The 557,415-nt window shown below is 37.3% G+C and overlaps 5 protein-coding genes, 2 long non-coding RNA genes and 1 other non-coding gene across 15 annotated transcripts; 6 read left to right on the forward strand and 2 right to left on the reverse strand.

The window, feature by feature from the left end:
- Positions 1-26,194: 26,194 nt before the first annotated feature.
- Positions 26,195-358,203, reverse strand: RNLS (renalase, FAD dependent amine oxidase). Of its 2 annotated transcripts, none has more exons than XM_033215708.1 (7): positions 356,722-358,203; positions 355,866-355,971; positions 355,235-355,377; positions 344,999-345,157; positions 110,744-110,917; positions 67,320-67,495; positions 26,195-26,379 (listed from the first exon to the last, which is right to left on the reverse strand). In XM_033215708.1, the coding sequence occupies exons 1-7, from the start codon at positions 356,837-356,839 to the stop codon at positions 26,308-26,310; spliced, it is 948 nt and encodes a 315-aa protein (XP_033071599.1). In that variant the 5' UTR covers positions 356,840-358,203; the 3' UTR covers positions 26,195-26,307. The 2 variants fall into 2 exon arrangements, with proteins under 2 accessions (XP_033071599.1, XP_033071596.1); XM_033215705.1 differs by lacking the exon at positions 26,195-26,379 and adding an exon at positions 36,227-36,775.
- Positions 79,910-102,058, reverse strand: LOC117086144. The gene is made up of 3 exons (XR_004438217.1): positions 102,047-102,058; positions 101,963-101,966; positions 79,910-80,417 (listed from the first exon to the last, which is right to left on the reverse strand). It is a non-coding gene; the product is annotated as an uncharacterized LOC117086144 (long non-coding RNA).
- LIPJ (lipase family member J) lies at positions 358,203-380,526 on the forward strand. Of its 4 annotated transcripts, none has more exons than XM_033215666.1 (11): positions 358,203-360,533; positions 360,951-361,077; positions 364,474-364,585; positions 365,286-365,406; positions 367,737-367,935; positions 368,462-368,571; positions 370,089-370,225; positions 370,591-370,737; positions 376,132-376,203; positions 379,189-379,260; positions 380,227-380,526. In XM_033215666.1, exons 2-11 carry the CDS (start codon positions 361,019-361,021, stop codon positions 380,458-380,460), a joined length of 1,263 nt encoding a protein of 420 aa, XP_033071557.1. In that variant the 5' UTR covers positions 358,203-360,533; positions 360,951-361,018; the 3' UTR covers positions 380,461-380,526. The 4 variants fall into 4 exon arrangements, with proteins under 4 accessions (XP_033071557.1, XP_033071567.1, XP_033071578.1 ...); XM_033215676.1 differs by having other exon boundaries at positions 360,971-361,077; XM_033215687.1 differs by lacking the exon at positions 376,132-376,203 and having other exon boundaries at positions 380,227-380,496.
- A 49,502-nt stretch (positions 380,527-430,028) lies between these two features.
- On the forward strand, positions 430,029-438,307 carry LOC117085814. Its single transcript, XR_004438083.1, has 3 exons — positions 430,029-430,079; positions 437,088-437,091; positions 438,191-438,307. It is a non-coding gene; the product is annotated as an uncharacterized LOC117085814 (long non-coding RNA).
- Positions 438,308-444,055: 5,748 nt separating this feature from the next.
- LIPF (lipase F, gastric type) lies at positions 444,056-458,408 on the forward strand. Of its 3 annotated transcripts, none has more exons than XM_033215727.1 (10): positions 444,056-444,106; positions 446,876-446,991; positions 447,158-447,275; positions 448,146-448,344; positions 449,427-449,536; positions 451,383-451,519; positions 453,126-453,272; positions 454,741-454,812; positions 455,196-455,267; positions 457,428-458,408. In XM_033215727.1, the coding sequence occupies exons 2-10, from the start codon at positions 446,887-446,889 to the stop codon at positions 457,662-457,664; spliced, it is 1,197 nt and encodes a 398-aa protein (XP_033071618.1). In that variant the 5' UTR covers positions 444,056-444,106; positions 446,876-446,886; the 3' UTR covers positions 457,665-458,408. The 3 variants fall into 3 exon arrangements, with proteins under 3 accessions (XP_033071618.1, XP_033071636.1, XP_033071627.1); XM_033215745.1 differs by having other exon boundaries at positions 448,245-448,344; XM_033215736.1 differs by lacking the exon at positions 444,056-444,106 and having other exon boundaries at positions 446,650-446,991.
- A 39,805-nt stretch (positions 458,409-498,213) lies between these two features.
- LIPK (lipase family member K) lies at positions 498,214-529,334 on the forward strand. Its single transcript, XM_033215750.1, has 9 exons — positions 498,214-498,326; positions 500,474-500,591; positions 504,322-504,520; positions 505,513-505,622; positions 506,856-506,992; positions 513,894-514,040; positions 516,236-516,307; positions 519,539-519,610; positions 528,712-529,334. The coding sequence occupies exons 1-9, from the start codon at positions 498,222-498,224 to the stop codon at positions 528,949-528,951; spliced, it is 1,200 nt and encodes a 399-aa protein (XP_033071641.1). The 5' UTR covers positions 498,214-498,221; the 3' UTR covers positions 528,952-529,334.
- Positions 508,201-508,307, forward strand: LOC117086633. The gene has a single exon (XR_004438493.1). It is a non-coding gene; the product is annotated as a U6 spliceosomal RNA (small nuclear RNA).
- Positions 529,335-535,876: 6,542 nt separating the features above from the next.
- LIPN (lipase family member N) lies at positions 535,877-553,908 on the forward strand. 2 transcript variants are annotated; one of them, XM_033215761.1, is made up of 10 exons: positions 535,877-536,009; positions 537,289-537,404; positions 538,046-538,163; positions 540,237-540,435; positions 542,095-542,204; positions 544,389-544,525; positions 546,427-546,573; positions 550,074-550,145; positions 550,695-550,766; positions 553,034-553,908. In XM_033215761.1, the coding sequence occupies exons 2-10, from the start codon at positions 537,297-537,299 to the stop codon at positions 553,265-553,267; spliced, it is 1,197 nt and encodes a 398-aa protein (XP_033071652.1). In that variant the 5' UTR covers positions 535,877-536,009; positions 537,289-537,296; the 3' UTR covers positions 553,268-553,908. The 2 variants fall into 2 exon arrangements, with proteins under 2 accessions (XP_033071652.1, XP_033071660.1); XM_033215769.1 differs by lacking the exon at positions 550,074-550,145.
- Positions 553,909-557,415: the final 3,507 nt, after the last annotated feature.

A 557,415-nucleotide genomic window follows, 5' to 3' on the forward strand; every position in this document is an offset into this window, starting at 1 on the left:
CCTTCTGTCTGGAATGATATCCCTCCTTGCCTGTTTAGTGACCCTCTCCTCATTCCTCAAGACTAGTTTGCCAATCCTGGGCCTGATCCCCTCTGATCCATTTCCTGCTTTCTCCTCGTCTGCTCTGTATTGCAAGCAAATGACCCTTGGAGGCTGTGTTTTGTAGGCTTCTGGATGGGTTAAGCCAATGGGAGGCAATGGCAGAAGATACTAGGGCTGAAAAAGAAAGAAACGGGTATTTCTCTTTTCCTTGGGTAGTATCTTAAGCCTCAGCTGTTTCTTCCATTTTTAACTATTTTGGAAAAGCCACATTCTAACTTCTGCCAGGTAACCCTGAACCCTTAGCCTCATCAATGCCAAATTCTGTTTCTCTGGCCTAGGGGTGGTAGAACTGCATCACCTGCCATTGCTAATCTATGGGATGCCTAATCTGTGGAATGTCTTGTTTGGCTTCTTAGCAATTCCATAACCTGTAATTCTGATTACTATTGTTGTGTAACAAATTACCCCGAAACTCAGTGGCTTAAAACAACCACTCCATGGGTCATGAATCTGGACAGGGTATAGCCAAGATGGTTTATCTCTTGGCCTCAATATCTGGGACCTCAGGTGTGAAGACTCAAAGACTGTGATGACTCCACACCTGGGGGCTGGAATCATCTGAATTTTATTTGCTCACATGTCTGGTGCCTGGGCTGGGATGACTCAAAGACTAAGACTGCTTGCTAGAGCACCTCCACACAGCTTGACATGTGGCTCGATTCCTCACAGTGTGACAGCCTCAGAGTGGTCAGTCTGCTTTCAAGGTGGTTCAGGGCCCCAAATGTATGTATTCCACTCAGCAAATAAGCTGAAGCTCTCTTTTCTGTTCTAGCTTCTGAAGTCATTCAGCATCAATTCCCACTATTCTGTAAGTTGCAGTAGTCCCAAGTCCACTCAGATTCAAATGGATGGTGGAAACACAAATCATGCCTGTGAATGGAAGGAGTGTCAAAATTTCTGGGGTCATGTTTTAAAACCACCATCCCTGGGTTACCAATTCATGGCATGAAACTGCCCATTTTACTAACCTGGAGTGTTTTCTGTTTTTCCAGTTGAACCCTGAACATTCAGTTCAGCTGTTATTTGTGCTATTAAAGTTCCTTAAATTCCCCAATTAGAGCTGGACTTGGTTGCCCCCACCTTTGTGCTCCCGTGACTCATCATAGCATTTGGATAAACTGTGTTCCAATTACTTTGTTTCTCTCCCTCAATAGACTATGGGCTTCTGTAGGGACTGAGCCTTATTTATCTCAGTTTCCTCAATTCTTAGCACATGTCTAGAACACGGCAGACAATAATATACATTGAGCAAATGAATGTATATTTCACTCTAATTCTATTGATCATCAAGAATCATTTTGCACTTAACACTCTGAGAAAATTCTTTGGAAGTTTCCATGTGGCTTTATAAAGGTTTTGACCCCTGATATGAAGCAAAAGCCATGAGCTCAAATGCCAACAGGGCTTGGCAGGTAAATGAATGAAATGAATGAAGCAGTCAGGTATAGAGAAAAGGGTGTGAGGTGGACTGCGGGGAGTGTTTACCCTGTCTACCAAGGCCACCCTGTACACAGCCCTCAACAATTCAGACTGTCAGTGAGTGAGAACGTGGCTCAGTATTCCAAGAACTTCTGATATTTTTTAGAAGTCAGAGTCTTTATTTTTATTTCCTGATTTGTAAGTGTTGCAAATTAACTAAAAAATTTTTTAAAAACTGTGTGAACCAACAGTCTGCAAGCCAAGCCAAATATAACCAAAGGCCGGATTCAGCCCTCATTCATGTCCTCTGATTTAGAATTGCCTGGCAGTGATCCACAGATAACTTCATCAACTCAAACTTCAATAGTTTGAGATGTCATCCTAGAAATATAATTTGTGAAAGAGGCATGTAAATTTGTTAACTGGCTAGACTCTTTATCATAACAAAATACACAACAATCAAATGAAATAATATGGCAAACTGCACTTGAAACTGTTAAATGTGTTTCATTCCACCCACCTTGATTGTTTTAAAAGCTACAAACCTAAAATTCATAATAATTTTATCTTTTGTGGTCAAAATATTTTCTCCACATTTTGGCACTGAATAAAATGCTTGCATATTCAGAGGGAATACAGAGATTATGATGAAGAAATGAGATCACTCTTCCATGACTACTCAGCCCCTCGTAAAGATGACAGGCAGAATGATGCCTCTAACTTAAAAATTCTTAAATGTAAATTCCAGCATATAAAAGAAGAGCACTGCACTAGAAGTCCAGATAACTGCCTTCTAATTCTTGGGTTTGCCAGCATCCTGCACACAACGCCTGGCACCAGGAAGGTGCTCAGTAAGATTTGCATGAATGTGTACATAATATGTATACATGAAAGAATGAGAAGCATGTGACTTTGAATAATTTACCCAAATGACTTATTTCTTTGTCTGTAGAATGAGGAATTTGAAAGAGTTCTTTTACCATTGATGAATGCACTCAGCATATGCTAAGCATCCTAATAAACAGGCTCTCATTTGATTTCTATGACCCCCCCCCAGCTCTAAATTTCTATAAAAAAGGGCTTCCAAAGAGCATGGAATGGATTGGGTGGCTGTTATAAGAAGTTGGTTGACATCTCTTCTCTTTAGTCTTGAACCGGACAACGGTAAAAACAGACAAAAGTCTGCAATTCACCAAAAGTCACACACGGCTTAAACCACCACGTGCATACACACACGTATCCATGGAAACACACAAAGCTGGAATGACACCTTTTAGTATTTGATACCTTCTTATGACTTAACTGTATGCATTAGAGATGTTCATGGAACTGAAACCTCTGAGACCCCTTTGAAGATTCCTTTGCCCCAGATTTCACCTATGCTTTGTTGAATCTCAGGCCCAGGTCTGGGAGAAATCTAAATGGGTCAGCTAATTTCCCTGGCCTACAAAGCCTCTTTCAATGGTGCACCACACCACGTTGTATTTATCCCACATTTGGAGCATGTCAGAGACAACAGACCAGAAACCCTCATGAGGCTCTGCTGATAATCCTTCTCCTTCCAAGTATCCATTCCTACATGGTCTGGAAAGAGATAAAGTTGCTAGTCCACAGATAAAAATCAGCAGGTACACTAGCAAACTGCTGGTAGGTTACCTAGCCTGTTCTAGACGTTTTTCTTTCCTTCTTTACTCCACCCTGGGACCCTTTTCCATCTCTCTTGTCTCTTCTCTCTCTATCTCGTCATATCCAATTTATGTTCCATCACCCACAACCTGGTGCACAGTAGGTACTGCATGTATTCGATAAACTATTTAGATTGACCTCACTTGTTCTGACAAAAAACGCTGGTGGTTCTCTAAGCTGCCAATCAGAAAGTCAGATTTTATAACAAGTTGTGGAAAAGGGAAAGCCTTTATTTTCATTTTTAGGTGTCCAATCTCTTACCCCCATCCAACTCCCACACAGACAAGTACACTTGTGCAGTTTTCATGAACTCAGTTCACAGCCAGACCTCACGAGGTGGGTGGGCAGAGGCTGTGGCCAGAGGGGCTGGGGGCTTCAATTTTCTTCCTCATCTTTACCTGCCCAAGTCTATAACTTTCTTAAGGACTCTGCAGTACTATCCTCTGCTGTAGCAAACATTCTCTGTCTGACTCCTGGAGATCCTGTTAAGTTTCTCTCATGGGTCCTAATCACCCTGTCCTTGGTCCTGTGAACATCATCAGCCAGCACTGTCACTTCCCTTACTGGACTGGAGGTACCTTGAGCAGGGCTGAATCTTATTCACCATTCTATACACAGCTGCTATCACACTACCAGGCACATAGTAGGTGCCCAATTAATTGACTACCTTAGTGAACATATGGCTATTTAATACATGTGTTGTAGAGATAACTTTGTAAGTCTGCACTCTATAGGACATAGAGGCCTGGGCTCTGGATAAACACTACTGAGTTGCACAAGTTGGTGATATTAAAGTTTTCAATTAAGGCAATAGTCATGGGAGCAGAAGGGAATGGGCTCCGACACCAGAACTCAGGCTCTTGGGCCTTGAACACTCACTCAAAGCCCTTAGGCTGAAGTGAATTTTTCTGGAGCTTTGCTAAGATAAAAGCAGTGTTTAAGGGAACATTTGGGCAACGTCTCAGGGCAGGCAACTTGAGCAATTTCAAAAACACTGTCTGCTTTGTAGAGCGGGTTGTGGATGTGATTTACCCACTGCATTTCAGAGCCTCGGTCACTGTCCAGGCGAGAGTCTCAGGGGTCTGTCTCTGGGGTAGGAGTTAAGCTCTCACAATGCTCACAAAGTTGCTTCATAAGTCTTTGGTTTTAACATGACAGTGACCATCTGTCCTACCCAATCCCTGAGGGAAACATTAGAAGCAGCAGCACATTGACATTCAGGCTGGAAGATGCAGTGTGCCAAAGATTAAATGGAAAGACTTTTCCTTGGTTATTCTTATTGTGTCCAGGGGTGGAAACTGGGGACGGGGGTGCCAGATGGACCCAGAGGCTGCTGGGGTGGGTGTGGGATTATTTGTTTCTATAGAAACATTTCTATAGGATGTCTGTAGGGCCTTTGGAAGTTGGCACTGGTCTTGCCCTGAGAACCATGTGGTGCCCTTTCACAATGTTCCCAATGCCTTTTTATTTACCAAAGGAGTTTTCTAGTAGCTGCCCTGTCTCTGGCCTGGAATTTACTGAAGTTCTGTGAAAATGGAGTCTTTCGAATTCTGAGCCAGGTTTCTGCCTTTCCAGGAAGACAGGGCCTTAGTATCCACACAGTGTGAAGAAGCAGCAGCTTGGCCCCAGAGCCCTTGGCACTTTCCTGCCCCCCTCCCTCCCCTCCTCCTGGCCTGGGTTTGTCCCCCTGGGGCGTGGACCTCAGCCAGTTGTCAACTAATCCTTGCTAAGGTGTTAGGTGGCAAAGGCTCAAGGGTTATTAATCTTTGTAGGAGCTTTCCACATTAAACAAAGTTTTGTTATTAAATCAAAGGGCATTAAAAATTCACCACCATAGCATAAAACAATTTCTTTGCGTCCCCTATAAACCCTTACCTTTAAAAGTGAGTATAGTTATGATCATAATATATATGTAATATGTGGAACTTTTTCATAAAGGAGAACACTTTGCACGTCTTCACATTTTTTAATGTCCTACTCTTATTCTCATAGTAGTTTGAAGGCAGCTTTAGAAGCATCTGTCCATTTCATGATTTCTCCCCCGCATATCCAGCTGCCCTCCCTCTCTTCCTGCCTCCTGGCAATGAAGCGAGCCCCCAGGGCCATGGTGTAACTGTGACCCTGCCTCTACCTATGACTAACTCCTGCCAAACTGAATAAACAGGAGTAGCACTAGATGCAAGATGAGTCAGAGTCTTTCTCCCCAAAGTGTGAAATTAAGGCCAAGAAAAGGACTTGTGTTGGTTTCTTTTTGGGTAGCTGAACCTGCAATATGTCAGCTTAAGAGTGGGGAATTGGGTTTTCTCCAACAACGCTGTGGACCTAAGAAGAGAAGCTGAGAGAGGAGAATGAAGAAGATGTGCACAGAAGGGCAGAGGTGACGGAACTTCCCTGAGGCCCAGGTGTATTCCTGCTCTTGGTTTCTCTGAGACACACCTGTATTTTTTGCTTAAGCCAGCTTTGTTTCATTTTTATCACTTGCAAGCAAGAGTCCAAACTAATTATAAGAATAATAATAGTAACGACACGGGACATTTGTGATGTATCAGATACTTTACGCACCCAGTATTTAATCCCTTCAATCACCTAACGAGCTAACATAGAGATCCAGTAACTTTCTCAAGATAATAACCCTTAATGAATTGTGTACTGGGATTTGAACCCTGATCTTGTCTGATGTTACAGTCTATGGTCTTAACTATTCCCTATGTGGACTCTCAGTGTAAGTGTGTCATCACAGAAGTGGGATCAATAGAAGGAAGAAACATCATGCCTTCCAAGAATAAATATAAAACACTCCGATTTCAGATGCCAGAAAGAAGACATTTTGAGGCACAAGCCTCTTCCTGCTTAACCCCCTCAAGTGACCCCATATAGACGCTACGGTTTTTCTTGTGTCTTGGCTCATGGCTGTCCTTCCTGGCCTTTGGTACCTTGGATGGGCCTACCCTCTCCAACAGCAAGGAAGACCTGTGTTGAGTCAGTTCTCTGCATATAAACATGTCTGGATGATCCAGCCGTGGTTTATTCATGATACATTTGTTAGAATTCTCCGCTTGCCATCAACTGTGCTCCTGGGACCACCTTTCATTGGTTCTAGTTGGTATATTAAGCATTTCAAACTAGTGGCAGTCACTCATGCATTTATTCACTATCATTAACATATTAGTTGACCACAGTCTATGGGCCTGTCTTAATCCCAGGGATACAGGAGAAATCAAACAGCATGTCTGCCTCCTTAGAGATCACAGAGGCATTTGAAGACATTCCCTAATAATGCCACACATTAACATCAGAGTAGAGGCACACACAGGCTGCCTTGGGAGCAGGGGAGGAGGAGTAGGGGTAGGAGGGGTGGTGTGGGGTGTGTAAACTAACTCTGTGGAAAAGACTTAATGAACAAATGGACTTTGGAGGCTGTGAGCATTTGTACTAACCCAATCAACCTAAATAAAGCAAATGCACAAGTTTTCGTCTGCTGTGATATTATGATAAATCATTTATCAGGAACAAAGGTTGAATTGCAGGGCTATGTCTCTCCATGTCTCTCTTCAAGGGCACCATGATTTTGGGAATTGATAGAATTGGTTACAAACCTTCATGTGTACTAAGAATTCCTAGCCAATCATCCAGGGATTTGCTTCAGCAGAGAGTGTTTGAGTGGAAGGACTGGTCTCACAGTTTCCCCCTAGGGCAGCACCTCTCTACAGAGATGCCAGCCCAGCGGAGGGAAAGCAGCCATGTGAGGATCCTCACTTGCCTCTGGACATCTTCAAAGGTGGCAAACAGGAATCAAGACTTATGCAGAACTCTTCTTCCTCTAGGATGGGTACACTGGAGCGCAGTTGTAGCTGGAGCAGAAAGGCGGCTCAAGGAGGAGAATTAGTTTCAGGAAATTCAGACAAAACCAGGCCGTGGGGAATATTTTAAAATTCCAGGCAAATGATTGGATAGGAATACAATAAGCGTTCCCAGTGTAAAGACTTTCCCTTCTCGACATTGATCTTGTGGCAAGTCAGAAAGCTGTTTGCAAGGAAATGGTCACTCTTTCCCTTTACATAATATTCATAAATGTGCAGCCAAATTCAATGTGTCATAGATGAAATTACCAACCCGCGTACCACCCGCCTGTCTCATGTGAGCTGAGTTTACGGATCCAGTGTTCTCCAGCGAGCATCACAAATCCACATAATGTTCCCGAGTGCTAAATTTGGAGCTCTGATGTAGCTGACAGATGTTTAAAATCACATTTAGTCGGACAACTCCCTGAGGAGGACACAGCTGCAGATGTGAAAGAGAGCAAGTTATTCCAGTTAAGGTCTGCGGGAACTCTGCCGGCAAACCTTCTGTCTCCATCCGCCTTCTTCAGACAGGAGGATATGGGCGAAGGAACTTTTTCATGCGGGGTCCAACCACCTTCGGCCAAACCATCCCCCTCAAACCCGGGTTTGAGTTGTTGCCAAGATAAACATGGAGGTTGTGTCTTGGGCAGAGTGTAGGGTGCTACGCTTAGCCTTAATTGAGTATGAAAGAGGCTGCTTGCTTTTTAAAAACAGGCACAAAGCCACATTTTGGAGCCTGCTTTGCCCCTCTGTGGCATCTTAGTCCCGAAAATGAATGTGATTCTGCAATTTTGCTCTTCAGGATCAGTTATTCAAATGTCAATCATTCTGGGTGGGTTGAAGGGCCATTCACCCTCCCTCACTCCTCTGACATCTCGAATAGTTCCTCCTTCGTTTTTTAAAAACAACACAATTAAAATTATCCTAAAATCTTTGCAAATCACATATTTTAGGCTTGTTTCAAGACTAAGACTAAAATGGATTTGTTTAAAAAAATGGTCTGTGTATCTGATGTGGGAGACTAGTGACCTTTGGTATGTTATGCCAAAAAAAAAAAAAAATGTTTGATGTCTAAAATTTCCCTACTGAGCTTGTATTGTTTCTGGTCTTTTTCTGTGATTTTTCCATCCTCCATCATTCCCCGCGTTCAAAATCAGTTCTTTATTTACTCAACAGAGGTTTTGATAAAGTTATGAGCTCATCCTGATGGCAGCCTTGAATCAATGCAAATCACTTTACGATGTCAAAATTGAGGAGATGTGAGTGTAAGATAAATGATTGTAAAACAATTTTAGGACAGAACCCAAGAGAGACTCTTACCGTGTCAGGAGAATGGTAGGAAGGGATTAATTGGAGAACTCTGCCAGATTCATATCAGGACAATAGAGTGTGCACACAGGCTTTACTCCCAGTTTGAAGTTCTTATAAAGGCATCCTTAGAGACCACAAAATACCCTCAGAGGAGGTTGATGGGCAGCTGGCTAGGGCGATACAGTGGGTTTGGCTCACAACGTTTTAGGCACTGAGATGAGCAGATAGTAATGTTAAGTGAATGACAAACTGGGAACAAACCAAACTCAGGCAGTGCCGATGAATCCCTCCCTGGAGCCTAGTTTCTAAATGTTCAGGCTGAGAGACCGATAGCTAGGAAAGGAGATTCAGTAATGGGGTAAATAGGGGAAGCAGAAATAGACTCTAGGGCCAGTGAGAAAATCTCAGGTGGATTCCTGTGCTAAAAGTAAAACATCACACTTCCTAACTCCTTGGACTTCAGGACTCAGTCTATGATATTATCTTCGAACCATGGACTTTCACAGTCTGGAGTGGAACATTATACACCAATCCATGACTACAGATGACTCTGGGAGGGTGGAATTGGAAGAAGAAAGGGGAAGCACATTAACATTAAAAGCAAATCTGTACTGTGTGGTTTGTTGTAACGCTTTTTCCTTTACTTAAAAAAAAAACCATTGAAATTAATTGAATGACATATACATAAACACACACCCTTTCCCCCACAAGAAATTTTACTGGATAAAGTTCAGGAAACTTGATAATTGACTAGCAAGTCCTTTGACCTCTGTGGGTGCCAGTTTCCTCGTCTCTGAGAAATCACAGTATTTCTGGGAGAATAAAATGCAATAGATAAGGATAGAGTTTTGAGAAGCTGAAAGGGGGGTTAGAGTGCAAAATGTTACTGCAATTATACAGGACATAAAGGGTACTTTATAAATATTGTGACTGACTGTGACATTGGCGCAAATTCCTGTAAGAGATTCTTTTAGGCATATGTTTCTCAAGGACTTTGGACACTAAAGATAAATGTTCGGAACTTTGCATTCTGGGTCCTATTAAATAAAATCTAATTTGACTTGTGGAAAGAGTCTGTGATTTTTCCATCCTCCATCATTCCCCACGTTCAAAATCAGTTCTTTATTTACTCAACAGAGGTTTGGAGTCCGTTTTGAACCCTAACTCCACAACTCCCTTGCTCTGATACATGTGGACAGATTAGTTAATTTATCTTAGCTTTAGTTTTCCATGATTATAAAAAGAGTATTTTTTTTTTTTTTTTGAGACGGAGTCTCGCTCTGTCGTCCTGGCTGGAGTGCAGTGGCCGGATCTCAGCTCACTGCGAGCTCCGCCTCCTGGGTTTACGCCATTCTCTCGCCTCAGCCTCCCGAGTAGCTGGGACTACAGGCGCCCGCCATCTCGCCCGGCTAATTTTTTGTATTTTTTTAGTAGAGACGGGGTTTCACCGTGTTAGCCAGGATGGTCTCGATCTCCTGACCTCGTGATCCGCCCGTCTCGGCCTCCCAAAGTGCTGGGATTACAGGCTTGAGCCACCGCGCCCGGCCAAAAGAGTATTAATATCACCTTCCTCTAGGACTGTTGTGGGAAATATGTGAAACAATGCATATAAACTGTCTAATCATGGCTGCTCCCATCACTGGGAGATCTCCATGCAAAGTGCAATCATTATTTGATGATTACAAACATTCGTTCTTCTCTTTTACCAACAGAGAAACTGAGGTAATGAGAAAACTAATAAGTTGTAGCTGCAGGATGAGATAAGGCAGTAGTTGGGAATAAATCCCAGGCCTAAGAGCTGCCATCAGGTCATAGTAGGAACTGTTTGATTATTTTCTGCAGAGGAACTCTTACCTTAGGAGTTTTGGGAACTGCATCCACTCTTGTGACGTCTGGGTATTGGAAAAGAGAGGGTCATTCCTTCACCAGAGACCTAGGGTGCTCTGCTGCTGTGATTGTGAAAATGTGGGGCAGCCAAGTGCAGTCTTTAATGCTCTGTTACTGGCGAGCTCAAATTCCTCCAGCTAAAGAGCATTCTGCATGCCCCGGATTTCCCTCACATTCACTTTGTGTGGAGACCTTAATCGTTCTCTAATTCTAAATACTGTGGGAACAGTAGCAAATGCTATCACACACTGGTTACTTTCTACTTATCATTAAAGTGTGATCTAGAACATACCAGATTATTTAAATGATCAGCAACAAAGACACTGGTTTAGAGAAGCACACAGGAGTTGGCTAAGACCAGTTGGTTGGGAATCACGTCTGCTGGTCTCAACTTATGTCCATTTAGCAAAGTGAAGTCTTAAAGACAAAAGAGGGAGGAGTTTCCAAAGATTCTCACTCCTGTCTGAGTGAGGAAGACAATCCCAATCTCCAACTTGGTGGAAACTGTCACATCAGTCTCCACAGGACATTGATTTTAATTGGAGCCAGAGAAATGGGTAGTTCAAACAAAAAGAAATGGGTTATCATCACCCTGCCAGGTAACCTTCAGTGCTAACACATATTTTCTCAGTTTAAATGGACATTAAGTATGTGTGCTTATGGGCGCAAAGGCTATGCATGAAAGTTCTACTTGGAAATGATTTAAATGTCTATCTCTGGGAATCAGGTGAATGAATTTTGGCGAATCTGCACACATTCTCCACACCTGTAAATTGAGTGAGGCAGATCACTGCACTCTCATGCATAGTTACCAACTGGCTGCATTCTAAAGTGAAAAGTCAGGTACTGAGTTGTGTGCAGAACATACAAATTTTTTCCAAGTATATGGGAGGAATCAAAATATGGGCACAAAGCTTAAATAGGATTCAACAGAAATTAAAGATAGCCCTTTTTTTTTTTTTTTTGAGACCAAGTGTCACCCTGTCACCAGGCTGAAGTGCAGTAGCGCAATCTTGGCTCACTGCAACCTCCACCTCCTGGGTTCAAGCAATTCTCCTGCCTCAGCCTCCTGAGTAGGTAGGACTACAGGCAAGCGCCACCACGCCCAGCTGATTTTTGCATTTTTAGTAGAGACGGGGTTTCACCACATTGGCCAGGATGGTCTCGATTTCTTGACCTTGTGATCCACCCGCCTCAGCCTCCCAAAGTGCTGGGATAACAGGCATGAGCCACAGCACCCGGCCAAAGACGGACTTGAAGGGAAAAAAGAGACTGGTTTGGGTCTAGAGAATGTTTATGAAATTCTAACAGTACCCTACTCCTGGGCTCCCAAGAGAATACAGTCTCCGCCTGTAACCAATCCCCCTCATAATTTCCTGACCAAGAAATTGCCTCAAAGAACAGGAAACATGAAGATAAGCAAATTTGAACTGGTTTCTCTTGAGTCCTGCAGCTACTTCCCTGTGGCAGTATTCTGATTTTCTTTTAACCTAAGCTATGCAGATGGGCAGCTGTTATTTATGGCAAACTTAGTACTATTCTTCATCAAATGTTTATCAGATACTAGACAATGGTGTCAAGGGCTTTATCTACGTGAGTTTACACAAGTGTGTAATCCTTACAGCAATTGTACAAAGGTAGCTGTAATTTACCCACATTACAGATGATAAAACTAAGGCTCTGAGTGGCTAACTGAACTGACCACATCAAAGAACAAATAAAGGGCAGAATTTGAATGCGAACTCATCTGACTTTGAAACCCTGCTCTTAAACACTACCTAGTGCTAGTCTGACATCACGAACAGCATCTGTATTAGGCCTTCATGGTTGGAAGGGTTCTTGGGCTGAATTAGCCAAACAATAATGTTTTCTTCAACCTTGAATTTGTATTCTCCTCATCCTCCCTAATTTCAGTGCTTTACCAACTTATTGATACCACTGGCAAAGAGAGTTGACTTTTTAAAAAATAAGAATTTCTTTAAGGAAAGCAAACCACACAAACATTTGTGTTCGCTATTTAATGAAAGGTTATGTTTGCTTAGTAGAAACTAAAAAAGAACTCTTGAAATGACTTTTAAAAATCTAACTAGAAAATGAACATGTGCTGACATGTTCTTTATTGCTTTCAGCAAAAGCCAAATACTATATGTGCCCAAACCTTCCAGAGTTGCTGTTAGCAAAACCCAACACACCCAAAGTAGAATTAGGGGATGGAGATATTAACAGACTTGAGAAGAAGAGGGGGAGTTTGCTTAGATATTCCTGAAGGAATAGCTGCTCTACCAATTTCTGATAATGGCTGGAAACAGGAAAGGAAGTAATAATTAAAATGGTCAGTGTGGAAGAAGATTGGTTTCATTCCTCTTTCTCTATTCCATAGAGATCTGGAAGATAAGCTTTAATATCAAACTTTAACACCAAGTTTTAACATCTGCTGAGTTTGAATGCCCCCTCTGCCCTCTACCACCTGGGTGACCTCAACTCATTTATAAAAAGAAGATAATATTAGACACCCTCTACCCACCACCACACTAATCAGGAGAGGCTTAGTTATGCCGCAGTAACAAACACCAGTTATCAGTGATTTCAAACAACAAAGATTTATTTTTCATTCATGCTGTGTCCAACATGGGTCAGCAGGGGGTCACTGAGGCTTCACTACCTTATAATGATGCCTGCCAAATACAAGGCTTTAGGACTCACTATTGCAAGGGGAAAGAGTGCCTCTTATTAGATGATTATACATGGAAGTGACACATGTCACTTCTGCTTAAATTTCATCCATCAAAGCAAGTCATGTGGCCACCCCTAGCTTCAAGAAGAGAACCAGAAATCTTGGTAAGCACTGGTTATGTCCACTTCTACCACACCCTCCCTTTGGGATTATTGTAGGGATTACATGTTAATTATTATCGTCACGATTTACTTCAATACTCCTAGAACCCACATATTAATTAAAAAGAATGACCAACATGGTGACCATGACTTTCAGCAGCTCAGAGTTTAATATAGGGAACAAAATCAAACCAAGAACCAAACTACAATGTAATAAGTGCCCAAAGCCCAAAGAATTGTGTGTTGAGAGAGCAGAAGAGAATCAATGTAATCTTTTAGATGGAGGAGTGGGAAATGAGGTCTTCACATGGGAAGCTTCACTGGGAAGGCGACACTTCTGAGTTTTGACAAATGAGTAGGAGTTCATATGGTGAAGAATAAGGAGAAAGGCAAACTGGCTGGAGAAAATCTACACAGAGGAGGAGGCAGGAGAGGGTATAGTGAGTACCTTTTGGGAAATGTAAAGGGCAGGATTCATGCTGGGGAACTGTGGGTAGTGATGGTGGCTAGGTAGGCAGAGTTTAGACTAGTGAACACCTTGTATATCTATGCCATAGACAGATTTTTTTTTTAAATGTAGGATTACCAGTGTTGCACCTAACAGTGTGTCTTTAACAATGAGAGCAGAATGTGCAGTGGAAAGTCCTTTAAACTCACCTTATAATCTGTTCATTAATTCTGCTGAAGGAACAATGTTCATCAGCTTTGTGAACTTTGGCATCTCAAGGTCTCATGGCCTTTATTTATAAATAAAAAGGTTTAAATAAGAAAAATTTGAGGTTCTTTCACACATTCAAATTCAAGGAACAGGACTCAGATTGGCACCCTCTGTGGTGCTTCAGCCCCAGGAAGATGGCTATGCCAGTTTGACTCATAATTTTACCCCTCACCTAGGTTCCTGAGACACTATTTTTGATTGGCTATTAGTTTTCAGGGGTAGTTTATCTTTCTGGCACAGATAATTCATGATAATGACTAAAGAAATATAATACCTATGATAAGTGTGTAAATTTAGGAACTACCAAGCTTATTCTTTAGATTTCAAAATTTGTAACCCAGAGAAAAATATACTGTACTTCACATCACAGAATCACACATTTTCAGGTCTCCCGTGTCGTAGAATTGCTGATTTGACTGAAAACACATTTCTGTTCTTGCACTATTCAGAGGTGCCAGAAGGGGATTCTGGTCAAGCCTGTGACTCACAGGACATCTAGCCTCGTATTTGGTACTTGATCAAGACATTATGATTGTTATACTTTATTCTGGCCTTTATAGAGTCTGCTTGTGTTGATGTCTGATTTACCTGGGCTATTTGAGGCACTATGTTGGAGTGGTTAAGAGTGTAGATTTCAGAGACAAACTGTTTCCTCTCTTAGGGCCTCAGTTTTCTCATCTGAAAAATGGAAATGATACTAGGTTTTTTCATAGGTGAGAAAACAGCTTAGGGCAACACATTGTGAGTAGTAAGTGTAATAATAATAGTAATAATAATGATAATAATAAAGATGTTGAAAGAGAGATAAACCCAACAGAGATTCATGGAAAACTGAAGAGAATTTGAGGCGAGGGAAAGTGAAATTCATGAGGAGAATGTGAGCAGGTGGGATGTGACTCTGACTCAGAGAAATTATATGGTGGCTGGAAAGGGGGTATGTGGGATCTCTGGGTGTCTAGAACAATTTTGTTACCTAAAAAAAAAAATCTTAAAGTCCTAAGCCAATGAAATTTCATATATTTGGATTTGAAGAATAAATTTTATTCTTCCCAACCAAACCCAAAATTTTATTCTTCCCAAGCCCAACCCAAAATTGTTTTACTTTGGGGTCCTCAAAACCTGAACCTGCCTTAATTGCACTGATTGGAAAATAGGGGGGTATTGTTAAGACCATAGGTTCTGGAGTTGGAATGACCTGAGTTCAAGTCTCAGCTCAGCTATTTGCTAACTAGGTTAGTTTAGGCAGATGATTTAAACTTTCTGAACCTAGGCACTCTCATCTGTCCAAAGAGAATAATGGTAATGTCTTCTTCATCTTCTTCTTTTTTAATTTAAATAGGTTTTGGGGAAACAGATGGTATTTGGGTATATGAATGAGTTCTATAGTGGTGATTTCTGAGATTCTGGAGCACTCATACCCAAGCAGTATACACTGTACCCAACGTGTAGCCTTTTATCCCTCACCCACCTCCCACCCTTTCTCCTGAGTCCCCAGAGTCCATTGTATCATTCTTATGTCTTTGCATCCTCATAGCTTAGTTCCCACTTATGAGTGAGAACATATGATGTTTGGTTTTCCATTCCTTAGTTACTTCACTTAGAATAATGGTCCCCAATTCCATCCAGGTTGCATTGAATATCATTATTTCATTCCTTTTTATGGCTGGGTAGTATTCCACAGTATGTATATATATATATATATATATATATATATATATATACCACAATTGATTTATCCACTCATTGATTGATGGGCGTTTGGTCTGGTTCCGTATTTTTGCAGTTGTGAATTGTGCTGCTATAAACATACATGTGAAAGTATCTTTTTCATATAATGACTTATTTTCCTCTGGGTAGATACCAGTAAGTGGGACGGCTAGATCAAATGGTAGTTCTATTTTTAGTTCTTTATGGAATCTCTATACTGTTTTCCATAGTGGTTATACTAGTTTACATGTTCACCAGCAGTGTAAAAGTGTTCTCTTTTCACCACATCCCCACCAACATCTATTTGTTTTTTTAATTTTTTGATTATGGCCATTCTTGTAGGAGTTAGGTGGTATTGCATTGTGGTTTTAATGTGCATTTCCCTGATCATTAGTGATGTTGTGCATTTTTTCAGTTGTGCATTTCTTCATATGTTTGTTGCCCATTTGTATACCTTCTTTCCAGAATTGTCTATTCATGTCGTTAGCCCACTTTTTGATGGGATTTTTTGTTTTATTCTTGCTGATTTGTTTGAGTTCCTTGTAGATTCTGGATATTAGTCCTTGGCTGGATGTACAGATTGTGAAAATTTTCTCCCATTCTGTGGTTGTTTGTTTACTCTGCTGATTGTTTCTTTTGCTGTGTACAAACTTATTAGTTTAATTAAGTTCCATCTATTTATCTTTGTTTTTGTTACAATTGCTTTTGGGTTCTTGGTCATGAAGTCTTTGCCTAAGCCTATGTCTGGAAGGGTTTTTCCAGTGTTATCTTCTGGAATTTTTGTGGCTTCAGGTCTTCTGTTTAAGTCTTTGATCCTTCTTGAGTAGATTTTTGTATAAGGTGAGAGATGAGGATCCAGTTTTATTCTTCTACATGTGGCTTGCCAATTATCCCAGCACCATTTGTTGAATAGGGTGTTCTTTCCCCACTTTATGTTTTTGTTTGCTTTGTTGAAGATCAGTCGCTTGTAAGTATTTGGGTTTATATTTCTGGGTTCTCTCTTTTGTTCCATTGGTCTATGTGCCAATTTTTATACCAGTACCATGCTGTTTTGGTGACTATGGCCTTATAGTATAGTTTGAAGTCAGGTAATGTGATGCCTCCAAATTTGTTCTTTTTGCTTAGTCTTGCTTTGGCTATGGGGGCTTTTTTCGTTGTTGTTGTTCCATATGAATTTTAGGATTCTTTTTCTAGTTCTGTGAAGAATGGTGGTATTTTAATGGGAATTGCATTGAATTTGTAGATTGCTTTTGGCAGTATGGTCATTTTCACAATATTCATTCTATCCATCCATGAGCATGGGATGTGTTTCTATTTGTTTGTGTCATCTATGATTTCTTTCAGGAGGGTTTTGTAGTTTTCTTTGTAGAGGTTTTTCATGTCCTTGGTTAGGTATATTCCTAGGTATTTTATTTTATTTTATTTTGCAGCTGTTGTGAAAGGGGTTGAGTTTTTTATTTGATTCACAACTTGGTCACTGTTGGTGTATAGCAGGACTACTGATTTGTGTACATTCATTTTGTATACTCTAACTTTGCTGAATGTGTTTATCAGTTCTAGGAGCTTTTTGGAGAAGTCTTCTTTATAGTGTTGTTCTAAATATAAAATGAGATCAGTCAGAAGTGCACAATTAATATTCCTTGTTATAACTGATTTGTCTTTCCCTTTTGAGTAACAGGAGGATCTGAGTTTACTCATGGGTGTCCCAAATGGAGAATTAGTCATTCATGCCTTTAGGAAAAGTTTCATGCTTTACTTTTCTCTGAATTCCTTTCCTTCATCTCCCCAGCAACCGGCATGAGGCAGCTCACACTACAGAAATTCACCTAGAAAATGTCATAAGGATTGTAGAAGTGACTGTCATTTCTTGGGCTTTTTAGTCTAGGGCACTTTATTGGCAGAAGATGGGCTGGTAAAATTTGATACACATGGGTAAATTCTGAGTGCTTTTTTTACCAGGCTGGTTAGTCATGTGATGCTAAGCCAGGAGGTCCTTAGGATGGGCAGGCCAATCACTTCTCAGGAAGCCTCACCCACTCTAATAACAATGATCCACTTCTCCACAGGCTCCCCTGAGAAGGTGAATGCTGGATTTACAGCAGATTTGTGCGACAAGCCCTATGGAGAAAGAAACATAGGGCAGTGGAAAAACGCTCTCAAGCCTTATGTTCTTTAGAGCTTTGGAAATCAAATGGTAATGTCTGGGTCACTGAGGAGGCTGCTTCTAAAATAACTCCCCTGACTCCTGGCCAAAACAGAGGGCTTTTCCGTCTTTACAACTAACACAGCGTGTTGGATGCCCAGCAGTCTCAGTATACTCTGCCTTGGCCAATTTTCATTTCTAATCCCATTGCTTTGTAAAGTGTAGAATTATTCTCTTTTGACCAAGCCAACAGTCTAGAAGCTGTGGGTGGGACTTGGTCTCACAAACAGAAATATTCTATCGTGGTTTGCATTGTTTTTTATCATGTCACAGTTCAGACTCCTACTTCCAAGGCAATCTTGTTTCTTTTAAACACACACACACACACACACACCACACACACACCACATGCCAAACAACTTCTACTTAAAAAAAAAATTCATCATGCACGGCTGCCAGCATGTACATCACTCAGATTCCCCCTTTAAGAGAACCTGCTGTGAGAAAGGTAGCTGGCTGGTGTCAGCTGCTATCAGGGCACAAGAGCTGGGCCATTTCTTCCTCTAACAGGCAATCTTTGCTCTGGGGATCTCCAGTGGCCGGGCTGAGGTCATCTCAAATTTGCATTGTTGTCTTTGGGTCGTCTTAGCCAGTCCTCCTTCCCTCTTTCTTTGTCTCCCAATGCAGGTGTCAGACCTGCGTCACTGTCTGAAAGCTGTCCCTGCCTACTCCTGTTCCCTATACCCTTTATCTTTCATAGGCATTTTCCTTTCTAATTTGGTCTTTGTGTCTGTTTTTCAGAGGACCCAAATTAATACCCCATGAATTATAGTTTCTAGTTTTAATGAATTACAAATCTCCCAGGGTGAAGACTCTAACATCTTGTCAGATGTGTGAGGACACATTGCTGCAAGCCCAAGAAGCAACATATAAGAGATGCTATAAAGCAAAAGGAGGCTGGGCACAGTGGCTCACACCTGCTATCGCAGCACTTTGGGAGGCTGAGTCAGGAGGATTGCTTGATCCCAGAGTTTGAGACCAGCCTGGGTAACATAGCAAGACCCCCTCTTCACCAAAGGTGGAAAAATTAGCTGAGCATGGTGGCACAAATCTATAGTCCCTGCTACCTGGGAGGCTGAGGCAAGAGGATAGCTTGAGTCTGGGATTTCAAGGCAGTGAGCTACAATCACACCACTGTGCTCCAGCTCAGGCAACAGAGCAAGACCCTGTCTCTAGAAACAGACAAAACAAATAACTAGCCTCTGTCAAGGAGTGGTTGGACTCCTGGATGAAAATACCACCAATATATACTTTAACCAGGAAGAACATAAAACCCACAAATTGAGCACATCTGAACAATAAAGTCAGACCTTCCCATTTTGAGTTAGGGTGCATTTTTCAAAAGATGGCCAATGGCACAAAGGCTCAGAAAGGAGGAAGAAGTGAGGAATAGAGAATTTCGATGTGGAAGTTGAGAAATCATGTGATTCAGTGTCTTCTTAAAAGTCTCAGAGGCCACAGAAGGGAAGAAAGCCTGCCATGGCTGTGCTGTTCCCAGAGAAATTTTGATTTTAAATATCTTGGTAAGAAAATTCAATTCAACAGTCTTATAGGAGAGAAACATTGGTTTAAGATTTTTTCATAAACAGAAAGGTTCTGTGAATTTTGGCAGTGCTCAAAGAAGATATTCGAGACAACATTTGGTTTTATTAAAGACTTTTGAACTTCCTATGGATTCTTCTATTAAAGAATCACTAATTTGATCTCTTTTCAGACCTGCCATAGTTCTGAGTTGGGGTTATTTCAATATGTAGGCTCACCTCTGAAGGCTTCTCAATGGTGGCACTATTGGCATTTTGGGTGAACTGTCTTGTGTTAGGCAGGATAGTCCCGCCTAGACCTTTCAAGACCATTTAGCATCCCTGGCCTGTGTCCATTAAATGTCATTTGTGTTCCCCACTTCCCAGTCACTGAAAAAACGTGAAAGCTCTCCGTATATTTCCAGATGCCCTCCCCACCTTCAAAGATGTGCTGCCATGCCTGGTTGGGGAAAAACAAACAAACAGACCGTTCCCAATGATTAGACATGGCCAAACCATGCAATAGGACCGTGTGGGAGGTGGCTGTGGGGGGTTGACTCCATGGTCCCTGCATGCTGTATATCTCTCTCACTAGAATGACAGTTTCAAAAATGAATCAGGATGGCTTAAGTCAAAGAAGAACTTATTGATTCCTACAGGTAGAAAGTCCAGGGCCAAATTCAGAGCTCAAATGATGCCATCAGGTCTCAGTTTATTTCCATCTCTTGGCTCTCCCATCCTCTGTGTTAACTTTATTCTTGACCTTCCTATGGGGACCCTGGCAGCTCTAGGCTTGCCCCACAGAGTGGCATGGCTACCAGCAGCTTTGGCTCAGATCTTTTGCTTCAAGTCCAGTGGGAAACTCTTGCAATGTTCTGAGTCCCAGTCTGACAGAATGAATTTATTTCAAGTTTATTTTACCTCTGAACCAGTTGGTGTGGCCAAGACAATATGAAGCACTGACTGACTCAGGCTTACGGGTTCTGGCCACTCCAGCACATGGTGCCTTGCCCCATCCCAGGCCACATGGACTGAGGGTAGTGAAAGGAAGCCTACTCAAATAAAATCTCTGGAAAGAAAGGCTGTTAACCCCTGATGTTAGGGGACAATCAACAAATGTTCATCAGAGTCAGTAAATTGCTGCAATCTATAATAAAGGTCAGTGAAACTCAGAGGCATACCTTCTTTGGGGAGAAAGCAATATAATGCAAAATTCAGGTGCATCAAATCTTTCAGACTTCTTTGGCTAGTTTTAAACATATTTGACAACCATGAGATTGAATAAGATATTTTCCTACACAGGGACCTGGTTTGGCATTCACAAGGAGTGGTTATGAATTGATACTTCTCTGAATCAAGGAGTATTTACAATGAGATTCCTGAGAATAGGTTGTCTATATGTAAATAGGGCTAGTATACTAAGCTGAGGTCCTATGCATGAAACTATTTTATTAGTCCTCCCTTCCTAATTTCATGTTTTTTCACTACTTGCTTGATGCTTTGGCAGAAAAACCAAAGTGACAGCGATATTAGGCAGGTCTGAGCTGTCATTCTTACCCATCATCAAACTAGGGCCTGGCCTAACTGACTCCTACTGAAACAGGAGGATCCGGGTTTATAAGGTCTTGATCCATTATTTGGGTGACTTCCCCACAAGAGGCCAAAGACAGAAGTCATGGATCTCTGAGGGGCATCTAAAAAAGGGTTACAGAATTCGGCAACAGGGGCCTGAGAAGTCTCCTTTATCCACGGCTTACACTGCTTTGAGGGGGCCTTAGAGGAATGCAATGTGGTCCTTCTTTAACTTGTAGCGCTGCTCTTCCCTTGGACTTGATTTATGTACACAACAATAGAATATTTTATTGAATATAACTTCCATGACTATAGCACAGTTTGTTATTTTATTTTATCTTTATTATTATTTTTTGAGACAGAGTCTCACTCTGTTGCCCAGGCTGGAGTGCAGTGGTGAGATCTTGTCCCATTATAACCTCCGCCTCCTAGGTTCAAGTGATTCTCCTGTCTCAGCCTCCCGAGTAACTGGAACTCCAGGCATGCGCCACCATGCCCAGCTTATAGTGCAGTTTGAAATCCACTTGTCTCACCAAACTCATCATATTCCTGACAAAGCCCTGAGAAGAAGAGTCATTTCTTTAAGCCAGCTGGGAACATGAGTCTTCTAAACTTTGAGGCCCTCTTAGGTTTGGGGAGAGAGATTATCTCTTTGACAAGATAAGAGAGGAGTAAATGAAACAATGACACTTATTTCTACCTATAATCTCTGTTGATTGTCCTTTGTACTCCATGGTGAGTCTTATAGCTAAGAGATGCAAATTAGACCTGTTTGCACTCCTAGTGTGGTCAAGTGCGGTCAAGATCTCCTTCTCCTTGAGTGTCAGGTTGTGTCTCCTTGCTGCTCTCCACATCTTTTATTCTGAGGATTTAGCTGACTTGCCTCAGTCTCCAGGCCAGGCACTCTAAAGGCAATTTAGGGGACAAGTCTTGCTTGTTAGATACTGAGTCCCTTCGCCTCAGTTGCTGTCTTGTGCCTCAGGGATTCCTAAACTGGAAGTGGTGGCCCAGAGTTTCCTTCAGGCGCTGTGACACTGATCTGAGAAAGAAAGCTAAGCTTCCACCTGCCCACTGCCTCCCTCTGTGAGTAACTTGAGTCTGGTTCCACTCAGGATCCTCTGAGAACTCAGCTCAACACTTGCCCAATAGTAAACACTCCATAATGTGTGCCTGTTGAATCTATAATCAAAATCTCCAGTAGGAGAAGGCTCTTATATTTCTGGTTCATTTTTTTGCTAGTTGGTGGGAGAATATATTTTTCAAAATACTAATAGTTCACCACTGGACAAGAGATACATACAACCCCAATTTCCAAGTAAATGGAAAATACCTTTTCTGGGTATGTTCATTTGGAAAGGGTTTCTTCACTTGAAGAAAGAATTAACAAACCCCTGTTTGGGAGGATAAAACAAGAAATTCCTTTGGGATGTCTCAAGTTTCTAGAGAACCAGGCTCTAGCAGGCTGAGGTGGCTTCCACGCTGTTCATGAACTGCTCTTGGCGGGCTGGTGGCCTGTTTGATATTCTGAGGTCTAGCAAAGATTTAGCTCTAGGGGGTCATTGAGAGGTCATGGTCTTGATCATTTCCTCTGTTATTTATCTTTGGCTTGTGGTACTGGAGCCTGCCTTTGATACAGGGCATTTCTACCACAGCTGCACAGAAACAAGCATTTCAGTGATTTGGTTTGAGGTGAAGGAGGCTTGGCTTCTAATGCCGTGAAAATGTCACTGGGTACATCTGAGACTATCTAGCTCTGTCCTTCACTGATGAGCAAATTCATTTCTGGGGATTTACCAGTGGCACTTCCCAGACTTGGGTCAGGAAAGGAATCCTCCTGGTGAGGACAGCAGTTTTCAGTTTGAGTAATTCCTTTTTCAGTTCCTTCTGAGACATTCTTCTTGCTCTGAGCTGGAGATAAAAGCAGCATGTCTCAGGCCTCTAGGGTGGATCTCTACTTTTCAACACTGTTTATGACTCACCTGTGACTGCCCTCAATGCAGCCAAGGGGACCATTTATGCTGAATTAGCCTTTGGATTTTTCTTCTTAGTGACAGCAAAACTTCCGTGCCAGCAAACAAGTAAACCACAGGAACATCCCTTGTCTGCTCAGATCAGCAGGCTCTTGGGTTCTCAGAGAGCCTAGGAGGACTTTTCAGCTTGTCTTATGTGGGTTTGTTCACCCGTTCTGTTTCATTTTGATTTAAAACAATTGGTATCTTTCATCTGGGTTGCAAAGTATGGGTTGCATATGGTTTTGACCTGATATGAAGGGCCCAAATCAAATATCCAGCACTTGGCCTGGAAAATTGGTTGTATAAGCCCTGCTCTTGTCTTCCCCCAAAAAGCAGCCTAGCAAATGCAAGCAGTGGGTCCCAGGAGTTCCTTTCTGTATGCTGCTCTAACTCTGCCACAAAGGCCAGGACAGATAGTGTGCAGTGCTCTGTCACGTCTACCAAAGAAAATGATGCAACATGTGCTGGAGACTTTACCATCTGTGCGAGAGTGCAGCCTTAGGCTCAATCCAAAAGAAAAAGGAAGTGGCATTATAGCAGGGACATTCCCAGTGAGTCAAATTCCCAGAACAGCCTGTCCCTCCTCAAGGTGGTCAGTGTGCCCCAGCATCTCACCTCCAGATTTTGACTAAAACAGAACTGTTGCGTGCAGGGGTTAGAAAGGACTAGAACAGTGATCTATTTTATGTATCATCTTTTCTAGCAATGGTTTTCCATCTGAAACCCAGTTTACATTGTGGCCAGGGCACAGAAACAGAAGCTTTATGAAACAAGTTACTATTTCCATGTGTCAGCATTCTAATTTCCCTTTCCTTTTCCTGTTCTTTTCTCTGTTATTTTAATTTTTTTGAAAAGCTTCTTGACCCACTAAATTACTATAACAAACCACTTATGATTCAAAGCCCATATTGTGAAAAACAACATTGCATTAGTGTATATACGCAGCACCTTGGGAACATTTATAGAATATGGATTCTTGGATCCCTCTCCAGGGATTCTAATTCCGTCATTCCTGGGCCCAAGAATCTACGTTTTATGTTAACCTGACCTGAATGTGACCATTATGAGGGCAGGAAATGGTTTTGATCCCTAACATATCCCAAGTGCTTTAAACAAGGAACACAGTACAGCATAGGCTCTTGGTCGTTGGTGGTTAAATAAATAAATGAATGAAAAAGTACTGATCTTCAACTGACTCCATCCTTCAACCCCAACCATGCCTCCCTTTGCATCTATACTGTTGTCCTTGTTTTTTAAAGATAGATACTCAAATAGTCTGTAGACCTTTGAATTGCAACATTGCTTTGAATCTCCAAGTTGGAAGCAGCCTTGAAAGTCTCTAATCTAGGGATTCTCAGGTATAGAAACTTTGTCTCATTGCTTCAGAATCCCTTGGGGAAGTTGAAGGTAAATACATATCCCTAGACCCCAACCCTGGAGTTTCAATCCAGGTAGATAGGGTTCATGGCCCAGGAATCTGCATTCTATCCTCCCTCAGGTGATGCTGTGGCCCAGCCAGGGTTGAGATGCACTGTTCTTGTGACCTCTCCCCGCTGTGGATCACTGTGGATGGTGGTCACCTAGCCTCTGCTGGAAACGTTTTGGACTGGCAGAAAGAAACTCCCAGAGGTCTGCTCCACATTGGAAAGCTCTGCTTATTGAAAATTTCTTTCTGATATTAGCTTCAATCATTTTCCTACTGCTACCAGTCTTGGTTCTGCCCTCTGGAGCACCTCAACACAAGGCCAATTGGCTGCCTGACTGCTCATTGTACAAATACAGAAAAAATATAAAGAAACAAATGAAAAATTTTCAAAATCCCACCATCTTGAAGACCTTGAGTATTTCTTTTGGTCTTAATATATGTACACACATAAATGCATGTTATACTCACTTGATGTTTTTTAGAAATGAAAAGCATCCTGTATTCTTGACTTAGCATTACATATTGTGGGTTTGTTCTTAACATTATGTCACAAAAAATATCCCATATAGAAAAATTTGCTTTAAACCCACATTTTAAAATGACTGCATTAAATTCCACTGTTTTGATCTATCAGAATTTATTCAATCATTTCCTATTAGTGTTGATTTAGGTTATTTCCAGTTTTCCACTGTCATAACTAATGCTTAAATAAACATATTGCAAATAAACCATTGTCTGCATCCTTGATTATTTCTGTAAGCCAGATTCCTAGATGTAAGTTATTTAGTTAGAAAACATGCTTAAAAAAACACTTGATACATATTGCCAACTTACTATGCAAACAAGATGTGAAAATTTTTACTTCTACCAATCATTTTAATCCCTGATTAGAATTTAGTCATTCAAAAAAAACAAGATGCCAATTTGATAGGTTAAAAATTACATTTCATTATAGTTTTGAATTTGTATACTTTTTGTTTACTCATAAGACAGAACATGATTTTAAATATAAATGCACATACATAAACATACATATGTACACATTTTGATTACTCATGAGGCAAAACATGTTCATATATATTTGTGTGTGTGTATTTTTTCCCATTTGTTTTGGCGTTTCCATTAAACAGGATATTAAAAGAAAAAGAAATAGATTGAGTCTATTTTTCTGCTAGAGAGAGGGGCCTCATGCTTCTTGTTGATTTGCAAATGCCCTTCTCCTCTTTGTAAGTATAAGAAATATCAATTTCTTTATTTATTGTGGTAATACACATAACATAAAAGTGATGATTTTAACCATATTTAAATGTGTAGTTCTGTGGCATTAAGTACATTCACACTGTTGAGCACCCATCACCATCATCCATCTCCAGAACTTTTTACTTTCCCAAACTAAAACTCTGACCCACTAGACATTCACTCTCCATTGCCCCCTTCTCCCAGCCCTTGGCAACCACCATTCTATTTTCTGTCTCTATGAAGCTGACTGCTCTAGATTCCTCATATAAGTGGAATTATGTAATATTGTTTTTTTGTGATAGGCTTATTTCACTTTGCATAATGACTTTATGTTTTATCCATATTGCAGCACATCAGAATTTCCTTCCCTTTTAAGGCTAAATAATAGTCCATTGTATGTTTATACCACATTTTATTTATCTACTCATCTATCCATGGACACTGGCATTGCTTCTACCTTTTGGCTGTTGTGAATAAAGCTGCTATGAACATTGGTGTACAAATGTCAGTTCAAGTCCCTACTTTCACTTCTTTTGGATAGATACACATCCAGATGTGGAATTGCGGATCATATGACAATTCTATATTTCATTTTTAAAGAAATTGCTATATCATTTTCCATAGTAGCTACATCATTTTACATTCCCACCAGCACTGCACAAGGGAATCCAATATCTCCACATCCTTGCCAACATTTATCTTCTGTTTTGCTTTTTGTTTTGCTTTTAAATAATAGCTATCCTAAAAGCTGTGAAGTGGTATCCTGTGGTTCCTTTAAAAAAAAAAAAATCAAATAAAACCTGACTGTGTGCTCTAATTTCCAGGAAGTCATATGGGAAATCCAGTGGCCGTCATCCAGGGGCTCTTCCCACATCCTAGAATCATATTAGGACTTGGTACCTGAAAATCAAAGAAATAGCCTTCAACCCCAGTGCCACCCACCACAACGGCCTCTGACACCTTGTCTACACTAATAGTGGTTCTTTGCTTTCACGGAACATATATAGACTTGGAATGGGGAGGGTTCTGGCTCTATAGGTGGTCTTGCTAACTTTTTGAGGAACTGCCACCGAGCAGGACCCCCCAATTTTACATCTTTATCCCACCTTGTCCCACTTATTTTAGTTATAAAAAATTCTACCAGCTGGCTTTAAAATACTCTGCATAATTGTTGTCTTCTGTTAATTTTCAAGTTATTATTTAAAACATATAGATTATAAAAAATTAGCATATTCCTTTAAACGCAGGTCTTGGTTTTAATACATTTTAACATTTTGCCTTGTAAAAACTCTTGCACAGGGGTAAAAAGAGAAATGTGCAAACATATTTATTGCAATGTTGCAGTAGTAAAAATTTGGAGCAACCTAATGTCTATCAATGGGGAAATGGACAAATAAACTGATATATTCATAAAATGGAAGAGTGTACAGTAGTAAAAATCAATGGAATATATCTATGTATATTGACATGGAAAAATACTAAAAATACAACACTGGGGAATAAAGTTCTAAATACATACAATATGCTATAAAATTAAAAACACACTGAACATTACCATAATTTATGGATACATACATATGATGTCAAAGTAGGAAAATATGGCGGTGTTACTACAATTAAAAAGGCATGTAAGCTGGACACAACGGCTCACATCTGTAATCCTAGCACTTTGGGAGGTTGAGGCAAGAAGATCACTTGACAGGAGGAGTTTGAGTCTTACTTGGGCAACATAGTAGTAACTCATCAGTACAAAAAAAAAAAATTAGCCAGATGTAGGGGTGTGTGCCTGTAGTCCCAGCTTTTTGGGAGGCTGAGGCAGGAGGATCCCTTGAGCCCAGGAAGTTGAGGCTGCTGTGAGCCATGATCAGGTCACTATATTCCAGCTTAGGTGGCAGAGCAAGACACTGTCTCTAAAAACAACAAAAAACCCCAAAAACATATGAATAATAAAAAACAAAAAATAAAATAGATGGACTTTAGCTCTATCTGTATCATTTTTAACTCTTAAAAAATTGAGCCAAAATTTTAACTTCTGTTGTTTTCTCTACCTTAAGGACACACTTTTATTATAAATTGTTGTATATGTATTTTTCTTAACTGGTCTGTAATCTTTTAGTTTTGTTTTCTAAGAGCTTTAAAATATAATCAAGTAGACTTATTTGTTTCTTCATGATTTGTTAATTTATAGAACTTCTTTTGCAACCTAGAAATAGGTTAAATATTTATCTATATTTTCTTCTATATGGTTTTTGGGGAGGCATGTATTATACATTTGTTTATATTTATCCCTTAATTCATCTGGAAATTATAATAACGTATGGTAGAATCAAGTTTGATTTTTTGCTAAAACTAAATACCTTGCCAATTTTCCTCAAATTATTTGTTAAATAATTATTGCTTTTGTATTGATTGGTTTTGTATTGATTCAGTCATCACATTAAGGGGCTATCTTATAGGTATTATTTCCATTGATTTGTATCAATTCCTGAATCAACAGTAAACTGCTTATTTATCTAATTTTATCATATGTCGTAACAGCAGATAAAAGTGCCATTTTGCAGGAAGGTACTTACTACCTTCTTGCTCAAATTTGTTAGTTATTTTTACCTGTTAATTTGTTTCCAGATGGACTTAAAATTATTTTTTCAGGTTAACGAAATCCCACTGTGATTTTGTGCAACCTATAAATTAATCAGGGGATAATGGAAAAAATTCATAGTATTTGCTATTTCCCTCTAGGGACATGGTATATCCTCTCTTATTCAAATGTTTCAAAGTATCATTCCATAAAATTTTGTAAATATTTCCTTGCATAAATTCTGGATCCTAAAGATAGTCCTTTGTTGATTATAAATCATGCTACTATAAAGACACATGTACATGTACATTTATTGCAGCACTATTCACAATAGCAAAGATTTGGAACCAACCCAAATGTTCATCAATGATAGACTGGATTAAGAAAATGTGGCAAATATACACTATGGAATACTATGCAGCCATAAAAAAGGATAAGTTCATGTCCTTTGCAGGGACATGGATGAAGCTGGAAACCATCATTCTCAGAAACTATCACAAGGACAGAAAACTAAACACCTCATGTTCTCACTCATAGGGAGGAACTGAACAATGAAAGAACACTTGGACACAGGGCAGGGAGCATCACATACTGGGGGCCTGCCAGGGGGTCGGTGGTTAGGGGAGGGAAAGCATTGGGAGAAATGCCTAATGTGGATGATGAGTTGATGGGTGCAGCAAACCAACATGGCACATGTATACCTATGTAACAAATCTCTACGTTGTGCACATGTACCCTAGAACTTAAAGTATAATAAAAGAAAAAAAATAAAAGATAGTCCTATGTATTCTGTATTTTGTTAACAACATTATATATAAGATATATTTGCTTTGATTATTTTGGCATATAGAAGAGTTATTAACCTTTGAATGTTTGTAATTCAGCCACTCTATTTCTCATCAATCTAAAAGTTGGTGCACTTGAGTCTTCTAGGAGTATAATCATATTCACACAATTTGTAACCACTTTGTCTTCTGTTTCCCAACATTCACACCTCTTAAATATTCTCCATGCCTTAATGCATACCCTAGACATTTTAGAATATTGATGTAAGAATCTTTGACTTCTCCCTAATTTAAAATAGATGGTGCTAGTGATTTATTCTTAATTGTAATGTTTGTTATAGTTTTAAAATAGAAGTCCTTATTCCTTTAAGGTAGTATCCCCTGTTTCTGAATTTATCATAATGTTTTAGCAGCAATGTATATTAAAGTTTGTCAAATTTAACTTTTAACAAATTTCAGCAGATTTGTCAACAAATTTCAGCATCTATTGAAATGATTATAAAGTTTTTATTGTTTCAAGTATTAACATTTCTTAGTATGAATAGTTAAAATGGTTTATTTAGCGAGTGGGTTTCCTGATTTTAGGCACATAATTAATGGATTTCCTGCTTCTAGGCAAATTCTTGTAGTTCTTTCCTGTAATATAGAGCTAATTGCTTAGAGTGCTGTTCAGCCATGATGGTGAACATCTCAGTTTCTCAATTAGGTGACACTTGCTAATTTTTTTTTCTCCACAATGGTCTCTGTATCACTAACATTCAGTTTTCTGACAGTCTTTTGGTTCACAGAAAATAGTTTATTTTCCAAAGGACAAACAAACATGGCTTATTGTAATGGTTAAAATATACGGTGCAAGTTTGAGGTTGGCAACTGTCTTGCACAAGTGGGTGCAACTAACTCTAGGCCTAACTCTTGCCACCTTTAGAGCAATTCAATTTAAAAAGTATCGAAAAAATAAGAATGTCAGTCAATAATCCTGCCTGCATGTCATTGGTAGGTGATAAAATCACAATAACCGACTACACTGCTACAGTAGCTATATTGATTGTTTGCACAAGGACAGTACCATTCCCCACCTCTCTCCCATGCTAGCACACACATGTGCATACACAACACACCAACTACACAGAGATGGCCCATTTTAAGTACTGTATTTCTAATGGTAGAGCAACTCTCCCGCCTTCCCCCCACCTCTTCCAAAATATAATGGGATGTAATATAAAGTGAGGACTTTCTGAAATCACCTAATGACTTTGAATAGAAACCACATAAAGTAAATATAAATACTGTTGTAATTATTGCCTCTGTTAAGGACGAGGTTAGTACATTTTTGCTCTATGGGATAATTCTGTGTCAGCAAGATTTTCCTTTGGCACTTACTAGTGTTAGAATAAAAAAAGTTAATTAGTTAAATTCATTCATTCATTCTTTGGATCAACAAATATTTACTGAGTAACTCCTATGTGCCAGGTCCTGCTTTTTTGGCTATTGCAGTTTTGGCAGCAAGTAGATATTGAACAAGTAAGTACACATGGGATAAGTATCACAAGAGTGGGGAGACTAGATCAGCTGGGGGAGAACACAGTGCCATGAAAAGTCTGTGAAAGAGCACAGTCACAAACCATAGACAGCATTTATTCATTCAAGAGTAAGACTTTTTGAAGAGGACAACCTTACAGTAGCACTTAAGTACAGTCACCAGTGAGCTCTACAAATACTGAAGTGGCTTCCTAGCTAGATCTAAAGCTACCTATGGATGCAATGATGGCTATCAAAGGGGATTATTTTCCTAAGTCATATTTTACTATTATAATAGTAATAATAATGGCCAGCATTTATGGAGTGTTTTCTCTACACAGGACACAATGGTTACACTTTGCATGTACATACTATAACCCTCAGAATAATCCTATAGTAGGTAAAATTGTATCCACATTGCATAGACGAGGGCCCTGCAGCTTAGAGACAAAGAAATTGGACCAAGATCATACATCTAGTAAGTGGCAGATTCAGGATGTCACCGACCCCACCAGGAACTGAACTCTTTAACATGAAGGCCAGGGACAGGAAATGAATCTGCATACTTAGCCAAACACTTAGGAGCGTGAAGTAACTCACCCCTAGTTTTTGCAGTGTTTCGGAGATTCACTAATCTTCAGCAGAATCCAATTCAAGCGTGCAATTCTTTGCATTCAGCACAAATGGTTGCTAAGAGAAAAGACAACGTTCTTGCAGAGAATGCTTCTATTTTATACTATCAATACTCCTGATAATGACCTTTCCTAGTGTCTTTCCAGGGCTACATTAGAGCAAACCACCTTTTCCCCAAGTAAGTTGTCTACTTACTCACTGTAGCTGGAAAAGAGAAAGTGGCCCAGAACTGGTCACCAGGAGACACTGCTATTCTGTCTCATGGTTTTGAAGCAACCTAGAGCTTTTAAGCTTCTGGGTTTAACCATGTTTTACTATCAATCTACTAACGCTCATGCTTTGCTATCAATCCACTAACTCTCCTTATCATCAATTCTCCTGTGTCCTATGTGAATATAGAGGAAATTGGCCTTCACAGAGGCCTCAGAGGCACCAGGTTAAACTCTTCCTCTCCTCTCTCGTCCTCCCCTCTTTATGATCAACATCATCGTTACTATTTATTAAGTACTTACTGTGTGTCCAGCATTCTCTTAAGGTTTTATGTAAACGTAAGCCTCACAACAATCTTATGAGGTAGTTATCATTAATTCATTTTGCCGATGATAAAGGAAGCTAAGTGAGATTGTTTAACTGCACAAGGTCACACAATGAGGGGCAAACTTCAGATTAAAGCACAGATCTAACTGCAGATGATGTGTTCTTAACTGGAAAGTTACAGGCTTGCCTTAAGGGATTTACAACGTGGCATAGGATCAAGGAACAATGGACCAGATGTGTGGATCAAAGATAAGACCATATTTACATAAAGTGATAGGTTTAAGATTTAGAGGTTCTCCTTGGACCCCTGAGTGTCTACAGACAGATGTGTGGGGGGAGGGGTTGAACCTAAAACAGGGGTCAGTAAACATTTTCTTAAAGGACTACATAGTAACTATTTTAGATTTTGCAGGCCATATGGTCTCTGTCAAAAACACTTATCTCTATTGTTGTAGTGCAAAACAGTCACAGGTAATACACAAATGAATGGGTGAGGCTGTGTTCCAATAAAACTTTATTTACAAAAACAAGCAGCTGGTGAGCAGGCATTAAATAGCATGCAAATCCTATGTGCTCATATGCATAGTTGTCTTTGTTGTTATTTTTAGGAGAACCGTAGCTTTCTATAGCTTCTTAAACAGATTCAATATCCAAGATGGTTAAGAACTGGTCTAAATGGTTTCCAAACCTCTCTAAGCTTAGATATTTCACAGGGTTCCATAATTCATCTAGCCTTTTACAACCCCTTAGAGATTCGTTCTCCTTAGCAGGCTCTTTTGTGGGATTCTGACTGTTGAGTGGACAACAATTACTGTCTATTGAGAAGGAAACATGAATCATATTATCATTCAACCTTCCTTGGTTTACCTGGTCAGATGATACTGGCTAAAACACAAATATATTCCAGACTGAAATACAGCAGTTTGGTCCTGCATCAGATCATCTGATGTTTGCTGAGGCTTTTTTCTCCTGCCAGGGACCTCTTTCTCTGTTCTGCTGAGCTTTCTGCACAGTAAGAACTTACTTGTGCTGACCACACTAATATGCAGTTTGGATTCTGAAGTCAGCCAGGTTGACCCAGGTATGGTGTGGAGGGGAGGGATATTGCTGGATGTATTTGACTGAGGCTTCTCTGTATTTGTTCAGGGATCTTTTCTCCCCAAAGGAAACATTTCTCTTAGGATTCCCTAGCTTCACGAATTAGAGCATTTTAATTCACTGCCTGTGACCTTGTCAACATGTGTCAACATGTACCTCTACTCTGCCTCCCACTCCAGGGGTCTTGTCTTCTCCTAAGTAGAATCTCTGGGTGGGGATTGCTGATTATATTCCATTGTGCCCACTAGAGAGCCTGGTACCAGGCTTTGCACCCATGTGACAAGAAAAGTAAAGAATTGGTGTAAAGAAACCATACAAGTCATATTTTAGTTTATTAGCACTGAGATCCCTGAAAGCTATGGCCAGTTTTAAATTCTTGCATCATTTTCAAAAATCAACATAAGGGTTGTCCAATCAACTTGAATAACAAACAGGATCATCCCTCTGGGATGGCTTTCAGCTTTAAATTTTAAGAACAGTCACAACAAAACCCTGATATATTAAAACCTGGAAGCACAAATACTATGAATGATAAGGTGATTGCATTCATATTCCAGGTTTTTCTGAGAATGTAGGCATAGGAGAAGAGGCAGGAAAAAGAAATAGAAGGGGAGGAAGAAATGGCAGAAACTGGAAGAAAAGAAGAGAGCAAAACAAGGGGAACAAAGAAACAAAGAGGAATCAGATGGAAAGCGAGTCTGTACTGTAACCAGCTACTGCTGGGTTGAAATTCAGTGTCATTAGCATGCAGCTATTTCTCACAGCAAGTACCCCCCAAAGAAGGAAATAAACCAGCAAATGAAAGTAACAGGAGTATAAATCACTTAGCCAGTACTTATGGAGACTTTATCCCATATTAGACTCCTGTATATATCACATCAGGATTAGTGTTAACTCTCTGAAATGAAACATCAATAAGAAGACCACATGGGGCGGACTGTACCCCCAACTAATATTTCAGTTCAGTTTTAATTATCATGTTCATCTGGCAGCAGCATGGTGCCTGTAAATAGAAACGGGTCATGAGGGGCTTGGGCTCTTGTCCTGGAATATCATTACATGACCTTGGTTGGCCAAGTTCTGTGCCTTGGTTTCCTCATATGTAAAATGTAAATAAGAATTCTCTGCTCTGCTTATTTCACAGAGGTGTTAGAAGGATGAAAAGTGAAAATACACAAACACACACACACACAGAGACACACTTGGATGAGTATAAAATGCCAGAAAAATGTAAAATTGACCCTGTTCTCTTCAGTTAACAAGGTAGTGGGTAGGCGGGGGGTGGGGACCATGGCATTTTGCACAGAAGGCTTGGTGACTCAATGAAGTGTCTTCCTCCCCCCACCCTCCCCCAGTAATATCTGGTCTGGGATTATTGCTGCTTTCTCAATGTTTTTAGACATACTTTTCTCCTTCAGAAATGCCAAAGGTGAAAAATACTATTTCACTGCTATAATTTGTCACCCTTGCTGCCTGAGCAAGACGTGCATAGACAGTTTAGTAATTAAGCTTTTCAACACTGCATCATAAAGTTTTATTCTGGCAAAGGCTATATTTATCAGCTAACAAGTATTAAATCACCCCACTGCTCACGCCGTTTCTCACTTGAATACGCTCCTTTCAAAACAGAACCGCTTTCCTTGGCTGGCTTGATTAATAAAAGTTCTTGTTTGGAAATACTGTGATGATGTGTGGCCCCGTGGGGCTAGCATACATACACCTTGGTCACTGTTCTACCTGGTGCTGACTCCGATCTCCCAGGGGAGTTTGATATCGTAGCCCTGTGTCTCTCAGAGGATCCTGGCTAGCTGAATTTTATGGCCCTCTGGGATGGCTTTCAGGAGGAGATATTTCTACCATTTCATTTCTAATGGGGAAGAAGTGAAAGAAAATCTAAATGTAAAATAAGTTTTCAAAATAATGAAAATAGCAAAGTAACAATGATCTACATATTAAGTAGGGTTTTTCCTCATATTGCCATAGTCTTATAAAAACATGAAGAATTAGAAAGAATAGATATTAAAAGTCATTAGTAATGGCTTAGAGGAGTACCCTCTTCAAGCAACCCATCCCAGCTTTACAAATCCTTTCCCCCCTCTCCTTTGGAGGACATAAATTCATAAAATAAATATAGCATTGTTTTTAAAGGCTCAGGGTGCTTTCAGTCAAATGGCTCTAGAATTATATTTGTTAAAAACAAAATAGTTAATTTGAATGAACTTTCTACCATATTTTAAGGGTAAATATGGTAGAATATGGAAAAGGAAAATGTGGTACATACATATCATGGAATATTATGCACCCATAAAAAAGAATGAGATCATGTCCTTGGCAGGAACATGGGTGGAGCTGGAGGCCATTATCTTTAGCAAACTAATGTGGGAACATAAAACCAAATACCACATGTTCTCACTTACAAGAGGGAGCTAAAGTGGGGCCTACCTGAGAGTACAGGGTGGGAGGGAGGAGAGGATCAGGAAAAATAACAAATGGGTATTAGGCTTAACTCCCGGGTGACAAAATAATCTGTACAACAAATCCCTGTGACACAAGTTTACCTGTATAACAAACCTATATATGTATCCTTACATTTAAAATTTTGAAAATATAAATAAAGACAAACGTTAGTCAAATATGGGCCAAAATAACAAAAAGTCACTCTTTTTCATCATTTCTTAGAGACTACAAATTTCCTTCTTCCTCTCCCTGCTTTCAAAATAAGTGACATTAATCACATGTGGGCATTTAAGTTTTTCACCAATTTATTGCTAAGAGGAAACATACAATAATATGCTATATGGTCATAAAACCCACTTTGCAGCCATAGAAGCAAATTCTGCCTGTGCCTGTGTATGTATATGTATGACAGTGGACATGTAAGTGTGAAACTTTAAACACTATAAGAGTAAGAAGTCTTTTGTTGAACTTTTGTTAGTTTGAGAGGCTGCAATAATTTTTCCCCTTTCAAAACGCTGGAATAGAACTCATTATTTTGCTTTCCAAATTAGCAACAGGTAGCTGGTTTGGAAGGCTGGAGATTGATTTCTCTCCAGCTAGCAAGTTGTGGGGTCAGGTCACTGAAGCATGTGGGTGATATGCTGAACCACCAACTTGGCAAATATTGAACTATTTTAAGTGCATCTATTTTATGGTTCAGTAAATTTTTTGTTGTGTTAAATTCATTAAACTTGACACAGTCTAAATGCCACAGCACATACTGCAGAGCCCATAAAGTAACAGCACCAGCCATAAAAGATAGCAAAAGGTAAGGATCGATATATTTTCTCTCTCAGTTTCTATTTAATTTTTATCTTTCATATTAGGACTGGGATTTGTTTTAAAGTTAAAAAGTACTGTGTGGCTGGGAAAATCAACTGGAATCTTACTATTTTCTGAAAATCTGAAGGAAGGTCTCTTTGTCAGTCAAGTTGCCCTCCATGCTAAGATGATGACATATATGACTTACAATTCAGGATCACTTAATAACTTGGGGGATAAATGAGAAATAAGAATTATACTCTGTTACCCACATTTTGGAAAAATCTTGTTTCGTATAATTTGCAAAAATACTGATTCAAGGACACATCTGAAGACTTAAGATGGGGCCTTGATCATGTGATTATTCTTTATTCAGAATTGAAATTTTCATAAGGATAATCAAGTTTTTGGCACATAAACTGTTATCGTGATTTAATGTAATTTTTTTTGAGAGAGTCGTTTGTTTTTTTTTAAGTACTACTTTTCCTCCAACAAGGAGTAGCTATAGCAATTCAGAAAAGTAGGGAAGGTGCAAGGTGCGAGGAATTTCCATTCTAGCATGGGTTGTAACTATCAAAATTACAAAATTGATTTTATACTCCACATGAAAAATGACAATAAGTGAAGAACAATTTTCCAGTAATTTTTCTTAACAAAATAGAAAACAAAATAATCAATAACAGAAAATTGTGAAAATAAAAACCCAGTGTACATGTAGAGAATAAGGATATAAGCACTAAATATAATTCTTTAAAGCTTCCAGAACACATAGGGCAGAAGTGATGCAGCCATCAAAGTTGGACTGAGTAAATCCATCTCCTCCACATGCAAGGAAAGGTTTGTGATGCAGAGTCATTTGGCCAGGACAGTTGGCAGCAGCATTTGTAACCTGGAAAAGTAAAAAGAAGACTGCAATTGACATTCTGCGCTCTATTGTGCTGTCATGGCAACACCCACCTGGAAAAGGCTAGTCTACCTGGAGAAATCAAGATTTCTCACAAGAAGCACCAGAAAAAACAAACAAACAAACAAAAAATGCACACACAAGAAATAAAAAACAAACCAAGACTCACTAAACTCCCCCGAACCCCAGTTCAAGTGTTTATATCTATATTCATAAATGTTTAAATTTCCAGTTATTAGATAAGATAATCAGAAGTGGGTTGAACTTCAAAATTAGTAGGGCCTATGGTCTGAATGTTTATCTCCCTCAAATTCATATGTTGAAGTCCTAACCCGAGGTGATGGTATTAGAAGGTGGGGCATTTGGGGAGGTGATTAGGTCATGGGCAAAGTCCTCATGAATGGAATTAGTGCTCCTTATCAAACAGGCCCAAGGAAGCTTGTTGGTCCTTTCCACCATGTGAGGACACAGCCAGAGGTGCCATCTATGAGAAAGGGGGCTCTCACCAGACACTGGATCTGCCAGTGCCTTGATCTTGCACTTCCCAGACCTCAGAACTGTAAGAAAGCCATTTCTGTTTATTAGCCACCCAGTCTATGGTATTTTGCTACAGTGGCCCAAATTGACCAAGACATCCTTCTTCAGTTTCTCTCCACCGCTCCTCACCCCATGGTTCTTTCTTCCTCACATATTTCCTGGGTGCTGTTCTGGCCCAGGCCCCATGCTGAGCACTGGAGCAGGAGAATTTTAAAATTTCACAACCTTGTCCTTAATCTGTAGATCTAATTATCTTCTCACTTCATCTGGCAGGTATTTCTTCTATCCTGGGGGCTATTAATTTCATCACTACCATTATTAATATAAAACCCCCCGCAATATCCCAATATCAAACCCCCCTATTTGTCTGATCGGTTTTAATCACAATGTCCTTAAGGAACTTTCAGTCCTGAGAGGAAGACTGACCCCAAAGCAGTCTTTTTTAACAGCTTTTTATTTTCATATCTTGAATGTATGAAAAAAGGCACAGAGATTGTTTTCTGGAGAAAATATTCTCAAAATTTGGATGGATGATGGCTAATAAGCATTTGCAGTAAGGAGAATGAATGGGAGGTGAATGTAGTTATGCTGGACACTGAGATGACTTGCCCACTGAAGCACCAAAAACCCTCTAAAAAACCAGAATATGAAAACTTGTTGTAATGGCCATCTCGCTCGGGACTGCTTCACTATACAACTTCAGGGCGCTCCATTCACATGGATGACAAGATGACAGTTCTGGTCTCTCCTATACATTGTTTTCATGGACAGTAATAGAGTAAGGCCCATGAGGATTTACTTATTTGAAAATCAGGAAAAAAATCAAGAAATATAATAAATGCTATTTAAATTATGGTGCTGAGATCTTTGTTCTAGATAGGTTGAGTCAGTATATTCCCTTACAGTTTTTTTTTTTCTTCTAGAGATAGAGTCTTGCTCTGTTGTCTAGGCTGAAGTGCTGTGGCATGATCATAGCTCACTGTACTCTTGAGCTCCTGGGCCAAGAGATTCTCCTGCCTTAGCTTCCTGGTAGCTAGGACTGTAAATGCACACCACCATGCCTGGCTAATTAAAAAAAATTTTTTTAGAGATGGGGGTCTCACTATGTTGTCCAGGCTGGTCTTCAACTCCTGGTCTCAAGCTATTCTCCTGTCTTGGCTCCCCAAAGTGTTGAGATTACAGGCATAAGCCACCATGCCTGGCTTACAGAGCCTACAGTTTTCTTAAAGCAGAAAAACTTTGCCATAGATATTTTTTATGTATATGTTATATTTGCTTTTTAAATAGGGATGGTACTATTATTTCCCTGTTGAACCTCTAAAGACATGGGCCTCTGTAGACCTGTGTCACTCAGATATAAACATGAAATATTAAGAGCATCCTCTCACTTTTCTGGAGGTCTCTTACAGCAACATCATCTATCATAAACATAACTGATAATCTTGAAATCAGCAGACGAGATCTTTGAGTGGCTAAAATAGGCAGTACATAGTGCAGTCACTGAAGTGCAGACTTGCTTATTCAATTAGAGCTTTTAACCTGCTTTAGATAGAATTTTATCAAGTTGGATTATTTAATTTGTCAGTAAAACACTATAGGAGGAAGAAAATGGCTAGGATCCTAGATATTAGTGATTTCAGAATGTGATAACCCATAGTCTAATAGCAAGGGATATGTATTAGTTCATTCTCACACTGCTATTAAGAACTTCCCTGAGACTGGGTAATTTATAAAGAGAAGAGGTTTAATTGACTCACAGTTACAAATGGCTGAGGAGGCCTCGAGAAACTTATAATCATGGCATAAGAAGAAGCAGGCACGTCTTACATGGCGGCAGGCAAGAGAGAGAGCGTGTGAAGAAGGAACTGTCAAACACTTATAAAATTGCCAGATCTCATGAAAACTCACTCACTATCATGAGAACAGAATGGGGGAAACTGCCGACACGATGCAATCACCTCCCACCAGGTCCCTCCCTCAACACATGGGGATTATGGGGATTACAGTTCAAGATGAGACTCAGATGGGGCCACAGAGTGAAACCATGTTGGGATGCTATATAAAAACTCAAAACCCAGACAAGACTGGAAAGAATCCTGGCAGTCTGGGTCAATTTAATGGAGGGGCAAATAACTTTCTGGCTCCTAATAGGAGCTGAGGGCATCAGTTATTAGCTGTCTTACAATCATTAATGTTCACCATGATGGCCCCAGCTTTCAAGAAGCAATTCTAATATGCATAAAGTATTCATTGCTAGCATTTCTTGAATGTCCACTGCCTATCAAATGTTGTATATGCATACCTCATTTAATTCACATAGCAACCCTATGAGGTGGTTACTACTGTTCTTATTTTATACGTAAGAAAGTTGAGGCTCAGAAAGATTACTACTTGCCCAAAGACGGAAAGTCAGTAGATAAAGAAACAGGGATTCGAACAGAGCAGGCTGACTCCAGAACTTACATTTCCAGCACTTTCAGAAATATTTCCATAAAGACTCGATTAAGTAAAACAAAACAACAATTTTTGATTTTTGTTTTGACTTAGATTTAATTTTTGACTTAGCTTTAGGCATCTGGAAAATTCACATCAATAGAGTAACGCATTCATACATATTCATATCTATACATATATGTGTGTGTCTATGTATAATTTGCACATACATAAATCTCCATTTGTGGTAAAATTTTGATACATTCCTGTTGACATCCCTGTATAGATAAACTGTGGCACTATTAAACATTGCACAAGTATTAACCAGGAAGGAGTTTAAGGAAAAGGGTTTTGCCCGGTCATGAGCCGGTAATTTATTGGTGCTGTGTAATTTAATTTGATGAGTGGTAAAACGCAGATGCCAGATCACATGACTGGAAAACTGGGCCACTGATTAGCCAGTCGGCAGTTTGGATGAAATCAATCTCACTGTATTTAGGTGGAATCACCCATTTTGCAATTACCCAACGGGGAAAATATGAAAACATGGAGCGTGTATTGGCAAGCTCCTTCACCCATGTAAAGTAAGAGCCCTGCAGTGGAGGAGCACGTAATTGTCAAAGCCACAATCTCACAATAATGCAGCCTTTGGCTATGCTTTCAGCCACAGTGAGGAACCACAGCTCAATGACTATGTTTAAGAGAGATGTCAGGGCTGAAACAACCCCTTGCAAATCCAGATTGCTTTGGCTCACATGTGTGCCAGGGATGGTCAGAAAGAACTCTTGCCTGCTGCAGAGTAGCAAATGCAATGTTTCTATAAACTTAGGCGATAATTGGACTGGTTATACAAATAAAGCTGAAGAAGTGGTTTTATTTCTAAGCAATTAAAACCCATGTCAATGTGTTTTGTTATATAAAATGCAAACGCCTAAGCCCCATATGGAGAGCTCTTCATAACCAGGATCTTACTTTCATTCAAATCTCACCTCGTGCCACTTCTCTCACCTTTGTCACCCTTGTCCTTGTCCCTTCTCTCGCCTTTGTCCTATCTATACTCAAACTCAGGCTCTTATTCTTGTACTTTTGTGGCTTGGGACAAACCATTTTGCTGGGTGGTGTTGCATCCTCCTCCTCTTTGCTGACAAGTAAATTGCTCATCCTTCAAGACTCAGTATAAACATCACCTGCTCTGAGGCATTCTTGCTCAGCCAGGCAGGGTCAGTGCCTTTTCAGCATGTTATTTCTATCTATTATATTACTTGCTATTTTGCACTGTAATGATGTCCATGCCTGTCTCCTCCCCTCCTAGACTGCAAGCTTCTAAGAATAGGGACTCTGACTCACTGATCTTTGTATCCAAGGCTGAGAACAGTGCCCGGACCATATGAAAGTGTGCAATAAATGTTTATTGAGTTAAAAGATATTGTACACAGTTGATCAAATGAAGGTCTTGACAGAAAACCTACACAAAAAGTGTTATTCAGAGGCTCCCCATATAGCTGAGGAGAAGCTCAAATGGAGGAACTATTGTATTTAGAAGACTCTTAATAATGATGAATGAAGGGGTGTCCTCTGGCCTCAGACCGTGCACTGCTTTAATGACTGTCTCCTGTCATGTATTAAGTTGAACCACATAAACTTGCTGATTCTGTAGGTCAAAAATGGTAAAATATTGTCAATTTGTATACGGTTCAGCCTAACAGTTTCTTTGTATCATGATTACTAATTGTAAAAGTTCACACAAAAAAGTGCTTTTGGTGTGAAAATGAAATTAAAGATGAAAAGAAAGAGGTAGGCAGACAAGCAGGCTAAGTATTTTTTATCAAAATGACAGTTGATTATTAGCAAAATAATTCAAATAATGTCCATTCTTCCTTTCATATCTATGCTAAAGCTACAGTGCGTCCTTGGACTAGGAAACATTTACCCATAGAGAACAGTCATTTGTTTGGCCTATAGAGTGGCTTTATTTTAGGCTGACCTATTCAGCCATCCAGCCCATAATTTGGTTACTTAAACAAATCTTTCTGAAATATGGCAAAAGGTGACACTCAAGAGGGTAGGCAAGAATTAAGGTTTTATAAATTCTAATTCTAGATGTGCAACTAATGTGATCAGGGAGCTTGGACAATGAATAATCAAGTTTTTGCTGCTACGTTTCCTAACTTATACCATGAATGCAAATTATACCACATTTCGTTGAATTTAAGGCACCATAAAACACAACAATATTTTATGTACCAATGAGAAAGAAAAATGGTGTCAACATGACACAAAAGTTTATTTTATACTTAATAGAAAAGTTCTTTCGGATTTATCTACGTGTATCTTTTGCAAACATAAAAAGGAAATAAAAGAGAAATACATTGGTTAAGCCCTTCTAAAGGTTCACATTTAGAGATGGACTTCTCTGAACTACTCTTTAACTCAGACATGCTGATGTCTGATATCCATGCACTTCCCTATGCAGTCTGTCCTCTGTGCTGTCTAAAACACTGGCAATGTGGCATTTCTTACAAGGATGTTCCACTGAATTATTTTTTCTAGGGTTTTCTTCTGAGCTGCTGACATTGTTCTGCAAGTATGGATTACGCTTTTTTCTCTTCGTTGGGAAAGAAAGGTTTTCAGACAGCAATGAGACCTCATATTCTTTCCTCAAATTGTTCTTAAATAATTTGTTAGTTTAAATATCAAGAAGTTACAGCTGCCCACTCCAAGAGCACCAGAAATAACCAAGTTCACACATGTGAAAACTACATCTTGACTGTCTCCTGGTGTATACTGATGGGGTGGTATCTTATAGTTGAAGAAATATGGCAAGTATTAAGTAGGGTGATGGGAGAGGGATGGTAAATACTCCACAGTTTCTCAATGCACAACAAGTCAAAAGATAATGAATGGTAGGATCCTTTAAGCAGTGCTTTTTCAGTTAAGTAGCATTGTTGGTGTCAGGACTTCTAATGTCTTTAGCATTGCTGGTTTAAACACTCTATTTTCTCAGCTCACCCAAATGAGCAGCCTTAGGTGAAACTGACAGAGATATACTGGTTATCTAAGAATCCATTTGTTCATTTTCAAAGGTAAATGTACCAATTCCAGAACCAAGTCTGGTTGTCTTCCCAGATCATTCATCTTGCTGGGCAAATTTCCCCAACTGTATCATAGATTATGGGGGTGACACAGGTGCAGCAACTCCTGACAGACATCACTAATCAATCGTGGCAGTCTTTCCAGGAAGCCCAGCAGGGCCTCAGCATCCTTCTCCCTTCGGTGCCTCAGGCAGCCACCACCAGTCAATTGGAGCTGGCACTTGAGAGGAATTCTATATACCAACCCTGGATTAGAAGATTACAGAAGAAACACATAATTAGAAATAAGGGAACTAAATATTCTTTACTGTTTCTTTCTCTCCTTTCCCATTAAGTTACAATAGCTTGATGCATTGCCTTTCTCCAAACCAGAGACACTTCAATGCCAAGAAACAGATCACATCAGGAGCCATTTCCTCTAGATGCTGCTGCAAATCCAATTACAGTTCCTTCTAATAACCTTCTAAGACCCCTGTCCAGGACACTACCCTTCTCTGGGTCACACAGGTGCTTCGGCTGCTGTGTGAAAATAAACTACAGGCATTTTAGCTACAACCATAGTTCTACAAAATTGTACGCTAAAAATATCAGGGCTTGTGGAAAAAACAGAGTTGGGGGCAGATGACTCAAAGCCCATGGAACTTTGAGCCAAGCACTAACAAAACCAATAAACATCATAGTAAAGTGGCTAGTACAGTTAACATTCTCCCAGCCTCTGCGTCTAGCTACAGTGGTAGACTCTTTGCAGCCTAGATCCTGGGGCTTGTGTTTCTCCTTTGAGATATGGGTCTTGGAGGACAGTTGCTTCTAAAGTAGACCATTTTGAGCTAAATTGAAAGTATGATCTAGGATCATATTTCATCTGCCTTTTTCATCAGTCTGTCACGTTAATATAGGGGAAATATCTTTGTGGTTTCACCATCTGGACTTCCACTTTTGCTGAAGAGCTTAACGTGGTAGAAAACCAGCAGTTCTTTGAGCCATTGGAACAGCCACTATTTGCACTAAAGGCAAGCACGTTTGTAGATTTTAAGTTTTTATTCCTGAGACCTTCATATTTAGCAAGGCTTTATGTTTGCCCATAAGAAAAGTTACTCCAATTACTTCAAAATATAAATGAGTTTGAAACCAATATGAGTCTCCTGATATTGATCTCTCTTATTTCTCAACTGCATACAAGGTAATTCACATTAAAAAAAAAAAAAAAAAACACACACACACACACACAAAAACCCTAGTTGCAAAGACTGTAGATAATGTTACCACTTTCTTATGTTACATTACCTTCCTGCAGGTCACTTTAATAAGCTTTGGGTATGCATAAGCCTTGACAGCAGATGGAGATATCTAAGCCATCACTTGTATTTTGATACTCACACTGCATCTTTTAAAAACAATTTTCGGCCGAGCGCAGTGGCTCAGACCTGTAATCCCAGCACTTTGGGAGGCTGAGACAGGTGGATCATGAGGTCAGGAGATTGAGACCATTCTGGCCAACATGGTGAAACCCCGTCTCTACTAAAAAAAAGAAAAAAAAAAATACAAAAATTAGCAGGGCATGGTGGCACGTTCCTGTAATCCCAGCTACTTGGGAGGTTGAGGCAGGAGAATGGCTTGAACGAGAGAGTCGGAGGTTGCAGTGAGCTGAGATTGTGCCATTGCACTCCAGCCTGGCAACAGAGTGAGACTCCGTCTCAAAACAAAAAACAAAAAACAAAAAAATTTTTTTTCATCCACTCCAATGTCTGACAGTGACTTTTTACTTAAATTGTTCCTGAATTCAGAGAAATTTTATTGTTTACTGGTTGCACACTAACTTGACTGGGGGAAACCCTGAGTAATAATCTTCTTGCCTTGGCATTTCCCCTGCTTATTGCGTGTGAGAGGTATTGACCACACTGGCAATAATAAATATCTATGAAGGCTAAAATGGTATGGAGCTGATTCATATATTTTCTCACTTCCTTGCATTTCTCTATTCTGCTGCCAGTGTAAGCCTAAGCCCATGCCATGGTACATAAACAGCAGAAATTGAATATTTGGTTAACTTGTTCCTTTATAGCCCCTATCTATGCAAAGCACAAAGGTAGTTTTTCCCAAAAGGCAATCTGTGGCAAGATGAAAAAAAAGTAAGAATTCTGAGTGTTTTCATGGAGCTAAGCGCATTATATATATATATATATATATATATATATATATATATATATAATATTTATACATCTGTTATGAGGTTGTAACTTTATTTTTTGGATTATTCTTTTGTTTAAATTCTTGTAGCTGTGTTTTCGCCTTTTAAATTTTTAGTTGAAGAATTAAAAGATAACAATATTATCTTAGCTCCCAAAACATTTAGAGGGGTTTTACTGGTCCATGAAAATAAAGAAAAAAATGCTTGGAACCACTGCTCTGGGGTAAGGCTTGACACGGCTTAAAGCAGAGTCTCCGTCAGTCTGAAGAATGTTTTCCATGAAAGGGAGGGATGGTGGCTAGGGAGGAGCTAACGTGAGCTTTGAAAAACCATCAGTAATTTCCATTATCACTGGATAACTTGAGTTTGCGTTTGGTAAGTTGATGAGTAATTTTTAAAAATGGAATGAAATCTTGTATAAAATGTATTTCCCAGAAATCTGCATAATCTCTTTTTTATACAAATATTACTCTAGATAGAACTAGAATCTATAGGAACACATGGTTCATTTGCTCGCCCATGGTTAAATATTTAGGTAGTAATCATCTAAGAGTTGGAGGAAGATAGGGATTGGGGGAAAATGACTTAATCAAATGTGGAATAAATTCAAATTACATGTGGCCTAGAGAGTGAATGTGGTTCATATTGATTCTCTGTATGTATCTCCCTAATCTTATCATATTCCCAAGGCATTGATTATAGCATTGATCACATGCCTGTTTACACACACAGGGAGAAGTGTCAATAAATGAAGGAGAGACCAGAACTTATTCTGATGTCAATGGAAATGGCTGTTTACCTATCTGCATATAGGAAACTAGTCCAGGTACTCTGAAAGATATAACTTCAGTGCTGCTGCTACAGTGGAACAATACTATTAGCCACTGAGTAAAGTTCCATAATATAAGAAAGGAAGGGCTGGGACATGAAAGTTGAAAACAGGTTTTTTTTTTTTTTTTTAATTTATACACAAAATATTTTCTATTGGTCAAATTTAAAATGTAATGTTTCTACTTCTATTAGGGGTGTATTTATCCTTAATGTTCTCCTATTTTTAAAAAATCCTTTTGGGGTTTGACGAAAATCCAACAAAATGTTGTTAATTCCTCTACACACAACTAACCAAAATGCAATTTGGTAAGAGATGTTTGATGTTTAAAAGCCTTTTGAGTCCTTAAAATAGCAAGCTACAGGGGCTGTGTCTTACTTATCTTTGTATTTCTGGTATCTATTACTCCACTGTATATGACTGGCATTGAACAATATTTGCTCAAAGAATAAATCAACACAGGCCAACAAAAAAGCTAATTCAAAGTTTTGAAATTTTTATATTCTCAGTGTTCAAATGGTCTCTAAAGGTGGTGGAATTTTTTTCTCTATGAAAATAATTTTCTTTAGTTTCTGAGTCTCTAAATTTTGCTTTCCCACCCCCACCCTCCAAATAACCATGTTATTAACCACCTATTTTGTCACACTTAACCCCTCACCACTCTATCCCAGTTCCTGAGCAACTGAATTGCCCAGCACAACACCTATTCTGATTTAATTTTAAAAATTCTTTCTTAAAACAGTTGATTCTCTATGTTCAGATTTTTGTAGCAAAGTAGAAATCATACACATATGAAATACATGTGTTATATTATTAAGAGAAGTGAGGATTAAGATTATTTCTTAACCATACACTGCATCTTACTAAAGATAAGTGATACTCCAAACTGGGATAATAATGATAAATTGGGGAGCTTATTATATCGTTTAATCTATTTTTAGATATCTTTCTTTGATAATTGAACCTCTTTTGGCCACAGATTTTTGAGGCTCTCAGTTCTAATCATCTTATGCTACGGTACTTAATATTGATAAAGAGCTTTATCAACACATGGGTGCTTTCCTGCAGAGATGGTACATTTTTAATTGGTTCTTATGTGTTGTGTTCATCATTTCATCTTTCCTCTGTTCTACTCATCTCTCCAGTGTTCTATTATATTTAATGGTGATTTCATAAACTCGTTTCTTTGTTGTGCTTTAGAGAAAGGCTTACTTGTATTGTTGACTCCTGATTACAGAGCTCTGTATCTGGTACCACAGAGAGCTGCTATAAAATTACTATTGGTTGGAATACCCTAGGTGTGAAGAAAGCAATGTGGTTTGGTCAATTCTCAGTGGAGCTTTTCATTTTATTGGCATTTGTCTATTCTATTTTAATAAACCATTGGGTAGATGCAGTCAGAATGTGCCACAAATCAATTACATGATCCATGTAGTAGCTTTAGTGGGCTCAAACTGCAAAGGACATCCTTTGCTGAAATTGTATATTCAATTGTTGAGGTCTAGATTGACTGTTTAGATCTCTTCTATCTTTTAAAACCCTGAAAATACTGGAGCAAACTCTTTTGACGAGGACTTGTTCGGAACAAGCACACAATAAAGAATGAAATACGGTTTTCTCTAGTACTACTGAAGTAATAATGGACAGAACAATAGTCATATTACATTCTCCTTTAGAGTTTTTAATTTAATAGAAAATTGTTCTGCCCTTCAGCAAGTTTTAGTGTATTCATTCATTGATTCTTCAAATATTTGTTTTGTTCCCAGTAGTTGCTGAGCACTATGAAAAGTGTGAGGGTACAAAAACCAGTTCCTTTCTGTAAACTGATTTAACAGATTTGGAATTCTTTTGCTTTCATCTAAATATAAATGCTCTGCCACAATTTCTCAAAGGATCCAACTGCTTGGGATTCTAGGATGCAAAGGACTGAAAATGCTTTCCATGGTGAGTCCAGAGATAAACTGAAAATCACTTTTCCTCCTGAACTGGGCCTTACTACTACCTCTTCCCCCTCTGTAGGTTGACAGCTGGTTAATTTCCCACAGACTCAATTTTTCTGCATTTCTTCTCCCATTCCCTATTTATTCTTCTTGATGACCCAGAAGCATGACATTGACATTTCTTTCTGGTTCTCATTCATGTTGAATGGACCCAGTGACTTTATATCTGGGCCATAAGATTATGGCAAAAAAGAAATCAGCATTTTGATCTTCAGGTCTAGAAACGAACTTCCTTCTACTTTTAATACTGTGAAAATTAAATTAAAAGTATTAAAAAATTTAATACTGTGTTCCTCAGAAAGACAATAATGTAGAATAAAAAACACAGGTGGTTTTAAAAGTCAGCTTAATTGAATCTATCTATAGTAAAATTTATTTTTTGTGTGTATTGTTCTATATATTTTGACAACATATACAGTTGTGTAACAGCCACTACAAATAACAGAGAACATTTCCACCACCCCCTAAATTTCCCTTATGCCGCACTGCAGTTAATCCCTTCCTCTCAATCACAGCCCCTGCTAACACTAATCTGTTTTTTGTCTCTACAGTTTTACCTTTTCCAGAAAGTCATACACACAGACTTTGAGTCTGACTTCTTTCACTGAGATGATGCTTCTGAGATTCATTTACGTTACTATAAATATTTCTAGTTTGCTCCTTTTTATTACTGAGTAGTTTTTCATTTATGGATGTATAATATTTACTCACTTAGCAGGTGATGAATATTTAGGTTATTTCCACTATTTGGCAATGATTAATAAAGCTGCTCATATTATTTGGATACAGGTTTTCATGAGGATACATGCCTTCATTGTTCTTGGGTAAATCTCTAAGGGTGGTGTTGCTGGGTCGCATGGTAAGTGCGTGTTTAACTTTGTAAGAAACTGCCACAGTATTCCTCAAAGTGGCTGTGCCATTTTGCATTCCTACCAGTGATATGTGAGAGTTCCAGTTGTTTCACATCCTTGCCAGTATTTGTCATCTTCAGAGTTTCTGATCCAAGCCGTGACTGGTTTCTTTCATGTAGCATGTTTTCTTGTAGGTGTGTCATGGTATTTCATTGTGGTTGTAATTTGCACTTCCTTAATGACCACTGATGGTCATTATCTTTCTGTGTGCTCAACTGCCATTCACATCTCTTCTTTTTGTGTGTTTTGTGAAATACACATAAAATTTGCAATTAGTGACCGGTAAACATTAATCTGCTTTCTGTCTCTATGGATTTGCCTATACTGCATTTTTCATATGAATGGAATCATTCAAGAGGTTATCTTTATGACTGGCTTCTATCATATAACATGTTTTCAAGGTTCATCCATGTTACAGCATGTAGCAGTACTTCATCCCTTTTTATGGCTGAATGATATTCCCCTGTATGGATACAATATATAGTTTATCCATTCATTAGTTGATAGACATTCAGGTTGTTTCCACTTTTGGCTAAAGTGTGCTGTTATGAACATTTGTGTATGCAGTTTTGTTTGAACACATGCTTTCATTTCTTTTAATTATACATCTAGGAGTGGAATTGCTGGGTCATATTGTAATTCTATGCTTAACTTATTGAGGAATCACCAAGCTTTTTTCCACAGTGGCTGCACCATTTTACATGCCCACCAGCAAAGTACAAGTGTTCCATTTCTTCACATCTTCTCTAACACTTGTTATTCTGTATCTTACAGCCATCCTAATGGAAGTGAAATAGTATCTCATTGTGATTTTGATTTGCATTTCCCAAATGAATAATGATTTCACACACCGTTTCATGTGCTTATTGTCCATTTGTATTTCTTCTTTGGCAAAATGTCTATTCAAGTCCTTTGCTCATTTTTTAATTGGGTTGGGTTTTTCTTTTCTTTTCTTCTTTTTTTCTTTTTTTTGCTGTTGTAAGAGTTCTTTATACATTCTAGATAGTAGATTCTTATCAGATATGTGACTCATAAATATTTTCTCCCATTCTTTGGGTTATCTTTTCACTGTTTTGATAATACTTTGATGAACAAAAGTATTGAAGTCCAAATTATCTTTTCTTTTGTTGCTTATATTTCTGGTGTCATATCTAAGAAACCATTGCCAAATCAGAGGTTATGAAGATTTACCAATACGTTTTATTCCAGAAGTTTTATTATTTTACCTTGCACATTTAGGTTTTTGATCCAGTTTGAGTGAATTTTTGTGTGCAGTGTGATGTAAGGGTCCAGCTCACTCTTTTGTATGTGGATATCCAGTTGTCCCTGCACTATATATTGAACTAGATTATTCTTTCTCCATTGAATGTTCTTGAGAATATTGTCATAAATCAATTGACTATAGCTATGGGTTTATTTCTGAACTTTCAATTACATTCCATTGATCTATGCCTGTCCTCATGTCAGTGCCACAGTGTCTTGATTACTGTAGTTTTGCAGTAAGATTTGAAATGAGAACGTATGAGTCCTCCAACTTTGTTCTTTTTTTTTAAGATTGTTTTGGCTATCAGGGGGTCCTTGTGGTTCCATATAAATTTTGGCTTTTTCATTTCTGCAAAGGCCATTGCAATTGTGATAGAGACTGAAACGAGTCTGTAGATCACTCTAGTTGATACTGCCATCTTAAAAATATTACATCTTTCAATATATGATGTGTTTTCATTTATTCAGGTCTTTTTAAATGTCTTTCAGCAATGTTTTGTAGTTTTCAGTGTAGAATTCTTATAACTCCACAGTAAATTCACATCTCTTCTTTAGTGAAGTACTCTTTTAGGTCTTTTGCCCATTTTTAGATGATTGTGCTGTTTGTTTTTTAAATTATTGATTTGTGAGAGTTCTTTGCATATTCTGAATACTAGCCTTTTACTGATAAACGCTTTTACAGATAGTCCTTCGCAACATTTTCTCCAAGTCTGTGGCTGTCTTTTCATTTTCCTAATAGTGTCTTTCAAAGACACTGTTTTTGATTTTAATTAAGCTCAATTAATCAGTTTCTTTCTATATGGTTTGTGCTTTTTTGTGTTCTATCTAAGAAATGTTGCCGGGCACAGTGGCTCATGTCTGTAATCCCAGCACTTTGGGAGGCCGAGATGGGCAGATCATTTGAGGTCAGGAGTTTAAGACCAGCCTGGCCAAACCCGTCTCTACTAAAAATACAAAAGAATTAGCCGGGCACTGTGGTGTGTGCCTGTAGTCCCAGCTACTCAGGAGGCTGAGGCAGGAGAATTGCTTGACCCTGTGAAGGGGAGGTTGCAGTGAGCCAAGATTGCACCACTGCACTCCAGCCTGGGCAATACAGCAAGACTCCATCTCAAAAAAAAAAAAAAAAAAGAAATGTTTACCAAATCCAAGGTCATAAAGATTTTCTCCTATGTTTTCATCTAGCAGTTTTAGAATTTAAGGTGTTATGTTTAGGTTTATGATCCATTTTTAGTTAATTTTTGTATATGCTCTGAAACATCAACTTTTGAACATAAAGTTGTGTTTTCCAAATTCTATTTTGTTGTTCACTAGTTCTTTAAGAAAAATGTTCAATAGGAACATTGATTTCCTCATTTAAAGCAAAGATAATGTTGGTTTTTTTTTTTTTTGAGATGGAGTCTTGCTCTGCCACCCAGGCTGGAGTGCAGTGGCCGGATCTCAGCTCACTGCAAGCTCCGCCTCCCGGGTTTACGCCATTCTCCTGCCTCAGCCTCCCGAGTAGCTGGGACTACAGGCGCCCGCCTCGTCGCCCGGCTAGTTTTTTGTATTTTTAAGTAGAGACAGGGTTTCACCGTATTAGCCAGGATGGTCTCGATCTCCTGACCTCGTGATCCGCCCGTCTCGGCCTCCCAAAGTGCTGGGATTACAGGCTTGAGCCACCGCGCCCGGCCGCAAAGATATGTTTACTTCCTGATCTGTCAGAACAGTTGTGAGGATCAAATGAAAACAAGTATACAAGTGTTTTCTAAAATCAGAGTATAAATGTTAACTATGATTATCTCTAGCTGACAGCAGCCAAAAAAGAATGGTATAAGAAGGTATCATAATTGGGAGAAAGCCAGAACTTAAAAAATTACTGCAGTTAAGTGAGGTGTTTAAAAGCACTAGCTTTTAAATAGGCCTGCATTTGAATGCCAGCTTTGCCACTTCCTAGCAGCTGAAATACACATAAGATACCTGAGCCCTCTAATCCTCACTTTTCTCACCTATGTGATGGGGAAGGGATACAAACTCCACAAGGTGGCTGGAGTATAAAGTGAGTCACATACAGAGCCCATTGAGCTACAGTGAGTAAGGAATTAATAAGTTGCATTCTTGAAAAAGAGAGAAAGAGAGAGAGAGACTGTCTAATAAAATGCTGATGTGAATTATCATGGTATACATTAGTGCTACAACACACGATGGCAAAGATCAAGTTCAATTTCCACCAAACTGAGCTACTGGTCATTCCTCAAGTGTCCTTTGCCTCTTTTGCTTCTGAAAAAGTGCATGTGTTCTTGGGACATTGCTCCAGCATCACTGACTTTACCTGTCTCCCTCATCTTGAAGGATTTAGCTCAAGTGACATCTTCTTTTAGGAAGCTACCTCTTACCACTTCCTCCCCAAGTCTGCTCTGTGCTCACATAGTATGTTGTACATAGTTTTTGTATAGCAAACCGTACTATATCAGGATTATGTGCTTATTGGTTACCCTTGCTGATTGATTATATGGGAAACTCTTTACAGGAAGGGAGGTGTCTTTGAGTCTTTAGAACCCAGTTCAATGTTTGACACATAGTAGAAGCTCAACAAATGTGTGTTTAATGAACAGATGAGTATATGGTATTAATTTATAATGTGGATATGACTACTAAACTTTTTTTCTTTGTTAGTTTTATAGCATAATACTGATGTTTACTTAAATAGAGCAAGTAGATTTACTCTTTATGGGAAAGTGTTGAAATAGGGCCTATTTCTTGTAGAGCATCTATGCCTCTGTAATAACATCCAACATCCAATGTTAAGCATTAATGCTGGGTGCAAGTGAATATATTTAGTATTTGCCCAGTACCAATGACACAGACTCCTTTTTAAAGTTTTTAATAAAGTATTTGCTGGTCAAAATAATTAGTTATTCTGAATAAGTGTGATACTGACTACATGGCAGAGTAAGTCCCAAGAGTATATGAGAAAAAAATGACTTCATTAAATTCTTACATGTTAAAACACTTAATAGTTTATGTAATATGGAATTTTGTAAAAAGGGGAAATATCTGCCTATATAAACTTCAATTAAACTGTGACTGTACATCCTAATTCAATGATCAGAATTTCTCAGCTGATGATCTCACACATATGTACTACCTCATAATAAACCACTGAAACAAGTGGTTAGTTATGTGCTGATGACAAGGAGGTAGGCAATTACTCAACGCAATGCTTATGACTGACACCTGTTAGGTTTTCTGATGTTGATAAACTGGGTCATACTATAGTCCACCTATCCCAAAGGGCGCATTTTGGTTATGCAAAGGTCACTATAACTTATGATACATAGGCAAGATACTCTTGTGACCATAATTTCTTGTTGGGAAATGTTGACTCATGGCCCAGCTGTGTTAAATTATCAAACACTGGAAAATGTGCAAGTTTTAGTTTAGGAATGATTGGCAGGAAGCTGGAAAATCTTTAAGCTTAAAAAATAGCAACAACAATAAACCACTGGCAAGAGTTCCTTGTGTCCGCAGGGATCTACCACTTCCATCACACCTTGTACTGATGTTATTCAACATTCCCTTATGGTAATGACTAAGTGTCATAGTCCCTGGCATTGAATTGGACCTAGTGAAAAATTCCTATCCAGACTATTTACTTATATAAAACAGAGAGAAGAGAAAAGAGATAAACTTTGAAAAGATAAAAGAGTGAAAAAGAAAAGAGAAAAAGTGGGACATGTGGGCATGAATAGAGGTAATCAAGAAAAGAGAGCAACGTTGGCCGGGCGCGGTGGCTCAAGCCTGTAATCCCAGCACTTTGGGAGGCCGAGACGGGTGGATCACAAGGTCAGGAGATCGAGACCATCCTGGCTAATACGGTGAAACCCCGTCTCTACTAAAAAATACAAAAAAAAAAAATAGCCGGGTGAGGTGGCGGGCGCCTGTAGTCCTAGCTACTCGGGAGGCTGAGGCAGGAGAATGGCGTAAACCCGGGAGGCGGAGCTTGCAGTGAGCTGAGATCTGGCCACTGCACTCCAGCCTGGGCAACAGAGCGAGACTCCGTCTCAAAAAAAAAAAAAAAAAAAAAAGAAAAGAGAGCAACGAACACAGAGCTAAGCTACCGACAAAGAAATGACCATCAAAGCACTGTCATCCCATCTCCTCCTCCTCTTACTGCTACTACTGGTAATATTAATTGATAACTTGCTTTGTACTAATGTCTGTAGTAAATGTTTTCTACTGTGTTCTCTCATTTCACCTTAACCACAAGTCTAAGGGGTCTGTTCAGTTGTTACCATTTACAGATGAGAACCTTGAGACATAGAGTTACAGTCCAGCCTGCCCAAAGGTTTGAAATGAGTCTGTGTTATACCAAAGTCCAAGATCATAATTACCTCACATTATTAAAAATCCAGGAATTATAAAGCACAAATATGGGAGAAAAGTCATAGGAATTGTGGCAGATTAACGAAAAGAGCTTGATTTTATTATAGAAAAGAACTACGAAACAAAACACCTAACGTACTTTAACTGATAAACACAATTGATTGTTGTCTTTCAAAGTACTTATCTTAGAAGGCGATGTATTTATATCCATGATGATGAACTGGCCAATGTCTTTGAAGGTTGTCAGATTTAAAATTACTTTTAAAATCAGTTTACTGGCTACATTAAAACAGATAAACAAATATAAGCCAGCTGTATGTTTTTTAGTTACCTCTAAATTTTTTTAATTGTTAAGACTGTATTTAAATGAGTTAAGTACAAATGATTGTGGTTTTTAAAACAATAAATTGAACCTCAGGTTTCAAAGACCTGATACAACTGATGATATATTGAAGAATATGTGTCAGACTATGAAAGAGATGCCCAGTTTTATTGAAATAAGCATGCAGTTTGTCGAGGTGGCTGACTACTTTGAAGAGGACAACAATCTTTTGGATTTACAAGTTTGTTGTATTTATGATATCAGCCACTACCTTCCAGTTCCAGCTCATCTAAAGGGAGAAAATGAGGGTAACAGAAAATGCAGGGGGAAGGCAAGATGGCTGACTAGATGCAGCCAGGTGGAATGGCTCCTACCAAGGGACCAAGGCAACTGGCATGCTCCTAATAGATCTTCAGAAGGAAGGCACCCAAAGTGGACCGAGGGAAGACACAGAAGCTGGACTAAAGAAGGAGAAAGCTGGGAACACTGCATGGGGCTACTGAACACCCGGACTCATTACAGGCTCACAATGGCTCCAGGGGAGTCGGTGAGTTGAACAGGCGAGGAGCAACCTGCTCTCACCATAGGCCTGTGGAACTCTGGCAGGAGAAGACTCCTCAATCACCATGGAAATCAAGTTGGCAGGGAGAGCTGCTTAGAGAAGAGGTGGGGGCAGCAAGCCAGTTGATGTGGAGCCCAGATGGTTTGGTGTGGGAGGATCAGTAGTGAAGTACAGCCAGGGATGGCCATGCCACTAGGCTTGACTTGCTCCTAGGAGACTCTAGCCCTAGACGAACTGTTGGACTTGATCTCCGAAAGATTATCTTGCCCATTAGATGGGGCTAGGTTGACCTGAGAACCAGCTCAGGCCATGCCTGCTTGCAGGGCAGCCCCAGGTATCCTGGGGCCCTACACCATAGCTTCTGTACTGGTGGACTGTGCCTGATGAGTGCAGAGCTCCAGTAGGGCAGCCTCTACAATCATGCACCAGCCTGCCTACTCCTTCCCCATACTACAGCTTCCCCAAGGCCCATGGCAACTGTCTACATTGCTTTGCTGGTGCATGTCTGCATGGGGTGGGTTTTGCTTCTCTTCTGCGAGAATGCACTCTGCCCACCCTCCCCCGACCAACCACCATTGCAGACAGCCTTGGTGGGCACAAAACCAGACAGCCTCACCTCCATTAGTGCCCCACCCTTGTATTAACACTGCACAGAGAACAGCAGATCCTCTTCTTCCCTGAGTGATCGCTCCCACTTCCAGTGCAAAGAGAAGGCACCCAGACCTGTGCCAGTCAGCACCCTGCCCCTGAGCCAACATCACCTCCAGTGTGACTGTGCACACAGTCACCAACCGTGTTGCCTCCACCAATGTGGTGAACACCCACAGGGAGGCATGTACTCTGGCATCTGCTAATACTCTGCTGCAGCAGCCATATCTTGGTCCCACCATCACCGTGGGCTGTTAACCTTGAGGAGCCAGAGAACAAAGTTGGGGCCCACTACGAGTCCTGCAGAGTTACGGCACGCAGTCCAGGAGGTGGGAGCTAAGTGTTGGCCCCCTACAGTCTTTCAGAAATGAAGCCAGTTGGTTGAATCAACCTTATGCCACAATCAAACTCTCAAGGTCATCACATAGGATAAAAGAGGCAAAAAATCCAAACGTCAGCAACCTCAAAGACTGAAGGTACATAAGCTCACAAAGATGAGAAGGAATCAATGCAAGAACTCTGAAAACTCAAAAAGCCAGAGTGCCTTCTTTCCTCCAAATGACCACATTACCTCTCTAGCAAGAGTTCTGAACTGGGCTGAGACGGCCAAAATGACAGAAATAGAATTCAGAATATGGACAGGAATGAAGAACACTAAGCTACAGGAGTATGTTGAAACCCAATCCAAGGAAGCTAAAAATAATGATAAAACAAGGCAAGATCTGACAGACAAAATAACTGGTATAGAAAAGAACATAAACGACCTGAAAGAGCTGAAAAACACATTACAAGAATTTCATAATGCAATCACTAGTATTAGCAGCAGAATAGACCAAGTGGAGGAAAGAATCTCAGAGCTTGAAGACTGGCTTTCTGAAATAAGATGGTCAGACAAGAATAGAGAAAAAAGAATGAAAAAGAGTGAACTAAACCTCTAAGAAATATGGGAATATGTAAAGAGACCAAATCTATGAATCACTGGTGTTCCTGAAAGAGATGAAAAGAATAGAACCAACTTGGAAAACATACTTCAGGACATTGTCCATGAGAGTCTCTCCATCCTAGCTAGAGAAACCAACATTCAAATTCAGGAAATGCAGAGAACCCTAGTAAGATACTTCACAAGAAGATTATCCCCAAGATACATAATTGTGAGATTCTCCAAGGTCAAAATGAAAAAAAAAATAATGTTAAAGGTGGCAAGAGAGAAAGGTCAGGTAATCTACAAAGGGAAATCTATTAGACTAACAGCAGACCTCTTAGCAGAAACTCTACAAGCCAGAAAAGATTGGTGGCCAGTATTCAATATTCTTAAAGGAAAGAAATTCCAACTCAGAATTTCATATCTGGCAAAACTAAGCTTCATAAGCTTAAAGAAGAAGAAGAAGAAATAAGAATCTTTACAGACAAGCAAATACTGAGGGAACTCGTTACCACCAGACCCGTCTTACAAAAGAGCTCCTGTGGGAAGCACTAAATATGGAAAGGAAGGATGGTTACCAGCCATTACAAAAACACACTGAAGTACATAGACCAGTGACACCATAAAGAAACCACATAAACAAGTCTGCAAAATAACAAGCTAACATCATGATAACAGGATCAAGTATACACATACCAGTACAAAACTTGAATACAAATGGGTTAAATGTCCCAACTAAAAGAGAAAGAGTGGCAAGATGGATAAAAAACCAAGACCCATTATGCTGTCTTCAAGAGACCCATCTCACATGCAATAATGCATATAGGCTCAAAACAAAGGGATCTACCAAGGAAATGGAAAAGAGAAGAAAGCAGGGGTTGCAATCCTAGTTTCAGACAAAACAGACTTTAAACCAACAAAGACAAAAAAAGAAAGGTATTACATAATAGTAAAGGGTTCAATTCAACAAGAATATCTAACTATCCTAAATATATATGCACCCATTACAGGGCACCCAAATGCATAAAGCAAGTTCTCAGATACTTTCTTTCTATTTTTTTTTTTGAGACGGAGTCTCGCTCTGTCGCCCAGGCTGGAGTGCAGTGGCCAGCTCTCAGCTCACTGCAAGCTCCGCCCTCCGGGTTTACGCCATTCTCCTGCCTCAGCCTCCCGAGTAGCTGGGACTACAGGCGCCCGCCACCTCGCCCGGCTAGTTTTTTTTTTTTGTATTTTTTAGTAGAGACGGGGTTTCACCGTATTAGCCAGGATGGTCTCGATCTCCTGACCTCGTGATCCGCCCGTCTCGGCCTCCCAAAGTGCTGGGATTACAGGCTTGAGCCACCGCGCCCGGCCAATACTTTCAAATAGACTTAGCCTCTGACACAATAATAGTGGGAGACTTTAACACTCCACTGACAACATTAGGCAGATGATAGAAACAGAAAATTAACAAAGATATTCAGAACTTAAACTCAGCACTGGATCAAATGGAGCTGACAGATATCTACAGAACTGTCCACTGAAAAACAACAGACTATACATTCTTCTCATTGTCACATGGCACACACTCTAAAATTGATCACATAATAGGAAGTGAAAAATTCCTCAGCAAATGCAAAAGAACTGAAATCATAACAATCTCTCAGACCACAGCACAGTCAAATTAGAAATCAAGACTAAGACATTCACTCAAAACCATATAGTTATGTGAAAATTGAATAATCTGCTCCTGAATAACATTTGGGTAAATAATGAAAATAAAGACAGAAATCAGAAAGTTATTTGAAATTAATGAGAAAAAAGATACAACATATCCAAATCTCTGGAACATAGCTAAGGCAGTGTTAGGAGGGAAATTTATAGCACCAAATGCTCACATCAAAAAGTTAGAAAGATGTCAAACTAACAATTACATCACAACTAAAATAACTACAGAACCAAGAGCAAATACATCCCAAAGCTAGCAGAGACAAGAAATAACCCAAATCAGTGCTGAACTGAAAGAGATTGAGATACAAAAAAATCATTCAAAAGATCGATGAATCCAGGAGCTGTTTTCTGGAAAAAAATTAATAAAATACATAGACTGCTAGCTAGACTAATAAAGAAGAAAAGAGAGAAGATCCAAATAAACACAATAAGAAAAAACAAGCAGTATATTACCACTGACCCTACAGAAATAGAAACAACCATCAGAGAATATTATGAACACCTTTGTGAACATAAACTAGAAAATATAGAATAAATGAATATATTCCTGGATACATACACCCTCCCAAGACTGAACCATGAAGAAACTGATTTCCTGAACAGACCAATAACAAGCTCTGAAGTTGAGTCAGTAATAAATAGCCTATCAACCAAAAAAATCCCAGGACCAGACAGATTCACTGTTGAATTCTAGCAGATGTACAAAGAACCAGTACCATTCCTGCTGAAACTATTCCAAAAATTTGAGGAGAAGGGACCCCTCTGTAACTCATTCTATGAGGTCAACATCATCCTGATACCAAAACCTAGCACAGATATAACAAAAAAAGAAAACTTCAGGCCAATATCCTTGAACACTGAGGCCAAAGTCTTCAAAAAAACACTGGCAAACAAATCCAGCAGCACATCAAAATCTTATCCACCATGATCAAGTAGGCTTTATCCCTGGGATCCAAGGTTAGTTCAACATATGCAGATCAAAAATATGATTCATCATGTAAACAGAACTAAATACAAAAACTACATGATTACCTCAATAGATACAGAAAAGGTTTTTGATAAAATTCAATACCCCTTCATGTGAAAAACTCTCAATAAACTAGGTATTGAAGGAACATACCTCAAAATAACAAGAGCCATCTATGACAAATCCACAGCCAACATCATACTGAACAGGCAAAAGCTAGGAGCATTCCCCTTGAAAATCAGCAAAAGACAAGGATGCTCTCTCTCACCACTCCTATTAAACACAATTTTGGAAGTCCTGGCCCACCCGGGCAAGCAGGCAAGAGAAAGAAATAAGGGGCATCCAGATAGGAAGAGGAAGTTGAACTACCCTGTTTGTAGATGGCATGATCCTATATCTAGAAAACCTCACAGTCTCAGCCCAAATGCTTCTTAAGCTAATAAACAACTTCAGCAAAGTCTCAGGATACAAAATCAACATGCGAAAATCACTAAATCACTAACACTCCTATATACCAACAATAGTCAAGCCGAGGGCCAAATCAGGAATGCAATCCCATTCACAAGTGCCATAAAAAGAATGAAATACCGGCTCACGCCTGTAATCTCAGCACTTTGGGAGGCCGAGACGGGCGGATCACAAGGTCAGAAGATCGAGACCATCCTGGCTAACACTGTGAAACCCCGTCTCTACTAAAGATACAAAAAATTAGCCGGGTGCGGTGGCGGGCGCCTGTAGTCCCAGCTACACGGGAGGCTGAGGCAGGAGAATGGCGTGAACCTGGGGGGCGGAGCTTGCAGTGAGCTGAGATCAGGCCACTGCACTCCAACCTGGGTGACAGAGCTAGACTCCGTCTCAAAAAAATAAATTAAAAAAAAAAAAATAAAGAATGAAATACCTAGGAACACAGCTAACCAGGGAGGTGGAAGATCTCTTCAAGGAGAACTACAAAACGCTGCTCCAAGAAGACAGAGATGACGCAAACAAATGGAAAAGCATTTCATGCTCATGGATAGGAAGAATCAATATTGTTAAAATGGCCATACTACCCAGAGCAATTTATAGATTCAATGCTATTGCAATTTTTTTTTTTTTTTTTGAGACGGAGTCTCGCTCTGTCGCCCAGGCTGGAGTGCAGTGGCCGGATCTCAGCTCACTGCAAGCTCCGCCTCCGGGGTTTACACCATTCTCCTGCCTCAGCCTCCCGAGTAGCTGGGACTACAGGCGCCCGCCACCACGCCTGGCTAGTTTTGTGTATTTTTTTTAGTAGAGACAGGGTTTCACTGTGTTAGCCAGGATGGTCTCGATCTCCTGACCTCGTGATCCGCCCGTCTCGGCCTCCCAAAGTGCTGGGATTACAGGCTTGAGCCACCGCGCCCGGCCAATGCTATTGCTATTAAACCACCATTAACATTCTTCAAAAAACTAGAAAAAACTATTTTAAAATTTATATGCAACCAAAAAAGAGCCTGAATAGCCATGGCAATACCAAGCAAAAAGAACAAAGCTGGAGGCACTAAAACAGCATGATACTGGCACAAAAACAGACACATAGGCCGGGCGCAGTGGCTCAAACCTGTAATCCCAGCACTTTGGGAGGCCGAGACGGGCGGATCACAAGGTCAGGAGATCGAGACCATCCTGGCTAACACTGTGAAACCCCGTCTCTACTAAAAAAATACAAAAAACTAGCCGGGCGAGGTGGCGGGCGCCTGTAGTCCCAGCTACTCGGGAGGCTGAGGCAGGAGAATGGCGTAAACCCGGGAGGCGGAGCTTGCAGTGAGCTGAGATCCGGCCACTCCACTCCAGCCTGGGCGACAGAGCGAGACTCCGTCTCAAAAAAAAAAAAAAAAAAACAGACACATAGACCAATGGAACAGAATAGAGAACTTAGAAATAAGGCCACACACCCACAACTATCTGATCTTTGACAGCCCTGATAAAAACAATGGGGAAAGGATTCCCTATTCAATAAACGATGCTGGGAGAACTGGCTAGCCATCTGCAGAAGACTGAAACTGGACCCCTTCATTATACCATACACAAAAATTAACTCAAAATGAATTAAAGACTTAAGTGAAAAACCCAACACTATAAAAACCCTGGAAGACAACCTAGGCAATACCATTCTGGACACAGGAAGAGGCAAAGATTTCATGACCAAGATGCTAAAAGCAATTGCAACAAAAGCAAAAATTGACAAATGAGATCTATTTAAAGAGCTTCTGCATAGCAAAGGAAACTATCAACAGAGTGAACAGACAGCCTATAGAATAAGAGAAAAATTTTGCAAACTATGCATCTGACAAAGGTCTAATATCCAGCATCTGTAAGAAACTTAAGAAATTTACAGGAAAAAAACAACCGCATTAACAAATGGGCAAAGGACATGTGCAGACACTTCAAAAGCAGACATACACATGGCCAAGATTCACATGGAAAAAAGTTGAACATCGCTGATCATTAGAGAAATGTAAATCAAAACCACAATGAAATCTCATACCAGTCAGAGTGGCTGTTATTAAAAAATAACAGATGCTGGTGAGGTTGAGGAGAAAAAGGAGTGCTTACACATTGTTGGTGGGATTGTAAATTAGTTCAACCATTGTTGACAGTGTGGCGATTCCTTAAAGACCTAAAATCACAAATGTCATTCAACCCAGTAATCCTATTACTAGATGCATACCCAAAGGAATATAAGTTGTTCTATTATAAGGATACATGTACACATATGTTCATTGCAGTGCTATACACAATAGCAAATACATCAAGTTAATCTAAATTCCCATCAATAATAGACTGGATAAAGAAAAGGTGATACATATACACCATGGAACACTATGCAGCTATAAAAAAGAATGGGATCATGTCCTTTGCAGGAAAACATGGATGGAGCTGGGGGCCATTATCCTTAGCAAACTAATGTGGGAACAGAAAACCACATACCGCATGTTCTCACTTATAAGTAGGAGCTAAATGATGAGAACACATGGACGCATAGAGAGGAGCAACACACCCTAGGGCCTATCAGAGGGTGGAGGGTATAGGGTGGGAGAAGGGAGAGGATTAGGAGAAATAATGGATACTAGGCTTAATACCTGGGTGATAAAATAATCTGTACAACAAACCCCTATGATACAAATTTACCCATACAACAAACCTGCACGTGTACCCCTGAGCTTAAAAGTTAAAAAATAAGAGAAAGAAAAAGAAAATGCATCAGAAAAAGCAAGAAAAAATTAAAATATCAATTACCGCCTGACCTTTCAATGCTGAAATTAGACACTATTACTCACCAGAAATTAATCTCATGAGGGAATAATGTAAGCGTACAGGTGGTCTCAAGCTCTTCCGTGTGCACACCCACTTCCCCCACCAAACAAAATCTGTAAGAAAAATTCTGGCCTTCAGCCATTGCCCATTTCCCCTTTTCTCTCTTACTCCTTTTAACACCTAGCAGTACTATGGGTAACTAAGGTAATCAGCTGGAAAAGGCCTGAAGGAACCAAATGGAAACTTTTATTGAAAAGGGCAAAGACGTCCTTGTTTAAGAGGTGGGAGGGGAATAAAAAGATAGAGTCAAAAGTGAAGAATGTGAATGGAAGGTTGAAGAAAGGAAAGAAAAAATGACAAGCCTACATGGCTGATTGTCAGCAAAAGTTTCTGTAGGTTATTAAGGGAGCAAAGAGAGGATTCAAAGGAGTTTTCATAAGAGGGTCATACAAGGAATGAGGAGAGCTTTCCAAAAGGGTTGTGAATGATAAATTTTGGAAATTCTTTAAAGTTCTATAAGAGATACCAGTAAAGATTGGAGTTATTTTAAATACTGTTTGTGGCCAGGTGCGGTGGCTCATGCTTATAATCCCAGCACTTTTGGGAGACCAAGGCAGGCAGATTGCTTGCGTCCTGGAGTTTGAGACCAGCCTGGGCAACATAGCAAGACCCCGTGACTACAAACATTAAAAAAAATTAACCGGGAACAGTAGTGTGCACCTGTAATCCCAGCTACTCAGAAGGCTGAGGTGAGAGGATCACTTGAACTAAGAAGTTTGAGGCAGGCTGCTGTAGTCAGCTCTGATCATGCACTGCACTCCAACCTGAGTGAGAGTTAGATCCTACCTCTGAAAAAAACAAAACAAAACAAAACAAAACAAAAGAAAGAGAAAAGGTTCAAGCTCAGGGCAAAATATTAAATGAAGATATATAACTATAGAAGATAACTGATTTCTAATTGCACTGTACAAGCTTACAAGGTAGTCCACATCCACATCCATTTATTTTTCCAAAGATATTGAATTTCAATCTATTCATTCATTTCCTCCCCCTAAGTTCCTCTCCTGATTTCCTTGGTATCTGAATGTACATTTGGAGACTAAAAAACAAAGTAATCATGACAGTGTTAAATAAAGAAAGGAAAAGGGCCACTAACATTTTCTGGAATTGAAGAAAGATGGGGAAAATTTGAGCTAAACCTGAATGCAAAGCAGAAATTTACTATAGTTTGAGAAGGACATCATGATAGACACTGAAACGAAGGAAAACACAGCATAAAATAATGGTCAGAGTATTAGGGTTATCAAACTGATTAAATGTCCCCTGTCAAGGTACATGGAAAGACATTTTCAGTAATTCTGCTTCTAGTGAAAGAGTTAATCTATCATCCTTGTTACAGAAACCTTAATTCAATGCATAACCGACTAAGAATCAAGTCATATTAACTGGCAAAACATTTAAATTATGGAAGGCAAATAGCTGCAAAAGGGAGGAACTGAGAACCACAAAAAATCTGCCATTGCTTTTCTGTTTGTTTGAACCACCTACTCAAGTGCTTTATTCAAATTAAAAATGGGATGCACAGAAACAGTTCCTAAGTCTTTCAAAAAACGCCTTCTTTCTTCACCTGCCTCTTTCCTAAGAGCAGCACCCACAAGAATGCACCATTATCTTACCCAAGACAAACTTCAATTTCGAGTCTTAGGAGAAGGCCGTCAGCAAATATTAGTCTCTAGGGTTTCCTGAGCAGAGTACTAGGCATATTGTAGGCATTCATTAAATGCTTATTGAATAAGTGAGTTACCAAATGAATACATGAAAAAACATTTTTTACCCCACTGCTGCAATTGTGGATATGGATATGCGACATTAGGAACAGCACTAGGCTTGGGAGAGCAACACCAAGGAAATCAGAAACTGTCCCCACACAAAATACTCCTCTTATCTCTTGCAGATAGCAGCTGTTCCCTTAGGGTGGCTTGAGTCTTATAGGGCTGATGCTCTCTCCAGAGGTTTTATGAGGAAGAGGGAAACAATGCCTCATTAAGGGGTCCATCAGGGGATTTGGGAGAAAGGAGGGTGTGGCAGGCAGAAGTAATGCCCCTATCACAGACATCCATGTCTTAATCCCTGGAACCTACAAATATGTTATGTCAATGGAAAGGAAGATTTTAGGTTGCAGATGGATTAAAATTATGAGTCAGCTGAACCTGAGATGGCGTAAGTATTCTGGATCACACAGGTGGGCCCAATGTCATCACAAGAGCGAGGCAGAGGAAAAGGTCAGAGGGGAAGAAGGATTTGACCTGGCTTTGAAGATCGGAGGGGTCTGAGGCTGAGGAATGTGGGCAGCTTCTAGAAGATGACAAAGGCAAGAAAATGGATTTTCTCCTAGGGCCTCTAGAAAGGAATGCAGCCCTGGCCACACCTGGATTTTATTCCAGTGCGACCCATTTTCGACTCTTACCTCCAGGAATGTAAGATAATAAATGTGTGTTGTTTCCCACTACCAAGTTTTTGAGAATTTGTTACAACAACAATAGGAAATATAAGGTGGGTGAAGAGGATGGAAGGATTTGAGAGGCAGGTAGACTGGTTTCGTCATTATTACCTGGGGGGATTTAAGGAAGTTATTTCATCTCTGTGAGGCTTCGTGTGCTCATCACTATAGTTTTTCTAAAACTAACAAACTCATAAGACTGCTTTTAAAAAATACATATTTAAAATAATCTATTTAGGGTTTATCTTTACCACTAGATACATTTTTAATTTGAATTTTTTCTATTTTTAAATTGACTTCACTTGTTTTTTTTTCAGAACAGTTTTAGATTCATAGCAAAACTGAGAGGAAGGTATAGAGATTTCTAACATGTCCCCTACCCTCCCACATTTCTACCATAAATGAATGTTACGTTCTGTAAAATGATCCTCAAGGTACTATGAGAAGTATATGAATAGTGGAACATGCAAACTTCTAAGTCTGCATGATAACTTACTCCTTTTCAGGTTTTGCAGCCAATGTAGACTTCATGACTTCAGAGTTGTAAATATAGTGAGATAATTTCAACATCCAAATTGTAACAAAATTATTGCTAGGGTTTGGAGGTACATTGTGTTCAAAGATTTTTATTAAATCTTTGTTTAATAAAAACAAAGTTTGTGATATTGCACAACTTTGATTAGGCCATTTTGTGATTAGGACAAATCTATTTTTATTAACACATCAAATATTAAGAAATAAGTAGATTTTTAAACCCACTTTTTCAGTTTATTAATAAATTACAAGAAAGGCATGAGAGGAAACCTCATAAACGAATGTTTCTTTTAAAGGAGTATTTATAAATCACAAAGCGACTTGATGTGTAATATATCTAGCTTCAAAATATATCAACAAGATTATTTCCCTGTTTTCTTATTCAAGCCAACTTAAAATTGAGTTCAATATCACTTAAAGAGAATAGCTATTTAGATTTTTCAATGCTTTTAAAAGGAAAAAGTAAAGTCTTCTAAAGTGACCATGATGTGCTTAAGTAAATATTTTCCCCAAAGGTTCACTGTATAATTTAACTTGAGAAGATAAGAGTAAAACATAGACCTGCTGCAATATTTTAGGAAGTAATTTACTATTTCCTCTGATTTTGGAAAGCCCTTTAAAATATACAAAACCAACTGCAATTTCCCACAACACCACTTTTTCTAAAGGCTTCACAGCTTGGCTAACCAATAGGGATGATAAATCAGTTCGTCAACAAGCTCAGAAATCCCAGGAAAAAAATGGAAAACTCACTGCTTTTTCTCCTGTATCTGCCCTTTGCTTCATTGTCCCCTAAATGACTTTACTGCTGAGTTTACGGATCAAAAGGCTTTTTCTACGAATACTCACTTCCATTGAAATATGCAGAAATTTTCAGAAAAAGTCAACATTTACTTAGTATAAGGAGCTTTAAGTTTGAACTAGTAGAGTGATCAGCAGGTTTAATCTAACCCTGAAAAACAGCTCAACTAGCTGTCCCATGCAGGTACTTATCTCTCTCCCACAAAGAGCTCAGCTGGCAGCAGTCAAAACCAAAGTGGAAACTTAATAAAAATGAAAATTGTGGTAGCAAAATACACTTACAAGGTTAATTTGACATATTGCAAAATTTTGGGAAGTTATAGTGGTTTCTAAGTATTCACAGTACTGATCTAGAAGAAGTCCAAAGAAACAGCTGCATTTGGAGATATAAGCTGCCTTGTCTGAAGAGAAGACCTCAGAATATCAAGGTTTGTAAGTCTTGAGATAGAATTTGAAGATAACATTGGTGAAAATTGTATGCACTTCTTGTTGAGAAACAGCAGGACAATAAAACCCGCAGAAGTTATATTTATGTGTTGGGCAACCACATATTTGCTCTAAAGATCACATAGTTAATTTCTTTTACTAGAGAATGCAAAGGATAAAGAAGTAACATCAGTTCTGTTAGCCTATTAAGAAAATTGTTGTGCTTAGACCACTGGATTATTTGATTACCTGTGAATGTCTCCATTTTTGGCATTTGGTAGCAATTGGCTGAGGCAAACCTGGCAAAATGTTTTCCAGCTGCTGGAAGATTAACTCCTGCACATCCTCAATGCTGTGTTCCAAGTATGTAACTCCAAATGGGACAGTGGTGTGAATCACGAGGGAAGGCCCAATTTCTGATGACTCTGTGGCATAAGAGGATCATAAAGATGCATCTTAAAGTGGGTAGGAGGCAAGCATCTCTCAGGATTGCAATTCAAACTAAAGAATTGATCACAATAATCAAGCAATAAATGGAGGAAAAACTTATTCTAATCTTTAAAGCATAAATTAGGCATTTCTGAAATTCAAAATCAAACTTCTCTGAAAAGGAAGACAGATTAAAGAGAAGTTTTAGTGAACAGATTGTCAGATATTGCTAAAGAACTGGAAGAAAGGGTAGAAGTTCATTTAATATGAACTGCCTTGGATATAATTATATTTAGGTTTGTCTTCTCTTATTCACAAAATTTCTAGCTCTTCAGGGCAGGGTCCATTTTTTAATACAGAATCTATAATCTTCATAAATTCTGAGAACAAAGTAGATATTCAATAAATACTTGTCTCATTCAATTAATGCTTAATGGGTTGAAATATATTTTGTTGAAATTACACAAATGTCAGAACAAAAAGAAACCAAGCTCCTCTCTAAAAACAGACTTGTCCTCATAATATTCTTCTCTATGTTTTAATTGCCATTTCTTTATGTTTTAATCAGCATTAAAAATAAAAGTCTGTCTCATTCAAAACATGAAGCAACTTTCCATTTTTGTTTGTCATTGATTTTTTTGCTGTCTGTTCGTAATCACAAATAATGAATATCTGCTTTGTATCATTCACTCCTTAGTAGAATATAGAGCAATCAAATAAAGTCTGAGTTGAAAGAAACATAAGTAACTGAGACATTAGAAAGCACCGTCTTGGAAGAATATTAACAAGAATTTGTCTGCTATTATTTGTTTGAATCATGCATAAGAGAAAGCTGAGAGGAAAACAATGATAGATGTAAAACATACGAATATAATATGAAAGTTGGAACCTCCCCCTCCTGAGAGAAGAGAATATTAAGGTGTGTAAGGCACTGATAGGAGATGTCAAACCTGATTCTGGAAATTCTTTAACTTGGGATTGTAAAAGGTAATACAATGATCTAGTTGAGTTACAGCAGTACAATTGACACAGGAAAGAAAGAGTTGACATAAGCCACTTACTCACTATGTGCCCGCTTAATCTCTTTACATTTCAGTTACATTTCAGGTTGTTTTTTTTTTTTTTAAATGAGAATAAGTTAGTAGCCACCACATAGGTCTATGATGTGCATTAAATAACATAGTATACATGAAATACTCAGCAGAGTTTCTGACACAGAGTAGGTGCTTAATAAATGTAAGCTATGGGAATGGAAGCAATAAGCCAGATACATGGGTAAAGCTTCCTGAGCGTTGCCTAAATTATAGGTGTGAGTCATGTTTTATGAAAGTACTTCATTTTTCCATTGCACTCAGCACAAGGAACCCTGGCTTATGAATTTTATGGCAAAACACAAGAGAAGAGAGTCCCAACATGCTGCAGACTTTTTAAAGTGCAGTGAATGCTTCCAAAGAGTTTCACGTACATGAGGTGAGGGACCTGAATTCAGAATTTGTGCAGTAAATACAACGGTAAGCTGGACTGTACAGTATTTTCACCTCACAGTAGCTGAAACAACTTGCAAGAGGAAACAGGGGCCATCTCTTTGAATGTTCAATGTGTAACCTGTCAGTAAAGACTTTACAGGTTCTGTATAGAGGGAAGGACCCAGGAGTGGGAAATCTCAATTTCTTTCACAGAATACTACCACAGTGAGAAATCTGTTGCATATTGCCTTAGGAAGTGTTATTTATGTTATCAGTTAATAAACTAAGGGAGGCTTGTTCACAGTGACAGGTTATCAGTGCCACCCCTCTTCCATACTGTCAGGCCTCTGAGCCCAAGCTAAGCCATCATATCCCCCAGTGACCTGCACATATACATCCAGATGGACTGAAGTAACTAAAGATCCACAAAAGTGAAAATAGCCTTAACTGATGACATTCCACCATTGTGATTTATTTCTGCCCCAACCTAACTGATCAATGTACTTTGTAATCTCCCCCACCCTTAAGAAGTTTCTTTGTAATTCTTCCCACCCTTGAGAATGTACTTTGTGAGATCCAAACCCTGCCTGCAAAAGATTGCTCCTAACTCCACTGCCTATCCCAAAACCTGTAAGAACTAATGATAATCTACCACCCTTTGCTGACTCCTTTTTCGGACTCAGCCCACCTGCAACCAGGTGAAATAAACAGCCTTGTTGCTCACACAAAGCCTGTTTGGGGGTCTCTTCACATGGACGCGTGAGACACATACAGTACCACATCTTCCCAGCAACAGAGAAAACTACTAGGTCAGCATTCTGAAGCAGGGAAGTTGAGGCTCTGAGTTGACTTATCCATGGCAGGCTTCACAGGAAAATGAATGCTAGCTGCATGCTGAGAATTGGGAGGTTGCACTGACCCAGCTATTTATTCTAGGGGGAACTCATAAAATCACTAAGACCAGTGATGGTGTGATGCCAGGTTTCTTCCATTTACATTAACCATCCACTCCACGGAGAGCAATAAAAAATGAAATTTAAGACCTAAAGTGAAATAGTTCTTGCATAACAATGAGAGAACAACCTGGCTACTTATTTTTATTGGAATCGTATATTTATTTTGAAAATTTAGATGAAAATTTGAATAGCTATGACTGAAAACAGTAAGTTTTTGGGAAAAGCTCCCCCAACCCTAAATTAGAGCATATTTTCAGAAGCTAAAGTCTAAAAATACAAAGAGCCAAGCAGAATTTAAACGTGACCAAAGTTTGAAAATAGAGCAGTATAAAAAGCCACAAATATGTTAATAGGATTTAGAGCATAAATTCACATAATCATTATTCCTTGGTCATGGAGAAGTTAATGATGCTACTTTTCTTTTTCTTTTCTTTATTCAGTTTAACAAGAATATTACCTAGTTTTTGGCATTTTAAATGTAAAGCTCATAGTAAGTTGACAATTATTTCTCTACTTTGGGAAATCAATGGCTATAGAGTCAGAAGATAAGTATTTGAACCTCTGCAACCTTCAGTAGCCCTGTAATCGTGGACAACTTAATCTCTCAGGCTTCACTTTTTTCCATCAATTAAAAGGGAGCAACACTACTGACCTTACAAGCCTGCTATGAGGATTAAATGAATTACCCACATAAAAGCCTTCCTTCAAACATAAAGTGCTACACAAACAGAAGGCATTCCTCGGTAATATTCTTGTTTTCACCTCTCCACTGTTGAAAGAGCAGCTTTGGAAAGGGATAACAGAATTGACTTCTCTCAAAGCATTAAGATTGATCATTATATCAACACCCCAGGGACAATGGAAGACTATTCCTGGGTATAGGCAGAGCAGGATTTGATTTTTTGTGTGTTTTGTAAAATATACATAACATAAAATTTACTGTTTTAACCTATTTTATGTATACAGTTCAGTAGCATTGAGTACGTTCACTTTGTTCTATAACAGCCACTATCAAGCTGCTGGTTTTCAAGATGCCTGTCTAGTGACATCAGATGACAGATCTTTTCAGAAAGATCAACATTACCTGTGAATGGACAAGTTCCAAATGAAAAACTGACAGAAGAGATCCAGGACCTGTCGGAATGCCCAGGGGAAAAAGCTGAGATACAGGGAAAAAAAAGCAGCAAGGGTCTGGCAGAGATTGACCCCTGAGGAACTCAGAACCCTTTGGTAAGGGGTAGTGGGAGTGCTTCTCTGCTCCCTTCACCCCTGCAACAATTCACTGACTGTCAAACTGTTGGGGAGCCCCTCTGCCCTCTGGATCAAGGGCAATGCTGTCAGTGGTGACTTGGGGAAATTTTCCAGGGGCAGAGAACCAAGTGGCCAGCTCATGTTAAGCATGCCTATACTCCCCTCAGACCTGAACTGACATGGCCGAACTGAGTCATGCTGGTTGTGCACCTGCGGTGGGACATTGCCCTGCCCAGGGAATCTCCACCCTTGAGTCACCACACCACGAGATTCCCCACAAACATACCCCACAACCCACTCTGTCTCTGGCAAACACAGGGGGCTGGTGGGTCCCTGTGGAGCTGTGGGAGCCCTGGAGAGCTCACCCTTGGTGGGCTGCCTTGAAGAGAACGGGGAGCATAGCCCACTAAAGTCTCCCTTGGGACAAAGGAAATGAAGTAAGTGGCACCAATTTGTGAAGGGGGTAGAACTGATGGATCAGGAAGGGTTGTGGAGAGGGAATCATCCACCCCTTGCCAGCTTTAGCACTGTTGAGGATGCAGTAGTAGTTCTCTTGGCTGGGGGCTGGTTTATGTGCACCTGGAGAAAGCACTTATCACACTTTTTGTAGTGACTCCACACTTGCTGAAAGTGAGCCTGTGCTGCTTGGGCTTGCACAAAGGGCAGGGCCCAACTCCTTGACCCTACACAAAACAGCAGCATCCTGGCAATGGAGGACAGACAAGCCACAGAGTTGTCTGCTCTGGACTGGAGGAAGAGGCTCTGCCCCAAGCCCATCTTGGTGGTAGCTGCCAAAATGGTATATCAGTAGCCCATAGCCACATTGCAACTGGGAACCAAAGGAAAAAGTCTTTATGAACTGAAGTTTGTGAGCCCTGTGACATGGTGTGATAGGGGAAGCAGCTGGCATTCCTGGAGCTGGTGCACTTCCCCCACTGCTCCTTCCCCAAAGATCTCAGCATGCTCCAACAAAATCTCCTCGCCTCTGTATCAGGGCAGGTGCTTCCCACTCACCATCAATCTACCTGTGGGTGGGCCAGCTCTTACTCGTAAGTGCCACCTACTGGACTAGAGCTTGAACTCCACCAACAAATAAAACACCTGCTGCCAGACGGGCTGAGTGCTAGTGCATGTGATGAGACTTCCACACCCTCAGCCAAACAGTAGATAGAGTGTTGGCTCATATGTCGAATACATTGCTACAACAAGCAGCATCTGAGAAAGCCACCACACAAAAGCTATCCACAATGAAGGACCCATACAGCACCTTGGTCCTCTGAAAGCACCTGGAAAGGAGGCCAAATGATCATACGCAACATACAACGTACCCACAAGATTAAAAAGAATTACAAAATGTAAAAGTCCTATCCAAATGACAGCAAATAAAAAAATAAACAGTGACAGCTGGCTCATATGAGAAGGAATCAGTGCAAGAACTCTAGCAGTAAAAAATCTCAGAGTGGATTGACACCTCCAAAGTATTTCATTTGCTCTGTAGCAATAGGTCCTAACAAAAATGAAAAGTCTGAAATGGCAGATAAATAATTCAAAATATAGATTTTAAGGAAACTCAATGAGATCCAAGAGAAAGTTGAAATCCAATACAAAGAAACTAGAAAAACAATTCAGGATATAAAGGATGAGATAGCTGTGTCAAAAACAAAAACAAAAACAAAAACAACAACAAAAAACAAACAAAAAAACCCAAACAATTAGAACTTCTGGAATGAAAAAAATTCACTGAAAAAATTTCAAAATACAGTTGGAAGCTTTAACAATAACCTAGACCAAGCAGAAGAAAGAATTTCAGAGCTTGAATATTGGTCTTTCAAATTAATCCAATCAGACAAAAATAAAAAAGAATTCAGAAAAATGAATAAAGCCTTTGAGAAATATGGGATTATGTAAAGTGAGCAAACCTACAACTGGTTGGTATTCCTGAGAGAGAAGAAGAAAAAGAAAGCAACCTGGAAAATATATTTGAGGGAGTAATTCAGAAAAATCTCACTAACCTTGCTAGAATCGTCAACATCCAGATATAAGAAATTTAAAAAACTCCCACAAGATACTACACAAGATGATAACCACAAAGACCTATAATTATCAGACTATCCAAGATCAACACGAAAAAAAAAAAATCTCAAAGGAAGGCAGCTGAAAAAATGGGATGATCCATAAAGGAAATGCTATTAGACTAACAGCAGACTTCTCTGTAGAAGCCTTACAAGCAAGAAGAGATTGGGGGTATATTTCTATATTTTTTTCTTAAGGAAAAAAAAAAGTAAAGAATTTTATACCCTGCCAAACTATGCTTCATAAATGAAGGACAAATAAAGTTTTCCCAGATGAGAAAATGTTAAGGGAACTCTTCATCACCAGACCAGTCCTACAAGAAAAGCTCAAAGAAGTTCTAAACACGAAAACAAAAGAACGATGCTTGCTATCACAAAAGCACACATAATGCCAAAGTACACAGATCTTATAAAGCAATTACACAACTGAGACTACAAAGTAACTAGCTAACACTATGGCAGGAACAAAACCTCACATATCAATATTAACCTTGAACATAACAGCATAAAAGCCCCACCTGAGAAACACAGATCGGCAAACTAGAATAAAAAAAACAAGACCCAACCATCTACTGTTTTCAAAAGACCAATGTCACACATTATTACAGCCACAGTCTCAAAATAACAGAATGGAGAAAATCTGTCACACAAATGGAAAACAAAAAAGAGTAAAGGTTGCTATTCTTGTGTGAGATAAAAGAGACTTTAAAACAACCATATCAAAAAAAAAAAAGACAAAGAAGAGTATTATATAATGATAAAGGGTTCAACTCAATCAGAAAATTCTACTATTTTAAATATATGTTCACTCAACATTGGAGCACCAAGATTCAGAAAACAAATACTACTAGACCTAAGTGAAGAGATAGACAGACTTACAATAATAGTGGGGGGTTTCAACACCATGCTGATAGCACTAGAGAGAACACTGAGGCAGAAAATAACAAAGAAAATCTGGACTTAAATTGGACTCTTAACCAAATGAACCCAGTAAATGCCATAGAACACTACACCCAACAACCACAGAATGTACGTTTTTCTCATTTGTGCACAGAACAGTCTCTAAAATTGATTATATGATTGACCATATAGAAAATCTCAATAAATTTAAAAACATCAAAATCATATCAAGCATCTTCTCAGACCACAGTGGAATAAAATCAGGAATCATACCAAGAGGAACTATCAAAAACCACATAAGTACATGGAAACCAAACAAACAAATTGCTGCTGAATGACTTTTGGGTAAACAAAATAATTAAAGCACAAATCAAAATATGTTTTGAAACAAGTGAAAATAGAAACAAAATACCAAAATCCCTGGGATACAGCAGAAGCAGGGCTAAAAGGAAAGTTTATTCTGCTGAATGTTCACATCAAAAAGATAGAAAGATCTCAGATTAACAACCCAATGTCACATCTAAAGGAAGTAGAAAAACGAGAACAAACCAAACCCAAAGCTAGAAGAACAAAAGAATTAACAAAGATCGGAGCAGAATGAAATAAAATTGTGACCAACAAAATATACAAAAGACCAATGAAATGAAAAGTTGGTTCTCTGAAAGGATAAACAACTCTGATAGACCAGTAGCTACATTAACCAAGAAAAAGAATATTCAAATAAGCATAATCAAAAAAATGACAAGGGTGACATTACAACTGATACTGCATAAATACAAAAGATTCTCAGAGGCTATTATGAATATCTCTATGCACACCACCTAGAAAACCTACAGGAGATGGATAAATTCCTGGAAACACACAACTTCACAAGATTGAATCAGGATGAAAGTAAAATGCTGAACAGACCAATAATGAGTTAGAAAATTGAATTAGTAATAAAAAATCTAGAAACCAAAAAAAATTCAGGACTAGACAGACTCATGGCCAATTCTACCAGACCTACAAAGAAGCTGGTACCAATCTCAATGAAACGATTCCAAAACACTGAGCAGGAGTTCTTCCCCAACTCATTCCAAAACACAGTTGAGGAGTTCTTCCCCACCCAAATCTCATCGAAAATTGCAATCCCCACGTGTTGGAGGTGGGGGGTGATTAGATCATGGGGACAGTTTTCCCCATGCTATTCTCATGACAGTGAGTTCTCACAAGATCTGATGGTTTTTTAAGTGTTTGACGTTTCCTCCTTCACAGGTGCTCTCATGTGCTGCCATGTAAGAAGTGCCTGCTTCCCCTTCTGCCATGATTGTAAGTTTCCTGGGGCATTCCTAGTCATGCAGAACTGTTAGTCAATTAAACTTCTTTACTTTATAAATTATCTCTGGCAGTTCTTTATAGCAGTGTAAAAATGGACTAATACACTCCCTGGGAATGGGAGGAAGACAAGGATGTCTACTTTCATTTCTCGTATTCAACATACTACTGGAAGTCCTAGTCAGAGCAATTAGGTGTGAAGAAGAAATAAAAGTAACACAAACAGGAAAAGAAGAAGTAGAATTATCTCTGCTAGCTGATGACATGATCCTATACCTAGAAAGCCTAATGACTGCTCCAAAGGACTCCTAGACCTGATAAATGACTTCAGTAAAGTTTCAGGATACAAAACTAATGCACAAAAAAATCAGTTGCATTCCTATACACCAGCAACACTCAAGCTGAGAACCAAATCAAACACTCAATCCCACTTACATTTGCCACAAAAAAATATAATATCTAAAAATACATTTAACTAATAAGGTAAAATATTTATACAAGGAGAATAACAAAATACTGATGAAAGAATGCATAGATGATACAAACAAATGGGAAAACATCCCATGCTCATACAGAGGAAGAATCAATATTGTTAAAATGATTATACTGCCCAAAGCAATCTACAGATTCAGTGAAGTTCCTACCAAATTACCTACATCATTTTTTCACAGAATTAGAAAAAACAATTCTAATTAGCCAAAGCAATCCTAAGCAAAGAGAACAAGGCTGGAGGCATCACATTACCCAAACTCAAAGTATACTACAAGGCTACAGTATTCAAAACAGCATGGTATTGGTATAAAATAGACAAAGATCCATGGAACAGAATACAGAACCCAGAATAAATCCATATACCTACAACTGACTGATCCTGACAAAGTCAATAAAAACAAACAATGGAGAAAGGATGCCCTATTCAGTAAATTATGTGGGGGAAAACTGGCTAGGCATATGCAGTAGAATGAAACTGGAACACCACCTTTCACCATAGACAAAAATTAAGTCAAGATAGATTAAATACTTAAATGTAAGACCTGCAACTATAAAAATACTAGAAGAAAACCCAGGAAAAACTCCTTTGGACATTGGCATATTCAAAGAATTTATGACTAAGACCTCAAAAGCAAATGCAACAAAACCAAAAATAGACAAATGGGATTTAATTAAACTAATTAACAGAGTAAATAGACAATTTACAGAATGGGAGACAATATCTACAAACTGTGCATCTGACAAAGGTCTAATATCCAGAATCTATAAGGAGCTTAAACAAGTCAACAAGAAAAACAAAACATCCCCATTAAAAAGTGGGGCAAGGTCATGAACAGCTACTTCTCAAAAGAAGACATACAAGCAAGCAACAAACATATGGATAAATGTTCAACGTCACTAATTATCAGAGAAATGCAAATTAAAATCACAATGAGATGCAATCTCACACCAGTCAGCACGGCTATTACTAAAAAGTCAAAAAACAACAGATGCTGGCAAGGCTGCAGAGAAAAGGAACGCTTATACACTGTTGGTGGGAATGTAAATTAGTTTAACCCCTATGGAAAACAGTATGGAGATTTCACAAAGAACTAAAAATATAACTACTATTCTACTCACCAATTCCACTACTGGGTATCTACCCAAAGGAAAAAAAAATCATTTTATCAAGAAGACACCTGCACACGTATGTTCACTGCAGCACTATTCATAATAGCAAAGTCAGGGAATCAACCTAAGTGTCCATCAATTGTGAACTGGATAAAGAAAATGTGGTATATATACACCACAGAATACCATGCAGCCATAAAAAAAAGAAATCATGTCCTTTGCAAAAAAATAACTAAAACAGAAGATCAAATACCCCATGTTTTCACTTATAAGTAAGAGCTAATCAATGGGTACACATGGATATAAAGATGGAAACAATAAGCACTGGGAACTTCAGAAAGAGTAAGGACGTGAGTGGGGAGAGAGTTGAAAAACTCCCTATTGGGTACTATGTCCAATATTTGGGTAATGGGTTTACTAGAAGCCCAAACTCCAGCATTACACAATATACCCATGTAACAAATCTGCACATGTGCCACCTGAATTTATTTTTTAAAAGCCAACAATAACCACTATCCATCTCCTAAACTTTTTCATCTTCCTAAGCTGAAACTCCATATCGCTTAAACAATAAGTACCTATTCTCTCTTCCCCCAGCCCCTAGCAACCACCATTCTATTTCTGTCTGTATTAATTTGACTACTCTAGGCACCTCATATAACTGGAGTCATACAATATTTGTCCTTTTGTAACTGGTTTATTTCACTTAGCATAATGTCCTCAAAGTTCATATATTTTGTAGTAGGTCAGAGTTTCCTTCCTTCTTAAGGCTGAATGATATATTCCACCATATGCATACATCACAATTTGCTTATCCATTCAACTTTCAATGGACACTTGAGTTGCTTCTACCTTTTAGTGATTGTAAATGATGCTGTTATGAACATTGCTGTACAAATTCAGTTCAAGTCCCTGCTTTCACTTCTTTTGGGTAGATACTCAGAAGTGGAATTGCTGGATCATATGGGAATCCTATCTTTAATTTTTTTGATGACTCAACCATATCATTTTCCATAGGCTGCACTATTTTGCATTCCCACCAGCAATGCACAAGAGTTCTAATTTCTCCACATCCTTACCAACACTTATTTGCTATTTTGTTCTGTTTTTGTTTTTAATAATAGCCATCATAATGAGTGTGAAATAGCCACAGCAGTTTTTAGTCTACAATTTTGAGTGAAGGTCAGGACACCGAATGTTGATAAAAACAGCAGCAACCTCAGCAGTATCAGCAGCGTTATAATCATCAACTGCTAATAGAGCACTAAGATTTAGAAGGCTCAAGCATTAAATACTTACAATCAAAAGCTAGAGAAGTTGCCGAGTCTCCAAACAGAAATTAACATTTGTTTTGAAGAAAGCACTGTAGCTGCTTCAGATTCATGGTCATATCAGTTGTAACCATTAATAGGTTAAATTTACTTATTTAAAGAAAAAGATTGTCACACTGGGTCACATCCAACTACATGCTACTTATCATAACATGCATTTTTAAAATAAATTCTATCTCAATTGCATTGGTCTCTCTATGATTGATATGGTTTGATTTGAACCATAGATGGGTTTGGCAAATCCCATCTGGAATTGTAATCCCTATAATCCTCACGTGTCTAGGGAGAGAACTGGTGTGAGGTGATTGGATCATAGGCGTGGTTTCCCTTCATGCTGTTCTTGTAATAGTGAGTGACTTCTCATGAGATCTGATGATTTTACAAGAGGCTCTCCCTACTTCGCTCCTCACCCTTCTCTCTGTCCTTCCGCCATGTGAGAAGGCCCAAACTTGCTTCCTCTTCGCCTTCCGCCATGATTGTAAATTTCTTGAGGCCTCCCCAGTCATGCAAAACTGTAAGTCAATTAAACCTCTTTTCTTTATAAATTATCCAGTCTCAGGTATGTCTTTATAGCAGTGCGAAACCAGACTAATATAGTAAATTGGTACCTCAGAGAGTGGGGTACTGATACAAAGATACCTGAAAATGTGGAAGAGAATTTGGAATTGGGTAACAGGCAGAGGTTGGAACAGTTTACAGGGCTCAGAAGAAGACAGGAAGATGTGGGAAAGTTTGGAACTTCCTGGAGACTTGTTGAATGGTTTTGACCAAAATTCTGATAGTGATACAGACAATGAAGTCCAGGCTGAGGTGGTCTCAGATGGAAATGAGTAACTCATTGGGAACTGGAGCAAAGGTCACTCTTGCCATGCTTTAGCAAGAGACTAGTGGCATTTTGCCCCTGCCCTAGAGATCTGTGGAAGTTTGAACTTGAGAGAGATGACTTAGGGAATCTGGTGGAAGAAATTCCTAAGCACCAAAGCATTCAAGATGTAGTCTGGGTGCTCTTAAAAGCATTCAGTTTTATGCATTCACAAAGAGATGATTTGAAATTGGAATTTATGTTTAAAAGGGATACAGAGCATAAAAGTGGAAAATTTGCAGCCTGATGATGTAATAGAAAACAAAAACCAATTTTCTGGGGAGAAATTCAAGCTGGCTGGAGCTGTGAGAAGAGGGCCACCATTTTCTAGACCCCAGAATGGTAGAACCAATGACAACTTGCATGATGCAGCTGGAAAAGGTGCAGACACTCAATGCCAGCTTGTGAAAGCAGCTGGGAGGAGGGCTGTATCCTGTAAAACCACAAGGGTGGAGCTTCCCAAGACTGTGTGAGTCTACCTCTTGCATCAGTGTGACCTGGATGTGAGAGTCACACTGGACATGGAGTCAAAGGAGATCATTTCGGAGCTTTAAGATTGAATAGCTGCCCTGCTGGGTTTTGGACTTGCATGGGGCCTGTAGCCCCTTTATTTTGGCCAATTTCTCCCATTTGGAATGGGAGCATTTATTCAATGCCTATACTCCCATTGTATCTAAGAAGTAACTAACCTGCTTTTGATTTTACAGGCTCATAGGTGGAAATGACTTGCCTTTTCTCAGATGAAACTTTGGACTTGGACTTTTGGGTTTATGTTGGAATGAGTTAGGACTTTGGCAGACTGTTGGAAAGGCATGATTGTGTTTTGAAATGTGAGGACATGAGATGTGGGAGGGGCCGGGGGTGGAATGATATAATTTGGCTGTGTTTCCACCCAAATCTCATCTTGAATTGTAATCCCTGTAATACCCATGTGTCTAGGAGAGACTGATGTGAGGTGATTGGATCATGCTAGTGGATTCCCCTACACTGATTTTGTGAAACTGAGTGAGTTCTCATGAGATCTGACGGCTTTATAAGGGGATCGTCCCCTTTCACTCCTCACTCTTCTCTCTCATGCTGCCATGTGAGAAAGGTCCAAGTTTGCTTCCCATTTGCCTTCTGCCATGATTATAAGTTTCCTGAGGCCTCCCCAGCCATGTGGAACTGTGAGTCAATTAAACCTCTGTTCTTTATAAATTTTCCAGTCTGAGGGAAGTTCCTTACAGCAGTGTGAAAATGGACTAAGGCAATGCTACTTTAAGATTTATTCATTGGCCTCAAATATAGTCATTTCTTATAAGTGTTTTATGTGTACTTGAATAGAATTTTCTAGGTATTGAATTGACATTTTATTTATTTATTTATTTATTTATTTTTATATTTTAGTAGAGATGGGCTTTCACCATGTTGCCCAGGCTGGTCTCGAACTCTTGAGCTCAGGAAATCCGCCCGCCTTGGCCTCCCAAAGTGCTAGGATTACAAGTGTGAGCCACAGCGCCCAGCCAATTTATTTATTTATGTATTTATTTAATTTAATTTGAGACAGAGTCTTGCTCTGTCACCTAGGCTGGAGTGCAGTGGCACGATCTCGGTTCACTGCAACCTCTGTCTCCCAGGTTCAAGTGATTCTTGTGCTTCGCTTCCTGAGTAACTGAGACTACAGGCGTGAGCCACCATACCCAGCTAATTTTTGTACTTTTAATAGAGACAGGGTTTCATCACGTTAGCCAGGCTGGTCTCAAACTCATGGCCTCAGGTGATCTGCCCAGTTCAGCCTCCCAAAGTGCTGGAATTATAGGCAAGAGCCACCATGCCTGGCCTGAATTAACATTTTACAAAAGTTAATTAGAACAATCTCATTGATTATATAGTACTCATGAATTAAATTATGATTTTTTGGTCCACTTCAGTTACTGAGAGAAGTATCTCTCCTGATGATGGTAAATTTGCCAATTTCTGCTTTCAGTCTTGACAATTTTTGCTTTATATCTAAGTTAGTTAATAGTTTCCTGATATTTGAATATTTTAACAATATGCTATGAGCCTCTTTACATCTAGATGTGCTTTTTACTTTAAGGGATATTTTTCTTTCTATTTGTCCCACTTATTCAGCATGCATGTTTGCATGTTTCTTTTTTAAATTTAAAAAATGCCTTCTTTATGATTAAACCATGTTTACACTTTATTCCATTTTCCTCTTCTACTGTCTTGGAAATTATACAGTTTGGTTATATTTTTAGGGAATACTCATGTATTTAAGCATCCATATTTAATTAAAAGTGAAAGTGAATAAATACCTTTATTCTCCTTCTAAATAATATTAGAGCCTTAGATTACTAACTCTAAGTTTATATGCTTTTATTGTTAAGGATTATTTTATTTCTTTGGTTCTATCTTACACAGTTAATGTTTGTTTTTATTCATGAAAAGCGTCTTTCTTGGATCTCAGATTTTCCCTCTAGGCTCATTTTCCTCTTCCAAAAGTATTCTGTGAAGTTCTTAAAATGAACTTCTAATGGAGATAGAACTCTCTCAGATTTTGCTTTCCTTAAAATGTCTTTATTTTATCTGCATTTGTGAAATATAATTTTTCTTGGTATATAATAATAAATTGAAAATATTTTTCTCAGGACTTTAAAGATATGATACCAATGTAGGTTAGCTTCTTTTGAGGCTGTTAGGAAGTCAACTCTTTTCTTTTTTCCTTTTTTTGCTCTCTCACCCAGGTTGAAGTACAGTGGTGCAATTGTAGTTCACTACAGTCTTGAACTCTCAGACTCAAGCAATCCTCCTGCCTCAGCTTCCCAAGTAGCTAAGACCACCATGCCCAGCTAGTTTTTAATTTTTTTATAGAGACAGGGTCTCACTGTGTTGCCCAGGCTGGTCTTGAACTCCTGGCCCCAAGCAATCCTCCTGCCTTAGCCTCCCAAAGTGCTGGGATGTGTGAGCCACCATGTCCAGCCTGAGAGGTCTTTCTTAATTTGATGGTAGGTCCTTTGCAGTTAATTTTTCTTTTATATCTGGCTGCTTTTATGGTTTTCTCTTTGTCTTTGGGTTGCTCAGTTTTATTCAGTTACTTTAAGATTTGAGTTTCTTTTTGTTTACCTTTGTTGACTTTATTGGGATTTCTGAATCTGAAGACTTAATTTTGTCATTACTTTTGGAAATTGTTCAGCTGCTAGTTCTCCCAATATTTCCTTATTCCCATTCTCTCTAACCTCTTTTCATGAAATTCTAATTAGGGACATACTAGATATTCTCATTCTATCTTCATATGTCTTGATCTATTTTCAATATTTTCTGTCTCTATCTCTCCATGCTAAATTCTGTGTAATTTTTTGTGATTTATCTTTTAGCTCACCATTCTCCTTACATCTGTGGTTTTTTTGATGTTTAATTTGTCCTTTGAATTTCAAATTTATTTTTCATTTGTAAATATTCTATTTGGCTCTTTTTCAAATCTGCATGATCAATTTTGATAGTCTCTTTCTCACTAGTCATACTATCAGTACTCTTATTTATTCCAACATATTCAATATAGTTATTCTGTAGTGTGTGTCTGGTTATTCCAAAATCTTCAGGCTTTATAAGAATGGCTCTGGCTTTTTTTGTTGTTGTTCTTGTTGGATGACTATTGCTCATAATTGCATGGTTTTCTGTCTGTTTTGAGATGTCTACATATCTATAAATCTATATTGATAAATATATATACATACATGCTCACACACAATTTTATATTCTCTCTATATATGTATTTATCTCTATATATTTATTTATAATATATATATATTTCTATTGTGAGCTCATGCTCCTAGGAACTTTATCTGAAAGATTCTTTGTGCCTGCGTTTAAATAATGCTCCTTTAGAAATGTGCTTTGGTTTCTGCCAGAGGCCTTAGGGCAATATTGCCCATGACCACTTTAACTAGATTTATACAATATACTGGCAGAATGAATTCTGGCACCAAATCTGCCTAAGGGTGGGTTTGTGGCTTGGCATCTCAGGAAGACATTTTGTTTCTTTTTGGTTTTTTTTCCCACTCCACCTAAAGACAGGCAAGCACCCCCCATTGCCTTCCTCTGCCAGACAGGATACATCAAATAGAGAAGTTCTTTAAAGCCACAAAAATATATAGTACATGTGAATACATTTTTTAATCTTAAAAGCAAGAACGTAATTTTTCTTAAAAATAAAATTTACCCCAATTGACTCAAGCAAAAAGAAAATCAGTATAAAGCAAATAAATATATAAATACATAAATCAATAAAAGAAATTGAAAATGCAGTCAAGACATTAATTTTTTAAAAAACACTTCAGGACCTGGTTGCTTTACTTGTGATTTCTTTCAAATTGTTAAGCTAGTATAATGTCAATTGCAGACACACACATCACCATTTAAGAACATAAACACATACTAAACTGCAGACCATTCTTCCATATGATTATAAAGAGAAAATTCATGAGTGAAATGTTCAGAAAAATATTAATTTTAAAAATTCATCAGTAACCATATAGATTTTCTAGTAATTAATCTCTTATAATATGTCATATTATAGGTACAATTAGGTAAAACAGGATGATTTCAATGTATATTTAAAAGGCACCTATGAACACTTAATTCATGAGAAAAATAGAGAAAATATGAAATAAAAGTAACTTCCTCAGAATGAGATAGAATACCTCTCTTAAAATGATGGTTTATAGCATACCTTATAATTAAATAATATTGACTTTAAATAAAATCAGAAACTAAAATTCTTTTTTTTTTTTTTTTTTTTTTGAGACGGAGTCTCGCTCTGTCGCCCAGGCTGGAGTGCAGTGGCCGGATCTCAGCTCACTGCAAGCTCCGCCTCCCGGGTTTACGCCATTCTCTCGCCTCAGCCTCCCGAGTAGCTGGGACTACAGGCGCCCGCCACCTCGCCCGGCTAGTTTTTTGTATTTTTTTAGTAGAGACGGGGTTTCACCGTGTTAGCCAGGATGGTCTCGATCTCCTGACCTCGTGATCCGCCCGTCTCGGCCTCCCAAAGTGCTGGGATTACAGGCTTGAGCCACCGCGCCCGGCCAGAAACTAAAATTCTTAGTAACACCAATAGTATTTAACATTGCTCTGCTTGGTACAATAAGACAAAAAATGGAAAAAAGATGTATAATTATTAGAAAAAAGGAAAACATGGTTGAAAACAGTAATGAATCAAATAAACTTGATCAAGTTGAAAAATTTTTCACAAAATTGATTTCTTTATGTATCAGTGATAACTAGTAAGAAAAATAATTTTTAATTAATTATGTAACATCCTTTACAATTTGACAAAATGACGCTAAAGGTAAACTATAATAATAATAACATTTAAAATTTTTCGTAAAGAAATTCAATGAGTAGAGACTTGCTTTGTCATATATTTAAATACATTATAAAGCTACAGTAATTAAAATAGGCTGGTACTATTTAATAATAATGATGAACCAAAATAGTTATCTCTGAAAAAAAATCCTAAACCATGTTAAGTATTATAACAGAAACTTAACGAAGCACTGGGGAACAAATGCATTTTTAATATTGGCTACAAAATTGGATATAAGGAAAAAATTAACTTAGATATTGTTTTTCTACTTCTGAGCCAAATTTCTCACCCATTTCTAATTTTCTACTTCTGTAGCCATATGAAGAATGTATATTCTTAGGTACACAGCATCTCTGCTCCTAGGTTTGCTCTCACAACTTTGTATTAAAAGTTCAAACTCCCTGGGACACCCTTATTCACATGCAAATACACCAGAGACTTTTTCCATCTGAAAAATTATATTTTTGGCAGTGTGTATCAAGGGTCAGAAGTTGGGTTCACAAAGGCCAGCTCTAAATTATATGTCTGACAAGAAAATAGAGGACTAAAGAAACGTAAGGAGTGGAAGACTTTACTGTTAGAGATCAAGACCAAAAATAAATGGGTGAAATATTTCTTCAATTATTGATTCAATCAAAAGAGCATCCTGGTGTCTGGCATTTGTTGCCATGAGATACAGTATTAAGGTCCTTCAAGAGTTTACATCTTACCGGGGGAAAAGAAACACATGCAAAATAACAACAGAATCATTATCCACTAAATGGTATAGTATTGATGTGTGTGCAAATGAATGTGCTAAGTAAAGGGGAGGACTTAGTTCAGAAAACAGATTCACATAAAGAGAGAAGTTGGACAAGGAGCTGAGGGCCACACTGTTTGAGGGGTGGTGGTCTGCTCTCCTTTCTCATGGCGGTGGAGGTTGATGATACATTTGCCTTTCTCCACTCCATTTGGGACTGGCTCAACTGCCCTCTAGCCATGAGAGTTATTACAATTTAGCTCTTTTATATGGCTCCCAGGTCCAGCAGCACCTGTAATGAAGACCAAGCCAATCACATCAGTAAGTCCAACAAAAAAAATCTAACTTTCCCTGGATGATAAGAGATAGCCAGGGAGAGAGAGAGGAGAAAGACGGAGAGGGGAAAGGGAGGTTGAGAGAGAAGTAAACAGGCTCCTGATGTCTCTCTCTCTTATTTCTTGCCTTGCTAGCACAGCCAAGCCAAAAGAGCACAAAGTGCTCTGCCTTTTGGCATTCTACCTCCTTGGCTGCGTGTCTACTGCTGGTCCCAGGTCAAGAACTAGGCCTCACTATTCAGAGGGACCACCTGCAGATTTGACTTGCTTTTTAAAAATCTCAGATCTAGTTCTTATATATAGGTTACAGCAGCCAAAATTCAGCTATGATAACACTCCTCACCAAATATGTCCTGGGCAATTTTGTTACCTCCGACTTTATCTATGGCAGGGACTTTTATACTATTTATATTAATTCAACACAACTTTACAGTTTTAATTGAAGAGTAAAGTTCTGGAAGTAAATACTTCTGAAATGATGGCATGGGCCATGCAGAGAAAAGATGGTTTTACTCACAGTCCTCCCATTTACATATTTCACTTTTATCCTGTCATCGTTGAGAAAAAGTGCTTGTTTTACTTTCTTCTATATTATGTCCCTAGAGGTAGGGGGCTATATTAATTGATAATAGCAGTTGTTTTTATATCTAGTTAAAACCGTTGAAGAGGTTTGAATTAACAGCCTCATTTGGGAGAATTAAGGATTACAAGATCTAAAAAAGTGATAGGAGAAGGTAATTGGCCTGGAAAATATTCAGAAAGATAAATGAATGTGGAAATTGTATTCTTGTCAGCAGACACCAAAATGGCCTGACAAACCCTTACTTCCCTTTTTATAGGTTAATTATCTATTTTAAAAGGGGGAAATGATAGAGGTGAAATGACACCCTTTTAAATGCTGGGAAATATAATTCAAGTATAAAAGTTTGTGGTTTTTTTCTCCTCTTCCTGCTGAAGGTTATACCTACCTCTTCCTAGGAAACTACGATGTACCATTTAAGATTTATAGAAAATTCTGGAGTAATATTTTTACCCCTAAGAAACAAGATATGATTAATTTAGCAAAAGCAATTCAGGTCTCTTTCTTCATCCTGACTGTACACTTTTGAGGAGTATCAGTTGAGCTTCAGATCTTGAGTCTGAAATTCTGTCTCCCTACTCCCTGCCTGTAGGACTTTAGGCTGCTTGTTGTTTTGTAATTTCTTAAGTCAGTGCCTCCCACAGGAACCATGACATATTAATAGTTATTAGGCAAAACAACAACATAATTCTTTGGACGAATATATTTTTGAAATGCCTGGCTTAAAATTAAGTGGAACTTCTCAGTCCCTGATATGGTTATGTACAGTGTAATTCTTTAAAGGAAAGATATTATGAAATTATTTTTGGCATTTTAAAACTACTTTTATCTAAATTACAAAACTTTAGAAAAACATTATTCAAACATGATGAAAGTGTATAAAGTGAAAAATGAAAGTACTGCTTTGGTATCAGAACTGGCAGCCCCACTCTCCAGGGTAACTGCTGTCAATGGTTTCTTAATACCCTTCCTGAAATTTTCTACACATGAGGCTGCATATTTACTTCCCGTTTAATAATGGAAACACAATCTTACCATAGCTATCATTTATATATTGCTTTTGTTCATGTAACATATCTTGGATAGATTTCTAGCAGTTCATGAGACTCTACCTAATTTAATAACATGAATTGCCATGGTTTACTAGTCTTTCAGAGCTGGGAATTTCATTTTTTTTCCAGTTTGTTGCTGTTAGAAACAATGCTGCAACAAACACATTTATTCTGTTGTGGTCTGAAGGTTTGTGCCTCCCCAAAATTCATATTTGAAATCTAATCTCCAATGTGTTGTTATTTAGAGGTGGGGCTGATAGGAGGTGATTTGGTCATGAGGGCTACAACTTCTTGAATGGCACTAGTGACCTTATAAAAGAGGCTTGAGGGAACTTGTTTCCCCCTTCCACTGTGAGAATGCATCAAGAAGTCACCACCTTTGAAGGAAAGCGTGAACCCTCACCAGATGTCAAATCTACCGGTATCTTGATCTTGAACTTCCCAGTCTCCAGAGCCATGAGCAATAAACTTATACTGCTTATAAACTACCTTGTCTAAGGTATTTTGTTATAGGAGCACAAACTAATTAAGACAATTTACATATCTTTGTTGAACTTATGTGAGACTCTCTCCAGGATAAATTCCTAGTAATAGAATTGCTGAGTCAAAGGGTAAGCATATTTGAAATTATTTCTGATATAGCTAAATGGCCCTTCAAAATTACAGTCCCCTTAATAGTAAATGAGAGCTCTTATTTCTCCACATTCTTAACACTGGGTAATGTTTGCTAATCTGTTAGTTTAAAATGTATCTTATTTTAGTTTTAGTTTTCAGTTAGTTATGTATAAGTGTGGCATTTTTGCATACAAATCCAATTTGTAAACTCTTTCCCAAAGATCTGACTTTTTCTTGCCCCACTAGAGACAACAATGCCAACCTCAGGATTACTGTGCAGATTCAATCCATGTAAAGTGAGAAGTTCAGGGTTTGGCACACAATAAGTGCTCATCAAATGCTATTTGAAAAACCAGCCTATCAAATCTGACTCACTTCATTTCAAAGGATTAGAGTTACTGAGGTTTTGTTGTACCTCACTTCATCAAGGGGAAATGCAGATTCCAGAAAACAATGTAGATGGGAAGAAAGTGCTCTCCACACTCACAGTATTTATCATGTTGTATTTTCATTGTCTATTTATTTGTCTCCCCTCTAGATTGAGGGGTGCCTGAATTTATGGATCTTATCTTATTTTACATTTCTTTTTTTTTTTCCTTGAAATCATGATTTTATTGAGTTGAAGGCATTTCAGCCACAAGTGATTAGTATCATCTGAATCTACCCACAGCTCAATCAAGTCTAAGGCTGAAAACATTCAATCTCTTAAAAAAAAATCAGCAAGCAATTTTTCCTCTGTAGTTCAAGTTCATTGAGTTCATATCTCTTGTCCCAGAAGGAAAAAACTGCAATCTTATAAGCCACAAACTAAACATATTTAGTTAATTAACAAATTAATTAATGTGAGATACCAACTCAGTCAAAATTTCAATAACTTATATTAAAATAAGCAAAGTATTCCCAATCATCTTCAAATTCTTCCTAAAATTTATTTTAAAAAGTAAAACTATCAAAATATCTATTTCTTTATACTTTCATCACATTTAGCAGTGAATTTGATTTATAAACTTAAAGCAATAAGCTTCCATAATAAAGAATATACTGTATACTGGTAAATTGACTTTTTGATTTGAGTTTTCTTTTCTTGTACTTTTTTTTTTTTTTTAGACAGTGTCTTGCTCTATTACCCAGGCTGCAGTGCAGTGGCTCAATTTTGGTTCACTATAACCTCCACCTCTTGGGCTCAAGCGATCCTCCCACCTCAGCCTCTTAAGTAGCTGGGACTGCCAGGTGTGTGCCACCATGCCTGGCTAATTTTTTAATTTTTTTATAGAGATGGGGGTCTTTCTTTGTTGCCCAGGCTGGTCTCAAACTTCTAAACTCAAGGGATTCGCCCACCTTAGCCTCTCAAAGTTTTGGGATTACAGGTGTGAACCACCACACTCAGCCCCTTTTACATTTCAGATGGCCCATGTGAGTTGTTTCTAAATATGGGTCAAATATTTCATATTCCTCACTTAATGGTGGTTAAGAGCTGCCTCATTAGATATATTAGTTCATTAGACAAAGACACATCATTTATTAAAAATAAGCAGGTGGAATGTGGTGCTAATGCAGATTGAATTTGTTCAAAATAACTACATCGTGGGCTTGGAAGTATAAGAGAGGTTGCTCCGTGATCCTTTACTGCCAAATAAAGCCTCACTATGGGTTGATTTTTAGCAATAAATATAAAGAGACTTGAAAATGTTAGTTTTGTATAAAGCTAGGATGATTGTTATTCAGTGTTTTATTCTTTTACTATTTTAGAAATACAATTTTACATTTCTAATAGTAACTACCTTGGGGTTTGGCAATTGGTAAGCAATGAATAATTAATTGTTGAATACTTGGATGAATAAATGAATGAATGAGGTATCAGTTCTGTTCTCAGGACCTAAGAAGTAGGGATAGATAAAGCAAGATTTTCTCCACCTATCAAATGAAAATGGCAGGGTCAGCAGTACTGGACAAAGTTATGGCACATTTAGAATCTGACAGCATTGAATGCACACAGCAGAGGAATTACAGGTCTGGTTCCATATGCAACCCTAAGAAACTTTTCTATCATTGAGGTGGAAATACTAGCTTTTAAAAAACCAACACATCTATTAGTTTCTTTTCTTCTTTAGGTCTTTGACTTGTTTATTCTAGGCCTGTGGGTACTAACAGATCTGTGGATGTATGCATTTGCCATTTTAAATAAAGGCTAGGAAGGGAAGTTTTAAAACTAATACACAGGTATGTTTGTAATCGTTGTTATTCCCGGCTACATATGTTTGGATTTCTTATGTTTAAACAAGACACACAGACATCCTCTAAACAACTCCACATAAGATAACCACTCTGATAGGCATTTAGTTAAATATAAACAAGTGTGTAAAACCCCACACGATGAATTGAAAATAAAATGAGAACTCCCCTAAAGTTTCTACTTCCAGTTTCCAAAGATGTTTCTCCATAGCTGCAGCATAGGTAAATGTATACAAGTTCAGGAAATAATCTTCCAGTAAACAATGAAAAATTGTTCACATAAGAGTGTGTTCTGTCTTCTTCAGTCAGCTGAGAAAGTAAATGATAGCCTTCACCAGCAATATAAACTACCTGAACAATAAACAAAATGCTATCTATTTTAGCAATACTTTCAAGTGCTGGATAGAGGCTATGGGACTTAGTAGGAAGGCAAGAGTTGGGGCTGGGCTGGGCAACGAGGGATAATTTCCTACTGATTATAGTGGCATACCAAAGCCCTGAGAGTGGAGTAGATGTAACATCAAGGTGTTGTGTTAAATCATCACAGTAGATAAGACTTTATAATAGACTAAGTGATCAGTGGAAATGGCTGACATACAGGGGTGAGGGATGACAGGCAAGGGTGGGCCTGGGAGATGGGGCAGAGAGTACTCCCTATTTTAGGAAGAAAAAAACACATTGCCCACACAAATTCCTTTTAATCTTTATTTTCCTACTGGATTGGCTTTGGGTCTCATGAAGGGGTTCAAAACAGTTCACATATGGTAAAGGTCTTCTGTCTGGTGATCTACGTAATAGATGTAAGAAATCCAGGACCCTGTTGAGAGATGCCATGATGTAGTCTAGCTAACTAACTACTGACCTCCAGGCTAGTCAGGAGGACCAGATGAGAGAACGTCTGTGTGGTGGATGTCAGCTGCTCAGCCTCCACTACCTCTTTTGTGGAACATTACCCAAATTTTGTTTTAGGGGAATCACCCTTCCTCTACTTTCAGCCCTGATGAAAGTAGCCTAGGTTACACTGCTCAGTTTATTCATCCCTTCTGGTCACAGTGACTGGCTGGATAATGGGTACATAACTAAAGCCAGGCCACTCAGGTCAATAAGATTCAATTCCAAAATTATTGTACTTTGAGGAAAATGGTCTTGCTCTCTCTCTCTTTGTTTTTTTAAAATAATCATACTTGGCACTGAAATCCTTGGTACTACTTTGTGTCATCATGAATGAATCCAATGTAGTAGAAAGTAGAGTCAAGAAATTGAACAGAAGCTAAGTTTGTATGATGTTGATCGAATCTATCTAGAGTTGCCTACAGCTTTACTCCTGGATTTTTCAGGAACAATAAGTCTCCCCACTCCTTTTTTTTGCTTAAGCCATTTGAGATGAGTTTTATGTCCTTTGCAACTTAAACTATCCTAATGTGTGAAGCCTTTAGTACTGTGTCTGGCATATTTATGCTCATTCTTACAAATATCAGTTTTATTTTCTCTTTCTTTTCCCTCTCCTTCTCCTCCTCCCATCTCCCCCAAATCTTATTTTATATCTCTAGTGTAAAACAGAAGATTAGATTTGACTATTCCCTTTAGAAAGCATGACCAAATAATTACAGGAAACACTTCTTCTGGGCCTCAGTTGCTTCAAATGTGAAGTAAAGGGGTTGCAGAAGCCCATCTTATTCTTTCAGCCATAATTTTCTAGCAGTCTATAAATCATTTGGCAGTGATGATTTGAGAAGAAAAGTTCATCCTTCCCAATCGCTCCTTGATGTTTAGTCTCTTCAGAGAAGAGACTAAAACTAAGGAACTGCAGGGCCTAAATGATGGAAACACTTCCCTTCAACTGAGCTTTCTCAATCCTTGAGCCACTGTGAATTTTAGGCCTTAACTTCCATCCTACTTTTGAGTTTAAATACAATGGACTATTTTGTAGTTGGGTAAGAAAAATAACTACATTATTTAAGAAAGCTTTGGTCTAGTTTAGCTCTGCTACTATCTGACAGTTCCTGACATAGCATATGTATGCAATTCACATGCTGAAATGGACAAGTGATTCACAAGCATCACAGATCCATGGAAAGCCATGTGTGACTAACAGTAGGTAAATTGGTATATACAGAATTTGGATGATTTATAATCCTTTTAAAAATATCTTAAGATAAATCCAAGTTTATCCCTAAAATAACATTACTCTTGCTCACACATAGTTTGATATATGTGGTCTTGAGCATGAGAGAACACTGAGCTTCTTGGGATTCCTAATAACTTGAGTTATCTTCATGAATCACGCCATGAGTTTGAACATCACTCATCATGTGAGTGACAGTAGGAAAGCTAGATTTTTCTTTTCTTTCTTATTTTTTTGAGATGGAGTCTTGCTCTGTCGCCCAGGCTGGAGTGCAGTGGCGCGATCTTGGCTTACTGCAATTTCCACCTCCTGAGTTCATGCCATTCTCCTGCCTCAGCCTCCCAAGTAGCTGGGACTACAGGCGCCTGCCACCACACCAGGATAATTTTTTGTATTTTCAGTGGAGATGGGGTTTCACCATGTTAGCCAGGATGGTCTCGATCTCCTGACCTCGTGATCCGCCTGCCTCGGCCTTCCAAAGTGCTGGGATTACAGGCCAGAGCCACCACGCCCAGCCGGAAAGCTAGATTTCTAAGGTTCTTCCATTTCCAGGATTTTGGATGGTAGAGCTGGTGGTGGCTGTGGAATGTGAAGATTTGTGGTACAGACATGGACTGAGGATTTCATTAACCCAAATCTGGGAAATAAGCGAGGGGAGCAAGTGAAGTTTGAACTACCACATTTAGTGTTATAATCTCTTCTCGAGCAAATACATTTTAAAAGCCACAGCTATTTTCTTTATAGGCTGGGCGCGGTGGCTCAAGCCTGTAATCCCAACACTTTGGGAGGCTGAGGCAGGCGGATCACGAGGTCAGGAGATCAAGACCATCTTGGCTAACAAGATGGGCTAAACCTCGTCTCTACTAAAAATACAAAAAATTAGCCGGGCGTGGTGGCGGGCGCCTGTAGTCCCAGCTACTCGGAGGCTGAGGCGGGAGAATGGCATGAACCCGGGAGGTGGAGCTTGCAGTGAGCCGAGATCGCGCCACTGCACTCCAGCCTGGGCGACACAGCCAGACTCCATCTCAAAAAAAAAAAAAAAAAAAAAAAAAAAAAGATTACAGGTATGGTGTTTTAAATATTGAGCAATGTTGTTCTAGTTTTTAATTTCATTTCTTTTTATTTTTCAAACTCCTGATACAAATTGTCCTAAATTCAGCCTATAAATGCTTCTCTTTGGTTGATATATAGAAATAAGTTGTGATAAAGGATGAACATATTTTCTTACTTATAATTTGAGACACAATTAGCACACACACAAGTGGATATGTATGTATGTACTGACACAGCAAGAGGGAGGCAGAAGCTGATGTTGGGCTGCGAGGCAGACCCGTGAGGCACACCCATGGTTTCCCTGACACCCAGATATACATTGTGTAAATGACAGCTTAAGGCAGCTCAAGACTCATATGCATTTCTATATTACATAGGGTTTTAGATAACATTCTCTCCCCACACCCTGTTCTTAGGACTTGAGACTTCTTTGATTATTTCAGTCACATCTAACTACTGCATTGGAAATTATCATTATCTTGCAATAATTCAGACGTTTACAGAGGAAGCAATACCTTGAAGGTTTCCAGCGTGGAAAATCAAGGAGGTGAGATTTCTAGGTTCCCAAGCATAGGATAAAAATCCTTGTAGCTCTACAGAATCCCTGCTGCAGGGTGCCTTAGGAAGTTCTGAACCAGAGAAGTTTTCCACTTGGCCAAGAACTCATGTAAGAGTTCATTCCTCTCCATCATTTTTTAGGCTCCTGACTTTACTTGCAAGTGCAGGAAATACATTTGGTTTTGTGAGACAGATCTCCTCTCCTGCGAAATGCTTTCATAAGGAGGATAAACCTCAGGAGATTGATTTCAAATTAGAGGATCATTTCCTTTCTCTTTGATGGAGTATATATAGCCTCAAAGTTTACAAGTGTCTCTTTAAAAGAAGGTACATTTTTACATTTCTGTAAGTGTAACTCAAGGATTTCTAAAGACCCAAGTAGGATTACTGGTCAGATAAAAGACAATGTCTTATGATACTACCTCTTCAATCCAATAAACATTCCACTGCATAGACTTTAAAATATATATACTCCAGAAATTTGTAGAAATAAAAGAAAAAAGGAAAACATTAAACATGGTGATATTTTATTTATAAGGAATTCTAACTATTTATTATTATGCAGGAACATATTTTAATATTCCCTGTAGAATGTAAGTACAAGGAGAGGCCAGGTGCGGTGGCTCTCACCTGTAATCCCAGCACTTTGGGAGGCTGAGGCGGGCAGATCACAAGGTCAGGAGTTCGAGACCAGCCTGGCCAACATGGTAAAACCCCATCTCTACTAAAAATACAAAATTAGCCAGGTGTGGTGGCACGTGCCTGTAATCCCAGCTACTCAAGAGGCTGAGGCAGGAGAATCACTTGAACCCGGGAGGGAGAGGTTGCAGTGAGTCAAGATCGTGTCCCTGCACTCCAGCCGGGGTAACAGAGCGAGATTGTGTCTCAAAAAAAAAAAAAAAAAAAAAAGAATGTAAGTACAAGGAGAACAAGATTCAGCTGGGCGCTGTGGCTCACGCCTGTAATCCCAGCACTTTGGGTGGCCTAGGTGGGCGGATCACCTGAGGTCAGGAGTTTGAGACCAGCCTGACCAACATGGTGAAACCCCATCTCTATTAAAAATACAAAATTAGCCAGGCGTGGTGGTGCATGCCTGTAATTCCAGCTACTCGGGAGGCTGAGGCAGGAGAATCACTTGAACCTGCGAAGCAGAGGTTGCAGTGAGCTGAGATCATGCCATTGCACCCCTGGGCAACAAGAGCAAAACTCCATCAAAAAAAAAAAAAAAAAAAAAAGAATAAGCATAAGAACATTGGCTGTATCATTCACCAGAATACCTAGAACAATGCCCAATGCCTAGCCCATGGGGTGCAATAAATAGACACTGAATGTACAAACAATGAATTATTTATGTAGACATAAGTAATTTCAGAGGCAAAGAGAACATACATATATTCCTTTTCTTGTGAAAATCATTTCACTATGGCCCATTTTTTTATTTTGATCTTTTACTTGTTTTTTTTTTTTTTTTTTTTTGAGACGGAGTCTCGCGCTGTCACCCAGGCTGGAGTGCTGTGGCCGGATCTCAGCTCACTGCAAGCTCCGCCTCCCGGTTCACGCCATTCTCCTGCCTCAGCCTCCCGAGTAGCTGGGACTACAGGCGCCGCCACCTCGCCCGGCTAGTTTTTTGTAGTTTTTAGTAGAGACAGGGTTTCACCGTGTTAGTCAGGATGGTCTCGATCTCCTGACCTCGTGATCCGCCCGTCTCGGCCTCCCAAAGTGCTAGGATTACAGGCTTGAGCCACCGCGCCCGGCCTCTGATCTTTTACTTGTAAAAAGAAATGTGCCATATAATTATTTAAAAGTAACCAAAACATAGAGTACATAGAAAAAATCATGACTCATAACATGAAATTATTAAAAATTAGCATTTTGCTCTACCATACCTTAAAGGTCTTTGTAGAAAAGAGCCTGACGGAAGCATGAGAGGAAGACATCAAGGTTTACTACCAAGTGAGATGCTAGCTTAAATGTACTAATTGGTAAATCAAAATTTAAGAAAAGCTTTTTACAATTGGTAAAAGATATAAGCTATTGCGTACTAATCTGTGAGGTTTATAGTATTTTCATATAACCAATTTTCTTTAATATTAGGAAATATATTTAAATGATTTTTTACATTCTCTCAAAAAGATAGTTTCTACTCACCACATATTCTAGGTGCTCCCTGAGTACTCCCAGTCTACTTGGCAGGAAAGTTGCAGCCATGTAACTATTAGGTTGGTGCAAAAGTAATTGCGGTTTTACCATTACTTTTAATACTTTTTTGGTCAATGGATTAGGAGGGAAAGTAAAGTGTATCAACCTTAGGCCAAAGCTGTTAAAAGCTCTTGTGCTTCCTCCATTTCTTTCGTATTTCCAGGCTGACTTTTGGGGCTCATCTTCCAAATGGCAGAGCTAACAGATGAAGTAGAGCTCCTGAACCCGCATCTGACTTTGTGTAAGCCACAGCGTGTCAGCCACAATCACCTTTGTAGCATTAAGATTTGGGACACGCCTATTCATTACCCTGGTTAATACATATTCCCTATTTCAAGTATAGAACTTTTAAAATGACCTACCTTGGGAATAAATGAACCCAAGAAAAGCATCTCGTATTTCAGTCTCAGATTCTCAAATTGTTATCTTTTGTTTTCTGCTCTCTTGTTTTGATCGGATCTCATTAATTCACTATTTACTTAACAAACATTTCATTGAGAATTTACTGTGTATTAAGCTATATGCCAGGTGCTAGAGATACAAAGATGAGCAGATATCCAATTTCTTCATTCATGGACCTTACAACTTGAAGGTAAAACAGGCATTAAATAAATAATCACATAAATCAATGTATAGTTACTGAAAATTAAAATATAAGTATAAAATAAATCATAAAAATAAAATAGGAAAACCATTTTAATTAAATTAGGACTTCAGGAATGCTCTCTGTGGAAGGGACATTTAAACTGAGACAGTCTAGATAGAGAACAGAATAGACAAAGGTCTCAAGGTGGAAAAAAGTATGGGAGGAAAGAGAGGTGTGACTGGAGAGCTAAGCAGTGAGGAGATAGTGAGATCTGGGGTTGGCAAGCTATGGGCTTCAGTCTGGCCTGCCACTTGTGTTTGTAAATAAAGTTTTATTAGAACATAGCTATGCCCATTCTTTTATATGTCTATTGCTTCGGTTACATCAGTAGATTTGAGTAGCTGCAACAGACTGTATGGCTTTCAAAGTCTAAATTATCTGGCCTTTATAAAACATTTGCTGACCTCTATACTAGATCATTCAGGACCTTGCCAGCCATGTTAAGGATTTCAGATTTAATCCCAGGTGCAAAGGGAAGGCATTAAAGGGCTTTGAAAAGGAAAGTGAGTGACATGAACAGATGTGTGCTCTAAGAAAACCATTCTGGTTATTTGAAGAATGAATTGGAAAGGGGCAAGGATGGAGAAGCCAGTTAAAATAAGACAGTGTCTTGATAGTGACAGTGACGATGAAGAGAAGTGAATTCAAAGTCTATTTTTGAAAAAAAAAATCAATATGATTTGGTTTCAGATTACATATTGTGGTGCAAGAGTGGAAAGTATCAAGGATGATTTCTGATTTTTGCCCAAAAAAGCTAGGAGATTGGTGGCTCCATTTTCAAAAACAGGAAAGATGGGGGAGGAAAAAGTTCAGAATAATGAAAGTAGGCAATCAAGAGCCAGTGATGAACATAAGTTTGATCTTAACATATACATATATATATATTCCAAAAACAGCAACAAAAAAGGGGTAAAATAACTCTCAAAAATATATTCTGAATTCTACTTTCTGTCCAGGGCTGGGATAATTTTCCTCTATTTTCCTTGTATTCATTCCTTTAAAAATTCCATAGATTCTGTCCATTCAAAGAAAATGCCACATTTAGTGAGACTGCATATATTTCAGGATCTGTTTGGGAGATGTTTTTTCTTTGGTGGAGACCTCCCAAGCTTCATGAAAACATCTATTTATACTGGGACACAAGGAGATTTTCAGTCTGTTGCAGCTTTTATTTGCACTGCCAAAAGGAAAAACGAAAGGATTTCAATAGTCCTTTAGTTGAAACGTCCCTGGAGCAGAGGATTTGTCCTAACTCACATTTGGTTTTCCAGGCTCTCACTGGAGTTCTCCTTCCACAATGCCTAAAAAAGCCCTGGTTTTCTATGATGACAGTCCACTAAAATGCTCCACTTTCCCAATACTCACCAGCAATATGCAGCCATCCCTTATTATACATTGTTATTTTGGCCTACTCAGCATTATGCCCTCTATGAAATTTTGTGTTAAGTGGTTATGATTGGACTATTTTCCTGAATTGGGCAAGGTTTTCCCCTTAAGCCAGCATACTGGTTTGCCTCTAAGGATATCACTTTATCACTGCAGTTGCATAATTGGGTTCAGCTTTAGATTTGCAGCTGTTCAAATGAGCGAAATACATCTCAGGGCTGGGGGATTTCACCTAAAGCTTTGCTGTCATCCATTTGGTTTAGTAAAGAGAAGTTTTGGCCTTGACATTACAAAATGCTGAATTTGAAAAATTGAGACTAATCAGATGGTGAAGCTTTCATTTATGATAGTGTCAAAATATTCCTGGCTCCTTTTGTGGAGGAAATCTACTGGTTTACTGCGGACATTCTTATCTTCTTTCCTAATAAGATGAATGGAGTTACTCTTCCTGTTATATTTTGACAGGAAAAACAAAGATTGGATCTGGGTATTTTGGCAAAAGCTCTTAAATCAGAGGGACTATACTCTTTACAATATTGTTAGCCACTCCTGAGAAACTACTATTATGAATACAGTAAACAAATAGGCATTTTATTTTTAATAAAAAAGAGTGAATTAGGTTCAACTGACCTCAAGGTTCTAAAGTGCCTTTCCTGACTCTGTTCAATAATGTAAGGATATATAACAACAGCGAGAATTCACTTGGTATATTTATAATAGAAATCTATTTTAGTAAGGAAAACTATATTTTAAATTCAAGGATGCTTCATTTTTTACAAACATGAATTTGGAATATTTTATACTAAAGAATTCCCCTAGTACCACAGATCAGCTATAAATATTAATGGAATTTCAAGAGATTCTTTTCTGATTCCAGTGCTTAATATTCATTCATATTATGCAGGGAATTCAATGTCCTGTACAGTACACGTGGATTCTTCTCATTATATAAATGAGCACATATATGGAATCTGTAGGGGCAATGATAATTAAAAATAGCAGGGCCCACATATGATCTTAGAGGGCATATAAAAGCCTTCTCAGCTCACTTAATAACAAGAAAGTTACTGGTAATAAACCAAAGGACTCTTTAGGCTCAATTTACTCAATAATGTCATATCTGGGCAAAAAGATGGATTGGTGATTCTGAACAGAGTTAAAAATGCTAACTGATACAAAGTATTTATGAAACGCAATGAAGTGATTTCCTGTGGTGAGATTCTGCAGTCAGACTTCGAAATCTGCTCTTGAATTAGTCTCAGCTCTTTGATTTGCTAACGACTTACTTCACAGTGCTTAGTCTTCTCAGACTATTTGTAGTGTAAATTTTTTTGGAAAAATTCTTATTCAAAAAATGACTTGATATCCCATAAAAAGAAGAACTGCATCTAACTTTATGTTCTCTGAGTTTAATAACTCATTCAGGTAGTAAGATATTGTTTAGCCTTCCTAATGTGTAAGTTTAAGTATTATTTTTAACAAAGGGTAATTTTGGCCGGGCGCGGTGGCTCAAGCCTGTAATCCCAGCACTTCGGGAGGCCGAGACGGGCGGATCACGAGGTCAGGAGATCCAGACCATCCTGGCTAACACGGTGAAACCCCGTCTCTACTAAAAAAAATACAAAAAACGAGCCGGGCGCAGTGGCAGGCGCCTGTAGTCCCAGCTACTTGGGAGGCTGAGGCAGGAGAATGGCGTGAACCCGGAGGCGGAGCTTGCAGTGAGCCGAGATCCGGTCACTGCACTCCAGCCTGGGAGACAGAGCAAGACTCCGTCTCAAAAAAAAAAAAAAAACAAACAAACAAACAAAAAACAAAGGGTAATTTTTAACTAAACCTGCACTATTAGTGTGTCATTCTCTCTTCTGTCTCTCAAAATAAAGATTTATAGAACTAATAGACTAAAACCATAAAATAATTTGTATGTGACAACAATTATTAAGTTGCCATTTACTATGCACCTATGTGCCAGGCATGATATTAGAAGTTTTGGATATACTATTTCATTCAATCTTTATAACATTTCTGGGAGCCATTATATTTACAGTACAGGTAAGTAAGTGAAGCTCAGAGAGATTAAGAAGGTTAATCATTATCATAGAGCTATTACATTGAATCACATGAAAATGCTGATATTGGACCATTTTTAATCGATAAAGACAGCAATATCATAAGCTTCAACCTAATTCTAAGTGCTGAGTTACAGTATGAAAATAGGTCTGTGTGATTCAGAAGTCCATTGCAGTATATTAGATAATACTGGTTATCTTTCACTACCTATAATAATAACCAAATCATGAATTATGCAATAAAGAATCACTCATCAAGTTGGGTTAATATGAACTCATCATTTATAGCAAGATTCTTATGCAAGATATTTCATTTTAGTATCATTCTGATATAAAAAGAGAGATAATTGCTAAACTATGGCAGAGAAATGGCACATTTGCAGAGCTTATCATATATTTTCTAAGTTAAATACCTCAGCTGGAGCACAGTTGTTCTTTAACAAACTATTAAAAAGAAATATCCTTCACAAAGAGAACAGTGGGATTCTTTGAAGTGTGACTTTGGAAATCAAGGTTTGTGTTACAGGGCATCATTCAAAGCAGATGTATTTTCCTTAGAGACCACAGTAAAATTGTTGCTAAGAATACTTTTTTCTCCTTTTCAGGTTTTACTGACAATACTATATAGTCAAGTATTCGCAATGTTCTAGGCATGGTACAGAACATCCAGAAAGAGGCTTCTAATCATTCTAATTGCGAAGAACTCGCATATGCTTTTCAATGGCTTTCAGATTCAGCAATTAAATGAAGAGCTTATTCATTTTATGTGATTTAAAAGGTAGTGGTAACAGACACCTAGATTGTTTTAGAGATAAACGATTTGCTGACTAGCCATTACTTTTCCTTGCTTGCTAAGTGGGTGACCAGTGCTGAAGTATTAATTCTCAATGTTATTTCAGGAGCAGGGAAGGGCATTTCAGAGTTGCAAAAAGGACTACTGGCTCAGCAAATATTTATCAAGTACTAAATACTCCTATTATGTCGTGATGTTAGTGTCTCTTACTTTCAATCTTGATCAAGATAAGAAGTATCAACGGATGTGTCACATGTATGATGGATTGTGGCATGTATTCCCACTAAAGGAGAAAGCTTCTAATTTTGGAGAAAGCAGCACGCTCTGCAGTCAGAGCATATTACTTCTTCAGCCCATGAGACATTTAGACTGATCTGAAGAGGAATTCTTGACAGTGAGGAAAGTGGTGAAATCTTTTCTGAGGGAGCTCTAGGCAAAGGAATGATCCCATCTCTTTGGGATAATGTTGTCATGGTCCCAGATAAAAATGGACCACAATGAAGACTTGTCAAATTCTTATCCAGCTCAAGCCTTTACTGTTTCCCAGGACCTGAGACTCACAAGCAGTCTGTGATTTACACAGTCTTACGATACTGTTCTCAACTTGCAAAGGTTTTGAGATGCCTCCAGAATGATGAAAACCAGGCACTTGTCTGGGAAGCAGAGCAGCTCACATTATTTTGAGCCCTGGGCTTACGACCCAGAGTGTTGACAGCTTCACTTCAGACCACAGTAAGGACTTAACTTCAAGATCCTTCAAAACAGCTCAGTCCCACAGACACAGCCTTTTTCCAATTTCCCTCTCTGAACAGATTGACATGGTTGCAGGTATTATGGAAACAGTAAGTTGAGTTTTCTATATTTGAGATTCAGAGGATGAGGAGTTCTGTTTTAATTCAAAATAAGGTTCTCAAACAGATGTGAATATTGCCATTTAGGCAGCAGACTAAATTTCTGCAAAGGAACCAACCTAAAGAAACCATGACGTTCCTATCTAATTTCATCTTAGATATTCCAAAAACTGTCTGGACTATCTTAATTTAAACACCAACCCCCCAATAAAAAGCAACCATGGATATAAAGCAACTGCTCATACCAGAACCATATTGAGGTTGTAGAGTTGTGGGAGGGCCACAAAGTAAACTAAACAGCAAACAAGTTTAAAATCTACATATTAATCCCTCTGGTCAAGCTGGAACCTCTACCACCTGGTTTTCTTCTTTTCCTTTCTTTGTTCCTTCCCCTCCCCCATTGCCTTAGGATATCTGAAATTTTCTCCTCAATTAGGCAGAGTAATTTAGCTCTCTCGCCTCTCATTTTCAAACTAGTATCTAATCTTTATAAATGCTCCCCAGAAGAAAGAACAATCCTACTAAAAGGACTGTAATTATAATAGCAAAAGTAAGTTGCTATGATATTTAATATAGCAGTTTTTTTCACTAGAGAATAGTTTGCTACACACGTATTTCTTGACCTTTGTTAGCGGGGAGGTCTGAAAGACTGTGCCACTTCCCACCTGTGACCCTTGCTGGTTTTCCCTCTTCTTTACATTGGCCATCCCTATCTCCTTACAGAGCCAACACACAGTGGGGTTTCCTCTTGCTGTTTCCTTTCTCAGTTGGCAGCAGAGACGGTGGCCTCCGTTCCTGTTTTCTGATGCTCTCATCTCATCTATGACCTATAAATTTCATATCCACACATTTATTCATCATGAACAGTCATCTGATTCTCATTCCTGCTTTCTCCCTGACAAATGATGGATAGAAACTATACTCAGTCCCCAACACATCTGCCTGGTTCTTAGGTTCTGAACCAATTCTTGGCCAACCTGAAGGTCTTTTATAAATCTCAGCCTGACAGCCACACATTTAGGCCTAGCCACAAGGGAAAATATCATTTTCAGAGAGCAAGGCAGGCAGAACATGAGGTGTAATGTGGACACAAATGGGACTTAGGGTATTTAATGTTTAAGACTCACATTGTAGTATGGATGCTGCATAGATCTGTAATTTGGACTTGTTTATAGCTATAGAAATGCCAGGCAGCTGTAGACTTACCCTTTTGCTGTTTCTTGGACATTTCATGACTTATATGCATCTATTGAACTTTTTTGGCATCCCCAGGAGAAAGTTAAATCATATTCCCTATTACAGTTTCTGATTTATTCATGGATTTAAATGTTCCACAGCCCTCATTTTTCATTTCCTCACCTTAAAGAAAAGAGATTATTGGGTTAATGTTGACAGAAGACCATAACTTTTCCTTTAAAAGCTCATAATATTGTCACAAGGCAACACAGCCCTTCCTGGTTTTGATCATGAATGTGAGTTAGCATTCTATATATCATATAGATCAGTGCATCTCTTTATATTCATGAGAACTCTTACATGGCTGCATATTACTAGTGCAACAGAGCATCATGTATCTTATTTCATTCAGAATTTCTCATTTGAGCAGACTTCATGAAACTGTTTTGTGAGTGAAGGGACTATGGAATCCTCAGTTCTTAGCACAATGCCTGGCACACAGAAGGAATTCAATACATAATTGTATATATTTGTACAATTGAATGAGGATGAAAGACACAAATATTTGGGAGTTCAATTTTGCTGAAAGACACTTCCATAGCAGTATATTCCGTAAGATATATTTAAAGTTTATTTTTGATTTCAGGTGTATTTAGCTGATTTTCTACTTTTATTCCATCTCTGGCATTGATTTTCATACTGAGTTAAGTTGCTTTGCAAGTGAGAGGGCAAATGTTATCTTAGATGTAAATCTTTCCCATTGAGGATAACTTGACAGGGAAACTAGGGGCTGACAGGGGTCTGTTGTTTGTTTTTACTCTGTGTGCAAATGTTTTCCTTACAAAATGGGCTGAGTTATTTCATTCTCTAATGAAAGTCCCCTCCTCTTTATTTTAAATAACAGAGATGGAGTTGGGATCTCGCTAGGTATTCCAGGCTGGTTGTGAACTCCTGGCCTCAGGCAATCCTCCTGCCTTGGCCTCCCAAAGTGGTGAGATTATAGGCATGAGCAACCATACCTGGTCCCCATATTTGGTTTTAAAAGTGAGAAATATGTGAAATCAGACTATTCTATTTTATAATTTGTGCCTATTAATTTAAATAACAAACAATAGATATTTTTATGTATATATGTATGTGTATATACACATATTGTATATAAGTACTTGTATACATTCTATATATATATTTTTTTCTTCCTGAGAGACCACCCCAAGATCTGATATTACCATCATATGATATTTTGTGACATCACTATAATAATGAGATGAATATTTGCTATTAGTATATGACAGCTGTTAATTAAATTGCCTTAACAGATTTATAGGGAAAACATCAGTTATATAATTGAATTACAAATAACTATGTCTGTTATATAAACAACAAAATATCATGATTACTAGTCACTGCTTATTAAGATGAGGATTATTACTTTATCTGAGAGCTCTGATATTTTAAAACAAAAGCCCAAACTGGAAACCTGACAGTTTTTCATGATTATGGTTCTTCTTTTCTTTTCCTTCTTTCTTTTTCCCCTCTTCTCGGTCTTCTTTTTTTGTTCTACTTATAAAGTTTTACCGGTCTGGATTGCATTTTCTGAAAGTTCAAATAGTTCCATGTTCATTCAATTCTTAAGCGGACTATTTTGTGTTATAAAGTTCATGGCTATTTGTTTAACTGGAATAATCATGAACTCTTTTAAGTGTCACAACGTGAATGGATTTAAAGTCACAGCACCATCCCAATTATTTATAACGTCTCATATTATGTCCTTGTTTTTATAAAGAGTTGACGTAATAAATAGTCATATGGAATAACATTCCTGCATATTTTGTAAAACAGCCATTAAAGGTATTATATATTAGTGTTTGTTACTCAGAGATTCTAACAATAAAATTCTTGCAAGGATAAACTCTATGAATAAACTCTAAGTTTGTTCATTTGCTTTTCTTCTTTTAAGATGAGTTGGATTATTTTCTTTGATAAGATATTGAAAACTATGTCATTATGTCCATTGGCCATCACATCTCTAGAATTCAGATTGCCTTAATCGCCTCAGATTGCTGCCTATTGGCTATTTTATTGATCATTAACACTCCTCCAGATGGTGACAAAGAAAGAATGCTAAATTTCTGATCAATCATTTTCAGGGTTGCTTACTCATTTTATTTATTTAAGCTGCCCTAACTCCTATCTGTACTGGTAACAGAGGCTGCATTCACCTAAGTTAGACTTTTATATTTATGCCCTTTGCTTCAGAGACTATAATATCCAAATTGAAGACTGGAATTGTTAATTATAATAATAGGTACCATAAATACTGACTTACTTTCTAAATGCCATGCAAAGCTCTTCATATGTTCAAATCATTTAATTCTCAGTAACCCTTTGGTATGGTATGGTATTATTTTACTCATCTTATTAAGGAGGCAACAGATAGTTTAATTTACCCAAAGTTACACAGCTAGTCAGTGGTGCCAAGTTGAGTCTGGACTCCCGGACAGTCTAACTTCAAATTTAAGATCCTGGGATGGAGCTCAGAGATCTTCTTCAGAAGTAAATGTATCTCACTTGTGGCACTATTCCTTATGCCCTCTACATGACAGACATTGCTAATTGTTGGCAGATCTTTTTCTACTGAGTCTGTACCCAGCCTGGGAATCATTCTTAGTTGTTATCCCAGGTGGCAATTACTTATTGAATGATTCTCAGTTGTGTTGAAACCTATTTATCATTCACACAGGTCTAATCTGTCCCTTTTACAGAACGATTTATGCCAAATGTTTTAGTAGAAACTGGCTAAATGTTCACCAAATCCACTTTTTCTTCCTACATATATAGGTAGACTACATTTCCAGCTTTCCTTCCAAATAAGTGTGGTCACATAACCGTGTCCTAACCAACAGAATGTGAGCACACCTGAGGTGCACCATTTCTAGGTTTACCCCTAAAAACTCCTCTGGCTCTCCTCCATCCTCTTTCCATCCACAGATTGATGTCTATGAGTACACTGACTCTGTTGGTTACCTGATGAAGTTTGCAGAGTCAAAAAATGGATGGAGCCTGTGTTCCTAAATAAAGCTTTGAAGAAAGCTGTCTACCAATAACAAACACCTGTTTGGGCTTTATATGAGCAAGAAATAAACCTCAGTCATGTTCAGGCCATTAAAGGTTTTAGGTATGTTTACTACAAAAACTAGCATTACAAATACAAGGCCTACACAAAAGTACAAAAGTAGCATTTTTCAGAACCAGAATCTGAATCTAGGTCTTGTAAGTCCTAATTCTTGCCACTACGCCAAGCTTACTAATTTTAAAAACTACCCAAGGTAATATGATAAACACCTTATTTTAACATAAATTTTCTGAAATTTTAATTCCATGAAGATTTGAGTTCATTGGCAACAAGGGTTCTCTCATTTCTAAAAAAATCTCAAGTATTTCCCAATTGATGCCTTCAGGACCAGACCTCCCACTCCAGTTATCTGGCCTATAATTCCTGCCCAGGTGTGAAGCATGAAAGGTGACATCAAGTCAGTGTTTCTCAAATGTATACTTGGGAACCATTTCTATGGAATGTTAGTAGGTTTGGTGCTGAAATACAATAACCCATGGTCAAGCAAATTTAGGAAAGTCTAGATTAAAAGAAGTAAAAAGGTGTCTTTTCTGTAGGAATATCCTTTAATAAGATAACATGTCCTGAGATTCTCCAAAACAAACGTCTGTAGTATTTTGCAAATTTGTTTGATGACAGAGCCCTTTTTCAAAGAGCAACTCAAGGAAATAGTGTTCCACTGAACACATTTTGGGAAACACAAACAAGGATATTGGGGCATATTCATAACTATTGTTACTTAAAGTTGGGTCTAGTACATCTTGGAATCTACTCCCTCTGCCTAAGGAAACTTTGGTTCTGGCTGTGGCTTTCTACATGTACTACCTATTCCTGACTTCTAACAAATGATTATGCCTTGATCTTTAGGCTTCTTCTATATCCTCTAGCTCTTTTCAAGACTTAACAACTGACTGTATTTTGTGGTCTCAATCATGCCAGACTTTATCTTGTTGCTTCTCTACCCTGACGGAACACAAATGTTTGACTGGTTGTGTATGTACGTTGTAGTATTAATTCTTGATTCAATCAAACACCCCACATAAAGCAAGGGTGTGGGGTAATGTTACTGGCGTAAAGAAACATCTCCTGGCTGGGTACAGTGGCTCACGCCTGTAATCCCAGCCCTTTGGGAGGCCAAAGCAGTTGGATCACTTGAGGTCAGGGGTTCGAGACTAGCCTGGCCAACTTGGTGAAACCCTGTCTCTACCAAAAGTACAAAAAAAATTAGCTGGGCATGGTGATAGGCACCTGTACTCCCAGCTACTTGGGAGCTTGAGGAAGGAGACTCACTTAAGCCCAGGAGGCAGAGATTGCTGTGAGCAGAGATCTTGCCACTGCACTCCAGCCTGGGCAACACAGCGAGACTCTGTCAAAAACAAAAACAAAAACAAAAAACAAACAAAAACAACAACTCTTACTGTCCTAATTAAATATCAATATTAATAAAATACAGTGAAGTTACATTATATGGGCATTTGTAGTATGTGAATTCAGCTAGACCCATTTCCTGGCCCCCAGATAGTGAGAAAAAAATAGTTTAAATGCAAAGCAGTTAGATTTTATGTTATGAAATGCCATTACTGGCATTCTGTATCAATTTAAAACTTGCATAATTGAAGATTAATTTCCCATACAGCTGTCAAAGAAAAGCAGGCATTTCTTTGCTTGCTGAAGTGGCACCACCATGGGCTGTAGCAAAAACATGGTTTCCAATTCAGGTAGCCCACTCCTTTTAATATTGTATGATTGTTGATATAAAAAAAATTTAAATTTTATTATTTCAAATGCTTCCAATCACATGAGAGAATTTATTAATCTTTTATGTTGTACTCTTTCAAATTTGCATAATTTTATAAATTACTGCACTGTACTGTGGGTGCTTTTACCCACCACCCCACTCCATTTTTATAGCAGATTTATAGTCTGTTAGGAGATATGACTCTGTTATTTCTTTCCTTCCTGTGTGCCTTTCATAGTTGAAAATATCACTGGGTCCTACAAATCCAAACCAACTTTAATCTGGCTTCACCAAAGAAACAGAAATCTATTGAATGTTGGGAAAATAGTTGTACTGAATTTACTGAAAGATGTTACATCATTCTCTAAAATGTCATATAGTTTTAAGAAACTTTGAAGGTAATTTTGAATATACATGACTCTTTTTATGTGACAACTTTAGAACTTTACCTCCCATATAAGACGTGACTCTACTTGAAGATAATGGACATTATTGATTGCTAATCCAGCATTTAGTACTTCCTTTCTTCCTCCTAACAAAACTCTATTTTATTCAGACAGCACTCCTCATAACTAAAGGAAAGATGATCCTAGTACCAGTTTCAGGACTAGATCTGGACTTGTGTAGGCTTACCACTTTGCTCCCACCCTCTTTGCCAGTGCCTGGTTTTGGAGCACTCAAGTAATCCAATTTTGGTCTGTGACACATGAGGAGAAGTCGATCAAAAGGCTTCTGTAAAGATTTCCTTGATTATTATTACTATATATTATTATTATTTTTTGAGATGGAGTCTCACACTGTCGCCCAGGCTGGAGTGCAGTGGCACGATCTTCACTGAGTGCAACCTCCGCCTCCTGGGTTCAAGCGATTCTCCTGCCTCAGCCTCCCATGTAGCTGGGATTACAGGTGCCTGTCACAACGCCCAGCTAGTTTTTTGTAATTTTAGTAGAGATAGGGTTTCATTACGTTGACCTGGCTGGTCTTGAACTCCTGACCTTGTGATCCACCCGCCTTGGCCTCCCAAGATTTCCTTGATTCTTAGAAAGGAACAGAGCCAGTGATAGTTCATTTCATTCGTAAGCATGTTGTTAGGTTCAGTGTGAATGCAATAGCTATTGTCATCTTGCTGCCAGTCCTCTGAGGATGTCAACATTGAGAGTGGAAGAGAGCAAAGAAAGACAAAACCTAGGTCTTTTAAGATATTGCTCAGTTTCTGAATCAATGAACCCTGAAGTCTCTCCAATCTTCTCCTTAGAGAATGTATTATTAGTCAGCTCAGGCTACTATAACAAAATACCATAGACTGGGTGACTTAAACAACAGAAATTTCTCACAGTTCTGGAGGCTGGGAAGTCCAAGATCAAGGTGCCGGTAGATTTGGCTCTTAGTTGGGGCTGTCTTCCTGGCTTGCAGATAGCTGCCTTCTTACTATGTCCTCACGTGGTATGTGCAAGCCAGGATAGAGAGAGAGAGCTTTCCCTCTTTTGCTCTTCTTATAAGGCCATCAACCCTACATGGTTAGGGTCCTGCCTTTAGGACCTCATTTAATCTTAATTACCGCCCAAAACCCCATCTCTAAATACAACCATATTGGGCTTAGGGCTTCAACCTGTGTCTATGGAGGAGACACAATTCAGTCCATAGTAGACAATGTAACAAATGTCTTTATGCTGTTAAACAAGTTTAAATTTTTTTTCTGTTATATACAACTGAATACACCCTGACAGATATCATATCTTATGATGAAATACACAAAGGATAATGTCTAATTCATGCCATATAACATGAAAAGATCAAGGGTTAGTCTTCTTTTCTCAGAATAAAGCAGTTGTAGAGTTAAAAATGGTTAGTCCACTGCAGTTCTAAGGCATTTCATGAACTGCTGATTGTACATATATGTGGTATCATGTTAACATAAACAGTCTAGCCCTAAGGGAGTTTTAAGTTATAAAAGAAACACTTTTCTAAGATCATGAGCTCTGATATAAAAACCATACTCCAGCCCAGTTCTATCATTATGAAGGTCTGGTGAGCCGAGAGATGTTAGTTGGTGATTTTATCAAGCCAGACTTCTAACTAATGGCTTGGTGAAGCCATCACTGTCCCATAAAATACCATAACAGATTGACAGGACGATTCAAGAGTTTTAGTCATTTTACATCCTACGGTTATTCCACAAAAAGCAGCATCTCAGGGATCACTGCAATCCTACAAATGAGAATACACTTTCAACTTTTTGCCTAAAAGGAATCAGTTATGTTTTTCTTACAATTCAAATCTAATTTTTATAACTATCTTCAACAAAAAGGGTGGAGTGTAGATTTATCACATTCTAGTAAAGCTCTCATGAAACATTTTACTCGTTACATTGTTTCTAAAGTAAATTTATCATTTTCCCCCAGATGAAATGTAAATAAACAATAAAATTATATTGAAGTGAAGGATTTTCATAACATAGTAAAATTCTCCTTTAATTTCCAGTTGAGGGAGTGGAAGAGCAGCACTTATCAAATTAGAAAAAAAAAAAAATACCCAAACCAAACAAACAAAAACAAACTTCACCAAGAAACAAATGAGAGATACATTTGCATATAGATGCATCCATATTAAAGAAATAGAACTTGGGTCATTTTGAAATCTTAAACCTTCTGACACTATTTTCATGAACTCAGTAATATAAACCATGTGGTGAATGAAATTCTGAAAAACTTTGCCGGTTTCACTGTGTATTTTATTACTGGCCAAATGTGACATTAAATTTTATCCCCTGTGGCTTGGAGTTAAATGCTTGCTCTGTTCAGAATGGCAACACTCAATTAAACAGCATTTTTCATGATCTACACCCACCATTGTTACTGTATTTAAGGGAAATAATGGGGGTACTGACCTATATTGCGCTTCTTATTATCAATGGAGACGAAGCGTATGCAGGGATTACTGGTGATGTACTGCCCAGCCCAAGGGACATCAATCTTTGTGCCAGCTTCATAAAAGAGGCCCAGAGCATATCGAGAGGAGTAGCACACAGCCTCCAGTTGCTGCCTTTGGCATTCACTAATTACTGTGGAAGAAAAAATAAAAGGCATCAAACTTAAAAATATCATCTTTCCTTTTAGTACATCAAATATAAAATTCCTTTAAATCAGTTACAACAGCTTCTACCAACTCCATCTCACTTACAATGAATTTTGAAAGGTAATGTAAAATAGCATCAGCTCTAATTTCTTTTTGGAATAATTCTTAACTTTGGCACATTGTTTTTATGAAGTTGCAGGTTCACAATCTTTGGAATGGCACTCAAGGTTCTCAAAATCTGGCTCCAAATTGCTTTTCTATTCTGGTATCCTAGTCCTTGGACTGTCTGGCCACATTATAGATTCCATATACTGACCCCTTACTACAAGTCAGGGTATTTGCTATATACTTGACATAAGCATTTCACTCTATCATAATAATTTTAAAAGGCAGAGTATTATTTCCAAGTTACAGATGAGGAGGCTGATGCTCTATCTCTTATGACCTCTTAAATTGTTCCATGGATACAAGGGGGGAATAACACACACTGGGGCCTGTTGGGGATGGGGGCATTGTGGAGGAAGAGCATCAGGATGAAGAGCTAATGCATGCTGGGCTTAATACCTAGGTGATGGGATGATCTGTGCAGCAAACCACCATGGCACATGATTATCTATGTAACAAACCTGAGTATCCTGCCCATGTATACCTGAACTTAAAAGTTGAAGAACACAAAAACTGCTACACACACACACACACACACACACACAAATTGCTCCATGTCATAGAGTGATTTGAAGTTGAAATGTAGGAGGTAACTAATACGAACAGCTTGGAAAAGGAATTGAGTAGGTTTAGGTTTAAATCCTGACTCTCCACTTACCAGATATGTGACACTGGTTAAACTACTTAATTGCTCTGATTACAGTTCTCTTGCCTATACTTGCAATAATAGTATAGAATGCATTAGTCTGTTGTGAGGATTATATGAAATAATGTGTGGCACAGTGCTTGGCATATAATAAGTGTTCATTAAATAGTGACTTTTGCTACTATAGATAGAAAAAATACTTGGGAAAATGGGACAAGAAAACATACTTAGGAAAATGGGATAATGTTCCATCCTGAGGTGGGGAAAGAAGACATATTTTCCACTTTTTACTTTCTATCTCCAATATCCCTACCTTTAAGGTCTCAGGGAGCTGCTTGTTTATGTATGTACAACATTAATAGTTTAGGTTTCAGAGAAGGTCATAGTTCTGTTCTGCCTTAGAAGGCTCATTCAGACATGGAACACATGGGAAATTCTCATTTAATTGGGGTAAAATATCCTAATCTACAACAGTAGGGATAAGCAAACCTTTAGTTAAATATTACAGAAGTGGCTTTAGGAGGCAGAGAGAGGCAGGAAAGGGATTCAATAAATTATTATAGCACAGTAATAATCCTATACATTATTTCAACTACAAAACATTTTTACAACCATGACCTAATTTAGTCTTCACAAAAGCCATCCTCATTTCACATCCCCAGGAAGGTGAGATTCAGATTGGTTAACTAACCTGCCTTAGGTTACACAGCTTCCAAGTTGTGTGGTCAAGATGAAGCCAGAGCTCCCACATTGGAGTTACACACATATTCTTATAACCCTATACTTTCCTCTGCCCCTCTGCAAGTCTGAGTTTCAGAATAAACTTTGGCATTGCTTTCTCCTTGACATTAATGGCTATTTTGTATTCATAAGTAAAAGCCATATTTCCCTTTAACTATAATTTTCTGCCTTATTAAAAGCTGTAACTACTTGATGAACGAATGATCTGACATTGGCCTCATTATACTCAATGAATTTGGAACTTCATTTTTTAATTTAATCTGCTTTTAAAGTTGTGGCTTGATGTTATACTTACTGTTTTCTAAGAGGGAGGAGGTGAAACATATTAATGCTATCCGCTGAGCACATAATCACTGTTTCCCATTTTTTTAATTAAAAAAAAAAAAAACACACCAACCAAACAAAACTGTGTAGTTAGCTACTTAGTAACTGAAAGGGCCTAAAACTTTTATTTTTTTAACCAACACTGAAGGGTCAATATGTTGACAACCAAATCAGTCCTCTCCCCATCCCCCTACTTTTTGCTAGCTTTTAGACAAACTGCCAAGTGGTAAATCCCACTGGGTAGCCCTTTGAAAAGGTAATTGATATCTATATAGAAAGAGCAATTAACCTTACACACCCTTGTCTATTCCAGGGGCTCTACAATTCATTAAGAGAACAGGGAGGTGAGACTTCTGACTGAAACAATCACAATTTCTGGACATTCACTGACAAAAACTTTGTCTTCAGCGTCTTAAAAGTTTTTTGTTGTTGGAATGCGGGCAGCATCTTAAAAAAAGGTCTTACTTTGTTTTAAAAAGTTTCTAGTGCAAAATGCTAAAGCAACTAGCCCTAGGTCCCACATATTTTGGCAAGCAAAACAATAGATTCTTTCTTATCATGTTTTCAAATAGGACAAATGACCACAAATCAAAGCTTATATAAAAAGGCCCAATTCCAATGTAATAAATCTTTACCTGGCTGTCATCCTCATTTAATTCTCAACCAATAGGATTATATAACCCACAAACACACATACACACACATATATGTAAGATATGTTACATAATATATATCTTACACATACATAAATAATATAAAATATATTTTATGACTATGAGTAAAATGGCTAAAAATTGTAGTGAACAGAGTAGTTCACATGCATACTTTCATTAATGAGGAAAATTGTGCTTATTTCATTCTCTTTGTGCCTGTGTCTTTGTGTGCATGAGTGGGTTTGTGGGAGGTGAGGAGCAGAGGGAGAAAAAGAGAGAGAAGAGGAGAGTGAGAGAGAGGAACAGAAGACCTGGCTGTACTCCTGAATAACACTGAGCAAATATTAGCAAATACTTCATTTTCTTTGTTTCCTCATGTAATTTTATTCTGTTAGTTTTCAAACCTATAAAAGAAGGTTAATAATACATATTCTGCCTATTTTCTACATTTTTTGGTGACAATCAAATCAATCTATGCATCCATTCATCCATTCATCCATCCATTTATCCATCCATCCATCCATCCATCCATCCATCCATCCATTTATCCATCCATCCATCCGTCCATCCATCCATCCATCCATCCATCCTTCCATTACTTTATGCCATGCACTCTTCTAGACATTAGGGCTGTAAAGCAGAAAGAGAAAGTCCTTGCTCTCATGTAGCCTACATACTAGTGGCAGAAAGGCCATTATAAATCAATAATCAAGTAAATGGTATGTCAGTTGGTGATAACAGCTATAAGGGAAAATAAAGCAGGTAAAGGGATAAGTAACAGGTTTGAGTGAGGTTATTTTATATAGACTGTCAGGGATATGTGTTACCTCTGATGTTTTTATTTGGACTGACATGGGAAGGTACTCGTTATGAGCCAGGGACAGACATGGAATTCCTTCTGTCTTAAAATTCTCATTCTGGCTACTGGTGAAGATACAGGGGTGCAAGAGTGGAACTGGGGCAAGCAGCTTTTGCAGAAGTCTTTGATTAGAGAGAACAGTAGAGGAAGCCAGAAGTGGCTACAGTTTGGATGAAATATATAGGGGGTGTGTGTGTGTGTGTGTGTGTATTTGTGCATATGTGTATATACTCTTAAATAAAAATTGTGAGAGGCTATTGATTTGGGCTAAGATCTTGCACTAGGTCCCAACAGACCAACCTAAACTGGAGTCACTCATGCTAATGTTCCTGATCACCAAACCAAAACCTAAGCTGTTTACTTGCAAGATCTGACCTGAGAGATTAGGGGAGAAGGTCAGTTTTCAAAAAAAAAAAAGAAAAAAAAGGAAATCCAGAACAACCAATCCAAAGGGCCCAGTCAACCTGAGCTGAGCGGGCATAATAACCAAGTCCCCACTGCTTTAATCCATACAAGGAGAGTAACCTTTAGTAACTTGATGTTAACCAATTTACCTTTTGCACTAGATGTTTCCTTGTTCCCGCTCAAGTTGCCTTACAAAAACCAACTCATGGCCAGTGGAGTTCTCTATTAAACCAATTCACTGGCCATGACTTCATGGCCAGTGGAGCTCTTGTCTGTTTTATAGACTGGATGCTGCCTGGTTTATGAATTGCTAATAAAAGTCAATTAACTCATTAACACTTCATTTGTTGAAATGTTGTCATTTCACATACACGCACACAATATATGTGTACATAAATATATAATATGTATAATGTAAATTTTAATAGAGGTTTAACATATGCAGAGAAAATTATGCCTTGATGAATTTTCATGAAGTGAGCACACCCATATAACCGGCAGCCAGATCAAGAAACAGAGCATTACCAGAACCCCAGAAGCTACCTTCTGCTCCTTTTCCAGGCACTCTTTTCCTGTTGCAGGTCATCAGTAATCCTAAATTCCAACATCATAGATTACTTTAGCTGTTTTTTAACTTTACATAAACAGAATGATATGGTATATATTTTTTGTGTCTGGTTTCTTTCACTCAGTATTATGTTTGTTATATAAATGTTGTTAGATGTAGTTGTAGTTAATTAATTGTAGGACAGTATTGCTTATACATATATACTACACGTTACTTATCCATTCCACTGTTGATGAATATTGGGATTGTTCGTAGATTTTGGTTATCACATATTTAATGTGAAGAACATATGTATGTGATTCTCTAGCACTGGAATTCTGGAATGAAGGAGCTCACATAATTCAGTTTTAGTAAATACTGCCAAATGGTTTTCTAAAGTGATTGTACCAGTTTGTACTTCCACCAGGTGTGTATGAAAGCTGAGTTGTTCCACATTGTTCCCAGAATTGGCTACTATCTGTCTTTTTAATCTGGGATGTAGAGATACTATTACATTGTGGTTTTAATTTGTATTCCATGGTGACTAATACTTGAAAACTCTTCCATGTTTGTCATTCTTATATCCTTTTGTCACTGCTTGTTCAAATCTTTGCCCATTTTTCTTTTGGGCTGTCTTTTTCTTATTGCAATACAGGAGTTCTTTATATATTGTGGATATGAATCTTAAATATGAATTTATTTAAAACTTCCTTCCTGAGTGGCCTGCCTTTTAAACCTCTTAAAAGTATGATTTGATGAACAGAGTTTTAATTTTAATATAGCCCAACTTATTTTGTTTTCATTTATAATTAACGCTTCTGTGTCCTGCTTAAGATGTTTTTGCCAATAGCCTACTTCAAGATCACAAAGATGTTTTCTTAGGTTTTTTTTTTCCTGAAAGCTTTATTAGTTTACATTTCATGAGATTTTGGACATATTTTAGAGTCATAGGCAGCCAGGATTCCTATTGGCTTTGAAAAGTGTTGTGAGAGAAAGAGACCAAATATATTGAATGCTACTTCCCCTCATTCACCCTAATTAAATAAACAATAGCTTTATTATCCTATTATTTTAGAAATGACAATATAAAAATAAGACACTAGATTGTAAGCAACTTGAGGCAAAGACTGTGCTTCATGAGCTTTGTATGTCGGGGTCCTATGACAGTGACTAGTGAACAATGGCATTCAATAAATAGCAATGAATATATCCTTATTTCAGAAAATTTCGCAAGTAGGCAAGGATATAAAGAGGAAAAGGTAAAAATATCACCATATTTTCATTATTCAGATAAACAAGTAACATTTTGATGTTTTTCCTTTAGTATTATGATAGTTTTTCTCTAAACATGGTTGTGATCACATTGGACATATAATTTTGCGTACTGAATTTCTGCTTACCGTAAGACCAAAAGCCCCAATTGTAAATATTTTAATGCCTCTATAATATTTGATGAAATGTATGTTACATAATTTGTTTAATCATTTCATTAATGGTGAACATTCGTTTCCTTTTTTCTATTATAATTAACACTATTATGCACATCTTTGTGCAGATTTTTATCTATGTTTCTAATTATTTCCTTAAGATAGAAATTGAAAGTGGAATTACTGTTAAATGGTTTTTCAGAAACACTATACCAATTTATAATTTCTACTAATGGTATACAAAAGACCCATTTCACTGTATTCCTTGCTTATATTAAGTAATTTTTGTTATTTGCTAGGAAAAATAGATCTTGCTTTGGTTCTAATATAGTAAGACTAAACATTCTTCATATGACTAAAAGCCCGTATATATTTTCTCTTTTGCAAGCAATCTGTTCATGTCATTTTTCTAACTGGTCTATTAGATTCTTCATGTTATTAAATTGATTTATATTAATGGGTGATACTGGCATTCTAAATTTATTGTATGTTATACAATTTTTCCTGTTTACTTTTTAGTATTGTATATATTATAATATTTACAAGGATAATCAGTTTCTTTCCTCCCTCCCCGTGACTCTTCTTTCTTTGAACAGACACAGGAAGTCTATTTATGCTGGTTATTCTTGCTCTCCTATGTCCACTCCTTGCCCTTCTCTGCTTTCATCTGTGCCCAGGGAGACTGGCCCCTTTATGGGCTGAATTCCTAGAGTTCTGGTTTCTGGAAGGTTTTGGTCAATTGGTGATATAGGCCAGGGGATTCTCAGGTAGGAGACAGAGGCTGGAATATTGACTCCTCCTGTTCCGTCCTGCTTTGCCAGGTATTGGCAATGGTGAGCTCCTTGAGAGCTGAAGTTCCTTTCAGGTGGCTCTTCTCCCCTAGTTCCAACTCTCATGGGGCACTGGTAACCTTTTCTTCCCTTACCCATTTAGGCCTAGGACTAGTAATGGCTTCCTGCTGTTACTAGTTCCTAGGTGCCACAACATCCCTGGCTGGCTGCCTTAACCCTGCCCACTGTTTTGTGAATACCCCTTCCTTAAATTCTTTTTTTGGAGACAGAATCCCACTCTGTTGCCCAGGATGGAGTGCAGAGGTACAATCTTTGCTCACTGCAACCTCCGCCTCCTGGGTTCAAGCTATTCTCCTGCTTCATCCTCCTGAGTAACTGGGTAAGAGGTACATGCAACCACACCTGGCTAATTTTGTGGGTGTTTGTGTATTTTTAGCAGATACGGGATTTCACCATGTTGGCCAGGCTGATTTTGAACTCCTAACCTCAAATCATCCACCCGCCTCGGCCTCCCAAAGTGTTGGGATTACAGGCATAAGCCACCATGCCCAGCCTCTTAAATTCTTTACATAAAACTGTTTCACATATACCGTCTATTTCTTGCTGGGACCTGGACCGAAACAATATTTAACTGTATTTTCATCTAGCTTCTTCTAGGAAGCCAAGTAGAAACATTATACTCTTAGGCAGTAGTAGAGATCAACCTCTTAAAACCAAATCCATGGGCCCAGGAGTATGGTAAGAATATTTTGCAACTTATAAACGTCTGTTTTTTCATAAGTAAATAAGGTACTGCTTTCAGATGCACTTCTCTTCACATCATACTGACTTTGGGGGCATGATTATGAAGATTTTAATGTTAATAGTAAAATAAACACTTTTTGTTTTTAGCATATCATGGTATTTATTACCAATGTTATAGTTATTGGTAAATGCTGCTCACATTGATACTTGGTGCTCAAAGCCTTTAAGCTCCAGCCAGTTTTGTTGTTTACAGCAAATTACAGAAGATTGCTAATTTCCTGATTTACCACCATATGTAAAGCATTTTAGCTCAGGGACAGCTGAAGTTAGGAAGCCAATTCGTATTATAACTAAGTTCTGATCAAGGAAAACAGCTCTTGATTTAGTTATTACCTTTATTTTTTATGGTGAATTCCAAGAATGTCAAGAAATGTTGTGCATGAATTCAACTACTTATATTAGACCATCTAGCTCTGTGGGCTTTGTGGGTACACAAGGGCAATAGTATCTTAGCCAGAATAACTGGTTCCTCTTTAGCCAAAGTGGCTGTAGAAATAGTGCTGAAAGTCCCATTTTCCATAAACAGTTCTCCTAGCAGGTCAGGATAGTTTGAAATTTTACTACTAATGAGTCATTCCTTTCCTATAAAAGCACAGAATCAGTCTTGTTTCACTTCACCTGGAATAAATTGAATGTTAACTTGGACTCTATAGGTATAGAAGTCATTAAGGCTGGAAGCACAGTTTTAGAAATAGTCTTGGCAAGCAATAAATCTAGAGTTTATTGGCGACAGACTTCAGCAGTTATATCTATGTGGGATTTCCCTGAGGAAATATTTCTTTCATCCTGAGAAGCATCTCTGGAGTCAGAAAAATTTGGGTTTGAATTCTGTTTCTGACATTTATCTGTGTGACATTGGTCAAGCTACTTAATCCCTCTAAGCATCTGTTTTCCTACAAAATAAGAGTAATAATATTGCCTGCCTTAAAGATTGCTAGAAAAATTAAACAAGATAATAGTAAGTGTTTAACACAATACCTAGCACATAATAAGTGTATTGCAAAAATCCAACATGACTGTACTTGATTTTAAAAGCCTTCAGAGGTGTCTATGTGTATATCACACTTTAGAAACGTTTTTAAAAAGCCTTTAGAGGTGGCATCCTAATATTCAAGCACATCAGGATGATACTAAATCAAAGACACATCTTTGTCTAGTAAAGTGCACAGCTACATTTCACTTTTCAGAGTAGAGAATAAAAACAAAACAAAACAAAACTTTACGGAGTATTAAGAATGTCAAAAGTATTTTGGGCAATAATTTTTGAAAAATTAATGTACATCATGGAATTCTTTGGTTATCTTTCTACTTTAGAAGGCTGAATGTTCAAAGATATGTCTTTGGAAATGAATGAAAACCAAATTTTGGATCATTACTCTAGCATTATATTTCTTAATCTTAATCCTATCCCACAATTGTATAAAAATAAAGGGCACAGAAGTGGCTTTCCTTGTATTGTCTTCTGCTCACTTGAGATTATTTTTTGGTAAACATTTAGGATTAAGCTGTTTTTATACTCATGTGTTTATGGAGAATGCTAATCATAACCTGAGTACAAATCATGACTTGAATACACTGTCTAACAGGTAAATTCTGCCTAGTTGCTATGCATAGCTGGCTTTTTTTGGAAGTCATCAGAAGGAAAGCATTGGTGTCATAGGACAATAAAGTTCATATCTAGCAAGAGAAAGTTATCTTAATATTTCCCAAATTGTGTGGGACCCTAACAATCAATGCATTAAGTGGCATTTAAAAGGAAAGAAAAGAACATAAAGACACCTGAAGTTTCTAAAATATAATAATACTTAATAGATCATGACTTTTGTTCCTGTAGGATAAAAATAAACAAGACATTTTTTTTTTTAGAAGCAAGTTCTTCAGCTTCCGTGATGAAACAGGTGATCCTGCCATACTGGGGGCAGATGTCATGCCAAAAGGCCTTTGCAGTAGTGTAAAGGCTCAAACTGTTAGTGTGTTACCAGTATTTGTGATTAATCAGGTTCTCTCCCCTCTCCCCCTGGCAATCAGGGAGCATTTTCTAATCCCTGCTGATTCCCCATCTCTTTAATCATAAAGAACAATCTGTCAAGGAAAAAAGGGTTTTCTCTCTGGTCCCTGCTTTACTGCCTTTTGCCACTCTGTCCCAGCAGCCATTGTAAAAGAGTATTTAGCTATGTAGATGTGACTGTAGCTGGTTTTTCATAAAATCTTACGACTTTCTCCCAATCACATGAAGTCTGCTGCTTTACCAACTACCCACTCTTCTCTTTATCCAGAGGTCCTGTGAAACCGAAATGACATTCAATCGTTTCTATAGCAACATGTTCTAAGGATGGGATTAGAAAAAAATAAACATTTTTAAATTCAGGAACTGTTTTCTGAAAGCATGAAAGATTAGTTAACTCAAGCAACATTTATTGTAGGCCTACTATGCATCCAGCACTATGCTAATCACTATAAAAAAATCTCTCAACCACTTAGCAGAGTCTAGAATTAATTTTGGACTGACATGTAAAATAATTTCACTCTAGTTATTATCAGTTTTATACTTGGGAAAATTCTCTTTGGATTTCAAAATCTAAATGTATTTGGCTTTCTTGTTTTCTTTACAGAACACATACAGTAAGTCTGCAAACCACAATAATATGGTTGGAAAATGCTTTCCTTATTTCCATGCATTCTAAACTTTTTAGACTATTGTGCCATCATTCTTTTTGTTGGGAAAAATGCTGAGTTTCAGATGGGTAAGAACATGAAAATAAAACATTGTGTGTGCTATTATACAAAATGTCACAGAATATCATACATATTTTACAGCCACTCTTCCCAGCCTATCCATCTAATTACTTTATGGCCATGCCATTCATGAGCAATATAGTCATTCTAAAATCCATAACAATAAAAACTTTATTACATGTCACCTCATATTTTTATACAGATATATATTTTTACATTTATGGCTAGAGATACTTTATACCAAGGCAATGACTTGGAGAATTAATATTCTAATTAAAAAGTTTTATAGTTTTAGAAATCAGAAAGCACTATTTGCAAAGACGTGAAATTTGTGGTATTGAAGCAAAACATCAGAATCTGGTGGTATAAGCTCTAAGACACTCAAAAATAATCTTGTACTTTGCAGGTCCACTAGCTTCTTTTCTGTTTACATAATAACAACTCTTCACAAAGCTTAGCTAAAGCCAAAACAAATAAACTAAACTTGGGAATAAAAACTGTAAGAGGCAACAGCCTTCATCTTGTGGAAGTCTATAGCATTTTATTTATTTTAAAATATACTTTCATAACTAACAAGAATCTCAATTTGATGAAAAGCACAATTATTTTTTATCTTCATATCAGCCTACCATTTCTTTGTAATGTTTTAAAAGTTTATTTTAATAATGTACTGGTGTTCACACATTAGTAAAATATTCATTTTTCTTGGTTATCTTTGTTTCCATATTATCTTTCTTTTGTTTCCATATATGAAAATGGATGATTGAAATAGGTTTCAATCATTTTCCCCTATTTCCCACCTGAGATTTACAACACTGCAAATGCTGAACCTGAAAAATTTGATGATAGAGGTTATCTTTAACAGAACATTTGCATTTCTGACCCTCAGCAAAAGACTGTGTGTATGTATAAATAATTGTATAATAATATAATGTGATATACAAATTTTATATCACTGAGCTTCAGTTTGCCCTATCTGTTAAGTAGAAGTATGCCCTACCTTAAAGGGTTGTTATGAAGACTAGAAAATTAGAAATTTTATATATTAATATCCAGCTGACACAAAATGGGGGCAAATAATAATAATAATTATTGTTATTGTTGCAGGAAAAGAGCTCAATAAAATGGCCTTAACTGGTATAAGAAGGTATATTGTTAAAAGGAGATTCAGCTGTGATAGCAAAAGAGAAAGAAAATGAAAAAGTTGTCCTGGCTCATCTCTGGAAAGACATGAAATTTCATAGCCTAAAGGTGTTTGCTTCTGACCTATAACTTCAGTTATAGACCAAGTTATTCCAAAAGTACTCCTTATTAACCAGGTATCTGTTTTTACCAGATGTCTGTTATTAATTAGAGTTAGTATATAATTTTATGCAATTAACCAAAGCACCTCTTATGCCTAGAACATAGTAGGTAGTTTACTTCTTTCTTATGACATATTCAAGACTCATGATTTTCCCATTTTTAGAGTCAAAAACATAAATTCCTCCTTTTGCTTTCCTGCCCTAACACACCCACCTCACACACCTGTTTACTCTTTGTTTGCAGGGAAATGCGTACATCTGCTAGGGCGTAATCTCCATGATGAGATGACATATGGGACGTCATTCCATTATTTAAAGAACAGATTCCAAAGATCAAACTTTTCTCCCCACATTTGTGAGTGATACATGGGTCTTCTCAGGGACATTAAAATGGAGCTAGTCTCATTGATTTCATGGACATTTAGAATACAATTGTTGAGTTACCTGCTGAAATCTTTTCATACATATCTGGTTTCACCCTACGTTAGGAATATCCCATGCAGACTGTTTTTCCAAGTTTCTGTGCAACTAACCTTGGCACTTACCCCCAGCTCAGGCAGCAAGCAAAGTATTCCGGCTTGATGTCCATCTGATGGTTTACTCTTGCTGCCTCCTACTCCCCACTATAACCACAAATCACCTCCTCCACACTTGCTCAAGTTCTTACCCAAAGTTTTCACAGTTAACAGCTCACTACTCAGCCAGTTTCCTTCTTAAAGTATATATATCCTTTTAAAATTTCCAGTCTTGTTACTCTCGCTCTTCCCTTCAATTTCTTGTCCTGTTGACACAAGATCTCTTCTTAACTCACCAAATTATCTTCTCTTCCCTTCCTCTTTTATTCCATTTATGAACAAGACGCCAATTTCTACCACAACAACAGAATAAAACAACCCCTAGCTTCAAAGAGAACAAAAAACTCCCAAAATAAATTAAAAATGGCTTTAATACTTAGAGTTGCAGGGACAAGAAAAGCCACATTCTTTTAAAATGAAATTAGTTGTCATAAAGGACTATGAACTAGTAAGAGTTCCCTGAAGTCCCCTTCAGAATCTCACAAAAGACTCCATCTTCTTCATCATCTGGCTTTTTGTTAATAACCAGTGTCCAATATAAATAGAAACATTGCTTTGTTTCAATTGTATTGCTCTTTCATTTGTACAAATGGTAGTATTTCTATTGTATCAATGATAAACCTTTTCAGGCAAGCCTGAGATGGCAGATTAAAACATTATTTCTATGGGAATATCCATTCCTAATTTGAAACAATCAGATTACCAACAGAGAGTTCATAAACTGAGAGCTGCCTGCAGTGAGAACTGATTTACACTCTGGTTTCTAATTTAGAAACAATTTCACTGTGCTAGTTTCTCCTTTTGCACAAAGATTTAGGACGGTGCAGTAGGGTAAGGAAAAGTGGCTTCCCTTCACTCTCCTAGGTTCTTTGGCTGGGCTACGGATGAAATTGGCATAAAACAGATTAAAAGGAGAAAACCATATTTAATAACATGCATGCATGGGAATCCCACAAAATAAGGGATTGGAAGAAGGATCAGATGATTGAAGTTTATACAGCATCCTGAGGTACAGAAAGAAATAGGGACTTGGCACTTTCAGGGGATGGTGGCAACACAAGCTATGGGAGGATAAGGGGAGAAAATGTATGGTGAATAAAAGTTGTCTTATGCAGACATAAGGTCTCTCATGTAATACAAGTTATCTGGGAGCAGCCCTCAGAAAAATAGGTGTTAATCTGTTGGGTCATGGTGTCCACCTCCAGTCTCTTCTGTGATTGAAGTTAATCTTCCTTGATTGATAAGATTCCCAGGGAGGGAATTCATGACAGTTCAGTTCCTTTTGGCGGCTGTCTTTAGAAAGACTAAAGAGAGCTCAGAGGAAGCCACTGCAGGCATCCACTGTTCCTCAAGTGTCCTCAGTTCAAAGTAATAAACATACCAACATGTCATATTTTGGGTGGCATTTCCTGAACCCCTTCAGTGAAAAAAGCAGAAAATAAGAATAGGCACCTCATAGAAAAATTTGCCTCCATTTCAAATAATGCATATTGGGAAATTGAATTGAGTGATGAAGCAAATACAATATTTATTTCTTATATGCAATATAGATGAGTCAATGTCGCTTTGAGAAATTTAACATTTTAATTTGCTAACTTGGTGTTTGTATTTCATTAGCAATTGCAAATGAATAATCTATTATTCTCTTGCAAGTGTCAAGAAGATAATGTTGTGGGGAAAGCAGCTCCAACTATTACTTGGGCATGACTGGAAAAAGCTTGCACTCTTCATGGTCTTTTTCTAGCCACTGAATCCCTGGCTTTATTTCTATGGTGGCAGGTATACCAAAATCAGAGTGGGATTACACTCACATAACAGTATACATAGCAACCTGCTGTGTGAAATATATGCAAATCTTCCCCTACATACCGTGTAGTTAACTCTACAATTAACAATATATAAATATTGTGGGTAAAATAAATCAATATAAAATCATACATTCATGTTCACAATATTTAAAAAATATCAAAATGGATTTGGCTAAGAACATAAAACATTTTATTTTTGGAAAAGAAACTCTTTTAATAGTCTTGTTAAAAATACTACCATATAAACTATGCACTTAAGATACAAAAAGAACAGAGTAACACTTAACTTCATAAGAAATATCAAACCATTTATTATAAATTATTCATTAAACTTGGTGAACTATTTTATATGGGAAAATTCTCTTTGAAATAATATTTGCATGGCTTCCTAAAATCAGACAAGGTTAGCTACACTTGAGTTTCTTCCTTTCTTGCATATAATTCAGAAATATTCTTTGAAAAGCTCAAATATAAGATAAGGTGTATTCTCCACATCTCTCTGTGTGTTGCATGCATGCACACAAATTATCTCCACATACACACACACACACACACACGCACACATCCTTATTGTTATTTTCGTCTCATCTTATAAATGTATTTATTTGACTCCCAGTAGAAGACAACTGTACGCTACAGGGAAAAAATGCAATTAAATTTATGTTCAGAAGAACATAAACAATGGGAATATGTTCTGAGAAATTCATCATTAGGTGATTTTGCATTATGTGAATATCATAGAGTGTACTTACACAAATGTAGATAGTATAACCTACTACATACCTAGGCTACATGGTATAGTGGATTGCTCCTAGGATACAAATCTGTACAGATGTTACTGTACTGAATACTACAGGTGACTGTAACACATGTTACATATTTGTGTATCTATACATAGAAAAGGTACAATAAAAATACAGTGCAGAAGATAAAAAATGGTACATGTGTATGGACACTTACCATAGATGGAGATTGCAGGACTGGAAGTTGCTGTGGGTGAGTCAGTGAGTGAACGGTGAATGAATGTGAAGGCCTATGACATTACTGTATCCTTCTGTAGACTTTATAAACACTGTACACACAGGCTACTCTAAATTTATTTTAAAAATTTTTCTTCAATAATAAATTAATCTTAGCTTCCTTAACATTTGTACTTTGTAAACATTAATTTTTTAAAACTTTCTCTTTTGTAATAACACTTAGCTTAAAGCACACATTGTATAGCTGTACAAAAATATTTTCTTTATATCCTTATTCTATAAATTTGTATTTTTAATTTTTTTTTTTACTTTTTAAGCTTTATTATTAAAAACTAAGATATAAACACACAGATTAGCTTAGGTATACATAGGGTCAGGGTCATCAATATCACTATCTTCCACCTCCACATATTGTCTCACTAGAAGGTCTTCAGGGAGCATTAACACACATGAAGCTGTTATCTCCTATAACAATGTCTTCTTTAGGAATACCTACTGAAGAAACTGCCTGAGGCCATTTTACAGCTAACTTAAAAAAAAATAAGTCTAAGAAGTACACTTTAAAATAATGATAAAAAATATGGTAGTCAGAAAACAATACCTCAAAAGGAAGTCCTCAGAAGCAAAAGGTTCTCCCTGATCTTTTGCCATCCTGTTTCTGGCCACTCATTCTCTCTTAAGGCTGGCCATTGAAACTAGAGTCCCTTCTTCCCAAGGCACGTCATAGAAACCAGAACCCTTTTCCCCAAAGTCAGCTTAAAAATATTACTTTAACTTAAAACAAAACTTTAAAATATTACTTTAACTCCCACCTCACCCCTGCCTTTCTGTATAAAAACTGGCCACAAAAAATTATCTCACCTACCTGGTTTGACTGTAGGTCATAAGACCCCCCATTCCAGAAAAGCTCCTGCCCCCTAACCAGAAGTAAGGAATGCTGCACAGAAAGGTCAGGAAGAATCTAAACAGACAGGCCTTACTGGGTTTTCCCACTCAGTCTATTAGCGTTAGATCATACTCTTGTTGTCCGATCATATTTGCACATGCTATACATACTTTGTTGAACCTAAGTATAAAAATGGACTGTTTCCTTCATCTTTGTGTTTTTATTCTAAAGGCTCCCAAATCATGTAAAATTATAATCAAATTAATTTGAATTTGCCTTTTATTAATCTGCTTTTTTTGTCAGTTGATTTCCATCGAACCTTCAGAGGGCGAAGGAGAAGTTTTCCCTTGGCCCCTACAATAGTATAGATAAATACATAAACCAGTAACATAGTCATTTATTACCACTATAAAGTATTATGTGCTGTATTACTGGTATGCGCTATACTTTTATATGACTGGCAAAGCAATAGGTTTATTTACAGCAGCATCATCACAAATATATGAGTAATGCATTTTGCTATGGCATTATGATGGCTACAATATCACTAGGTCATAGGAATTTTTCAGCTCCATTATAATCTTACAGGACCACCGGTGTCATTAACTGGAATGTTGTTATGTGGCACTTGACCATATATGCTTTAATGTTGAAGAGTGAGTTAAATTAGTAACAGGGAATTCTTTGCTTTGGTTAATTTAAATGTGAAAATGGATTGCTATTTAAGCAGAGTGTATAAAATAAACATTTTTTTCATATTCTAATAAAATGGCCAGTTTAAATAATATTTTGAACAAAAAAATTTCCCCCAGACCAAGGTGTTTTTTAGTTAATAGGGAAAAATAGTGCTAAAATTTCACCTGATTTTTTTTTCTTATCTTTCTTTTCTGTCACTCCTCTGGCTCTTTTTCCCAATGAATGAATGAACCTGGGAATAATTATCCATCTGATATGTGATAAGTGGTTTCTAGCTATTTAATATGCCTTTTCCTGATAACTAATTTGCCAGATAGATTTTCCAAAAATGGTTGCAACAATAGCTCCCATCCCTGATTCTCTTCTTAAATATGACTTTGACAACCTTTCTATCAAGGGGTAGGGTCTATATCCCCTTCCCTTGAATCTAAGAGGGTCTGTGGTTAAGGCAGAACTGACACTCAGTGACTTTTGAGCTAAGTCATAAAAGGTGATATGACTTAGGCCTGGTTCTGACTCAATCTTGGAACCCAGCCATCATGTTGTGAAGAATCTCAGGACATTTACAGAGGCTTCATAGGTTTCTGGCAGACAGCTCCAGCCCACATCAGCATCAACCAACAGACTTGTGAGTGAAGATGCCTCCTGAAGGTATCAGCCCCCAGCTGTCCAGTCACCTCCCAGCTTTTGAGTCTTTCCAGCTGAGACCCCAGACACCAAGACACAGAGACAAACATCTGCATTGTAATCTGTCCAAATATCAGACCCACAGAGTTCTGGACATAATATAATGATTGTTTTATGTCACCAAAATTTGGAGTGGCTTGTCACATTGCAATAAAAAATTGCAGAGATGAAGGGGGCATGCCCAATATGGTGGAATAGTAACAGCTCCAGCCTCCAGCTCCCAGCATGAGCGACACAGAAGATGGTAGATTTCTGCATTTTCAACTGAGGTACCGGGTTCATCTCACTGGGGCATGTTGGACAGTTGGCGCTGGTCCATGGGTGCAGTCCAACCAGCGAGAGCTGAAGCAGGGTGAGGCATCGCCTCACCTGGGAAGAGCAAGGGAGAAGGGAATTCCTTTTCCTAGCCAAAGGAAATTGAGACACACAACACCTGGAAAATCAGGTAACTCCCACCCTAATACTGCACTTTACCAAGGGTCTTAGCAAACGCCACACCAGGAGATTATATCCCACACCTGGCCCAGAGGGTCCCACACCCACGGAGCCTCCCTCATTGCTAGCACAGCAGTCTGAGATCTAACTGCAAGGCAGCAGCCAGGCTGGGGGAGGGGCGCTCACCATTGCTGAGGCTGAAGTAGGTAAACAAAGCCACTGGGAAGCTCGAATTGGGTGGAGCCCACCACAGCTCAAGGAGGCTGGCCTGCCTCTGTAGACTCCTCCTCTGGGGACAGGGCATAGCTAAACAAAAAGCAGCAGAAACCTCAGCAGAGGTAAATGCCCCTAGTCTGACAGCTTTGAAGAGAGCAGTGGATCTCCCAGCACGAAGGTTGAGATCTGAGAATGGACAGACTGTCTGCTCAAGTGGGTCCCTGACCCCTAGGTAGCCTAACTGGGAGACATCCCCCACTAGGGGCAGACTGACACCTCACACCTCACACGGCGAGGTACACCCCTGAGACGAAGCTTCCAGGGCAAGAATCAGACAGCAACACTCGCTGTTCAGCAATATTCTATCTTCTGCAGCCTCCACTGCTGATACCCAGGCAAACAGGGTCTGGAGTGGACCTCAAACAAACTCCAAGAGAACTACAGCTGAGGGTTCTGACTGTTAGAAGGAAAACTAACAAACAGAAAGGACACCCACACCAAAACCCCATCAGTACATCACCAACATCAAAGATCAAAGGCAGATAAAACCACAAAGATGGGGAAAAAGTAGTGCAGAAGAGCTGGAAACAAAAAATTAGAGCGCATCTTCCCCTCCAAATGAACGCAGCTCATTGCCAGCAACGGAACAATGTTGGACGGAGAATGACTTTGATGAGTCGAGAGAAGAAGGCTCAGTCGATCAAACTTCTCAGAGCTAAAAGAGGAACTATGTAACCAGTGCAAAAAAATTAAAAACCTTGAAAAAAGAACGGAGGAATGGATAACTAGAATAATCAATCCAGAGAAGACTTAAAAGAACTGATAGAGATGAAAACCATAACATGAGAACTACGTGACAAATGCACAAGCTTCAGTAACAGACTCGATCAACTGGAAGAAAGACTATCAGTGACTGAAGATCAAATGAATGAAATGAAGTGAGAAGAGAAGTGTAGAGAAAGAAGAGTAAAAAGAAATGAACAAAGCCTCTAAGAAATGTGGGATTATGTGAAAAGACCAAATCTACGTCTGATTGGTGTACCTGAAAGTGATGGGGAAAATGGAACCAAGTTGGGAAACACTCTGCAGGATATAATGCAGGAGAACTTCCCCAATCTAGTAAGGCAGGCCAACATTCAAATTCAGGAAATACAGAGAACGCCACAAAGATACTCCTCAAGAAGAGCAACTCCAAGACACATAATTGTCAGATTCACCAAAGTTGAAATGAAGGAAAAAATGTTAAGGGCAGCCAGAGAGAAAGGTCGGGTTACCCACAAAGGGAAGCCCATGAGACTAACAGCAGATCTCTTGGCAGAAACTCTCCAAGCCAACAGATTGGGGGCCAATGTTCAACATTCTTAAAGAAAAGAATTTTCAACCCAGAATTTCATATCCAGCCAAACTAAGTTTCGTAAGTGAAGGAGAAATAAAATCCTTTACAGACAAGCAAATGCTGAGAGATTTTGTCACCACCAGGCCTGCCCTACAAGAGATCCTGAAGGAAGCACTAAACATGGAAAGGAACAACCGGTACCAGCCGTTGCAAAAACATGCCAAAATGTAAAGACCATCGATGCTAGGAAGAAACTGCATCAACTAGGGAGCAAAATAAACAGCTAATATCATAATGACAGGATCAAGTTCACACATAACAATATTAATGTTAAAAATAAATGGACTAAATGGTCCAATTAAAAGACACAGACTGGCAAACTGGATAAAGAGTCAAGACCCATCAGTTTGCTGTATTCAGGAGACTCATCTCACATGCAGAGACACACATAGGCTCAAAATAAAGGGATGGAGGAAGATCTACCAAGCAAATGGAAAACAAAACAAAACAAAAAAAAGCAGGGCTTGCAATCCTAGTCTCTGATAAACCATCAAAGATCAAAAGAGACAAAGAAGGCCATTACACAATGGTAAAGGGATCAATTCATCAGGAAGAGCTAACTATATTAAATATATATGCACCCAATACAGGAGGATCCAGATTCATAAAGCAAGTCCTTAGAGACTTACAAAGAGACTTAGACTCCCATACTGTAATAATGGAAGACTTTAACACTGCACTGTCCACATTAGACAGATCAGTGAGACAGACAGTTAACAAGGATATCCAGGAATTGAACTCAACTCTGCACCAAGCTGACATAATAGACATCTACAGAACTCTCCACCCCAAATCAACAGAATATACATTCTTCTCAGCACCACATCGCACTTATTCCAAAATTGACCACATAGTTGGAAGTAAAGCACTCCTCAGCAAATGTACAAGAACAGAAATTATAACAAACTGTCTCTCAGACCACAGTGCAATCAAACTAGAACTCAGGACTAAGAAACTCAATCAAAACCGCTCAACTACATGGAAACTGAACAACCTGCTCCTGAATGACTACTGGGTACATAATGAAATGAAAGCAGAAATAAAGATGTTCTTTGAAACCAATGAGAACAAAGAAACAACATACCAGAATCTCTGGGACACATTTAAAGCAGTGTGTAGAGGGAAATTTATAGCACTAAATGCCCACAAGAGAAAGCAGGAAAGATCTAAAATTGATACTCTAACATCACAATTAAAAGAACTAGAGAAACAAGAGCAAACACATTCAAAAGCTAGCAGAAGGCAAGAAATAAGATCAGAGCAGAACTGAAGGAGATAGAGACACAAAAAACCCTCCAAAAAATCAATGAATCCAGGAGCTGGTTTTTTGAAAAGATCAACAAAATTGATAGACCGCTAGCAAGACTAATAAAGAAGAAAAGAGAGAAGAATCAAATAGACACAATAAAAAACGATAAAGGGGCTATCACCACCGACCCCACAGAAATACAAACTACCATCAGAGAATACTATAAACACATCTATGCAAATAAACTAGAAAACCTAGAAGAAATGGATAACTTCCTGGACACTTACACTCTCCCAAGACTAAACCAGGAAGAAGTTGAATCCCTGATTAGAACAATAGGAGGCTCTGAAATTGAGGCAATAATTAATAGCCTACCAACCAAAAAAAGTCCAGGACCAGATGGATTCACAGCCAAATTCTACCAGAGGTACAAGGAGGAATTGGTACCACTCCTTCTGAAACTATTCCCATCAATAGAAAAAGAGGGAATCATCCCTAATTCATTTTACGAGGCCAATATAATCCTGATACCAAAGCCTGACAGAGATATAACAAAAAAAGAGAATTTTAGATCAATATCCCTGATGAACATCAATGCAAAATTCCTCAATAAAATACTAGCAAACTGAATCCAGCAGCACACCAAAAAACTTATCCATCATGATCAAGTGGGCTTCATCCCTGGGATGCAAGGCTGGTTCAACATTCGCAAATCAATAAACGTAATCCAGCATATAAACAGAACCAAAGACAAAAACCACATGATTATCTCAATAGATGCAGAAAAGGCCTTTGACAAAATTCAACAGCCCTTCATGCTAAAAACTCTCAATAAATTAGGTATTGATGGAATGTATCTCAAAATAATAAGAGCTATTTGTGACAAACCCACAGCCAATATCATACTGAATGGGCAAAAACTGGAAGCATTCCCTTTGAAAACTGGCACAAGAAAGGGATGCCCTCTCTGACACTCCTATTCAACATAGTGTTTGAAGTTCTGGCTAGGGCAATCAGGCAAGAGAAAGAAATAAAGAGTACTCAGTTAGGAAAAGAAGAAGTCAAATCGTCCCTGTTTGCAGATGACATATTGTATATTTAGAAAACCCCATCATCTCAGCCCAAAATCTCCTTCAGCTGATAAGCAACTTCAGCAAAGTCTCAGGATACAAAATCAATGTGCAAAAATCACAAGCATTCTTATATACCAGTAATAGACAAACAGAGAGCCAAATCATGAGTGAACTCCCATTTACAACAGCTTCAAAGAGAATAAAATACCTAGGAATCTAACTTACAAGGGATGTAAAGGACCTCTTCAAGGAGAACTACAAACCACTGCTCAGTGAAATCAAAGAGGACACAAACAAATGGAAGAACATACCATGCTCATGGATAGGAAGAAGCAATATCGTGAAAATGGCCATACTGCCCAAAGTAATTTATAGATTCAATGCCATCCCCATTAAGCTACCAATGCCTTTCTTCACAGAATTGGAAAAAACTGCTTTAAAGTTCATATGGAAACAAAAAAGACCCCGCATTGCCAAGACAATCCCAACCCAAAAGAAAAAAGCTGGAGGCATCACGCTACCTGACTTCAAACTATACTACAAGGCTACAGTAACCAAAACAGCATGGTACTGGTACCAAAACAGAGATATAGACCAATGGAACAGAACAGAGTCCTCAGAAATAATACTACCCATCTACAACCATCTGATCTTTGACAAACCTGAGAGAAACAAGAAATGGGGAAAGGATTCCCTATTTAATAAATGGTGCTGGGAAAATTGGCTAGCCATAAGTAGAAAGCTGAAACTGGATCCTTTCCTTACTCCTTATACGAAAATTAATTCAAGATGGATTAGAGACTTAAATGTTAGACCTAAAACCATATAAACCCTAGAAGAAAACCTAGGTAGTACCATTCAGGACATAGGCATGGGCAATGACTTCATGTCTAAAACACCAAAAGCAATGGCAATAAAAGCCAAAATTGACAAATGAGATCTAATTAAACTAAAGAGCTTCTGCACAGCAAAAGAAACTACCATCAGAGTGAACAGGCAACCTACAGAATGGGAGAAAATTTTTGCAATCTACTCATCTGACAAAGGCCTAATGTCCAGAACCTATAAAGAACTCAATCAAATTTACAAGAAAAAAACAACCCCATCGAAAAGTGGGCAAAGGATATGAACAGACAGTTCTCAAAAGAAGACATTCACACAGCCAACAGACACGTGAAAAAATGTTCATCATCACTCACCATTAGAGAAATGCAAATCGAAACCACAATGAGATACCATCTCACACTAGTTAGAATGGCAATCATTAAAAAATCAGGAAACAACAGGTGCTGGAGAGGATGTGGGGAAATAGGAACACTTTTGCACTGTTGGTGGGACTGTAAACTAGTTCACCCACTGTGGAAAACAATGTGGCGATTCCTCAAGGATCTAGAACTAGAAATACTATTTGACCCAGCCATCCCATTACTGGGTATATACTCAAAGGATTATAAGTCATGCTGCTATAAAGACACATGCACACGTATGTTTATTGAGGCACTTATTCACAATAGCACAGACTTGGAATCAACCCAAATGTCCATCAGTGACAGACTGGATTAAGAAAATGTGGCACATATACACCATGGAATATTATGCAGCCATAAAAAAGGATGAGTTCGTGTCCTTTGTAGGGACATGGATGCAGCTGGAAACCATCATTCTCAGCAAACTATCGCAAGAACAGAAAACCAATACTGCATGTTCTCACTCTTAGGCTGGAATTGAACAATGAGATCACTTGGACACAGGAAAGGGATCATCACACACCGGGTCCTATTGTGGGGAAGCAGGTGGGGAGTGATAGCATTAGGAGATATACCTAATGTAAATGACAAGTTAATGAGTGCAGCACACCAACATGGCACATGTATACATATGTAACAAACCTGCACGTTGCGCACATGTACCCTAGAACTTAAAGTATAATTAAAAAAAAATTGCAACAGTGAAGGAGGTTATCTTTTCATGATTATTGATCATTTGTATTTCTTCTGTGTACTGTCTATTCATAAATTTTGCCTGTTTGACTCTTGAGTTATTTGTCTTGGTCATATTTTCTGCATATTAATCCTACTTTTGTATTCAACCAGTTGCTTGCTAGGTGATAGAGAAGTTTGAGTTTTATGTATCCGTTCATTCTTTTCAATTTTTAGTTTTGGGGTTTTGTGTCTTTTTTTTTTTTTTTTGAGACAAAGTCTCACTCTGGAGCCCAGGCTGGTGTGCAGGGGTGCCATCTCTGCTCACTGCAAGCTCCGCCTCCTGGGTGTGTGCCATTCTCCTGCCTCAGCCTCCCGAATAGCTGGGACCACAGGTGTCTGCCACCATGCCAGGCTAATTTTTTTTTTTTTTTTTTGTATTTTTAGTAGAGATGGGGTTTCACCGTGTTAGCTGGGATGGTCTCGATCTCCTGATCTCGTGATCTACCAGCCTTGGCCTCCCAAAGTGCTGGGATTACAGGCGTGAGCCACTGCGCCCGGCCGGTTTTGTGTCTTTTTTAGAAAAAGGCTTTCCCATTTGAAGATTATAAAAATATCCTGTACTTTTTTCCAGCACTTCTATACCTTTTCTTATTCATCATAAAATCAATCTCTTACTCTATCTTGAATTTATTATTTTACATGTTATGAGACAGTGAAAATCTAACCCTTTTTAGATGGATAGTCAGTTGTCTCTGTACCATTTATTTAAGTCATGCATTCTTTTTCCATTGATTTGAAATGCCTCCTTTATGAATTAAATTCTTAAATAAATATATGTCTATTTCTAGACTGTCTATTCTGAACCATTAAACTGTTTGATCATTACTACAAAAGTGCCATTTTAATTTATATAGCTTTTTGATATGTTCTGATATCAGGTAGAACACATAGTATGGTCTAATTTTTCTTTCCCCAGAAATACCTTCGCAGATTTTAGGAATTTCATCTTTCAGACAAATTTCAGAATAAACTCCCCAAGTGCTTTGCTTAATGTGTAGCAAACTGACATGTTTATTATGTCTTCTTGTATATTAACATGGTATATTTCCCCATATATCCAGGCCATTTTGTAGATCCTTTAGTAAAGTTTTAGACATATTCTTCATCTACACATGTACAATTATTTTAGGTTTATTCCAGGTAGTCTGTTGTTTTTGTTATTCTTGTGGATAGTTTTAAAAATATATAATTTTTCAAATTGGCCATTGCTGAAGTATAGTAAAACTATTGAATTGTGTATATATTTGTATGTGTATTTATATATATACACATCAAAAATATTTTTTGTTTTTTATATTCAGCTTTTAAAAAATTCTTTTATTAGTCATAATAGGCTTTCAGCTGATTCTCCTTGAATTTTCCCTCTAATTGTAGATGACCGTCTCTTTGAATTATAGATTATAGCAGGTTTCTGTGATTAAACAAATATTAAGATATATCAAATAGAGCCAGTTTTAAAGTGCAAATTATATATCACTTAAAAGTTTCTAAATTTTAGAAAAATTTTTATCCATGTTTTCTGAAATCTACTTTATAGTTAGTTACCTACAATAGGGGCTGGTAAACTACCATCCATGGGCCAAATCTGACCCCCGTCTGGTTTTTTTATATCCCCCCCAGCTGATACAAAGTGATTTAAAAATACCAATATAACAATATTTTTGATACATACAAATTAAATGAAGTTCAAATTTCAGTATCCATAAATAAAGTTTTCTTGGAACCAACCATGCTCACTCATATATATCTATTATCCATTATCACTTTCCTACTACAATGGCAGAGTAGAGTAGTTGTGACATAGACTGTATATGTTGCTTTTATTGCTTTGCAGTGCTGCTGGGTACACTACAGATCATACTGACATAGTTGTCATTTGATTGTATTTTACATGCCATGTTGTACTGTGACATCTTATTATTTTTTAAATTGCCTTTTCATACCTATCATCTCAAAACAGTAAAAGAAGAGAAAAGTGGACTTCAAATGACAGGCATAGTGGAGTGTAGATGACTGTTATCAAATTAGATGGCAAAGCATTGTGTTTATTGTGCATGACACTTTGGCTATGCTAAAAAAAATACAATATATATATATAGGCATTTCTAGATTAAACACTCATCACATTATTTTCAACTCACCAGTAACCAATAGTCATAGAAATAAAAAAATTAAATTGAATATATCATCACAGTAGAATTTTTTCACAAAAATAAAAAGTGGAAATAACACTGCATCAAAAATAATTTTCTGAGTGGCTCATTTGTTTCTCAGGCAAGGAAAGCTAGTTACTGAGGATGAATCAATTAAATTGTGTTTGATTATGGCAGTTGAATAAAGAACAAACTTGATTAAGACTATTAGCTTTTTGATGAGAATAGTTGCTTGAATAGTTGAGAATACTGGAAACAATATCAATTGTTGACTAAAAGACAAAGCAAATAATTTTGAGTGGTTTTCCTTGCATATTGATGAGTTGACAGATATAGCTGATACTACTCCGTTATTATTTATCTGAGGAGTCAATTCTGAGTCTACAGTGATAAAAGAATTAGCTTCAATGAATAGTCTGCATTGTAAAACTATAGGTGACAACATTTCCAAAAAAACTGAGAGAACACAAATTCTGCACAACCTGAAGGGGAATCTTCTAAGATGTGTTCCAATAGATGGTGGTAAAAATATTTATTTTTAAGCAGAAAAAGGACTTAATTGTACAAATTCATATAGCTTTTCAAAATGCAAGGCATCTTAAACCTATAGTGACTCATTATATTATTCATTGGCAGGTGCTTTGTGGAAAATATTTAAATCTATCATGTGTAATAGAAACAGCAGTGTCAATGATGATATTCATTTACTTTTGTGGACTTAACCATCATTAGTCCTGTAAATTTTTGTTAGAATAGAATCTGAATATTCTACTTCTCCAATACATGGCAGAAACAATTGCTAAGCAGTAGTAACATTTCATTATGATTTGTTTGAGCTCAGGGCCAAGATTGAAATTTTTATGAATGAGATGCGCCACTATCACCTACTATAATTGGACACTGAATAGTTTTGGAAATGAGCTTTCCTATAGACTGTTAATGTTTCTTTAAAAATGCAACCTAAAATTATTAGGCAAAACAGCACTTACAAGTGAAATTTATACTGTGGTAAAGTCATTTCAGTGTCAAATAATGTTGTTTCAATCACACGTAATGTCAAACTGCTTTCTACATTTCCTGTGCTGTCAAAAGTTAAAACAAGAAGCAAGACCTCCATTTCCACATAAACGTGAAGCAGATATATTTTTTGAGTTCAAACTACAATTCCAGTAGTGGATTTTTTTGGACTTTGATGCAAATGCAAATGAAATTTCCTTATTTCAAAATCCATTTAACTGTGCAATTGAGGAGCTTCCACCTACCCTTCAATTGGAAGTAATTAATATAATGACATGCTAAAAGGCAAATATCAAGAGAAGAATCTAACAGAATTATTAAGTGCATTTTAAATGATTGTGCTAAATTAAAATCATATGTTCATCAACAGATATTAGTATTTGACAGTATCTATTTGTGTGAAAAGATATTTTCAAAGACAAAATATGTAAAACCTCATTATGAATCAACATTAACAGATGGGCATGGGCAATTGATTCTGATGATAGAAAATACTAAGTTTGAACCCCAATTAAGTGAAATGTTATCACTCTCCCACAATAAAAAAATTCAATTTTTCTCATCAGTAGACCTATATTATAGAAAATTATACTGAACTATTATTATCAAATTTTCCATTTTTGTCAATAAAGATTTATAGAAATTTGTTTTCTATCTTGTCATGTAATCGCCCACATAATATCCTTGATTTTGACTCTCAGCCTGAAAAGTCTAACATGTTTACTTTTTGGGTCTTAACAGAAAATGTTGCCAATCCCTGACGTAGACTATTCTCTTATGCCCTTTATTATCAAAGGTGTCTACTAAAGATAATTCTCAAAATAATTTTATAAGTTCATGTTTGTTGAGTGCTTACTATGTGCAAAGCTGTTTAAATTCAGACACTTTCTTAAGGTCAAACACTGGTAAATGAATTAACCATTATTTAGATGGTTAACAATGATATAGATAGTACTGTAGTTATAATTCTCATTTTACACACGAAAAAACTTAGGCTCAGCGAGGTTAAGTAATTACTCAAAGCCACACAACTGAGGCTTTGCAGCCAGGAATATGAGATTAAATCATGGTTAATTTCCTTACCACTATATGACCTTGGGAAAGGCTGTGAACTTCAATTTCTCTACACTATAAATTGAAAATTACAGGACTACCTATATCATAGGGTTGATTTAAACATTAGATTAATTACTATATAGAAAGCACTTAGAACAACTATAGCTCTAGTGTGGAGTAGTCAGAAATGGCCTGGGGGTTCATTTTCAGTAAAGAGATTAATAAAATAGTTTATTATGTACTAGGAGTTGATGGAGAACAGTTCCCAATTCAGTTGTCAATTTGAACTTTTCACTTATGAAATCTATGCTACTGAGTTGACGTTTGTTAAGGAAAAGAACCTAATGTCTGAAAACAGGCAAAAAATAAATGTTACCTTTAAATATGACCATTGAAGATGTACTAAGTAGTTGAGAAAGCCAGTTGGGGTCATACTCACTTGGGCTTATGCCTAACTTTGCCTCCTTGTTAGCTGTGTGACCTTGGTCAAATCACTTAACCTTTCTGAGCTGAAGTACCCTCCTCTATAAAATGTGGATGTTAAGCAGCCTATTACACAGGATGGTGTGAGGATTTTAAAAGACCATGTATCAAAAGTACCTAAGATGAAGCCTGATTTAAGAATGAACTCAGCAAATGCTAGCTCATTTCCTTAGATTAGCCTTTCTACACTGACCCAAGGCTTGCAAGCAAAGCAAGGCAAAACTAAATAAAAACAAAATGAAGTTAAAAAGTCCAAACAAATAAAAACCCCTTGTTAATTGGGTGTTGGTGGATAAAAAGACTCTGAAAGTACATCCAGTCAAATTTGAATTTCAGGTAAACTATGAAATTTTTTGTAGTATAAGTATATCCCAAGTATTGCATGGGATATACTTACACTCACTAAATTCTTCACTGTTTATTCAAAATTCCAATTTAAGTGGATGTCAGGTATTTCTATTTATTAAACCTGGCAGCTGAGACATGGTAGAATTTAGTAAGCCTAGACATGACAGACTCCTGAATAGCCAAGGCACAGAATTTAAAAGAGTCAAACATGTTTCCAACTTGCTAACTGCAAAAGCATCAAGGAAAAGGTTGACCCCACTCTCTCTGTCTCTGCCAAGTAAAGAGCCCAGATGGGAAACCCCATGTGAGTGATTTAGCCTCCTGTGCACACTCTATGGGAGCCTGGTGCAGAGGTTGCTGGGAAAAACCGTGGCAGCCTGCCCTAGGTTTTCCTTTGGGTGGGGCCCTGTGGTTATGGTGTGGTGACTCTTTGTCACTGTGCCCCTGCCACGCCCTGCTTAGTCCACCTGGTGGTTGGGGGTGGGGGCAGAAGAGAGGTAACAGGCAGAAAAAAGGGCTTATCAATGTAACGTATTTCTTAGGTGGTTTGTGCATTGCTGTTTGGGCTTGCAAAACTTTAATTATTACTTTGATGCAGACTGGCTGCAGATTGTCACTGCCAGGCCTGATTTAATAGCCTGCTTGCACAAAGTCTGACAGAGATTGCTTTTGTTGCACTTTCTAACAGCTCGTGATGGTGGCTTTCTTACGTTAAGGAGGAAACTCTGTGGTTAAACTGTAGCCTAGGTATTTTTAGAGCCGTTACCATGTTAACCGAAATTTCGTACATTTCACCTGCAGGATATGCAGTCGTGCTTAGGGCCTTCCTTAAACTCTAACAAAAAACATAATTTAACAGTTGTGAATATTGTGTTTAGGACCAACTCCATGTTATCAGAAAAGCTACTGACCAAATACTGTACTGCTAAGAATTCTTATTTTTGGATGGGTGATACTGTGCCATCAGGGAGTGTTTTTTTTTTCCTTGATATAAAAACGAGTTGAAGGAACATAACCAAAAGGCTAAAATTGGTTAGTTCTAAAGGTCAGAGCCTGAAGGCAGTGACCCATTTGTTAATCATTAAGCTTTTCCAAGCTGTCTCTGACAGAATTCTGGCTTTCTGCCACTTCTCTGGTCATTTTAAACTGCAAATTCTTGTACTGTTTCAGTTCTTAAGTAGGTTTCAAAGGTTATGAGAAAGGCATAACTTGTTAGCTATTTTTCCTTATCAAACGTCTTTAGGGTTTTGGAAGGCAGAGCTGTTCTGTGTTAAGAGAATCTTCACAGCATACCCAGCCATATAGCATTTAAAGATGGACTCTTGGGTCCTCAGAAAAGGGAGGGTTTCTAGCTATCATTCCCATGTTAATTAGTTTCCATAGATAAGCAGGATGTGAGGGCTGAGGACACCCACTTAGCCATTAGGTATTAGTTCCCAAATCACTGCTATTTCAGGGTAGTTTTCTCCAATAATCCCAGCACTGAAAGTTCAAAAACCGGGAGCAAAATAACCACAATGTATTTATCATCTTCTGTCATCAGTTATAAAAGTGGAAGTACTTTAAAATATTTTGAATGCATTTTTGTATAGCCCAGTGAAGTTCGAATGCTATGACGTTTCATTGCCAAATTCAATGCCAGTTTATGCTGTAGTCCATCTGAATAAAAAGTGATCTGTACACCCAAAACACATAAGCAGAACTAAATTTTATGTAGCCAAGGGACATTAAGCTGCTAAAACATTTGCTTCAATATTGAACATGGAATAGTTGTTCTCTATTTCTCAAGGGAAAAAAATATACAGTCAAACCTTGCTTATCCACAACCCAAACTTCCGGAAGGCTTAAGTATTTGGAACTGCTCCAAACCCAGAAGAGGCGAGGAGTGAGAGGAATACAGTGGGGGTGGGAGAAGTGGGGAACAGAGAGAGACAGAGAATGAACTAGCAGAAAGCAAGCAAGTCAGCTTTTAGAAGTAGACCTGAAGCCCTAGCAACACTGAAAAGAGACCTGGAGCTTACATCTGATTGGCTTTCCAGCCAGAAGGAATGGAGAGCTCTGATTGGCTGGTGATGATGTCTCCAAATAACCAGCCTTTTTCAGGAAAGCAAATTTATGTGGCAGAAAGGACAAGAGACAGAAGAAGCAGGCAAGAAGAAAAGAGAGGAGAACAGAAGAAAAAAAAAAAAAACAACCGGCAGATTATTTGTTACGGAGGTGGAGACTGAGACAAAAATGAGAATAACGAGCCTATTTACATAGCTGCTTACAGTTTTCGAAGTGCTTTTACATGTAATCATTGATATTGTCTTTACAAAGACCTGCAGGGCTCTCAGAAGTTAAATGGCAAGCCCCAGGTCACCCAGCTAGTAAGAAAAATAGTGCATGTCTTCTGGCTACAAATCTAACACTTTTGATATGGAGCAGGTGTTGTGGGGATAATGATTTAGAGTTGTCCTATAGGATGGAGGGCAGCAAATGCTCTGACAGCAGAAAAGAAAATCAGAAGGCACGTCAGCCTGTAGTTTAGTGGGCAATGCAGACGGGAGTGAAGGGCTCCCTGTTCTTCAGGACCACACACCTTGAAGACATAGACATAGGAAACATCTCTGTGGGTGTTTGGAAGGGGAGATGGTTGTGGTACAAATGAAAGCTACGTCTAGAGAGCTCAGGGGCAATCCTGAATATATTTCCCTGGGATGTGTCACAGTCGTCTTGCATTTAACATGTAGAAGTTGGATACTGAATTATTCCTTCCATCTATCCTTGAAAGCTGTTCCTTCCTCACGCTTAGTTGACAACGTAACCATTCACCCAGTTGCTCAAGCTAAAAACCTGTAAGTTACCTTTGTCTTAATTTTCTCTCCATGTTTAATTTATCAGCAAGTCCTGTAGATTCTACTTCTAAAACACACTTTGAATAAGGCTACTCTGTTCATCTCCATAATCGCCATTGTTTTCTCCTTCTGAGCCACTGCAATAACTTCCTATTTGGTTTCAATACTTTCTGGCACCCTGTCTTCCCCAGCTCTTGCCTCCCTCCCTTCAAATCCATTCTCTGGACTATGCCATCCTGCTTAAAACTTGCCTGAGAATAATTCAAAATCCTTCCTATGATCTGGCCCCAGTTTAATTTGTCTCACCTGCCTGGGACTCACTATTCTAGCTATGGAGGCCTCCTTTTTGCTATCAGAACACATCACAGTTTTTCCAGCTGAAGAGCCTTAAATATTTTGCTGGTCCCTGTCTCCTTGTCATCACATGGCTAGCTCTTTCTCCTATCTCATGCTATCTACACAGACAGTCCTACTCTCACAAGCTGTGTGAGTTCCCTTCATTCTCATAGAACCTTTTTATTAACTTTCTGTGATCTCTCAAACTGAAATTACTTATGTTTTTATTTGATTCCTTGTTTATCATCATCTTTTTATATGACTTCCCCCTACTAGTAATCAAACTCCATTAAGACAAGTATCAGGTCAATTTCCCTCATCACTGTGTCCCCAGAGCTCACAACATGGTACACAGGAGATAGTAACTATGTGTCGAATGAATACATGAATAAATATCAGGGAATTAACATACCCTACATGTTATATAGTACCATGCATCAGTGGAGCCATGGATATGAGACACTGTGTTTCCTGTTTATAACCTGTTATTTGTTAATTCCAGTCAGAGTTGAGAGCTCTGATAGTAGCTGCCATCATTTGGGGAGTTCTGTGGAATCCTACCACCATGAGTTCTGGAAAATGGAATCTGTGTTGGGACTCGAGGGATGGTATAAATTAACTCCCAAGGTTTATTAGTAGTAAACAATTAAAATCCACCCTGAAATTGGAGCTTTACTAAAGATAGCTATTTTGTAGCACGTAGGAAATGACAATATTAGTTTACCTCCTAGGATTCAAAAAGCATTCATTCTTTTTTGGAGTCAGAAAAGGAGAGGTCTGTCTCCTAACAGAACTGTGCTTTTTTTTTTTTTTTTTTTTTTTTGAGACGGAGTCTTGCTCTGCCACCCAGGCTGGAGTGCAGTGGCCGGATCTCAGCTCACTGCAAGCTCCGCCTCCTGGGTTTACGCCATTCTCCTGCCTCAGCCTCCCGAGTAGCTGGGACTACAGGCGCCCGCCTCGTCGCCCGGCTAGTTTTTTGTATTTTTAAGTAGAGACAGGGTTTCACCGTATTAGCCAGGATGGTCTCGATCTCCTGACCTCGTGATCCGCCCGTCTCGGCCTCCCAAAGTGCTGGGATTACAGGCTTGAGCCACCGCGCCCGGCCTTTTTTTTTTTTTTTTGACAGTCTGTGGAGCTCATATATTGGCCATAATAAAGTCTGCTATCTATTTTTGATTTGTCAAAGTTGTGCTTGAGAGTGATTAACGTACCCGTAGCAAAATGAATCATTCTATAGAGATTTAAAAGTCATGATGGAATCAATATCTTGGTTAAAGGTATTACTGCTTTAACTACATTCATTTGTTTCAATATTTCGGTTCTGGGGATCTCTTAACTGAGCTGTTAAGGATCCTTTTGAAAGTGAGGTTTACCATGGTGCCCTCTGGTGGAATGAAATTTGCACCATTTTTAAAGCTAAAGCCCTATCTAGTGAGAATGCATCACTCTGTGATACAGAAATAAAAGGAACAACATTAAATACAAATGTTCGAAAATATAAGCAGGGTACTCTTGCTATTGGGGGACTACAAGATATACATGCCTCAGAATATTTGCTTACAGATTCAGGGATAGGGCATGCAGGTGTTATAAAGGAAGAGCAATGACATAATACATACAATTCCAAATCCATTAGAAAATGAGAGTCAGAAGCCACAGCATTTCATATCAACTGGCAACACTGACACTGACTAATTAGGTATTCTATTGAGAAAGTCAGAAGAAGGTGATGACAATTACAGCATTTGCAACAATATTCATAAATAGCTAGGAACACAAGGGGGAAATACAATTTGGTTGTGGTCTATCAAGAACCAGTAGATATTCATTTGATAGGACTTTTGTAATTAGGCACACCATCAAAGCTGATAAAACCATCAAAATGGTAAGTGTCCCAGTGTTGGTTCCTTGAAACTGTATTGTGACCAGACTTAGTGACTCCTTGATAGAGCAGCTTTCACATATCTTCACAAGGAAGTAAAGTGAAAGTCTCTGGGATGCAATCTGGGTCACACACCACAGGGATCCTGCTCAGAGAATTTAGAACATTGGACCAGCTCACTAAGGAAAGATGTCAAGGCCCTTCTTTGAGGACCCAAGGAAGTTTTTAATATTTGTTCATCTGAATGCACTAAATAAAACTCTCATTCCAAATAAGATAAAAGAGGGGAAAAAAAGTGTTTGAGCATACAATCCACCAAAGTGTCTGCAAATTATTTAGTGATTATTTCAGTACTCAAACTTCCTGGAATGTGGGGCAGAGGAGTAGTGAGCAGGGAATATAGCACATATGCATTTAGTCGGCTTGTTGGTTTCTTTACTGGGGACCTTTCTTTGAAACTTGGTGCACCTCAGATTTTAGAAAACCCAAGGCCAAAAAACAACTAACAGCTGGCTCTTCTAAAGCAGTGACTCTCAGAGGAATGGTACTGCTTTCTAGGGGACATTCTGGAAGTTTATGAGGGCCATTTTTCTTGGGAAGGGTGTCTTAAAGTATAAATTATTATGGGGGTGTTACTGACATTCAGTGGGTAGTAGTCAGAGAGGTAAGGGGAAGTTCCATATCATGTTAGATTTTATGTGTTGAATGAATAAATGAATAAATATCAGGGAATTAACATACCCTACATGTTATATAGTACCATGCATCAATGGAGCCATGGATATGAGACACTGTGTTTCCTGTAGATTTTTTTAATCATGTAGATTAAAAAAAACTGTATGTAATGATTTAAGCCTAGGACCAAATTCAATCTTTTTTTTTTTTTTTTTTTGAGACGGGAGTCTCGCCCTGTCGCCCAGGCTGGAGTGCAGTGGCCCGGATCTTGGCTCACTGCAAGCTCCGCCTCCCGGGTTCACGCCATTCTCCTGCCTCAGCCTCCCGAGTGGCTGGGACTACAGGCGCCCGCCACCTCACTCGGCTAGTTTTTTGTATTTTTTAGTAGAGACGGGGTTTCACAGTGTTAGCCAGGATGGTCTCGATCTCCTGACCTCGTGATCCGCCCGTCTCGGCCTCCCAAAGTGCTGGGATTACAGACTTGAGCCACCGCGCCCGGCCCAAATTCAATCTTACATTAAAAAATTAAATACTTCTTTTCATGGTTTTAATAGACAATTTCCCATAAATGCAAATCCAATGTAAACTAACTGAAGACTATACTTTGTTTCATTTGCACCTTACTGAGAATTGTTAATCATGTTTGAAAGTTGTAATATCAATATCCATTGCACATATGATATTTGAATCCTCTGAAAATATAACTGCAATCATTTGTAATATCCCAATTCAAAGTGATATACAAACAGGTGTGTCTAATTATGTCTTCCAGCATAGTTGTACCCAAGCATTTTCAATTATTATTATGATATTCCTTTCTTCTTCTTTAAATTACAATTAGGCAATCATATTAATAATTTTAAAATAATGTGTATTGGCCAGGCATAGTAGCTCACATCTGTAATCCCAGCACTTTGGGAGTTCCGAGGCTGGTGGATGACAAGGTCGAGAGACGGAGACCATCCTGGCCAACATGGTGAAACCGTCTCTACTAAAAATACAAAAATTAGTCAGGCGTGGTGGTGGCACCTGTAGTTCCCAGCTACTTGGGAGGCTGAGGCAGGAGAATTGCTTGAACCCAGGAGGTAGTAATTGCAGTGAGCCAACATCACGCCACTGACTCCAGCCTGGCGACAGAGCGAGACTCTGTCTAAAAAAAAAAAAAAAAAAATGTATTAGTAGGTTGTGTTATCCATGAATTTCATTTAAGAATAGTAAGAGATGTTATTAAAAATATTTGTTATTAAAAGAGGACATGGGATGATAATGAAAATGGCAGAATAAGGGACTCTGAAAACCCTCTCCTCCATAAAAGCAATAAAAATATTGGCAAAAATTGTCAGTGTAAACTTTTTCAGAACTCTGGAAATTAATCAAAGACTAGCAAAAATCAGGTAAGCTTTTATTTTTAAAAATGGCTGAATGTCAGTAAAAACTGAGTTTTTTCTTTTACTCTGCTCTTTTCTCATTCTCCCTCCCCTGCCCCCAGCTCTGCAATAACTTGGGAAACCAACAGCTTGCAATCATGATAAACACTAGCAGTTGGCAGCCCCTGGAGGGGATAGAACAGGGTTAGAGCTCTCTCCAAACTCCATTTCCAGAGAACTATCATTATATGACCTATCTGATGGTTCCCTGAAATATTCCACTCATAATATTGTCTCTATGTGACTTGACTTAGAGCTCACCCAGTGTGAATATTTTTCTTAACAGAAATGATATTCAATTATTTGTAGAAAAGACTCAGTGGCAATTGTTTCACATCACTGTTGCCTGAGGCAGTACATAAGAGTTGAAGCAAATAATCAGCTTACCAAAAGCTCAAAAGGAGAAGCTGTGGAAAGATATGTCCACAGGATGATTTGAAAAGCACAGACATAATAGTGGGAATCTAGAAGTCCAAGTTCATGTGTAGGGATGTGAGGGTACTCAGTGCTATCTGCATGCTCAGGAAAGACCTGAGAAAGATCTAAATTCTCATCCCTGCCTAACCTTGTGGCTCTATGCAGGCAGGAAGTGAAAGTGAAGGCAGAGTTTCATACTGCCTGCTGGAGCATTCAAGGTGTGCTCCAAATGCACACAGAGCCCTTAGGCAAAGACTGGAGTACTTATGAGCTCCAGGAATTTCAGAAAATCTTTGTCCAATCATTAACTGAACACTAAGTTAGCTATCAAAGACTCCAATGGCCACCTATGACAAATAAATCAGACATTAAATAATTAGTTCAAACAAAGAAAACAAGCACCAACTACAAACAGCAACTTTCACAAACCCTGGGGCAGTAGGAGATTCTGATTTCAAGAGTTGCAACATTTTTTAAAATGTTGTTTTGACAAAAAATTAGGAGACATTCAAAGAAACAAAAAGTATAGCACACATGCAGTACAAAAGCAGTCAATATAAACTGTCTCTGAGGAAGCCCAGACATTGTATTTACTAGACAAAGATTTAAATAAGCCATTTTAGTTGCATTCAAAGAACTAAAGAAAACCACGTCCGAAGAACTAAAGACAAGTATGAGAATGATTTTGCATCAAATAGAGATCAATAAAGAGATAGAAATATAAAATAGAGCAAAACAGAAATTCTAGAATTGAGAAGTAAAATAACAGAAGAAAAAATTTTACTAGAAGGGCTCGATAGAAGATTTAAGCAGGCAGAATAAAGAATCAGCAAACTTGAAGATGAGTCAACCGATGTTATCAAGTCTGAGGAAGAGAAGGAAAAAAGAATGAGGAAAAATGAACAAAGCCTCAGACACTTGGGGAACACCATCAAATATATGCACAGTGGGAGTCATAGGAGAGGAGAGAAAGGAGTGGAAAGAATATATATAAAAATAATGGCAAAAACTTTCCAGTTTGATAAAAAATCATTAATCTATACATCCAACAAACTCAACACACCCTATGTAGAATAAAATCAGAGAGAGTCATACCTATATGCATCATAGTCAAACCACTGAAATACAAAGACAAAGAGAATCCTGAGGCAGCAAGAAAGAAGTGACTCATTATGTTCCAGAGATTCTCGATAGGATTAGCAGCTGATTTCTCATCAGAAACTATGGTGGTCAGAATGCAGTGGCATGACATTCAAAAAGCTGAGAGAAAAAAACATCTACCAAGAATTCTACATTCAGCAAAACTACGCTTCAGAAATAAAGGAGAAATCAAGACACTTTCAAATAAGCAAAAAAAAAACTGCGGCAATTTATTGGCAGCAAATCTGCTCTTCAAAAACTACTCAAGGAAGTCCTTCAGGCTAAAATGAGACTGTAATTTGAATCCAGATGAAGAAATAAAGAAAACTGGTAAAGATAACTATGTAAATATAAAAGAAAGCACAAATTTCCTTTTGTTTGTAGCTCTTTATTGGATTTGAAAGACAATTTTAGAAAGTAATAATTATAAATCTGTGTTAATGTGTATACAGTGTACATAGATGTAATTTGTATGACCAAGGCAGCACAACAAAACAGAGAGAGACTGGAGCTATATAGGAGCAAAGGTTTGGTGTACTATTGAAATTAAGTTCATATTAATCCAAACTAGATTGTTGTAAATTAAGATATTAACTGCAAGCCCAAGGTTGACTACTAATAAAATAACTTTAAAAATATATTAATAGTATAATAAATGACAAGAAAATTAAAACGATACCCTAGAAGAATTCTACTTAATACCAAAGAAGGCAGTAATGGAGAAATAGAGGAACAAAAATGACTTAAAACATATAGAAAACAGATAGCAAAATGGCAGACATAAATCCTATCTTATCAGAAATTACATGAAATGTAAATTAATTAAAGATTGATTTAAGGCTTAGTTTGACATAATGGATTAAGAAAAAAACCTGATCTAACTCTATACTCTCTATAAGAGATGCACTTTAGATTCAAGACAAAAATAGGTTGAAGGTAAAAGGTTGGGAAAAGATATACCACACAAACAAAAACTAAAATAGAACTAGAGTGGTTACACTAATACCAGAAAAAAATAGACTTTAAGAAAAAAACCCTTACTAGAGAAAAGATTATTTTATAATAATAAAAGGGTTAATCCACTAAGAAAATATAACAATAATACACAAATGTGCATCAAACAACAGGGTCCCAAAATACATGATGCAAAAACTTACAGAAGTGAATGGAAAAATAACAGTTGAAGACATCACTTTCCCACTTTCAATAATGGATAGAAGAGTCAGACAGAAGAGCAATAAAGAAATAGAGGACTTGAACAATACTATAAACCAATTAGGCCTGACATGCATATACAAAATACTTCACCCAATAACAGCAGAATAACACATTCTTCTCAAGTACACATGGGACATTCTCCAGGATAGAACCTGTGTTAGGCCATAAAACAAGTTTTAGTAAATTTAAAAGAATTAAAATGATAAAATGTATGTTCCCTGGTAGCAATGAAATGATATTAGAAACCAATAATAGACAGAAACATAGACAGAAATTTGGAAAATTTACAAATATATGGGAATTAAACAACACACACCTAAATAAGACAAAGATATAACAAAGGAAGTTAGAAAATACTTTGAGATAAATGAAAATGAAAACACAATATACCAAGCCTTACTGGATGTAGGTAAGCAGTGTTTACAGTAAAATTTATAAGTGTAAATGCCTACATTAAAAGAAAGAAAGATCTTAAATCAATAACCTGACATCCCAACTTACAAAACTAGACAAATAAGAGCAAAATAAGCCCAAAGAAAGCAGAAGAAAAAAATAATATTAGAATACAGATAAACAAAACAGAGACAGAAAACAGAGAGATCAATGATTCATAGACACAATCACTATAAAATCTCTACTGCTTTTATTTTGCAGAAATTAACAAGCTTATTTTAAAATTCACATGAAAATTCACAGGGTTAAAATATCACATACAATCTTGAAAAAGAAAAAAAAAACAGTGAAGGACTCACACTTCCCAATTTCAAAACTTACTACACAGCTACAGAAATCGAGACAGTGTGGTACTGGTCATAAGTCAGACATCTAGATCAATGAAATAAAATTGAGAGTCCAGAAATAATCCCATCTATCTATAGCAAATTGATTTTGACTGGGGACCAAGGCCATTCAGTGGGGGAAAGAATGGTCTTTTTAACAAATGGTTCTGGGGCAACTAGATATCTACATATAAAAGAATGAAGCCATGTTTTCATATATGTTTTTAAGATTATTTGGGCATGGCAAGGCCAACAGATCAGAAGATGACTGCCATTGCAAAGATAGTTTGTTATACTCATAGATCCCAAAAGAAGAGGCACACCACACCATGGAAGGCCACACATGGAAGATCCAGGATCAACAAGAGGCAGAGGAAAAGAGAAAATTGTGAACAAGAGCCTTAACTGTGATTTTTGTGAAAGGAACAAGTGAGTCAGGGTAAGCACATGTAGGATTGGCTACTTTGAATAATTTTAGTGGACTTTGGAGCATAGGGGAAGTCCCTTGTTGTATGGTACCTGGCTCTAGGCAATTAAGGTAGGTGGATAGTGGCCCAAAGTGTAAGAGCTGGTTAAAGAGGTGGTTGAGGTTAAAATCTCTGGATTGGGTGATTAGCATTTGAAAGAAATCCTCATGGGCTGGTGGTTTACTATATCTAAGAATTGACTAACTCTAAAAGGGTCAGTTCCTCCAGCATCATCAGGGCCCAAGACACTAAAACATCAGAATACAGAAAATAAAAGACATGGTTAATACAAGGTGGATCTCTACATGGTATACAAACATCAACCCAGAATAGAGCAAAGATATGAATGTAAGAGGAAAAGCTATAAGACTCTTAGAAGATAACAGTCATAAATTTTCAGGACCTTGGCTTAGGCAATGGTTTGTTAGATATCAACAGAACAAACAACCAAATGGGGCAAAAAGATAAATTGAACTTCATCAAAATTAAAAACTTTGTGCTTCAGAGACTAGGATCAAGAAGTTAAAAAATTGACACATTGAATAGTAAAATACTTGCATATCATATATCCGATAGGGAACTTCTAGCTAAAATACACAAAGAATGCTTATAATTCAATAATAAAAATATAAATAACCCAATTAAACAGTGGACAAAAAATGTGAATAGACGTTTTTCCCAAAGATGATAAACAAATGGCCAAAAAGCACATGAAAAGATGCTTAACATCATTAGTCATTAGGGAAATGGAAATCAAAACCACAATGGCATATCATTTCATACCTCCTAGGATGGCTAAAATCAAAGAGACAATAACAAGTATTGGCAGGAATATAGTGTCATTGGAACCCTCATACATTGCCACTGGGAATGTAAATAGTACAACTCCTTTGGAAAACAATTCCTCAAAAAATTATACATAGAGTTACCATATAACTTAGCAATTTCACTCCTAGGTGTATACCAAAGACAACTAAAAATAAACGTTCAGACAGAAACTTGTACATGAATGTTCATAAAATTTTTATAGCAATAGTATTTATAATAGCCAAAAAGTTGAAGCAACCCAAATGTGCATTAATTGATTAATGGATAAACAATTGTGGTATATCCATAAAATGGAATATTATGCAGTCAGAAAAAGGAATGAAGTACTCATTCATGGTATAACATGGATGATCCTTGAAAATATTATTTTAAGTGGAAAAAGAAAGCGGACACACAAGTCCACTAACTGTATTATACAAAACATCCCAAATAGGCAAATGCATAGAAACAGGAAGTAGATCAATGGTTGCCAGAGGTGGGAATGGGGAGTAACTACCAATGGGCATGCAGTTTCTTTCTGAGGTGATGCAAATATTCTAGAATTATACAGAGGTGCTTGTTACACATCTCTGTGAATACATGAGTGATTTTTATGGTATGTGAATTATATCTCAATTTTAAAAAAAGGACATTGGGTTGGTACTAGCTCCTTGTGGTTGCTATAAAAAATTACCACAAACTTGGTGGTTTAAAACAACAGAAATCTATTTTCTTAGAGTTCTGGAGTCTATAAGTCAGCAGTTTCATTGGGTAAAAACCAAGTTGTTGGTAGGGTTCACTCTCCCAGAAGGATCTAAGGGAGAAGCTATTCCTTGACTCTTCCAGCTTCTGGTGGCTGTCAGCATTCCTTGCCTTGTGGCTATTTCACTGGAATCTCTTACTCTGGGGTCACATTGCCTCCTCAGTGTTTCTGTCAAATCTTTCCTTGCCACTCTCTTATAGGGACACTTGTGATTGGATACAGGGTCCAGCTGGATGATCTAGGTTAATCTCTCCATCTAAAGATCTTTAATTTAATCGCATATGTAAAGACTTTTTCTTCCTTATAAGGTAACATCTACAAGTTCCAGAGAATAGAATTTAATATATTTGAGTGGCCCATTATTCACCTGACTATGGGGTTTGATAGGATTGAAAATTACCAATCTACAAGATAGGGTCTCTTTAGCATGACATACAGGAATCCCAATTTTCCTTTGACCTCACTTTGTAGCTTCATTTATTTTCTCCTTGGATTCTCTGGTCTAGTCACACTGAATTTAATGCAATCTTTTGTCATACATCCATGCCCTTGTACATACTGTTCACTCCACTGAATATACTCTTTCCTCTGTCATACTTTCAATCTTTCAGGACCTTATTAATTACCTCTCTGTGAGTACTAGGAAGTGTTATCTCTATCCTCTTTACTGTGTGTTGCTTCCATTTTGAAACATACATGACATTTTATGAATCTGTTTACATTCCTGGCTAATCTACTAGACTATATTTGTCAAATGCAGGGATAATATCATATTAACTTCCCTATGTGTTAAGAATGGGGCTTGACATATAAAATACATGTATCTTGAATGAATGACTTAACAGTTTATTATCAATGTGCCATTTTAAGTACCCAAGCATCAGGAGCAGGCATTTATTAAATTCCACTTATTTAGGACTTCTGTTGCTTATGGAAAGGTCCTTGTTTCTCAATTTTGAGAGTATTTCAATGCCCCTATGTGACCTAGATTTGTTTAGAAGAATATCTTAACTTTTTAAAAATACAGATATGTAACTCACATTCCTTAATGTACTATTCAATATAATTTATTGAATATTATTCCTAGATATTATAATTTTTAAATAATATTCAGTTCTTCTGTCCTTTAATGAACATTTTAATTTTCCTTCAGAAAACAATAATCCAAATTGTATTGGATGTTGAATTTCAGGATTTCTCCCAATTTCCGCCCCCTCCCACCCCTATTACTATAACCCTATGGTTGCCATTGATTTGTAAGGTAAATTTCACCTTTAGGAAAGACACACTTCAGAGAAATGCACTTCTGATTATTCTGAGAAAAATCAATTGAAAAATCAATGTGACAAAAAATACAAATCAACATGCTTTCCATCAACCAGAAGTTATAAATTCTTTCTAAATACAGTAAACATATTCTTAGTAAATTAACCATAATAAATATTGAGACAGGTCTTTATAACATACATGTTGAAATTCGGTCCTAGAAAATATTGGACTAGTTGTACAGAACTCGGTTACTCTTAGTGTTCACAGCCTGAGAATGTCAAAATACTAAACACCACAATAGGGTGTTCTAATTGTTTATTGAAAACGAGTTCTTTAGCAAATTAAAAGTTAGTCAGAGACTTTCTTATTCTGATGGTTCAAGATTTTACATTGCCCAAGTATTAGAATGATCATGAGCAATTCTCTTGCAATTCTACTATAGGTTAAAAGCTATATGGCTAAGGCCTTGGAAATACCATATAAAATGATGTCATATTTGTTGTTGATTTGCTTATTTTTAAAAGATAATGTAGGGCAAAATTCTGGGCAGATACAGTATAGACGTAGTTACATTCTATAAAAATAGAACAACAAGGATAGCAAAATCAAAGGCCCACAGACAACAGCTAAAGCAAAATGAGGTGACAAAATGTCTGTGCATAAATTCTCATACATGGCTGCTGAATTGGGAGGGTGTTTTGCCTAATCCAACTATAGGTAGTGAACAGTATCTGTGACTCATTAAGATCTGATGGTGCTAGATCAATCTGGGCCAGACAAATTCTCAAAACCGATTAACCAAAGCCCCCTAACTAGACAGGATCCTATTCCACACTATGGAGAAACTCCTGGGAAGAGAATCCAAGTTGAACAGGATTGGACCAATACGATAGAGAAAAGACAGTGTCCAACTGAAAATGGGGTAGGAGCAGGGAAAGCAGATTTCAGAAAGAATGAGGATTTTTTTTTTTTGATCATGCCTTTCAAAAGAGGGAGCTCTAGAGTTCTGAATCAAAAAAATTTATTCTTGTCTGCACCTCCCTTCTCACAGTACAGAAACACTTATTCACCGAAACCAACTGAGCAGCAGAATAAAACTGTCCATACAAAGGAATTATAAGACAAAATAGAAAGGGCAGAACAACTCCCTACAGATGATGAAAGTATACCACAGAGACACACATGGGAGTTCCAGAAAAAGAAAATCAGAGCAATGGAACAGAACAAATACTAAACTTGTTTTTTAAAAGAAATATGATTGACATTACACATTGAAAGAGTGAATCATGTCTCTGGAAAAAAGGGAAAAACCAGTAACAGCCATTGCTGAGACATATTCTAGCAAAACTAGGAGTCTTTAATAGTTTTACAGCTAAAAGTTTCTTTTAAATAATACTAATAAATTGTTGGGGTTTCCAAGCAAAAAGACCAAGTCATTTATAATGAAAAGAAATTCAGATTATTATCAAACTTTTTGACAGCAACATTTTATGCAGAAGATAATGTAGTGTGAGCCAGAGACTTTATATCTAGCCCAAATGATATTTAAGTAAAAAAGATGACAGACATTCTATTTTATAGAATTTTATAGAAAAATCTATTTTATAGAATGTTCCTGAGTTCCTGCACCTTTACTGAGTAATCTCTAAAAGTACAAGCTATAGACAAGCAGTTACAAATGAGATATTGACGAAAGTACCAATAAGTGGGCAATTAGTTAACAAGCAGAATGTTCTTTAGAAATATTCTAGCGAATAAAGTACAATGTATTTTTTGTAATTCCTAATGAATTAATAGACCTCAGCAATATTATAATAAGTTTATCTCCTGATAGAAGAATACAATACTATAAAGTAGTCTCTCATACCCCCCAATGAATCTGATCAAGCCTCTAGACATAACTGTCAATTTATAGGAAATACAAGACTCAGATGAATGTTAAGTGACATCATGCATTTCAGCAAAATGCAGACCACAGAAACCATACAGGGCAAAAATAATCCCTGGTTTCTTCAACAAAAAATTACAAGGGGAAAAATGAGAAAAAAACCCATAGATTAAAAGAGATTTAAGAGACATATAAGTTAATTACTTATATTGCAATTATATTTCTATTATAAAACCTTATTTTGATCTTGATCAAACATACAGACTTATACATACATGTGCACATATGAAGATCAAAGAAATATGAACATTGGCTGGCTATTTGATGATATTAATTATGTGATAGGGTACATGTTAAATAGAAATTATTGTTAATATTTGTGCCTGTAATAACTTTTGTTATGGTTTAAAACAAGTACCTTTATCTTGGAGAAACATACATTGAAATATTTACAGATTAAATAATATGATGCCTGAAATTTCCATCAAATAATTTTGGTCACATTGGGATTCTAGATAAAACAAGGTTGACTGTATGTTGATAATTGCTAAATCTAGATTCAATATTCTGTAATCTCTATATTTGCACACACTTGAAGATTTATACAATAAGTTTTAAAATAAAAGACAATTTAGTGGGAAGGACCTATTTTAATTAATTAAAGGATTCTTGTAGCTTTTTTTCCCTTGGCTGACTAAAATACATACATTTGTCTAGTTTAATATATGATGGGCTGTGCCTGGAGGCTTCACTTGTAATCCAGGTGCTCTGCAAGGCTGATGCAGGAGGATCACTTGAGCTCAGGAGTTTGAGACCATCCTGGGCAATATAGGGAGACCCTGTCTCTGCAAAAAAAAAAAAAAAAAAAAATTAGTTGTGTGTGGTGGTGCATGCCGGTAAGACCTAGTTATTTGGAAGGCTGAAGTGGTAGAACCACTTAAGCCAAGGAGCTCAAGGTTACGTGAGCTATGATCACACCACTGAACTCCAGCCTCAGCAACAGAGCAAGGCCTTGCCTACATAAAACAAAAAAGGACAAAAAAAAAAAAAGGAAGTCTAGGTCTATAATCCGTACACTTATTGATAAGATTGTGGAATTTACAACAAAAGTAGTTTTCTATTAAATTCCTTTAAACTTATAATTTTAATATGATTCTCATCAGCAATCCCAGCTTGTTAACTTTGTTAGTATACATGAGGTATGGTTGAAAGGCTTCAATGTATTGTAGAAAGTGCATGCAACTGAAAATCAGTTGACCTTGGTTTCAATCCTGCCTCTGTTCCCAAGAATCTTTGTGACCTGGGACAAATTGTTTAATCATTCTAAGCCTGTTTCATCATCTGGATAATGAAAGAGTTCCCTAACCTTCTCTACAATTCAGACATTACCACCTCTAAGGTGTTTTGTTTTCCCCCAGACTTTTTATTCTGCTGAAAAAGTACTATGGCATTTTCCTAAAGTCAAATAGGTAGAAGTTTAAAATGAGGTCTAAACTCCTAAGTCATAGGCCAAGTGACAACAGAATAGTAATTTACCCAGGAAATATAATTTTAAGTTAGAAGATGAGGAAAACATGGCTTAAGTTTGATGGGAAAGTTCTAAATATAAGAATGGATCCTAAACTTATGAGGAAGTAGCAAAATAATGCTACTGTGGAAAAATGAAACCTGATAACACAAGATGAATGAAGAACTGCAGCAAAGAGAAACCAGGAGGTTACCCAGACACTTGACTCAGGACTTCCCAAATTCTACCTTGTTTATTCTTAGGTATTAAGCGAAATACAGTGTACTTGAGAATGGCAGGCATGAACCTGTCGAAAGGGTCACAAAATAGGCAAAGCTAAGGCAACTAAGATCACTTGGCCCAGGGAATGCTGAAGTGGAGGGAAACTACAATAACAATCCTTCAAATTGGCAAATAGATATTATCCAGATGAAGATAAGGAGCTGTTTTAGTCAGCTGGGTAGTATCTGGGCTTACATTACAGAAGAGAGAATTATAGTTAGACTTAGGAAAAACTTCCTGGCACCTGGCAATTGGAAATGTTCCTTCTCTGGGCATCTTTAAGCACAGGGCAGAATACTACCTTGAGATGATTTTAGTGTAGACTTCTTGAAGTTGTGAGGATAACCAAATGTTGCATATCTAGTGATTTACATTCAAATCTCATAGATGTGGGTAAAACTAATTGGTTTGGTGCAGACACAATTCTGGCAGATACAATTCGGGCAGATGTAGATCAGGCTTCATTTCCTTCTCTGATTATTTCAGTTTCCTATTTCCATGAACTATCATAATTGTCAACATCATTTCTTAGGTCTATTAGTAATTGTTTTATAAATTTGGGAGCTCCAGTGTTAGGTGCATATATGTTTACGATTGTGATATTTTCCTGTTGGACAAGGCCTTTTACCATTATATAATGTCCCTCTTTGTCTCTTTGAACTGCTGTTGCTTTAAAGTTTACTTTGTCTGATATAAGAATAGCTACCCCTGTTTGCTTTTGGTGTCCCTTTGCATTAAACGCCTTTTTCCAACCCTTTAAGTTTTTGTGAGTCCTTATGTGTTAGGTGAGTCTCCTGAAGGCAGCAGATGGTTGTTTGGTGAGCTCTTGTCCCTTCTGCAGTTCCATATCTTTTAAGTGGAGCATTTAGGCCATTTACATTCAATGTTAGTGTTGAAATGTGAGGTACCATTGCATTCATCATCCTCTTTATTGTCTGTGTACTTTGGTTTTTTTTTGTTTTTTGTTCTTGCTTTTTAACTTGTATTTTTGATTTATAGGTCCTGTGTGATTTATGCCTTAAAAAGGTTCTGTTTTGATGTATTTCCAGGATTTGTTTCAAGATTTAGAGCTCCTTTTAGCAGTTCTTGTAGTGGTGGCTTGTTAATGGCAAATTCTCTCAGCATTTGTTTGTCTGAAAAAGACCGCATCTTTCCTTCATATATGATGCTTAGTTTCACTGGATACAAAATTCTTGGCTGATAATTGTTTTGTTTGAGGAAGCTGAAGATAGGGCCTCAGTCCCTTCTAGTTTGTAGAGTTTTTGCTGAGAAATCTGCTGTTAATCTGATAGATTTTCCTATAAAGGTTACTTGGTGCTTCTGTCTCACAGTTCTTAATATTCTTTCTGTTGTCTTAACTTTGGATAACCTAATGACAATGTGCCTAGGTGAAGATCTTTTTGCGATTAATTTCCTGGGTGTTCTTTGTGCTTCTTGTATTTGGATGTCTAGGTCTCTAGCAAGGCTGGGGAAGTTTTCCTCGATTATCCCCCAAATATGTTTTCTAAGCTTTAAGAATTCTCTTCTTCCTCAGGAACACTGATTATTCTTAGGTTTGGTTGTTTAACATAAACCCAGACTTCTTGGAGGCTTTGTTCCTATTTTCTTGTTCTTTTTTCTTTGTCTTTCTTGGATTGGGTTATTTCAAAGACCTTGTCTTTGAGTTCTGAATTTCTTTCTTCTACTTGTTCAATGCTATTGCTGAGACTTTCCATAGCATTTCGCGTTTCCAAAAATGTGATCAAAGTTTCCTTTTGTGGTGATCAGGGAACACTTCTACACTGCTGGAGGGAATGTAAACTAGTATAGCTGCTATGGAAAACAGTGTTGAGACTCCTTAAAGAACTAAGAGTAGAACTACCATTTGATCCAGCAATCCCACTACTGGGTATCTATCCAGAGGAAAAGAAGTCATTATTCGAAAAAGACACTTGCACACGCAGGTTTACAGTAGCACAATTCACAATTGCAAAATTGTGAAACCAACCCACATCCCCATCAATCAACAAGTGGATAAAGAAACTGGTATATGATGAAATACTACACAGCCATAAAAAGGAATGAATTAACAGCATCTGCAGTGACCTGGATGAGATTGGAGACTATTATTCTAAGTGAAGTAACTCAGGAGTGGAAAATCAAACATTGTGTGTTCTCACTGATATGTGAGAGCTAACCTATAAGGACACAAAGGCATAAGAATGATACAATGGACTTTGGGGACTTGGGGGGAAGAATGGGAGGGCTGTGAAGGATAAAAGACTACAAATATGGTGCAGTGTTCATTCTCGGGTGATGGGTGCACCAAAATATCCACAAATCACCACTAAATAACTTACTCATGTAACCAAATACCTCCTGAACCCCAATAACTTATGGAAAAAAATTATCAACATCAAAAACTTCTTAAACTCTGTGTGCATGTGGAACATGCCAGCCCACTACCAATGAAAAGAACATAATATCTATCCTTTTGAGTATCTAGTCCCTCTCCTTATGAAAAAAAATGCAACATTTATTGTTTCTGTTGCTAATTTGGTTTGGTTTGTGATTCGTTTTTCTATGGCTATGGTCTACTAGATTCCTTTATGATAAGAGGGTGAGAAAAAGGTGGTTATGCTATACATGGATGATGTGAGAGGAGAAAATTAATAATAGTACAAAGAAAGAGAAGGGAGTGAGAATTAAGGTAACTGTAATTATCATGAGAAAAAAAGGGAGGGAAAATAGCAGAAATGAAAAAAGGACGACTCTAACTCCTTCGGTAGGTCGAGAAATATTTACTAGTACCAGGAGTAAAAGGGCAAATAAAACGGTCATAGTTCTACCCCTTGTGGTACCCACTGCTGCCCTACTACAGCTGCTGGCCTAACCTAGGGAATCACAACTGTCAGAGCTAAAAACAATAGCTAGTCCCTTCTTTGAAAGTTATTATTAGGGCACTCTGATTTCATTATTAGTATTTGCTTTGTAGCACATGGAAATCTCGGTGTGGAAAACATAAACGACATAGGTGACCTGACTTGCAGATTGGGTTAATCTATAGCATAAAATGCTTCCATCTAAGGAAATAATTATGAATATAAACTTTGAGTCTGCTATCCTCTCTACTTTTGTGTTGAATTTTTAATGTACTTGCCTGTACCCCCACCTCCCACCCTAATTCCCAGTAGTGTGATGATGAAAGATGAAAGAAAAAGCAACTTCTTAAAGAGATAGGGCACATATTATATACATGCAATTATTAAATGTGTTTAAACTGCATATAGTTCTGCACCTCAGCTAAGGATGTCTGGAAATTGTCCAAAATATATTTTAAAAACAGAATCATGGTGGCTTTATGTAGAGAATAATTGTTCAATTGAATGTGAAAGCTTTTATTTTTCTATTTCCTTTTTATTTTCTTCCCTTTTTTTTTTTTTTGTTTCCTCTACAAGCATTATGCAGTGAGATGAAACTTCTCCCTTTCCACATTTTAGACACCGAATAACACTGTTGCTATGGTCTGAATGTTGGTGTTCCTCCAAAATTCATATGTTAGAACCTAATACCAAATATGATAGTAGTAAGAGGTGAGGCATTTTGAGAAGAGCCCTAATGAATGGGTTTAGTGCCCTAATGAAAAGAAGTCAAAAGGAGCTGCCTTGCCCTGACTGCCATGTGAGGACACAGCAAGAGAGAACCATCCTGCCTCAGCCTCCTGAAGCACTGGGGTTACAGGCGTAAGCCACTGCACCCGGCTAATAAATTTTTTTTTTTCATAAATTACTTAGTCTAAGATATCTTGTTACAGAAACCCAAATTAACTATTATCAATTTGGTGCTTTATACAATGCAATTTATTTATTTGGAAAGTTTTTGGCATACTGTTTATTTTTTATAACCTTCCTTGTTTCAAAAACAATTTTTGTAAATTATATTTCTCTATGAAAAGTCTGATTTGTTTTAATTGGGATTATGTTTTTTTTTTTGAGACGGAGTCTCGCTCTGTCGCCCGGCCTGGAGTGCAGTGGCCGGATCTCAGCTCACTGCAAGCTCCGCCTCCCGGGTTTACGCCATTCTCCTGCCTCAGCCTCCCGAGTAGCTGGGACTACAGGCGCCAGCCACCTCGCCCGGCTAGCTTTTTTGTATTTTTTAGTAGAGACGGGGTTTCACCGTGTTAGCCAGGATGGTCTCGAACTCCTGACCTCGTGATTCTCCCGTCTCGGCCTCCCAAAGTGCTGGGATTACAGGCTTGAGCCACCGCGCCCGGCCGGGATTATGTTTTCTTAAATGATGTGTTGAGAACAAAACCTTAGTGGAAACCCATTTCTGAAAATGCAATTTAGATAAATGGTAAAATATGATTACTATTAGCAAATTATATTTCTCTCTGAAAAGTCTGATTTGTTTTAATTGGGAAAACATTTTTAAAAATGATATGTTAAGAACAAAACCTTAGTGGAGACCCATTTCTGAAAATGTAATTTAAATACCTAGCAAAGTATGATTCACTTTACAAAAAATGTTACTTTATCCCAAATTTTGTTAAGGAAATTATCTACTGTTTAAATTTTTTTTCACACAGATGATGTGGATAAGAACAGATGAAACTCTATACACAATATCCTTTAGTCATTAGTTGAATGTGCACCAAAGTCACCATTTTCAATCAGAGGAATCACAAATTACTTCTCAGTTTCAGGTATTTTATATGAATATTTTCACAGTAATGTAATTAGAAAGTTAATTTCATTAGCCTTCTTTACCATTTGGGATACAAAATTGAGAGAAGAATATGTGCACGAGCACACATCTAAAAGTGTTAAACATGCATTTCTCCACCTTGTGCCATAAGAACAAAGCACATGCGCTAATATTAGATGACTCATAATTCCTTTCTAACTTCTGCAAGAGCTATCACATATATGGATAATTAATTTCAGTTTCAACTGATTTAAATAGAACTCAGAAAGATTCTGTGAGTCATGAGAGTCTCTAACTTAGTGATTTTATATCTTATCTCCACTTTCCTGCAAGAAACAGTTCTAGATTGCAGTCCATTTCCCCCATATTTGAAAATGTATGTTACTTATAATTTTCAAAGGATTATATAAAATAGTGGAGCCAAATAACTCACTTACTGTGCACATAAAAGGCCAGTCATTAATCTTCTAAACATACCTGGTGGTGAGTAAGAAACTTCTGTCCATTTGTTGTTGGAAAAGTTAATGGCAGAGCTGAAATTCATTTCTGATGACTGGCAACTTTTGTTTTAAAATCTTTTTATTTATTTTTCATTTTTTTAAGAGAAATTGCCTTTAAGTTTGTCAGCCTAGTAGCTCTGGGTTCCATATAATAAAGAAGAGGCTTTATTTGTTTTAATATTCATTGTCAATATCAAAGGTCAGGAAACTTTTTCTGTAAAGTGTCAGACAGCAAATATTTTAGGCATTGTGGGACATACAGTATCCATTGCAACTACTCAACTCTGACATTAGATCATGAAAGCAGTCACAGATAATGTGTAAATGAATGTGTGGATGTGTTCAGCAAAACTTTACTTACAAAAGCAAGCAACTGGCTCGATTTGACCCACTCAGTTGTAGTTGACAACTTTTGATCTATATTATGACAATATTCATAAAACAGTAGAGAATATAGGAAACGTTCTATGCCAAGTTTAACAAAGAATAAAAGTTCAAAGATCTTTTAAATACGTTTTTAAAAATATTAATAGTTTTATTATTCAAATGGATTCAATCAGAGAATTTGAAATTTCGACCATAATTTACTATCAGAGTTAATTATTTTTACCATATAATTGTTTTCCTTACTATATCTCACCTTATTCTCATTTTCATTGTAACTTCAGAAAATAAAACTTGATTTTGGACCATACCAGTATAAAAGCCCCAAAGAGTTAATTTTATAAATTATCAGTGTACTCTCTTGACATTTTGTTACTAAGTTCAAACAAGAAAGGTGCTATAACAACTGTGGTGAAATAATAATTTCAGTTCCAGGGAATCACAAAATGAACTTGTCCCCATAAAAATATGATGAGGTCTAAGAAATAAATTCAGTGGTCAATGCTAAAATATAACAGTTTGAGACTTTAACAATACAACATCACTAGCTCTTTCTTGTGTATTGAGGTACTTCAAGGGAATCTTTAGAAGAGAGTTAAAAGCCATGGAAATGCACATAGACACACATGATTTCAACATCATTCTCCTCTTGGTGCTGTTACATGGGTAGGCTCAGATTTGCTCCACAAAGGAGGCTAAATTCTCATGATTTCACAAGTCTATTTCCTATAACGCCCTTTGCAATTTTTCATCTCAGCCAGTGAGCTCTACAGGAGTTGGTCACTGCACAGTCAATTAGCCAACCCCATGGCAATCCTCGTGTCCTCATTTCACTGTGTGCTCCAAATAATTTACATGTGAGCATTTGATTACTGCTCCATGTTCTAGAACTTAAATATGCTCCTATATATCTATTTGCTTTTGAAAAAGTAGAAGCTGTTTCCTCAGCAGACCACAGAAAAAAAACACATATGTTGTACACGTTTGTTATTAGGTGGACTCTAACTGTTTCTTTCTCTCTCTTTTTTTTTTTTAATTATACTTTAAGTTCTAGGGTACATGTGCACAACGTGCAGGTTTGCTACATATGTATACATGTGCCATGTTGGTGTGCAGCACCCATTAACTCGTTATTTACATTAGGTATATCTCCTAATGCTATGCCTCCTCCCGCCCCCCACCCCACGACAGGCCCCAGTGTGTGATGTTCCCCTTCCTGTGTACAAGTGCTCTCATTGTTCAATTCCCACCTATAAGTGAGAACATGTGGTGGTTGGTTTTTTGTCCTTGTGATAGTTTACTGAGAATGACAGTTTCCAGCTTCATCCATGACACTACAAAGGATACAAACTCACCATTTTTTATGGCTGCATAGTATTCCATGGTGTATATGTGCCACATTTTCTTAATCCAGTCTATCACTAATGGACATTTGGGTCGATTACAAGTCTTCCCTATTGTGAATAGTGCTGCAATAAACATACGTGTGCATGTGTGCATGATTTATAATCCTTTGGGTATATACCGAGTAATGGGATGGCTGGGTCAAATGGTATTTCTAGTTCTAGATCCTTGAGGAATCGCCACACTGTCTTCCACAATGGTTGAGCTAGTTTACAGTCCCACCAACAGTGTAAAAGTGTTCCTATTTCTCCACATCCTCTCCAGCACCTATTGTTCCCTGACTTTTTAATGATCGCCATTCTAACTGGTGTGAGACGGTATCTCATTGTAGTTTTAATTTGCATTTCTCTGATGGCCAGTGATGATGAGCATTTTTTCATGTGTCTGTTGGCTGTATAAATGCTTCGTTTGAGAAGTGTCTGTTCATGTCCTTTGCCCACTTTTTGATGGGGTTGTTTTTTTCTTGTAAATTTAGTTGAGTTCTTTGTAGATTCTAGAGATTAGCCCTTTGTCAGATGAGTAGATTGCAAAATTTTTCTCCCATTCTGTAGGTTGCCTGTTCACTCTGATGGTAGTTTCTTTTGCTGTGCAGAAGCTCTTTAGTTTAATTAGATCCCATTTGTCAATTTTGGCTTTTGTTGTCATTGCTTTTGTTGTTTTAGACATGAAGTCCTTGCCCATGCCTATGTCCTAAATGATATTGCCTAGGTTTTCTTCTAGCGTTTTTATAGTTTTAGGTCTAACATTTAAGTCTTTGATCCATCTTGAATTAATTTTTGTATAAGGTGTAAGGAAGGGATCCAGTTTCAGCTTTCTACATATAGCTAGCCAGTTTTCCCAGCACCATTTATTAAATAGGGAATCCTTTCCCCATTTCTTGTTTTTGTCAGGTTTGTCAAAGATCAGATGGTTGTAGATGGGTGGTATTATTTCTGAGGGCTCTGTTCTGTTCCATTCTATATCTTTGTTTTGGTACCAGTACCATGCTGTTTTGGTTACTGAAGCCTTGTAGTATAGTTTGAAGTCAGGTAGCATGATGCCTCCAGCTTTGTTCTTTTGACTTAGGATTGACTTGGCAACGCAGGGTCTTTTTTGGTTCCATATGAATTTTAAAGTAGTTTTTCCAATTCTGTGAAGAAAGTTATTCGTAGCTTGATGGGGATGGCATTGAATCTATAAATTATCTTGGACAGTATGGCCATTTTCACGATATTGATTCTTCCTATCCATGAGCATGGAATGTTCTTCCATTTGTTTGTGTCCTCTTTTATTTCGTTGAGCAGTGGTTTGTAGTTCTCCTTGAAGAGGTCCTTCACATCCCTTGTAAGCTGGATTCATAGGTATTTTATTCTCTTTGAAGCAATTGTGAATGGGAGTTCACTCATGATTTGGCTCTCTGTTGGTCTGCTATTGGTATATAAGAATGCTTGTGATTTTTGCACATTGATTTTGTATCCTGAGACTTTGTTGAAGTTGCTTATTAGCTTAAGGGGATTTTGGGCTGAGATGATGGGGTTTTCCAAATATACAATCATGTCATCTGCAAACAGGGACAATTTGACTTCCTCTTTTCCTAATTGAATACCCTTTATTTCTTTCTCCTGCCTGATTGCCCTGACCAGAACTTCCAACACTGTGTTCAATAGGAGTGGTGAGAGGGGACACCCCTGTCTTGTGCCAGTTTTCAAAGGGAATGCTTCCAGTTTTTGCCCATTCAGTATGATATTGGCTGTGGGTTTGTCATAAATAGCTCTTATTATTTTGAGATATGTCCCATCAATACCTAATTTATTGAGAGTTTTTGGCATTAAGGGCTGTTGAATTTTGTCAAAGGCCTTTTCTGCATCTATTGAGATAATCATGTGGCTTTTGTCTTTGGTTCTGTTTATATGATGGAATACATTGATTGATTTTGTATGTTGAACTAGCCTTGCATCCCAGGGATGAAGCCCACTTGATCATGGTGGATAACCTTTTTGATGGGCTGCTGGATTTGGTTTGCCAGTATTTTATTGAAGATTTTTGCATCGATGTTCATCAGGGATATTGGTCTAAAATTCTCTTTTTTTGTTGTGCCTCTGCCAGGCTTTGGTATCAGGATGATGCTGTCCTCATAAAATGAGTTAGGGAGGATTCCCTCTTCTTCTATTGATTGGAATAGTTTCAGAAGGAATGGTACCAGCGCCTTCTTGTACCTCAGGTAGAATTCAGCTGTGAATCTGTCTGGTCCTGGACTTTTTTTTGTTGATAGGCTATTAATTATTGCCTCAGTTTCAAAGCCTATTATTGGTCTATTCAGGGATTCAACTTATTCCTGGTTTGGTCTTGGGAGAGTGTATGTGTCCAGGAATTTATCCATTTCTTCTAGATTTTCTAGTTTATTTGCATAGAGGTGTTTATAGTATTCTCTGATGGTAGTTTGTATTTCTGTGGGATCGGTGGTGATATCCCCTTTATCATTTTTTATTGTATCTATTTGATTCTTCTCTCTTTTCTTCTTTATTAGACTTGCTAGCAGTCTATCAATTTTGTTGATCTTTTCAAAAAACCAGCTCCTGGATTCAATAACTAAGATCAAAGCAGAACTGAAGGAGACAGAGACACAAAAAACCCTTCAGAACTCTGTTTCATACTGACTTCATTATTGATTTTGCAAATTTTCCCCTTTACTCTTGGTTCATTCACTCTCACATTCAGACTGACTTAAGCCCCATCTTCTGTTTTTTTTCCACTTTTCCAATTCTGTTTTGTATGCCAAAACACTAACACTCGTACTTATGTAATTAGACCAACAAACATGTATTGAACATACTAGGTTTCAGGCTCTAGGAAAAGAACTGGGAGCAAACATACAGTCCCTCATGCAGAACATACCTAAATGGGAAGACAGATAAGCAGAACTAATGGTTGAAATGTAACGTATGCATTAGATAATACTGAAGCACTTCAGAGTGAGATCTAACTCTGTCTGTTTTGGAAAGAAGTAAGAAGGGTATAACAGTAAGCTGAATCCTGAAGAAAATACAGAAGTTTTCCAGGCAGAAAAGGATGTTCCAAGGAGAACATGAGTCACATGCAATGGCATGGAGGTGTGTGAGTGCACAGAGCAGTCTGGGAACTAGGATCATTCAACATGGCCATAGTAAAGGGTGAAAGAAGCTTTTGTGGTTAAGAGGGCAGAGATAAGCCTGGGTCACATCATGTCTAGGAGTCTGAGCTGTTTATCTGACAGGTCACTGGATGAATTTTAAGAAGGATGGTGATATGATCAGATTTGCATTTTGGAAAGCCCCTAGGTGGCGAGTAGAATGAAGCCATGAGAGATTGAAGGCAGGGGGGTCAGGTGAGATAAGAAAGCCATTGCAATAATTTAGACAGGAGGGCCTCAAGTTATGGCAGTAGTAGTGCAGATAGAGAAAAGGTGAACCAAAATGGAACTCTTAGGTGGATCCTATTATTTTACTATGTGCCAGGCACTAGGCTTTAACTTCATAAAATCCTTAACAACAACAGTGTAAGCAGGGGTGTTGAATGAAGATACAAGCACCTAGTTTTATGGATGAAGAAACTAACTGACTTGGGTTAAGTAATTTGCTCAGGTTCACAAGATGACAAAGATGAGATCTACACTAATATCTTGGTGGTTGCAAACTCAGTTGATAAGTGTCTAGAACTCATTATATCATTAAGATGAAATCCAGGGAAGGTTGGAGTTTTAATAAAGTTAGAACAATCAATAATATCAAGTACTGCAACAAAAGTTAAAAAAAATACCTGAGCAATGTTCAAAGAATTAGACAGTCACATATGGCATCATAGGAGGGTAATTTCCAAGCAGCCAGGAGGCTAGAGGTCAGATGGCATAGGGAAGAGAAATGAATGAGAGGTGAGATGATGTGTAAACCTTAGGACACTTAGCAATAATAAAAATAAATTGATCCTAAATATTCTGTAGCTTTCCAATTGCTTTCTATAGATTATGTCTCAAAATAGTGAACTACTCAAAGTAGAGTAGTTACTCCTGCCTAGAATAATATCTGGTAAATAGCCAATGCTCCCTAAATATTTGTTGAGTGAATAAACTTTCATCCTTAGCACTGACTCAGAAGAGAAACTAGAAATATTTAAAGCATATGTTTTGGACACAGATCTGTTGATGATGTCCAGCCCCAAAGGAAAAGTATCCATTCACTACTGTGTTTAAGGAATCTCTTATGTTCCCTTAAAAGTGGGAGAGAATGTCAGTAAGAGGAAAATCTGAAGTCAGATAAACTGTCTGAAGTCATATAATTGCATCAAGGTGGAGGGTTGAGACAAAGGTTTCCTGGTTCCCACTCAAAAGCTTCCAGATACCTTGCTCCCATATCCTTCTGGTCCAGTAGTAAATGTCTTTTTCTTTCCTTGATCTTTTCTTATGCTCTGCTTTTCACTAATCTTGATCTTATGTCCCAGCTCTGTTAATAGCTTTTGCTGGCCTGTAGCTTCTTTCATTTATCCCATGTGCAAATTGGAACTTAATTCCCAACATTACCTGACATGCATCCATTCACTCATTCTACAAATAGTAAGTGCCTTTGTGCTAACAACATTGCTTCTGGCACTGTGAAAATAGCAAAGGGCAGCATGTTTCCCTCTCTCATAAAGCTGAGTCTACTTTTAAGGATCTCTCACCTACTTGGTATTATACCTACTGGATTTTACATCAACTGTGTCTTACATCATCCCTGCTTTGTGTTTGTGGTAGCTGACCAAATGCTCACTGTTCTATTTGTAGCTAGGCCCAAACTATTAAGCATCACCGAGGTGAAATGATGGGGGTTGTATTTTCCACTTAATTTTAAGGGCCTCTTCCTTCCTCTTTCAGATATCTCTTTTCTATGCTTCAGTGGTTTTTTGGTTGACAGATAGGATTTGTTTTCATTGTCTCCAATCCTTCTGCTCAGAAATGTTTCAATTATGAGTGGATCTGCCCTATTTTATTCCCTATTCCTCTTGAGGGCAGTGAAGAAGTTTCCCTATGTCAATACTTCCTACTCATAATTTGAGTATAATAGGTAAGCTACTGAGAACCTGGACCTTATTTTGTTCCCCTAATTTTATATTTTGTACCAAAAATAAACAGCCTTCACAATCACATCTGTACCAAAATTAAATACATGGGAAACACTTTCTATCTGAAGATATTAATATAAATATCATATCATTTTCTTATTTATGTTGGTTCTATGTACACATACTCTCCATTTTAAAGAAATTTTAGGAAGTTTTTGCTTGTTTATTTTTTGACACCTCTTCACCATGAAGCAAATATTCTGAATCTATGTGGTCTTCTGTTAACTTGTCTTTAGAGATTGTATCATTACCATTGCAGGAGTATAATAAAAACAGGCTTTCTGTGAGCATAAGAAAAAAGGTGGTAAAAAGTCCTAGAGTTGATGAAACATAAGAGATTAGGAAATTTGAATGGCTTAATTTTAGGGAGAGGAAACTAGCTTGGAAGGATGAGGCTGTTATTTAAAGACTGGTTTTAGGGTATAGTTTCCATTTCTTTACAACTGCTTATGTGATGGGATCCCTACGTGTGTGTATACATACCTCTTATTGGATTCTTGAAGAAGATTAAAAACTACCATTTGAGACTATTGATTTTAGAGTTCAACTTTGACTATGATGCCCTCTTATGTGAAATCTGAAAATATATGTATGGATTTTGTTCACTATGTGCATGGAAAAATTGCAAAAGCAGAAAGGCCGTTTTGAAGTTAACAATCAAATGTAGCCACTGGCAACCTTTTGGAGCTTTTTGACTCTTATTTGAATAATATATAAGATGCGAGTTAGACGTATTGTTAGTATTGAGAAAATTCTCTTGCTCCAGAAATGGTCCATTCAATCAACTTGCCCATTAGGGATTCATTTAGTTAAACAAAATTGTCTTTTACATTGATCATAATTTGTTCACCAGATTGATTCTGTGCCTCTCACATCTACTGCAATGAATAAACAGAAGTTTGGTCTTGGTCAGGGAGGAATTCAGGGAGGAATGCCTTTTGAGAAGGGCATTCAGGAAGTCAACCTGTGGGTATCTAGAGCTTTGAGAAAGATGGGTAGAGAGAAGACTGAAAAGGTGCCCCAGAACTCTGGGTTTTGATGCTGCCTTCAACCAAAATACTGCTTATATGGAAAGAAAGCACACAGACACTGTATGTATGAGCTCTTAGCAGACAATGCTCCTGGCATGTAGGATGGTCCTGCTTTGAACAGGGTGTTGGAAAGGTAAAAGATTCACTGAGGGCAAACATTCCTGAGCATATGGGCAAAGGAACCTGAGAAAGGGTTTTGTGGAATGGTAAAATATTTATTTCTCATTGCCTATAAACAACGTCAGCTCCTAACCTCTCCTCAAATGAACAATTGATGCTGGGAATAACAGGAGCTCATTAAAAAGTTTAGGAAAGGTATATGACATTTGAAAGAACTGGCATTCAAGAGTCCATTGAGGTTATGTTTACTTCAAAAGACAGATTATTAATTTTGACTGAACTGGCTAGACTGATGGTTTCTTATCCAAAACAAAACGTCAACCATCCCATTTATTAGACTGGTGCTTTTTTTAATGATTTTTTCCCCCCTCAACAAACTGGTCAATATAGTGAATATAATGACAGTGGTTTGTGTATCTATAGAAAAACTCAAAAAATAAAAGTTAACTTCATTATCATTTATTGGTTATGTGATTGGGGAAATTACTTGGTCTGCTTAAGCCTAAGTTTTGCCATTTGTAAAATGGTGCTAATAATAGTCCCATCTCATTGGGTTGCTGTTAGGATGAAATGAGATATGCATGTATGCTTTTTAGAATAGTATTTGGCACACAGTAAGTACTCAATCAGTGTTATCCATCACACTGTAAAGTCTCTCTGTTCTTGTTCCCAGACAAGAGTGCTCACACAGACAGCACTCTAGTGCCATGCACAGATGGGTTAACTTGAAAGTCAAGATCAAGTGGCGGAGAAGAAGATATTATTAAGGTTTTCTAGCAGTCTCGTTTCCCCCTCCCTGTGACTGATGTGACTTCTGAACTCTTCTGTGGGTCTGACCTGTGGGCTCCCCCTTCCTTGCCCTCCTTCCACTTTCAGTGTTCTGATGGCAGTTAGCATGACAAAGTCTGTTTCTGACCGTCATGACCCCTACTTCCATTCTTGTTTCTGTCCTAATGAGTTAGGGCACATTAAAAAAACTCCTACTCTCCTTTGCTTGGAGAATACTATACAATGAATTCTAGGTAGGTGAAGGTTTCAGAATTATTCAGTTGCTACCTGATAACCTGACCCTATTTTTTCTTTTTGTTCTATGAAAAAAAATCTGAATTATACACACATATATATATAAATTAAATTATTTATTTATTTATTTTAGATGGAGTTTCACTCTTGTTGCCCAGGCTGGGGTGCAATGACACGATCTCAGCTCACTGAAAGCTCTGCCTCCCAGGTTCAAGCGATTCTCCTGCCTCAACCTCCTGAGTAGCTGGGGTTACAGGCATGTGCCAACATGCCCGGCTAATTTTGTATTTTTCGTAGAGATGGGATTTCTCCATGTTGGTCAGGCTAGTCTCAATTCCTGAACTCAGGTGATCCGCCCACCTCAGCCTCTCAAAATGCTGGGATTATAGGTGTGAGCCACTGCACCCAGCCCTGAATTATATTAATTGGCAAAGTCTATTAGATTTCTTTTGAGGACTTTCATTTTTTTATTTTTATATGTGTTTCTTTCTTCAAATGTTTTACAACAAGCATATGCCATTTTTGTACTTGAAAAACCTCATATATGCAAATATAATCATATTACTCCTCTGCTTAAAATTCAATTTGTCCTATGTGTCCTAGCTCCCATCCTATTGAAAACTGGATTAAAAAGGATGGGGCAATTTTACAAATATCCTATTGTCTTTTTATGGCAATGCAGTTGCTGAATGACTGACTGAATTCTTGGGAACCCAGGAAATAGAGTATTGGGGCCCCAAGATGATCTCTTCCCACTTAACATCTGGAGCTTAATTAAGGGCAAAGATCAAATCTTTAAAAAGTTTATGTTTATTGTTTATAAACCGGATTCTTGTCCTATGTCTCTCTGAGAATTTCCGCAAGGAAAGTTTCTGAATTCTTTCACAGATTTCCCTGTGGGAATTCTCAGAGAGTTATATAGGATGAGAATCTGGCCTTCCTAGACTTTATGTTTGGAAAGGGGAGTGGGAGCCCAACTAAGTTATTTTTATTTTCTGCAGTATTCTTCTGGGAGAAGTTGTAATTTTTGAATCAAGATATTTTATGTTTTGAAATTTCCAAACCTTTCGAACAGCAACGTCTAAACACTATCGTATTGTTTAGTAACCTCAAACCTGGATTTGTACATGTGGTTTGAGAAGATATTTCACAAATCTTTTAAATTTGGTGTTTCTCTTTATATGCTTCCTACAGTTAGAAAATCTTGGTATAAAATACCATATTTATGTTGAAATTTGGATTTAAAAGCCTTAGATTAATAAAGTGGTTCTTTTAAAAACACATTTATAGGGAATTTTTATCAGTAAAACTTTACATAAAACAGCTGTAAACAGTCTACTACGTTAATTTGACAGGCAAATTAAAAAATGGTATAACAGTGTGAAAGATAATATAGTATGTTTCCCAAAAAGGCCAAAGTGCCAACAGAGCTGAATAAAATGGTATTCTTGTTCCTTGAGGTCACTCAAAGGCCAGCTCCTGAAATGTGAGCCATAGCCATTTAAATGTCTGTGTTATTATGACAATGCCAAGGACTTTAGCCATAACTTCCATATCTAGCCTTAAGGATGGGAACAAAGAAAGTGCATTAAAAATGTTCTTCAAGCTTAGGACATCAGCAAGTTATTTTCTTTGGAATCTTTACCATTTTGGCTTTTTGTTGTCCATGTGTCACAATTTTGTGCACTATGGAAGTCTTCTTTTTAAGATGCAGATACAAATACTGTTTTAAGTGATCATGTTGACATTCCCACCTCACTTTATGTTGCATAATTACTCACTTTCCCTTTTGGAGTTAGTAATCTGAAACTGATTTCTATTGACTTTTAAAATACACAAAAATATTCACATAAAATGAAGCCAAGTTTTAGTAAGAATGTCCAGAATGGAAAGTCCAGAATGGAAAAAGTGAGCTTTTTTTCTTTTTTTAATTCCTAGGTGGAGATATAGGAGTAAGTAGCCATATTTTTGCCTCATTGAAGCTGAAGATTCAATGGAATTTTTTTACTGCATGCCTATATGTGCTAAATGCTTTCCCATGTCATCTTGTTTGTTTCTTGCAAGGATAACTAATTTGGAGCTAAAGTTGAGGAAATAAAAGCTCAGAGGTAAAATGACTTTTCCTCAGTCACTCAAATGTATGTGGCCCATTTGAAACTTGGATCTAACCTTGACTCCTAACACTGAGCTCTGCTCACTATAACATAACATAGAACTTGAAGATAGTGTATTAGTTAGTTTAGAAAAGATGCATTGTTAATCCACCACATTGTGCTATACCTGTGAATACTTTCTTCATTATGATGTTATTGGAAACAGCAGTGTTTCCTCAACTTTAGCCATCCAAAATGGCTGTTTGCTTCATCAAAGACTTGCAAAACCTGATGTTAAAAATCTCCTGAAGAAATAGCTAAAAAGGCTCTCATTTGAGATAAGAATCAAACATACGATTTCTTTCTTCTGTCTCTATTAGCAGAGTTCTCATGGAACTGCACAAGTGGTTCAAGCAGTAAGGATGTTAAGTTGGTTAAACCTCTCCATCTACTAAAACTTAACCACATCTCAGCGTATGTATGTATACAATGGAGTATAAACTACAAGTGGTATTTAAGTTCCTGGAATAAAGAAGTCTTTACAAATAGTATGGAGAGCCTAGGAGTTTTCTATTACAGCAGACAATCCGTGGCTTCCAGGGAAAGAGTCCTTTCTGTAAAGGACTGTATATACTACAGATACCCCTAAAAATCAATTTTCTAAATGATTTTGCTCTGAGAGTCTGGCCTACTTTCTCCTGTTCTTCTCTCTTGCTGAGCCCTGAAGGGTGAGCCCCAATTTGAGCAGCATTGCTTAACCACTCCATTGGCCAACCTTGAAGTTAGGGAGGCCTAGATTCCTTAGGACTCCCTTTAATTTGACAGTACCTCAGATTGTTTGCTAAAGTCTATTGCAGTGTTCACATGGTGCAAAGTGGGGCATTAGCAGCTCCCTCCTATCCACAGACATACCATCTAAGTGTAAATGGTGCCCTTGCTGTGCAAATGGTATTTAAAGGAAGTCTCCTAGCTCTTCCTTCCAAGAAAGCTGATGCTTCTAAAACCTCTAAACCCAGAATTAACTCTAGTCAATAGGAATCAAGAAACACAATGTAAGAATTCTGTCTTAGAGATCATTCATATGGCCACTGCCAGAAGACACATGCAACTAGTCTATCAGGGGCCACTCTCCTAGGATCTGAGTACTCCTTTGTCCATCAAGAACTCCCTCTGATCTCTCCATGGAGAACAAGAGGTGAGTAGAGGAAAACAAGACTGATCCAATGTTTTCTTTTTTTCCAAGTCATGATCTTTATTTTTCAGGTTTAATTCCTGTTTCTTCTTATTCTTTTGCATTTTTAAAGATGTAACAATCACAAGGGAAAAAACCTATTAAAATATTCAGCTGCCTTTTGAAAAAAATTTTGATTTCTTCATTTACAAATTTTGAAGAGTGCTTTCTTCCTTATGATTCCTTTCTGCTGAATGAAGGCACTTAATAAAAAGAACACTGTTTGGCGGCGGTGGCTCACACCTGTAATCCCAGCACTTTGGGAGGCCGAGGGGGCGGATTACCTGAGGTCAGGAGTTTGAGATCAGCTTGGCCAGCATGCTGAAACCCTGTCTCTACTAAAAAAATACAAAAAATTAGACAGGCATGGTGGCACATGGCTGTAATCCCAGCTACTCGGGAGGCTGAGGCAGGAGAATCACCTGAACCCGGGAGGCGGAGGTTGTGGTGAGCTCAGGTCGTGCCACTGCACTACAGTCTGGGCAACAAGAGCGAAACTCCGTCTCAAAATAAATAAATAAATAAAATAAAATAAAAAGAATACTAGATTTAGAGTCAGAAGGCCCAATCTTGGCTCTACCTAGATATGTGGTTCATGTCTATTAAGATCCTGGATGAGGGCCTAGTACAGAATAGGCACTCAATTTATAGAGTCAATATTTTTATTGTTAATATAATGTAAAGACCAGATCTTTCTTTTTGGCCACCAGAGTGCCATATAAATTGTTAAAACTTCTAGTCTATTAAATATAAAGCTGGCTGATGCGAATTGATTTTCAATACACCTATCTTAGTTTTCTAGGTCTGCTGTACAGATTATCAAAAATTTGATGGCTTAAAACAATATAAATTTATTCTCTTACAGTTTTGGAAGCCAGAAGTCCAAACTCAAGGTGTTGTAGGGTCATACTCCTTACAGAGGCTCTAGTGGCAAATCTGTTCTATAGCTCTTCTAGTTTCAGATGGTTGCTGGCTTTCTTGACTTGCAGCTACATCACTCAAGTCCCTGCCTCTTTTATCACATTGCCTTCTCCTCTGTGTGTCTCTTAGGAGGACATTTATTATTATATAGAGCCCACCTGGATAATCCAGAATGATCCTCATCTCAGGAGTTGTAACTTACTTACATCTGCTAAGATAATTTTTCCAAATAAGATAACATTTACAGATTCCAAAGGTTAGAATGTGAACATATGTGAGAGGAAGCATCCTTCAATTTATTACAATAGCAGTTTGAGTTTAGGCTCTAGTGCTATGTTTGAATTATAAGGGTGTGACTGGCTTTGGTTATGTTTTAGAAAGTTACTTGTGCCTGAGCACATCACCTGAATACCTGGCTACTCTTAATCAGATCAAGTCTATACCTATAGACCTAAAATAGAGAGGGCCCAAAGGGCCCTTCTTGGGAAGTCTCAGGCAAGCCCTTGCATGTGGTCCAAACTGTTTCTGAGGCATATGCTGAGACCACTGAGGAACATCCCACCCCTGTTACATGGGATAAGAAAAGTATCAGTTCCTTGGGAGATGAGAGGCTGCAGGAACAAGTCCATCATTCTCTGCCAGCAAAGTAACAGCTTAGAGAGGTAACCAAACTCTTAACTCCCACTTTTCGCCAAGGGTCCTCCCTTTTCTTCCTTACTGGGTTTCAGGTGAACAGGAAGCATTATTAATATTGTTGGTGATATTTTACCCATAGTCTATGATTCTGTGTGCCCTGTCCTTTCTGTGTAAAGCCCTACTTATAGAATAAAAAGAAGTTTCTCTTTATTCACCACTGAAAGAAAAATATATAGCCTTTAATCAGACTAGCAAACACTAACAATTAAAGATCCAACATATTGCTGTTTACCCAAGCTTTAAAAGCAAATCATCTGTGACACAGCCTTGTCCCTCATGCAGTCACTCTGTAGGCAGTTCCAATATCTTCAAAAAGCTTCTCATATGTGTTCATTTCACAGCCATCTCCCTGGTGTGTGCTGTCTACGTGTCTGGACTTGTGAAATGGTCTTCTAATTAGATCACCTGCCTCTAATCACTCTCCTTTCTAATCCATATTGTATCTTATTATTGAATTAATCTTCCAAAAATACTCCTCCTTTGCCCCATTACATGTATGATCAGGGAAAAACCTCCAATGGCTGCCTTATTGGCTACAGAAGGAAATGCCAATTTTATATGATGGCACTTAAGGTTCCATATAGCCTAGATATAACCTGTTGCTCCAGCCAATCTGATCCACTGTCCCAATTACGTTTCCTCTGACCTTTGCTGCTGGTCATTCTTCCACCTAGAACACACTTTACCTTTCACTCCTCCTCCTCTCTCAAGAAGCTCCCCGCAAAAGCCCCACACATCGCTGTCCTCTTTACTGCTTATTATACAAGGTCACGCCATATTGTGATTCATCTTTGATGTACATGTCTTGTCTTACCTTGACTTGGTTTCTCAAGGGCAAGGTTGTGTTCGTTTTTTAAGAATATCTTTCAACACTCAATGTTTCTACTGTCCTTCTTCATAAGTAGCTAACTCTTGAAAAGGATAAAGCTTCTGGAGGGAGAAGCTCTATCTTTATTTCATTAACTTCTGCTCTGTTTAAAACAGTTACTTAAACATTAAATGATAGCTCCAAATACTAAAGGTAGCCATCCTATAGGAAGAATGAGAATGCACTATTCCCTTATGTCTTATCTTGTTTTCTGCTAACACTGCCTTACTCAGTGCACTCATGCTTTAAAAACCATTTTATATAGAAGGATGGGGGATATGAATTAGAAGCCTGAAAGAAAAAAGGAGCTTCCCGGAATTATATATAACACTTTGTATTTCAAAACCAATCTATGCCTTATAGCAAATCACTAAAAATGTTTCAGTATTCCCTTGAAGGAATTAGAAATGGAATTTTGTGATGACCTGGATTTATTTCCTTTAATGAAACATGGTTGAAGTATGCGGCTTCCTTACACTTTCTTCCAGGTAACTGGAAATTGTGAGGTTTAACTAATTGAGTTTCATTAGGGTCTTCTGTTTACTAATTGTGGCTAAACCTCAGAACCTTTGGTTCAAAAGCATTGCTATTTCATGATTTGGCCCTCCTCAAGTGACAAGCTTGATAGAAATCCCATAAAAGATAAGATTACGAAAAAGAACAATGGTAGAAATTATTTTCTTTCTGTGTTGTTGTCATTGTGTAGTTATTGCCATTTTTCCAATTAGATGGCTTTTTTTTTTTTTGGAGATAAGTTGTCATTCTGTCATCCATGGTGGAATGCAGAGGCATGAGGCATGATTGTTGTTTATTGCAGCCTCAAACTTCTGGACTCAAGCAATCCTCCCGCCTCAGCCTCCTGAGTAGCTAGGACTACCACCACATCCATCTGGTTTTTAACTTCTTTAAAGAATGGTCTTCTATGTTGCTCAGGTTGTCTCGAACTCAGTGATCCACCCAACTCACCCTCCCAAAGCATTGGGATTACAGGTGTGAGCCACGGTACCTGGCCTAGTTGGCTTTTATAAAGAAAACGCTTTTCAAAATGTAAGAAACAATAGTTATCAATCTAAAAATCACTCACTACTAGTTCTGTTTTAAGGTAAGGCACTCTATTCTCTTCATGCTTCCAAACCATCCTACCTGAAATTTAATTTCTGTTTTCTCTAATGGTACTGTTAATGACCCTGAGTTGTAAAGATGGCATGATTAGACTTGCTTTGTGTTTGCATATAGGCTGCACATATGCTGACATACAACCTGTCAGCATTTTCCTTATCTCTTGTATCATTAGAACAGGCTCTATTTATTTGGACCCAGAAGTTTTATTAATAGACACTGTGGTATAACCAGTGCTTTTAACACTTCTTCAGAAACTAATTTCATTGAAGTGGACAAAGACTAACTTTGTTAAGATTAATTACTCAGTATTCACCACATCTAAAGGAATATTGACCAAGAGATTTGCTTTACTGAACAAGGAGTGTGGTGCTGAGTTCATGGGTTTAAGAGTCATCTGAAATTAGCACAATTTATACTTGCAATAGATTTGTCAGATGCAATCTCAGATTTCAAACTGAGGCTTTTATGTAAATGCTTACAAAGCCTACTTATTGGATTTATAAAAAGCTGACTATATTGGCAATCTTGCTATTTATCTGTTAAACCATGTTTGTTGGTTGGTCTGCTTTCAATCAATAGGGCTATGCACTGGTACTCCAAATTTTTCTCAATTCCTTGTGTCCTTGCACTGTGTTAATTCTTATGGCAGTGCTATCTACAGCAGGTGTGGACCCTTCCCCTGGAAATACTCTCAGCAATCCATTATAGCATGGCGTGAGGTCAAGAGCACACCTTCGTGCAGTGTGGAAGAGTTCTTGAGTCAGGCATCTGGGCTTTGAATCTGGCTTGGTTACTCACTATGTGACCTAGGGACAAGTGTCCCTCTGATGTCTTGTCTCACCACCTCATTTCCACCTCCCTGCCCTCCCTTACCCTGTTATATTTCCCTTCATAGCTTTGATTATTACCTGGCATGATGTGTGTTTGTCTGCTTTGTTAACTCTCTGACTTCCTCCATTGGAACTGAAGGTCCATGAATGCAGAAGCTTTGCTTGTTCAACCAACATGTATAATAGTGCCTGGCACGTATCAGGTGCATCTATATAAGTTGACAGAGAGATGAATAAATGAGTGAATAGAAAATGGAGATAGTGGCTGAATGTGCAAAATGTCAGTTCTTTTTGATGCTCTGGAAGACTGATTGGATGAAGCAAGGAAAAACTGGAAGTTCAACATTGGATAAAGGAAATAATCCAGCAATGGTAAGAAAAGGTGTTTAATAACTAGAAGAGAGGAATAGGTGGCTTGAATATAGTTTCATTGAAATGCATGGACTGTGCATCTGTCAGAGGCAAACCATAAGAAAAGCAGCATGCCAAACTGAGCTGAAGTAGAGGTTACCTAAAGGAGATGGCTGTATGCCTAGCTGATGACTTGAGGCAGCCCACACCAATCCTAAAGTGTTCGATCACATCCAAAAACAAATGGGACTTGATTCTCCTCTGTGGATATACAATCACAGGCAAATGTCAATAGGGTAATGAGTAAAGGAAGCTGCTAATCTAGCCTCCATGTAATGCTGACATATTACTCAGATGTTAGAAAATTTACGATGACTAGACATAAAAATTTTTAATGCATGAATGCAGAGTAAGGAAAATGCATAGGACCAGAGCTGTTGATCACTGGGGCAGAGGAAGTGAAGTGTCCACTGTAAAAGACAACCTTGGTCCTTGGCACAAGATCTGTTGAGCTGCTCTGAGATTTGGAGCAATGGTTGGTCATGCTTTTTTCTTCATCTGCATTTTAAAAAGACTCATTCACTTGAATATAAAATACGTAACAAGAACTTACAAGACCTTCCAGCATCCTGCTCATTTTTTATACTGCTTTGGATTTGGTAGCTCCATGTATTAAGATAATCAGGATGCTCAAATATATTGCCACACACTGTAAAATTAGGTGATATCAATGTCACAGCCATTGGCAGCATGTTCCTGAAAGTTTGAAGGGGAGGAAGGGAACTGTGCATATAATATTTCACCCACATCTATTCTTTCCCTATGCTTCATCAGAACAGATGGCAGAGATGCATTAGTTGTCTCATGTTTTGTTTTGAAATGTTTCAGTGTAAAATAATTCTTTAGTAGAGTTTTTATTAGTATGTAAAACTAGACTTAGAGTAAAGTTAAATGCCTTTTCTCCACTATCCCTGCTCCAAAGCATAAATCAAATAAAAATTAAAAGATGCATCAAACCAAATACAAATAAAGCAAAAAATCAAAAGGAGCTAATAAAGCTGAAACTCTACTAGCACCTTGTATCTTTGTCTTAATGTGTTTCTGTACATTGCTCTCAAGGAATTTAAAGTCAGTTAACTATTTTTCTTAAAAAGTGATAGCTAAAAATACAAAACCGTATATGTTAAGTGACAGCAAATTGGTTTAGACATCAACTGCTTTAGAAGGTTAGAAGAAGGTGAAATGACTTACACTTAGGGTGTAATGTGAGGTGATGTGAGGTGTGAGCTAAAGATTCAGGTAAGTAGAAAAAGACATTCCAAAAAGAATGGTAACAGTAGGGCATAGATACAGGAAAACACAAAGTGTGTTTGGAGTAGGGGGTCAATGAACTGTGGCAGGAATGATAAAATTAGAGAGGGAGAAAAACACAGAATGGAATGCATGAGTGTCCCTGAAAATTTTAAAGTTCCAGAATTATCCCAAAACTAACTTGGAAGTTTACTGTGTTGCTGGACCGAGGGCTACAATAGTATACTTTCAATATGACTTCATTCATTCATTTATTTTGTTATATGGCAGTTTAGCAGTATGTGTATTAGGTGCTGTAGACACAATGAAATTAGGATATGGCTCTTGGTACTCAAGAAGGTCACAGTCTAATGTGGAACACAGAGAAGTACACATGAATTAAAACCCATACTGAAGGTCATAGCATGTTAAACTTGGGGCACCATTGGCAGTTTACCAACATCCTGTTCCGATGAAATAGGCTCATGTGAATAATAGGAAACACAGAATGGAGGCCAAGGAGGGAGTCATCATCATTTATATCTTCAATATTGTAACAGGACATTTGTACTGACAACTTACGAGGGCTGTAAGTTGTATATAGACAACATTCCCCCCAGTCTCCCTTTTTTTACTATTGGAAAAAAGAAAAGGAGGAGATATAGGGGAAAAAAATCCAAAAGAGGAAGTTAGGCCCCTTTAATAAGCAAATGTTTTTAGAAGAGAAAAGAGATGAAGAAATTTTGCTATTTCTAATTGCTAGCATTTAATCATAGCTATCACTCATGGATCACGTACTACTTGCCTGGCACTGTTCTAGATGCTCTGCATATATTAACTCAGTTACCACAACAACCCCATGAAATAGGTCCTATTATTATCCCCTTCCATACGTACCTCCTTAGAGATGGCCAAGGCACCAAAGACAGCAAGGAGGAGGAGCCAGGGTTCAAGTTCAGCCCTGTTCTTAACCAGCACATAACACAGCTTTCTCCTAAGTGTGAAGATCCTAGGGGTAACAGTGGTACATGGGGAGAGGAAGCCCTCAGAAAGATATCAGATAAAGATCAGTTAAACCTAAGAAAAGCTAAAATGAGTGGAGCAAATTGATGGGAAGAGCCTACATTATTTTACTTTGTAACGGTGGTTAGAATTAAACATAAATAGGAAATGGTTTCCTTTTAGGTAACTAATAAAAAGAGTATCTAATATTGATTAAGCATCTATATGTGTCTGGTACTCCCCACAGGTACCATTATTATCACCATTTTGCAAAAGGAAAATTGGAGATTCATGGTTAAATAGAAAGAGGTTGTTTAATCTTTATCACAATTCACACAGTTAGCAAAGACTAGTGCATCTAATCTTTACTACCATGCTATATTCATTATCCCTACAATTACCTTTTGGTTATCAGCTCTGTGGATTCTACTGATCTGTTAGAATGCCAAAAGTCCTACTGTGCTGGAGTGGAATCAGCATATGGAATTGAGGGGTAAGGCTATATTTCTTTGACAGGGTGGCTGGCTCTTTACGGCATTTCAGAACAAGAAGAATTATTTGAGATTTTGGATAATCCATGTCTCTGCCTCCACCCTAAGTGTGGGCAATTGTTGATCTCTTTCCAATATCTAATATTTATGTATTAACTGTTCTTTCTCTTAAAGTAAGATATTTTACCTATCTGACACATTTCAAGTTATAAACTCCAGACACAGACATGAAAATCATCTCTTTTCAAGTTCAAAGAACAGAAAACCATAATCAACTGTAGTACAGGAATTGGACATTGCATTATTCCTGTTAAATTCTGGTGGCCAAATAAAAACCTATTTACTACTTGATACAAATAAAGGAAAATGTATCAACAATTCCATAGAACAGAGAGAAATCAGTCATATTCTTAAAGTCACTAAAGGGAAAAGATACAAATGATGTTCATTGGATGTCTTCCATATGCCATGCATTTTACATGTTTTATAGTAACTCATGTTGTTCTCAGAATGATCCATGGATTATGACCTCATTTCATATAGGAAGCAACTGAACTACAGCATGGTTAAGTAAGTTCCTCCCAGTCAAAAAGCTGAGTGGCAGAGACAGCTCAGATACGCTTAACGTTTTCTTTGTACTATGCCGCCTTTACTAGGAGACAGTAGAGTGGAAATCAACTCTCTGTTTCTATCAGAATTGTTATGAAGACTGGACATACCCTGAACAATAAAAAATGACTAGAGGTTTAAAGGCAGAAATAATGCAAAGCAAAAGGGCAAAGACTGTTGTTAACATTGGACAAAAGATCTATATGTTAGCACTTAAAAGAATTTTATTTCTGATCATAATTTCCCAAATCTCTTGCTCCATTTCCATTTCTCATGATGATGTGCAAGTATAACACTGAATTTATTTTCCAAGGAAAAGAGCTAGGACTATTACTAATAAGAAAACACAGTTTTGCATTTCTATAGTTTTATAAAGTGTCCCCCACCTCCTTCCAAATGTTAAATGCTTGACTATAATGTGAAAGGCTCACGTTTATTCATTTACCTTTCTCAAATTTGTCTTTTGCAAGAAATGTGCTGGTCTAAATTTGATTCTGTTAACGACACTCTATTTAGGCTTTAAATGGCTTAACTGTGTCTAAGTGCACAACCAAAGACTAATCTGACTGAGACTGATAAGACTGTCCATGTGGTTTTGACCCTTGGAGAGGATAGTGGGAGGATATTATTCTTTCTACTTTGTGCTGTTCTCAAAGGACAGTCACATATGTGTAAACAAATGTGAAAGAGAAATAAAGGGGACAGCCAGATTGCCAGAGATCCATTACTTTACCCCTGGGGTATGTGGCTATTATAGAACTGGGGCAAATGCCAAGAGCACTGAATTCAAAGGGACACTCCCTGAAGTGAGTCATCTATTTAGACAACATCAGAGGAATATCAGATCAGATCCTACTGTGTGAAGAGGTTACACCATGGGCATTTGGTAGTCACTTTGGGAATTACATTAATTTACAGCAGCCTGAGTACACAGTGCCAATGTGTCATTAAAGTTGAAGGCAGAATCTATTTCTATTCAAGATGGAAAGGGCAGTTGGTTGTGCATCTTTCAGCCACACTTGCAAACATGGATGGTAGCCATGATGGGTTTGAAAGATAAAGGCTTACTAAGTAATATTCTGGTGTCTTCAAAGAGTTAATGCTTTCATTAATCTCATCTAGTAAGAACTGACTTAAAGAAGCTTAAAAAAAATCAGAGACCAATTCACCATTCTGCAAAGAGAGGCAAAGTGAAACAGGAGAAAAACAACCAGGCTCTGAAGTCAGGGAACCCGGGTTGGAGCCAGGGCCACCACTTTTCTAGCAGTGTAATCTTGAACAAGTAATTAAACCTATCTGAGCCTTAGTTTACTCAAATGTAAGATGGACATACTAACAATATCCTCTTTACAAAGCTGCTGTGTAATTAAGATGATATATAGACAATCCATCTATAACTTGAACTCTGCAATACCAAGTTTAGTCATTACTGCTATGTTTAAAAATAAAAACATACAAACAAAAAGAATTCTTTTGAATGTAATTCAAATTTTAGTTTCCTGAACAGCATAAATTTGGAGTTCACGTTCATCATCTGTCTTCCAGCGTTCAAAAAGACAAAGGTGGCTAGAGTTATTTCCTGACCCCAAATCCAATGATCAATTTGTTCTTTTATGGATCATATTTTTGGTGTTATATCCAAGAAATCTTCATCTAATCCCAAGCCATAAAGATTTACTTCCTATGTTTTCTTTTTAGAAGTTTTATAATTTTAGGTTTTATATTTAGGCCTGTGCTTCACTTTGAGTTCATTTTTATACGTTGGGAGATAAAGATCAGAGTTCAACTTTTTATTTTTTATTCTATAATATTTTTTCTTGCATATAGCTTTCCAATTGTTCCAGCACAATATGTTGAAAAGACTATCATTTCTCCACTGAACTGCTTTCACATTTTTGTCAAAAATCAATTGTCTATATACAAGTGAAACGATTTCTATTCGGTTCCACTGATCCTGTCTATCTGTATGCCAATACCATATAGCTTTATGATATTCTTGAAATCAGGCCATGTTAGCTCTCCAACTGTGTTCTGTTTTCAAGTTGTTTTCCCTGTTCTAAGTCCTTTGCATTTACACATGAATTTTAGAATCAGTATTCAATTTCCACAAAAAACCTGTAGGGAATTTGATTGGGACTGCATTAAATGTATAAATCAATATGGGGAGAATATTGATTCTTCCAAGTCACGAAAAAGGTATTTTCTTTTATTTACCCATTTACTTAGGTCTTCTTTATGTCTTTCAGTAATGTTTTATAGTTTTCCATGTATAGATCTTACATATGTTTTGTCAGATATATTCCTATGTTTCATTTTTAATGTTATTATAAATGTATTCTTTTAAATATTTTTATTTCTAATTGTCATTACTAATATATACAAATAGTTAACTTTTGTGTATTGCTCTAGTAGATAGCAGCCTTGCTCAACTCACTTATTGTACTAGCTGCTTTTATGGATTTCATTGAATTTTCTATGTAGATACTCATGTCATCTGTAAATACAGACAGCTTTACACCTTCCTTTACAATCTGGATACTTTATATTTCTTTTTCTCCCTATTGTACTGTCTAACCTCCCTAGTATAATGTTGAACAAAAGTAGTGACAGCAGCCATCCTTATCTTATACCCAATAGTAGTAGGAAAGCATTTGGTTTTTTTACTATGAGGTATGGTATTGGCTTTTCACAGATGCCCATTGATTGAGAAAGTTCCCTTCTATTCCTGCTTTGCTATTCCTGGTTTGCTAACAGTTTTTATCAGAAATAGATATTGGATTTTGTTAAATGCTTTTCCTGCATCTATTGGGATAATCATAGATTTTTCTAGTTTTTTAATATGGTGAGTTAAATTAAATTTTGAATGTTAGACAAACCTTGCATTTATGAGATAAACCCCATTTGTCATGGTCTTTTGATACATTGTTGAATGAAACTTGCTACAGGTTTTTCAGAACCTGTAGTTCTGTTTTCTTATAATGTCTTTATTTTTGATAGTCGTTTTTGATATTTGAGTAATGCTGGCTTCATCAATTAGGTTGGGAAGTATTGCCTCTAGTACTTCAATTTTCTGGAAGAATTGTGTAGGATTGGTATTATGTCTTAAATATGTGGTAGAATTTTTCCAATTAAGTTATATGGTGCTGGAGTTTTCTTTGGGAGAAGGTTTTAACTACAAATTCAATTTCTTTAGTATGTCTAGGGCTGTTTAGGTTATCTATTTATTTTTGAGTGAGCTTTGGTAATTTGTGTTTTTCAAGAAATGTGTCCATTTCATCTAACTGTCACATTTATAGGCATAAGCTGTTCACAATATTTCTTTATTGTGAACTCTGCAGATATACCAATATCTCTGTAGACTCGGTTATGATGTCCTCTCTCTCATTACTGATATTAGCAATTTGTGTCTCTTATTTTCATGATCAGTCTGGCTAGAGAATTACTAATTTTACTTAATCTTGTTAAAGAACCAAATTTTGGTTTCATTGCTTTGTCTGTTGTTTTTCTGTTTCCTGTTTCATTAATTTCCACTTTAATCTGTATCATTTCATTTCTTCCTCTAACTTTGGGCTTTCTTTGCTCTTTAATTTATATCTTCCTGAGGTTTAGAAAGCAAGGTTACTGATTTGAGACCTTTATTCTTTACCAAGATAGGTATTTAGCACATAAATTTCCTCCCATATATTGTTTTAGCACTATCCCAGAAATTCTGATATGTTGTATTTTCATATTAATTCAGTTCAAAATACTTCATAATTTCCCCTGTTGACTTTCCCCTTGGGCTATTTGGAAGTATGTTATGTAGTTTTTCAATGTTTGAGAATTTCTCAGAAATGTGTCATTGATTTTAAATTTAATTCTACTGTATTTAGAGAACATACTTTGTATTACTTGAAAATTTTAAAGTTTACCGACAATGTCTTTATGGCCCAGGATATTGTCTATAATGGTAAATTTTTCATGTACCTTTGAAAGGAATGCGTATTCTGTCCTTGTTGAGTGAAATGTTCTATAGGTCAGTTGGGTCAACTTGATAGTGTTATATCATTGATAATTTTATGTCTTCTTGTTCTATAAATTATTGACAAAGGGGCATTGATAACTAGCAATTATTGTGGATTTTGTCTACTACTTCTTATGGCTTTATCAGTTGTTTTTCCTCATTATCATGTATTTTGAAACTTGGTGATTGATATACATGTATGTAGGACTGTTTCGTTCTTTTGAATTAGCCCACTTATCATTATGAAATGACCTCCTTTAACCCTGTTAATATTCTTTGTTCTAAAATCTACTTTGTCTAATGTTTATATAGCCACTTCAGCTTTCTTTTGATTAGTGTTAGCATGGCATGTATTATTCATCCTTTTTACTTTTAATCTATCTGTATCTTTATATTTAAAGTGTGTTTATTTTTGGCAGCATATAGTTATGTCCTGATTTTTAAAATCTAATCTAACAATCCTTGTTTTTTTATTGGGGCATTTAGACCACTTACATTTATTGTCATTGTTGGTATAACTAGGTTTAGGTCTATCACTATCACTTACTATTTGTTTTCTATTTTCACCATATGTTCCTTGTTCCATTTTTTCTCTTTTTTTTCTGTCTTCTTCTGGATTAACCAAGTATTTTTTATGACTCCTATTTTATTTCCTTTGTTGATTTATGAGCTATAGCTCTTGGTTTTGCTATTTTAGTGATTGTAAAGCAGTTTTTAAAGTCAAAGTTTTCCAACAAAATGCCAAGGAAGATATAAATCTGACTCTCTGTAAGACTCTATGGTTAGGTATTTTGTCTTCAATTTTTGGAGGGGCACTCAATGAATGGGCTGAAACTTCAAGATGAAATGAATGTTGGCAATTAATAATGTCTTAAATGGGGCCCAGATTCCAGAATACATCTTACTGTTTTAAAGCCAAATTCAGTCATAGCTACCGCAGAGCTGAAGTGAGATTTTTTCAACTAGCTGACAATTCCTATTTTTAAATCATGTATAGCTCTTAGTGATGCCATGCTGAATTTCTTAATAAGTATTAAACATTAGAAAGTGTGTTTACGCAGGAAAAGATTAATAGCTGTCACTTAAAATAACTGGCTAAAAAGTCAATGTTAACCTAGAGGCCACAGGAAGAAAATTATTTTGGTAAAATAAAGAGAAACTCCAGATTGTTTTACTTCTGTGATTTTCTGCTGGACATACAGGTCTGAAGATTTGAGGTAGGAGGACAGAACAGAGAAATTCCAAGAATTCTGTGACGTCAGTGAATGCTAAGACCCAAATAGCTATAAGGTGGAAGGTCCTTTTCTGAAAGATGAAAAATTCCAGTAGTCCAGAGTTGTTCTTCTGAGCATTGCTTGGGAAGCAAGGCAGTGTGGTATAACCATGAGGGTTCAGAGAGAGATGGCTAGAGTATGAGTTTTGGTTTCATCATTTGATCACTTCCAAGCAGTGCTACCCAGAGTAAGTCACTTAACCTTTCAGAAGATATTCCCTTATGTCACTATCAAATTATCATAGTTTAGATATCATCTAAGTATCATAATATTTTTTTACAATATTTTGATTGGAGTTAAGAGAGGCAATTTTACTAAAAATTATCTATAATTAGGCAGTTTCAGATGTAAATGATTGTTCCTATTATTTACTTCCTTTGCTTTTCATTAGTACAACAACAGAAGTTAGGTAGTAGGAATGTAACGAATGTCATGTAATATTAATAATCATAACTAATGAAGGGAGTGAGTACTTAGATCAAACCTCTCTTTTCAGCAGAGGCAATGGCATTATTTCAGCCACACCCCTCATCACTGATATCTAATGCTTTCTGCCTTTATACTGTTCCACTGAGAGTAAAAGGACTTAGGTTAACAGTGCTGAAATCAAAATAATGTAATGCAATGTGCTTATAATTATTTCATCCCAGGCTTGCTATTTTATCTCTGGTTAATAGTGACAGTCTTTTGGAAGTCAGCAGTGCAACATGGTTGCTTAAGAGAAGCTTGGTGTTATTTGAAGTGTCTAGAGGCAGCCTGGTCTACCAGACTCACCAGCTGACTAGATTCTTTAGTAAGTTTCTGACTTGTCAATGTTTTCTCTTTGTTAGAGCTGGCTCTTTCTCTTTTATTTCCAAGCACGTTGCACAGCTACCTTAAAACAAAGATGTATAACTTTTGGAGCATTGAGGCCATATTGGAAATCTTTTGCAAACCTAAGGGCTAATTCTTTGATGTATGCTTGCATGAAACATCAATACACTATTCGATGTAGTTATATCAAAAACAAGCCAAGTTTTGCCACTTGCAATCTCCCAATAGTTTAAGGGTGCGTGTATATGTATTAACAAGATAATTTGGAAAAGAATAACAATAGGACCAAGGCCTAGTATAAACATACATAAACTGGTTGAGAATTAGGAAACTTGAGCTCTACTTTGGGTTCTACACTGTGAGGTCTTGCAGTGTGGAAGCAAAGGTTTTTCTGGTACCCAGAGTTATTATTATGTGGTGTTAATTATTTGCTGCATGTGTAAAAATATTTGCTACATGACACTATTAAATGTGAGTTCCTGAGCTAGTTGCTTAACACTGCTGAATCTGTTTCCTTATCAATAAACTGGGATAACAGTCATTGTATTATATCTTACAGGTAATATTGCGTGGATCAAATGAGCCATTGTATACTATTATATATAATCTTAAAAGCCTGTATAAAAATCAGAATACATATTATTTGTGCACACAGGCTCTAGCATCAGAGGACTTGGTCAGAATAGCTAGAGTTTCGGAGGCCGAGGTGGGCGGATCACAAGGTCAGGAGATCGAGACCACGGTGAAACCCCGTCTCCACTAAAAATACAAAAAATTAGCTGGGTGCGCTGGTGGGCGCCTGTAGTCCCAGCTACTCAGGAGGCTGAGGCAGGAGAATGGCGTGAACCCAGGAGGCGGAGCTTGCAGTGAGCCGAGATTGCACCACTGCACTCCAGCCTGGGTGACAGAGCGAGACTCCGTCTCAAAAAAAAAAAAAAAAAAAAAAAAAAAAATAGCTAGAGTTTCAGATTCTTGGGTACATTCTTTAAGCTAACTAAAGTTATTTAATCTGTGAAACAGGAATAAAGATTGCATTAAAATAGTTGATTAAATCAAGGAATCTCTGCCTCTTCCCATACAAAATTCCTTGAGTGATAGAAAAAGTATTAAAAAAATATTAAACCACACAACAGTAGAAAACAGGAATTTGTGCCAACAAATGGCTAGAGATGTTGAATCATTACTCAAAGTCAGAAATCAGATGAAGACTAAGACTGGAGGAAACTATGCCCCCAAATACAAGCAGAAGAGCACCTTGTGAAGGACAGAGCAGTTAAAATTTTGCTCTGTACTTAGTGTAAACCAATAGAAGTAGCAGAAGCATGTCTGTGTGACTAGTCGGTGAACTAAATTCTGATCAGCTGTCTTGTTACTTCCCTACTCTGCCTCTCCCATTTGCTGAAACACAGAGAAAGGGCCCTGGTACTTGGCAGACAGGCACCACTCAGTATAACTGGAGACCTTTAGGAAATGCAAGGCACCTCCAAACGTAGAGGGAAAGTTTCCGGCACACTGCAATGAGCACACTTATTTCCTTTTCCTTTTATTTTAGAGCACCAACAATTAAAATCTATATCTTCTCCATACCACTGCCCCCTCAAAAAGACTTTCAAACACTAAGAGACAGAAATCAAATTATCAAATATTTGGGGGTAAACCAAAAACAACCTTAAAAATGAAAAAAGACCAAAAAATAATTAAAATTATAAGTAAACAGAACTAGTAGAATACTTCAATATTTTAAATAAAAACATCATTCTAAGACTCTTGAGGGTCGCAGAGGCATAAAATAAGAAAAGCTTTAAGAAAATGAAACATGAATGCATCTGGAATTAGAAGCTTCCAGACAACACAAAAAGTATCTCAGTAGATGGCTGGAGAGCAACAGCGACACAGCTGCAGGGCAAAAGGAAAATAATATTCAGGCACAAAGTGGAGATAATGATAGTGACTCTTCATAGTTCTGCTGAGAGGATTAAAGAAGAGAAACCATGTATGATTGCCTAGTCCAGTGGCTACCATGTGGAAAGCTTACAATAAAAAGCAATTTTATTATTATTGTTGTTATCCATATTGTTGTTACAGTCATACTCTGTACTCCATTCCTGGTTACTAATATTGTAACACTTATAATAATTATTATATTATCAGTAAAATGAAAAGGTATCAATGGGTGATCTCTGCAAAGTCCCAGATTTAACACTATGAATTGATGACATTAGGAGGGAGATAGAGGTGGGAAGGAGCCAGGGAAGTGGGATGACAGGATGCTGGGGCAAAATGATGACACTCATGAGTGTTGGTAAGGGCCTGTAGGAAGCCAGATGTGAGGACAAGAAGGAAAGGGACATGGGAAAGGAAAGAGGAATCCTTCGCCTTATATTCAGAGAGGGTCAGCAATTGGGTTGGTGTTATGGGATCGTTCTGAGTTCTGATAAGGTAACTTACCTTCACTAAGTAAAAGCGTGATGAGACCCAGGGGCTGGATGGAGGCCCTGCATGTGTAGGATGCCACACAGAGGGTCAGCAGTAGACTCATCCCACAGCCTCTTATTCCCTGTCCTCCAAAAATCCATATTGCTACTTTCAATCAGAGATAACCTTGGGCCAGGGCAGTTCTGAATTGAAACCAAATCTAGCCTTCTGTTCCACAGCAAATCCACAGATTTATGCCAGTTGTATATTTTATATCTGTCAAGATTGACAAAGCCACTAACAATGATATTTCTTAATCAATCCAAGCTTTTGCCATTTAATATGTATATTGGCAGCAATGAAATCTTCAGTTTACTAGTGAGAAATGTTGCCAGGATACAGACCATTATAAGCATCCACAAAGTCCCAAATACTGACAAACCTCTAAGTGCCTTTTAACAGATTTGTTTCTATAAAACTATTCTTTGGGCATCAAGTTGGTCTTTGTCCCTCAGAATTCTATCATTTAGCCCCATAATTAGATAAAAGTCTTTTTTTTTTTTTTAAGGGAATGCAGGAAAGCTTGGGACCCATTTTTATATTTTCATAAAGAAGTCAGCCAACTAAACATTATACTTTATTACCATTACGTGCCCAATAATAAAATCAGTTTGCAGATACAATCTGCATTTCCATATATTATTGATACAAACTTGAGCTTTGTAATTTCAAGACCAAAATATGTTGGTAGGAATTTGCATATTATTGAAATGGCATAATTTATTGATGAAACACACAAATAATAGAGGTGATGCTTACAGCAGTTTGGAGGCTAATGTATAATTTACAAAACTAAACAACTTCATGAACAAGAGTGAAAATTGCACATTAGGCCCTGCCTGGAAAATACTAGCTATAAAACCAAGACATTTTAGCATTATTTTTTGTAACAAGGATCTCTTGATGTGAAAGTGATAGACTGTTGGTCTTCAATCTGTGAGTGGTATAAAGAAGTATCAATCTGCTTGAAGAGAGAAGGCGGGAAGTCATCTTCCTGCCTGCCTGCCTCTCCAGTCCAACCTTTCATTAACGTTTGCTTGCAGAAAAGATATCAATAAAAGATTGCATTTAATGCCCCACATAGATGGGGCCGAATTTTAAATCTACAATGTTGCTCAAAACAGACAAATTTATAGCACAATTTATTTTAGAACCAAGATATTTATCTTATAATAAGAATTATTACAATCATTGTATCCAAGGTTTATGTCTTAGGGGGAAATCCAATTCAAAGTTTACCCAGTGGACCATTTCTACAAAGCATTTACAGATTCCAGGATAATGAACTGTGCTGGACACAGTTGGAAGCCTTCCCAATTCTTATTTCCACACCCTGTTTTCAAATAAAACATTGATTCCATTCATTAACCCCCATGTAACTCATGAGTCATACAAGGTTGACTTTGTCCTCATTTTCAGGGAATAGAGGGAGAATGTTATTTAGTCTAAGTCAATCATGGTACTCTCCTGCCTAGTTCTTGTGAATGCCCCTGAGGTCCAATCCTACCCAATGAGATGTGAGGGAAAATCTGCCGGGGGCTTCTGGGAAAGGTTTCTCCACTCCTAAGAAAAAAGCTCAGGAGGCCGGGCGCAGTGGCTCAAGCCAGTAATCTCAGTACTTTGGGAGGCCGAGCTGGGCAAATCACCTGAGGTTGGGAGTTCGAGACCAGCCTGACCAACATGGAGAAACTCCGTCTCTATTAAAAATACAAAATTAGCCGGGCATGGTGGCCCATGCCTGTAATCCCAGCTATTTGGGAGGCTGAGGCAGGAGAATCACTTGAACCTGGGAGGCGGAGGTTGTGGTGAACTGATTGCACCATTGCACTCCAGCCTGGGCAACAAGAGCGAAACTCCTTCTCAAAACAAACAACAAAAAAAGGAAATAAAAAGAAAAGAAAGAAGCTCAGGAAAAGATGGACTCATTCCTTCCTCAGACTTTGTCATATCTGGATGTGATACCTGAAAATGCTGCATCCACCTTGGAGCCATGAGTCAATCCAGGCAGAGGGTGAAATTGACACTCTGAAGATGGCAGAAGGAGAAAATAGAGAGAACCTGGAGCACAGTGACTTTATTGAGCTGCTGATTCAATCAGTCTTAAAGATTGCCCCCACTCCGGACTTTTTGTTATATAAATGAGTAAGTTCCCTTCTTATTTATGTATATTTTAATAAAAATTTATGCTACTTATAACTGGAGACATTAAAACTTACTTACAGATCATTTGCCATTTTTTGACTGCCCAACATTTGTTCCCCCATCCTAATGCCAGTTTTTAAGAATTTGTTTATTGCTGTTGTATAGGAGGTAATCTTGGTAATGGAGTATGCTTCCAAGTAAAGAAGCAGAAAAGGTCAGATCCTTTCTTTCCCTCTCTCTCGAGAACCACAGAATGGGTGGGTGATCTGAGTTTGGCTGAATGTTTCATCCCTTGCCTTTAAACAGCTGGCATGAGAATAAAAGAATACAGGTGATAATATTTATTTCAACGGTGTAGGCTGACCAGAAGTCTACCGGAAACTTTGGTTGCTCCTCTTGGCTCATTGGAGGTTCCTTGGTCTCTGTGCATTCCCAAGCCCAATCTTCTAGTCTTAATTCTTCAGGCTGCACTTCATATATATATATATCTCCATATTCTCATAATAAATTCCCTTTTGCTTAGGTTAACCAGAATCGATTTCTGTATTTTGCCAAGAACAACAACAAGAAACTGACTGATATCAAGGGGGGAAGGGGCACACCTTAGTTTCAGCACCAACAGCCAAAAGTGAACTTGTACTAATACACACAGGTCAATGCAATATATTCTCATGTGCAGCCCAATAGTTTTGCTCCCTATTACATTTCGTTTTGTTTATTTCCCCTTTCTCATGTATCAAAACCCATTTTAACCTTAAAAGCACAACACTAAACTCAAGACTCTTTTCAGTCATAAAAGATTAGACAGTTATTGTTACTGTGACTGCCTTAAATAAATCTCAGAGGACTGCTAGTGTATATTCAGTAAGAACATGTAATCTAAAACTCCAGATGTCACTGGTGTAATTTAATTTAACCTTCTAATTATTGCTAGTATTATAAGCCCCAACAATTCCAGGTAAGTATATGAGATAGTAGGAAATATAACAAATGTCTTCCTGTTTTCCTCAGAGCAATTTTAGGCTCTGAATCCAATAAAGGGACATCCTGCCACTATGCCTTTCTTATTAACTGGTGAAAACATTTTTGTGAGTTAGGATGGTTTTGAGGACCTATTCAAGCAGCACAAACTTTAAAAAGGAATATATAAGTATGATTAGGGTCAACTTTTGACCAAAGAATAAAATTCATGGTTGTGTATAGTATTGGCATCTCTTGAGACATTTGAAGAATCATGACATGCTGGAGTTGGAAGATCCCTTACAGGTGACCTACTCAGATCCTCAATTTACAAATAAGGAGACCAAGGTGCAGAGTAGTGCTCAATGATTTGCCCAAAGTGACAGATGAATCTCAGACACAGGTTTCCCAGCTCTGAATCCAGACTAACACTTCACATCCAGGTCTTGCTTTATTGTTTCAATTAAATTCACTGTAAGTTCAACTGTCTGGACTGTCCTTTCCCCATTTCTTGAAGTCCTATCTACCCAGATCCAGGGCAGACATCATTTCCTGTCTGAAATCTTCTCCAATTCCTCCTGTAAGAAGTAATCAAGGCTGTTCTCAAGGCTCTCTATGCCACATTGATTCCTTCATCAACTGCTTGTTCTATCACTGTGTGCATATCTGTCACTCCCACTAGATTATAAATTTTTTGAGGGCAAGGGATGTATCTTCATCTTCGATCTCATTTTCTTTATAGGTCCTAACAGGATTTATGTGATAAATGTTTGTTGAGTCTCTCTGAAGTGTACTCAACAAACATTTGAACTCTCATAAATGTTTGTGGGGAATTAATGGTTGAAGATGTCAGTCCTCTTGACATTTTAACAAGCACCTCCATGGATACACAGTGCTTTAGCCTAAAGTAGTCTTTAATGGTCAGGATTTCATGTCTGGTGTTAGACTGGTAGAAGAGATCATCTGCGATTGATACTCCTCCAATCAGAGCACTAAGGCAGTCACTGACTTCAACTACGTGCAGTCTTCCCAGACATACATATAAAATGGTAGTCACAAATGTGTAATTCAAGATACCTTCAGATGCAAAGAAAGAAAAGTGCTACTCACGTTGACTTAAATAATAATGATATAAATTATCTCATACAATGGGAAGCCCCCATGGAGGAAAGACTTCAAGTTTAGCTGATTCGCTGGCCATATCATGTCTCCCTATGCCAAATTATTTTTATTTTTATCCCTTACCTCTATAATTCTTGGTGTTAGCTTTTTCCTCAATCAGGTTTGCCTGCTGGTGATGAGATATCTGCTGGTAGCAAGGAGGACTACACACTTCCTTAGCCAATGTGAAGCAAGAGAAAGGAAACCCCATTCCCAACTAGGCAATAAAAATCTTTTCCATTTAGACTGAATCTAGGGCATATGACCAACACTAGACCAATTACAGTCACTACAGGACAGTATGACCCTGCCTGGCTGAGAAATTCAGAACTATCTCTGGCACTAGTTAATGTCCCCTTAGTCTGCTGAGATGCTTGAGGGAGGGGTGGATAAACAAACAAATTCAAGTTCTGTTCAGGAGAAAGGAAGAATGGAAGGGACTCATCAGTGTACATGATCTAAGGGTGACAATTCTTCAAATTATAAATGAGCACAAAAAAACCTTTTATGGAATTATGAGTTGAGTCAAGAGAAATAAATCACTGTTTCCTTTTTTAAAAACTCATGTGTTACAAATAATAGATATTTCAGTGTTATCTTTTCATTGGATTGAGTGACCTATATCCTAGTTACTTATAAACTGACAGATCAGGGGAAAATTCTTCTTTTCTATGACTGTTAACATACTTTTGGGAACCCATGGCAATTTATAAATTCCTACATTGAACAATCATTTTATCAGAAAATTCATTTGACTGTGCCTTCCTGTTCTCCTGAGTTCCTATCTATGTAGCACTTATTTAGAACAAGCCCTTCCTTCCCACCTACGTATACACAAGTTGATGGTGATTCACTGAAATCATGCTTTGCTGATCATGGTGATTAAAGAATGACAGGAGTGCATTACTGTGCTGAGAAGTAGGCATTTTTCTCAGGATAAAACAAATTGATACTAAAAGGCACATTACTTATGAATCTTAAAAGTCTCCTAGCATGTATATCTTCAGTGTTCGGTGCTGTCCTCGATATAGAATAGGTAAATGCTAGGTCTGGGATATCTGGTGCTTCATGATTGGGGATATTTAGAATTAATTCTATTTCCACAGTGAAGCCTGGGTGCGTTTTTTTAGTCATAGAATGCTTAGCATGCACAGCACTGAGGGCTGCCTTTCTATGGTGTGTGAAGTAATTCAAGGGGTACATTTCCTGGGGAAGAAATTGTTCTGTAAGTATCGGAAATACAATCAAACAAACATCTAAGATGGGCCTGAGATGCAATGGCTGCTCTCAAATGTTACTGTGTTTATTCCAGGATTAATAAACATAGAAAGGAAGTAGAAAACCTTGACAGGTCTTAATGGGGTTCCTGAGGAGGACAGCTCCTAGCTAGGATGCCTTCCTTTACCCATGCAGGCAACTTGAAAATTCTATGTGCAAGGAAGAAAATAGTTCCTTTGAGGCAGAGGCAGCAGGGTTACTATTCCCTATGGTTATGCCCTCCCAAAAGCTTCTTTGCAACAGGAATGACAGGCTCACATAACATGACAGGAGGCTGGGAACCTTTCTTTGGAATTTGGAAAGGTTTAGAAGCCCTTCGGCAGAGACAGGGATCGTCATAGATCTTCAATCATATGATATATAAACTGAAAAGGAGTTACAGTTCTCTTATATGTAGGATAATATGTTTCAATGTAGGATTTTGTTGTTACTTAGCATTCCCAGAAGGTAGAGAGAAAGCAAATAGTTTATTGCTGTAGAACACTGTTCTCTTAAGTATATTGTTTATTTATTATACCAAAACTTCACTCACTTAGAAAGGGTATCTCTATATGGAATACCAAAATAAATTTCCCTTATATTCACATGATTGGTCATTCAGCTGATTAAAACTTGGTTAATGTTCAGGATATGGTTTAAAATGAAAAAAAAAATGGATTTCTAATCCCTCCATTAATTCAACACCTCCACTTTTGTTTCTTGTTAATAGAGAAAAAGCAGAACTCATTACCTATTCTCTCCTTATGCCAGAGGCCCTGATGGTTTTCATCTTCACTTGCTTCCTAATTTTTTTTTCTGTTGTTATTTTACAGGTCTCTGCTGACCACACTTTTCTTACCACTCTCACCCCTGAATTTTGTGTCCTGTCTCCTTGGCTCTCCTCCTTTCCTCTCAACAGTTCCTTCTTACTTGCCCCTGAGGATTCTTTTCTTCTGCCTGCACCACGTTCCCTAGGATTTTTCCCTCTGCCTTTGACTTCTCCTCCTTGCCACACTCCTCCTGATTGATCATCGTGCCCACACGCCTGCTGTCAGCAGTCACTTTCATGATAGTTCGTATCAGTTCTTCCAGCTCCAACACTTGGCTGAACCACAGATCCTAACATGAGGCCCTCCACCAGACATCTCTATTTCATGTCCCCTGGGTATGTCAAATTTAATACAGCCAGATCTGAACTTGGTATTTCCCCTTAAATTTGGCCTTCCCTGATCCAGAGATTGAAAGTATTTTCACAATTGCTCAGTGACTTTAGACACCTCAGTCTCATCTTCCCTCTCAACTTCCATATCCAACGCCTGAAGATTTGATTTGTTAAACATCTTCTATTTCTTCCCCTCCTTTGTATTTCACTGTCTTTATTTGGGTTTTTACCACTCGCTATACACATTTTGCAACAATTATATAACTTCTGCCCCTTCTAATTTGGGATTTTCCATAAAAATGCAATCCATTCTTTACATTTTTCTATACTGTGGCCAGAGTGAGTTTTCTAAAACTGCGTATTCTATATGACACCACCCTCTTGAAAATCCTTTTGTAATTATTCAGAGTTTTCGAAGTTAAATTTAAACTAATAAGCACAAAATGTCCTCTGGATCTATTTACTGAATACTAATCTCATCTCTCTACTGCCTTCCTTTCTGATCACCAAAGACTTCTTACTTCTTCTGGGCACAATTAAATACCTGTTATTTCCAAACATACTTCCATTTATTCATGTATCCAGATCTCTGTGGATGGAATAAAACTCTTTTCCATGTGTTGAACAGGCAAAACCCAGCTCAAGTGTCACCTCCTCTAGGAAGCTGTTTTGGATTCCTCATTCTGATTTATTTATATTCTTCTCCTCTGAGTTATCTTGGTTGTACTTTCTACTTCCCTTAGATTAACTAATAATAATTTTTATTAACTCATGAACTCATGAAGGGCAAGGACTGTCACTTATCTTTTTGTCAACAGCTCTTAGTATTCAATAAATATTTGTCTAACAAATGAATCCAGGTGCTCTGAGGAATACAAAAGATGTCTCTGACTTCTCTGCCCTAAAGAATCTTAAATTTTTAATACTGGAGTTAAGACATTAGAGGACAATTAAAACTTAGAAGGCCCTATAATTAAAAATAGAAAACCAGCCTCAGCTTTTAGTATAGCAAAATATTATAAAAATAAAATGTATTCTTCCTTTTATTAATTTTTTAAAGTATCTTTTGGTCTTTCTCACATTAAACTAAAGAATGTTGGAGCTTTCTGCTTCTGGGAGGGTAGGACACAAGCATCAAGAACAAAATGTCCAATTCTTGGTTTTGAGTTCCAAAATACATCCTTGAAATTCATGACAGAGTCAACAGTTTTTAAAGTCAAAGAGCTTTTGATTTGTAAGAACTGGGCCTTTTGAGAGGGGGAAAAAAAATCTGTAACTTGTAGTAAAGTCTGGAAGCCTTAACAGGTGGGAGTTATATAAGAATCTTGGAGTAGGGTAAGCTATAGAACATGATACAGGACATAGAGAGGAAATCAACACCCTCTAGGAACAAGGGGTGGGGATCGGAGAGAGAATGGCAAAAGATGGAAGAAAGGCTAGACATGAGCATGGCTTCTAGGCTGAGTTCTTTAGAACTAGATGACATAACATATTAGAGAAGTTGGAGAGATAGATAATAGAAGAGAATCACAAGGTAGAGCCAGGGAAGCCTGTGCTTATTAGAAAATCCTCATTCTGATGTGCCATTTGTGAGGCAGTGTCAGGGTAGATGAATCTCAGATCAGGCTCACAGGATTCTTCACAGTCCAGCAGGGTGTGGAGAGAGCAGCTGAGAGGTTTTCTGTGTCCTTTATGGAAGGCCCATAAGTACTGAGAAGGCCATAAAACCAGAAGTCATAGGAGGACTATGAATACCAGGAGATACCAACACACAGTGGCACAGACCACATAAAACAGTCATTGTAGTCAGTGAGGAAAATGGGGGCCTGCAGGCCATTCCCCTTGTTGGAATGCAGATCATCATCCAAAAGAAAGAGAAGAAAAGGATGAAAGGGAGTCTTGAATCAATAACATGAAAAACTTAACTGACCCTGGAAATGACTTGTTTACAGTGAATTAACAGGATTAACATTATTAGCAGAAATGGAAGTTTATGTGCAAACATACATTTAGTTAAAAAGAATTAAAGAATATCATATATTTGTACATGAATTGTGAGTATAAGCAGAAGAGGTTAGGACAGGGAGAGTTTCAGAGAAGGGTTTGTGAAGGAAGCAGAATTAGAGAGGGCTGTTAAAAAGACAGGAATAACTTGGCTCAAGAGGAGGAAAGAATGTGATCGGAAAAAAGTTGTCCAAAGACCTAAACCTGGGACTAGCAGGAATCAGTAGGACTAATAGGAATACAGAGGCTAGGATATGAGAAGTGAGATGCAAGTGTCAGATTATGAAGGTCCTTGGGTGCAAAGATGAAGGGCATAGCCCTTCAGGACTTAAGCAGTGTAAGTGGAATTTGAGAAAGGATTCATTCATTAGAGTTCTGCCTAGCAGGAAGAAAGATTATCTACCTCCCAAATGGCAACTTTCCCTCTGCCTTTGAAAGAGACCAAATGAAATCTACAGGCAGGCAGCCCGGGCGGCGCCTTGAGCCTAGTTAGAAGTTGACCCTACAGGCAGACAGCCCGGGCGGCGCCTTGAGCCTAGTTAAAAGTTGACGCCGGACCTAACCGATAATGTTATCTATAGATTTCAGATGTTGTATAGACAAGCAATGTGAAAGTCCCTGTCTTGTTCTTTTTCTGTTCTAATTACTAGTGCTTGCCATATATCTCTCAACTTCCTGAGCCCAGTATAAACATATCCCACCATATGTCTCCCCTCCATATATCCCTCAACTTCCTGGGCTCATCCCACCATATGTCTCCCTACCATATATCTTTCAATTCAAAGACTACCATATATCTCAACTTTAGAAGGACACCACCTGGAAAATCCCCGATAAGAACACAGCCGTTTGTGAGAGCGCGGGAACCAATAAAAAACTGCTAAATGTATAAACTTAAAATGTTAACCAATTGTAATGCTGTAACCTAGAGAATTCCCTCGTTCCTCTGCAACTTTACAAGTCCTGTTTACATTAGGCTATAAAAGGCAAGCGCACGCATTGTTCAGGGCCCTCCTGTATGTTGTGGAACGGAGGGACCAAGTTCGAACTTGCATTAAAGATCCTTGCCGCTTGGCTTTGACTCTGGACTCTGGTGGTCTTTTTCGGGGAACAAATGGTCTGGGCAGAACATCTGGGGGCTCGTCCGGGATCCCCCAAGCCCACCAGACCCCTGGTCAACGGATCTACTAGGATCGATCTGCTAATAGGTGAGCCGGCTCGTCTGTGTTTGCCCATCTTCGTCTTTGTCTGTCTGTGTCCGTTCTGAACCTGCGGCTCTTTAAGTCCGCCTGAGGCTGTTAGCCTGTCTGAATTCGCGGCTCTTTAAGTCCGCCTGAGGCTGTTAGCCTGTCTGAATTCACGGCTCTCTAAGTCCGCCTGAATCTGTGACTCGCGAGGTCTGAAGCTGGCATACGTCCTGGCGGACGCGCTATAGGACAGCCAGCGGAGACCGGTGGGAGACGTCCCCCGGCTCTCATCTGGTTCTTGTTTGCACTTATTTTGACCCAGATTTCTGGTGCGCGCTTGCGACTGACGTATTCTTGTCTGAACTTATTCTGACCCAGATTTCTGGCGCGCAGCGGCGACTGACGTAAACTTGTTGTTGATATTCCAGCAACTCACTTTTCCCTTGCAGGACCTGTTCCAGCAATTCACTTTTCCCTTGCAGGACCTGTTGCAGACGCCACTCCGGGCGCTATTGTTCAAGATGGGTAATACCCAGAGCACTCCCCTATCTCTCCTTACAAGTAATTTCAAGGATGTTAGGGCAAGGGGCCATGATCTTGGTATGGACATCAGGAAGGGAAAGCTAATTACTCTGTGCCGCTCCGAGTGGCCCGCCCTTAACGTAGGGTGGCCACCCGAAGGGACGTTCTGTCTCCCTGTCATCACTAGGGTAAAGTCCAAGGTTTTCCAGCCTGAGCGTGCTAATCACCCGGATCATATCCCATATATCCTCATATGGCAGGATATAGCTGGGAACCCGCCCCCTTGGCTGTCCCCTTTCCAATTAGCCTCTGAACCCTGTAAGGCACTGGTTGCTCAACCGCTAAAATCCAAGCAACCGACTGCCCCCCCCCCATCCTGTTCTACCAGATAGTGAGGACCTTCTGTCCACAGAACCCCCTCCATACCCCTCCGGTCCCCGGGTCCCAGCCCCCCGGGAGGAACCGCAGGAGGGAGCAGGTGAACGGGAAGCGGTCAGCGTGCCTGTACTCGCTGAAAGTGAAAGCAACTCCGAAGGGCCGGCGGGGCGAACGCGAGGGCGTACTTTGCGGGTTCCCCCTCCCCAGCCGCCTGACTCCACAGTGGCGTTACCCCTTCGGGAAATGGGGCCCCCAGACGACACGGGAAGTCCTAGGCTCCAGTACTGGCCATTCTCCACCAGTGATCTATATAATTGGAAGACCCAGAGTACTCGGTTTTCAGACAACCCCAAATATTTAATGGCTTTACTGGATAGTATTATGTTTACCCACCAGCCCACTTGGGATGATTGTCAGCAGCTCCTCCGAATCTTGTTCACGACGGAGGAGCGAGAGAGAATACAGGTAGAAGCTAGAAAGCTGGTCCCGGGGGACGACGGTCAACCGACTGCCAACCCCGACCTTATAAATGCGACTTTTCCTCTGTCCAGACCGGCGTGGGACTACAACACGGCAGAAGGTAGGGGACGGCTACACCTTTATCGCCAGACTCTAATGGCAGGTCTCTGGGCGGCTGCTCGCAAGCCCACCAATTTGGCTAAAGTATACTCTGTTCTGCAGGGAAAGACAGAAAGCCCGGCTAGCTACCTAGAAAGATTAATGGAGGCCTTTAGGCAATACACTCCTATGGACCCAGAGGCTCCCGGAAGCCAAGCAGCCGTCGTAATGTCTTTTGTAAATCAGGCAACCCCAGATATTAGAAAGAAACTCCAGAAATTAGAGGACTTAGAGGGAAAACAGCTTCAGGACCTCCTTCAGATAGCCCAGCGGGTTTACAATAATAGAGATACTCCAGAGGAAAAAATGACCAAGGTCCTGGCAGCGGTTGTACAAAAAGAGCATCTACAGCCAGAGAACACCCAACCTAAGCGGTCCCCCAGATATAACAACCTGAGCAAAGACCAATGTGCCTACTGTAAACAAGCTGGCCACTGGGCAAGAGACTGTCCCAAAAAGAAACAGCAAGGACGGAGACCCCCTAGGTCTACACCCATACTAGTCACTCAAAATGAGGACTAGGGAAGACGGGGTTCGGTCCCCCTCCCCGAACCCAGGGAAACCTTGCAAGTGGAGGGGTCCCCAGTTCAGTTCTTGGTCGATACGGGAGCACAACACTCAGTCCTAGTTAAAACTGAGGGAAAATTATCCTCCAAGTCCTCGTGGGTACAAGGGGCCACAGGAATTAAAAAGTACCCCTGGACGACACAAAGAACAGTAAATCTTGGAGCCAAGAATGTAACCCACCCCTTCCTGGTTATCCCTGAGAGCCCCTGTCCTCTACTAGGGAGAGACCTGCTAACTAAAATGGGAGCACAGATCCATTTCCTCCCTGAGGGGCCCATCGTGACCGATTCCCAAAATCAGCCGTGCCCGTCCTGACCATAACCTTAGAAGATGAATACCGGCTCCACCAGGAGCAGGCGGCCCCTGACCAGGACATAGCAACCTGGCTTCAACAATTTCCAGGAGCCTGGGCAGAAACGGGAGGTTTAGGACTAGCAAAGCACCGTCCTGCCTTGTTTGTGGAACTCAAGCCTGGGGCAGACCCCGTTCGGGTGCGTCAATACCAAATGCCCTTAGAGGCCAAAGAAGGAATCACGCCCCACATCCGTAGGCTCCTCGACCAAGGGGTCCTTCGGCCCTGTCACTCACCCTGGAACACTCCCTTGTTGCCGGTACGGAAACCTAATAGCGGGGAGTATAGACCTGTACAGGACTTAAGAGAAGTCAATAAGAGAGTTATGGACATACATCCAACTGTGCCCAACCCATATACCCTCCTGAGTACTCTAAACCCCAAACACCAATGGTACACTGTTTTAGATTTGAAGGATGCCTTCTTCAGTTTGCCTTTAGCCCCTCAGAGCCAAAAGCTTTTCGCCTTCGAGTGGACTGACCCTGAAAGGGGCATAAGTGGCCAACTGACATGGACCAGACTGCCGCAGGGATTCAAAAACTCTCCTACCCTGTTCGATGAGGCTCTCCATGAAGACCTGGGTGAGTACCGACGCAAACACCCTGAAATAACCTTATTACAGTATGTTGACGACCTCCTGATCGCTGCCGAGACCCGAGAAGCTTGCCTCCAAGGGACCAAAAGTCTCTTACAAGCTCTAGGGAGTCTAGGCTATCGGCCTCGGCAAAGAAAGCTCAAATCTGTAAACCAGAAGTAACATATCTGGGGTACCTGCTAAAAGGAGGGCAGCGCTGGTTAACAGACGCCCGGAAACAGACTGTTCTGCAGATCCCCAGGCCACAATCCACCCGACAAGTAAGGGAATTCCTGGGGTCGGCAGGATTTTGTAGACTATGGATACCTGGGTTTGCAGAGCTGGCTAAGCCCTTATATCAGGCAACGCGGGGACAGCAGCCATTTAATTGGACAAGAAGCCGAGTCGGCTTTCCAACAGATTAAAACCGCCCTACTCTCTGCGCCTGCACTGGGACTGCCTGACGTCACTAAGCCCCTCCACTTATACGTGGACGAGAGTAAGGGCGTCGCCAAGGCGGTGTTAACTCAGAACTTAGGCCCCTGGCGGAGGCCAGTCGCCTACCTGTCAAAGAAGTTAGACCCAGTGGCTGCCGGGTGGCCCCCTTGCCTCCGAGTGATCGCAGCCACGGCCCTGATGGTACAAGATGCTGATAAACTTGTCTTGGGACAAGAATTACGGGTCGTTACCCCACATGCCATCGAAGGTGTACTCAAACAGCCGCCTAACCGATGGATAAGCAACGCCCGGCTCACCCACTACCAGGGACTACTATTAAATCCCCTCAGAATAATTTTCCTGCCCCCAATGACCTTAAACCCTGCCTCGCTGCTGCCCAACCCGGACCTGGACGCGCCGCTCCATAATTGCACCGAGATATTAGCCCAGGTGCACGGAGTTCGAGAGGACCTACAGGACCGCCCACTTCCTGACACCGACCTCGTTTGGTTCACCGATGGGAGTAGCTTCATACACCAAGGCCAGAGGTATGCTGGAGCAGCGGTGACTTCAGAGACTGAGGTAATCTGGGCGGAACCCCTGCCCCCGGGGACATCGGCCCAGAGGGCCGAACTGATAGCGCTCACCCAAGCTCTTACCTTAGGGGCAGGGAGAAAACTGACGGTATACACAGATAGCCGGTACGCTTTCGCTACGGCACACATACATGGGGCCATTTACAGGGAGCGAGGGTTGCTAACGGCTGAGGGAAAAGAAATAAAAAATAAGCAAGAGATCCTAGCCCTGCTAACAGCCCTATGGAAACCAGAAAAATTGGCTATTGTACATTGCCCAGGGCACCAGAAGCCAACCACTCCAACTGCTCAAGGCAACTTTCTGGCAGATCAAACTGCAAGGAGTGTGGCAAAGGCTCCCAGTCAACTCCTTGCACTCCAGCTCCCTGATCCGGGCCCCCGAGACCTGCCGTATTACCCTGATTATTCAGAACAAGATCTCCAGTGGATCGACAAACTTCCCCTGAAACAGATCCAGAATGGGTGGTGGACTGATACTAAAGACCATATTACCTACCAGAAAAATTAGGACAGCAAGTGTTAGAACACATCCACCGATCCACCCATCTGGGTGCCCGGCGGATGATGGACCTGATTAGACGCTCCAAGCTCAAGATCAGACGCATAGCGGAAACGGCCAGCAGCATCGTGATGAGTTGCAAAGTCTGCCAGCTTAGCAACGCCTATCCCTAATCCCAGGCTGCTGCGGGAACAAGGCTCAGGGGAACCAGGCCCGGTATCTACTGGGAAGTAGATTTCACTGAGGTAAAGTCAGGAAAATACGGATATCGGTACTTACTTGTCTTTGTAGATACCTTTTCAGGGTGGACTGAAGCATTTCCAACCAAAAGAGAAACCGCTCAGGTTGTAGCGAAAAAAATTCTGGAAGATATCCTCCCCAGGTATGGCTTTCCCATCCAGATAGGGTCAGATAATGGACCGGCCTTCGTTGCTAAGGTGAGTCAGGATTTGGCTTCCATTCTTGGGGCTAATTGGAAATTACATTGCGCTTACAGGCCCCAGAGTTCAGGACAGGTAGAAAGGATGAATCGGACCTTAAAGGAGACCTTAACTAAATTAACTATGGAGACTGGCGCTAATTGGGTGGTCCTTCTCCCCTACGCTCTGTTCCGGGCCCGTAATACCCCTACAGACTGGGCCTTACCCCTTATGAAATCATGTATGGCAGACCCCCACCCCTAGTTCCCAGCCTAAAAGATGATCTGCTCAAATCTGAAACTGAAAATGTATCTGAACTCTTGTTTTCCCTACAAGCCTTGCAGAAAATTCATCAGGAAATCTGGCCTAAGCTGCAGGAATTATATGAAACCGGACCCCCACCGACACCCCACCCGTACCAGCCGGGAGACTGGGTCCTAGTCAAGCGACACCGGCAAGAAACCTTAGAACCCCGGTGGAAGGGACCGCTTCAAGTACTCCTAACCACACCCACTGCCCTAAAGGTAGAAGGCATCGCGTTGTGGATCCACTACACCCACGTCAAGCCGGTGGACCCAGCCTCCGACCTTCTCGGACCCGTCACAATAGCGACTGAAGCACCGACCACGTGGACTGTGGACAAAGCTAAGAACAACCCCTTAAAACTCACCCTGCGCCGGCAGCATAGCTCACTACAAACATGCAGCTAGGTAGTCTAACCCTAATGTTAGTCGCCCTAATGGCCGTGGGGGCTAACACAAAACCAGTTTCTAATCCCTTTGTTTGGAGATTCTGGCTTTATGAAAACCAAACCCACCCAGGGCAACCTCATAAGCTCGGGAAATTATTGGCCAGTGCTGATTGTCCCTCCTCAGGGTGCAGTGCCCCAATTTTGCTGAATTTTACTGGTTTTCAGATAGCCAAACCAGTGGCACCAATGATATGCTTTGAGTTTGATCAGACTAAACACAATTGTAAACACTATTGGTGGCACCAAAACGCAGGCTGCCCCTACAATTACTGTAAGATGCACTCAGTCAGAGGGTGGAACAAGCAATCCGGGTGGAATTTTTACCAGCAGGGTAGAGGCGGTATCTATACTTGGATAGTTAAGGACCCTTGGGACCCCCGCTGGACCACGCCTCAACATGGGGCTGTATACTATTCCTCTTCCTCCACATGGCCTAGTAGTCACCTCTATCTGTGGCGTGGCCTAGTTCAAATACTGCCCCTAGTCCATGGGGATATCCAGCGACAGGAAGACAGACTAACACAAGAATTACGCCCTTTCTCCTGGCTGGAAGTATTACAAGAAGGATTAGAGCTTGCCAACCTTACGGGACTTCACAGCTTGTCTGGCTGCTTTCTGTGTGCCACCCTAGGGCATCCACCACTAACCGCTGTCCCTCTGCCCTGGGAATCCTCCACCCAAACTAGAGACTTTCAGAATCTCACGGACGCCCCCATTCTTAATGTGCCACTGTACCAAAACCCTAGTCAGGAAAAGTTTCCCTACTGTTTTTCAGGCACTAACTCCAGCCTCTGTAGCATCACTGTGACGCCCCCTAGTGCCTCCCTAAGAGCCCCGCCGGGCATATTCTTTTGGTGCAATGGAACATTATCTAAGAATCTACCTAGTCCCTCTGTTGCCAGCCTACTGTGTCTTCCTGTCACACTAGTTCCCCGACTAACTCTACTAACTGCCGGCGAGTTCCTGGGGTACACCGGTAACTGGACTAGTACTGCCATTCACCCAATCCCTAAACTGAGACCTACACGAGCAATATTTCTCCCCCTCATTGTAGGAATCTCCCTCACATCATCCCTCATTGCGGCCGGACTGGCAGGGGGAGCCCTAGGTCACACCCTCATAGAAAGCAACAAATTGTACCAACAATTTGCCGTGGCTATGGAGGAATCAGCTGAGTCCCTTGCCTCCCTTCAACGACAGCTCACATCCCTAGCTCAGGTGACCTTACAGAACCGGAGGGCCCTAGACCTACTCACTGCTGAAAAAGGTGGTACATGTATGTTCCTGAAAGAGGACTGTTGCTTCTACGTAAATGAATCAGGGCTTGTAGAGAACAGGGTCCAACAGCTACGCAAGTTAAGCACAGAAATGAGAAAACAGCAGTTTGCCTCAGCTGCAAATCAATGGTGGAATTCTTATATGTTTTCTCTGTTGGCCCCCTTCATGGACCTCTACTAAGTCTACTATTTCTGTTTACCGTAGGACCTTGTGTTGTTAACAGAATTTTGCGGTTTGTCAGAGAGAGGTTTGACACCATACAGCTCATGGTCCTCAGAGCCCAATACCAACCTGTAGATGCTGAAACAGAATCAGACTTATAAGACCCAAGATTGGCTCTAGAGGTACTTGAGAAAGGGAGGAATGAAAGAGACCAAATGAAATCTACAGGCAGGCAGCCCGGGCGGCGCCTTGAGCCTAGTTAGAAGTTGACCCTACAGGCAGACAGCCCGGGCGGCGCCTTGAGCCTAGTTAAAAGTTGACGCCGGACCTAACCGATAATGTTATCTATAGATTTCAGATGTTGTATAGACAAGCAATGTGAAAGTCCCTGCCTTGTTCTTTTTCTGTTCTAATTACTAGTGCTTGCCATATATCTCTCAACTTCCTGAGCCCAGTATAAACATATCCCACCATATGTCTCCCCTCCATATATCCCTCAACTTCCTGGGCTCATCCCACCATATGTCTCCCTACCATATATCTTTCAATTCAAAGACTACCATATATCTCAACTTTAGAAGGACACCACCTGGAAAATCCCCGATAAGAACACAGCCGTTTGTGAGAGCGCGGGAACCAATAAAAAACTGCTAAATGTATAAACTTAAAATGTTAACCAATTGTAATGCTGTAACCTAGAGAATTCCCTCGTTCCTCTGCAACTTTACAAGTCCTGTTTACATTAGGCTATAAAAGGCAAGCGCACGCATTGTTCAGGGCCCTCCTGTATGTTGTGGAACGGAGGGACCAAGTTCGAACTTGCATTAAAGATCCTTGCCGCTTGGCTTTGACTCTGGACTCTGGTGGTCTTTTTCGGGGAACAAACGGTCTGGGCATAACACCTTCTGGTATGCACAGTCCTCCCATATCATGGAGACTGAGATACAGTTGGAGTTGGGGATAGAAGTGACTGGAGAAGACAGTGTGGTTTGGCTGCACAATTCCCTATGAGAGAAGCACTCACTGCATGGGGCTGTGTAGCGTATGTCTAGAGCCCAGCTTTTGGAAGGGACTGGAACATGAGGAACTGATCCATGAGATGGAAATGTCAGAGAGAGAAGGGAGTCCCACTGAGCAATGCAACCAAAGAAAGACTTTGGGGAGAATTCAGATGTCTCATGGGATCTTGAATTGTCTTCTGGGTAATATGCAATGTAAATTTTCTCATATATCTCCCACAATATCTTCAATAACATCTATAATTCTTTAAAGTAGATGTAAGAAGTGCAGAGTGTAGTTTCAGGGTTGGTGCTTCTGTAAAAGCTGTAGATAGCACTAAATCAAGAGGGTCTATTCTCTGCCCCACCCATCAACCCTCAATATACAGATATAAAACAAGTAACTTGACCCTACCGACTATATGACTTAAAAGTTAAATATCACAGGAATGATCTCCACCCACTACCTTTATTTTTCCTTTCTTCTCTGATACTTTTCTCTGATGCTAGGTTGACACCATGGCAACTGGTATAGTAGAAAGAACTTGGGCTTTAGAGTCAGGCTTGTGTTCAGGTCCCAGGTGAGCCACTTCCCAGGGGCATAACCCACTGCAAGTTGCCTAAACAGAAGGAGTCTCTGTTTTTTCATATGGAGAACAGGTATAACACATATTTTACAGTATCCTTGTAAGGATTAAATGAGATTATTATATGTGTGGAGGTTAAGCAATATGGTAGAAAGGGCCCTAACTTTAGAGGTAGGTCTGAATCTTGGCTCTCACAACTATTATGTTATGTGACACTGGTGAAGTAGAGAACTCTTTTGGGACTCAGATTCTTTATCTGTAAAATGTGGGTAAGAGCTGACTAATTATAGTCCAGTACAAAGATCTTATCAAGTGGTCATGATCTTGTTAAGGTTCCAAAGTGGAAACTATGGTGATGTAAAGTGCCTAGTACACTTTGAAGGCACATTGAAGGTACACATAAGGGATCCATTACTATAATCACACACTGCATGCTCTGGAATTTCTGGCTTGACAGAGCAATAAAATGGTCTGTTGAATGTACAGTTTGAGATAATATTTTAGAGAGAATTCCCTGAAAGGAAGAGGTTCCATCCTTCAGGATGTAGTGTACACTTTATGTGTGTCCCCAGTAGGAATAAAACATGGGAACCAAGGTATAAAAGTGTAAATGATCCCACTTATTATCACTCCTAAGTGACCCACAGCTGTTCCTACAACTCTGGGCTCTGTGACTTAGAAATTCTGGTTTCTAAAGGGGAAATGCTTCATCTAGATAACATAATAAGAGGCCCATTAAATCTCAAGCTATGGCTACCACCCCATCAGTTCATGTTGCTTGAGACAAGACCCAGCAGGTGAGAAGTGTCAACATCATGGCAAATATAACCAACATGGATCATCATAAACAGGTTAGGCTGCTGCTACAGAATGGAGGCAGGGAATATGTTTGCCAGTCAAGTAATTTGGTGTCTCTTGGTACTCTCTTGCTCAATTTTGATGATAAAAATACAAGTTCAGTGCTATGGTCTGAAAAGAATGTAGTGATCACAGGGCTCAACATGTCCAGATTATCCCATATGTAAGCCATCTAAACAGGCAGAGGTGCTAGTTGATGGTGAGGGGAATTCTGAATGGTTGGATAGTGGAGGAGAAGGATAATGAGTATTAGTTAAGGCCTTGAGACCAGCTGCAGTGGCGGGAGCTGTAGCTCATCTCACTAATCCACCTGAAGGCCTAGAACTTATTTATAAGAAGCAAATGGATATGAATGGTTGCAAGGAGTACACTGTAGTGGATACCATGGAATACTGCCTAAATTTCTACCTCCAAAACTAAAGTACTTACACCCCCAGCTGCAGGAAGTTTTGGAAACCAACAGCTCTTAGTGAAGTCCCTCTAAGGGTCATACTTTCAGCTCAAGAAAATCACCTTACCCAAAGTCATGCTCCTTCCCAGAGGTAGCCAACATCCAATGACTGGTTGACAGAAGGGTCTAAAGGCGTGTCCCTTTGCTTCCCATTTAGGGAAATTTAAGGAGTTATTGCAGCTGCAAAGGTCTCACTGGGATCATTAGAGGCTTTGTTGCGATTGAACAACAGTTCAAGCTCTCTTGAGCCCAATTCAGTTTCTTTTATTCTCCCATAGGTACCCAGCTAAGAGTATCCCCTCTAGTATCTTCCTGCATGCAAATCTTGTCCAGAGCCTGCTTTCTGGGAAATCTAACCTGTGACAAACACGCTATTTCTGAGTGTCTGCACATCAATCATGTGGAGAAATTTGCTCCTTATTTATGTGTTCTCTGCTGGTATTACTCCTTCTACTCTCATAACAAAGCTAACTGTGAACTAGCATTGTAGAACCACTGATGACATCCTTTCTTTCTAAGTTCTTCCTCTAAATGTCCTGGTTTGATCTGAGTTTCCTTATTTAGTGCTTTCAAAATATTCTCAAGTATTACCACTCCACTCTTTGCATCACCTGTTTTTTAACAGCAGACACTCTTTGTATTCTCACTATTTACTATGACACAGTAACTTGTTAAATATTTGTGGAATTAAAAACAAACAAGAACATATTGATCTAGAATATGAATAGTGATCCGGTTGGCAATATCAATGTCATGGAGTTATTGGATTAGAAACTATGGGAGTGGATGAGATTCCTGATGGATTATGGGTAGAATTAGAAGAGCAGATAGCTTATCACAGAACCCTGAGAAATACCAACACTTATGAGATGAAAAGAGAAGAAAGGGTCCATGAAAGAATGGTTGGTGAGAGAAGAGAGAATCCTGGAAGCCTAGGGTAGAAAGAAATTCAAGAAAGATGTATTCAACAGAGTCAAATAACAAATTGACTATCAAATAAAACAAATGACTATCAGATTTGATAATCAGGAGGCCTTGTTGACATTTTCCAGTCATATTTTGGTGGCATGGTGGGAGGAAATATATAGGATCAATTTTGTATGTAGATCCACCTTTTCCCTTAGGTAGTTGCTGCATCCATGTATGGAGAAGTCAGAGGAAGCATGGACTTCAGCTTCCTGTTTAAGCCATGTTCTCACATCCCATTTTAGCAGGGGCTTTGTTCTTTAGGAGTCCACTGGGTTCCACTAATAATGCTGTGATATCCACAAGGCTCTTTGTATCTGTTTTCAGTGGTTAGAATTTAGAAAGGGCAGGTAAATGATTATGACCTTCAAACCTCCATCAAGGTCAACTCCTTACTGAAACTGATAAAGCCTAACCAACAATTACTCAGAGCTCAAATAAACCAGAGGTAGTTAAGTCACTCAGGGGAAACATATTAAAGTCAATTACAACTCAATCTGGGTAGATTTATCAGATATCTTTCCCCTGTGACCAAAGAGGCAAGAAGTAGAACTTGTTCCAAAGTGTGGGGATAAACGTAGGGGTGTATGGAGGTCTGGTAGATAAACACGGAAGCAAGGAGAATAGATGATTCCTGCTTATTCCCCTAAGAGTTAGTTAAGCAACTCGGGACATATTTCCTGAATTGGAACTATCTGATCTATATAAATGCTCATTTTTATTCAATTCAACAGATATTTATTGAATACTATTATCAGTCAGGCAGATAACAGATATCCTGAGAACAGAGAAACAAGACTAAAAGAATAAAAACAAGCATAAAAATAAACAACATAGGTTCTGTCCTCAAAAAGTTCACAGACTAGTAGCTAGAGAAGCACACAAAACTGCCATAGAATTTCAAAGGCACTATGAGAGTAGTATGTACAAAGTACTATGGAGCCACAGAGAAGTGGGCAATTCAGCCAGCCTTAGGAAGAAGGTATAACCAGGATGGCTACAGGTGTGGATGTATCTCTTGCAGGCTCATTGGCATGATGGACAATCAAAGTAAAGGAAAAAAAAAATCAACTGCCTTCTAGAAAATTTATAGAAATAAACATTCCAAACCTACTAGGGCAACTAGTTCAGATATTGAAAAATCCACGCAAGCAAGGAATTCTTCCTGTAATTACCTCTAACTACATGGCCTTATAATTAATTTTTTTTTTTTTTTGAGACAGAGTCTTACTCTGTTGCCCAGGCTGGAGTACAGTGGTGCAATCTTGGCTCACTTGCAAGCCCCGCCTTCCAGATTCAAGCCATTCTCCTGCCTCAGCCTCCCAAGTAGCTGAGACTACTGGCGCCTGCCACTAGGCCGGCTAATTTTTTGTATTTTTAGTAGAGACAGGGTTTCACCGTGTTAGCCAGGATGGTCTTGATCTCTTGACCTCGTGATCCGCCGTCCTCGGCCTCCCAAAGTGCTAGAATTACAAGCGTGAGCCACCGCACCTGGCCTATAATTAATTTTAAACCCTCCTTTTTCTCTTTTTCCTCAGGAGAAAAAACTGGGAACAGATAGTCAACACAGTATTTACATTTCTGTTAGAAAAAAACTCCCAATGACTCGGTTATTTCCCAGAAAACAAAACAAAACAAAAATCGCTTTATCCCAATGCACACCCACTCATCATTTGATCTTTTTGTTTTAAAATGAATACTAATCTACCTCCATTAAAAGCCTCCCAAGAGGCCTTAGCTCCAGTGAGCATTGAACAGTTTTAACTGATGGGATCAAGGGTCAGAGGGAGCTGTATGAGATGGCAGTGAGAACATTCTTTGACAAAACCAGTCCTAAGCAGAATTCTTAAGATTTGGAAAGAAAATAATTTTGTCTTACTGCCAGCAGACTCTCCTGTTTTCTGTTTCAACTAAGCAAATTAGGAACGGTTATTTCCATGGAATGTCTCCCCATGCTGGGCACTAAAACTCAAGGTACTCCAAAGTATCTAAGAAGGTTGAATAAACACCCAAAGCTTTAGCAAAACTAAAATTCTTATGGGTTTCCTGAGTATACTTTCAGTTTACTTTTAGTACTATTACATAGTTCCTTAATTATATATATGATATATTTTATTTCTATCATATATTTCCTTGATGATATATATATAATATTTATTTATTTATTATTACAATGTACTACAGGGTACATTGTATAGAAGGTAAAAATATGAGTATGAGAAAATGTTAGAAATTGTAGGGACCATGGTGATTATTGACAGATAAGGCAAAACCAAAGTTACATAACTGCCAAAGGTCAAGTAGCAATTTAAGAGCAGAGCTGAGAATAGAATTCAGGTGAGGAAATCAGGTCCTGTGCCTGTGACATCACAGGCAGGGCCGCCCACTACACAACTCAAAGGGTAGCATTTATATAGAATGGGCAACATACCCTGAATGTACAGCAAGGGCCAGGCCTGGAATTGACCTTCGTGGGGGCTCTCATGAGTCCCATAGTGCAGCAGCTTCAGTCACCAGAAACCTTTCAATTGTCTCATTATTCTTAAATTTGAGGTACCTGACCAATTTTAAAAAAAATTCCAAATGAGCAGTGTACTGTCAGTTTTGGTCCCATCATAGGGTTGGTTTCCTCCAGAAATGGAGGCTTTGTGGTATACTAGTGTACCTCACCATCAGAATTCTTAAGATTTAAAATGTTTTCTTCACTGCCTTCTTGCACAATATCAGTGGCTTTCAGCAAAATCCTATTGAGTCATACGTGTAGGATTTATACAGCATAAACCTTCCAAATGGTTGGTGAAGCAAAATAGAAAATAAAGGCAGCCTCCCTCCTCCACCCACATTTTTAAAAAATCCACAAGTTTTAGGAAAAAATCCAGCGCTAGCTAAGATTCTTGAAGCCCTTGTGAAACCTCAAGAGTTTTTCTTCCTCATTGTGACCCATGAATTTTCATTTGGTGGTGTGGCAGTGGCTTGAGGGATTTTTAACTTGAAGCAGTTCACCCATTTACTCTGTTGTTTGGGTAACATAGTTGATACTAAACAACAAAATTGCTGTACCTCCCTAAAACATGAACATATAATGGTTGTTTTTGTAAACAGTTTGGGGTTATATGTGGCTAAAGGAAGTAATAAAGTATAATAAGATCACAGTAAATGCTAGTTCATTATCTGAAGCACTGGTCCACCTCAGTGAGAAAAATATCGGGGAGGGGGGGAGTGGCAACAATGAAGATAAAGATGATGCAAATCATTAAAGAAAACCATTTGCCACCTCAACTGCATAAACCCAACACAGCCTGCTGTAGTCCTACATTCATGGTAAACCTAACAGATTTTCTGCTGGAAAATGCAATGACATTCAAACCAATGCAATGCACTGTCTCTGGTGTGAGGTACCTTACAAGGAAAAGGATTTAGGGGTTATGAGGTTTCTGTTGTTGATATTTTATAATTTTTAGCAAAGCATTTGAGGTTTAACTCAGACCCAGGAGGTGCATTTTATTATAACGTTTAATACTTCCAAAAGACTTTGTGAAATTCCTCTCCTCTGACGTCTCCCTATCCCTATCAGTCTTCAGCATCTAGGTGTCTCCATCAATAAAGCCTCCTGAACTCTCAAACAGAACATTCGGTAGCAGCTGTCAATGTCTTGAAGCTAGATTTGACGTCACAGACAGCAAGCAGCACGGATGAGACATGCCACCCGTTGGTGCCAAGCGTGTCCTACCTTGGAAACATGAGCAATCAATGTGCTGACCTTTCTTCCTGGAGAGTTTGAGGCCAGGCAGACTCCTTGAAAACAATGCCCCATTTAATATACACCCTTCAGCCTGGATGGTAACCTTTTGGATATTTCTACTGATTCCTCACCCAAATTACTTTCCCCTTCAATGAATGAACCTGTCCTTCCAGGACATCCATCATGGGTTGGATGCCACCCCATCTCCCATCTGGGCTAGCTTTGCCTTCTAGCAGGACATGTTAGCCAAGTGGATTTCAAATTGTTCTCACTGGTCATTCCCCACAATCTTCCAACTAGGTAGTGCCACATCCATTCTGCAGTTGTGAAGCAAAACGTGTGGCAGAAGCATAGCAAAACCTACCACTGCCAAGATTCCACTCTGTTGGACAGATTCCAAATGGAGTTTCCTTTCTGTGAAGGAAGTACCCTCGTGCACAGTTCCTTCCTCTACTGAAATGTCTTCCCCCTCCTCTTTGCTTCCTCTGCATCCCTCTATCTCTAAACGCTTCCTACATTCACACCCACCCAATCTCTCTGAAGAATTCATCCTGCCTCTCTCTAGCTACACCAGCCTGCAGTTCTTTCTGCATTCTCTGCTGAATTCTTACTGGCATTTGTGGTAACTGTGCCGGTAACTGTCTTATACTGGACGTACTACTAGGTGTGGTTAATTTTCTTTTCCTATATAGAGGTATTGAGTTCAGCATGCTATAAACTCTGAAAAATGGGGCCTTGTCTACATCTCCCTACAGGGTCTAGAAGAATACTGCACACAAAGGTTCAAAAGAAGAATAGCATTTGTGTATGGATTATGGCAGGAAAAAAAAAAAAAAAAAAACCATTAACAGTCCTCAACCTGGATTTGAAAAGAGCAAGTATGTTCCTCAATTCTAGTTTTGCCTTGGTTTATATTTTAGATGTGAACCTCTGGCTAGAAATCTAAGGGCATATTTTCACAGAAAATACTAGAAAATGGCATATAAAAATGAATGGCAGAAAACTTTTTCAAGTGGAAAAGGAAGAAAGGAAAGAAAGAAAGAAGGGCAGACTACCTGGTGGTATAGGCCCTTACAGCTAGAACTCTCACTCAGTGCTTCCAACACTTTTTCATAAACCACAAACCAGAAATTTACTGTTCAATAATAGAAACATATGGTGTGGAGCTTTCTAGATTTTTCTTTTCTTTTCTTTTTTGATGATAAAGAGGTAGCAAGGAGAGAGGATCTAGATGGGGAGGTAGGTAGGACAGGAAGGGCAAGTGAGTGTTTTCAAAAAACTTTTGGTAGATAAGGACTTTCTCTCACTCATTTTTAAATTTTGCTATTAAAATATGTACTTTATAGCTTCTCAATTTTACAAGAGGCATGTTTTTTGATGGAAACATGTTCTGGTGTGCACGGTGATTAGGTCCATTAGTGGATAAATTCAGCCTTCACTCAAGAGACCATGCCACAAGACCAAACCCACTACTTTTATTGGAAATACTGGGGCTGAGAAAGAGAGGCAATTCATTAATGCTAAGCCAATATGAAGCAGTTTGCTCTTATTGTCTGTTTCATATTGGACCATTGCAGAAAGGTTGAGTGTACCTCTGCTACTAAAACAGTCCACGTACCCAGGGAGCTTGCTAATCAATTTTAGAGTCAACAGAGCCCCAGGACACTGTTAAGAAATTCAAGGTTTTCAGGGATAGTTGAAAAAGAAAACAAATGATTGAGCATGTTCCCCTCTCTGTTTCCCTTCCACTGCTTGGAAGAGGACAAACAGTGTTCGCTGGCGACAGACAATGTGATGCTCCATTGACTTCTTTCCAGCACAGTTCAAGCTATCAGGTCAGTCTTCTGTTCACTGAAAGACATTTGTGTTCCTGCATATCTGTACTCACAATTAAGGGGCACTGGATCACTCTAGACCTTTAACAGTACTAAACAGGCTATTATGCAAAATTGAAATTTAGGTGACCCCTGCAATTCACAGCTGAGAAATACATGGCTACTGAATAACTACCTCATATCCCAGACACTTTCTGGTGTCTTTTAGCCTGGCACTGGAAAAAGAAGGCAAAACGGGAAAAAGCTAATACTGATGAAGCATTTTTTTTTTTTGAGTTCAGCATGGTGTTAAGCAGTTTATTAGTTTATTTAATCCTCATGAGATCCTTCAGACAGGTGAGTTTTTATGCTCCTTTTACAGAAGAAGAAACTAAGGCTCAGGTAAGTAAGAAAACCTTGATACCATGAGAGAATGTGCTGTGGCCACACAAGATGTTAGTAAAACATCCCTCCATAAAATCTGTTTATTAGACAGGAGAGAAATCTGACCATTACATCTTTCTTATTTTCTAACTTCTATTTTCATGCTTGTTAAATGAAGAATAATGACATCCCCAAGTGGTTGTTGTGAAATATAAAGAGAATAGCTCTTGTTATCTTTACATTTGTAGTTCCTTTTGCCTGACTTTTTGCATAGCTGTCTCCTACTCATCCTTTAGTTCTCAGATTAAATGTCATTGCCTCCAAGAGGCCTTACCAGATTAACCACCTGAGGTCTCATCAACCTCATCACCTCACAACTCACTATCACATTTCCTGTTTATCACCTTAATAGCACCCATCGCAATCTGTGGTTGCCTCATCACTATCCCTCCTCCCCATGAGAATAAAGCCCCTGTGAAGGAAAAGAGCATTCCTATCTTGCTCATGTTCTATGCCTACCACAGTGCCTGGCATAGAGTTGCTACCCCCAAATACTAGTTGAGTGAATGCATGAATGACTGAAAGATAATGCACCTATAATTTAGAACTACTAAATAAATGAAAGTTCCCTTCTATTTCCCACTTTCCCTCTGACTGTTTTTGGGTTCACTTCCATTTGACCTCTTTTCATCTCAGTCACCAGTGATCCTGTATCATGTTACACTGAACTTCAGTTGATGCAGGAGAGGAAAGCTGACTTTGCTCCTGCTCTGTAGCAAAATGACTTGGGCTGTTTTTCTCTCGTCTCAGGGAAGAGGCCTGTCTATACTGGGCCTGAGTACAGGACATGTAAGTGGGTAGAGATCAAAGATCTGGTGACACCCTATGTCTGTGGAAAGGTAGAGACATTTAACAATGGGAGGGAAGAAGTGGCTTCTATGGTGCAAAGAACCTTGCCCTGACCTCCTTCATCCTTTTCAGGGAGCTTCTGAAAATGTTTCCCCACAGTGCTAATCTGCCCTTAGCTTTTGGGGTCATGCAATGGCTAAAAGCCCTCATTGGATACTGAACTTCTAAACTCAAGTTATGTCCTCAAGGCTCAGTATCTATCCAGGGCTCAAGCAGAAATTAAAGGTTGCCAAGGGCTAAGAGAGTGGGAAGAGGCTTTGGGTGTTTTTGGTTGGGCTCTGCTCTCCTTGCATGAAATTGCTAACCATTCAAAGTCAAGTTGAGGTAAAAATGGATGGTCTGAACACCCCTTTAAAGTCCACCAAATTTAAAGCAAGCAGGCTTTCTCCATGAAAGTCAGCTTCTCTTTTATTTAGGTAACCTTTCAGTAATCATAAATCAAAGCCCAGGCTGAACATTTCTATCCTTTGGGAAATTTCTCTGGCTTCCTTGGGCATATAGGAGAGTTCTACCCTTTCCCACAACACCATCTTTTGTCTCTATCAGGGTTTATCTATCTTGTGGAATAGTCACATTCTTATGTGCCGTGCAACCACATCCAGCTGTTGGTCCCTGGAAGCAATGCATCTCATACATTTTTGGACCCTTCAATCAAGATTGTTGTATCTTGCTAAATGCTAGGAATATACCAAGTACACAATATATAATGTAGGAGGTATGTTTGAATAATAAAATTTTGGAGATAAAAGGGTCCCCAACTCATAGTTTGATATTTTATAAAGCCCAAAGAAAGATAAAGTTATTGCCCAAGGTAGCCACAAAGTAACAGATAGGATCTACTCAAATAAATATTATTTATTACTTAAAATTACACCATCATGAAAAAGACTTCCCAAGTTTTAAAATGTAAAGCAATTTGAAATGCTTTCTATCTAATTATAATGCTTAGACTTTATTTAAAATCCTTCACAGTTTCAAAGGACCATATGCTTTATGCTTCTAAGAATTTGTCAAATAGTTGTTGCCCTATAAATTAAGTATTGGTTTTTCTATTACTCTTGAAAATACTTGCTTGATGAATACTAATTTGGGTTAATTATTTGCCACTTTATGTTTGTGTGTTTTGGTAAACCACTGACAAGACACTAGGTATATAGATTATGTTAGATATATATATATATATATATTTAATTTTAAACTTTTAATTTTTGTGGGTACATAGTGGGTATATATATTTTTGAGGTACATGACATATTTTGATACAGGTATGCAATGTGTAATAATCGCATCAGGGTAAATGGGGTATCTATCACCTTAAGCACTTATCCTTTGTGTTACAAACAATTCAATTATACTCTTTACATTAGATAACATTTGATTTGAGACATCTTCTAGTTCTAAAATTATCTGCCTCTATAAACTCTTCTATGTTGATTTCATCTTTAATGAACATTTATTGGATGTTTAATGTATCCCAAGCATTATGTGCAGGATTCTCTACCAGGTACCAGGAAAATAATATACTGTCTTATAAATAAGATAGACAATCCAGTTCTCAAGTTACTCACTGTCTAATGGAGGAGTCAGGCATTTAAAAAATGATTTTAATGAATGCAAAATACTACAATAGAGGCATGTATTTAATATTGTGGAAGCAGAGAAAAGGGAATAATAACCTGCCTGTGGGGAATTAGAGAATGCTGCCTTCTAAATAACCTTTTAAATAAAGTGGAGATGGAAGTTAAGGATCAAAAACTTATCAAGAATTCACTCAAAGTAAATGAAAATATTTGTCCTGCTAAGGAAATAAAAAAATAGACAAGAGGAAAGTCTATAAAAATCAAGTCAGTATCTCAAGGTGATTAAACAATTCTTTATATTCTTAATCTCCAGGTTGTGTGGTCTTGAATTATAGGGACTTTATTTAAAAGTACATGATGGACTTAATGATAGTAAATGATTAATTTAAAGTAAATACTCACCACTTGCATCTTCCTTTCCAGATAGATGGGAAATCATACTGCCTATATCTAGATTTTTCCTGTTTAATGTCACTAAACAAAGCATTAACCTTTTCTTAAGTAGACTGTGTTATGTGTTGAATCTATGTATTGAAGTCCTAAGCCCCAGTACCTCACAATATGACCTTATTTGGAAATAGGGTCATTGCAACTGTCATTAGTTAAGGTGAGGTCATAATAGAGTAGGATGGGCCATTAACTCAAAATAACTGGAGTGGACATTTTGACCCAGATATGCACATAAGGAGAATGCTATGTGAAGATAAATGCAGAAGTTACAGTTACTCTTCTACAAGCCAAGGAATGCCAACGATTGCCAGAAAACCACCATTAGCTAGGGGAAAGGCATAGAGTAGATTTTTCCTCCAAATCCTCAGAAGGAACTAACCCTACCAATACTCTGAAGACTTCTAGCCTCCAGAGCTGTGAGACAATACATTTCTATTGCTTAAGCCACCCAGTCTGTGGTACTTTGTTACAGCATCCCTGGCAAACACATACAAACTATAAATTCTTCTTGGAAACATGATGAAGGATCATGGAAATTTTAAACTAGATTCTACACAATACTGGAATATCAACTTCACTGAGAAAAATAATATCTAAAGGAGTTAATTGAGAGATTAGTACTCATTTTTAAGTTATGTAGTAACTCAGGGCATTTAAATATATAATATACAATTTTTTTTTCAATGTTAACTTCAGGTGAGTCTAGTATTTGGCTAAAAAATAAAATACAGTTTTATATCTCTTCATCCTAGGTTCTTAAGCTACCTGTATGTGTGTTTGTGTGTGTGTGTGTGTGTGTGTGTGTGTGTGATTCTTTGGAAACTTAAATCTATGATGACTTTGAGGCCTCAAAATAATTGCCTTTTAGCAAGTGAATTTCTCTTTAACTTTTCTTCCTAAGGTACACTATTGACCATCATCTTAAACAAACAAACCTTGAGTATGCAGAACAATAAAAAGAGTGCCAAGCTAGATGTCTGGAAACCAGGAGTCTAGCCTCATTTTGGTTCTAATAAACTGTGTGGCCTTGGACAAGTGCTTAATTTTCCAAGTAGCTATTAGCTCAAGAAAAACGTGGGCCAGAGCAGCTTGTGATATTGCCTATGGTCCCCTATTTGCAAAAATAGCTAATATCCATGCATTAAAATGAAAAAGAGCTCAGCAGAAAGCTTGTAGAAACAGCACAGCAAATTGATATCATCAGCAAGGGAAAGAAGTGATGACGAGAAAAATATCCCTCTATTTTCTTCTATTTAACAAAAGAATCTCTGCTTACCATCTTCCCCTTCTCAGTGTACAAGGGCAACTTTAAAATGCGAGTTAACAAAAGCAAATGATTCAGAGCTAGCATTTTCTTGTCCCTAAAGTTACAGCAGCATCAAATGATTTTATAGCCCATTGGGGCCAGAAAAATCACTTGGAAGCAGAGTGTACCTACGTGAGCGGGTTGTACTACATAAAGTGACAAATGATCTTAGACAATTACAGAAACCTTTATATCTCAATCAGTACCCTGGAGACAGCTGATAATGTTTGTACATACTGCTAAAACTGTCAGCAAGAAGATGTGAGGAAAACCCAAACCAGAACTTTTTACAAATTATGAGGTTCTGAAAAGGAGCAGAAACCTCTGTGGTAATGGCTTACATTAACAATACAGCTGCCTCTTAAAGCTCCCCAAGTCATAAAACACTAACAGCAAAGAACTGAAAAAAAATATGTGCACACTACAAGGAAAATAAACATCAGTGAAAATGGACTTCACAAGGACTACGGTGGCTGCCAAACTAAATGCTGAAGACTGGCAATCCCCGATACAAAATCAGAGTCAACCCTGACATGCTCATAGGGAAGGACCTCAGTAGGCCTGTTTATCTCATCCATACAGCAGGGTGCCTAAAGGTGGTTCAAACTGGAGTGGCTGGGTTCAAACCACTAGCCGTGCCTTGGGCAAGTGGCTAGTTTCTTTATCTGTAGAATACGAATAATGGCAGTGCTCATGATATAGGCCGTTATGAAGGTTAGATGAGATAGTATAGGTAAAGCATTTCGAAGAGTGCCTCCTAATTGAATATTCAAAAAAGTTATTACTATAACTCCTATTATTGCTACTAGTAGGCAATAAGCCCTTGTCAAATAAAATAAGACCATTTTTCCAAATATTTAATTAAAACCAGAATGTATTCTAGAATGCCAGGAAGTTAATTCAAGAGTAGTTATTTAGGCACAAATCCCTAAGTTTAAATTTTGTTGATTTATTCATTTTGTCATTGATTTACACAACCAATAATTCTTGAGTATAGTGCTAAGGTAGTGTCCTAGCACTAGGGTTCCAACAATGAATAAGACACATAGTCTCTGAACCCAAAGAGCTCACCCTAGTTGTGGAGAATAGACAGAAAATTCCAAGGATCCACATTTGAACTATGTGGCTCAAGCTATGTGCAGTGCCAATAAAAAGAGTGAGGAGAGAGGCAAGAGGATCACTTGATCCATAATAGGTAGGTGCAGGCAGATGGTCAGGCATTACTCCCTAGAGATGATAGCTGGACTCAAATGTGGGGTAATCCCGTTTTAGTTAGAATACAGATGGCCAATCGAATTGAGGGTAACAGCCAGAATACCTTGAATCCCTTAGTATTGTTGACAAAGAGCCTAAAGTATGTTCTTAAAGTTAATGCCTGTCTTTATTTTTTGCTATTATTAGTAGTTGCTTAGAAAATTTTTATATGTCATAATTTTATATTATTTGCTTGTCAAAGGAAATATGACTCTTAATGATTGCAGCAGTTATAAATAATAATTTATTTCAATCAATCACACTTGTGGAAGGTATTTTGGGATACATGGAGTCCTAGAGCTTCAGGTCAACCACTACTGGCCAGTAATGAGGTTCTCTAGATTGAAACCCTGGGGCAGAGCTACTCTGCCACACCATTGTGTAACTGAGGTTTAGTTATGCCACAGTTAGGCATGAGGTAAAGGTGATGAGTTTTGTATCCATTGTTAAAAGGAGAACACAAAGAGGGAGAAAAGGACATTCACTATGAGCAGATGGGACACCAGGGAGAGATATTAGGTGACATCGTGGGAAGTCTGATAGTCCTGCCCAATATACCCATTAGAAGGACAAGCTAAACTGGAGAAAGGCAACAGTTCCTTTCTAAATATGGGAAGACAGTTATCATTGAAAAAAAGTCCCACACCAATAAGCAAAAATAAAAAATTCTGTCATGAGGGCCAGGGATAGTATAATTGCTCATGTCTGTAATCCCAGCATTTTGGGAAGCTGAGGTGAGAAAACAGTTTGAGCTCAGGAGTTTGAGACCAGCCTGGGCAGCATAGCAAGGCTCTGTCTCACAAAATGAAAATTCTGTCATGAAATTGATCAATGTTTATGTTAACACAGACTTATGACAGACATTTTAGAAATAGCCTTGGAAATTTTTCAGTGAAAGCCCACAAATTGTGAATGGCCTTGTATTGTTCAATTCAGCTTTCCTTCCTTTGCAACCCACCTCCACCTTTAAAAACGAGCATCAGGCTCAGTTTCTTCAAAGAATGGAACTGTGTCCCACCCTAGTTCTGCACAGGAAAAAAGCACAGAACATTTTTCTCCCTTCTTATTGAGTTGTGACCCCAAAAGTGCATTTTTTTAATTCAAAGAGTCCTCCAAACATTTGGCAATTTAAACATTTGGTTTAAAAATATATGAACAAACTAGGTTGCATTTGTTAGAAATCAAGACCACTTGGGAAAAAATAGAGATGCAAAGAATGTCTGAGCATAGTGGATGTTTTATTCTTTTTAAAACCACATTTCACTTGCTCAATGAAAAAAAACTCTTCTTTTATTTTTAAAACCCTTTTCAAGCTGAAATTGTCTATGACCAAGCCATAGCCTACAGCACAATTTTACAGCTGAGGAACAAACCTCTTAAAACTCAGATTTATAATGGAAATGCTGTCCGAGAGTTAATTATAGTGGACTCCAGTAGGGTATAATTTTTTTCATCAGTTTGGAGTTTGGAAAGCTCACTAGCCTGACACAACCATATTTATCTCAAACCTCAGACTCCATTATTTCATTTTCTTGGGCTGTAAGGCAAAGGCCAGTGAGTAGGTCCCTCTTACCTTGGCTTTATAGCCTCAGTTTGCCTGAAGGTTTCAGAAAAGGGAAAGGTTTTTTTTTTTCCAAAGAATGCTAGGCTCTACATTGGTGTTGTGTGGAAAATTAAAAAAAAAGAAAAGAAAAGAAAAAAAGAGTCCAAGATCAATAACAGGAGTTTTAAATTAGGATAGCCTAAGGGCAGGAAAGAACTCCTGCCTGCTCTTAGGGGAGAAAGCACAAACACACTCAAGAAAAACAAAACCAAAAAATTTATAAAATCTTAACGACTATCTTTAGACTTTTAGGACTTTGACAGGGTAGGGTTTAGTCTTCCTAGGAGGTCTGTTTTCCAAAAGCATACCTGGTGCCTCATCAATGACTACAGAATTTAGCTTGTGACCTAAGAGACTAATTGAGACAATTTACCAACCTTTTGCTCTAAGCCAGTGCCTCTCAAATACTGGAATCACCTGGGGGAATTAAAAAAAAAAATGCCGGAGTCCCAACACTAGTGATTCAGATTTAATGAGCTTGGGTGCAGCCTGGGTGTCAGGAGACTTAAAAGCTCCCTAGTGATTCTAACGAGCAGCCAGGACTCAAAACCAATGCTCTTGGCCTTTCTTTAAAGTGGGGACCACAGACCAGCAGTATCAACAACATGTGGAGGTTTATTAGAAAGGTGGCATCTCAGGCTCCATCTGCTGAGTCAGAATCTGTATTTTAACAAGATCTTCAGGAAATCTGCATGCATATTACAGCAGTTTGGGAAGCATTGCCTTTTGCTACAGCCATTCCAAACAATTTATTGGCAGTCTTGCAAGAATTCCAAAATACCCACTGAAAATATGATCTGCTTAACATTCCATGAAATAAAAATAGATAGGGAGTGTTCTTTGATCCGATTAGGAGTTGAAAAGAACAACAGGATAAGACTGATGGAAAGAGCTTGGTGTATTTCAGGTAAAGGCAGAAAGCTTTAACCTCCTTAGAAAGCAAAAAGTAGAACTAGATTGCTTTTGCTCAGCACACACAAATCAGCAAGAAAAAAAATGCTCTGGGGTAGGCCCAATGAAAAATGATTTTACCAAACATCTAATGACTAGTATAACATGATCATTGATGAACTGTAACTCATTTCAGCCACTGTTGCTCCACAATTCCCCAATCATCCCACTTCCTGGCTCTGTATCTCCCCTGGACCAAGAACACAAAATTTGACTTTCAGTTATCTGGTAACCTAATGAGAAGGTATGTCAACTATGTTGACAACTAGTCTATATGATTTATAATAAAACTGACCCTGGATTGGTAAGTGGCATCTAGACTAAAACAACTACAAATAACTGATAGGAACCACAGTTCTGACTTCCTGAGTGTAGTGCTCTTGTAACTGGATGTGTCCTTTACAGGGACTTTGAAAGCTATGCTTATAGATTTGCTGTAAGAGCTACTGGCTTCTTTGAAGGAAATAAAGCTTTTAAACCAGGAAAACTCCTGCACTTACCTAGTATGCATCTCACCTCTTTGCACATGAGATGCTATGGGCTGCTGCAAGGACTCCCATAGGAAAGGAATAACCATCACTGCCTTTTTAGGAAGCCATGTGTTCCCATACTATGTCCCTTTAGATTAGAACGGTGTAAAATGGGCTTACGAATCTGAATGTCGAGTTGAACCAAGAACTCTTGATGCAGAATGTGCAATGCAGTTTTGTTTTGTTTTGTTTTGTTTTTAACATAGTGCAAACTGGGAACAAACAAACTGCCTTTGAGTTGTTAAAGTATGATCCATTCATAAAATGGCATATACACAGTTCTAAAAGCTCATGTCTTTGAAGAATATTTAATGTCAGTGGAAAATAAATGTTCATGATACATTAACTAAAAAATGTGAGAGTGTATATATGGCACATATATACAGTATTTGTTTTATAAAACACACAAGGAGTTTCAAGAAAAAAGTGCAGATAAAGAAAATAAGGCAGCATGTCAGACACCTCATGTACTGTCATCTTTCCTCTCCCTTCTTTTCCTTGCAAAAACTCATTTTCCTCACTCAAATAATGTGATTCATGTCATACCGGTCATCACAAAGTTCAGTGCCCTGGCCACAGTGCTTAGCGTGGGATCCAGGCTGATTAACAGAGGTATCTTATCCCCTTTTCCACAGTGACTGGTTGAGGCATGTGGCTCAGATAGAGCCAATCAGAGTCAATCCTGGGGATCTTGACTGTACAAATAGTGGGACACAGAAATGGAGGCTCTTGAAATATCTCTGGATAGAGAGATGAGAAAAACCTTGCTGCCAGTGCCCAGGTTTCTATGATTAGGGAAGCAGCAGCATTTTATGGGGTACTCAGGTATAGACAGTCAGGTGGCAGAAGAGTTATATAGTTGCACAGCTAAAGAAATATTGAATTAAAGAAAGGGGTTTATTGCAGGACTTCTTTGATATACATATTCACACTAGAATAAGGAGAGGATGCAGTATACAGTGTTTGTCAAATTTACTTAAACACCAAAACCTTTCTTTTTTCTTTTCCATTTCTTTTTTCTTTTTTGAGAAAACTCATTAGCATCTCTGCTTATACTATTGTTCTTAGAAGACAGAAAAGATATGCTGCCCCAAGGAAATAATGGATCCATCTATGGGTCATTATTTGTGTGTGTGTGTGTGTGTGCGCGCTTTGCTCCACTTTCAAAATTTCCTACAGCTAAAGTTATGTTTAATACACACACACATATATATCCAAATTATATGTATATAGTATCTTATACATATACCTATGTATATCTCATGTATATTTATATATAGTCTGTTTCCATAAGTGAAACAACCCAAGTGGCCTTTACTTCATAAGTGAATTAGTAGTATTTCTAACATATATTAATAGTTTTTTATTGCCCCAAGTTTAAAATCAAGAGTCCCTTTCCTTTCACCAATGGAAACACACAGATTTTACTTTTAATTTCAGTTCTCTGTCACATGTGTTTTTTTAAACTTTTATTTTAAGTTCAGGGATACATGTGCAGGTTTGCTATAGAGGTAAATAGTGTGTCACAGTGGTTTGATGTATAGATTATTTGTCACCCAGGGCATAAACATAGTACCCGATAGGTAGACACATGCACACATATGTTCATCGCAGCACTATTCACAATAGCAAAGACATGGAATCAACCTAAATGCCCATCAATGGTAGACTGGATAAAGGAAACGTGGTACATGTTTTCTCTGTTTTATATGTCTTGCATGAGGGCAGCCAAGTTAATCCAATAATCACCATTTAGTGTATTTAGAAGAAGAGAAGTTACCTGTTACCTGTTCTATAAATTAATAAATATTTCTGCATTTTTGTTTCCTATGCACATGTACATATACATATATATGGTTTACAAAAATGGTAACATACTATACTAATGTTTTGTAATTTTAAATTTTAAACTTAATGATGTATGATAAGCATCTTTCCATGCCAGCGTACAGAGTCCCACCACTCTTCATTAACCCTGCCTGGCATAAACGGTGTGGATGGAATCGTATATATCTTAGTCCTGTAATCTCATTTAACTTCTAGGTACCTCAATGTTTGTCTAAGTAAAGATAACCTACCTACAAGGAAGATTTTCAAGTAAAATATTTAAGTAAAGCACTTAGCACAAGGCTGGAACAGAATGTGCTCAGTACATGGAGCTATATCAATCTATCTATTCCATAATATTACTATTAGGGGATTATTCTATTAATATTGTCGTTAATGGATAACGGAATTATTTCCAATTTTGACTTCAATAAATAAGACTACAACACACTAATTGCAGCCTTGGGTGAGGATTTCTATAAACTCCAAAAAAGTGGAACTGCTAGGTCAATGTTATGCCCATTTTAAGTTTTGCTAACATGGCCAAATTTCTTTTCAGAAAGGCCTTTCCAGTGGGCACTCTCACCAGCAGAGGGCACTGCTTGCTGGCTACCTTTTGGGGAAGGCAAAGTAGGGGGAGGGATTTTACCAGTCTCCGGAAGAATGTATACAGTACTGTGAGGCAGAAAAGAGAGGGCCATTCTGTGGAGAGGTGTCACGAGTTCCCAAAGCCACTTTCAGGCTTGATGATTCATGAGAAGAAATTACAGGCTTCAGAAAAGCTGTTAAATTCACAGGGTATAGTTTACTATAGTGAAAGGATGCAGATTAAAATTAGCAAAGGAAAGGGAGAAGGTACATGTTTGGAAGTCCAGAAGAAACCAGGTGCAAGGTTCTTGTGGTCCCCTCCCCATGGAATCTCATGGGGATGTGCCTAATTCTCCCAGCAACAGTGTATGACAGCACATGTTTGATGCTGCCAACCAGAAAGGCTCACATGAGCCTTGGTGTCCAGAGTTGTTATTGGAGATCAGCAATACAGGCCCCTTAACTGACCTCAGCTACTAAGACTCCAGCCTCCCCCTACCTAAAAGAAAAAAAAAAAGCCTTCACCGTAAATCACATTGTCAGGATAAACTTATCTGTACAGCATGGTCCAAGGCCTCAGGCATACAAAGAGACTCTTATCTGGAAGAATATTTCAAGAGCTCAGAGGTTAATTCCCAGGAGCTGACCAAGGGCTAGTCCTGAAGTCAGGCATTTCTTTGAAATGTGCAGGGTTTGAATAACCCAGGCCTGCTGAGTTAACCCCTTCCTTCCTGCCCAGGGCTGGGAAGGGGATGGCATAAGTAAAGCAGTGAGAAGGAGGTGTATAAAGCACAATTAGGGACAAGAGTGGGATCTGGTATTTTAAAGAGAAGAAGAGAAGGAAATTAATGGGAAAAGTAGGTTGAGTCAAATCGTGAAGAGTCTTAAATACAGATAAGCACAGGTTTGAGGAAGATTAATCTGGTAGTGGTTTTAAAGATGAGCTGAAGTCAAAAGAGTGTAGAGCCTGGGGAAACCTGTTAACAAGCCAGGAGACAGGAGGTGCTAAAGCAGCAAGATAGGCGTGAAAATGGAAGGGATCTGCGCAAACAGGACTTCAAGAGTTGCTGAAAATAGGTGGACAAAGGTGAGGGGAAGGAAAAAGTAAGAATTTTCTAGGATTATAAGCTTGCGTGGTTATAGGTAAAAGCCTCTATTGACAGGAATAAAGCTGTTAGTACAGCCACATTCATATATTCATATATTCACATTCATATATTCAACAACTATTTATTAGAGGCTTATTAAGTATCAAACTATTTGTCTTCATAGTGTGTTCCATGAACTACATGCACCCCATCACCTGGGGGAGCTTGTGGACAAAGCATTTCACTCTTCCCAAGAGCTACTGAATTCAAGTCTCCAGCATAGGGTTTGGAAATCTAAATTTTTAACAAGCACTCAGATACTCTTATCACCCACAAAGTCTGAGATTCTCTGTTAATTATGGGTCCCAGAAAATCATCAATGTTGGGAATTTAACTCGTCATGCATAGCTTAACAGTGAGGATATGTGCTAAGAAATATAAGGCAAATTTGTTGTTTTGCAAACATCATAGAGTGTACTAACACAAACCTTGATGAACAGTCTACTACACACCTAGGCTAGGTGATATAGCTTATTGCTACTAGGCTACAAACCTGTACAGCATGTTACAGTACTGAATACTGTAGGCAACTGTAGCAAAATGGTATTTGTGTATCTAAACACAATCTAAATATAGAAAAGGTACAGTAAAAATAACTTATAGGACTACTGACATATATGTGACCTGGTGTTGATTGAAACATCATTATGTGGCACATGACTGTATATCTCAAATGGTGAAAATAAGAGGAAGAAAAATAGCATAAAGAAAGATCCTGTTTTTCCTACCAGTAACTCAAGATGAGAGTTTGTCTTGCATGATATGTGTTTCAAATGTAGGCACTTGAGTGAAGCTGAAACTACCATTTTATTTTTCCGGGTAGCAAATAAAAAAAAAAAAAGCCAAACACACACACACACACACACACATACAAATATGGCACACAGGCCTTGATATTATAAAATGATGGTTAAATTTTGTTTTGTTTTGTTTTTTTTCTTTTTTTTATTATACTTTAAGTTCTAGGGTACATGTGCATAACGTGCAGGTTTGTTACATATGTATACTTGTGCCATGTTGGTGTGCTGCACCCATCAACTCGTCAGCATCCATCAATTCATCATTTATATCATGTATAACTCCCAATGCAATCCCTCCCCCCTCCCCATGATAGGCCCCAGTGTGTGATGTTCCCCTTCCCGAGTCCAAGTGATCTCATTGTTGAGTTCCCACCTATCAGTGAGAACATGCGGTGTTTGGTTTTCTCTTCTTGTGATAGTTTGCTAAGAATGATGGTTTCCAGCTGCATCCATGTCCCTATAAAGGACGCAAACTCATCCTTTTTGATGGCTGCATAGTATTCCATGGTGTATATGTGCCACATTTTCTTAATCCAGTCTGTCACAGATGGACATTTGGGTTGATTCCAAGTCTTTGCTATTGTGAATAGTGCTGCAATAAACATACGTGTGCATGTGTCTTTGTAGTAGAATAATTTATAATCCTTTGGGTATATACCCAGTAGTGGGATGGCTGGGTTAATTGTGAAGACTTGAGTCATGTTCAAGTGTACAGTCCAGGTATGCAATCTATGATTATGAAAAGCACAGCCCTCCTTTACCAAGCATGACAAGGTCTTCGCCTAGTACAACCTATGACTGCTACAAAAAATATATACATTGCCTTTCTTTTAGAAAGAGGCACATTAAGAAGATGTCTTTAAATATAGAAAGTAGAAAATCTTATTTGAATTTGGGCAATCCTTTAGACCTCAGAATGTTTATGAAGGAGATTTTTTTTAAATGAAGTTTCAGAGGACACAAACATTGAAATTGACAGCTCAGAGCTCAGTGTAAAAGACTAATTAAATAAAAAACCATGTATATATTTTTTGAGGGGCGGAGCAAGATGGCCGAATAGGAACAGCTCCAGTCTCCAACTCCCAGCGCAAGTAACACAGAAGACCGGTGATTTCTGCATTTTCAACTGAGGTACTGGGGTCATCTCTCTAGGGAGTGCTGGACAATCGGTGCTGGTCAGCTGCTGCAGCCTGACCAGCGTGAGCTGAAGCAGGGCGAGGCATCGCCTCACCTGGAAGCGCAAGGGGAAAGGAAATCCGTTTTCCTAGCCAGGGGAACTGAGACACATAACACCTGGAAAATCGCGTAACTCCCACCCCAATACTGCGCTTTAAGGAAACAGGCACACCAGGAGAATATATCCCACACCTGGCCGGGAGGGTCCCACGCCCACGGAGCCTCCCTCACTGCTAACACAGCCGTCTGCGGCGATCTATACGCAAGGCAGCAGCGAGGCTGGGGGAGGGGCGCCCGCCATTGCTGAGGCTTAAGTAGGTAAACAAACCCGCTGGGAAGCTCGAACTGGGTGGAGCTCACAGCAGCTCAAGGAAACCTGCCTGTCTCTGTAGACTCCACCTCTGGGGACAGCCCACAGCTGAGGTCCAATAGGGAAAGCAGCGGGGGCGGTGCAGAGGCGAACGACTCTGTCTGACAGCTTTGGGGAGAGCCGTGGATCTCCCAACGCGGAGGTTGAGATCCGAGAACGGACAGACTGCCTGCTCAGGTGGGTCCCTGACCCCTGAGTAGCCTAACTGGGAGACATCCCCCACTAGGGGCAGTCTGACACCCCACACCTCACAGGGTGGAGTCATCCCTGAGAGGAAACTTCCAAAGGAAGAATCAGACAGGTACACTCGCTGCTCAGCAATATTCTATCTTTGGCAACCTCTGCTGCTGATACCCAGGCAAACAGGGTCTGGAGTGGACCTCAAGCAATCTCCAACAGACCAACAGACAGTCCTTCTGACTGTCAGACGGAAAACTATCAAACAGGAAGGACACCTATACCAAAACCCCATCAGTACGTCACCATCATCAAAGACCAGAGACAGATAAAACCACAAAGATGGGGAAAAAGCAGGGCAGAAAAGCTGGAAATTCAAAAAATAAGAGCGCATCTCCCCCTGCAAAGGAGCGCAGCCCATCGCCAGCAACGGATCAAAGCTGGTCAGAGAATGACTTTGACGAGATGAGAGAAGAAGGCTTCAGTCCATCAAACTTCTCAGAGCTAAAGGAGGAATTACGTACCCAGCGCAAAGAAACTAAAAATCTTGAAAAAAAAGTGGAAGAATTGACAGCTAGACTAATTAATGCAGAGAAGATCATAAACGAAATGACAGAGATGAAAACCATGACACGAGAAATACGTGACAAATGCACAAGCTTCAGTAACCGACTCGATCAACTGGAAGAAAGAGTATCAGCGATTGAGGATCAAATGAATGAAATGAAGCGAGAAGAGAAAACCAAAAGAAAAAAGAAGAAAAAGAAATGAACAAAGCCTGCAAGAAGTATGGGATTATGTAAAAAGACCAAATCTACGTCTGATTGGGGTGCCTGAAAGTGAGGGGGAAAATGGGACCAAGTTGGAAAACACTCTTCAGGATATCATCCAGGAGAACTTCCCCAACCTAGTAGGGCAGGCCAACATTCAAATTCAGGAAATACAGAGAACGCCACAAAGATACTCCTCCAGAAGAGCAACTCCAAGACACATAATTGCCAGATTCACCAAAGTTGAAATGAAGGAAAAAATCTTAAGGGCAGCCAGAGAGAAAGGTCGGGTTACCCACAAAGGGAAGCCCATCAGACTAACAGCAGATCTCTCGGCAGAAACTCTACAAGCCCGAAGAGAGTGGGGGCCAATATTCAACGTTCTTAAAGAAAAGAATTTTCAACCCAGAATTTCATATCCAGCCAAACTAAGTTTCATAAGTGAAGGAGAAATAAAATCCTTTACAGATAAGCAAATGCTTAGAGATTTTGTCACCACCAGGCCTGCCTTACAAGAGACCCTGAAGGAAGCCCTAAACATGGAAAGGAACAACCGGTACCAGCCATTGCAAAAACATGCCAAAATGTAAAGACCATTGAGGCTAGGAAGAAACTGCATCAACTAATGAGCAAAATAACCAGTTAATATCATAATGACAGGATCAAGTTCACACATAACAATATTAACCTTAAATGTAAATGGACTAAATGCTCCAATTAAAAGACACAGACTGGCAAACTGGATCAAGAGTCAAGACCCATCAGTCTGCTGTATTCAGGAGACCCATCTCACATGCAGAGACATACATAGGCTCAAAATAAAGGGATGGAGAAAGATCTACCAAGCAAATGGAGAACAAAAAAAAGCAGGGGTTGCAATCCTAGTCTCTGATAAAACAGACTTTAAACCATCAAAGATCAAAAGAGACAAAGAAGGCCATTACATAATGGTAAAGGGATCAATTCAACAGGAAGAGCTAACTCTCCTAAATATATATGCACCCAATACAGGAGCACCCAGATTCATAAAGCAAGTCCTTAGAGACCTACAAAGAGACTTAGACTCCCATACAATAATAATGGGAGATTTCAACACTCCACTGTCAACATTAGACAGATCAACCAGACAGAAAGTTAACAAGGATATCCAGGAATTGAACTCATCTCTGCACCAAGCGGACCTAATAGACATCTATAGAACTCTCCACCCCAAATCAACAGAATATACATTCTTCTCAGCACCACATCGCACTTATTCCAAAATTGACCACATAATTGGAAGTAAAGCACTCCTCAGCAAATGTACAAGAACTGAAATTATAACAAACTGTCTCTCAGACCACAGTGCAATCAAACTAGAACTCAGGACTAAGAAACTCAATCAAAACCGCTCAACTACATGGAAACTGAATAACCTGCTCCTGAATGACTACTGGGTACATAACGAAATGAAAGCAGAAATAAAGATGTTCTTTGAAACCAATGAGAACAAAGATACAACATACCAGAATCTCTGGGACACATTTAAAGCAGTGTGTAGAGGGAAATTTATAGCACTAAATGCCCACAAGAGAAAGCAGGAAAGATCTAAAATTGACACTTTAACATCACAATTAAAAGAACTAGAGAGGCAAGAGCAAACACATTCAAAAGCTAGCAGAAGGCAAGAAATAACTAAGATCAGAGCAGAACTGAAGGAGATAGAGTCACAAAAAACCCTCCAAAAAATCAATGAATCCAGGAGTTGGTTTTTTGAAAAGATCAACAAAATTGACAGACCGCTAGCAAGACTAATAAAGAAGAAAAGAGAGAGGAATCAAATAGACGCAATAAAAAATGATAAAGGGGATATCACCACCACCCCACAGAAATACAAACAACTATCAGAGAATACTATAAATGCCTCTACGCAAATCGACTAGAAAATCTAGAAGAAATGGATAATTTCCTGGACACTTACACTCTCCCAAGACTGAACCAGGAAGAAGTTGAATCCCTGAATAGACCAATAACAGGCTCTGAAATTGAGGCAACAATTAATAGCCTACCCACGAAAAAAAGTCCAGGACCAGATGGATTCACAGCTGAATTCTACCAGAGGTACAAGGAGGAGCTGGTACCATTCCTTCTGAAACTATTCCAATCAATAGAAAAAGAGGGAATCCTCCCTAACTCATTTTATGAGGCCAACATCATCCTGATACCAAAGCCTGGCAGAGACACAACAAAAAAAGAGAATTTTAGACCAATATCCCTGATGAACATCGATGCAAAAATTCTCAATAAAATACTGGCAAACCGGATTCAGCAGCACATCAAAAAGCTTATCCACCATGATCAAGTGGGCTTCATCCCTGGGATGCAAGGCTGGTTCAACATTCGCAAATCAATAAACGTAATCCAGCATATAAACAGAACCAAAGACAAGAACCACATGATTATCTCAATAGATGCAGAAAAGGCTTTTGACAAAATTCAACAGCCCTTTATGCTAAAAACGCTCAATAAATTCGGTATTGATGGAACGTACCTCAAAATAATAAGAGCTATTTACGACAAACCCACAGCTAATATCATACTGAATGGGCAAAAACTGGAAAAATTCCCTTTGAAAACTGGCACAAGACAGGGATGCCCTCTCTCACCACTCCTATTCAACATAGTGTTGGAAGTTCTGGCTAGGGCAATCAGGCAAGAGAAAGAAATCAAGGGTATCCAGTTAGGAAAAGAAGAAGTCAAATTGTCCCTGTTTGCAGATGACATGATTGTATATTTAGAAAACCCCATCGTCTCAGCCCAAAATCTCCTTAAGCTGATAAGCAACTTCAGCAAAGTCTCAGGATACAAAATTAATGTGCAAAAATCCCAAGCATTCTTATACACCAGTAACAGACAAGCAGAGAGCCAAATCAGGAATCAACTTCCATTCACAATTGCTTCAAAGAGAATAAAATACCGAGGAATCCAGCTTACAAGGGATGTAAAGGACCTCTTCAAGGAGAACTACAAACCACTGCTCAGTGAAATCAAGGAGGACACAAACAAATGGAAGAACATACCATGCTCATGGATAGGAAGAATCAATATCGTGAAAATGGCCATACTGCCCAAGGTTATTTATAGATTCAATGCCATCCCCATCAAGCTACCAATGAGTTTCTTCACAGAATTGGAAAAAACTGCTTTAAAGTTCATATGGAACCAAAAAAGAGCCCGCATTGCCAAGACAATCCTAGGTCAAAAGGACAAAGCTGGAGGCGTCACGCTACCTGACTTCAAACTATACTACAAGGCTACAGTAACCAAAACAGCATGGTACTGGTACCACAACAGAGAAATAGACCAGTGGAACAGAACAGAGTCCTCAGAAATAATACCACACATCTACAGCCATCTGATCTTTGACAAACCTGACAAAAACAAGAAATGGGGAAAGGATTCCCTATTTAATAAATGGTGCTGGGAAAATTGGCTAGCCACAAGTAGAAAGCTGAAACTGGATCCTTTCCTTACCCCTTATACGAAAATTAATTCAAGATGGATTAGAGACTTAAATGTTAGACCTAATACCATAAAAACCCTAGAAGAAAATCTAGGTAGTACCATTCAGGACATAGGCATGGGCAAGGACTTCATGTCTAAAACACCAAAAGCAATGGCAGCAAAAGCCAAAATTGACAAATGGGATCTCATTAAACTAAAGAGCTTTTGCACAGCAAAAGAAACTACCATCAGAGTGAACAGGCAACCTACAGAATGGGAGAAAATTTTTGCAACCTACTCATCTGACAAAGGGCTAATATCCAGAATCTACAAAGAACTCAAACAAATATACAAGAAAAAAACAAACAACCCCATCAAAAAGTGGGGAAAGGATATGAACAGACATTTCTCAAAAGAAGACATCCATACAGCCAACAGACACATGAAAAAATGCTCGTCATCACTCGCCATCAGAGAAATGCAAATCAAAACCACAATGAGATACCATCTCACACCAGTTAGAATGGCAATCATTAAGAAGTCAGGAAACAATAGATGTTGGAGAGGATGTGGAGAAATAGGAACACTTTTACACTGTTGGTGGGATTGTAAACTAGTTCAACCATTATGGAAAACAGTATGGCGATTCCTCAAGGATCTAGAACTAGATGTACCATATGACCCAGCCATCCCACTACTGGGTATATACCCAAAGGATTATAAATTACTCTACTACAAAGACACATGCACACGTATGTTTATTGCGGCACTATTCACAATAGCAAAGACTTGGAATCAACCCAAATGTCCATCTGTGACAGACTGGATTAAGAAAATGTGGCACATATACACCATGGAATACTATGCAGCCATCAAAAAGGATGAGTTTGCGTCCTTTGTAGGGACATGGATGCAGCTGGAAACCATCATTCTTAGCAAACTATCACAAGAAGAGAAAACCAAACACCGCATGTTCTCACTCATAGGTGGGAACTGAACAATGAGATCACTTGGACTCGGGAAGGGGAACATCACACACTGGGGCCTATCATGGGGAGGGGGGAGGAGGGAGGGATTGCTTTGGGGAGTTATACATGATATAAACGTTATGCACATGTACCCTAGAACTTAAAGTATAATAAAAAATAAAAATAAAAAAAAAAAAAAAACCATGTATATATTTTTTATCTCCTATCTTCTTCACCAAGCTTCTCTCTTTCCTCCTTTTTTTCCTTTCGTAAATGAGTCTTTTCTGCTCTTGGTTGTCAGGGCAGAAGACAACATGTTCCAGAATATGCAGCTTTCCTTGTTTAATATAATGTTGATGGTTTCTTTCATTAAATTTTAGCATCCTTGTGAAAATCTGGCAAATACTATGATACACGCTATCTCCATTAAATGTATTAAAATAACATTCAATCAGGAAATTAGTTAAGTATTCTGTAAATAAATTATATTTGAGATGCTGCATATAAAATATGGTAATTCTGGGAGCAAATCAAATTATAATAATATTTTAATGTTCTCTTAGATGAAGTTGAATTGAGAAAACAAAAAACAAAAAACATAACCTTTAGAGCCAGACAGATCTCAGTTTGATTTATGGCTCCAGATTCACAGAAGTTATTTAGGCTTTCTGAATCCATTATTAAATTCTCATCCATTATCATTGTTTCTGAATGGGGCATTATTGGCATTTAAGGCAGGAGAATTCTTTGTTGCGTGAGGTATTTCTCAGCATTGCATGGCAGTTCCCACACCTATGTCCCTCCTTCTTCTAGCAATTAAATACTAGTAGCATTCCCACCTCCAGTATTCCCACAACCAAATGCCTGGACAAATTTGCAAATGCCCCCTAGGAAGGTGGTGACTCTCCTAGTTCAGAGCAAGTGTATTAAATGGATTATAATAATACCTCTTCAAGTTGGAAGGTTTAAATGAGAACATTTTCCTGGCACTTTTGAGTAAACAAAAAGGTAGTTAAGAAAATGTGTTGAGGTCAGTGAGACCTGGGCTCTGTTCCAGCCCTGTCAATAGTGTCTCTGTGTAGCAAATTGCTTAATCTAAACCTGAGCATCTCATCTATAAAATTACAATAGGCGTAATACCTGACTCAGAGGATTACTTGAGGATTCAATGAAGTAACATATGCCAAGCTCTAAGCACTGATCCTGGTGCAGTCATCACTCAGTCAAGTTGGCCATAGTTGCTGCCTCATTATTAAGGCCAGACTCCTGAGACTAGGGGAAAAGCAGGTAGCAAAGAAATAGGATGCATTGTTTGAGAAGTTTTACAAAATAGGAAATAAAAAGTAGATGGAGAAAGTAGTCAGCTCCCCCCTGCACCAAGACAGTGGACTGCTGTGTATGTTTGAAGGCAGAGGGAAAGTAGACACTGGCGAAACTTAGGCTGAGATCCAAGAAGATAGAAAAGGTGACAATGTGAGATGTAATGAAGAAGTCAGGAGGCTCGGGCACACAGGGCAACAGGGTATTCCTGGCATTCACTGTGGCTTTTCCAAGCATGAAGCTGTTTTTACACATTCAGAGAGTTAGCCCAATTTCATTGGGATTTTCACCTGCTCCACACTTTATTAGTGCCTCACACTAAAAGTGATGGTCAGCAACCACCCGAGCTGCTTTAATGTTATCGAACTCAAGAGAAAGTCATCTGGAACTGAATGTTCTGCTTAAAAATAAGAAAGCCCCATCTACTTTGAAATGAAGCAATCTTCTCCCTAAAAATTCTTCCTGGGGCTAGATCTTAGCCTCAGAGCCCTGAAATCTAATAGCAATTTAAGGAACACTTTTTCATTTTCTTTGAGTACATTTTCAATAATCTTTTTAACCCTCAGTTGTCCTTTCTTTTCTTCTAACTTCTATTAGTAGCATTAAAAAACCTTTTCTTTTCGGATTCATTCCAAAGTCCTTTCAGTCTCTAATCTCACCTTCCTATGCCAAGAGGTATTTTGCAACACAATTCTTTTCCTTCATAAAAACTGCAGTGGTTCTCTCTACATTCTCTGTGAGGATCCAGAGATCATATGAAAAACATGGTCTCTGGCTTTTGCAGGGTGGGACTTTGTGTCTTCTTGAGCATTTGGTCAGCTTTTTAAAATTTTTCGTTGAGAAGATAAAAAAATCCATGAAATTAGAAAAATAGTAACATTGATTACAATAGTAACATTACAGGCTGTTTCAAAAATTAAAAAATTAAGGGGAAAAGTCAGGTTTTAAAATTGATAGTACTATTCTAAAGCTGGATAGGAAGCAACTGAAAAGTTAAAACTAGCAGAAAAATACTCTTTTAATAAAGGATCCTCTACAGAACATTACTCTTTGGAGATGTTCTATAAATCCAGGGGTTTATGATTCAGGACTTACCCTACCTTCACTTGGAGGTTCACAATGCAGATCCTGGGAGTCCAGAAGACAATAACTTAGGTGATTTATTTTGTATCAGTCCCTTCCAAACTTATCTAAGGAAGGCAAGTGCTTTTTATGGAATGCCTATGAAAATCTCACAGAACAAATTAATATGGTGAAGAAATAGGATTTAGGTTTTGTTTTTGTTTTGGTGGTTGTTACTGTTTTTCATTTTCCTAAACTTCTAATGCATTGATGACTAAGATTTTTGTTAAATAAAAAAATCATATATTTGGATGTCATGACAATAGCAAATTGCTACAGAAGTTTCTAATCACTTTTCAATATCTAACCTATTGTAGACTAGTTACACAGTTTGCTGATGGGCACTGGTCCATGGACCACACCAAAGAGCTGTTCTTTTATCCATGCTGTACACCCTTTAATCTTGATGTATATTGCTAGGATGGGGACAATAGAGTAAATAAAAAGCTTTTTTCTCTAAAAAGTAGAATAATAGGTACATGACATATTGAAAAGCAACATTCCTTTATCTTATTCATCAAAGCCACTTTATACACAAACAATCTTGTAATATTTCAAAGCAGAAGTCAGGACAAAATATAAACTACCTCACTAAGTTGATATTTTAAAAGAACACATCATCAACAGGAAGTCCCTTTCCCAAAATATATGTATTTAGCAATAATAAAACAATGGTCAAATTCTTTTCATTATCTCTTTTTAAAAAACCTGCATGAAAGGGTTGAGAGGCAGTTCAGAAGGGTCTGTTTTCCACTCTTCATTTACCAGGGTGCAGATGTTCATAAAACATGTAAACCCAAGGTATGGTTAAACAGCAAAGTCAGTGTTGCTCTTATGCAGCAAGGCCTGCTGAATTCAAATTTAATTAAATTTATTTAAACAGAAGATAAACCTGTAAATGCTTTATGCTGTGCAGTTTTGCCACAAAAGGTAAGAAAGCGATATTAGTGTGGCCTTTTTTTTCAAGTAGTTGATCTGCTATATTATAAATGAAACTCAAATTCTTGGATTAACCCAAAACAAGAGCAATTCAAGAAAATTATATTTTTGTATCAATATCATTAAATAATAGATACTATAATTAGAACAAGAAATGGAAAATGGTACAGTGTGAACTAAACTAACAACAACCATTCAAAGACTGTTCCATGTGTACATCTGCCCTATGGAGAAAGTGCAAAGTAATGATATTCAGGACTTGCTCACAGAAAAACTGACTAAGGAACAACAAAGCAGGTGCCTTGATGGTATGAAGAAGATGATGAGGATGATGGTGAAGTTAGGGATGAAGGTGACAATGGGATGCCAGTGATGATGGTGATGACAGGGATGACAGGGAAGGAGAGAAAGATGGTGAAGACAGAGATAATGATGACAGGGATGACAGTGATTGTGGGGATGACAACGGAGATGAGGATGATGGTGACAACAGCAACACTGATGTAAACACTGACAATTGTGATGATAGTAAAGACAGGGATGATGGTGAAACAAGGATGGCAGCGATGACAAGGATGATAGTGATGACAGGGATGACAGAAATTTGAAGACCATGGAAGATAATAATGACGGTATCTAACAGATAACACTGATCATCTTCTGTGTGCTTGACACTAGGCTAAAGGCTTCACATGCATCATCCCCCTTAATTTCCATGACCTTCCTATGAGGTGGGTGCTATCATGATCTTTGCTTCACATCTGAGAGGCTTCAGAATGGTAGAGGGTAAGTTTTTTGCAAAGTTCAAAAAGCTATCCAGAACAGGAGCTGATACGGCCCAAGTTCTGCCTGACTCTAGAGGACACACTGTTCATTAGGAAGCTATGCCACCATCTATGATGCAATATTAGCTGGAGGTTCACATTATGTGTCTGTTGAATGCATTCATGCATGGAATCTTATGAGGCCATATGGTCCAGTGCCTATTTCAGATAGATTAACATTTACCCTGGATAGATTTTTATCTGGTAACTTCTTAAAAGTAAAGAATTATTAAAACTTAAGATTAGCTGTCTCAGATCCTGTTGTGGATTGAGGTCAATTAACAACAAGGACTTTAAAATCCATTCCAAAATGGCTCTCATGTTATCTTTCAAATGTTTAAAAAACATTTACTTTCTCCTACCTAAATGCATTCCTTGTCCCAGTTTATTGGTGCCACAGTTATCCTAATCTCCCAAATTTCTTAGGCTTGAAAACACAAGCCCATCTGACTCCCCGCTTTCTCTTATTCCTTCTATCCAGTCAGTATCTGATATTTGGTAATATATCTTCAACATTTCTGTCAGATTCATCATTTCATTTTTAGGCCCACTCCTAGCTTGCCAGTATTGTATCACTTTAGGGCCAACTGCTAATTTTAACCAGATGGCTGAGTTTCATTATGACACAGGATCCCTCACTGCCTATCATCTCAAGTTCAAATACCTCACTCTGTTATTAAAGATCCCTTTATATGTGGCCCTAACTTATCCCACATATGCCTCTAGTCATCAAAGCATGCCTGGGCAGGTTGGTATACTTGAAGTCTCTCCACTGTCCCCCCAGATAAAAAATAAACCCACAAGACACAGGGCTTATCCATCCTCAACTGGCCTTTCCAGCTTCTGTTCACTCGAAATATGCTCTGCTCATTCCCATACAACTTATAATATACGCTGTACCATTTTCTGACACACAAACCCATCACTTTAAGGATACTGAAGCTACTTGTTCAAAATGGTTTAAAATGACTTTTCCCTTTTCCTGACTTCACATAGCCTTAACTAATGCACCTTGTCCCCTCCCTCCCCCGCTCTCTTTCTCCCTCCCTCCCTCCTTCCCTTCCTTCCTTCCTTCCTTCTTCCTTCCTTCCTTCCTCCTCCCTCCCTCCCTCCCTCCCTCTCTCCTCTGTTTCTTTCTCTCTTTCTTTCTTTCTTTCTGTCTGTCTCTCAAGTCACGCTGAGGAGCCCAAGTACTGGGATTTGAATCCTAGTTCTGTCATTAACTAGCTACTATTTCTTCATCTGTAAGGTGAGGATGATAGTAGCTACTTCATACGGTTGTTGTGAAAACTAAATGAACATATAGCGATCAACAATCATTAGCTAAAACTATTATTAGAACATTAAATGTGTTTGAGTCTTGTTTCTTCTTTGTATATCCTAGCATGGCATACGAAACCATATTAAGCATATAAAAGGTATTCAACAACCTCTTGTTGCCTTTAATTATATCAGAGCAAAAAGTCAATGGCTTTGCTTTGAGGCCAATATTCCCTTACTTGGTTCTTAATGATCATGAAGCATCATTACATAGAATTCCTATACTTTTGGTAAGACAAATAAACCTTGGCAGCTAGAGTGGTGCAAAGTATTTTCATGTTTCCACCTGAAGCAGTAAGTAGGACACATTTTAATAGCACTGTTTTCATCTGAGGAAAATTATATTCAGTTTTCTGTTCTGAAAAATGGAGCTAATTTGAGTATTCACCACATAATATGATTATGAAGTTAAATAAGACAACCCATGTAAATGGTAAGCATCAGTCCTCTAAATATTAGTGTCAGTTTTAGAAATATCAGTATCATCATCATCATCATCATTGGATTTGTCTAAGCAAAGATGACCTTGAACTAGAAATAACAGCTGTTGATTCTTAGCCTAGTTTTAAAAATTATGCTGCCATCTCTTAGCCTTTCCCATTTTCAGAAAAGTAACCCAAATTCCTTTTATTTGCCCTTTTGAAGGACCTATTTTCCTTTCATGACTTTTTCATATCAGCCATTCTCCTCTGGACTTTCTTTCTTTTCTTCTTTTTTTCTTTTTGTTCCTACTTTCTAAAAGGTATAGTAGAAAAAAAATCCAGATGCAACATATGAATACAAATTTACCAAAAGATCATAATAAAACAATTCTTCTTTAAAACTTGTATATCCCACTCTTTTTTTTTTTTTTTTTTTTGAGGCGGAGTCTCGCTCTGTCGCCGGGACTGGAGTGCAGTGGCCAGATCTCAGCTCACTGCAAGCTCCGCCTCCCGGGTTTACGCCATTCTCCTGCCTCAGCCTCCCGAGTAGCTGGGACTACAGGCGCCCGCCATCTCGCCCGGCTAGTTTTTGTATTTTTAGTAGAGACGGGGTTTCACCGTGTTAGCCAGGATGGTCTCGATCTCCTGACCTCGTGATCCGCCCGTCTCGGCCTCCCAAAGTGCTGGGATTACAGGCTTGAGCCACCGCGCCCGGCCTATCCCACTCTTTTTAAATAAACTCTGGCATTGTATTAGTTCTCTGCACAAGCCTATATTCATCAAGTGTTTGCCTATTAGTTTGAGTTCTTTCTATGAAACTTACTCAGTCTTGGTCTATCACATTCTTATATTACTGAGTTTTGGCATTGTACTTGGCTTGACAGAACTTCATCTAATTTGCATAGGCCTGTTTTCCTATTTAATAATATATTTTATATTTTACTTCTACCTTTGAGACAACCTTAGAAATGTCACCTCATACAGGACCTTTAACTTTAGTAAGTATATTCCATGTCCCTTTACCTACGTAATCAATTAATCTTAGACATAGCTTTAGGCTGAATTTGAGACATTCTTTAAAGTTGAAAACCTCTGATAATTATCCCTTGGGGAAATCTTTAGTCAAATTCACTGTTTCCTGAGATTCTGATGAGATCATAGTCAAGTTTCTCCTTCCTTAAGATTTATGGGAAACTACAGTCAAATTCATACTTTTCTTTCTTTTTTCTTTTCTTTTTTTTTTTTTTTTTTTTTTTGAGATGGAGTTTCGCTCTTGTTGCCCAGGCTGGAGTGCAATGGTGTGACCTGGGCTCACTGCAATCTCTGCCTCCCGGGATCAAGTGATTCCCCCACCTCAGCCTCCCAAGTAGCTGGGATAACAGGCATGCGTCACCACGCCTGGCTAATTTTGTATTTTTTAGTAGAGATGGGGTTTCTCCATGTTGATCAAGCTGGTTTCAAACTCCCAAACTCAGGTGATCTGCTGGCCTCAGCCTCCCAAAGTGCTGGCATTACAGGCATGAGCCACTGTGTCCAGCCAAATTCTTATGGAACTGCAATTTGTACTGTTCATTCCTGTGTCTTCGTGCGTGCGTATGTTTATGTGATATCACAAATGGAATTTATATTTGTCTCGTATAATGTTATTTTACAAAGATGTGACTAGTGACAACCAAATATTTTATGTTTTTTAGTCGACTGAAATTAATGAATTCAGTTCCATGATTTGTTCTATTTCTCTTTACGATTTTGTCAGTTTTTGCTTCATGTATTTTGGGGCTCTATTGCCAGGTGTGTATATATTTATAATTTTTGTATATTCCTGGTCTATTGACCCTTTATCATAAAATAACCCTCTTTCTCTATAGTATATTTCTTATCTTAAAGTCTATTTTGTCTGGTAACAGTATAGCCACTACAGCTTTCTTATAGTTACTGTTTGCATAATACATCTTTTTCTATCTACTTACTTTTAACTAGTGTCTTTGAATCTAAATTGTATTTCTGTAGACAGCAGTTTAGTTAGATGTTGCTTTTTAAAATCCAGTTTGTCAGCCTCTGTCTTCTGACTGAGATGTTTAGGCCATTCACATTTAATTATCATGGCTGGACTTACATTTTCCATTTTGCTATTTGTTTTCTAAGACTCTTGTGTTTTTTGTTTTTCTATCCCTCCTTTACTGCTTTTTTTTTTGCGTTAAGTATATTTTTAGTGTACCATTTAAATTCCTATATTGATTTCCTAAATTTATTTGGAATTATTTTCTTTTTTTTTTTTTTATTTGAGACGGAGTCTCGCTCTGTCACCGGGGCTGGAGTGCAGTGGCCGGATCTCAGCTCACTGCAAGCTCCGCCTCCCGGGTTCACGCCATTCTCCTGCCTCAGCCTCCCAAGTAGCTGGGACTACAGGTGCCGCCACCTCGCCCGGCTAGTTTTTTGTATTTTTTTAGTAGAGACGGGGTTTCACCGTGTTAGCCAGGATGGTGGAATTATTTTCTTAATGGATGCTTTAGCAATTACAATATGCACCCTGACTTATCACAATCAACTGCAGACTAATAATAAATAATTGCAGTGAAACATAGAAAATCTGCTCATTTATAGCTCCATCCTCTCCCCATTTCTTGCAGTATTACTGTTGTATAAATTACATATATGTATGTAAACTTAATGATAATATACTCAGTAATAATTATAATGATTGCTTTATGGAATCCTATGTATTTTAGAGAAGTTACTATATGAGGAAAAATACAGAGCCTTTTATATTAACCTACATATCTACCATTTCCATTGCTTTTCTTTTTTTTTTTTTTCTGTGAATTTGAGTTATCCTCTGGTGTCACTTACTTTTAGCCTAAAAGACTTCCTTTGGTATTCTTATAATCCATTAGCAATGGATTCCTCTGTCTTTTTAAAAATTTGATCATGTCTTTATTTTACCCCCACTTTTTTAAGGCTAGTTTTAATGAATATAGAATTCTTGGTTGATTTTTTTTCTTCCAGCATCTTTCAAATGAGAAGTCAGTCATTAATTGCACAAATTCCTCTCTATGTCATGAGCTATTCTATCTCTTGCTGCTTTCAAGATTTTCTTGTTTTCTTTGGCTGTCAACAGTTTGACTATTGTGTGTCCAGATGTGGATGGTTTTGTGTTTATACTGCTTAGGGTTAATTTGGTTTCTCATATCTGTAATGTTGGCTTTCAAATTTGGCAACTCTTTGGCCATTACTTCATTATACTTTTTTTTTTCTCAACTGCTTTCTCTCCTTATAAGACTCCTATTATGTCTACGTTGGTACACTCAGTGTTGTCCCACTGCTCTGCAAGGCTCTAGAGGCTCATTTTCCTTTGGTCTTTTTCTCTGTGTTCTTCAGAATGAATAATTTCTATTGATTTGTCTCAAGTTCACTGATTCTCTATCCTACCATCTCAGATCTGCTACTGAGAGACTCTAGTGACTTTTCCATTTCAGATCCTGTATTTTCAGCTCCAGAATTTCCATTTAATTCTTTTTTCTTTTCATAATTTATATCCCCTTATTGAGATTTATTACTTGTTGAGTCATGTTGTAATAATTTCCTATAATTCTTTAAATCTGAATTTTAGTTCTTTGAACATGCTTATAATGGCTGCTTTGAAGTCCTTGTGTACAAAATCTAACATTTGGGGATCCTCAGAGGCAATTTCTATGATAATTTTTTCCTTGGTCACTCTAGTTTATTTGCATGTCTCTGAATTTTTGTTAAAAATTGAACATTTTAGGTAATATACTGTAGCAACTCTGGAGTATGACCTTTCCCCTGAAGGTAGTTGTTGTTTTTTATTGTTGCCATTTCTTTTTTTGTTTAGTAACCTGCCAGGGCTAAATCTGTGAAATCTGTCTCCCTGTGGGGTGTAGCCACTGATATCCCTGATCGGTTTTCCTTCCATTCCCTCCTTCCCTCCCTCCCTCCTTCCTTCCTCCGTTTCTCCTTCTTTTCTTTCCTCCCTCCCTTTCTTCCTTTTTGTAGAGACAAGGTCTTGCTATGTCTTTTTAAAATTCTTATTGTAGTTTTCAAACCTGGATTCCTACAGGTTACCCTTCTGACTGTATAGTTAAATGGGCAGCCAATGATTGAACTAAGGTCGTGCTCCTACATCTTGAGCCAGTAAAGCATTCATCCTCTGGAAGCTTTCATATATTCAAAATTTAGCAGTTTTTCAAGGATAAAGTTTATCAGATTATCATATGCCTCTGTTTGATTCCATAGCAGTTAAATGGTTATTTTTGTCAGTTTTTTTCCAGCTTTACAATCCCTTTTTTGGGAAAAGCATCTTCAAGCCCATCCCTTGGCCAGTAGCCTCTAAGCTCAGGGTCTTGACTTTGTACCTTTACATTCCAGGCCTTAGCACACAGTAGACTCTCAGTAAATGCTGGCACAATTTCTCTATTTCCTTTTCCTAAGCTGGATAAATTTCCTAAAAACAGCTTGGCAATTTTTCTTGTTAACTGTGATTTTTCAATTGATGGCTACTAATTTTGTAATAACATTTATAAATTTCACAATTGTCATATGATGTATGTCATAGACCTTGCTTACCTGAATAATTTTAGTCTTTCTTGATACTCTTAATTATGTCTTCTATTAGAAGTTGTGTTTTTTATATTTCTGTTTCTCAAAGACCAAACACCATTTTTTTCCTTGACAATTTCTGGTTTCCATTTCTTTGCTTGCTACATTTTGTTCGCACTTCTTTACAGAGAATCAATACCCTCGTACCACATATTTTGTTTTAAAAAAACAACTTTCATATTTTGTACTGTGGAAGTAATTTTACTAAAAATTACATTACACAAGAACCTACAAATTGGTAGTAGTAACTGAGACTCTTTTGCAGATTACCTAATTTTGAAAATTATTAAGTGAACATAATAAAGATAATTAGGGATATTGTATCACAGTATGTATTCTCTTTATTTATTGTGCCCAAGACAACATAGTGTTAGTTATGTCTCACCGAAGATGCTCTTGTGAATAACATAATTTATTATACCACACAATTCTGAAAAGTCGTATCTTGGTAACGTAATACTTCAGCTATAACTCATACCAAGTCTTTGACAAGATGAAATCTGAAAACAAATTTTTGTAAAAATTATTAATCTTAAGGATGAAGGATGCATAACACAAAAATTCATGAAGGTTTCAATAATAGCTTATTTTAATCTCAATAGCTACCAAACCAACTTTATTAGATAATTTAACCAATTTCATAATTCTAAATCTTTTATAATGACAAATTATTCAAAAATATAGGCTTCCTTCATGTCCTGAGTATTCACTGATAAAACACATTAACAGATTTAGAAGGCAGAATCTGATATTTAAATGTACATATTTGTACTTTCCCATTATTATCAATCGTCACCCATCTATGATAATGAGGAACACAGAATGGGGACAGGAAGGATAAGTGAAATCCTTAAACACCGAATTCAATATCTTTTTCCATAAAAGTTTTTAATAATGAGAGGAAAAAGAACTTATGAGTTCAGTCTCATTTCTTCTCCCCACTCCTAGCTACTACAGAAGATGATAATGAGAAGAGTAAGTGCCACAAGACAGAGAAATGGAAGAAGAGAAAAAACAAAGTGCCTGGATAATATATAGAGCAGTTAATGGTTCCATGAATAATTTATTTATCAACACCACTTTTCTAAACTTTCCATCAATCACTTTTTCATTAGTAGCTGAAGGTAGAGGTAAATAGCACACCCTTAAATTTACTATGTCTTCTTTAAAGTTGGACTGCCAGACTGAGAGAAAAAAAAATACAAGACATATAAAGCATGGCAAAACTTTAAAATAGTCAGTTGAGGCATTTACTCCATGTATTTAGGTCTTGAATTTTGCTTAGCAATTTTTTTTTTTGATAGTTTGTTTGTTTCAGTGTATATATCTCATATATTTTGTCAGAATTTTTTTTTTTTTTTTTTTTTTTGAGACGGAGTCTCGCTCTGTCGCCCAGGCTGGAGTGCAATGGCCGGATCTCAGCTCACTGCAAGCTCCGCCTCCCGGGTTTACACCATTCTCCTGCCTCAGCCTCCCAAGTAGCTGGGACTACAGGCGCCCGCCACCTCGCCTGGCTAGTTTTTTTTGTATTTTTTAGTAGAGACGGGGTTTCACCATATTAGCCAGGATGGTCTCGATCTCCTGACCTCGTGATCCGCCCGTCTCGGCCTCCCAAAGTGCTGGGATTACAGGCTTGAGCCACCGCGCCCGGCCTTTTGTCAGAATTATCCTTAAGCATCTCATATTATTTGATGCTTTTTCATAAGTCAGAAGGCTCAATATTGTTAAGATGTTAATTATATCCAAATTTATCTATACTGTAAACACACCCCCAATCAAAATCCCAGCAGGTTTCTTTGTAGAAATTGAAATGCTGATTCTAAAACACATAAGGGATGGAAAAGAACCTAGAATTGAAAAAGCAACTTCAAGAAGAAAGAAGAAAGTTGGAGGAATATGTGGTTTCAAAATTTATTATAAATCTATACTAGTCAAGACAGTGTGGCATTGATGTTAAGACAGACAATCAGGTCAATGGGACATAATAGAGAGTACAGAAATAGACCTAGACCTATACATATATGGGCAATTGATTTTTGACAAAGGCAATTCAGTGGAGAAAGAAGAGTCTGTTCAAAAAGTTGTTCTGGAACAACCGGATATCTATATAAAAATATGAACTCTGAGCCATACCTGACACTATATATAATAATTAATTCAAAATAGATCATATACTTAATATACAACTTAAAATTTATAAAACTTCTTGAAGAAAAGTTTGAAAAAATCTTTGTAACATCAAATCTATGATAATAAAAGAACTACTCCAATATTGCCATCCCAGGTCATTCTTCTCTTTATTTGTGATAGGCAGTTTAGATATTAGGCTGGATGAACTTTACATACAATGAAAAACAAAAAACCAAATATGAGCCATTTGCAGTTAACATTATAAATTACTGCTTTAATCACAATATTCTTTTTCTGGTATGAGCTCAGTTTGCAGGTTAGTAATAACTGTGTGAGAATAACTTGCATCTAAAAAGTAGAGACATAAAAAAGAGACATATTAATTTGTAAATAAGTATGCACTGACTGAACGGAAATCTTGACATTGAAAATTTCTTTCAAAAGAAAAAAGTACTAAAAATCAATAAAACTGTACCACATGAAATGTGGTGTAAAGTAACCAAGTCCTTAACCAATAAAATATTAATTCTGATCAAAGAACAAATCCTTAAAATGAATTTCTTCAAAATTAAAAATTTTTACTTTTTAAAAGAAATTGTTAAGGAGAGGAAAAGATAGCCACAGACTGAGAGAAAATAGTTGCAAAGCATATATCTAATGAAGAACTTGAATCTAGACTATGTCAAAAACAACCAATGGGGAAAGGACTCCTTATTCAATAAATGATGCTGGTATAACTGGCTAGCCATATGCAGAAAATTGAAACTGGGCCTCTTTCTTATATCATATACAAAAATTAACTCAAGATGGATTAAAGACTTAAATGTAAAACCCAAAACAATAAAAACATGGAAGACAACATAAGCAATACTATCCTAGAGATAGGAACAAGCAAAGATTTCATGACAAAGATGCCAAAAGCAATTGCAGCAAAAGTAAAATTTGACAAATGGGATCTAATTAAACTTAAGAGCTTCTGCACAACAAAAGAAACTATCAACAGAGTAAACAGCCTACAGAATGGGAGAAAATATTTGTAAACCATGCATCCAACAAAGGCCTAATATCAAGCATCTATAAGGAACTAAAACAAATTTACAAGAAAAAAAAACCATTAAAAAGTGGGAAAAGGACATAAATAGATACTTTTCAAAAGAAGACACAGTGCAGCTAACAAGTATATAAAAAATGCTCAACATCACTGATCATTAGAGAAATGCAAATCAAAACCACAATGAGATACTGTCTCACACCAGTCAGAATGGCTACTATTAAAAAGTTAAAAAATAACAGATGCTGGCGAGGTTGCAGAGAAAAGGGAACACTTATACATTGTTGGTGAGAGTGTAAATTAGTTCAACTATTGTAGAAGACAGTGTGGTGATTCCTCAAAGACCTAAAAACAGAAATACCATTCAACCCAGCAATCCCATTACTGGGTATATACCTAGCAGAATATAAATCATTCTACCATAAAGACACATGGACACAAATGTTTATGGCAGCACTATTCACAATAGTAAAACATGGAATCGACCTAAATGCCCATCAATGACAAATTGGATAAAGAAAATGTGGTATACATACACAATGGAATACAATGTAGCCATAAAAAAGAATTAGATCATGTCTTTTGCAAAAACATGGATGAAGCCGGAGGCCACTATCCTTAGCAAACTAACACAGGAACAGAAAACCAAATACCACATGTTCTCATTTATAAGTGGGAGCTAAATGATGAGAATTCCTGGAGACAAAGTGGGAACAACAGACACTGGGGCCTAATTGAAGGTAGAAGGTGGGAGGAGTGAGACAAGCAGAAAATATAACTATTGGGTACTAGGCTTAGTGCCTGGGTACCAAAATAATCTGTACAATAAACCCCCATGACACATGTACCCCTGAACCTAAAAGTTTAAAAAATTCACCTTTGGAAAAGGAGAAAAAAGAGAGCTCTAAACACTCAAAAATAAGAAGCAACTGGTTAAAAAAAATGCATAAAAGATTTGAATAGACAGTTTACCAAAGAAGATACATAGATGGTAAATAAGCACATGAAATAATGTTCTACATTATTTGTCATTAGAGAAATGTAAATTAAAACCATAATGAGATACCACTACACACTTGTTAGAATGGGTAAAATGCAAAAGATTTATGAGACTACGTGTTGGCAGAAAGGTGGAGAAACTGAAACTCTCATATACTGCTGGTAAGATAATGTAAATTAGTGAAACCACTTGGAAAATAATTTGACAATTTCTTAAAAAGTTAAGCATATATTTAACATATGGTCCAGCCATTTCGGTCCAAGGTATTTACCTAAGAGAAAAGAAAATACATGTTCATATGGACTTGCCCACAAATGATCATAGCAGTTTATCACAGTACCAAACAGGAAACAATCCAAATTTTCACAAACAGATAAATGAATAAACACAGTTGTATAACCATACAAGGGATATTAAACAGCAATAAAAAGGAACGAACTATTGATGCATGCAATAATGCAGATGATTCCTCAAATTATTGTGAGTAAAGAACTAAGACAAAAAAAGGGCACATAATCTGTAATTACGTTTATATAAAATTCTAGAAAACGCAAACCTATCTATAGAGAGAGAAGGCAGATCTGTGGTTACCTGAGGATGCAAGAGCTGGAGATGGAAGAAGGTATGAATTACAAAGAATCATGGGGAAATTTGGGGGAGTAGTGATGGATATATTCACAATTTTAAGTGGTTTCATGAGTGTATACATAATATAAAACATTAAATTATACACTTCCAATATGTGCCAGTTATTGTATATCAAATATACCTCAATGAATCTGTTAAAAATGATCAGAGGCTGGGTGTGGTGGCTCACACCTGTAATCCCAGCACTTTGGGAGGCCAAGGCGGGCAGATCACCTGAGGTTGGGAGTTCGAGACCAGCCTGTACAACATGAAGAAACCCCATCTCTACTAAAAATACAAAATTAGCCGGGCATGGTGGCACATGCCTGTAATCCCAGCTACTCGGGAGTCTGAGGCAGGAGAATCGCTTGAACCTGGGAGGCAGAAGTTGCGGTGAGCTGAGATTGTGCCACTGCATTCCAGCCTAGGCAACAAGAGCGGAACTCCTTCTCAAAAAACAAACAAACAAACAAAATATCAGAAATTACCTTAAAAACTTCAGAGGTAAATGTAAAGAACAATATATAAATTAGAGAAAATACACATAATACTAAAAATATGAGCAAGCAAAATGAAAAATTAAATGTGAAAAAAAGGTTGAAGGCTAATAGAGCAAAAGTGCCAGAAGCTAAATTTTCCGTGATTATGGTTGCAGCAGTGAGTGTGCTACATTATTATGTAAAAGCAGAAAGTGAAGTAATTTGGCTTCAATTAAAATGTTTGAAGGAGGAATTTGGGTCATAGTTGTGAATGGCAAAGCTGCCAACATTTAAAATGAAGTGTATGCATCTGAATATTTAAAAGATCTTAAAAAAATTCTTTGTAGTCAGTTCAGACTGTGTGGCCTCTTTTAAACTGCAATATGCTTTTCAGGACAGACAAGCGATTAAAGAGAGGATCATTATCTGTAATAAGACACACTGTACAAAGTGGTCTTATGTTGAAATTCAAGCATTCTGAGTCGTGGTCCCCATTCCATTATGGTTCTGAAGTCATCTTGAGAGCAAATGATGTGTCTTTTCTATACCTTCAATTTAAAAAAGAAAAAAGAGAGGCCTGTGTTCTATATGTGGGGAAGTCAATTAAGGTTTCCAATATTTTTGGTCCCTGGAGATAGTCACTGCCAAAGTAAAGTTATTAATTAAATGGCATCTTGGCTTTATCATCACTGTTCTCATAAAGTAAATAGTAAGTGTCCTCTCACTCCCATTGCTTCTGAGAGGACTGCTTTTGTCTGCTCAGAAAATGAAAGAGAAAATCAATCCTCTAGTACACTGGCTGATTACCTATGTATTTCAATGGCACTTTATCACCATGGTACCCAGGTACTCAGACCCTAGCAATAAATTGGGAACAAGAACATTAAAACCACAGCTCTGTGTGATGAGGTTGGTATGAATACTAGCGCTAGAGCCCTTTGAAGTTGTTCCCTTTGTGTAAACAAAGAAAATGCCAAAATGGATGTGGAGCCTATGGTTCCCAAGGTGATTCAAACTAAAACTTAATAGCAAGGACCTCATCAATTTGAGTTTCCCATTTTCTCACAAGAACAGATACCTCCTGCAGAGAGGGCCACATTAATGCATCAGTCCTGTGACAGAGGTGCACGTCAGCTAATTTTACCGAATAGCCATGTCTGTTGGATCTGTAAGACTCAGTTCATCATCTGAGATTTGCAGAGTGTTTCAACCATCAATTTGTATTCCAGAGCTTTTTCTACATCAGAGCAAGGCATTCAGGCTATAATTTTTTGTGAGGCAAGATGGAAAATTCAAAAGTCTGGCCTTGACTGAACCCCTAACTCTTTCATGAATTACTGATTTTCTATGTTGAGCAACGAGAAATGAAATATTGCTAGAAGGCTATCCATTGTATGGCTAGAGGGACCAGCTGTATTGGCAAATTGACTAGAATAACAGGAAAAGGCTCTTAAAGCTCTTTTAAAAATAAACATTTTATATGAATTTTTGGCTAGGCCTTATAGGGAAAAACTTTGCTGCAAAACGTTAATTTCAATTTGTTCACTTAATAGTAATCCAAATGACATGATTTAAGCTGTAGAGCAAACTGTAGCAAAACATTACCTTTTAGAAGTTGAATTAGTGAAATTAATTTGCAGTGCCTCAAGGTAATTTTCTAATACGTGATTTGTAAGTTTATAAAATATCAAATAGTCTGAGGTTTCCTTAAAAGAGGCAAATGTAGTGTGCACTTACTTTAATTGTAGCTAAATTCTCTATTGCATAATTTTAAACTGAAAGATTTTCATTAATCTTACCTCCAAACTTTTTAAGCTCTAAACATAAAAGAATGTGCATATACAAAGTGAACATCGGCCAGAATTCTGATAATAAACTACTAAACAAAATCAGATAATACAGAAAGTCTTTTTTGATACAGTCAAGAATCCTGTTTATTGTTAGCAAATGTAAAACATACATTTTGCAAGAGTAATGTCTTCTAGCTTTCCTAAAAATAACTTTATGAACTGCAAGCTACAGTAACAATCTATTTTTAAAATATACTTATTTTTTAAAATGTTCATTCATTCATTTTCATGTGCAGACAGTTCCAAACATCAATTTCTTCTCACCTAAAACAGGGATTTTCAAAATTTAAAACTTTTTTTTCTTATAACATTTCCTGAAGTGACTCCAGCTACATGGGTAAGCCACAACATACAAATCACTTGAGTTGTGACATATTGAAACCTCAAGCAGGAGGGAAAAACAACCAAAACTCTGGGGCACTTCAAAATCCTATCAAAAATATTTTCTTTGTTATGTGACAAATACAGATTAACATAGACTATCAATTTATATAAAATGAAGTAATAATAAAATGTTACAAGTCTATGTTTATCTTCATAGTATTCTTGTAAGTTGTGTGATAAGAGCCACATCATGTTAGTTTTTGTATCTCCAAAAAAGCACACAGTGCCCTACAGATTGAGGGGCTTAGAAAATGACTCTTGGTCAGGGCAAACCTGTGGATGACAAGTCTCATTATCTCCCTTTTTTGAGGGAACTGAGGCAGAGGGGAACAACCAATCTGCTTCAGAAAACACTGCTAGCGCTAGTGGTTCATATTTAGCACCTCACACTCTAGGTTTCTTTCCAGGATTTCCAGTCCCAGTCTTCTCTGACTGATTGCAAAACATACTGAAGAGAGGAAAAGGTACTGGATTTTGAAGACCCAGTAAGATGCACACATTATTTTGGGATAAGAGTAGTCTACCTGCACCTGCTTCTCATCTGTGCCTGTTAGGAGAGTGGGCCTGGTTCATTGCCCTTAGTGGACAGGCTTATGGTATAGGTGCATACAAGGCAGCTTCTGAATGCCTGGCTTTTCAGGAAGTTATAACACTATAAAAACTAGGCCTAAAAATATCTAGGGCTGATGGCAGGGATATATGTTTCTGAGTGCCACAAAAACTCCTTCAGAATGCAGAAGTGAGGCAGAAGTTTCCATTGTCTCTTGAATATGTAAAAGCTTCAAACGAAAGAACAAAGTATTCCCAGAGAAAACCTATTTAGTACTCTGGCCTATATTTCAAAACTGTATTAAATGTACAACTAATTTCTTATTAGTCTACTATATTAAGATTTCCTCATCATAAACAAACAATGCTGAGAAGACTCTATCCATATACCCAAGTATCTGTGGAATATGTGGAAGAAGTGATTACTTGTTATAATTATCACTGATAAAAGATCTTGAAGAGTTAGTAATGATATGAAGTGGAGGTAATAAAGGACCATTAAGATGAAGGGTAAAGACTCCAACCCAATTCTCACCCAAAGTGAGAGTATTAGTTCTCATAATATGTTAAAGGGTATTAGGGTGAAAAAGAGTTTTTTTAAAAGGTGTAAAATAAAATCAGTAGCCTAAAATAAAAGGTTAGAAAGGTAAAAAGAAAAATCAAAGCTAGATTTGAGAAAAGATACAATAAACAAAGTTAATAATCTGCTTTATAGCAGAGTTGTTCATATAGTAATACATGTTATATATTTTGAGAGAAAAATAGACTGTGTGAGAACCTCCCAAACTGATTTTCCCAGCAACCTGACCCCTGCTGCCATTGCTTCCCTACTCTTTAGAGCACTTCCTAGGATACACTCTGGGAAAAGATGTTACACTGTGTTTTAGAAAGCAATTTTGGGGGTAGCATTTAGTCCCCTTAAGAAACATCAGAAAAAGTCCAATAAGTGGTATTGGAGGCTGCTCTGGAAAAATGGCATGCGAGCTGCTAACGTTTTTATAGAAATAAAATGTAAATTATCCACCTGCTTTTTAATTTTTTTCTTTTTTTCTTTTTCTTTCTTTTCTTTTCTTTTTTTTTTTTTTTTGAAACAGAGTCTTGCTCTGCCACCCAGGCTGAAGTGCAGTGGCGTGATCTAGGCTCACTGCAACCTCCGCCTCCCAGGCTCAAGTGATTCTCCTGCCTCAGCCTCCCAAGTAGCTGGGATTAAAGGTGTGTGCCATCGTGCCTGGCTAATTTTTGTATTTTTTGTAGAGACAGGGATTCTTCATTTTGGCCAGGCTGGTCTCGAACTCCTGACCTCAAGTAATTCACCCACCTTTGCCCTCTACAGTGCTAGGATTACAGGTGTGAGCCACTGCGCCTGACCCTTTTAAACTTCTTAATATGCTTTTTTCTCCCCAGTTTTGTGTGCATGCAGCTACCCAATTCTTTTTCAATCTCATCATCCCCAAATATTTACTAAAGGACAGTTTATGAAAGGTTCGTGAAAGTGGGGAAGCAGAATGACCACACCTAGAGACATGATATGTTTTCTTCTCTCCCAATGTTTACACTAGTCTACTTTCTACCCAGGATAAAGTTCTGAACATGAAATTTTTAATATTTGAAAATGAAGAGATTTATGAAATTATTTAAGTATATCTATAACTCAAAACATTTGTGGATGTTACCTACACCAACTGACATTTTATACTAGTCATCTTTTTCGGTTATTTGAGAAATTAAATCAGTATAATGGACTCCTATTTCTTATTATCCTACCAGTACATGTTATTTCTGCTCTGGTATGTGTTCTATTTGTAAACCAGCTTTAAATGAACCATTATGAAAATCTGGTGCATATTTAGAATAGATAATAAATGAATATTTAATAGGAGTTACATGTATTATAATTTTTTTCCATCAATGATGGAAAATTTTTCTGATACTCTAGCAAAGTAGATAATAATTGTAGTAAATGGATATTTAATAGAGGCTTAAGCAGATTATAATCTTGTTTTTCCCCCATCTCATACAGGTCATCTTCTGACGACAGAAATCATATATAAGAACAGAGGGAAGCATGTAAGTTGAGCATCAGCTATTGGTTAATGAATAGCTACAATAGGACATCAATTATTGTGATTTAAAAAAAACACTCAGCAAATTGCCCTCTCCTAGATAATTTTCTAATTTGAAAGTTTCTCATATTTTTCCTGAGCATTTACTTTTAAAAAGATGAGTGATCTATTTGTTCTTGTCATTTTATAAACCAGCTCAAGATTGCTGTATTACATTGTTGCAGGGATAGATCTATGAATTTAGGGGCTTTTTTAAATTGTAGGATAATACAGTTTCCCTTCCATTTATCTCTCTTCTTCTGCCTCTCTTTCCTTTTTCACTGTAAGGTGAACAGCTTAAGAGGCACAAATCTCAACTACTGTAATTGTTTCTTTATATATGATGGGGGATGTAAAGTCATTCAGAGCTGCATCTGTCAGTGGTGCTTTCTACCACTGCTGACGACTGGGTTATAAAAACATTCCTGAACAATTCTGAACATTGGTAGACCATAAACAAAATGGAGAACACTGGAAGACATTCAAATGATGATGTCTTAAATCCTGGCTCTAAAATTAAAGTAAAAGAAAACTGATTATCCTCTGTCATGATATATATGCCAAGAGCCATGCATGATACCCACAGTAGACACACACACACAAATAAGGTAATAAAAATAAGAAACATATGGATTCTGTTAAAACACATGCATTGACAATGACAGATTTTGAAAAGAACAAGGAAAGCAAGAGTTTAAGATATTCAGATTTTGAACAGCACTGTAATTAGCTTCAGAGGAGAGAAAGTTCCACAATAGGCAGTTACATGGGAAAATGTTACATACTGTTTGTAAAATGGTGAAAATATGAAAAAGCTTAGTGGCTTTCACTTCCTTAATAATCAGCATATAAATGGAATATTTGTTCACCTACCCCTTCAATAAGACATTTTCTTCAGTCATGTCATGAGCAAGTCTCTCTTCTGGGCCAATGGGGAACAAAAGAGTAAGAAAAGAGCCTAAATGTGAGTGAATAAAATTAATAAAAGATTCTGTAATGTAATGGAACCATATTTAATATTTTCATTTCATTAAAGTATTTATTTGAACCTCTACTTACTTTTAGAAAATATTCATTGCATTGTTTCTAAGGTGACTCAAGATTATTCAGAAATTACGTATTAAGTCTTTCTGAATATGATTGGTACATATTCAAAAACCAGCCTGGCGGAGGAACTATTTTCAAGGAGTAATATTACCAGTGTGGTGGAGATATATCAGAAGAGCATTAGAGTTGGGCCTAGAGACCTTGGCCAAGTTGTGGTACCAATGTTCACCAATTGTGTGATTTGGAGGCAACTCTGATAGGTGCCTACCAAATTTAGTGGTGAACCCTTTTTCTAGACTGGACTTCAGTTTTGGTTCTTTTAAATTAAACAGTTAAGCAGAAATTTCAGGACACCAAGAAAGCAGCCACAGGTTACTCTGAGGTCCTTATATTCTTTACTCAGGAGAATTATTAACAACATTCAACTACTGCCACTTCCTTCCTATGTCTGAAAAAGTCTTGGCATCCTTCCCCAAATTTTTACAGGTTTGACACTTAGATTTGCCTCTAATTCAGCAACTACTTTGAAGAGGAAAGATGTCCTATATATTTTTTATAACCTCTCCTACAACAGATGTAATTCCTAGTGATGACAGCAAATCCTATTTCCATTACCTAATTTTAGATATGTTAAAACATCCCACTCTTTTTTTAAGAAGCAATGTTAAATAATAAACTGGTACAACTTCTGGACAAAGATTTTTGTACAGGGACTTTCCAAGCATTGCATGTTTTACTTGTTGCAAAAATATGAAAGTTATCTTTCTGAGAAAGGTACACACAGATGTTGATATGACTTGAGAAAAATAGTCAATAGAGTCAATTTGTTATCTCCATCTTTAGCTGCAAGAGGGAAGGGGGATCATTAGGTAAAACAAGTATGACAAGGAGGCTTTGGGTCTATAACTCTTATGGCAGATGGTTACATTATGTTAGACAAGTAGATTAAACTTTGCAAGCTTCAGATATTATCTTTGTAAAAAAGTGTATATAATATATCTGCTCTCATTACCTCACAAGGATTATGTCAAAGTAAATAATCTCCATTTAAGTGAGTTGAACATACTGAAAAGAAATCAAAAAGGGCTACCAGTGGGGGATGAGAGGGGAGGAAAATTTGCGGAGAAGGAGAGAATATAGAAATGGAAATGAGAAAGAGCAGTGTATTGAGAGGAGGGCGGCATAGGAATGAGTAAAGAAGAGTGGGGCAGGAATGGGATGAGAAATGGAAGGGATATGGAAACTTGGTTTTGGTTTAGCTAGGGCAAAGCCCAAGTGACAAGGAATCCGTGGTTAAAGGCAGTAAGACTGGAAATGAGAGAATTTAGGAATATGCATCTCAGCATTTTTTCTTTTGTTTCAGGATTTTGGTGAGTGTCAGGTGTCGGCTTCAAGTGGGAATTTTGAAAGAAAAAAAGACAGAACATATTTGAAAAACTGGGGCAGGATAGAGGAAGACAGCTTTAAAAAGTCGTGGTTGGGGATGCAGAAGACAAAAAGGGAAATAAGACAAACATTTTTAACTTGTCTGTTTTGCCTTCCATATGGGTTGCAGAAGGCAAAGGGGACAGAAGGAAGAGGGGAGAGAACATTTTTGTAGCTTCTGGAAGGGGAGAAGTACCCCAGAAACACACTTGTGAGGGAAAACAATTTGAAATTACCTATCTATGAAAGGTAGCGAGCAATTACCCAACAGACAGAGTGGCTATAGACAAGACTCTATGAACCCAAGTCAGCAATTAAAACCCCAGGAATTAAGGAACTGATAAGATCTTCAAGTTGTAAAACTGGATTCCCTTGGGGGATTATATTATGAGAAAAGAACCAAAAATTTCCAAGATAACTATTTAGAATTTCATTAACCTGGCAAATGCTAAGCCCAGTGCCTACTTGAGGAATGGCATAGCAAAAGGAAGAAGCAGTGGCCTGATGCTTTACTTCTTCAGACACTGAAATGCAGAAAAACTAGCCTGGTTAGCTTCTGGACTGCAGGATACGAACTTGAACCAGAATTGGAGAAAGGGAGGCAGGATGCTCTTAAGAATTTGATGAAACTATAAGCTCTCTCTCAAGAGAAATGCACAAAAATCTGCACACAATTTCTAAGACTTCAGAATCTATCTGTGGCCATGTTCCCCATCCCTTCCCCACATGCAACAGACAACACACAGCATTCCTTCTAAAGAACACTGATTTCATAGAGGAGAAAAGTTAAAGCTAGGATAGGCAAATACATGCTATACGGCTCAAGAAATGATATTAATAGATAGAGTTTAAGAGCATCTTCCTATGATATGCAGTCAGAGAAAGTTTCAAGTTTGACAACTATAATCTACTTAGTCTTTCTTATGAGGAATACTATGTGGAACTTTTGTGACAAAATAAACATAGCTATGGAGATGGTCAAAGAGTAGGACATTATAAAAGGGAGGAAAGGATAGGCACACTAAAGTTTGAGAATCTCTAATGGAATATATTGTTACCCCGGGAAATATATTAAAATGAAAATGAAAGAAAAGAGAAAAATGAACACATTATGTAATGAGTCCCAGTAAGAACGAACCTGATTGCTAGTAGCATCAGAGGTGGGGTCAGATATGGAGTCTGAGGTAAATGAAAATGAATAAATTAATTTTTAAAAATGAGTTCAAAGTTGTTTTGGAAGACAAATGGAAATTGTTGAAAATATTACAGAAACACAACTTAAAAGTAATACAGATAAAGAACACAAATCAGTTTCCTGGAAGCAGAGGGGTAGGCAGAAACAGTGCAGAATTTGCTTATTCTAATTTTTATAATTCTAAGTTTAACATTTAAGACAAAAGAAGATGGCAACCACTGGAAAGCAGGCTTCAAATTACAGTAGCCCTCACTGAAAGATTTATAATGCCTTGATTTTGGTTAGTAGGTTGATCCAAATACATAAATACATAAATATAAATAAATAAGAGCTTGATGAAGGTGGTTTTCAAAAGCTAAATGGGGAGAGATACAAAAAGGGAGGATAAGTAAAGCAAATAACAGATTTGGAACCATGATTTAAAACAACAACAAAAATGGGAAAGTCTTTTAACAAGAGAGTTGTCAAAGGCCTAAACTTAAGATAAAGAAATGGATGGATTGGAGGATGTGGTCATTACAAAGAAAAGATTTTTGTTTAAAACCAGGAACAAGCAGGAGAAAAACTAGGACAAAGCAGAAATATCTTACATAACAAACTGATGGCTTAAGCCAATAAAAGTTCTGGGAGAAAAGAAGCACCTGTCCAAAGGGAAGGTGTGAGGAGGAAGACACACAACAACACCTGGTCTCTGAATATACCATAAAAACATGTTTGCGCCAACTAGCTATAATTTTGGGGGGGAAAAAAACTTTGAGTAAAGTAGATTTATAAAAAAAAGTGTTCAAGAGGTTATTGAAGAGAAAAAAAAGAAGTCCTAGTCAAGAGAAAGTCCTAGTCAAGGGCATAAAACTTATCTGGATATGATACAGGCAAGAATCAATGGATGCTAAAAACCAGTAGGTGAAAGTTTGTTGAGAAACAGGATGTTTTCATAGTTTCAAACTATCTCCCAACAAATTACTTATTAATTACAAAGGGAAAAATAGTATCCTAAGAATGAAGAAATCTGACAAACCACCTAGACCAAGTGATCATCACCAGTTAACATCACCAAGTTAACATCACCAGTGATGGTATATATCAACATTATGTGTCTCCTTAACATAAAGTACTGAGAAGGACACAATTTAACATCTGGTTCAAAAATGTAAAGCCTGAATCTAACTGTGAGGAAACATCAGACAAGCCCAAATCAAGGGCCACTTTGGATTAAAACTGTCTGGTATTCTTCAACTTTTCAAAGACACAAGGGTCATGAAAGAAAAAGAAAGACCAAGGAATAGCTCCAGATTAAAGAAAATCAAAGAAACAACTAAACATAACATGTGCTCCTGAAGCAGAAAAAATATTTTTTTCTGTTGTTATAAAGGGCATTACTGAGACAATTGGCAAAATTTGAATAAGGTCTGTATACTAGGTAATAATATTGTATTTATGTTAATTTCCTGATTTTGATAATTGTCCTATGCACGGTTATTTATGAAAATGTCCTTGTTTTAAGAAGATACACAATGGAGTATATATAAAGATATGAGGTGTCACTTCTACAAATTACTCTTGAACAGTTCAAAAAGAAAGAATAATGTGTGTATATATGTAGAGAGATTGATAAAACAAATGTGGTAAAGTGTTGACATTTGGGGAATCTGGGAGAAAGATGTATAGGACTTCTTTGTAAATCTTTTTCTAAGTCTAAAATTATTCCAAAATTATAAACTAAAAATTATATAGAAAGAACAAACTAAAACAACTCAAGGACTTTGATTAGATCTTGGTTCAGGGAACAAAACTGCTATGAAAGACATTTTGAGAGAAGTGGGAAAATCTGATTATAGATAAAATACGAAATGCAATTATGGAATTATTATAATTTTTCTCAACTTTGACAATGGTAGTGTGCTTATTCAGGGGAATGTCCTTAGTCTTAGAAGATGAGTGCTAAAGTGATTAAAAGTAAAAGTGTTATGCACGTGGAGGAGTCCATCGTTGCTCACAAATTATGGCAGTAGCAGCTAGACACTTCCCCACTCTCTACTGCTCTGCCCAACACAGTATTCTCTACCTTCCTTACTTAGGTAGGCATGGCATTTCTCTGCTAGTGATTGTCTTGATCTCTCAGGGTGCAAAGCTTCCCATTTGTTTAACACTGTTTGAAGGTTTTAAAGCAGAATTTCTCAGTTCCAGTGAGTTTCAAAATTTAGTGAAAATGGCTTCTGAGCTTTTCTTTATAGTTCTTCCTCCCTCGGCTCCCTCCAAACAACCTGCCCCAGAATCAGGCCTGTGTTCGTAACAGCTAATATGTTAGAAGTTCTTACAAAAAATATTTGTTATTGTGAGTACTTTATCAGATCTGGTTTTCTTTTTTCCTTTTTTTTTTTTTTTTTTTTTTTTGCAGGGATGGGGTGAGGCACGGGATACATTCTTCCCCTCTCCTCTCCCTCATCTTGGGATGTTTCTCAGCCATTCTTTTAATAGACTTCTTTGGACCATCCCCACAGTAACCAGATAGAAGTGAACCCCAGAGGTGAACACTGCCCGAGCTATTTCTCAAGAAGCTTTTCAGTGCTTCTCCCTAGCCTACCACCCGGGCAATCAACTTCTGCCAGCCCTGACCCAGCACATCTGTCTTCATATGCTTGTGCCCCAGCAGTGGGCCCCACTTATCATCCGGCTGAAATTCCAAGAAGCACATATAAGAAATAGGCAGACAAGCAAGAAGCGTATACTGCAGTCTAAAGACAAGTGTCAAACAGATAAAAGAGGGTAAGCAATACTTTTTGCATATACTTATAAACTATGCAGGTATTTAAAAATTCTTCTACTGGCAGGTGACGCTTGGAGAAAGAATTCTAAGAATGTATGATCACAGGTAGCCTTTATAGTCAACCTGTAAAGATTTAATGAGAACAAAGCTCTGCCTCTAGTTAGTATACAATTTTAACAGTGTTTACTAAGCAGCCATTTATGTCAACGCACCAAACAGAAGTTCTGAATAACGAGACGTAAAATTTGAGGGCTTATTCTCAAATAATTTAGTTATAAGTTAGTTCCTGGTGTAGTCTGAATAGGAGGTCAGTGATTCATTATTTCACTGACAAATCATCTCCTACACTAATTCCACAGGAGGTATTCAGGAGAGCCATATGACTCATTTAGAACACCGAGATTAAGACAAAAGATCTAATTTGTTCCAGCTAAATGAACTCATCTGCATTTGAAGGATCTGTGTTTTCCAAACTAGAAGTAAACTTTCCTCTTCAATGATTTTGGACTAAATTGGAGTCAGTTCTGGACTCCTGTTTAGGAACACGGGATGGGGTTGTGAATGTTTCTCTAATCGCCTGGATTTTTTAGTTGCATTTCAACTCTTATATCCTTGTTTTATTTTACTCAAGACAAAAACAATTTTTTAAAATTGCAGATACAAACTAAGGCAAGCAAATCATGCTATTTAACATTGACAAATCTCTGAAAATAGAAATATATTAGGTTGATGCAGAAGTAATTGTACTTTTTGCCATTTTAATGGCAAAACTAATAACCTAATAACTTTCAATCATTAGTGTTTAATCCAAAGACTCATTTTAAATAATCATCCTCTCCAAAAAGTTTGGCTTGGTTGTTTTATTTCTCCTCTGATCTTACTCCTTTAAGAGATTATTCGCAAGTAATGTAGTAGTAGGAGATATGCAATAGTTGTGTGACTTGGTCAAGCAATTGCATAAATTGGATTTGCTTTCCCTTATCCTAAATAAACAGACATCTAGGTAATGAGATTATTGTTTTAATTTAGGGGGGATATATGATGTGTGTATATCTATCTATATATGTATATATATGGGTGTGTATATATCTCTATATGTGTGTGTATATATGTACACTAAACACCGTACCTAATTCATAAGGCTTAATGTAAGCCAGCTATTATTATTTTGATACTACTGAACTAGAAGCTTCCTCTTGCTTATTATTAGAAAAGGTTAATATCAACAATACTAATTTAACTCCATACCAAAAGGAAACTGATTTGATTACCTGGGAATATATACATGATCAATAATTATGAATTAGCTGTAAAAGTCATTACTTTTTTTTTTTTTTTTTTTTTTTGAGACGGAGTCTCGCTCTGTAGCCCAGGCTGGAGTGCAGTGGCCGGATCTCAGCTCACTGCAAGCTCCGCCTCCGGGTTTACGCCATTCTCCTGCCTCAGCCTCCCAAGTAGCTGGGACTACAGGCGCCCGCCAACTCGCCCGGCTAGTTTTTTGTATTTTTTAGTAGAGACGGGGTTTCGCCGTGTTAGCTAGGTTGGTCTCGATCTCCTGACCTCGCGATCCACCCGTCTCGGCCTCCCAAAGTGCTGGGATTACAGGCTTGAGCCACCGCGCCCGGCCAAAGTCATTACTTTTAATCATTTAGTCATTATCTGTGTCCCCATCATCAAAATGGTGATACTACCTATATCTCATAATTTAGTCGTGAGGAAAATATTTCACATTAGACATTCAATTAACTGTTAGTTCTCTCCCCAAACACTATGCCTTCCACAGCAATGCAAAGAGTAGTATACAATCTTATTCACAAAATCGATTTTACTTGAACAATGAGGCGGCCAAATGGTAACACCTGAATTCTCAATAGTCTGGATTCTTAAACCCTCTCTCAGTATTCCTGAACAGATTGGAAAAATTAAGATAATGACTGCCCATTGCAACCCCTGAGCTCCCCTAAGGTCTACCGATACATTTAAGTGAGCTGATCTTCTGAACTGCAATGTGTTAGTTCTTAAAATATCTTCGTCATTTGCACATTTTGTATTCAAAGCATGTGGATTCCTTTTTAATCCATAACCTAAAACCCTGGTACTCATCAGACATCATCTATAAAATGAACAATTTTCAGCACTTGCCAAGACTAGCTTGAAACATTTGATTCTTTAGAAAAGCAAACAATTATATTTCTCTATATTTCCAAAGCTCTCTCTTACTGTGCTCATCTAGACAAGAAATTTGCTCCATATGATCTTCACCCCCTGTTGAGTCCTGGTATAATAATATGGAAACAGCCCAATTCTGTTTACTCCTATTATAACACTTATTGCATATCTGTCTCCTCTATTAGTTTACAAGTTTCTGGAGGAAATGGAGCATAATATAGGAACATCACATTCATCTTTGTATCCATTGTTCTGCCTTACTTGTAAGGGTGTCCTTGCTACAAATCCATACAAGATATATCAAATTAGGGTCCATCTGTCACTGAAATCAGAAACACCCAGGGGTACTTGTTTAAAATGCAGATTTCTTTATTCTATCCAAATATTCTAAACTATAATGGCTGTCCTATAGTTTGAATATGGTTTGTCTCTACCAAAACTCATGTTGAAATTTGATCCCCAATGTGGCAGTGTAAGGAGGAAGCATTTCGGTCATTTGGGCAGATCCCTTGTGAATAGATAAATGTCCTTTAGCAGAGGTGGGGTAGGGTTGAATGTCCTTTAGCAGAGGTGGGGTAGGGTTCTCCGGGGTGGGGAGGGGGAAGGGAGGAGGGGGAACAGATTACTTCCTGAAGAGCAGAGAGTAGGTTGTTAAAAAGAGCATGGCTTCCTAGGTTTCTCTCTCTTGCTTTCTCTCTCATGCATCCTCACTCTCTACGTGATCCTTTTGCACAGGGCTGCTCCTCTTTCACTTTCCACCTTGAGTGGAAGTAGCATGAGGCCCTCACCAGATGTAGCTGTCCAGTCTTGGGCTTTTCAGCCAACAGAATCATAAGCCAAATAAACCTCTTTTCTTTATAAATTACCTAGCCTCAGGTATTTTGTTATAGCAATACAAAGCAGACTAAAACAGGCTGGTATTGGGCACCGGGACAGTTTAGCATGCTCTACAGGTGATTCCTATAAAGTTTTGGAATCCTATCACAAAAGAAGGGCTACACATTAGGAACCTGAGGTTCTTCCTGATGACCCAGAAAACCTGATAGTTCTCAGAAGAACAACAAGTCTGTTTTTTCCCAATGATCAAAAACACATATTCTCTGATCACAATAAATCTTTAAAAACAAAAAATGAAAATATAGGGAGAAAGAAGTTGGTTTTTTTTTCTTTTTCTTTTATCTTTTGCATATAGGCAAACTTTAAACAAATACATAAAAGTAGATGAAATACCACAGTGATTTCCCAGGTACAGGCCCAGCATCCACCTTCATCAATCAATTTGTAGCCAATCTTTTTTAATCCATCACTACCCATGTCCCAATCCCAAACAAGCTTTCTTTTAAAATCATTGTCCTGGTCAGGTGTGGTGGCTCATGCCTGTAATTCCAGCACTTTGGAAGGCCAACGCGGGAGGATTACTTGAGGTCAGGAGTTTGAGACCAGCCTGGCCAACACAGTGAAACCCCGCATCTACCAAAAATACAAAAACTAGCTGGGTATGGTGGTGCATGCCTGTAATCCCAGCTACTTGGGAGGCTGAGGCAGGAGAATCACTTGAACATGGGAGGCAGAGGTTGCAGTGAGCTGAGATTGCAGCACTGCATTCCAGTTTGCATGACAAAGTGAAACTGTGTCTCAAAAATAAAAAATAGAAATAAAAATAAAAATAAATCATTGTCCTCCAAACACTTAAACAAAAGCTAAGACACTGAAAAACAGAGAGATGTAAGACAAACTACTCAAAAATTTTTTAATATTGAATATAATTATACAAATAGATTCATAACCTGGAACCATCATTAGAACTACAAAGTTGCAATTCAATGGATGTGCAGTTCTACTCTAGAGCAAGTACAAGATGGTTGTTAGGACTCCAGTGAGATAATATATTTGTAACAGCATCTAGCACAGGTGCTATCATACATAGAACAAATGTTGTGAGCTTGAGGTCTGTGAATAAGACAATGTGGTGGTTTTCAAGATATGTTCACACCTTTTTGACACTTCTCTTTTCAACAGGTAGAGATTATTCCCTCCCCTTCCCTTGACTATGGTATGGGCTGGATGTGGTGACTCACTTCAAGTTTAATAAAATATAGCAGACAGGACTGGATGTCACTGGTAATATTAGGTTATAAAATGACTATGGTTTTTGTCTTGGATATGGAGATAGGTGGATGAATATGCTTTCTCTCTCATCATACTCTACAGGAAGATAGCTACCATGTCAGAAAGCAGCCCTGGGGAGAGGGAAGCCAACTGCCATGTCTTGAGGATACTAAGGTAGCCTATGGAGAAGTCTAAACAGCAAGAAACAAAAGTCTGCCAGTAACCACGTGAGTGAGCTAGGAAGTAGATTTTCCAGCCCCAACTAAACCTTATGAAAGCTGGCCCATAGCTTCATTTCAAACTCATGAGAGATCCAGAATCAAGCCAGCTAAGCTACTTACATTACTTATAACAGCAAAACTTTGGGAACAAGCTAAATGTCCATCCCTAGGAGACTGGGTAAATTGCCTACAGTGCATGCACAATGGGTTATATGTACCTGTGAGAAAAAAGAAGGAAGATCTTTATGAGTTGATACTAGGGTGATTCCCAGGATATAATTTTGTTTTATTGTTTTTATTTTAAAAAAAGGTGCCAAAGAATGTGTAATGAATAATATGCCTCTTTTGTATAATAAATAGGGGTAAATATTTCTATTTTAATTTACTTTTATCAAAAAGAAGCACTAGAAAATAAACCTGAAACTAGTAAATACAAATAGAAAGAAAACTTTTCCATTTTTATGTAGTTTTAACTTTGACTATGGAAATAATTTACATATTCAAAAATTAAATTAAAATAGTTGGAAAAAGCAAACCCTAAAAGGGAATAAAAAAGAAACAATTGAAATACACTCTATATCAAGTTGATAACACAAACAAAAAATGATAATTAAAGGAACTCTTGCATACAGCACTCAGACTGTACACACTCTACTAAATTCAAAGGACAATATTTGTAAGAAAATCTAATTTTCTCCGTAGTTTTGTTATTGTTGGTTGAAGTATTACTGCTGTAATTCTGAATCTATTTTGTATGTATTGGAGCAAATTAGAGAGAGAGAGAGAGAGAGAGAGTAGATATTTTTATTTTTTTAAGTATCAGGGTTCTCAACGTAGATAAATGTGGATGCCAACAGGATCTGGGAGGAGGTGATGAAGAAACTTGTGGTGCTGCATTTGAACTGGAGTATGTCAGCATGATCTCATTACTTCTTAAAAAATTAAATCTACGGTCTGTCTTAGTAGCAATGACATTCCAAATAGCAACAAGAACCTCGAAAACCCAGATATTGGCTTCTAAATAACATTCCCTATTAAAAGAAACCAACCAAAAGAAATGGTTGATTCCAGATCTAGGGCAGAAAAAGAACAATGTAAGATTTGAATACCTTTTGCCAGAAAGCCAGGAAGTGCTTAACAATAGCTATGGCATCATCTCAAAAGGACACAGGAGAGGTTCTCAATTAAAAAAAAAAAAATGAATGTGGAAGCTTCAAAAAGAATAGCAATGGTAATAAATCATAACACTGGGAGCTAAAGAGAAGGAAAGGAGGAGAGGTAGAGGAAGAGAGAGAAAGAGAAGTAGCGGAGACACTGTGTGTTTGTATGAGACAAAGAAAAACTGTGGCATGTGTGTTGGAGAAAGCGAGGAAGGGAAGGAGAGAGAGAGAGAGAAGAGGAGGGAAGAAAGTGTGGGAGACAGAAAAGGGAGGATTCAAGGCAGAGAGAGGAGAGGGTGGGAGAGAAGAAGGAATAATAACAAAAAAAAGTTTTTTAAAGAATAATGACAATTAATTCAGGCAAGGATTATCACTGGATGTTAAAACCTGGTTGTTAAGGAACAGAAGTTTATATCGCCTTCCCCCTAAAGATTATTTATTAATATCAGAGAATAAACCCCACAGATAACTTATTAATTACAAAGGAGAAAAAATGAACGTTTACAATGGAGAGATCTAGCAGTCACTATGTCAACCAAATGATCAAACTTGTCGCTAATAGTAAAACCAGATGCCACCATGTGTCCTTGATGTAATGCAATAAGGAATGCACATGTTATCTATGTGAAAAATGTTAAACCCAGTGGTTCTCAAAGTGTAGTCCTGAGACAGCAGCATGGGTGTTACCTGTGAACTTGTTAGAAATTCAAATGACTGGGTTCCAACACAGACCCCAGAAACTCTGGGGGTGGGGCCAAGACATCTATGTTTAACAATCCCTCTAGATGGTTCTGAAATACCCTCAAGTTTGAGAACCACTGCTTTAACCTGAATTTAAAAAGGAAACAGTGAGACAAATCCACACTTTCATATATATTCTACTGACCTGAACTCTTAAAAAAAGTCAAGGTCACAAATAACAAAAAAAGCAGAGCCAGGAAGAAATGGTGGAAGGAAACTTTAGATTAAACTAAAAAGACATAACAACCTAATATAATGAGTAGATTTTAATTGGATCCTGAATTAAAAAGAAAACTAAAACTAAGAATTTTTAAGGCAACTGAGAAAATTGAAATACAGACTTTATGTTAGATGACACTGTGCATTTATCATTACCTATCTTAGATGTAATAATGTATTTTGATTATAAAACAGAATATCCTTATTTTTAGGTAATGCATGCTGAAGTACTAAGGAATAAAATATAACATCTATAACTTAGCAACTTTCTTTCAAACGACTCAGGAAAAATAAAACAAATGAGCAAAAATTAAAAAAATAAGAATTTAAAAATAAATAAAATCTATACATTTATATCTATATATAAGAAGAGAAAATAAGTCAGAAACGATGGTAACAATTGATACATTAAGGCAAAAGATGTGTTTTTGCAACTGTTTTTCAACTTTCCTGTCTTTGAAACATTTTCATAATAAAACGGTGGACAAAATTTCATGCAACGCATGTCTAGAAACTGGAAAAGGGTGAATATTCTAAAACACCAAAAAGTCAGAAAACAAAGTAAGTCTGTAAGTTTATGTTTTCAAAGTGAAAGACTAAAGCATTCTGAAGCAACTAAAATGCTCAACCACTGAAGTGGCAGAATGGAGGTAACAGGGTTGGTCACTTACTGAGCTCTGACAGAATTTCCAGCTCATAGCTTATAGCCACCCACATGTGAACTATATTAAAAAGTGCTGCACTTCCAGTTTTCTCTTCACTACAGAGGAAATGCAGAGTCAATAACATCGTCAACCATAAGCTTTTAAGGTTCAGCATCCTAATAAAACTGATGAATCTTGACTTGCAGCCTCAGCAGTTAAATTACTGCTATGAAAATCACTGCCAATGGCCAAGTTGCATGAAAGAATAATTATACATGTTTATTGCATCAGTCAAGCCCAAGAGCTATGAGAGATGAAATATAAAATGTAATAAATGCGAATATGTCATTTGAGGGCACACCTGTCCCAAAGACACACACACGCGTGCACACACACACACACACACACACAATGAATATAATAATTTTCTTTGAATATTTTTCCTGGTAATTAAAAAAAAGCTATTGAAAAATAGAAAACAGTGAATCCTAAATGATACTCCAAAAAGAAGGAATCCAATCAGCTGTAAACAAATCAGTAAGAATGTGTTATGATAGGGTAATGCTAATAAAGTATTAAACCTTTCCTTTTGCAATCATTTGTTCTTGAGCAACTGTACTAACCATAGCAAGACACTCTCCCCATATTCAAAGTGCATGATTTATGGTTCACTTTCTTCCACAGCTTTTATGAGAAGGCATTTTTTAGATGTCCCATGTGAGTTGCTAACATCTGCACTGATGAAAGAATTGTAAAGAGCAAAATTCACAAAGGACTACCACTATCAGGTTTTTAAAAAGAGATACAATACATTATAATTTGATGTACTGATAGTTTTTGAAGTACTTTCCAATGTAAACTTCAAAAGATGATAATGAATATTTAATTTCAATCACAGCACACATTGAGAGTTCAAAATTACTGGCCACTAGGAAACTAAATCTACTGATAAAAGAATGCAACCACTTATTACAGCTACAAGCATGATTTTGAGCTATGATTATATGTAAATCTAATGTCTACACAATTGATAACAGTGGGATTAACTGGATATTTCTGCAACCTTAAAATAGGGTAAACAGTCAATAGTGAGAGGAGTTAATCAGTTAATAGTCAGCAGTTGCAGCTGCAAAATGAATCACGATTCTTTGAATGTCTGAATTTTAATCTTGAGTGGTCTCTGTATTTTAAGTAAGCACTACGTTGAAAGCTTTTATTAGTAAGTCTCTTATCCTGTCTTCAGTTGCCAACTGTGTATGTGCTGGACTTGGGAAAAATAATGAATTCTGATTGATGAACAGCTTGAAATGAGGGTTCGTGAGTGAGGTAAAAGGTCAGAGATTCTGAGGAACCATAGCTTCGTGGTTATGATTGTTTTCTATGCAAATAGACAGATCTGTGTTTGAATAACTCCACCACTTACAAACTGTGTAACCTAAGGAAAATTATATGATTTTTCCATGGCTTTATTTCCTCATCTGTAAGACGGAGACATTAATAGTTTTCTACCATGTGGATATGTTGTGATGACCCAATGAGATAATGTACGTTAAAGTCTTTGCTACAGTGTCTGGCACATAGTGAGTACTCAGTACATGTGGCTAGGATTATTGCTGCATGTTGTTATTTGGCATCAGTGTTTGTTATAATTCTAATGACTTTTATTAGTGTTTTCCTATCAGTAGCTTGTGAGTTGTTAGTAATGATGGTGGTAGTGGCTGTAGCAGCCCAGAATGAGAATATTTGACATTATTGGTGCCAATGTTTCTTTAAATTCTGGCATAGTTTAGTGAAGAGTTAAAAGACTACAGCTTTGTCTTTTGGTGGAGGCCCATTTCCCATAATTCCCCTCTACTGCTTTCCCAATATTCTATTCCAGTTAGGAATAATGTCCCTTTGAGACACTGTTTATACAGAGGAAAACTACGCAAAAATTTAAGGAAAAAAAAGAAACATTAGCACCAATAATGTCAAATATTCTCATTGTTAGCTTAATCCTTAAATATAACTGCCAGTTTCCTGATTTACTATCACCCTCCAGCCATTCTCAAAGGCACTGCACATTTTCCCCTGGGTACTGGAATACAATCATTTCAGAATGACTACTTTTTCTTTGGCAAGACATTCACTTTGGCAGGGGTGGGGGGTGGTGGTGGGGGACCTGGTTCGTAAACCCCTTCTAAGATTGCCTGTGTAGGTCTCCCCCTTCATTCCTGAATGGAATTCCTCTGTGGCTCTTACTTGGCTCTCAGTAAAGTGATGTTGAACAAAATGTAGAACTTTCAAGTTTAATGTTATGACGCTAATGAACGCCTAGATGGACTCATCCCTTTTTAAAAAATTGTATGATTAGGATTTTGTGATAGGCTGGTCTTTGACATTGGCAAACAAAGACAGGCAACTGTTGCACATTATCCTAAATGAGGGACAGAACTGCACTTGTCTGTGAACTCCATCTGAAAATGGACCGCATGTATCTTGTTCCCCAATGCATTCACAATACGTACATAGTGGCAGATCTGGGTAGGTTTAGAAAAAGCATTTGTTGAATGATAGAATTAGTGGAAGAAAGGAAATAAGAGAGAAAGGAAAAAAAAAGGGAGAGAAGAGGAGAGAGGAGGGGAGGGTGAGGGGAAGGGACAGGACGGGAGGGGAGAAGGGCAGTTCTAATAATCTCAGTTCTGAAGTCATATTAAAATATATAAAGCATTTGATTGCCTTTTTAAAAATGCCACAAAATGGTTAAGTTGAATTTTAAGAACATTAGCTTAAAAAATGAAAGATTAGGAGACAACTCAAAAATAAGTGCAAAAGGTTATTTTATAGGACAGGTGTCCTCTACCAAGCACATAATAAAAAGGTGGATTGGGGGAGGGGGAGAAGGAAGGCTTAAATGGTAACACCTATAAAGAAAGATTAAGGAAAGATTTCCTCACAGCTATGATTATTAAATACCAAAATAAGATACCAATTGGTCATATAACCTTTTTTCCTCAAATATCTTTGAAAGCAATAAGAGTGATACCCATCTGCCTGGAACAATATAGGACTGTTTCTGCCAAGATGACTTATCAAGCCCCATTCCAACTCTGATAAATTTTTCATAGTCTCCTTTGTAGCTATGTCCAAATGACCATTGTAAGTAATCCCCTAGGATATTAACATTTGAAGTACATATGCCTACTGAGGCTTTTAATATAAATGAACATTTAGAAAATAATTTAGGATTAGAAGTCTCAACCATTTCACGTTTCATGAAAGTGTGTCAAATTTATGTTAGGCTTTTAGATGAAGGACCATATTTTCCCCAGTAGAATAGCATGGTGTATATATAAATTGAATGCACACTTGGGATAATATGAAACAGTACTGTGTAACAGAAGAGAGGACTCCACATTTTAAAATATTTAAAGAAAAAAATTGAGGCAGATAACCATCCTGATATAAACTGGCAAGAAAATAGACAAAAACTGAAACATATAATTTTTTTAAATTATTCAAACTAACAAGAAATTTTTTAATAGTGTCCATTAAAAACTCCACTGACTCATATCACAAGCAGCTTCAGAACAAAGCTTTTGCTAAACTTCTCATATCTCTAAAATGCTTCACTCAGTAGTAATCAATTTATGTAAGTATCTCTATTATAAAGAGGATGTATTAGTATCACCAGAGATAAAAATAAGTAACAGATAAGTAATAGTTAATATTTTATTAAAGGTTTACACTTTGGGAGGCCGAGGCGGGCAGATCATGAGGTCAGGAGTTTGAGACCAGCCTGGCCAACATGGTGAAATCCCATCTCAACTAAAAATATAAAAAATTAGCTGGGCATGGTGGCACACGCCTGTAATCCCAGCTACTCAGGAGGCTGAAGCAGCAGAATCGCTTGAACCCAGGAGGCGGAGGTTACAGTGAGCCAAGATCACCCCACTGCAGCCTGGGCAACAGAGCAAGATTCCGTCTCGAGAAAAAAAAAAGGTTCACATAATAAAGCTTTATGCTCTTTATTTTATAATATAAACACTAATATATTAATTAGCACCTTACCTACTTTAAAAAAAATCATCCACATAAGAAGACAATATGAGGCCCAGACATTTATTATGCCCATTTGACAAATGAAAAAAAATCTGAAGTTTTGAATTGAAACAATGGGAGACATACGAACATGGATTAAGAGGAGGAAGAAATCTATTCTAAAATTTGAATTCAATGGGGCATTATCTCCTTCCCTCACTATCAGGCCAACCATTGTTAGGTTCCAAGCCTTCTACAGCTGCACTGAGAAACTCAGTCCTTCATTTCTCAGGAGAATCACCCCTCTATGATGTACAGGCCAGAGGCAATTACAGCAGCTCTCTCACTCCCTGGGTAAACAAAATGTGAGATGTCAAAGAGAGGAGCCCAGGATAATGGTATGACTTTTGGCCTGAGCAACTGTAGTCAGACAGACTTGCCATTTTCTGAAACAGTGAAGACTGTTGAAAGAATGTTTGTAAAGGAAAGAACCAGAAGTTTATCTTGTATAAGTTCAGTATGGTGCACTTAATTGACAAGCAGGTGGAATTCCTGAGCAGACTCAAGTTCAGGGGAGATACTCAAGCTGAAGATGTATGTTTGGGACTTAATGTCCTGAAACTAGATGAGGAAGGTATAGATGGGGAAGGGTAGAGAAAATTGGATTGAGTCCTGGGTTATACCAACATTTATAGGCCCACAGAAGATGAGTGGGAATGAGGAAACAAAGAGAAGTTAGGAAGGATGCAAGAGGGAGTGCTGTCCCAGAAACCAAGTGAAGACAGTATTTAAAGAAGGAGAGAGTGATAGTGATCTACACTCAAATGCTCCAGGTAGGGCAAGTACAATGATGACTGATGGTTAATAGTTGGATTTAACAACCTGGAAGTCACTCATGTTCTTAAAGTGATAGTCATGCTGTAGATACAATTTTGTTTTCCATTTTTTTATTGGCCATTAATAACTCTTTGAAATCCCATTTTTGATGCCTTCATAACATCCCATAATAAAAATGCACAATAATTTATTTAAACAAACTGCTATTGTGGATGTTTAAGTTGTTTACAATTTTTTACTTTTATAAATAACAATGTAAAATCATCCTTGAATGTAAATCAGTAATACTATATTTAAATGAATTCAAATGAGTCAGCATGCATTAAAATGCAAGGGAAATCTTGCTAGTAAATAACATACACGTACACTAAATATTGCAACAAAGAAGTTGGGAAAATTCTGATATGCAGATATCCCTCAATAGTGTCAACTATTTGTATTACTTTCTTTTTAAAAGGAAGATGTGATTTAGAGAAAAAAATGGGAAGCAGTCTGTTTGCACACTTTTATGTCAGAAATAAATCCTCTTTGGACACAATTCTTTCTAAAGTAAGTTATCTGTGTGTAGTTCTATATGGTAGGTTTCTAATATAGAAAAGTAGGATCTTCTTCGTAGGTGTATATAAAATATAATTTGTAATAAAAAGCGCTTTGCAGTTCATAAAATATTTCTTACTCATTACTTCACAGATACTCACGAAACAACATAGGTAACACAGGCTCCCTATTAAGCCAGTTACCCAAACTTGTCATTTTTTTATGTCTGCCTATCCTTCACCATCAAAAAGTAATGGTGGATCAAAAAGTAATTTTTAAAAGCTTTATTTAACATCACCTATTGCTCCTAAATATCTGTAAGACAGAGTACACATTTCATAATGTAGTGTCTAAGTTTCCTTTATACTCTGGCCTGTAGTTTTCATCTACATTCTCTTCCATTACTCTCCACAATGCATCTTACACTCCAACTACTCTGCACTGCTCACAGGTGCCCAGTGAGCACTTCATTCTCCCACCTTTGTGCCTTTTGCTTAGGCTGACTCCTCTGTCTGGAATGCAACACTCCTCTCATTACCGGCAGCACGAAGTTACACCTACGTCTCAACTATGCCTTTCTCCTTTATTAGTTGTATGGTGTTGGATAAATTATTAAGCTTCTCAGAACCTCTCCTTTTCTCAAGTGCAAATGGTAATAATAATACCTACCTTGCAGGCTGACAGTGAGAATTACATAAAGAAAGAAATCAAAAGTATCTGGCCCAATAAGTATTATGTTTTTAAACTCTACCTCTGAATGGACAGTAAATGCACATGATTCAAAATTCAAAAATGTAGAAAAAAATATACCTCCTCTGCACTCCTTCCTCCAGAAGAAGTTTTCCTACCAGAGGCTATATTTTTTTCCCAATGTTTTGCACATCCTTTCAGAGATATTAAATACAAATGGTGGTATACATACTATATAGTCTTTGACATCTTTCTTATTTCACTTCATAATATATCTTGCAGAGCCTTCCCTATCTGGACACAAACATCTGTCTCATTCTTTTTTTTAAACAGCTGTCATGTTCCAAAATATGGATGCACTATCACTAAGTAAACCATGTCCCTGTGGTCAGACTTTAAGATTATTAGCCATCTTTTTCCCCAACATTTTATTATAAAAGTTTTCAAATGTACACAAAAGTTGAAATAATTTTATATTAAACACTCAGATACAAACCAGATAGTTTCTATAAATTATATTTTAGTATTACTTGCTTTATCATGTATCTAATCATCCCTTCATCACTCTATCAATCCATTGTAATTTTTTATTAATTTCTGAATAAGTGGCAGATATCACTATACCTCCCCTGAAATACTGAATGAATATTATTAACTATTAGATGTTAAACTTTTGTCATTATAATTAGCACTGTAATGAAAACTTGTATAAACACCATTTCATACATGTATGAATATTTCCTAGAAATTAAATCGCTGGGATTGTGCATTTATAATTTTGGGAGATATTGCCAAATTTTGCTCTGTTGAGATTGTAACAGTTAACACTCCCACCAACAATGTAGATGAGTGTCTGTTTTTCTTTGCCTTTATAATATACTATCATGAAATGTTTAAATACGTGGCAATATCAAAGATGTAAAGGGATTGTGTAGTAGTGCTGTTCTGCATTTATTTTAGTGAAGTTCAACATTTTTTTTTCATGTTTAATAACTACTTGCATTTTCTTTCGGGTACAACGTTCTATCCATAATACCTCCTATTTATTTGTCTTATGATGGTAAGAACATTTAACATGAGAGCTACTATCTTATATTAGTCTCTTTTCACACTGCAATAAACACTGCCCGAGACTGGGTAATTTATTAAAAAAAAAAAATAAAGGTTTAATTGACTCAGAGTTTCACATGGCTGGGGAGGCCTCAGGAAACTTACAATCATGGCAGAAGGAGAAGCAAGTATGTCTTACATGGCAGCAGGTGAGAGAGAGAGAGAGAGAAGGGCAAAGAGCCCCTTATAAAACCTTCATATCTCATGAGAACTCACTCACTATCACAAGAACAGCATGGGGGAAACCACACCCATGATCCAATCACCTCCCACCAGGTCCCTCCCTCAACACATGGCGATTATGGGGATTACAATTTGAAATGAGATTTGGGTAGGGACACACAGCCAAACCATATCACCTCTTTAAAAATGTTTAAATGTACAATACAATATTGTTAACTAATTGTTAACTATAGGCACAATGCTGTACAGCTATCTCTAGAACTTACTAATCTTGCATAATGGAAATTTTATACACACTGAAGAGTAACCACTATTTCTTCCTCTCCCCAACCCTTGGAAATCACAATTCTACTCTCTGTTTTCTTGTTTGACTCTTTTAGATACCTCATGTAAGTGGAATCATGTAGTATATGTCCTTTTATGGCATGCCTATTTCACTTAGTATAATGTCCTTCAGGTTCATCCATGTTGCAGCACATGGTAAGATTGCCTTCTTTTTTAACACCAAATAGTATTAAGTTGCCTGTACAGACCACATTTTCTTCCATATCTTGGCTATTGTGAAAAACGCTGCAATAAACATGGAAATGCTGATATCTCTCTAAGAGCCTGATTTCAGGGTGTTTGGGATATATACTCAGAAGTGGGATTGCTAGATCTTATGACAATTCCATTTTTAATTTTTGGAGGAAACTCCATATTGTTTTCCATAGTGGCTGTCCATTCTACATTCTCACCAACGAGGGTTCTAGTTTCTGTATATGTTCACCAACACTTGCTTTTTTAAATAATGGCTACATTTTTTTCTTTCAACTCTAGTCTATTGTCCATTTTTCTACTATATTACTGGCCTTATCACACTGATTCACAGAACTCTCTATATTAAGGAAACTAACTCTTCTCTGAGTTCCTAATATTTTTTCCGGGTTTGTCATTTCTATCTTGATTTTAATATGACTTATTTTTCCAACCATAAATTTATTTTTATATGAATTTATTTGTAAGTGGTACCAAATGCTGATTCAGTATTTCTCCATTACTTACTGTTTCTGTCTCAACCTTAGAATCTGCTTCACTTAAACTCTACTGAATTACTTGCAGGGTCCAATTATGCCATGTTTTTCCCATCTATGGGCTCTTGTGTATGTTGCTTCTTCTTTGTGCAACATTCTCTCAATACTTTTCTCCTGACTAATCGCTACTGGTCATTCAAGACTTGGCTAAAAGGCTGCTTTTACAGCAAAGGTTTTCCTTAACTCCTCAAGGCTGGTTTCAATGGCCTTGCCCTATTCTTTCATAGCATCTTGCGTGCACTCTGATCAGAACATTACCCTTCTGTAATTAGCTACTTCCTTGCTTTCTCCCTTAGATCATTAAGGGAAAAAAACTATATTTCATTCATTAATCATTGTATTTTCAGCCTCTAGCCCACTGGCTAGCATACAAAGCAGGTGCTCAATAAATGTTTAAGAAAAAAGTAAGGAAATAAGAAAAAGGAAAGGATGGAGAGAGAGTGGGAGTGAAACATAGAGGGTGATATGGGCTGAATTGTATCTCCCTAAAGTTCATGTGTTGAAGCCTGAACCCCTAGTATCTCAGAATGTGACTGTATTTGGAGACAGAGCCTTTAGAAAGGTGATTAGGATAAAATGAAGCCTTTAGGGTGGGCCCTAATCCAATTTGACTGGTGTCCTTAAGAGAACAGGACATTTGGACACTAAGAAATACACCAAGGAAGCACACACACAAAATAAAGACCTTGAAAGGACACAGTGAGAAGGCAGCCATCTGCAAGTCACAGAGAGAAGCCTCAGACAAAACTAACCTGTCGTCACCTTGATCCTGAACTTCTAGGTCCAGAACCATGAGAAAATAAATTTCTATTGTTTAAGCTACCCAGTCTGTGCCATTTTGTTATGGCAGCCCTAGCAAACTAATACAAAGGGTTAGAAGATATAGAAGGAAAAATGGTTGGATAAGGAAATACCTAAACCTGGACATTAGAGAAATATAGAAACATTCATGAGTTCTGGCAAGAATGTCACAACTGAGGAAAAAATAAAAATTCTTTATTTTCCATTCAGGACAAAGAGATAAAGCTGATTTTAAATTAAAACTTTTGTTCTTTAGATTATAATGTGAATATGTAATTAAACTTTATTTTGATTAGGCAAGGCTCTTTCAGTTATAGTTCTTATGGATTTAAGTCATAAACTACAATGGAATTACACAGTATGAGAACTTAGTCTGATTATAATCAGCCACTCAAGCTTAAGAAGGCCCATGCATTCATGGCTACATTTCATTGTTGAGACTGTAAAGAACTCCCTAAAATTTCTAGTCCATCTATAAAGTTGGTATTTTTCTGATTTAGTATTTTCCTCTTTACTACTGGGTTAGTTTGTTTCAAAAAGATGCTCTTCTTAGAAAATGAAATTTGACACAAAGGCATTTGTGGATGGCATTGTAAAAAAAGAAAAATTAATTATTGGACACGGAATCCTTGAGAGTGCTTTTGTGGTCATATGTTTCATCTCTGTTGACAGCTGTATTTTTGTACAGCATTTAAAACCATCTACCGACTTTGACAAACTGTTCATTTCCCATCAGATATACCAACTTTGACAAACTGTTCATTTTCCTTCAGATTTTGGGAAATTCAATATGTCTATGACAATACACCAACCATTAAGTGAAATCAAGTCATATCTAGTTTTCATTTCAAAATATGATAGAACTGTGTGGAATTGTATTCTATCCATATTATGATAGCTATGATCTAGAGGTGACATGGTTAATTTCCCTGGCAGACTATAAAATCAGCCAGCTAGGAATGGTGAAAGCTGTTAATCAGAAAGATAACCTTTGAAAGCCTTACTCCTTTCATAATGGTTGCTAGTTAAATATGAACATCTGGGAAACCATTATGAATTCATTGTACATAAATCTACTGCCCTATATACAGAACTCCTTTTTATTACAAACATACTTTACATAATAAGGAAAGAATAAATGTATCAACTTTTCATTTTTTACCACGTACTTATTTGATGCACCATTTATTAACAAAATCAACATTGTCCTTGGATGTCCATAACACTGGCTATAAAATAGGGATAATAATATTTTGTTGAGAACATATCTAAAAGGTTTAATGTTTTAGCAATGCTTTGAAGTTTTAAATGGTTTGAATGTGCTAATTTTTACAATATTGTCTCAAAGGTCTACCTTGGTATTTATTTTATGTGGTATATAATATGAACTGAGAAAAATTGTCCTTTGTGTTTTACATATATACATAAAGGTTGATAAATTTTAAAAAGTGACTTCCATGAGCCGTTTATTCATCTAATTTTTTACTGCCAATTTTAAGATAATCTTTCAACATGGGCACCTATGCTATTCAGTTAAGAAATTTCTTTGAAACTTCTTATAGACAGAAATGCCTGAAGGCCTAAATTACTTATAAAAAGTGAAAAGCTAAACAGACTTATATAATCTGTAACTGAATAAATATTTTTCCACCTAACCAAACCTGACTGCCAACACAGGAGGTTCGGAGAGAAAATTCTCATACCATTTGAAAAGGAACACTGAATTTTACACAATGGGAAAAAATAAATAGATTATAGCTTGGCTAATGGTATTAAAACATTAAGATTCTTTTGTTATAAATCTTAATTTTCTGAAGTAAGTAACTAGGACAGGCCCTAATCCCAAATGAAATTTAATTGAAAGTTGTTTTTGAAAACATGGTAAGAGAGATTTCTCTTTTTAGTGTTGCCAAATAGAGCTGACTCTGGATGCCTCTTCACTGTCACTTCAGCCAAGTTAGACCATAATGAAAACTAGCCTTTTTGTCTTTAATCCAACAGCTTAAATAAAATTTAAGCCCTAGATTTTTTATTAAAATACATGAAAAACGGGCTTTCAGAAAACTTGGCATTAAGGATACACTATTTACCCATAACAGTAAGTAGCATGCATACGTATAATGTAACCCACAGGCAAAATATAGTATGCATCTGTTCATTTATACTTGTGGATAAGGGATTTTTATTCCCTACATTAAGCCTTTCTACATTAACATTGGAGGAAAAAGATTATGTCAATACATCAATATGAAAAAAAGGATAGCTAAAGCAGAAGGCTAAAATACACTGTAAATTAAGTTAGAAAATCTTATTAGAGATCCCTACAATATGTCATTTACATTTGTGACATTTAACAAAATTGCAATTGAATAAATATCAATACAATTGGTTTGCTGTTCGTCTCTCGCATTATACTATAAACTGCAAAAGCTTCATCTTGAGTATCTAGCAAGATAGGCACATGGTCAAATATACATAGATGGAAAGTTAAAGTCCAGGGTAAACCTGGGATGCTTAAGCACTTGTTTTGGAAAAAAAATCACCGTTTACCTAGAGAGAGGAGAAAAGGAACAGTAAGAAGTAACATGGATTGTCCACCTACTATGGGTATTACAGGTCAGCTCCTATGGTATAGATGTATCACTGCTGTTAATACAATAGGTCTAGAGAGAAAGTATCACAGCCTCCATTAGACAGTTGGGAAACTGATAAGAAAGAGATTAAGTGACCCTCCTCATTAGTAAAGTCCAGGACTAGATCCAAGTACTCTTTTCAATTGACCCTTGTATCTTGCTAAAGAAAGAAAAGATAGTCCTTTGGCTTCTAGTTTCATAAAGAAGAAAACTAGTACTTTCTCCATCTTTCACATTAGTGATTCAAAAGCTTGGCTGCTCATTAGAATCATTTGAGAAGTGTTTAAAAAGTACCTGAGTCCTACAGCCAGAGATCCTGATTCAGAGATCTGGGATCCTCCCAGGCATTTCTGTATTTAAAAATCTCCACAGGTGAACCTAATATGCATTCAGACTTGAACTGATATTCTTTTACAAGCCTATCAAATGTTCTATCCTTATCCTTCCCTGAATTATAAGCATCTTCCTGATTGAAAGATTAGAAATGTCTGCACACTTCTAAATTCCAGGCATTGTATAAAAGAGTTTCATATATATATTGCCTCCCACCTGTAATCTCATTTATTAGACAGTAGACTAATGCTTACATAGGCATAATTATCATTTCCTTAATCTTATAAAAACAACATATATATTTATATAATTTCTAAAACATATATTGTGTCTCTCTTAAAAATGTCAAATATTGTTGTTCATTTCAAGATGTCTTTAACAACCAGAAAAAAAAAAAAAGAAATAGAAAAAAGCCTTCCGCTAAGCCCAAGAAACTTAAGGATTCTATTTGTGCTGCCTCCTGACCCTACCTATTAAAATGCAGTATCTCTAATGTCCTACAAAGCCCTTCACAAATACTTATGGATCTCCAAGGGTTATCTCATGTGTGCTCTTGAATAAGCACTGCCAGCTACATATATATATGAGATACCTGACATTTTGTTCTCTTTTCCTGCACTAGGTATCCCCCACATCCATGATGTCTGAAACTCAATCTCTGAGGTCTGCAATGGTGTCTAAATGTATTTAGCAGCTGCCTCCAGCTGACATATCACTAATTTACCACTGGAACTTGCTGGATACTGCTGCCTTTGCCAAACATTGTGCCCATGTCTTATGGATACCACAATCTCCTGTTGCATTCTGGTCAGTGAACCAGAGTCCCCGAAGACCTAAAGTTGCTTTGGGTTCTCTGAAATTCATAATATGTAGAAGTTACTCTGTTGCATGAAAAGTGGATGACTGTCTGGAAGTGCCTCATTCCCTGTTTCAGGGATGTACTTTTTCACACAAATACTGAAGCGGTACTGCTCCAAAGGCTTCCAAGACTTGGGTGAGAAGCTCTTTGTTTTTCTCTACAGTTCTTTCCTGTCTATCTCCCTATAAGAGTCACAGGGTGTTTTAAGGGGTAATGGCCGGTAGATGAATCAAGTGATGGGCACAATGATAATTCTCAAAAGTATCACTTGCAACAGTTATTAAAGTTTTGTTACTAGTTCAACTTTGTCTACCTTTGTCCTTCCTGGGAAGGAGTTCTCTCCCCAGAAACGCTATCTAGCCTCTCTTGTGAATTGTCTTCTAGCAGGTCAGTTTCACCAGTCTCATAGACATACCCAAACGTATGTGCATTTGGGTGATGGGGCTGGCTTAGGCTCAAGCTAGGGACACTGAGATATCCACATAAATGTGAAACTGTTTCTTGGCATATTAAGAAAAGAAATTGATGATTGAGGTGGTAAGAGGCAGGTAATCCCATACTTTGCCTCTTACTTGCCATCTTCTATATCTCACACATATGGCACAGATGAGCCCTATCTCTGAATAAATATTTTACTCAACATATGCACAAAAACCTACTCTCGGAGGAAAAGTTCTAAATCCAGAATAGAATCATGTCCCCAGAATACTGGCCTATTAAAACAAACTTGGAAGAGCTGTAGGAAGGGGTAAATTATCAGATGCCAAGATCCTATGTAAATACTAGTTTATATTACCTTAACAGTCATCCTGAAGATTTCACTTTTTTTCCCCTTCTATGACTCTGTTCTTTGCTCTGCCTCCCTCTCTCTCCAACCATCAAAGTCTTGGTTGGGCTTCTCATTCTTCCTCATGGGATATCATTTCCTGTCCACGAGTGTTGTCTGCTCTAGGTCTTTATGAAAAACGTGCTTAAGATAATAAGATGACCATCCAGTCATCTTATTCCTGAGTCAGTTTCTTCTGGTTCGAATTCTAATGCTGGGTAATCTATTTACCTTGTCCCAACTTTCAAAGATACTGCCTTTTGGGAGTTTCTAAAAATCTCAAGTTTCCATGAAGGTAGAAGCTTCTACCATGATAAAATGCACGGTGATGGTGATTTCATCAAGTCCTGTAATGTCTACACCTGCATCACTCTAATTCTTTAACCCACTACACCTGAGCTATGTTTGTTTCCCTGATAAAGATTATGCTTTGACAGAATTGATTGGATGATTGGAGCAATGGCAAAAGGAAGGCTCTAGAATATTTGTGTTTAGTATTCTGACTCTGTTTTGTTCACAGGTTCATGTGGTCTGAAATATTGGGACTTCCTCCTGCAGATGATGGGGAACTACTGGAGGTTTTAGATCAGGGTTATATAATACAATTCAGTCTGTCCCTAGTGGGCAATATGAATTAATGAAGGAGGACACTAAGGCAGGTGATAATTAGAATATAACAGAATAATAGGGCAACAGAATTTTTAAAAATAAGGTTTAAGGTGAAGAATGTGTGTGTCAGCTATGGAAATGCAACTATCATAACTGGCAACAATTTCAAAGGAATAAAATGTACTAGGTTTGGGACAAAACACATTTCAGATAACGGTATTTAAGTTAGTTGATGACACAGAACTAGGACTTGGAGACAGAAAGTATAAACATAAGTACAAAGAAACAGAGTTAAAATTGTGGTACAGGATCGTATCACCACAGAAAACAACAGAGAGAATAGAACATCAAGGACTAAGTCAACCTGGGAATAGCCACAGTTAGCAGAATGCGGGGAAGAAAAGTGAGGTTCAGATTTTAGCCAATAAGTGAACACTAGAAGGCTGATTTCCATCATACAGCTTGTTAAACGGTGTTACCCAAGAAACAATAACTCTTGCTTCACCTTCACCCTGGAGCAAATGCTCAAACCAGCTTTGGCAGGCTCAGTTCACTGGCTGGTACTATACCAGAACTCCACTCTAATACTATTTTTGAAGACTCATCTTCTAATGAGGTGTTTTCCATAGTTCATTACTATAGTTCCCTGAAATGGGGCCAATGCACTCTTGCTTTGGGCTGAAATAAGGTTGTAGTGTGATTCCAAAGTATTTGTCAATATATTAATAGTTTGCACGGTAGTAGTACAGACAGTGTCTGAAACAAACAGGTTTAACAAGCAGATGTTGAAGAAATAAATAACTGGTTGGATGTGCAAAAATTTAATCCTATGCAAACTGGGTAGAGAAATTTGAATATTGAATAAAAATCATTAATGTCAATAATATTGTAGAAGTTGGCAAATAGATGCAATCAAAAAGATTCAGTAGTGTAAATTTTCCTAAGCAAAACCTTTCTGAACCAATAAAGATTTAGCAGGCCTGGTGTTGAATGTCCATGATATGAAAACTTGAGCTCCTATGAAAACTGCAGGTTAAATACAAGCCAATGACGTTATGCTATAATTTTAAAACCAAGATTTATACAAAAATATTTTCAATAAGAAATACACGGCAATTATCTCCTTAGGCTCACCACTGGTCAACCCTCTATAAGGGTACTTATTAGGTTCAATGTTAGGCCCACAAACTAAAAACTTCTCTAAAGGATTTGGAAGGAGTCCTGAGGAAACTAATCAAAGAGATTAAAGGAACAAAAACATGATAAGAAAATTGGCCCCAAAGAGAAACACAAAAGAAACACCATTTATTTAACCTAAGAAGAAGAAGCTTCTTAGGTTAACCTAAGAAGAAGAAGAAAAGCAAATAACGATCTTCAAATACTTTGCCAATGTGGCCAGCAGCTGTTCTGTATCACCGTAAGCAAGACAAAAGAAAATGAACTTCCAGAGCACAGGCAGCAAAGTGCAAATGCACCACTGGTTTTTCCCCAAAGAACTTCCTAGCTGCAGGAGCTGGGACGTACTGTTTGATAGAAACTCAAGAGACAGTGGCATTTCCCTCTCTCTCTCCGGACCTTCCTTAGCATGAGTGTGCAGCTAAATATCTAAACAGCTGTCCAGGGAAGAGGGAGCAATTCTATAAACAAACCAAAAAAACCCTTTTCTATCTTTACAGTTGTCAAAATCATCACATACAGTTAAGCAACAAGAGATGTGAAAAGAAACTTTCAGAAGAGTAATTTTTCTCAAGATTCCTTAAAGGGAGAATTCTGAACCTTCATTATAAATTTTTAAAATAAAATAATGCTATTGATTAGCTATAAGTCTGCTTTCCATGCATCCCACTGTGCCATTCAGAAAATAACTGGATTGTATATTTATAGGCAAGTGTAAAAGGACACTCTACTTTCTATTATTCCAAAAAGCTGAGCATTTATAGACTTTTTGAAAATATGTTATACACTTTCTGAAAGGAATTATTCAAGTGTCACCTTAAGCCTATAAAGTAATACAACTAGATGGCATTTATTATTATTCCATTTCACTTCCTTTCTCTTTTAGGAGCAAGTGATCGCTTTACATCAGGTTCCAAGCTCAGAAACATTTGGCTACAGTCCTTTCTAATCTTTGAGTCAGAAATTACAAAGAACAAAATAAAAGATGATTCTCTCCCATCTCTTTCATGTATTCCAAATTCTCATTGAAATCCAGGAAAGAGTTATTACAGTGTTTCGGTCGGAGATTCAGTTTTAAAAAGAAGCCAAAGAAAGTCCTTTGAAGATACTGTATAGAAATGCAGAATCTAGCTGGGATTCTCAAGGGAAGCGTGGTTTCAGAATCACTTGCATAGGAGCAGAATCACTATTCAATTTATAAATTCACTCCTTCCTCCCTTACCATTGAGCCAGGACAATACATAAGGAAAATGAGTGGCAGGTCCGTATCTCTGATGACCTACATCTTCCTGGTACATGGATTTTCCACAAGGATCACTGTCACTCAGCTATAACACTGAACAATATTAAATCTGGTTAAACATCAGCTTCCTGGAATGTACTGTTGACTGTGCTAAACTTGCAATAATTTCTGTTTGGCTTTGGCCCTTGTTTCTGTTACAGCTTTTTGAACTCTTCTCATAATTTTTGACCACACGTCATTCCTTAAAACTGATTATATTTAAAAAAATTCTTTAGGTTTCCTGGCTCTATCCTTTTTCCCTGGATATAGGCACTGACCCCTGATGGCTTCCTGGGCCCTATTTGTCTATCCTGTTCTGTAACAGCAATAGAACCACTGGCCCCTTCCAACCTCAGTTGGTCAGCTTCATGTATATGTTGTGACGTTAAAAAGGTTTTCATTTATTTGGAGCCCAATTCAGCAACAGACAACTTATTTACCTCAGCATCTAGCATAATATAGTAAGCATAGTATGGCATAGTATATAGTAAGTTCTTAACATTTGTTGAGTATACGTATGAATGAATGAAAGAAATCCTGACCTGTGCCACAGTCAAGCTACTAAAGCGATTTTGTTTTAGAGACTAGACATGCTGCTGTTATCTACATTTCCAGGCAATTGTAAAATAACCCTATTTTCTATTAGCTATTTAAATTAACTAAAATTAAACAAAATTGAACATTCAATTCTTCAGTTATACTAACCACATTTCAACAGCTAAACAGCCACATGTGCCTATGTCTACCATGTCAGACAGTGCAGATATAGAACATTTCCAGCATCACATAAAGTTCTACTAAATAGTACTAGATTTGACCACTTTCTCATTTGTCCATATAAACACTGGTCCTTTATACAGTCTTCTGTCAAATACTGGCTATTTCTAACCTTTCCATATTCTTCAAGTACTAAAACTCCTTTCCTTAATCCAAAATAAAATCATACTTCAACTTATTTTCCCAGTCTGGCAACCTAATGGCAAGAATCATTTAAACTCCATGTATGCCATAAATATATATATATATCTACTATGTACCCACAAAAATTAAAATAAATAAATAAATAAACTGCAGCAAGAAGAAACTTTAGTTGCTCAAGTTATCTGGGGCATAAAATATGTTGTATTCTTGGTGTGTTTGTGTGTATGTGTGTGTATAAGAGATACTTAAACCAAACATTTAATACCATAATTAATTTCTTCATTCTATACCCATCCCATAAAAATCCCGATTATCGCTAATATGAAATACATTCTATGGAACAAGAGAGAACCCGTAACTCCCCATTTTTTTGCTAATATAAACTGTCTTCATATTTATAAAGGCACTGGGAAAGCCCTATTTAACTGCGTGTAGAGCATCTAACTAATGAAATAGTTCAGATGAAAGAATCTATAGCAATGTAGAAGGCCATTCAATGCTAAGGGAAGCACCTACTTGACCTGAATTATTCTCCTTTGTGGGTGAATATCTATTTGTAAGTTTCTAACTTCTTACCTTTGCTACTATTCAGTAGCTTACAGATTTTTTTTTTTTTTTTTTGAGACAGAGTCTTGCTCTGTTGCCCAGGCTGGAGTGCAGTGGCATGATTCCAGCTCACTGTAACCTCAAACTCCTGAGCTCAAGTTGATCTATATGCCTCAGCCTCCTGAGTAGCTAGGACTATAGGTATGAACCACGATGCGTGGCTACATTTTTAAATTTTTTGTAGAGGTGGGGTCTTCCTATGTTGCCCAGGTTTGTCTTGAACTCCTGGCGTCAAGTGATCCTCCCACCTTGGCCACCCAAAGTGTTGGGATTATAGACCTGGGCTAGTGTGCCTGTCCAGCTTCCAAAATTTTGTTGCTGCTTTGTCTGCTATTGTCTCTTCTCAAGTCTTCTTTGTCCTTTTAGATTTATTCAGTTTTTATTGTCATTTTAGTAGGAAATAAGGAAGCATAAATAAATACAATGCTCAATTCTTCATGCTTAATTGAAAGCTCCTAACTTCTTTATCATTCAGGGCAGAGCCTCTGCAATTCTGATTTTTTGCATAAATTCATTCTAATATGATTTCTAAATGTGTTAAAGATTTGCTATATTTTTCTCAAGGTAGCCATTTGCTGCATTGATTGCTCTGACTCTTTTGATCTTTTTTATAAAATCAAAAGACCTACTCGGCAGAGTCTGTTTTTGATTTTTATTTGCAGTAGTTGAGATGCTATGGCCACTGTAAGATTGTGAAGATGAAGTAGGTTTAAACAAGAGTTAAATCCAGCTTTGCTGGATTCATTGCACCTTGGAAAGCAACGTCACTTGGACTTCACGTCATCCCACAAATGTCAATTGGCTTCTGTGGGCATTCGGCCAGTTTTCTTAGTGAGTCATATCATGATTTCCTAAGGGGCCGAGGAGACCTGGGCAGCTAATTCATATTAGTATTATTACTGGGAGGTATTATAATCTCTAGTGTCTGATAAAACTGTGATTTAATGTTATAAATACAGAAATGTACCAGAACATACAATGTTTTTATTAGCCTAGTTGTACCCCATAGCAGTACTCTAGTCAAATAAATAAAAAGTAATATTCTTTACCACCTACTTGACTTGAATTATTCTCCTTTGTAGGTGAATATCTATTTGTAAGATCTTAATAACCAATCAGAATATCTAATTTAGTAAGAGACTGTGGTCTGAAAGATATGAGGATTCTTCTTTCAGCACAGGATTAGTTGGAATACCAGTAAGTGTTAGCGTATGTAGTAACTACATTACTAGATACCCAGGGTCCAGGAAGCCATTGCCAGTTTCTGCAGCACTATTTATAAACATAGTTCCATATTAACAAAAATAAATAAAATTTAAAATAAAAATGAGGTCTGCTAAAAACCTGCTTTCTGCTTAAACACCTTCCCTTAGCATTAAATGGCCCTCTGCACTGCTATAGAGTCTTTCATCTGAAGGTAACTTCTTACCTTTTCTACTATTCATTACCGTTCATTAAAGAAAACTCAATTGCAAAGGAGATTAGCAGTGGGAAACCAGGAAAGCCGCAGCACTGCAGAAATGTTAAGGAACTGGAGGCACCAGGTGTCTCTGGAGGCAGAGATGAGGGGTAGAAAAGAAAAAAAAAAGGGGGGCAGTTAAGTACTTGGGTTCTAGGGATCCGCATATTTCTTCCTCCTTTCTTTACAATCAGAAGACTTCTCAACCTCATCAAGGCAGAAGACTGGAAGCTTATTCTCTGAAGGTACAGAATCACATAGGTGTGGAAATCTGTGTGGGTCACTCTCCTTCCCTTAACTAGGGAATTAAGTGAAAGTCCAGTGACATAATGGAAAGGCACTCTCGTCTCCCCAGCTTCATTGTCTACTTGGCTTCCAGAATGCTAGCAGCCAGACCTTCAGCCTCTCCCTCTACCAGCAACCTTCCCCACCCCCAAGCAGAACACTAAAGGTCTATCTCTTGAGAAACTGGTCTGTTTATGAGAAAGGCCTAAAGATATTAACATTTGGGAGCAGGACCCTCACATAGTTTCTCCAGTTTTTATCTTTACCAGGGACATTGGCTGAAGGTGAGTGAGGGATAAAATCCAAGCCCTGCTCCACTTACCAAGCCCTGTGCCCTGGGGAGGGGCTTTGTTAGGTCAGGGGAAGGGGCTACCTTTTTCTAATTAGCATAAAGGCACCAACTGATAAACAACTCACATGCCTCATGGGATATCTTTTTCTATTTCATACAATGGAGTCACATAGATTAATTGTAATTCTATTGAGAGGTCCTCCTTGAAATGGTCGAAATCTTTCGTGATTTTTCTTAGGTGAAATGTGCCAGTCCACAGGCAATCCCTCCTCCCCCCACATATACACAAATAAATAGAGCTTCTAGTTGGCATTTTAGTAGTTCACCTTTAAAATACGAATGGACAGCCAAGGGTCACCCGTATGAAGAAAATCTCTAACATCAAAAGCAAAAAGACTCAAGTAAGCCAAAAAAGGAATTGAAAGAAAAGAAAGATAAAACTTGAAAAAAAAAAATCTGGGAAAAAAGTTTGTTATCCTCAGAGAGATAAGATATTGCATCCAGAAAATAAGAAAGGACACTACAATAAAAATAAAAAATAATCATAAAAGAAAATTCAGCAGAAGATTTGAAAGATAATATGAAGGAAATCTAAATGGAAGTACTAAAAGACAAAAAGGTAGAAAATAAAGAAGAGAGTTGATAAAATGTGAGACTGAGTGAACAAAAAACAACATTCAGAAAAGAAAAGAAAATGAAGGATATACATGTATGCGTATATTGGCACAGGCTACAAAATTTCAGAAGATATGAATAAAGAATCTAAAAGCTTCCAGGAAGAAAAAAAAGGAAGTTAGAAAAGGGCTAAGAAATCAGAATGATGCCACATTTTTAGCAGTAAAACTAGAAGGTGGAAGGCAACAAATCAGTATCTTTAGAAACCTAAGAGGAAATCATACTTAGAATTCTTGCTTAGTCAAATTACAACTCAAGTAGGAGAAAGATAGGCCTGTGTGGAAAATATATGTCCTATGTACTTATTAGGAAGCTGCGAAAGGATGTACTTTACCCAAACAAGGGGATAAAGTAAGAAAGCAGGAAACAGGATACAACATAGGGAAGAGGTAATGAGAATGTCCTGGATGATAATGAAAGATGTGAGCTCTGAGGCAGATCTAAAGAGAAACTAGTCCTGAGAGTACTAAGAGAAAGGACAGGGCCGGGCATGGTGGCTCACTCCTCTGTAATCCCAGCACTTTGGGAGGCCAACGCGGGCGGATCACTTGAGGCCAGGAGTTCGAGATTAGCCTGGCTAACGTGATGAAACCCCTTTTCTACTAAAAATACAAATTACAAAAATTAGCTGGGCATGGTGGCACATGCCTGTAATCTCAGCTACTCAGGAGGCTGAGTCAGGAGAACTGGTTGAACCCAGGAGGCGGAGGTTCCAGTGAGCCAAGATTGCACCACCGTACTCCAGCCTGGGTGACAGTGGAAGACGTCATCTCAAAAACATAAAATAAAAAAAGGACAGAACTAAGAAGTAATGTCTCCAAAAAAATCTATCCATCAATCAATAGAATATCTAATGTGGTTAACTGGATTGAAAGAATGTTTTTAGTTGTGCCAACAATTTGGCTATAAATTAATGCTAGGAATGTCCGCAAAATTCCTAATATCCCATGCATCTGGAAGGAACAGAAGGCACTGTTATTTGAGTGGATTAGGAAAGGATGTAGAAATATTTCTTCCTTACTCTTCATACTTCCATTAGGATAATTTTCTCTAAAAAATCGCCATCCCTCCTCCCACTCCTCAGTCCTCTACAGATGTGAATTTAGGAGAGAGAGAGGGACTTGAAGGAGGAACAGGGTATACAAAACCCAGCTTCTTCCTCTATTTCTGCAGGAAACCTCAAGTTTGATCTGCTCCTCCTTACCATAAATTGTACAGGGGCAGGTTCTCCCCTGCAAAGGTATGTGGTTTTCTAGTGCTGCCTCTGACGGCAGGTCTGTTCAGTTTTAAATGGTTACATTTAGCTATACACATTCTTCCAACATGCTATATCAGTAAAAACGTGGTTTGCTTTGCATTTGCTTGACTCTTTTGTCTCTTTCTCTCTCTCAGTTGGTTCTAAATTTTGGTAATGAAAAGCGTTGTTATTTATTGCTCTCCCAAACATCAAAACTGTTAAGATTGTGTATGTGTGTAATGATGGGTGGTAGTGTATTTTACTGAGTAAGCCACATGCAAAAAGGATAATTAGTCATACTTAAAATACAGGATTAAATGTCTAATTTCTGAAGGTGAGGAAGAGAGCAAAGTCTACTTCCTATAATTGTTTCAAGAGAAGATATTTTAATTATGAAATATTCCAAACAGATGAAAAGAACAGAGAATACTATAAAAACAGTTATAGCTCATCATTCAGCCTTAACAAATCTGAATAGTTATTTTTGTTCATACAATATATTAAGAGAAACCAGCACAAAATAGATCTGAAGTCCTCTGAAATCACTTACTTGTTTCTTCTCCCTCTCCCACTATCCTGAAATTGATAGATACTATTCTGATGAATGTGTTTTTCCAATACTTTACTATATACATAGGTATACACCATATAGTATTGTTTTATTTACTTTAGCATTTAAATATGTGGTATCATATGGTAAACAGAATTCTGCAGCTTATGTTTTCCAGGCAACATTATTAATGAAAAAGCAATTTGAGTCAATACTAGTCAGCTCAAGAGTGCCTGACCTGGATCAAATCCTGGTTCCGAGGTCTTTAAGGCAAGTGACTTCATCTCCACATTGATATCCTCATTTACAAAATGGTAATAATAACATCGCTTCCTCATGGACCTGTTGTGAAGAGTGATTGGGTAGACATGCACACAGCACTCAGAACTGCACCTGGCCCATACCAAAGTATCTGCAATAGATCTTGTTTCTAAATGGTGACTTTGATCTGTTGACAAGATGTTGACTACAAATACATTAAACTTATTTCTACCACCTTATTCTTTGTTTCCTGTTCCTTTTGTTTCTTTTTCTCTTTTTGTCACTTTTATTGAACTGACATTTTCTAACTTCCATGTTTTTTCCTCTGTCAGTTTAGAACTTACAATTTTATTTAGCTATTTTTTTGTGGTACTCAAAATTTAACTATTCTTTCAACATATGTATATGCACCTCTTTGTTGTTGTTTAGCATTTTAATGTTTAAAAAACTAAAAAAGAAATGCTATTTGTTTACAGCCAACAGCTAATTACACTTACAAATATCTTTCTGTGCTACCATTGCCTCTCATGCCTCATTTTTTCTCTTTGCTTTTGCTTTTCTTAAACATATCTTTTGATAATTCTCATAGTGATTGTATGTAAATGATAATCCATTAGTATTTTTAGTACTGAAAATATAATATTTTTCTCACAAAATATGGCTTTGATTCTGGTTAAATATAATGCCATTCTGGGCAAAAGCTTTCTCCTAATAAATACATGTCAAATGAATGAACAAATGAATAGATAAATCCCTAGGAAACAGAGAGGGAGTACCAAGGCAGGATCATCAAAGAAGGCTAATGAGATAACATACTGTTTTCAGAAATGCATGTTATTTCACTTCCTAATAAATAAAAAATAATAATTTACTTTACAAAATAAAAAAGCTAGATGGGAAGGAAAAAAGTTTGAATTAAGTATTATTTAATAGAAGTTAAACTGAGCAAATGTTCTCAGTAAATGTCCCTAAAGCCACTGGTCCCAATATTTATAAGTAGAGGAACCAATCATTACAACTGGTGAGTACCAGAATACAACATCTGATTTTAGTTTTCACGATTACTTGGAAGGATATAGAAGTACACCACAGGTCAGCCTTGCTTTATCAATATCCCTGCAAGTTTGTAGGCATTGCTAGGCAACAAAGAGAAACATAAAAGCAGAAGGGCTTGTTGAAGTACTGAAAAAAAGGCAACTATAAGAGAATGGTTTTTAAACTCATCTTTTAGATAAGTTGCATGTATTTTAATTTATCTTGACTCCAAATTGAATTTGAGTATTTGAAAAACCCATGTTAGATTAGGTACATTATGATTCCACTTAGTCTAGATAAAAGCTTTATAGAAAGAGCAAGGACTTTCAAGTTATGAAGGCAAAGTGCTTTTTTCCTGGTTAGATGTTAGCAATGCAGGCACTCCCCACTGAAGCCACTCTGTAGATCTCAGTACCACTCAATCAGAGCTGCATATTTCCACCAATCCTGGATTTTTGCCACCTTTATTCATTCAGTAATTTTTATATAATAGCACATACTAAGTCAAGGCCCCATCTTCTGCCAGAAACTCCCTTTAAAAATCTCATTCCGGCCGGGCACGGTGGCTCAAGCCTGTAATCCCAGCACTTTGGGAGGCCGAGACGGGCGGATCACGAGGTCAGGAGATCGAGACCATCCTGGCTAACACGGTGAAACCCCGTCTCTACTAAAAAATACAAAAAACTAGCCGGGCGAGGTGGCGGGTGCCTGTAGTCCCAGCTACTTGGGAGGCTGAGGGAGGAGAATGGCATAAACCCGGGAGGCAGAGCTTGCAGTGAGCTGCACTCCAGCCTGGGCGACAGAGCGAGACTCCGTCTCAAAAAAAAAAAAAAAAAAAAAAAAAAAACCTCATTCCACTATCCCAGTGATAGTTTTTATGGGTTTCCAATGATGTGTGAAGTATTCTTATGATGAAATATTAGGTAGATTAATATTACTTTTTGCTCTAGTGTAGAATTTCTTCGCTCTAAGATTGAACACCTTTAACTTGGAAAAGGAGACAGTGAATGAGGAAAATTTTAGATCAGCTCTTTAGTGCCAAAAACAAAATCATTATCCTCCAAAAACAAATATTGAGTAATCCCTACAATTAGATGAGGCAGAATTAAGTTCATTGGAATTGTTTGCTTCCTCCAACCCCCAGCTCCACTTAGGAGTAAAAGGGAGTATCAGCTCAAGTCTTAGTTGAATGAAACTTCTGAAAGAATTAAGTCATTAAAATTATTCTTCAAAGCTCCTTCTAAATTGTAGAAGAGTTTTTGTTGTCAGAATTTTAATTGATGTTTATGACAGCCTCTGCATTTCTGTCAAATGCATAATCTAATTTGTATCTTGACATTTTACATACATGTAATACACACAATCATTGTGTATAATACACTGATGAGCACTTTACAAGACTTAGAATATGGAATATGTTTTTATTACTTTAAGTTATCACAGAAGATTTTAGTTATTATAACTTTTATGATACTCCAATGGTTATATCTGAAATTGAGACTGATAAGGAATACAAATATTTATTAGTATACTGCTCTTATGGGAAAAATAAATGATTGATTCTTCCATAATCTAGTTTTATGATATTGTTTCCAATGATGAAATGCAATGAAAAGCAAAGATTGGTTCCATTTGGGAACCAATCAACAATAGAATTTAGCAAACATTTATTAACCTTTTACTAGGTACAAGCTATTCCCATAAATTCTGTGGAGGGTGCAATTAAAAAAAAGCATAATTCTTGCCTCAAGAAACTTAAAACTTGGTAGATCAGATACGTACTCAAACACTTAAACCATCGTAAATTCTATAGAAATCCTAAGGATAAAGTGTTAGGTAATCACAGAGAATTCTGTAGATTGTCTAATAATTACAATATCAATACTAATCTCCTGAAAAGGGAAATCACAGATATTGAAAAATCTGCCCATTTACATAAAGTCATTGAAAATAGAGATGGCAGAGAACCACTCAAATCACATGCAAATGAGGATTTGGAAGAGAAAAACCAGTTAACTGAAGAAGGGACTAAGGACAGACATGATACTTTAAGAAATCAAATAATTAGAAGGTGCTCTAGGTAAAACTGAGTTTCTAGAATACTTTTTCATAAAACACTTATGTTGCTGCTGCAAAAACCAAAATCATGTTATTGAATTATTCTGTCACACAATTGTTAGAAAATTGTGCCCCAAACAAAATAAACCTTTAATTGCTCTTTGTATATTCTAAGAATTAGCACATAATTTCAATTACAACCTAAATTTATTAATTATAAGTAAATAAACATGTTTGTAATGTATAATCTTTAGTTTCATTTTTCAAGTTAAGAGTGCCAATCAATTATTTTATTCTTATTAAGAAATGTTGGCCACAGCTTGGACTTTTCTTTAGAACAAATCATCATTGGTTAAAGAGCACCACTAAGTATTACTTTTGGTTGAGTATAGAAGAAAAGGATAGAAGGAAGCGGTCTTGAAGGATGAACTGAGTCTTAAGAGAAACATGGAAATACTTTCTAAAGAAAAAAATAGTGTTAGAAAAATGATACAGAAATGGAAACATATAGACATGTCAAGAAGAAAAGAAACAGTTTGATTTGACCTGAATCAGATTTTTAAAAGGGTTTTGAAGACCCAATTTTAGTCCATAAGTACTGGGGAACCCCTCAAAGTTTATTTGCACAGGAGACCAAATTACCTAAGGTACCATTAGGAACAGTACTTTCAGTTTCAGTTGTGAGGATGGAGTGAAGTGGAATTTGACTAGCAATAGGCAGATCCCTTAACGGGCTTCTGTAGAAGTGCAGGCAAGAGGTAAGGGAAGGAGGGGATCCTGACAGACAGAATGACAAGCCAGGGAGTGACACTGCACTGAACATGAAAAGAAAAACAGGTTTGGTGAGGACAGTGATGTCTAAGGTAACCACACACAAGTAGAATCCCATAAATAGTCTAAACCCTAGGTCTAAATCTTGGAGGAGAAATCAGTCTAAAAATAAAAATTTGAAGTCTTCAGCACAGAAAGCCTTGGGGTAGATGAAATCACTAATGAATGGAGCAAAGAAAAGGAAGGTCCAAGACAAAGCCTTGGGAACTGCCTGTATTTTAGGAGGAGAGAGAAGAAATAACTAACAAAGAAGAAAGAGAAGGTGTGATTAGAGTTAGAAGTAGAACAAGGAGAGTTTCCGTCCTGGTTAGCTAAGGGAAGAAGAAATTCATAAAGAAGGCACTGAAACAAGGAAGGCAGAGACTATAGGCTAATTTAGATGTCATGATGAGGAGGTCACTGGGGAGGGCCTTTAAGAGAATGATTTAGCAAAGGACCAACAAAAGTGGTTTAAATTTGTTTTATGGACTGGAGACCTGCAGCATTACATAACAGAGAAGCCCTGAATTAGGCAACATTTAGCAAGAGTTCTACCCTTGACTCCCCTGAGTAGCTGTGTGACCTAATACTGGTCATATAACTCCTCTGGACATTAACATCCTCACCTTTTAAAATAGGAGACAGCAGAGACTTGAAATAGGGAATTGCTCCGAGCTGGCATTTCACACTAACTACAATTATAAGAAATAATAAAAATATAATTCTTCAATAAACAAAGATTTTAGAAGTTATTAAAAGAATTGGCTTTAGAGTCAGATACACCTAAGACTGATGCTAGCTTGAACCCCTAATAGTACTGAACAAGTGGTTTAATCTCTAAACCATGGATTCCTCTTGTGTCAGTGAAATCAGTTATCAGCACCTCCATCATGGGCTGTGTTGAGAATTACACAAGGCATGAAAAGATAACAGTATAGTTCCTGGAGTTTAAAAAGGTTTCATAAATATTTGTTGGCTAAATGACTAAATCTCAGCTTGTATTCTTAGAAAGGACCAAAAGCAGGGTAGAATCCTGTGAGGAAATATTATCTGGAGATGAGACCTTGAAATAAATATGAAATGTGGGAGTTGGAGGGAGACGTTTACAGGGACACTAACAGACAGGTATTAACTGGGTCCAAATATAAGCACTGTCATTTAGTAGCAGTGTGACTTGAGCAAGTCACCTAATTCTAAACCTTGGGGACAGAAAAAATAAAAGCAAAAATGGCAAATACTTTACATAAATAAAATACAAGAGATGGGTCCCTGAGTGTCAGTTATATTGCTCATGGGTTTTTAAAAATATATTTGTAACATTTCATAATTAAAAAGTTTTGATCAGTTGGAGCAATAATATCTATGTAACATGAGGATCATATGAGGATTAAATAAAGTAATATTAAAAACCATGACTGTTTTTCACATAGTTCTCAATAAATAGTTACTGCTATTTCTTATTGTAAGTATTGTTATTGTCCCATTCTAGAAGACAGAAGTAAAGACAAACAATGGAACAAACACAAGTGTGTATTGTGTGTAAGTGAGTATGTGCAGTGAGAGGAGGGTTTTAAAAGTCAGGTAGTGGGGCAGGGGTTGGGGGAAGGAGAACATCAGGAAGAACAGCTAATGGATTCTGGGCTTAAAACCCAGGTGATGGGATGATCTGTTCAGCAAACCACCATGGCACACGTTTACCTATGTAACACGCCTGCACATCTGGCACATGTACCCTTGAACTTAAAATAAAAGTTGGAAAAAAAAGATCTTAAAAAAGCTAGGTAGTAGGACTCATTACTGACAAAATAAACAATAATAACTCCCTACAGCTAAAGTTTGGGTCAGGCGAAATACAAAATGAGAGTAGTGCTTGAAGAGTCAAAGGACAGAAATAATAAGGAATAAACTAGAGTAGAAGAAAGTGTTGAGAAACTATCTCAGTAACCCAAGTCAAGAGGAACCAGAACTAGGATTCTAGGGAAGGTTGAAAGTGGAAATGGCATATCTCAGAACCTCTACTTAGAAAGAAATTGCAAAGAAATAAGATGACTTGAAGGCTATTGAAGAAATAAAGAGAAAGTAGAGAGAAGAATAAAAGATAATGCTAAGATTTTGAAGATGAAAAATCCTCCATTTCAGTAAAATAAAATAGAATTGAGAGATCTGAGAGATGGTATCTAGAGGTGATAAGGAGCACGGACTTTCCAATCAGACAGGCCTGAGTTTGAAGCCTGGGTCTGGTACCTAACAATAGGTGCAATACCACATAAGTGATTTCACTTCTCTGAGCCTGTTTCCTTGGGCGTATACTGGGTATAATAGTGGTATCTCCCTCACAGGGGTGTTATATGAAATACTTAATGTTTGGAAAGGTATTAGCATAGTTACAGACATCTTTATGCTCCTTGTTATCACATCAAATATCTAATCCATCTGAACATCCCACTGAGACTACCTTAAAAAAAAAAAGCAACCCTCAATTCTCACCCCACTTTCTCCTTTGCGCAAGCCATCATAATTTCTCACTTGAATCACTGCAGTCTTCTTCCTGTACTTTCCAGTCTTGCCACCTTTCCCCACCACCAATCTATTCTCCACATAGCAGTCAGAGAGAGCATTTAAAATATAGATCAAATTACATCACTTTGATTATTTAAATCCTTCAATGGCTTCTCATTTTATAATGTTCTATAAGATCCTTTATACTCTAGCTCCTGTCTACCTCACCAGCATCATCTCCTACTATGCTGTCCCTCATTCAGCCTGCTCTGTGTCACATTGGCTTCCTTGCTGACTCCCAAATGTACCATACACACTCTTATCTCAGGGCCCTGGCACTTGTTCCCTCTGTCTGGGATATTCTTCCCCCCATGCAACATGGCCTCCCTCCTCAAGTCTCCACTCAGAAGCAGCCTCTTCAGAGACCATCCTTCACTACCCTGTCCTTCACAGCAGCACTCCACCTCAAAACCAAGTTGTCAACTTTCCCCTTACCTTTACTTTAAATCCAAAACACCTGGCATTACAGTCAATATCGTTTATATGTTGATTGTCTGTCTTCCACTCGTCTTTATTCAGTTTGCTTACTGTTGTATACTCTGCTCAAGGTGAGTTCTCAACAAATGTCAGTTAGTGAATCAATGAATGAATGAATGAGTAGCATATTACCAATTTTTAAAAGCAACCTGGATTATTAAGTAATGTGGAAAATAATGATGTTTAACAATGGTTCTATGGCTCTTGAACTTCTAGAGATCTTGGAAGGCAGCAATGAGGAATCCAGTAGCTATTTTCTGAGTTTCTAAATGTCTAGTAAAAAGCAAACCTGTATTCACAAGGAGAATTAAGAATATAATTAAAATGTTAAGCTTCTATGCATTAGAAAAAAGTTACTATCAACTCAATACAGTAACTCTAGTTGATTCATGCTGATCAGAAATTATTGAGTTATATAAGTTTTTCACTAATAAAATTGAAAATTAAAATATGTATAATCTCCTATACCCAAGTATATATACAACAGAAATATACACAAATTGTTCAACATGAGAAATGTACAAGAATGTTCATAGGAGCACTATCTGTAATAGCACAGACTGGAAAACTACCCAAATGCCCACCAAGGGTGAAATGGATAACGTATGCTAGGTCCTACAATGTGATACTGCACAGTTGTAAAAATGAACCATTTCTAACTACCTGTAACATTAAGACATTACTCAGAAATAATGCTGAGTGAAATAAACTAAACATATAAGAGTACACACTGTTTGATTTCATTTAAATGAAGCATAAAAATAGGCAAAAAAAAATCTATGCTGTTAGAAGTCTAGGTAATGGCTAGCCACTTAGGGTGGGAGAATGGGAGAGTTAGGGTCTGGAAGGGAGCTAAGGGGGGCTTCTCAAGTGCTAATGTGTTTTATTTCTTGCTTAGGATGCTGACTATATGGATTTTTGTTCAATTTGTAAAAATTCATTAAGATATGTACTTAATATGGTTGTGCTTTTCTATATGGATAGTTCAATAAAAAGCTTTTTAAAGGCAATGAAAAAGACAGTATTGATTAAGATAACTTTGCAGGCAATTCTCTTCAAATCAGGGTACCCTAGGGGAACTTGGAGAAAAAAAGAATAATGCCTCTTACAAACTTTTTGTACTTGTGAAATCACTTGAGAGTTTCAGCAGTGGAAAAATATAATTAACGTTCAGAGATGGTTAATGCAGTACAATTATGTGGAAATAATTTGTACACAAATTCAAAACAAGCCTCAGATGTAGAGAGCCAGACAAAGTCTTTATTTACTCATTTGTGATTCCGAATGAAAGCAATCTTTCTTTGGAGATTAACCTGTGACTCCCACAAATACATGAAAGTGTCTGGCATGCACATAAGGGAAGATTGACTCTTAGCCCAGAAGTTCGCTGATTTTGAAATGCATGTGCTAAGAAAGAACCTTATTTAGAAGAGATGACTAGAACAGCTGCACTTTGTCATCAGAATCAAATCCACAAGTATTCTAAGACTTCAAAAAATACAACAAACAATGTGACCTCATTAACCCTCAGAAAAGACATTTCTGCCATTGTTGTATTTGATCACCATTTATCTCCCCTCAAAATCTCTTGCAATGCCTGTCTTCAGAGATTCTTCCAGAAAAGTGTAAAGGAAGTAAAACTTGAAAGAAATAATAAAATACTTCTTAATTCCTAGTGATAATACCAGTGAAATCTGATTTTATTTTTCTTTTCTTAATAAGTTTTCAGCATGTTCCATTGCAGTTTAATCTTATGATGGCCTAACTATGGATTGAGGCATTTAAGGCAAAAAGAAAACAATAGAAAAATTAAGGAAGATTTAGGAGACGGTTTTAGACTTTATTCTATCATTTCCTTTCTTTCATTTTTCCACCCTATGCAATTCATTTAAGAAAATGTATATGACTGCTGACTTGGGTTACTGAAGGAAGTTATAACATCTACTTGATGGAAAATGTTTAAAGTAAAAGTTACTAGCCCTATTTAATTATTTGGAATCACTCCTCCCCAACAGGAGGTGGCCAAACAGGGTGTCTTCCAGATTTATGACTTCATTTTGTTTTCTGCTTCCATAAACAATATTGAGAGTCTGTCTTTAATGGGGTGACACATTCTTTGCCCACCAGAAATCATAATCTCTAAACCATAGTGAACATAAACTGTAGTTTTAAGGGATTTGGAAACTGTTTCTAAAAGACTAAGGAAGATGGACAATGGATAAATTAATCAGCAAATTCAGGCAATTTTAGAGAGGGAGAATAAAAGACCTTCAGAATAGCAGTTTTATTATCCGCATAACTAGGCAAGTCTACATTGTACTTTGTGTACATACAGCTCAAGTATCATCTTGTTGAATAACAACACTGCCTTAGAGTTTAAAATGTTTACAGTTTACAAGTTACTTTCACATATAGTATGCACATATAATATCACATATTGAAAATACTAAGAATTGGAGGGGTAGGACTCTATCAATTAAGATGATGAAGGAGAATGCAGAAAATAATAGCACAAATTTTAATCCAGAAGGGTTTAGAGACAGAATACAAATTCATCACACTTTAAAGAACATAACCCAGATACTTGGCATTAAACTTTTCCTTGGGACACAGAGCTGCCACAGAGGCTCCCAGTTTGGCCTATTTTCTTGGTAGCCCCATAGTCACTTGAGTATGAGCTCCACATAGCAAGGATGCTACCTATTTTTCCACCACATTATCCATAGCATCTCATGCAGCCTCTGGAACCGCAGTAATCCCTCGGTACATCTGTGTTATGAATTAACCTCTGTAAATATTTAACTTACTTTTTAACATGGGGATATCTAATACTTTCTTGAGTCTGATTTCAGGTTCAAGATTTTAGAGTCAATATAACATATTAAAGTGAAATCACATAAAAGAAAGATTTATAAAAGTCAATCTGTATTTACTTTTAAATATCCATCAAGATAATTTATCAAGTATCATTCATTTACCTAATTTTTCAATATTCATCTTTATTTGTTCCATCAATAGATTTTTAACCACAATCTACGTACAAGATACTATGCTATCACTTTAATGATACAGCCCATAAACTAACAAAGTTGAGTTAAATTAGATACCACCTTAACCAAAAATAATGGCAATGTAATTCAAATATAAAGTTATATTGTGGTAAAAAGTATCTCAGATAATACTCTGGTTTTCAAAATATATGTATTTTCTATTTTGTGAGGCCTTACCTTGTTAACACATGTTTATAACGAAAGGATATAGTTTCTAAAAATGCCTATTGAACAATTGCAATATGCTATGCTATCATGCAAAATTACAAGATCACGTATTCCTCCAAAGGCCAAAGACAAGCATTCCATAAGCTATTAGAACAACAACTGTACTCAGGTGTAAAAAAGTAAAACTTTCTTAAAGTAAAACAAGGCATCCACTACTTCACCCTTGGAGATGTGACTATAAAAGTATTATAGTTTTCCAACAAAGGTAATAATGATTACGCTATTTCAAAAGTGTTGCTGTTTTACCAAAGTTGTTACAATTATAACCATTTTGAAAGTCCCCTTCTGGAATTACTTTTAGAGAATGCAGCTTAATCATTTGACTCTCTGAAAGCAAAGCAAATATTTTCCCTTTGAAAGTGGAAAATAGTTCTAGAAGAGTCAATAATTATTCAGGCCATGACAAGTGAAGTAGGTGTGTATCACAAAGAATGTGTGGCTACAACAGCAATTTGAAGAATTTTTCCAGAGTGGCTTCAAGTTCCCAAATCTATTCTTACATTGCATAATAAATTTCAAATAATTTTTTTAAGAACTGTGGAATAAGTGTACTTTTCCAGAGAAACTCTCTCAAGGACAACATACACTGTTAAGAAATTATAAATCATTTAAACATCAAGTCTCATTACTGTACAGGCATGCCACATATAGTTGCTTCACACATCAAATCTAGATTAGGCAATGTATATCATAATTTACTACAAAGAAAGATAATTTGCTACCCTCGATCAAAAACTGAGTTTTGGAAACTCTAGGTTTCGATCTCACCATGATCAAGGCCACATTTTGTTATATTGTGGTCACCATAAGTCCCTCCTTACTGCCAAAAAAAAAAGTACATTCCTTAACTAGCTTGAAACTAAAATTCTAAAATATGGTTTATGTAAAAAATGTCAACTTCTACCAGTTCTCACCCTTGAGAAGTCTCTCTTAAAAATGTAGCCTGACCATTTCTATTATATAGAAAGGAAATATTTAAACTTTATGAGCAGTTTCAGAATGGAACATAAATCAATATAAAAACTGAATTCTCTAAAAGTTTTCTAAGTTCCAATGACAAGTTTATAATTTTTGTCTAAACAACACTAGATAACAATAGAAAGGAACAACGTATCTGTGTACGTGTCTTAACTATTTTTCACTGCTATGTAAGTCATTTACTTCATGTTGATTTTGGCAGATTCTGGCTTTTCACAATGAAAACAGATACTTGGCCATGATCTGAAATTAAATGCTGAAACAGGATGAAACATACTCTTGAATTCCCACATATCCTTTTTTATTAATATGTAGTATGTCATGCAAATGACCTACAGTGTCTGACACATTCAACCCCTTTGGCCTTTGACAAGTAGCAACAAAATAAGAAGCACATGAACTTCTCTAGACTGTTCCAAGAATTAGTCTTGAGAACACACTGTACTAAGAATCAGGAAATCAGGGTGAAAAGATTATGCTTTCAAAAGAAAATAATCGTAAACTTCTTTAGCTGTAGAAAACAGTTGACTCTACCAACGGCTCCTTCTTTGGCCTTAAAATTGGAATATATGTATTCTTGTCTGGGTCTGGGTCAAATTGACCCTTGAGGCAAAGAGAAATATCCTGGTTGTGCCCCTCTGGGTCAGTGTAGAATACAAACAAGGACTTCCTGCCTTTGAAGTTTATTTGAGGGTTCTTTATAGAGGAGGGAGCCTAGGAAGGTGATGTGTCTGTCTGGTAAGAGTGGGGTATGAGGAACTAGGCAGCTGGGAAAGATGAGGACATTAAATGGAGTCCTCCACAGCATAGGCCAAGGACATGATGAGGTGTTTCCGGGGGAAAAGGAGAGACAGCAGAAAAGACACCTCTGCATTTTCCTTGGAGGACCAGTTATATGACAGTCTGAGCCTCTTTCCACTGAGTTTCTGTTTAATTACATGTCTTGTTTCAAGATAGATCCCTGCGATATAAAAACTTCAAGTTATAGTGAATGAAGAGCTATCATATCAGAATAATCCAGGCCCCTGTCTAAACCCTTAAACCTAACATCTCAGAATCAGCTCTGAAAGCCTGAGTGTGAGGTTAGATTCGAGCATGATTACTCCATGCTGCAAGCACAGGAGTTTTCGTGAAAAAAGAATGAAGTCCAGGGAGTCAGTGTGTGACTGGGAATGAGAAGCACAGATTTCCCTTTTTGGTTCTGTTGTACTCTCATTAAGTGCACTTGAAAAAATATACTCTTGCTTGCCTTTATTTTATCTAAAAAGACAAAGTGTACATCTTCTAGAGGGGGAGCACATTCACAATTCCAGCGCAAACTTTTTCTGTCAAGGGGCAGCCATACTTGGTGTGACACTGGTGACCTCACAGTGAGGCCTGTGCATAGGGCAGAAAAGCTTAAATGATTAATTTGCCAGATTCAATTGCTAGGAAGAAACGGGACAATTCCAGTCAGTATAAATCAGCTAAGCATTTAGAAACTATTATCAGGAGCACTCGACAGCGCTGCACGATAGTCTGCAAACCACAAGTGATGTCAAAGCTGCAAGGCTGCCGAACTGCCAGGGCTGAAGCACCAATAATAGATGCTAAAATTACTGCTGAAGAAGCATATTTGATTACAAAGGGCCCCTAGAGCAGTAAAGCACTTGGAAGGCTTCTCTCTGAGTTTTACAAGAAATAAGATAAGCAGCATCTCCAACTGTAATCACAAAATATAATAAAAAATGCTCCTGGTTCTCATGAGACATACAAGTGTATTTTCCTTGAATGATTTAAAACCATTATTTATTTTTAAAACACACAACAATGAGGACAAAGTTACCACTAAACTGAGGCAACCTCTAGTTGGTAACACAGACAACTACATGAGGAGTTTTTGTTTTTCTGTGTGCTTTAAAAAGAGGTGGGCTTATTTAAATTGACCTCAACCTATGCATTCCCACCGTTCTACTCTTCCCTTTGTTCTCAAGCCTCAGTTACAGAATCCTTTCTGCTCAGTATTTCCAGCCTAATTCCTCATGCTATCTGCTGACCTGATGTTGCTGCCAGCCTCTTTCCTTTGCCACATTATGACTCCATCCTCTCCCCAGCCCCCATTTTCATCCACAGCTCCCAGTGTTCCCATCCTAGGTTCTGCCTGTTTGTGAAGGAGAAAGTTCAGGCACTGATAATTCTCAGAACAATGAAACACCTACATACAAGGAAATTTGCTCCAATATTTTTTTTAACATTCTAAAATTGGTTATCTGGCAATTCCCCCATCTTTTTCAGAAACTTCTTAACTGCTACTTTGTATTTTCTTGTTATATGTTTTACAATTGAGATTAACCAATGGGCTGTCTAGTTGTGAGAGTTTAATCTGATTAAAAAAGACACATAGGAGATGAATTAAAGCTTCAGAAAAATGTTTCAGGAAGAGCAAACCTAAAATACACAAAGACAATTATTTAACAGAAACAATCCATTAAAAGGTACTAAGCACACACAAAAAAACTTCATATGTCTCAAAATAAAATCAACCATAATAAAATGCAAGACATGCCAAATGCAAAGATTCTGAATGCATTAATATGACAACAGAAGGCATCTTTGACTAGTGGGTTCCTACAAGTTAGTTACTGAAAACCAGTTTGTAAAATAGGTCTTGGAGATTTGAACTCTCAAATAAAATATATACTATTTGCTTTGTTTGAGACAGCATAAGGGTTTTGGATAGAATTGTGAGATCTTAGTAACCTGACTATAGAGAAAAAACTATATTCAAAATAGAAAATCTATTTTCTGTTAAGTCTGAAAAATCCAAGGCACAGCAGTATAGGTCTGTAGAGCCAGATGGCCTGGGAAGGAACCCTCAGTCAGGCTCAGTCACTTATAAGCTCTGTGACTTTGGGCAAGCTACTTACCCATAGTAGTAATGGTGATTTTCTATACTTAGGTTCATCAGGTAAATGGGATAATAATGTGAGGACTAGTACAAGAATTAAATTAGCTAATATATTCAAAACACCTTGAACAGGATCTGGTGGATAGTAAGCACTGTTTAACTGTTAGCTATTCTTTTTGTTACTCCTTTCTCCTTTTCAATCACAGAGATAGAATTTCTCTACATACTTCTAAGTTTGCCTCATTTAAAAGTACCTGGTAGAATAAGGAATGGTAAATATCTGCATGTTTTTTCCCTATTTGACTGGTCTGTGGCAGAGATAAATGCACTCTTCCTCATTTGTTTCTACTGCCAGTTTCTACCAGAGTGAGGCACTGATATTTGTCAATCTTCTCTTTTATATTTCGGCTTTGTCCCATTTCTTCTTACTACATTTATAATGCAATTAAATAAAAGTCTGGTGAAATTTGGGTAAAGAAAAACTTAATAAACTAGGTCTAATTATTTGGCTATCGAACTAAAAGTTTTGACTCACAAGAATCTTTTCCAGAGTTGTTCTGCATTCAGATAATCCAAAAATGACTTCGACTTAAAATGTCAAGTGTGGCCTACAGATAAGCAACTCGGAGAAGAACAGACATGTTGCATTCTTTGGCTTTGAAATTACAAACAAATATGGGTACCTGAATGGCATACAGCCACTCTAGGAGACACAACTTCAATTCCTTAAGTGTGTTTAGATGAACAGTGAATTTCAGTCTTGTTTCATGGCTTTGGTGGGAAATATGACTACAGAAAGGATGCTTTCATATAGCAGATCAAGGTTTGTTTTGAGTTTGATTTCTTCAGTTAGAAGTTTGAAAGATGGTATACCATTTGTGTTATACAGCGTAGAATGCAGAATTAGTGTGTCTACCATAAAACCTATGTACCCCTGGGATAATCACATTTGGTAGTTATTTGATGAAGACAAATAACTCCAGGGTGTGTTATCCTGGATACCTCTGCTTCTTGGGTGTCTTACATTAGCAGCTTGTCTGATAATGTCCCTTTGCTTTTCTTACTCTAGAAGCCCCCTTCTTAGCTGGAGCGATTCTTCTAAGATCATTAATTTTCATGCATTTAGCACTACAATCTGTATTTTCAATGTAATAAACTACTAATATGTTCCCTTATCTTATCTTGAAAGTTTTATCTTCCCTTTTCTAGAATACAGACCAAAAATTTAAATAAACAGAGAAGGACTAATAAAAAAGAAAAAGTAACTGTATTAGTCCATTCTCATACTGCTATGAAGAAACCCCCAAGACTGGATAATTTATAAAGAAAAAGAGGTTTAATGGACTCACAGATGGCTGGAAAGGCCTCACAATCATGCTGGAAGATGAAGGAAGAGCAAAGGCATGACTTAACATGGCAGCAGGCAAGAGAGCATATGTAGAACTGCCCTTTATAAAACCATCAGATCTCACAAGACTTATTCACTATCACAAGAACAGCATGAAAAAACTTGCTCCCATGATTCAGTTACCTCCCACTGGGTCCCTCCCATGACACATGGGGATATTGTGAGCTAAATTCAATTGGAGAATTGGGTGGGGACACAGCCAAACCATATCAGTAACAATACAGAGTCAAAATAAATCGAACAGTACAATTCAGCATTATACTGCTATTATGTTAAAGGGTTGACAGTTTAGTTCCCAGGAACTACATTATGTCAAAAGATAATTTTTCATTGGTTTCTGCCATATCTATATATATATCTAAGTAAAAATATAATGTGAGACTTGGCTGTTTCAGGTAAAAATATCCAAATGTATATACTTTAAATGGCAATTTTAAGTAAACACATATTTTATCAATAGCACTAATGAATGATAACAATTAGCCAAGATGACCATTCTGACGTATTGTGAAAATCTGAATCACCTATTCACTCATTCGTTCAATAAATACTTATTAAATAAAAAATTATATGAAGAGCCATGTGAAATTAAGTGTCCTAAACTGGTAGGGGGGGAGAGATATTGAGAAAAAAAAAATATGACAAGTACAGTGCCATTAAGAAGTAATTATGAGAAATATAGAATATTTTCAATATTACATTTTTAATGGCAGGAAAATTCTGCAATTACTCTTATAAAATATGAGTTAAAATTAAAAATTTAAAACCATATAATTCTGTAAGTATCATAAGTATATTTGACTTTCTTTGGTTTATTCATATAAATATATATAGCTCCATATTCAATCATTTATATCTATCTGATTATAAAGTCATTTTGTAAATGTAAGAACATTTTGGCACTGTTGTCCATTCAGAATATTTTATATTATTATAAAAAGAAAAAATGATTTGCTGATCTTTCCATCTACTTGAACCATAAATTAAAAATATAAAATTCTAAAACAAATAATGGTGACTCTTAAAAGCTCTAAAAACTTAATACAAAGAGTTCCCTGTTTTATGTTAACTTTGAGAATTAAGTCAGAGAATTAAGTTTGGCCCTTTGTGCTTACTGCTAATAGACGTTTTGGGTTTTTTTTTTCCTATTTTCATATTAGAAACAATGAATAAGCCAATGAAAACATCATCACTGGAGAAACTTCTGATAATGACAATGGTAAAATCTAGTCCAGATTGTTGGCTTCGTGTGAGGGAAAAATAGAAATTTTGTAATCTCATTCATGGTTCACAAAACTTGTGTCATATGTCAATAATTAAACAAGAAATTATCCAGGCAAAAATGTTAAAATCTTTGCCAACTAGGCATAAACTAATTATTGAATGGGCTAGATAAAATTTCTGGGTAATAAGTGTTAGAAAATTCAACAATACTACTTCAAAGGCAGCCAGACCTTGCAAGTCCAAAATTCATTTCTTACCAGTAAACCAAAAAAAAAAAAATGGTTAGACCGCAGACTCTACCATGTGAATGATGGGGGAAAGCATTATAGAAAGACTATGATGCATCCAAAGCAGATATCTAAAATATTTGGTGGGCTAAATTGATAGTATGTGCCTGTATGCTTTATTGTTTGAGAATGAAAGGTTAAAGAGGAGCGTGAGCTTTTTCATTTCATTATTCTGAAGCAGTGATCCTAAAGGGGATATCAACACCTTAAGATAATCTTCAGAGATGTCAAGTCCTGAGGTCAAGCCTTCCTTTTCTTATTTACTTTTAAGTCACTTTCCCTCTTTTCACATTGACTCATGATAGCACTAATCCAAAGAACACACTCGAAGTCCATGATCACGGTGCACAAAGTGGAAATATGTGTGCAAGTGCATCCGTCTGCCTGTCCTGGCATGTGCATGTTAGCCCTGGTATACCATTTTGAACTTCATAAATTTGAAAAGCAAATATTTCTTCAAATATTCTAAACTAGTAAGATTTTACAGAATCTACTAACATACATATCCTTGCAACATGCTAAGAGAAATACAGATAAAATAGACTTTATCTTGGTTAAAGTAAGTATATTTCGAAAATATCAGCATTTTGAAACTTCAGAGAAATTTTGGTTTTTCCAGTTATGGGTAGGATATAAATAATCTTCTATGAAGGAGGGACAAACATTTTTCTCTAGACATGAAGAGAATTATAAGCATAGCACTAAAATGTCTATGCTTAAATGAGTCCCTAATCATTTCCAAGTGAATTGTTCAGAAGTTCTTAGAAGTTTTAGTGATCTATTGCATTGCATGGGATCATAGTTAATAATAATGTGTTATATATTTCAAAATTGCTGAAGAATAAATTTGTAATGTACTCACCACAAAAAAAACATGATAAATTGGTGTTCATAGACATGTTGATTGGCTAGAATGAATCTTTCTGCAATGCATACATAGATCAAAACATCACATTGTACCCCATAAACACACACAATTATTATTTGTCAATTAAAAATAAATTAATAAACAAAGAAAAAGATTCTACATTGAAGCAGTAGAATACAAAAAGAAAACAAGGCCGGGCACAGCGGCTCATGCCTGTAATTCCAGCACTTTAGGAGGCTGACGCAGGGAGGTTGCCTGAGCTCAGGAGTTCTCAACCAGCCTGGGGAACACAGTGAAACCCCATCTCTACTAAAATACAAAAAATTAGCCAGGCACCGTGGCATGTGCCTGTAGTCCCAGCTACTCTGGAGGCTGAGGCAGGAGAAGTGCTTGAACCCGGGACATGGAGGTTGCAGTGAGCCGAGATCACGCCATTGCACTCCAGCCTGGGCGACAGAGCGAGACTCTGTCTCAAAAAAAAAAAAAAAAAAAAAATTAAATAGGACAAGTGACTTATAAACTGTCAAATAATAGAATCATATGTAAAAATATAGTTTTCTTGTAATCCCAGCACTTTGGGAGGCTGAGATGGGTGGATCACTTGAGGTCAAGAGTTCAAGACCAGCTTAGCCAACAAAATGAAACCCCGTCTCTACTAAAAATACAAAAATTAGCTCGGCATGGTGGTGAGCGCCTGTAATCTCAGCTACTAGGGAGGCTGAGACACAAGAATTGCTTGAACTGGGAGGCAGAGGTTGCAGTGAGCCTAGATCACACCACTGCACTCCAGCCTGGGCAACAGAGCGAGACTCTGTCTCTCTCTCTATATATATATAGTAAATATATATATATATAATATATTATAGTTTTCCATAATTCTATAATTCTGAATAAATCTGTATCTTACAAAAAATAAAAATAAAGCATATATACAAAACTGTCACATTATAGTAGTATCAACATGCATTTAGACATGCTGACACAGAGGCATTAATAAAGAGAGTGGGCTGCTACACATGAATTTATAGCATAACAGCTTAGGTAATGTCTCTTATCTCACATTTGGTGGAGTGATACTGCAGGATTGAATGGTTAGAAGGTAACAGATGGTATTCAACGTGAAAAATCCCTTTGAATGCCTCAAGGACTATTGGGTCACAGGAACAAGCTAGAGCCTTTATCATATAGTTGTAGTGCTATACTGTCTCATCTCCTAAAACTTGGTTCCACATTTCAAAATACAAAAATTTTGCCCATACATGTAAAAATATGATTTTAAAAATGTCCAATTTGCTTCCTGTTTTTTAATTCTTTCTTAAGTAAACTACAAAAAGTAAAACTAAAAAAAAAAAAAAATTCTTATGCTGGACATGGTGGCTCATGCCTGCAATTCCAGCACTTTGGGAGGCCAAAGAAGGGGGATCACTTGAGGCCAAGAGTTCGAGACCTGCCTGGGCAACATAGCAAGACCCTGTCTCTACAAAAAATTAAAAAAAAAAAAAAAGTAGTCAGGCATGGTGGTATGCACCTATAGTCCCAACTATTCAGGAGGCTGAAGCAGGAGGATCAATTAAGCCCAGGGGTTCAGGGTCCCAGTGAGCTATGATTGTGCTACTATGCTGCAGTCTGGGTGACAGAGTGAGACCCTGTATCTAAAAATAAATAAATAAATTCTTTTCTAGAGGAGATGAATAGAACACAGTAAAAAAGCAGTGTCAGGGAGATGAATTTAAAGTAGAAGAATGCCACACTAGAGTAAAACTATAAAGCCAATATTACAGCCAACTGATCAGTTAATTTACAATATCAGCAAATGCTTGGTGCTAAAAGAATCTGGGACATCATTTATCCCAGTCCTCTGAGTTATAGTTAAGGAGGTTGAGGCCCAGAAAAAGAAGTCATTTAATTTTTTATATATTTACAAATTGAAATCTATTTTTTAAAATTTCTCCATGTATAAAATATTATCAGATTTAGAACAACTAGTGTTGAAATGTATTGTTGCACTTAATACTGAACTCATAAGTTGCTTCACAAAATGTACAAATAACTAAAATCCCATTCCTCTTCCAAGACAACACCCACACTCACACATACACATACAATCTCTAAAGTTTTGGGGGGCTGTTGCTATGTTTTGTTGTTACTTTATGTATGCCTCTTTAAAACAAGTCAGGAGAAAAGTCCTATCCAAATTTCTACTATATTTCATTCGGTAGTTTTATTGTGTAAGTAAAACTGCTTACCAGAAATAAAGATTATTTATGTTTATAAAACTTCAAAGAATCATTCTGCTAACCATTAAAGATATTATAGTTTGCTTTTCTTAATGAGAGGTCAGTGAAGGGACAGGATAAAAGGAATTTGTTTTCCTTTGGTAACTGATTTTTTTTTCCGTCAATGTAACTTACGTAGATATTAGATGACGGAATAGTTGAGGTCAAAGAAGATTACAAATTGATTTTCTCCTATTTGTCTGCTATATTTAATCAAGTACAATGGGGATTTTCTCATTCAATTAGTAATTCATTCATTTAAGAAATATTTACTTGGGGAAGTACAAAGTGGTAGAGATAGAGAAAGTCTCAAGAAACTCAAATTCAGTGGATGAAAAAGACAAACCAACCACTGTTTTTAAATCCAATTGGATCCTGGTTTGAATATAAGCTGTTTTTGTTTCCTCCCCCAAAAATCTAATGTATTCAGCAAAGGTGTAAATGTGTTAACCAACGTGTTTGTAAACAACAATAAAATATTTCTCTCTCACTCACCCACATCAACATTTTATAAACACATTTTCTGATATCTACCTCCTATGAATTTGTGTTTAAATAACTCACACTTCAAACAGCAACTACACACACACACATATGCCTGCCTCTTCAGAGAATCATTTTAGATTGGATTTAGATTGAGAAGCGATCTTAGAGATCTAGGGTTCAATGGTCTCATTTTACAGAGGAGAAAGATGAAGTCTAGATAGATTGGCATTTGCCCAAGGTAACCATTTAGAGACCGATATTTAGGATTCTATATAGAACTATAATTATTCTGATTCAATTTTATAGTTTGTTCAGTTTTTCCAAAGAAAATACACACCTGCAAATTCCCCTTTCTCAAATCAAGAACTCTTGCTATATTAAACCCAGAAGGCATGGCTCATCAGCTGAACCACATGGATCAGCTGTTCACCTCCTTAACTGTATCATCTCTTCTTTGTGCCTGATGTCCCCAGGCCACCAGTGACCAAGATATAGAAAAAAGCCAAAAAACTACTTTACTGAAGCCAGCATAGGTTGTCAAAATTTGCCTCATATGTCTAAAGTTAAAATATCAAAGCAAACCTCTTATTAAAAATAAAAATGGTAAATTTTATTTAAAATTTTTAAATATTTTCAAAAGTCTAACGAAGGAAACCACTGCTTCCCCCTTTAAAAAGAATTCTGCTTTCAGCTGATATAGAAAAATCAACTAATGTGGATGGCAAGATCTGAGAACTATTTAGGGAACTTTGGTCTGTCCATGAACTAACAGTCACACTTATTTATAAAAATGCATATTTCTTTATTTTAACTTGTTAATGACATCACTGGGCATATGGATTTGAATTGGTGCTCAAGTGAAAACTTCTATTGCTTCTACTTTGGAGTTTGTGCTCAAATGAAAACATCTTGTGCTTGTGATCATAATACACATGAATTTTTCAAAAAATCTTTAAAATATTTTAGAGTTGGAAGAGACTGGAGAAAGTGACTGGTTGCAAAAAATGAAAAAGAAGACATGCTTTGCAGTCAGTGTTTTGGCTCTTCTGGTGGGTAGTTTTGCAGGGTCAGAAAGTCACTTTTATCTTTCCCATCTTGCTCTATATGGTGGGGATAATAACAATGCTGGGTTGTTTTAAGAATTGTTATCAAGACACGTAAAATATCTAGCACATAATGGGTACTGATAAGTTGGAGCTATTGTTATTTAATCTGGTTCTAAATTCCCATCTGATGATGCGTTTGAAGAAAGTGCAGTAGCAAGGGAATGAAAAGGAACTACAGTTTGTTTCTTAGCAATTAAGTGCCAGGCACATAGCGAACACAAGTCAAATGGCAGCAGCAGTTTCTTTCATTGACCACTTACCATATGCCAGCAATTTACTAGATGCTTTAACACATTATCTTATTTAATCTTCCCAAATGCCCTGATGAGGTAGGAATTATCACTTCATTACACAGAAGAGGAATCAGAGACTCAGAGAGATCAAGTAACTGTCCCCAAGGTCACACAGCTAACAAGCAGCAGAGACAGGACTGGTAAGAAAGGCAGAAGAAATGAACAGAGACTGCCCTAAAGCCAACCTGTAAACAAAGCAGGGAAGTTCAGAAGTAACTAGAAGATAAGTGCAACAGACATGTCTTCCCACTCTGAGCTCCTGAAGAACTAGGCTGGGTCTCATTAAAGGATAGAAGCCCAGACTCTGGGATAATTCCAGGAACACAATGAGCGCCGAACAGATGTATGTGCATTATAATAAATTGGAATGCAATAAGCATGTGGGCAATAAGGAATCACATTTGCTCTAAGCAAAGTGCTTGTGGTAACAGCAAATGTAAAAGGTAGAAGAATAGTAAGGACATTCATGCTTAAAGACAACAGTTACTGATTAAAATATTTTGTAAATCTATTGTCTGACAGTTGTGTTCATAGATTTTTTCCTCAATTATATTATTATATAAATATTTCAATCACTGAGTGCTATCATCTTAAAATGTGTGAAGGACAATGTGAGGATACATACACACACGCTATACACACACACACGCATATATAGAGAATGGCTTAAAATGTATTCTATTGTATATGCTATATGGAAAAAATCTACATGAAAGAAAATTCTCTATGAAAGTTGTAAAAATAACCCAACAGCTTAGTTTTCTTTTATTCAATAATACTTATGACTTAAAGTCATGACAAAAAGCAATTCACAATTTATTAAGTTAGATATGTGCAACTACATTTATACAAATAAAACCTCAGTAATTTGACAGCTTACTCTTTTGGGGGGGGAATAGGGACTATTATGAAAACAAAGAGAACCTTAGTCTATCAGAATTTTCAAAAAAAAAAAAAAACAAAACATGGGTCAAACTAAAATTCTCCATAGGAACAACCTACATACAGACACATCCAGTGACTAAATTGTGTTTATGTTTTTCTTAAGCAATGGATGGAGTTCATTCTGACAATTTGTTTACTAAGAATTGCACCAGAAAACTGCCTATTCATTTTCTTTCTGTTTGGGAAACAAAGCATGACACATAGCAATATAAAAGAAAAATATAATCCTGGGATGCATTTGCAATCATCGCAGAGAACTGCCCTAAATTGTCTTAAGACTGTGGCACTGGCTTTCAGAAGAACATTTAAACACTGCCACATGCTGTTCATCTGTGTGCCCTGCAGTCTGAGCTCCAGGTCCCCACTTGGCCTCAATAGAAGGTTGAATCACAAGTATTGTCAGGCTTATAAAGCTCTTAACTTCTCAAAAGCACAAAATGGTCTTGAAAAAGGGAAGTATAACAATCTTAAGAATCTAATGGTAATTTCTCATTAAGATTTTATATAGCACACAATTGTAGTCATGACAAAGCACACTGCTTCCTAGTAAAGGAGCAGAGACCCTACCAGTAAGATTTTATATGTAATGCACTAAATTTATTAATGTGTTTGAATTTTTTCTTTTATGAATTTCGTAACATTTCCTCTTTATTAATGCTAATTCTACATTGTACCACATAGAAACCTGGTTCCTTTAATATATTAGTTCAAGTCTACTTCTATGTATGCTAAAGAAACATATACCCACCTCTTCTAAAAACTAGAATAACATACAGATGCTTATAATATACTTCAAGGTAGAAATCATGCTTTATTCAGTTTTGTCCTTTCTGTGACTGGTAAGAGAAGAGATCCTAAGAAAATATTTATTGAAAAAATAAATGGATACATAAATGTTTAAGCACAGTTCATAATTTTAGAAATTTCTAAAGAATGAATACCACATCCTGAAAGGAACTACCATTTACTTTTAGTTTCTTTTTTAAATAAAAATATATATGGAAAGATTCAAAATTAGTTGTCAGTTTTACATACTTCTCCCACAATGAACAACATCACCAACCAAAAAAAGGCACTGAATCATTGTTGAAATCATTGTTGATTTTAATTACTTTGATCCAAAAAAAGGCTGAACTTGGGTATGTTATTCTATGTTCTTATTTGAAGTCCTTAATTTTAACATCTATTGTATAAAACATTCCAATTCAAAACATATAAATAGTAAATGGAAAAAATCTTACATGTATGCAGCATAAATAGTACTAACTCACTTTTTGATTCATTTATTCATTTAATCAAATATTTAAAGTGTGTAATGTGCTTAGAGAAGATCAAGTCATGGAGGGGAAGAATATTGACTGATTGCAGTTTGAACTTATGATCACTAATTTGAATTGAGTCTTAGTGCTGCCTAGCTATCCTACTATATTCTACTCAATTCACCCCCACTACATGACCACAGAACACCTCCCCTCTCTACAAATCTTCAATGTCTTCAGCCCCTCTTCAATCTCAGCTGATGCTCTTGCTTCTGGTTTCTCTGGGGAAAAAAAATCAACCAGCAGAGGACTTCCACAAGCCCTCACCTTCAAAGGTATCATCTACTTGTGTTGATGTGCTCTGCCCTCCTTTGTGTACTATTTTGGGAGAACTGTCTGGATCCCATCTGAGGCCCATCCTCTGTCTCCTATTCAAGACCATGACTTCTGTAACTGTTCAATCTTGCCCCTACATCATCAATTTTCCCCTTTCTACTAGATTGTTTCCATCAGCACCTAAACATATTATAATGTATCCTATCTTAAAAATATAATACAATACAATTAAAAAATATAATACAATACAATTAAAACCGCATCCTCTAACAGCCTATTTGCCCTGCTTCACAGAAAAACTCATCTAAAAAATTGTCTATTCCGTGTGATTCTCAATAGGAGTGATATCACTCCAAAAGGTCAAAAATTAATTCTTGCAGGCAAAAATTGCTTACTCTTTTTATATGTAAGGCATAGATATATATACAATACATTACAAAAGTATACCTGTGATACTGGAATTTCATGGAGAGGGGAGGATTCAAAAAAAATGTCTAAGAAAGTTCCTTAAAGAGGTGATCGCGAAAAAGTGAGAAACACTGGTCTAAACATACTGTCTCAGTGTCCTCCCTTCCCATTTGTTTCTTGAGCCTTCTCCAATCTGGCTTTCATTCCCCAGCATCCCATACAAACTGCTATTGTCAATGTCACCTTTATCCCCTGACATGATTTTGATGTTTGTGCCCTCCAAATGTCATGTTGAAATGTGATCCTCAGTGTTGAAGGTGGGCCTAGTGGGAGGTGTTTTGTCATGGGGGCGGATCTCTCATGAGTGGCTCGGTGCCTTTCCTATGTAATGAGTTCACATGAGAGCTGGTTGTTTAAAAGAACCTGGCATCTCTCTCTTGTTCCCTCTCTCATGTGATGCTCCTGTTCCCCCTTTGCCCTTCGTCATGACTAAAAACTTTCTGAAGCCTCACCAGAAGCTGAGCAGCTGCTGTTGCCATGCTTGTACAGCCCACAGAACTGTGAGCCAAAATAAACCTCTTTTTTAAATAAATTACCCAGCCTCAAGTATTTCTTTATAGCAACGTGAAATGGACTAACACACCCTCCACATTGCAAAATCCAATGGGCAACTCTTAGAAGAAACTATAGTCAGTATTTGGCATAGCTGATGACTTCCTCCTTCTTCAAACACTTTCTTGGCCTATGGGACAACATACATGTTTGGTTTTCCCCCTCACTCATTGGCATCTCCTTCTCAGTCTTTCTTGGGGTTCCTCTTAATCTTCTAGTTTCCAAACTTTGCAGTTTCTCTGGGTTCAGTCTTGGACCTCATCCAGTTCCATGGCTTTAAATACCATTTATCTACTGATGATTTTCAAATATATATCTCCAGCTCAGACTTTGCTCCTGAAACCTTCTATATTCAACTGCCTGAGTATTCCCATTTGAATCTCTATTCAGCATCTCAAACCCGATCCAAGACCAAATTCCTGTTCTTGATTCCCAGTGCATTACCTGCCTCGCAAACCTACTTCTCCCTCTGTTTTCTCCCTTTGGTAGAAGACAACTCTGTTTCTGCAATTATTCAGTCCCAAAACAGTGATTTCACTCTTGAAACCACTGTCACAGTCCATATCTAATCCATTAGCAAATCCTGGCAGAAATACTTTTGAAATCAAGTATCTGTCACAACCTGAACCCTTTAGAATTTATGCAAAAATGAGGGATCCTTGTACATCTGGATTGCACCTACTGCTCAACATATCACCAATATTGCTGTATTCTATGCCACCATCATTTCTGGTCTCTGCATTCACAACATCCGTTCATCTGGTCATCTCAGCCCTCTTACAGTCTAACTTCCAAACAACAGCAAGGTAAGCTCATAATCCCTAAATCTAAGTTGCATCATGTCTTTCTGAAATGGCTTCCCATCTGATGGAGAGTAAAATCCAATGTCTCCATCACAGCCCACAAAGTCCTATGTAATTGAGCCTCCTGCTTCCTGTCTGCTCTCATCTTCTATCACTGTCCCTTTAGTATACACTGCATGCCAGCCACACTGGCTGCCTTATAAAACTGCTCACTGCTTGGGGACTTCCTACTTATTCCAAAGAACTCCTGTTTGGATATCCCCCCCCACCCCGAGATTCTCTTGGCTCACACTTTCACTACCTTCAGGTGTCTACTGGTTAAAAATCACCTTGTCACAGAACTACTCACACTATATACAAGAGTATTCCTTGTCATTTTTTATTTCTCCTATCTTGTTTTCTCTTCCCCCAGCACGTACCATCATTTCGCATATTTACTTATTTCTCCTCCACCCTCTGCATCAAATACTATACAATATTATATCTCCTTCCACTATAATAGAAGTTTCTTGGAGCTTTTAATGTTTGGTTCACTACTGTACCCAGGGTGTCTAGAACAATGTCTAGCACATAGTAGATATTCAATAAATATCTGTAAAATGAAAAAAATGAATTTGACATCTGAATGAAAGATGACAAGTGCCATTTAAAAATAAAACTGAATTTTAATTTATCTTCTTGGAGTAAAATCTCATATTTTCATATGCTTTTGGCAAGTAAAATTATAAGATGCAAAAAGTATCTTAAAAGTCACAGAAATAGAAAGCAAATTCTGCTTCGGATACGATGATTTCCTTTGGCTATTTCATGTAGCAAATTTTAGGAGAGATCAACATTTAAATATCTTACTCAAACCAACAGAGACTTCTAGACTAGTAAATATTATAAAAGTGTTATGTGCTGGCTACTCAAATACATTTTAGATTTTCTCTCATTATTTTCTAGACATAAACATTCAAGTCAGAATGAAAAAAATGTCAGACTCTGGAAACAGGACTTCAGAAGAATGGCATTCAGAAACGTCCAGTCAGTGTATAAACATGTCTCATAAATCTGAGGCAATATAATACAAAACTACTTACATAAGATACATTTGTGAAGAAAAAAAACAAATGTGGACTAAAGCTTATCCAGTGAAGAATGCTGGTATTCCTCCAATTCTTTTTTTTATCCTTCCCTTCCTCTTTTTTCACTAATGTTTAGAATTCCCTACTTTAAAATTAGTAGTTGATTGTGGTAATACTTTCTTATTTGGATTTAGCACATTATATTTGAATCTTCAGAGATTTCTGCCAGAAAGCTAAAATCTTAGTTCTCAAATTTCTTCTTTCTTGAAAATGCTTTTGCCAGCTCAGATGGGGAAAAGTTTAATTCAATTCGGTTGATGACTCAGTTGGTGATAATGACGCAATTCCATAAATTATAGCTCTCTGCTCTTTCATCTCATCCCCATCTCTAGTATGGACATTTCTTTTTAAAGCTTTTCTGTTATCGAAGAACTCTAAATGAAAAATAGGGCTCCAAGTTCTAAAAGAAGCACACAGTCAGAAAGGCAGCATTAAGAAGGAATCTTTCCTTCTGTTAGGGTAGCAACCTGGTGGCCTAGTTTAAAACATCACACATCTACTGACAGCATGTGTATGAGAACAAAAATGTGAAAATATTTACATTATGATGCATTTATATCAAGCATGGAGAGTTCACACACACTGGTAAAGGATAAACTGCTAGAAGAGGGGCAAAAAGGTATACTGCTCCAATTACTGAAGCCTGGAGAAGATTCGGATTCCATAATTGGTTCTACCACTCAACAGCTATAGAGCCTTAAGCAAATTAACATAATTTCTTGGAACCTCACTTTCCTGCTCTATAAAATGGGAATAATAATATTTCTCATGAGGTGGTTGTGAAGGGTAAAAATTATAATTTAGGAAAGTGCTTAACATAAGTATTCACAAAATGGTGTTAATATTGGAGTTATCATCATCTTCCAGCTAGTTTCAACTTTATGTTGCTTTGTTTTTTTTTTTCTGACACAACTAATTAGTTCCCCAGAGGGGCACTTAAGTAGGTAAACTCCCTCTGTCCTGCCAGGAGCAGAAGTGAGTAATAAGTGCAATAACAGAAGTGCCAGATCACCCTAAACTCCAAGATGATGGGAGTCTCCGCTGTTTCTACTGACGTCTCCATTTGTGGAAGGTGGCAGAGAGGTGAAGATTAGGTTGGGCTGCCTCTCAGGCACTTAGAGAAAGAAAGATTAAGTAGAACAGACTCTCAATCTGCCATTTAGCAAATAATAAATTTAAAAAGACAAGAGAATTCGGAAATAATAAATATAAAAATACAAGAAGATGAGAAAATAGCAAAGGAGATATTTAATTAATATATTAAAAATTTAATGCTAATAATTGTTTTTTCTAAAATTAAGACCCCAGTTTATAAGTCTGCAGGCAGCCCAACAGACCAGCTCATGTCAGAAGTTTAGAAACTGAATATTTCCCCCTCCTATGGAGATAGTCTGCTGAAAAATGCAATGAAGCATACTATTTGATGAATACAGGACTTTCGTTCTTTGTGCTTTTAATAAAACTGTTTTCAGTAAAGCGTCAAGGAAAAATCAAGAATTTAAACTTCTTTAAGTAAAAGTATTTCTCATTTTTCCATCAAAAGTGATGGAAGATTCTAGAATTTACAGAAAGGAAGTTGAAGGTATTCATTATGGGTAGTATTTTATCATTATATTCTACAGCACATAATAAGTTTTGCATCTTTGTAGTATAACTTATTCATGTTTTCAGTGTCTGTTTAAGCATATGTTAAAGTTAACAGCCTTTAGAACAAGGCTTGAGAGTGTTTTCTTTCTTCCAATCTAATTAGGTAAAGTTATTTACCACCTCAATGTATCCAGCCAGGTTTTGAAAGGTAGATTCAGTATTTCTGATGAACTAAGACCCCTGTCATTTGTTCAACAGATGTTCACCCTCAAGGCTCACCACAATCTGTCCCACATCCATATCTCTAGTTTTATCTCCTAAAATTCCCCACCATAAAGCCTAGCTCCTACCAAGTCAATCCATTTTCAGTCTGCCAAATATAGAATGAACATTTCTATTTCTAACTTTATGCTAAGACCATTTTTCTCTCTAAAGCACTTCTCCCTTTCCCACTGAATGTCCTTCAAGATGTATTTCAGATTGTTTCATTCATTCATTCATTCATTCATTCAGTACAGACTGAGAGCCTACATATATGAGGCACTCACAAACAAATCCTGGGAAAACATGAACAGGGAAGTCCAAGTAAGTACCTGTTTGAGTGGACTCTATATTCTACCAGAAAAGACACACATTGCACAATGGATTAAACTGTTAATTAATTACAGTTGTGATAAGTGTTAAAAATATGAGTCACCAAAAACTACGAATACATGTAATGGGAAAAATGGCCTGGTCTTGGGGTTCAGAAAGACTTTCTTATTTTCTTATTTTTTTATTAATATATCATAGTTTTACATATTTTTGGAGTACATGTGATATTTTGATACATGTATAAGTGTGTAATGATCAAATCAGAATAACTGGAATATCTATCACTTCAAATATTTATCTTTTCTTTGTGTTGGTTACATTATAATTCTTCTCTTCTATTAGGAAGACTTTCTTGAGGAAGTGGTTTTGAGCTGAGTTGGAAGGACAAAAAAAGGGCCTAAAGTAGGGCAGAGGGAGGTCAATAATCAAACCTTCTTGATGGTTACTATAAAATTATGATATATTAGTAAAGACATTGTAAGGAAATTCTTGCCTTCCAGGCATTAAAACTTATTGCAACAGTATTTCTCCCAATTATTCTTGCTTTCTGTAAAGCTGGGGACAAAAAAAAACGATTATCTTACATTTAAAGTTTAAGAAGCCACTAGGAAAAGGTGCTAGCCAACAGCCCTCGAAAGATCTGGGAAATGACCAGTCAAAACTGACCCCACTACCCTGAGCCCCACAAAACAGATGTGAAAGCTTGGTCCTACAGAAAGTGCCATGTTTCTGGAGAGAAGTTTTATCTTCCAAACTCTGTAAGCAGAGACTAGTAGCTCTTCCTTAGGAGCTTACTGGAGAGTGATTCAGAAGTAAACTCTGGGAAGGAGCTCCCAGAAGGAGTAACAGAGACCTTGTTCCCTGGCTACGTACTTGCTGAACTGTTGAACCCATGGGACCTAGGGCAAAGCTCTGCTGGTAGGGCTGCCTATAAGGAGAGGACTGTTAACAGTAACAGAAAGTTTCATAGGAGGCTAAACACTACCTACTGGCCAAGGAAACACACCACACATATGGTCTACATATAGACCATCATGGAGGAACAGGCGAGAGGAGCCAATTCCCCCTGCCAACCACCAAGAAGTCAGTCTTAGAGGCAATCAATGGTTCTGTATGCTTATAGTTTGTAGATGTTCAGAGACATACACACACACACACACACACACACCCATAATCCACTCTGCCACAATTCCCTAGCACCATAGGTGCCACAGACAGGTCTAGCTAGAATTTAGGGTAGAGAGACCAAGCTCCAAACTGAGACTGAAGTTTAAACATAAACACAACGAGTCTTCAAAACCAAAGTGAGACTGTTTTAACAACCAAAAGTGACTAGAAAGTTGTAGTAAAGGACCAAGATGTCATTAAGGAATTCTCTCTAGATAGACATGGAGTTCAACACAGAGACGTTGAGGGCAGTTCTGGGAAAAAATAAAGCTGTCTCATGTTTACAGCTCAAATAGTTCAGACTCCTTAAAAATGACTTAAAACCACAAATTGACTATAATGAAAACAACAACAGTATTGCCACATGAATAAATAAAGGGAACAGAATAGATATCCAGAGACAGACTCAAGTATATATGGAATTTAACATATGACAAATGAGGAATTTCAATTTAGTGGGGAAAAAAAGAATCTCTTATTAAATAAATGGTGCTGATATAATGGATATCACTCTGGAAAGACAAAAAAACAAAGCTAGACATCTTTCTCATATTTTATATAAACATATATTCCATGTAAAGATTTTAATGTAAAGGATAAAAATTAAAAATATTAGGAATATAGTTCAGAATACTTATATGACTTTAAAGAGAGGGAGATAATCCTTAGCAATCAGGAAATCAAGTATCTATTAAAGAAAAAGACACATTTGACTAAATAAAAATCTTCAGAAATTATTATGGCAAAATAAATAATAAACAAAAGCAAAAGACAAATAAATGCTAGTCTGGGAAATATTTGTAGTACTATATTACAAATATTGATATCCTTCATTTATGATATGCTCATAAAAAACAGATAATCCACTAGAAAAGTAAGCATAGGAAATGACTGGGACATTTCATAGAAGAGGAACTCTAAATGACAAATAAGCTTATGAAAATAGGCTCAGTTTTACTTTTAGTCAAGGGAAATGCAAATTAATGCAAGAGTAATTAACCTGTTTTTACTTATCACTTTGGCAGAAATTTTAAGATTGATAAAAATTTAAAATATCCGATGCTGATGAGTATATAGGCAAACAGGCATTGTCAAACGTTAAGAATGAGAATCACGACAAACTTTTTGGAAGGTAATATGGCAATACCTATTAAAACATACAGGTTTTTTGAGCCAGAAATTTCACTTTGGGGATCTTATCACCCAATATAGCATTAAGAGCACCAGTATTTAAGAATATGTAAACAAAATAAATCAAGGCATAGCATTTAATAGAAAAAAAAACTGGAAACCACATGAAAGTCCATCAATAAACAAGAGATGAAAGACAAAATTCCAGTACTCCCAAACTGAAAAACGTTATGCAGCTGTTTAATAAAAATAAATCAGACGTGCTTATCTGAAAGAATGTTGAGTAAATAAGCAAAGTGCAAAACAATAATTTTAGAAGGCACCCATAGTCATCCAAAGCTTCATATGATTGGAACAAAGTGTGGAAGGGCACTCACTAAACTGTTAACATCAGTTAGCTCTGCAGAATCGGAAAGAGGGCAGGGCCAGGAATAAATTATTAGTTCATCTTTGGATTGCTTCATTTGTTATTCAATTACATATCAGCTTTGAAAAGTAATAAAAAATTATTTGGGGAATGGAGAGAAATAACTAATTTTTTTAACCTACTGAACAGCATCTAATATGGTAAGCATTCAATAAATATTTGTGAATTGAGGGAGAAAAGGAAAGGAAGAAGTCAAAGTAGGTTATAAACAGGTTTGTAAGGAATAAGAAGAGAACCATGAATGAAATGACAATTTGTTGGACATTCTATGAATAGACTGTGTGGGAAAGAATAAAGAGATACTTGATAAAATCAGCAAAAATTAAAAAATGGAAAAAAGTAATGTAAATAGTAGGCACCAATGAAAAGGATAAGAACAACACAGTAGTTACCTCAATAAATGTAAAAGGGTTGAACTCACCTATCAAAAGAAAAAATAAATAGTAGATACCAATGGAAAAGATAAAAACAACACAGCAGTTACCTCAATAAATATAAAAGGGTTAAACTCTCCTACCGAAAGAAAGAGATTTTTCATGTTGGATTTAAAAACTCAGCTAGGTATATTGTTCTCCAGAAACATCTAAAACCAAGTAACCATAAATCAACAAAAGTGATCGTATTCACAATCTCCATAAATATCATAAAATATTTCTTAACATGCCTAATAACTAATGTGTAAGATCTTATGATAAAAGCTATAAAATTTTACTGAGGACATTAAAATACCTAAATAAGTGGAGAGATGTTCCATTTTCTTAGAGGAGAAGATAATCTGTTATAAAGATGCCAATTCTTCCTAAACTGATGCTTAAATTGAGTGTAATTCAAATCAATATTCCAACAGGAGTTTTTAATGAAACCTGATTCTAAAGTACACTCAGAGAAATAAAACATAGCTTAACTAAGAAAAAAACAGGACAAAAATCAAGAGGGCTTTATTCTACTCTACATCAACATAACTGCTTCTATAAGGAAAAGAGTTTAGTTAAAAGAATCTGTATTTCATATTGGCAGTATTAAAGCCACACTTTGTAAAACTGGAAATCTCCTAAATGCCCATCAACTGGTTTACCACATTAAGATAAATCAAAAGACGAGAGCACTATGCAGTAAAAGTAATGATGCACATGAATATTCACTGGCACTGAAAAGATATTCTTAAGATACTGTAATATAGTTTTGAAAAATCCACTGAACAATTTCACTTACCTTAAGTATAGCATTAAGGTCCAAGTTGATGATTGGATAGCTGACACCAGAGAATGTAGTCAGAGGTTGGAAAGAATAGAGTGACAGGAGGGTGTGAGAAGTTTTGTTTTGCTTACAAGAGGATTATGTGAGGAAAGGAGTGGGATAGTATACAGGTCACCACTGAGAAAGCAGAGAATCCCTGGAAAGTTAGAAAGGTACCCCCAAGATCTTTATTTTAATAGTTCATTTAAAAACCTAGCATCTATAAATGTACTGGAACTTTCAAAAACTATTATGCTGGATTAACAAGTGCTATAATTTTTAAATGTCAGCAAAATTATTCGATCAAATAAATAATGTCTTATGAATTGAAAACTTTTCTACATTGAAATAAAGTAGCATTTCCTTAATCTTTGTGGTTGTATTTTAGAATTTTAAAAACAATTCCATTTTCTCCTAAATTATAATTAAACATATATATGCTTATCTGTTCTATATCTGCATCTATTGCCATCATAGATCTGTGAAGCACTATATTTCTAGACAGAGAAATTTTATTTCTGTTATTCATATATTCATATATGGACGTGATCCTTTGGTTATTAGAGTTTGCCTTCTTGAGATCTTCTCTGTTTTTATTACATCTTTGCTATCACATAGCAACTAGAAATTAAAGAACTTACCAGGATAAATTATTTAGGGAAAACAAACTCCTTTCCCCATCCTCCAATCTAGGAAAGAGAAGCTCAACATTGTGTTTTGAAAGGTTGGAATGACTGCAAACACACACACACACACACACACACACACACACACACACACACGAGAAAGTAAAGCATCTTTCTCTTGCAGGATTAAACTGGTGAATCCCTGAAAATCAGAGGTTCAGTGGGTGGAGATGAGTGCTATAACTAGAAGCAAAACTAGGAGGAGAGATTAGGAATCCCTGAAACTAATGTTTAAGGGTCAGGGGTTTGAGGAATTTCTGTGCATGGCAGAGGGGAAGATCAAGTACACATGGAAGAGCTATGCATACCAGTGGTTAGAGTACAAGCTCTGCAGTCATTTTACTGAGGTTCACATCTCAGTTTCACTAAGAATTGAGACAATACTAATGCCTAGGATTACTTTGAGGATTAAGTGATCTAATCTTTGTAATATGAATATAGAGAAAGTAGCACATTATAGAACCAGAAAGTAAATCATAAGAGGGTCACAATATGATGCATGAGGTTTCTCTATTCTCCCAGCTGGGAGAAAGTTTAATAAATGTAATAAATAATTGCCAAAAGAAAAAACAATTACATCTATTTCTTCCATAAGAAGCAAACTAGAGAAAGAGTTAGATGACAGAAAAACCAGACCACTCTATAATGGAAAGGGAATTCTTTCACGTAAGATATGATACTTATGTTAATCCTAAAGGCTACATATGATTAGAAAGAGAGAGAAAGAGAATGAGAATGAGAAGAAAAACACATAAAGCTATAGATAAGGGGCTGTTCATAAGTCTGTACAAATGTGAATCATGTAGCACATTCCTAGTTCTGTTACTCACTAATTAAGCACTTTTTGGTAAGTTATTTAACTCTAATGGGCCTAAATTTATTTCCCTGTGATGTGCAGTTTTGTGAATTATATTATAGTTATAGTGTTATTCTCTGTTTCTGTCATTTTCATAGTCCTCTCTAGTTTAGATTCCAAGGGGGAACTATAATATATATTTCACACACTAGATGGCAATATATGGCTTTGTAAGTGGATGTCTTTTTCATAGAAGTCTAAGATGTCTAATAATCAAATAAGAGCTGATTTTTCCAGAAAACACAGAGAGAAGGGTAGACGTTAACCAATTCTTCGTACTGAGGTCATTACTGAGATTTAAAAAGTAAACAAAAAGCACGTGTTTTAATCCCTTTGATTTGACCCACAGATGTTAAAGGATCTTGTGGGATACTCTAGTTTAAGTCTTTAGTGCCAGCAAGAATTATTTCATAACAATGAAGTAAACACAAAATGATTTTCTTTTTTTTATTTAAAATTATCTTTTATTTTTATTTTTTTAATATTTATTTATTTTTATTATACTTCAAGTTCTAGGGTACATGTGCATAACGTGCAGTTTGTTACATATGTATACTTGTGCCATGTTGGTGTGTTGCACCCATCAACTCGTCAGCACCCATCAATTCATCATTTATATCATGTATAACTCCCCAATGCAATCCCTCCCCGCTCCCCCCTCCCCATGATAGGCCCCAGTGTGTGATGTTCCCCTTCCCGAGTCCAAGTGATCTCATTGTTCAGTTCCCACCTATGAGTGAGAACATGCGGTGTTTGGTTTTCTCTTCTTGTGATAGTTTGCTAAGAATGATGGTTTCCAGCTGCATCCATGTCCCTACAAAGGACGCAAACTCATCCTTTTTTATGGCTGCATAGTATTCCATGGTGTATATGTGCCACATTTTCGTAATCCAGTCTGTCACAGATGGACATTTGGGCTGATTCCAAGTTTTTGCTATTGTGAATAGTACCGCAATAAACATACATGTGCATGTGTCTTTGTAGTAGAATAATTTATAATCCTTTGGGTATATACCCAGTAGTGGGATGGCTGGGTCATATGCTACATCTACTTCTAGATCCTTGAGGAATTGCCATACTGTTTTCCATAATGGTTGAACTAGTTTACAATCCCACCAACAGTGTAAAAGTGTTCCTATTTCTCCACATCCTCTCCAACACCTGTTGCTTCCTGATTTTTTAATGATTGCCGTTCTAACTGGTGTGAGATGGTATCTCATTGTGGTTTTGATTTGCATTTCTCTGATGGCGAGTGATGATGAGCATTTTTTCATGTGTCTGTTGGCTGTATGAATGTCTTCTTTTGAGAAATGTCTGTTCATATCCTTTGCCCACTTTTGGATGGGTTGTTTGTTTTTTTCTTGTATATTTGTTTGAGTTCTTTGTAGATTCTGGATATTAGCCCTTTGTCAGATGAGTAGATGGCAAAACTTTTCTCCCATTCTGTAGGTTGCCTGTTCACTCTGATGGTAGTTTCTTTTGCTGTGCAGAAGCTCTTTAGTTTAATTAGATCCCATTTGTCAATTTTGACTTTTGCTGCCGTTGCTTTTGGTGTTTTAGACATGAAGTCCTTGCCCATGCCTATGTCCTGAATGGTACTACCTAGGTTTTCTTCTAGGATTTTTATGGTATTAGGTCTAACATTTAAGTTTCTAATCCACCTTGAATTAATCTTCATATAAGGAGTAAGGAAAGGATCCAGTTTCAGCTTTCTACTTATGGCTAGCCAATTTTCCCAGCACCATTTATTAAATAGGGAATCCTTTCCCCATTTCTTGTTTCTCTCAGGTTTGTCAAAGATCAGATGGCTGTAGATGTGTGGTATTATTTCTGAGGACTCTGTTCTATTCCATTGCTCTATATCTCTGTTTTGGTACCAGTACCATGCTGTTTTGGTTACTGTAGCCTTGTAGTATAGTTTGAAGTCAGGTAGCGTGACGCCTCCAGCTTTGTCCTTTTGATTTAGGATTGTCTCGGCAATGCGGGCTCTTTTTTGGTTCCATATGAACTTTAAAGCAGTTTTTTCCAATTCTGTGAAGAAAATCACTGGTAGCTTGATGGGGATGGCATTGAATCTATAAATAACCTTGGGCAGTATGGCCATTTTCACGATATTGATTCTTCCTATCCATGAGCATGGTATGTTCTTCCATTTGTTTGTGTCCTCTTTTATTTCACTGAGCAGTGGTTTGTAGTTCTCCTTGAAGAGGTCCTTCACATCCCTTGTAAGTTGGATTCCTAGGTATTTTATTCTCTTTGAAGCAATTGTGAATGGAAGTTCATTCATGATTTGGCTCTCTGTTTGTCTGTTACGGTGTATAAGAATGCTTGTGATTTTTGCACATTAATTTTGTATCCTGAGACTTTGCTGAAGTTTCTTATCAGCTTAAGGAGATTCTGGGCTGAGACAATGGGGCTTTCTAAATATACAATCATGTCATCCGCAAACAGGGACAATTTGACTTCTTCTTTTCCTAACTGAATACCCTTGATTTCTTTCTCTTGCCTGATTGCCCTAGCCAGAACTTCCAACACGATGTTGAATAGGAGGGGTGAGAGAGGGCATCCCTGTCTTGTGCCAGTTTTCAAAGGGAATTTTTCCAGTTTTTGCCCATTCAGTATGATATTAGCTGTGGGTCTGTCATAAACAGCTCTTATTATTTTGAGGTACGTTTCATCAATACCGAATTTATTGAGCGTTTTTAGCATGAAGGGCTGTTGAATTTTGTCAAAAGCCTTTTCTGCATCTATTGAGATAATCATGTGGTTCTTGTCTTTGGTTCTGTTTATATGCTGGATTACGTTTATTGATTTGCGAATGTTGAACCAGCCTTGCATCCCAGGGATGAAGCCCACTTGATCATGGTCGATAAGCTTTTTGATGTGCTGCTGAATCCGGTTTGCCAGTATTTTATTGAGGATTTTTGCATCGATGTTCATCAGGGATATTGGTCTAAAATTCTCTTTTTTTTGTGTCTCTGCCAGGCTTGGTATCAGGATGATGTTGGCCTCATAAAATGAGTTAGGGAGGATTTCCTCTTTTTCTATTGATAGGAATAGTTTCAGAAGGAATGGTACCAGCTCCTCCTTGTACCTCTGGTAGAATTCAGCTGTGAATCCATCTGGTCCTGGATTTTTGGTGGGTAGGCTATTGATTGTGTTGCCTCAATTTCAGAGCCTGCTATTGGTCTATTCATGGATTCAACTTCTTCCTGGTTTAGTCTTGGGAGAGTGTAAGTGTCCAGGAAATTATCCATTTCTTCTAGATTTTCTAGTTGATTTGCGTAGAGGTGTTATAGTATTCTCTGATGGTAGTTTGTATTTCTGTGGGGTCGGTGGTGATAGCCCCTTTATCATTTTTTATTGCGTCTATTTGATTCCTCTCTCTTTTCTTCTTTATTAGTCTTGCTAGCGGTCTGTCAATTTTGTTGATCTTTTCAAAAAACCAACTCCTGGATTCATTGATTTTTTGGAGGGTTTTTTGTGTCTCTATCTCCTTCAGTTCTGCTCTGATCTTAGTTATTTCTTGCCTTCTGCTAGCTTTTGAATGTGTTTGCTCTTGCCTCTCTAGTTCTTTTAATTGTGATGTGTCACCTGCTTTCTCTTGTGGGCATTTAGTGCTATAAATTTCCCTCTACACACTGCTTTAAATGTGTCCCAGAGATTCTGGTATGTATCTTTGTTCTCATTGATTTCAAAGAACATCTTTATTTCTGCTTTCATTTTGTTATGTACCCAGTAGTCATTCAGGAGCAGGTTGTTCAGTTTCCATGTAGTTGAGCGGTTTTGATTGAGTTTCTTAGTCCTGAGTTCTAGTTTGATTGCACTGTGGTCTGAGAGACAGTTTGTTATAATTTCTGTTCTTGTACATTTGCTGAGGAGTGCTTTACTTCCAATTATGTGGTCAATTTTGGAATAAGTGCGATGTGGTGCTGAGAAGAATGTATATTCTGTGATTTGGGGTGGAGAGTTCTATAGATGTCTATTAGGTCTGCTTGGTGCAGAGATGAGTTCAATTCCTGGATATCCTTGTTAACTTTCTGTCTCGTTGATCTGTCTAATGTTGACAGTGGAGTGTTGAAGTCTCCCATTATTATTGTATGGGAGTCTAAGTCTCTTTGTAAGTCTCTAAGGACTTGCTTTATGAATCTGGGTGCTCCTGTATGGGTGCATATATATTTAGGATAGTTAGCTCTTCCTGTTGAATTGATCCCTTTACCATTATGTAATGGCCTTCTTTGTCTCTTTTGATCTTTGATGGTTTAAAGTCTGTTTTATCAGAGACTAGGATTGCAACCCCTGCTTTTTTTTGTTCTCCATTTGCTTGGTAGATCTTCCTCCATCCCTTTATTTTGAGCCTATGTATGTCTCTGCATGTGAGATGGGTCTCCTGAATACAGCAGACTGATGGGTCTTGACTCTTGATCCAGTTTGCCAGTCTGTGTCTTTTAATTGGAGCATTTAGTCCATTTACATTTAAGGTAATATTGTTATGGGTGAACTTGATCCTGCCATTGATATTAACTGGTTATTTTGCTCGTTAGTTGATGCAGTTTCTTCCTAGCCTCGATGGTCTTTACATTTTGGCATGTTTTGCAATGGCTGGTACTGGTTGTTCTTTCCATGTTAGGGCTTCCTTCAGGGTCTCTTGTAAGGCAGGCCTGGTGGTGACAAATCTCTAAGCATTTGCTTATCTGTAAAGGATTTTATTTCTCCTTCACTGATGAAACTTAGTTTGGCTGGATATGAAATTCTGGGTTGAAAATTCTTTTCTTTAAGAACGTTGAATATTGGCCCCCACTCTCTTCTGGCTTGTAGAGTTGCTGCCGAGAGATCTGCTGTTAGTCTGATGGGCTTCCCTTTGTGGGTAACCCAACCTTTCTCTCTGGCTGCCCTTAAGATTTTTTCCTTCATTTCCACTTTGGTGAATCTGAAAATTATGTGTCTTGGAGTTGCTCTTCTGGAGGAGTATCTTTGTGGCGTTCTCTGTATTTCCTGAATTTGAATGTTGGCCTGCCCTACTAGGTTGGGGAAGTTCTCCTGGATGATATCCTGAAGAGTGTTTTCCAGCTTGGTTCCATTTTCCCCCTCACTTTCAGGCACTCCAATCAGACGTAGATTTGGTCTTTTTACATAATCCCATACTTCTTGCAGGCTTTGTTCATTTCTTTTTCTTCTCTTTTCTTTTGGTTTCTCTTCTCGCTTCATTTCATTCATTTGATCCTCAATTGCTGATACTCTTTCTTCCAGCTGATCGAGTCGGTTACTGAAGCTTGTGCATTTGTCACGTATTTCTCGTGTCATGGTTTTCATCTTTGTCATTTCGTTTATGACCTTCTCTGCATTAATTAGTCTAGCTGTCAATTCTTCCACTCTTTTTTCAAGATTTTTAGTTTCTTTGCGCTGGGTACGTAATTCCTCCTTTAGCTCTGAGAAGTTTGATGGACTGAAGCCTTCTTCTCTCATCTCATCAAAGTCATTCTCTGACCAGCTTTGATCCGTTGCTGGCGATGGGCTGCGCTCCTTTGCAGGGGGAGATGCGCTCTTATTTTTTGAATTTCCAGCTTTTCTACTCTGCTTTTTCCCCATCTTTGTGGTTTTATCTGTCTCTGGTCTTTGATGATGGTGACGTACTGATGAGGTTTTGGTATAGGTGTCCTTCCTGTTTGATAGTTTTCCTTCTGACAGTCAGGACCCTCAGCTATAGGTCTGTTGGAGATTGCTTGAGGTCCACTCCAGACCCTGTTTGCCTGGGTATCAGCAGCAGAGGTTGCAGAAGATAGAATATTGCTGAACAGCAAGTGTACCTGTCTGATTCTTACTTTGGAAGCTTCCTCTCAGGGGTGTACTCTACCCTGTGAGGTGTGGGGTGTCAGACTGCCCCTGGTGGGGGATGTCTCCCAGTTAGGCTACTCAGGGGTCAGGGACCCACTTGAGCAGGCAGTCTGTCCGTTCTCAGATCTCAACCTCCGTATTGGGAGATCCACTGCTCTCTTCAAAACTGTCAGACAGAGTCGTTCGCGTCTGCACAGGCCTCTGCTGCTTCCCCTGTTGTTTTTTAGCTGTGCCCTGTCCCCAGAGGTGAGGTCTACAGAGACAGGCAGGTTTCCTTGAGCTGCTGTGAGCTCCACCCAGTTCAAGCTTCCCAGCGGCTTTGTTTACCTACTTAAGCCTCAGCAATGGCGGGTGCCCCTCCCCCAGCCTCGCTGCTGCCTTGCGGTTAGACCGCCGCAGACTGCTGTGTTAGCAATGAGGGAGGCTCCATGGGCGTGGGACCCTCCCGGCCAGGTGTGGGATATATTCTCTTGATGTGCCAGTTTGCTTAAAGTGCAGTATTAGGGTGGGAGTTACCTGATTTTCCAGGTGTTGTGTGTCTCAGTTCCCCTGGCTAGGAAAAGGGATTCCCTTCCCCCTTGCGCTTCCCAGGTGAGGCGATGCCTCGCCCTGCTTCAGCTCTCGCTGGTCCAGCTGCAGCAGCTGACCAGCACTGATTGTCCGGCACTCCCCAGTGAGATGACCCCAGTACCTCAGTTGAAAATGCAGAAATCACCTGTCTTCTGTGTCGCTCGCGCCGGGAGTTGTAGACTGGAGTTGTTCCTATTCGCCCATCTTGCTCTGCCCTACAAAATGATTTTCATGGGGGTCCAATTCTGAATTGAGTCAGTTCAATATAACATCCAAAGACCCTCATCCTCAATCAAATATACAAAGTCAATTATTCTTAAACTTTTTCATCATAAAGAGCCTACATATGCCACAACACTCCTCCACTAAAAAAAAGATCTATTTCTTTTCAGCATGATACATTTTTTAAAAGTGTCAATGGTATCTTTCTTTTCTTTTTTTAAAATTAATTAATTAATTAATTTTGAGATGGAGTCTTGCTCTCTCACCCAGGCTAGAGTGCAGTGGCGCAATCTCGGCTCACTGCAACCTCTGCCTCCCGGGTTCACGCCATTCTCCTGCCTCAGCCTCCCAAGTAGCTGGCGCTACAGGCACATGACACCACACCCAGCTAATTTTTGTAATTTTAGTAGAGATGGCTTTCACCATGTTGGCCAGGATGGTGTCGATCTCTTGACATTGTGATCCGCCCACCTCAGCCTCCCAATGTGCTGGGATTACAGGCGTGAGCCACTGAGCATGTTCAATATCATTTTTTATACTAAGAGTAAACTATTCGTATTTTTAAAGTTATGATTATTCAAAAAATTGTAAGGAAGAAAATGAAAATCATATCTGAGCAAGAGCCAATGTTAATGTTTGTCAAATTATTTTTGATAGATGAAAAAATATACACATACATATTTTAATCTTTTTTCCAAGTTAAAAATATTTATAAATCTTTCTGTTAATAAATAAATTATTATATAGTCATCACTATCATTCTATTTTTTGCAGGTACATATTTACAAAATGTACACAGGAAGTGATCTGAGAACACATATCTTAATTGAAAAGCCTGGTCTTGCCCCACAACACTATTTTTCACAGAATTGACAGAATTGGTCCCATTTAAAGATGAGTAATGATTAACAATGCACCTATGCAGACAAAAGGAGAAAGACAACAGAACAGAACCTAAGAAATGAGCTGATGAAAAATACATATTGGAAAAATTTTGCCAGGAAGCAAATTAGTTCAACAGACTCTCGGGCATTAGTTCATAACAGTAAAATAATACATGACTTCTTTGGAACAATACCTCAAGGAAGGGGCCAAAAGGAACTCTTGAAAATTACATGGATGACATGGAGAAAAGGCTAGAAAAAAAATAATGCAAAGATCAAAGTTGAAAGTGAGTTAAGAGAAAACAGAAGCTTTGAGAGGGAGATACTTTAAGCTTTTGTAGATACTCTGAGATCACAATAATGAAACAGAAATAAAACTTCAAATAAGTATTAGAAGGAAACTTACCTAAATAAGAGAAAAGCTGAATGTTCAAGGCAAAAATGGACAACATAGCCCATGAAAAATGAACACAAAACTAGTAACAATAAGATACACACTTACGAAATTACTGGGCTCAAAGATAAAAAATATAAAAGAGATGGTTCTAAAGTAAAATATCCCTGAACAGTTTAGGGGAAAAAGCATACAACAGAAAAATGAAAATAAAAGAAACAACATTTCATTTATAAAAGTTCATTTGAAAGCAAAATAAAATTAAAATGAGACTAAAGAGAGAACTTAAGTCAAGGATATAATTTTAATGAAGGTCTAGTATGAATCAAATAAAATCATAAAGCAAAAATTGCCACAAAAAACCCCAGGAAAGACAGAAAGGAAAGCAATAATAGTAGGTGAGTTAAGTTATCTTTCTCAGCCAAACACAGCTCAAGTACATACACAAAATATAAGATGTAAAAAGATTTAAATAAAATTATTAATTAGCAGGCCCTTAAACATATTCAGGAGTCAGTCTCGGTGTTGCTTTAGATGTCACTAATACAAATATTGAGAAATACTTTCAAATGTAATGTTAAAGGATCTCTCTTGATATACAAAACTATACAGCTTTTAAATATTGGAATATGTAATTTACAGCACAAATGAATGTCCTGACTGATGGCTATACTGTATTTTTATAAAATGTTATAGTATGTTATTAAAACAATCAAGAAATCAATCCAATTATTGCCAACCTCCATGGCAATAAATTATCCTACTTTAAATGTCTTTGGCAACAAACTAGAAGTAGATTCATGGAGAGATCATTCAAATTAGTCTCCCACTTTGCCTATAGGCATCTAATAAATATTCCAATTTCTTCTATATTATTATCAAACACTGTACTAGCAAATAAGCTATATTATTTCTGCATAGTAGAACTGATACTCAAGGAAAATTTGCTTTCAAAATTTAATAGCAGCTATGCCCTTTCTAGAACTATAGAAAACAATTTCTTCTATAGTTCTAAATCTAAGATCTATAAAACATATTTATTACCAGTTTTCTATTAGTGGCATAAAAAGCCATTTCTCTATCAAATCCAATGTCAATGTTAGCTGTGCAACAAAGTCAAAAGCTACAGGCATGTCAATACCCACTGCCATCCCACAGGCCTGAAGCTTTGTCCACCATCATTAGACTCTGTTATAATTCACAGGCTTCAGGAAAGATGAGGTACCCTCTACAATTTAATGACCTGATGGGCCAGGGTCAGTGAGACATGATGAAAGCAGGAGAAAATAAGTGAAATCTGTGCAGATAGTGGCAAAACAGAGCCACAAAACAGTAAGAACATGCCTTATTTAGTTTTCTGCTCCTGCATTAATTTGCTAAGGATGAGGGCCTCCAGCTCCATCATAAGCTTTTATCTGGAATCCAGGTAACAGGGAAATCTATAGAGACAGATAGTAGATTAATGATTGCTTAGGGCTGGGGGCAGGGATGGGGATGGAGGGATGGGGGTGATAGCTAAAGGAGACAGAATTTCTTTTTGAGGTGACAAAAATATTCCAAAATTTACTAATTACAGGCATTGATAATGGTTGCCTGTATCAGTTATTATACTGAAAACCACTGAATTATACATTTTAAATAGGTGAACTATATGGTATGTGACTTATATCTTAAAGCTACTTTGTATGTGTGTGCTGCTGTGGTGTTGTTTTGTTTTGTTTTGTTTTAAGAGGTGTGTCTTAGGGGTTGGGGAAGAAGTCAGGGAAGAGGTGAGCCACGAAGTCCCAAGCAGGGAAGAGCATAAGGCAGAGACTCAAGAGTAATCCAAGATGAGGTGTCGCATGGGTTCATATAATCAATACACGCAAGGCAAAGGTGCAAATGTGAGGAAAAGAGACACAAATTATTTGGACAGGCTGATGCTTTACGACAGCAGTTCTCAACACTGGTTGCACAGTAGCATCACTTGTTTATAAGGCAAGTCACTTTTTGAAGATACATCAGTTGCTCTTTTTCAGAAACAAGTAGATTTGCTAAGGCAAGGTATTAATAATAATTCTTACAGTATGGCTTTGAATCAAATCTTCAGCATCACCTAGAAACTTGTGAAAAATGCAAATTGTCCATGCATACCTCCATACAACCAGAATCTCAGATTGTGGTCCAGTAATCTTTGTTTTAATAAGTCTTCCAGGTGATTTGGATGCATGCATAAAAACAAACCAAAACAACGGCAACAAAAATCCACCAGAGACAGGGTGAACATTCTGCACCCAGACCCTTGATGTGAACATAATATGGTGTACCCTTCTAGTTCTTTTTGTCAGGCCTGGGAATAGCTATTACCAAGCAATTTTTCTAAGAACGTTTGTTTTAACCTTTGTTAAGGAAAGCAAAATCCAGCTTTTAGCTATATTGTTCAGAGACCTGAAAAGGAACTGAAACAGATGTTTTAGATATTTAAGGTTTTAACAGGAAAGTATCCCAATTTAAAAACCAAGATGTCATCTTTTTTTTTTTTTTTTGTAATAGCAAAGTTATGAGAAATCTGAAGTTCTCTCAAAGATTTAAGATTTCAATTCTAGGGCATATAGATATTAGATTGGACTTCCCAGACACACTGGATGAAGGAGAGAGCGAGCAGCTGGAGTACCAAAAAGGATGTCAATTCATACTCCTGGCATGATTCAGGATACCCTTCTTACCTAGTAAATAGAGCTTCATATAGAGCAACATACTATTTGAAAATAAGTAAATTGATAAAAAGTAAATGAATTAAAATGAATATATAGAACGAATTAAATTAATGAAAGTCAAAGGAATATGTAAACACAATTTTCAGATCTGAACTTAAGCATAAACAACTAGTATTTTAAAAAATAAGGTCTACTGCAAAAATAAGCAATGGGGAAAAGACTCCCTATTTCATAAGTGGCGTTGGGATAACTGGCGAGCCATATGAACAAGACTGACACATGTTCACCTATGTAACAAACCTTAACATGTACCCCCAAACCTAAAATAAAAGCTAAAAAAAAATAAAAAAAGATTATATCATGGTATTCTAGCACCTTGAGAAAAAACAGAATAAACAAATCTGAATAGATTCCTTTAAGAAATGGAATCTGTAATTTAAAACTTTACCACAAAGAAAACTCTAGGCCTAAATGGTTTTACTAGTGAATTCTTCTAAACATTTAGGAAAGAAACAACATCAAACTTGTATAAAAATGCTTCCCCTGAACAGAAACAGGAAACATTGCCCGAATAATTATATGAGACCTACATACCTCCATGTCCAACAACTGGAGAAATTAATACAAGAAAAAATACTACAGCTCAATCACTCTCATGGACATGAATGCAAAAATCCTAAACAACTTATTAGCAAACCAAATTCAGATTTACATAAAAAGCATTAAAACATAAGGTCCATTGTCAATATAGAGCTTTTCTTTCCTTCTTCATACAAATCCACATTTAATGAAAAGAGAATATGAAAAGAATGAGAAAAAAGTCTATTATGGGATTCTATTAATGAGAATTTTACAGAGAAGGTAAAGAAGTAATACGGACCAGTGAAGTTTTTCCTAAGGTCTTTTGGAAACACATTCATTCAGTCGATCAATTGGTCATTCACTCATTTCACCAATATTAAAGAACACCTATGCAGTGAACAGTCATTGTTCTTGATTACTCAGCACACAAGTTCTCTTCATAGCAGTACCTATATTTACTTTGAAGTGTTAGTTTGTCCCACTGATTACATGCAATGCAACAGGATTATAATCCAAGATGCTGCAATTCCCTAGCCATGGGGTTGGGAATAAAACCCATGTCAGGTCAATAGGATGCTCTCTTGAAATTTAAGTCTTGGGCAGAGGCACAATGATACCGATAGGGCACATCCATTCTAAAGGTAATGTGGTCACCAGATTGTTGCCAGCTAGGGCTTTTTATATAATTCTTATTCCAGGGGGTTGGGGAAGGAAAAACAGGGCACTTTAGTCAAAAGTTTCAAGGTTTCAATTATGCAAGATAAATAAATCCTGGAGATCCACTGTATAGCCTAGTGTCTATAGTTAATAATATCATATTGTATACTTAAAAAATTGTTAAAATAGTACATCTAATATGTTATATATTCTTTTTTTTTTTTTTTTTGAGACAGGGTCTTGCTCTGTCACCCAGGCTAGAGTGCAGTGGCACAATCAGGGCCTACTGCAGCCTTGACTTCCCAGGCTTAGGCAATTTCCCGCGTCAGCCTTTTGAGTAGCTGGGACTACAGGCACATGCCACTATGCCTTGCTACATTTTTTTTTTTCTTTCTTCTTCTTCTTTTTTTTTTTTGTAGAGATGAGGTCTTGATATATTTCCCAGGCTGGTCTCGAACACCTGGACTCAAGCAACCCTCCTGCCTCGCCCTCCCAACGTGCTGGGATTTCAGGCATGAGCTACCACACCTGGCCTATGTTAAGTATTCTTATTACAAAAGAAAAAAATAACTTACAAAGGGGAAAAAGCTTTTGGAGGTGATGTGGATATGTTGATGGCATACATGGTGGTAATGGTTTTAAGAATGTATACTTATCTCCAAATTCATCACACTGTATACAGTATATACAGCTTTTCGTATGTCAGTTATACTCAATAAAGTGATTTAATAAAAGAGGACTCATGCAAGGGCTAAAAGATGAGACCACATGCTCTCTAAGACTCCCTTCAATTCTATGTTTCTGTGATTAAAATGAACACTCTCAGCTAGGATTGCGGTATCAGTAAGGAAAACTGGCCTGATGAAACAAAAGCTAACTGAGCAAGTGCAACTTCTTGGAGAAATGTATCCTCCCTGCCCTAGTACTTAATACCTTTATTCCTTTTTGGTTTCTCATATCTGAATCCCTTCCTACTACTTAGTACAGGAATTTTAGCTTTTGGACTCCTCACATGTGCCTTTTGATGACACTGTTGTCCTGTTCACCTCTGGATCTCAGAGTTGACTTAGAATAAACCCAAAGTCTCCTGTTGTTCACACGTATAGTAGAAATTCCAATGTGGCCACTGGCGTACTCTCTTCTCCTTCCCACTATCCCCAGCATTTCTGGCAGTAGAAGTGCAAATTCTACCACTGCCATCCCACCTGCACTGAGTTACATCTCATCTGTGCTGAGTCAAAGTGGCAGGAAAAAGATGTCTGTGGATTTATCACAAGTTTCTGGTGGCAGTGCACCAGGAACCCTCAGGAATCATGAAGAAAATCTTAGGTATCTACCTAAGAAAATCTTAGCTATACCACCTCCCCTATTCCCACTTCTGAGAGTAAATAAATAGCTGCTGTCAACTGGGAAAGATATAAGCAGGTAAATGACATTTCTAAATTGGTATTTGTAGGTTAGCATCTACTTTGGGGAAAGACAGGAAATCAGACCCTCTGTACACACTTTTACCACCACATTTTACATCAAAAAGAAATTAAACAAAGGTTACTATCTAAGGTAAAGTGAATAATGCTAAACCAATTGCAGTATCCAAAGACTTAGCAAGGATAAAAATTGTCTTTGAATTTTAGTTGCTTTATTAAAATTTGGCTCTTCTGGCATAATTTTAGCTTCTTCAGCATAAATTACTCATCCCCTCTCACCCATTCCTTCTCATGCCTCTCATTCACAAAAGGGCTAGGCAACTGCCTCAAACAGAAGTAAATACAATCAGAGAGCAACCCAGAGAACAAGAACATAGGAAATGAGGCAATCCAAGCAAGCACTTGTACATAAAAACCGTTTCTTAAAAACGGCCATAAACACCGCTCTTTCTTTAGGCGAAATCATTGCATATCCATCAATAATACTGACTTGTTGAAGACATGGGCAATAAGAAAAGTGTTCAACTTTTAACCAGTTAAAAAAAAATCCTATGGGTTTCATTTTGGCCTAGACTAACATCACAAAGAGGGCCATAAGTATCAGTGTTAAAGACAGGCAAATCAATAGTCTATCACTTGTCCTTTGCTAAGAGAGTTAAACCAAATTCATGCTTTATCAAAGAAATCCCATTCTCTGAGGCAGGTAAATGGCAAACACAGACTCACAGTTGGTGATGTCACCTTGAAGCTGCAGAATCTGAGGAACTGGCATTGTGAGTACAATAAGATCAAACTGCTCGGGGGAGCCTGTTTGTTTGGATACTTCCCATTTGTCATTTCTTAGATTGATCTGTGTCACACGATGTCTGAAGTATACTTCTGCACCTGTTCCAAAAGCAAAATCATGTCCCCATTATCAGAAGTTCATATATGAATGAGGAGGATATGAGTAGTCACAAACTGAATCCATTCAAGTGAACAAAATGGCCAAGACTGTCTTCTACAGTACTCAAACACTCTTCCTTTACTATCTTTCTTTTTTTTTCCTGTTAACATTTTTTATTATGAAATATTACAAACACACAGAAAATTAGAATAATATAACAGATACCTGTGTACTTACTATATAGCCTTGTCAAATCTTTATATTTTGTCCTATTTGTTTCAGTTAAGTAAAAATTAATTATGCAATTGGAACACTCCCTCCTCAATATGTACCCCTTCCCTGATCCTATTTCTCTCCTATCTTGGAGGCAACCACCATTCTGGATTTATTGTTTTTATGCATTCTTTTTTTATTATTATTATACTTTAAGTTCTAGGGTACATGTGCATAACTGATCTTTGACAAACCTGAGAGAAACAAGAAATGGGGAAAGGATTCCCTATTGAATAAATGGTGCTGGGAAAATTGGCTAGCCATAAGTAGAAAGCTGAAACTGGATCCTTTCCTTACTCCTTATACGAAGATTAATTCAAGGTGGATTAGAGACTTAAATGTTAGACCTAATACCATAAAAATCCTAGAAGAAAACCTAGGTAGTACCATTCAGGACATAGGCATGGGCAAGGACTTCATGTCTAAAACACCAAAAGCAACGGCAGCAAAAGTCAAAATTGACAAATGGGATCTAATTAAACTAAAGAGCTTCTGCACAGCAAAAGAAACTACCATCAGAGTGAACAGGCAACCTACAGAATGGGAGAAAAGTTTTGCCATCTACTCATCTGACAAAGGGCTAATATCCAGAATCTACAAAGAACTCAAACAAATATACAAGAAAAAAACAAACAACCCCATCCAAAAGTGGGCAAAGGATATGAACAGACATTTCTCAAAAGAAGACATTCATACAGCCAACAGACACATGAAAAAATGCTCATCATCACTCGCCATCAGAGAAATGCAAATCAAAACCACAATGAGATACCATCTCACACCAGTTAGAACGGCAATCATTAAAAAATCAGGAAGCAACAGGTGTTGGAGAGGATGTGGAGAAATAGGAACACTTTTACACTGTTGGTGGGATTGTAAACTAGTTCAACCATTATGGAAAACAGTATGGCAATTCCTCAAGGATCTAGGATCTAGAACTAGATGTACCTTTACTATCTTTCTAATTTAGTGGGAATTCATCCCTACCTGGTATCCTTGGACCTCCCTATCAGTGCCTGCTCTGAATCAAAAACTGCTACTACAATTAATGATAAAAATAAAAACAATAATTATAGCTACTTTTCATTAAGCAGCTACTATATGCCAGCTGCTTGGTACACATTATACTAATTCATCTCACAGACAAGGAAATAGATTGAGAAATAGCATGCCATGATTTAAAACTATACCCATCTGACTCTACAGCTCATCATTTTTGCAGAACAAGTATACATTTCAGTAAACGTGTTAGCAATGAAACAAGAAGAGCAATATTCCCTATTAAAGGAATTAATATTTCCTATTAAAGGACCTGAAAAAAGTTCTCTGTAAGGGAAATGCAAGTTCTCATCAATAGATCATTTGTCTTCATTAAGAAGAATCAGAATTTAGAAACATACTCTAGAGTACTCTCCCATAACATTTTCCTTGTTAGCACTTAACACAAGGACATTTTAACAATTATTTCTTTAATATTGTCTCCCATTTTAATCTGTAAACCCCATGAGCTACAAATTACACGTGTTTTGCTTCTATGTATAGCATATAGTTTACATAGCATAGAATTTATTAGGTATGTATTTATTTAAAATAATGAATTATGAGGCCAGGCACGGTGGCTCACACCTGTAATCCCAGCACTTTGGGAGGCTGAGGTGGGTGATCACTTGAGGTGAGGAGTTCGAGACCAGCCTGACCAACATGGTGAAATCCTGTCTCTACTAAAAATACAAAAACTAGCTGGGTGTGGTAGTGCATGCCCGTAATCCCGCTACTCAAGAGGCTGAGACACGAGAATCACTTGAACTTGGGAGGCAGAGGTTGCAGTGAGCTGAAATTGCACCACTACCCTCCAGCCTAGGCAACACAACAAGACTCTGTCTCAAAAAAATTAAAATAAAAAGAATGAATTATGAACCATAAACTGAAAGAAAGTACAATTAGGTCATTAAGTCTTCTTAGTAAACTAGTACTCACCTTCCAGTTTTCAAAAAAAATTGATTTACAAGTAATCTACTTTTATTCAGCTTTGTGTATAGAAAAAGAAAGAAATGAAGATGTAATGAGGGAGGAAAAAAGCACACTGAAAGATTCTATTCATCTTTACCTCATGTTCCCAGTCACTAAAAATCCAACTAAAGTTCATCCCAAAGCTTTCTTTCTGTAGCCACTCCAGCTCAGTGTGATCCTTCCTCTCTATGATATTCTTCAACCATCACTGCTTTACTACTCATTTTGACATTGATTCAAAATATCTGCATGCTTTAGTTATATCTTATCTATATAATAATACTCAAGACTCCTTCATGTCATGTCTTCAGATCTCATACACCTTTATCTCTTTCATTGACCCTTAAATAATGCTACACCCTAGTAAGCACTCCAATTTTTAAAAAATCAAATGTAAATGTTAGAAGAAACATAGTTCTAGATAGCCCAAGGGATCAATCTCTATTCAAGGCAGTGTGTATCATTCTGTTCAAAGATTAGAGCAAGAGGCTTGTAAACAGTACTCCATCTTGCCTGAGGGCTTTTCTAAGGCCCCTGCTTGGGGAAGGTGCAAATAATCTGCACTTTCAACACATATCCACCATCTTCTTTATTCCAACAAGGGTAGCTCTGCTTCATTCTGTTTTTATTTATTTAGGATGTCTCACCCTACTTGCCTCACTTAGTCCGTGGCCCTGTCCCAGACCTCAGCTAAGTCAACTGATTCTATGTTTTCTCATAATATTCCTTTGAAAAGAAAAATATGCTGTTGTTGTTGCTGGCATGAGTGTGTGTTTAAGGGGACTTAAGTTCACAATCCTAGAAAAGTCTTCATGCCCCAGATGAATGCCTTGAAAATGTATCCCAATGGCCACAAGGTGTTCTGCAAGGTGTATATATATATGTCAGTGGTTCTCTAAGTACGGACCCCAGACCAGCAGCACCTATATACTAGAAAATGCACATTCCTGGGCCCCAACCCAACCATACAGAATAAGAAACTCTAGGAATTGAGCCTAGCAATCTGTGTTTAACAAGTTCCGTTAGTCTTGTCATCATGCGCACTAAAGTATGAGAACCACTGGGGTAGGTGGACAGGCCCAAATCAAACACCACTGGCAAAACTGCCCAAAAAGTAGCATTTATCAAGAGGTACGGGACATAGTATAGCCTCTCTGATTAACCAGAAACGTTTCCTTTCCAACTGCTCAGAGCAAAGTTTTTGGGAAAGTGGCATTTCCTTGTGAAAGTAATTAATAACTTTCATAAAGACGATATGTTTAAATCTATAAGTTCTGGAAAACTCAATTTTAAAAGAGATAAATAAACTGTCTCAAGAGTTACTTCTGAGCTTAGTAAATTTGACCATGTCCCTCCCTTGCACAAAACCCTTCAATGGCTTCCCATTGCACTCAGGGTATAAAATCTTTACATGCTTACAAAGCCCCGTATAATCTGGCCCTGCCTTAGTCTTTAGTATCATCTTTTACCACTTTCTCCCTCACTCACTACCCTCCAGTCACAATGACCTTTTATTCCTTGAATGCACTAACCTCCTCCTACTACTTCAGAACAGTTCCAATTTGATGTGCCCACTGCATGGAACTCATTCAGCTCTCAGCCTAATTCATTCAGCTCTCAGCTGAATGAATGAACTCATTCAGCTCTCAGCCTAATTCCCTCTTGCTCACCTTGCAGGTACCCATGAAAATATCAGTTCTTCAGGGATGCTTTCCCTAACACATCTCCCCCATCACTCCTCTAAAACCTACTGGTCTAGGTCCTTTTATTGTAAGCTCTCTCATAATGCTCTCACTCTTTCTTCTTAACATTTATCATGCATATTTTCTTTGTTTGTATAATTAGTTTAATGTCTTTTCTTCCCACTATACTCTGCATTAACAGAGGCCAGGATCATGTCTCTTATTGACTCTTGTTTCCCCAGCACATAATATTTAATTAGAATAAAATGATCTTCAGATAGCTATAAAGATATCAGAAGTCTAAGAAGGTTTAAACATTTTACAAAGGCAAATGTGTTTCTGTTATATATTTATTCAATTTTATCCCTGGCCTTCCTCCGTTTTAAGGAGAAAATCCAAGTTTATGTTTCTCCTATGATTTCCCACAAATAGGTTTTAGTGAGCAGCAGTCAGAACTGCTCAGATGGGACCTGAAGTGATGTGAACCAAGTCTAACTGACTACACAGCTTGAAGTAAATAGAAGAATGCTTAACCTGGTTTTCATGCCATCCTCTAGCTTCTCTAAAAAGGACATCACTACGGATGAGTGCCAAGATCACCCGCTGGGAGAAATTTTGAGACAGAACCACCCAGACTCACTTCCCCTCTATCAATTTTAGAAAGAAAATAGGCACAAAAATAAAAAGAGAGAGAATAATAAAAGTAAATATTACCATATAGAAGCCATCCTAGCTAATGGCATCAGCCACCTAAACCATTTTTTCTAATAAATTGATCCTGTCAACTTTGACAGGTTACATTGCACATGTTGACTTTCCAGATCAGATCGCTAGCCAATGTCCTTTTTAGGTAGATGATAAAATAAAAACAAATAAATTCAGCAACAGTCCTCCCTGTTGGTAGAAAAAGCTAAATAAAAGCTTCTTACTCTGTGTCCTGGAGGCTAAATTCATCTTTTTATGAATAACCTAATAACATGGGACCTTATTCAAAAGCAAAAGGACCTGGTCCATCATTTTCCAAATGTCATATGCAGGAACCATCAGGTGACCAATTTTCCAGGTTGCACAAAGAACTAAGGTGGTATTACTTTTTAATATCCACTTCACCCTATGTCAGGAATTAACTGATGAAAGAGGGAAACTAGGGGCACAGGGAACTATGAGGTTGTTCTATTGAACCATATGTCTACTGACACGTAGCACCAGGTGCAATGGGTACACTCTTCCTACTGTAGGAAAATAATCAGTAAGGAAAGAGAAAGCTCTACAAAATAGATGTTAAATTGGAGAGTATGAGCACCTCTCATTGCCCTCCATGAGAGACTTAATAGAAAAAAAACAACATGATTAATTGCAAGGGCGCTCCGGTTCTGTTACCAACTAGCCAAGCCACCTTAGACAAAGTACCTGAGTCTCATTCTCTGCATTAATAAATAGGGATGATGATTAACTCCCTTGAAAATTTACTGTGAGAATTAGAAATTACATATGTAAAGTACCTAAGGTAGTGTCAGATAAATAGTTAGCACTTAATAACTGATAGCTAGAATCACTTTTGCTACTGTCATTTCTCACCCCAGCATAATGACAACTATCATAAAAAAAAGAACAAAAGAAAATCATGTTTCACTCACTCAAGAAGATTGTATTAATGGAGAAGGCAGGCAGTCAGTGAAACTCATGCCAATAAATACAGTTTTATCTGCAATGAGGTTAATGTGAACACATCAGACAACAAATTAAAATAGAACATAAGGTCAAGAATAAAGTATCTATTTCTCTTACCCTTTACTATTTATTCTGGGAAATTGGTCTAGTTAAATATTGGTTTAAAGGTTTGAACCTATTCTAAAGCATGCCTGATTAGGCATATCCCAGACAAATAATTTCCCCAGGAGTCTGGTCCCAATCTGAATGACCACTGGTTGGTCCATCAGATTGTGGGGTTTTAAACACAACTAGATTCCAAAATATAGAGTATTTTTGAAAATAGTTGGCAATTTGATTTCTTAAAGTGAGGAATATGTGAAGGTCAGCTTCATTCAAGTAGAAAATTCTTTAAAATAACATTTATCAAGAGATTACTATGTGACTGGCTTACTATTTGCTTGAATTTGAGTGCATTATATCATTAATTCCTCACAACACCTTATAGTAAGAACTTCCATTACAACATTCTGTAGTAAGTACCTTAATTTTTTCATTCCATTACCCTTATTTTTTTCAGTGAAATAACTGAGGTACAGATTTTAAACTCTCCTAATATTACAGGGACAGAAAGTGATGGTAGGACATTAACTGGAATCCAGGTCATTCTGACATCAAGGACTGTCTTAGCTTACTGTGTGGACAAACCAAAATGTTTTTGTGGACCATTTATAGAATAGAAAGCTTTAAATGGACTTAAAGAATGTTTAAAAGTGATATAATTATAAAATTTAAAATATTATAGGTAGTCCAACAAATCCTATAATAATAGATCGGGGTAGAGGAGAAAAAGAATCTTGAAGTATTACAAAAATAACATTAAAAAAGGAAAGAAAAATTTATATAAACTCAAGTTAAATAGACCATGAACTTGATGTAAAATTTTTAACATTTATATCACTCTACCTACTAGGTACAAGGTACTATTAGGCTCTGAGTGAGCTACAAGGAATTAAAAATAATCTCTTCCTCAAAAGCTTAAAAAGCAAAATTGGAAGTTAAAACATATGTATCCTCCCAAACACCTAACAAAATAAGGAGACAGACACAATGTATTCAAGGATGTTTCTCTGCCAGGACATCAACTCCATGAAGGCAAGGACATTGGTTCTTGTATCATTAGTACCTAGAACAACGTTTGGCATTATAGTAAGTATTCAATAAATGTTTATTGAAGAAAAGGATATATGTATGTATGTATGTATGCATGTACGTATGTCTGCATGTGTTGGGTGAAAGTTCAACAAAAATCAACTGACAAAAGGCATATTAATATGAGAAAAAGCACACAAATTTATTTAATCATAGTTTTGCATGACACTGTGGTGGGAGCAAGCCCCCTAAAATCTGGCCATAAACTGGCCCCAACACTGGCCATAAACAAAATCTCTGCAGCACTGTAACATGTTCATAATGGCCCTAACGCCCAAGCTGGAAGGTTGTGGGTTTATGAGAATGAAGGCAAGGAACACCTGGCCCGCCCAGGGCGGAAAATCTCTTAAAGGGATTCTTTTCTTTTCTTTTTTTTTTTTTTGGTGAGGTTTTATTCATTTATTTATTTTATTACACTTTAAGTTCCAGGGCATTCTTAAGCCACAAACAATAGCATGAGCGATTTATGCCTTAAGGGCATGTTCCCGCTGCAGTTAACTAGCCCAACCTATTCCTTTAATTCAGCCCATCCCTCCGTTTCTCATAAGGGATATACTTTTAGTTAATTTGATACCTATAGAAACAATGCTAATGACTGGTTTGCTGTTAAAAAACATGTGGGTAAATCTCTGTTTGGGGCTCTCAGCTCTGAAGGCTGTGAGACCCCTGATTCCCCACTTCACACCTCCATATTTCTGTGTATGTGTCTTTAATTCCTCTAGCGCTGCTTGTTAGGGTCTCCCCAATCGAGCTGGTCTTGGCACACTGAAACCTTCAGACTGAAGACCCAAAGATACAGGAGTCAACTTTTTTTGCTTAGATTCAACAAAGTATGCACAGCTGTGCAGCAATATGATTGGACAAAGGGTTATATCTATGGCTAACAAACTGGTGAAACCCATCAAGGTCTGTCTGTCTAGATTCTTCTTGACCTCTCTATGCAGCATTCTTTCTTTATGGCTATGGGTCATGACCCTCTCTGGAACTGTTATGAGCTACAATCAAACATGGTAGGTCAGATAATTTCTTTATGACCAGTTTTTACAAAGGAAGGCAGGGGAAAGCTACAGTGATAGTTTTAGGCTTTATGGCTGGTTTGGGGGGAAAGGGAGTTCTTATTTCTATGACCTGCCTTGGGAAAAGAGATTCTATTTTCTAGAGCTACCCTCAGGGATGAGTGCAGGCCAGAGATAGGAGGGCAGGAGAAGGTCAAAGAGCAACTTCTGAGGGCTTCATTTTGGGATATCATTTTCTAAGCTCCTGCACATGCATGCATGAATATCGGATAGTAAGTACCTGATGATTTCAATAAGTATACTCACCCAACCTGGGTGAAGGGAAAATCATGGTGGAAACGAGATTTTTTTAAAGTGATATGGCCACACTACATAAAGCTGATAGTAACATTCTATAAAACGTTCAATAGTGTCACCATCTGTGATGGTCAATTTTATGTGTCAACTTGACTTGGCCATAGGGTGCCTACATATCTGGTCAAACATTATTCTGGGTGTTTCTATGAGCATGTTTTTAGATGAGATTAACATTTATTATCAGTAGATCAAATAATGTAGATTGCCCTCCCTAATGTAGGTGGGCCTCATTCAATCAGTTGAAGGCCTAAATAGGACAAACGCATTGATCCTCCTTCACATAAAGGAGAATTCTTCCTGCCTGAAAGCCTTTGAACTGGCTCATCAGCTTTTTTCCAGCCTTCAGAGTAGAACTAAAACACTGGCTCTTCCTGAGTCTTGAGCCTGCCAGCCCTTGGACTAGAACTATACCACCAGCTTTCCTGGGTGTCTACCTTGCTGAATCATCCTGCAGATCTTGGGACTTACCAGCCTCCTTAATTATGTGAGCCAATTCCTTATAATAAATCTCTCTCTTTATCCATACACACATACACACACGCATGCACATACACATATACATATATACCCTATTGGTTCTGTTTCTCTGGAATAGTCTAATAAACCATCATATACTGAATCTCAAATGGAGAAACAGTTTAAGCCAGAATGGTATTTATTATGTTCTCATGTTATTTCTTCAATCTCACTAACCTCTCTGATGCCCAGTATCAAGGATTCTTGAGGTTCTCAATAAGTAATATTTGATGATAAAGACCAAAACAGTAATTATGCTGGAAATGGCTTATAAAAAAAATTCTTAGCCTACATCCTTTCTCAGTTATCTTGACTCGAGTACTGAAGTGAATTATGATTCATCAAGAAGCTTCATTCTGTTTTAAAAAAAAATCATCAATTATCCAAGAAAAATTCTATTTTCTTTTTTAAAAGGTCTATTTTCAAAAACACTCATAAAACATATAAGGAACAAATGAAAATCCTAATAGAAAATAGGTAAAGGTGATGAATAAGACATTCACAGAAGAAAACTGCAAACAGCTGGCTAATTAAACAAAAAAATGCATAAACTCACTTATAATTAAAGAAATGCAAACTAAAACCACAAAGAGATCCAATTTTTAACCTATTACACTAGCAAAAATTAAAAATTTCCATTATACCCAGATGTGGGGAAAGAAACATTCTCATCACTATTGGTGAGATGTTCTCTAAGATGAATACACAGCACAACCTAGCTAAGTTAAAAATGCACATATCATTTGGCATAGCTATTCTTCTGTGAGGAACTGATCCTAAATAAAGGTATGCTTCCAAAAGCATGTCAACAGTAGACATGCAGCAATGTTTGTATTAGCAAAAACCAAAACAATCTTCCAACCCCATACAGCCTAAATATTTACCAGAAAGCTAATAGTTAAATAAATGATGGTACACATATGTCATAAATACTAGACAATCATTAAAGAAAATGGATTACACTAAATTTGCTGATATGAAAATAGATCCAAGATATGAGTCAAACAAGGTATAGAATCATTTATGTAAAATTATCCCCTTTGAGTATATTTTTAAAAGAATATAAAGAAATATATATGTGTGTATATATATATATATATATATACACACACATCTATAATATCTATATTACAGATAAATAGAGACAGCCATGTAGCTCAATAGAGAGATGCATAAACATTGTTCTGGAATATACACTGGAAACTTATCAATGATTACTTTGGGGAAGGACTAGCTATTGATCAGCAAATATAGCACCTAATTTTTATAACTTCCTGTGTAGTATTAATACGTAACTATGTGTGTAACTTGTTTTTAAATGCTAATTTTAAAATTTAGGCAGAGAAAATCTTACTCCCACCTGATTCTTTCAAGTAATGCTTAATAATTGAAGAAATTCCTTGAGGTGCCACAAAGTTACAGTCTCCGTCTTTCATCACCATTCCTTCAATAGGCGAGGTTAGAGGCCTCAAAATGCCATGGGTTAACAGTTCATCATAAAAACTGAAATAAATCAATATGTATATTTAATGTAATTATATACCATGAATAGCTCTAAAAGACTATATTTTCTTTCAATAATTCTCAGAGGTTATAATTCAAAATCATAGATATCTTCCTATGAATATTTTGTATTAAATAAAATGTATATTTTGTGTTAAATAAAACTTATAATACAGGTGAAGAAGAGAAATGTTTTGAGAATCCATAGGTCTTTTGCTGACATTAGTCAAAGGCCTATTTCTCTGTAAGTACATTTTTGAAGTAAAGTTAATGAAAGCAAACAAATGTATTTAGGATATCAATTTTAAATTTGGCTCAGAAGATTGACCCCCATCACAGCTAGTTGCCTTCTTCCATAACACCAACATAGTAATTGATATTTATTGAGCCCTTACTATGTTCCATTTATCAGCTAATCTAACCTTCACAACAACCCTATGACATCATACAACTGCTAAGATTGATTCCACTTCTCGTAACTAACTCACCGTTGGTGTTTTTTGGCATAATGAGGAGTACAGGTGATGTACTGAGCACCCAAGTCAGCTGTGCACTGAGGATTATGAGGACTGCTGGCTGTAGTCATTCTTCCACCTTGAATTAATCCACAGGAAAATGTCTTACTGCATTAGAATGAGCCTTAGCAATTAATTCAATGCACCTTAGGCTACCCCAAACAGATTACTTCAAAAATATCTTAAGAAAGTTTTTTAACTTGAAGTATTTGATAGATTGTGAGATTTTAGAAGAAAAGGAGTCATGAACAATGTAACAGTGTCCAGCACCATTATAGCGCACATATTTAGTAATAGGAGTCAGTGAATGGATAAAACTAAAAATGATGAATGAAATGTCAGAATAAATGAGTCAGCTAATGCTCTTTTATTCATGCAGTCAATCTTCATCAGAATGACAGGATTCTGCAAACTAGATCTTCAGAAAGTCTTGGTCTGTGATCACTTTGGGAGTCTCATAATCTGCAGAAAGTTGCAAAGCCAATAGACAGACCAAGGCAAAAATCTATTTATTAGCGACCGCAGTAGGCCCAAGCTTTGCAAACTCGGGTCAGGGCCCCTCCCACGCCGCTCTCTCAGGTCTCCCTCTGTAGAGCGCGGAGTACTCCTGCCCCGCCCCCACCCTCGCCCCTTCTTGGGCCTTTTCCCGGGCGGCTCCCCGATCACGTGACGAGGCGCGCAACTGGGCGCATGGGCCGGGCTATACGGCCTCTCAGGGAGCTGAGGGTCTAGCATTGACGCCTTAAACTTTCTCGGATGCAGCCCTCACCACCTCAGCGGCCCGGCCGGCTGGCCTCTTTTCCCAGGTTTCGGCGTTTAGACAACTCACCTGAGTCCTCAGCCTTGTCCCACACAGCAAGGTACAAGGGACGGGAAGTCTGCCTCCTCAGCAGCGCAGCGCACAAGCTTCCTGTCACCCCGGCGCCCACGATCAGCACCCGCGCCATGGCGATAGGGAGCCGCGATCCGTCCTGAGTCTCCGCGGCGGGGCGGACCGGCCCGGACTTTGTGGAAAGGCGGCCGGACCGGCGCTAGCGCTCTTTGGTTCCGTGCTCCCTACGCCGACCTGGGCCCTGAGCTGTCCCTCCGGCCGGCCTGCAGGGGGCGGACAGGAGTCGGTCGGAGCTCAGAGGCCCCTCGGTCCTTGACGAGTAAACCTGGGGCTGCGGAGAATCGGGGCTGTCTGTCTCCTCGCTCTGGGGGCCGGGCGCATCCAGAGAAGTTCCACACTCCGGGCTGCCCGTCGCCCAGAAAAGCTTGGAAATGGTGTGGGCTATTGTTGGGAGAACCCGCCTCGCCACAGAGCTGACGTTGACCACAGCAGAGAACCAACCTACCCTATCTACTGCGATAACTCTCATGCCTGTTGGGATTTTTGCAATTTTACTATTCTAGATTTGAAAGTGGGAAGAAGAAACACCAGCGATACCACGGGCAACCTTTCCTCTAATGCTTGAACGGCCCCTATTAGCAAAATAGAAACATCTTTTGGAATCTGGGAGACATTTTTCTTAGACCCGGGACTTTGTGTAACCTTCCTGAACCTCAATTTCTCCGTCTGGGAAATGGGAACAATAACGTATACCTTTCAAACTTGTGAAGATTAAAGACAACGGTTGATTCATCAGAAAATTCCAAATTACTCTTCAATAAGTTCTATGTCAGAACGCATTCCGTATGTTCTAAGGAATATAAAGATGAACAAGAGAAGGATTGGTGCCATTCCCATTGTTTTTTTCCCCCTCCTAACATTGTACTGGAAGTTCTCAATGAAACAACAAAAGGCAATGAGAATACTGAGCTATTAAAAAATAAATAATTAAGTTACACTGACTTGCAGATAAGTTATTACCTGGAAAACTAAGAAACTGAACAAGTATCAGAATCAATAAGAAAATTGACAATGGTAGCCAATTATAATGGAAACATTTAAAAATCAGAATATTTACTTCATGTCCCCATCATGAAAAAAAAAACCGTGTATCAAATGGGTGATGAATTAATACTAGATATATCTAATAAAAGAACTAGAAGAAAATGTAGGCGGGCATATATGACTAAGAAGACATTGTTAAGCATAAAAATGAAAGATGGAACTGAACAGAGAAACTACATAATCATTTACAACTTGTGTGTTACAAAATACACAAAACAAAATATGAATAGTAAATTTCTGAAAGGTGTATGAAAGATTAAAGTTAATATTATTTAAAAACATCATTCAAAGTCTTAAATACACAAATGACAAAAGCCAAAAGGAAAATGTATATATATTGGATAGAGTTCTTGAATAAAAAGAAATACATAGGTCCAATAAGCATGTGTTTAATTTTTTATATTCAAATACAAATTAAAATGAGGTACTATTTTTCATTTGTTGAGTTTTTTGTTTTTTCTTTCTTGAGACAGCGTCTTGTGTCACCCAGGCAAGAGTGCAGTGGCATGATCAGGGCTCACTGCAGCCTTGACCTCTTAGGCTCAAGCGATTCTCTTGCCTCAGCTACCTGAGTAGCTGGGACTACAGGTGCCCACCACCACGCCTGGCTAATTGTGTGTGTGTGTGTGTGTACTTTATGTAGAGATAAGGTTTTGCTATGTTCCCCAGGTTAGGAATTACTTTTGTAAATGTAAAAATGTCTTTATTTTCAGGGATACAGCAAAATACACAATGGAATATTACTGATGGAAGTGTTTCAGACAAATTTTTCATAATACAGTCTGATACTGTGTCAAAAGCCTTAAAAATATGCAGTTTAAAGCAACATTTATCTTACGAGAATAGTGTGCAATTATACATTCAAGTTTATAATTTTTCTGAAATTAGAAGTTCAGATTTCTCTGAAATTAAAAGCTTAATGTGATCACAGCCATAGCCCTAAAATCTCAAAATCGTCAATCTGGAAAGGACATTTGCGGTAATCTATTTCAACTGCCCTCTGCACCATTTTATACATGTTAATACAGACAATAAGTTCAAGTGAGTTTGCCCAAGGTTACCTATCATCTCAATGATGAAGCAAGGGCAGGCCTTCATGGTCTTCTGAGTCTGCTCTCCTGCTCTTTTCCATCCTTTCCAACTTCCTCATTTCTATTAATAATTTGATCATCATGGACAATGAGACTTGAAACTTCATAATTATCTTCAATAGTTTCTTTTTTCTCATCCTTGATACCTATCAGTCCTCAGGTCCTTTTGACCATTTCTCTATTGTCTCTTGAATCATCCAGTCACATCAGATTGTACAACAGAAAAGTTACTCAAATTCCATTTCCACCAGCAATGGTAGAAAACAGTGAACAGAATATGGTCAAATCAGAACTTCTTCTTCACTGCACACTGCCCACTGTGAACATTTAACATTTCAGAGTAATTGCCAAAAAATGAATTCACTATTTGAGTTCAAGCCATCAGGTTTTTTCTTTTTTTTTTTTTTAAGCCAGTCAAATTTAGCAGTGGAGGGCTGTATACCAACTTTAGTGACACTAACGTTAATAAATTCTGATAACCCACTACCATCAGACCAGTTCAAGCCATCAGTTCTTACTTGAATTATTACTGTAGCTTTCTAACTAGTCTTCCTACTTCCCAGTTCTGCACCCAGCTTCTAGAAAAGTCATTACCATCCTCAAAAACTTTCTGTAGCTCAGTTTCATACAGAATTAAGTTCCACTGCATTAACTTGGCATAAAAAATGTTCAATAATATATTCTCATCCTGCAGTTATCACTTTCTTCTGTATCTTCATTTGTTCTGTGCTGTGGCTAAACTGAATTTCTTTCTTTTCCTTGAACACATCCTCAGATTTTCCTCTTACCTATGGCAGAAGAAAACCTTTACTTATGCTGTTCTCTGTGTATACAGCATCCTTTTTGACTTGCATCTCCTGTAGTTGTGAATCCTCATTAATACTTCACTGTCTTTCTTCTTTCTCCCTATGATCATACGCTCTTTCAAAAACAGTTATCCAGAATTTTGGATTGCTATGGTCATCAAATGGAAGTAGCCATACCGGTTTGCAATTTCTCATTAAGCCCCAGCCTCCAGAATGGGTTACATCTGATTTCACAGTTAAGAGGGTAATGGGTCCTTGGTTGACTACTTGGCAGTAATACAGCTTTCTGGAAAGGTAAGAATGACTAGATGACCTAGAGAAAATTAGGATTGCAAGATAGGTGAGACAGTCCCCATGTCTAATATTTGTTTTTCCTATCACCATGACCTTTTCCCTTGACTTTTTTCCTATTCCTGATCTTTTCAAGGCTGACTCCTTGAATGACTTCATTCAAATCAGCTTAAAAGTCACCTAAAAGAGGTCTTCTCTAACCACTTGACCTGAAATAGCCACCCAGTGCCTCCCTATTCCATTACATGATGGAAAAATGAATGCTTTATTTTCTTCATCTCAATCCCTTTTAGAAGTAATCTCACTTTTTTACCTGTTTACTTATTTATTATTTATTGTTTTTCTCCTACTAGAATTTAAGCACCAAGAGGATAGAAATTTTGTCATATTCAATACAGTTTCCCTGGCAACTAGAATCAAATTTAGAATTCTCAGAGACTATGAGAGTTCACTATCTGTTCGCTAGAAGATATACAAGACTTTTGAGGATAATACTTAAATCAAGATAGGCCATATGGTAATTCAGTTGGATAATGATCAGTGACGTTGAGCTTTTTTTCATATGTTCATTGGCCACGCAAATGTCTTCTTTTGAGACCTAACAATACTTTTAAGACTGTTGCTTCTATATTTGAACTCCTTTAAGTCATTATAGACTGCATAGTCACTACTTGTTGCTGTTATTACAATAACTGCCAGACAGAAAAACAAATCTCCTTCAGACTTTTAAGGACGTTTCGTATCTTAATAATTTTAATTGCTTTTTAATGGACACTAGCGGGAAACTATCACTGACAACTTCTGTAGTGGTTTTCTCATTTTTGTCAAGATGTGAATGTATTTGGATTAACGTGTGGGAAAGAGGCTTGAAAAAAATAGGAAGCTGAATTTAACATTGTCTTGAGCTAAATGTTCTATTTAGTTTGCTTTTTAGTATAATATGCTTTTTCTTAGCTTTCCTATAACTCTACTTAGCAACTTTTGCTAAAAGAAACGCAATATATGATTGACTACTTTGAAGACACATATATTGGACACTTAAAATCAACAAAAGCAGAGAGGTATGATATAATACTTTTCATTGTTGTGTGTTGTACCTAGATTTAAACTAATCATTTTAATGGCAGAAGCTAAAGAAACATAATTCTCAAGTCATCTTTTAGGAAATTCTATTGAATATTACAGATATTTGATATCTTCATATTTTGTTTAGGTACTTTTGCTAAATGGGTGACACCTTTTAAAAATCATTATTTAAAGTTCTGGCAACCTCCAGTTTTAGCACTGTGGTACAAAACTGCACTTTTTACTCACTTTCATCTTTGACTGCCTTATGAAAGTTTGCCTCTCAGCAGAGTAAAGCACCAGTGATTTGCTCCATGGAATAGTATCTCACCAGGTAGCCAGCATGGATGGAAAATTATGGCAAGTAACTTAAATTGTAGTAATAATGATTACCTGCTCCATTAGGTACAAGGTTTACAGGCCAAGGTAATATTTTAATCTAGTAGTGGTGATTACTTCTATGATATCTTGCGTGAACTTAATAGCAAACCATTTTATCCAAATTATTATTTCAACATGTAAGTATTAGAAAAATTATTGTTGAGATAGTTTACATTATCTTTTTTTGTAAACCTTCAAAATCCAGAGTGTATTTTACATGTATAAAAGATCTTAATTCTGGAGCTAAATTTGTATTAGACACACTTGAGGTGTTTTTGAATTTCATAAAATTTACACCTACAACAGTAGTTTCACATACCTAAATTGTTTGAAATATATTTAAAAGTTTCAGTAACTGAATTGACTATCAATAAATCATTTTCTCTTATATTTGCACGTACTATGACAAAATTATTTATCTTTTTTAGAAAAATTGATTAGACTTTGAAGTAAAAACGTATCAACTTAAAAACTCTATTTCTCCAAGTTAAGTATATTTAAATAGCTCATGTCAACTTAAAATTATCAAATTTGAGTTGCAAAGCAACTCTAAATTTATTAATATCAACTAGTTTTCTTGTAGTTTTGTAGCCAATTTATATAAATTCTGCTGTTTAGAATTAAAATCTGCATATTGATTCATGTTAGAAAAATGTGTAAATCGGCCGGGCGCGGTGGCTCAAGCCTGTAATCCCAGCACTTTGGGAGGCCGAGACGGGCGGATCACGAGGTCAGGAGATCGAGACCATCCTGGCTAACATGGTGAAACCCCGTCTCTACTAAAAAAATACAAAAAATTAGCCGGGCGAGGTGGCGGGCGCCTGTAGTCCCAGCTACTCGGGAGGCTGAGGCGAGAGAATGGCGTAAACCCGGGAGGCGGAGCTTGCAGTGAGCTGAGATCTGGCCACTGCACTCCAGCCTGGGCGACAGAGCGAGACTCCGTCTCAAAAAAAAAAAAAAAAAAAAAAAAAAAAAAAAAGAAAAATGTGTAAATCATTATTATTGAATTGCATTATGGAAAGTTTTCATTTCAACGTAAAGTCTAATAGCTGTTTATTAAGGTAATAAATGAGCTTTTCCATTCAGCATGATATGGATGAAAAAACATGTCATCCTGCCATTTTCTTGTTTTCAGTTATGGGATATTTGACAAGTATTGCTTTTGTTTCAAGACAATCTTGAATTGGGATTAACAATACAGAAAATCTTATAAAAATTTAAAGTTGTGTTTAACAGAAAAATATTTTACACTGCTTTAGCTTTCATATTAAAATTAATTTAACTAAAATAAAATATTTAGTTTCTCACTGGCCACATTTCAAGTGCTCAATGGCCACATTCTAGACTTTAGTGAACTTTTTTACTACTTGCTTTGTATGACTGATGAGTCATTGCAAATAATAAGGTTAATTTCATTCAGTTAATTTCATTTCATTTCCCATTGGTGGTTATTAGGAGTACCACAACTATATGTCAAAGACTTATACTTCTGTGTTTCCCTTGTATAAAAATATTAAAATTTGGGTAAATATTTGAGGCTATAAATTGGGCAGTCATAACCTACATGCCTCGAACAGTCCACAGTATGCCTATTTTCCCAAGATAATTATCAATAGAATTTTATTTTAAAAGGTATCTTGTTTCAGATGATAGTCTATACATTCCTTCTAGATATAATGCAAAGCATTTTAAAACCTCAGCTAGGAAGCAAGCAGTGTGTAGTAATACATGTAGTTAATACATGTACAGACAGAGAACGTATTCCTTCCCAAGCTATTTCCATATACTTATCTGAGACAGCCCATGAGGACAGAGGACTGAGTAGACTTGCTGCCTGCTGAGCACTTTTCCAAGAATACAACCAAAGAGGAATATCTAAATGTGATTCCAAATGTTATAAAGTTTTTCCACATGCAGTTAAATTAGCAGCTCTTGCTCTTCTCTTTGGTAGAAGATATTGGTAATGCTGTTTTAAACTTTGCTGTTGCCTTCAATGAAAACCACAGATATTATACCAAATATAAATACTTGGGCCAAAGGAGAGAAGTGCAGCTTCTGTAAATTAGTTTTAAGTTAGAAAGTGTTTTTTAAAAAATGAATACACTTTAAAACTTTCAGAGCTACATTTTTTTTTTTCAAGTTATCAGTGCACTGGAAACTGAACTAATAAATATATAAGAAAGACATATCAATTATGTGCATGTAAATTATGTCCCTAAATTGCTTTTAATTTGTTCTCTTGAATAAGGAAGATTGATACATATTAATGTCAGCTATATGACAGGCATTACACTGATACATCATATCGCATTGATCAGATTTAAGTTTTATAACAATCCTGAGAAGTAGGTGTTAGTTGCATTTTGTAGGCAGGGAAACTGATGATCAGAGAGGTTAAGTAATCTGCTTTAAGTCACCTAGCTAGTGAGTGGCGAAGGTAGGGGGTCTTATAATCCTTGGATTATGTCCTTCTAGATATAGTGGTTGTCTTATTATACAAGGCTCATAAGATTAGTAAGTCATGCTTTTTGGGGGAGAATCTGGATGGCAGCCTCTGTGGGTCCCTGGTTTATTGTTTTAAGAAAAAACTTAAGAGTTCTGCCTTCGTAGAATTTAGGGGATTCAAAAATCACCTATCTGTAAAAAAAATAAAATGAGTTGCTGAATGAAAATTATCCAAGCTTCCAAATCTACTCTTTTAATTTGCAATACATGATAAAGCTCTCAGAATTGGGCTGAGCAATACTATAATGGAGACTTCTGAGAGGGAATTTATCCACAAAATAGGATAGCCAGAAAAGCATGGACTTTGAAATTAAGCAGTCCTGAATCTGAATTCTGACTGCCAGTTATACATGGTATGGTTTTAGCCAAGTTAATTCTTCGAAGCCTCTGTTTTCTCACCTGAAAACAGTAATATTTCCTACCTCACAGAATTACTTGCTGCAGTTTTATAAATGGTATAATTTGCTGCAATTTTAACTGTGTAAACATCTTTCTTTTATATATAGGTCCCAAATGTGGTATCTTTTCACAATGATGTATTTTATCCAAATTCTTCGAATTACCCATGGTGTCTTTCAAAATCAAAGATCTGTGAACCCTGAAGCAGATATGAATATTGTAAGCTGTTAGAAAATAAATCTGTACTGCCGAAATAACAGAGAATGCTACTCATCAAATTTGGAATTTTAATTTAATAGATTTACAGTCAAATGTACATATCTATATTCACATTCTATATGTTAATGTTTCTCATCTGCTATTCTATAGCTTAGTTTCTCCTTCAGCCTTATTCTATCTTTGTAATGAAAAATATGTAAATATATTCATACCTTCACATATTTGAAATATATATTCATATATATGAGGGTATGAATATATACCTCCTTCTCTATATATTTACATATATACAAATTTCAGATATAAGATTAGGTATACACATAGATATGCAAACATTTATGGATGCACGCATATTTTTAAATTGTGTATAGGTGGGTAGGTAAAAGTATGAGAGACTAGTAGTTAAAAAAGAAAATATTCTTGCGATATCTCTTTGAGGGTGGGAGTTTGTTTGTTTGTTTATTTATTTATTTATTTTATTCTTTCAGTCCCTAGTATATAAAACTGCTGCTCAGTAGGTGTTTAAAAAATATTTATTAACTGAATGAATCAGCAAATTAGTGAAAATAAAAATAGATAGGCCTGAGGTTGAGAGAGAACACCAAGGTTCATTATCACATAATGCATTAGAAATGGCAAACCATTCAACTTTATTCGATAACAATTTTATGCTAAAAGATTTGCTTTTTTTTTTATCTAGAGCCAGATTATTTCCTACTGGGGTTACCCTGATGAAGAATATGATATTGTAACTGAAGATGGTTATATCCTTGGCCTTTATAGAATTCCTTATGGGAGGACAGACAATAATAAAAATCTAGGTAATATCCAATTGAAGATGGATTGGTGACCATCTGGGGCCTGAAGTTCTTAATTGTTCTAATTGACGGAGAACGTAGGACAAGAAAAGCACCTTAAGATTAAGTGAATACTTAACTTCCCATGTATCTTCCCACATGCCACAAGAAGAGACACGCAAGAAGATACACTGGCCTTCTGGTCACAGAGAGGTTGTGATGGAACACAAGCTGTTCTTCCCAGGTTTCTTTCGTGGATCACTTGGCTCTTACATGTTGATTCTCTAGAGTTTTCTTTTTCTGATGAGAAATTAGAAATGCTGTGAAACACAATAACATTATTATGCTCTAGGTTTTGAAGAAAGGCTGGTGCAAATTTCCTTCTTCGTCTTTGTCATTCTCTCCGCTAGAAACAGCAGAGAGATGAGGTTGGTAGCAGCCTCAGGGCTCTTTATTCCAACACTAAGTACATTTGAATCATCAGAGTGTGGTGAAAAATGCACTGGAATTTGTTAGGAGATCTGGGGTGTAATCCTAGATCTGCCACTCACTAGTAGAATATGTAATGGATTACTTTTGCTTATTCATATAATTACCCAAATAAAAGCCAAGTATTTTCTTTTCTCTTTAGCTTTTCTTCCTGAAAGAATGTTTCTTTCAGAAGGAAACAGAATGTGAAAAAGATAGAATGTTTCTTATATTATAGGACATCCTCTCAAGTTATTTTGAACATTAAAGTACACTTCAGAGAGGATATTAATTTGAACGACCTCAATACCATAATGTTGCATATTTATAAAGTTACACCCAGTAGCAGAAAATCTTAACATAGATTTTATATAATAATAGTATTTATCCCCCAAGCTAAGACCTCATTTTGCAAGTACTGTATTAAAGATTTAAAGATAATTTTAAAACACAGCAAGTGCCTTAGAGTGCTCTAAAGGCAGAGTCTGAGAGAGGGGTTCAGGTACATGTGACTGATTGGTGAAATACTGTCAGGAGGCAGTAATGTGGAAATTAGGATAAAGTAGGGTAAGGAGTTAAGGAGTAATATAATAAGACTCAGCTTGGGGCTAGCTTAAAAATGATCTCAGAGAAGTTCAAGGTTCCCATAAAAATTACACTACAGAGGTGGTTCCACCTTGAAATTAGAGAGCCAGCTTTTTGTGTTCCTATGTCAGTTAATCATTGCCTGAAGGCTACCCCTAGAAGGAGGTGTGATCTCTTAGGTGAGGCAGTTCCAATTTGGCCAAGAAAGGAGCAATAGTAAGCCCTTAAAAAGCAATACTAAGGCCATAACTAGTATTCATAAATGTCCTCCTCCACCATCCATTCTGGGTTTCTCTACCTCTTAGCTAGCCTGCCTGATAGGGTAAGCTAGGCCCTCATCCCTAGGGGCTAAGATATTCATATCAGATGATGGTTGTACTTGTTCATGTACGGTTAAAACCGGGCATAGAAGTAGGAAAAGACCCAGTGGATCACCTGAAGAGCAAATGTATTTCTCCCTTTCCTCATTTTGTATCAGCAGACCTACTTTCTTATGATGATAAGGGTCAATGAACTTCCTGGTCTTCAGTAATGAAGAGCCCACAGTGACCAGGCAGTGGTCATAGCTTTAAGTTTGTTAGGATGCTTATAATGCCTTGGTGGTAGCATTTTCTCTCTGGAGACCAGGGCCTCTAGAGATGTAGAGGCTGAAACTGTGAGAACAGATCCCTAAGTGGGTTCCTAGGAGTAATGGCAAGCTCTTGTTCCTCAGACTCCTGTGTTCTACTTATTGGGTTATCACAAATATATTCTCGCCATCTTTAAAAAATGTACAATAATTCCTGAAGGATAGTGCCCATGCTTACAGAATGTCATCTCTCAGCTGGATTTTTCCTGGCTGGCTTTTACTGAGCATTCAAGGGCTTGTTTCATTTTTCTATCAGGTTGGCAGCCTCTTGATGGGAGTTACATGGTAGTATCAGTGGATACCATTGCCATGTGCCAATGGATATGTCCACTTTGCTATGTAATTGATCCCTTATTTAAAATGTGTCACTTAAAATGTGTATGAGTGCTCGAATTACTATAAAATGTTTGATTATTCTCTTTCACTAAAATGTATATATTTAAGTGTGATGTGACCTAATTGCTCACTTGGTTATTTGAAAGATATCCGTTAGTGAACTGTATTAAACAGCTCTGTCATACAATGGGATTAAATCTTAGTAACTTACCCTACTTATGAAAAGAATTTTTAAAAACTTTAAACTGTCATGTACTAAAAGTTTGAATTTCATATAAGAGATTTTCATATAGATAACCACAAAATTTATAAAGAATTTTCTACATTTATTTTTCAGCTCAGAGGGTTGTTGTATACTTGCAACATGGTTTGCTTACATCTGCCAGCAGCTGGATTTCCAATCTTCCCAACAATAGTCTGGGCTTCATTCTGGCAGATGCTGGTTATGATGTGTGGATGGGAAATAGCAGAGGAAATACCTGGTCCAGGAAACACTTGTACCTGGAAACGAATTCCAAAGAATTCTGGGCTTTCAGGTATAAATAAAATGAAGTAACATTTCATTTTATAAGTGTATACAAATTTTTCATTTTGAATGAAATAAAATAAAATTTACGTCTTACTCTTTTCACAATTTAGGACTTTCCATAGACCATTACAATTTATGTGAATTTTGGCTTGAAAATTAAAGAGTACTTGTGTGATTTTGAGTTTGTTACTTATGTTTCAGCAATAATCTTTATTTCTTACTTAGTACCTTACTGACCAACCCTATCCTTCCTTTGATTACTCTTCTACTCTATAACTCATATATTTTGTCTACCCTATTCTGTTTTTCATATACAAACACCCTCTTTATAAGACTGCCTTGTGATTTTATTTCCTTGACTTTGAGTTCCCACAGAAGTCTCTATTTAGAAGATACATTATACCATATAACTTCCTGATTAATAACAAAAGACAGTAGAAAATTGCCTTTATTCATTCACCTATTCATTATTTTCAAACATTAACATAACATTAGTAGAAAGTGCTATTTTTATTTTCCTCTTTCTTTTGTAGTTTTGACGAGATGGCAAAATATGACCTTCCAGCCTCCATTGATTTCATTGTGAAGCAAACCAGACAAGAGGAAATATTTTATGTAGGCCATTCACAGGGTACTACTATTGGTATGCCAAGAAAAATTATTGCTAATATCCCTTAATTTCTTTGTTAATGTTGTGTATATACATGTTAAAGTTGTAGATAAGCTTCTAGACCTGTAAGTAAAACAAAAACTGTGAGATAAACATAGTATAGCAGAATGTCCTGGAATCTTACATGCTGCTTTGATCCCACATGGAGTCTTCTCTAGTCACAAGGAATTCATTGTAAAGACAAGGTTGGTTGTGGTTTTGTTTGTTTCAAATTGTATAAAAGTTGGATATCTATGTTATTTAAGATCAAAGTGAGATTGCCACTATTATGTGTTCTACAAATAGAACTTTCACATTATTTTTCCTTTCAAAAATGTAGCATAGGATTTTATGAGTGGAAAAGATGAAAATCTATGTATGTTTTTGCATTTAGGACTGATCAAACTTAAGAAATGCACAAAAATCAGGGAATTCTTTCTATATTTAAACATGACTAGAAAAGAACTTTAATCAGAACTCTAATGCCTGTCTAATATATAACAACTTTACTTTCAGAAATAAATTACCTATGACCTAACATAATTCTCTTGCATGGTACTATAAACCTCTTTACTCATGTTGTTCTACTTTGCAGGGAGAAAAAGCCATCTTATAATAGAAGCTAATATTAAGTAAATCGTTTCTAAGCTGAAGACAATAATTTTCTTATAGAAATAATCCACTTCCTACTACAAAAAGCATGTTGAGTAACAATCTAATCTCATTTTCTACAGATCTTTTCTCTGACATGTATTAACCATATATGTGACTTTTAGTCCAAATTCTCATCAACTATTCAATTATCTAAAACCAGGAATGCCTGAAAATGTAGAAATAAGAAAAAAATGAGTAATGAGTGTCGGAGCTTGTTGACTTATCACATGATATATAATTCTTTGGTTGTTTGGCTTCTCAGAACCTGACCTAAATAAATAAATAATAAATAAATAAATAACCAATCAGAAATCAGAATATTGACATGTAAGTAGATAGCTTGATAAGACGGCAAAGGGAAAAATGACTATTTTCACATTAATGCCTCAAAACTACCAATAAAATAAGATGCTTAGTATCCTCTGTATAAGATGATAAGGAGTTTTAAAATATATTGAAGATAAATGTTAAAACAATGGGACATTTATTGAGCCTGTCACCTAAAGTGTAAAATTCACCTGTCTGAAAATTCACGTTTCATTTTCACCATTGCAAGTTATAAAAAATGTTCAATATTGCTCCTGATTTTTAAACTATGATGTTACATGTCTGATTTATTGCTAAAGTATCATTCTTTATGGTCTATACATTGTAGAAACCCGAATTATCAGCATTATATTATGACCAATATAATATAATATACTGGGTGATTTAAAAATGTTTGATAGGTGAATTAAGAAATAGTTCATTGTTCAGAAACTATTTTTGAACTTACTCTTATTCTCCTTGGTGTCATCTCTTACATGCTAGTAATTGCTTAAGAATAGCTTACTAATTTATATCTTATTTTATTTTAGGTTTCATAACATTTTCTACTATACCAAAGATAGCTGAAAGAATCAAAATATTTTTTGCCTTAGCACCAGTTTTTTCCACAAAGTACTTAAAAAGTCCTTTAGTTAGAATGACATACAAATGGAAGTCAATAGTCAAGGTATGTTCTACCTTTATTTTATGTCATTGATAACCCAAAGTGATAATTTTATGCTTTCAAATAAGAGATCTTGACTATATTCAGACAACCACAAGTATGAATTGAAATTTTTGGTTTCATTTACACTAGATTCCTGCCTTTGTTTCTACAAAGGAATACAGTTTTACTTATTATAACTTTAGAACCTCACTGTGAGAGGAAATCCAGTGGCCCAACCACCCTGCTTCCAAGTTTTTTCCTTTATTTGAAATTTTCAAACTACTGTGAGATAATTTGTTCGGTTTTATACATAGTGAATTACGACAACATTTCTTTAGTACTTATTGTGGTCATCCAAATGTGGATAAAATAAATTTATTTTACAGGCTTTTTCTGGCAACAAAGAATTCTTGCCTAAAACCTCATTTAAAAAATTCGTTGGTTCAAAGCTGTGTCCACTACAGATTTTTGATAAGATTTGCCTCAATATCTTGTTTATGATGTTTGGATATGACTCAAAAAACTTAAATATGGTAAGAACAAGTTGAATTTGAAATATGTATATTTTCCAATATTTGAAAAGTATAATAATAATAGTGCTTGTGTTATACCTTGTGTCATTTTGTGTTTCATCCACATACACTAGTCATCAGATTCTTAGCCTATCTGATTTTATGACTATATCAACATTGTACAACTAACTTGCATTAACATGCTAGGATTGTTTTACTTGCATATTTGTCTTGCTGTCTGTAAATATTAGAGAGCAGCTGATGTGATGGATATCTTTATTGACCTTTGCTACTGGGTATTAGTCTCCTGAGACTTCTAAGATTTAGGTCCTCTTCTATTCAGTTGTTTCCTGTAACTCCATAACTCCTCCTGCTGGTTCCTAATACTCCTTCCCATCCTTGTTGATCTTTCCATAATTAGAATTAGTGCGTGCCAATTATCTTTAAGTTTCTAGCTTTTATCAATACTCTTGGAGTGGGAAACCATTGTAGTACTCAAGGTACTATTACCAAAACCTTTGGATTGATTGTGTATAGGTTCTCTTAAGGATATAGGCATTCATTCTAAGCGTTTCTCATCACATTATTTAAAGATGCAGATTTGGCAGAAGCAAATGTGCCATTTGGACTAGAGGTTAGTTCTTGTACCTGGACCTTTTAAGAGCTTCTCAAAGAGAGCCAATATAGACATTCAAAGAAAGAGAGGTATTCTCTTAATTCCCAAACACACTTTTATGCCACAAGGACATGTTTGTTAACTTTGTTGATTTTGTTCAACCTTATCTTATTTTCAGAATGCTATAAGAAACTCAGTTCTCATCTTTTCCATCCATAAAGATATGAGCAATGTACCTTCTGCCAGAGAAGGCAAAAAGGATTACTTCCATATTCCCTCTTTTTCATATTTTTCTGTTCATCTAGTGCTAAGCACCTACTATGGGAGGCCTGGAAGAATCATAAATACAATGTTTATTTTTACTTATCCATTCATTCTATGTTTTAGGTAGTATATTTGGCCAATTCTATATTTTTTGTAATTATAATGTGATGTCTCTGAGAACTCTTTTTGTGTGTGTAAATTATTAGAAAAGCTTATACTCTGGTTTCCTAGCCTTCAAAACTGTGGCATTTCTTCTGCAACAGAAGTTGACAGTGTTGTAGATTGTAATATGACTGTGTCTTAATTTAACTGGAATTGTAGGAAGTTGGAAGAGAAAATTTTCATGCACACTGTGTTTGGAAATAGTTAATTGTGAAACTGTGGTTCAGCTTGAATCAGTCTCTTGAGCCTAGCAAGATCTGTGGAGGAAGTAGGGTCTGGCTTAAAATTGTTTGCTTAGAGCCAGTATGAAAAAACAAAAAAGAATCTGGTAGTTTGTAAAAAGGCAGTGAGTGGAACCTGACCGATGTCACTCGGGTGTGGAAAACCATCCAGAGAATTGAAAGCAAGTCGTGAGAACTGAAAGCAAGTCATGATGCAAGGAAAAACAGATGACAAAAATGCTCACAATGTGACTTGGAAAATGTATCCTCAAACAACCAAAGTTTTGACCTTGTCCAGGTGTTATGATTTTTTGATGATGATTTACAAAAAGAAATTCTAACTCTTATGAAGGGAAATGAGCCTGAGATATCTGAGTACAGCTGTCAAGGGTGTGTGGTTACTATTTAGGTCCCTTTCAGGAAATGGATTCCTTCTTATCTTTCTGATAAAGGTGAAGTAGAGACTCTGGTAAACATTTCAGATTGCTCACAGATAGGCCTGACAGGTGTTTATGAAAGCTACTGTGCACTTCTTCATACGGAAGGATGAACAGAACAATGCAATTTAGGTTGTATAAGCCTCTGACCTACATTAAGGTAAACAGTAGTGACCCATGATGGAAGGAATATCTGGAGTGTACCAGAAAACTAAGAATTATATTGGAGTTTATTTCAAACACAGAGAATAATTATAATTAGAGGACATAATAAATATCTGAGTTTTAATTATAGAATATTTCTGTTAAAAATTTCTGTACAGGCTATTTAACATTGTTCAGTCAGACCTTTATTTTTGACAGTTTCAAGTAGCCTGAATGGCAATGAAAAGAAATTTTCTCTTTTTTATTGAGGTACAATTGACAAATAAATACATTGTGAAATAATTGCCACAATCAAGTTATTAACACATCTGTCACCTCACAGAGTCACATTTTTGGTGAGAATGCTTAAGATCTATTCTCTCAGCATATTTCAAGTATACAGTACAGTATAATTAGCTAGTCACCATGCTGTACATTAGGTCCTCAAAATGTATTTACTATATAACTGAAAGTTTATACTCTTTGACCACCATGTCCCCATTTTTCTCACCTGCCAGACCCTGGCAACCATCATTTTACTCTGTTTCTATGAGTTCATCCTTTTATCTATTTAATATTCTACATAGGAGTGATACCATAGAGTATTTGTCTTTCTCTATTTGGCTTATTTAACTTACTAATGCCCTTCAGGTTCATCTATGCTGTCACAAATGGCAGAATTTTTTTCTATGATTGATTAATATTCTACGTATATATATGTGTGTATATGTGAACACATACATACGTATATACATATATATGTACATATATACATATATGTGTATTAATAATATTTTCAAATCCATTTTGACAGTCTTTGCCTTTTAATTGGATTATGGTATTTAGTAAATTTGTTTTTATATAATTATTAAGATTAGATTTATGGCTATCATCTTGCTATATGCTTTTGATTTGTCCTATCTGTTGTTCTTTTTATTTCACATTTCTCGACTACTTTTGTGTTTCTGAAATACTTTTTAATACTTTATCTTATTTTGTTACAGCTTTAAAAATATTCTTTATTATTCTCTTTGAAATTATAAAATGTATCATGTATTATTACTTACATTAAATTTGTGTTTATATCCACATCCTAAATAATGCAAAAACTTTATACCAGTTTAACTGGGATTCACCGTTTGGGATACACTGAGCTTCTTTCATCAAATTTAAACATTCTCAGCCATTAGTATTTCAATTATTTTTTTTCTTTCAAAATATTGGACCACCTGACAGTGGCCAACATCTTTCCTTGCTCTATTTTTTTTTTTGTGCTTAAGTTTGAATATTTTATATAGTTTTGAATTTGAGTTCAATAATCCTGTCTTTTGCTGTGTGTAGTCTGCTTTTAAATCCATCTAATAAATTTTAATGTTTATATATTATATTTTTATTTTGAGTGTCCATTTGACTATAAAATAAATTCTAATTATCTGTTAAAATAGTCTTTCTTTATGACCATTTTAAACTTTAAAAAATATTTTATTTAACATATTAATCATACTTTATTTTAAAGCTTTTGCTAACTCCAATGTTTGCAGCATCTCTGCATCTGCTTTTGCTGATTATTTTATGTCCTTATTGTTGGCTGTGTTTTCCTGTTTCACTCTGTGACTAGGATTGAATGCAAGGTACTGTGAATAGTATGCTGCACATTCTCTTGGTTAAATAACTGTCTTAGTGCATTTTGTGTTGCTATAATAGAATACCCAAGACTGGGTTATTTATAATGAACAGAAATGTATTGGTTCACACTTCTGGAGGCTGGGAAGTCCAAAATCAAGGCACTGACATCTGGCAATGACCTTCTTGCTGTGCCACCACATGGTGAAAGGTGTAGGGCAAAGAAGCAACAATGAAGCAAAAGAGAACCAAACTCACCCTTTTATTTTATTTTATTTTTAATTTTTTTTGAAACGGAGTTTCGCTCTGTCACCTAAGCTGGAGTGCAGTGGTGCGATCTCAGCTCACTGCAACTTCTGTCTCCTGGGTTCAAGCAATTCTCCTGTCTCAGCCTCCTGAGTAGCTGGGACTTCCAATGCATGCCACCATGCCCGGCTAATTTTTGTATTTTTGGTAGAGATGGGGTTCACCATATTGGTCAGGCTGGTCTCGAACTCCTGACATCAGGTGATCCACCCACCTCGGCTTCCCAAACTGCTGAGATTACAGGTTTGAGCCACTATCCACAGCCTCAAACATACCCTTTTATAATGGCATTAATCTCATCCATGAGGGCAGAGACTTTATGGCTCAATCACCTCCCAAAGATCCCACCACGTACCACCACCACAATGGCAACCAGCAGGAGTTTAGGAGGGAGCAAACATTCAAACCATGGCAGTTACCCTCTCAAGAGTTTAGACTCATTTAGCTAATTGTCAGTGCCCATTTTTAGATTTTTTAGGGTTGGTCTTATTTTATTCACTTTTCGTTAATTCAGGAGACTACTTCTGGCAATCTATGGCCTTTAGTCCAACTCCATAGCACCCACATAGACTGATTTCTGTTTCTTCTGCCCAGCAAGACTGCCATACTCTATTTGGCTCTAATTCCCTGCACTGTATTGGAAAATGTCCACAGGATGAAAGTTGGGATTAATGAAAGGTTTGCTTCTTGTATTTTTATTCTCTTCAGGTTCCTGTCCTCTGGTGGTTGCTTTACAGTTTCTGTAAACCTGAACAATTGTTTTATAGTTTGCATCCAATAACGTAAAAAATATTTGTGAGGTTTTTTAAAATAATTTTTTTCATTTTTGCTTGTTCTTACATGATACCTCTCTCTTCATATACTTGCTTTTCTTTGACTGAGTAGAGTTAACTGATTTTGAGAAATTTTTACCAAGAATTGGAATAGTAAGACAGGCCTTTTTTTCTTGTGGAAATAAATCTTGCTTGCTTTTTCAAGGCACCTGAGGTCACTTTGAGATCAGTACTCGACATGTCTGGTTCACTGAGGTTCCCAGGGACTATCTAGGCAATGCAAATATAGATTGCAGATTAACATCATGGCTTTACCTTGAGCACTATAGAATTTGAGGCCCTTATGGAGAGTGTTTCTTTTTAAAATCTTTCAACTTTGACAGGCCTTAGACTTTTTTTGTTTTTTTCAACAGCTAAGGTCTCAGAATGAAACTTTACATTCTCTGTGACTGACAACCTTAAACAAAGTGACTTTAGTTCTTTGTTTGTCTTTGGGGGTTCTTTATTTCTCTCTTCAATTTATTTTAGTAATTTACTTCTATCTTGTTAGTTCTTTCATGCTTTCAAAAGGTGTTTGTGTATGTGTGTGTATAGGCCTGTGTCAGTCACATTTGATTGTTTTCAGTAGGGTGAGTGACAGATCAAATAACTTAGAAATTCAATAATGACGTCTATATTAACGTAAAAATTGTACAATTGAATAAGTATATTTGTATATTTAATTAAAATATAATTTGATGATTTGTTTATTAATATTAATTTTAAAATAACCTAATTTTCTTGAAATAATTTAGTTCAATAAATATTAAGAGATTATGCTTTCTATGATTCAACTAATATAAAAACACTTTTTTAAAAAAATCCCTCAGAGTCGTTTGGATGTATATTTTTCACACAACCCAGCAGGAACATCTGTTCAAAATATGCTCCACTGGAGTCAGGTATAACTGCTAAAGTGCATTTCAATACAATTTAATTTACGCTACTCATGGTTTACCTCATTATTCTAGGGGTCATACCATGGCCATAGAGTAATAAATTTATAAGGATAAAATAAAATTATTATATATTTCTATAATTCCTTATAGTTTATAAAATATTGAGGCCAGGTGCAATGGCTCACGCCTATAATCCCAGCACTTTAGGAGGCCGAGGTGGGTGGATCACCTGAGGTCAGGAGTTTGAGACTAACCTGGCCAACATGGTGAAACCCCGTCTCTACTAAATACAAAAATTAGCTGTGTATGGTGGCACATGCCTGTAATTCCAGTTACCTGGGAGGCTGAGGCAGGAGAATCACTGGAACCCACGAGGTGGAGGTTGCAATGAGCCAATATTGTACTGCTGCACACAGTAAGACTCTGTCTCAAAAATAAAGAAATACATAAATGAAAATAAAATGTTAGTATCATAATTTAATAAATCCTCTAAACCTAAGTAGTGTTACAGCAATATAAATATCAGTTTTACAAATGAAAAAATGTTACAACAGCAGACTAGGGATTATCTAGGCCATGTCCCACAATTGACTTGCCCAATGCTTGAAAACTATTCCACTTTTAGAAATCTGACTGGAACACAGTTAGTTATCCTGATGCCTACTCTGAAACACTTTCACTAGACTGCACTTTCTCCTCTGTTAAATTGTTAACTCCTGAGGACCATGAGAAGTTTATTCACTTTTGTATTTCCAAGGCCAACAGTTCTTAGCATATAGTAGATACTCAACTAATATTTGTTCAGTTAATGATATTGATTTAAAAAAAGCTACTGTGAATGCAATCTTAATATTGAAAACCAGGATAACATAGTAGAAAGAATACTTTTCTCAGATCAAAAGACCAGAAATTAAAACCTTTCTCTGGACCTTAGTGGCAGGGTGACATTGAGCATCTCATTTAATCTTCCTGAATCAGTTTCCTTTATTTTTAAAGTGAAATTAATAATTATCTGATTTAACTAAGAAAAATATTGTAAGAATTGAAAAGGCTAATGATTATAAATGTTCATTAAAGTTAATAAACACTAGGTAACTTTAAAGTATGGTTAAGATATTGGGTAAGGCTTTTTCATTTACAAAAAGTTTAAATCTATAATGTAATTGATTTGATATAACTTACTGAAAACATTTATTGTAACTTATATTTAGGTAAGATAAGCTATACTTTATTCTCTGGTGATGGCTAGACTAGAAAAGTCTAAACAACCTTTGCAATTATTTATCCATTGTAACAATATTTATTGCACACCTACTATGTGTCTATACTATTCTGTGTTCATGGGCTACATCAGTGAACAAAACAAGAACTCCTGTCATCCTGAAGCTTACATATTATTAGTAGGTATATAGATAATAAACAGTAACCATGTCAACTTTAAAAACTGTTATAATGTGTTAGAAGGGAATAGAACTATGGATAAATTGGGATAAAAGAGTAGGGAAAAGGTATTAGGCATGCTGAGAAGCAGGTTGTACTTTTGAATAGAAAGGTCAGGCCAGGTTTTAGTGAGATGGTGACATTTGGAACATGGAAACTTAGCGAAAGGAGGCAAAAATAATGAGTAAGATAGGGATCTGCATATCATTGTAAGGACTTTGGCATTCACTCTGTGTGAAGTGAGTAGGCACTGCATGATTTTGAGCAGGGAAGTATGACATAGTTTACAGTTTTAAAGGGAACACATTGGCTGCTATGTTAAGTAGACTATAGTAGGACAAGAGTGAAAGCAGTGAGAGAGTTAGAAAATTACTGCAATAATCCAAATGGGAATGACAATTGTTTGGACTGATGTGTTGACAGCAGAGATGGTGAAAATGAAAGGAGTCTGAATAAACATATGTATATCATGAACATGCAGGCAACAAGGTTTAATGAAGGACCCTATAAGAGGTGAGAGAGAAAGAGAGTCTTGGATGATTCTAAGGTTTCTGACTTACATAAGGAAAAGGTAATATTGCCATTAAAGGAGATAGGGAGGTTTGATGATGAAGGTTTTGGAGGAAAGGTAAAATAAGTTTTAGGTATTTAAGTGATGACGTTGAGTAAGCAGTTGTATATAGGAGCCTAGAATTTAGGAAAGACTTACAAAAGAAGGTAAACATTTTGAATATAAATGACATGTAAAGCCAAGAGAGTGAGAATACAAAAAGCCAGGGGTGAGAATGCAAATGAAGTGAGTATAGACAGAAAAGCAAGATCCTTTTGAGAAAGGATTGGGTACCGAGATCGGAAAAGATTAACAGGTCAGGTGGCAGAAACTAAATTGGATAAACAAAGCTGAAAAGGAACAGAAAGTAAAAATGAAGATCAAAAAATTGTGGTATTCTAGAAGTTAGGTAAAGGAAAGATCTCAAGGATGAGGGAATGAACAACTATGTCAAATGCTGCCAACAGATAACATGAGAAAATTCCTCAGAATTGATCAAAGTGTTAGAAATGTCAAGGTCATAACTAACCTTGGCCAGAAAGTGGTGGTGAGGCTATGAGTGTAAAGGGGTAAAGAAAAAAGTGACTTCTGGGACAAACTCTTGAGCCCTATTGTTTGAAGCAAGGTGTTTTAGGTGGGTGTTATCTTAGTGTTAGTGCAAGACACTCAGTGTTGACCTCTGTTGAAGAAGCTGAAGATTTGAGGAAGCCTGATGTTACTTCTCCCACAAGAGGCCCTCCTTTGGGTAGAAAAAAGCCTTGGGTATATGTACATTTATATAAAGACAATGGAATTATTTCTTTAGATTCCCCTGCCCCAATCTCCAACCCCTTCCATTTATTTCTCTACTCAAAGGAAAAGAAGAACAAAGAAGCCCACCTGCATAAATACCAGCAGACCCAGTACAACGGGGGTATATATGCATTGCATGCTTAACTTGCTCAGCTGCCACTGTAATGAACAAATGATACGGTCTTTTTTTTTGGTTTCTCTTTCAGCTTTTAAATTCTACTCATTTGAAAGCTTATGACTGGGGCAGTCCTGATCTGAACTTGGTTCATTATAATCAGGTACATAATTCTCTATAAAAACTCTCTCTCTTCCTGATTTTTAGATAACTTTTCTATAGATCAAGGATCAACTGTAAATCCCCAGAGTACAATAACACACTGATAAGGACCAGCAGATGAAGATAATATTTATTTGGATACATATTGTCACATCCAACCAAAGTGGCTTTTCCATGTTTTCTACGTATTTTAACAACAAATATCCTGGATAAGTCTAGAAAAGTTGACAGGCAGTAGAAGAAGTCAGTGTCTCTCAAGAGGAAAAATACTGTGTTTTTTTATATCCATAGCTTTACACTTGGCTAAATAAGAAATAAAAGGCATAATATATTTATTGACCCTAAAACCAGTTATGCTATTTAAAAAGATGAGAAAACATATATAATAATTAGGAAAAATTCGAAGTCAATGAGAATGTGGTAACAATTGTATAATGACAAAATTATTGAAGTACTAGAACCCAAGTCTGTCTGACTTCAAAGTTTATGCTTTTCCTCCATACTTTTCTGTCTCAGCTAAACTCCAGGCTGATGTGATCTGTTCATATAAAAGTCTGATCTTCATATAAAATTTAAAGATCAAATTCAAAGAGATCAGAGTTGACATGGACTGCCAATACTTATAATTTATTGACAAACATATTGACAGTAATACTGCCACAGAAAATTGACTTAAAATCTTTCATATTTTATAGGTAGTACTGAAATTATCTCTGTGAAGTGTTTGAATATTTTGAATTAGAACAAACTGTCTAGTTTAGATTTATGTATAACTTATTTTCAACTAAAACTGGTAATGCCTATTCATACTTTCATACCTTTGTTTCAACAGGTCCACTAAGTTGAATCCATTAGATTTGACTTATTTTAAAACAGTATTTAACTCATCATTTTAAACAATTAGTAATTAAAACCTTCTAATGTATCATCTCCTATGAAAACTCTTTTTTCATTCATTTATTTTTAGACAACGTCTCCATTCTACAACGTGACAAACATGAATGTGGCAACTGCAATTTGGAATGGTGAAAGTGACTTGTTGGCTGACCCTGAAGATGTTAAAATTTTACATTCTGAAATCACAAACCACATTTACTATAAAACTATTTCTCACTACAATCATATAGACTTTTTATTTGGATTAGATGTCTATGATCAAGTTTACCATGAAATCATTGACATTATCCAAGACAATCTATAAAGAACCATGGTGCTGTGTGTTTAAAGATCTATATCATTCCTAATGAAATCCAATTCTTATTTTTTTAACTGTGTATGTTCTTTCATTTTTAAAACTAAAATATGTAGCTTTTCCGTCTATATTCTCATTGACCTTAGGCCCTCCAGTCATTAAATCAGTGTCATTTATCATCTCAGGGGCAATGGCAGATTATAAATCAATCTAAGAAGCCTGTTGAGTTTCAAAATAGAATTTACATAACTTATATCAAAAACAATAATCTTTAACATTTTCAATTGCAGTAGATAACTTTTTAGGAAAGTTTTTTTCAAAAGTACATGGGCTTACATATATTATAAAAAATAGAGTTTTGAGAAATACTTGATGATATGAAAGCTAATGTTCCTCTATGCTAAATGAAGAGTAAAAATACTTTTCAAGTTTTATAAAGGAGTTTGGGGAGAAAAGAAAAAGAAAGAGAGCCTGGATGCCAATGCAATATTGCTGCCTTGTGATCATTTCAGGCAAAGTCCCAGATGTAGGAAGATCATAGAAACTGTAGAGGGGCTGTGCCTCACTTCCCAGAGTGTATAGCTTGAGAAGAGGAAAGTTGCCTTTCCAGCCTACTGTGTGTTAAGAGCAGCAATGGTTGAGTTATATTCCTAGGTAACTAGATCTGAGGCTGGACTTATAAAATATTATGCACTGTAGCTTCGTGCATATAAGATCCAAGAATTTCTTATATATGAGATGTGTAGATATATTCAAGAGAGTACTAGAAGATGGAAAGAGAAATAAGATTTGGAATGAAAGGATACTGTCAATAAATGCAACACATATAATAGGAAGCACAGACTGTGGCAAGACAATGGGCATCACCAGGACATGTACACTAAAACCTCTCTCAAAATTGCATGCAGACTTCCTGTTTCCGATTTATCACATAAGAAGATTGGAAGTCACCACTCAGTCCAAACAACAAATAAAAGTTCAGTAGACTGAAAAATCAGTAATTCCTCTTGTCAGTCTTTTTGACACTTAACACACTTTTGTAAGTTTTACCTTCAGGAGCTTAATCAGGTTCTCACAGTAAATATTAGAGAAAAATTCTCTTGTGCTCTAGCAGAGAGAGAATAGAAACCATTTTGAAGTAGGTGACAACACTCTGCTCTTAACAAGGCCTGTCCTCAGATGAAACTAGTTAACCAGAGCCTAACCTGCAGGGTTTTATCAAAGCCTAATGAATCTGAAGAAAAGATCATACCCAACTCCTGCCTACTCTAGCAATCTCTTCAAAGTGGAACTGAGAAGCACTTCTGAAGTTCACAGGCCAGAGGCACAGGCACACTAAAAGCCTGAGACCTAACAATGGGAGTATAGAACGCTTCCCCTCCCTCATATCTCACCACTATGTTACCACCTACTCTGCTGAAGGATGTTGTTAATGAGGAAGACTATGTATGTGCGGGGGCAGGAAATATATGGGAAATCTTTGTACCTTCCTCACAATTTTGCTGTGAATCTCAAATTAGTCTAAAAAATAAATCCTTAAAAAATTGCATGCAAGGATATATGAAACGGGAAGATAAACTTTTCTTCGTTCCATTTCCTGAACAATGCATAACCTCTTGGGACATTTGTAGTCCCTGGGGAGACTAAGATGCTAAGAAGAAAGTCTAGAATTGAGTGTGAATTTACCACATAAAGACTAACAAAAACAGTGCATAATTTGCTGATTTGGAGAATTAAGTTTTCTGCATTAAGCAAAACAGGAGTTGAAAGGCAAGTTCACCTAGTTTTGAGGTTGCTAAATTTGTAGTTAACACATGCTTATGAACGTCTGAAATTATTATACAAATGAGGTAGGAAAATTGGGTCCAGAGGCAGGGAACCTAAGGACTTCCTAGAACTAAATCAAATGGAAAGAAAAAGCCAACTCTATAGAGCAAGAAAACAACTTGGTAACTGTACTTCAGCTATGTCAGGAAACATCCTCTTCATTTGCATAGGGTGTACACCAAGTAAATATGTTTGTAACTTCACTTCATCCTCTCCAATTACACAGGGCTTACACCAAGTAACCAATAGGAAACCTCTAGAGGATATTTAAATCCTAGAAAATTCTGTAACCAGGATTTTGAGCCGCTCGTTCAGGCCTGCTCCCACCCTGTGGAGTATACTTTTGTTTTCAATAAATCTCTGCTTTTGCTGCTTCATTCTTTCCGTTCTTTGTGCATTTTGTCCAATTCTTTGTTCAAAATGCCAAGAACCTGGACACCCTCTACCAGGAACACAAATACAAATTAAACATATAGATAGAGAAATAAAATATGTGTATAGGTTATTATGAATGCAGCTAGGGAAGGTAAATAATAATTTGCAAAATTATAGTTAAGGCTATGAAGAAGTCCTTGTTTTCTTTGGTAAATCTTGGCACTAAAATAGTAGAGTACTGAGATTAGATACATCTTTAGATGCATCTTTTTAAAGAGCTCCGGAATTTTAACATGGCTTAAACATTACTTCAGTGGTTTCAAATGATCCTTCAAAGAAGGCAAATATGATGGGATAAAAATTCAGAAGAATTACTCATGTTGATATTTAAATAATAAATTGGAAGTCTCTGATAATGGTGGACTAAATAACTTAGATCTGGAAAAAGCATAAAAAGTATCTGATTGAAGACAATGGAAAGCTAAAAGCACAGTGAAGAATTGCAGTCAAGAAAAGGAAACCTGGCCGGGTGCCTATTGCCTAGGCACATAGGCATCAAGTTATCTAAAGTCAAGACAAAGGAAAGAATCTTAAGAGCTGTGAGGCAAAAGCATCACATAACCTATAAAGGAAAACCTACTAAATTAACAGCAGGTTTCTTGGCAGAAATCTTACAAGCTAGAAAGGATTGGAGACCTATTTTTAGCCTCCTTAAACAAAACAGTTATCACCTAAGAATTTTGTATCCAGCAAAACTAAGCTTCATAAATGAAGGAAAGATACAGTCTTTTCCAGACAAATGCTGAGAGAATTTGTCACTACCAAGCCAGCACTACAAGAACTGCTAAAAGGAGCTCTAAATCTTGAAACAAATCCTTTGAGTATACCAAAATAGAACCTCCTTAAAGCATAAATCCCACAGGACCTGTATAATAATAACACAATGAATAAAAAATAAGATATTCTATTACATTCATAACATTGAATGTAAATGGCCTGAATGCTCCACTTAAAAGATACAGAATGGCAGAATGGGTAAGAACTCAACAACCAAATTTCTCCTCTCTTCAGGGGACTCACCTAACACATAAGGTCTCACAAAAACTTAAGGTAAAGCAGTGGAAAATGATATTCCATGCAAATGGACACCAAAAGCAAGCAGGAGTAGGATTCTTATATCAGACAAAATAAACTTTAAAGCAACAGCAGTTAAAAAAGACAAAGAGAGACATTATATAATGATAAAAGCCCCATTCCAACAGGACAATATCACAATTCTAAATATATACACACCTTGCACTGGAGATCCCAAATTTATAAAACAATTACGACTAGACCTAAGAAATGAGAGAGATGGCAACACAATAACAATGGGGAACTTTAATACTCCACTGACAGCACTAGACAAGTCATCAAAACAGAAAGTCAGCAAAGAAACAATGCACCTAAACTATACCCTACGACAAATGTATTTAACAGATATTTACAGAACATTCTACCCAACAACTGAAGAATATACACTCTATTCATCAGCACATGGAACATTCTTCAAGATAACCATATGATAGGCCACAAAACAAGTCTCAGTAAATGTAAGAAAACTGAAATTATATCACGTACTCTCTCAGACCACAGTGGAATATTCAATATTTATGTGGTAATCAAAATTGGATGTTTTTAGAAGCTAGCGTAGTTGCAGGGTGGTGGGGGGCGGTGGGCAGAGGATTTAACTGTAGAGAAAAAGACCTTGTTTATTTGGGGCAGTAGCAGGCATCATTCCACAAAAAACTTAGCATGTTTTCTAGTTTTCTAAGAGAACTACAGGAGAGAAAGGGAAGAATAGGGGCCTAGGTGAAATATAAATGTCTTCTCCAGGTGGGAAGTGTTGTAACTATTCCTGAAGATAAATAAGCATAACATATGACTCCCAGTTCTTATGTCAGATCACAGGTTTACCTAGTGAATGCTAAGTGGTTGTAGAGAACAGAAGGTAGCATAAATTAGAGATAGAGGCGGGGAATGAAAAAAAGGTAAAAGGCGATTCAGTTATTTTTCACTGGTTGTATACATGATTTGATGGAGAGTGTATAGGGAAGAGGGTAATGAGGGTGCAATGGAATCTCACTTAGCAATGAAAGAGAATGCACAATTGATAAACACAATCAACTGATGAATCTCTAAGATTCTATTTATATGACATTCTTAGAAAGAGAACACGACAGTGATAGAAAACAGATTAGTGATTGCCAGGGAGTAGGAAAAGAAGTATGACTGGGATAGCATAAGGGAGATCTTTTCTGGTGATGAAACTAAAGGCATCCTGATTGTGGTGGTAGTAACATGAACATGAATATATATATATTATATATAATATTTTATATATGTATATATTACATATATATGTAAAAATTACTTTGAAATATGTAAAAATGCATAAACTGTATACCAAACTTTTTAAAGTCAGTTTTACCGTATAATGTTTTTAGTTTAAAAATTAGAAAAAAACATGAAGAGGAAAAGGCATCAATGGATTAAATTTAAAAAATGGCAACAAAAGGCAACATGTGACTCTTATTTGGATCTTAAGCACAAAACTGTGGGAGAGAAAAGCATGAGGTAGTTTAAAAATTTTGAACAATAATTGGTTATTTGATGATATTAAATGTTAAAAAATTTTAGTAATAATATTTTAAAAGTATAGTTGTGTTGTTTTAAGAAGTCCTTTTAGAGATGTACAGTGAAATATTTATAAAAGAAAATATATATTTTAGATTTGCTTCAAAATAATTCAGTGCAGGGGGGAAGTTTGAGGTATAGATTAAACAAAATTAGCCATGAGTTGATGACTGCTGAAGGTAGCTGATAAGTTGGTTGGGAATCATTGTATTATTTTTCTCTACTTTGTACATCTGTTAAATTTTCCATAATCAAAAGTTAAAGAATAAACATTTAAAAAAATTAAAAACATATTTACAGTAGCATCAAAAATATGAAATACCTTGAAATAAATCTAGCAAAAAATGTGTCAAACCTGTGTATTAAATATTATTGTAAAACATTAAAACAATCAAAATGTAAAGAGAACTATAGATGTTTATAATTGAAGACTTAGTATTGTTGATATCAATTTTACCCAAATTGAATTGTACAGTTAATACAATCCCAGTTAAAGTCCTTTTTTGTAAAAAGTTATAAGTTGAATCTAAATTTTATAAAGAATTGCTAGTGGTAAAAAACAGTGAAGAAAATGTTTTCAAAAGCATTTAATATTGGAGGATTTACACTATTAAATATCAAGAATTATAAAATTACAGTACTTAAGATAGTGAAAGGTTTATACAAGGATAGAAAAATATGCTAATGAAATAAACTAGAAAGTCTAGAAACACAGTCATACATGTATGGTCATCTGATTTGATGAAATGACAGTGCCATATAGGGAAAACTTTGGGGTTTACAATAAAACAACTGGAGATTACATACATTATGTATATCTTATATCCTGTTTTGTACACTATAACAATAATTCAGATGAAGTGCAGATCTTAATGTAAAAGGCAAAACAATAAAGCTTCTAGAGGAAAACATAATATTTTCAAGACCTTAGAGTAAGCAAAGATTTCTTAAACAGAGCACACAAAGCATGATCCTGAAGGAAAAGGTGGTAAATTGAATCATATTAAAATTAGGAACTTCAAAGGGATTGTAATATATAAAGAATTTCTACAAATTGATTTTAAAATTATAGACAATCAAATTTAGAAATGGGCAAAAGACTTGAATAGGTACCTTGCAAGAGAAGAAATTCAAATCTCTGATAAACAGAAAAAGATGTTCAACCTCATTAGCCATCAGGGAACATAGAAATACCCTAACAGAATCCTATCTCTACTAAAAATACAAAAAATTAGCCGGGCGTGGAAATAAACCAAATGTTATCAACAATAAAATGGAGGCCTGGCCCCATGGCTCAGGCCTGTAACCCAAACACTTTGGGAAGCCATGGTGGGAGGATCACTTGAGGCTATAAATTGGAGACCAGCTTGGGCAAGATAGTGAGACCCCATCTCTACAAAAAAAGAAGCAAAAACAATAAAATGGATACATAAGTTTTGGTGTGTTCTCACAATGGAATTCTCTTATAGAATAATGACAGTGATTAAACATAGACAAATCTCCAGCCACAAATAAAACTGGTATGTTATTTCCATTTGTCTATTTTCCCCTGGGAAAACATTGTTTCCCTGCAGAGGACTTTCCTGTTAGTGACCCTGCCGGGTAAGCCTCCCGGGCTGAAGGCACCTCACCTATCTCAGCAGTTAGAACAAGCCCTTCAGTGTCCTCATAAATGTCCCCGGAGACCTGCGTCAGGGAGAGGCTGATACCCCAAGGCCTACTGGAGTCTGAGATCAGACCGTTAGGAAGCAGGCTCAAAGCATGAGATCCCGGTGAGCCGGCTGTGCAAACGCCAGGTAGAGCTTAGTTGTCGCCGAGCGCCCGTAACCGCATCTAGAAGCCCGATCTGCTGAGGCCCTCAAAGCGGGAGCTGAGGCGGGGGATCCACAGGCAGGCACCGAGGACAAGGAGGACTTCCACGGGATTACGGCCGCCTACAGAAGAAGTGGATGCCCACCAGTAAAGACCAGGCCTGGAAGACTCTGAAGGAGCACTAGAGCATCCTGAAGTTGCTGGAGGGGTATCCCGCAACCCCTGCCTCAGGCTGCCTGCTCTCTGGCCTGGAGAAGGGGAGATGAAGAGAGGAGGCAAGCCTGCTTCTTGGGGCTTTGCTAGAAGCCACAGCCTGCAGCTGCTCTGTCAAATGGCTACAGTCTCTAGAGGACTGAGATCCTTCTCTGAGGCCTTTTGGCCTGGCTCTGTGAAAACAGGACATGCAGTCCCTGCTGGGCTGGTGTTCAGTCTCCGCTTGGTCCCCAGTGTGTGAGTGGCTTTTTTTCTGGGCCTTTCTCTTCCTCCTCTTCACCATCCCCTAATCCCATAGCCCCACCACTCTCTTCCCTTCATGGAGCTCTGCTTTGTAATTTTGTAAAAACAAAACAAAACAACAACCAAAAAAACCACCTAAGATTTAAGCTAAATTAAAACAAAACAAACAAAAAACAGCCTGCTGAAGGAGGGGATCTTGGTGATGCCAAATATGCTCCTGGGAACAAGACAGATCAGTGATTCGAAGCCTGGCTGAGCCACGACAGAGTAAGAAACATGGAGGCCTTCAACAGATGTCTCAGAAACACTTAGGGCAGTCGCTAGAGATTAGATACCTGAAGTTAGGTGAGATAAGACTAGACAATTATAATTTGAGAAGTCAATAATATGAAGCTTTAAAAATTCTTTAAAAATTCAGAAGAAATAGTAAATCTGCCTACATAATAATTATTATATCAAAGATATTTAAAAGAAAGTAAATACTAGGAATACATCTCCTACTTTCTATGTATTCCCTTGACTGCATTATTTGTTCATTCTGCAATGGTCCAGAAATTGAGCATAAGAAGGAAGAAGACAGAGAGGAGGGAAGGAGAAGAAGAGTTCATTAGTGAAGAGGAGAGAATGCATCAGGGAAATGAGGAAGAAAGGGGAAAGCTATGGCTGTACAGAGAGAAAACAGGAATTAAGGATGCTAAGTGCACAGCTTGCCTTCACCTGAGTGAACTAGTTGGTACTACTGAACATATATCCGGTACCTCATTCTTTGCAAGAAGTTCTGGAAGCTTCAGAAAGCTCCTCTAAACGTAGTGTCAGAAAGGAGGGGCTGGAAAAATCATAGCAGTTTCCAAGTCATATCAAATAATTTTTTAAGCAACAAAAATGACTCTCTCTACTAGTAGATTGAATCAAATGAAAGCTACTTTGGAATAAATTTGATGTTGATCAATGGAGTATTGTTAACTCCAAAGATAACAACACTCTCCCTAGATGATCTTATACTTTTCATGCTTCAGTTGTCACATATGAGAAAAAGTTGAGTTTGTCATAATACTTTCAGGCCTGGAAACCTCTTAAGCCAGATCAACCTCAATAATTAAGTCAGTATCACCCAATCTGCACGCACAATCTGCATGTCGATATTTTTTTCAAGCTGATACATATTTTTTTCAATTTGAAAGCAGTCACTGTCTGTTAACTGACCAGATTACAACAATAATCATGGCAGATACCTTAGTTCGTCTTTCTTTTTTTTTTGAGACGGAGTCTCGCTCTGTCACCCAGGCTGGAGTGCTGTGGCCGGATCTCAGCTCACTGCAAGCTCCGCCTCCCAGGTTTACGCCATTCTCCTGCCTCAGTCTCCCGAGTAGCTGGGACTACAGGCGCCACCACCTCGCCCGGCTAGTTTTTTGTAGTTTTTTTTTTTTTAGTAGAGACGGGGTTTCACCGTGTTAGCCAGGATGGTCTCGACCTCCTGACCTCGTGATCCGCCCGTCTCGGCCTCCCAAAGTGCTGGGATTACAGGCTTGAGCCACCGCGCCCGGCAGTTCGTCTTTCTAATAAGCCTATTGATCTAGCCTTCCCTGTTGCTAGCATTTTCACCTACAAACGGGTGGCCTTTTTCTTTATTCTGTGGAAAAGATAACTTGAAGGGCATAAGAAGTTACTTGCTTTTTTGAAACGTTTTCCAGCTGTAGAGATCTCATGAATCAGATCCTCTATGCAGATGACACCAGATTTATCAAGAGATCAAGAAATCAAAGTGTTATCTATCAAGGCAATTCGCTTCTTACTGATTTTGCCGTAACCATGTTTATGTATCAGTGTATTTTCTGACTTCAGGCTCCGGTACCCCCATGCAATATGTGGTTCTAAAGCCTCAGCATATTCATTGAGGCCTTGAGCGTAACAAAGTTTCTATTGAAAATCTGGCAAAGGCAAAAGAGTTGCAACACCTTTTGGACTCACACCATTGATACCTCTGACCCTGATGACAAATGCCAATTTGGGTTCTGTCAGTACATAGCAGTTGCCAGCTTTTCTTGCCAGCCTAGCCTTTCGAATCTCAGTTATGGGCATCTGCCTATAGTCCTTGTGATAGTGCTTAGCTTTTTCATAGATAAGCTTCCTCCTTGCCTTTTGAAGTGTATTTTTTTTCTTAGGCATTTTGATCTTCAGCTCTGTGAAATTCTTTTGCTCTTTCTTGAAAGTTTCTGGCACAACAGAAACCTTCTTTTTCTTCTCTTCAGCACCCTTCAGGGTTCCAGCCAGAAAAGACATCGAACTGTTTTGTACTTCAGGATTTTAATTTCCTTTTGTTAATTATGCTTACATATCAGGAAGAAGAAAATAATTGCCTTTGCTGATACTTGCTTTCTGTTGGTACTGGTATTCTGTGGTATGATAGGAAGTGCACAGATTTATGAACTGATTGGCATATATTAAAGATATAACCCGGGCAACCTGCTCAGGTCCCCTTCCACGCTGTGGAAGCTTTGTTCTTTTACTCTTCACAATAAACCTTGCTATCGCTCAAAAACAAAAACAAAACAAAACAAAACGGTGTAACCCACACATTAACCAGCTGCATGGTCTGGGCAAGTCACTTCACATCACCTAGACTCCATTTACTTTTCTATAATATGAGTACATTGGTATAGATAGTATCTAAAGTTTTTTTTCTTCCAATTCATACATACAAAAGTTTTGATTTTATAATTGCCAAATAATAGCAAAAATAATTGCTAAAAATTGATGTTTATGCAGTAGAAAAATCCCCCTCTTGCCACACACACACACACACACACACACACACACACACACATATCCCTTTTGTGTGGTTGCTGGCAAGCTTTGATCCATAAGAACTGGATATGGCTATGGCCCCATGGCCTACAGCAGGAACAGAGAAGGAGTGGGGTTTGATGATTGTCTTGTCCATGAGTAAGTGTTAAATTCATTATTCTTATTGGGTTTTTTTTTTCTATTTCTGGGGGTCCTTAAAATCTTTCCTCTTGAATTCTAAAAAGAATATATATGTAATATTAATTTTGGAATGTGTTAAAATAAACTTTGATACATACACTAGACAAACATGAAGCAAAAATGGACTGTGGAGCCAAAAATCTAAATGTAAACCCCAAAGCATAAAACTTCTGGAGAAAATATAGGAGAAAATCTTTGTGATCTTGAGTCAGGCAAAGATTATTTAGATAAGATACAAAAAGAATGATCTATGAAAGAAAAGAGGATAAATTGTATTTAACAAAAATTTAAAACTTCGGCATTTTGAAGACACTAAAAAAAAATTTTAAAAAAGCAACAAACTGGGAGAAATATTTGCAAAATTTCTCAGTAAAAGACCCCCAAACCTCAGTAATTTAAAGAAACAAACAACTAATTAAAAATGAGACATTCTTTAACAAATGCATAACCTCATTTGAATTTGGGAAAACTTTTTTTGTTAAATTGAGGGACCTTCTGCAGAATAACTGAAGCATTATTTAAAACTGTGAAAAAAAACAAGGAAAGAATGAAGAGCTATTACATACTGAAAAATACTAAAGACGAAAAAAATTAAATGCAATGTGGAATCCAAAACAGGATTCTGGAACAGATAAACAACATTCCAATAGGAAGATTAGAAAAGTTCAAATAAGGACTATAGCTTAGTTAATGATCCTGTACCAATGACGATTTCTTGTTCTAGATAATTATATTATTATGATTATGAAAGATGTTAATAGAACTGAGATCAAAGATAACAGAAAACTACTATTTTTGCAACTTTTCTGTGGCTCAAAATTAAAATTTTAAATTCCAAAAATGGGAAAAATTTAACCAAATACTTTACTAAAGAAGATATATAGATGGGAAAGGACTACACAAAAAGATGCTCAACATCGTTAGTCATGTGGGGAAGGACCTCACCAATATTACCACACACCTGTTAGAATGGCTGGAAAAAAAAATAACCTCACAATACCAAGTGTTAGTGAGAATGCATAGCAGCTGGAGCTCTCTTACATTCCTGGTTTGGATGACCAAATAGTACAGGTTCTTTGGAAAACTGTTGAGCTGTTTCTTATCCTATATCTTAGTCAGCTCAGGCTACAATAAAAGGATACTATAAACTGAGAGGCTTAAACAGTAGAATTTATTTCTCACAGTTCTAGAGGCTGGGAAGTCCAAGATCCAGGCACTGGCAGATCCAGTGTCTGGTGTCGGCCCACTTCATGGTTTCCTCTTGGGCATTTTCTTACTGTGTCCTCGCATGATGGGGAGCAGAAAGAGACTATTTCTTTCATGTCTCTTCTTAATGGGCGGTAATCCATTCCTGAAGATTCTACCCTCATGACCTAATTACCTTACAAAGGCCCCACATCCCAATAGTGTCACATTGAGGATTCAGGCTTCAACTTATGAATTTTGGGGGAATGCAAACATTCAATTCATAGCACCATATGATGCAACAATCATATACACATGAAAAAAATGAAAATTTAAATTTATGCAAACTCCTGTAGGCAAATGTTTATGGCAGCTTTATTCATAATTGCCAGAACTAGGGGGTGGGAAGAACCTAATACATTTCAACTGGTGGGTGATAAACAGAGTATGGTATATCCATACAATGAAATACTGACCAATAAAAGGGAATGGAGTCTGAACAGATGCAATAACATGGGCAAATCTCAAATGCATTATGCTGAGTGAAAAGAGCTAGACTCAAGGGGCTACATACTGCATGATTCCATTTATATAACATTCTGGAAAAGGCAAAATGTTAGAACAGAAAAAAGATCAATTGCTACCAGAGGCTAGAGATAAGAAGAGATCTGGTCAAAAATGGGCAAAAGAGAATATCTTGTGGCAAAGTAACCTACATTTTTTGACTTTATTAATAATTTACACAATTGTACATTTGTAAAACCTTATAGAACTGTACCCTTAGAAAATCAGTAAATTTTACCATATGAATTTTATTCATCAATAAGCCTGACCTAAAAAAAATGTATTAGGAGGAGAACAGGGTGTTGCTGTTTTAGATAGGGTGGTAACAGATGGCCTCACTAACACAATGATATTTGACCTAAAGAAAAGTCAATGTCCTGCTATTCTCTTTTGAATATGGTTTCTGGAGAGAACAGAGGTAAACATGTGTGCTCCACTATATTTCAGCCTTGATTCTTGTTTCTTGGTCAGAAAGAATTATCACTGCTTAAAGGTAACCATTATCTTATGAGTAATTAAGAAGAATCCAAGTAAGAGAGAGTCAGGGATGCATCTGGATATAGTACTACCTATTGGTGCCCTGCTCAGACCCAGTTTAACAGGTTGGTGCAGCCAACTTTCACCAGCTTCGAGTGTTGACTGCTAAGAAATCATAGCTGTATGCTCCTCCGGAACTCACCCTTGGCTGATAGAAAGTACCTCACCTCTGTAATGTCTGACAGTTTATTCTCTTCTCACAGGGCAGATCACAATAGTTGACTGACTGATTTTGGAGTACAAAAACTGGATTTCTTATCTCCAGGTGGAACACTCATGCTTCAGAGCTCCCTGTGGGATTCCACTAAGACTTAGCTTCTTCCCCTTCTTTATCCTTCCCCCTTGTTTCCTTACAGATTTTACCCATGAGCACTTCCTCAGCAAATCAGTTAGTAAGAACCCCTGTCTCAAGCTCTGTTTTCTAAAGAACCCAACCTAAGGTACTGAGGGAAAATATTTTAAGCAGAGGAAACAAGGCAATTTTGAAACTTTAGCCTGCATCACAGTTATCTGGAGAGCTTGATAAACAGAGATTTCCAGGCCCCATCCCCAAAGTAACTAATTCAGTAGATCTCAGGTGGGCTCGAGATTTTGCATTTCTAATAAGTTCCCAGATGATTCTGACAGTACTGACCCAGTGACCAGACTTTGAAAAGGCTTAAGTGGGACAAAGCACTGAGGGGAGGATGCTAAGTGGCCAGTGTGGCTCTAGAAGCCTAAGGAGGGAGGAGTCAGAGGTGAGATCAGAAAGGAAACTAGAGGCAACACAGTGCAGGATAATTCAGGTTATTAAAAAGCACTGTGGACTTTACTCTGTGTGAGGTGGAGAGCTTAGAGCAAAGAGGGACATGAAATGGCTACATTTTTAACACGGTCACTCTGATGGCTGCATTGACAGAGAAAAATGGTAGAAACAAAGAGATCTGTTAAGAGGCCATTTTGTACTAATCCAGATGAGAACTGATGGTGGCTTAGATCATGATTCAAATTTTTAAATTATGTAAATACGTAGCTTCGATAAAAATTAAAAGAATATTGAGAAAATATCAACAATTCTCTTTAACTTTTCAGATACAGTCCATCTACATTGGAAGCCATTCTATACCTCTAAGTGTCCAATGTGCCTCTTTAGCAAATCCTGGCCACTTGTAAAGCAATCTATATCTTTTCTGACTAGTCTGATTTGGTTGTTGGAGGTACTGAAATAATTAAAAGTAAAATACATTTTTTACATTCTTGAGAAAAATATATTTAGATATTTGCGATACATCAAGTTACTGAATTTTCCATCCCCAAATTACATCAACCACACTGCTACATGGGCATGTGACAATAAGTAGAAGCAGAGGTGAAACGTGCTGACATTTGACTTTCTCACCAGCTGAGTGTCCTGTCAGTTCATGGGTTACTGAGCACATTTCCCACTTTCAAGTTTATGCCTTTGTACATATTCAAGTGTATTGGAGAGTCACTATAAATTGGTGAAACTATAATAACATCTAAATTTCAAAATTTGACTGTAATAGAATATGAATTATGTAGTTTAGTCCCAGAGAGGTATTCCAATTAAAAGAAGACCCAATGCAGATTTCAAATTAATAACATCCTTTACTTGTATTTTCCCAAACACCATGAGGGAAAAATAGGTCTCCCACAAAATGCTTTTTACCTGTTTTGTGCCGTCCTCTTCTTGATCTAATGGCTATGTAGCACAGTCGTTCTTTTCAAAAGCATTTACAAACTACTCCTGGGATTCTTTTTTGTTCATTTTTTCCTTGTCATTTTCTCTAAATCTTCATTATAATACAAACCTTTTGTCCCGGGATAGTAAGGCAGTGCCCCTTATCCTGAAAATAGATTGAATCGTCTTTATAATTTGGTAGAAAGAGCAGGAGGGATGGTAACATTCTTGAATTAATTATCTTATAAAATTAGTTACTCAGTTATTTGAAGACAAGTTGGGATATGTTGTGAAAACACGTGATCACTTAGTAAGTAATTTCACTAAATCCCAACTTGAAACAAATGTTATACATGTCCACTATCTTATCTATGTCATCAAGAGACCTACTTAAGAGCCACATGTTTAAAAAATAAATTTCATTTATGCCTAATAACACCTTGACTTTCAGCATGTGTGTAAGTCATAAAACTACCCTTCTCCCATGCTCCCATCATGTACCTCACAAAGAGATAACACAAGCCTGCCTTGGCCAGAGAATTTCTAGGATGTCTGGTACGGAATAATAAGGGGAACATAGTAGAATGTGGAAGTCAGGTAGTAGTAGGAGGTCAGGTGGCATGGGGCCTCATATTGTTAGAATTTAAATCTTTATATGAAGTAAAATGAGGAGTCATTGCAGTGATTGTAGCAGAGAGGGACATGGCCTGACTAATAATGCCTTAAAAAGAATAAGATATGTTGCACTAGAATGGACTGGAGGAGAAATAAGTGAGAGCAGAGAGACCAATTAAGAGAATGTTATGATGGTAATCTACAGGAGACATGGTACGGGAGACCAAGGTCATAGCAATGAAGGTATAAAATATAGATGGTTGGCAGATATATTATTAATGCAATGCCCATATGATTTCCTGACTGAAAATAGGACGTGAGAGCAAAAGTAAAGTACAACTCCAAAGTTTCTTTCCTGAGGGACAGAAAGGAAGATTTCATAGAGGAAATGACAATTTCAAGCCTAGGGAGAAGCAGGAGCTCATTAAAGAGGTGAGAAAGAGCCCAATGCTCTGAGGTGTGATTAGTTCAGGAGAACCTGATAATGAGAACTTCTTAAATGGAGGTGCTAATATCCCCTAAATCACACTGACAGGAAGGAGGAAGTATCTGAAGTCCTGGATAAACAGAGATCTTCCTTGTACATCCATTTTACTTAAATGGTAAATTATTAAAATTTTTATTTGATTGTGCACTTTTATGAACTACAATACAAGTCATGTAAGTGTTAAAGTTAAATCAAGAGACTCCAAACAGGTTCTCAAATGAGATGTCCCATCTGAGTGTGTCAGGGTTAAGAAAGCATTCTCCCATGAATAATGCTTGAAGCAATCTGAAGGACAAGAATTACCTTTTAAGCCCTTAGGTTAATATAAAAACTGTCAGAGAGGTTTTCAGCCAAGTAGTTTGGAACTAAACTCAAGAATCATTTAGGGGTTTGAAAATAGATTTCCTGCTAGCCTCTTACATCCTTCTTTCTCAGTTGATGGTCATATGCTAGTTTCTTGTGAAACAGAAAATAAAAATGTCAAGTTAAGGAGAGTAAGAACATGAAAATGTCAAGTTAAGGTGATTAACTATATAGTGTGTGCTCCTCTTCACTGATACTTAGAGATTCATGAATCAGATAACTCTTTGGGGGCTTTGTAACTTCAGATTAGAGGCCCTGGCTACTTTTTCCCCATTGTCCATTTATCTCAGAAACATCAATTCTCTCCTCCACAGTGGCTTTTCCCCTTAAAACAGATGAATATGTAGAGAATTCCTTACTCGCATTAGAGGGAGATCTCAACACATGTATAAGTGACATCTCTGGACATTTCATAAGGTTAGCATATTTTGTTAGTTTTTATGTAAATAATATTTCCATAAATACAAAAAAAGTGAAATAATTATGTAAACATTTATGTCCCACATTTCCTGACTTTGTTATATGTCATTCTGTTTTAGTGACAAAAAATTCTTCTAAAAATCATGTAGAATTTATGTGTTAGTGAAATGAATATATAGATGTAAAATGAAGAATGTATAATTTTCCAGCAATCTCCAGTTAGTTTGAAAGAGGCAGCTGAATACAGTAAGAAGGGCAATAGCCTGAGTCAGGAAAATTAGTTTTAGTCCTGTGCAAGTAACTAGGTTTCTTTTGTTCTCTGATGAATTATCTATTCCTAGGACTATAGAAACGATGATCTTTATTTAGTACTATATTTTGTTACCCAAGTTCTCTATATTTTAGTCTCAGTCTGATACTCTAATGAGGCTAGAGCATATGTCAAAACAAATATTTTATGAGTCATTGATGGAGCTATATAGGGGCTTATGGACATAGTCATTGAAGTAGCATTTGTTGTGTGTCTTGTATTTCTAGAACAATTCAAACACTTTTGAGGAAGACATGAATTTTCTTGAAACAATGCCTTTTTTGGAGCAATATAATTTAAGAAAACACAGTAAACAATTGATATATTTTACAATCAATGGCTTTTTCTAAATCAGAGTGGTAAAATTTGTATGACATAATCAATTATATTTGTTAACATGACTATCTCTCATAAGGATATGTACTCCTTAGAACAGAAAGTATCTCATCTAAGATGCTCTGAAACTGAGAATCAGAGGAAAACACAGAAAAAAAGGAATAAATAAATAAAAATAAAATATGCATGGTGTTAGTTATCTATTAATTATCATCATCATCATTATCTATACCGTTCTACATACTTGCCTATCTATATACCTATCTTTGGCTAACAATGTTAAATGATCCCATTTCCTCCACCATACACTTATCCCAAATTCCAATATTTACCTCTCTCTAGATTTAATTCGTTTTATTGTGTTTGATTGGATATATTCGATATTATAAAGAATAAGTAAGCCCGGTGTGGTGGCTCGTGACTGTAATCCCAGCACTTTGGGAGGCCAAGGCAGGTGGATCTCTTGAGGTCAGGAGTTTGGGAGCAGCCTGGCCAACATGATGAAATCCCATCTCTACTAAAAAATACAAAAAAAAATTAGCTGGGCATGGTGGCACACACCTGTAATCCCAGCTACTAGAGAGGCTGAGGCATGAGAATGGCTTGAACCCAGGAGACAGAGGTTACAATAAGCTGATACAGTGCCACTGCACTACAGCCTAGGTGATGGAGTGAGACTCCATTGCAAAAAAAAAAAAAAATTTATAAGAATAATTGTATAAATTGAACGCATGTACTTTACCATTCAAAGTAAAAATTCAGTAGTTTAAAAAAGATGAGCCTTTCTTACTATAATATCCAAAACACATTTTATATGCAGAAAATAATCAAAAATACATAAAAATCCCATTTATGTATTAAAAAGTAAACATATATATGAATGCATATTTAAAAAGCAAGGAAGGATACATAAGTTATAAACACTGATTGCCTCTAGAAAGGGAACTAGGCTTCCTCTCACTACAGAAATTTTGTGTGTGTTTGGTAAGAACACTTAGCACGAGATCTATCCTTTAAAATTTTTAAGTACACATCATGTTTCTGTTAACTACAGGCACTATGTTGTACAGCTGATCTCTAGAGCTTATTCATCTTACATAATCGGAACTTTATACTCATTGAACAGCAACTCCTAATTCTCCCTCCCTTTAGCAACCATCTTTCTACTCTGTTTCTGTCAGATTGACTATTTGATATATATCTCATATATGTGGAATCATGCAATAGTTGTTCCTCTGTAACTGGCTTATTTCTCTTAGCATAATGTCCTCCAGGTTACTCATGTTGTCACATATGGCAGATTTCCTTGATTTTTGAGGCTGAATAATATTCCTCTGTTATGTACATATCACATTTTCTTTATCAGTTCATATGTCGATGGACATTTAGGTTGTTTCTATATTTTGGTTATTGCAAATACGCAGCAGTGACCGTAGGGAGTGCATATATCTCTGAGATCCTGAATTCAATTATTTTGGATATACAGGTTGAGTATCCTTTTTGCAAAATATGTGGGACATGAAGTGTTTTGAATTTCTAATTTTTTCAGACTTTGGAGTATTTGCATTATGCTTACTGGTTCTGTATCCCTAATCCCAAAATTCAAAATCCAAAATGCCCCAGTAAGCATTTCCTTTGAATGTCATGTTGGTACTCGAAAAGTTTCAGATTTAGAGCATTTCAGATTTTGAATTTTTGGATTAGGAATACTCAATCTGTACCAAAAATTGGTATATCCAGTTTTTAAAGGAATTTTTGGAAATACCAAAATTAATATTGCTGGATCAAGTGGTAATTCTATTTTCAGTTTTTTTGAGGAACCACCAGACTGCTTTCTATAGTGGTTTAACATTCCCATTTTACATCCCCATCAACAGCCTCACTGTAGAATTTGAGAGCAATATTTTTTGTTTAAAAATATAATTCATATTGTGGTTGTATAATCTCCCTTAATTTTTGTATTTTTTCGTGAATTCTTGAAAATAATATGTTTGGTAATTATGGGTACAAGTTGTATGATCATTCTTGCAAATGTTTTGCTCCAAACTCCTATATTGCTATTGATCATTTTTATTGTTAGATTGATGCACACATTTATGAAGCAGCTGGATTTAAATGTCTTATAAGCTACATATGCCAAGGATATGGCCTAATAGTCTCTGAAGTTTTAAGTGTGAGTTTAATTTGGTTAAATTTGTTAAGATAATTGAAATAATTCTATTGCTATTGCCTTCTTTTTTTTTTCACCAAAAAAATTGTTTTATTCACCAGAATTGTCTTTTTAATATGTTTCTTTTTATTGGATTCTGTAGAATTGAAAACCTTTCTAGTTTATTCATTTTGTCCTCTACTGTCTTGAGAATTACAAACGCAATTTTCTTTTTTTAAGGATACCCCTTAAAATGTCTAAAACAATCTTCTTACTCATCCATTTTCCTCATGTACTTTTAAGTTACTCAATATCATTAGTGTCCTCCTAACCTAGAAAAGAAATATGCTCTAATTAATCTCTCTTTTTAAAAAATTTTACTTTAAGTTCCAGGATACATGTACAGAATGTGCAGATTTATTACATAGGTGTACGTGTGCCATGGTGGTTTGCTGTACCTATTAACCCATCATCTAAATTCTAAGCCCAGCATGCATTAGCTATCTGTCCTAATGCTCTCCCTCCCTTTGCACTCTACCCCCACGACAGGCCCGAGTTTGTGTTGTCCCCCTCCCTGTCTCCATGTGTTCCCATAGTTCATTGATTTTTTACAGCTGCATAGTAGTCCATGGTGTATATGTACTAAATTTTCTTTATCCAGTCTATCGTTGATGGGCATTTGGGTTGGTTCCATGTCTTTGCTATTGTAAATAGTGCTGCAATAAACATACGTGGTGCATGTGTCTTTATAGTAGGATGATTTATATTCCTTTGGGTATATATCCAGTAATGCGATTGTTGGATCAAATGGTATTTCTGGTTCTAGATCCTTGAGGAATCCCCACACTGTCTTCCACAATGGTTGAACTAATTTACATTCTCACCAACAGTGTAAAAGCGTTCCTATTTCTCCACAGCCTCTCCAGCATCTATTGTTTCTTGACTTTTTAATAATCACCATTCTGACTGGCATGGGATGGTATCTCATTGTGGTTTTGATTTGCATTTCTCTAATAATCAGGAATGGTGAGCTTTCTTCACATGTTTGCTGGTCACATAAATGTCTTCTTTTAAGAAGTGTTTGTTCATATCCTTTGTTCACTTTTTGATGGGGTTGTTTGCTTGTTTGTTTGTAAATTTGTTTAAGTTCCTTCTAGGTTCTGGATATTAGACCTTTACCAGATGAGTAGATTGCAAAAATTTTCTCCCGTACTGTAGGTTGCATGTTCACTCTGATGATAGTTTCTTTTGCTGTGCAGAAGCTCTTTAGTTTAATTAGATCCTATTTGTCAATTTTGGCTTTTGTTACGATGCTTTTGGAATTTTTGTCGTGAGATCTTTGCCCGTGCCTGTGTCCTGAATGGTATTGCCTAGGTTTTCTTCTAGGGTTTTTACGGTTTTGGGTTTTACATGTAAGTTTTTAAGCCACCTTGAGTTAATTTTTGTGTAAGGTATAAGGAAAGGGTCCAGTTTCAGTTTTCTCTGTATGGCTAGCCAGTTTTCCCAGCACCATTTATTGAATAGGAGATCCTTTCCCCATTACTTGTTTTTGTCAGGTTTGTCAAAGATCAGATGGTTGTAGATGTATATTGTTATTTCTGAGGTCTCTGTTCTGTTCCATTGGTCTATATGTCTGTTTTGGTACCAGTACCATGTTGTTTGGTCACGGTAGCCTTGTAGTGTAGTTTGAAGTCAGGTAGTGTGACGCCTCTAGCTTAGTTCTTTTTGCTTAGGATTTCCTTGGCCATATGAGGTCTTCTTTGATTCCATATGAAATTCAAAGTAGTTTTTTTCTAATTCTGTGAAGAATGTCAATGGTAGTTTGATGGGAATAGCACTGAATCTATAAATTACCTTGGGCAGTATGGCTATTTTCATGATATTGATTCTTCCGATCCATGAGAATGGAATGTTTTTTACATTTGTTTGTGTCCTCTTTTATTTCCTTGAGCAGTGGTTTGTAGTTCTCCTTGAAGAGGTCCTTCACATTACTTGTTAGCTGTATTCCTAGGGTTTTATTCTCTTTGTAGCAATTGTGAATGGGAGTTCATTCATGATTTGGCTCTGGTATGAATGCTTGTGATTTTTGCACACTGATTTTGTATCCTGAGACTTTGCTGAAGTTGCTTATCAGCTTAAGGAGTTTTTGGGCTGAGATGATGGGTTTTTCTAAATACAGAATTATGTTGTCTGCAAAAAGAGACAATTAGACTTCCTCTATCCCTATTTGACTACCCTTTATTTCTTTCATTTGCCTGATTGCCCTGGCCAGAACTTCCAATACTATGTTAAATAGAAGTGGTTAGAGAGGGTATCCTTGTCTTGTGCCAGTTTTCAAAGGGAATGCTTCCAGCTTTTGCCCATTCAATATGATATTGGCAGTGGGTTTGTCATAAATAGCTGTTATCATTTTGAGATATGTTTCATCAATACTTAGTATATTGAAAGTTTTTAACATGAAGCAATGTTGAATTTTATCAAAGACCTTTTCTACATCTATTGAGATAATCATGTGGTTTTTGTCTTTGGTTCTGTTTATGTGATAGATTATGTTTATTGATTTGTGTATACTGAACCAGTCTTGCATCCCAGGAGTGAAGCCAGCTTGATCATGTTAGATAAGTTTTTTGATGTGCTGCTGGATTTGGTTTGCCCGTATTTTATTGAGGATTCTTGCATCGATGTTCATCGGGGATATTGGCCTGAAATTTTCTTTTGTTATTGTGTCTCTGCCAGGTTTTGGTATCAGGATGATGCTGGCTTCATAAAATGAGGTAGAGAGGAGGCCCTCCTTTCCAATTGTTTGAAATAATTTCAGAAGGAAGGGTACCAGCTCCTCTTTGTACTTCTGATAGAATTTGGCTGTGAATCCGTGTGGTCCTGGGCTTTTTTTGGTTGGTAGGCTATTAATTACTGCCTTAATTTCAGAACTTGTTATTGGTCTATTCAGGGATTTGACTTCTTCCTGGTTTAGTCTTGGGAGGGTGTATGTGTCCAGAGATTTATCCATTTCTTCTAGATTTTCTAGTTTATTTGCATAGAGGTGTTTATAGTATTCTTTGATGATAGTTTGTATTTCTGTATGGTCAGTGATGATATCCCCTTTACCATTTTTTATTGTTCTCTTTTCTTCTTTATTAGTCTAGCGAGGGGTCTATTTTGTTATTTATTGATTGATTGATTTTCAAAAAACCAGCTCCTGGATTCATTGATTTTGTGGAGGATTTTTCATGTCTTTATCTCCTTCAATTCTGCTCTGATCTTAGTTATTTCTTGTCTTCGGCTAGCTTTTGGATTAGTTTGCTTTTGCTTCTCTAACTCTTTTAATTGTAATGTTAAGATATCTATTTGAGATCTGTCTAGTTTTCTGATGTGGGAATTTAGTGCCATAAATTTCCTCAATACTGCTTTAGCTGTGTCCCAGAGATTTTGGTACATTGTCTCTTTGTTCTCACTGATTTCAAAGAACTTGGTTTTTGCCTTAATTTCATTATTTACCCAGGAGTCATTCTGGAGCAGGTTGTTCAATTTCCATGTAATTGTGTGGTTTTTAGTGAGTTTCTTAATTCTGAGTTCTAATTTGTTTGCACTGTATTCTGAGAGACTGTTATGATTTCAGTTCTTTTGCATTTGCTGAAGAGTTATTTTGCATTTGCTTAAGAGTGGTCAATTTTAGAATCAAGTGCCGTGTGGCACTGAAAAGAACGTATATTCTGTTGATTTGGGGTGGAGAGTTCTGTAGATGTCTATTAGGTCCACTTGATCCAGGACTGAGTTCAAGTCCTGAAAATCCTTGTTAATTTTCTGTCTTATTGATCTGCCTAATATTGACAGTAGGGTGTTAAAGTCTCCCACTATTATTGTGTGGGAGTCTAAGTCTCTTTGTAGGTTTCTAAGAACTTATTTGATGAATCTGGGTGCTCCTGTATTGAGTGATATATACTTAGGATAGTTAGCTTTTTAGTTGAATTGATCCCCTTACCATTATGTAATGCCCTTCTTTGTCTTTTTTTTTTTTTTTTTTTTTTTGCTTTCCATTTGCTTGGTAAATATTCCTCCATCCCTTTATTTTGATCCTATGTGTGTCTTTGCACATGAGATGGGTCTCCTGAATATAGCACACTGATGGGTCTTGACTCACTATTCAATTTGCCAGTCTGTGTCTTTTAATTATGGTATTTAGCTCATTTACATTTAAGGTTAGTATTATTATGCATAAATTTGATCCTATCTTCATGATGCTATCTACTTATTTTGCATACTAGTTGTTGCATAGTGTCATTGGTCTTTATATTTTGTTGTGTTTTTGCAGTGACTGGTACTGGTTTTTCCTTTCCATATTTAGTGCTTCCCTCAGGAGCTCTTGCAAAGCAGGCCTGTTGGTGACAAAATTCCTTGGGATTTGCTTGTCTGGAAAGGATTTTACTTTGCCTTCACTTATGAAGCTTAGTTTGGCTGGATATGAAATTGTAGGTTGAAAATTATTTTCTTTAGAATGTTGAATAATGGCCCCCACTCTCTTCTGGCTTGTAGGGTTTCTGCTGAGAGGTCTGCTATTAGTCTGAGGGGCTTCCCTTTGTAGGTGACCTGGCTTTTCTCTCTAGCTGCTGTTAACATTTTTTTCCTTCATTTCGATCTTGGAGAATCTGATGATTATGGATCTTGGGTTGAATTTGTCACGGAATATCTTAGTGGTGTTCTCTATATTTCCTGAATTTGCATATTGGTCTGTCTTGGTAGGTTGGGGAAGTTCTCCTGGATAATATCCTGAGGTGTGTTTTCCACCTTGTTACCTTTCTCCCTGTCTCCTTTAGGTACTCCAGTCATAGGTTCGGTTTTTCACATAGCCCCATATTTCTTGGAGGCTTTGTTCGTTCCTTTTCATTCTTTTTTCTCTAATCTTGTCTGCATGCCTATTTCAGCAAGATGGTGCTCAAACTCTGATATCCTTTCTTCCACTTGGTAGATTTGGCTATTGATACTTTTGTATGCTTCATGAAGTTCATGTGCTGTGTTTCTCTGCTCTGCTCAGGTCATTTATGTTCCTCTCTAGACTGGTTATTCTAGTTAGCAGCTCCCCTAACCTGTTATCAAAGTTCTTAGCTTCTTTACATTGGGTTAGAACATGCTGCTTTAGCTCAGCAGTTTTTTATTACCCATCTTCTGAAGCCTACTTCTGTCAATTCATCCATTTCATCCTCTGTCCAGCTCTACACACTTGCTGGAGAGGCATTGCAATTGTTTGGAGGAGAAGAGGCACTCTGGCCTTTTGGGTTTTCAGCATTTTTTTTCTTTGATTCTTTCTCAGCTTCATGAGTTTGTCCAGTTTCGATCTATGAGCCTGCTGACCCTTGGTTGGGGCTCTTGTGGGGACTTTTTGTTGTTGTTGATGATTTTTTGCTGTTTTTTTTTTCTTCTTTCAATGGTTAGGTCCCTCTTCTGTAGTGCTGCTGCGGTTTGCTGGGGATTCACTTCATGCTCTATTCCTCAGATTCACTCCCACACCTGGAGATGTCACTGAAGGAGCCTGGAGAACAGCAAAGATGGGTGCCTGCTCCTTCTTCTGGGATCTCTGGCTTTGAGGGGCACCAACCTGATAGGGTGTCTGACAACTCCTTCTATTTGCATCAGTTTCCTTGCTTACAAAATGGGAACAAGATCACCTTTGAGGGCTGCCTATATTGCTGAATAATCAGTAATTTGACTCTGGATTCCTAGGAATGTCATTTCTATCTTCTTTCTTTCTTCAAGTTAAAGTCACACCGCACAGGGTGTGGAGCCAAAGCTCCTGGCAGCATAAGTGTGGAACTCCTCACAGCAGACCCCTGCTATCCCAGCCACAGACTCCAGATTTTCAATTTACTTTGTTGAGGAAAGTAGTGATTCCATGTGAGTAATCATTATCTGTGGCAGCAAAGGCCTTCTGAAATGTATTTTTTAAATAATTGGATTTGAAAGTTAAAATTACTTCTTGATACATGGACTGCAGAATAGATACTATGGTAGCAGGCATGAAAAACAAATTAATCTCATTGAACATCTCCACCAGAGCTTTTGGGGGACCAGGTGCATTGTCAAGAAGCAGTAATATTTTGAAAGAGATTTTTTTCTCTGAGCAGTGGATCTCAACGACGGGCTTAAAATATTCAGTAAATCATGCTGTAAATAGATATGCTGGCATCCAAGCTTTATTGTTTCTTTCACAGAGCACAAGCAGAGCAGATTTAGTGTACCTGCTAAGGGCCCTGGGATATTCAAAATGGTTAGTGAGTATTGGCTTCAACTTAAAGTCACCAGCTGCATTGCCCCCTAACAAAGCCTGTCCTTTGAAGCTTTGAAGCCACATATTGGCTTCTTTTCTTTAGCTCTGAAAGTCCTAGATGGCACTTTCTTCCAATAGAAGGCTAATTTGTCTACATTGAAAATCTTGTGTAGTATAGCCACCTTCATTAATTATCTTAACTAGATCTTCTGAATAATTTGTTGCAGCTTTTACAGCAGGACTTGCTGCTTCACCTTGCACTTTTATATTAATACATAATGGGTGTACATATTTTGGGGGTACATGTGATAATTTGATATATTAATATGTAAAGATCAACTCAGGGTAATTGTGATATCCCTCACCTTAAATATTTATCTTTTATTGATGTTAGAAATATTCAAATTATTCTTTTCTATTTTGAAATGTACATTAGATTATTGTTAACTATAGTCTATTTGATAGATGATCTATCAAACACTAGGTCTTGTTTCTTTTATCTAACTCTATACTTGTACCCATTAAGCAACCTCTCTTCATCACCTTCTCTAACCTACCCTTCCTGGGCTCTCATAACCATCAGTCTACTCTCTGTCTTCACAAAATGTACCTTTGTAGCTCTCACGTATGTGTGAGAACACGCTATATTTGTCCTTCTGAACCTTGAACTTTTGTGTTATGGAGACAGCTTCCTACTTTTAGCCTCATGAACAAATTTGTACTAGCTTCGGCCTTTTCTTCTGCAGCTTTCTCACCTCTCTTAGACTTCATAGAATGGAAAAGAATTAGAGCCTTGCTCTGGATTAGAATTTGGCTTAAGGGAATATTGTGGCTGGTTTGATGTTTTGCCCAGACCACTAAAACTTTCTCCACATAGCCATAAATCTATTTCACTTTCTTATCATTCATGTGTTCACTAGAATAACACTTTTCATTTCCTTCAAAACCTTTTCCTTTGCATTAATACCTTGGCTGTTTGTCACAAGAAGCCTAGCTTTTGGCCTATCTCAGCTTTTGATATACTTTCTTCACTAAGCTTATCATTTCTAGCTTTTTATTTAAAATGAAACTTTTCCTTTCACTTGAACAGCTTAGAGGCTATTGTAGGGTTGTTAATTGGCCTGCTTTTAATATTGTTCCCTTCCAAGAGAGGGAGCAAAATAGGGGAGCAGCTGGTTTCATAGCCTATGGTTTTCCAACCTCTTATCTAGACCCAGATTGCTGGTTAAAGTGAAAACAATACTTCTGATTAAATTTTGAGATCCATAAATCTTCCCTAAGGAATCCCCAAATCCTTCCTTCATAAGGTTCTCTAGGTATTACTTCTGAATTTGTGTACATGTATTCATAGGAAAGAGAAAGGAGAAGGAAAAGGAAGAGAAGACAGGGGTTATGGAAGACAGGAAAGGGAAAAAGCAGCAGAATTGAGAACTGCTGAGAAAATAATCTGAGCACAGCCTTTGCACATCTTAGGAAACTATTTGTATTTTATTTCAACCATTAGCATAAATGTCCTCAAGATAATTCAGAATGTTCTTTCAGGTGTGACTAATGTTAGCTCACACTAAAATAAAAAGTAATATTAAAAATCACACAGAGAACAAAAGGTATTAAAATGTCTACCTATTCAAAAAGTCCAAACAATAAGTCTTTTATTTTCTTCTATGTACCCACTTTTATTTACCGAGTACGTAAAATGTAGTTAATTTCAAAGATAAAATTTCCTACATAAGATTATCTTATCTTCATCCTCCAGTCAATAGCCCTCAGAAGTGCATGCTGGTTTTTTACTTTAAACTCGAGGAAAAGTCTAAGGCTATGTTAACTGTACCAAGTTGACATTATCCATATTGTACACTTGGGGAACTGTATGTTTTCAAACTATTGCTCATTGTTCTGCTTTCAGCAATTTTTGAACATCAAGCAAAAACTGATAATGCTTTATGTTTGGTGATCTTACAGCCATCCTGAGTTATGCATTATAATAGAAAGTTCACAGGACTGTATTCTAGTTGCAGCCCTGCTATTAGCCAGCTATATGTGCCTTTTGGACAAATTACCTCATCTCTCTGTCTCCACTTCACCCTTTGAAACAAGAGGTTCGGGCTAGATGAGTCTAAAGGTACTTTAATTTCTGTCCTAAAATATTTATGATAGGCCAATACCATTAAAATTAAATCTGATTTTTCAAGGTGAAATTGACAAACTGAAAAACATACAGGGAGACCCAAGCCCTATTTTTCTGGGTGCTAGAAAGCTTCATTTCAAGGGTATGTGTGGGTACTCCTTGCACATAGCAAAACAACAGCAGGAGAGTTGAGATATAACTAAATAAATTATTATCTTCTCTATGAAGCACCTGTGCTTTCTGCTTCTTGGTCTTGGAGGTGGAATCATTATCTAGTAAGCATTAGGAGTCTTTTTATTTATTTATTTATTCCTTTTTAATCTTTTCAGTGGCCCTCTGGTGGATACAAGGGAATTGTGAATAACAGAGGGCAGCATTAAGAGAAACAGGGAGGAGAAATAGTTATTTTTCCACTTAACCTTTCAGTAAATGTTTATACCCTTATGATCTACCTCACCCCTCAGAATATTACTTGTGTATATGGTGTTTCTTATTTCCTACGCTCTTCAAATGTGAGAGATAATCTAGTTGGATCCTGGTACCCAAGAGCAAGCAATAAACTTGAGACAAGAGTGGAACTTTCCTTTCATTTATAGAGCTCATGCCTGTAATTGCAATACTTTGGGAGGCCGAGGTGGGCGGATCACTTGAAGTCAGGAGCTCGATAACAGCCTGGCCAAGATGCCAAAACCCTGTCTGTACTAAAAACACAAAAATTAGCCAGGCGTGGTGGCACATGCCTGTAATCCTAGCTAATCAGGAGGCTAAGGCAGAAGAATTATTTGAACCGAGAGGTAGAGGTTACAGTGAGCTGAGATCACATCACTGCACTCCAGCCTGGGCGACAGTGCGAGACTTCGTCTAAAAAAATAAAGAAAGAAAGTACTTGTTCTGGGGGTCACTACATAGCCTGGAATGTGAGGGAGTGAAAGCAGACTTTGTCTCATGGACGCTTCAAGTGATCCATGCTTTCTACTTACAGAGCCAGGAAGCAATAAACAGATTAACCTTGATGTCTGAGCTAAAGCCAAGATGGAGTTGACCAAGGTGATCAAAGTTATGGGTCAGATTTTCTGGAGCTGGGTACAAAGGTGTTTCCAGGGCCCTGAGGCTAAGTGGCCTATGGTTAATCATAGAATCACTTATTAGAATCAACTTCAACTCTCAATTAAGAGTCAAGAACATTTACCTCCCAAGAGACTGCGACAAGTGCCCCAGCAGTTGATTAGAGTTTGATTCTTGGCTCAGTACTTTTTGTCTTGAGTTCTGTCTATCATTCTCTGACCAAAACCTTGGCGAGTTACTAATTTCATAATGATGAGTTATATTCCACCCCATGTTTCATGATGTATATTAAAATCAAATACCATTGGATGAGTTTTAAAATTTATTTGGTCATCAATATAAGATACAAGTAGTAGATGATCTTGACAAACAGTTCTATATGACTTTCCCAAATCATTCTCCTAAAGAACCTGAAGAGTAGCAGATGGGGTTTGTGTGCCTGTTTATTGTTTTATGCTCATATTATGTTAACCTCTTTCGTCTTTTAAAAGTCAAATGACTGATGGATTAATAGTAGGTTCTCTTCTCACGTAAACTTTATAAGATATTGCAACTATTCTTATGCCTTCAGGTGCTATTTTTATATTAATGACTTCAAAATTTACTTCTTCTGCTCAAACCTCATCCTTCAGTGCCAGGTCTATAGCTCAAATTGCCTTCTCAACGAATTTAATGATTCACATGTGTTTCAAACTAAACACACCCCATCTAAACCTATCATCTTACCTTTCAGTCATGACCCCTTCATGGCACCAATCTCTATAAATGGCACATTATCACCAATCTGCCCAAGATAGAAACTGATCATTATCCTTGTCATGTCCACCTTGTTAATCCTTTATAGCCAATTAATCATTAAGTCCTGTTGATTCTTTCTGCTAAATTTAAATCTGCCATCTTTCTTTAATATTGTCATCCTTTTCCAGGTCACTATCATATTTCACCAGGAATCGTGAAAGGGCCTCGTAACTTTCCCAGAGGCAGTCTTGCCTTTCTGATCAATTCTCCATACTACCATTAGAATGAGGTTTGCAGAAAGCAAATATAATTTTATCAATTCCTTCCCTGTTTAATACAACTCAGTGGCTTCCTTTGTTCTTAGAACAAAACTCCCAATTCTAAACATGAACCATAAGGTCCTATGTGATAGGACCTTAGTCATGACAGTCTCTGTCATTCTAAGTAGTCCCACCTTTGGCACTACCTTGAAAATTAGAGCTTCATTCACATTATCCTTCTTTCAGTTTTTGAAATTTCATTTTCATGCCACTGTAGGGGCTTCATAGGTGCCATTTCCTCTACCTGAATGATTTGCCTCCATCGAACTAACTTTGTTAAAATCTTGCTTTCAAGATTTGTCAAATATTTCTTACTCATTCTGCTCATCTAGTGTGAATGTCATCTGCTCAAAGTCAGCATTTCCTCAATTGCCAAACTAGTTTATGAATCATCATTACACTATTTCATAATACTACACACTTCTCTTTAGTGGCACATAACACTGTGCAAAGCCATGCTTAAATAAATGCAGATGATTGAAGTTACAGCTAAAGTCAGAATTTTTATTTTGCTTCATATTTTTTGTCAAACTTTTATCTCCTTGATTAAAATACCATGAATATAGAAATTTAGAGAGAGACTGCAAGGAGGAAAATTAAAGCCAATTGCTTCTGAGAAGGAAGAAACATAAGGAGAAAGGACTACGTGGCTACTATTAGAGGCAGTAGAAAGTTTATAGAAAAAGTGATATACCTAAAAGAAGAGTTTTAAAACTTTGGGATTGCTATGCAATGTAAATACTCTTGTCAGTCTCCTTACAAATTTTAGTTCATTTTCTGCTTTCATATTACTGCTTTCAGAGTTGGAAGGTTGTTTGTTTCATAAGAAGATTGCAGAAGGCAGACGCAGTGGCTCATGCTTGTAATCCCAGCACTTTTGGAGGCTGAGGCAGGAGGACACCTTGAGTCCAGGAGTTTGAGACCACCCTGGGCAAGATGGTGAGATCCCTGTCTCTATAGAATACCTAATAAGGGGTGCTCCCAGTAGCAAGTTATATAGGGTTATTGAAGAAAAGACATGTGAACCAAACATGTCAAAAAATATGATAGAAGTTATACACAAATTAGAGCCAAAGAAAAATGATGTCACAAAAGAGGGATGATATTTGTTTGGGGAGAACATAGTAGAATCCATGGCAGAAATATTTGAAATTGATCTCAAAGACTAGAAGTTGTCCACATGGAAAAGAGTATTGAAATCATTTTAGGAGAAGGGTGCAGAAGTGCCAAACTGAAGAGGTGAACAAGAACATAGTACTGTTTAGAATCTATTAGTAGTTCAATGTAGAGTCATAATTCTCAAACTAGAGATCTCCCAGGGACACACATAGATGTCAGAGACAGGGGCAAGCAATATGAAACTGAAGGAATAGAAGGAATGAAGGAGGAAAGGAATACAAGGGTGGGTAAAAGAGGGGTGGTGAAGAGGTGGCTATTTCACACTTAACGTGTCCAAATCTAACCTCTGGATTTCCCTTTAATAAGCTGTCAGTTTCCTAGTCTTTACCAGCTCATAAAATGGCAAAATAATAACTTCATTGGACCAGGTGAGAAATCTGTTCATGTCTAAAAACGCCAAGTCTAGGTCATTCTAGCTCTTACATTTATCTCAAATCTGTCTGCACCCACGCCATCACTCTAGTGCAAGCAACTGCTAGTTCTCTGCTGTTGACCTGAGTCTCTGCCTTTGACCTGTGTTTATGTGACCCCTCTGACACATCTTTCTCATAGTTGCCAGGGCAATCTACTAACAGGCTAAATTGTTTATCATCATTCTACTTATCTCACACAACTCTCTTCCTCATTCTCAGTTCTTCAGTAATTTGGCCTACTTTCAGCTCCTCAAACAAGCGTCTTCCAAGCTGAGAGTTTTAAGATCTGTTCCCTGAAATAATTTCCCCACACTCCTCACCCAGCTAGCACCTTCCCATCCTTCAGTTCTCATATTTAAATACTACTTTCTCAAATCATTCTCTGACTATGAAAGCAGTTTGACCTTTTCCCAACTTCTACACTTTAGTCTTTTTGTTCCTGTATTCACCACATTGCCTTTATATAAGTATCTGTGTGCCAACTTATTTAATGTCTGTCATAAGCCACTACACTGTAAACTCTATAAGGACAGGAAACATATCTGTTATGGCATGACTTACTTGATATAATGTCTAGAAAACAGTAGATTCCTGATAAATGAATCAATCAGTGATAAAACTTGTGTCAGTTGGAGTGCTTATTTACATAAATCCCAGTCCCCATCCCAGGAAATTTTGATTCAGCAGGCCTGGAGCTGACTGCAGGTATCTACAATTTTAATTAGCACTTTAGGTGATTCAGAGACATGTGACCCACAGAACACTCTAAGAGAAACATTGAGTTTGGAGTTTGATGCCATAATGAAGGCAAAACAATGAAGTTTTGAACTAAGGTGGAGGAACTGAATGGAAAGAAGCAGCCAGTGAAACAATAGCACTTTTAATTCACTAAGAGTTAGGAAAGTTACTACCTATATATTGTGATGTAATGGGTCTCAGAAATACTCTTCAAGTTTATTTCCTGTATCTTTTTTCCTGAATTCTTCATTTTTGCTATCACGTCTTTGGAAGTTTTTTTGTTTGTTTGTTTGTTTAATCTGCAGCAGTAAGGCAAAAACCAGTGTACATATCAGATAAAATGCATTCATGTGATTAAACCACAATAGCCATTAATAGCCAATAGGCCACAAACCCAAAGCAGAAATTGCCAAAGGCTCAAAGTGTATGAAAACACATAGGATGTAAAGGGAGATAGCATTTGTTCTTTGAGAGAGTGAGAGAGATGCTACAGAAAGGGAGAGGATGGGATGGGGCAGATTCTCCAAAGGTCACTGTGAACACTGGATTTAGGGGATAAGAAAAAGTGAACAAGAGAAAGAAACTCAGAAGATCAACTCTGCTTCTTTTACAGTATCATAAGAACTGCAGCAGAAGGGAAGACATGCAAGAAAAGAAAATTTGGGGGATAGACTCAGAGATTCAGTCGAGGAACAGATGCTTTCCCTCTTCTCTTTCCAACATTTGTGTAATATTTTGATGTAGAACAGGTAACAAATTGACAAGTTGGCAATAAATTCATCTCTATAAGAATTGTTTATGGAGCCTTGGATTTAACAATTCGGGTCATTTAGCGGCTGCAGTAGGCTCAGATGATAGAGCCCATTTTCCTTCTTGCCATTGTCCATTCCTCACAAGAAAAACCCTCCTTCTCAGTCATGTCATCTTTACTTCAAAACATTTCTACTTATTGAAGTCGAACTGTTTACTTGCAGCAACACTTCAGTTACAAATGTAGTCCCAGATAATTCATCAAAGTCACTGTACTAAATTAGGGCCGATAAAGGGAGGATATTATTTTTAAGAAGCATAGAAAAATAACAAAATATAACAATAAATTTAAATATGAATACTGAAAAACTACCCACTTTGGGCATTAGACCAATGACTCAGAACTACGGTAATTGCTTTCAAAGTAAAACCGTTTATCAAGTTTAAACCAAGTATTTACAAAAGATGACCTATATGTGAAAAAAATATATAAAAATATTAAATTATTTTGCATCATTTGAAAGAAGGCATTGGTATAATGAAGAGAGAAGTGACTTGGGAGTCTCCCCTGAATCTATCAGTAAAAAGCTTTGTGACATTTTCACAACTCTGTCAATCTCCTAGAGCCTTAGTTTCCCAGCCTGTAATGAGCCGCCAGGCATGGTGGCTCACACCTGTAATCCCAGCACTTTGGGAGGTGAAGGGGGACAGAACACATGAGGCCCAGAGTTGGAGACCAGCCTGGCCAAAGTGGTGAAACTTGAGGACCTGAGGCAAACCAGATGATTCTTTTCTACTCTTAATATTCAATTGTAGGTCTTGCAAAAAGAATGGAAAAGGAAGTTGATGCATTTCCTTCCTTTGAAGTACTCACAGTCTAATTTGGGAGATCACAGAAAACAAGCCACTCCATTTATAATTGTTCTTTGTTCTTAATCACACTGAATAAACACAGAATCAGTTGCAACTTTTTTTCTGTGTGTCTCTCTCTCTCTCACCTGATTCTGAGTGCCACAAAAATAGGGACTATGATTTAATTAGTCCCAGTGATGTGAGCCTGGAAGCTGGAGCAACTCAAATGCTTAGTGAATCTCTAGACAAATGAGAAAATTTAAAAAGAAAGAAAGAAGGAAAGTAAAAGAAAGAAAGAGAGAAAGAAGAGAGAGAAAGACAGAAAGAAAGAAAAGAAAAGAGAGAGAAAAGAAAAAAAAAAGGCTCAAAACCAAAAACCAAGAGCGTTATCATTAAATCCAGGAAAAACTGAGTGAGCTCTTCCTGAACCTGGCACTTAATTGTCTCCATGCTCCTGCCTTTTCTGAGTCCTGTCAACACCTCTACAATAATACATACATGTATGTGAGCACACACACTACAAACAAGGAAGTCTGTCAAGTATTGTATATGCCATGAAGATGAGGGAAAATGTCCAGGGAAGGCTTGGGAGCAGCTGGAATGGGGAAGATGCTGAGGGCATCTAGCCAAGAACTCCCAGACCATGAGGCGGTCAGGAGAAGGCTTTCCCCAACAGTTCTCCATGTTCCGTGGGAGGGAAAGTACTCATTAGTCTCTCCTTCTGCACTGTACCCATAAAGTGAAAATAAAGCAAGTAATCAACCAGACTTAGATTCTTTCAGTACCATGTACCCTCTCCTATTCATAAACTTGAAGTGTTAAGGTCTCACACTTGCTATGAAACTTCCTGTTGAGATGTTCAAGAGGAAAAAGATCATTAGAACTGGGGCTACCGGAAAATTCTGATTAGTCATTTAGAGTCGAATTAAGATTGAGGCTAAAGGATCTCATTCACTCCTTTACATCACCATTCCCAAGTCTAAAAACTCGCTATTTCCAAACTTTCTGCATTTCTTTAGACATTGCCATTGAGTTGTCAAGTATTCAGAGAAACAAGAAGAAAGGGGGGTTTCTGAAGAAGTCAAAATATGTTTTCATCTCAGACATACACAACTTTTAATAATGCAAATGACTGGAAATGTAAAATTGTGTGGTTCCTTTAGAAAAACAGTTTAGCAGTTTCTTAAAAAGTTAAACATACACTTACTATATGACCCAGAAATTTCACTCCTACATATTTATTTAAAAAAAAAAAAAGAAAACATATATCATTTCAAAGACCTGTACACAAATGTTTATAGCAGCCTTAACCCTAATAGCAAAAAACTGTAAACAAAGTATCAGAGGTAAAGAGATAAATTGTGGCATATTCAGACAGTAAATACTACTCAGCAGTATCAAAAAACAAACTATTGGTACATGCAACAACATAGATGAATCTCACAGCTGCAAGGCTGAAAGAAAAAGAGTACATACTGTATGACTTATATGGATTATAGGGAAACAATCTATATCAATCAAAATCAGGGTACTGTTTCCTTGGGGAAGGGGATAGAGAATGATTGACTACAAAGGAAGAGCTTAAGGGAACTGGGTAGATAACAATGTTCTAGAACTTTACTGGCTGGTGGTTACATGGATAAAGAGGTTGTCAAGCTCATTTAAGTGTTTACTTAAATGGTGTGAATTTTATTGTATATAAGTTAGACCTCAATAAAATTAATTTTAACAAAATTCAAATTACTCTGAAGCTGAAGTTTTGTGGTATCCTTTATGGGTGTCAGAAATGAAAAGACAATACTAGATTCACTTAGTTAATCACCACCTATCAGCTCTCCCCAACTCTAATCACCTATATAAATCCCAGGGAGAAATCGGTGATTAAAATAGGTAGCGCTGTAGTCAAAATGAGACAAATTGGAGCATAGAGTATGCTGTATAGGAAGTAAATTAGGAATCAATTTATTTAAACAAAAATATTACTGACATAAATTTTAGAAGAATAAAGTGATCACTCGATCAAAGCATCAATCTGAAAGTTGTTTAATAATCTAGCCAGGGCCAGGCATGGTGGCTCACACCTGTAATCCCAGCACTTTGGGAGGTGAAGGGGGACAGAACACATGAGGCCCAGAGTTGGAGACCAGCCTGGCCAAAGTGGTGAAACCTAGTCTCTACTAAAAAATACAAAAACTAGCCAGGTGTGGTGGCAGGCGCCTGTAATCCCAGATACTTGGGAGGCTGAGGTGGGAGAATCATGTGAACCTGGGAAGTGGAGGTTGCAGTGAACCAAGATCGTGCCACTACACTCCAGACCAGGTGACAAAGCAAGACTTCATCTCAAAATAATATCATCATCATCATCATCATCATCCAGTAGGAAGAAGGTTAATGTTACATATCTTCATGCAGTAAGAAAAACTTAATAGCTGGGACTGAGGTGGGAGGTTCATCTGAGCCCAGGGAGGTTGAGGCTGCAGTCAGCACTGATTACAACACTGCATTCCAGTCTGAGTGATAGAGTGAGATCCTGTCTGGAAAGAAAGAAAGAAAGAAAGAAAGAAAGAAAGAAAGAAAGAAGGAAGGAAGGAAGGAAGGAAGGAAGGAAGGAAGGAAGGAAGGAAGGAAGGAAAGAAAGAGGGAGGGAGGGAGGGAAGGAGGGAGGGAGAGAAGGAAGGAAGGGAGGGAGGGAGGGAGGAAGGAAGGAAGGAAAGAAAGAGGGAGGGAGGGAGGGAAGGAAGGAAGGAAGGAAGGAAGGAAGGAAGGGAGGAAGGGAAGGAGAAAGAAAAGAAAATCTTAACAGTGGTCATAATAGTTACTATTAATTGTATGCTTATTGTATGTCAGGTGCTTTACATACAGTCTCACTGAATTCTTAATACTTTGCAATAGGTATTATCAATCTTATTTTAGAGTGAAAAAGCTAATTTTTAGTGATTAAATAACTTGCCAAAGATCCTACAAATAGTAAATAACAGAACCAAGATTAGATCCCAAAATGACAGTTGGATATATGGTATTGAAGTTTAGGAGAAAGATTGACTTAGAGATATTGGAAGTCATTTCTGTACAAATTAAATGGGCTGGACAAAGAACGGATAAGAACAGTGAGAAAACCAACAGGATGATGACAGGATGTTACAGTGTTGGACCTGAATATACATATAATACATATATGTGGTAAATATGTATATATGTACATATAAACATATAAATAGATAGTATACATACATGTAATACATATACAGTAAATATGACTTATATATACATACATGTATTATATATAAAAAAAACTACACACATGAAGTTATTTAATTATTTCTCCTCAAAAAAAGGGCTTTCTACACCTGCCACAAGTTTTTCTTAAATTACTATTTTATCTCTTTATAATATAAATGTATTCTAAAAGAAAATAGTTACACAATAACTATTATATATATTATTGTCTTAATCACATATTTTCAATATGAAGAAAATAAAAAATACCAATTTTGTACTACTTGAATGATTTTCCCAGAATAATTGAGCTGCACATATCAAAGTTGGGTCAGAATAAAGAAACCATTCTAAGTATTCCAAGCGGAAAGTGTTCTTCTATGTGGAATTAGATGCTTACACAACTGATGGAACTTCTCAAGCAATGAAAATCAAAAAAAGTCACTGCTAGAAATGAGTGATTTATAGGAACCTTCCTGGGAGTTGCTGCAAATGAAGCTCAGGAATAAAAAGGGAGCCATGATGGCTGATTTCAGCTGCCTGCAGCACTATGTGGATGATTCCCAGGAGTTCACCCAGAAGCAACCATAAGCTTCTGTTATCTGCTTGTGCACTTGCTTGCAACTGCCCCAACGAATGAAAACCCTCTTATTAAGACAAAAGCAGAAACACATTACAAGAAAGAGAATTCAAGCCTGCTCCTCTTCTGAACAGAGGAGAATATAGAAAGGATTATTGGTGATGTCAAACTAATACCATATAAAACAGCATCAGAAATGATCAGTTTTTATATTTTGCTCTGGATAGCTGTCTATGAATCAAATCTAGGATTCCCAACAAACATTAATATATAAATGAAGTGATGTAGATGTGATAGGACAAGTTGGACTAATTCTATGATATACGTAATGAATTTTTTAATTGATTATGAATATTTTAATAAAGTATAATTTAAAATACTTTCATAATCATATGAATACATTATTTGTCTTTTATTACTCCCATTGTTTTATCAGTTTACAGTGTAATTTTCCATGAGCCTCCATGACATGTTATTGCAGTAGACTGAATACAGACACAAATATAAAAATCCAACTGCTTTGTTAAACCAGACATGAAACAGATTTGCAAAACTATAAAGCACTTGTCTCACCAATTTTATATACATATAACCCACATTTTGAAAAAAAGCTTTTGAAAGTCATAATAATTTTAAGAGTGTAAACGGTCTTGAAAGCAAAAAGTGAGAATTACCGAATTAGAAAAGTGAATCCTCAATTGACTTTCTGATAAACATATTTTCTTGGAGCATATCTTCAAACCACAAGTTAACTGCCATTTTATCTTACACTAGCCTTTTTTTTTTTAATCTCATTTCATTAGAAAAGTTTGCATTGACTGCAGCATTTGCCAAATAGCTTCATGACTTACAGCTGAAGACAGGTTACACATTGGAAACTCAAGAGACCAAGAAACCAACTGGTAGGTAATGAAGGACCTCCTGAACCTTGAGTCCCTTGTTGGGAAACACTTTCAAGATAAGTGATTTAGGATAAAAGTCCAAATGAGATAGTCTTCATTTTTCAAGAGAAAAACAGAATATAATCTGAGCTTTGACTAATTCCACATACTATGTTCTAATTTATGTAAAATAGTTTTTGGATTAATCATGACTTTTTCTTGGACTCCTTCACTGTTTCTTACTCATCCCTGACATCAGAGGCTTTTGGCTTTCTGGAGCCAGAGTACAAAAATGCAGATGGAAATCAGGAAACAAAATTACAAGGCTGGATTTGGGGGACTTTTTACATGAAAATTTGTATCGAAAATAACCACAAACTCTGAAATAAGAATTCTGTAAAGCTCCCTACACGTTAAGCACATTTATATACAATTGTATTTTGTAGTTCTGATATCAATATTCAGTTCTGCCTAAGTTAGTCCTTTACCTCAGTGATCACAAACAGCATTTTCTGTTTGTGTTCAATAAGAATTTCTTTCTAAGCTTTGTAAGATATCATCTCATTCTTGTCCCTTGCTACTTTGTGCTGGGATGATCATTTATATTTTGTGGCTATTAGTGCTCTTGGAAGATTTCCTCAGTTTCTGCTAATGTAACTTCCCAAATTTATTCAATATAGGTTATTTGCATTTAATTTTCTCCAGTGCACTCTGAGAAATGCTTGGCACTATTAATCTATTAACCCAGAGATTGCTTCTAGATTTAAAATCTTGACTCTTACTTTCTGTTTTTCTCTAACTCCCTGTTGCCCTTCTCCTCAATAATGGGAAACCCTAATTCTTTCCCTTTGGCAGTAACTTTCTGTTTTGAATAAGAGTAAAAAATTAATTTCCTGATGTAAAATATCCACTTTTTTTTTTTTTAGATAGAGCCTCACTCTATCACCCAGGCTGGAGTGCAGTGGCATCATCTTGGCTTACTGCAACCTCCACCTCCTGGGTTCAAGTAATTCTCCTGCCTCAGCCTCCCAAGTAGCTGGGATTACAGGCACACACCACCATGCCCGGCTAATTTTTGTATCTTTAGAAGAGATGGGGTTTCACCATGTTGGCCAGGCTGGTCTTGAACTCCTGACCTCAAGTGATCTGCCCTCGGCCTCCCAAAGTGCTGGGATTACATGTGTGAGCCACCGTGCCTGGCAGAAATACACATTCTATCACACATAATGGGAAAAACCATTAAACATTCCTGCTGGTTACTTTAGATCACGCTTTTAACTGCTTCTTTATTTTAATCCCAGTATTTAAGCTATATCAAAAGTAGTTTACTAAGTAAAAGTTACAGAAAAAAATAAACTGGGGAGGGGAAAAGATAAAGAAAGGAAAATATTGGAGACGATTAGAGAGGCAGATTGATCCAGGCTGGGAAACACATCCTCTTTTACTGCTTGCTTCATTCTTTCTTCATTTCTAGCTCTCTTCCAATGAAACCTTAAAAATTTCAAGCTGATTTTAAGCAGGATGTATCCAATAAAATCAACTACAGTTGAAGAGCTAATAAGGATGACTAATGACATTGATGTTTTCAAAAGTATGTTTATCACCAAATGGAGATTTTTAACTCCAATGTAGTATCTCTTAAAAGGGATGGGGCCGGGCGCGGTGGCTCAAGCCTGTAATCCCAGCACTTTGGGAGGCCGAGACGGGCGGATCACGAGGTCAGGAGATCGAGACCATCCTGGCTAACATGGTGAAACCCCGTCTCTACTAAAAAATACAAAAAAATTAGCCGGGCGAGGTGGCGGGCGCCTGTAGTCCCAGCTACTCGGGAGGCTGAGGCAGGAGAATGGCGTGAACCCGGGAGGCGGAGCTTGCCGTGAGCTGAGATCCGGCCACTGCACTCCAGCCTGGGCGGCAGAGCCAGACTCCGTCTCAAAAAAAAAAAAAAAAAAAAAAAAAAAAAAGGATGGAACAGTGAAAATAGGGAATAGGGAGATAATTAAAGGAAGGTGCCTTGTCCTACTTTTCAATACAGATAAAGCCCCCAAAAGTCTTAACTGGATCATAGCTGTTTTACAACCTATGAGGAGACATCTTTCCTTAGCTTTGCAAGTGGCTTTATATACTACTGAGAGAAATCAAAATAATCTCATTCCTTAAAGAGAATGTGGTTTAGCTTAAAGAAAAAATGTCAAAAAGTGCTCAAATTTTGAAGTTGTGTAGCTATGAATACAAGACTTTTTTTCTTCAAAACTCTGTGTAGTCGTAGAGGACATGTAAGTTTGAGTAGGTCAATAAAAGTGGCTTATGGGTATAGCTGCCTCAAAAGACTCAAATACTGGAAGAGCCTTAGTTAAACTAAACTCTGGTTTATTCACACTTATATCTAAAAGGTAGACATATTGTAAATTAAAAAATGTTGTTTTTAACTTTTAGTCAAATCAAGTAAACCTAGAATTAACTATTGAAAACCTTCCAAGTATAGTGTCTCGGTAGATATATTGTTTTTCCCAAGATAACAAACCAGGTCATCATATAGTAGTAAAATTTAACTAATGGATAATATAATTTTATTAAATAATCAATTCGACTTTACCTGGTTACTAATTTTATTTTCTTAAATGAAATATATTTTAATAAGATATATTTATTACTAAAAGAAGGTACATTTTACTTGTTTTATTGGTATTTGTTTAAATAGTGTGCCATGGCTACAGTATGATTAATTTTGCAAATATGTTTGATATGACTGGCCTTTCATATTCTGAAGTACATTGGTCTACGCAAGAGGTAATTGTGGAATTTTATTTGTTTATTTATTTATTTGTTTGTTTTATTATACTTTAAATTGTAGAATTTTATAATGTTCCCAGATGATGCCTACGTTTCAGTGGAACTTTCTTCTTTTCATTAAATATAAAAGAGAAAGTTAAGATTCTTTCTATTGTGGACAATAATTTCTGAATTTTCTGTTTTGGTTAATTTGATGTCAAGTAACAAACGAATTAGTAAATATCTCATTAAATATGTGCTCTGAAATTGTTTATTTAGTATTGTTTCTAATAAAATATTTCAGATGGAAAATGTACCATATATTAAGAATTTTGCCAGTTAAACTTCTAATTACCCTAGGGCATATAGCCACCCTTGGCTTCCCTAAATATTTATTCGGATATGTGAAGATTCCTCTAAAGCATAGACGTTCCAATCAAGTTGTTAACCAACTAATTTAAGATCCATAGACTCTAACTGCAACTCCCCTCAAAGCCACAGATTTCACATAGCTTCTGCAGTTCTGGAAGTCTGAGCCAGCACTTCTGATATTAAGGAAGCTTCATGGATGTTACATTAGGTCATAAGAAGAAGCAAGTTACATGCTTGCTTGGGGACTGGTCTCTTATTTGGGATGGGTCTCTCATCTGCTTTGCCTTGGAAAACTTCTCAGGAGTCATGGGCTGACAAGTGAACTTTTTACATCTACCAGGTTTATAGCATTATGGAATTACCTAATTTTTAATTTTCTGAGCTAATGTTGTCAAAAATTTCTTAATTGTTGACCTTTATGCAACAAAAGTCCTGAGCCCCACTGTCATTTATTTCTGCTCACAACCAGGAAAACAAACCAAAGAAAAATCTGTAGAGTTTGGCATGACTAAATATTGTTAAATTGAAGCTAAAAAAGATTTATTTTTGATTTTTAATCTTCAAGTTTATATTATAAAAAGTGTTTCAGGTACTGCAAATTTCATTTTATCACACATGATTTGTAAATATTAAGTGAATAAGGACACAGTTTTGTTATTGGTGACTCTTATGATCTGAACTGTATCATCCCAAAATTTATATGCTGAAGTCCTAACCTTCCATACATTAGAACAAGACTATTTTTGGATAGAGAGTCTTTAAAGAGGTAATTAGGTTAAATGAGGTCTTTTGGATGAGCTCTAACACCATATCACTGGTGTGCTTATAAGGAGAGGAAATTTGGATGCAGCAGATACAGAGGGAAGACGATGTAAAGACAGAGGGAGAAAATTGTCATCTACAAGTCAAGGACAGAGGGTCCTCAGAAGACACTAACCCTGGAACACCTTGATGTTGAACATCCAGCCTCCAAAATTGTGAGAAAATAAATGTATGTTGTTTAGGCCACCCAGTCTGTAGCGTTTTGTTATCGCAGCCCTAGCAAACTAATACAAACTAATACAGTGACTTTCAATGGATGTTCCAGAGAACCCCAGTGTAGACTAGAAGATAAACTAAGTCCGTGAGCAGAAACCCTGCTCCTAGCTCCTCCAGTCTCCAGCTGCATGCCCTGAGGCCAATGGGCCTGCCTGAGCTGGTGTTAACACTTGTAAACCAATGACATTTAATGGCTACCTCACAGATTGGCTTTGAAGATGGCATATAATAATGCAAGTAAAAGCACATATAATGTACAAAGTGTTTTCTAAAACTAATGAAACCTTAATGTTCTTGAGTCTGTTTAACCTACTCTAGTCATCATATGACAGAGCCAAAGACAATTTTACCTTCATGCTTCTGTCATATTACTTGGGTATTGCTTGGGGCAGCAGATTCTGTCCATAAATTCATAGTCAGAGCATCCAGAGTTTTCTCTCCCCGAAGTAGTTTTTTACAATTCCCTGTCTTGGCCAAAGCCTCCTCAGCTTCCTTTCTTGGCTCTCCACTTGCCTCCTTTGTGTCAGGGACTCCTTGAAAACTTTTCTTACCCAAGTGATGTTGGGGGTAGGGTGGCAGGCAGACCTAGGCAGGATTAGGGCTAAACCTTGTTCAGTCTAAGGGGGGGTCAACACCCTTATCACTAGACCCAAGGGATCAACTTAGGATAAATTGGCCAGAGTAGGAGACTAGCCAGCCACCCAGACTGGTCTTTGTCTAGAAGTTCTAAAACACACCTATCATAATCCCTTCAGAAAAGTCAACAAAACAGATCCGGTTTGATTTTTAACAATCTATTTTACTGTTGCCTTAAAGATTAGGAATAAAAATATTGTCCCACCTCTAATCTCAGTCTGTTCATAGAAGGGCACCGAATAACTTGCCAGGTGTAGTTGAGCTACTCCGACGTGGACCTTTTCCATTTTGGTAATATGCAAGTGGTCTTTCTTCTAGAAGCTATACATGTTAAGGCCAACTGACTTTCACCAATAATAACATAAATAATTAAGATACACATTCTTTTCTAGTAAAATGTGGTTTTACAAAGACCTGATAGTACTTTTAAGTGTGATTAATTGTGAAATCTCTTTTCTTTATTTGTAGTCATTTAGCCTACTCCTCTAGAATCCCATGTAACCAACAGAAAGAAATCCCAGCTGTACTGTGAATGGGAAAAAAATCTTACTGTCTGACCCTAAAGATGTCAGCAACTTACTCAATCAAATCTCTAAACTCATTCACCTTCTGTCTCTGCCTTCCTACAATCAACTGGATTTATTCTAAAATCATGGTACACTTTAGGATGTTTACTCTTAAATCATAGAAACAATAAAGAAGATCTTACTAGATGCAAGGCTCCGGATTTTTTTCTATTATTGTATTGCCATCACTATTTTTTAATATAAAATATCAGACTTTGTTGATAATGGGATTTTTCTCTTGATGATATTATATATATATATATAATTATATATATATATATGCCTTTTATATGTTTTCAAAATATTCCTTGTTTCACTGTAATATTTTAGTACTCTAAAATAGTTACAGAAATAATCATTATCACATTTATGACCTATTCTTAAATGCTGACTTTGACTTCGTAATGCGTATAAAATAACCTTTTGCGTGATATTTTTTACCTACAGAAAATCCTTCTATCATCCTGAGTATTCTTCTTTCAGCTTTTCATTGTCACTCGATCTCACTCATGCACTTATTGAGCATTTTGTAATTGTTATTTGAAAGATTGTTACAGTCTTTATAATTCTTAACCTTTTTACTGGTGAAGGATAAATTTGAGAGTCTAATGGGAGCTATGAAACTACTCATCTTAGAAATTCACACAAATTTACACGAACTTCGGGTTACAAATGTCTTCTCTTCATAATGTCACTGTCAACTATTCAGAGTGACAAAGGTCACCCTAAGTTTCTAAGAAGAGTTGTGATGACAATGTAATCAGTTGCCCACAAATGAGTTTAAAAAACAAAAGACTCGGCCGGGCGCGGTGGCTCAAGCCTGTAATCCCAGCACTTTGGGAGGCCGAGACGGGTGGATCACGAGGTCAGGAGATCGAGACCATCCTGGCTAACACGGTGAAACCCCGTCTCTACTAAAAATACAAAAACTAGCTGGGCGAGGTGGCGGGCGCCTGTAGTCCCAGCTACTCGGGAGGCTGAGGGCAGGAGAATGGCGTAAACCCGGGAGGCGGAGCTTGCAGTGAGCTGAGATCCGGCCACTGCACTCCAGTCCGGGAGACAGAGCGAGACTCCGCCTCAAAAAAAAAAAAAAAAAAAGACTCTGGAAATTAATGAAGACAATCAAATAAATTCATTTTCTAAGCCCCTAGAGTTGTCTCATGTATTTGTGAAATGATGAAGGAAATAAGCTAATTAATATCTAAAATACTAATGTGTTCTGTAGTGATATATATGTGTATTCTAATGAAGTTCATTTTCTTGAACTAATAGGGCATGCTCTGAAGTCATTAAGAAGCAATATAAAACTATAGAGATTTAAGGGCCAAGATGAGTTTTATAGTTACCAAGGGGAAATTGGAGGTCACAGGAAGCAGAGGGATCAACTGGGGTTGGGAATTTTAGGAATACTCTTATTTCCTAGAATGGAGGGGATTCTCTAAAAATGCCTATTTGTTGAATGAAATACATTCTTTGCTATTTAAACTCTATTCATGGGACAGTGATAGCCATTTCTAATTTTCAAGCCAAAGGTGATACAACTGGACTTGAACTGTAAATTGAGCCACAGTTTGCTAATGCACTGAATAATGGAAAATTAGTGTCTAGAATACCAGTCAAGAGTGACAGCAAAAATCATAGCTGAAGTGTAATAAAAGCCTAGAACAAAAAAGGGAATGAGGAATGAAAATTATTGAAAAAAAAAAAGCATCAAAGATCAGCAGTAGACTTGGGGACTGATTGAATGTAAAGACAAAGGATGTGAGTGTATAAAAATGATTCAAGGCCAGGCAGGCTGTCTTATGCCTGTAATCCCAGCACTTTGGAGCTGAGGCAGGAGGATTTCTTGAGTCCAGGAGTTTCAGACCAGCCTGGGCAACACGGTGACATTCCATCTCTACAAAAAAATACAAAAATTAGCCAGGGGGCACACAGCTGTCATCCCAGCTACTCAGTAGACTGAGGTGGGAGGATCACTTGAGCCCACAAGATTGAGTCTGCAATGAGCCATGATTGCACCTTTGCACTCCAGCCTGAGTCACAGAGTGAGACCCTAGAAAGAGAAACATAATCTACATTATAAATGGGTTGATTCCTAAGAGATGGTAGCCCAGCTAGAACAGATTCTCTCAACATGTGTGGACTTCATGGAATCTGCACAAGTCCTCAGAAATCATAGGTAACATTTTGTGTGCATGAGTGTAGGTGCATTGCTGGGGAGGCCTAAATACAAAAGGTAAAACAATAAAGTTTATAGAGAAAAACATAACTTCATGACCTTGATGTAGACAAAGATTTTTACATATGACATTAAAAGTACGATAAGAGAACTGAAGAAATGGTTTTTATTAAAATTAATGTTCTTCCCATCAAAATATAACATTAAAAGAATGTAAAAGCAAGACACTGAGAAACTAGAAGAAAACATTCACAACATATGCATCTAACAAATGATCGATATCCAAATTATATACAGAATTTCTGCAAATCAACAATTAAAAGAAAAACAAGTTGGTCATGTGTGGCTCATATCTGTAATCCCAGCATTTGGGAGGCCGAGGCAGGTGGATCACTTGAGGCTGGGAGTTTAAGACCAGCCTGGCCAACATGGTGAAACCCCATTGCTACTAAAAATACAAAAATTAGCCAGGCGTAGTGGCGCATGCCTGTAATCACAGCTGCTTAGGAGGCTGAAGCAGCAGAATTGCTTGAACCCAAAGAGGCAGAGGTTGAAGTGAGCTAAGGTTGTGCCACTGCACTTCAGCCTGGACAACAGAGTGAGACTCTGTCTGAAAAAAAAAATAAAGAAAGAAAGAAAGAAAAAGAAAAACAAATCAATACAATTGGCCAAAAGTTTTGAATAGGGACGTTACTAAGAGGATAGCTAAATGCCCAGTAAGTATGTTAAATGTTCTCATTGTTTCTCATTGGTCAGGAGTTCAAGATCAGCCTGACCAACATGGTGAAACCCCGTCTCTACTAAAAACACAAAAAATTAGCGGGGCATGGTGGCAGGCACCTGTAATCCCAACTACTCAGGAGGCTGAGGTAAGAGAATCACTTGAACCCAGGAGGCGGAGGTTGCAGTGAGCCAAGATTGCACTATTGCACTCCAGCTTGGGTGACAAGAGCAAAACTCTGTCTCACAAAAAAAAAAGCCTCTCATTATTTATCAAGAAAGGCAAAGTGAAACTACAATGAAATACCACTTCACATCCACCGGAATTGCTACAAATTAAAAGATTGACAATACTAAGTATTGGTGAGTGTATGGAATATTGGAACTCCCATTTATTGCTGGAGAGGGTATAAGTTTGTATAACTACTCTGGAAAACTGGGTGGCAGGATCTTCTCAAGTCAGGTGTAGACCTATCGTAAGGAACCAGCAATTCCATTCCTAGAAAAATACCCAGTAGAAAAGTAAATGTATGTCCATCAAAAACCATGTATAGAATGGTTATAACAGCTTTATTGGTAAGTGCCAATAAACTGGAAGCAACCCAAATATCTATCAATGGGAGACTAGATGAATTATATTCACTAAGTTTATGCAATTGAAAATTATGGAGCTACAGAAAAGAATAAACTGTTGATATATGGAATAACATGGATGAAGCTCAGAGAAATAAAGCTGAGCAAAAATAGCCAGACACAACAGTATACATTGTATAATTATTTTTATAAGGAGTTTAAAATGGGCAAAACTAATTCATGACTATATAATTAGAAAATTGCTTTCTTCCTAGAGGTGAGGGAGACATGAATCTGGAAGAGAAACAAAAGATCCTTTTAGGTGTTGGAAAGTTTCATATCGGGATCTGACTGGCAGTTACTCCAGTGTCTACATGCACACAAAGTAATCAAAATGTCCACTTAAGATGTATACAGTGCACTTTATTATGTATACATTATGCTTCAATGAAAAATAAATTTTGAAACACTACATCTGTCCTCAGCTTACTTGACCTCTTAGTAACATTGAAACCAGTTAGCCACACTATTTTAAACCCTTTCCTCTCTTGAGGGTACCAAGTTTGTCTATTTTCAGTCTTTTGGGCTGCTCCTTGTTAGTTTCCTTTACTGGGAATCTTAGTTCTCTAAGCATTGTAGTGTCTCAGAGCTCAATCTAGGGCCACTTTCTCTTCTCTTTCTAAAATCTCTCCCTGGGTCAGTGGTTCTCAGCACTCATGAATGGGTCAGAATTAACCTAAAGGTTTATTTTTTAATATTGATGTCCAACTAACACCCTAGGGCTTCTTATTCAATTGATCAGGGCTGGGATCTAGCCATTTGTATTCAAAAGTTCCCCAGGGGAATCTAATATGTAGTCAAAATTGAAAGCTACTTCCCTAAGTGATTTTATCCCATTCCAAGACTTAGATACCATTTGTGTACTAATTACATTTACATTTGTTTCCAATATAAATGTTTCCTTAAACTCAATAGTATTATGAAAAATATCTATTTCATGTTTTCATCTATGAGTCAAAATATCCAAAATGGATTTCCTGACTTTCTACCTCCCACTCCCATCTGCTGCTTCCTTAGGCTTCCCTGTGTAATTAACCATCCAATCTACCATCCACCCAGTTGGTTAAAGCAAAAACTTATGAATCATTCTTATTTATCCTTTTTTCTCTCACCCTGACCTCTCCTGAATCTAATGTTAGTAAATTCTATCAGACTGACACCCAGAAGATACCTTGAATCAGCTCTTATTACCTTCTCTGCTACCATTCTGATCAAAGCTTTATCATCTTTCAGCTGGAACTTTGCAAAAGCTCCTAACTGCCATTCCTGTTTCCATTCTTTCCTTTCTTTCTGCATCTTTATACAGCCTCCATGTTGATTTTTAAAAAAACATATAACATACCACTACCCTGCTTCAAACCCTTCAGTGCATTCTATTCCCCTTAAAATGAATTCAAAGTTCCTTATCATGAGCCTTATGATCTGCTCCTGGCTTATTTTCCAACAATACCTTTTACCACTCTCACCCTCACTTCCTGTGCCTCAGCCATATCCTGGCCTCTTTTCTGTTCACTGAAGATGACAAGTCATTTCCCACTTCATGTTCTTTGAACTTGGCCTGGAATGCATTTCACTGGCTCTTCACAAGGCTGGTTCCTTCCTGTCATTTAGGTCCCAGTTGCTTTCTGAGAGAAGCTTTCCATGGCTACCTCATCCTAAGTGATCCACCTCTGCTTATTCTCTTTCATATAACTCTGTTTCTTCACAGTGCTTTTCACAGTCTGTTTAAGATTTTTGTCCATTTCTTCACTGTTTGTCTCTCTGTACTGTAAAATGTAAGCTCCTACAGGACATGAATCTCTTTTGCCTTTTTAATAAGTATTTCTACCTTCTGAAACGTGTTGAACACACAATAGGCACTCAATAAATGTTTGCTCTCAATGAATGAGTAAGGTCTTGAGAAATTAGTCAATTTATTCATAATAAAAATAAAAAGTACCATTTACTGAGCATCTACATTATGCCTTTTGCTAAGTATATTAAGAATTATCTCATTTAATTAATTATCTCATTTAATTTTTAACAACAACAATCTGAGAGGTAGGCAATGTTATCCCAATCTTATAAAAAAAGAAGGAAGTGAGAGACTGAAGTTGATACAAATTCATACAGGAAGCAAGTGGTAGTATAAAAATTTTAGCTCAATCAGTTTAACCCCAGAGCCCATGCTTTTGTGCCTATGCTATTCTTCTCCTTGTCAGAAGAAAAAGGTAAATAAATTTTCACAGTATATAAAGGGAAGCATCTGCCTATGAACAGGCTGGGGCACTCTTGTGGATCTTGCTATGTTTCTTCAGTGAAGCCAACACGAAACACTAGTGATAATACTATCTTATATTTATGTCCCAAGTTCTTTAAATTTTCTAAAGTATGTGCTATTTTATTATCTTCTTTGGTGTCTACTCATGTGCTAATTTATTAATTATATCTCCATATAAATTATTTATTATATCTCCATATAAATTATTTATTATATCTCCATATAAATTTATTATATGGATATATATATATATATATAATTCCATCCACCCTTTCATTCATTATACATAGTCTAGGTAGGAAACAGACAGCTTATATTTAAAGCACAAAAAGTGTGAGAAGTGCGGTATGCATGAAGACCTAGGACAACCAGAGGAAGAATGAACTAACTCTGTTGGACAGCTCAGAGAAGTCTTCATCATGGAGGTGACAGTTGAAGTGAAACTTAAATCTTGAATCTTGAGTAAAACATACCGAGCAAAAAAAAGACCATCTGATCTTTGACAAACCTGACACAAGCAATGGGGAAAGGATTCCCTATTTAATTAATGGTGTTCAGAAAACTGGCTAGCCATATGCAGAAAACTGAAGCTAGACCCCTTCCTTACACCTTATACAAAAATTAACTCAAGATGGAGTAAAGACTTAAAAGTAAGACCTAAAACCATAAAAACCCTAGAAGAAAACCTAGGCAATGCCATTCAGGACATAGGCATGGGCAAAGGCTTCATGTTTAAAACACCAAAAGCAATGGCAACAAAAGCCAAAATTGACAAATGGGATCTAATTAAACTAAAGAGCTTCTGCACAGCAAAAGAAACTATCATCAGAGTGAATAGGCAACCTACAGAATGGGAGAAAATTTTTGCAATGTATCCATCTGACAAAGGGCTAATATTCAGAATCTACAAAGAACTTTAACAAATTTACAAGAAAAAAACAAACAACCCCATCAAAAAGTGGTCAAAGGATATGAACAGACACTTCTCAAAAGAAGACATTTATGCAGCCAACAAACATATGAAAAAAAAGCTCATCATCACTGGTCATTAGAGAAATGAAAATCAAAACCACAATGAGATACCACCTCACTCCAGTGAGAATGATGATCATTAAAAAGCAAGGAAACAACAGATGCTGGAGAGGATGTGGAGAAATAGGAACGCTTTTACACTGCTGATGGGAATGTAACTTAGTTCAACCATTGTGGAAGATAGTGTAGTGATTCCTCCAGGATCTAGAAAGAAATACTATTTGACCCAGCAATCCCATTACTGAGTATATACCCCAAAGATTATAAATCATTCTACTACAAAGACACATGCACATATATGTTTATATGCAGCCATAAAAAAAGGATGAGTTCATGTCCTTTGCAGGGACATGGATGTAGCTGGAAACCATAATTCTCAGCAAACTAACCCAAGAACAGAAAACCAAACACCACATGTTCTCACTCATAAGTGGGAGCTGAACAATGAGAACACATGGACACAGCGGGGGGAACATCACACACCAGGGTCTGTCGGGGGTGGGGGGCTAGGGGAGGCATAGCATTAAGAGACATACCTAATGTAGGTGAAGGGCTGATGGGTGCATCAAGCCACCATGACATGTGTACACCTATGTAACAAAATTGCATGTTCTGCACATGTAACCCAGAACTTAAAGCATAATTTTAAAAAAGAAAAGAAAAGGTCATTTATGTGCCAAATCTATCATGCAGTTGGACAGATAGTGTTATTATTACTATGATTTACAATACTAAATTAATTAATATGATTATTACTATGATTTTGTTATTATTATAGTGTTATTACTATTACTCTGATAGTGCTATTATTACAGTGTTTATTGTTACTATGATTTATATACTGTTTATTACATAAGTAAGGCTTAAGTGAATACATGATTTGCCTATAATCAGTTAACATATCTCTATGGAGACAATCATTCCACCTGCTCTTGACCTCTTACCACTACAGCCTAATTAAAGATGATTTCCAAACTAGATTCATGTTTTCATTTGTCCTAATTAAAGCCTCAAACATTGAATATATCAATGGTGTTTGTTGATGTCCATCCCAAATATCTTGAAATTAAGGTGGTTTCCATGACACATTTTGTGCAAGACTTAAACTACACCTTTTTTTTCCAGCAGCATATAAACACTTTTCTATTATTGTTACCAAAATTTCTAATCATTGTCATCAGAAATAAGAAATAGAAATATTCTATTACATATATGTTTTTCTCATATATATTTAAATATCCTCCTTTGTGCTGTACTCTCATTTAATTAATTACATGATTTAAAAAATCTCCATTAGGTAGTTTACTACTGAAAAGCATATATTTGATATGTCTATGACTGTGTATATAGATGATTTTGTAATTCTTTCACTTTCTTTAAACATTTTTTTCATAAAATATTTATTGACCATGTATTTTGTTCCAGGCAAGTTCTAGGCATTGAGGATATAATGAGTGAACAAATTTCAGCCCGTGCACTTAAGGAATGTGTGTGTGTGTGTGCGTGTGTGTGTGTGTGTACAACTGAAGAGACTTGACTGCCTATCAAGTAATAAGTCCTACAAAAGAGGTAATGATAGTATTTCATGGGAATGTGTGAAACGAATGCCCAGCATTCTTTTTGTTCTTATTGATGGATAAAGAACAGTGTCAGGGTGGTCTTCCTCAGCGAAGTAATGGCTAAGCTGGGACCTAAAGATGAGAAAAGGACAGGGGAGCAGAGAAAGCATCATGTTTTCTCATGGAGCTGAATATATATTGCAAACTACAAACAAATCCTCATTAGTAGTTTGTAAGACTACCTGAGTCATCCCTCACAAATTGGAATTTAACATATATTAAAAAGCAAGAGAATGTTTGGCTCTTTGGTTGCATTATCCTTTACTAAGGATCATCGATCTCTTTCAAAGACTACTAGGATTTTCATTTTTCTAAAGACTCTGACTCCAAAACCTCGTCAAATACAGTAAAAGGCCAAAGGAACACATCCTGCATTTTCTTGCTGAAATTTATGCAAACAATGTCAAGAGGAAACATGCTTAATCTGCCTCCTATCTGCTAGTGAAGTTAAAACAAATTGCATTAGGATAGCAAAACTCTTCCTTTCCATGTTGATTTTTATGAGAATGTATTATCATCTTTTCCTTTCAAAATTTTCTATTGTCAATGACAATCAACCAGAGTTGAGTGAAGGTGGGACATTAGTATATATAAAAATATGCAAATACACATGGTATTTGATATATCCTGACTTTTTCCTAGTTTATTCAAACAATGTGACTCCAATCAGTTGTATTGTGGGGCTTGGTGGAAAGGTGAATCATTTATAGCTTGCCCATTTTTTTCTTTTCAACAATAACTATTTTTTTCAGAATTTTGCTAGGTATTTAAGCATAACAAGCAAAAAAAGAAGGATCCGGGCAAGACGGCAGAATAGGAACAGCTCCAGTCTGCAGCTCCCAGCGAGACCAATGCAGAAGGAGAGTGATTTCTGCATTTCCAACTGAGGTACCTGGTTCATCTCATTGGGACTGGTTAGATAGTGGCGGCAGCCCATGGAGGGAGAGCAGAAGCAGGTGGGGCATCACTTCACCTGGGAAACACAAGGGATCGGGGAACTCCCTCCCCTAGCCAAGGGAAGCTGTGAGAAACTGTGCTGGGATGGTGCTATCTGGCCCAGATACTATGCCTTTCTCATGTTTTTTTGCAACTCACAGACAAGGAGATTCCCTCAGGTGCCTACACCACCAGGGTCCTGGATTTCAAGCACAAAACTGGGTGGCCATTTGGGCAGACACTGAGTTAGCTGCAGGAGTCTTTTTTTTTTTTTTTTTTCATATCATACCCCAGCAGCGCCTGGAATGCCAGTGAGACAGAACTGTTCGCACCCCTGGAAAGGGGGCTGAAGCCATGGAGCCAAGTGGTCTGGCTCAGTGGGTCCCAGCCTGATGGAGCCCAGCAAGCTAAGATCCACTGGCTGGAAATTCTCACCAGTACAGCAGTCTGAAGTCTACCTGGGACTCTCAAGCTTGGTGCAGGAAGGGGCATTCACCATTACTGAGGCTTGAGTAGGCAGTTTTCCCCTCACAGTGTAGACAAAGCCACAAGGAAGGTCGGACTGAGCGGACCCCACTGCAGCCCAGCAAAGTCACTGTAGCCACTGACTGCCTGTCTAGATTCCTCCTCTCTGGGCAGGGCATTTCTGAAAGAAAGGCAGCAGCCCCAGTCAGGGGCTTGTAGATAAAACTCCCATCTCGCTGGGACAGAGCAACTTGGGGAAGGGGTGACTGTGGGTGCGGCTTCAGCAGACTTAAACTTTCTTGTCTGCAGGCTCTGAAGAGAGCAGTGGATCTCCCACCACACTGCTTGAGCTCTGCTAAGGGACAGACTGGCTCCTCAAGTGGGTCCCTGACCACCGTGCCTCCTGACAGGGAGAGGTCAACAGACACCTCATGCAGGAGAGCTCCAGCTGGCATCTGGTGGGTGCCCCTCTGGGATGAAGCTTCCAGAGGAAGGAACAGGTAGCAATCATTGCTGTTCTGAAGCCTCTGCTGGTGATACTCAGACAAATAGGGCCTAAAGTAGACCTCCAGCAAACTCTAGCAGACCTGCAAAAGAGGGGACTGACTGTTAGAAGGAAAACTAACAAACAGAAAGCAATAATATCAACATCAACAAAAAGGATGCCCATGCAAAAACCCCATCCAAAGGTCCTTGGCATCAAATATCAAAAGTAGATAAATCCATAAAGATGAGGAATAACTAGCGCAAAATGCTGAAAATTCCAAAAACCAGAACGCCTCTTCTCCTCCAAAGGATCACAACTCCTTAATAGTAATGGAACAAAACTGGACAGAATATGAGTTTGACGAATTGACAGAAGTAGATTTCAGAAGGTGGGTAATAACAAACTCCACCAAGCTAAAGGAGCATGTTCTAACCCAATGCAAGGAAGCTAAGAACCTTGATAAAAGGTTATAGGAACTGCTAACTAGAATAACCAGTTTAAAGAAGAACATAAATAAGCTAATGGAGCTGAAAAACACAGTACAAGAACTTCATGAAGCATACATAAGTATCAATAGCCAAATTGATCAAGCAGAAGGAAGGATATCAGAGACTGAAGATCAACTTAATGAAATAAAGCATGAAGACAAGATTAGAGAAAACAGAATGAAAAGGAGCAAACAAGATTTCAAGAAATATGGGACTATGTGAAAAGACCAAACCTGTGATTGATTGGTGTACCTGAAAGTGACGGAGAGAATGGAACCAAATTGGAAAGCACACTTCAGAATATTATCCAGGAGAACTTCCCCAACCTAGCAAGATAGGCCAAGATTCAAATTCAGGAAATACAGAGAATGACACTAAGATACTCCTCAAGAAGAGCAACGCCAACACACATAATAGGCAGATTCACCAAGGTTGAAATGAAGAAAAAATACAAAGGGCAGCCAGAGAGAAAGGTCCGGTTACCCACAAAGGGAAGCTCATCAGACTAACAGTGGATCTCTCTGCGGAAACCCTACAAGCCAGAAGAGAGTGAGGGTCAATATTCAAGATTCTTAAAGAAGAAGAATTTTCAAACCAGAATTTCATATCCAGTCAAACTAAGCTTCATAAGCAAAGGAGAAATATCTTTTCCAGACAAGCAAATGCTGAGGGATTTTTCTCACCAACAGGCCTGCCTTACAAGAGCTTCTGAAGGAAGCATTAAATGTGGAAAGGAAATACCAGTACCAGTCACTGCAAAAACATACCAAGATATAAAGACTAATGACACTATGAAGAAACTGCATCAACTAATGTGCAAAATAATCAGCTAGCATCATGATGACAGGATCAAATTCACACATAACAATGTTAACCTTAAATGTAAATGGGCTAAGTGACCCAATTAAAAGACACAGACTGGTAAATTGGATAAAGAGTCAAGATCCATCAGTGTGCTGTTTTCAGGAGACACATCTCATGTGTAAAGACACACATAGGCTCAAAATAAAGGGATGGAGGAATATTTACCAAGCAGATGGGAAGCAAAAAAAGCAGGGGTTGCAATCCTAGTCCCTGATAAAAACAGGCTTTAAACCAACAAAGATAAAGAAAGACAAGGGCATTACACAATGGTAAAGGGATCAAGGCAACAAGAAGAGTTAACTATCCTAAATACATCTGAACCCAATACAGGAGCACCCAGATATATGAAGCAAGTTTTTGGAGACCTGCAAAGAGACTTAGACTTCCACACAATAATAGTGGAAAGACTTTAACACCCCACTGTCAATATGAGACAGATCAATGAGACAGAAAATTAACAAGGATATTCAGGACTTGAACTCAGCTCTGGATCAAGTGGACCTAATAGACATCTACAGAACTCTCCACCCCAAATCAACAACATATACATTTTTCTCAGCACCACATACCACTTACTCTAAAATTGACCACATAATTGGAAGTGAAGCACTCCTCAGCAAATGTAAAAGAACAGAAATCATAACAGTCTCTCACACCACAGTACAATCAAATTAGAGCTCAGGATTAAGAAACTCACTCAAAACTGTACAGCTACATGGAAATTGAACAACTTGCTCCTGAATGACTACTGGGTGAATAACAAAATTAAGGCAGAAATAAATAAGTTCTTTGAAACCACTGAGAATAAAGACACAATGTACCAGAATTCCTGGGACACAGCTACAGCAGTGTTTAGGGGGAAATTTATAGCCCTAAATGACCATAGGAGAAAATGGAGAAGATCTAAAATTGACACCCTAACATCCCAATTAAAATAACTAGAGACGCAAGAGAAAACACATTCAAAACTAGCAGAGGACAAGAAATAGATCACAGCAGAACAGAAGGAGCTAGAGACAAGAAAATCCCTTCAAAAAATCAATCAATCCAGGAGCTGATATTTTTGAAAAGATTAACAAAATAGACCAATAGCCAGACTAACAAAGAAGAAAAGAACCAAGTAGACACAATAAAAAATGATAAAGGGGATATCACCACTGATCCCACAAAAATACAAACTACCATCAGAAAATACGATAAACACCTCTATGCAAATAAACTAGAAAATCTAGAGGAAATGGATAAATTCCTAGACACATACACCCTCTCAAGACTAAACCAGGAAGAAGTTGAATCCCTGAATAGACCAATAACAAGTTCTAAAGTTGAGGCTGTAATTAATAGCCTACCAACCAAAAAAAAAAGCCCAGGACCACATGGATTCACAGACAAATTCTATCAGAGGTACAAAGAGAAGCTGGTACCATTCCTTCTGAAATGATTCCAAACCATAGAAAAAGAGGGACTCCTCCCTAACTCATTTTATGAGTCCAGCATCAACTGGACACCAAAGCCTGGCAGAGGCAAAGTAAAAAAAGAAAATTTCAGGCCAATATCCCTGATGAACATTGATGCAAAATCCTCAATAAAATACTGGCAAACTGAATCCAGCAGCACATCAAAAAGCTTATCCACCACGATCAAGTTGGCTTCATCCATTTGATGCAAGGCTGGTTCAACATACACAAATCAATAAATGTAATCCATCACATAAACAAAACCAACGACAAAAACCACATAATTATCTCAATAGATGCAGAAAAGGTCTTTGATAAAATTCAATACCCCTTCATGCTAAAAATACTCAATAAACTAGGTATTGGTGGGACATATCTCAAAATCATAAGAGCTGCTTATGACAAACCCACAGCCAATATCATACTGAATGGGCAAAAGCTGGAAGCATTCCCTTTGAAAACCGGTACAAGAAAAGAATGTCCTCTCTCATCACACCTATTCAAGAGTATTGGAAGTTCTGACCAGGACAATCAGGCAAGAGAAAAAAATAAAGGGTATTCAAATAGGGACAGAGGGAGTCTAATTGTCTCTTTTTGCAGATGGCATGATTGTATCTTCAGAAAACCCATCATCTCAGCCCAAAAACTCCTTAAGGTATTAAGCAACTTCAGCAGTCTCAGGATACAAAACAATGTGCAAAAATCACAAGCATTTCTATACACCAGTAATAGACAAACAGAGAGCCAAATCATGAGTGACCTCCCATTCACAATTGCTACCAAGACTATAAAATACCTAGGAATACAACTTATAAGTGATACAAGTGATGTGAAAGACCTCTTCAAGAACTACAAACCACTGCTCAAGGAAATAAAACAGGACACAAACAAATGGAAAAACATTCCATGCTCATGGATAGGAAGAATCAATATCGTGAAAATGGCCATACTGCCCAAAGTAATATATAGATTCAATGTTATTCCCATCAAGCTACCATTGACTTTCTTCACAGACTTAGAAAAAAATACTTTAAATTTAATATGGAACCAAAAAAGCCCATATAGCCAAGACAATCTTAAGCAAGAACAAGGCTGGAGGCAATATGCTGTCTGACTTCAAACTATACAAGGTTACAGTAACCAAAACAGCATGTTACTAGTACCAAAATAGATATACAGGCCAATGGAACCGAACAGAGGCCTCAGAAATAACACCACTTATCTACAACCATCTGATCTTTGACAAACCCAACTGAAACAAGCAATCGGGGAAGAACTAGAGAAGAACTAGAGAACTATTTAATTAATGGTGTAGGGAAAACTGGCTAGCCATATGCAGAAAACTGAAACCAGACTCCTTCCTTACACCATATACAAAAATTAACTCAAGATGGAGTAAAGACTTAAAAGTAAGACCTAACACCATAAAAACGCTAGAAGAAAACATAGGCAATGCCATTCAGGACGTAGGCATGGGCAAAGCCTTCATGTTTAAAACACCAAAAGCAATGGCAACAAAAGCCAAAATTGACATATGGGATCTAATTAAACTAAAGAGCTTCTACACAGCAAAATAAACTATTACCAGAGTGAACAGGCAACCTAAAGAATGGAAGAAAATTTCTACAATCTATCCATCTGACGAAGGGCTAATATCCAGAACCTACAAGGAACTTAAACAAATTTATGAGGAAAAAAAAATACCCCATCAAAAAGTGGTCAAAGGATATGAATAGACACTTCTCAAAAGAAGACAGTCGGGGGGGCGGAGCAAGATGGCCGAATAGAAACAGCTCCAGTCTCCAGCTCCCAGCGCGAGCGACACAGAAGACAGGTGATTTCTGCATTTTCAACTGAGGTACTGGGTTCATCTCACTAGGGAGTGCCGGACAATCGGTGCTGGTCAGCTGCTGCAGCCTGACCAGCGAGAGCTGAAGCAGGGCGAGGCACCGCCTCACCTGGGAAGGGCAAGGGGGAAGGGTATCCCTTTTCCTAGCCAGGGAAACTGAGACACACAACACCTGGAAAATCAGGTAACTCCCACCCCAATACTGCGCTTTACCAAGGGTCTTAGCAAATGGGCACACCAGGAGATTATATCCCACACCTGGCTGGGAGGGTCCCACACCCACAGAGCCTCCGTCATTGCTGGCACAGCAGTCTGCCATCTAAGGGCAAGGCAGCAGCCAGGCTGGGGGAGGGGCGCCCGCCATTGCTGAGGCTTAAGTCGGTAAACAAAGCCGCTGGGAAGCTCGAACTGGGTGGAGCTCACAGCAGCTCAAGGAGGCCTGCCTGTCTCTGTAGACTCCACCTCTGGGGACAGGGCACAGCTACACAACAACAACAACAACAACAACAACAAAGCAGCAGAAACCTCTGCAGACGCAAACGACTCTGTCTGACAGCTTTGAAGAGAGCAGTGGATCTCCCAACACGGAGGTTGAGATCTGAGAACGGACAGACTGCCTGCTCAGGTGGGTCCCTGACCCCTGAGTATCCTAACTGGGAGACATCCCCCACTAGGGGCAGACTGACACCCCACACCTCACACGGTGGAGTACATCCCTGAGAGGAAGCTTCCAAAGCAAGAATCAGACAGGTACACTCGCTGTTCAGCAATATTCTATCTTCTGCAGTCCAGGACCAGATGGATTCACAGTTGAATTCTACCAGAGGTACAAGGAGGAGCTGGTACCATTCCTTCTGAAATTATTTCAATCAATAGATAAAGAGGGAATCCTCCCTAACTCATTTTATGAGGCCAACATCATCCTGATACCAAAGCCTGGCAGAGATACAACAAAAAAAGAGAATTTTAGACCAATATCTCTGATGAACATCGATGCAAAAATCCTCAACAAAATACTGGCAAACTGAATCCAGCAGCACATCAAAAAGCTTATCCACCATGATCAAGTGGACTTCATCCCTGGGATGCAAGGCTGGTTCAACATACGCAAATCAATAAACGTAATCCAGCATATAAACAGAACCAAAGACAAAAACCACATGATTATCTCAATAGATGCAGAAAAGGCCTTTGACAAAATTCAACAGCCCTTCATGCTGAAAACTCTCAATAAATTCGGTGTTGATGGAACATATCTCAAAATAATAAGAGCTATTTATGACAAACCCACAGCCAATATCATACCGAATGGGCAAACCTGGAAAAATTCCCTTTGAAAACTGGCACAAGAAAGGGATGCCCTTTCTCACCACTCCTATTCAACATAGTGTTGGAAGTTCTGGCTACGGCAATCAGGCAAGAGAAAGAAATCAAGGGTATTCAGTTAGGAAAAGAAGAAGTCAAATTGTCCCCGTTTGCAGATGACATGATTGTATATTTAGAAAATCCCATTGTCGGCCGGGCGCGGTGGCTCAAGCCTGTAATCCCAGCACTTTGGGAGGCCGAGACGGGCGGATCACGAGGTCGGGAGATCGAGACCATCCTGGCTAACACGGTGAACCCCGTCTCTACTAAAAATACAAAAAAACTAGCCGGGCGAGGTGGCGGGCGCCTGTAGTCCCAGCTACTCGGGAGGCTGAGGCAGGAGAATGGCGTAAACCCGGAGGCGGAGCTTACAGTGAGCTGAGATCTGGCCACTGCACTCCAGCCTGGGCGACAGAGCGAGACTCCGCCTCAAAAAAAAAAAAAAAAAAAAAAAAAAAAAAAAAAAGAAAATCCCATTGTCTCAGCCCAAAATCTCCTTAAGCTGATAAGAAACTTCAGCAAAGTCTCAGGATACAAAATTAATGTGCAAAAATCACAAGCATTCTTATACACCAGTAACAGACAAACAGAGAGCCAAATCATGAATGAACTTCCATTCACAATTGCTTCAAAGAGAATAAAATACCTAGGAATCCAACTTACAAGGGATGTAAAGGACCTGTTCAAGGAGAACTACAAACCACTGCTCAGTGAAATCAAAGAGGACACAAACAAATGGAAGAACATACCATACTGATGGATAGGAAGAATCAATATCGTGAAAATGGCCATAATGCCCAAGGTAATTTATAGATTCAATGCCATTCCCATCAAGCTACCAATGACTTTCTTCACCGAATTGGAAAAAACTGCTTTAAAGTTCATATGGAAACAAAAAAGAGCCCACATTGACAAGACAATCCTAAGTCAAAAGAACAAAGCTGGAGGCATCACACTACCTGACTTCAAACTATACTACAAGGCTACAGTAACCAAAACAGCATGGTACTGGTACCAAAACAGAGATATAGACCAATGGAACAGAACAGAGTCCTCAGAAATAATACCACACATCTATAGCCATCTGATCTTTGACAAACCTGACAAAACAAGAAATGGGAAAGGATTCCCTATTTAATAAATGGTGCTGGGAAAATTGGCTAGCCATAAGTAAAAGGTGAAACTGGATCCTTTCCTTACTCCTTATACGAAAATTAATTCAAGATGGATTAGAGACTTAAATGTTAGACCTAATACCACAAAAACCCTAGAAGAAAATCTAGGTAATACCATTTGGGACACAGGCATGGGCAAGGACTTCATGTCTAAAACACCAAAAGCAATGGCAACAAAAGCCAAAATTGACAAACGGGATCTAATTAAACTAAAGAGCTTCTGCATAGCAAAAGAAACTACCATGAGAGTGAACAGGCAACCTACAGAATGGGAGAAAAGTTTTGCAATCTACTCATCAGACAAAGGGCTAATATCCAGAACCTACAAAGAACTCAAACAAATTTACAAGAAAAAAAAACAAACAACCCCATCAAAAAGTGGGCAAAGGATATGAACAGACATTTCTCAAAAGAAGACATTCATACAGCCAACAGACACATGAAAAAACGCTCATCATCACTGGCCATCAGAGAAATGCAAATCAAAACCACAATGAGATACCATCTCACACCAGTTAGAATGGAAGCAACAGATGCTGGAGAGGATGTGGAGAAATAGGAACACTTTTACACTGTTGGTGGGATTGTAAACTAGTTCAAGCATTATGGAAAACAGTATAGCGATTCCTCAAGGATCTAGAGCTAGAAGTACCATATGACCCAGCCATCCCATTACTGGGTATATACCCAAAGGATTATAAATCATGCTGCTATAAAGACACATGCACACGTATGTTTATTGTGGCACTATTCACAATAGCAAAGACTTGGAATCAACCCAAATGTCCATCAGTGATAGAATGGATTAAGAAAATGTGGACATATACACCATGGAATACTATGCAGCCATAAAAAAGGATGAGTTTGTGTCCTTTGTAGGGACATGGATGCAGCTGGAAACCATCATTCTCAGCAAACTATTGCAAGAACAGAAAACCAAATACCGCATGTTCTCACTCATAGGTGGGAACTGAACAATGAGATCACTTGGACTTGGGAAGGGGAACATCACACACCGGGGCCTATCATGGGGAGGGGGGAGGGGGGAGGGATTGCATTGGGAGTTATACCTGATGTAAATGACGAGTTGATGGGTGCTGACGAGTTGATGGGTGCAGCACACCAACATGGCACAAGTATACACATGTAACAAACCTGCACGTTATGCACATGTACCCTAGAACTTAAAGTATAATAATCATAAAAAATAAAAATAGAAAAAGAAGACAGTTATGCGGCCAACAAACATATGAAAAAAAACTCATCATCACTGTTCATTAGAGAAATGCAAATCAAAACCACAATGAGATATCATCTCACTCCAGTTAGAATGGCAATCATTAAAAAGTCAGGAAATAACAGATGCTGGAGAGGATGTGGAGAAATAGGAATGCTTTTTCACTGTTGACGGGAGTGTAAATTAGTTCAACTGCTGTGGAAGACAGTGTGGCAATTCCTCAGGATCTAGAACCAGAAATACCATTTGACCCAGCAATCCCATTACTGGGTATATACCCCAAGGATTATAAATCATTCTATTGTAAAGAACACATGCACACATATGTTTATTGCAGCACTATTCACAATAGCAAAGACTTGGAACCAACCCAACTCCCCATCAATGATAGACTGGATAAAGAAAATGTGGCACATATATACCATGGAATACTATGCAGCCATAAAAAAGGATGAGTTCATGTCCTTTGCAGGGACACGGATGAAGCTGGAAACCATCATTGTCAGCAAACTAACACAGGAACAGAAAATCAAACACCGCATGTTCTCATTCACAACTGGGAGCTCAACAATGAGAATACATGGACACAGGGAAGGGAATGTAACACACCAGGACCTGCCATGGGATAGGGGGCAATGGGAGGGATAGCATTAGGAGAAATATCTAACGTAGACGATGGGTTGATGGGTGCAGCAAACAACCATGGAGCATGTATACTATGTAGCAAACCTGCATGTTCTGCACATATATCCCACGAGCAACAGATGCTCACGATGGTTGTAAAGGATCAACTGTATTTTAAAACATAATATATTTTTTAAATGTATAATTCTTTTATAAATACATTCACATTGTTCAAACTATAACCAATAGATTTTTTTTGTTTGCTTTTTTTAACTTTCATTTTAAGTTTAGGGGTACAAGTCCAGGTTTGTTACATAGGTAAACCTGTGTCTTGAAGGTTTGCTGTACAGATTGTTTCATCATCCAGGTGTTAAGCCTAGATTTCTCAGAAGGGAAAACACACCAAACATATATTCTTAAAGGTCAAGGGCTGGGTTTTGTATAATAACTAGACCATTATCTGTAGGATTTGAGAACTTGGTCAAAGACCATAATAAAATATTAATCTTTGCTGAATACATTCCCATATCTAACCATCTAGTCAAAATAGCTTATCCGCTGCATTTTTAAAGAATAACAGGTGGCCTTTTGTCATTTTATGCCTCTCTATCTGAGCCAAACTATATAATCATTTGCTTTATACCTTTGGCTCAAAAACTTTTATATGTTTAGGCTATCAAGAATTATTTTTAATGGTTCCTAAATCATTTTAATCCTCAGAACTACTTTGGCCAATATTTGTCTTTGTTAAAAGTTAAAGGTGAGCACTCAGTACTATGTGAAAATGAACGCAATATTTAATTTTTAGTTTTGTCCTGTTAACATTAGATGATGCTCAGATAGTAAGCCTTTTCTGTAATGTAATCAATGGATGAGGAATTTGACCATTGTTGAAGGTTTTGTATATAAGAAGTCAATACAACTTTGACCAAAATATTAACCAGCCAGAGAAACAGAATCCTAACTATTTCTGAGGAAACTGTAAGTAGAACTTCTGCTGAACAAAATTGTTATTTGAATTATTAGATTTTTTCTTTATCCCAAGTGATGCATTTTTTAAAGGCTTAGATACTTGTTGCAGATTCACCTGTATAAATGTATCTGTTTAAATTATGGCTTATTTCTCTAGGATTTAATTTTTATTGTATAGACATGAGATTCTTAATTATGGAAAGACAAATTTGTTTATTATTGCAATTAGTGCCAAATGTGAAAGTCTCATAATTTCTTAATTATTGAACTACAAATTTGTTTATTAAGTTCCTAATGTGAAAGTCTAGTCTCTATGATTCTTCTTTCTGAGAAGGAATAGATCAGTACTCTATTGTCATATAATTGACTGTATTAATATGCTATGTTGACTATTTAATATCATCCAAATCAACTACTGTTGAATTGAACATTATTAATACTATTGTGAAACTTTGTAGGCTACTAAAACATTTATTTAAATTATAAACCTTTCAAAACAGAAGTCTAGACCAAATTATATAAATCTCCCTGGGGATGTCCCTATAAAAGCTGGCCCAGGGTCATACTGAGGAAGTATTACAGTGGGAAGAACGTAACCTTTGGAAATAGACTAGATAGTTTCAAATACGGGCTCCACTACTTTCTATATATTTGGTTGGGTGAGTCCTCTTTTAGCCTCACCTTGGTTATTTGTAAAATGAATAAGTAACACTACCTACTTCACAGAGTTGCTATGAGAATTAAATGAGATAATAGTAATAATAACTATATTTAATTAATGTTTATAAGATGCCCAGCATGTTAAGAACTTTACTTTTGTTATCATAATGAATTCCCCTAACATAGAGAAGTGTACTATTACAGGCCTTATTTTGTAGATAAAAAACTATCTTAGCAAAGATAGTTCATTTCACCTATACCATGTTGAACACACAGTACAGCACACAGTGAACTCTCTGTATGTGTTAATTACTGGTATTTTCCTCGGACTTGGTAACAAGCATTTTGAGAAATTTATTCTGCCCTTGAACATCTTTAAGCCCGTTGGGGTGTTCTCCAACGCAATCAGTAGGTTAAGCGTCCTAACTTTGCAATGGCAAATCACTTAATGGAGGCCATGTGGCTTCCTGAAATGTTTGATGAAAGCCTCTGGTTTGAATGTTCCAACACTACTGGTTAGTCTTTCTATATTATCTCTGCCTAAAATATCATGGTAAAAACAAGGCTGTTAAAAACTGATTTTTTTTTTTTTTTTTTTTTTTGAGATGGAGTCTTGCACTATCTCCTGGGCTGGAGCGCAATGGCGTGATCCCCGCTCACTGCAACCTCCGACTCCCAGGTTCAAGGACTCTTCTGCCTCAGCCTCCCGAGTAGCTGGGATTACAGGCACATGCCACCACACCCGGCTAATTTTTTTTGTATTTTTAGTAGAGACAGGGTTTCACTGTGTTAGCCAGGATGGCCTCGATCTCCTGACCTCGTGATCCACCCGCCTCAGCCTCCCAAAGTGTTGGGTTTGCAGGCATGAGCTACCACGCCCGGCCGAAAACTGATTTTTAAGTAATACCCTTAAATCTAATCCTATACTAAACCAGTGGGCAAACTATTAGATCAGAGAGTCAGATTTAGGCCTTCAGAGTTCTGGTCTGGCTTTACTGTAAATCAGGAACTATGCTACATGCTCTGCATGAATTACTATAAATGGGTTTTACTGAAATGCTATCAGCAACTGGGAAGTCACCACTTTTCAAGAATTCCACTTGAATCCAAAGATCCAAATGTTACAAATTCCTCACTGTATTCAAGTCAAATATTTATACATGTGACCTCCAAATATTGCTCCTAACATACAGTTTCTCAATAAATATGTATTGAATAATTTGTTTCTGACACACTAAAAATGAAGTGATTTAAAACTGTCCTCTACATGGCTCACCTTCAAATATTTGAGGGCAACATCACTTCTCTACTGAAACTTTTTCACCAGCTTAATATCTGAGGATTCTCAAACTTATAATTGGTGACTACAACATAGAAGGAAGTTCAGGTGTTATGGGTCTAATATCAAATATAGTCTATAAGGCTAGGTGTGGTGGCTCATGTCCATAATCCCAGTGCTTTGGGAAGCCCAGGTGAGAGGATACCTTGAGGCCAGGAGTTCGAGACCAGCCTGAGTAATGTAGAAACACCCTATTTCTTTAAAAAAAAAAAAAATTAGCCAGATGAACACCTGTAATCCCAACTACCCTGGAAGCAGAGGTGAGAAAATCACATAATAACCTCAAATCAGTAAATGTTTGTGGAATAACTATCATAAATAACATTTAAAATCATCATGATGACTTTGCATACACATTATATAGAGATCAGATATAGAGAAGTCAAAGGCCCACACATCCCTCACGCAAAACTGGGCTCTCAAAATAAGCAGGCAAAGGTCTTAAACACAAAGCATAATAAGGACACATTGCTATGCCAATTAGGGGCTTTTTTCTTCTTCTTCTTTTTTTTTTTTCTTTTGCCAATTAAGATTAATTCAGTATGGCTTGAAACCAAGTGGGAAATGTTCTTAAACAAAAGGAATCAAACAGTGAAAACATGTTAAGCATTAAAAGCATTGTTACCTGTGCTGACATCCACATGTCCCAGTTTATTGCCAACAGAATATAATCAAACCCAAGCATTCCTCTATTTGGCACAAAGGTAAAATTGGCATATATATAAGCATTATGAAAGTATAATGGGTTAACCATGGCACCGGTTATTCTTTTCTTTCAGGCAGGTCCAAAATGTGGCTGCTTTTAACAATGGCAAGTTTGATATCCGTACTGGGGACTACACATGGTTTCTTTGGAAAATTAAATCCTGGAAGCCCTGAAGTGACTATGAACATTGTAAGTTACTCTGGGGAAAAACTCTATAAAACTAAAAGATGCTATTATTTAAAATCATAATGAGTTAAAGATTTTATATGACCAATTAAAAATAAACAGTAATATTCATTTATTAGATATATTTAAAAATCAACTAAAATTTCACCTTTTGGGTTTTCTTCCTCAGAGTCAGATGATTACTTACTGGGGATACCCAAATGAAGAATACGATGTTGTGACTGAAGATGGTTATATCCTTGAAGTTAACAGAATTCCTTATGGGAAGAATAATTCAGGGAATACAGGTATATATGAGCTTCTTTTCTTCCTTCCTTTCTCTCTTTTTTGCTTTCCTTCTTTCTTCCTCCTTCCCTGTCTCCTTTCTTCCTCCATCTTTTCATTCTTTTATTCTTCCCTTTTTCCTCCTTTTATTTCTTCCTAAAAATATAATGTCTTGCTGATTCTGGAAATGCAAAAATAAGCTATATTTTCAGTCTTCAAGGAGATCATCATCAGGCCAATGAAATAGGTAAGTAAATGAGTGATTATAATAATATGTGATAAGCTCAAGCTACAAGTGTGCATAGGATATTAAACTGAAAGTTTTAATAAAATCACCTACCCCAGCTAGAGGAGTCAAGGAAAGCTCACTCTCAGAAACAGTAACTGGATGAAGATCTAGAGGATCAGGAAGAGTTAGCCAGGGTGTGTGTTGCAGAGGGGAAGATGGGGAGCCAATTCAAGGCTCATTTCCCAAACACATACAGGCCAATTTTCACTAGTATTATCAAAAATTTACCTTTTTCTCATTGTAAAAAAGTTGAGAAGTACAAAAAGAAAAAAACATTACTCATAATTTTACCACTCACATTTTACCAAATTTAACATTGTGCTGAATTACCTGAGAATATAATTTTTTCAATAGTTTTATTGAGATGTAACTGGCATATAATAAGCTGCTCATATTTAAGGTATGCAGTTTCATAAGTTTTTGCATCTGAGAAATCAACTCCCTGAGAAATCATCACCACAATTAAGATAAGATATTCAAAAATAATCAACTCAATCAGGCAAATGTATCTAATGCTAGTCATATGGAAGACTGTTTCTAGCCTCACGTTTATCCTAGAATAAGGAATGCATTTATAAAGTTTATAAACATTTTTCTTCCTTAGGCCAGAGACCTGTTGTGTTTTTGCAGCATGGTTTGCTTGCATCAGCCACAAACTGGATTTCCAACCTGCCGAACAACAGCCTTGCCTTCATTCTGGCAGACGCTGGTTATGATGTGTGGCTGGGCAATAGCAGAGGAAACACCTGGGCCAGGAGAAACTTGTACTATTCACCAGATTCAGTTGAATTCTGGGCTTTCAGGTAAACAAAAGGGACAATTAAAAATAAACACTGGGCTTTAAAAGTATAGGTATTTGCCCCTTCTAATCCAGTCCCATTTGAACAAATTACACTCCTAGTAGGAGGATAGATAAGTCATTTTCATTCTAAACCATTCTTGGAGGTCTTCCATGTACCTCATTCCTAGAGTAGCTTTTCCTTCAAACTTTCTGTGATCTCAGGAGTCTCCATTAGGGAATCCCTGAGTGTGCTTTTCCAAATGGAATGAACAATATAGCTGAAGCAAGGAAATTCACTGCCCCTGGAAAATCCCAAAGGAATGTCCATATGGACTCAAGAGAGACGTGAAAACCCAGTTGGGGGTAGGAGAACAGTAATCTGAATCATCATCAATAGGAGGGGTAGGGAGACTGAAATTCAGATGTCATGAAGAGATTAGCACAGGCTTCTCTCACTGGTCTTCCTGTGCCTTATTCCTGGAATTGACTGATAGAGGTAGAGAACAGAAGAAAACCTGGCTGCTGATGCTAAGGCATGAAAGTGTTCCAAGAGTTCTAGCAGCTGAAAGGAAACCTGTGTGTCCCAGGTGTAGCGGGGAAAGGGAAAATGACATGAGTGAAGACTGAGGTGCTGATGGGGCAGTAGTGGTGACAGTGAGAGCCTTGGGCCTCATTCTGAGTGCACAGAGAAGTTTTAACAGGGGAGTGGCATAATACAGTTTTCATTTTCAAAATATCATGTTGGCTGATTTGTGAAAAATAAAATAGAGAAATATAGGATTTATATTAAATGACACTGGAACACAGCATACACATTATTATTAAATCTGACATTTCATTTCAGGGATGGAAATAATTCCCACTTACAGATACTATCTTGTTTGGATTCAACTGTGGCTGCAATGCTGCACTTCAGAAATGATGTCAGTTGTTTATAAGAAGCCGCCCCAAAGGGCACCTGACATTCACTGAGGGTCTATAAGCATCAATGTTTAGAGAATCCAGTTTTCTGTATCCCAAAGGGATCATTAGCTATAAATGCTTGAATTTTAGAAACAATAGCAAGGAAATGTATTCACTTTCATTTTGTCTTTTTCCTTTCAGCTTTGATGAAATGGCTAAATATGACCTTCCAGCCACAATCGACTTCATTGTAAAGAAAACTGGACAGAAGCAGCTACACTATGTTGGCCATTCCCAGGGTACCACCATCGGTAAGTAATGGCAGTCAAGGCCAAGTGGTTTACTTCTCATAAACATTTTCCCAGTGGTTATGGTAGGCATGTTAGCAACCACATTAATTGCTTTTCATTCATTTAATGCCTCCAACAACACAATGACATATGGACAATTATAATTCCTATTATATGAGAAAACAAAACAAGGGGATACAGTTCGTGCAAGGTTATATGGATTATTACCGATAGGGTAGCTGAGGCAGTTTGATTCCCAAGCACATACTCTGAAGCATTATACCACACAGCCACTGAACTGAGTTTTATTCATTTGACCGTATTTATGGGGCAGACTCCTATGATGTATCCAAAGAATACAGAAATAAATAAAATAGATGAAAATTTCTGCCTTTGTACCACTTATACTCTAGAGATAGGAGGCAGAGAAACTAAAAAAGGTTACAAAGTAAAATATAATATATTTTAGATAATGGTAAAGCTATGGAGAGAAAATAACCCAATGAATTACATTAGAGAGCACCAGAGGGGTTCACAGAAATTGTAGATAGGTAACACAAGCACTCTTTGGGTAAAGCCATGATGATGGTCAGAGAGTCAGTCACATGCCTACCTCGTAGGCATCATGTTCCAGAAAGAGAGAATAGTAAGTGAGAAGAATCTGAAGCTGGAGCACACCTAGTTTGTTCAAGGAACAACAGTGAGGCTATGTCTTGTGTGAATAAATCAAATTGAGAAAGAGACAGATAGAGTCAGAGATGAGATCACAGAGATTGGGGAGGAAAGACTGTTCAGGGCTCTTTGGCTGTTGTCGGGATTTTAACTTTCATTCTGAGAAAAAAAGAAAACTGCAGAATAACTTTGAATTGAAGAGTTACATGATTCATAACAGGATCCCTTTTGTTGCCAGGGGCAAAGGGGCAGGAGCAGAGAACCAATTAGAGGATGCATATAGTACCCATGTGGGAGATGGTGGTGACCTGGATGAGGGATGTTCTTGGAAAAACCATTCTTCCACAAATAGAATCAGACTACATATTATATAGCTGTCTAGATGTGAAATGGTTTTTTAGGCCATTCTTGAGTCTCATCAGTATGTCATTATTGACAGTGGGAGGGCCTTGCCTATGTAGCTATACTGCAGAGTGAAATTTGATAACTACTTGATCACATCCTCATCTGCTAGTATACTACTGCTTACAAAATTAATTACTGAATGTATTTACTGTGTATAGATATTTGAATTCTCTTGGGTCCTCATTTATCAAGCATTTACTATGTGCCAAGAATCATGATAAATTCTTTCTTTACATGATTTACTTCCTTTAGTTCCTAACAAGCTAATGAAGCACTCACCACTATGCTTGTATTTCAGACAGGGAAACAGTGGTTCTTAGAGATTAGGTGGCTTGTTCAAGGTCACAAAACTAATAAACCACAGAGCCAGGATTCAAATCGAGTTTCGTCATATTTTAAAATTCTACTCTTAACCTTTCCACTTATATATTAAGTGTTAATTAATTATCTCATTGTGATGATATAAATTTAAATTCATAAAAAATATAACACAAATAACTATTTTTTGTAACCATGTGAGTATCCCAAATTTGGCCTATTTTCTAAGGTCAGATAAGGGTTTATGATAACTTTTAAAACGTTCCAGCTTCATGTCCCCATAGAAAAATCTATGAAAATAAAACAAATATACCAAAATCTAATCACTCTGAGCCAGCAGAGATGCCAAGTTCTCAGGTTGTCTCAAACACCATCCTTAGTAAGTCCAAAATAATGTCACACTTGTACAAACAAACAAAACAACAACAACACACACACACACCTTTTTCACCAGTTCCTTGTTCTTTTTCAGGTTTTATTGCCTTTTCCACCAATCCCAGCCTGGCAAAAAGAATCAAAACCTTCTATGCTCTAGCTCCTGTTGCCACTGTGAAGTATACAGAAAGCCTTATAAACAAACTTAGATTTGTTCCTGAATTCCTCTTTAAGGTATGCAATTATCTTTAATTAAATGAATCTAAGATACTCGATTGCCCATGGATTTTAAAGTTATAGAAAGAGAACAGAGTTATAAAAAGAGAACAATCATTTTTATATCCAAAAGTGGAACTGTATGCATCTGTATTATTTCTTTGATAGCACTGACCATGTTTGAATCTCCTCTACAGCCTGCGAGATCCCCCTTTCTTTCTTTGTTCTTGATTAGCTTCATGTGGGTCAGCAATGCCTGGGAGTAGATTTGCTTTTTCACAGATGGTTGATCAAGCACTCTACACAGTTGTGTCAAGGCTGTGATTCCACTCCAGGAGGAGGGAAGAGGAAATAAAAACAAAACAAAATAGTTAAATAAGAAGACTAACCCACTCGGGACAGAGAGACTGGAAAGAGGAGGGAAAGGAAGGAAAGGGAAAAGGAGAAGAGGAGGAAATCAATGAATGATTGAGCGAGGCAAACACCTTGAGCTCTCTCATGGCTTTCTCTTTTGGCTTTCCTAAGAGCTCCTTCATCTTTAAACGGGGATTTCATAAGTCAGTAGTGTGGATTTCAATACATTATAAATATTAAGTGCCTTATGCAGTAGGCACACATGTTATCAAATTAATCTTTTTGTTTGACAGTGCTTAATACCCTAATTCTCTCACTCAGTGAAACCAACACACACACACACACACACACACACCCCCACACACACACACACTCTTTCCTTTAGGAGAATGGTTTAGCCTCAGGCTATAAAATATAATGATTCCATTTCCTTCTATGGTTTTTGTACTATTCATCTCTTTTCATTCTGAATTAATATGTATATCTAAAGCCTAAGAGAACTTACCTATAGGCAAACTACATTTGGAAAACTTTAATTAAAATCTAAAATTTTGTGATGACCCAGATATTTTTATTGGCTACATTGATTGAGAACTTCTTTCCTACTTGTACTCAGATTTTCTGATAGGCAATGCAGACGTTGATTAAAATTTAGAAAAGCGCTAGACCTCAAGTTAGAGGCTTGGGTAAGGATTCTAGGTATAATCAAGCTCTAATTAGCCCAAGACCCTGACTCATGTTAGCCTCATGTTTCCTCATGTATAAAATAGAGATGACAAAATATCTGCCTTCCTCAAAGAGAGTTGGGGCAAACTCCTTCTATTCTTATACTGAGCCTCAGTGCCTCTGTAAAGGCTTTGCTGAAAATATGGCCAAGTCACCATTTCTCCTCCCAAACTTTTCACAATTTATTGTTGAAATCTCACATCTTGGCACTTCATTATGACAGTCTGCATGTATTTTTAAGATTTTATCCCACAACCCCTATCACCCCAACTAGATTGTAACTCTTTATGTCTTATACTTCCTCTCAGCAGCCAGTACTGTTCTGTGCCACAATAGATACCCAGTATTGATATCTGTGCTGCCCATTTCACAGCTTTCTTGAGGGAATTAACTAAATGAAAGTACTGGAAATTCCTAAAACAACATGTAAAAATAAGAACATATCATCATCCTAATCACACATGTATAAGTAGATTAGATAAATTAGTGAGTCTTTTCTGCAGCTTGATTGCTACAACCCTCTAATAGTGCCTTTATTTTTCAGATTATATTTGGTAACAAAATGTTCTTACCACACAACTTCTTTGATCAATTTCTTGCTACTGAAGTGTGCTCCCGCCAGACACTGAATCTCCTTTGCAGCAATGCCTTATTTATCATTTGTGGATTTGACAGTAAGAACTTTAACGTGGTTAGTATGCATTTCAATTTCTATATTTTGAGCAACATCTTTGATTACTTGTTTCATTGCCACTTAGAAATGGTACTTTATGAGAACTAGGAGTAGGTTCAGAACTGCGATATCCTGATAAACATGAGAGAAATCACAAATCATTGCTCCCAATTTCATCACTTCCGGCATCATTCCATCACCCCAATTGCCCCCAAAACAAATAAACAATATGAAGAAAAAAAAAAACAATTTACTACTCAGTTATGACCACCTAAATACTAGGTGTTACATTTAAATTCTGTAAGAGAAAGGACTGAACCATATATTTTAGTGGCTCCTTTGTGAGAAAAATGTCTTTATTGAATAAATGTTTTCAATAAATATTTCTAATGCTGACAGTAATTTCCATAAATCTTACAGACCATATTTCTGAGCAACTATTTATGTAAGACTTTGCCCATATTCTTTTTTTGAGACGGACTCTTGCTCTGTCACCTAGGCTGGAGTGCAGTGGCGCAATCTCGGCTCACTGCAAGCTCTGCCTCCCAGGTTCACACCATTCTCCTGCCTCAGCCTCCCAAGTAGCTGGAACTACAGGGGCCCGCCACCACGCCCGGCAATTTTTTTGTATTTTTAGTAGAGACGAGATTTCATCGCATTAGTGAGGATGGTCTTGATCTCCTGACCTCATGATCCACATGCCTCGGCCTCCTAAAGTGCTGGGATTACAGGCATGGGCCACTGTGCCTGGCTGACTTTGCTCATACTCTTTATCTACCTTTTCATTCACTTTGTATTGAGTTCGAGTTTCAAAACATACGTGACAAAATACACTATCATAAAGTAGTTAAGACTATGGATTTAGGTCAGTTTAAATTCAAACCATACATTTGGAACTGAGTTAAACTCCTCTGTCTTGATTTCCTCATCCACAAAATGGGTTATTGTGAAGATCAAATGAGCTAGTATGTTTAAAGCATATAGAACATTGTACAAAGCATATAGCACATAGTAATAGCATATAAGGTTTTCTACTACTATTCATAGACAACTATCTTCAGTTTGCTGCCTGGGGTTCTGCAAAGCAAGAGGCCTGTGTGTGAATATTTAACCTACAGCACTCTAGCACTGGGTAGAGAAGCATAAAAGCTGAGAATTTAGGCTCAGAGACCCAAATTAAAGTATCTGGCTCCATTCTGTGTGGATATTGGACATTTCTCTAAACTTCTTTGTGCCCCAATTTTCATTTTGATAAAATGGAACTAATAAGTTCTCCTCATTAGGCAGCTAAAAATTAGATGGGTTAACACATGCAATTGCACCCTGCAAATTCTGAAGTGACATACAAATGTGTTATTCATATCCTTCCAGTAAATGCTACCTTTAAACACTTGACCTGAATCAGAAAACATAAATATTTACTATTTTTAAGAAACTGAGTATGTGTCTTCATATGCATATAATATGTGTGTGTGTTGATTTCTAGAGTCGCTTGGATGTGTATGTATCACATAATCCAGCAGGAACTTCTGTTCAAAACATGTTGCATTGGACCCAGGTATCCTTTTCCAAATGCTGTTAAAACTTATTTTGTGGGTCTCAACCCTTTTCACTTTACCTAAACACATTCTTAAAATATCCTGCTGAGTACACCTAGAAGGTAATTTTTCTGGCACTGATTACCATACAAAAGTAACTATGAATTTATTTCAAAGAAGCAAATGCTTTTTATGACTTAGCATGCAAGAAAAATTATTTTGAGTGAAGCTGCATTTAAACTTACATAAATACCTTGTCTTAGATTATTAATCATCTTTTGGAATAAGAAAAGTGTTTCTTAATAATTGTTTAAATTGAAAATAAACTGCTTGGAAATGTTTGAATTTTATTTTTCACAATATAATAATTTTTATTTGTTTGTTTTTAATTTCTCTATGTTAGGCTGTTAAGTCTGGGGAATTCCAAGCTTATGACTGGGGAAGCCCAGTTCAGAATAGGATGCACTATAATCAGGTAAGCTTCTTAAAGTTGGAATTATTCACATTTTGAACAACACTAACTATTTAAATGTTAAAGAAGAAATTATGTTAACTGCGCATCTATTTTCCAAAGGAATGTTGATGTGCTGTCTCCCATTCTCCCACATGACTACGCATTCATTCTCTGGTGGCTAGGCTCATTTAAAGCTGCCCTCAAAGTACTACATCCCCATGTGTGAGAGACTTCCCAGGACTTACCGCTACCCATTGCCATTACACAGACCTGTCCCATATCCCAGATCCCCAGCAAACTGTCCTCTCCTTTCTAAAGTATAAATACCTGATACAGTAAGCTACTAATTCTAACTGTTCTTGAGATAGAGTTGGAATTTCTGGTCTTCTTAAACATTATCCTTCCCTTTGTTGACAGCCAGAGGAGTGATTTCACTGGAATATATTCCCAAACAAAAGAAAAAGATGCTGTGCTTGCCAGTCAAGGCTGGAAATATTTTACAATAGGCAGAGGCCTTTGGCATAGGCAGACATATTAAGCAGTCCTCGCACTTGTTGTACTAAGAATCCGGACTTAGGAGTTTATCTTGTCTTCAGTCCATATGAGTTTAGGCAATCATTTCTTCATCTCTTCACCTAGGCTCAGGAAGTTGTTGACAGGATTTAGTGCTATAATATCTATAAGCTCTTGGCTCAGTATAAGCTCTCAGGTTATCACTGACTATTTTTGAACAAGGGAAGTACCCTATAGTATTTTGTAACCTTCTCTTCTTCCTTTTCACCACATGCAATTTTTCCATCCAAGTAGTAGCTGAACAACTCTACTAATTTTCATCTGTTTCCATGACTCAAAATTTAGAAGGGATTGATATGTTTTAACAACAATGTCCTATGTGTAGAGAAGGCGTCCCCCAACCTTGATTTTGCATTTTTGATGTCTTTAAAATTTTCAGAATAGCATGAGATAAAACTTCTGTTGAAAACATTTTTTTCCTCCACCATCACCTTCTCAAATCTCCAAAACACAGGCTTGCTTTGAGTCTCTCTTTCTACTGGGCTCTAATACTCATAATCAGAGGACTACATCTTAGAGGAACAAGAAACCCAGTCCCCAAGTCCACCCTTCTTCCAACCAAACCAATAATATACCAAGTTGGTCTTTAACTAACTGAAGCAGTGACACTAATTTAAGAGCCAGGGCCAGCATCTAGAAAACTCTTTGAATAATAGGATATAAGTAAAATAAACTGGGTTTATAATTATGAATATTCTCTATACTACTCCCTTTTCTCTAATATTTAGGAAATATAATAGAAATCATTAAAATATTAGGGAAAATCACATATCATAAAATATTTTGCTATGGTAAATTGGCTATTACACAAAAGGTTAGAATACATAAACTCTGAGTATATTGGATTACTATTCTTGAAACTATGATCTAAAAAAATTCTAACAAAATTCTCTCTGGGCAGCAAGAAAATTCGAGATAATTCTCTTATTCCCTTTTCTGCTTTGTAAACCTCTTTAAAATATATGTGTGAATTGTGATTTTCGAGAAGTAGGACATGGGGATGATAATACCCTTTCTCAGAATTTGAAGCAACATTTTGTAAATACTCAGGTAAGTATTCGACAATTACAGTTCCATAACTGAAGCAACTGACCTATCCCCTGACCATACTGGGAAGTCAATACAGAGCCAAAATAAATGACTCGGGATATTTTAAGATCATATTTTAGAGTGTTTGGGTAGAAACAACCTATTAACAATTAGAATCTAATCAAATCCATTTCCTTTAGCTTGAGTTGCAATCTATGTTCTTAGTTTGTAAGACTTATTGTCTGAAGCCTTGCTATTCAGAGCATGGTTTGGAGCCAATGGCATCAGAATCACCTATGAATGCAGAATCTCAGGCTCTTCCCCAGATCTACTGAATCAGAATCTTTACTTCAACAAGATCCTCAGGTGATTCACAGGCCCATTAGAATTTGAGAAGCACTGATCTAAAACATATTGCATTCACTTTGCTCTGTGGATAAAGGTGGTTTTTTCTGTGCAATCATTGCTAGAATTCCCTTATAAAACTGTCTGTTAGTGTTATACACTCTACTTGAAGAATAAGTACTGGATTTAAAGTGTGGTTACCTAAACTCTGGTTCTTTCTCTTGTCTTTTCTAGTCCCAACCTCCCTACTACAATGTGACAGCCATGACTGTACCAATTGCAGTGTGGAGTGGTGGCAAGGACCTATTGGCTGATCCCCAAGACGTTGGCCTTTTGCTTCCAAAACTCCCCAATCTTACTTACCACAAGGAGATTCCTTTTTACAATCACTTGGATTTTATCTGGGCAATGGACGCCCCTCAAGAAGTTTACAATGAAATTGTTTCTATGATATCAGAAGATAAAAAGTAGTTCTGGATTTAAAGAATTATCCATTTGTTTTTCCAAAATACTTTATTGTCTCATACATAGTATTTTCGTAATGTTTGACATGCAGTGCTTGTTTCTGTAATTCTGACTTTAGAAATATATTGGCATCAACAAACTTCCATTTGTCATTTTGAATTTTTTTAATTTAAAGAAATTTGATTTTCACCTGGAAATTTATCTAGAAATACTTGAGAGAACATATTTCTGGGGAGGTGAAATTTCTTTTCTCATTTTCCTGTTCAGTTTCTCTTCTGAACTCACTTATATATGAGCTGTGAGCCATAAGTGTTACCAAAGGACAGTGTTGGCTTCATATTCACTCTGCTTATGTACGCTTGATGCTGAGTATATTGCTTTCTATTGTTGATGAAGCCGAGTCTTTCCATCTGTGTAGTAGGGCCTATCACTTTCTATTTTGCAAATTTAATCCCATGAAAAGGTCAATTGGGATGTAAACTGGATCAACTCGCTTTCACTTCCCAGGGAGTGGAGAGCAAGGATAGTTTGGGAAGCAACAGATGATGTCAACCCTGATTCAGGAATTTGAGATGAAAAGGGTACCCTCTATTATTATTATTATTGTTCTGCCCTCATGTTTTTGGGTCTTAACCACCAAATAGGCACCAACTAACCAAATTATTTTTGAAATCTCTGCCACAGTGCTGAAAACCACAGGATCCAGAAACATCCCTGTTGATATATAAGTTAGGATGTACAACTGCCATCAGTACCAAAAAAAAAAAAAAAAAAAAAAAAAACTCACCCAAACTTTCGAAATTTCGAAAAACACACACACACAGCCTTACCTTGGAAATTTTATTAACCCCACAAATTTGTGACCTCATTTTATGGAATTAAGTTATTCAGATCACACCTATTATGCTATGTTAGGGTTTGATGTATAAAATATAAATGAGATAAGGAATATCTTGTACCCAGCATAGTGTATAGAACATAGTGAGTGCTCACAAAAACCTGTTAACAATGTTTATTATATTGTCACATCCCTCAACCTTTGTTAGGAAGCCCCAAACTTATTTATTTTAAGCAAGAAATTGCTAAAAGAAGATAACTTGGGAGCCTTTATTCAATATTTCAGTGAACTTTGTTGGCAGACTTTACTAAGCTGACATGAACATGTTGGTAACTAGTTACAAATGTTCATGGTGGTGGAAACAGTTAAGGACTCAGATGTTTTATCAACTCTACTTCCTCGAGAAAAGAACAATCATTAGATTCGTGCAGTCTCCTATGCTTTTCAGCTAACTGCCTTTCTTTTAGTCAGTACTCAGCATCTACATGCAGTTTTGGTTTGGATTTTGAACACAATTAAATACTGTCTCATTGCTCCCACAGCAGCTTTGCTATCTCTCATTTGTTAATTTGAACTGTCAATATATCCGCTAATTTTTAAGAGTTTATTTCTATCTGCCTGCTGTAATCACTCTTTGGGCAACCTCCTGCCATATCACACTCAATCATTTCAAACTCAAATTCATCATCCCCACGTCTCTGAGCCAAATAAGTGTCAAGTTAATGAAGTTCTCTGAGTAACCAGGGAGAGAGACTCTGGAATCAACTTCGATTACTGCCTCTCCTTTAGTTATCCTTTCCCTTTGTAAAATAGAAACTGTTTAACATATATAATTTTAGACAGAACAGTTTAATAATCCCCTTTATATCCATTACACAGTTTCAACTATTATCAAAACATAGCCTTATTTCATAATCTGGTTTTATCTGTATCTCTAGCCACTTCTGTCCTCTCATCTTAATTTGAAGCAAATCTCAAGAATCACATGTTTCATCCATGAGGATTTCAGGATGAACTGCTAAAAGATAGTCTCTTTTTTAACATAATACTGTTATTACATCTAAAATTTTAAAAATATCTAGCCAGTGCTCAATTTTCTAATTATCTCATAAATGTCAAAATGTTTTATAGTTTGTTTAAATTGAAATTCAAGTAAGGCCTTTATCTTTTATTACTTGATGTTTTCTTGTGTTTCTTTACATATACAGGTCCCTTTGCCCTTGCCCTTTTTATTTTATTTTATTTTTATTTTTGAGATGGAGTCTTGCTCTATCACCCAGGTTGGAGTGCAGTGGCATGATCTCAGCTCACTGCAACCTCCACCTCTTGGGTTCAAATGAATCTCCTGCCTCGGCCTCCCCAGTAGCTGGGATTACAGGTGCATAACACCACGCCCAGCTAATTTTGTATTTTTAGTAGAGATGTGGTTTTATCATGTTGGCCAGGCTGGTCTCGAACTCCTGACTTCGTGATCCACCCACCTCAGCCTCTCAAAGTGCTAGGATTACAGGCATGAGTTACTACACCTGGCCTTGTTGTTTTTGTTGTTGAAGAAGCTGTAGTTTGTGTTGTAGTTTCATACCATTGGAATTTTGCTGATTATATTCCACGTTCCTCGCCTTTCATATTTCCCGTAACTCAAGCATTCTTAACCTCAACACTATTGATATTTTTGGTAAGGTCATTTTCTCCCTTATCGAATATCCTTTTTTATTATTTTTACAGATTCAGGGAGTACAAGTGCAGTTCTGTTACATGGATATATTACGTAGCAGTGAAGTCTGAGCTTTTAGTGCACCCATCACCCAAATAGTGAACGTTGTACCCAGTAGGTGATTTTTCAACCTTCAAGGTAAATTTTTTGTTGTTGGAGTTGTCCTGAGTATTGGAGGATGTTTAGCAATATCTCTAGCTAGATCCCGGCAGCACACACATCCCAAGTTGTAACAGTCAACTATGTCTCCTGACATGGCCAAATATCACCTTGGTGGCAAAATGCCCACCCTACTCAGTTAAGAATCAGTATTGTAAATTATAACCTTCATCAGATTAAGATGTTTTTAAAATTTTATTTTATAGACTGTATGGTGTTCTTCCATAACGAGGCTGATAATGCACAGCTGTTTCTCTTTTTCAGCATGTCAGAGACTACAGCTTTTCAATACACAAACCCAAGAGTTAATTAGGAGATTAAAAATGGTGGCATTCCAATTTGATCAGTTCTTCATTTATTAACTGAATACTTCCATAAAGAGGAATTGTTCTCATGCATCTTTTAGTTATCCAAAATGCATGATTCTCTCCCTTTACGAATTTCCAAAATTGATTTTTCTTTGTTTAGCATTATAATAAATATATGGTTCTATGCATGTTTGATGTTTCAAATCAGTAAGGATAATAATCCTAATGGTATAATGAAAATTATACCCTCTGTTACTTGTGAGAGCTTCTATAAGTTGGCTCTAAAGTTCTTCTACCAAAGCTGTCATCCTGAATATGTTTGCTGCTTCTGCTCAATTATTTCCCTAAGAGGTCCCAATTCCTTTTTAATGTGGAATTTTACAAGATCATATTCTATAAGTGAGGATGATCATTGTTATTAGGTCATTATTTGTAGGACTTTTCAATGCAGAGACTTATGAATTTTTTTGAGATAAGATTTATCAGTACTTCGTATTTATTTGTTTGTCAGATAAAAAATACGTCAGCTCTTCATCTCCTTCTCCATCATGATAGCTGTCAACACACAATGCTTGAACTGTTAAAGTAGCATTTTAAATGGTCTACCTTTCTCTTGTCTCTGCTTAACATTCCAAATTGATTCCTATAATCCTCTTCGTTGTTCCACCTAAGTTCAAATTATTCAACCTACCATGTAAAATCCTCATGAAGCTGGTTACTTACATATACTATCTCTTTTCCAACTACCTTAACTAGTAGTCTCCCTTCCAGTCAAGTTTTCTCTTTATTATGCCTCAAATACACCTCTAAACTTGTGTCACCATATTGTTGTTCACATTTCCCTCCAAAATTCCGTGTAACTTGTCTTGGGGCTGCAGGTAATTTTCTATGCTTTTGTGCATAACTCACATGAAAATCAATATATATGAACCGAGAACTGTGTTGCAATCTAAAATCCATTAGAAATAACATGACTTATATTTTTAAAAATCACGGCATTTTAGAATTTGAAGAGATCTAAGCAATTATCTAGTCTAATCCTATTATTTTCCAAGTGAGGATATTAAAGTTCATAGAAGTTCAGCACCTTGATAAAGGTCATACAGCTGGCAGTGTTAGAGATGGAATCAACATCTCCTAATCCAAGTATTCTTCTCCTTTTGCTGCACAAGGCTGATATGAATGGCTCTGTTACAGTGTCAAATATTACTAGAGTTGTCTGAGGGAGAAAATGGAAAGGGGGTTGCTAAGGGTTTTAGCAAATATTATTCAGGGTAATACTGAGTATCTCAGCTTCTAGAGTGTACACAGAAATCTGGTAAAATAAAAATGCCAGTTGAATGTCAGCTTTCTCTGAAAGTGTGAGAAAAAGTGAGAAGTAGCAGTTAGATATTAGAAGGAAAAAGGAGGAAATGGAGGCAAGAAGGAAGTAAAGAAAGGAAGATATTAGAAGACACAGAAAGGAATTTGAGCTTCCAGGTGCAAACATTATCTGCATATCTCAGTTGACCATTATCCTAGCCCTACTGGAAAAATTCTAAAAGCTATATATAATCTAAACCAAACCAGAAAAAGTATTTAAAGCATACAAGGAAGATGCCACTCTAGAATTTCTTTTGAAAGTAACATTCTGAAGAACAAATAAAAATACAGATGAGGCCAGGTGTGCTGGCTTACGCTTGTAATCCCAGAACTTTGGGAGGCTGAGGTAGGTGGATCACCTGAGATCAGGAGTTTGAGATCAGCCTGGTCAACATGGTGAAACCCTATCTCTACTGAAAATACAAAAATTAGTAGGGTGTGGTGGCACACGCCTGTAATCCCAGCTACTTGGGAGGCTGAGGCATGAGAATCACTTGAACCCAGGAGGCAGAGGTTGCAGTGAGCCAAGATAGTGCCACAGCACTCCAGCCTGGGCAACAGAGACTCTGTCTCAAAATAAATAAACAAACAAACAAACAGATGAGATTAACTATTTGCTGAGATAACCCATCCTACAAAGTAGTTTACAAGTGGGTTGCTGATGATAACCGTGAGTCCAAAATTTCCTTAAGGATTTTAAATCATCACTAAAATAAACTATTAAACAATGCAAAGTATCATAACGAGGTAATCTCATAGTAAAATCTATAGTAGGTATGGATAAATGAAAGCCTAAAACTGAGAGTATTCTAGCCAGTGTGAAGGTAGAGAAGAATACATACATTTTCAAGCAACCCATTTAACAAAATTGTTATGAACACAGAGAGTCAGAGTGACCTGGATTCGAGTTCCTGGCCAGCCATTTAATAAATAGAGAAAGTTATTAACTTCATGAGCTTTAATTTCCTTCAGTGAACAGTGAGCGTTTAACTCCCAGAGTTGTGAGGATTTTTGTGTTTATTTCTTGAACAAATATCTATTGAATGACTTCTTTATATTGAGCATTTTAATATAATTAGTGCATGATCCGTGGTATTGCTTAATTAATATTACCCACCATTATTGGTTTTATAACTGCAAGGTATTACTTATTAGGATTATTATTCCTTTGCTCTTTCTTACATATTAAACAGTCTTCTTATAATAACTTAAAGGCTATTATAAGTTACTATAACTTATAGTAGGTGAGTCAAGTTAGACTCGTCTCCTAAGTGGGAAATTGTTAGAACAGCCTATGTAAGTATCTGATTACAGAACAATGGATAATTTCTCGGCTCACATAAAACATTGATACTCTGGCTTATCAGGTCTTCTTTGTGGTTTTGGTTCATATAAATCAGTTCCTAGAAGCCTGATTACCTTTCAGTAACCTAATAAAAGCATATTCATAAGTGTGCAAAGCCAAAGCTTACATACAATTATTGAACCAAGTAAGGCCAAATCTGAGAAGCCAGCCAGCTTCCATTTAATAATTTTATTTTAATATTTACATTTTGGCACTTAGTAAATTATATTTCTCTGAATTTTAATCTTCTTGTGTACTTACTTCAAGGTTTGTTGTCAAGACTGAGAGCATGTGAAAATTTTTGTATGCCTGTATTCATTTGGTTTCCCTGCTCATTCTGCCCAGGCTCTCTTCTCATCTGTTTATATCATCCAGTTAATATGGGTGAGTTAAATACTGAACTCACAGATATGGTTGATCTGGAGAGCCAGCTGGATGATATGAATTGCCATATCTGTGAGTTCAATATTTAAGAAACACATCTATGCTTTTTAAAATGTCCTCAATTAAAAGTCTTCCTATAAGTTCTAAGAATCTGCTGTTCTTTATTGGAGTAAACCCAATTCATGTGTGCCAGTAGATTACCTGACTTACTATCTTACTGTTCAGTCAGTACCTACTAATTGGAAAGGTATGATCCAATAATATTTACTGGGAGTTGAGTGGCTCTGCTTTGTAAATCCTTATCTCAAATATTTTAGATAAGGTTATAAGACACTGAAGATAAAGAACATACGCTCGTATGTGAGTGTATATACATGTGTGTGTATACACTATATATTTGTAAATACACATTTACAAATAAATATACTTTTACTGAGAATGTGTTTATACAGATATAGGCACACAGTCAGAAGAAGAATTACATTTCTTTCAATAAATATTCTGGCAAATAATTTCAATCATCTAGACTTTAATATTTCTTTTCTGAGAGCTTCATAAATGTGCATTCTAGTGAATTTAGAATTCTGTGCTTCATGCGTTCATTTGCAACACCTCACAGCAAATACTTACTATTCTTTAGAATTCCAAAAGCTACTTGAATTCAAAACAGGTCAAATCAGCAAAAGAGGTTAAAAGATTAGAAGATCTGCAAATGGTTGGGCTCTAAAGCGAGTTCAAACCAAAAATGAGCCAAGAAGGCATTGGAAATTATATATCCTGGGGCTATTTAATATGCCTTCTGCCAGATGCACGTCAAGGCAATGATACAAAAATGTGACTGAACTTACTAACAAAACAGGCCAAAAATTGATGTGATAGAATTAAAAAAAAAAAAGCTTCTTGGCCTATTAAATCTGCACTGCTTGGAAAAGATACATTCATTTGATAAATTTAAATCATATATATTATATTGATATTTGTTTAATATTTATGTCTAATGAATATTTATCAAAACAAACATTGTTCTTTTTGTTCTAGGAATAAAAGACAAACCCCTTGTCCTGACAGAGCTTAACATTTTAGTGGTGGAGGTTGATAATTATAATCAGATATATTATTATATTAGGTAAGAATAATTGCTGATAAAATACACTAGGTTGTGGAGTAGAAATGAATGACACAAGGCACTATTTGTTTTTTCTTTTTTGAATGATTATGGGTACATAATAATCGTGTATATTTATGGAGTACATGTGATGTTTTGATACAGGCAGAAAATGTGTACAAATCAGGGTGATTAGAGTATCTGTCACCCAAGCATTGATCACTTCTTTGTGTTAGTAACATTCCAGTTCTAATTGTAAAGTTATTTTAAATAGACAATAGATTTTTGTTAACTATATCACCCTATTGTGCTACAGAATATTAGATCTTATTCATTCTACCGAGCTGTATTTTTGTGCCCATTAACTATTTCCAATTTATCCCCACCTCTCCACTACCCTTCACAGCCTCTGGTAACCATCATTGTCCTCCCTCCATCTCCATGAGTTCAATATTTTTCATTTTTAGCTCCTACATATAAGTGAAAATGTGAGAAATCCATTCTTCTGTGCAAGATACTATTTTAAATAGAGTGGGCAGGAAAAGTTCCCCTGGGAAATGACACCTGAGCAGAGAAGTGACTAAAGTGAGAAAGATCCATTTTAATTGAACGTTCTGGTCCCGTAGTTCTAAACTGCAAAGGACCACAAAGAGTCTTACAGGCTAACAAAGTAGCCTGCCACAATTTCACAGGTGCCGGCAGGAGACAGGAAACTCTTGGGTCAAAGACAAAGGACTTGTATCACAGTGGACCTCATCACCTTCACGTTCTCCTTGTTCCACAAGTCCATAGAGAAGATGCAGAAGTGGACCCAGGTGGATGTTGCACATACAATAAACCTACGTCACAGTGAAGAATTCCAAGTTTAAGAACCTTCCAATCTTATAAAGGGGCTGCCAGCAAAACTGTCCAATCTTTGCCCCATATGAAGACATCTTTATTACACTAGTTAGGAACAAATCTACCCTCTACACTGGAGGGAGATGGTCTTCTATCTTTCAAGGCTTTTCACTAAACGCACATCATTGAAAAGATAGTCTGGGACAAAAACTGATCTGAGATGTGAAGAAATGCCCTGGAGAATAGTCTCCTAACATCAACATTCAGCATACACCAGAATCACTTGGAGTTTGCCCATCTCCAGTGTTCCTGCTTTAGTAGGTCTAGGCCCTGTCTAAGAATTTGAATTTCAAACAAGTTCCCAGCCAATTCTGATGCCACTGGTCAGGAATTTCTACTTTGAGAATTACTGTTTTGAGTCTATTAAACAGATCACATTTTGTGGCACTATTGTTGATTTGCTTTCATTTGGCTGTGCTTTATAATCAGCAACTCACAATTCTGGATTACTTAGGCCTATTATTATCTTTGATTTCATTAAATATAGTGAACAACATATCTCTTATTAGAGACAACTCTCATATCTTACATTGTGGTTGAGCTTATTGACATATGTATTTCTTCCCCAGACAAACCTTTGCTAGTATCAACTTCAGATTATCCAGATATGAAACAAAGAAGACAATTGAAATAATAGAGAAAAAATCCTCCTTCTGAGGGTATCATGATAATTGTAATATTAACCTTGTATCTAATGTTAGTATTGATGACATTCTGGTCTATAGCTACAAAATGCACCTACTGAAGCACAGATGATGTGTATCATTTAAAGAGTGTTGATAATTTTCTTTTTTCTCTCTCCTTGTTATTTTCTATCCCTATAACATACTCAGTTTCTTCATCTTTAAAAAGCGTTTGAAGTCAAAATTGAGTTTAAATAACCAAATAGTATTTAGATTTCTCAAATTACACACAGGTCCAGAAATCTATGCCATTAATAAGGAAATTATGCTTTGTGATTATATCAGAATTGCTGCAAATCTAGCAGTGTTTTGTTTCCACAGCTCTAAAATTTAACTGCTTTTTGAAATTAGTTCCGTAAGTGACCCAACAAGGACATGCAGCTAATAACCCTATTAAAAAAAACACTTACTGTTATTTAAAATAATATTTTTACATTCACAATCTATTTTCACAGAATTCGATGAAATTGCAGTTATCCAGATTTGCCATTAGAGGGTAGGTTAGGTTTGGAGGCTGCTTCTGTTTTTCCTCTTAATCTGGGGGCGTTTACTCTATTTAGTCAATAGATGGTGTCTGTACTCATTTTACTTAGCATGTCAGCCCCTTTATTAAAAATTGTGAAAAAAAAGTTTCTGAATAAGTAAAACCCAATCAGGAATTAAATTTTAGAGAAGTTAACAGACGGAAGATAGGAAAAGCTAACACTCTGCTAAGCACTTTATATATGGAATAACACTTAATACCCACAAAAGTACTATAAACGTAATATTATGCCAATTTTATGTTAATTATACAAATATATACATAATATAAATATATAATATTGGCATAGTGTGCCAATTTTTTATTAGAGCATGTAAAGTAAGGAGATGTAGAATGAATTATATGTGCAAATTCCCATGGAAAATAGTGAAACGAGGCTATGAATTCAGGTCTTCCTGACTCAAAAACCCAAATTTGTCCAATATACCACATTAACAGATCAAATCAAGCCATAATATAAATAAACTCTCATATGATCCCCTGCTAAACAGTACATTTGTTACCTTTGTTATCAATCTTACTTCTTTGTTTTCTATAGTTGGCATATGTGTGATGTGTTTTTATCCTTGCTTTTAGATTTCTGAACTCTGTAAATTCAGGTAACCCATGTTGTACCTCATGATATGTCCTCTACTGCATGGCAACCATCCACAGGGGAGCTCTTCTTTAATTATTGAAACTTATTATTATGTGCCTATATAATAAATGCCTTATGAACAAACAATTTAACAACTAATTGTTTTTCTCCCTGTCGATAATCTGTTTTGTTCTTTAATGTGTCAGATTATTTTTAAAATTATATTTAAGTAGCAAACACACTTGAGAGAGATTGGCTTAATCATTACAAAATGTAGTCCCAGATCTGGTTCTAGGGAGGCAGAGCAAGATGGAAAGCCTGAGCAAATAGATGCCTCTACTGATCGTCAAAGCAAAAGAACAAATAGAAGCCCCTATGGACCATGCTCCCCACCAGAACACCAAATTTGATGACTATCTACACAAACAAGCACCTTCAGAAGAAGCAAAAATCAGCTTAGGCGCCAACTTGACCACCGTGGGGTAGAGTACCAAACAGGCACTTGGGTACCCAATTCCAGGCCTTGGCTCTTGGATGACATTTCTGGATCTGTGCTGGACCAGAGGAAAGCCCACTGTCCTGAAAGGTGAGTCCCAGGGCTGGAAGCACTCACCACAAGCTGGCTGAAGAGTCATTGGGCCTTGAGTGGGTACTGGAGGTAGCCTGGCAATACATACCACAAGCCTGGGGGAGTGGTGGCCATGAGGAAAGACTCCTCTGTTTATGGAAGGGGGAAGGGAGAGTGGGAAGGATTTTGAGTTGTGGTTTGGATGCCAGCTCAGCTGCAGTAGAATAAGGCACTAGGTAGATTCCTAAGATATCCAACTCCAGGCTTTGACTCCTGGATGACATCTCTGGACCTGCTTGGGGCTGAGGGTAACTCACCACCTTGAAAGGAAGGATACAAGCCTAGCTGGCTTCGTCATCTGCTAATTGTAGAGCCCTATGGCCATGAATAAACATAGGCGGTAGCCAGGTAGCGGTTAGAGCAGGCCTTGGGCGAGACCCAGTGCTGTACTGGCTTCAGGTCTGACCCAGCACAGTCCCAGTGGCAGTGGCTACGGGGTAGTGCTTGTGTTACCCGCTCCTCAATTTCAGGAAGCTCAGCACAGAGACAGACCCTCCATTCGTTTGGGGGAAAGTAAGGGAAAAGAACAGATACTCTGCCTGGTAATCCAGAGAATTCTTCTGGATCTTATCCAAAACCACCAAAGTGGTACCTCTATAAGTCTGCAAGAGCTAGAGCATTACTGGGCTAAGGGTGCCTCCTAACGTAGATATGACTGCAGTGACCAAAAACTTATTAGATCACAGCACTCAAGTCCCTTTGAATACCTAGAAAGCCTTCCAATAAGGATGGATACAAACAAGCCCAGACTGTGAAGACTACAACAAATACATAACTCTTAAATACCCAGACACTGACGAACATCTGCAAACATCAAGACCATCTAGGAAAATATGATCTTACCAAATAAACTAAATAAGCCACCAGGGACCAACCCCAGAGAGACAGAGAAATGTGACCTTTCAGATATAAACTTCAAAATAGCTGTTTTGAGGAAACTCACAGAAATTCAAGACAACACAGAGAAGGAATTCAGAATTCTATCAGATAAATTTAACAAAGAGATTGAAATAATTACAAAAAATCAAGCAGAAATTCTGGAATTGAAAAATGCAGTTGACATACTGAAGAATATATGAGAGTCTCTTAGCAGAATTGAACAAGCAGAAGAAAGAAATAGTAAGCTTGAAGATAGACTATTTGAAAATACAGCCAGAGTGTGGGGCGTGGTGGCTCACACCTGTAATCTAAGCACTTTGCCTGACTTACATGGTGAAACCCCATCTCTACTAAAAGAAATACAAAAAAATTAGCTGAGCATAGTGGTGGGCTCCTGTAATCCCAGCTACTTGGGAGGCAGAGGCAGGAGAATCGCTTGAACCCGGGAGGCGGAGGTTGCAATGAGCTGAGATCATGCCATTGCACTCCAACCTGGGCAACAGAGTGAGACTCTGTCTCAAAAAAAAAAAAAAAAAAAAATACAGTCAGGGAAAAAAGAATGAAAAACAACAAAACACAAATGCATGAGTACAAAATCTAGAAAATAGTTTCAAAAGCGCAAATCTAAAAGTCATTGACCATAAAAAGGAGATAGAGAGAGAGATGGGGTAGAAAGTTTATTCAAAGGGATATAAGAGAACTTCCCAAAGCTAGAGACACTTATCAGTGTTCATGTACAAGAAGCCTATAGGATACCAAGCAGACTTATCCCAAAGAAGACTTAATAATCAAACTCCCAAAGGTCTAGGATAAAGAAAGGATCCTAAAAGCAGAGAGAGAGAGAGAGAGAGAGAACGAGAACACACAAAGGAGCTCCAGTATGTCTGGCAGAAGACTTTTCAGTGGAAACCTTTTAGGCCAGGAGAAAGTGGCATGACGTATTTAAAGTGCTGAAGGGAAAACAAAAAACAAAAAACAAAAAAACCTCTTACCCTAGAATAGTGTATCTGGTGAAAATATCCTTCAAACATGTAGGAGAAATAACGACTTCCCCAGACAAACAAAAGCTGAGACATTTCATCAACAGCAGACCTGACCTATAAGAAACACTATAGAGAGTTCTTCAATTTGAAAGAAAAGAACATTAATGAGCAATAAGAAATCTGAAGGTAAAAAACTCATGGGTAATAGCAAGTATACAGAAAAACAGAAGATTATAACACTGTAATTCTGGTGTTTAAACTATAAGTAGAAAGGCTGAAAGAACCAATCAAAAATAATAACTACAACTACTTTCCAAGAAACATACAGTACAATAAGATATAAATAGAAACAACTAAAAGTTTAAAAGCAGGGGATGAAGTTAAAGCGTAGAATTTTTACTCGTTTTCTCTTTGCTTGTTTATGCAATCAGTGTTAAGTTGTCATCAGTTGAAAATAATGGGTTATGTTATTTGCAAACCTTGTAGAAACCTCAAATAAAAAAACATACAACAGTTACACAAACAATAAAAAAGCAATAAATTGGCTGGGTGTGATGGCTCAATAATCCCAGCACTTTAGGAGGCTGAGGCAGGAGGATTACTTGAGGTCAGAAGTTAGAGATTAGCCTGGCCAAAATGGTGAAATCCTATCTCCACTAAAAATGCAAAAATTAGCCAGGTGTGGTGGTGAGTGCCTATAATCCCAGCTACTTGGGAGGTTAAGGCAGGAGAATCAATTGAACCTGGGAGGTGGAGGTTGCAGGTTCCAGTGAGTTGAGATGGTGCCACTGCACCACTCGAGCCTGGGTGACAGAGTGAGACTCCATCTCAAAAAAAAGCAATAGATTAATACACACCACCAGAGAAAATCATTAAAAGGAAGACAGGAAGGAAGGAAAGAAGCAAGAGAAGACTACAAAACAACCAGAAAACAAATAATAAAATGGCAGGAGTAAGTCCTCACTTATCAATAATAACATTGAATGTAAATGGACTAGACTCTCCAATCAAAAGACAGAGAGTAGCTAATCTTGTCATTTGCAACAACCTGGATGGAACTGGATGTCATGTCATAAGTGAAATAAGCCAGACACAGAAAGATAAACTTCTCATGTTCTCACTTGTTTGTGGGAGCTAAAAATTAAAACAACTGAATTCATGGAGATAGCGAGACTAGAATGTTGGTTACCAGAGTTTGGGAAGGGTTTTGTGTGTAGAGGGGGAGGGGAGTGAAGTGGGGTGGTTACTGGGCACAAAATATGGAATAAATAAGATATAGTATCTGATAGAATAACAGAATGACTATAGTCAATAAATTAATGTACATTTTAAAATAACTAAAAGTGTATAGTTGAATTGCTTGTAACACAAAGGATTAGTGCTTGAGGGGATAGATACTTCATTTACCCTAATATGATTATTACTCATTATATGCTTGTCTCAAAATATCTCATGTACCTCATATATACACCTACTATGTACCCACAAAATTAAAAAGTATTCCCAAACTTAATACAAAACTTTTAGTTCTCTGAGTTTGATTTACTTTATCATTTTCATTGTTATTTATTTTGTAAATTTATATTATGAAGATTTTCAAACACACAAGAATTAAGAAAATAGTATAACCCGAAGCACCCATTTTCCAGCTTCAATAATTATTAGTATATGGTCAATTTCATTATATCTATACCCTAACACAGCTGGCAATAAAATATTTTAAAGCAAACTTCCAGACACATATCATTTCCTTTGAAAATATTTTATAATGTAATTTTAAAACATAGGAGATTTTAAAGATAATCACAGTACGTAAACATCATGCCTAAAAACCAAGCAGATCAAAACTTTTAAAATAATATCAAATATGCAGGCAATTGTTCAAATTTCCATGATTATCTCATATATGTGTATTTTTTATAAATGAATTTGTCCAAATCAGGATATAAATAGTGTCAGGCACTAGCTCTTTCCTCCTGGTTTTCTTTTTCACCATTTATTTATTTATGCTATTCCTCAGTCCTGGTAATATGATCCATCTTTGAGAATACTTTATTCAAATTTATTTTTGCCAAGGGCTATTCTTTTGCTCTAAGACAATCAGCTCTATCTAACTTATATTTCCATTTTAGCTTTTAACATTTAACTTTTTTTTCCCAAAAGGGCCCGTTTTAAATTCAGTCTATGCAAATACTTACATTCCCAATAAAATTTTACTCCCTCCTTCCATCATCTCCTCCCATATAACATAAAAACTATAAGGCTCCCATCCTCAACTTCATATATGAGAGCTGGAATGTCTAAGCGTTGTCGTGCCATCTCTACTCGTCAAATCCAACAGAGAGTCTCTCACATTTGTAGCTTTTGATTTAACCAAGAGAGGGCTTAATTCCTAAATTAACATCAAGTTTATTTCTGAGTTTCTCTTAAATGGTCTTTTTCAGTCATGACATGATAGGTCTATAATGATTATATCGTTATATTTTTAAGAAGGTGTTATCATTTCCTGGATTTCCACTCTCCTATCAAAATATCAAAGTTTGCCTTCAAGAATATTAGTATGTGATGGGGAGGTTTTTCTTCCTGGACTTGTTTGCTTACTCATTAACAACTAAAAGCTCTTTCTGAAATCTCTATTATATCCTGTTAATGAACAGCATGGTGGAATCATAAAAACATTTGGGTCCAGAGGAGCTCTGATCAATAAGGACAGAGTAAGGCGGTTGCTTGAGAACCACCAGCACAGTCATTCTTATTTGTTCCCAAGATGTTAAGGTAAATCTCTTTATTCAAAAGTATGTTTTGGAACCTCACTGCAAATGGCTCAAAATGTAACTTTCCCTGTATTAGAAACCCAAAGTCAATACATAGCACAGTTAGGGAATTTATTTAGTCTGATCACTGAGCAATTAATTCAGGTAATTGCACTGTCAGTCTGAAGTAATTGAGATGAAAAAAAAATTGAAAATCCTATTAGCACAGCAAAGATTTGAAATCATAAAAAATCCTGATCATTAAAATATTTTAATATACTTGATCTTAAAGTCTTAGTTTATATAGAAGATATAAATATAGGCTGAATAAAAGACACCTCCTACTCCCCACCGCTTATTCCTTATCTTCTTTTCCTCCTGTATTCCAATACAGAGCAGTGGAACACAGGCTTTAAATAGAGCTCAGTCTGAATCCAGGTTGCAATTTATAACTAATGGTGTCAATTTTTGAAAAGCTTTCTTATCATCTCAAAATCTGAAAATGTTTTATATTTATTCCTTCCTGCTAGGTGCAACATATTTGCTCTAAGACCACAAAAACCTATTCAATTTATTTTCCAATTTAACATTTATCTTTAACATTAATCTTTTCTCTTCGGCTGATGTATATACTCTTTATTATATTGTATGCAATATATTATATTTTGCTATTTTTTAATTGTTTGTGACCTTTCTTTTTCACTTTTGTAGATCTGTGGTCAATTCTTGCTCTCTGATATACTTTTAAAATGTTTAGCTTTAAAATTCATTTTAAAACGTTATTGCCACAAGGCATAGTGGCTCAAGCCTCTAATCCCAGCACTTTGGGAGGCTAAATCAGGAGGATCACTTGAGGTCAGGATTTGAGATCAGTCTGGGTAACACAGTAAAACCCTGTCTCTATCTTAAAAAATATAAATATATATATTATATATTATACACATATATAATTTAGTCAGATTATTGAGCAATTAATCCAGGTAATTGCACTGTCAGTCTGAAATAATTGAGATAAAAAAATTGAAAATCCTATTAGCACAGCAAAGATTTGAAATCATAAAAGAATCCTGATCATTAAAATATTTTAAAATATATAATATTTAATATTAATATTTAAAATATATTATATATAGGGTAAGTAGATAAATACACTTACTATATATGCACACACATATATATTTTATATCTATCTACTTACCATATATATATATATATATATATATATAAATAGTTGGGTAAGCGTGTGTGTATGTATATGTGTGTGTATACATATATATAGTATAGTAAGTGTATTTATCTATCTACTTACCTTATCTATTTATCTACTTACCCTATATATATTTTTACCCTATATATATAAATCTATAGTAAGTGGATATATATATCTACTTACCATATATTTGTGGTATCTGTATATCTCTATATATCTACTTATATATGTATGTATTATATATAGGGTATATAGAGAGAGTATATATACATAGGGCAAGTAAATAGATTGATAGTTGGGTGTGTATATATATAGTAAATGTGTGTGTGTGTGTGTGTGTGTGTGTACTTGGGTAACTCCTATCTTGTTATTCTGCTTTAAATCAATATTCTTAAATATTTTTGCCCTTTTTTTCTTGATAAAATTATGTTTTCAACACGTTTGAAAAAGTTCCCCAGAATTTTAATTGAAATTGCATTAAGCCTTTTTAATAATTTAAGAGTTGAACATTTTTCAAAGCTCATACTCCTTCAAAACACTGAATGACTTACCTTTTTTTTTTAATCTATGTCCCTCAGTAAAACTGTGCTGTTTCCTACATATACGTCACCCTCATTTTTTATTCAAGGTATTTCTAGGGATTTTGTAATATCATTGCTAACATAAATTAGATTTTTTAAAGCATATATCCTAGCTCGTTATTGCTTGTTTTTAACTGTGACTATCAACAGAGGAGTTTCAAAATTATCAGTGGGTTTATTCAAACTGTATTCATATCACCCTCAGAGATTCTGATACATCTTCTAGAAGAGAGCCTGTATTAGTTCTCACACTGCTATAAAGAATACCTGAGACTGGGTAATTTGTGAGGAAAAAGTTTAATGGGCTCACAGTTCCACATGACTGGGGAGGCCTCAGGAAACTTACAGTCATGGCAGAAGGTGAAACGGAAGCAAGGCATATCTTCTCACAGCAGCAGGAGAGAGACAGAGAGCAAAGGGAGAAGTGCTACACACTTTCAAACAACCAGATCTCATGAGAACTCACTCACTATCATGAGAACAGCAAGGGGAAAGTCTGCCCCCGTGATTAAATAACCTCCCACCAGGCTAGTCTCTCCTCCAACACATGGGCTTACAATTCGACATGAGGTTTGGGTGCGGACACAGAAACAAACCATATCAGAGCTGTACCCACCCTTACTGATAATATATCACCCTCAGGATTGGAGAGAAAAGCAATGTTAAGTTGCACTGAAGCAAAAGAAGGCTACTGGGTTCAATTTTTTTTCATAGAATCAATTTAATATTTTTATTACCTCTAGGAGTTTTTTAAAAAAAATATGGAACTATTTGTTTTCTAAAACAAAACTCAAGCATATCCTTGAAAAGGAAAAAAAATCCCCTCTATTAATCAATTAGCACTCAATCTACTATGTGCAAAAAACCGTGCCAAAGGCTTTTGGAATATGCGATCCTATAAATCTGAACTTTGCCTTTGGTCAGTCAGATTTGGGTAGAAAGTGGCACTTGATAGTTGGTTAATTGAGCTAAGCTGAAAATAGAGCACAACATACATAAGAATGTGTATTTTTATTAACCTTATCAACAGTCTGTCCTTCTGAATACAGGCAACATGTAAGTGAAAATACGATTGCTGAGGTAGGGTGTTGGGGCAGGAATAAACCTAAATTCTAAAAGTTTCAGCCAAACGGCAGCTTTTCTGCATACCTGTGCCTTTTTCTGTTATCACAAATCAGGTGTGTGTGGAAACCTTATGTTGGCCAAAGATGTATAAATGAATCATGGTCTTAAGGGTGGAGGACACTGGAAAGAGAGGTTTTACTATCTGATGTACTCCTTGGAGACAGTGTCAATAGCCCTCTACTCATTTTCATAAAGTCAGCCATGCCTGTACTTAATAATGGGTTGTCTATAAATGTTAATTTCTAAATTGCTACTCTGCAACTTGCAACACATTTTGCTATGAAAATGGTGCTGTAGGTCAGAGCTTCTCAGACTTTACCATGCTCAGAAATCTCCTGGAAATCTTGGTAAAACATAGAGACCCAAGTCCAGAGACCCTGATTCAGTGTATTGATAGTGCAACCCAAGGAAATCGCATTTTAACAAGCTCCTGCTGCTGCTGGTGCTGTCCACAGACCACAATTTGAGTAGCACTGCTCTATACAATGGCTGAATTCCTACATCAGCTCCCCTAAGTCTATTTCAGTCATCATATATTACCATATCATATTAGTGGAATCTAAATCTGCACTAGAACTACAATAGAAAATTCCAGGAACATATATCCTTTCCAACTGCAGTCTCAGTTGTAATCCCCAATGAAAACACCCACTCCTACACCGTCATATGAAGTATCTCCTCCACTTCACAAGACTTCAGTCAACTATCAAGAGAGGCAGCAAAGACCCTGATAGTGAAGGCTACTGGGCCCGAGTAGGAAAAAAGGATTTTGGCAATGGAAGGAGTTTAAGAAATATGTACTATGTGGAGGAGGTATCACTAGCTGCCTTACTGAAGGATTAGGTAGGAGAGGAAAGACTCTGGGATTAGGACTTCTTTTGGTGACTACAGGTTCCATGGGACTCTAACAGTGAGAGAATGTGGTCACCAACCACAATGAACCCCCAGACAAGTGAAGTGGACCTAAAAGGAAGGAGAAATACAGGATTTCAGGATATTGCCTTTCCAGAGTGCCCCTCTTCCGTTTCTTGTCAACTCAGCATATCATCTTTTCCTACCATAGTTAAATATATAACCTAAATCCTGCCTAAAGAGGAAAGGGGATTGACATTTATTTAACATCTACTAAACATCACGCACTGTGTTAAGTACATTGCATACATCATCACATTCACATTTTGTCTACATTTTACAAATGAAAACCTACTGTGGAAACAGCAAGAGCACAGTTTCCACCCTGACCTGGATGAGTGACTTTAAATGAAGTGTTTAATCTCTCCAAGCACAGTGTCTTCATTTGTAAGTGAGGGCAACTATTCATATTTTGTAGGCTTGTACTAAGGATTAAAATATACAAGTCAAACCCTTAGCTCAGTGCCCGGCCCATAGCTGATGTTCAATAAATGGTAGCTACATCATTACAATTACCATAATTGTTTTTATTTCAAAAATTGCCAGAGAAGCTTGCAAAAACTCAAATACTTCGTAAGCAACAGAGTCAAAATTCAAATCTAGGTGCTTTTTTCCAAACTCCAATGCCTCCATCCTAACCTTGCTACTCAAAGTCTTATCCAATTTCCAGTAGTACTTTTATATCACCAAAGAGCTTCCTAGAAATGGAGAATCTCAGACTCTAGACTCACTGGATCAGAATCTGCATTTAAGCAAAATCGACTAAATCAGAATCTGCATTGCAATAACATCCCCAGGTAGTTTGTTTGTACATTAAAATTCAAGAAGCACAACTCTATGGTACTTGTTTTTTTTTATTTACTTTTTTGGTAGTGTTATACTTGGTTAAATTGAGAGTGAAAATTAGCCACATGTCCAGTATGTCCAGAACGTAAGTCTAACCAGGAAGGGGACTTGTATTTGTTTGCTTATAGCTGGATCTCCACTCCCTGGAAAAGTACCTGACATATTGTAGAAGCTCAGTAAATATCTGTTGAATACATAAATCTAAGGCAAAAACGGAAGATATACTTTAGAAATATTTGTAACACTGAAACTTAAGGAAGCACTGTTTTATAAATATAATTTCTTATCAATCAAGGTCCAGATAAGATGGTGCTCCTCATTTTGTTTACCCCAAATTCTAGCAGAGAGAAGGAAAGATCTGGCCATTCTTGCTGCCCTTGTGCAAATTAATGTCATAGACTCAAGAGCCTAGAATTGTCAGCACACTCCTATGTCCCTGACACCCTTTTCAGAATGCTTGGGTACTGTTACCAACATTCAACTTGTCTACTGATGAAGTTCTTAAAGCTTGCACATCACAATCACTTTTCAATGAAAACATTAGTCATGAAAATGCCCAAATTTAAATAATACAATTAATTTATCTCCAATATTCACTGAAGGAATCTCTGACTCAAAAGTTGAAATTTCATTATAAACGGGCCAAAACGTTTTTATGAATTCCTTTTCATTGAGCCACTATAGCACTTACTGTAACCTAACAAAAGGTCACTTTGTGAACTTTGTTATAGTTATTTGCATACATTTGAAACACCTACCACTAAACTAAACCTACCCTTTGTGTAATTCTCGGGTAAATTTCTTTTTAAAAAATTGTTGTGGTGTAATATTTGAAATATTCAAAAGAATATAGGGAGCATATTTAAGTTGTAAAATATAAATTGCATGTCCTAAATGCACACCCAACATGAGAAGAAAAGACTACCAATTCTATAGCATCTATCTATGTGCTTGTAGTTGGCTGGAAAAGAAAAATGCTACTCCCTCAAATATGTATTCACCTTGTAATCTTCAGAATTTGCATATTTGAGTATAATACTCAAGAATAATCTGCGTATTTGAGTGTGTATGTGTTCACAGTTATATATAGGTGTGTACCTATACAAATACAAAGTTCTTTATGACTTTTGGTTAAAGAACATAGTAATGTAGTAAAATTAATACTGGGCAGGATATCAATTCTAACCTTAGTTCTGCCACAAACCTTCAGTCAATCTTAATTTCTTAAAAGTGTAGGCTTCCTTTAAATAAAGCAACATGCATACATAACCTCTAAGGACCCCAGGAGCTCTAAAATTCCACAATTCTATGAGGAAATTTCATGAAGCAACTGAAGAGATACAGGCAAAGAGGAGAATAAGTGAAAATTTAATATAATTATCAACTGAATTCATTGCTTTTGAAGTGTTCTTATGACACGGAAATGTAAAACTATTGAAAGTTTTATATAGTTTAATCTATTAATGATTTATTGTCATGAATTCTGCCTTAGGTATCATATTTAGAAAGCCCTTCCTCATTCTAATATATAAATATGTACCTACATTTTCTTCGGGTTTTGATATTGTTCTGTTTGATATTTAAATCCTTAATTTACTTGGAATTTCTTTGGTATTTCAAATGGGGTATTTAGCTTTATTTTTTCCCAAATATTTGGTCAATTTTCAAATGTTATCCAAAAAATAATTCATCCTTTACCCATAAATCTTTCATTTAAAAAAAAATTTTTAAGAGACAGGATCTTGAAGCATCTATATAGCTGAATATCTGGAGGTTCCTAGAGACTGGGGCACAAGGAAGGGCTTGGAAGCTCTGTACCCCTTCTCCTTGCATACCTCTTTATCTTCATGTGATGTGCCAGGCATAGGACACAGTGATTGAAAAGTCGACATAGAGATTATATTCAAATAAGGGAGAGAGACCATGAGTAAGTAAACTGATGATGTCTGAAGTGAAAAGCCTATGAATAGCTGACCAGAACTCTTTCTGGTCAGCTGGTCAGGGGCCAAAAGAAAAAGAAAAAGGCTTTCGCATCCACCATGCAGGCCCATGTGGACATGGTAGTGCAAAAGAGAAATAAGGGGCTGGAGTCCCTTGGCAAAGCAGATAAATACCTACAAACTAGCTTCTCAAAATGGAAGCCAAATGGTGATGGTGCCTTTCTGAATATGGAAAAGCAGGGCTTCCAAGCAAGCTGGCATAATGTTGAAGGAGATGCAGAAACAACCAGTCTGCCTGATGTATCTAGAAAACAGCACCCCTGACCCAGCAACCTCAGAAGTGTTGGAGCAAGCTGGAAAGCTCACAGAAAATGTAGATCCAGAAAAGAATATATAATTGTATCAATAAACAGCAATACGTTTTAAAATGTGCAATGCCTCAACAGGCAGTTGGGCACTTAGGAAAAGCTTCAGGACTGCTAGTATGCAGGATTGATGAGGGAGCACTCTCTATTCAGAAAGAAAAATATTTTTAAGGAAATGGAGAATTATTCAACTGGTTATAAGAAAAGAGTCGCTCAAGTCTTATTTCACTTACACAGTAATGACTATGCAGCTGGGACAGTGGTGGCAGGAGAGCTCCGGCATAGCAGGAGTCCATGGAGGTGATGGCTGAGCTGCACTAGGACAACTTCCAGAAGGGTTTGCCCAGCAAGACCAAGCTGCATTTCAGAGGTCTGCAACTCTCCACTTTTCAAGCACATTGGCAATGATTATGCTAGCCCCAGCCTGAGTTTAGGGGTTCCAGGATGGGACATCAATAAATTACCAGGGATAGTTTGCACAGCCACATGAATGTACTTAATGACACATTAAGTGCACACTTAAAAGTGGTTAAAATGATTTATTTTACGTTATGTGTATTTTATCATAGTAAAAAAAATTAAGAAGAAGGAAGGAGAGGAGTTGGAGAGAAGAAGAAGAGGAGGAGGAAAAAGAAGAGTTAGAAGAAAAAAGAGGAGAAACAGGAGAAGAGGAGGAGGAAAAAGGTAAAAATAGCAACACCAGTCATGGCTGGTGGCATCACCTCCATGGCTGCTGTTAAGGAAGACAAATATTCAGGACTATGCTAGTATTTTGCTTTGCAAATAAATAAATGATACATAGATAACAGAAAAAGTATGACATGGCATTTCAGGGACTTAGAATTTGTTTAAGACTATTCCATACTTCGTTGTAGCCATGGTTTGAATGCTAATAAAGACTCTAATTTTTAGTTATCAATTCCCCAAATTAAAAAAAAAAAAAAGCCAGAGACAGGACCTCACTCTATTACCTATCCTGTAATGCGGTGGCACCATCATAGCTCACTGTAGCCTCCAACTCCTGGGTTTAAGCAATCCTCCCACTTTAGCCTCTTGAATAGCTGAGGCTACAGGCATGCATGACCATGCCATGCACCACCACTCCATGCCTAGCTAATTTTCTTTTTTTTTGGTAGAAATGGAGGTCTTGCTATATTGCCCAGGCTAATCTTGAACTTGTGGACTGAAGCAATTCTCCCATTTTGGCCTCCCAAAGTGCTGGGACTGCAGGCATGAGCCACCACACCCAGCCTACCCACAAATCTTAAACAAACCTTTATTATGTTCTAAAGTCTTAGCATTAAAATGCATTTTTATATTGGAAGATTTCATTATATTATTCTGCCTTTGCACAGCTAGAATGAGCCCTACTTGGTGGATTATATTTGCTAATATTTTATTTAGCAATAATGTATCACAGTTTATAAGTAGGCATGGTCTGTAGTTGTTTCTGACCTTTTAAATTTTTTAATATCGGGATTATTCTAGCCTGTCAGGTGCATTAGAAAATTTCATTTTTAAATCCTCTGTAATAGTTTAGATAGCATAAGAATTGTCTGTTCTTTGATGACTTGATAGAACTATAATCTATAACCCCGTTAAGCATGATGAATTTTTCATGAAGAGATGTTTTATTGTCTTTTAAACTTCTCAATGATTTCTTCAGGTTTTTTATGACCTCTGGAGTTGATGTTGATCACTTATTATTTCCCAATAAAGTTTTCCATTTCATCCAGAAGCATTTGTAAAGCTGATATGCATTAAGAATCTCTAAGAGCACAAAGTAGTTTTTTTAAACTTTTTTGTCCAAGAACATGTTGCTGTTTAACTCATTCTTTTGTACAAATATTTCTCTAAGTTATACACTTTGAAAAATGCTAACACACTGTCTTAAAGCATTCCCTTAAATTTGTTTTCAAATTGTCTCTGCACAAAGAATTAAATTCCTTTTCCTAGTCTGAATCTTGTACATTACTTTTTCTGTTTATTTTGTATAACTGTTAACATTTATCCAAAGAATTGCCTCTTGAACATATGTATTAATTCTTCTATTTTCCTACGTATTTTTTTCCTTTAAAAATGTGAATTCTTAAGTTGTCTATAAAGACAGGTATTATACATAACCAGTCTGTGGAGAAAATATTTTGAGAGGAGGAGGAATTTTATTTTGCCTCCTTCCATTTTGTAGGAGGAACAGATTTATACCCTGTTTACACATGTAGCTTATTGGATAATAACATGAACATAAATAATATTGACTTAGAAACCTCATTTGGACTAAGTTATAAATCGTATTTCTTATTATATAAGAAAGGGAATATAATTTCTACATTCCAAAACATGTACAGGTAGTCATTTGGATTACGAGACCTATAACAAAATCTCAAGTATCTACATAGTAGGGCAACCAGGCATTTGGTGCTTTATGGATTCAAGGTCTCAGTGAAGGGCTCTATGTTATATTATTTAGCCTTCATCTGCGGCTTCTCTAAGCATGCTATAACTTCTGTGAATTTCAGCTTCCACATCTGGAAAATGGAGATTATGTACCTACTGTGCAAAGTGTGGGTAACAATTAGAGTTAACAGATAACCTGTCTCAAGACCCTTTTCCCAGTAGCTGTGGCCTCTTAAAGCCCCTACCAAATTTGAAGAAGAGATCCTAAGTGATTTCACTTTATCATAAGCCAAAGCATGTGAGTGTTTTAACTGATGCGAATCATAAAATAAATCATTACGAAGAGTTAACCGTGCTTGGATTAGAATAAACTACCTTTCATTGATTTTAAAGTGAATTTTTTTTTTTTTTACTTTTTTTTTTTTGTATCTCTACTCAGAGTAATCCTTAAAATTCATGACATCCAACTGGCATCGTTTTTCTTGTCTAGGAGTATGTAATACAATGGTACATTTTACAAATGAGGACATCTTAGGGTAATAACATACTGTAATACCTTCCTCAGTCGTTTTCCAATTTACCACCCCCTTCCTAGGAAAATCCACATGCCTTAATGAATTGCTATGGTCATTAGCAAAGGGAGTAAGTTTTGATGTTTGTCTTGTCTGTGGGCGTTTTTTCCCTCTGACTCATAAGCTCTAGTATACTCCAGCCATTCAAAATACCAGGTTTGCATACATATGTGAACTTACAAAAGGTCCTCATTGTACACCATTGAAGAATCACATACCCTAAATTCGAGATTTTAAACCTCAGACAGCGATAGCCTAGGTTACTACCAACAGGCTCACAAAATGCAAACCTCAGGGGATGGTATTCCAAAGTAATTAACCAAAACAAGAGTAGCTGTTATGCAAATATCAAGGAATTTAATCTCCTTAAGAAAACAATAAATTCCTGTTTCAGACCTAAAGGCACAGATTTTAAAATGTGTGTAGATTAGAGACTCAGCTCAGCTCCACTCTAAAGGATGCATTCTCTTTTTCTTTTTTAATTTTTTGATTATTATACTTTAAGTTCTAGGGTACATGTGCATAACATGCAGGTTTGTTACATATATATACTTGTGCCATGTTGTTGTGCTGCACCCATCAACTCGTCAGCACCCATCAACTCATCATTTACATCAGGTATAACACCCAGTGCAATCCCTCCCCTCTCTCCCCTCCCCATAATAGGCCCTGGTGTGTGATGTTCCCCTTCCTGAGTCCAAGTGATCTCATTGTTCAGCTCCCACCTATGAGTGAGAACATGCGGTGTTTGGTTTTCTCTTCTTGTGATAGTTTGCTGAGAATGATGGTTTCCAGGTGCATCCATGTCCCTACAAAGGACACAAACTCATCCTTTTTTATGGCTGCATAGTATTCCATGGTGTATATGTGTCACATTTTCTTAATCCAGTCTGTCACAGATTTTTGGGTTGATTCCAAGTCTTTGCTATTGTGAATAGTCCCGCAATGAACATACGTGTGCATATGTCTTTATAGCAGCATGATTTATAATCCTTTGGGTATATACCCAGTAATGGGATGGCTGGGTCATATGGCACTTCTAGTTCTAGATCCTTGAGGAATCGCCATACTGTTTTCCATAATGGTTGCACTAGTTTACAATCCCACCAACAGTGTAAAAGTGTTCCTATTTCTCCACATCCTCTCAAGCACCTGTTGTTTCCTGACTTTTTAATGATTGCCATTCTAACTGGTGTGAGATGGTATCTCATTGTGGTTTTGATTTGCATTTTTCTAATGGCCAGTGATGACGAGCATTTTTTCGTGTGTCTGTTGGCTGTATGCATGTCTTCTTTTGAGAAATGTCTGTTCATATCCTTTGCCCACTTTTTGATGGGGTTGTTTTTTTCTTGTAAATTTGTTTGAGTTCTTTGTAGGTTCTGGATATTAGCCCTTTGTCAGATGAGTAGATTGCATTCTCTATAACAACTCCCTAACACCTGGAACACAAGCAGCTGGGTAAACATCCTGGCCACGTGGTATGGGCAGCATGAGTCAGTTAGAGGGCAAGGTTCTTTCTCTTGCTTCGCCCAAATACTTTGGGGGTGTTGGACGCCTTGATGGAAGTAGGAGATGAAGTGTTTCATGGAAAAACACCTACCCCTTCCACATGAAAAGGCCGGGAGAGGGAGTGAAAGAGAAGATGGGCCCCACCCTTCTGCAGGGCCCTAAAGCCACTACCAAGACCAGAGAAGGGAAAGCTCCTTTGCCCTTTTATTTTGTGTTTTAGGGTTGGAGAAATAATTTTTTTAAGACCCTAAAATCATAAATACTACTATACAAGTATGCATGTAAACAGAGATGGATTTCTGTTCAACTAATTAAATCATAATTGAAAAGAGAAATGGCTAGGTGTGGTGGCTCACGCATGTAATCCCAGCACTTTGGGAGGCCTAGGTTGGTGGATCACTTGAGGTTAGGAGTTTGAGACCGGCCTGTCCAACATGGCGAAACCTCATCTCTACCAAACACAGAAAAATAAGCCGGGTGTGGTGGTGCACACCTGTAGTCCCACCTACTCAGGAGGCTGAGGCAGGAAAGTCGCTTGAGTCTGGGAGGTGGAGGTTACAGTGAGCCAAGATTGTACCACCGCACTCTAGTAGCTCTGGGCCACAGAGCAAAACTACATTAAAAAAAAAAAAAGGAAAAAGAAAAGAGAAATGACAGATTGACAGAAATAGACTAGCAAACTGAGTGGGAAATGAATACTCAGCTCTGTTGATGGAAGTGCATAGCCTATTTCTGGAATGATCTGGAAATATATAGTAAAACTGAGCAACTATATGACCTATGACCAAAAAGTTCTCATTCCTAGATGTATGGCATGCACACTATTCCATCATGGAGCATATAAATGCTGACCTTTTTAATGGTGTAGAATTTAAGCAAATAAAATTATCGGTCATTGGGGAATAGGATAGTTTAAAGGAGGAGGTTTTACAGTAAGAAGTAACAAACAACATATGCTTAATGCAACATGTTGTATTCTCACAAGTCGAGCCTGCTTTATAGATGTGTGAAATATGCAACTCCAGAGGGTTAGAAGGTGTGGTTAGAAGGCCCTCACACTTAGCGACTTTGCTGTCACCATCTTTAAATTATTATTAATAAGAAGTCCCATATTTACAATTTTGCACTGGGCCCCACAAATTATGCAGCCCATCCAGTTCACAGGCATAGTGTACAGTAAGAAAAGTAGGAAACAATGAGGTTTATAATAAAATAATATATGAAAATCTCATATATGCTATATACTTTACAATAATATAGTCATTCTTTAGGATAAACTGGAGATTGAATGAAAGTGGGATCAGAGACAAAGGTCAAAATAAATTAAATAAAATAAGAGTAAACAAAGCAATAAAGGGCCCTTATATGGATGAATAATCCATTCAGTGTAAAAGGGCCCCTAACTACAATGATTTGGATTTCCTGTGGGTAGGAATGCATTGCAGAAAACGTTTGGCAAAATAGTTCAAGATCAACTATGTAATAGTTGAAAATTCCATCTTTTTTTCTTTTTTTTTCCCCAAGAATATCTGTGTTTTCTAGTATGGAAATGTCTGTATTTGCTAGCATAGACTAGATTCCAGCAGTCTGTATATTGCCAACACATGAACTATCTTTCCAGTTGTTACGTTTTATTTCAGAGACACAAATGGCATGCCAGTAGAATGTACTACATTGTAAGTGGAATTATACATTAAAAATATAGGAATATCAAACTTTTCTAATAAATCAAGTAAATCTGTAAATAATTTTAATTAAGTGGTTGAAACTATTATAGTAACGGAAGCAAAGCCAACTCCAACTACAATTTCCAATCAAACTGACTCTAATAGAATCTAATTAGCAACTGACAACAATACAAAGAAACTTGAAGGTATTTAAACTAACCTCATGCCATTAAGTCCTGCCTGACTAAAATTCATGTTCTGATACAAGTGTGTTTGCAATTCTTTCCTATGCTCTGAGTGTACATAGACATGTCTGAACCAATGATGAACATTCAGGAACTAATTCAGGAATACTCTTAATCTTCAAAGTCATATTTTACATGACTTTGAAGCATGTAAAATATTAGTTTTGAGATCATTTTAGAAATCTGGTTGTTGTAATTTACCCAAACTGGACTTGTAATTACCCTTGTAATTTTCCATAATATGAAGGCCCTCTACTGAAAATAGAACTGTATGCAGTTCTGAAATTCTAGATTATCTGATTTCAAACTTTCATGGAGTGCAGACACAAGACTGCTTACATGGCAAGAAAGAGACTGGTTTGAGAGTAGAAAAAAAATAAAAGCCTGTTTTGTTTGTGTTTATTTGCCTTTAGCTAGCTAAAGATCTCGAAAGAATTGGATATACTATTTCCTGCCAATTCTAATGCCCAATTTACTTACCAAGGTAAAAGAAATTTAGAAAAGCCAAAGCAATAATTGGGAATGTGCTGGCATTAGAAGTGTTGCAGCTGGATGAGGCAGGAGGATGTGGCATTTTATAGAGATGTTCATATGACTGGGGTCACTTCATCCACCCTTGGTGGAAATTATTTTCTAAGTAGAGAGTCTAAGTAGAGAGTCTATTATTTTCTATGTAGAGAGTCTCAGATTCTGCTGAGAATCTTCCAATTCATCTGACCCTTGAGGCATGGAACACGAGGATTGGCTTGGCAGGAGTGAGAATTTTAGTCTCAATCACACTCTTTTTCATCACTGGCTAACAACTCACCTGACAAGGTTAACTTAGTAGCATCTGTCATATTTGAAACCATGATTAATCTGCTTCCAGTTGAGAAATTTCTAGTTGCGACATCTTCTGAGCTGTTTAGAACACAGCATGTTCCACTGACAGTTGCCTCTGGAAGAATTTGGAACGCACCTGAAGCTCCCAGGACTTGAAGACAGACCTCCAAAGACTTGGATCAGGTAATGGCTTTTCATCTATTTGCAGAGCCTGGATCATAGTATATTAGTGAGACACGGGAAACCTTCAGAGGGACAGAACTTTACATGTTGATGATGAATATTGGATTTTGATTCTATCAGGTTAAGCAAGACACAACAAGAGTGTAATGTGACAACTTCAGATGGAAAGTCTTCTAGGCATGTTATGACAAGTTTTCCCTTTCAGAAAGCTGTGGCATTTAGAAAGCAGACATCCCCATATTTGAATCTCAGTGAGAGGAGGTATCACAAGCCTACACCTGGAAAAATCTAACAATAGATACTTTTTATGAACCTCTCTTTTGAGTCTTGCCTCTAGGGGGTTGGGAAATAATGTTTGGATAATGTTTTCAAAACCATTTATCATTTTTTAGAAAGCTCTTAATGTTCTCATTCCAATGGCCTTGAGTATGAATATTCTTTTTTATGATCACGGTCATCTGCAGGGGAATATGAAGCAAAGTGACTGTCAAGAGTGACACTACTGTTATGAAATTAATCATTTGTGGAGGACACACCATTCTGTTTTTCTGCTGCTTTGTAATAAATAGCTTTACTGGGTTAGGAGTGAAAATGTGGTTCACATTAATGTAGACGATATTTAAGAGTAACACGCTCCTGTCACCCTCTTAATTGCAGACCTGATTGGAAGCTAGAAAGATGAAGAGGAGTCAATTGGATGGACTAATATCCCCTCTAGACATAGAGAGATTAAATCATTATTCTTTAATTCTATGTGTCAAAGCCAAACTGTTATTATTTTTTGTTTGTTTTTACAAAATAGTTATCCTTTATTTTCTTTTTCTAGATATAAGAAAGCAGGTTTTACCAGGCTTTCTTCATGTCTGAAAACAGAAACCAACTCAAATATATAGCACCTTGGCACACTTAGCACTTCAGACTGTAAATATGAGAGTATAGAGCTGAATTTTGGAATAACAATGTGAAATTAAAGTGCCATTTTACTCTAATATGACTTGATTTCATATTCCTTTGCTGGCCTATCCTGTCTCTCCTTTATTTTGTAAGAACATTGAGGGAAAAATTATTTCCTTCACTGCTCTTCCTTTGTGGTTTATTTTATTTAATTGTTACCTTCAATTTGAAGCAACAATCGTTCAGAGCCTATTTTGCCAGGCAGGACAAGTGCTTTCACATTATAAAAGACATGTGAAATACAATGCTCTTTAAATATGTTTGTTATTCATTTTTTTTCTGCCTTGGCATTTTATTTCCCATTCGTCCTAAGACTCTTGTTCTTTTCTGCTTGCCTCTAGGCTTAGAGTACAGAGCTACTGGCGTCTTAACCTATTTGAAAATTCCATCAGTTGCCTAGTCCTTTTTCCTGATTCAAATGTGCTAGGTGTTTAATTCTCAAATCTACAATTTTTAGGACTGGATATCCTGTTGTGTAAAGATTTCCTTTCATTCACTTGTTAATAGTCTCCTCACTCTTCCTGATTCATTGTCTTTCACCCTGTGGGTGGGGGAAAACAGGGAAGCCATTTAAATCTAGTTTCTGACAAACCTGACCACTAATAGTTGTGAGTTACTGTGTTTTGGTAAGAGGTTAAAAGTACTAGAGCTTTATGAAGGACGCTGAGGTAGGAGCAAGACAGATCCTAAATCATTGTGAACACCCATTGGGTTTTTAGATTTAAAATGTTAGATAAAACGGAAAAATGTGGCAGATGACAAAACATTCTAATTGATAAACAACAGTCTTCTGGCAAACCTGGTCATTTGTATGGCTGCCAAGAATCTTTTAATAAACAAAAACTATGGGATACTGCTGAAATGATTTTTACAAGATGGAAGTACTAAAACTTCTGAACTTTGCCCCTAAGAATACATCTAGGACATTTACTCAGAGGTCATTGAGTTTAAATTTATACCTAATTATTTATAAATGTCATAACCTTTGCTATTATTATGAGGATAATTCAAGCTAATAAATTCATCAAGGAAAATATATAACCTATAAGCAAATTAGTGGAAGAGGGAAAATGTTTATTCCCAGTGACCAAATATAAGCATTTTCATTTTGGGGTAATTTTTCTAGTCTTTTGAAAACCAGTTTTTTTTAAATTTGTTTTAGAAGTTTAAAAGCAATAAAAATTTAAAAATATATAACAGTTCCTTAAATATTATTTTTGCTTCTATAGCCCCAAAGTTCGCAAAACTCTGTAAGTGACTGCAAAGTTTTAGGTTGGCATATTAAATTTGTGTCATATTTTTAAATTGTTGCTAAGGATGCACTTTATGGCACATTGTAAATATTAATAGTTTAAAATTAAATTGTTACACAATTTTCAAAACACATCCAATAGAATAATGATTTGATGCCTAATATCATCCATTTAAAATTCCCTTATTTAATGAATTTGAAGTTTTACATCTTTTGTTTTTCTCCTTCTATTCATATTCTCATTCCAGTCATTTTTACAGATGTTTTACATATTCTTACAAATATATTTTAATATAACATATTTGTGTTATTATTTCTTTTATTGATCAGTAGATTATTCTCTGCAACTAAAAGGCCCATATACATTAAAACTTAAATTGTTTTCATTTCCTGTGACCATAAGGTTGCATTTTTTAAAAAGTTTTTAATGATGTGTTGTTTTAATTTTTATTTGTATATAATTGTCCAAAGGATCATAACACATTAAAAGTTTAATTAAAAATGATTAAGCGTTAGGAGTAAAACTGGATTGGCAATGCTTTTCTTAATGACACAAATATATCTTTTCCTTTTAATTTCTGCATCCATTGATGATTATTATTTATTGACAGAATGAAACAAAATTCATCATTAATTCTTTTTCATTTTTTGTTTTATTTTATTTTATTTATTTTATTTTATTTTATTTTTATTTTTTTTTTTGAGACGGAGTCTCGCTCTGTCGCCCAGGCTGGAGTGCAGTGGCCGGATCTCAGCTCACTGCAAGCTCCGCCTCCCGGGTTTACCCCATTCTCTCGCCTCAGCCTCCCGAGTAGCTGGGACTACAGGCGCCCGCCATCTCGCCCGGCTAATTTTTTGTATATTTTAGTAGAGACGGGGTTTCACCGTGTTAGCCAGGATGGTCTCGATCTCCTGACCTCGTGATCCGCCCGTCTCGGCCTCCCAAAGTGCTGGGATTACAGGCTTGAGCCACCGCGCCCGGCCTCTTTTTCATTTTTTGAATAGATGTGAGTAGTGCTGAGAAACCATGTTTACATAATGCCACAATTTTTTGAGCTCTTTATGAAGCTCTGTGTCACAAATCACATAGTGATGCATCAACAAAATTATTATTATTTTTATTGTACTTTAAGTTCTGGGACACATGTGCAGAATGTGCAGGTTTGTTACATAGGTACACCCGTGCTATGGTGGTTTGCTGCACCCATCAACCCGTCATCTACATTAGATATTTCTCCTAATGCTATCCCTCCCCTTATCCCCCAGCCCCCAACAGGCCCCGGTGTGTGATGTTCTCCTCCCTGTGTTCTCATTGTTCAACTCTCACCTATGACTGAGAACATACAGTGTTTGGATTTTGGTTCCTGTGTTAGTCTGCTGGAGAATTATGGTTTCCAGCCAAGACACAAAAATTATTTTTTATGATCTATCTACTAACCACTCAAGTACATCCTTTTTCTACTTTTTTTTTCCAAAGCAAAGTATTGGAAACTGACTTGCAGAGGTTAAATGCCCTTGGAAAGGGATTGCTATTTTATTAAAGTCAGTTCCTTTCCCAATACTAATGTCAATATTGTCAATTATTCCCTTGTTAGGGAGTCTCAGTCTGAAACACTTCACATTGTAAGATTCAGGAAAGGAGAGGGTTGGGCTTTTCCTTTGCAAAGTTAGAAAAGGAGAACCTACTTCAAACCAGAAATTCTCAGGCCAAATTAGTATTACAAAAGAGTATAGATGAGAGTCAAAGGTCTAGAATTTCATTCTTTTAAAACTACATATGTGCCTATGTATTTCTTGAAAATTATTGTATACTTTATAGACTATTGGTATATATAATTCTTTTGCCCAACAACTTTTTCCTCAATTTAGAAACATGTTATGCGTATGTTTTCATGTTATTATATAGTCTTTAAAAATAATTTAATGGATTTATCTACAAGATTAAATTAATACATCATAGTTTATTTTAAAATCCTCTTGTAATTGAAGTCATGTTTTTAATTTGTATTACAAATAACAAGAATTAAATCAATCTTGTACAGAAAGATCCCTCTCCTGAAGAAAAAGATCCTTCAGTTTCAAAGAACTGAATTTGGCTCTTTCAGTTTTTTGTTTAGCCTGCTTAAGATCATAATATTGATTCATTGTAAATATGGACCTTTTATTCTTTTGTCCAAATAATGATCTATTATACAATCATTTTCTTCCTCCCATACATTCTCTATTCCCACATTTCTTTTCCATATCTTTCTAAGCTCATTAATCAAGAAAAGATGAAATAAAAAATGTATGCCATAACTGATGACAGGCAAGATATGGTTTCATGTCTTTCACTAATATTATTCTTGGTTTCCTTCTATACATATACATACATATTATTTAGAAAATTATATATATATATAGATGGATACATATGTGTATATATAGAGGGAAGCCAAATATAATACAGGATGAAAATGTTATATATATATACACTTTAGAAAATTATATATATATGTAAATTTTAATCCCATTTGTCACATCTTCCTTGGGCTGTGAGGATGTCACACATTTTGCTTACATTTTATTGTGCATGTTGACATCAGCTTTGTTTTGTGTCTTTTATTTGTTTACCAGGTAACCTGCATATACAAGATATTTTCTATTTTCACTTTTCTGGGCCCTATCCTATTTTTTACTTTGTCACTCAAATTTGTTAAGACAAAATTGTTCCTCTCTTGTAATCTTCCAGTGAGTTACACTGTTCCCAAACTTTCTAACCTCTATTAATACTTTGAAAATATTTTCATAAGGGGAGTAAGACTCAGTGAAAAGAAATTGAGTAAAACAGATATTGTTCAAATTCTAAACTGACATTTACATTTGCTAGCGGTGGAAAAATAATGATTATAATGATTAAGCATATAGATGCTCAGTCCATGGTATATAAATTATAGATTAAATAGGCAAAGTACTCTATACAGTCAAGAATGAAAATTATTAGTAGAATTAACAAGTAAACAGAAATTCTTGACTGCTCTTATTCTATTTGAGAAGTGTTGGTACAAAATATGTTGTTATTTTTCGTAAGTCAATTGAAATAATTGTGCCATATTCAGTATGAGCAAAACTAGAGACACAAAAGATTTAAAAAGTTATAAATATGAAGCATTTGTATTTATAACATAAAGTATAATATGTGGTTCTTGCCCATAAGAAGCTTATGAACTAGTTGGAGAACCAACACATACAACTGAAATAATCACAGAAATAGAAGACATGTTATAACAATAGCTACCATTTATTAAGAGTCAAGCATTGTTAGATGTTTTATAGACATTATTTATCATCTTATTTATCACATCTTTATCATCTTAAGCCAACCCTACATGTAGGTGTTGTTATCCTCACTATACAGATAAGAAAATTAAGTTTCAGAGAAGTTTAATTGCCTAGCAATCACACAACTAATAATAAAACAGTGATAGCCAATAGTTAGGAAATGTATACAATGTGTGGCTTCATTGGGAAGCTAGTGATGGAGTTGAGACACAGGAGCTGTGGCTCATAGCCAGTTTTGCTCCCCACAGTTGAAGCTCTGATAGCTGCATTCTCATGGCTGCCATATCTTCTGAAGGACAGAGTTAGAATTTTAACTCTGAATTCTCCACAAAGCTTTCAGGGATTCATCATTAGCTTTATTTTACCATTGATCAAACTGAAATTCATCTGTAGAAACTGACCTCTTTGCATTTTCTACACTTAAGAGTTTTCCAAACTTAGAGCTTAGAGTTTTCTGTGGGGTCTTTGTACCTGAACACTCTGGCCAATTCTCACCTCCATTTACGAATATAGTGAAGAATTAGGGTGGGGACTGGTTAAGAATGCTCTCCAACCATTACCATAAGTTGTTGTTAAGTGTTTGCTTGATGAGCCTGATAGTTCCTATTACGGGGCAATAAGAAAAATGGAATTAAGGTCTCTATTACTTCTGATATTCTTTAGTTGAGAAATTGCTATACTTGATTTCACCATCAAGGTATTTGTCAGTGCAAAATGCATTACTTATGAGAACTGCCTACATATAATCAACATGCATTTGATGTACAATATATGAACCCAGTATAAAATCAAACATGCGTCAAGGAAACATTCTCTTGAAAGTCTCATATTTCCTACTGACTGCAGTAGCTAGAGGGGTTGGGGGCGGGGAGCGGACAAAAAGCAACTATTGGAGAAGCGAGATTTTTGAGCATGGGAAGAGGGTCTTGCAAATAATGTACCTTTTTCCAACCAAATTCCAACCAAATTTGAGTAAAACTAGCAGCTGTCTCCACAGTCATGTAGAGCATCTGTCTGAAGAAACTTTTGAAAGAGAAATTTCCAATTTTTGCCCACTTATTTTAGCCTTTCCTTCATTATATAGTTTTTTTGGTATAGTAAATAAAGAAAGAAATATTAAATCAGCATTTAATAACTCATGGACACAAAGAGAGGAACAACAGACCTTGGGGCCTACTTGAGGGTGGAGGGTGGGAGGAGGAAGAGGATCAGAAAAAATAACCATTTGGTACTAGGCTTTGGATCTGGGTGATGAAATAATCTGTGCAAAAACCTCCATGACACAAGTTTATGTATATAACAAACCTGCACGTCTATCCCTGAATCCAAAATAAAAGTTTAAAAAAAGACTGCAGAAAAGTAGGTTAAATAAAGTTAAATAGAGTCTTGATTGCAGGACTATAGCGAAACTTAATTATAAACTAAGGCTCTCCAAATAAGTGATGTTTATTGTTTATAGCATTTATATAAGTCTATCCACATACATGTGCATGTATGTGTGTGTGTAGTCTGAATATCCAAGCAAGTTTTATGCACACACACACACACACACACAGTCTATGAGTCTCCAAGGAAGTCATATATATAATATGTACACACACATATATAGTTTAACATATATTTACCCATGGTCTCTTTATACAGATAGCATTTTATGGGAGTCATGTTTTGTAAGACAGCAATGTGAAAAGTGGATTTAGAGTGATAAATCAATATAATCTATTATAGATTATATTTATAATAAAATATACAATAAATATAATCTATTGTGATTTAATCTGAGTACTTGCAACCAAGGGTCTCACCTTTACAAACTGAGAAGCCCCTGGAATTTATCATGTCTGCTTTTTTCTTAGTCTAAAATCCTTATATACATTAGCATATCCTTAGTCTAATATCATTATATTTCTTAGTCTAAAATCCTTATATGCATTAGCATATCCTTAGTCTAATATCCTTATATTTCTTAGTCTAATATCCTTATATTTCTTAGTCTAATATCTTTATATTTCTTAGTCTAGTATGCTAATGCATATAAGGATATGTGAACCAGGATATAAGGATATATGATATTATATAGAATGTAAGGATATATGAACCAGCAGAATGTCGATGTGGGACACATGAGAAGGTAATATTCATCAGGGAGCTGTCACAGAAACAGGTCAAATAAATTAAAAAACTCAGAGTATTATTAAGAGAGGTTCCTGAATCAAGCACCCTTACCCAACAATTATAGTTACTACTATAAGGCTTGGATAGGCAAAGCAGGTAAGAACACCCCTCATAAGAGGTGCTGGAAGACAGTCTGTTTAGATTGGACTTGACACTCCTTCCTAAATGGAACACGTAGAGACTCCTCTTGCTGGGGTGTGTCATCCTTCTATATCTAGATCCATATAACGCAGGGCAGTGAAACAAAGGCAGCTGATGGGCTGTATGTCATGGTTACAAAAGGCAATCTGTCATGGCTAGTATATCCTTGTGCCATCCCTTGGGGTTGGATCCCAGCTCTTTCTATAAGGAGCACATTGTGCTAGCTCATAGCCCTCTTCCCCTGCAACATTAGGACACCCACAGGTTTAGCCATTTCGGAAGAGAGCTGGATCTGCTCCAGCACAAGGGCCCCAGATTTATTTACTGGTGATTGTGATTCAGAGCCTCAAAATGCCAACCACTCAGCAGAAATGAGAGCATGTAAACTGTCAAAGCCTTGAGAGAGAAGACCAAATTTTACACATTTCGCTACTACTTTGCCATAAAATATAATCCCGAGGTAAGGAACTGATCAACATTCAAAGCTTACTCTCAGTGAGGAATGATGAAGTGGAATAAAATCAAACCAGTGAAGCAGTATTAATATAAAATAGTGAGTCAATTTGGCTAGTCATTAAGATTAAATAACATGGCCAGGCGCGGTGGCTCACTCCTGTAATCCCAGCGCTTTGGGAAGCCGAGGCGGGTGTATCACCAGGAGTAAGGAGTGCGAGACCAGCCTGACTAAAATGGTGAAACCCCGTCTCAACCAAAAATACAAAAAATTAGGTGTGGCGGCTCGCGCCTGTAACCCCAGCTATTCCGGAGACTGGGGCAGGAGAATCCCTTGAACCCAGGAGGCGGATGTTGCAGTGAGTCAAGGTCGCGCCATTATACTCCAGTCTGGGCAACAAGAGTGAAACTCAGTCTCAGGGGAAAAAAAAAAAAAAAAATTAAATAACGTATTCATTTACTCCTTCATCCATCCATTTTATTGGCATTTATAAAAACCTCCATGCTAGGTCTCAGAGAAACAGAAATGAAAATGAGAAAGTTTCTCTTTTGAAAGAATCCAACCAGTCTGGCTGTTTTTTAAACTTTAGAATGTGTATGAACCACTCGTAATGATGGTTTAAAATGCAGATTCCTGGGCCACTCACCCCACAATAGATTCTTCTTCAGCTGGGCAGTGGTGAGGTCTAAGAGTTTTCAGTGTGAGGTCTAAGAATCTTTAGTGTTTTTCATGGTGATTATGATGCCTGTGGTCTATGGGCCATACTTAGACACACAGAAGCCGGAGGGCCCCCATAAAACCAGCCTGAATGGATTGAGTGGTTAAGAGCATAGTCTTCGTGTGCATTTCCGAGAGTCAGGCACCCTGAGTTCAGATTCTGTCTCCATGACCATCTGTTTGATGTTGGGCAAATTACTTGACTTCTGTAAGACCCAGTTTTATTTTAAATAAAATGGGGACAATATTTCCCATCCTTTTCTTTCTTCTTTCTTTCTCTTTCTTTCTTTCTTTCTTTTCTTTCTTTCTTTCTCTTTCTTTCTTTCTCTCTCTTTCTCTCTTTCTTTCTCAGTCTCTCTCTTTTCTTCTTTCTTTTCTTTTCTTTCTCTCTTTCTCTTTCTCTCTTCCTTTCTTTCTGACAGGGTTTCACTCTGTCACCCAGGCTGGCATGCAGTGGTGGTGCTATCACAGCTCAGTGGAGCCTCAACCTCCTGGGCCCAGGTGATCCTCTTACCTCAGCCCCATGAGTAGCTGGGACTACAGGTGCATGTCACCATGCCTGGCTAATTTTTTGTATTTTTTTTAGAAACAGGGTTTTCCATATTGCCCAGGCTGGTCTCATACTCCTGGACTGAAGTGATCATACTGCCTCAGCCTTCCAAAGTGCTGGGATTACAGGCATGAGCCACCATGCCCAGTCCAATATTTCCTATTGTTTAGAATTATTTTGAGAATAAAATGAAATAATGTATGTCTGGCACATTATTTGGTACAGAATAGGTGCTCAATACATAGTTGTAATAGCAATAATTATTGCTTCTGAAGGTGATATTATTATTGCTGCCATAGAGTTGCACCAGAATTAAGCTATATTAATCTGTATTAATTTAGATGTCAATATATTATATTACTATACAGTAACAAAACAGAGTAGCAGGGAGGATGTATTTTCTAAAATAATTTGAAGATCTGCATTTTATAAGTAACTGTAAAAGGAAGCCCTCCTGAATAATGTTCCCCTTGGTTGTTTTTGCAAAGTTGTTTTTTGCTTTAAATTTAAGTAGTTTCAAAGACAAATAAGAAATACTCATAATCTTTTTCTCTCTACAATGTTCACAATTTTTTAAAAAGTTTAAATAATAATGTCTGTCTTATGATAAAGTAATATTGGATATAGAAAATTTAGAAAGTGTGAAAAACACTTTAAAAACGAGAAAATAATCATCTAACTATAATTAAAATTTGATGTTTAGGCTTTTTTTTTCTATTATGGTTCGTGTCATCATTGAATTCAAAATATATGCACAATTTGAATTCTGTTTTTCCATATGTATTATGTAGCAGGAATTTTCACATATCACACATAAGCATAATATTAATGACTGAATAATTCCATTTTTCTCACCCATAATTTAGGTCACCAGTCTCTTACTTTGGGAAATTTTACTGTCTTAATATATACAATAAGAAATGATTTTATACTGTTTATATATACATCATTTTTCTTTTAGATAGATTCCTGAAAACAAAATTACTGAGTGAAGGTTATGAATACTTTTAGATTTATAAGACATGTTAACAAATTTTTTTCATAAAGGTTTTGCCAATGACTAACTCCACCATCAGAAAAAAGTACCAATCTATCTAATAACTACAGATACTAAACGTGCTTTGATTAACTTATTGGCCATTATATTTCTTTTCTACAAATTATCTATTCCCCCTTTTGTCCAGTTATCTACTGGAAACTTGATTGTTTTCTCTGTTCCTTTCCATTCATTCCCTCCTTTCTTCTTTCCTTCCATCTTTTCTTTTCTTACTAAAAAGTCATTTTAGATTTTTCACGGAATGAATGTTGTATAATTCAGTATTCTACTGGTTAAAGCACAGCCTAGAAGTATGTTTCTGCTCTCTCTCACAGCAGTGTTATAAAAAGATTACACCAAATTTCACTTCATAGAATTTATCTTTGATGACAAATATATTACATTTCCTTTCCCAGGCAGATCCCAAATGTGGCAGCTTTTAGTAGCAGCATGCTGGATGCTTCCTCTTGGATCTATGTATGCTTGTGATAAGAAAGGAAACAACGCAAACCCTGAAGCTAATATGAATATTGTAAGTCATTTATTAAGAAAAAATGCTAAAATGAGGAATTATTCATATTTCAGCATTTGAAATACAACTGGGGTGCCTTCTCAGTTTTCAACAATTCCTCCAGTGATTAAATCTGTGTTTCCTCTCCTGTTTCTTTATATGGCTAACTAATCTAAGAATTAAAAGATCTGACCCAAGTTGGGGCAGTAATATTCCATCTCCTAGTTTGAACTACCATCCAGTGGTGGCTTCCTAAAGAGAAGGTTCATGACTTAATATGGATGATCTCTATAGAGTATCTTTGAGTTTTCCCTGAGGTTTTTCATAGAGAAGTTTCTTTGATTTTGTGAACTATTCCAATGCACGTTTTTGGTTTAATAAGCCAGTGTTAGTTTCTTTTGTTTATTACCAAAGTGTTTTAACATTCAGGAATTCATATCAGAAGTGGAATGGAATAGTGTTAGGCAAAGAAAAAAAGGCCAAATGACAAATATCTACTACAGAATTCATTCTGATAATATACTCCATTTTCCTATATAAACAGCGCACAATTGCTTTCCTGTACCATACCCAAGTTGTATTAGAACCATAAAAATAATGAAACTGCCAAAGTTTTTTTTCATTAGTATCTCTTCTTGTTTCTCTCTCCAAAGTATCCAGCAAGTACTATTGATCTCCTACCACACTGTTGAACTCACATAATTTTTCTCTCTCTAGTATAAGTGATTTTTAGCTTTTAATCCTTCTATAATGATAATAAGAACAACCATCTATAAAGCACTTACGTTAGGCATTGTTCTACACATATTACATATAATCCTCACAATGTCACAGTCTGTCTCCAGAGCCTGGGCTCTTCCCTGCTGCTCTATGTAGCCCATAATTTATACATGCATCTCTGTTTCTGACTTGGGAAAATGCATAATCCTTTGATAAAGGCATAAGCTTTGGAGTTAAACTTACTTTAGCATTAATCTTATTTTTATCTCTTCCTAGTATATAATCTTGAACAAATTGTTAATCTACCTGAATGTCAGTTTTCTCAACTGTAAATGGTACAATTCTATCTCAAAGGCCTCTTATAAAGTTAATGAGACAAGGAATGTAAACCTCTATGCAGAAGATAACTAATAATCACTACTTCTCCTCTTCTTTGTGTATCTGTGGGTGGGATATCTTCTCTGACCCCTCTAGGCTCACTCTTTGTTCTTTAACACCTTTCTCTCTGCCAAGAGGCTGAACTGTAAGGACAGGTCAACAAGCAACCTTGTCTTTTGGTTTTCAGTTCAATTCAGCCAATGGACATTGTGAGCAGAAGATGGAAAGAAATAGGCCAGTAAGGTTTGATTTTTTATTGCCCTGGCTTCCTCCCTGTGAAGTCAACTTAGACAAGCTGTCTTCCTTAATTTGGTTATCTCAGTTTGACTTTCTCCTTTCGGCTTCCGGTAACTGCTTCCTCCCCTCTTCTTTTAAGTCTGTTTGGTAATAGTTCACTTGTTATTAGCCACAGGGTACTCCACAATTCCCTGTGGTTTCCCTCATTAGATGACCATATAGCTTTTCATCAGAACAAACTAGGGTGCTTTAATAATACCAGGCCCACAGGCAAAACCAGAAAGTGCCCTGAGCAAACAACAATGTAAGGTCACCCCACCCAGACTTACCTATGCCTCTTTATGTAACTCCTAGAAATCCCGTTTAAATTATACTCATAGGAATATTACATGCTCTCAGAGCACACAGAGTGATAAGCAGTAGGTGCAATTTAAAGTACTACATTGTGGCCAGGCATGGAGGCTCACACCTATAATCCTAGCACTTTGGGAGGCCAAGGCAGGGGAATGAATGCCTTGAACTTAGGAGTTCAAGACCAGCCTGGGCAACATGGTGAAATCCCATCTCTACAAAAACATACAAAAAATTTAGCTGGGCATTGGGGCAGGTGCCTGTACTTCCAGGTACTTGGAAGACTGAGGTGGGAGTATCACTTGAGCCCAGGAGGTGAAGGCTGCAGTAAGCCAAGATCATGCCACTGCACTCCAGCCTGGGGAACAGAGTGGGACCTGTCTCAAACAAACAAACAAACAAACAAAGTACTATATTGTAATGCATGTGTAAAAATTAAGAGATTATAAAATGAAGGTATATATTTCCTTTCCTCTTTTTAGAGCCAGATTATTTCTTACTGGGGTTATCCTTATGAAGAGTATGATGTTACAACAAAAGATGGTTATATCCTTGGAATTTATAGGATTCCAGATGGAAGAGGATGCCCAGGGAGTACAGGTATTATTTATTTTATTATGAAAGGAAAAATACTTAAAGTAGAGGTACTTAAATGTCCTGGGAGAAGCCAAACAGTTTCTGTTCTGAAATCCTTAGCTGTCCTTTCCATTAGAGGAGAAAAATCATCACCCTCCACCTCTCTGTTTAATTAGTGTAACTTTGAAGTTTTAAGTCACTTTTATATACACTGTTTATTTGGTCACTCCTTTTCTTCATGACTTTGTCTTCCTACCAAGCAAACACCAAAATACATCGTGTTCTTACCCTAGTGATACCACTGTCCCGTTTTGAAAATCAAAAACCTAGGGGTTATTCTTGATACCACCTTCTCCCTCACCTTCTACTTGCAACCTAACATTGCCATCTATCAATTTTGCCTTCTAAATTTCTCACTAGTCTGAAAACTTTCAGCTTCAATAATTATTCAAACCCAGGTTTGGATATAATGTCTTCAACTACTATGATGCCTTCTCACTGGTATTAAACTATTTGTAGTCAGTTCTGGACCCAAGTCTGTGTGATTTCATGGTTTAAAGTAAATATTACCCTATTAGCTCCCACCTAGCAACAGCTTCTCAGCTTGTCAAATCTCCATCTAGTTGAGCCTACCTGCCTTCATTCCAGCCTCCACCATGTCCATCAGGGTGACCTAGAAGTCCGCCTTCAGCAGCTGTTGGTACAGGAGCATACCCAGTGCTTGCATCAGTTCCTCGCGCTTCTTTCAGGTGGGCAGCAGCTTTGTGAGTGGCCTGGGCACCAGTATGGGTCTGGGTGAGGTCTATGCTGGGGCTGGTGGTATGGGAGGCATCACAGTTATCACTGTGACCCGGAGTCTGCTGAGTTCCCTAAAGCTGGTGGTGGATCCCAACATCCATGCTGTGAACACCCAGGAGAAGAAGCAGATCAAGACCCTGAACAACTTTGCCTCCTTCATTGACAAAGTGTGGTTCCTGGAGCAGTAGATCAAGATGCTGGAGACCATGTGGAGCCTGCAGCAGCAGAAGACAGCTGGGAGCAACGTGGACAACATGGAGAGCTGCATCAACCACCTTCTGTGGCAGCTGGACACATGGGACCAGAAGCTGAAGCTGGACGTGGAGCTTGGCAACATGCAAGGACTGGTGGAGGGCTTCAAAAGTACCAGGATGAGATCAACAAGCATACAGAGATGGAGAATGAATTTTCCTCATCAAGAAGGATGTAGATAAAGCTTACATGAACAACGCAGACCAAGTAGTCTCACCTAGAAGGGCTGCCCCAGGAGAACAGAAGATCCGTGAGCTGCAGTCCCAGATCTCGGTCACATCTGTGGGCCTGTCCATGGACAATAGCTGAGTCCTGGACATGGACGGCATCATCTCGGGGTCTCCGCCCAGTACCAGGAGATCGCCAGCCGCAGCTGGGCCAAGTCTGACAGCATGCACCACCAGATCAAGTATGAGGAACTGCAGGCCCTGGCTGGGAAGGCTGAGAATGAGCTGTATCGCAGGAAGAGGATCTTTCAGATGAACCGAAACATCAGCCAATTCCAGGATGAGACTGAAGTCCTCAAAGGCCAGAGAATGCGGAGCAGCGTGGGGAGTTTGCCCTTAAGGACTCAACACTTAGCCTGCAGAGCTGGAGGCCGCTCTGCAGCGGATCAAACAGGACGGGGCACCGTAGCTTCACCGGAACCTGGAGCTGATGAATGTCAAGCGGGCCTTGGGCATCGAGAACGCCACCTACAGGAAGCTGCTGGAGGGCAACGAGAGCCTGCTGGAGTCTGGGACGCAGAGCAGGTGTATCCATAGGAGTACCAGCAGCGGCTACCCAGGTGGACTGGGCGCGGCCTCACAAGCTCTGGCCTTAGCTATGGCCTGGACTCCTTTCAGTCCAGCTTTGGCTCTGGCGGGGGCTCAGGCTCTTTCAGCCGCACCAGCTCCTGCAGGGCCATAGTTGTGAAGAAGACTGAGACCTGTAATGGGAAGCTGGTATCTGAGTCCTCTGATGTCCTGCCCAAGTGAATGTCCACAGCAGCACTTCTCAGCTTACCCTTCCTGTGGCTGCCCCACATCCTGCTGGGGAGGCAGCTGTGCAGGGGAGCATGGGCAACTGGTGACCCACCTGATGCTCAGCCCTAGCTCTCAGCCTAGAGGGATAGTTTACTGCCTAGAGTACACCACTTGCCCTTGCCTCCAATTAAAAAATCAATTCTATTTTTTTGTTGTTTTTTTTTTCTAAAATAGAGCCTCAGGTATCCTCAGGAATCTCTGCAAAAAAGACCCTATTCATTCCTATCAGTTCTGTGCTTAAACTTCATTAAAGGGTCAATTCTAGCTCCCTACAATGCAGGTGGCTATCCATAGGCGGAAAAAAGTGAGCACTTCATTCTCCAGAAACTATTTGCTTTTGTTTTCTTCTCTCTCTTCTTAGTTCATTTTATACTTTGGCAGGTCGAATAACAAAACTTCTCAATATCAGAAAGACTACTTATTTAAAGAAAAACTAGATTTTTAAAAAGAGTGGAAGATATAATGGTGTTGCTGGCTTTACAGAGCCAATCATTTCCCAAAATAACTCCATAATTACAAATAACTTCGTAAATACTCGAGAGAACTTTTAAGTCTCTCCAAGCTTTTCTCTTGTCATTTCTATCACATAGTTGCCAAAATGCATGAGACAAAAACCTGTACAATGAGAAACTGTCTCTCTAATCTGAGATCCCTGGATCTGTCTCAGACTCAGATCACAGAGGCCTGATGATACTTAACTATTTAATGGTACTTAACTTTGGCAAAGTCAGTAACACCTCTTCTTTCCCTCTATTCCAAAAGGTGGAAAAATGGACATAGACTCTTAGTTCCTTGGTCCCAGTGGCTGAAGGCTCTCTGAGAGTACAACTTACTCTCAGGAAGCCACTCTAGCTCCAAAAGTGACCTGAGGTAGGGTCCTGAGATACCAACACAGCATCACAAACCATTTATAAAGCAGAGGAAAAACCTATTCACTTCTTTCCTCTCTTCTCTCTTTTTCAACACTTTCTCACTTCCTTCTTTTTCCTTTCTCTTTCTTAGTTAAAATGTCCCTATTTGACATTGGGAATAGGATTTTTGTATCATATTAACAATTTTAAACTATAAAGTTCTACTTATATCCTTGTTTTTTGCTTTCTAACAATTCAAATGCAATGCAGCAGTGCCTATAAAACTTACCATAGTGCTTGACATTCAGTCAACAAATGACATTTTAATTACTTTTTATTATTTTGAAAAAAAATTAAATTTTTAATCAGATGAGTCTTAAAAATATAATGCTATTAATATAAATAACAGTAATAGAGCTAATATTTACTGTGGCAGATGGCCTTTTATAGGTTTAAGTTCTCACTGAATTCTTATAAATACATTAGGAGATAGCATTCGTTATTATTTCCCATTATACAGATAGGTTAACTGAGGCACAAAGGAGTTCATGCATATCAGAAGGGATTTTGAACTAGGGCAATCTAACTTCCACACATAAATAATACAATACATTATATATAACCCTTTACAAATGAGAAAATAAGACAGAGAGAACTTAAATAACTTACCCAAGTAAGTAGCTCAGAAGGGACTAGATCCCAGATTTGCCTGGCATCAAACTGTACCTCTTACCCTTTCTTCTATACTACAGAAATTCAGGAATGAGATTTTTCTTGTAGACACTGAGGAAGTTCAGACATGAAATTCCTGTTGCCCGTGTTTTGCAGCTCCAAAGCCTGCTGTGTATTTGCAGCACGGCTTAATTGCATCTGCCAGTAACTGGATTTGCAACCTGCCCAACAACAGCCTGGCTTTCCTTCTGGCAGATAGTGGCTATGATGTGTGGTTGGGGAACAGCCGAGGAAACACTTGGTCCAGAAAACACCTTAAATTGTCGCCCGAATCACCAGAATACTGGGCCTTCAGGTAAGGAGAAACCTATTAACGAATACAGTGTGTACTTTGCTCATGTATATGTATGAACACCTAGTGATTTTTGCCCTTTTTCTGTCCAAATGCACCCAGTGGAATCTACAAGAAGGAAACAAACCTTTCTTTCTCTACCCAGACTTTCTTCACAGGCTCTAAAGAACTGTCATTATTATTGCATGACTGTCTTAGAATTCCTGCCTCCTTCCTGGTATCTGTGTGTGGGTAAGTGTGTATATGTATGTTCTGGGGGAAGTAAGAAGAGAGCCTGATTACAGAATGGCTAAGCAACAGCGTTGCCAGCAGCAGTGCCAGGGGTTGCTGTCTGCTTCAGAAGCTATGCCTACCTGGTTACAGGAGCAAACCCAGGCACTGGCATAGGAGCTAAGAACCATGCCTTGGAGGTCATGAAAACCCTGTGTTCCTTGGCTTCATTGCCAGCCTTCTTTCTGGAAAGCACTGGCATTTCCTAATTCTATACCATAATCCATTGCACCCTTGCAAATGACTAGAAAATTTCCTAGGTAAGTATTTATTAAACTATACACAGGATCAGAAGTAACTGAGGTCATTGTTAAATATGCGGATTACTGGGTTTCTTCCCAGGAAATTCTGATTCAGTCAGTTGGCTGAGGTCTGCAAATCTGTTTGCTTTATTATTCTTTTAGATAAGCATTCCAGGTAATTGCTCTTTTCAGAGGAGCTTGGTAAATCTGTTATAGAATTAAGTGAATGTGACTAGCCTTGCAAGAAAAGCATGAGTAGGCCTTGACAAATCAAATTTTTCTGATTTCAGTTTCTTAAAAATGTTGACTTGAAATCAAGGTGTTGCACCCTTTATAGTTGCATAGATGCCTAATATCATATTTTGACACTACTCTTATATTTTAACAAAATCAAAGTATTTATGTTTTCACTGAATGTGTTTAAATGTTCTAGGCCTAACAATGAGATGACTTTTCTAATTTGTTATTCTTTCTTTTTGATAGTTTGGATGAGATGGCTAAATATGACCTTCCAGCCACAATCAGTTTTATCATAGAGAAAACAGGACAGAAGCGACTCTACTACGTGGGTCACTCACAAGGCACCACCATAGGTGTGTTTGGGGCAGATGTGATCAGAGAATGTCAGGGGCTCTTCTTACATATTCATGGAAGGGGGTCAGTATTTCTTCTGTCTGTGCAATCTCTAGCTTGGGGGCTTGACTTGGGAAACCATTTCCTCTGGCTAATTTCTGAAGAGTAAATAAAATAAGAATGACAATAGGGAATTTTCCCTCAATACTAAATTTGGAGGTTGAGAGATAAGCCTGAAAGAGGGAGAATTATTCATATATTCGTTTGTGCGACCGACAAACATTTGTCAGACACTGTTATATGCTGAGGAAGCAGAGATAAATATGGTATTCATTCTTTCCTTGAAGATCTCACAGTCTAGTGAGGGACACTAGAAAGAAAGCAGAGATTACAAAACTCAGCGATTGTATGCTACAATCAGTATGACTTGTAGTTGCCAGGGAGGCATTGGAGTAGGCCAGATGTGGGTAGGGCTATGTTGGCAGTGTTATGAGGCCCATTTGTCCCCTTACTGTTCTCACTTTGGCTAGAGGCCTTAACACTACCAACAGGATTTCCATCAGTCTGTTTTCTATATCTTAATTATAATCAGGATTCTGGTGTAAAGCAGGTTTGTACATACTTGTACTGTATCACACATCTTACATACATTCTCTCATCGGAAACTGCAAACATCTGAAACCACTATCATCCATGCTCCATAAATGGTTGAACTGAGGAATCTGTTCTAATGGTGATATTCCCAAGTAACATCTTACATTTCATATATTTAATAAAGATTACAGACACAAAGGTTATAAAGGGTCAAATGCATATAACTTACATACATTTGACTTTTATAAAAATCATCCTATAAGGATTTTACCATTCACACTTACAGACTGAGAAAACCGAGACTCACACAGAGGAGTAAATAGGAAGTAGGAAATAGGAAGTAAATAGGAAGCCAAATTTACAGCCCAGTTTTGTCTGATACCAGGACTATCGTCAAGCTGGAATGGGCTTTGGAGTTTACCTAGACATGCCCCACAGTAGATATTTGAACCCTCTCTCCTTGCACTCCCCAGGGACAGGAAACACTTTATTCTGAATTAGCCAATTCCACCCTTGAGAAATTGAGAAATTCTTCTCTACAAATGGTAATAATTCTATGTTGTTTTTTGTTTTGTTTTTAATATGGCTACATTTACTACAACTTACAATGAACAAATAATTATGTGAAAACTATGAACTAGTGTCTTCTTCCATTTCAGCTTTTATAGCATTTTCTACAAACCCAGAACTGGCTAAAAGGATTAAGATCTTTTTTGCACTGGCTCCAGTTGTCACACTGAAATACACCCGAAGTCCTATGAAAAAACTAACATCTCTTTCCAGGCAAGTAGTCAAGGTATGTGACTTCCCAAGTTTTAATCTGAAATAACTAATAGTAGCTTTATTTCCACTGATTTCAACAGAAAACCAATGACATTTTACAAACTTCTGAGAAAATAATAGGTATTCAAGATAATCCATGTAAGTTCACTGATGATGTACGCAATCTTATTAGCAGAGTTCAGGGAACTCCCCCTGTTGCTAATCTACCCTACTTTCTTCAACTATGTCTAGAAACGTGTCTCCTGTATCATTCCTCAACCACAGATAGAGAGAGCTTATTTGATTGATTGGTTTGTTGAATTTAGCGGATTAAATTTTTTTGGTGATCCCCAATTTTTTAGGGACAGTAGCGGTTGAGTTCACAGCATGGAATCAGATGATGTGGGTTTGAATCTCATTTGTATGATTTGCGAGCTGAGTAAATCTGGTCAAGACCTTAAGTGCTCTTCATCTGTAATGTGGGGATAATAAAACTTCTCACTCATAGGGCTACCATGAGGACAATGTGAATTAATACAGCATATTCTTTAAAACAATGTCTTGCATACTGTAAACCTTTAATAAATGTTAACAATTGTTTTGGCTATCATTAGTTTTATGGAACGTACCCTCCTCCATCACTAAATGCCCAACCTTGTTGCATTTCCTGACACTTTACAGGCTGTCATTCTGACAATTCCGAAAACCCAGGCAAAACTCTGGGCCCCCTGATCTCCTCTAGTTGACAGCTAACTAATCTGATCGTTTATCTAGTCCAGGTGAATTGCATTGCATGGGTTGGTGTGTTTTCTTCTTGTATTTTAACATGGGCTTCTCCCATGGTAATAACTCCCATGGTGGTGTTTGTACAGTTCAGTGATTTCAATGAAAGCAGATGAAAGTGAAACAATTCTGATAGAAGCCCAAAGATTTACAGAAGATTCCTGTTGAGAGCTAAGCAAATTAGTCTATGGTGATTGAAGTGCCTATCTATACATCCCAGAAAGACAGGTAACAGAAAAACCACCTGAAAATAACAAAACATGATTACATTGCCTGTTGGTACCTGGGCCTCTTACACCATTGAGACTTCACTCTGGCCTGCTCCTGCTATTAAGTAAACAATGTCAGACTGTTTGCTAAATTATTTCAGTATTCCCACACAATTAAGAGATATTTTAGGACAGTGGGATCTTTCCATTCCTCTTCATTTGCACAGCTGTCTTCAAACTTCTGCATTCCGTGCTCGCTTCGGCAGCACATATACTAAAATTGGAACGATACAGAGAAGATTAGCATGGCCCCTGCGCAAGGATGACACGCAAATTCGTGAAGCGTTCCATATTTTTAAAGGACAAAGCTGGAGGCGTCACGCTACCTGACTTCAAACTATACTACAAGGCTACAGTAACCAAAACAGCATGGTACTGGTACCACAACAGAGATATAGACCAATGGAACAGAACAGAGTCCTCAGAAATAATACCACACATCTACAGCCATCTGATCTTTGACAAACCTGAGAGAAACAAGAAATGGGGAAAGGATTCCCTATTTAATAAATGGTGCTGGGAAAATTGGCTAGCCATAAGTAGAAAGCTGAAACTGGATCCTTTCCTTACCCCTTATACGAAAATTAATTCAAGATGGATCAGAGACTTAAATGTCAGACCTAATACCATAAAAACCCTAGAAGAAAATCTAGGTAGTACCATTCAGGACATAGGCATGGGCAAGGTCTTCATGTCTAAAACACCAAAAGCAACGGCAGCAAAAGCAAAAATTGACACATGGGATCTAATTAAACTAAAGAGCTTTTGCACAGCAAAAGAAACTACCATCAGAGTGAACAGGCAACCTACAGAATGGGAGAAAATTTTTGCAACCTACTCATCTGACAAAGGGCTAATATCTAGAATCTACAAAGAACTCAAACAAATATACAAGAAAAAACAAACAACCCCATCAAAAAGTGGGCAAAGGATATGAACAGACATTTCTCAAAAGAAGACATCCATACAGCCAACAGACACATGAAAAAATGCTCATCATCACTCGCCATCAGAGAAATGCAAATCAAAACCACAATGAGATACCATCTCACACCAGTTAGAATGGCAATCATTAAGAAGTCAGGAAACAACAGGTGTTGGAGAGGATGTGGAGAAATAGGAACACTTTTACACTGTTGGTGGGATTGTAAACTAGTTCAACCATTATGGAAAACAGTATGGCGATTCCTCAAGGATCTAGAACTAGATGTACCATATGACCCAGCCATCCCACTACTGGGTATATACCCAAAGGATTATAAATTACTCTACTACAAAGACACATGCACACGTATGTTTATTGCGGCACTATTCACAATAGCAAAGACTTGGAATCAACCCAAATGTCCATCTGTGACAGACTGGATTAAGAAAATGTGGCACATATACACCATGGAATACTATGCAGCCATAAAAAAGGATGAGTTTGCGTCCTTTGTAGGGACATGGATGCAGCTGGAATCCATCATTCTTAGCAAACTATCACAAGAAGAGAAAACCAAACACCGCATGTTCTCACTCATAGGTGGGAACTGAACAATGAGATCACTTGGACTCGGGAAGGGGAACATCACACACTGGGGCCTATCATGGGGAGGGGGGAGGAGGGAGGGATTGCATTGGGGAGTTATACATGATATAAACGTCATGCACATGTACCCTAGAACTTAAAGTATAATAATAAAAAAAAAAAAAACACTTAAAAAAAAAAAAAAAAAAAAAAACAAACTTCTGCATTCCCTGACGTGTGTAGGATGTGGTATACAAGTTAATTCAGCCAAAAGATATCTAGGAGCTCCTATTTCAAGGCCCTGGCATTAGGAAACAGCTATGTCTACAAGGAAACTTTTCAGCTCATTGGTATAAGTAAAAACTAGGGTGTATGTGAGAGTAGAATGGGATTCAATTAAGGAGGTATTAGGAAACAATGGAAGGAAGCAGTGTCATGTCTAGGAGTTTAGACTTTGTTCTGTTAACGATGAGAGGCCATTGAAGAATATTAAATAGAAAAGTGGCTTGATCAAATTTGTAATTGTAGAAAGATTGCCCTTTCTAAATTATTATTTTATTTATTTATTATTATACTTTAAGTTCTAGGGTACATGTGCACAACGTGCAGGTTTGTTACATATGTATACATGTGCCATGTTGGTGTGCTGCACCCATTAACTCATCATTTACATTAGATATGTCTCCTAATGCTATCCCTCCACGCTCCCCAAACCCCACAACAGGCCCCGGTGTGTGATGTTCCCCTTCCTCTGTCCAAGTGTTCTCATTGTTCAATTCCCACCTATGAGTGAGAACATGCGGTGTTTGGTTTTCTGTAGGGACATGGATGCAGCTGGAAAACGTCATTCTCAGCTCTTTCTAAATTATAACTCCAATAGAGTAACTATAGTACCAACAGAAGAACTGCCACATATGACCTACTAATTCCTAGTAGAAATTCCAGTATTATAATGATAGAGCAAAAACTTTGCTAGGTAAACTCAGAGAAAAGCAAAAATACTTCTAGCTGTTGGAATCACAACAGACTTTTTGGATAAGATGGCATTTTAGTTTGCACTTAAGGATAACATTTCAATATAGAGTGTGGCATAGAAAGGCTTTCCAAAACAAGAGGGAAACATGAGAAACACTGAAATGGTGAAGCTCAGGCCATGGAAAACCACACATAACTCACTTTACTGGAGTTTTATATTAGTATTAGTAAAGGAGAGTATGAGAAATCATGTTGGAAATGTAGAGGCAGATTATAAAGGGATTTGAGTGCCAAATTAATGAGTTTGGAATGTATTCTATAGGTAATTGGGGAGCATGGAAATACTTGCACAGAGGAATGACATGCGTAATGCCCCTTTTTAGAAAGTTTCCCCTGGGAACCAAACGTAAGCAGATGGGGGTAAAGGACATCAAGAAGAGTGAAAGATTAAGAGAATAATGATGGAGTTATTGTTAACACATCAGTTGATAGATACTGGGGATTGGAACAAGAGCTGTGCAACAAAAAATAATCTATAAGATATGACAATGAAATGATAGACAACGTTTAGGTATGTTTTTGACTTTTTGAGGAAGGGGCTTTCTTTCTCCTCTCCTCTCCCATCAGCCAGATGCTCACAGGCATACTTGGTGAAAGGGTTCCTTTTTTATGGGAGCTTCTGGACTGAGACAACCTTTTTTCTCTCTCTGATTAGCACTTCCTTTTTCATTGATGCTGCCAGTATTTTCAATTGCTCCATTTCTATTACATTCAACTCAATTCATGAGAGTTGAATTGAACTGAATATAGAGGATAAAGATTTAAGTCAGACAAAACTGGGTTCACATTCTGCCTCCGCCTCCTGCCAGTTGTAACCTTGGACAAGTTATTTAACCATGCTAAGCCTCAATTTTCACATTGATAGAATGAGTAGAGTTTGTCAAGTTGAGAAACTCATTCATCCATTTCCCCTTTCTCACATCCCATTTTGCCCCTGGACATTTATGCCTTTGTGTTCTTGTCATTCTACTTTCTTTCTGACTTACAGATTGCTTTGATCCTTTGCTTTTGATACGTCTCTACAACATTAAAGATTGTTAGTACTGTCTCCATTTCTTAAAAGAAGAACTTGAGGCTCAGAGAGGCTAAGCAGCCTGTCCCAAGTCACCCAGCTAATGGATGGCAGAGCCAGAATTTGAACCCAGATGTGACCAGGCAACCCAACCAATGGTCTTTTTTATATGTGGTGGTTTTTCTGCTTTTTCAATGCCAACCTGAAGAAGCTAGTGAACAAGGGTGACCCGCTGAGTGGGCTGTTGAGGGCTGAATCCAGCCTGTGTTCTGCTTAGCAAGCCATGTGCCCTGGCATGGGGCCATGCTGCCATAAAGAGAGGTGCCTTTTCTAATTCTCACACATACCAAAAGAGCTACTAGAAGGAGACTGGCTCCCTGCTGTTATGTGACAAACATGCCTCCTCCAGAGCCAACTTGGAATTACATCTACAAGTTGGCATGTTTGCTACTCTGTACATGGGTGCTCTCCTACTGGTTGGCCTCATTAATATCCTCTCTTTTAGGTTAGGGTAAAGGAGAAATTATTCACCTTTGGGTAAATGCATAGTAATTTTGCTGAGTCACGGGATATTGAGGTAGAGTGGAGTCAGAGAATGTCCTGCTAATTTACTCCGTATTTGGGAAAGCCAACTCCAGGTTTCAGAACAGAGAACCAAGAATCCATTACGGTAGATGTCACCTGTTTCTTAACACTACATTTTCATTGTTGATTACTTTTATGAACTGGCTATTTTCTTTCACATGGATTTGTTTTGCCAAGCATGGATGACTAAGTTATTGATAAATAAAAATAAATTTGTTTACTGGTTAAAGTCAGATCCTGCCTTTTACTTCATTTATTCATTTGACAATCTATTTAAATTGTCACACTTGAAAACATGAAGTAAATGTCAACATTATTTTAAAAGATATGCTCATTTTATGGGTGTATGCTGCTACTATTATTAAATTATTATGGGGACATTTACACAGGAAGAATTACAATTTGGCAAGTTGAATTAATTATCTAGGGTATTATCTAAGTGTCCTAGTGATTGTGATAAAATGAAGAAGAGTCTGGAATCAATTAGATAATATGTATAAAGCTTATAATTACTTTACAGACCTAAAGAGTTGAGAAGTGTGGTTTGAACCAGTTTAACATATTGTTGTCCTTCCTTTCCCTTCCCTTTTTCTTCTTCCTCCTCTTCTTCTTCCTCCTCCATCTTCTCTCCCTCTCCCTCCTTCCCTTCCTCTTTCCCTGCCTCTATCCCTCTCCTCCTCTCTTGGGCATGAAGCAGAGTATGAAATCTTGGTACTTCATATATTCCATTAATATTCCATGGAATATCAAATATTCCATTAATATTCCATGGAATATCAAATATTCCATTAAATAAAGAATGTATCTGCCTATATAAGATAATCATTTTTAAACTCAGAATTTAATAAGCTATGATCAGTAGGAATTTACTTGATCTAGTTTTCTAGATATAGTATAAGATCTTAAAGTGAATTAGATTTTAAGTGAATAAATGCTAGTTATTACTGTTCTTTAGTTGTAATATCTGGTTAATAAAGAATTCCAGAAGAAATGTGTGTTTATTTTTACTGTAAATGGGTCTTTCCAAAGTTTTAAGAACTAAAAAATATCTTTTTAACTTTATATCTAGTTTATTATGCTAAGATTATAAAACTAGTAGCTGTGAAGCAAAGGAACTCGCTGGCAACACTGCCTGAAATTCCACTAGTAAAGATTCATTTATGTGGGTTAAGCTTTTGTCTATAGAAAGAATTCATTAAAGGATTCCGGAAGGAATGACTCAAGTCTGTATGAGTCACTAATTATGACAGTAATTAAATTACATTAATTTATACTTTAATCAAATAATATTTTCATGTGTACTAGATGCTAGGAACTGCACTAATTGTCTTTTAAACATGACCTACTAACTTTACAACAGCCCTGCTTATTAGAACATTTTTCCATTTTATAGATGAGAAAATTTATAATAATAGAAATTTAAAACTCTCCTAAGGTATAGAATGTGTTTGAATCCAGAATGAAACACATGTATGCCTCACTTCAAAGCCTTACAAATTTCCTGTGGGAACTAGTTTCTCAAGGGACATTCTAAAAAACACCCCAATTAAAGGTTTTTGGGAAAAGCCATTAAGAGGTGCATTGGAAGGTTTGCAAACCTAATAACAAGCCTCACGATTTCACTAAGGACCAACACTGAGCAGATGTCACCTAATACTGTGCAGCCCTTCTTTGAACTACCTCTTTCTCCACTTTTGATATCCACGTCTATAAGATTTGATGGTTTTAAATTATCTTGTAGGTGTTGTTTGGTGACAAAATGTTCCACCCTCATACATTGTTTGACCAATTCATTGCCACCAAAGTGTGCAGTCGGAAGCTATTCCATCGTATTTGCAGCAACTTCCTATTTACTCTGAGTGGATTTGATCCACAAAACTTAAATATGGTAAGTGTAAGTAATTGGGTCTGGGAAAACATTTGTTTTGTTGCACAGAGGTGATGAAAGTTCATTCTGGAGTATATGGCAACTGCAATTCAAGGTTTCCTTTTTGCTTTTGGAATGTAATCAGTACATTCATGGCTTCCAGTGAGGGTTGAGAGTCCACTTGCTTTCACAGGAGGATTTGAGAAGAAAGCTCTTCTGCCAACAATTCTCATCTCCTTTTACCTGAAACATCCTTCACTTAGATAAAGGCTATGGTTTTGATATTTATCTTGCTGTGCTTGAGCCTTATGTCATACTCACTGAAGTAGAATATCAGGGGATGAGTCCAGACATTTATATTTTTATTTTTACCAATTTTCCACTTTCACAGTTGATTTGGAAAGTTATTTTATGAACCACTTACTTCCTTAACCCAAAGGGATAAAAAGAGGGATGGTTCTTCAACAACAGCTACAAATTTATTGCTCAAGGGGTACCGAGAGGGATCAGTGTCAGGGTTCTTGTCAAGTAATGTCTAACTTAACTGAGATATTTTCCATGATGACCCAAGGAGTTGGGGGAGGGAGGAGGGAAAGAGAGGAGATGTGTTTGAAACCAGAGGTAGGATCAGGCTGAAGTTGGTCTCCACCTCTCTCACAGACTTCTGCCCAGAGCCTACTCTTCCAGTCAGTGGAAAGCACCGCTTAAAATTTTTGTTGCTTTCAAGAAAGATTTATAAAAGACTTTTTATGCCAAACATGTCTTAGCCACTGTCTTTCTACATTCCTCTCTCACTTTCTCAATGTACAGTGGAAACTATGCTTGCCTATCACTTAGATGCAAGGATATATATAGGTGAAAGCATATCATGTAGATAGAGCTGAGTAAAAAGACCTTGAAACAAACACAAAAGAGTGTATTTTACAAGCACCCTCTCAGCATATCCTAAAAGTTTGCTAAAGAAAGACATCACAAAATAACACCCTTGACTCTTCATTGGCTCTTGCTGTCCATATGGACACCTTTTTTCAGATCACCTTTTGTCTTTCTGCCAAAAAGCAAGGCTTACAGAATATTACAGTACCTTCAGGGACATTTGTTTCAAAGAACCATAACCAGGGGTGCAGAAATAATATTGGTGGAACTTTGGAAAAATACACATGTCCAGAATTCAACCTTTGAGATTTTGATTTGTATTCAGTACATTTGGATAGCTTAATAAGTAGGTTAAAATATTTTTAAAGCCCTAAGATGTTTCCGATGCTTACTTTGGTTGAAAATAACTCTTTTTATTTTAAAAACAGTGCAGTTGAAAATATGAGAGAATCAAGAGTTTATGTGCATGTTTTGTTTTTGTTCTTGTGTGTGTGTGTGGTTGTTTATCCATAAGATATCTAAATAAACCGACTGAATTAATTCTGCCACACAAACTTTCAGAGTCCTGTAGAATATTTACTACATTTTAAAATTCAGAAAACAAAAGGTAACATTCAGATCTATTATTAGCGCCTTAGGGTCAACAGCTCTCTTTGAATGTCCTTTGGGACTTAACATGGGGTGAAGGAGAAGATCACTGGGGTTTTTATCCTTTAATCTCCTATACCCTTGAACCTATGGGAGTTGAGTCTGGAAAAAGATTTCCTTTTGTCTTTGCCCAGTGGGATGCCCCCTGTAGGTTTGAGGACAGGACAGAGTCGGTGGAGGAAAAAGTTCTTCTAAGATGGGCTTCTTTGGTTAATATGTCTTCAGATTATATGGTACATGTTTTTTCCTTAAAGAAAGGGAAAAGAGGCTGGGCGCAGTGGCTCACGCCTGTAATCCCAGCACTTTGGGGAGGCCAAGGCAGGTGGATCACGAGGTCAGGAGATCAAGACTATCCTGGCTGACATGGTGAAACCCCGTCTCTACTAAAAATACAAAAATAAAATTAGCTGGGCGTGGTGGTGCACGCCTGTAGTCCCAGCTACTCAGGAGGTTGAGGCAGGAGAATGGAACCCAGGAGGTGGAGCCTGCAGCGAGCCAAGATCGCACCACTGCACTCCAACCTGGGCAACAGAGCGAGACTCCATCTCAAAAATAAAAATAAAAATAAAAGTAAAAAAGGAAATAAAGAAAAGGAAAAGAGGAGAAGAAGAAACTTTTTAAATTTCTCTCAAATGTTTACTTGTGGTATGATGATATGATTAGCCTCTAAATGAGAAGTAATCTCTTTGCAGAGTCGCTTGGATGTTTACTTGTCACACAATCCTGCGGGAACATCTGTTCAGAATATGCTGCACTGGGCCCAGGTACGTGCTTCTTATTCCTGCTTGATGCACACATACCTTGAGGATGCAAGACCCTCAAGGAGTGCTCTCAGAGAGCTCACTGCAGGGTTCTGCAGGCACCCGCCACTGTCACATTGATGTTTTTGGAATAAGCATCAACTCTTCATTTTTATTTACTTCATTCTCATTTCTTCTCCTTGTCCTCAGTGTCTGGGTTTTGAGCATGGTTCTCAGATATTCTGACTGAGTTCTGATCCTTAGATTATTCCAAACTGCATTTCAAGGGAAGGCTTTTATTTCCTCTTTCAGAAAGTCATCAGCTCTAATAGAACTTTATATAAAATGATGCATCTTATTCCAGAAAGAGCTGTTCATCCTCCAATCAATATATGGGGCATTTCAGAATGTGGAAACGATGCTTTATTCAGAGCAAATTGAAAGCTAGGGAAGAACTAAAATGGATTTATGGCTTATGTTTTTACCCTCAGTTAAAGTTTTATTTGTTTTATTTTATTACTCAATATACAGAAAGCTCAGAGATAAGTCTAATTCAATTGGTTTGACTTTCTGAGCGTTGTGTGTGTGTGTGTCTTTGTGTGTGCATGCACACACATGTGCGTGCACATTCCTTTGTTTATTATGTAATATTTACCTATATTCTTGGCTGTTGGCTCAGTCACAACGCCTTTTGAAAAGTGAACAAAATATAAATAATTCTATGACGGGGAGAGGGCTGGTATCTTCTTAAAGGTTTAATATATCTGAGACGCCCCCCCCCAGGAATTTGCATTTTAATATATACCCTAACAAATTTGCTCCCTGTTTTAGACAATCACTACTATAGATAGCCTGAAATACTAGGTGAAGATTTCTGAAATACTTGGAAGAGTTTGACCCCCAGGAGATAAGGCTTCAAGTTCCTCTAAGAAGAAAGATGTTCAGGATATAGGGCTTCCTACTGATGAGGAGACAGATAAGTCCTCTTATGAGCATGGCCTTCCAGGTAGTACACATTTAATTTCACAGTTATTGAGCACTTAATATATGCTCTTCTTGCTACTCATACATGTGATTTTATTCAGTCTCACTGAATTATTATGACAATTTTTTAGTAAAGGCATTGATATCCCCCCACTCTACAAATGTCATAGCATGTTATTTATTTATTTTTTGAGACAGGGTCTCAAAAAAAGCATGCAGTGGTACTATCATTTTATCCAGGCTGGAGTACAGTGGTACAATCATGGCTCACTGTAGCCTTGACAAGTGGGTTTAAGCAATCCTCCCATCTCAGCTTCCTGAGTAGCTGGCACCATAGGCATGCACCACCATGCCCGGATAACTTTTGATTCTTTGTACAAAGATGAGGTCTTGTTTTGTTGCTTAGGCTGGTCTTGGACTGTTGGACTCAAGCAGTCCTCCCACCTCAGCCTCCCAGAGTGCTGGGATGCTCATGCACTGCGTATGGCTGCCTATTCCTTATACATTTTACAATTGACTTCACTTAAGACAAACTTTTCCCCTTTGACAGAATGTCCTCTTCAGAATAGAAATAAGTGGGGATGGTGGGGGCATGGTAAATATTTGGTTATAAGTTACATAAGCAGCTAAGGCAAAAGTGATGATCATGATGATGGTAGTAATCCTGTGAAAAAAAGCTGTTTGTTGGGTATTACTAGGTGCTACATGCTTTATAGATGTTACCACAGTCTTCACAATCCTAAGAAATAGTGTTACTATCATTCTCATTTCACAAATATCTTGCTTTGAATCACAGATTCAGTAGTCTATTAAGCCTGGATACAAACAAGGTATATTAGTGTCTTTCACACTACTATAAAGAACTACCTGAGACTGGGTAATTTATGAAGACAAGAGGTTTGATAGACTCACAGCTCCACAGGTTGTACAGGAAGCATGGCTAGGAGGCCTCAGGAAACTTACTATCACCGCAGAAAGGAAGGTGAAGCAAGCACATCTTACCATGGCGGTGCGGGAGACAGACAGCACAAAGCAGGAGGTGCCACACACTTTCAAACAACCAGATCTTGTGAGAACTCACTCACTATCACGAGAACAACAAAGGGGAATCCCGCTCCCATGATTCAGTCGCCTCCCACTAGGCCCCTCTCCTGACACGTGGGGGTTACAATTAGAGATGAGATTTGGGTGGGGACACCCCCACTAGGCCCCTCCCCTGACATGTGGGGGTTACAATTAGAGATGAGATTTGGGTGGGGACACAGAGGCAAACCAAATCACCAGATTTGATCCTAGAGCCCAAGTTCCTAAGTACTACATCTTATTGCCTCCCATTTCTAAAAGCTTGCAGAATTTCAACAGCAGCAGACTGCTGCCTCTCTGAATATAAATCATGATGGGAATAATTTTAAACTAAAAATCAGGACTAAATTAGTAAGTGAGAAAAATATCTGAGATTCAAGCTAAGAAAGAAAAACACCGAGGAGTCTGAGAATAATTTAATGAAGTGCTTGACATAAATGTCAAAGTTATCTGCCTTATCAATCCTTCGTGGGTGGCAAATAACAGAAAAATGAAATGCTATATGTATGAATGTCCTTATATTCTAATATTTGAAGTTTCAATACCAAAATGCAAAAGTAGTCATGCACAGTGTCTCAGTCAGCCCATGGCTACGTTATGCACGTCACAGTAGGTGGCTTGCCTTGCCATATGGGAGGCAGACAGCAGCCATGTACCTCACACAGAACTGGGAAAGCTCAGTGGGTGAATATTTCTTTTAATAGTGAAAACAATGTTTAAGGATAGGGAATATAATCATAACAGCTTAGACCACATCATGAGGATAAGGTACAAAGTTGTATAATAACAATAGCAGTAATTTTTAAATGTAAGAAATTTATAGTTAATGCCTTTAAAAAATTACTAAAATTCCTGAAGCAAAGATATTCAAGAATCATTCAATTTTGCATCTTTAAAAAATATTTCTGTGTGTAGCATGATAACATTTAAAGGCATTGGATTAAAATGAAAAAAATCTGATGATTTTCATTGGAAAGATACAGGAATGAGTAAAAGATTGTACCAATTCTGTGAATTACAGTAAGAGTTATCATTTTTCATTACTTATTTTCTTAATCTTTATTGAAATTTAGCTTACGTTTCTAAAGAGTGGGGCATAATGTTAATCTTCTTTGTAAATTTCTTCTGTACTGTCTTTAAATGTACACTATTTTCTTATATTATTTTAATGTGTTTATTTTATTTTAGGCTGTTAATTCTGGTCGGCTCCAAGCTTTTGATTGGGGAAACTCTGATCAGAACATGATGCACTTTCACCAGGTACAAAAATAATCCTCATAATCAGTTCCATGTTGCAAATGAACTAACAAAAATAGTATCCACTCATTAAGCACCTGCCACTTCCATTTACCATACTGGATATTGCTTATTGCTGTTCTCACAAGCTGCTTATTGGGTTCTTGCCATGTGCCACATCATTATCTCTAATTCTTACAAGGACATTGCAAAATAAATATTATTATCCCTATTTTTTTCAGAGGTTCAGAGAGGGTAGGTAAATTACCAGAGTTATTCAGCTAGTAAACAACCAGAGAGAGGGGCTCAAGATGGGCAACTAGACACAGCCAGGAAGAGCTTCTCCCATTAAGAGACAAGACCATCAAGAAGATTGGAACACTCTGAGCAGATCTTCAGAAGAAAGGCATTGAGAGTGAATGGAGGTAGGATGCTGAGCCTGGGCTAGAGGGAGGATTCTGGGAAGCCTGCCTGGGGTTGCTGAGCACCAGGACTCATTCCAGGCCCTGAGTAGCTCCTGGGGAAGAGGTGAGTTAAATAGGAGTGCAATGGCCCACTCTTACTATGGACATAGCTGCAGGACACCCCACAACCCCCATAGACATTTGAGCTAGTAGGCAGAGCTGCTTGGAGAGTTGGCAGGGACAGGACTCTCACCTGTGCAAAGCCAAGAGAGTTTGGTGCAGGAAGAGTTGCAGTGAAATACGGCCAGGGACATCCATTCCCCAAGGCTTGCCAAGCTCCTCTAGGTGGCATTGGCCTTTGTTGACTGTTGAACCTAAACAGAACAGGGCTATCTTACCCATGGGATGGGGCCAGTGTGATCTCAGCACATCCCTGTCTGCTGGCCTCTCTCAGGTTTCCTGCCTGGCTGCACCTGCTTGCAGCACAGCCTCACATGCCCAACAAGGGTGCTTCCCCAGTGGTCACTGCCATACCTCCTTCACTGGCAGATTCTGCCTAGCCATAGGAGAGCTTTTGCAGATGGGCCCCTACCAGTGTGAACATACTTGCAGTCTCCCATGACTGCTTTGCAAGCATGCATGTGTGCAAACCTTACCACCACCACTGCTACGATGAAGTGCTTTTGCCCCACCTCCCATCAGAGTGTTGTTGCCAGCATATGAGGAACATCTCAGCCTCTCCAGTACAGTAGCGGCCAGAGAACAAAGCATTGCACATGGTCCCACCTACCAAGGTTATAGCACACAGCCCAGGAGTGCTGAGCTGAGCCCTGGCACCCTGAAGTCATTCAGAAATGAAGCCAGTCAACTAAACACAACTTATATCAAGGGCTTCAAAGAATATAAGAGCAAAAAGCCTCATCCAAAGGACAGCAACTTCAAAGATTAAAGGAATATCAGCCAAAACAGTTGAGAAGGAATCAGTGCAAGAACTCTGGAAATTTGAAAAGGCAAATGACCTCTAAATGACCACACTACTTTTTCAGCAATGGTTCTTAACCAAATGGAAATGATTGAAATGACAGATACACAGTTCAGAATCTGGATAGCAACAGAGATCATTGAAATTCAGCAGAAAGTTGAAACTCAGTCCAAGGAATCTAAGGAATCCAGTAAAATAATTTAATAGCTGAAAGATGAAATAGCCATTTTAAGAAATAACCAAATTGATATGATAGAGCTGGGAAACTCACTACAGGAATTTCATAATATAATCAGAAGTATTAATGGCAGAATAGTATGGCAGAATTTTAGGAAAAAAATCTCAGAGATTGAAGACTGGTTATTTCAGTGAACCCAGTCAGACAAAAATAAAGAAAAAGAATTTTAAAATCTGGAGAAAATATGGGATTATGTAAAGACACCAAAACTACAGCTCTCTGGCATTCCTGAAAGAGAGGGAGAGAGAGCAAGTAACTTGGAAAACATATTTGATGATATTGTCCATGAAAATTTCCCTAACCTCACTAGAGAGGTCAACATTTAAATTTGGGAAATTCAGAGAACCCCTGCAAGATAGTATATAAGACAACCATCCCCAAGACACACAGTCATCAGATTCTCCAAGGTCTATGTGAAAGAAAAAATATTAAAGGCAGCTAGAGAGAAAGGGCAGTTACAAAGGGAACCTCATCAGGCTAACTGTGGACCTTTCAGCAGAAACCCTACAAGCCAGAAGAGATTAGGGGCTTGTATTCAACATCCTTAAAGAAAAGAAATTCCAACCAAGAATTTCACATACAAACTAAGCTTTATAAGTGAAGAAGATATAAAATATTTTTCAGGCAAAATTGCTAAGAGAATTTATTACCACCAGACCTGCCTTCCAAGAGGTCCTTAATGGAATGCTAAACATGGAAATGAAAGACTGTTACCAGATACTACAAAGGCACACTTAAATACAGAGACCATTGACACTAGAAAGCAGCTACACAATCAAGCCTACATAACAACCAGCTAACAACACAACGACAGGATCAAATCTACATATATCAATATTAACCTTGAACGCAAACAGGCTAAATGCCTCACTTAAAATGCAAAGAATTGCAAATTGCATAAAGAAGCAAGACCTAACTGTATGCTACCTACATGAAACCCATCTTGCATGCAATGACACTCGTAGGCTCAAAGAAAAGGGAGGGAGAAATATCTATCAAACAAATGGAAAAGAAAAAAGACCAGGGGTTGCTAATCTTGCTTTACACAAAACAGAATTTAAATAAACAATTATCAAAAGGAACAGAGAAGGGCATTAAATAGTGATAAAGGGTTGAATTTAACAAGAAGACAACTATCCTAAATATATACGCACCCAACACAGGAGCACCTAGATTCATAAAACAAGCCCTTAGAGACCTACAAAGAGACTTAGATAATCACACGACAATAGTGAGAGACTTCAACACCCCACTAACAGTACTAGACAGATCTTTGATGCAGAAAACTAACAAAGATATTTGGAACCTAAACTTGACACCTAACCAGATAGACTGAGCAGACATCTAGGGAACACTCTACCCAACAACAGAATACATACTCTTCTCATGTGCACATGGCACACACTCTAAAATCGACCACACACTCAACCATAAAGCAATTCTCAACAAATTAAACAAAAACTGAAATTATACCATGTACACTCATGAATCACAGTACAATAAAAGTAGAAACCAATACCAAGACAATCCACCAAAACCATGCAATTATAAGGATAGTAGACAACCTTCTCCTGAATGACTTTTGGGTAAATAATGAAATACAGGCAGAAATCAAGAAATTCTTTGAAACTAATGAAAACAAAGATACAATATACCAGAATCTCTGGGACACAGCTAAAGGAGTGTTAAGAGGAAAGCTTATAGTGCTAAACACCCATGTCAAAAAGTTAGAAATATCTCAAATTAACAACCTAACATCACACCTAGAGAAACTAGAAAAACAAGAGCAAACCAACTCCAGAGCTAGCAGAAGAAAAAATAACCAAAATCACGGCTTAACTGAATGAAATTGAGATGCAAAGAAACACACAAAAGATCAACAAAATCACAAGTTGGTTCCTTGACAGAATAAATAAAATTGATAGACTGCTAGCTAGACTAATAAAGAGAGAAGATTCAAATAAACACAGTCAGAAATGACAATGGGGGCATTACCACCACCCCACAGATACACAATAATTCCTCAGAGACTATCATTATCACCTCTACACACACAAACTGGAAAATCTAGAAGAAATGCATAAATTTTGGGAAGCATAACACCTCCAAAGATTAAATCAGGAAGCAATTGAAACCATAAACAGATCAATAGCAAGTTCCAAAATTGAATCGGTACTAAAACACTACCAACCAGAAAAAGCCCTGGACCAGAATGAATTACAGTCGAATTTTACTATACATGTAAGAAGAGCTGGTGCCAATCTTACTGAAGTAATTCCAAAAAATCGAGGAGGAGGGGCTCTTCTATAACTCATTTTTTGAAGCCAGCATCCATCATTTTGATGCCAAAATCTGGCAGAAACACAACAAATAAAGAAAACTTCAGGCCAATATCCCTGATAAACATATATGCAAAAATTCTCAATGAAATACTAGTGAACCTAATATAGCAACACATCAAAAAGCTAGTCCACAACAATCTAGTAGGCTTTATTCCTGGGCTGCAAAGTTGGTCCAAAATATGCAAATCAATACGTTTGAGGCATCACATAAGCAGAAATAAAAACTACAAGATTATCTCAATAGACACAGCGAAGACTCTTAAGAAAATTCAACATCCCTTCACGTTAAAAACCCTCAACAAACTAAGCACCAAAGAAACTTACCTCAAAATAATAAAAGCCATCCCAACAAACATATGAAAAAAAGCTCAACATCACTGATCATCAGAGAAAGGCAAATCAAAACCACAATGAGATACCATCTCATGCCAGTCAGAATGGCGATTATTAAAAAGTCAGGAAACAATAGATGCTGGCAAGGCTGTGAAGAAATAGAAACACTTTTACACTGTTGGTGGGAATATGAATTAATTCAACCATTGTGAAAGATAGCATGGCTATTCCTCAAGGATCTAGAATCAAAAATACCATTTGACCCCACAATCTCATTACTGGGTATATACCCAAAGGAATCTAAATCATTCTACTATAAAGATACATGCACATGTATGTTTACTGCAGCACTGTTTACAATAACAAAGATATGGAACCAACACAAATGCCAATCAATAATAGACTGGATAAAGAATATGTGGTACCTATATACCATGGAATACTATGCAGTCATAGTACTATGCAGCCAATGAGATAATGCCTTTTGCCAGGACACGGATGCAGCTGGAAGCCATCATCCTCAGCAAACTAACACAGGAACAGAATATCAAATACCACATGTTCTTACTCATAAGTGGGAGTTGAACAATGAGAACACATGGACACAGAGAGGGGAACAACACATACCAGGGCCTGTTTAGGGTTGGATGGTGAGGGAAGGGAACTGAGAGGATGAGTCAATAGGAGCATCAAACTACCATGGCACATGTACACCTATGTAACAAATCTGCACATTCTGCACCTGTATCCCGTCTGAGGTGGGCGGACCACTTGAGGTCAGAAGTTTGAGACTAGCCTGGCCAACATGGTGAAACCCCATCTCTATTAAAAATACAAAAATTAGCTGGGTGTAGTGGCAGGCACCTGTAATTCCAGCTACTTGGGAGGCTGAGGCACCAGAATAGCTTAAACCCAGGAGGCAGAGTTTGCGGTGAGCCGAAATTGCGCCGTTGCACTCCAGCCTAAGCAACAGAGCAAGACTCTGTCTCAAAAAAAAAAAAGAAAAGAAAAGAAAATAATAATATTAAGTGCCATTTATAACAAACCCACAGCCAACATAATACTGAATAGGCAAAAGCTTGAAGCATTCCCCTCGAGAACTGAAACAAGACAAGAATGTCCACTGTCACCACTTCTATTGAACATAGTACTGGAAGTCCTAGCCAGAGCAATCACACAAGAGAAAGAAATAAATGGCATCCAAATAGGAAGAGAGGAAGTCAAACTATTTCTTTTCATGGATGATGTGATTCTATATCTGAAAAACCCCATAGTCTCATTCTAGAAGCTCCTTACACTGATAAATAACTTCAGTAATGTTTTAGGATACAAAATCAACATACCAAAATCAGTAACAATGTCCAAGCTGGGAGCCAAGTCAAGAACATAATCCCAATCACAACAGCCACAAAAAGAATAAAATGTGAATACAGCTAATCAAGGAAATGAAAGATCTCTACAATGAGAACTTTAAACTGCTCAAAGAAATCAGAGATGATACAAATGGAAAAACATTCCATGTTCATGGATGGGAAGAATCAATATCATTAAAATGGCCATACTGTCCAAATCAATTTACGGATTCAATGCTATTCCTATCAAACTACAAATGACAACTGACACAGAATTAGGAAAACTATTTTAAAATTCATATGAAACCCAAAAGAAGCCTGAATAGCCAAGGCAATCCTAAACAAAAAGAGCAAAGCTGGAGGCACTTGACTTCAAACTATACTACAAGGTTACAGTAACCAAAACAGCATGGTATTGGTACAAAAACAGATACATAGACCAATGGAACAGGTTAGAGAACCCAGAAATAAAGTTGAATACCTACAATCATTTGATTTTCAACAAAGTTGACAATAACAAGCAATGGGGAAAGGACTGTCTATTCAATAATTGGTGCTGAGATAACTGGCTAGCCATATGCAGAAGATTGAAACTGAACTCCTTCTTTTTACCGTATACAAAAAATAACTCAAGATGGATTAAAGACTTAAATGTATAACCTACAACTATAAAAACCCTAAAAGAAAACCTAGGAAATACCATTCTAGACATAGGACCTGGCAAAAATTTCATGATAAAGATGCCAAAAGTAATTGCAACAACAACAACAAAAAGTTGACAAGTGGAACCTAATTAAATTAAAGAGATTTTGAATAGCAAAAGAAACTATTAGAGTAAGCAGACAACCTAAGAATAAGAGAAAATATTTTCAAATTATGCATTTGACAAAGATCTAATATCCAAAATCTATAAGAAACTTAAGCAAACAAGGAAAAACCAAACAACACCATTAAAAAGTGAGCAAAGAACATGAACAAACACTTCTCAAAAGAAGGCATACATGCATCCAATAAGCATATGGAAAATGGTCAATATCAATAATCATTAGAGAAATGAAAATCAAAACCATGATGAGATACCATCTTACACCAGTCAGAATGGCTATTATTTAAAAGTAAAAAAATAACAGATGTTAGTGAGGTTGTAGAGAAAGAGAATGCACATACACCACTGGTGGGAATGTAAATTAATGGAAAGCATTAATCAGCCATTGTGGAAAGCAATGTGACAATTTCTCAAAGAACTTAAAACAGAACTGTGATTTGACTTAGGAATCCCATTACTAGGTATATACTCAAAGGAATATAAATTGTTCTATCAAAAAGACACATGTACCCGTATTTCATTGTGGCACCATTCACAATGGCAAAGACATGGAATCTAGATGCCCATAAGAAGTGAACTGAATAAAGAAAATGTGGTACATATACAACATGGAATACTATGTAGCCATGGTAAAGAATGAAATAATGTGCTTTGCAGCAATGTGAATGCAGGTGAAGGCCATTATCCTAAGTAAATTAACACAGGAACAGAAAACCAAATATCACATGCTCTCATTTATAAGTAGGGGCTAAACATTGAGTTTACAGGGACACAAAGAGGGGAACAATAGATACTGGGGCGTGCTTGAGGATGGAGGCTGGGAGGAGAGTGAGGACTGAAAAACTACCTATTGGGTACTGTGCTCATTACCTGGATGACAAAATCATTTGTAAGCAAATCTCCATGATATACAATTTACTTATGTAACAAGCCTGCACATATACCCCCTGAACCTAAAATAAAAGTTGGAAGGGGAAAAAAATCAACCAAAATATGACCCAGGATTCCTGGATTTAAAGTCTAGTCTTCTCCACTACACTTATTCCTTCTCAAAAAAACAAAAACAAAAAACAAACAAACAAAAAACATGTTTATTTTTAAAGTATATTCTCTGACTTCTTATCTATGTTTAATAACTAAGACTGCCTAATAGTTCTTTAGGATGTCATTTACTAGCCACTTTAAAAAATACCATTATTTGGATCATTAAATATGTAAGTAAGAAGTATCATTTTTAGGAAGCAGTAGTATCTGCCAGGGCACACCATTCCCTAGCAAATAGTACGACTTTCGATCTGGTGTGTCACCAGATCTATGAAAACTTTTAGAGAAAGTTTTATATTAAAGGGAAATGTGTATTGTTATTGTTATTTTATTCTCAAGTGTGTGAGGAAATCCAATAATGATTTTGGCTTCTTGCCAATAGACTGAGCTTAAACTGAAAAAGTAGTCATCAATGATACTTGGGTTTTTCAAATCTAGGATGTAGAAATTTGGGGAAAAAAATTCTTTTTTTTTCTTTCTTTTTTCTTTTACCTTTAAAAATAAAGTCAGGGTCTCACTATGTTGTGAAGGCTGATCTTGAACTCCTGGGCTCAAGCGATTCTCTTGCTTCAGCCTCTCAAAGTGCTGGGATTACATGCTTCAGCCACCATGCCCAGCCAAAAAATTTTTAATGTGGGAATTTTTAATGTCACCATAACAACTACTATAACAACTATAATAATGAAAATGTATAACTCAATTCTAACTGATGTGAAACATCTGACTTTTCTCCACAGCTGCTATTGTTAGATGTACGCAGCAGGAGTGGGGTGGGGATATGCCACACACACACTATTTCAGAATATGGTTGTCTCTTGTGAGGAAACAGTGGTGACTAGATGTACTTAGTTCATATAATTTTTCCAATGGCTCCCTCACCGCAACCTCCACCAAAAGATATTATATTCTCAATGGCTATGGCAAAGCATTCTAGAGAGGCCTCTGGCCCAGTTTTAGTCACATGCCTATCTCTCATACAATCACTGTGGCCTGAAGAATGGAGGACGAACTGGCCAGACCTGGTTACCTGGACCAGAGATTGTGTTGAATCAATACAGGAAAGAAGCAGTAAGGGAAAATTTGTTGAGAGTGTATAGAGTACTATAGTCACTAGTTATTTGTAACAGACTGACTCCTTTTTAACATCATACTTCAAATGTCTTTCATGCATTGGTCTCAATGCTCCCTGAAGAGTCTGCCGATTCCCGAATATTAATAATGCCGCTGAGCCCAGATTTGTGCCTAGGAGAAAGGATATTTATCCTATCCGACATTTTGCTGAAAAGGTCACATTCTGAGATCAAATGCTGACTAGAAAGATGATCCCCCATGGAAAAAAGAACCCTCTTCCTCTAGAATCTTTTCTTAGTTTCCCAAATGTGCAAGTCAGAAATACAATCATTGTTTTTTCAATTCATAATTCATATTGGTGCACAAAAGTGGTTTCAAGTATTTTTAACATTTTAATGTTTATATACCATTAAGTGTATACTAATTGTACACTTGTAGCATTTAAAGAACTTGCTCAACAGCTGATAGTTAATGTTACTTCTACAATGTAATTTTCTGTAAAAACTTTTTTCTCTCTCTTTTATTGCATTTAGCTTACACCTCCTTTATACAACATTACTAAGATGGAAGTTCCAACAGCAATATGGAATGGTGGACAGGACATTGTGGCTGATCCCAAGGATGTCAAAAATTTACTTCCTCAAATTGCCAACCTTATTTATTACAAGCTGATTCCACACTACAATCATGTGGATTTTTACCTTGGAGAGGATGCACCTCAGGAAATTTATCAAGACTTAATTAGATTGATGGAGGCATATTTACAAAATTAAATGTACTTTCCTTTCTCTAAGCAAGTGGATTTTCATAATAATAATGAGATGAACAAACACTAGAATGATCCCCAGTGATTTCCATCTTCTAGTATCTATGCCTTTGTATAATCTCCTCCCCTTCAACATGGGTGGGATATGAGACTTTGTTCAAGTCAACAGAACTGGCAAAGGTGTAAGATGTCACACCCTTGATTAGGTTATGTCATATGGCAAAGGTGATAAGATGTCAATCCTGATTACATTATACAAGAAGTCGGCCAGGCTTGGTGGCTCACACCTGTAATCCCAGGACTTTGGGAGGCTGAGGCTAGAGGAGCACTTGAGGTCAGGAATTCCAGGCCAGCCTGGCCAACATGGTGAAACCCTGTCTCTACTAATAATACAAAAATTAGCTGGATATAGTGGCACACACCTGTAATCCCAGCTTCTTGCAAAGCTGAGGCAGGGAAATCACTTAAACCCGGGAGGCAGAGGTTGCAGTGAGCAAAGATCATGCCACTGCACATCATCTTAGCAGACTGGAGCAAATGATTCTCCTTGTTAGCTTGCTGGAATAAACAGATATGTTGAGAAAACTGCCTTACAAGGAACTGAGCATAGCTTTTAGAACCTGAGGGTGGCCTCCAGCTGATAAAACAGCAAAACACCAAGGCCTTCAGTCACATAACCACAAGAAAATCAACTCTGCCCAAACCTGAATAAACTTGGAAGCCCATTATCCCCTAGTAACCCTCCATTGCATGAGCATCCTGGTCAACACCTTGGTGGTAACCTGGGGAGATCCTGAGCAGAGGACCCAGTTATACCATGTCTGGACTACTGACCCACAGAAACGTGAGATAATAAATGTATATTGTTTTAAACTGCTAAGTTTGTGGTAATTTGTTATCAGCAATAGTAAACTACTACTACTATTTGTTATTATTGTATAACAATTACATTAATTATATATTTGATTATATTAATTATATAACATGATATATAATTTATATTATATAATATATTAAAATATAATTATGATGTATTAAAGATGAGATAACAATGTATAATAAATATGTAATATACTGCATATATGTTATAATAAAATTGTATATAATATTAATATAAGATGGTAATTATTATTCTGTCTCTTTGGTTAAAAGTTTGATAGATCTAAATTCTTGAGTAAATATATTTTTTAAAATATTTTCACATATTTTCTGCTAATTCAGTCACCTCTGTCATTGGAGAATTTGTTCTATAGATTGATTTTTCTCCTGGTTATGGGTCTTGCTTTATTGCATGCTTAATAATTTTATACTGAATGCCAGACATTGAATTTTGCATTGCTGATTGCTGGATTTGTTTTTATTTCTTTATATAGGGTTGGAAAACAATCACTCAGGCACAGAGTCAATGACCAATGAATATATGTTTGGTGACTGGGAGTGTCAAGTGTTATGAAGCACTTGATTGGGCCCTGCAGAAATTGGGGTATTTTACAACATGTAATTAATATAAGCTTGGCTAAGACTCATTTATGAAGAATTTCCTGGCATAAATAAGGGGGCTGTAGACATGATGGGGAGGGTATTAAAGGATATCTGGGTCTTGGCAGGGGAAGGCTGGCTGGCAGGGCACCAAAGGCTTCACAGGGAGACACCTCTTTGGTGACTATGGCATATTAGACTGGCATATCCTGACACTGATCTTGTCACTGCCCCAGAAATGACTGCACTTACACATGCTGATTCATGCAACTGAAATGTACAAGGAGATGCAGAACATAAAACAAAACACATATTTATAATTTTTATCAAAAACTGTAATTTGGCCAGACTAGTGTTTTCTTTTCCTGTAATAAAACACATGGGAAATTCTAGTATGAAACTGTTGCTTGGTGTACACAGAAAAAGAAGTATATGGCTTGACAAAAATCATCCCCTCCACAATCATTCAAGTTCGCTGAGCCTTTTCCATAGGGAAATAATAGTGTAAGCATTTTACATGAATTGTATCATTTAATCTTCATGATAGCCTTCTAACATGGTATCATTCTTATCTCTTCTTTACAGATTAGGAAACTGAAGTTTAGAGATACTGGGCAACTTGCTCTAAAATATTAGTTCTCTGAACTCTGAAACCTTGACTTTAGGTAACCAAGCTTTTAACCTTTATGCTTTAATGTTATAAGTATATATTATAAACTAGTCATTCAGAACAAGAAGAATGATAAACAAAACACTGTTCCTGCCCAAGTGGAGGTCAGATGTAGAATATGAGGTCAGATGTAGAATTTTTCACTTGTAGCATTTCAGTGCTCAAAAAGTCTTAGATTTTGGAGCATTTCAGATTTGGGATTTTTGGATTAGGAGTGTTGAACCTATACTAATTTACATACTTAAACCTTTAATTTTAATTTAATAAGTGTGATGAATCCATCAAAAAGTACACCTCACCAGGGTGGACAGGGAAGTCTTCCCTGAAGACATGAAATTTTGGCTGATATCCATGACATCTGCCAGATAATACAGGTAGGGGACTACCTCAGGTGGCGAGGAGCTAGGCTAAATTAAGAAAATTAAAGAAGCCCAAGGAGTCAAAGACAGAATGGGGTGAGATGAGCTCAAAGGGATAAGCAGAGTCTGGTTTTAGGCCCTCCTAGCCACTCAGAGGATTTTGAAAACAAAATCATTGAAGTCTTATTCTCAAGAATACTTAAAAGATAAGATCACATATGTGATTTTAAATGATGATAATAGCTATGATGTGAAGAAAAAAGAACTTCCTGAGACTGGGTAATTTATAAAGGAAAGGTGTTAGTTGACTCACAGTTCTACAAGGCTGGGGAGGCCTAAGGAAACTTACACTCATGATGGAAGGGGAAACAAACACGTCTTACATGGTGACAGACAAGAGAGAAGTGCAAGCAGAGGAAACGCCAGACACTTATGAAACCATCAGATCTCATAAGAACTCACTCAATATCATGAGATCAGCATGACGGACACCACCCCCAAGATCCAATAACCTCATATCAGGTCTCTCCCTTGAGATGAGATTTGGGTGGAGACACAGCCAAATCGTATCAGAAAATATTTCACTAATAATGATATTGACTATATGTGGAAATAATATTTTGAACATATTGGTTTAAATAAAATGCATTTTTAAATTTAATTTCATCTTAAATGTGGGCATTCGAAAATTTAAATTAAATACCTAATTCGCATTATATTTCTATTGGACCATGCTAAGATAGTGAAAAGAGTAAGTTAACTATCCCCTAAAAATTCTGGTTATTTCTAGGAAAATGCAATAACTCTGCATTTATAAGATTTTTTTAAATGTATGGAAAAATGCAAGAATACAGACTGTATAAAAGATATCAGATTGTGCTACAGTGGTTACTAAGTTTAAGAATAATTTGGAGGCTGAAGAAGAGAAAAACTATCAGGTAGCATTTTTAAATTGTATTCGTGTGCTTTGCAATCTGTAAATAGCAATGTATCTCTTCCAATTTAGTTAAAAAACAGGACAAGATTTAATTTTTCCTGTGAATTTCCTGTTTTCTATTAAATTTAGCAGGTAATGTTAAGAAAATTTCCTTTGTAACAGCAAAGAAAGCCAGTGGAATTTATAGCCAAGTTGGTAGCGTATCAAAGTAAAATACCTGACACATACTAAGTACTTAATAAATAATAAATAATTCACTATTATTATTTATAATAACATTATTAGTATTCCTCAGTAACTAAGCTGCATTCTCTGGACTTCCAGAATCATCTATTCAATCACTCATTTACTCACTCAGCAAAAATTTTTGATGGTGATGGTGATTAGAGGAGGAATGAAATCAAGAAACTCTAACACTAAAAACCATTTATCTACTTTCAGGGGTGCTGGCGAGATTTGAAGGTGATTTAATAGTAACTCAAAATACAATATTAACTCAGGAAGAAAACAGGAGCATATATCAAAACAACAATGTTACCTCTTTGCACATTCCAATCACCATTTATTTACTCTTGCAAGTTGGATGAGACAAATTAAAACTAGATCCAACTTGAATGTCTAGCTAAGTGTCCTTTTTTTTTTTTTTTAAGAATCTACATTTGAATATACCTCCTACAGAAATTCAAATACAAAATGAGCTCTAGAGAATACCATACATACATGCTGTATATTAAGCAGGAAGTGAGGAGGGTAAATCTGCCTGGGGCAGGAAAACGATATAATTTTCCTCATATTCAATGGTATGGCCCTTCCTCTTCATTCTCACAAGGATTTGACCTTTGTCACAAACGTGGATGGTCCTGATCCTACCACTCCAGAACATGGATGTTATCAAGGACAGCTGCCAGCACTCTTGGCAATAATTTCTCTTTAAATGTAAGTCATCTTTCCTTTGAACACTTTGAGTTGGGATGGATGTGTGTTCAATACACTTATTATGGCCTCTTCAAAAATCTTTAATATTTTAGTTAACTATGATTGATAGGCCTTTTTGTCACTTCTCTCTTCTCTCTATCGTAGCCATTAGTGTTTTTAAAGATGGATGTAGTACAGACGGCACTGAAACAGAGATTCGTTTTCACTGACACTAAAAGAAAGCACGTTCTACTCTAATATGTAACCTCAAAAACAACAGTTTCTTGTAGAAATTATGAACATTGCCAACTTTGCTTTATGAGTAAAGAGATGAAATTTTAAAATATAATGTATTTTCTCTTAAGCAAAAGTGTGCTAATTAATAATTTTACACACACACACACATACTTATGGACACTTATGGTTCTATTGAGCAATGTTTGAATTTTAGGATGCAAAATAAATTAGATAAATTATCTAGTGAGCAAGAGACAAAATTCAGGTTCTTGTTCATGCACAGTTTTTACTGTAGGGTGAAATTCGTCTCAAAAGTGTGAGGTTCAAATTATTTATTTTTTCAAAATTCTCACTAGTTTCTATTTTGCTGGTTATGGCCTAACCTTTTTAATTTTGAGTTATTTTCAAGAGAAAATTTGAAAAAGCAGCCTTTGAGGAGAAAGAAGCAATCCAACAAGCAAAAAGATAACCACACTGTAATAGGAAATGTGTTTTGAATAGGACATTGGAAGAAAAATAGTAATCACCTTTACAGATAGATCCCAAAGTCAAGGATCTATGTTCAACCATGTATGTTGCACCATCTTCATAATTGAATGAGTAGCCATCATTAAGCAGTTAGCTTAGGCCGTAATATGATACTTGGACCAATATTTCAAAAATACTACATGCCTTCTGAGAGGTTACCCCTTTGTAGCTCCACTATCATCTAATTTTATTTAATAAAAAAAAAAAAACAGAAAAATTTGAGCTTCTAGAGAGTAGGGGCTACCATTTTGTATCCCACAGGGCCAAGGAACAAGTTTTAATTTATTCATTTAAATTAATTTCAGTATGAGTATTGAAAAATATAATAGAAACATTATAACATTATATATTTCTTATATACTTTTATCATATAGAAAATGTGTAATATAGAATATATTATTAATATTGTAGAATGATATATAATATAGAAAATATATAATATTCAGTCATAAATACATATTAAAATAGCAAGCTTATATAGGAAGAATGATGGAGCATTGGGAGAAAGTTCAGCTTTATTTCTTTGACATTACTTTGTTTCTTTACAAACAAAAGAATTACAAGAATTTTCCTGATTATTCAAATAACTCAAAGTTGAGGAAGGAATATGAGTCAATGATGTAGAAACTCTTTTAAGATTTGAGCTAATCCACAATCTGTAAACTTCTGTGAAATTGAACTATATTTGTGCTATTTCCATATTAAGTCAACGTAACAAATCAATATTAATAATAATAACATAGTGCTTCCTAGAACTTTCTAAAGAGACCATTAAAGTTTTATTAGAAAGGATTGTTTTTGAAGTTAAAAACTATGAGAAATTCCAGGAAAATCCACATACCTATGCCATCATACTATCAATCAGGGCAAAACATGCTTGAGTCTTTCATCAAGACTAAATGATTAAGGAGTGGTACATAACTTTTCCCTGTTCCGACCAGCTAAACACTTCCTTTTACTCCACGTTTGTTTAATTGGCATGAAATTTCCCACTTCACTAAAACAGATATTACGATTTGGACAATACAAAATATCATTTTTTTTAAAAGATTTAAGGATTTGAGGATAAATCCAAACTAATAGAACTGAAACTCCTATGTGATGCTGGGTGGCAACCTAGTTTTCCCTACCCTTCTTCATGCTGGGAGACGAAAGAGATTCAGTTACTGCTTAAGCTCCATAGGCATACTAAGTGAAGTAGAAAACTGAGGCACATGTACCTCCATTATCTGGTATCTCATGTGGGGCTTAGAGCTAAATTGTTGTTATTCGGCCTCCATTTCTGCCTTTAACCACTGGTGTAAACAAAGATTACTGTGCCAAAGTTGGCAGCAAGCTAAATCCCTTTGGCATGTGAATTAGTTTCCTCTGCCATACTGTTAGTTCCAAATTCCTTCTGGTTTCAGGATCCTGGAGTCAGGGTTCCCCCATCTTCTCAAACGAGTTACAGTCACACACATCCCTACACACTGCATGGTTGGCACTAGTTCCTTAAACATGTTACTCTGTTTGATCCTCATGAAGGATCAAGTGGGGAAGGGAGATACTATTATCTCTGATAATAGCCCATTAAGATCTTGAGTATGTTCTACTTCCCTGTTTGACACACTGGTTTGAAAATATTGCTAAGTCCTCCCAACAATGACAGACACTCAGTGGAAACATGAAGGATTCCGTCAAACTGGTTATTTGGCATCATGTAGACCACTATTTCCCAACCTACAAGTGCATCACAGCATTTGGTGTGTCAGGGACACGCCTTGGGTGTGTGTCTCAGTCTAAAGCTTCCTCCTTTTCACAAGCTTCCTGTTTCTCATCTCTCTAGCTTCTAACTGTCACTGTAATCATCTCTTACTCTTCAGCCTGATGTCAAAAGCAAAAGTTCAGAAGTTCCTCATCATTAAGGAGTCCTTGGGAGCAGGTGAAGCTCATCTAACTAGGTAAGATGAAGATCTATCATAACCAGGAGGCAGGTTGGAAGGTGCCAGTTGCACCGGCAGTCAGGTGCAAGAGCTCTGCAGTGAGTCTGCCTGAGTGTCCATCCTAGATCTGTCACCTGTTGGCTCTGTGACCTTGAGCAGGTCTTAAATCTCTCTAAGCCTTTGTTTTTTTTCATTGATAAAATGAGGATAATAGTACCAAAATTATGGAGATTTTGAGAGCTTAAATAACATGTGAACTATTTAGAGCAAGGCCTACCATAAGGACACTCAGTAGCTATTGGTTATTATTAGTTTCATACAATTTGAAAAGTTTCATAACATTTGCAGATATAAGATGATCTTCAACCACATAGCTAATGTATGCAAAGCTATTTAGCTTCAGAAGTAAACTCTGCATTTCTAGAAATTAAATCTTAATTTGTCATAATAAATTCTAATATTTATATCTTGCTCACTTTTATAAGAAAAATCGTTAAAGCGTTTATTAAGAACTTACACTGCACTGTTATATGACTTAATCCTCACTATAACAGTATGAGATAGGTTACATTATTGTCCCAATTTTACTAACAAGGAAATCAAGAGACAAAGCTACTAAAACACTTGCCTGAGGTTAGACATGTTCTTTTGTGGTGAGGCCGGACTTCAAATTTAGACCATTTGACTGCAGCACTTATATGATGAGCATGCTGTTTAGTGTTATAGTGTTGGTCTACCTTTGAACAGACATACTTTTAAACCATGGCAAGGAAGTGAGACTGCACATTGAAATATGCAAAATTTGCCTTTGGGTGCCACATGAGAAATAGTCACATCACTAGAAACTAATCATAAGCTTTTTTGTTTGGTTAAAGTTTTATTTATCCATTTTTCTTGTTTACTTTGTGGGATATGGGGCTTAGCTAGGGGATAACTCCACTTTTCACTTGGCCATGGTATGAAAACCTGTCCTCTGAATCTTTAGATATTTTGGCAAATTGTAGGCAAACAAAGACTTAAAGCAATTCAGTCTTGATTACAGACCAAAAATGCCTCCATACTTGGTTAAATTTATTTCATTTTAGGAACTGGATTATAATCAAGACAACTTCTATATGAAAAAATAGATTAATAGTGCTCAAAGTTAGTTCACTGTATTTATTCCCTTTAATACATTATCCGCTTTCAGTGTTATTCGATTTTTCATTAATTATTAATTATTTCATTAATCATTTTATTTCATTAATCAACATTAATAGATATAATTAATCTGTGAATATTAAATGTTTTATGCCAGGCATTTCTATGATGTGGCTGCTTTTAACAACAACTTGTTTGATCTGTGGAACTTTAAATGCTGGTGGATTCCTTGATTTGGAAAATGAAGCGAATCCTGAGGTGTGGATGAATACTGTAAGTCATGGAAAACTGTGAAGAACATCAAATAAAGCAGGACTAATGGATTATGAAGTTACAAAAGGTTCTGTTATAACATAAAATCTCTGATAAAACAGATAAAATATAGATGGTTTTTGACCTCTGCAAGAGTCAAGTTAGTTAGATCTTTGGCTGAAAAACGAATACTGTCCAGTAATGGAAACCAAAATTGTGCTATTGTGCTATTGTGCTATCTATCTATCTATCCATCTATCTATCTATCTATCTGTCTCTCTATAGATAGAACTCCTCTTTTGAATTTATGTTTTAAGAATATCAAGCTATTTGCTGATATACATGATTGTCTTCTATTGATCTATAGTTCTATTACTTTTAAACCAAGAGGGGCCTCAAAAGACAATTGACTTGAGAATATAGCTTTGTCAGAAAGAATGGGTCAATGCTAAATTTTCCCCTACCCTTCAAAATATTTGCCAATAGTGGATATTTTTGAACATTCTACTTATTTTGTATTAAGACTTTATTAATTTTACAGTTACCTGGTGTTATAAATTTCAGATAATTCACCCTAATAAGCACACAATAGATGGTTTGTTTTAATTCCTTTTTATATCCTTTGGAGAAGTTCCACTAATGACTGTATTTTTACTGGGCAGAGTGAAATCATCATCTATAATGGCTATCCCAGTGAAGAGTATGAAGTCACCACTGAAGATGGGTACATACTCCTGGTCAACAGAATTCCCTATGGGCGAAGACACATTAGGAGCACAGGTACAAGATATGTCTCTCCTGAAAAGGGGACTGCATTGACCTCCTCCTTCTCAGGAGGAATTTAGTGCTAGATATGCATCAACAGAGTTTATCAAAATTGGTTTGAATTATTGGATTAGACTTTAAATAGTTAACAGGGAGGCTTACTCTTTGCCTGATAATTATCTGAAGACAGTCAAGAACCTAAAAATATAGACAGCAAGACTGATCTTGCTAACTGCAACCAGAGGTACTTGTTAGGGTGTAAACAGGAAGGCGGAGCCTACATTTTGTCACCTCATTACTGATTTATCATGTGGAAAATTGCTTTGTCCCAGGAAAATGGATCTCCTCATTGTCAGAAGGAGATTTGCTGGGTTATATGAAATTGACTATGGGACACCCAAGAAGAGCCTCTCCTGCCCCCACTAAAATCAAGGGGCCTCCCTCTGCAGGATGAAAAACAATCTAGTTAAATGACAACAGCATGTCTGAAAAGTGTTCCAGGACTGAAAACCTTAACATCCACATACATTTGATCTAAGAGATAGATGGTTCATGGAGTGAAAGAGTATGGTGTCAATAAGGCTTGAATTCTAGAATGAGGGGCCAGCCATGCCACAGCAGGGGAATGATACTCCTTAAAAGGGAAAATTTAACTGCAAAGCCACTGAAGAAGAAATAAGAATAAGCAAAATATCTGCAATGGTTCAAAAGCAAATAATTGGCAGCTACTTGCCATGTTCATTTTGCATCTTTTCTCCCACCACACATAAGTACCAGTTGAGGTCATGTTTGACATTCTCTCTCTCTTATATCTCCAGTTTCAGAATGAAAAATGAGAGTGAGATATGAGTAGTTTTACTAGTTAAAATATGAAACACCCAGTTAAATTTGAAGATCAGATAAACAACAAATAATTTTTTATAAGTCTCATTTTAAGATACACTATTCATTATTCACTATTATCACTATTTATAAAAATTTCGTAGAGTGTCCTGGATCATTTTGCTTACTTTTGTTTTTATTTTTTACCAAATCTGGCAATCCAAATCTGGCACAGATGTGAAGGAGCTGTGAAATACAAAAGGAGAAAACTTTTACGGGAAAGGTTTTGCTTAAGTAGAGATAATTTTGGAAAGATTTTGAATTAAAGGTCATTCATTAGATGTAATGTTCTAAATAATTTAAATCAGTTAAACCTCTCATCAACAATATGAGATGGGTACCACTAATAGTCACCATTTCACAAATGATGAAATTAAGGCACACCCGGTTATGTTAAGAAGTCTAAAGTCACACAAATAGCAAGCTGACAGACCAGAATTGAAGCCCAGGCATCCTGGCTCCAGAGCCTGTGCTCTTAGTCATGAAATTAGAGTGCCTTACTTGACCTTCCGCCCTGGTTCTTTGCATCTCCCTGAATGCTCTCTCTCCCTCAGGAATCTGGAAGTTGGCAGAGGGACATTGAGCTGAGTATACTATTGTAGTTTTTAAATGCTGTCCACTGGGCAGAGGATGGGGATTTGAATAGAAATTTGGTGAGGAACTAATCAGTGTCCATTTACACTCACCTCTTCTTCCTCTCTGGAAGAGCTATAGGACTTGAGTAAGCACGATAAATTTCACAACCAGGAAATTTGTATATAAGAATACACAGAGCAGAGTAGTTACCAGTACAGGCTTTGACATAAAAAGAACTGGGTTTGAGTCCCTGCTCTGGCCTTCTTATCTGGGTGGCCCTCTGGGAAAGTTACTTAACTACATAAAGTTTGGTTTCCACATCTACAAAATGAGAGTTCTCAAAATAGCAGCTAGTTTATAGAGTTGTTGTAAGAATTTAGTAAGCTAATACATATAAATAGGTCAACATAGCACCAGGTACAAAATATGTGCTCAAGAAACTGAAGTTACCTGATTATAATGCTCTATACTACTGACAAGGGAAAAGTGAAAACAGTTTTTGTTTTACCATGTGTGCATGTGTGTGTATTTCTGTAATGTTTCTGACATGCTCTATTTACCATAAATTTATCTCTCTCTCTCTCTCTCTTTCTCTCCTTCCCTCTCTCATCTTACCCTTTCTCCCCCTAGGTCCCCGGCCAGTTGTGTATATGCAGCACGCCCTGTTTGCAGACAATGCCTACTGGCTAGAGAATTATGCCAATGGAAGCCTTGGATTCCTTCTAGCAGATGCAGGTTATGATGTATGGATGGGAAACAGTCGGGGAAACACTTGGTCAAGAAGACACAAAACACTCTCAGAGACAGATGAGAAATTCTGGGCCTTTAGGTAAATATTAGCTAAGAAAACTCAACGGGGAGATTGGAGGCAATTTTTAAAAAATAACATGGGTGCTATTAATGATACTATTTGACGCTTGAAGTCATATAACTCCTTGTAGTTTCTGTTAACATCTCAAAGGAGGGAAACAGCAAGAAGCTTTGATTTTTCACAGGCAAAGCATGGCATTTCAACAAGATCATTTTTTCATCCAATTCCATCAATTTTATGCATTAAAAGTATGTCCAAAGAGACAGCTGAGGAAATTATCATGACTAGTGTGCGCATTCATTCAGCCAATGTTTACTGAGTGGCTACTGTATGTGCTGTTCTAGGCCCCGAACACTCAAACAGGGAACAGACCAACTCTCTGACCTCACAAAGCTTATGTTCATTTTAGTGATAATTTTGCAAGTCATTTCTTCTGGATGACCAATCAACTGTGTAAAGATGATTAGGACCAGGACTGTACTGATTTAGAGAAACTGTGATTGAGATCGCACATAGTACCATTTTCACGAAAACTCCAATATTAAGTTTTTAAAACCTTGTTAATGGGCAATGAAGAAGAATCTTTTTGATATCTTAATTGTTTCTTTTAATGGAAGAGTTTTCCGCTGTCACTAGAGGACAGGCTGATGCCTGCAATAGACTTTCTTTCTTCAGGCCTAAGCTCCCTGTTGGTTTGTAAACCGGCTGCTAGAACAGAGTGTGTATTCCTATTACATTAATAGAACATTCAGTACCCACTGAAAGTTTGAGAAGAGTAGAGGAATAGAATAGAATGTTATGGTCAGAGTTCTTGGGCAGGGGCAAGCATCAGGAAGTATTGTATCACTAGTCTTTAGGAGGTGTCACAACAATTCTCCTATTCTTGGAAGTCCCAATCCATAGATTTCCTCACATGTCCTTTTAATAAACAGGCTTCTGGCTTATGGAATACCTGATTTGACTAAATGTTATATAGGCCCTTTTGCTCCTCCTGTCTGAAGAACAAAATACTGGTACTATGGAATATTGGAATATATGGTATATATTAAATATATATATACACACACACATATATATGTTATCTATGTGGACAGGAATACTACTAACAACATCTTAATGAATGCTTACTAGCAGCCAGAGTCATTTCTTTCATACCATTAAACCCCTTTAGCAGCCCTGTAAACCAGGCACTACCCTGTTTATTTCTCAAATGAGAAAACATAGGCTCAGAGCATTTCAGTAACTTCTCAAGAGCTGCAAAGCTCATAAATGGTAGAATCATGATTTACAAAAGTCCTGTTTCCAAAGATGGGTATTAAATGGCCCTAAGAATTGTGAAGCCTCATGGGGGAGTCAAAAGTAGAAGCATGCAAGCCAGATGGGGAAAGGGAGGGCAAAGAAAAGCAAGAGAAGGGAAGGAAGAGGAGGAATCATAAGGTTGAACTTCAAACATCATACACAAGTCTTGAAAGTGTTCCTCTTATGAGGAAGTAAAATGTATATATGCAGAAAAACAAAAAGCTACAATAGCCTACATATAATTGGATAAATAATGAAATACACACTGAATCTAAGTAAACAGCATAGAATCTGTGTGTAAAAAAGAAGTGAGCAAGTGCTCTGAGTTTTAAACTTAAACTTGCAAGTATTTATAAAAGCCCCTGTTTTATTTTGCAGTTTTGATGAAATGGCCAAATATGATCTCCCAGGAGTCATAGACTTCATTGTAAATAAAACTGGTCAGGAGAAATTGTATTTCATTGGACATTCACTTGGCACTACAATAGGTATGTTTTTGAGGGTCAGTTTTCTCAGAGTCTTACAGGAGTTCATCTTTATGTTGGAATAAAATAACTGCTATTTACAGTGCCTTCAATTCTCTGTCCTCTGCTGGGAATAACCCTAATACTCTGAGTAGCTATGAGCCTGCAGTGTACAGACTATATGTAGGGCAAACCTTTCCTGGGTCTCTGGTCACAGCAGCATATTGACTATGGTGATGCAATTTCCCAGGAATAACGTGTGTTCCAAATTCAAATAAATGATTCTGCAGAGTAAGTTTCTAGATTCCCTCTGAGCTGAAAAAGTAAAATTTAATGCCATGGATTATGGCTGAAACATAATGAATGTGCATCAATCATCTCTTTCTCACAACCCAAATGGGATTTTTAAAAAATAAAAGGGAGGGGCTTATACTTATATTTAAACAAACTGAAAAGACATGGTTATATTTGTTTGTTGGAACAGAAAAGCTTACTATAATAAATCAGTTGAGCTGATCTATTTAGTGTGTGATTTAGTATTTATGAAATAACAAGTAAACATAAGCAGTATGTAGAAATTTTTAAAGTTTTTTAATTTACTTTACAATTTACTTTCCAGATAGTTTGAAAAGAAACCAATAATTTAGTTCCAAGTAAAAGTTGAAAGGAACTCATACTAATAAAAGCTTTGAATTTGTCATTTCCACGAAAGTTTCCAATTTTAAGAGAATAAATCATGTGAAAATGCATTATTTTAGTTTAGGGAAATACTTTCATTATCACCACAATCATCAGTAACATATATTAATTAGTACTTTAGATTGATAGGCACTTTCCAAGCTCAGAACAAGCAGTTAGCTAGCATCAGAGAGCATATACTAAAAAAGTGTCAAAGAACTCATAGGAGATCAAAAATGCCACTAATAGGCAAATAATTATAGTGTCTAACACGTATTGAGCATTCGTTATGTGTACGGTCTTGTGTTTAGGACCTTTCCCACAGTATCTCCCTCTGATCTTCAAAACAACCCGACTGTTATTAGCTCCATCTCATAGAAGAAGAAACACAAGTTCAGAACACAGATTCAAACCAGGTGTATCTGATTTCACCAATGGGGTGTGTAAGGATTCTGGAGAAATGGTATAGAGAAGGAATGACTTTAGTTGGTTTTGGAAAGTGGGTAGGACTTAGATCTGATCTTATACTTGATCTGCAAAAAAAGAAAAAAAAAACATGGAGAATTTGATTATCTGTGCTCTGTGTTACATTTAGGGCATAAAATTTTTTAGTGAATGTTGTTTGTGTTTTGGACAGAGCAATTTCTGTTATATAAGGAGCACCCACTCTTTGTAGGACATTTAGGTCCCAGCCCATTAAACAGGGCTCTGCAGTCAGAGTGACCCCCAAAAATCTCACCTCTGCACATTTCCAAACACCCTCTGGGGAAGTACTATTCCTGATTCAGAGTCTTTTTATCAATTGTTCAGTCAATTATTTCAGTTCTTCTTTATCTGGCCAAGACAGTTTCAATGTTTCAACAAGTGTTTCAGTACACACACACACACACACACACACACCAGTGGAGGCCCAGGAAGGGACCTCTGGAAAGCAAATTATATGGATATTCCTCCTAGCCTACCCAGTGTCGTGCTGATCTCCATCCTCACAGAGATACAAAGGGGTGCAATGCTACTGCTGAAGGAGCAAAGCAAATGGAGATGCCTGGTCCTTACTGGGCCATCATGGACGCTAGGGAAAGCTCCTTTCTTTTTGGAAACAGGGAAGAGTCTAGAGGGTTGATAAACACCCAGCAAGCCACTGGGAGCAGTGAAATTTCACTCCATAGTGAGAAAGAAAACCTGTTGGAATAACTGGGTGATGCTGTAGAAAGAAATCAATTCACCTCCTGTGACAGGGTATTTGCTTCTGGAAGCTCTGTGATTCGTTCTGGCATCTCAGAGTTAGGGATGAAATGAGAATGTTGCCAGCATTTACCCCATGCTTGGGAAGTGAGGTCACCTTCAGTTCACACAGTAGTAGCTACTCTGACAGCTTAACCATCACCTTTCCCCTGCCAGCTACTCCATTTCCCCTAGTCAAGTATGATCACGATAGAAGGAAAAATGACTAAGCAGAGCCCCATTTTTGTTAGAAACATTGCATAAGTATTTATTTTTATAAGATTGTCTTGTCTCCTATTCTCTCAGGGTTTGTAGCCTTTTCCACCATGCCTGAACTGGCACAAAGAATCAAAATGAATTTTGCCTTGGGTCCTGTGATCTCATTCAAATATCCCACGGGCATTTTTACCAGTTTTTTTCTACTTCCAAATTCCATAATCAAGGTAGGCTCCTTTCACCAAAATGTACCTGAGGATCTCATTTTGGATCAGAAATCCTTATTATTTTCAAATCTACTGTAAAGTAAAAGTAGGAAATTTAGATAAAATCTATAGAACTTAGACTCTGTGGGCATGTGCTTGTGTATGTGTGTCTCCGTGTGTGAGCATATCTGTGTCATAGTATCTGCAGGTTCTGTAATATAATTTACTCTACAAGGTCATTAGCAGAGCTGAGTATCTGTTCAGAATCTCTAGCCGAGCTGAGTGCTGTATGACAACAAAAATTTTTCTTGTTTTCCCAAGGTTTTTTTGTTCCATTTAGTCAGGTAGGTCAATGAATTCATATTGCCCAAATGAAAGACACTTCAAGTTACCCATAATCACTGATGTGTCCAATTTTGACATTTAAAAAACCTAATTAATATATTGCTTCCAACATGGAAACTTGCCCTAATTTACTAAAGCTAAGATTCCAAAGCCTAAATGTATTACAACTCAAGTATTAATTCAAATATTTATTGGTTATTTTTCAAGAGTTGAAGAAGTCATTTGGTTGCCAATTGTGGATTTGGAACTTTATCTATTAAAGAGGTTTTTTTTTTTTTTTTCTCTTTGCTTTTGTTTCTTTACAAAGGTCATTGCCACAATGAACATAGCATTTAATCTAATTCAAAATTGGCCTTTGAATTTGGGATGATGAATAAAATGGATTTGGGCCAAATCTGAAGTCAAGGAGACCAGCTAGAATATCAAAATAATTCATATATAAGAAAATGAGATCTTGGTTTGGGGTGGAGTGGTAGGAATGGAAAAAAAAATTATTTGTGAGCTAACACAAGGAAGAATTTCCATAGGGCCTAATGATTGGTCTGATAATAATTTCATTGTATTGTTTACTGAGAGCACAAATGATGTAACTTCCTCATTCAAGAGCTTTTCCAGTTTATTTCAAAATGTGTTGCCATCAGTTAGTTTTTAATGTTTTCTATATTTGGGCAGCATGAGCAAACTAATTTGTTAAATTAAATTCAGAGAGAGACACATCTGTCTGTAAATACATATATGTGTTGTATGTGTTGCTCTTCCTACATAGGTCAGCTACAAATAATGTTCCTGGGTTAGCTCAGTTTCACATTTCCCACTGTCAATATTCCTGCTACTTTTAAGTCCCATTTCCTGCTCTTTTCTTCCATCAGTTTCCCCCAGAAGCTCCAAGACCCCATCAGGAATCCCCATCCAAGTTTACTTTCCCAAGTGCTGGAAGTTTCAATTTTGCTGCCTTTGCGACATTATCATATCTTTTCTGTTCAATGGTTCCTTCTCTTTGGTTCGCCATTCTCTATTTTTCAGCCTGAGAGCTGGCTAATCTGGGACAGTACTCGAATGCAATGTGCACATGGGTAACATGGAAAACCCCGATTTTCCCTCATATTCAAGGTATTATTTGACCTTAAGAAAAACTGTTTTACATTTCGTACCAATTAATGAGAAAATATATTGGCAAGCACTGACTGGGCAGAATACAGGGAAGCTTCACTATGGAGAAGTGCATTTGGGATTGAGAGCCTTTATTGCAATCTCCTTGTAAGTAATGCTTGATAATCTTCCTCATTTGGAGATAGATTCCTAAGTCACCTTTCCTGAATAATTTGGTCTCCTTGACTGAATCAGGAGTACAAATAGATCCCCAAGCATGGCTCTTTCCTAGAAGGAAGGAAATGTCAAGAAGTCTGAAGATGATTCTTGAATTCTGGTTTTTTGTTCTTGCTATTTGGGCTTCTTGTCATTGTTGTTGTTGCTATTGAGTTGAGCTCCTTAAATATTCTGGTTACTAATCCCTTGTAATATGGATAGTTTGCAAATATTTTATCTCATTCAAAGGTAATTATTATTTACTTTCATAGGCTGTTTTTGGTACCAAAGGGTTCTTTTTAGAAGATAAGAAAAAGAAGATATCTTCTACCAAAATCTGCAACAATAAGATACTCTGGTTGATATGCAGTGAATTTATGTCCTTATGGGCTGGATCCAACAAGAAAAATATGAATCAGGTATGTGTGATAATTATAGGGCCATTTGATACCTTAAGAAATTCCAGCTTTCCTTTGACTCATTTTGATGTATCTATTTACTGTATAAATTCATATGATATTCCAAACACTTAAAGACAGATTTTATTTTTGCTTTTAAAAATGTTTATGGGTATATAATAGTTGTACATATTTATGAGGTACATGTGATATTTTGATATAAGCACACAATGTGTAATGAACAAGTCGGGGTAATTGGGATATCCATCACCTCAAGCATTTATCATTTCCTTTTGTTAGAGACATTCTAATTTGACTCTTCTAGTTATTTTAAAATATATAATGAATTATTGTTAACTATAGTCATCCTATTGTGCATGCAGGACTTTATTCCTTCTAATGGTACTTTTGTACCCATTAACCAATGCCTCTTTATCCTTCCCCCATCCCTACTACCCTTTCCAGTCTCTGGTAACCATCATTCTACTCACTATCTCTATAAGGTCAGTTTCTTTTTCTTAACTCCCCTATATGAGTGAGAACATGCAGTATTTGTCTTTTTATACCCTGACTTATTTAACTTAATGCAATGTTCTCCAGTTTCATCCACATTATTGCAAATGACATAATTTCATTATTCTTATGGCTGAATAGTATTCCACTGTCAAAATGTACCACATTTTATTTATCCACACATCTGTTGATGGACACTTAGGGTGATTTCATATCTTGGTTATTGTGAATAGTGCTGTAGTAAACATGGGGTTGCAAATGTCTCTTCCATGGATTTTTTTTTTTAAATATAGAACTAGCACTGGAATTGCTGGATCATATGGTAGTTCTACTTTTAGTTTTTGAGGATCCCTCCTACTCTTCCCCATAGTGCCTGTACTAATTTGCATTCCTAACAAGTCTGTGCAAGGGTTCTCTTTTCTCCACATTCTTGCCAGCATCCATTATTCCTTATCTTTTTGATAAAAGCTGTTTTAACTGGAATAAGATAGTATTTCGTTGTAGTTTTGGTTTGCATTTTTCTAATGATTAGTAATGTTGAACATTGTTGTTAATGTACCTCTTGGAAGTTTGTATGTCTTTTTTTGAGAAATGTCTATTCAGATATTTTGCCCATGTTTAAATCAGATTTTTTTTTTTTTTTTTTTTTTTGGCAATTGAGTTATATGACCTCTATATATTCTGGTTACTAATCCCTTGTCAGATAGGTAGTTTACAAATATTTTCCCTCATTCAACACGTTGTTACTTCACTTTGTTGATGGTTTCCTTTGCTTTGCAGAAGCTTTTTAGCTTGATGCAATCTAATTTGTTCATCTTTGCTTTGGTTGCCTGTGCATTTGAGGGCTTACCTCAAATTGGCCCAGATCAATGTCCTGGAGTGTTTCTGCAATTTTTGTTTGTTAGTAGTTTCATAGCTTCAGGTCTTAAATTTGTCTTTAATCCATTTTTATTTTGTTTTTGTATATAGCAAGAGATAGAGATCTAATTTCATTCTTCTGCATATGGACATCTAGTTTTCCCAGCATCATTTCTTGTGGAAATTGTCCTTTCCCCAATGTATGTTCTTAATGCCTGTGTTGAAAATTAGTTGACTATGAATGTGTGGATTTATTTCTGGGTTCTTTATTCTGTTCCATTGGTCTGTGTGTCTGTTTTTATGCCAGTATCATACTGTTTTGGTTATTACAGCTTTGTAATATAATTTGAAGCCAGGTCATGTGATGGCTCCAGCTTTTTTCTTTTTGCTCAGAATCTTACATTTAGAGAAACCTAAAGACTCCAACAAAAAACCTGCTAGAACTGATGAACTAATTCTTTAAATTTGCAGGATACAAAATCAACATACAAAATTCAGCAGCATTTCAATATGCCAACAGCAAATAATCTTTAAAAAAACAAAAAGAAAAAAACAAGAAAGTAATCCATTTATAACAGCTACAAATAAAACACCTAGGAATAAACCATACCAAAGGAGTGAAAGATTTCTACAATGAAAACTATAAAACACTGATGAAAGAAATTGAAAATGACATTAAAAAATGGAAAGGTATTCCATGTTTATGGATTGCAAGAATCAATATTGTTAAAATGTCCATACTATCCAAAACAATCTACAGATTCAATGCAATCCCTTTCAAAATACCAATGACATTCTTCATTGAAATTTTAAAAAAGCCTAAAATTTATACAGAACCATGAAGGTAGATGTCTGCTATACATGGAAGATTAAGTACTCAACAAACCTTGAATATGAAGACTGGGGAAGTGAATAGGCAGCTTCATTCTTCTATTCCCTGGCAAAATTTAGGAAAATGAATGTTTTATAATGGGTAGTAGCTTCTTACATATTCTCAGTCAGCCACAACTTACTACAGTCAATTTGAATTTATTACATTTGAATATATTGCATTAAAAATAAAATCCTAAAAAAGGAGAGAAACACAGATAAACTTTGATCTTATTTCACATGTTCCTTCCTTTGTGGGTGACTTTTGTTTTGAAATGAAACTCACCACTTAACCTACAAAATATCAGGACAGGGTGGAAGGGAGATGGCATCCCCTCTTTATGAAGCAGTAGCAGTGCTGTTTTATCACCTCTTCATTTTCTGTTATTGAGAATTCAAGAAGAAGGAGGAGGAAGAGTTCACATCCGCAGACTGGTGTGGTTGAATAGTTGTCTCTAGCATTCCAAATAGCAGCCAATGAGGCTGTTACAGTGAAGTCAGTGGCAAGATAATTGTTCTGTACCCCTATTCTCTAAGAAGCTAAATTGTATTAGACTGAAACCCACAAGGAACCATTGTTCAAAGTTGGCTTGTTCAAAAGTAAAGATTTTTAATAGTTTCTCTTAGATTCATTATTTTCTAAGACATAGAATTATGATTACTATTTTATCTCTATAATTTTCATCTCTATAATGTTTACAAATATTGAAATAACCTTTGGAAAAAATTGGTTTTTAGCTTTACTTTTGCAATATTTTATTTTATCCCCATAAAAGCCTAGTAAATTGGTAGTATGACTTTTAGTATGTTCATTTAATAGATGAAAAAACAGAAACTCAAAGATGTTAAATATGGTGGCCAAGTTCACGAAGCTGATCATTAACAACAACAGGGCCTGAACTCCTGGTTTTCTGATCTAATCTGTGACAGTGCACCTGGGTGCGCATGCACGCATCCACCCCCACACTTGCGCATAGAACCTTTCCTAATTGGCTTTGCTCCATGATGACCATTACTGTTCCTTCTACTTGAAAATAAGCAAATTATCCTACAGATTCAGAGCTGGTACAGGTTTGCTGTCAAGCAGTCCATTCCATTAGTCAGTCTGTGCTTCGCTCACATTCAAGTATTGACATAAATGGTAATTTATCTAGATAATTCTACCTCGTTATTTTCGAAGCCCCAGTCTTGTTTGCTCCTTCTGTGCATCATTTTTCTCTGATTCTGAAAGGCAAAATTTTGTTGGGCAATTGCTGTAATATGAGTTTTATCTCCTTTAGAGCCGAATGGATGTGTATATGTCACATGCTCCTACTGGTTCATCAATACAGAACATTCTGCATATAAAACAGGTAGAGTCTTAGTCATGGAAAACCATTCCAATCCTTATTTTCAATATATTTAAAAAGACAGAATTGACCCTGTTAACAGGCCTACCCTAAGAATCTTAAGAGCTTGTTTCCAGTTTGTCCTTGCTGCCTTCTGTATGCCTTGATTTCTCTGGAATTTAACAGAAAGGATTTTATGGTACAGACCAAGTAGATGACATAAATGAACACCATCTTAAATCAGAGTTTTTAAAATAGGCCCTGAACTGAAACAAGAGGTAAACTAGGGAAGCCTCAGGAGAACTGAGACTTCTCCAGAGAGAAGTATCTGGGATTTAACTTCTTTCTAATGAGGCTTGGTTTTCCATGAACTTTTCCTTTAAACCAAAGGGGGATTATTGCTCGTTTTTCTGTTGAGCTCCACTTGTCATAATTGTAAAATGGGTATTTACATCCTTCTGGTGATCTAGGAGCCCTGTTTTCTTCCTAGCATACAGTATTTTTCTAAAATTTGCTGTTAGCTCTCATGATTCTTACCCTCACTATTCTTTTTCTAAAAAACATTTGTTTCAGCTTTACCAATCTGACGAATTCAGAGCTTATGACTGGGGAAATGAAGCCGATAATATGAAACATTACAATCAGGTGAGCTACTTACAGTAACCCCAGAATGCTGATTTTGATAAATAATAATAAAAAATTATTTGAGGGTGGAAAGACTCCTACCTGTCATTTGGTGGCATTTATACTGATAGTTTTTTTTTTTAATTTAATTTTAATTTAAATTTATTTCAGAAAATTTATAAATTAAAGAAGCATATACAAAGGAAATTAGCTCATGTGTAATCCTTCCATCCAGAGATAACTATATGTACTAACATTTTGGTGTATTTATTCCAATTTTCTCAGTATTATATCACTTTTATACAACTTTTAATCCTTCTATTTTACTTAAGCTATAGTAAGAGATGACTAACATTACTGAGGGGTTTTTAAATATATTTTTAATGGCTACATAATAATAGAAATTGTTTCATAAAAATCTTTACAGCATAAATGAATATACACTTTTTAATACTAACAGAAAAATTAGAATTCCACATGAAAGTTGAATAAGTATTACCCAACATTGAAGACTTGGGTCATAAGACATCTTTTTCCATATAGCTTTAAGACATAAAAATATGTAGACTCGTTTAGCACTGTACTTTTAATTAATCCTGTCACCACTTTTCTGTTCTCATAGCCAGGGGCTTGGCTTATAAGTATGAACTAAACAAATTAAATTGTTTTAAGCATTTTCCCAGGCTATCATATTTTAAGCTATTTACTAGTGCAACTATAAATCAATTATTAATAAGTTGTTTCTGAGGATCAAAACAATCAGACTAATCAATTTCTCAGTAATGAATTGGTCTGTTAGAGGAATAATTCTACCAATCCTTAAAACCACTACAAGAGATAGACCATGTATATTTTATTTTAAAAAAAATCAGTTGAAGACATGATTTACATATAATAACATTACCAATTTTATGTGTTCCATTTAATGAGTTTTGACAAATATATCTATTGGCGTAACCACACCACAATCTAAATATAGGACATTTCTATCACCCCTAAAAGCTTTTTCCCTGCTGCTGACACTATTTTTAGACACAAATACATGTATTTGCAAATGCTTAGAAAAGGTCTAGAAAAAAAAAAAATGTTAACGTGATTATCTTCAGAGAGAGGAAGAAAGAAGAAAAGAAGTGGATGGACCTGAAACAGTAAGGGACTCTCATTTTGGACTTCACATATGTCTGTTTTCTTCCATTATTTTTAATAAACATGTTATATTTATAAATTGTTTACATTTACAAGAACCTGAAACAAAATACACACACACATTCAAGATCATTATGGTCAAGTACTAAAGTATGTGAGAGTGTTAATGTCCTTAGAATTTATCCACAGTTAGCTGGTCCTACTCTGCTCCAAGCCAGTCCTATTTTGTGAATTAATCTTAGTTGATGCCAATTTTTATTACATTCCCTCCAAAAAACTAGTCTCAACAGTTTGCTCTCTCCTCAAGTTCACAGCATTATCTCTGTTCCCACAGTGATGTCTGACTTTTCCTTCTGTTTGTGATTGTTCCCTTTGTCCCAAGCACTGGCTACTCCTCCTCTCACCACTCTTAAATGATTAGCATTCCCAGAGGATTCTTCAAAACTCTCTTTCTTCCTTGGAGAAGTCAGCCATCCCAATAGCTTTAATTTGGACCATTTCTACTACTCATCTAGATTTTTTCAGGACTTGCCTTCAACCTGTTCTTTCTTTAGGTGATTCCATTAACTGTTGCCCACACGGTAGTCTGAAGACAGACCTCTGAGAAATGACCCTACCTTGTCTCCAAAACTGCCAAAATATGTCCAAATTTCCTAGCCTGACATTCAGACCTTGACTATCTGCCTCCAAGTTTATGTCCTATCATATCCCCTTACATATTCTGTTCTCCAGGTACATTGGGAATCTTGCCATTCCTGATCATAGCCTACAAACTCTTCCTGCCTCCCACCCACCCTCATCTCTGCTGTCAAAATGCAACCTTCCCTCAAGAGTCATTTCACAGGACCCCTCTTTTTATGAAGCCCTCAGGTGGAAATAGTTTTTTGTCTTTACTTCCATTTTATTTTGGGAGTGTTTATGGCATTTAACATACCTTACTTTGTATACAAATATTTGCTTAGCTATCTTGCCTTTCTCCCTCTTTGGCAAATTTCTTGAAGGTAGAGACCATTGTATGTTTTCTTCCTATGTCACTGGTGCCTAACACAACTATGGCCATCGTCCATATTCATTTAGCAGCCTTTGTAGTTATCGCTTTGAGGAGCTTCCTCTCATGAATGCCCTTGCTCTCTCTCCCACAGACTCATCCGCCTATATATGACCTGACTGCCATGAAAGTGCCTACTGCTATTTGGGCTGGTGGACATGATGTCCTTGTAACACCCCAGGATGTGGCCAGGATACTCCCTCAAATCAAGAGTCTTCGTTACTTTAAGCTATTGCCAGATTGGAACCACTTTGATTTTGTCTGGGGCCTCGATGCCCCTCAACGGATGTACAGTGAAATCATAGCTTTAATGAAGGCATATTCTTAAATGCAATGCATTTACTTTTCAGTTACAAGTTACTTCCAAGCCCATAAGGGACTTTAAAAAAAAATAGTAACCAACAATGATGTTGTCCCCCAGCACCCTGGGGGAGATGCACAATGGAGTCTGTTTTCCAAGTTAATTGTGTTAGTGTTATTTGTGTTTAGAGACATCTTTGCATGGGACCATCTACAGGTCCTTATAAACAATGAGGTAGATTGGGCAAAAAAATAAGTAAGTTGCTACTCTGATATTTAAGTCTAATTAAATTGTAATTTTTAGGGCATACCATGAAGTATGGAAATGTCTAAAGCTTCAAAGGAACAGTGAAATTCCTTTAAGGTCCTATATGGAAACCTCTATTGTCATTTTATTTATATGGGTTGCTATGGCAATGGACAGAGTGTGGGATTAGGAGGAGGGCCTGTAACTTCTTTATAAAAGTTTCTTAGCTATCCTGAAGATATACTAGACATTTTTACTTTTTAGGTATTTTCAACATGAAAAATTCAAAAAAATCCCCAAAGATTCTTCCAGAGAAGCCATCTCCTCTTATAATCTTATCCCTGGCTATCTGGGTAAATGGAATCTTGAACCCATAATAGGATACATGTATAAAATCTTTCTTATTTAAGCAGAAATAAATTCTACTGCATCAATATCATTTTATAATCATAGGGAGGCTTCTTTGTTTAGCATGTAATGCCCCCTTTACAGGCTTTTTGTTCTTTGAGGGGTTTGAACATTCCATGAAAAACTGACAGATAGGAAACTGACAATAAAAGATTAAGCTAAAGATCGAAGCAGAAACTACTAGGCTAGTTAGTCTCTAAACATTAAGCATTTTCTTCCTCCATATTAAAGGCAATGAGAAGCCACCAAAATATTTTACCTAACGGAAACCTGATCGCCATATTTTTGTAAAGATCACTTTGGCTGCTGCATAGAAAAGGGATTAGAAGATGCCAACAAAAGATTCCGAGCAAGTTTGTAAATCTGATCAAGTGTTCTGATGCAGGCCGATATCCTTCTTCTGTACTCTCTAACAGAGATGATCCTTGGAAAATCCAGAGCCAGCTCCATAATACTGCCCTGCTCTGCTGGCAAATCCACAAGCTGCTGGCCCCTGGAGCCATTCTTCTCTCAAAACTAGCATTCATCAATTTAATGTATATGTATTGATGGGGAATGATGGTCACTATGAAAACCGTGTGATAATATGGAAAAATACCCATGATATAATGTTATGTGTGAAGAGAAGAAAATGAAACTGGTAGAACTATGTGATTGCAAATATATACAAATATTAAAACAATTATATGTCTTTATAAAATATTTGTATATAATGAAAACTGAAGCAATATAAAAAATAAAATTAGTTGTGTCAGGGTAGTAACATGAGTTATTTATACTTTTTAATTTTTAATATAGTAATGATATAATGTTACAACTTGTCTAAATCTCACAAATTTAATATTCAGTAAAGGAAGATAAACATAAAAGAATACATATTTTATTATACATTTTTATGTAGGCTAAATAATTGATGGCTCTCGAAGCCTTAAACGGCTTACTTTCAGGAGGAGAATCATGCCTTGGAGGACTCTAGGGTCCAGAAAATGTCCTAATACTAGAGCTAGGTGCAGTCAGATTAATTATAATACATTTCATTATTTTGTCTGGCATACCAAGATAACTTCCAAGCAGGAATGGAGTCTAGCAACACTTTACTGATGGGGAACTTGGCCACAGACTTGTAATACAAATTTTTAGATATGTTGACAATGTTTCTCCTTATTTTTCTTACTTATACAAACCAAGAAATTTGGCTCACAACCTTGAAAGAGACTCACCAGGTTACTGTAGTTTCCCAAGCCTCAATATCTCATTGCTATTTTTAATAGAACAAAGTAAATAATAACATTAATGTCATTCAACACAAATTTATGTCACATGTAAATTCTGACTCTGAACTTTGGTGAATTTCTTGCAAACGGTATAATCAGTTTCAGAGAGGCAAAGTCTTGCTCAAGTGACGGCCTTTCTGAAACTCATTAACCAAAGAACAAGGCACATGTTTCACCATCAGGGCTTTGTTCAACTTTGATCACCTCTGCATTCTCTTCTCAAAGGAAGGTTTCCCACATTTACCAAGGTCTGGCCACAATACCACCATTTCTGAAATGTTTTCCGTGAACTATATGCCCTAGAATTACTGTTCCTTCTTCTAAATCACTTGGGTTTGTTGTTGTTTGTTTGTTTTTGAGACGGGGTTTCACTCTTGTTGCTCAGGCTGGAGTGCAATGGTGCAATCTCAGCTCGCTGCAACTTCCGCCTCCTAGGTTAAAGCAATTCTCCTGCCTCAACCTCCCGAGTAGCTGGGATTACAGGTGCCCATCACCATGGCCAGCAACTTTTTTGCATTTTTAGTGGAGACGGGGTTTCACTATGTTGGCCAGGCTGATCTCAAACTCCTGACCTCAGGCAATCCACCTTGCCTCGGCCTCCCAAGATGCTGGGATTACAGGCATGAGCCACCACGCCCAGCCTACATCACTTTTTATTATGCTTCCAAATTATCTTTTTGGAGAGTTTTGTGTAAGTCTACCGCCCTAATACGTTTTAAGTAGCTTGAAAACAGAAGCAATTAAGACATAGAACTCACCACTACCACACTAAATTCACTCTTGCTATTCCTTTATGGTCAACCACCACTACTACCATGACCAGCTCTCCTTGAACTTGATTCCTGACAACTTATCTGTTCCCCATCGCTATAATGTCTTATAAATAAAATCATGGAGTATGTGGCCTTGATATTGGCTTTTTTCACTTCGCATGATGTCCTTGAGATCTATCCAAATTGTTTCTTACATCGTTTGTTCCTCCTTATTGCTGAATAGCATTCCACAGTATATATGCCACAGTTTGTTTAACCATTCACTCACTGAAAAACATGTGGGTTATTTCCAAGTTTTGGCTTTATCTTTTTGGCTTTTCACTGCTTAGTGACATGTCTTGAAAATAAAAAGAACACTCAGTTCAGATTCTTTAATTTGAATTAATTGCATGTCCCACTCAAAGCTAAATTTTCTGTGTTAACATCTTCTGTAATCTGTACACTGCCTCAAGGGAAAATATGTTACTCAAGCCAGAGTTCCCATTGACTTGACTACACAATCCCTGATTCATATTTTAATTTGACATTTAGAGATTGCAAAACAGTGACCCGGTTCTCATTACATTTTAGAGTTCTAATGTGATTTAAGAAGTGATTTGGAGTAGAGTGAAAACAGATTGCTAGTATTTATACCTTGACTGACTACAAAGGCCTTCCTCCAGCCATTGTCAAGATGTGACATGTCTTTAGCTCTGTCCAAACTGCCATCGGTATCATCATATCTCCCACACAACCAAAACAAATGAAAATAATCATAATCATAACAATAGTGTACCATCATTAAAAATCTATGTGAAGTATTGATATAAATAAAAGCATGAACAATTTTTAGAGTACAGATATAAAAAGGTAAATTCTATAAAAATAGTATGCTTTCTATGGAATGCACCTTCAAGAAAATTTCATCATTCTCCTGCATTCTATTTCCTATAAGATTGTCCATAAATTCCATTTATGGAGAAATTCTGGAGTCAAACCTTTCTTCTTTTTGCACCCTCTATGCATATTTGCCATTTTAGTTTGTGTGTGAATTTCTTTCCTTATCAAAGCAGTCAACTTAGCTAAGAAAGATTATTTATTTGGGATATGATGTGGTCTTAATAAGTTTAATGAAAATAAGCACTTTTATAGTTTTTGATAGCACAACAGGACGACTATAGTCAATAGTTTAATTGTACATTTAAAAATAACTAAGAGTATAACACAAATAGTATCCTTTGTGCTACAAAGGATAAATGCTTGAGGTGATGAGTACCCTATTTACCCTGATGTGATTACTACATATTGTATGACTGTATCAAAGTATCTCATACATCCCATAAATATATACACCCACTATGTACCCCCACGAAAATTAAAAATTAAAAACAAAATAAGCACTTAAAAATACCTTCTACATCCTACCACTCTACCCCTACCTCAAAGAAAAGATCCCTGGAAACTCTAGGTAATGAAAATCTGGTCCCAGAGTCTA

Source organism: Trachypithecus francoisi, unplaced genomic scaffold (assembly GCF_009764315.1).
Source record: "Trachypithecus francoisi isolate TF-2019V2 unplaced genomic scaffold, Tfra_2.0 Contig00586, whole genome shotgun sequence".
Lineage (NCBI taxonomy): Eukaryota > Metazoa > Chordata > Mammalia > Primates > Cercopithecidae > Trachypithecus > Trachypithecus francoisi.

Bases quoted from the DNA above. Each gene is read 5' to 3' on its own strand.
- LIPK (XM_033215750.1), top strand. From the start codon at position 498,222: ATGTGGCAGCTTTTAGTAGCAGCATGCTGGATGCTTCCTCTTGGATCT. The intron at 514,041-516,235 runs GTAAGTGTAAGT...ATCTCTTTGCAG, and splicing joins ATCCACAAAACTTAAATATG to AGTCGCTTGGATGTTTACTT. The intron at 519,611-528,711 runs GTACAAAAATAA...TATTGCATTTAG, and splicing joins ACATGATGCACTTTCACCAG to CTTACACCTCCTTTATACAA.
- RNLS (XM_033215705.1), bottom strand. From the start codon at position 356,839: ATGGCGCGGGTGCTGATCGTGGGCGCCGGGGTGACAGGAAGCTTGTGC. The intron at 355,972-356,721 runs GTGAGTTGTCTA...GATTAATTCAAG, and splicing joins GGACAAGGCTGAGGACTCAG to GTGGAAGAATGACTACAGCC. The intron at 110,918-344,998 runs GTGAGTCTGTGT...TTTCTTCCACAG, and splicing joins TCAAGGTGACATCACCAACT to TAATTAGTGAATGCCAAAGG.
- LIPN (XM_033215761.1), top strand. From the start codon at position 537,297: ATGATGTGGCTGCTTTTAACAACAACTTGTTTGATCTGTGGAACTTTA. The intron at 538,164-540,236 runs GTACAAGATATG...TTCTCCCCCTAG, and splicing joins AAGACACATTAGGAGCACAG to GTCCCCGGCCAGTTGTGTAT. The intron at 540,436-542,094 runs GTAAATATTAGC...TTTATTTTGCAG, and splicing joins GAGAAATTCTGGGCCTTTAG to TTTTGATGAAATGGCCAAAT.
- LIPF (XM_033215727.1), top strand. From the start codon at position 446,887: ATGTGGCTGCTTTTAACAATGGCAAGTTTGATATCCGTACTGGGGACT. The intron at 447,276-448,145 runs GTATATATGAGC...TTTCTTCCTTAG, and splicing joins GAATAATTCAGGGAATACAG to GCCAGAGACCTGTTGTGTTT. The intron at 454,813-455,195 runs GTATCCTTTTCC...TCTCTATGTTAG, and splicing joins ACATGTTGCATTGGACCCAG to GCTGTTAAGTCTGGGGAATT.
- LIPJ (XM_033215666.1), top strand. From the start codon at position 361,019: ATGATTGACTACTTTGAAGACACATATATTGGACACTTAAAATCAACA. The intron at 367,936-368,461 runs GTATAAATAAAA...TTTCTTTTGTAG, and splicing joins AAAGAATTCTGGGCTTTCAG to TTTTGACGAGATGGCAAAAT. The intron at 370,738-376,131 runs GTAAGAACAAGT...AAAATCCCTCAG, and splicing joins ACTCAAAAAACTTAAATATG to AGTCGTTTGGATGTATATTT.